The sequence below is a fragment of the Doryrhamphus excisus genome, linkage group LG12 (genome assembly GCF_037039965.1).
Source record: "Doryrhamphus excisus strain RoL-2023G ecotype Guam linkage group LG12, RoL_Dexc_Guam_v1.1, whole genome shotgun sequence".
NCBI lineage: Eukaryota > Metazoa > Chordata > Actinopteri > Syngnathiformes > Syngnathidae > Doryrhamphus > Doryrhamphus excisus.
Genome location: NC_136368.1, coordinates 5,154,970 through 5,591,910, shown reverse-complemented (window position 1 = coordinate 5,591,910; position 436,941 = coordinate 5,154,970). Strand labels below are relative to the sequence as shown.

Sequence of the window (436,941 nt, the reverse complement as noted above, 5' to 3'; positions counted from 1 at the left end):
AGTTTTACGGAAATAATTGTCTTATTTGGGATCGCGCTTGCTGATGCTGTGTCTTTTTTTTCAGCCAGGAAGCCCATGAAAATAGGTAAACGAGGTTTCAAGTATACAAAGATTTGGTAGATGACTTTGTTTCTCCCGACATGACGATTTATTTTTTTCATTCTATACACTCCTGATCAAAATTCTAAAACCAGTTGAAAAATTGCAAGAATTTGCATTTTGCACTGTTGAGTTTTAAAGTTCTAAGTCGAGCTTCAAAATAAATTTAAAAAAAAAAAAAGGAAATTTGAGACAAAAAATGTTCGAGTCAGCAATTTATTGAAAACAAGCTTTCAAAATGAATAGAAATAAAATGTTCAAATAAGCACTCAATCATGAGTAACTGTGCCTTGAACAGGTATCCACTACCTGGAACTGATGTCCATTTTTGTAAACTTCCTTTTACAACCTACTTTTGTAAACTTTTTGCATTTTGAAGCTGTACTTAGAACTTCCTTACGATCCAACAGTGTACAATGTAAATAAAAAATGTGTGTCTAAAAGATGTCCGCTGCTGTGCGTTAGCTACCTAAGTCAACAATTAGGGCGGGTTTTGTTATGTACAATAGAGGTATCCCATTTGAAACCATAACTATTCGAAACGGGCTGCACGGTGGTCGAGTGGTTAGCGAGCAGACCACACACCTAGGAGACCAGGGTTCAATTCCACCCTCGGCCATCTCTGTGTGGAGTTTGCATGTTCTCCTCGTGCATGCGTGGGTTTTCTCCGGGTACTTTGGCGACTCCAAATTGTCCATAGGTATGAATGTGAGTGTGAATGGTTGTTTGTCTATATGTGCCCTGTGATTGGCTGGCGACCAATCCGGGGTGTACCCCGCCTCTCGCCTGAAGACAGCTGGGATAGGCTCCAGCACACCCCCGCGACCCTCGTGAGGAAAAAGCGGTAGAAAATGAATAAATGAATGAACTAATCAAACACAGCCTACTGTGACCACATTGTGATATTTTCCACCATCTTGCTTCTGTAACCTTTTTTTCACTGTAAGGAAAAGAGAATGCAATGAAACATTCTTCTGTCTGAATAGAATCTCTTGGCACAATTCATAATTTCTCAGTATTGTACCACTTTCACAGATGTACAAGAAAAAAAAACCCTTTACATAATTATTCAGTCTTACATGGCTTTGTATCAGCATACGGTATAATTAATGTCGTTACAATAGAAACATGGTCAAAGATCAAGCAGCATGGATAATAGCATGCCATGGAGATCTACAGTAGCACTGATAATGAAGTGAGTATTCCCAAATATCACCAAAACCTGATATATGCTTACGACTCAGGTACGGTACATCAGCAACATGAAAAAATCTTGACAGCGAGCGAAGGTCGTTTTAAAGAACATGATCTATTTGATGTAGCTCAGTAACCACGCGTCTATTTCAGGTCTATTCGTGATACTGTTGTTCTCACGTTTTCCTTTTTTTTTCTTTGTACAACCTTGAATCTTGATGCATGTATTACCAATTCAATACAAAAGCCATCTGCCGCTGCTCATTCTTATGGCTCTATTCAATAAAGACGTGTGTATGGTGAGACTGCATCTTGTATTCAGTGTTTGTAATACTTCAGAAAACCTCACCCGGGCAGACACGGAAAGGATTGACAAATTGAGTTCCCCAGGGGTCAATACTGGGGCCAAAACTGTTCAACTTGTACATCAATGACAGTTACTATGGTACCAATTATGTAATTGTATGGTCATATCACCTTGTACTTCGGTACGAGGTGCATTATTACAAAAACAAAACAAAACTTAAACTGTATTATGGAAAGCAGGAAGTGAACAAATGTAACAGTTACTGATTGTAAAAGTACCAGATGGAGGGGTAGGATTTAATAAGCTTTGCTTCTTCCTACTCCTTTTGGACATGTGGAACTGTGAACTGATTATGTGATGCATTCAATTGTAATCTGATGCATGTTCAAATGAAATAAAACCATTACCATTGCCATTACTATTACTATAGCTGAAAAGTACCCACAATCAATCACAATATGAATTATTGTATGGTTTGCACTTATGGATAATGGATAATGCATGGATAATGCACTTATACGAGTATGAAATGAGTACATTTCGTCATTATCCGTATTCGTGTTTAAAGAACATGCTCATTATGCATTCACTCTTCGTGCTCTGTGATTGGCCAGTCACCCGCAGCGACCGCCTCTCCCTAGACGGATTCATGTACGCGGTGTAATTGGCAAGTCAAAACGATTCGTGTCGTGTTGGTCACACTGCCTCCACTTTATTAGGTTTTCTTCAGCTTGTGTCTAATTTGGTTTGAGTCTAAAGTTACTTGGTAAACATTTGACAAGAGGTCAAATGCAAGTATTTTTAAATATTTTTAAATATTTTTAAATATTTTTAAATATTTTTAAATATTTTTTAAAAAATATTTTAAAGTATTTTTATATTTTTTTTTTAATTTTTTTTTTTGATAAAATCTTTCCTCACAAACCAAGCAAGAAAACGGTTTCTCTCCAGTGTGTAATCTTATGTGCACTTTCAAATGCGACCAGTCAGTGAATACTTTAGTCACTTGAAAAACTTTGCTTGAAGTACTAAGCACGGTATTTTTTTTGAGAAAAACACAGTGAACAAAGCTGACAGATTTCCATTTTCCATTATCGCATGTTTGCAGGAATCACCAACTTCATAAAGACCATTAAATAAATAATGAAATACTAAAGTCTTGCAGATCACTTACACACATACACAGTACACATATAACAGAAAAATAATAAATATAGCAACTTTTGGTCAATTCTTGTCAATTTCAGACATAAAATAAAGTACCCATGTTAGTCCCGATGGATTTTAACGTGTTTCTGGGACCACAATCTCTTCATAGATCTGAACCAATCATAGATAAGTCAGCCAAAACTGAGATTATATTGGAATGTATTGTATTTTAACTAAATTCTACTCAGATTTAGAGGATTTGAGATCTGTACACAGTACCAAAACTGCATTTTAATGAATGAAGGGTTGAAGTATCCAAGGATTTCTTCTTGATCATAAACAAATGACTAGAGTCCCACATCTCACCAATTTGGCATTGAAAGTGTCAGTGCCTGCCTGCCTCAGCATCTGTTGAAAGGGTTTTTTAGTTTTTTTAGGGGGGCATGATAATGAGACCCCTGGTGTATATTTAGGTCAGAGAATGTTGCAGTGTTTCATATTTCTGAAATGTAACCAAAAGCAACTTGAAAATCCTTTTTCAATCATGTCTGGAGATCTAGTTTTTGACTTCCCAGTCAGGATTCTTGGGGTTAAGCTTGATCTGTCTTGGTCCTGTCATGGTCTGGCCTTTGGTCTTGCCTTTGTCTCGACTCCTTGTCTCTCTATTCATTGTCACTTTGACTACAAAGCAATAAAAATGATGTAGTTCCCATATTATGAGGTTTTAAACTCAAAAAAAATAGAACAGCCAGTTCTTCCCATTATTTAGCAAACCCTCAAATATTGTTGCTTTTATTCTGAGCCCTTGAGAGCTTATCTACTTCCTGACTTCCTGGAGGAAATTTGTCTCCAAGAAGCCACACCAGATGGTGTGATGGGCTCAGCTCCCATTTACTGAGAGGTTTATTTCCGCTTCTCACAATGAACAGTTTGAAATAAAACTCACTTTTGGCACACAAAACGCTCTCGCTCACGTCTTCGAGAAAGCACAAGATCATAAAAGGCTTGCCAATTTCATCATGACAATGTCCCAAAGTATACATCCAAATCAACCATCACTAGAGACCCAAATTCAAATGAAACAGACCATATGACAGTCTTTTAAATAAAAGTCCAAGCAGATTGATAGTTTAAGAAAATGAATGAACATATCTGCAACCATATACATATTTTGTTCATGGATATTTTGTTTACTTGACTCCTGGCTACTGTTGAAATGCTAGAAAAAAGCAATAGTTTTGAGACCCCCATTAAAGAATTGCCTGAGAGCACATTCTGTGATACTGTCTTTAAGTTTGTTTGCAACCACTACAAGCGTAAACATTGTACCCACCATCAGGGACCATAAAAGGAGCATCGAAGACGAACAAAGATTTAAATCATATAAATATTACAATAGACATATCCACTGACAATTGAAACACAATTTGAATTTTAGCAAAATGTTTGTCTAAATGTGCCCTGCGAATTGGCTGGCGACTAGTACAAAGTGTACCCCGACTCTTGCCTAAAGTCGGCTGGGATAGGCTCCAGCATACCCCAGTGAGGATAAGCGGTTTAGAAAATGGATGGATAAAATAAGTTTTGATAAATATACACTACCAGCTACCAGTGCATGGCCAGCTACTTCCTTATATGGTTCATAGTTAGGAAGCACTTTGGGCGTGTGACCAATCACAGCAGAGTGGGCATGCCCTGAGGTGGGCTGTGGGTGGAATATTTAAAACAGACCATTTTGGTAGGAAGCACAAATCAAAAGAAATACAGCTGGAATAGGTGCAGATTGTGTGTTGACCACAAGTTAATACAAAGGGTCAAAGAATGAGCATAATAGGTCTCTTTTAAGGTTGTGTGCCTGGAAAGTGAAATTTAAGCTTGTGAATGTATGTATTTTTCTTCTGTTCCTCTTGTTGGGCACCACTGATTGTACTGTATGTGTGTGTGTGTGTGTGTCTAGAAGGCCTTTAATAAGAATCAATTGGTGTGAAAATAACTAACACTGTCTAAAAAGATTACATAAATCTTCATTTGCTAGCAGTGTGACGATGACTTGCTGTAGGTTTGTAAGTTTTATCCACACTCACAATGCTGAAGATGCGGCTGTAGGGCACCATTATGGAAGGGAAGGAGAAGAAAAATACATACACATATGCTTATGGGAAAATACCATGACAGGAGCAATATGTTTTAACAAGGATACAAAAACGCTACGTGACACTGAAACGGCGCAGGAACGAGTGAAATACATGTAAGTCACTTAATAATTTCTTGTGTCCAATCTTGTCGGGTAATCAATTCAAAAGTTTGAACTATTTAAGAGTTTAGACAAAAGAGAAATGTCTGACAAAAGTGTATAGTGAGGGGTTTTACAGCCTTAAAAATATATAATAATTGTAAAAATATTTTGGGAACCTATCCCCTGTGAGGGATAAGTAAACGAGGGAACACTGTATAACTCCACAAAAAAATGGTCAGAGCACTTGGAAGAAAAAATACTGGATGTACAGGTTGTACAAAATATCAGACTGACCCAAAAAATGTGGTATTATTATTTTTGGTGTGAATGACAATATGGGTTATGATGCTTGGCGCAGGTCTGTGCTCTAGAGTCTGGTAATTTAAGAGTTACTTATGTATACTTTGTGTTCCTGGATGATTCTATTTAAGATTATTCATTCATTCCTTTTCTACTGCTTTATAAAGACAAACAACCATTCACACTCACATTCATACCTATGGACAATTTGGAGTCGCTAATTAACCTAGCATGTTTTTGGACTGTGGGAGGAAACCGGAGTACCCGGAGAAACGCATGCACGAGGAGAACATGCAAACTCCACACAGAGATGGCCGAGGGTGGAATTGAACCCTGGTCTCCTAGCTGTGAGGTCTGCGCGCTAATCACTCGACCGCCGTGCAGCCATCTAATTGGAATTAAAAAAGCATCTAAATTAGAGTTGTTTGATATGGTTTTTTTAAATATTTTGGTAAGTTGAACTTAATAAATTCACAAATACGAATCTAGTTAAGTAATTCTGGCAAGACACAATTTCTATGTGGCACAAACATCAAGAAAGTGCAAAGTCTGGACTAATAAAATCAGTGATATAAACTGGACTGGAGTGCAATTTAGCATTTTTTTTAACAGCATAAAAATGTGCATTGTGTTCTGCGTACTTGTGGTTTATTAGAGCGATCTATTGGTGCTCTGTGGTATGTGTTTATTGTACTTACTAATGCTACCAGTAGAGGGTGTTGTATATTCAACACATGTGCCGCCCTATTTAAGATTATTTCTGTTTAATGTAAATGGGTTCATCAAGCATTACTTCTGAATGTTCAAAATCTGAACCCTTCTCAGATCTTCTTTGGTATTTTAGCTCAAAGACCAAAAACATTAGACCCAGATTATGTGCCAAGTTTTTCTTGTATTTTAATGTTTTTCTCCAACGAGAAGGCGGATTTCACGACATCACTAAACATGCTCTTTTACCGGAATTAATTAGAATCCTAACTATCATCACTGATCCATTCCCCAGCCAGCTCAACTTCTTCATAATTTCTCTCTTCTTGCAGAAGCAGCGGTGGAGTGCATCTCACACCTGGCGTGCATTGTGTTGAAATAATGTTGTCTCACTTGTGAAGCTGACAATTAGGGAGAAAATTAATTATGATCCTGTGTTGATTGGATTTCTGTCAAGAAAATGAAAAGAATTAAACCCTTTTCAAGGGAAGGGATTACAGCGGGCAGGAAAATTGTTGATGATGAATAAATGGCTTTGTACAAATTTATGCAGTCATTTTCTGGCTCGCGATTTCAGTCAGTAAACAAACTGAATGACTGAGATGGCTAATTTATTCGACATCCATATCGTGTGCCCACAGGCACGGGTATTGTTGAAAACATGTGTCTCATCCGTTTTGGCTATTCACTCACACGCGGCTTCCATCTCAAGGTCACCCGAGTGTGTTTAATTGCAGTGTGTGATGTCCTCCACCGCTTACAGCCACTGCATCTCAATCAAGTACACATTGCTTATCTTCTTGGTGTCCAGTATTGTGCAGCACTTCAGTGCCGATACCGATACCAGTAACTGATACCAGTAAACTAATGATTGACTTTGATGGCAAATACAAGATGAATAATGCAATATGCAATGTAAGTTATTCCTATATTGTATTTTAAAAGCCAAACAGTTCAACATCTGTATAAGAACAAAGCAAAGTATGAAGCTATGGATTAATACAATCATTCATTCAATCATTATTTTCTACCGCTTATCCTCACAATGGTCGCCAGCCAATCACAGGGCACATATAGACAAACAACCATTCACACTCACATTCATACCTATGGATATTTTTTTTCTTTTTAATACTTAAATGGGCGGCACGGCGGATGAGTGGCTGGCGCGCAGATCTCACAGCTAGGAGACCAGGGTTCAATTCCACCCTTGGCCATTTCTGTGTGGAGTTTGCATGTTCTCCCCGTGCATGCTAGGTTAATTATTCATTCATTCATTCATTTTCTACCGCTTTTTCCTCACGAGGGTCGTGGGAGTGCTGGAGCCTATCCCAGCTGTCTTCGGGCGAGAGGCGGGGTACACCCCGGACTAGTCGCCAGCCAATCACAGGGCACATATAGACAAACAACCATTCACACTCACATTCATACCTATGGACAATTTGGAGTCGCCAATTAACCTAGCATGTTTTTGGAATGTGAGAGGAAACCGGAGTACCCGGAGAAAACCCACACATGCACGGGGAGAACATGCAAACTCCACTCAGAGATGGCCGAGGGTGGAATTGAACCCTAGCTGTGAGGTCTGCGCGCTAACCACTAGACCGCCGTGCCGCCCCGCTAAGTTAATTAGCCACTCCAAATTGTCCATAGGTATGAATGTGAGTGTGAATGGTTGTTTGTTTATATGTGCCCTGTGATTGGCTGGCGACCAGTCTGGGGTGTACCAGCACCCCCGCGACCCTCATGAGGAAAAAGCGGTAGAAAATGAATGAATGAATGAATACTTAAATGCCTTAAATTTGTATTTACATTCATTTAGCCATTTTTAGCCTTGAAAAGAATCAAGTTATTCCAAGACTATGTACAATTTGGTTACATATGCATTTTTTAAAACTAATAACAGAACATATTTAACCAACAAACAGCACCAATTTAGTAATTTATTATGCAAAAACATGATAAGAGAGAAATTTCAACCGTGGGATGATCTTCTAGCCACCTCTGCTGGAGTGACCTTCACTATGTGAAAGCTCCTTTCCACACACACTGACCATTGTTTCCCATCCTGCACACCAGTGATTCAGGGCACGTTATAATGACAGCTTATCCAAACAAAGAAGCATTGTTTGGCCCGTTTTATTCCACGTGCTAATACAGTGGTATCCAACTTTAAATTAAAGTGGTATATCCGCCACAATCTCGGTCATAACTTTTGATTTAGAATGTGGAAGAAGGGTTCTACTGGGAAATGAGAAGGATAATTGTCAGCTTTTCTACTACTTTGATGGCCAATACCGAGATTCAGAAGGACTATTTTCCCCTCATAGACGTCCATTAATATTAAACTTAATCGTCATTCTCTCTGCAGCCCGATATAGGACAGAAATTGTTAATCAATTATTCAGTAGATATAATTTTCTTCGCGGGAGGATGTTTTTCCAATTCTTCACTCAAATACTGACATGACAGAGTTATACTAATATCATTCTATGCATGAAAGTTCTGTTAAATAAAACTGGCCAATGTGGACTATACCAACTTTCTGCCAGACAGAATAAAATGCATAGATTTTTTTGGATGAATCAGGTTCCATTTCTATTGCTTTAGAATTAAATATGGATTCAAATTACATAGACTTTATTGGTGTATAATATAATACCATTTAGAACTGGTGTATAGAAAGCCTACCTTAAAGAGGACCTATTATGCTCATTTTTCAGCCCTATAGCGCCCCTATAGAACAGCTACACACAATAACCCACACATAAAGCTTGGATTTCCAAAATGGTCTGCTTTAATTTATTACACCCAGGGTGCGCCTGTGGGTACACCCGCTCCGCTGTGATTGGAGCAGAGATGGCCTAGTGGAGAATCAAACTCAGGTCTTCCCCATCTCCTGACTGTGTGGCCTATATGCTCACCATTTATACAAATGAGTTATTGGATCATATAATTTTTCTGCAGATATTAATATCAGTGTGAGTGACACCTCATGAAACCTTGCTGTGCTCAACGTGGTCTACAGTTTTGCTTTCAGATTGTAAATATGGAATTTGCAAGCAAATTTTACAAGCAATCAAACAGTATTGATACAAATTAACCACCAAAAAGTATCCGGCAGGCGAGTGGTTAGCGCGTAGGCCACACAGTGAGGATACCCGAGTTCGATTCCACCCTCGGCCATCTCTAGAGGGCTCTAATGATGTTGAATGTATTTACTCGGTCCTAAACAGGTTTTCTATGCCGTAACTACAAAAATATTCAATTTAGAAATAAGAAATCCTACTTCACCAAAATTCACTTATCACTGCAAGGTCTGGAACCAATTGATCACAATAAACGACGGATTACTGTACAATGGAACCTCGTTTAGCATGGTTATTCTGCTTCAGAAGGTCTGACTCTATTCATATACTCTATTTCTTGAATGAAATACATTTTTCCCGATGTGCTTGAACGCCTCATCGGCACAGTGCTTGAAAGTACAAAGGAAGGAGACAGATACAAGTTGTTTGTTCTGTGGACAAATAAGATAAAAATATTACAGGATTCCCTGGTCGGAATCTGTATATAGTGTCCCAGCTCTAAAATAATCACGATTCCCTGGTCGGAATCTGTCTATAGTGTCCCAACTCTAAAATAATCACAATTCCCTGGTCGGAATCTGTCTATAGTGTCCCAACTCTAAAATAATCACGATTCCCTGGTCGGAATCTGTCTATAGTGTCCCAACTCTAAAATAATCACGAGTCCCTGGTCGGAATCTGTCTATAGTGTCCCAACTCTAAAATAATCACGATTCCCTGGTCGGAATCTGTCTATAGTGTCCAAACTCTAAAATAATCACGATTTCCTGGTCGGAATCTGTCTATAGTGTCCCAACTCTAAAATAATCACGATTCCCTGGTCGGAATCTGTCTATAGTGTCCCAAATCTAAATTAATCACGATGTAATCTTTACAGAGACTGATTCGCAAACACGTGGATACTGCTTGTACGTATGAAAACCGACATTTTCATCGAAAACCAGGCATAGGGAAACCACGGTTCCACCGTGTTTTGGTGAAATACTAACTTGGCAAGAATGGCAATGGCATCAACTTCATGAACGACAAACGCGAGCATTCATGCAACTTTAAATGCAACAGTATTTTAGAAAATACATCTTTCATAAGTTATTTTTTACCTAGCGGAAAAAATAACAGTGATTCATGTCAGAGGACACTATTTAGTTATTACAGAATTCCCAGCAGATGGTAGCATTACAGAAATCATTACATCTGGAGAAATGTAGCTCCAAGTGTGGAAAACTAATATCGGAAAAACTTTGACCTTTTCTACAAAGTGATAAAGCAGCTTATTTATCATAAGATAACTTTATTTTAAAATTCACTGACATTTCCTCCGGGTCCTCTAAGATCCATTGAGACATCAGTCATCTGTTCCACCCCGCTGTTCCACTCAGTCTGAGATGTGAGGGAACATCAAGGAATCCTCATTATCGGGAAGAGCCATTGGAGGGAAAAAAAAAAAAAAAAAAAAACAAGCCGCCTCACAGATTGAGTGAGGAGTGTACTAAATTGTCGTACTGCGGCAGTAAGATAAAAAAAAAATCATCACAATATCAAACTAGGTAACAAATCTCATACAGTATCTACATTAAGTAAATGTTCCTGCCCAGCAATGTGAATTATTAACGTTATTCTGCGGCGTATTGAACGCTCAGTCCACCTCAGACATGCCGTGGTAATGAATATTTGTTCTCCAGAAGCGCTCTGAGGGTTTTGAGTCTTTGGATCAGCATGAACAGGAAATGAAACTCAGGTTGTTGATCCATTTTATGGCCAAGTGTGCACTGAATCAGAATTTCTAACTGATAACAATAATCTGTTTTAATTATAATAAAAAAAATAAATAAAATTATTTGAGTTGAGCATGTGATACAGTTAGACACACAAATTGAATAATACCGGAGGTTTGTTACAGAATATTTTCTCACACTTTTCTTGCTTTGTATTCTGTCTGTAAGTAATGTGCAACTATAATTATAAGATATCTTTTTACACAGAGAATTGTTGTTCACATTACATTTTTACCATTTTTTGGTCATTTGTGATTTGTATTTCATTTTTTCATGTCGGTGTGAATATTATACATATTTCACATGTATGTCAGGCCTCTTTTGTATATGGATAAAAGTGTATGTGTTGGATATGGGTGCAACAATACACATGTATGATTTGTAGTTTTTGGATACAACAATGTTGATAGTCTGAAGATAGTAAATATCAGTCATAAATACACATAATCCAAAATATTTTTTCTTGTTCAAAACACATTTTTGACTGACATAACACCACGACCACTTATAATAAGATGCCTCAACCTGTGTATTTCACATTAATTGGGGACTCTGTATGCGTGTGGATGCTTGTCTACATATTCATTGAGATTGACTGGCAACCAGTCTTGGGAGTACGCCGCCTCTCACCTGAAATCAGCAGGGATGGACTCCAGGGTCACAAGTGACCCTGAACAGGATAATTGGTAGAAAATGAATGCACATTTGAATACAGACACGGTATGATTCCATTTGTAATACAGCACCAGTTCTGCATCCACTAATCACATGTTTCTGACTGCTGAAGAGAAAGAAGCTTTGGATCCCACACGGCACCCCGTGGCCACACACACACACACACACACACACGTGACAATAACCTGCAAAAAATAGCAGTGCAGCAGTATTTCTATTTCTTTTATTTCATGTTACGTGCAACCAAGCTTAATGATTAAAAATTTTCCCGACCTTCCTTCTTCCAAACATTTTCTACCCATGAATCTAATTAGAAAAGGCATCCAATGTTGCTAAATTTATGCATCAGCCGTGGTAGCTGCTGTATGCTAAACTCCACCAAAAAAAAAATATCTGCTCTATTATGTGGAAGGTTATCGCTTTTGAGGTCAGCAGTTGTAGTTTAACTTGGCTGTGCGCTACACAACTGTTGCCTCAGGGGACTCATTTCAAAATGCATTATAAAGCTATGCCGATGGGATCACTCTCATTCGCAGGCAGTGTTAGAATCCGAAGGATATGCAGAGCATAGCTTTTTGTATTAGATTCTTTTATAAATTTGTGTTCATTAGCTCTTATTTACTAATGTGCAATTACAGTACGATACAGAAGTTCACAAGTTCTATCCTTACAAGTGGAAATAACAGACTTTGTAAAACTGAAACAAAAATAATTAAAAACAGTGATATGCAGGGAAAAAATGTGTCTTGTGTCAATTCTACACAAGTGAAAAATACGACCGCAATAATAAACATCGTGTTAGGCTTTGTCACTTAAAACTTGCACTAAGCAAATGTTCTGATATATCAGTTTTGTTTAGGTAGTTAACAATATAATGCAAAAACTTAAAAAAAAAACTATGTCACACAACTCATGTCCCAGTCAGTTGCGTTCACAATATGAAAAATTGTTCGCTTAATCAACATAGATAGTCAACCGCTTGTGTCGTCATAATACCATAATTGTAACCCTTGTTTATTGCGTTTAACTGGTCTCAGACCTGATTGTGATATGTGAATTTCCACAAAGTACGATTTCTTCTTTATAAACTGAATATTTTTGCAGTTATGGCATAAAAAACCTGTTCACAACCATATAAATACCTTTTTTTTAAAAAAACATTGTTTTAAACACACCCCTTTAGTCACCTTATCCTCACAAGGCTTGCGAGGTATGCTGGATCCCAGGTCTCTTCGGCCAAGAGGCGGAGTACATCCTGGATTGGTCGCCAGCCAATCACAGGGCATATATAGTCAAACAACCATTCACACTCACATTCATACCTATGGACAATTTGGAGTCGCCAATTAACCTAGCATGTTTTTGGAATGCGGGAGGAAACCGGAGAACCCGTAGAAAACCCCCCCACACACACGAGGAGAACAAGTGGAGATTCGAACCCAGGTCTTCCCGATCTCCTGACTGTGTGGCCAACCTGCTAAGTCACCGTGCAGCCCCCTTTACACTAGTATAACCAATAATATATAAGTAAGTAGGAAAGTCAGTAGACATAATAAGAGAAAAATAAGACATAAATAGACAAAATTAAATCAGACATCAAATATAACGGACTCATACATGTTATGATAGTTGTTATGAGTTCCTTCAAGGTTCCCTTTTTACTTCAAGTTTCTGTACAGTACACCCAATTAATTTCATTAAGCAATGGGTTAAGAGGCACGGAACAACATAACTACTGTTGAGTTACACAGCATTGAAAGATGCACACAGTGACTTCCTGTTCAGTGCAAAGTGAGCTTCAAAATAAAATGGCACAATAGTAATAGTAATAAGGGTGTCATGGCGGCCTAGTGGTTAGCGTGCAGACCTCACAGCTAGGAGAACAGGGTTCAATTCCACCCTCGGCCATCTATGTGTACTCCGGTTTCCTCCCACATTCCAAAAACATTCTAGGTTAATTGGCGACTCCATGAATGTGAGTGTGAATGGTTGTTTGTCTATATGTGCCCTGTGATTGGCTGGCGACCAGTGCAGGGTGTACCCCGCCTCTCGCCCATAGACAGCTGGGATAGGCTCCAGCATCCCCCGCAACCCTTGTGAGGAAAAAGCGGTAGAAAATGAATGAATGAATGAATGAGTAATAGTAATAGTTAACCTGGATTCTACTTCAATTTCTTTAGTATTTTTTTTTTAGATTGATAGCCACAGGAAGAAATATTTCTCTTATTGCTGTAGCCAGTAGTAAAGTACACAGTTCACGGTTCCTAACGACTTTAATCTTTGTAGGTACTTAATGATTCTCCTGTTGTACCCACTGATTTTTCAAAAACTGAAAATACACTCAACCAGCCTCTTTACCATCCATCCATCCATTTTCTATACTTGGAGAATAAATACTTTGGATCCCACACCATCCCACAGCCTGGAGCTGTCCTATCTAGTCTTCAAGCATCAACTGATGAATCCTGCTCGGGTGAAAGGCACAAAGGTCTTCAAAGACAACCTGAACTGTTCAGTGGCGATCAATTCAATGCTTTGAACTGTTTGTTCTGAGAAAGAAATATTTGTCTTGGTGTGAAATGCTTAAATTGTGTAGCGTGGTACTGCCGTGCTGTCTGTGTTCTTTAGTGCGATGCAGGATTGTTGCCCTGGCCTGTACAACAGTATAAAAAAATTTAGGGTCATGCAAGTAAAAAAAAAAAAAAAAAGAGCACAACCTTAAAGCTCGCTAGGGATGTAGTAGGCAAGTGATGGTTCATCAAAGTTCAACAGTGAATCTCCCTATTTTCTATTCTTACTTACTTGTTCATGAACTGTATCTAAACCAAAATATGTAAAACAAAGTATGTATAACATCCTGACTTTTGCCTTCAGTTTAAGATAGATTGCAGTAAAACTTTTTTTTTTTTTTTTTTGGCAAGATAGCCTTTAGTTGTTTCTTAACTTTAGCCCCATTGTTCCTTTGCACACAGATTAAAATGGACCGAATGAACGGTTACGCCGAATGCAAGGATAATATCAGGGAAATTGTCTTTGAGAGAGGGGTTAGCAATTTTCACTTGACAGCACGAAGGATCAATTGTGTGATTATCCGCCGGCATTAATGAAAGTTTCAGACGTACCGTAATTACACAGCTTCTTCATTTCCCCCAGAAGTGAAAAAAAAAATGTTTTCGATTATTTGACAGGGTTGTTTTTAATATGTCTCTCTGTAGACAAAGCTTGTCACCACAACAGAGTTGGATGTGTTTGCACCGTTTATTTATTTTTTTTATACAAGAGACAAATTTGAAAAGTTTGTGTCAGATTGGTCCAAGCATTTTTTTTTTTTTTTTTACTTTGTGAACTTGGGAAACGTCTCACTTTTGGAAACCTTATGAGTTTTAAAAAGACGAAAGCTTATTAGAAGGTTATGTGATTTGTGTCTTTGAGTTTTAGGTCCATAGGATTTATGGACTTTGTATTGGAGTTGTTCATATTTTAGAGCACAGGTCATCAACTGGTTCACTCTGGTTCAATTCCAGACCCAGACATCCATCCTATGCGGACCTATACTCAAGTAAATACAGTGGGTTGCAAAAGTATTCATACTTTTTTGGTTTGCAATGCAAAAATTTGGTGCAATGGTATGAATACCTTTGGAATATTGAAATACAGACGTATGCAATCTATCAAGAGTACTTATGAACAAATACAGTGATGGATTGTCATGTTTGTGCTATTTCCCTTAATGCAAACAGGTGAAACATACCTTTACTTTGTTCTGTGCCAAGAAATTGAGTATTGCTCATGGGTATGAATACTTTTACAACCCACTCTATGTAATTTAAGTTTTAATGAGGTGCTTATATTGTGACAGGCACAGTTTTTTTTCTATCTTATGTTTCTGGTTGATCAGATTAGGAAATTCTCTGACCAACTGCATGCATGATACGAGAGACAAAAGAGGAGTGAAGGCAGAACAAGTGAAATATGGGAAAAGAAGAAAGATACTGAGTGAGAGATACAGAGACAAATGAGCTGGAGACATCAGAACAATAAATACACATTGCGCTTCCCTAAGAAGAGAAAAGTGGACAACAAAAATAAGTGCTTTCAACCCAGAATGGTAATGGTAATGGTTTTATTTCATTTGAACATGCATCAGATTACAATTGAATGCATCACATAATCAGTTCCCAGTTCCACATGTCCAAAAGGAGTAGGAAGAAGCAAAGCTTATTAAATCCTACCCCTCCATCTGGTACTTTTACAATCAGTAACTGTTTTTTCATTTGTTCACTTCCTGCTTTCCATAATACAATTTAGTTGATTTTTTTAACAGACTCATTTATGTTCATTCTTCTATCTGAAAACTAAAACAGTCTCAGAGATCAAATGTTCAGAGAGCATGGAACTGAGATGAGACAAAGCACAAGGTTTTTGACCAAACACACACACTCAAGTCTGAACCGGGGTCACAGAAAATGAGCAGTCTCAGAGTCCACCTGAATCCTGATGCTGTGTCTCAGTGCTTTGCAGCCTTTTGTCAGAAAAGTAGCCTGGTTCACAACGGTGTCCATTTTCAGCCCATTTTTTTGGATGTTTGCTTGAAGAAATCTTCAGTAACTGGACCGATTTGAATTTGACTTCTAAAGGCTTACATTGTGAGAGTTGTGTCGGGCTACATTTCCCTGTATTGCTCTTCCTGGGATCAATATGTTGTTTACTTCTGTTTTTCCTTCCCTGTATTTTACCTCATTCCTTGCTGGATAGTTCCGTAGATCAGTATTTAGCAACCTTTTTTTAAATTGGAAAAAAAGTCAAGTCAATATCAAAAGTCTCAGTCATTTGATATTTAGCCAGACAATAAAACAAATTGTTTCTCCAGGGAGACAATAATCTGTGGCACAGCTGTGCCAAAATCATAACAACTGTGTTACATTCTGCTTTTGGAGAATTATCAACACATATGAGTGAGTGGGTACTGATTGTACGACAAAAGGCTCTAGGGGACACGACCAAAAAGTTTGGGAAAAACTGTGGCAAACCATCAAACAAAAATGAATGACAGGCAACAGATGGATTCATACGTTAATAAACACTTTTTCCACTTCTCTGACCTACAAATGTAGTTAGAATGTTGTTTTCTCAGGTTAAACAATACCAAAGTTTCAGATAATGAGGTTTGCGCATTTGGAAGTGAGCCTTGAAAGACGTTTGGGATGGCTCAAAACGCTCAGTTGTAAAACTGGAGGTGTGTGATGTTGTTTACAGTGTTAGCAATGGCTCACAGGAAGTGTTTTTTCGGTACATTTGTTTACAATTCCTCAATGAAGCATCAGGCACAAGTGGTTGGAGTTCCTGATTTCCTGATTCCTGACAGCTGCTCCCAAAGACAGTTTTTTTGGTGTGAGAGGAACCAAGAGGTGATGATGCAACTCCACAATAGACAAGATCATGCTTGATGCAGATTTAAGCCCAAAAAAACAGCCACAAGTTGGCAGAAGTGCACTTTATAAGTGCTCGACATTCGTCTCTCCCACTGAAACAGGGGTCTCAAACACATGGCCCGCGGGCCAAGTGTGGCCCACAGGACACTAGTTTGAGGTCCCCGCCTTGATATGAAAGTTTAATGTTAGTGCGGCCCACGCAAGTTTGATATGGATGCTGTATGGTATCATGTACCCAGAAAAAATTATTACGTTTGATTAATGTTCATGTCAAAGGTTAAATAACTGTTAATAGCTATCCTCTCTATCCGTGTGGAAGTGGTAAGTTTTTGGCTATTTAAGTTTAAACTAAATAACTTGAAGGCTATCGTTTAGGTCGCTAGCTCTCTAGTTTGCGAGTTAGCATGTGTCTCAAGACCCTGCAGTTGCGCAATATGTTGTAAATAAAAAAAGTATAAATGTGACTATAGTCGTGTTTTGTCATGTCTACAGGGCTCTAATAATGCTTTGTTAATTTTAATCTGAAAAAAATAATTTGTCTACCCACCAACTATATGTGGTTTCTTAAGTTTTTTGCCGTTTTATTATTATTATTATATTTATTTATTTATTACTGATTGATTGATTTTCTTTATTCTTGATTTGTTTATATATTTTTCATCTTATTTTGTGTAGAAAAATAAAAAGTAAGATATTTGAGAACAGTGGAATGTTTTATCAGAGCTTTTCTTGTAGAAAATTGGAACCAAATTTTTTTTTTTGGAAAACCTGATGCGGCCCAGTCTCGCCCAGACCCTAGCTCCAGTGGCCCCCAAGTAAATTGAGTTTGAGACCCCTGCCCTAGGACATAATATTTTGTGCGCCTTGAAAAATCAGTCAAAATCATCATAAATAACCCGGAACCGAGAGGGGCGACATTCAACAATCATATTTGATTTTAACGGCAATTCACCCAAACGCTTTGTATTCGTCAATGATCCTCAAGCTATAAAGTGTGCAAGCTTAGTATATGAGAAGAAAAAAACACACAAAATGGACATGAACTCTTTTTTTTATTCCATTTTATAACTGTGAGGCTGATTATTCCAGTCAGTCTTTACCCTCTGGCAGTCAGATTCTTCACTCGAGTGAGACACTTTTGTCATTTCTCTAAAATATTTATGGGTCAAAGCCTCAGTGAGATATAGAGGGTGTGAATCTAATAGGACCTCAGTAAATTAAGGGGAAAAAATGACTGCATTATTTAACGGCGTATTTTAAGGTGTTAGCAAGGTTATGGGAAGAGGAAAAAGCTTTTTGTTTCAGTCCCTTTCATGTCAAATTTGGAAAGTGTCATCTTTCATGCATTCTTGTGTTTGATCTTGCACACACATGCACACACACACACACATGTGAATACACATTACAAGAGTTATAAAACGCAACTGAAGGGGTAGGTGAACATCTATGCACGACACAAGCATTTGGAGATGAATAGTGGGTGTCGAGCATCACAATATCAGCCAAGCCTCCAGCACCTTAATAATCAGAATATACCAATTTTAAGTTTTTAAGAGACAAGCAGTCTCAGCATTGTATTGTATCAGATTTTGTAATTATACACCCAGTCTCATAAAGGCGATGTGTTTATCCACGGCACGACTCTGTCAGGGTGTCATTGCCTTATAATTATAACTGTGATGGATATTATTATTATTCGGAAGCAGACTCACCAAGGTCAGTACTTTACTCGAGTCTATATTTAATAAACACAGTTTGATGCTCGGTGGTTGTGAGGAAGCTCGGTCGGGTTTGAAATTATGTCACTTTTTGCAACTTTCCAAATTGTGTTGTTTCCAGCATTATTGAATATTTATACATTATTGTGAAGACTAACCTGTCTTACATGTTGGCAGTACAATTTATTTTTTTTATCTGTAACAACGCCAATTAGTATACAATTAGTATCTCTAATATCAAGTGCTAACATTGAATTGGCAACACCTTTGTAGACATAGACTTTCTTTATTGTCATTGCACAATAACACAGAAGTGAAATTGCCAAAGAAATGTCATTGCCTGGCTCCTGTGTAATAATAAATAATAAATAATAATGTGGGGAATAAATAGATTACATCAAATATGAACAATGTACAGCGTAAAAAGTAATTTGCACAAATAATTTGTGATCGGTTATATGGTTTAAAATAGGGACGTGTTTTTTTTTTTTTTCAAGTTAGTGTCCTCAGCATTATGGTCTGTTGTCTCGGATGTTGTCGAATTCCCTGTATTGTCAACTGAACAAGCATTTGACTTCAGGATTCTGTGTGATTCCGTTTTTTGGAATGTTTTTTTTAAATGTGTCTTAGCTTATATACACTATTTGGTAATATAACAGTTTTCTATTCAAACAGTGGAGGCACACTTGAAATGTATTGAAATGATCAGGTATCTTTGAGTAAACCAAAGTATCATTGTAGTATTTTGCTTCCACAAGCTATTATGTTATTGTAGCATCCAATAGCAACTCTACAAACTGACACTATATAATCAGTCTTCAGTAATTGTTTTAAAATGTTCATCTTTCATTGAAAAGTTTTTTTTTTTCACGTAATATCCTATTGCTGTGTTTCTGAATGACTGGTTCTTCTTCCAATGAAATTAAAAGCCATAAGATTAATGTTCCATTCTAAGCCATTTGATACACTTCTTTAAGATTTACCTCAAACAAAATAAAACAATAGAATTCTCGTCAAACAGAGTTGCAGTGATACATCCGTCACACATGAAAAGACATATTTACTATCAAATGATCAGTTCTCCGGGTATTCCAGTTTCCTCCCACATTCCAAAAACATTCTAGGTTAATTGGCGACTCCAAATTGTCCATAGGTATGAATGTGAGTGTGAATGGTTGTTTGTCTATATGTGCCCTGTGATTGGCTGGCGACCAGTCCAGGGTGTACCCCGCCTCTCGACCGAAGACAGCTGGGATAGGCTCCAGCACCCCGGGCAAAAAAGCACTGATTTCCTCATGCAAAAATAGCAAACACTGTATAATAAATCTAGGCTGGGACGTGTATGGCTAATATTTATCATAAATTTACATTCCAAGCAGCAAGCAACGTACCATGTCATGACTATTACATCTTTTCTTCCACAGGTCTTTATACATAGCTTGAACTCAATATCGACTTTTTGGGAAAAAGCTTTCCACTGGCAGTGATACAAAACACTGACCTTAAGCTACTTCTTGCAAAGCTCGAAGCAGGAATGGTAGGCAATATTATATTCATATGCTTAACATGGCAATTAGAGCCACTGTGACCTCATTTCATTAACCCGATCCCACCATAGCAGAATAGCAGACCAGTACATATACGTACATATGAAAAGTACTTACTACCACTTCAATTAATCCGCGTATAGCCTTTGACATCCCCACTTTGAGGTCTGTAGTGTCATTATTTATCTTTTCAGATGTTGTGCTTCATTAAAAGTTAAGTTGCTGAAGTGTTTACATCAGGGGTCTCAAACTTGCGGCCCGCGGGCCAAATGCGGCCCGCAGGATGCTAGTTTGAGGCCCCCGCCTTAATAGTTTGATATGGATGCCGTATGGTTTCATGTACCCAGAAATGACAGCTTAAAGCTGCGTGCACACCGGACACAATTGACGCGATTTTGCCCCGCCCATATGCAAGCGAACGAGCCCGCCTGTTTTAGTTTTTCTCTCATCATCCATGACTGAGATCAAAGCACTGAAAAAGTGTTTTTTTTTTTGAAAACCTGATGCGCCCCAGCCTCACCCAGACCCTAGTTCCAGTGGCCCCCAAGTAAATTGAGTTTGAGACCCCTGGTTTACATCCATTGGCTTGGCTATGACGGTGTGTCAATCAATGACTATTAATGTACTGCGTTTTTGGTTGAAAGAAACACCTTACTGATATTATTGTGTTCATAAATAAACACAGTGGATCTATGGTTAGTGTCATTAATGTGTTCAAAAAGGTCAGATCTGTGTGATAAATAGATTAAGAACACAGTTGGACTCACACAGTTAATAACATGACAAACTGTGCGCCATATTGTACGCTAACCGGAAAATGTACGCAAACTGAGGCAAAATGATGTATACGTTTCCGACCTTAACCAAAAAAAGAACATACTATCTGTGGTTCAACAGTGCTATGAAAACAACACAACTGCATATTTAGCTAACAAATCTCATGTTTGGTCTTCTAAATTAGAGTTAATAAGAATTATGGTGGACTGGTTAGCGCGCAGACCCCACAGCTAGGAGACCAAGGTTCAATTCCACCGTCGGCCATCTCTATGTGGAGTTTGCATGTTCTCCCCGTGCATGCATGGGTTTTCTCCGGGTACTCCGGTTTCCTCCCACATTCCAAAAACATGCTAGGTTAATTGGCGACTCCAAATTGTCCATAGGTATGAATGTGAGTGTGAATGGTTGTTTGTCTATATGTGCCCTGTGATTGGCTGGCGACCAGTCCAGGGTGTACCCCGCCTCTCGCCCGAAGACAGCTGGGATAGGCTCCAGCACTCTGGATAATCAGATAATTAGCAAGTTAGCATCGTACTCAGTTCCGTCGTAGCAGCGTCGTAACTTTAACAACCTGTTTGATGAGATGCTTTATCTTGACGTGTATTTTCCGTTTTATTCCAAATCATTTCCTGCATTTATTTGTACCCAGCGTCATAAGCCTTTAGCTTCATTGCTAATCCAAAGCAAAACAGGGCGGGGTAACAGGGTAGGGTAACAGTATGGGCGGGGCAAAATCATGTTAATTGTGTCCGGTGTTGCACACAGCTTTAAGCTGTCATTTCAACATTAAACTTTTGGTATCAAAGTGGGGCCCTCAAACTAGAGTCATGCAGGCCGGATTTGGCCCGCGGGCCGTGAGTTTGAGACCCCTGTGATAAGCCATTAGTTTTAGCACACCTACAATAGCAGTTAAGAATCCAACATTTGCAGACCTAAACACAGCTTTAGTCCCTGTAGTACAGTTTCAGGACTTCATTGTTCACACTAGAGAGGGAAAGCTTTGGGGGACAAAATGAGGAAATCATGTACGTATTTTCTTTCTGATTTATGCGCTAGGAGGCTGAACGGAAGATAAGCAAGATAGTCAAGATGCGCAGCTAATCTTAGATCCAAATCTGTGCCTCTATTTTCTTTGTCATTTGAATTCTCGGTGTGGCACCGGTGAAGGTGAAAATGATTTGGGGACCATTAACACGGCCCCATGTTGCTGCGCTGGAGAAACTGAAAGGCCATTAGGACACTTGGCCAGGGTAATTACTGCCATATTGTGCGTAATCTGGTATTTGATATCCATCAGCGTTAGAATTCCTGACATCCAACTGTGAACATGTGGCTGGTGGCTAAGGGTGGAATCATTACTGTGGATTATATCTTAGAAATGCTCTTTTATTCAACATTTGCAGCATGCTCATTTCACAATATGATGACTTTGCGGAGCAGGGTAGTGTGAGTTATAATTTCCTGTGCAAAAAAAAAACAAAACAGAAAACGCTTGTACGGTGTCTCTCAATCATAATATGTGAAGTGAAGCAGTTTTACTTCATAAGGCATATTTATGATATTACACTTGCAGAAAGTGTAGAATATTTTTTTATATATTTTTGGTGACATACTGACAAACTAAACACTAAGCCCAGAGGAGACACTAGAGCAATGGTCTCAAACACGCGGCCCGTGGGCCGAATGTGGCCCGCAGGACACTAGTTTGAGGCCCCCGCCTTGATATGAAAGTTTAATGTTAGTGCGGCCCGCTCAAGTTTGATATGGATGCTGTATGGTATCATTACGTTTCATTAATGTTCATGTTAAAGGTGAAATAACTGTTAATAGTTATCCTCCCTATCTGTGTGGAAGTGGTTCCAACAAACAGGTAATATCACAGGCGGGAGAAAAAAGGAGCGCGGCAATGTAAATGTAATTAATCCGTTCCAGACAACCACAATTTATGAACAAAAAAGAGACATTAATTCATTTACTCTGCTGCTTATTCTAAAACTGAGACATATTTTTGGCAGTAATTTTCATCAGTCGTCCCGTGTTTCAACATGGTTTGAACATTGCTGACTTTGTCTATCTATTTGTATATCTATTTTTTTCCAAATGAATTAATAAAATTCCTGTGTCATGGTTGACTAAAGTCAATTATTAGTTACAAAATATTAGTCGTGTATAGTATTCTGTCACAAAGTAAAACATTGCTGAAACATTACCTTACATTACATTACCTTAACAATGCATGGAGTCACACATGGTATGTCTGATATGACAATGTGAAAAGTTCTCCTATTCCATGTGGAAGTGGTAAGGTTTTGGCTCCTTCCGCACTGTGTTTGAAACTCTTTTTTAAGTTTAGAATAAATACATGGGAGGCTAACTATTTAGCTTTCTAGGAGGGATACTGTGATCGATACCATACAGATTGGTATAAGCCGATATCGGTGAAAAAGGACGATATTGACATTGGATCTTTTTAATATTCATTAGCTCTTTTATTACACTTGTACATTTCCACTATGCACCAGGTCATTCCAATGCACCTGTGCTCTGCGCTCACACACACGCACACACACACACAGTGTCTCTCTGCTTTTGGTCCAGCCCTCTTCCAAATCCATGCCTATTAATCATTTAGGTAAAGCAATTTGTGGGGCACCTGTCCCAACCCCAAAGGCCATTAGACTTTTCACTGTAAGAAGCACAGCGAGCCTAATGGCATTTCAGTAGACGTTATTGGAAGACATATTGAATTTAGTGCACATAACTACAAGGTTTATTATACTTGTTGTAATAGTAAAGATCCAGTCTGCTTCTCTTGAAAGAAGACCGTCATCGATAAGAGTCACAACTACTGTTCGGCTAACATTGTGTTATGCCGAAAGAATGACAACATCTGAAACAATGTGACCTTGCACCAAAGACATTTAGACACTTAGTGTGGGTTTCATTGTCTTAAAAATAATGTCCACAATAATTCATTTTCATTGCCGATTCTGCTCGTTTCAGGAAAATATTACCACACGGGAGCAGTTTTTGGAGAGATGGATTTGTTCCCCTTGACTTTTAATTCCTCGTTTGAACCATTACACCATGCCAACGGTTTGGGGAAGGTCTTTTGTTGACTTTGTCTCAGTTCATATACTGTGTTTGCTTTAGGCAATCATCTGTGTATGGACAGTGTTATAAACCTGAACAAATACATCAATATTTAATTATTATTATATTATTCATTTATTATATTATTTAGTTGTTATTATGTGCCCCTTCCTGTATCATATATACCCATAGTAATAATTGTTTGAAATAATTCAATTAAAGGAAAAATATTGCTATTTCATATATAGAAGGCTCTAATGTTAAAAACAGCATTTAGAAATGTTTTCCACACTCAAAAAATATATATTATATGTATAAATAAGTATGCGACTTTGTGGAAAAACTCATTTATCAGGGTAGTGTCTGGAATCGATTAACCGCGATAAACAATGAGTAACTATATTTACTTTTCACATTTTGTGTCATCATCCACTAACATCATTATCAGCAGAAAAAAAATGATACTGAAATGAACCTGTATCTCATTTTTATGCCAATATCTGCTGAAAATATCGTTCGGCCAATATTATCGGACATAGTTATAATTTATAAGTTATACATTAATGCGTAGTTTACTGGTACTGTTGTTTCATCAGGTTTTAGGTATCATACTTTATATACAGTATAGTACATATGGTATTCTGGTAGTGTTTATTAAACTACAAAGTATATGCAAAACCTTTCTAGAGTCCAGGCAATTTAAATGAAAAATTCAATCTAAGGTCTCCTTCTGAGCGAAGCTTGATGAATACATCAGCGGCACAATCAAGCGGAATACTTATAGATTGCCCCTTGACCCTTGTTTCTGCAATGAACATGTGCATCCACTGTGAGATAAATAAAGTGCTGAAACACAGTGCAATTATGGGAGAGTAATCGCTCGTGTTTTTGTTCCAGCAACCTCTGCCGATGTCTTCTTTTCATGCTTAAAGGTTTTCTCTTCAAAGCCTCTAACCCAGAGGTCTCAAACACGCGGCCCACTAGTTTGAGGCCCCCACCTTGATATGAAAGTTTAATGTTAGTGCGGCCCGCGCAAGTTTGATATGGATGCTGTATGGTATCATGTACCCAGAAAAAATGATTAAGTTTGATTAATGTTCATGTTAAAGGTTAAATAACTGTTAAGTTATCCTCCCTATCCGTGTGGAAGTGGTAAGTTTATGGCTATTTAAGTTTAAAGGAAATAACTTGAAGGCTACCGTTTAGGTCACTAGATCTCTAGTTTGCGAGTTAGCATGTGTCTCAAGACCCTGCAGTTGCACAATATGTTGTAAATAAAAAGATTATAAATGTGACTATACGTAGTCGTGTTTTGTCATGTCTACAGGGCTCTAATAATGCTTTGTTAATTTTAATCTGAAAAAATAATTTGTCTACCCACCAACTATATGTGGTTTCTTAAGTTTTTATTATTTGCCGTTTTATTATTATTATATTCATTTATTTATTACTTATTGATTGATTTTGAATTTAACAACAAGTGAAGATGCCACTGCAACTGTTTATGCAACAGACCATACAGGACCCCTTTATGTTGATTCATTCTCCAAATCACATAACATGGCTTTGCTAAAAACTAAAACTATCAATATGGAACTAAAGGTTGATTAGCACTGATCAGACAAACAAAAGGAATTAAATGACTCTTAGGAAGAGGTCATCCTGCAGTCATTGTGACACAACCAGGAGAGGAGGTCGTATCGGAAGAGAGTTCTACCACTTTTGAAATATTAAGACGATGATATAGCGAGATGATAAATAACTTACGAGCTGCCAAAAATGTTGAGTCTGCAGATCCACAACAGTGGTTGTGCCTCACATTTGGCCTTTCGTGAGCTCTGTATTATGAGCTCAACTGATAAATCATCCAACTTCTTTCATATTCGTTTCTTCTGGTAGAGGTTGGTTCTCAGTTTGTTCTCCCATAAATTAATTAAAATTTTGTAAAAGCAAAGGCTAGTCATACTTTTTGGTCTTAACATTCAACTGTCATCACCATCATTAAGGACAAAGATTAAAGATATTCAATCGATATTGAGGTTTTTACCAATATCTGTTGTCCGGCACTTTATTACTGATACTAATATAAGTAGCAGCTGTTTCCTCCAACAAAATTCAGGGGACACTGGATGCATCTTCATTATCGATACCAACCGATATGATATGAATTGATATTGGACATCCCTATGAAGATCAAATTGCAATGCCTACCCAAGTTACTGTCAGCTGTAACAATGCCAGAACAACATCAGCAAACACAACTCCTCGGAACACACTTAATTGCACATAAACAGTCAGGATTCGAGTCGGAAATCATAAAACTTACATTGAGCCGCCAGATTGTTGCAGTATCCTGCTCCATTGAAAGCGACAGTAATAACTAAACAGCGTGGTGATCTTATTGATATGAAAAGGTTCCTTGTGCTTCAGATGGATTAAGTTTTTAACCCAAAGCTGTTGTGGAGGTTTGCAAAAGATTTTCATGTTTTCATGTAATTATTTATTTCACCATTTACCTTCATAGACCACAAAGGTACAAATAAAGGAATGAGACATGTTGATGTTAAATGTTAAAAGTGAGACCTTCAGAGTACTGGGGTGGCAGAGATAAGTTATTATGGACAGAGAAGTCAGTGGATGTGCTGATCAACATTCTGCCTGCCTCTGGCACACTTTATTTATTCTAATGAGAGAAGAGTAACAACAAACAAGCCGTAACACAGCAAGGCCCTGTATCATTGCCCTTTCATTATCATTGCTTTATATTTGATTAAAAAGGACATTATGTGCTCTTCAGGGTTCTTGTAATGTAACTTAGTAGTATATGAGAATACATTCATGAATAATGTATAGCTTATTAATTTATTCAGCATACCAAGCCTTTAGCTAGACTGTGTGATAGAAATGTAAATCTCTTTGTGATAGATGATTCCATTCAAATCTAGATACACACATACATCCAAAAAACAGCATTAAAATTCAATAATATTTAATGCAGTGTACAAACGCAACAATTTGATTTGATTAAATTCAACCCAACGGTTAATATTTGTTGATGTAGATATTAATCTTACATCATAAAATAAATCATATGAAAGTGGCAGTCTTACATTATTAAAGAGTATTAAAAGAGTGCATAATATCATCAAGCATGTTGTAAGGCACTGGAAAAAACAAAATCACCAGAATAACATATCACGTTTATTTAATGTTTTTTTTTTTTTAGTTTTAAGCTGTTAATGTTGGTAGAAATGGAAGTTAAGCCACTGAACTAAATTGCATTGTATACTGAAATAACTTTGTTTGTTTTGGGCTAGTCAAACACCAAATTCTATAAAACACTGTATATATGGAGCCTGTACACTTTGGAGCCTGTGAAAATTAGAGAAAAGCCAAAATAAATTCAAATTGTTGCTAGAAAAAAAACAAAAACATGAAAGATGTAGTTGTATCGTCCCCCAGAAATTGAACATCTCTAACATGTACGTTAGGGTGCATCAAAAAACACAATTATTGAATTTTTATATGACTGAGTACTAAAAGTGTTCCAATATATGTAGAAACAACACATACAAAATATTTTTCCCAATACATGATTATTTAGGGGTGCCACCATATATCTGTTTTTGTGGAATAAAGTGGTGAACAGTTCAATGGTCGCCATGGAGATTTGAGGTCAGCAAAGACTGCAGCTCAAGAACTCTGAGGTAATCTTTATGTTTTTGTTGGTATTTATACTCCTATTACATATTACTAGCAAATTTGTGGTTTTGTTTTTGTAATTTGAATGATTCGTAGTCATATTTATACGTATTTAGCGCTCATTGCCTCTACTGTAGCTAACATTAGCTAGCTACAGTTTGCTAATGACAGTTAGCTAATAGCTGAGCAAGCATAACATCAATAGTAACAGTAATATAGAGTAGACAGTATTACTGATACCTCATATTTATTGAGAATGGTACTGTAGTCCTACATAATCTGATATACACTTTATTATATATACCATTTATTATTTTAGGCACTGTGCCGCACAACCTACCAGCTCTCCTAAGATGCTGCCCTCTGGTCTTTGGTCTGGACCCCCTTTGATAACCCTATAGAAAATGATGCTGTATAGAAGTTCATTATACTCAACATTTCCAGGTCAACTTTTTGGCAATTAGAGTAGAAATTGCATATTTTCCGAAATTTTACAAAAGTTTGTGTGAGGTGGCACCCATAAATCTCAAAGATTTTCTTCAAAATTTTGCAAAAAACATTTTTATGTTCATTAGAAAAAAATGGAATGCCAGCCAAATTGATATTATGAATTTAAAATTTCCCATTCAAATTCGATACACCCTAACGTACGTAAATAAGGGCCTAAAACCCATTTATGTCCATGGTGAATGGATGTAAACGTTCAAATGCAAATGTAAAAAGGGAGGCATAAGATAAAAACATTTGAGAAGCTTGTTTTTAACCAGTTCTTTTGCAAAACAATCCCCAGATCCCACACAGCTCTCTGTTTTTCTATACAGGAACATTTATGTTCCTGGAGTGATTGTAAATTGTTCTTCTTTTCTATTACTGGACAGAGCAATATCAGACAGGGAAGAAAGATGGTGCAGATAAAGATTAAATTTCTGAAAGCTTGTTGGGAGCAGGAAAAAAAAGTAAAAATTCAATAAGAGGAATTGTACGCTCTTGGTGGCGGAGAAACAATGGCCATGTTCCACAGTGGATCCACTGCTGTGCCATCAAGCACTTAATAACACCATTTAGAGAAGATTGTTGTTGTGACGATCAATCTTTGACGATGTGAAGTCGCAACTGAAGCAGGGCAAAGCTCACTTGTCGAGCATCACCACATACATCACAAATGAAAGAAAACAAAGTTCTAAAATGTTTCTCAAGTCAGTTTGATGGAAATTCTATGATGGTTTGTTGAATCACACATGAACTGCATGAGGCTTGTTAAAAAAAATGGTAATTTTTTTTGTTCTGTGAACAAATCATATGGACACTCACCAGTATTCATCCATATAGTGTACACTCCTGGTCATTTAGCAGTAGAACTATAAGGTGGTTTCAGAGAAAACACCAGAAAACACCTCAAACATCTGAATAGTCGCGATCACGACAGATCCACAGCCAGACAAAATCTATGCCATGTCTATATTGTTGTCTCTGTCACCATTTCTCTTTGTCAGCGCGCAATTCACCAACTTCTGTCTTCTTCCGATTGGAGGGAAAAAGAACTGTTGCCCCCTGCTGGGACAGAAATACAGAGTAGACCCTCGACCGGTCGCTAATCTCAGGGCACATATAGACAAACAACCATTCACACTCACATTCATACCTATGGACAATTTGGAGTCACCAATTAACCTAGCATGTTTTTGGAATGTGGGAGAAAACCCGGAAAAAAACCCCATGCACACATGGAGAGAACATGCAAACCCAGGTCTTCCCGATCTCCTGACTGTGTGGCCTACATGCTGACCACTCACACACTGTGCGGCTCTCCATTGTTCCATTGAAGGAAAAAGCAGCCCAGATCATGATGATGCCCGATCTGCTGTGCTGAGTGGAAAACATCTTGTCATGCTAGTAATGTTGGAAGCCATCAGGAATATTAAGGTTACATTTTGGGGAACTTTTTCATCTTTCAATGTCCAATGTTTGATGCTCGCATGCAAATTCCAAACAGGCACTTTTGTGGCGTTGTAGGAGGCGAGGCCTTTTGACCAACCAGTAACAACCTTTATTCAGACCGAGGATTATCCCATGGCAGCCAATTCGATCCTCCGTCTCAATGCCCTTGATATTTTTTGATACATTCTTGCAATTTTTCATCTGGTCTTAAAATTTTGATAAAAAGTGTATTTGTGTGCTGACATTGTCTAGCAAGATACAGTGGAATCTCTAATGGGAAGCTTGTTTACATCTTGAAATATGGATTTTGGAACTTTGAAAATTGAACCGATCCAATCCAAAGTCATAACAAAACTTAAATCACCTTTTCAAGCAGCAATGACAATTTCATTTTCTAACTCAAACATAAATGTAACGCATATAACATTTTTGCGGGTGGTTAGCATGCGGACCTCACAGCTAGGAGACCAGGGTTCAATTCCACGAGTGTGGAGTTTGCATGTTCTCCCTGTGCATGTGTGGGTTTTCTCCGGGTACTCCGGTTTCCTCCCATATTCCAAAAACATGCTAGGTTAATTGGCAACTCCAAATTGTCCATACGTAGGTACGAATGTGAGTGTGAATGGTTGTTTGTCTATATGTGCCCTGTGATTGGCTGGTCACCAGTCCAGGGTGTACCCCGCTTCTTGCCTGAGGACAGCTGGGATAGGCTCCAGCACCCCCGCGACCCTCGTGAGGAAAAAGCGGTAGAAAATGAATGAATGAATGAATGAATAACATTTTTGTTGAAGATTAAATCCTATATGCATTTTTTCATTGACATCACTTGTTTTCATATGTGGGCTTAGAGTCTTCTTCTAGAGAGGATACATTTCTAGTTTGATGCAGCTCTGATATCTTATCTGGCATGTGTGTCAGTCCTTTCCGCCAACAAATCGGTTGTTTGGCTCAGTGGAAACATTTTGGGTTCCGCACAGATAAATTGATCAATCTGAGAATCTGATAGAATGGCATAGCATTGTCCCCTGCTGCAGACACCACTGGGAAATCATAAAATCGTCCTCGACAATGACATGAATCACAGCTGAGGCGACCACACTTTTAATCAGATGTGATGTCAAGGGAGGGTCTGTGCTGCTAGAATACACGGAAAAAAGGTGATAACTTATATTATATTTATCCTGGGCTATGATGAATTTGATGATATATCAGATAGTTTGTCAAGCATGCTGATAGGCTTATTTGTCTGTGATAGAAAGCAGGAATGCACGATTTGAGGCATGATCAATTTTTTACTTCCATATTACAGGATATCGTAGTATGTCCAGTTATTGTGTCCATGTTCATAATGACATACGGTCTTGAGCCACGGGCTACCTTTATTTTATATGAAAGTACACCAATAAAATATACAGTATGTACAAGTTGATGTCATGCATGCCAAAATTATCATGTCATACACACATTTTGAACTTAGCTGCACCAGGATTTGATGATTAAAGAAAGCGGTTATTGACGTGAAGAAAGTAAATCGTCAGAATCACGCGTACCTTGTTAGTGCATAATGTGTGACACTGTGCTTCTGTATTTAGCTGCCAGAGTGCAGACTAGCCTGACCGTAAAACTTATTAGCCTGTGTTCATCTTGGAAAAGGGGGACAAAGAGGTCAGATATAGAGGATACAACTAAATCTGTGCAAAGCTTTTGAAGCTGATGTCCTTAAAGTGCTCATCTGTTCCGCATGGTGTGACTGAGGCAAACACCATGGAAAGCGGCTTACAGCTATTGTTGCCTTGTCAGCTGTGAAAGGCTCTACGAACATGTAGGACAAGAGCAGAGCATCAGTAATGTCATGCCTGCATCACTGCCTGAGTAAGTGTATGTATGAAGGGGTGGATGAAAATGCCACATGATATTATTGTGATATTTTGCCCTTGAAAACAATGTAATATCACGACATAGTGATTATGGGATAATACGTGCAAGAAAAATGTAACAATTTTCATGAAGTGCCCTGGTAATCATGGATAATAATATATATATCAATTGCTACAGAAGCAGTTCAAAGAAGGTTTTTCACTGACCAACACAAATTCTGCTGGTATTTAGTTTTTTTTCCTCCTTAAAAGTTTACTACTGTTGTGAAACCAGAGTGGGTATCCTTGTATGGATGTTGTCCCTTTTAATGGTCTTTTTTAGCCTGGAAGGCAAAGGGGGGCCACTTAAATAGTGGTTTTACAATGAGTAAACACATTAATTTTAACAACAAAGCACATTAAAATAACAAGAGCACTGAACTTTGTGAAATCAAGATGGCAACTCGGATCTTATAATAGGGGGATAATAGGCGGTAACGTTTTATTCAGAGCAATATTTCTGAGATGAAAGGTAAAATACAGTTTTCAGTGGTCAGTATCCAATGATCAGTGTTGGCTTATTATAAGGGTCTTTGGGTTCATTTTTTAGTTTGTTTTGGGCTAGTCAGCAGCTAGTTTCCAACTTAACGGGGGGTGCTGGAGCCTATCCCAGCTGTCTTCAGGCGAGAGGCGGTGTATACCCTGGACTGGTCGCCAGCCAATCACAGGGCACGTATAGACAAACAACCATTCACACTCACATTCATACCTATGGCCAGTTTGGAGTTGCCAATTAAGCTAGCATGTTTTTGGAATGCGGGAGGATGCCGGAGTACCCGGATGAAAACCCACGCATGCACAGGGAGAACGTGCAAATTCCACACAGAGATGGCTGAGGGTGGAATTGAACTCGGGTCTCCTAGCTGTGGGGCCTGCATGCTAACCACTCGTTCTCCATGCAGCCCCAACTTAAATATCTTTTATTTAATAAAAAGTTTGTACTGCAATGCAAGATGCATGAAAACAAGTTTACATTGAAAATTCCATAAACAATTTCCATGAGCAATTTTACACTGTGATTTCAGACACCTGCAAATATGACAATTAAATAGATACATAAACAAGTGCTATAGAAAAATACTTTTTAAGGCTCAATAAGAGACAAGACTGGAATATTCAAGCCCTGATTGACTATTAACCAACGTTGGTTTTCTTCACAGTAGGGACTGTTAATAGGTGATATTTGCTGCATAAACAAAATACCTTTCAGAATGAAAGTGCATAATTATTTGGATTTTTTTTTTATCAGACAAAGACTCGTGACCACTTAAAATGGGTTCTCAACTGGTGGGTCGAGATCCAAAAGTAGGTTAGTGCTCGATTGGGCTAATTGATTCAGATTAGATCAGGCTGAGAAACATGCATTTTCAATGATGAATCAGAGCTCTTCCTGAGTTGGCTCTACAGTAGTTTATCACTACATCTTTCACTACATAGCAAAGCAAAGACTGTCATGTACTGCAAAAGCCACCGCAGCATATTTTTGGAAAAAACACAAACATGTTCACACCTCACATTCTTAAACATACCCTCCTTATGCTGTTAAAGAGTAAATCCCCTATTGTCTGATAGAAGAGCTGTCACCTCCAGTCCAATGGGACTTCACCATATTTAAAATACAATCATCCTGCTTGCCACATACGTATGGACACAATCTCATGTGATATGTTGGCCAGGAATAGTGAGATGAATTATTGATGAATGCGGCACTCTTAACAGCATACTTTATTTCATTCCTGAGGAAAGTTTAACCATAATACATCCTGGATTTACTAGCACAACAACTACATGAAGTGATGTATAATTTTCATACCACTGTCAATGTCGGACATCCCAACAAATAAACATTGTTAAACTTTTTTTTGGACTGTGCTATTTCTAAAAGGCCCATTGTATTGAGATGTGGACTCCTGTAGAGCAGCTACACACAATAACCCACACAGAAAGCTTTCTGGAGCTTTCATAATCTGCAATTATTCCAACTATTGCATAATTGTGTGTTTTGATTTATTCCACCATTGGCCTGCCTCCATGCACGACCACTCTTCTGTGATTGGTCACAATTTGGTAATTTGGTAGACTGGACCGAGATGGGTGTGGCGGCGCACCAGGGGAGGTGTCCACATTTTCAGCTTGCCGCATTGACAATTTCATGACAAAACACTGCGCCAAAGGTGCGCTGAAAGCTCGCCAGCTTGGATGTGGTCTATTCTTGGCGCAGGCGAAGCGCATCCCGCACAGTGGTAAATTGGCTGACAGGCGCACAATGCAGACACATAACCAAAACCTCACAGGAACATTTTTCCGGGTGCCGCACACATTTCAGTGGAAACAAACAATGACAACAACCACCATTTAATGAAAGCATTTCAACCAGCATGAACATTTTTGTATTAATTTTTCTGACATCACATCTGCTGCCTGTATGCACACTCTATAATACTACACAGACAACCGCTTACTTACGCAAAATAAACACTTGTTAACACTGTGAAATCTTCACAAAAGAGAGCAGCAGAGGAGGCCAGGCATAGCCATATAAGGAAGTCCGGCTCCCTGTGATGTCACAGACAGCCAGTGTTAGAAAAAAATCTCTGAAACCGTGTGGTCACAACCATCCCTAACTTATTTCAGGGCTCACTTCCAAATGTGCAAACCTCATTATCTGAAACTTTAGCATCGTTTAACACATTGACATTTAACATTTATCGGTCAAGAAAGTGGAAAAAGCATAATGGGTCCCCTTTAAAAGTGCTGTATGATAATTAACCTAATATTATATGCGTCTTTTGATGGATTAGTAGAGTTTTGATTAAAAACTACTGTAAAATTCCAAATTAACCTTTGCATTTGCTTTTCTGGGCCTTTTTTTGACTCAAGTGATGAGTGCATCTTCAAACACATGGACTCTGTTTTGTTGGATCTAGATTGTGCTCAGTCATTGACCCAGATGGTTGTCTTCTGCGTGCACTGATGTCCTGTAATGTGCATTCCAACAGACTAAAGCAGCACCTGGCCTCACTTTGTTTGTCACTTCTCCACCTGTCCCACCCTCGGACACTCAATCAGTCAATCGGATGTCAACCTGTTCACTTTGTTAGCCATCTGTAAGTGCTTTCTGTGATTACTCAGACACAGTTTGAGATCACCATATTGCCAGATTGTGTTTGTGTCTTTGCCATTGATATGTTTTGGACCTGAGTCTGTCTGTGTGTGTTATTTGCTTGATGATTCAGTGTTTTCAAATATGGGTTGGATAGTTTAAGGCTTTTACGCAGCATTTGTGCTCATGCCGGGTATTGTTATTTTGCTTAATTGTTGTGTGGGTGGGTGCACTCAGGGGCTAGGGTGGTCGGGGCCAGGTGGGTTGGCTGGCGGGGTTGGTGGTGTGCTTCGGCAATGTCCTGGGGTTTTGCTGGGGTGTCCGATGTTCACACTTTTCTTTTGTTGTTTTGTCTTATGTAAGATTCTGTGATTATATGTGTGGAAAAATCCCTTATTGAATTGGTAGGGGTAGGATTTGATAAGCTTTGCTTCTTCCTGCTCCTTTTCAGACATATGTAGTAATGAGGTGTTATGTGTAAGTATGTATATATATTAATATACGGTAAAGTCTCGTTATATCGATATTCTCGGGAGTCGGAACAAATATCGACATAACCGGACTATCGATATATCCGATCCTGCGCCGAACTGCATTAAAAGTGGGCAATAATGCACTCGACATTGTTCTATACACACGAGAGAAACCACGAACGCCAGCATGTACATATGAAAAACAGTGATTATTGCAGGCGATAAAAAGATATCTGAATACAACACAATTAAATACATGTATTTGTACGCTTGTGTCTTCGTTGGAATAGGTGTGTATGCTATGTCAGTTGGTTCTTCATCCTCATCATCCTCGTCATCCTCGTCATGAAAACACTAAGTCTATTCACTGAATCTTCCCTCTAAATTATACAAATATTTACTCCTTTACTTCAAAAGATTGTTTAATACTTACCTCATATTAATTACCTGTAATCCTCTAATTACCGTCCGTCGGTGGAAAAGCCGAAAAGGTGTTAGTCAAAAATCAAACAATACGCCGTTTACAGATTTCGCTAATGGTGGTATTGAAATCCTTAAGCAAATATTGATTCAGCTTTAAGCTGCTTTTGTATCGATTTAAGCAGACCAAATTGGCTGGCGGGAGATGAAAAGGGCATCGTAGTAACCGGATTATCGTAATAACCGGGTATCGTACTAACCGGAACTAACTATATCATAAAAGACTAGAAATTTGCCGGGAAATGAAAATAGTATCGTAATAAGCAGTACTATCGATATAACCGATATCGATATAAAGAGACTTTACTGTATATACGTATATATAGATAGATAGATATTGTAAGTGTATATGTGAGAAACAATAATGTAACATAGTATGCATGTCTGAAATAAATTAAGAAGAAGAAGAACAGTTACTGATAAAAGTAAAAGTACCAGATGGAGGGGTAGGATTTAATAAGCTTTGCTTCTTCCTACTCCTTTTGGACATGTGGAACTGTGAGCTGACTATGTGATGCTTTCAATTGTAATCTGATGCATGTTCAAATGAAATAAAACCATTACCATTATCACTAAAATGTACGTTCTCTGCAACTGAGTGTGTGCCATGGAGGGTGAGGCCTCTACGGGAATCTATTGGACTGAATCTCAATGTGTACAACTACGACTAACATCCAACATGCCAATAACGTTAACTGCTGAGTAGATTTTCATGCATTGTGCAGGAGTCTGTTTGCTAATATGCATGCTTTCATTGGTTCACCGCTTTGTTTTTGATCCACTCTCTTTGTTTTGCTGTCCAGCCTGTCACTTGTCAGAACTGCAGGTCGGTTACATGCATGAGGAGCTAATGAATGCAATATTTTCCCACTATTTTACTCTTGTCAGCTGTCAGACTGTTGTTTGTGTCGCTGCCAGAAAAAAAAAAAAACAAATAAAATAGGAGCACATGACACCAGTTCTTAAATCTCATGGACTACTTATGCAGCAAATATTGAAAAGTTACGATAAGTCACATAAGCTGTTTTTTTTCTATTTGTAGTGTTTTGCCTTTTGTTTTCAATGCCTTATTAAATGAAATATATTTCTTGCTCTTTGAAGCATACTCGTGTTATCTTGCCTTCTCAGGAATGGTGCTCTTTAAACAAACACATTTTGCCTTGGCTTAGTTTGAAACACTAAGTCAAACAGCATCCTTTTATAAGTCAGTGATGTGGTGAATGTGCCCCGTGGGGCATTGTGAAAAAAATACTGTATGTGATTGTTTGTTTTGTTTTCTTCAGTGTATTCTTCTTATTCTTCCATGCTTTCGGCATACTGTACAGTTGTACTCTAAATTATTCTTCATTGTAAATTATATTTACTTGCAAAGTTTATAAATATGAATAGTTTGTAATATATCAACACAACAAAAACTATTGAAATTAATTGACACTGAAGTGAATTATCAGATATAAGATGTCTATTTGTCAATTGATGACCACATTATTAACGAGTATACAGATAATGCATTTTTGCCAGATCTGACTTATAGTCAGATGGAAAACTGCTTGTAGGACTGAATGTAGTGCTTTTGAAGAAATACAGTCAACGAGGCTGACCTAGTTTATTTCGGTTTTTGCCATGTTTGCATGAATCCGAAACTTAAATATAATGAAAGAATAAAGTGTAATGGATACTGAATACTAAACAATACATATAACAACGTCTCATCAATCCATGGCTTCAGACTTAAAATAATGTATAGATTTAAGCCCTGCCCATTTACGGTTAAACCACACCCACTTATGGTTTGTTCCACTGAGATCTCATCAAGATTCCACAACGCTGGGCTGAATTTTATTTGGGTTGCTGTACTTTGTGCCTTTTCCCACAATAAAGATATTCAAATGTCTCATCTCAAATGGGAATACAAATCTTCCACGGCCATAAACCAGCTGAATTTATAACCAAAATCTAAATATCACAAATCTTTTTGAATTAGTTGAAAGACATGATAATGCAGTTGGATAAATAAAGTCACCTTACTTTTTTACAAGAACAAAGTCACCAGATGTTCTCTTTTTACACGACTTATCTATTGATGAAGCAATATCTCATTTATAGTCGGACGATATTATCGGAAAGTTGTAGTTAATAACATAAAAATCACATCAAAAAGTCAGAAGCTGAAGCAATAAAACCTGCTGTGAGAGTGAAGGATTGATAGCAAACCGCTGTTCTCTCATGCCTCAGGTATCATGTTTCATTTTCTGACCTGTCACCTTAGAAAAGTTAAATACAGCTTTTGACACTTTAATTTTTCATCCATCATTCATGCTTGACAAGGCCAATTAAAAAGCGACTGATACCTGATACGCTACCGTGGAATTGATTTGGCCAAATTTATGTGTAAAATCTGTAACTAAATAAACAGAAAAATGGTTTAGTAATGTTTTAACACTGCTTCTTGCCAGTACATTTTATACTAATGCAAAGCCTGCTTACTTAACTTTTAAATATTGCCGCTTTAGTAAGGTACAGTTCAACAGATGGAATGATACAGCACTCTACAAGAAGCAATGAAGCAATGAAAAATTAAATAATAATAAAAAAAAATCTAACTATAATGATGAAAATGGTAATATTAATGGTGCTAATAATAACAATAATAATGGTAATAATGATAATGATTATAACAATAATAATAATAATAATGCTAATAACAATAATAATATTACAATGATAATAATAACAAGGGAAAACTGTGGCATGAACATGATTATATCTTGCAAAAAGTAGGCATTTATAAGCTTTTGCTTCAGCTTACTCCTTTTGGGCTTGTGATCAGATAGTTGAATACAAATATAAATAATGGAAAGTTATATTTTGATTGATGTAAGAAATGCAATGTAATGTTTCATATATTTGCCCAAATAAACTAAAAAAAAAAAACTGAAGATGTGTTAAATTGTGCCAAATCTTCACTAAGACGTGTCCAAACGTACCCACATTATTGTTGCTATTCAGCCGACACAATTTGGCTACACAATCGAGTCTGAATAGTATGTCCATGCCGATTCCGCAAATGTTTATTAGGCACATTTGGCAGGCCCTCCATTCTTTCTACACCCAATTTGTGGAGGTCATTTCTGATAAACGCTGCTCTGTGGGGGCGAGTATCAGAAAATTGAGTTCAGTCTTAAATGGTGGTAATACCTAGAAAAACCTGGATATTAACCACGTATGATATATGTGGAAAGCACATACTAATTTGTGTTGGCTGTTCTTTACAAAGAGGGCCACATTTGAAATGTAACAGGCTTTTTCCATTTGATAAATGTGACGAGTCAAACTTCATTAAGATTTATATATACTTCCCTTTGGCAACATTATGACCATAGAAGTTTTTCAACATAATGTTCATATTCAATACCATTGGAGAAAAAAAAGGATCTGCCTTCAACACCAAAGGCAAATATGCAGTCCTGCTATGTGGGCAGAAGGGCCGAGCCATTGGGATGATTTCAATCGAGACCCAGACTGGCATCCATCTGGAGAATCTTAGCAAGTCACACTGCCTGCAGTGTGCAAATGGTCTTCAGATCCGTGGAGAATAGTTTAGTCTTGAAAGATAGAATTAGAGATTAGGATGGGGAAGAGAGCGGGAAATCTGTCTGGAGTTTTAAACATTTGTTGGACTTTGTTGGAAAACACCTGGGGCAAGATTCATCTTTTTGAAAGTGTAATTGAGCTCAACTCATCGGAGAAATAGTTTGAAAGAATGGAAATGGCTCGTTCACTAACTTCTCGTCTAACTGCATTTTAGGGGCCTGAATGATATGATGTAAAGATTGTAAATTTTAAACAAAAAGCATCTATGAGGAATGTGTAACCATTGTGCTCCACTAGGGCTTGACCAAATCGAAAAATTACACAACTGAACACAAACCTTCTCTTTGGGCTTTTCCCTTCAGGGGTCGCCACTGCAATTCAACCGCCTCCATCCAACCCTGTCTTCTGCATCTGTCTCTCTCACACCAACTTCACCTCCTACCTGGCAGCTCCAAACGCAGCATCCTTCTACCAATATATTCACTATCTCTCCTCTGGACATGTCCGAACCATCTCAGTCTGGCCTCTCTGACTTTATCGCCAAGGTCTCGAACATGTAATGTCCCTCTGATGTACTCGTTCCTGATCCTATCCATCCTGGTCACTCCCAATGAGAACCTCAGCATCCTCAGCTCTGCTATCTCCAGTTCTGCTTCCCGTCTTTTCCTCAGTGGTACTGTCTCTAGACCAAACAACATGGCTGGTCTCACCAAAGTTTTGTATACCTTTCCTTTCATTTTATCTGAATTTCTTCTATCACACATCACGCCTGACACTTTTCTCCACCCGTTCCATCCTGCCTACATACGCTTCATCACCTCCTTTTCACAATATCCATTGTTCTGAACTGTTGACCCCAGATACTTAAAATTCTCCACCTTCTGTATCTCTTCCCCCAGTAACCTCACTCTTCTACTTGGGTCCCTCTCATTCACACACATCTTTTCTGTCTTCTCTTTTCCAGGGCCAACCTCCGCTCTTCCGGCATCTCCTCTACCTGTTCTCTACTCTCCTACAAATCACAAAGGTATCTGCAAACATCACAGTCTATAGAGATTCAAGTCAAACCTCATCTGCCAGCCTGTTCATCGCCATAGCAAACAAGAAGGGGCTCAGAGCTACTCTCTGATGCAGTCCCAAATCCACCTTGAACTCTTCTGTCACACCTACAGCACATCTTACCACTGTCTTACAGTCCTCATACATGTGCTGCACCACTTGAACATACTTTTGTCACTCCAGACTTCCTCATACAGGGTCAGGCAAAATGATCGGACACATTTGTAGGTTAAATAAAAGGGAAATAAAGTAAAGAAACAAAAAAGTGTTTTATTTTAGAAAAGTACATATAATGCCATTTTGTTTCATTATGTTTTAAAAATTAAATCAGTTCTGGCGGTGCGAGGTCGGTCGGTTGATTTTCGTTTCAATGCAGATCCAGTAGCTCTGAAGTTGGTAACCCATAACAAGATGGTGTTTGGAGCTGGTACGGGATCATGTCTACCAAGATTGAAGTGCAAACAGAACGCTCGTTGTGTTGGCAGTTAGATTCGTATTTTGATAAACGTTTCCACAATGAAAGTCCAATTCATGGCAGCAACTGAAAAAGAAACGAAAAACAATGGCATTATAAAGAAACAAAGAAAAATGGCATATGAAAAAAATGGCATTATATGTACTTTTTGAAAATAAAAATTTGCCTTTTATTTAACCTACAAATGTGTCAGATCATTTTACCTGACCCTGTACAATACCACAATTCCTCCTTAGGCACCCAGACCATCGCACTACCACCACCATATTTTACTGCTGGTATGATGTTCTTTTTCTGAAATGCAGCGTTACTTTTACACCAGATGTGATAGGACACACAACTTCCAAAAAGTTGAACTTTTGTCTTTTAACGTGTCAGATGACATAGTATTTTGCCAAAGGTCTTGGGGATTATCAAGTTGTTTTCTGGCAAAATTGAGACAAGCCTTCATGTTCTTATTGCTCAGCAGTCATCTTGGAACTCTGCCATGCAGGCCGTTTTGTCCAGTGTCTTTCTTACGGTGGAGTCATGAACGCTAACCTTAACTGAGGCAAGTGAGGCCTACAGTTATTTGGATGTTGTGTCCTCTTGGATGAGTAATGGCTGCACTCTTTGGAGTAATTTTGGATGGCCAGCCACTCCTGGGAAGGTTCACTACTGTTTCATGTTTTCGCCATGTGTGGATAATGGCTCTCACTGTGGTTTGGTAACATGGCTGTATACCCTTTTCCACTTGAATTTACCGTAGGTGTGATACATCGCAGGGGGCAAACACTTTTTCACAGGGATTTTTTCTGCATTTTGTGTTGTCATTGGCTAATTACATTGATTATCTGACACATTTAATTGTGACAAACATGAAAAAAGAAATCAGGAAGAGGCAAATACTTTATTACACCACTGTACTTTTACACAATCACACTGGCATCCGTTACACCAACATATCTATGACATTCATATTTTGGCTGACAGTTTGGATTACTCTCCATCATGCAGACTAATTACCGTTCTGCTGGGATTTGGGGTTTTGTTGGTTTATAATGCCGTTTTTTTGTGAATTCTTGATAGTTTACTCGCCTACTCGTGTATTTTCTGTACCTCTTGAAGACAGTAACCGTACTGTACACACACAGTGAACATGCAAACTCACTGCAGAAAGGCCTGAAGCCACATTGAAATCTATAACCTTCCTGCTGTGTGCAATAAGCACTAATCCACTGTGCTGCCCTAGTTTACTTATGTCTCTATTTTGCTCCTTGTCTAGTGTACATTTTTACTATTGCCGTCATTTGGTCTTTTCAGTTTACTCTTTGCACCAATTAAACTTGTCTCTGGATTTCACCAGTTGAGTTCATCACTTTCGGTTCAGTCTTTCTTCTGAGATTTTATTGCCTGCACACATAAATCACATGTCAAATGATTACATTTTTAACCCTCCCTACTAAACACCATTTGAAATGACTGTATTTCCTCCTCCTTCCCATCTCTGTGTTCTGAATAAAGACTTCAAATGTCCTTTTGAGATGACCTTCCTACCTCCCCCGGTTATAGAAGCAGTTTTAGATATTGGGCCACATGGGCAATTACCCCTGGATGGCATTTTCTATCTGTGGGGCACCCACATACTGCTTGCATGGAGTGGATAAAAAAAAACAAGAGATTAACCTCTTACAAATATTTAAACTTGTCGTACAGTGGCGTTTCTAGCTTCAGTGGTGCCCTGTGCGAGAAAGGATTTTGCCATGATGCAATCACGCTAATTCCATTTCAAAACGCCTATGTGGAGATGTTGCAGGGGTCATCCCTCATGACTGAAGGACCTTGTCTGTGAGGTGATAAGGGTTTTTTTTTTTTTTGCAATGCTGAAGCTCACATGCCCGCCTGACAAAAAACTTATGAATTATCATTCTTGGACCGTCCTGTATGTTCACCTGATCTAAATCCAACTGAGAACGTTGGGTGGTTGGAGTTCCTGATTCTTTACCATGCATTTTTAAATGCATTTTAATCTGTCAACGGCATTTCATCCTGGATTGTTTTGTAAACATGGGCCAGTATGCAGCTGGACTAGCCGACAAACTTGCTGAATTCCTACGCTTTTCCAACGTTACTTGGTCGTGTTGAGGAGTCAGAAGGGCAAGCAGTTAGTAACGGTTTATCAGTGTCCTAACTGGGTTTATTTTGTGTAAGTCATGGAGCAAAAGCGCTTGATTGTGTCACATTATAGCATAAAAGAAGCAGGGTTGCTAATACCTTTTCCCACCACAATTTGTTTTTTATGCACTGGTAGTCCCGCGAAATACAAAACACGCTACCGATGCAAAAATACTAAAGCTACTTACCATTGAGAGACGTCCTGAAGTAACCACTTTTCTTGAGAAACTTTCGGATCGGATTCGGGATCCCACTCATATGGCTGGAACACTTTCTGTGACCAACCACAGCAGAGTGGGTGTGCCTGGAGGCGAGTTTTCACGGAAAAACCACAAAATCTAAAGAAATAGAGCTGAATATGTGCAGATTCTGGAAGATTTAGAACGCCTTCTGTGCTTGTGTGTAGCTGCTCTATAGGAGTTTACAACTCAATACAAAAAGGCAGAAATATGAGCAAAATAGGTCCCTTTTAAGATCCAACAGTGCAGTTAATTCTTGCAATTTTTCAACTGGTCTTCAAATTTTGAATTTTTTATAAAGATTGCATCTCAAGTTGATATCTTCGTCAATGTAAACAAGGAAGTGAGAACACGTCTGACACGTTGGAAATAATCTGTCCATCCGTTTTCTTTACCGCTTATCCTCACGAAGGTCGCAGGCATGCTGGAACCTATCCTAGCTGTCTTCGGGCGAAAGGCGGGTTACACCCTGGACAGGTCGCCAGCATGCAGACTCCAAGGTTCAAACCCTCCATCTCCTAACCACTTTGAAACTGTGTGCCCACTTTATAGACTAAAATAGCTTTTTTATTTAAACAAGGCTTTCTCGACAGGTCCACTGCTTGGCGCGTTCAGCCGAACTGAAGTGTCATGGGAATATTTCCTCCATGATTAGGCACTTCACTGGCAAGCATGGAGCTGCTGTTAATCAGGGAAACACAAATCAGGGTGGGCCATATGTCTTATATTACTAAGCAGACACACTAATGAGCTAAAAAAAAAAAAACAAGATCATTTATAAACTGGGTTTTGCACAAAAAAAACAAGTCAGTGAAGAGTTTGGGCCTTCTTACCAAGTGTTTACTAGCGTGTCCGTAACATCCAGCACAGTCAGAAAGTTGTCCTTTCAGTGACTAATGAGCTCATGGGGGTCAGATGAATCTTCTGGTCCATTTCAGCTGTAAATAACACGGTCGATTTAACGTTAGCCTGTTGACCGGTTAGCAGTAGTATTCAACAACAAGCTTGTATAGTCCTTTGTTGGACTTTGTTGTATAAGATGGTCATGCAGCTTTGTAGTACAGTAGCACAGCGGTCAGACCACTGTGACACTTCCATCTTGTCATGATCTTTATTGGACATTATAGCCTACATTTGCATTCATCAGCTTGTTGGCTATTTTTCCAAAGGCTGGGTTATTTTGTGTATGTTAGATATAATAATAATAATAATAATAATAATAATAATAATAATAATAATAATAATAATAATAATAATAATAATAATATAATAAAAATAATAATAATATAATAAAAATAACAATAATATAATAATAATAATAATAATAATAATCTTATTGTTCTTATTCTTATTATTATTTGTATTATTATCGTTATTATTATCATTATTATCATTATTATCGTTATTATTATCATTATTATTATTATTATTAATAATAATAATAATTATTATTATTATTAATAATAATAGTGATAGTTATCATTATTATTTAATAATAATAATGATAATAATTATTATTATTATAATACTATAATAATATAATATTAAAATAATATAATAATAAAAATATTCCTATTCTTATTCTTATTCTTATCATCATTATTATTATTATTATTATCATTATTATTATTAATATAATGATATAATAAAATAATAATATCATAATCATATTATAACATAATATTAAAATAATGTAACAATAATAATATTCTTATTATTATTATTATTATTATTGTTGTTGTTATTATATAATAATAACAAAAACAACTAATATTAATTAAATTAATAATGTTATTATTATTACATATATTATATATATTATTATACATTTAGATACATTTACCTTCCCATAGCTTTTATGATACCCACACTCACATAGCACAACTGGAGTTACACAACATTTACAGATAAGTCATGGAAAAGTACAGAGAGGGGACGATAGTAAGCAGATACGCTATCAGCATAGTTTGGGCCAGTCTCATTTTCCACAAGCTTAAGCGAAAGTTAAGACACAAGCTTAACTTTCACTTTCCAGAGGACCACGTCAACTGCTTTTTGTGCTCTGCCTACTTTTCATTTTTGGCACTGAAGTGCCAACTTGCTGTTGTCAAAAGAAAACAAGGTATCTTGCAGCGATGACACAATGGCATCAACAGCATTGATATAGAAAAAAAAGTGATATCACAAAGTGACTATGACACCAAAATACCAGGAATAGGAAAATATGACACCTGGAACTATCTTTTGCCACTTAAACATAACACTTATCGGCTACAGCAAGCATTTGTACGAATGCATAAAGGCAGAACCAGTAAGACCAAGCAGTCTGCTCCGGCGGCAAAACCAGTAGACTGCTCTAAAACACAAAATCATGTGTCATTATTAAATGAGGAGCCAGAAAAAGACAAGGAAGCAGAGCAAGTGCAAGTGCAAAAGCCTGTTTCATTTGCTAAAGGACATCCCAGTTCTGTCTTCTATGTTGTGCCTGCTTGCGAGCCATCTGCTACTCAGAATCCAGTAGAATGTACCAAAAATCAGCGTGTGATAGAAGACAAACCAACTAATCAAGAGTTAGAAAAAGACAACTGTCTAGAAGAACCCAAGTTGGAGAAAGAGCTGCGTGGTGCAGCTCGGCAGCGGCGACTTCATTCCAAAGCTTTTAATGATTACAATGCCAAGCCGTCGAAGGAAAAAAAAGAATTAGTACAGCGATGGGAGGATAAGCAGGAGCACGAGAGACTTAAGCGGTATCTTCAGTTCTACATGGATGAGCTTAAACGTGAGCAATACGCCAGAGAGATGTCCAAGAGAAGACTGTTAAAACAAATCACAGATGACATTTTACACCAACGGCAACAAAGAACAATGCGGACGCAGGATGTTATGAAGGACGTAGAAACAAACGGCGAGGTGATACAGACTCTATCGACAACGCAACAGCATAAACACCAGTTACGAGTTAACGTTGTAGCAGACAAATCTTTCACAGTTTTTATACAGTGGTAAGAAAGTAGACTCTCGGTAAAAATGGAAGCAAAGGTATTTTTTTTAGCAAACTCAGCATTTTGGTAGGACGGCAAATTCAGGAAAGAAAACAGGATTACAAGAAAGGAGTGAAACATTTACACAAAAGCATGCGTGACAAATGTGTGTGATCAATTGGATCTTTGCCTGGACTGGCAAAATACTGTATAGTCAACAATTCATAAATAATAAACAACCTAGCAAGCTATCTGAACAAAAGGTTGTTTGCTCACTTGTATTTTTCTTCTTTGGCTTATTGTAAAACAAGGACAGTGAACATACCATACATGACAGCATTTTGATTACTCGATTATACTTGATTATAAACAAGTTCCACACTGTATGGAGTCAGCCATGACACGTCTGACACGATAGAATGAAAAAAGTTCTCCCATTATGTGTGGAAGTGGTACGTTTTGGCTGCTTACTTGGTCATTCTCCACTCGACAAAATAAATTGTAGATTCACTAGTTAGCTCAGTAGCATGCTATGCTAGCCCGTAGTCTGCACAATGTGGTGTAAACAAAGAAGGAAATGAAAGGTGACTAGACTATTTTATGTCTACAGGGTTCTGATAATGGAAGAAACATATTCATAAGGTCATAACCAGTTACTATATTCATGCATTTTTCTATCCATTTGCTGATTCTCCGCTTGGGCATCTCTCTGTCGGAGTTTGCATGTTAATTGATGACTCCAAATTGTCCATAGGTATGAATGTGAGTGTGAATGGTTGTTTGTCTATATGTGCCCTGTGATTGGCTGGCCACCAGTCCAGGGTGTATGCCGCCTCTCGCCCAAAAAGTCAGCTGGACAGCATAGACCAGCGTGGAAATAATGCTGGTCAGTGCTGGTCTATGATGGTCCATCAGCACACACCAGCATGGTCCACCAGCTAAACCAGCATAAGTTCCATACTGGTCTATGCTGTTTTTTTTTCAGCAGGGTTCAACATTTTTTTCCAAATATTTATATATTTTTTTTCTCAGGCTGCTTCAGAATATGTAAAGGAATGCAGCATGACTTCCCATAATACAACCGTTTCAGTGTTATTGTGCAGTACACACCAGGCATGGGGAACTCTGTCTGCTATAAAGGCAAAATAACATGTAGGAGCTATTTATTAGTGTGTTCCTAGGTTTCTAATATCTGTTGATTTATTTTTTGTTGTTGTTGTCTTGTTTGGATTACTTGATAATATTTTCTTGTTAGTTATTTATTTGTTTATCTATTATATTTTGGTGGGGTTAGTTAGTAGTTAATTTGTGGGTTTATTTCATCGGATAACACCCTGGGCACTTGCAATATATTTGGGTAGGCAGTGCTCACAGGACCAGCATGCACCAGGGTGGGCCTATGGTTTTTGTACTAGCGCATGAGAAGAAACGGAACAAGATTGTTTGGACAATGACTCTTTTGCCTGCGTAAAACAAAACCCGTGGTGCATCAGTAGCCTTTTGATTATACAGTAAACCTCGGATATATCGGATTCAATTGTTCCCACTGGTTTTGTCCGATATAAGCGAAATCTGTTATATCCGTTATAAAAAAAAAATTCTCAAATCTGTAGAAATGCCTTCTTGTTGCTATTAGGGAGGTTTAGAAACCAAACGATAAACGTAAACGCAAACGATAATGACGTTACATGCTATTGACAAGTCGGCAAGTTCCCATACATTTCAATAGCATGTGACGTCATTATCGTTTGCACTTACGTTTATCGTTTGGTTTTAAACCTCGCTGATAGCAACAAGAAGGCATTTCTACAGATTTGAGATTTTTTTTTTTATTTCGTTGTACATGCTCATGTACATGTCTGTAATTCATACAAAGATGTTATAATCTTCAGCTTTGGCTGTGAACATGGATCAAAGATGCATCAAAGGCCACGATGTGGCCATCCGATATATGCGAAATAGGCGAAATCCGTTATAAAAAATCCGATATATGCAATGAATTTTTATTGGAAATGCATTACAGAAAAATTGGTTCTTTTTTATCTGTCCGTTGTGAGCAAATTTCCGATATATCCGAGTCCGATATATCCGAGGTTTACTGTAGTGTAAGTTACGTTTATTTTTTGAAGGACAAATAGCCACTACATAACATAAACAAGTCGATAGACCACAAATCACAACCTTACTCAATATAGACAAAAATATCATCTGTCATGCCCGTTAACCGCAGAAAGGCATTTATTACTTGTGATATAGTTGGTCAGTTGTACTTGATAACCAGTCCTGGTATGCGTAAGACCAATAATGAATAAACAAAGACCCATTATTTGAGAACTACACAAATGCATACCTAAAACAGCCTCCTCATTGAAGCATCACAGAAGTCATTGCTGCTTTTCAAGTCATACTATCATTGCATTCATTATTGAGGTGCGGTACGGTGCAATCTCACCTGCCTAGGGTGTTATCACACACTAACGGTATTAAACACAGATGAGACGATACAGCGATGTCACCAAGCGCATGGGTGCAAGGGCAGGTTATGTAACTGATATCACATTATGATATCATTCGCTTGCTCTGATTTAAAGGCAAGTGATGTGATTTGCTTCGCGATGTCATCAACAGCCCTCAAGAAAAAAGCAAGTGCTGTCACACGGTGGATGCAACATAAAACAGCACTGATAAAATTGAAAAAATGTTACACTTGTGACATTCATCTTGCAGATGCGGAAACTGATCGCAAACAGTGACCACACACGGAGATGTATGCATCAAGAGGTTCAAAACACAAGGATTCAAAAGGGAGATTACAGGAGCGGTCTTCCGTGGTAAAATCGCAGCAAAATGTTTCTATGGCGGACAAAATGGAGCTGTCAAGAGCGAAAGAGGCAGCAAAAATCAAATTGCTGGCAAAAGCTAGAGAGATGTCAAAAGCAAGTCAGCAATCTGAGACAAAGGAGCTTACCAAAGCAAAGGAGTTGGCAAATGCCAAGCTGGCCAAAGCCAAGGAGCTGGCAAAAGCCAAAGAACAGGAAAAAGCGGAAGAGCTGGCAAAAGCCAAAGAGTTGGCAAGGAAAGAACTGGACAAAGGAAAGGAAAAGGCCAGAACAGAAGAAGCTACTAAAGCAAAGCAGCTGGTTAAAGCAAAAGAGCTGGCGAAGGAGCGGGAGCTGGAGAGACAGAGGGAGCTGGAAAAACTACGGGAAATTTTTACGTTTGTCAGAAACGAGGATGACAGCGCCCTCTTCTACAATGTCTTTGGCAAGGAAACAATGACCAATGAGCGACTCATAGAATACAAAAAAGATTTACAAGCGATAGAGTGCAGACGCAACGAAGCCATCGAAATGGATAAGAAGCAAGAACTGGAGGTATTTTGGAAACAATCAGAGGAGAAAGTTCGCCAGAAACGCCTGAAAAAAAAGGCACTGTGCGATTACAATGCCATGCAAGTAAAGGAGAAACAAAAATTGCAAGAAGCGCAGCAGGAGCAGGCAAAGCAAGAGCTGGTTGAAGCTTTGCAATTTCACGATTTGTACGTGCAGGAGCTCAAAATTGAGGAAGAGAAAAAAGACGAATCGAAGAAGAAGCTGCTGAAACAAATACAGGAGGATATTTCGGACAAAAACAAGCACAAAGCGAAGATTGCACAGACTGCCATGGTGGAGGAAGAAAAAGCGAAATATATGCAACTTGACTTGGAGGAGAAGGAACGGCAGAAAAAAATTCAGCATGAAAGGCGACTTCTCAAGCACCAGTTCCGAGTAGATGTCGCAGTAGACAAATATGCAGGTGTGATGATGAGGCAAGCGACCTCTCCGACTTGGAGGAACAAGGTTCAGTTGTTTAAAGACTGACTTTGACAGCGCAATCCTTATCGTCAAAAATAGCGGACCTATACTTACCTAACGAGACGTCAGAAAAATCTTCAGTGTCTACTCAGCTATGGTAAATATATATGGCTGCAATGCAGTTTTCGTCGAATGCGACAAAAAAACGAAAATGATGGCTTACTAACCGAGGAACTTGGGAAGTTTAAAAGGACTAAAGACTTCCACGGGGAGTTTCACTCCATGCACTTTTCTACCATCAAGGTGTTCAAAGCGTTTTACCACACTAACCTGATAATGCAGCATCATTAGCGACTGGGGCTCAGTAATCCTGCCCAAGTATACTTTGACATGACGATGGAAGATTGAACCAGCAACCTTCATGTTGGGAGACGACCACTTTACCACCTGAACCATACCGGTATTGTATCAGTCTCTTGAAGTGTCTTATTTGACATTACTGTGTCGACACAGACTGATCATTGGTTAAAAAAATGTCTACCTTGCAGGTTAGGTGATATCCAAATGTCCCAAAAGAGTCCACGACTTCCCTTTTCGGAACAGAATTTCCTGTTATGATGTCTCTATAGCATCCACAGTGGTCCCTGAAATGTACTGTAATCACTTTTAATGGCATCTTTGGACAATCCACTGAATTATCTCAACAAATCCAGAATCTAAACATAATGGCTGCCTCCAGATCAGTTTGGAAACTCACTACAAATACCCAGCATAACCATCCTCATACCACTACCAGGAAAAACACCTCAGATCATATTTATGCATTCAGAGATTTTGTATTTAGTGAGGTGATATTTCATAAATGTAAGACTTTCTAATAATGTATAATCTGTGCATTCACATTTCTCACATTTCTCTGCAAAAGTTATTTTGTCATACTTTTAGTATATTGCTACACACTGTGTGTGTAATACACGGTGCAAAATTAATTTGTCACATTTGTACATATATGGCAATATGTACAGTGTACATAGTATATTTTGTTAACATTTTTACCTTATTTGAGTGTTTATTCCACATGGCATGACTTTGCCTTGTTTATATGTGACAATTAAAATTCTCCAGAGATGATCAGTAAGGTTTTTTTTTTATGATTTGTATGATATATTATTAGGATTGAATTTGAACACTAATGTTTTCTCATATTAAATCTGGTTAGCATTTACTGTATAAATGTAATTGAAAGAATATTAGTGTCAAGTGAAGTCGGGTTTAAATACACCCCAGTTTACATATTTATATTTTTTTCATACACTGTTATGTGCATAGCAACATGGCAAAATGATGTGCCTAAACAAAGCACTGTACCCGTGAATACATCATTTATAATATTTCTGAATGTAGAACTATAATCATTCTCTATAAAATGCATTTTTATGCATTAAAAATATTTTTGGGTGTCTGGAACAGCTTGATAGGATATACATTATTTCTAATGATGTGGATAATTATCAGCCCAATATCAGCATGAAAATGTGATATCGGTTGATATCGGTATCTGATTTTTTCCCGGTCATGAAAACCGATATTTAAAAAATGATGTATACTACACATATGTGTTCATTCCACCACAGGAGATTTGTTATGTTACACAGCGATATCGGCTGATATCGATAGTTGAACAATATCGGCATAGGTTATCAGCAAAAAAGCCTATATCGGATTCCCTAATTATTTCCGTTACAAAAAAATCACCTCTGTTTTTGTACATTTTGGTTTTCTTCTTACCTTCTGGAACAAATTAATAACAAAAAACGGTTCTCTTATACAGAAAATGTAATGGCGTTGTTGTTGTTACTCATCTGCATAACCATGATCTTGCTATTTTTCATGGTTATCTTGATAACCAAAACCAAATTTTCTCTGGGATATTTGTGCAAAATGGAACATTTGGGCTAAACTTGACTGGGTCATATATTTCTATCTTCTAATTTCTAATTTATTTCACCACATCTTGACTGGTTTTGGCTGAAGGAAATATTTCCTATATTGCGATGCTGCCACCACCGTGCAGCAGTTGCACTAAAAGTTTTGTTTTGAGACATTTTTGTGTGTGTGTGTGTGTCCTTGTGTTTTGGCAGCAGTTTCTTTGCGATTCGCCTGAATATACCGTATTTACTTCACTGTTGTTGCACAGAGCTTGCTGGGTTGCTATTGTTTGTATTTCTGTTTTGAGGATGCAGCTTTTTTGGTGCACAACCGTCCATTGTAAGTGTTATTGGCTGTATTCCAACATGATAGATAGATAGATAGATAGATAGATAGATAGATAGATAGATAGATAGATAGATAGATAGATAGACTCCCTTTATTGTCATTGCACAAAAACACAGTAGTGAAATTGCCAACGAAATGTCGTTGCCTGGCTCCCATATAATAACAGACACAAAAGAAGATAAGTAATAATAAATAATAATTATAATAATAATAATGTGGAGAATAAATAGATAGAATAGACACCAAATATGAACAACATAATGTAAAGTGCAGCGTGAACAGTAAATTGCCCAAATAATTTAAATAATTTTAATAAATAATAATAATGTAAGTAAAGGTAGAGGGGCTTATTTGGCATTCAGCAGTCTGATGGCCAGGGGGAAGTAGCTGTCTCTGAACCTGGTCGTCCAAATTAGTGTTCTTATTTATACCTGATGTCCAGAGTGGGCTACATTACTGCAAAGTTTATTAAGACTCTAAATTGCTCTCGCTAGCCAGAGGGACTCCCTGCCATTATTTGTAAAAGTCAGCTTTGACTTTGTTTGATGCAAACTGTGTTCTAGTCTAGTCGGCACACAAAGATGAAGTAATATACTATAGGACGATATTCTAAAAAATAGAAACACTTGTTAAGCAGAAGTCACAAAGATAATTTTTTTTCCATGTACACAAAAGGCCTATATACCTCAAATATATGTCTAATTTAATGTTAGTGAGAATTTATAGTTCATAATTCAGTCACCTCACAGGTGTGCCATATGAAGATGCCGATTAGACAGCACAGGTGTGTCCTTGGTTGGCTACAATAAAAGGCCTCCAAAAAAATGTGCAGTTGAACCGTACCTGTATGTAAACCACATAAAGAAAGATCGGTGGTTAGCGCGCAGACCTCACAACTAGGAGACCAGGGTTCAATTCCACTCTCTGCCATCTCTGTGTGGAGTTTGCATGTTCTCCCCGTGCATGCGTGGGTTTTCTCCGGGTACTCCGGTTTCCTCCCACATTCCAAAAAAAAAACATGCTAGGTTAATTGGCGACTCCAAATTATCCATAGGTATGAATGTGAGTGTGAATGGTTGTTTGTCTATATGGCCACCAGTCCAGGGTGTACCCCGCCTCTTGCCCAAAGACAGCTGGGATAGGCTCCAGCACCCACGCGACCCTCGTGAGGAAAAAGCGGTAGAAAATGAATGAATGAATGAACTCTAATACACACAACTGGCCTATCAATTATACTCCATTATATTAACAATTCTATTGGTAAATTGTTATTTTCATGTAAAACAAGCATTATTTTGTGGCATAGTTTTAAAGGACTATTTTTTTTAAATAATTACCTATTTGCCAGGGGCCCTTGGATTTGTCTAAAACCACTGACCATAAATAAATTCAAAAATGTGCACTTAGTCCATGTGATTGATATCAGAATCGGCAGCATAAAGCCCTGATCGGAGCCTCCCTAATTGCAATAATTTCTGTGTCTAACCACATGCTAATGCTTTTATAAGCAGTAAAACCAGCATGCAGTCATCTTGCACATGTTGTTTACTGGTTGCATATTTATAAATAGAAACCAATTATTGAGTCTTAAAACTAGCTAATCAAATGAGCCACTTTTATCTTACACTAATTTAAAAAAAAATGTTAGAAAGATCTCATTGCTGCAGATTCATTTGTTTCATTTTTGAGTCTTGACTGTCGTAGTGTGTTTTACGTAAGAGTTCTTTAAATATTGAGGATGTCATTTCTGATACGTTTCACAGTGTGTGTATTTCACCCTCACAGATAATCCAACATTTTTTTTTTTTTTTGCGCAGTTACTCTCATGTAGACAAAATTGAGTGAGTGGTGGAATGGCTGGAGAGGAAACATCAATAATTCACATCGCTGAAATGTGAAAAGTTGGTGCCATGGCCTGCAACACACAAGAGAGTAGATTTAGCTCCTGGCTATTTTGAGGAACTTTGGAAAGCAAGTGAATAAATACTCACTGATAGTGAGAGATAGATGTCTAACTTACTCTTCATATTCGGTCTGAATGACAGTATCTATGTATGTTCTGTTGGATGACAACGCTTTAACAAAAATATTAAAGTATTGTTTTGTATTTACTGAGGTGGAAGCAAGTCAGTGTTTCAAGTCTCAATTAAAAACATGCAAGTTCAAGTCAAGTCAAAAAACAGCCTGCGTGGCAGAGTTCCAAGATGGAAACCACTACTGAACAGGAAGAACATCTTGACGATCCCAAGACCTTTGGTCTGCTGAGACAAAAGTAATACGTTTTGGAAGGAGTGTGTCTCATTACATCTGCCATAAAAGTAAAACCCCATTTCAGAAAAAAACATCATTTGTGTTTGTTTCTTTGGGCTTTATACCAACAGTAAAATATGGTGGTGGTAGTGTGATGGTCTGGGGCTGTTCTGCTGCTTCAGGACCTGGAAGACACCCAATGACACCCTTCGAACTCCAAGATTGGGCACCTGACAGGGGATGCGTCGCAGGCCATGCACTCATGCATTCAAACACACACATATATATGCATTGCACTCACACCTCCCGTGTACTGACTGACTTTGAGTATCTTCAAGGTAGAAAAGCGCTAAGTAAAGAAAAGTCTATTCCTTGGCAAAGAATCTGTCTAAACCAGGGGTCTCAAACTCAATTTACTTGGGGGCCACTGGAGCTAGGGTCTGGGTGAGACTGGGCCGCATCAGGTTTTCCCCAAAAAAAAAAAAAATGCATTTATTAAAAACAAAAAATTTTAAAAAACTTCGCTTTGGTTCCAATTTTCTACAAGAAAAGCTCTGATAAAACATTCCACTGTTCTCAAATATCTTACTTTTTATTTTTCTACACAAAATAAGATGAAAAATAAATAAACAAATCAAGAATAAAGAGAATCAATCAATCAGTAATAAATAAATAAATATAATAATAATAATAAAACGGCAAATAATAAAAACTTAAGAAACCACATATAGTTGGTGGGTAGACAAATTATTTTTTTCAGATTAAAATGAACAAAGCATTATTAGAGCCCTGTAGACATGACAAAACACGACTATAGTCACATTTATACTTTTTTTTTAATTACAACATATTGTGCAACTGCAGGGTCTTGAGACACATGCTAACTCGCAAACTAGAGAGCTAGCGACCTAAATGGTAGCCTTCAAGTTATTTCCTTTAAACTTAAATAGCCAAAAACTTACCACTTCCACACGGATAAGGAGGATAACTTAACAGTTATTTAACCTTTAACATGAACATTAATCAAACGTAATAATTTTTTCTGGGTACATGATACCATACAACATCCATATCAAACTTGCGCGGGCCGCACTAACATTAAACTTTCATATCAAGGCGGGGGCCTCAAACTCGTGTCCTGTGGGCCACATTTGGCCCGCAGGCCGTATGTTTGAGACCCCTGGTCTAAACAATGACGAAACTGAAATAAATGGTAATTTACAGCTATACAGATCGTTCTTTTAATGATAAGGGGGGTAAAAATTTTGATTGTTATTTAACATGGCTTTTAAGACCCTAAGGGCTGTGACTAGCTTTTGCAGGTAAAAACCAGAGGTGTGGCTACAGAAATTTAAAAGGCACTTGGAAAATATATTGGCCATTACAGTAAATGTTCTACTGAGTAAAGATTGATTTGGTAAATTTCCACTCCTTCTGGTTAAAAGTTAAAATCGTTCTATTCTTATTGCAAATGTGTTTATGTGAAAAAGTTAATATTGGGAGAAACAGGTTTCAAGAGAGGAGGATATTGATTCTAGCCGGACATTTTAATTTTACTTGCAAGTTTAATCACTTGTCCGTTTCTTTATCGTTTCTCACTGCCTTTTTACAGACACACATTTATTGTTTTGCATGAGACACAATAAGCTTTTAACTTCAACCATCTAAACCGATTCACATCAGAATGAGACACACTTGTTAGACTGGTGCATCACCACTTTGCAAAATGTGATTTGGCAAATGAATGCAGCCAATGCTAACTTTTATAGAGTCTTTATTGTTAACATAAAAATGTGGTTAGTTAAGATAGAGGGGAAAAAAAGAGAGACCAAAAAGGAAGTTAAGCCAAAGCGAGGTTATTTGGGCAACTTTAATATTTCAAGCACAGTCTGCCATCCCTTTCTCAGTTATACAGGAAGTCACAAAAGGTTGCATTAAAATTGCATTTGGATGCGCACCAACATTTAATTGATTTCATGGAAATCTGTTTCCGTACGCTCAAAGTAACTAAATGGGCAAGAGAAACAATAGCTCTCCCCTCACATTCACAACACTTACAGTATGTCAACTGCTGAGGCAACTGCAGCATTGGCAGGAAACACACACACACACACACACACCACCTGCAGCATATCCCACTATGTCAATGCATCTCCATCAAAAGAGCTCTTTCTACACTCTCGTCCTCCTGCAAACACCTTGGCAATATGGAATTAACAAGATGTCAGTCTCCCTCCTTTCTCACTGACTACCCCTCATCTTGCAACCCCCTTAATTTTCATGAGATTAGTACCACCTAGTGGTGTAAGTGAGAGTGTATCATAGTCACTGTGATGACATTGCATGGATTATTTATATTTATTTATGTCATAAATGCAAAAACAATTAGAAAAGGTCACTGATGAAAGTATATATTTCGAATCAAAATGGAAGCGTCACTGTTCCTACCTACTGATGATGCAGCATCAGGAGCACCTGGGGTTTTAGTCACATAGTCACAGGACATAAGAGGATTGAACCAGCCACTTTCAGAATGGTAAATGACCACTTTACTATCTTAGGTTAGAAGCACTGAAGGAAACTTAAAGGAACTTGAAGGAACTTAAACCCCTCAAATATGATCTTCAGCATGGCAGGTTGGATGTTTTTGTTCGTTTTCACATTGTTTCCTTTTTAGCTTCCTTAGTTTGGTTGTCTGCTTTCTGCTTGGCATGATGTGCAGGTGCTTTAGTACCTGTTTGTCATTACCAGTCAGCACTACTATTAAGGTAGAGCTGCATTCAGCACAAAGTGCAAACACAACACTTCACAGATTTAATATTTAAAATCCAAAGGAAAAACTTGGAATTAGTTCAACATCACGGACATACAGTGCCATTTCGTGCTAATAATTTTGTAACCTCAATGTATCACAATCATATTATTGTATACATACCATATGTAGGGTGTGGAGTTCGGTTTGGTGGAGGTGTATCTGCATAATTCATCAACATTGATGGTGGGTTTATGAAATGTGGTGAAGCAGAAGCAGATAAATGATGAAAAAAAAGGGGCCCCAAGCTAGACCCTTGGGGAACGCCTGATACGACTGGAAACGGGTGGAGTTTGAAAAAAACGGAGTACATTTGTCTTCCCAAGACAAGTCAAACTGTCAATGACAATACACAGCAATAGTGTGTCAAAATCCGCACTCGAGGGGGATGAGAATGGAAAGTAATCCAGAATAATTTCAGTAACTTTAACTGAGGCTCTTTCAATGCTACGGATTGGTCGAAAACCACATGGAAGCTTTTCATACAGGTTGTTTTTTACATAAGACAGCGAGTAGAGTTGCATACTATTAAAATCACTCGGTTGTGTATAGTTGCAAGCACAATACTGTTTATATCTGTTGATTCTCAATCATCCATGTCATGGCAATTTGAGGTTGACTCAAGGTAACTGGATTCTTTTTAACTTTTGTCTAAAAGACTTCATTGGTTCGAAGATTCATGCGTGGAGTCACCCCAATAATGTCTCTGGGAGGTGTATCCTCTGGGCGTAGTAACCATTTGCCTCGATTCAATCCCTGGTCTATACTGTATCTCCTGTTCATATTCCGACTCCTGATTTATTTTTACATTTTGCACTCTTGGTCATTTGTTTGTTTATTTCCTTGGGGTTTTATGATATCCAAAGTCCGTAGTATCACAAGCCTGTAATCCTTAGGTGTTTCAGCAGCATTTTCAGATGTTTAATCAGATAACAATAATACAAATCAAGCATATTATCTGTTATCTGACACGTGAAAATTGTCAGTGTTATCCCGGAGTCCCTGTACAACAACTATACGAAGCGTTCCGATGTGTGCCTGCCAGAACCAGAATGAACAGAGCTTTGTTGAAAGCTCATTTACAGTCTGCTCTGGCATGTGTCTCGCTTTAGGGAGGCAGACTAATTCTGTCTGAAAATGATTGTGAGCAAACTGAAAGTGCTATTGCTCCCCAATCGGGTATGGTAGGGATTTTGCGGGGTGGGGTGGGGGTCACAGCAGAGTCCAGCTTTCCAAAAATAATGTCAAGTCATACTCTGTCTGGAACAGTCTAAGCAGATGCAAACACACAAGACAATAAAGTGTGGTTAGTAGATTAACTGAAGCCCTGTGCCTCACACAAGCAGTGGTTTTACCAATGTCCAACATGTTAATTGTGATGGTGACAGTTTGGAAAATTGCTTCAGAATCTGAACAATTAGGAGATTAACCTGCTTTTCAGAAGAAATTATACCTGCATAAATTCTAGCAGTACAATTGCAAATATAAATACATCCATGTATATTCAATTTGGTGATCAAGTGGGTTGTTTTTGTGTTACTTTTGATGCCATTTCCCCCCGATCAACCACAGTAACAATCTTCCCATCATTGCCTCAATCCACTTTATTCGGTCATCACATCCCATTGGGGGTCATGCTTAGATAAGAACATGTCCAGAGGCTTGTAGGTTACTAGTTTCTGCTCATCCTGAATCCACCAGAAGCTCCTCGCATGTTCTCTATTAAGGATGACTGATGGATGCAATGACTGTGATCTATCCACAAATAATCATCTCATAGCAATGTATGAGTGGGTCATGTTTCATTTAAATGGGGAGTGTGTGGATACGACAGGAAGATATAGCATTATGGATTGTATTTTAAAGATGTACCTTAGTGGCCGTGTACACTGGAAACGCCATTTCAATAAGTGATACAACATTTGATCCCTTGTTTATAGCGGTTAATTGGTTCCAGAGCCGACCACGATAAATTAATTTCAGTGTTCATAGAGCATAGAAAACCTTTTATGACTTTTTAAATACATTTTTTAACATTATTAGAGTCCTGTAGAAATGACGTAAAACAACCCCATAGTCACCATTACAGTCTTATTATTCATTATTTGCAACACATTGTGCAACTCTTATGCTGCTGAAACTTGAGACGACTGCTAGCTAGAAAGCTAACAACCTAAGCAGTTAGCATCGAATTTATTTATTAGAAACTTAAAAAGCCAAATACTTACCACTTCCACACGTGATGGGAGGATAACTTTTCACTCTCATGTCAAACATGCCATGGCTGACTTCATGCAATGTTAAGGTAATGTAATGTAAGGTAATGTCTCAATGTTTTGAGTCTTTACTGCGTACCACCTGTATTTCAATATGGTGTGAGTAAAAATAGACCATTGGTCACTAAACAGTGATTTCATATTAATATTTTTTTTTAAGAACTACACATAATTAGGCAGCAATGACAAAATATCTGGGGGCTACAATTGTCCGGTGTCTGGTTTTATTGATTGAATGACATAGTGCATGTTAACCAGGTACCTCTGTTATATGATAGGTCACTTATGATTGTTTTATATGTAAAACATCTAGAGTAAGTAATGGTTTTCTTGAGGATTATGCCTAAAATGTGAATATCCATCTTGTCATTTGAGTATCAACCTACACTCAATTAGCCCAACAGCATTCTTAATTTTGCTCAATTACCTTCACCCCACGATGGGCCTTATAATTGGCTACCTGGGCTACCCGGAACTGACAGCTCAATGGGGCGTAAAGGGCCGCACCGAGACAACATAAGCTTAACGACTGCACGCCACCGATGTCAGCACTACTGCGTATGGTGCGATCTATTTTTGGATATATTTTACAGTGGTAACTCAGTTTTTGGTCGTCATCCATTCCACAGGAAAACCGAATCATAGGAAAAGCCATGATTGATCATGGTTGACAGCTGTTTTAAAAAGGAGAATTGTACATTTTGACGTATTCCAAGATCACTTCAAACTATAGACTTAAGTCTTTGTATATTAAATACAACATATAAATATAAACGGGCTGAATGGTGGATGAGTGGCTAGCATGTTGGCCACACAGTCAAGATTGAATTGAGGTTTGATTCTCCATTGACTCTGTATGGAATTTCCATGTTGTCCCTGTGCGTGTGTGGGTTTTCTTTGGGTCCACATTCCAATTCATATTCAGGACTGCTCATTTGTTAATATGTGCCCTGCGATTGTATGGTGACCAGTCCGGGTCTCACCCAAAACCAGATGAGCATAAAACCAGCATAAGAATCAGCGGTGTGGAAAATGATGATAATTAAATGGAGCAATATTGCCCTCTTTCGGCGTTACGTGGTATTGCGGGTAGTGTAAATCCTTTTTATTGTCACCAATAAGGTTCCATTCATTGCACACCAGTTGGCATTAGCTTGTTTGCTATAAATGACTGGAGTGCTAATGTACGTGGCTAATAATTGTGTATTTCTACCAGTGTAATTGTAGTACTTTCAATTAAATCGTGTTTTTTAAATTTAAGCCTTAGTAATGGAGTTTTTCAATATGTGTCTTTGATATTTTTGTTAGAAAAACAAACGCACACTGGAATGAAACGGAACTGTAATAACCCTTACCAACCACGAGAGGGAGGGCTCGTGTCGGTGATTATGATCATGTGTTTCTTTTACCTTGATAACGGCTCCCGACGTCGTTGTTCTTTCTTAAATGACAGTTATTATTAAATAACTTCAACAAATGTGCCCATGTAAGCCTATCGCGGATTTAGAAGTGGTTATATGGTATGGTATTAGTCCAAATTAAAGGAGGTAAGTAAGTTCTCACCGCTCAATGTCTCCGTGGCATATACACGTAAAACCTTTGGAAGAGCATCATCAGCTCTTTTAAGTGTGTCCTGTCACTCTGCAACTCTTCTTTGCAGGAGATGGGGGGAGACGGCGGTGCATTTTAACGAAAACAGCACCTCTGCCGCAGCCACGGAACCAAGCATGACGCAAGAATGACGTCTGATCCGAACCGAGGAATTCACTCTGGATCGATGTGCAACCTCATGGGATAGAATACCGTACACGAACTTCAGGTAAATATACATATATATACGTATATATAAAGAAGACATTTTCAGTTAAAATGTATGGATATTTGAATTCAATGAAGCATTGGAAGGGTTCGGTTATGTCGGATCACCTGTTGCCTGGCAGGCGCTCCGGCTGAAACCACACAACGGAGACAGTTAAAAAAATAATAATAAAAAGCAAAACTTTTAAAATTTCCCCTCATATATTTAATATTGCAATCAATTTTGCTTTAGATTAGGGATTCAATTACATGTACATTAATATTCAATTCATAATTTCAAATCAAAAGTGCCCAATATAATTCAAAATTATTGAACTAAAGCGATAAGTTTCAGTGAAAACAGGCGTGCCTAATGTGCATGCATGCATGCATCACTACATCATTACCAGCTTCCACCGCAACATGCGAGGCGAGCCGCACCACGCAGCTCCGACACCAAGTGAGTCATGTTTCCAACACGAAAGTTTCTTTCAACACCGACTACCAACGGATTTTCCAGTCCCTTGAAAGGAGACTGGCTGCTCCCTGTCGCGATGGCTAATTCCTTAGGAACCGGTGGATCCAGTTTGATCCATCCCTCTTGCCTCTTTCCTTCTTACAAGCCCGTCAACTCTTGCTTTTCCGGCGTTCTTTGGGTCGAGTCAGGTCTGCGTATAGAACTTTCCCGGACAGATATTATATTTTTAATTGGCACAGAAGAAGACGTTGATGCAGCGTGTGCCACCTGTGAGATGCTGCTGATTCAAATATGCAGAACTTTCCTGCATTATTCAGAAATCACTAGAACAAAATAAGTGATTTTGGATTTTAAAGTCAGTGTGGGAGACGACCGAACATCCCTTCCCTTAGTCCTTGACTGAAATTACCAGCTAATCTTGCCCAGGAGAGACACTTAAAGGTAATTATATCAACCTGATTTTCATTCTTTCAGCTCTTATAACTCTTATAACTCCATATTCTTCCCAGTAAACTGTAGCCATTGTGGTCTAATTTCCATATTAAAACTCAAAATATACTTGTAAATAAATTATATATATATATATAAATACACCATAAAGTGAAATGTTTTCTATACGCACAGTGGAGGTTTTAATATACAGTATTTTTAAATTCACATAACAACTTTATTATTGTGCAGCAGAAATTGCTAAAATTGAGATTTCTTACATGTATTATATAAGAGAGTCTCTGTTACTATGCAACCAGTTGTTTGGCTGCATTACTGATTGTTTCACCACGTGTTTATTCATAAAATATATAATGTGAAGTTACATATTACAGCACATGATCAGCTCCGTCCAAAACAAGAAATAACGTATGATTCATCCATTATAGGTAAACGAGCGCCTCATCAATGACCTATTATCGATCATATTATTCACACATGCAAAAAAGAGCTGTTAAAAACAAGAAATATCGACTCAAAATTATACTTCGGCACCCCTGTGTATTGCACCCACACTTTTAAATCAGTCCATGACTACCACATGGCCGCTAAATTAAAAGGAAAATATGTAACATATTAAACGTGTATGTGCAAAAAGTTGAAAGTAAAGTAAGTGTGATTGTCTTTCCTTCAGCTGCTGGATCTTTTCACGGGAAATGGAGGCGCCCAATGTCTACTCTGCTAGTAAGTGCTTTTATTGTTTTATCTATACATTCAGTGCCAAGCAAAATCCATTGCAAGGACACGAGAGAAGTTATAAAAGACAAAGAATCATTTTGGTGATGCTGGCCATCTTCCAGTTTAGTCAAATTTCAAGACAAATTTTTCTATTAGAAATAATGGAACTAGACCAGCGATGATTGCTGTAAGACTACAAGGGAAGCTACCCCACATTTCATTGACTAAATATGCATTAGGATAGCTTCATTTTTTGTTCAGAATAAGCTACTTTTCACAGGGAACTGAAGTGAGTTCCGTGCCATTCATCCCCGCAGTGCGATGGCGCTTTAACACAGTGGCTGTATTCGAAACCGCATACTTACCTGCTACTCATACTAACTATTTGAGTATGTAGTATGTCTACACTGTCAGAATGCGATTTTTGAGTATGCAAGAAGTTTCCAGATGCATACTGCATTTGTCAGAAATGTTGATTATGTATCATCAGCTTACTACTCACTCCCAAATTACCCATGATGCAACGTCGGCTGAACACTAAGCAGCAGGATGGACGAAACGGCGGTGTCAGGCAGGATTTATTGCAAGTTGGTTCGCTTTTCAAAGTAAAAAGCAGTGATTTATCACTACAGTTTTTTGTATGAGAAAAGTAAGGAGGTGTTTTATTTTGTGAAAATAACCGAAAGTGCGTTGCTCACTTCAGCTAGCTTAAATTTTGTGGAATTCATCCGAATGAAATTGTAAATGGTTGGTATTTGGATAAATAAATGGCACACTCAGGATCTAAACGGCCACTTTAATAAAGTGATGTATTTAAAGAGTTTAGAGCTAAAGTGATTTGGGCTCGGGTAGGAGCGCAATGCATTGTGGGTTATCATGTAGTACGCTGTAGTGTAAACGCTTTGCATACTTGCTTGATGGATTGGGTATGCAATATGGAGTGTGGATAGTATGGGCATGGAAGTATGTAGTAGAAAGTATGCGGTTTCGAACACAGCCCCCCAGACACTGAGCGTCTACTGACTTGGAAGGGAGGCTTAGAGTGGGTTGTTCCACGACACAAAACTAAACTGGATGGTCATTGTATAAATGCTGGGCTCTGTCCCACCTATCGGACAGCCAATGTCTCTGGGGGTCAGTGGGGCAGTGGGCTGGCCCGGACGCTTGGCTTTTGCATGATGATTGGATGATCTGTCTGGGTCGGAATCCCTTTTAGATTGACAGTGAAATGACTGAATCAGCGGTATAAACCTCCACCAGAGCATTTTTCAATTTTTTTCATTGCAGTGTTCTAAACCACATAAACTCGTGCCTGGGGGGCCTACCTCGCAATACGATTTCATCCAGCCCACGGAACTGTTTAGAAAATAGCATTGAGTTGACCCCGCTCCCGGACGTTATCAAACAAAGTATAAGTCAATGATTCCTCCAGTATAAACTATTCTGGAATCTAGATTTGAATAAATATCATACATGGCACAAAATTCACAACCATTCTTAATGGTACCAGAATCAGACCAACAGTCCAAATTATTTAACTGTACATGACTAAAACAGCAACATTTTATCTACTAAAACCCGTCTGTAGAAAACAACATGTGAAAAAGGCATAGGATAGTCCAAAGCGATCACTTTAACTACAGCAAAGCATGATGGGAAATGGACAATCGCCCCATTCCACAGCTACAAATGCTTCTGGGTTACATACACTATCTCACAGATTGCAATGTAGCTGCAGCTTTTGCCCAGACATCGAGAGAATGACAAAGAGGTAGTCGAGCAACAATTAACTTTATTGAAACAAACAACTATGCCAAAACAACTAAAGTCGACAACAACCATCCACAGACTCCATCAGAAAGTAGAAATGATTAGACACAAAAAAGCCCATTTCCCCCACTCCGATGTAAAATGCCTATGTGGGTGGGGGGTAATGTCCAGGTTGCCCCGCAATGTAAAGTAGGCTTTGAGTTTTGGCCTCCTTTGCGATTGAGTTGGACACCCCTGTTCTAACTTGATCTGGGGACTCTAGCGATCCCCAGTGACTTTGTCTTCATTAAGAACAACTAGCGTTGCGTTTGGCATCTCTCGTCACTTTGTGATTTCTTTCCTCACAGCAGATACTCGAATTTACATATACTACATACATACATAGTATATACAGAGTCTTGGCATATAATAAGACTACATTTGTAAAAGGTGATCTAAAAGAATCATCTTCAAGGTCGCACTTCACAGTAACATTCTTAACTTGCATCCTAGTGTATAAATAACTATACTAGTGTAGTAACCCCTCGTTCATCGGTAAATTGCTTCCAAATTTCCACCAAGTAGGATTCTTTATTTATCAATGTAATACTTTCATCCTTAGAGCATAGAAATCCTGTGTACAGCCTTCCAATTTAACATGATTAGAGCCCTTTAGACATTAATTAACAACCCTATAGTCCAATTGACACTCATATTATCCGATATAGTAGACATAACAAGAGAAAACTTCAAAACTGAAGGAAAAGAGGACCACACAACTCATGCTGAGTTAAAAACCAGAAAATAAAAGTGGGTATTAAGATGAGACTTAAACATTCAACTGCAGAGGCCATTTTAAATGAGTGGGGAGGGTGTTCCACAGTTTTGGGCCCACTACAAAAAAGGCCCGGTCTCTCCTGCTCATAAGTCTCGTCTTAGGCCCACTAGTTGGAGGTGGCCTTCGGACCTCAATGAGTGCGCTGGAGTGTAAATTTGGATGAGGTCCGTTGCTCAGCTCAAGAAGGTCTGTCTCCTCCAACCTTTCTTCTCCCTTATCTAGTCTTTGTGAAACTTTGATCAACACGGGTCCTTGCATGTTTTTGGAATGTGGGAGGAAACCGGAGTACCCGGAGAAAACCCACGCATGCTGTGGGGTCCGCGCGCTAACCACTTGTCCGCCGTGCAGCCCTCTAGGTAATCATATTAATATAAAAACAGTCTAGAACAGGGGTCAGCAACCTGCGGCTCCAGAGCCGCATGTGGCTCTTCAGCCTCTTTATTGTGGCTCCCTTTGCGATGCTTGAATATTTTTAACACCCGAGTGGGGAAAATGCACGTCTTTTGTAATGAGTTTTAAAAAATCCAACTTTGTCTGAGACCATGAATGCATCCTGAGTGAGTTCTGACTGCTATCCAGTTCAGTACATGAAGGAAAACAAGTAATACTTACCTACAAATCTAAAAAATAAATTCGAGATAATTTAAAAACAGCGGCATGGGAACTTGTTTTTACGTTTACAGTAGTTTACACATACATTTATGTAAGTTTATCTCCAAAACTAGCAAGAGTACTCCAACTCGTCTTTTCTTATCTGAACTACTTTGATACCCCCAAATTCCCTCCAATGTTGTTTTAAACATACTATATGTTTTGCGGCTCCAGGCTATTTTTCTTCAGTGGGCATTGGGTAAAATGGCTCTTTTCATAGTAAAGGTTGCCGACCCCTGGTCTAGAATATATAACATTTATCTGTACTAATAGATATTGACATTATGAGATATCTGTCCTACTGAAAGCCTTTCCTACAAAAACTTTGTCTTGGTAGAGAATTCTGAAAGTTGGTCATTAACAAACCTGATTGTTCTGATACATACATTTTACATTACAGAGCCTTTTCCTTCCCTTGAACTGGATACAAACATAAAGGCATTCAGGAAGTACATGTATACTATATTACACATGATCCATATTATACTTACTATTGCTGCGTATACATACACTGTATAGCATACCCATGTTATCTCTATCATTAGATGTTAACTTGAGACTACTATATCCTTTCACATGTCACAACATAAAAGTGTTCATAACTTGTTAAAAATGTTGCAAAGATAAAAATGATATGATAAAAAAACAGGACTTTACAACGATTTGATTTGTTTAGGGCTGGTGGCTGTAGAACATGCATGGTTTTTGAGGGGGCCTACGTCCAAAAGAATGCTGGTGTTATTACGCAGGATCACCTCTGTCTTGTCCTAATTGAGCATTCAGACCTTGACCTTGACGTCATTAAAGGACTCAACAAGGGGTGTCGGGATTTGTGAGCGGTACGTGTATCTGCATAAAAGTGACAGGGGCTGCCATACTTTCTAAATATTGTGCTAAATGGGATCAGGTTCAGAGCAAACAGGATGGGACCAAGAATTGAGCCCTGGGGAGTCTCCACAAGCAAACCTACATAATTCAAAGCACAATAAACAAACCTTGGTTTGCGTCAAAACTTTTCAAAAATATTACACATTTTTTCAAAGCACATTTCTCCAGAAATTTTAGGTTGAACAATTCTACTTTTAGTTATCGTGAAATCGTCGCACTGATTGTTCTTAACGACTGACATCTTGTAGATGCATACGAGTGTCACCACAATTTAAGGGATTTTCCCACGAAGCAGCCTTTTTCCTGTTCACACCAAAATGAGAGCAAAACAAGCATTATTGACATCCTGTTTTAATGTAGCAAAGCCTGGATGTGTACTTTGTGGTGCTCCATCACTCTTTGCTGGTTTCCTTTCAGCAGGTTTTTAACTCAATGCAATAGAAACCTGCTAGTCGTTTGTTCATGACATTGGTGAGGACTTTTAGAGCTCATATGAGTTTGTGCCAAACATGTGCTGTGAGTTAGCATAAAATATAACATTGTTTCAAATGCATATTAGTATGTAAGCATCTATTTCTATATCTTTATTGATTTATTTGTTGTGTTATTTTTGGTTGAACCATGAGTGAGGTTGGTGACCTGGATTGATAAACTTCTGCTGGTTTGTGATATGTGCGTTAAAGTGTGACTATTAAAGTGATATTCCTGTTCATGTTTGCTCCGGACTACTTTTTATGTGAGCAATACCAATGTAGGGCAAATTAGATGTGTTTTATACCAATAAATGGCCTAATCATTATAAGCTAGCAGGATTTCCAACAATAATGTTTTTATTAACAGATCTACAAATTTGCGGGGTATATAGTTTGCAAAGTCTACAATATCTACTGTATGTTTATAATCAAATGAATATGTGAGTATGACTCAGAGCTGTGATATGCAGCCTTACGGTGTATCAAATTGCGTGGGAATTATATATTTGTGTGAACGAACCTTGAGAAGGCATGCTTTTAGTGTTTGAGGGACGGAAGGAGGAAAACCATGAAACTAAAATGCTTCATTTGCTTTGTCGCATGTTCTGATAGATAATCATCAATACGTTCAGTTTGTTCGTGGCAGGTTGACATGAATGCTTTCAGCCCTTAAACAAATGTTTTTTTATATTCAAGAAAATATATGAATATGTACTAAAAAATTTTCACATTCTTTAGAATGTGAACTTTTCGTCAGAATGTGAATGAGGCCAAACTAAACCACAATTTTTTCAGACATCTTTCACAATCTTTTCGTAATATAATCATAATTATACATGTAAATTATGGTTAATTCTTACAAATATTGCATTCAACAACAGTGTTTGTTGCGGCACCTGTGGTGTTAGTTCCTATGTATGCGTGTGTATTTGGTGTGTTTTGAATCTTCTGAAGGGTTTGGGTTTGACAGGAAAAACCACATCCCTTCCACTTTGGAGAATAATTGCGTCCTTGCCACCAGCAGATGTTGTGAGTGTGTGACTCCTATGTTGACAGCATTACACTACAGTTTCATATTGGGACTTTTGGAACAATGATTCATGATTTAGACCGATCATACATGAGTGACGTATGACAATTTCTTGTCATGTAATGCTTGAACCTCAGCTTTAGTTACCATATATTCATTTCAGGGGTGACCAAATTCGTGGATGTTTTTTGTTTTTTGGAGCATCGCCAGTGGAAATGTTATGTAAAAAAAAACAAAACAAATAAAGTTGATATTTAAGTCTGCGTGAAGTCATAATTATTAATATAAATATTATTATATATCAATATATAATATAAATATTATTACATTTACAAGAACAAAGTTTAACTATTTGGAAAATGTACAAAAACAGCAGTAATTTTATAGTCAAAATACATTTAATTAAAGTTATAATTTTGCAACATTATGAAAATTATATCATTTTAGTAAAACAAAGCTAAATCTTGAATGGTTAATTTGATTTTTTTAAGTCAAAATATTGTGGAAAAACAAACAAAACAACAAAGTTATAATGTTTTGCCATTTTTTTTTAGAAAATGAGAATAAAGTCCAAATATTATTGAATAAAGTCATCACTAGGTGAAGTTTACAAGAATGTAATAGTTGGAAATAGTTGGAACTGCAGAAATTGAAAACACAGCTGTAATTTTATTACAATAAAGTAAAATGAAAAAAAATTGTGTGAAAATCATTCAACCAAAGTGGTTGATTTTACATGAGAGTAAAGCCAAACAGTAAAGCCAACAGTGCTGTTGTCTTAACATCCTATTTTCTGCCTCTACTATTTCTGCTATTTTTCTTTTTTTTATCAGTGATGGTCTCTTTGTTTTCATGTCCTTCCATCTCTTTTGTGCAGTTGATTTGAATTAATCACGTCATATGCAACTCATACATAACCAGGCTTTTGCACTGCCTGTCACTAGCTCCATGTACCCTTTATCACCTGTAGTACATTTTTTAATGGGAAAAGATGGAAATAAGGGCAAAATGTAGTAATTTCATGGGAGAAAACGATAGACCGTGTTTTTATGACGTTATAAACGAAAAACCTCCTCATGGACAGGATCATCCCCATTTTCATCCCCATTTTCATCCCCTTTAAAGGCAAGTTGTAACATAATATGGACCAATCGTTAGTTTTGTCTCTACTCCTTAACGGGGTCTGAAAAGTCACTAAAGGTAGTGACAAAGTCAATGGCAACACCGGGTTGTACAAATGCTCTAAGCAGAAATGCAAATTTGATTGGCAGGTAGAGTCATGTAGGACACAACACCGGCTAGAAGCAGGACAGCTTTAATGTTGCCCAGAAGGTAAGCTGACAACAGACTTTTAATCCGTTTGCTCATGAGGCAGAGGTAAGATAAGTAATATCCAGAATAAATTTACCATTTCCAGGACATTAGATTTTTTTTTCCTCATTTCCCATATGTTTTCAATGACTGGAAAATTGTTTAGTCATTTTTAGTTTTTTCCAGAATGCGTGGAAACCCTGCTAGACAGAGGAGTCCGTCTTTTTCATATACCCACAACTTAACAGACGACAGCTTTGTAAAATGCAAAAAAATAAGTAGGCTTTGCTACACATATTAAAATAAGGCTTGGGTTTTTGCAAATTCCAGACCCGCCAACAAGACACAGCATGCATTTTGACCCTTACACTTAAATACATGATTCGCTGCTCCAAGGTATGCATTTTCTAGTTTTAGTTTAGTTGTACAAAGTGGACCTATCTGCTTTTCCCACTTTTCTGACATATAAATGTAGTTAGAATCTTGTATTCTCGTGTTAAATGATGCCAAAGTTTCAGATAATGAGGTTTTTGCATTTGGAAGTGAGCCCTGAAAGAAGTTTAGAATGGCTCAAAACGCTTGGTTTCAAAGGCGTGGTAAAACTGTTCCTTTGTGATGTCACAGAGGGGCAGACTTCCTCATATGGTTCATAGTTAGGAAGCACTTTGGTCGTTTGATGAAATTAAAACACATCATTTTGGCAGGAAGCACAAATCAAAGTAAAAATTCTGATGGAATAGGTGTAGATTCTGGAAAATCTAAAAAGTATTCTGTACGGGTGTAGCTGCTCTATAGGAGACCACAACTCAATTCAAAGGGTCGAAAAAATGAGCATAATAGGTCCCCTTTAATGAAGCCTTTAGTCTCTGCATGTAGCGTGAGTTGCAGCTCCAAAAAAATCCTCAAGCTGCCGCAAAGGCTGTGATTTGTAGACTTGTACTACATTATTTCCTGTCTGTGTAAGACTCATTCATAGAGCAGACAGCCCACCTCATCTCTTATAATGTTGTATCTACTTACTGTTACGCATAAATGAGTTCCCACTGCAATAACACCCTCCTTCCCTCTTTAATTACCATCGTTCGCTCGGGACCAGAAGTTAGCAAGTCCACACGAACACAGGTCTTTTTTAAAAAGCTCACCCATAAAATGTTGGCAGGTTTGCAATTGGTCTGACTGTAATGTTAGCATTGTTGCTCTCTTCATTATTACATGAAAATACACAGATGGTTGTCATTGTAGACCTCTATAACCTCAAGTCTTCTTGGTGTTCATTTTTAGGGGATCATTATCTTTTTTTCACATTTGAGCCAACATAACTCAAAAACCCGTGTTCAAGGCCACCGTTTACTTTACCTTAGCTCTCTGTGTTCACAGTCATGGAAAATTCTTTAAGACAAATCTGGGCCAGCCCTGTCCCTGGGACAGCGTTACCAAGGGGTTAGCTCACTCTGGTCACCTGAGATTTCTTCCAAGCATTGCAACCTGAGCCCAGACCTAAGGATGGATCATGGACAGCATCGCCCAGGGTGCCCCTCCTAGGAGAACGATGCCAGTAGAATTAAACTAAGTTGAACTAACACAGAAAGTGGAAACAATGAATGTATTTTTTCATTATCGCAGGTGTCAAACTCACAAATTGTAGTAGATGTCTGTTCTTGATGACTCACTCTCTGGTTCCTAGGGATGGGACAGCTGGGTCAGTTCGGGTGTTTGCCTGTAGTCACTGTATTGTTTAAGTGACCCTGATGGAGAAGGCTGTAAGGGGATAAGGCATTTGTTTTCTCTCCCTCTGAGTGGACAGGGGCTATCCATAGCCTGAAGTGCTGAGAGGTTGCAATCTGATCCATGTTTGCCGGACAGTTGGATCCCATAGTTACATAAGGACAGTTCAGTTAGCTTCCTTTGGCATTCAGAATTGCCATGCAATGAAAAAAGACTGAGAATCAACTATCTTTTAAGAAAAAAACTTCTCTATTTCTACAAATTCAATGCATTCCCTTTACCTGCGAGGTTACTTTTCAATTCATAAGTCTCACCTCCAATGTACCCAAGGTCTGTAAGAACCAATGCATTGGTTCTTACAGACCTTGGGTACTTTTAAGTGGCGAGCATCACTGCTCTCTTAAAAATGGTGGTTTAAAAACAAACCAATTTGTGTAGTTTCCCAACACAGCACTGGTAAAATATTGGACCAACCACACGTTATGTTAATGTAACCCAACAAATTTGGTTGGTTCCCTTAATACAACTGTTGGGTTGTTCATACAACCCAATTCAGGGTTCATATATATACTACACTGCTGGGTTCTTTCAACGCAGCAAGTCGATTTGCTAATATGCAATTCTTGCTTTTTAATATTATAATGATACTTATTATTTGTAACAATAAATATTTACTACAATTCAACATTTACAGAATACTGTAATATAAAAACTCACATGACATTTTCAGAGCAGGGAGATATCGTCCACCATTTTGAACGGTATTTGGTATAACTTAGTTGGAGATCTAACTTATGACCTTTCAGAGTCAGGGCGTACACTAATAAAAAAAAAAAAAACAGAAAAAAAATTTTTTTACTCACGTTTCTCCACATTTTTCCACAAGGTGAGACACCAAAGTCTGCACTGTGGCAAGCCTCTCCTCTCCTGTGATCAGTTTTTCTGTAGACCTGCCCTCAGGCACAGTCCAAAGTGCAGCACAGATATCCTGATAGAATACAGACAAAAAGGCAAATAAACTACACGCATTGCTGTTGTCCAGCTCCAGCTAAGTTGTCCACCTCTGTAGTGGACAGTAAACTTCAGTAAAGTACTTAACTACTACAGTTGAAATACAGCAATAGATATTTTAATCACAAGATGGTGCACTCAGTGTTAAAAACTGTCACTGTAGCTTGGTACCAATGCCTACCTAGTCCCATTCATTTCCTATGTAAAGGGCATATAGCAGGCACATAATGACAATATATAGTATGACAACATAATGTTGTCACCATTATTATTATTACCATTATTTATATAATGGTTAAACAATACCCATAAAATTAAGATGAAAATTCAGATGACCTATAAAGTAGCTTACCTCGACATTACCTCGCTTGACATTTTACAACACTCGTCGTCGAATTCGCACCCAAACTAGCTAAAACTGGACTGATGTTGGCTAACTAGCTGATGCTCGCTAGCATGCAGCAGGCTAGCTAAAAAAAAAAAAACACAGATTCACCACAACGCTCAGATTGATTCATGAAATCACATAAAACACCAAATTGACGATATAACTAACGTTGTTCTCCTAGCTATAACACATTATGCATGTCTCTTGTCATTTCAAGTACATAGTTTGGTTCCTACATAGCTTGCTACGTTTCAGGAAATGACGTTTATGCTAGTAACGTTAGCTAACAGTTAGCTTGCTAATGTACCTATTGATTCCTGGAGCTAGTACTCAACAGTGCTTCACAAACTAACATCTTAACTATATGCAGCTTTATATAATAATATAAAGTCAACTATACGGTAAAAAAAAATAGTGGGCATATAACAAACATTGCATTGTGCTGAATTTTGTCGCCTCAGATGAGATGTGTGGTCATTATAGAAATTTGGTCATTATAAAACATTATAGAAATTACAACCCAACAGCTAATAACTTTTTTTTTTCCAAACAGAGATAACCAAGCGAATTGGTTTCTCAGAATACTGAGAAATTGAATTAACCAACAGACTCAACCTAGCTGTTGGTTTGAAAAAACAACCAGCATTTTTTAGAGCTTTCTTTCTCACAGACATTCTTGCCTGACTCCCTATTTGAATTTGTTCATGGTCATTAGTCATATTTTGAGTATGTTATTGGAGTAAATTATATATTTAAATGAATAAAATGTTTGTTATTTAAAAAAAAAATACACATTTTGGCACTCGGGTCTCTTTTGAGGAACAAAGTGAATATTATTGACTTTTTTCTTTGACTTTTAGGTAATGGCCAGTGCTCACCCGGAAAGGAGAAGACAAAAATGTCAACACCGAACAACAATGGCCAAAATGATCCTTATGTTCGGAATTGCCCTAATGGTGAGTGCCCAACTCTACAGTATGCACACATTGCATTAAATGTATATAATTAACAAAGAGTGTACAAATGATGAGTGATGTCACATAATTTGGAGAAAATTGTTCCTTCTCAAACGTGAGATGTGTTGCATGGAAACACATAGTTGGCTGTACTGTACTTGCAATGAACAGAGCTGTGACATTTGTCATAGAAATTATTTCAAGTAATCCTCAGTTGACCGCTTGAAACATTCCACTCAGTCGTACTGGCGGAGACGGATGTGAAGATGCAAGGTCTGCTCCTTGTTGCCAGGATACGGCCGTGAGGACGAGGCTCGTTCATAATGTTCGTCCTAAAGTGGAACCATACATTGCAAGCATCATGAATGGAGGAGCTTCCTTGACAAGTCTGGCGCTAATTTCTTTCACAACTATTGTTTTGTTCGACCTTCACGGGTCTTGAAAATGAAGCCGCTACTGTAGCCTGAGGGGACAGCTAAATTATGTAGTCATATCGGTGAAGCAGACGTTAAACAACAGGATGTAGTCACAGCGTTATTTTTGCTGTTGTAAATCCCAAAACTGGGTCGTCTGGACAAGTAAGTTTTCATGTCTTGGCATTTTCACACCATTACCTACAAAAAACCCCTTTTACTTTATTTCACACCAGAGGCAAGATAAGTATTTTACAGACTTCTATCTCTCATACTGCAAATTGTCATCTTATCAAATGGACATGATATTGTTAACATTTGCTTTTATTATAAAATATATTGTGTGTTTTAATGCAAATAAATAGACCATGTCTGTTTCACTGTTTTGAAAAAATAAGTATTGGGACACTTGGCCATTATACTTACAGTATATAGGTAATATCGTGTATGAATTTGCTCCCCCTTTGCAGTTTTGACCGCCTCAATTCTCCCGGAAAGTTAGTCTGTGGGAATTGTCATCCATTCACCCAAAAGAACATTTATCAGCGATCACTGATGTGGGACCTGAGTGATGCCCTTTTGGCTCACCATTTCTGTTCATCCCAAAGGTGTTTTAGTGGGGGTTGAGGTCACGGTTCTACACCAAACTCAACCAAGCGTGTTTTTAAGGCATTCCTGTGTAGAAGAATATCCATCAGGAGTCAGGTCTTTACCCATCCCCTAGACAATTTCTGGAAGATCCCGGTGAGGGGGTCGGACCAGAAGCTGTTTTGCTCCTGCAAAATGGGAAAGGAGTTTTTTATTTTAAATATTTAAAATACTGGAAAATTTGTGAATCTATTAAAATGGCCTATGTGAATATTCTCATTCATTCTGGTTATTGTATTCACAGGGCATTCAATCGATAGCAACTGGACTGTTCAGGTTTCATCTCTAATCTGAGCAGGCTTCATCAATTTATGCTTAAGGACTAGGTGGGACACACCAGTCAGACTATATAGGACACCTCCAGTCTGAGAGCTTGGTGCCAGATCTAATCTATTTCTCTCCTAAAGGGGTTCGGTAGTTCATACAATTTACACAACTACAATACAATCGTTTCCTGGTGAAACGGGAGGGTTGACAGGTATGCCTTAAGGTCACCTTGGCCCACAAAATTTGCTACGTACTAAACCTTCAGTACAGAACAAACATACAACCCTGGATTTTTTTTGGTTCAGACTCACTGGCCCCACACCCCATTATGAGCCTTCGCTTTATTTTTTTGTAAACTGTCCTGGGTTGGGTTTGAACCCCAGTCCTTTGGCTTTAAATGGAGACGTGTGTAGCATTACTGGCCACCAAATGAGAGGAATCTGTTATTTTATTCTCTAAGTGACAGACACTCAGACTAACTTGATGATGCATGCACTTATCATGGCAGCCCTTGCAAATAATCCTTTGTTGAGCGCCCCCTCCACAGGCTATCACTGTGCCAACCGCTGCTTTAAGAGCCGTGCTTTGTGCATTGTCGCAGTTATGGTCAAACAAAACTGTTCCCACAATGTAAGCAAATAAGCAAGTAAAGAAAATGTACAGGTGTCCAAAGTGTTTTGGTAAGATGACAAATCAGACTGGAGCCCAGCCCCCCGTTGAGTTTAGTTCAAACTGGAGGTGAGAGCAGCCGCTATGTGCGGCTATCTCCACACATGCACACACACAATTTTGCAATGTCATACCCTCATCATTGGGCCCGTGTCCATTGCTAAGAAGCTATAAAAGACGGGGCCTCAGACACTCCTTCTCTCCCTGGAGACAGTCAGGAACCAGCCCAGCCTGTTTCTCTTCCTCTTTTTTTGGCACTGTGTCAGTCCATCCTAAATCGGCCTACATGTTGAGTTGCCTAGTTAAACTGTATCCTCCATTCAAGTCAACCAATGAGCAAATTCAGCCCATCGTCCTAACACTCGGTTCTCAGCCTGTTTAGTTTTTCTTTTCTGTTCTGTTATCTGGATAATTGGTGTTAAATAATGTAAATTGTGCATTAAAGAGTGTCCCTTTTTGTTTTCAAGAACTGGCTGATAAACAAATCAAACAAGAAGAAGACACAAATGAGGAGGCTGAAAACACAAGCCCGGCACATGAGGACCAAAGAGGAGAGGAAGGGGCTTCTGTGGGAGAATCCATGGGTGGGAGCCCGAATAATACACCAGACAGAATATCTGGACAAAGTATGACCTCAGAAGCAGTCAATCGACAACCAAACGGTACTAAAACAAAACAAAGCACTGTTTTTTCCTTGTCTTTAAATTGAGTCATGTGCTGTCTTTAACATGGGGCGTGGAATGCTTTCTTTTTATTGTGTTGTTTTGTTCCCAGGCAATGGCTTAGACTTGAAATTATTATCAGGGAAAAATATCCTCGGAATCCCCCGCAACCTGTTTTAACTGACGCCATGACGGCCCCGGTTGTCACAGCATAGGATCACATTTCTCTTTTCCAACCGACTGCTGATCAAATGATTTTCCATTGGAGCAAAACAGTGTAGCCATGTGCTACAAATCCAACTTCCCAGAGGAGTGGGCTCAGGTCACTGACTCAAGTTTGATGACTTTGGACTCGATTTGACCGTATCATCAAATTCTTGCAATTCGACTTGGACTTCACAGAGTGTCTTGAATGAAATGTGCCCTCATTAAAAGTATTCAAATTGCAAATTATGAGGTCATGGTATTTTATTTGGTAAGCACTTAACAGTGCTTATGACTTGTAAGGACTTAAACATTCCATGCCTATGATTTTGGGCTTGACCAGACCAGTCTTGGCTTACATTGAGACTTGACTTGGGACTTGCAAAACGGAGACGTTCTCCCACCTTGACTACTTCCTGTAGGAGAAGAGGGAACCCAATCCAATGTGGCGCCCTCGGTGAGCTTTTATATAGAGTCCCCCTCCGTCAGCCATTTCAAGTTGTATTGTTTTTACCATTTCCTTTAATTAATTAAATCATTAAGATATTGCTGTTTATTATTTATTACATGCAAAAAAATACAGAAAAATTATATATACAGTACAAAAATTAAAATATAGTCATCCCTCGCTATATTGCTGTTTGACAAAGTAATAATTAATTAATGATTGCTGTTTTGTAGTTGACTGTGGCCAATTATGATTATTCCAAAAATATTGAAAAGACAAGTTCTATGTAGTATTCTGGTCACTAGACAGTAATATCAGTAATATTACGAGACATGACGTTAAGATAACATCTGTTAAGATAACAGATAACATTACCTTTCACACTGCATGGAGAGTGGCTACTGAGCCAAAAAAAAGTTCTCCTCTCATTCCGTGTGGAAATGGTATTTTTTTGGCTTCTTTGTCTTTCTTCCCTACTCTGTTTGAAACATTTTCGTAAGTATAGAACAAGTAAATTGCAGAGGCTAACTAGTTAGCTCGCTCACTTGCCATCTATGAAGGCCCTGCAGTGATACTGCAATGACTATCAACACATTTATTTTGGTACCTAATTTACAATTAAAAGAAAACAGGAACACATTTCACAAAAATTGGGTTATGTTGAGTGACGCCACCACATTTGCTATCACTTAACCATAATATCTAAAGTAATTATTGCCGATCCAGATCTGATCCAGATGTAAATACCTGGAAATAAATGCTCTGTGGTCTCATATTCATTCAAACCCCATTTTTTCAGTCTACAGCGAAAGTAAATGAACTGGGTTCACTGTTCCAATACTTATAGACGGCACTGTACATGAAAATTATTTGTATGATAATTTGTAATAATAATAATTGGGCATTGTTTTACTTTTGAGTCAATGTGGAACCTCTGGTACACTTGTACGGTAATGAGGTCTAATACAGTAAATGAGCTATTTGAAAAATTCCGCTGTGACAGTGTCACTGTTACATGGGTCAGATTAATTTAACAGTTTGTTATTATTAATTTTACCAGAGGTGTGACTTTGAGTCACACAACAATTATGATGACCTTGGACTCGGAAGCGGGGCTTGGATTGTAGATCTGGGACTGCTGGGTCCTCCTTCCCCTTCTCGGGGAGTCACAATGTGGTGTCCATAGTGTGCCTGGGTGTGTGCGTGTCTGATTTGTTTTTATGTATTTATTGTTTTATTGGTTTGATTGTTATTATTCCAGCAAGACAACATGTTTCCCTTATTTATAAGCCTCTGACTTTCAACTTGACTCAACATTGTCTTGTCTTGACTTGAGATTTGACTTAGGCTTGCACATCTTTACTTGAGACTTGCAATACATTAATTTGCTCCCACCTCTGGCATTTATTATACGCTACAGCATATTTAACTGATATTTTTGTCATCTCATGTAACTGGTCTCTCCTCCAAATCCATTATGATCAGAATGCATTGTTTAATGTCGACAAATGCAGAGGCAAACTTTTTTAGTTGGCATTTCTTTAAAATGTTGACAATAAGCACCTGTGTATTCCTCCTCAAGGTGACCGGCCATTCCAGTGCAACCAGTGTGGTGTCTCATTCACTCAGAAGGGGAATCTGCTGCGACACATCAAGTTGCACACTGGTGAAAAGCCCTTCAAATGCCCCTTCTGCAGCTACGCCTGCCGCCGCCGTGATGCTCTCACGGGTCATTTGCGTACTCATGCTGGTAAGACTCTTCCTGTCTTTCTCTTCCCTTTTGTGACTGGAGCTCAGAAAAAAATGTAACTTTTGTGGTTCTCATAATGACTTTGTCACTACCTAAAAAGATAATGTTGAAACCCCACCACACAGGACTGTAGTTTGCGGCCTGGTCATTTTTCACATACTAACACAAGCAATAAAACCTCAGTTTTCAAACGCCCCAGTTTGGGTATGATGCGATTAAAAACCATCTCTGTAGACTATGTAATAGATAGTTCAGGGTTTTACACAATGCCTACTTGTCTGTCTGCATTTCGATTTCCGTCTCTAGCCTCCCAGAACAATCGCATACTTTAGCCCCCTTCTTTTATACTTGTTGATAGTGTGGTCTGGTAGACGCAATCATCTAACTGCAAAAGCTTTGTTGCTAGGAACCAAGGACATGTTTTATTACATCCCTTGGCTTGCTGAGGAGTTAAAAAAAGGCAGTGTTGCATGTGTCTTTCAACTGTAACCCACTTTCCTGCCAGTGAGGATATGTTTTCCCCTCTTTTGCATCTTTAAAAACAAGGCCAGACATCCCTGTCATTTCTAGCTTCAGGAGTTACTCACACAGCTTTTCTGCTGCTAAAGAGTGTTTGGGACCGCATGGGTTTCTTTGTTAAATCTAATCTGTGCCTGTTCTATTTTTACAAATTGCTAATTGTTATTGATAAATGTTTAGACATCTACAGAGTTTATTTTTTATTTTTTGTTGCACTTAAATCTTTAAGATCATCAGACAAATTTAAATATTAGTCTATGATAACACAACTGAACACAAAAGGGAGTTTTTAAATGAAATTTGTATTTTTGAGGGAGAAAAAAATCCAAACCTACATGGCCTTGTGTGAAAAAGAGACCCCTCCCCCCAACCTAATAACTGGTTGGGCCACCTTAGCAGCAACAACTGCAATCCCAGCATCTCAATAGTATTTAGGTCGGGACTTTGGAGCAATCACTTGCAACCAATTGCATGAGTTCATTACTCAATATAACAAGTGACTCTGACTCATGGTGTCATCTTACAAAGCCCTTGCAAACACTACGCTCATCGCACAGCAACTGAACACTGAAAATATAGCTAGGAAATATACCAGTACCAATACGAGTTGAAATGAAAAAAAAAACAGGTGTTTTATCATTGGATGGTGCTGCAATGCTGCCTGACTCCACCAGAGGGAGCCAGAGGAGCCCAAAGGGAGGCTGACATCATCGCAGTGCCCTGGCAGGCATCAATGAATGCTTTGATCGTGAGTCAGACTGGTTTATTGAGTGATGACTTCCTTCAATTGACAAGCTTGTTGAGAGTTCACTGATAGCTCGTGATTAGCTCCTGCCAACTAACGTTTCCTCACTCGCGAGTGGCACAGAAACGAAAAGATTATTGGTACTTTTGGAGTAAAGATTAAAACATAGCCATAAATTAGCTGCACATGGTTCAAAGTTTAAGAAAAAATTAGCGGCGTATACACTGGACATTACTGTATATTCTGGCGTTAAAAATTTACAAATTTGCATGGCCGTGAATGTTGAATCCACTGTATAAGTTTAATGAAGCCATGAGATTCAGAACAGTGCTGTGTGGACTATTTGCATGATTAAGAATAGCATCTGAAACATTCACTGTCAAGGTCTGTCTGACATCTGCACAATGTCGTGTGTTCGTGGGTTGCTCAATATGCAAAGGTAAAAATGTCTTGCCCTGCAGGAATAACAACCCACACTTGAATCATATTGAAAGTTGCTGTTATTAGCCACAGCATTTTGTATCTGTTCATACAAAAAAAAATACATAATGAGCAATAGTTTTGAATTGTGTCAATGGCAACATACCACACGATTACTGAATGACACAATTGGAAAACTTCAGATCCTGCAAAAGTCTTGAAACTCATCTTTCGAGGGCTGCATCACCTCCATTGAATTTATTCATTAACATTTTTAGTCAGTGATATATACGTGTATATATAATTAGACAATAATTGCAAGTACTTGCAAATAGTGTTACATTGGTAGCTTTAACACACCACTCATTGAGTTTTTTTCAATTGTTAAATAAAGTTTTAAAAGACTGAATAGACTTTAACAGAGCAATGAAAAATGCATACGGGGAACCAATTAGCTATTAGATTGACATGTAAGTTTGGTAACTGTTTGCATTATCTCACTTGGTACTACCACCACTTTGTATACATTTCCATTCATTTTAGCTGAAACTCTTCTATCACACATCAAGCCTGACACTTTTCTCCACCCGTTCCATCCTGCCTGCACACGCTTCTTCACCTCCTTTTCACAATCTCCATTGTTCGGAACTGTTGACCCCAGGTACTTCAAATTCTCCACCTGCTGTATCTCTTCTCCCAGTAACCTCATTCTTCCACTTGAGTCCTTTTCATTCACACACATATACTCCGTCTTGCTGCCTTTATTCTTCATTTCTCTCCTTTCCAGGGCCAACCTCCGCTCTTCTAGCATCTCCTCCACTTGTTCCCTACTCTCACTACAAATCACAATGTCATCTGCAAACATCATACTCTATAGCAGGGGTCACCAACCTTTTTGAAACTGAGAGCTACTTCACGGTTACTGAATCATACGAAGGGCTACCAGTTTGATACGCTCTTCTGAAATAACAAATTTGCTCAGTTTGCCTTTAGTTATACATTATTTATAATGATTAGTAATACTCACCTATGTAAAGACACTGATCATGTTAATGATTTCTAACAATGATTATCAAAAATGACAACAAGGTGGGAAACAGATATCAATATTCAACACTTTATCTCTATTAATCACAGTATTTGTTACATTTTCAGATGATCACTTACATCACTACATTTTAGCAAAAAATATCCCATTTGCACAAGCCACTGACATGCCCTGTTAACAAATCATGAACTATGTTGCAACATGTTTCAAAAAGTTAACAATTATGTAATGTTAAACAAAATCAACTTACATATTTTTAAATATGTAATACATTTTTTATTTCACATTTTGAACTAGTGGCCAAGTCTGTGTTATGTTTAACAAAATTATAACTTTTAAATGTCATGAACACACTTTTAAATTGAACACAATTCTTCAATATTTTAATTCAACTTTGCCATGGCACTACCATGTTGTCACTGACTACATCTGGTATCCGTCCTTGGTTAGTGGGAAGACTGGCATTGCATGCTGTTCACCAGTGTGTTGTAATCTGGTGTGTAACTTGACACTGCAACTGTGAGTGAGTCTCTCAGATGTGCATCAGTGAGGCGTGTTCTGTGTTTGTTTTTGATGAAGTTCATGTCAGAAAATGCTGATTCACAGAGATAGGTTGAGCCAAACAGGCTGGCAACCTTCATGGCTGCTGTGCATACTCCACTGTACTTCTCTGTGTCAACAAGGCGCCAAAAGTTTGGTGCAGCCTGGTAGGCTTTGAGATGGAGATCATTTTGCAATGTTATAATTTCAATCTCCACCTGTCCAGCATCCAAGTTGAACGTTGCACTTAACTGCTCAGCAAAGCATGCTGTGTCCCCATTCATGAAAGGGTTGGAAATGAAGAACACACATGGTTCAAGCTGATGAAGGTCACAAAACCTATTCTCAAACTCTTGCCCAAGTCTGTTTATTACTTCAATGTACTTTTCTGCCACTTTTTCAAATGTCTCAGATGCAGAAGCATTGTCTTTCAGCACTGACTGCACAGAGGGAAAGTGCAGAACTTTTTTTCTCTGTAAATCTGCAGAGAATGCATTCATTTTGGCTTTAAATGCATTTAAAGCACTTATCATATCGACAACAGTCTTACCTTTGCCTTGCAGCTGGCAGTTCAGGAGGTTTAGTTTCCCAGTAATGTCCACCAAAAATGCAAGGTCAAGTGTCCACTCTGTGTCCTCTAGCAGTGAGACATCTTCGCCTTTGGACTGCATGAACTCTTTGATTTCACGCAAAAGAGACAAAAAACGATGCAAAACTCGTCCTCTGCTGAGCCATCTGATTTCTGTGTGTAGCAGTAGGTCCCCATATTCTGCTGACATCTCCTCTAATAGTACCTTGAAAATCCTGTGCTGCTTTGCTTTGGAGCGGATGTTGTTTATGATTTTCACAACGAGAGTCATCACGTGCCCAAAGCCGATCACTTTCGCACACAACGCCTGCTGGTGAATGATGCAATGGTAATGCAGAAATTTGGGGAAGTCTGGGTCACGTTTACAGTGAGCGATGAAACCTGTCTGTCGGCCGACCATAGCAGGAGCCCCGTCTGTTGTCACCGCTACCAGCTTTTCCAATGGCACCTTTTTCTGCACGAAAAACTCCTTCACCGTGTTATAAATGTCAACTCCTCTCGTAGTTGTCTTTAAGGGCAGTAGTGTCAGGAGTTCTTCTTTTGTGGAGAAATCATTAAACACCATCCGGATAAAAACCAATAACTGCGCTGTACTGCTGCTGTCCACGGACTCATCGCACTGGAGGCTAAACCACTTGCACTTCGCCAGATCCTGCTCCAACTGATCGACCAAGTTACTGGACATAGCTGATACTCGTCTTGCCATCGTAGATGCCCCCAGTTGGACGTCGGAAAGAGTGGAGATTAGGTCGCTTCCATTTTTCTCGTCTTTAAATACAGTGTTAGCAATTAATAACATCGCTTCTTTGACAACTTCTCCATCTGTAAATGCCTTTTTTTTCTTGATCAGAAAATGTGTAGCTCTAAACGAGGCTTCGGTTGCTTTTTGTGAGTTTTTGGCCGGCCTCGTAAAAAAAGACTGTTGCTTACCCAGAGCGGTCTTTAGCTCACGGGCTTTTTCTGCCCGTAGGGCGCTTGCAGGTGGATATTTATCATGGTAGCTTTTGTGACACGTATTGAAATGTCTCTCCACATTGTGCCGTTTTGCTGTCGCCACGGTCGTCCCGCAAATCAGACACACGCAGGTTTCTTTTACAGTCGTAAAAAAGAACTCCTCTTCCCATTCACTGTGAAAGAGATACGTTTTCTTTCTTTTTTCTGCCATGTTTTTGGGGTACGAAAGTGCATACAGCGCCCGCTAGCTTACTCTCCACATCCCACAAGCTCTACTTTACTGCCCATAGGTAAATATTGTGCGCGTTAACCTTAAAGTATTTTTAAGATAGTATTTTTTAAATCTATATACATACAAGTGTGATTAAAAAAATAATAGCAACAGAACAAAATTAATTTTTAGACGCAGCTCTCTATGAGATGTGCTATTTTTGGAAACGGCCCGCGGGCGACTCATGTGGTCCTTGCGGGCGACCGGGTGCCCGCGGGCACCGTGTTGGTGACACCTGCTCTATAGAGAGTTCTTGTCTAATCTCATCTGTCAGCCTGTCCATCACCATAGCAAACAAGAAGGGGCTCAGAGCTGATCCCAAATCCACCTTGAACTCTTCTGTCACACCTACAGCACCTAGTGTATTAGTAGGTGTGCAACAATAAAATAATATTTGTAGTTTGGTTCGATGTTTTAGCACCTACATTCCTCATACATGTCCTGCACCACTTGAACATACTTCTTATCACTCCAGACTTCCTCATACAATACTACAGTTCCTCTCTGGGCACCCTGTCATAGGCTTTCTCCAGATCTACAACGACACAATGCTGCTCCCTCTGACCTTCTCTGTACTTCTCTATTAACATTCTTAAAGCAAATACTGCATCTATAGTACTCTTTTTTTGGCATGAAACCATACTGCTGCTCACGAATGCTGACTTCTGCCCTTAGTCTAGATTCAACTAGTCTTTCTCATAACTTCATTGTATGGCTCATTAGCCCCTTGTTCTTAAAAATGGGCATCAACACACTTCTCCTCCATTCCTGAGGCATCTTCTCACCACCTAAGATCCTATCAAACAACCCAATCAGGAACTCTACTGCTACCTCTCCTAGACACTTCCATACCTCCACAGGTATACCATCAGGACCAAGTGCCTTCCCATTCTTCATCCTTTTCAACGCTCTTTTCACTTCCTCTTTACAGCAGACACCGCTTCTACTCTTCCTTCTCTCTCAATTTCCTCATTCATCAACTCTTTAAAGTAGTCTTTCCATCTACCCATCCCACTACTGGCCTCTGTCATTCCTATCCTTGACCACTCTAACGTGCTGCACGTCCTTCTCATCTATGTTTCTCTGCCTTGCTAACCTGTAGAGATCCATCTCTCTCTCCTTACTGTTCAACATCATAGACCTCTTGTTTGGCCTTTGCCACCTCTTCTTTCACCCTATCATTCATCTCGCTGTACTCCTGTCTACTCTCTTCAGTCCCCTCAATGTCCTTAGCTACCCTTGAATGAATATGCTTTCATATTGACGTCTTCACTTTCAGTTGGCAAACCACACAAGTGTAACTACTGTGGACGGAGCTACAAACAGCGCAGTTCCCTGGAGGAGCACAGAGAACGCTGCCATAGTTACCTGCAGAGCATCGGTTTGGAACCAGCTACCAACACAGGCTCTTACGCAGGTAAACTGTGTTTCTACGACTGAAACCTTGCCCAACGCCAACTGATCTGTCTTAGAATGTCTTATCTCATCTTTCCTAGGTGAGGTTCCGAAAGATCCGAGGCCCATGACGCCGTTTGATCGGCCACTTGTTATTGAAAGACTGCACAGTAATGTTGGGAAGAGGAAGAGCACCACACCCCAGAAGTTTGTGGGTGGGTAACACTGCCAGGCTCATCCACTCAGATCACAGCTATGCAAACTTTTTTCCGCTGACGACGGCATACAGAAAATAATGAATGATGGGTGGGAGGAAGGTTGGCCCGTCACAAACTATTTTGATTTATTGAACGGAAAAAAACAGGTTATTAATTATGAGCCCTTGATAAATTGACGTATAAGTGTATGAGCCTTTGCACCATCGTCTCTTTGTGCCAGTAGCGAGGCTTCACAAGTGCGAGCAGTTAGCAAGCAGAGGCAAATATGAATGAAGACACAAAGGCGATAGTTTATCGGCAGAATGCCACTGTTCCAGTATGGCTGTGCAGCGCAGCCTTCCTTCTGGCAGTCAACACTGAGGCTTTTGTTTGCGTGTCGCGTGCTGTGGTCCAGATTGTAATGCACAAGTTGGGCAGTCCGTCATATCCATTATTTTACACGACTCAAATATGACCCCCTATGATAGTTTAACAATACACTACTCAACTGTGTGTGTGTGTGTGTGTGTGTGTCAAGCTTTTATTGAAGTATTTTTTTTTTCTCAACAGACACAATCTCTATAATGTAGCAATGCTGGGAGTGCTTTCTGTTTCCCAGAGTGTTTTGCTGTACAGTTCTTGGAAAGCATATGGTTAAAGCTCACTGAGTAGTTGGTTGATATTCTGCATTATACGTCTGCAGTGTATTGTCTGTTTTTATCCACCTATTTTGTTGCTGTGTGTGTGTGTAGTTTTTTTGACACCAGAAGTGGGAATTGTGTGTGACGTGGTGACACTATGCCATTCTTAGGTAATATATGTAGTTTGCACAGGTAGTCTACACCTGAGTACTATCTTATGGCTTAAATGTGACATGAGACAATGATGACATGACACAATGATCTTTCAATAATAATCTTAATGATAATTGTTTATTTTTTCCAGTCAAAATGATTGCATACCGGTCGATAATTAAAAGCAAAATTTGTTAATGTGACAGGTCGCGTAGCCACTTTGACCGCTTGGAAGAACATAGTGTAGTGGGGTTGTTTGGGTAAGGTGTAAGGAGTTTGGCTTCTCAAAAAAATAAAAAAATAATATATATATATATATATATATATATATATATATATATATATATATATATATATATATATATATATATATATATATATATAATTAGAACGCAAAAAAAACATGCTAGGTTAATTGGCAATGAATGTGAGTGTGAATGGTTGTTTGTCTACAATATGTGCCCTGGAAGTCTGGCGACCAGTCCACTGTGTACCCCGCCTCTCGCCCGAAGACAGCTGGGATAGGCTCCAGCACCCCCCTCGACCCTTGTGAGGAAAAGCGCCTGGCCCCCGGGCATGGTGACACAACTTTTTAAATCCATACCCTGCACTGGTCTCTGGATGGCAAATTGCTCAAGGAAAAAAATGGCAATCTCATTCGGGATGGATGAGGTATTATTTTTCTCAGTCCAAGCAATACTTCAAAACATTAAAGTCAAGCAAACAAAAAGATGGCTGACAGCAATATGACAGTGTTTGCTTTTAATGAAAAACTTGACTGTCGCGACAACAAATCTTTTTTTCACAACCTGGATCATTTTAAATAATACATTTTGACTAATAACTTCATGAGACTATACATATTTAGTAGGTGTTCGGTGCTTTAGTGCAGGGGTCGGGAACCTTTTTGGCTAGGAGAGCCACATATTTAAAAATGTATTTAATATAAATTTAATATAAATTTTTAAAACATTGAATACAACTAAATGCGTGCAACTAAATGCAAATATAATAAGTCTGTGAATTAATTATTTTTAATTACATTATACTGACACTAAGCAATAATAAATAAAGCACCTCTTACCATTAATGTGACTTCTGGTGCTGCTTGGTTTTGCACGTTACTCCTCATCTTTCTTTCTTTTTGCCATCTCCTTCATCAAAAGGGTATGCGCTGCACAATTCGCTCAGAAGGACAGCTGTCATTGGCTGTGGACAACTGCATTGCGGTATAAAATGGATGGATGAATTCAAATGCACGAGAACCTTTTATATTTTGAATGTTATTTTAACGCTGTGATGTACATGTAATGTTTTCCTTTAAAATGTCAGCAGAAAAAAAAATCAACAAATTCATTTTAGTGTGTTCAGAAATGTCTCGTTTCATTTAGAAATGGCTTGTGAGCCAGATGTGACTCTTTTGACGACTACATCTGGCTCACAAGCCAACGTTTGTGTACCCCTGCCTTACTGTCATGATTCAATATTTTTTCCGGATGAAAAAGTTTCATTTACATTTTCATGCCCTTTTTAAACTTGTATTTTATTGAAATTGTCAACATTTCTTTCAACTCAAAAATGCAGTTTCTAAATTAACTGAGGTGCAACTACTGTATTTTCTGCTGCGTATACATACTTTAAAGTTAGAACCATATAAAACAAAAAAAAGCAGCATTCAAATGTAGTTCTGACAATGCGCCTTTTTTGGAATACAGCAAAAAAAAGTTTAATGATGAAACGATATTCATGGCACACAAGGCTTCACAAGACGAAAAAGTTGTGTTCACATAACAAAGTACTTTGTTGTCCTTTTATATTAACAAAAATCAAAATTTTGGGGTAAATTTGTGTTTTTTCCATATCTCAACACAACATTTTTTTATATGATTTTGACACAAATTAGATACCCAGATTGAGGACGTTAGAGCAGGCCAACCACAAGAGGCAAGGAAATGGTTTTCAATCTGTGGTTTGGTACACTTTGCTACTTGCTATATTGTTGAGAGACAACAGTGCACCGCATCCCTATTTCGGAGGGTTTGGCATGTATTCATAGATGGATGGGGCTTTCCAAGCCTCATACTTGCACCCATCAAATATTTTGCATGACATGGAAATGGGTAAAATGCGAGACAGGATATTTAGATTGCTTTTATAAAATCATAACTCCTTTAGTGGCTATTTAAAAAAAGCTTCCTATGTAAGGAACTGGACAATTATTGAGGATGACATCATGTCTTCTTTTACTTTATCATTATCATTTATTAGTTTATCATTATTTAAACATGAAAACTAATTATCAAGTGCTCCTTAATACGTATGTTATATGTATATTTGCCACCAAAATACAAATGCAGTGTATTCTTATTGCGGTTTTTGTCGGACGGGTGGAGCTTATAACAGCTGAGATTAATGCAAATCCAAAAATGCTAATTCAAAAAGCTGTTCTGCAGCAGACAATATTATTTTTTTTTTAAGTTGTAGTGACAGGAAACACGATTCCTTCTTGCAGGTTTGAACGACTCATTGATGAATCACACATCTCTGATTAAAGTTTTCACACAATACGTCTCAAACGCTTTCCGATCAGGTTGCAATATTAGGCATTTGTGTTTTACTGGGCAACTTTTGATTTGATGTTAAAGAAAGTGGAAATAAATTTATAACACAGGTTTATGTGCTAGGAATCTCCAATAATCTCCCTGTTCTGTTTTATACAGGCGAAAAGATGATGCGCTACAGCTACCCTGAAATGGGATATGAGATGGGCCTCAAGTTTGAGAAGCAGGCTGAATTGATGTCACCACACATGATGGACCAGGCGATGAGTAACGCCATCACTTACCTGGGATCAGACACACTTCGCCCCATCATCCAACACCCAGGGCACCCTCTCTCCATGACTGAGGTTGTGCCCATGGTCAACCCGCTCTATCATCATGTTCTGCCTCTTCGCCATAGAGCTGAGCGTACAGGAAACATGGACTTACTGCCACCTCAGCCACCGTTACCGTCAGAGTTTCCCAGCCACACCATCTCCAATGGGCCTGCTGCTCGACAAGGTAGACCGACCCAGTCAGGACAAGAAGAATCGCCAAGTGTCAGTGGAGGAGAATCCCCTGGCTCGGCTCGCAGCAGCCCTCAAGAACAGCATGCCAACCTTGATAGCAATCTCCCGCCAAGCCAAAGATCACGTTCAAGTCCTGTGGTTTATTCGGGTGATCATGCGACGGAGGTATCACCCAGAAGCGGGTCAGCAATCGGCGGTGGGGTTTTGCGAGAATCCACAGAGAGGCTCGCGAGTCAGGAAGCGGTGCGGGTGTTTGGACGAGAAGGCCGGGAGTTGCGAGCTTTTCAGTGCGACCATTGCCAAGTGCTCTTCTTGGACCATGTCATGTATACAATCCACATGGGTTGCCATGGATACAGGAATCCACTGGAGTGCAACATCTGTGGCCACCACAGCAAAGACCGCTATGAGTTCTCCTCACATATCGTTCGTGGTGAGCATACATTCCAGTGAAAAGATGCTTTCAGTAAGTAAGGAGAGCATTTTCATTCTTATTCCTTAGACCTTTAATTGTGCTGCAGTTCTACAGCATGTAGCACTAATGCAGACTTTTCAGCTTTTCAGCTATTACTGTGAATCAATCAATCAATCATATGAAGGCTTGGTAGCAGTGTGTGCTGATCAAATGAATTGTTTTGAAACCTTTTTTTCCAAATCTTGCTCAAACAAACCTCTCAAGGATTTACTGACCAAAACTACTTTCTGCAGCAACATTCAATCTTCAAGAGTTTACAGAGAGGGCCAGTGGCGCTGGTCTTGTATGGGTGTTGTATGTAAACTTGTTTGGACATTAGGTCTGTCACTTAAAAAAAAAAGTACATTTTAATTTTCACAGTAATATTGATTTTTTTTTTAATTCCATTTGGCCGTAATACCCTTCAATAACTCTTTCGTAAAAGCTCTGTCCTGCTACGGTGTTTATAATTCCATCAGAAAAACAAAGGCATACATTTTTTTTACTTTTTTTATTAGTTTCTTCACTGGTTTAGAGAAATTTTGTGACACCAAACTTTGGTTTTGTGGTTTTCATGTCATTCTGTTGAGTTTTTTTTTTTTTTGTCTTTTTCACCTTTACCAGTTTGTTGACTTTCATGGCTGTGGAACCTTGGTTAGCATCATGAATCCTTTCCAGAAATTAATCATATTTTAACCAAATCAATTTTCCCATAAGAAATAATGCACCTAATAATGTTACAGAAAGCGAAAAATGTGAACACAAAACACATTTTTATAGTTTTCCAATTATAGTCTTAATGGTGAAAACGCTTTGAAATGCATATACATAACGAATTGACCGGGATCCAATGGGACACCAAATTTGTGTTTTGCTATGAGTTATTTATTAAATCCAATAATGTTTCTCACATTCTGTATCAACATTTTGGCACTTGCAACTTTCTTTGGCTCCATCGTCCATGTATGTACATTGAGGAGAGACGGAGTTAACTTCCTGTTTCCATGTATTCATGGGCATGAAGTCCTAACCAGGACGTTATAAAACACACAGTGTATTAATAACATGACAAGATGTGTCACAATGTACACTAAATGGATGCACACCAAGGCTAAATTCTGGCATACATTTTTGGCATTAAAACACACTATCCGATGTTCCACTATAGTCCAAAATAATATTGATCTAAGGTAATGGTAATCCAAATATACTTTCAAAACGAGGCATGGTACTCTTGCTGTTCCGTCGAAAAAATAGACAACCTTGAATTTACTGCAATATGACACCATCTGACGGAAGTATAAAGACGGTGGCAGATGGAATTTTTAAATGGCGCAATGGGACTTGAGTCTTAACAAAGACAAGCTTGTACTGCAGGTAATTGTTTGGTCACCCGATGCTGCTTGGTGTCCATTGGCACCATTTGCTTGTTTTAATGTTGTTTATCATTGTATCCAATTGTATTGGCAGAAATATCATCTCATGTGCCATTATTGTCACTATTTAGCTCTGCTATGTTACAGTATTTACGTTTCTGTTCGCATTATTTAAGAGTAACATTTTCAGTGCATATTAATCTATCATTACATATTAACTCAAATATTTCTCCCTGTGTTCATTTTTATATGTGTACTTGGGCAGCTGTAATGTCGATCAATACAAGTTACGAATGATTCTGTTGGTTATTAGTACAATTCCAACTAATTCTCGGTTAGTGCGATTAATTAGTTCCAGACCTGACAGTGATGAGCACATTTTCGCAAAGTTGGATTCCTTATTTGTAAATGGAATATTTCCATAGCAACGAGCATAGAAAAGCCGATTATGACTTTCAAAATACTGTTTTCAATTCCAGCTTTTGTACAGTACTTCCTGCAGTGGCTATTGTATCATCAAAGTAATATTACTGACACCTAGTGACCACTATAGAATTCTACACATCGTTGTTTGAATGTCTCAGTCTTGTACAACATTATGTCAATTTACTTTTGCCGGAGATATCTATTCACTTTTTTAAAGTATCATCTGACATTATTTAAAAACAAAGACTACTCCTGTTTGAGCAAAAAGTTGCCTTAATGTTTCACGGTAATAAAACACGATGCATTTTTGTCATGATGAGCTACTAAAATTAACTGTTAGTCAATGTGTTAGCTAACAATTTGTTAGCTCTTCAGCTAAAAACCACACAGGAGTGTTAGCTCACTGTTAGCGTTACATAGAGCGAAAATACTTTTTAATTAATTACATATTTGTAAATGTACAAGCAACAATTCTGAAATGTTCAAAATTAAATTGTAAATTTATGACTTTGAAGTCTGAAATTCACAAGAAAAAAGTCTTAATATTATGACAGCAAAGCCGTAAATGTAGGAGAATTGCAAAACAGAGCAGTTAGCATTTACATTAGCATGGCTAGCCCTTCTTACTTCCACCTTCCTTACCCTGCCTGCTCAAGGCCAACATCACATAACTCCCCCATTTTTATGTATCTCAGGCAATACATGTTTTTTTATACCTGTTGCAAGTTTTTCTTTGTACACTTACTGTTGAAGTTTATTTAATTTACGACTTTATTCACAAAATGTCACAATGTCTTAACAGGCATTGCCTGAGACAGCTACGAATGAGGGGACTTATGTGACCCTTGACCTTGGGCAAAGGTAATCGTAATTTAATTTTCTTTTTCTAACCTGAAATTATGTTTGACTCAGGCAACTTGCAAAGATTAGTTATAATTATTGGTCCTCTGTATACTTTATTTTGTACTAAAAAGAAAACTGCACTTTCTTTACAATTTTGCCATCATTCACATATGTATTTTTTTCTGTGTGTTCAAAAACTATCAAATCTGAATTTAAAAACACAGAGCTAAGATTGAATGTCATGGGAAACACATATTACGTCTATAAAGCCCTCTGAAAAATACAACAACGCCTCATTTACATATAATGTGACATGCATATTAACCAAGCTACAGCACCATTGTTATTATTATTGTTAACATTGTGATGCTGATGGAACTACGAGTAAGTTACTGCCGTTACTGGCGTGATATTGTGCCACACCATACAGGCTAGCTACTTTTAGACGTGCTTTTACTTGATTATCATACTGTACTTGTCACATAATGGATTCCTCATACAAATGGAAGTCTATTTGTAGCTTGATTGGGCTAAAGGAAAAAGTCTACAATTACTTGCAGGTAGGATGGGAAAGGATGGTAGGATATGGAAAACATATCCATGCATTAGTCAACTCTGCTTTTTTAATGCAGTTTCATTTATCATGTTCACATTTGGGTGTATGGAGTTGTGTATATTTGAGTTATTGTGTAATATTGTACCCTGTTTGTATATTTAAGCATAATGTATCCTTCTCACTATACATAATGCTTTAAACGGTGCCTCGGAAAGCTTTGATTACGAGATTTTCAACAAATATTTATGTATGTATACTGTATTCTGGCTTTTGCATTCTTGCTGTGGTATAAGTGTCCTCACGGTACTGGAATGAGGCTGCTAATTTTGTCATCTGGTTGATTACATGTTCCAAAAGGACAGGTTTGAAGGTACAAAAATGAATGTTATCCAACTTTGAGACGTCATGAGTACAAAGTTTAGGTACGATTTGCAGCTTTTCCAGTTGGGTCTACTATGATAGACTACTTTCTTTTGATGGTCTTGTCCATCATCTTTAGAATAGAAGAAATTTTTACCTCTGAGAGGCAACAATGCAGCCTGAAAGGAGAAGAATGTGTGGTGTACGGTTGACCTTGCACTTTATTTATTCATCCATGACAAGGCACCACTTGAGTCACATCTTGGAGTGAAAAAGAAAAGGCACAAATGAAGATTTAATGTATGATAACTGAGAGATCTAATGAGTAGTCGGGTTCATTGGAACCAGACCATTAGCGTAGATCCCCGGTGGGTGACAAACCAAACCATGAGTAACTGATATGCACATAAAATGTCTATTTTTGACACACGGCTCGCTCCTCCCCGTACAAATCCTACCGCTAACTGGACGTTGACGTTGATGAACTTTCGACATCTCTCTTCAGTTTTGAAGCTAACATGCTAAATGCATACAAGCACAATACCTCACATTTATTACACACATTTCAAATGAAGGTAATCACCACTAATGAATGATAATCCGTAGAACAGATGGAATTGGAGTCACAGTGTAGCCTTTAACCTGGTCTCCCGGTTAAGGCTACATCTGCATCCTTCCATTTTTTAAAATTCATATAATATATTTATAAATCGTTGCCAACTTAAGAGTAAATGAAATGTTTCTGTGAGGAAAAAATGGCCGAAAACCCTCTGCCGCTTCAAAGCTAGCTTGAAAGTACAATGCAAGTTTAAGCCTTAAATATGCGTCACGCACTTATGCAACCGTTTTTAATTACCCCTAATGAATAATAATGAATGATGGACCAGATAGAATCGTAGTCACAGTCCAGCATCTAGCCAAGTCGTCAGGCTTGACCAAAATCTGTGAATTTGTGCTGTGAATTGTGGAAGAAAAATTAATTTATTAATTTATTTAAAATTAATAGAAATTACACATAAAAAACAACAAAAATAACACACATTAAAATGCTAATTTATGCCGTGAATTCCTGTTTTTGAAGGAAAAAAAATATAAACAGCACACATAAAAATAAAAAATATATATATTTTTAAATTGGCCAAAAATTTGTAAAACAAACATTTACTAATTTGCGCCCTGAATGCTTATTTTCTGAGAAACACAAACAAAAAATCATAATAAAATATATTTTTTTTAATTGACCAAATGCTTGTGGCATGGATTTCTATTTTCAGAGAACAAAAAAATACATATAAAAAAATACAAACAACACACACAAATAAAAATCATGAATGTGCTACATTCACCATATTCTCAACACAGCTTAATTAACCTCAAAAAATTTTCATACAACTTGTGTGATCAAAAGGCAGCTTTCACCCCCCCACCCTCCCTTTTTCATATTCTTCGGTGCTAAGCAACCATCAGTCTTTAGCCGTGTGCAAAATCAAGGCAGAGGAATTTGTTTACATCTTATACCTGTGAAATATACTTTTCTGTGATCTAACAGGGGCACAACTAAAGCTTGCTTACAAGAACAAAAAGAAAGGCAAACGAAAGATGTGAGTGAAGAATTTACTTGAAACTCTATGAAGTCATCGCTGTTTATTTTGTGTCGATGTGTGCAAGAAAAATGTTTGGAAAAAAAATGTACATGTGTTGTTTTAAAAGGTTTTACAATATTCCAAACAAGACAACAACAGGGTTCAGGTTTATTGTGTTGTATATTTTTGAATACTATGGCACTGAATGGGTACTCAGATTCATGAAGAATGTTTGACATGAGGGAGCTCAGGTATTTGCATAGCCTGTATATTTTTATGGATTTAATGATCAAACCAAATGAAGCTTCTCTAATAATGTCTTAAATCTGAAATACTGTGTCAAGTGATGAATTTGAACAAAATCAGCATGAAAATGACGGCACCTTGCTGTGAAGAATATGTACACTTTTTTTAAGGACTGGGTTTCTCTTATTTGGGAAAAAAAAGATATATTTTATTGTCTTGCCTGTTCAGTAAAAAGCAGAAGTCAGACATATTGTTATAATAAAAAAATGTTTAAACTACCAAACTGTCTTAATCGCTGATCATGTGCATGGACTGTGGTTTTTGTTACATCACAATTTTATAATAAATGCATCTTATAATAAACTTAATTATATGTGATTATGAATATCCATCCATTTTCTGTACCGCTTATCCTCACGGGAGGTGGGGTACACACTGGACTGGTCGCCAGCCAATCACAAATGTACAAACAAAAACATAAGTGGCAAGGACTGGGAATTATAGAGATGTTGATTTTGATGATTTTGATTTTTTTGATGATTTTGATGATGATTTTACATGGTACCCCCTCTACTGCAAAATTGAATCTTTAAATTGGACGATAACCCTTAGCGTTTGCCTCTATTACCTAATGGGACGACTGGCTTTGATTATAGAATTAAATAGAGACTCAAATACACAAAATATATTATTTAACTTTAACTTCACAAATGCCGGTGTCTTATATCCTACACATCCCGGTTTTACACTGCATGGTTCATGATAAAATATGACATGTGCCTTCAGTGTTAATACGTGATTATGATTATGTGATTTTGACTATATTCTTTCAATTTACTTTCAAAATTAGCTCAATTTGGGTCATTTGCTGCTGAAATGTACACTTTAGATTAAAAGAGAACCCACCTTTTCTTTTGTTGCACTTGTGTTTGTCGTTCTCTTGTATCTAAAGGTCACAGTACATCACTGTCTTACCACACAGGCACACGCAGACATGGTAAATAACCAAAGGTCCCAGTATATCGCAGGGAAGGAGGTGTAAAGTATGTAAACATGCAAACCTTATTCCAGTCAAGAATAATTATTTCCCCATTTGCCATTACTCTAATTACGAGTCATTTATTAATAGCTCAGACAGCAAAGTGTTTATTTGATTTGACACCTCACTTTGTACCATTTTTGTGGCACGGAGTTCACGTTTTCCATGTACTGTAATTGCAACATCATATGAAAATGAAAATGAAAGAAATGTAGGAAATAAAGACAAAATGAATTAAAAAAAATACACTATTAAGAAAAATATATCTATTTTTAGGCTATGTCCACACAAACAGACAAAAGTGGACTTTTAAAACACCTAAAAACACGTTTAATAGCTATTATGCACATTTTAGCTCATTATAAAAACACAATTTCAACAATTAGATGTACATGTTATTAGACGAGGCTGCACGGCGGTCGAGTGGTTAGCGTGCAGGCCACGCAGAGAAACCCGAGTTCGATTCCACCCTCGGCCATCTCTGTGTGGAGTTTGCATGTTCTCACTGTGCATGTGTGGGTTTTCTCCGGGTACTCCGGTTTCCTCATTCCGGTTTCCACATTCCAAAAACATGCTAGGTTAATTGGCGACTCCAAATTATCCATAGGTATGAATGTGGGTGTGAATGGTTGTTTGTCTATATGTACCCTTTGATTGGCTGGCGCCCGAAGACAACTGGAACAGGCTCGAGCACCCCCCGCGACCCTCGTGAGAATAAGCGGTAGAAAATGAATGAATGAGTTTCAATCAACACATACATTTGTGCTGTTTCCTTTTGCATCTTGTATGACATCTTCCCAGAGAATGGAAGCTGTTCGTTTGCCAAGAAGGAACAACTACAAACTGCACCAAGTTGACACCGAGTGGAAGCCAGCAAAAGACTCCTTCGGAGTACATACGTGTTGGTTTAGTTTGACATACAACTTGTGTGACTTGTCTCGATGGTTTCAAGTTACAAAGCAAAGACCAGTTCCAGGTATCTTCCATTTGCAACAAGTGAGAATCCTTTGCAAGGTTGTGCAATCATGAGGTAACAAAGCCTATTCCTGTTTTTCCTGCCAGGTGGAGGTGGATGCTGGCCCTACCCTTACAACTTCACACACACACACATACACACAAACGCAAGTCCACTTGGTTTTGAGTACACACCCATATTTTATTCTGTACTGCACTGTAGAAATGTGTTGTTCCATGAAATGACATTTTCTCTGTGCTTGTGTGAGTTTTTTCCTCCCACATTCCCAAAAATGTATGTTAGGCTAAGAAAAATCATGCAAAAATACTAAAGCAACTTACCATTGAGAGACATCTAGAAATAACCACTTTTAATAATAATATATTTTTTATTTGTATATTGTTTTTTTAGGAACACAAAGACACTTTACATACATTTAAAAACAAAATTACACACAAAATTAGATAAGATATTCAGTATACAAAAAACAAAAGGTCAAACTTTAAAAGCAGTTTCTAAAAGGTGCATTTTGACAAGGGCTTTGAAGGAAGTTAGTGATAGACGTTATTGTTGAGAAAAATGCCAAGGTTTGCGGATGTAAGTGGAGGGCAACAGACTGTAGTTATCAAACAAAAGAGTGAAATTCAGAGCGTTTTTTTTATGCCAGATTTTGGACCGATGATGAGTATGTCTGATTTGTCACAGTTGAGTCGAAGGAAGTTTGACTGCATCCAAGATTTAATTTCAAGATTTAATTTAATTTAATTATAGATGTGATGGATTTGGAGATGTAGAGTTGAATGTCATCACATTCGTAGCAGTGAAAATGGAGACCACGGCGGCGGATGATGTTGCCGAGGGGGAGCATATACAAAATGAAAACTAGTGGACCAACCTGTGAACCCTGGGGGACATCCCCGTGATAGAAAAGCAGTTGAAGAGGTGCGGTTGTTATTCAGATAAATTGTAGTCTGTTTGTGAGGTATGACCTTAACCAGGAGAGCAGAGCCATTAATGTTCAGAGAAAATTCCAAACGGGAGAGGAGAATGGAATGGCTGCAGCTGTGAGATGAAGGAGGAGGAGAATGCTGAGGTGGCCAGAGTCTGATGAAAGTAGGAGGTCATTGGTGACTTTGAGGTGATGTAACAGGGATAGAAGAGGACGCCAGGTCGAAGTAGATAGTGTCACTGCTTGGTGGTGGACAGTTTTTTCCAGTTGGCGCTTGCAGGATTTCATTTTGCGGAGTTCAGGCGTGAACCAGGGTGCTGAGTGAGTGAAGGTAACTATTTTAGATGTAATTGGGGCAGCTGGTCAAGACAGGAAGAGTATATGGTTGTAATAGTCACAAGGTTCGAAGGGGAGGCAGACATTTTGGTGATAATAGAATCTGAGATAACAGAGGGGGAGAGGGATTTGATGTTCCTGAAGGTTATTGTACATGGCGCTTTGAGAGTGGGAATGTGGATGTCAATGTTAACAACAATAACCAGATGGTCTGAGATGTTGTGGTTGATGCTGATCATCTGCTTTAATGAGATATCGGTGGTTTTCTTGAGAAACTTTGGAGTGTCCGGTCTCTACTTCCGGATCGTATTCGGGATCCAACACATATGACCGTATGTTAAAAGCGGACATTTTAAAAAGATAAATTGGCATTTTTTATCAAGTCCTATAAAGTTGGGTTCTCAACTAGCGGCACAAGTCCTTCCGGGAGTGTGACCAACCCCAGTGGAGTGGGCGGGCCATAGGTGGAATACATTAAAACAGACCAGGGAAGCACGAAATGGGAAGCACGAAATCCAAAAAAAATCAGCTGAATAGGTGCAGTTTCTGGAAGAACTAGAAAGCTGTCTGATTCCACAACTCAATACAAAGGGCCGGGAAATTGGCATAATAGAGTCTTGCATTGACATTAAATAAAAAATAATAATAACAATAAAGAGTGAAGTCCTGCTCTGCAGTCTGTAGCTTTTTAAGAATGAGGCCCCTGGAACAATTTAGCACAATAGCCCTGTTTTGGAGCTTTGAGTGCCTCATTTTGACACCTGCCGCAAAGACCTCTGGGTAATGTTGGGTGGGATTGTGGTTTGAGTTCTCAAAAGAGCGAGGTTGCAATATTCATGTGGAGAGGAAGTAGGACTGTGGGGGGGAACTTCCACTTTCCTTCCTTTGCTTGCCTGCATTGTGCAGCCATGATGAACAGCACATACAGAAAGCGGTATTCACAATGTACTGTACACCCTCTAAGTATGTTGCCGTTACACAGTTTTTGTGATAATTGTCAAATGTGCAAAACTTGACATGTACTGCTGGTGAGCAGGCTGGAGTTTGGGAGGCGGCCATAAATGTTGGGAAATCAGAGACAAGAGAAGGGCAACAAAAGTGAAACTGAGACAGAAGACATAAATATGTTTTACACGTGCAGATAAAGAACGTGACTAAAAACAAATGGCAAGGTTTTGAGGAACAACACACACCTGTTGGTGATGTTGCTGAGAAATACCAGCCAGTGTCATTGTGAAAGGTATCAATATTCTTTATAGGGTGCCACAAGGATGAGGGGGCAAAAAGATATATATATATATATTTAATATTAATTTGTTCTCAATTCTCACTTGCTCATCAGGTCAGGTTATGTCTGTCAGATGCAATACGAGCATCCTGCCCACATAAAGTGGGTAAAACCAATGTAGGTGACATCAAAGGGTGAATTGAAAACATAAATGAAAAACTAAAACAATAACTACATGGATTTTATTTAAATGCATATCAATTTTTAAAATAATAATTTATGATTTACGACATTTCAAAAACATGCATGTTAGATAAATTGGTGACTCCAAATTGTCTACAGGTATGAATGTGAGTGTGAATGGTTGTTTGTCTATATGTGCCCTGTGATTGGCTGGCGATCAGTCCAGGGTGTCTCTTGCAGAAAGTCAGCTGGGATAGGCTTCAGCATACCCCCGCGACCCTTGTGAGGATAAGCAGCATAGAAAATTCATGGATGGATAATATAGTACTATAATATTGTTTATTGTTAACACTATGTATAAAATAAATTAAAATGGAATACTATTATTTTTTGTAAAAACAATGTGCAGTTAGAAAGATTTAGCTTATGTTGATTTGTTTCAGTTTTTGTCTCACAGTGTTTAATCCCATATTGCTCTGAGTGAAAAGTCCATGTAACTTTCACCAATGCTGCCTCGTTCTCTTTTCACTTCATCTTTGTTCCTAAATACTGATGTTGTGTGCAATAAGGGATGTGCGAGTCATGATCGAACTGTTCAAAACTCTGGAGTTTAGTACTGAATCGAGATTTGCGGGGACTCGGTTACGTTAACTCGTACACATACTCACTTATGCTAGGTAAGATGTCGGGGTGTGAATAAATGCGGAACCAGTCTAGGGAAGAGATGGAACTTGTTACTCTATGACGGGTGACTCGAATGAATCAAGTATCCAATTCACAGTGTGTGACTCATAAGAACTCGAGTCAGTTAAAGGAATCATGTTTACCATCACAAGTGAGAAGGCATAAAGGCGAGCTTTGATGACGTAGTTATGGTTGTGTGTTGAACGCTAGCTTTCGTATATGTTGGGTGTAAAGTTAAATCATGCGCATCGAGGTATCGCTTAATATTGATTATTTTCCACACCCTTACTGTACAGGTGGAATCTTGGGCAGCCACGCATACTGTTAACAAAGGAAACAACTGAATGTCAGGCTTTTATGTCGTTCCGTCGTTTCTATATTCCCTACTGCTATACAGGGGGCTGTTTTTTCCGAACTAAACGTCATTTTACATCCTGCAATGAACTTTGAATGGTATTGCTGTTTCATAGAAAACTGCAATACCATACCAATAAGCCGCTGAAAAATTAATACATCAAAACATTTGTACAGATAGCTGTACTTAGTGCTGACCAAGTACAATCATTTTTGCCAAAATGGTTATTTTTTGTCAAATTTCTTAGCAAAGTTTTTAACCTTTGTCTCTCTTTTCTCTCTTTTCTATGGGAGTTTAACCTCTTGAATGAAAATTCAGAAGGTGAACGCGAGGCTGGAGTTATTCTTCAAGAGACTGTCCTCCAACTGCTACTCATGTCTCCATCTCCATTGTATGCACTTGTGAATGGCGACAAAGGTACTGTTACATCAATTAGGATGCTGTATTTTATTCTGGCAAATACATCAAATTAAAAAAAGGTAAAACAGACCAAGGTAAGTCAAATAACAATTAAAATATAAATGAAGCTTACTATTAGGGATATATAAACCACCACCTGTGATGTTTATGTACACTGTATATCAGCTAAATCACATTTACTGTGTACTAATCTTATTAACTCTATAATACAATCTTATTAACGCTATCATAAATTAAAATGCATTATTAAAAAAAATCAAAGATGTATTGCTCTCAACGTCGTGAGACAAATTTGATACATTTATTAACCAATAAAGATGACATTTTTTTAATTATTAGTCTTCACTATCCTTTGTCACTTGCTGCCATCTAGTGGTTACACCTGGCAAGCATACGTTGGTGTTTCTCATAGTTACTCAAATGCAAATGGGGCCCTTTTTTTCATTAATACGTTTTAAAATTATTATATAGCAGCAAACATTGGAAAGTCAGTAGCAATTAAAAAAAATAAAGGCAAAATGTTAGAGAGGCAAGTATTAATAAAAAAGTCATAATTGACAAGAATACCGTCATGATATTAGGAGAGAACAAAGTTGAAATATTAAAATTGTAATATTATCAAACAAACCAAACAACAAATGAAGTTGTGTTTTTAAATTCGGTTGCAGAAAAAAGTTATAATGTTATGAGAACAACTTCAAAAGTTAAATAAAGTCATAATAAGCACAACAGCAGAAACAAAAAAATCTACAGTAACAATCCATCTATACTGCTTATACAGTAATTTTACAAAAATGCAGTCAAAATATGATGAAAACGTGGAAAAAGTTGAAATATTAAAGAAAGACTAGATTTTTTTGAAGTTGTAATTTTATGTAAAGTTATCCAAGCAGCCAATATTAATTAATTAATTAAATACATTCTTGAAAAATATAGTGTTTTTTCATCTATTCCATTACAACACACTTAAAAGACCATGCTAGGGGTCTGTCTTCGGGCGAACTGGTAGCCAGCCAATCACAGGGCACAAACAACACAAAACAAACAACCATTCACACTCACATTCATACCTATGGACAATTTGGAGTCGCCAATTAACCTAGCATGTTTTTGGAATGTGGGAGGAAACCGGAGTACCCGGAGAAAACCCATGCATGCACGGGGAGAACATGCAAACTCCACACATAGATGGCAGACGGTGGAATTAATCTCAGGTCTCCTAGCTGTGAGGCCTGCACTCTAACCACTTGGTCACCGTGCAGCCCACCCCTCCATAATTAAGAAGAAAAAGGACACTTTAAAATAGAAAAGTGAAAAAGTGGAAGAAAATAGTAATGTCATTCTAGTAGCATAGAGTTGAAATATTAAAGAAAAACCCATAATTCAAAAATAATAAATGTGTTATATTTAAGAAGCTTGGTTTAGGAAATATATAATTTTATGTGAATAAATATTCGAAGAGGAAAATTTACAAAGATTATTTGAGAAGAAAGTTTCAATATTTGTAAAATTTCACAAAAAACAATAAAAAAAACCTTAATTCTAATCATGTGCTTTTTTGTGCTTCTCACTTATGTCACAAAACTGAGATGCAGTTATTTCTTGAAATGCACATAACTTCTTAGTACATTAAAGCATATTAAAGTATCAAAGTGGCTTTTGCATCCTTTGTTTCCTCAGCACCTGGGCCTCATTGGGAAAAGTTTGGACTCCTGTGATCTAATGCATATAATCATTTTAGGGGAAAAATAATAATGATACATTTAAAAGATGAAAATCGAAAATAAATCTATGGTTCGCCAGTCCAGGATTTACCCCGCCTCTTACCCAAGGTCAGGTGACTAGCGAGTTTGAAAATGATTGTGATTTAGTGTTCATTTTCATCATTTTCCCACAGATGGCAGCGTTGTAAAAGAAACCCTGCCTCACTGATGGCAGCTGGGCCTCCACTCCATCAGATTGATGGCGCAAAGCTCATCCCAGGCATTAATGGACTGTTAATAACTTCAGAGAAGTCTTTTCTCAGATTCGTCCTTGGGTGTCATTTGACAAAGCCTCAGTCTTTAATTCCTCATGTCAATGATCTAATTGACAAAAGCTGCGGGCCTGAAATATTTCCAGCAATCAAGCTTGTGAGTGCTCGTGATACTGGAGATAAACGACAGAACACTAGATAATTCATGAACTGGATCATGATAACATGAATATGCGTCAGTTTTTCATAATATGAGTAACTAGAACCGCAAATACTGCTTCAGGTGTGGTGTAAGTCAACAAACATTTGACTTCCCTTCTCATTAAAATTGAAAAAAAAAACCAAGATGAATCACTTTCACCTTCAGACTGATGAAATGGTTTAAGGTAGTGGGTGGGGGGGGGGGTTTGAAATTCCATCCCAACCCACAGTGGATTCCTCACCCTGTGAGTATTCATCAGCAAACTCTGCAGTGAGATGCAACTCTATAGCAGTGGATGTTTCCTCTAATGGGAAACAATTACACACTTGGTGGCTTCTCCAGTGACTTCTGATGAGACTCATTCGCTGAGGAAATGGCCACGTAATCGTGTGTGTGTAATGGGCTAACGCTGCTCATTGCTCACTGAGCCAGGCCGCAGAGGAAGCCGCAGCAGTTTCAGTGAGTGGGATGAGAAATGCGACATGGAAAATTATTCAAAAAAATGGATCCTCACCTGTGTCGCAGACAAATAAGTTGTGTTGCTCACCAGTGAAGGTAATGATTCGTGGGTACCAAGAAAAACATATCAAGTGTGAGTCAGTCTGTTAGTTGTTTCAAACTTTTTTAACGATACCATTCCTTAATTCCAGGATACAGCGATCCCACATTTATTACGGTTAATTGCTTCCAGACCCGACCCTGATAAGTAAATTTACACAAAGTAGGATTCCTTAGTTAGAAATTAACTTTTTGCAGTTAGAGCATGAAAATACCTGGTTACAACCTTCTAAATCCGTTTTTTAACATGATTAGAGACCTCTAGATTTGCAATAACACCTATATAGTGACCAGCACAGCATCTTTGGATGCATCATCTGAATACTTTATATTTACATTTTATTTGGTACTTTCCATGCTTAAAAATGCTTAATTTAGGTATAGAATACTTACAATTTGAGTAATAATAGGTTGCATTGAAACAGGAAATTTTAATCAACGTATTTATGACATGATAGAGTGAAGCCGTGAAATTTGAATTAAAAGTGACAAAATATTACCGTAGTGCAATAAGCCACTTCAATACGGATTTTCATTTCAAGATCTGTATCAAAATGTCTTTACCATAATATTATGTTTTTACAATGTCTGAAATATTGTTATTTGCAATATTATTTCAATATTTTAAAAAAAAAATATGTATTTTTTAGGCTGCACGGCGGTCGAGTGGTTAGCGCGCAGACCTCACAGCTAGGAGACGCGAGTTCAATCCCACTCTGTGTGGAGTTTGCATGTTCTCCCCGTGCATGTGTGGGTATTCCGGTTTCCTCCCACATTCCAAAAACATGCTAGGTTAATTGACGACTCCAAATTGTCCATAGGTATGAATGTGAGTGTGAATGGTTGTTTGTCTATATGTGCCCTGTGATTGGCTGGCGACCAGTCCAGGGTGTAACCCTTCTCTCACTCGTTAACTAGTTAACTTAGCTTATAATTGTAAGATCTGACTTTCCCCAAAACTTGTCTCATGTCACAGTCTAGTAATACAAGTGGTACATAACCTGATGACCACGTTTAATGGAAAAAGGGGCAAAGGAAAATGTAACTCTGTCACAAAATATTTATTTTACTAACATGTACAGTATATTGTACAATACAGCAGCTCCAGAACCAATGTTGTAATATGAGTTTCACTCCAGCAACTGAGTAGTGCAGCCAACATGCTGGTGCTATTTCGAGCCTCTGGCAGTCAGGGTCGTTGACAGTGGTGGACAAAGGGGTATCTTGTCACGGGCCCAGGCATGAGCGGGGGCCCAGAACTGGTGTGTGTGTGGCGAGGGGGGGGGGGGGGGGGGAACTCAGATTATTTTGTCCTGGGCCCACCCAAAGCTGTCAATAGCCCTGCTGGCAGTCATTTGCTTTTGCTGACTACACACCTGTGGATTATGGAAAGCCATAAATTGTAGCATTTATTTTGATTTTTATACGTTCTTTATTAGAGGCCATTATTCTAAGGAGGTCATTTTGTGGACTGTATGTTGTACTTGTTGGGCTATGTGGTGTGGAAAAATCCTTCCTGATTTTAAATGTTTCAGATCATCAAACAAATATAAATGTTAGTCAATGACAGTACAACTGAACACAAAATACAGTTTTTAAATGAAACTTTTTATTATGAAGGAATGAAAAAAAATCCAAAATTAATTGGCCCTGTGTGAAAAAGTCATTTCCTTGCTGTTAAACCATCACTTAACTTAAATTTATTTGGATCTATTAGTCTGGAAAAGGTTCTAAAGCCATTTCTGAAGCTATTGGGCGCCAGTGAACCACAACAAAGGCCATTATCCACAAATGGCGGAAACCTGGAACAGTAGTGAACCTTTCCAGGAGTGGCCGAAGAACCAAAATGACCCCCTAGAGCGCAGTGATGACTTATCCAAGAGGTCAAAAAGACCCCACAGCAACATCCAAAAACTGTAGGCCTTGTTTTCCTCAGTTAAGGTCAGTGTTCAGAAAGACACTGGGCACAAGGGGCCTGCATGGCAGAGTTCCAACACAAAAACCACTGCTGAACAAGAACATTAAGGCTTGTCTCAATTTTACCGTAAAGCATTTTGATGATGCCCATGACCTTTGAGAAAATGTCCCATTACATCTGGCGTAAAAGTAAATCACATTTCAGAAAAAAGACCAACAGTATAATATGGTGGTAGTAGTGCAGTGTAGTGTAGTGTTTGCTGGTTCAGGACTTGGAAGACTTGCTGTGAACCATGAATTCTGCTGTCCTGAAGGGTAATGTCCGGCCATCCGTTGGTGTCCGGCCGTCCCCAAGCTGAAACCAACTTGATCTAAAACACACCAGCAAGTCCACCTTTGAATGGTTGAAAAAAACTAAATGAAGACTTTGGAGTGGCCTAGTTAAAGTATGACCTTAAAAAGGTGCTTCATGCTGGAAAACCATTCAATGTGGCTGAATTGCAACAATTCTGCAAAGAGGAGTCATTGCAAGTTATCACAAATACTTGATTGCAGTTGTTGCTCAGGGTCGCCCAACCAGTTATTAGCTTTAGGGGACAAATCACTTTTTCACACAAAGTCATGTAGGTTTGGATTTTTTTTCTCACTTTATAATAAAAAGCTTTATTGTGCAAACTCATGACCTTTATCATATAGTGTAATGTTAATGTGTAACATTAACATTACATGGTCTTGAACTTTGTGGAATACATTTCTAAATAAACTCAACTTATGTACAGTTCAATCATTTTATTTAGACACGTATGCTACAATATTATTCATAAATGCTGTAAGTACAATTAATTTTGAACATTTTGTGCACCTAATTTTGTCAAATTTGAAGAGATCCATTCAACTAAGGTTATCATAATAGTGATTATCTCTCTACAAAACCACTCAACATGAAGAGTAACTGCACTGAATATTCCTTCTGGCATCATAAGTATAAGAAATAAAAATGAAGCAAATTGCGCTCTTTTTCAACAGAGATTTGATTAGGTTCTTCTCGTTTTCCCTGACTATCATAGCCTCCTTTGTGCAGTTTCTTGTCAGACATAAGCAATTCATTTCTCCAAGCTTGCTTTGTTTATCTTCTCTCGGTCTACTTTCCCTACCGTCATACGGCTGCAATTTTATTGTGTGTTTTTTAGTTGTTATCCTTCACGTATCCTTCAGGACTAATTGGGGCATGTTGCTGAAGAGCTGTTGTTTACTTATTTCACAGTCTTATTATTTTCAAAGAATAATCTCATCCAACATAAAGAAAACAAACATCATTATCAACCTTGAATGTTAACGAAAGCTCTACATATCAGTCCAAAACCTGCAACATGTCGCTGGAATAGCTCATCAGCATGAAGCTTTTGTCGAATGAATGCTTTTTACTTGCCGCCAACAGAGCAGAAACAATGTACGGGATGATAAAAACTTCCTTCGTAACCTCACATAGTGTGTCTGGCATCATTATGAGGCACAATAGCCTCCGGAGGACTTGGGCTTTTATTGGCGTGCCTCTTGCTGCAGCAAAAGCTCATCCATTAAACAATTCAGGAGGTTATGTATTAGATTAGCTGTACAGAAGACACAGGGGAACGCCTGGAAGAACACTGGAAACCTTGTCTCATTGTCTCTCATAACACCAGGAATAAATTATTATATTGGTGGCATTGGGGTGATACTGTCAGACGAGGTCTGTTCGAGTGTAATGTTGAATGACAATACTGGGTGTTAAATTACATTAATGGTATTAAAACTGATAAACGGCAATCATTTGGGACATATTTAGAGTGAAGCCTGTCTCTTTAGCAATGTTTTTCACAACATATTTAAACCTCATTTTTTTGAATGTCCCGGTCATTGTATGATTTGTTTTTTGACAAGAATTTTGCCAAAATTTTGCGCCGGCTTTTTTACACAAGATTGCGTGAAACATATTGCTGTATTTCACTCTTACTGTTTATGTATTATGGGAATCTAAATTTCATTTGATTTGATTTCATTTGATATAACCCTCGTGAGGAAAAACAGAAAATGAATGAATGAATGTATTTTTATATACATATATAATATAGGGGCGGCACGGTGGTCTAGTGGTTAGCGCGCAGACCTCACAGCTAGGAGACCAGGGTTCAATTCCACCCTCGGCCATCTCTGTGTGGAGTTTACATGTTCATGCGTGGGTTTTCTCCGGGTACTCCGGTTTCCTCCCACATTCCAAAAACATGCTAGGTTAATTGGCGACTCCAAATTGTCCATAGGTATGAATGTGAGTGTGAATGGTTGTTTGTCTATATGTGCCTTGTGATTGGCTGGCCACCAGTCCAGGGTGTACCCCGCCTCTCGCCCGAATAGAAATCACCCCATTGTCCCTTATATATTTTAATTATTCATCTACACCACATTGCAAGGACACAGTATGACTGCTGGCTAATAAGCAAGTTTACCAGTTAACCTCAAATGTATTTCTTCAAAATGTAAAAAGACAAAAAATTACCACTTCCACACAGTATGGGAGAATAACCCTTTTCCACTCTTATCATGTCAGACATGCCATGGTTGACTTCATGCAGTGTTAAGGTCATGTAATGTCTAAATGTTTTGGGTTACTACTGCCGCCTAGTGACCAGATTACTACATATCACTAGTCTACCACAGAATAACCGTCGTTTAATAATTAATACATTTCTGAAAAAAGCGATTATAGTGAGGGAGCAATAATCGAACTGCAATAATGTGAAGGATAACAATTATTTAACTGTTTTCTTTAAATATTTTGTTTGCAAACGGTCTCGATTTTAGAGCCAACTCTTTGAATTGAAGGATTATTCTCGATAAAATATATTTCTTGCTAACAATTTTGGGTGTCTGGAAAGAATTCATTTGATTAACATTATTTTCTGGGGGAATTTTTTTTTTTGTTTTTTGTATGTTTCACTTTACAAATACATTCGTGAAGAAAACTGAGGTACCACTGTCCAAATTAGTGGCGTAAGTAATATTTTAAAAGCTGAGGAATATTCATTCAAGCTCATATGTGCTCAAGAGCCAATGTCACACTGAGTCATGAAGCTGCTTGGTGGCAGCTTGGCTCGCTCACCCCCCACAGAGTTGGTCCCGCATGCCGTTGACCCCGAAGGTGAGAAATGGACTGCCACCCACTGGTAAGGGGTCAATACTGCAGTGGAGTGCCCCTCACAGTTCAATGCACTATTCATTCTGCATAAAAAACATCTCCAAAGTGAAAAATGACGACATGCAATTTTGTTCACTACACTATATAGAATGTTGTAGTTTGTTAAGTTGAGTGTGTGTGTGTGTGTGTGTGTGTGTGTGTGCGCACAAGCAGACCACCTCTCATTTGGAGCCAAACAAAAGCTTTGAATAATCTCAGGGGAGTAAATGCCTCCTTATAGCAAAGGAAGGATGTTTATGGAGTTGACTCGATTATCGCTCGGGCATATACTTTGATGTATTGGAAAACTAAAAGGAAGGTAAGCCGCCTCCTGCAGGCTTATCCCAGCTAATAACATCTTCCAGAAGAGCATCAACATAATAATTATGCCCCTTAAAATAACTTCATGATGAAGAATTCTCTCAAGGTAATAGTGTTATGTCGCATCGAATGCAACGTCGAACCCCATGAGTCATATTTTTACTCACCAAATATGAGCAAATGAAAGAATATGTCGCATCAAGTATAATATGACAAAATGTGCGTGTGTGAAAGTGGAGTTGAGGTTGCAGTCAGAGTGCATGATTAATGTCCAGATGTGTAGACATATTGAAACCCAGGGTGGCATTCGTCTTTCTCAAAGTGCAAAAGTAAGCAGCATCTGGCCCGGAAGGTAATAACCCTTTGTCACATTGTTTCCTCTGCGTCGCTGATTTCAAAGTAATAGAAACAACCCGTCGAGCACAGCATCACTTTGTAAAGCCCTTTTTTTTGGCTTTTGTGTCATTTATACTGGGAAAAATGCTTACAGTAGAGATTAAAGATTTATTGCACACAGATAGAAAAACAATTCTTTGTGATGGGAAAAACAAAAGTCAAGTCTCTTGGGTTGGAACTTTGCTGTGCAAAACAAGTATTGCACATTAAATATAAGTAAGAAAAGGTCACACGTCCTTCTGAAATTTACTGACAAAAACCGAAACAAAACCAGAGGCAAATTTTCCCACATGAAATCATGTAAATCCAATTAATTCCAGTTCCAGACACTCAAACATATTACCTAGAAATTAATTTTATAAAGAATAATTATCGTTTTTCGTGAAGAAAACAATGTGAAATAACTATAAATGAGGGATTAGTTGTTGACAAGGACATCGTCAGTATTGTTTGTCACAATGAAATGAAATTGCTGGCACTCGCAACTTATTGGGGCCCCATGGTGGGTTATTAGAATAATGGCTTCCACAAAAAATCCATTCCTTCCATTTCCTATGCCGCTTATCCTCACTTGCTTAATGGGTATGCTGGAGCCTATCACAGCTGTCTTCAAGCAAGAGGTGGGGTACACCCTGGACTGGTCGCCAGCCAATCAAGACGTGCACAGACTATGATATTAGGTATTAAATATTAAATATTAGGTATGTTGTCAAGATTATTTATGTACATGCAAAGCCATCCACAGTTGCCAGCCATGTTTTTGTTTGCTTAACTTGAACGTTTTGAGGTCCGATCTTGTAAGATCCAAGCGGAATATCTTTAACCTCCCAGCTGTATTGAATGCAGCATCTGTCCGTGAGGATAAGCAACATAGAAAATGGACAGAGGATTTCAATGAGAGCTTTTATTGATTTTTAAAACTGATTTATTTTTGCTTATTTGTGTTTTAATTACTTTATTATTTGTTGTTGTTTGCAATGGTGTTTTTATTTGATTTAATAGTTTTTAATCACATATAATTTGAACTTTTTTTTAACTTATTGTTTTATATTTTTTGCATATTTATTATTTATTATATATTTCATGGGGGGTTAAAAATAATTTTGGAAACTATAATATATGCGCTAGAAATAAAGTAGATTGGACCAAATTATTTTTAATTTCTAATTAATATTATGATTGTTTTTATTATTTTATACAATTGTCATTATTTTGCTTAAAAATTGCATGTTATCACATTTTTTTTACAATATTTTATTTATTATTATTTAATATTTATTATTACCTTGACCAATATTGTTAGATTAAATATTAAATTGGTATCTAAATCACAAAATCATTAAATTATCTTGAAAAATTTAATGTAAAAATATCAGTATTGGCAATATTTATTTGATTTTGAATGAATACAAACATTTGCAGCGTTGTCCACCTAAAACATCAATCATATGGGCATACCTCAACAATTGCTTTTGAAAATAAGGCAAGTGAGTCCTTTTGGATACAAGTTCAATATAGGTCATTTTAACAACAAAAAAAAGGCACAATCCGGGAGTTTCCTGGTAAAACGGGAGGTTTGACAGGTGTGCATATTGGCCGTGACAGGTGCATCATCACATTTGAAAATGGCGTGTCATCTTGTGTTATCCAATGACAGAACTGCTGGATTTGTGCCCGGCAGGGCTTGGAGGTGATGTTGGACCACCTGTGCCAATCGCAGCGTGTGTGGGAGGAGTTCAAGAACTCGGAGGTGTGTCTGGAAAAATGAAGTGTGGAGCAGCATACTGAGTACAAGTGGGGGGAAGACATGGCATGAACACAGCCTTATACTGTTTAGACAAGCTTTTACTGTGCGCGCGTTGGAAACTTATTTTGGAAACCGTCTCCCTGCAGGCTTTTGGACACTGAGAGGTTTACCGAAAACAACAATTAAAAGAAAAAGACAAGATCTCCCGAAGTCCGTAAAGTAACACACTGCTATTTGGCTCCCCAAACGAGCCATTCGTGTTGGTGCGTTTGCTTCAAACGAGGATACGTTTGTGGACATGTGAATTTTAAAGGAGATAACCGGCAAGCACAACAATGAAACAAGCGACTGTCCTGCGGTGCATCGACTTTTTCCTGACTTGCTGCTTGTTTGGGTCGAGCTCGTCACAATCAGGTGAGTGAAGCCGACATGAGTGCGCTGCTCGGCGGGTGCCAAGAGGCGCTGGGAGCGCTCGGAGCTACTTTTGGCAGAATATTTGCCTTTTACCTTCATGAATAGGTTACTTGTGTTTGATAATGTTTAGCATTGTATCTAATTGAGATAAAGCGATTATTTTTTTTTTTTTGGAGGAAGCAATGTGCATTTATTGACTAGAATAGACTAAAATAGACTAAAGAATAGATAAAAGTTCCCAACCGGATGACTTTGCTTCTGTTCGGGGGAAAAATACAATGCTGAAATAAACACCCATCTTTTTATTCAACACATCAAGCTTCACAAATCACATTTTGAGCTCCATGTATGCGAATGAGGTGACGGACCGTGATGAACTGTTGTCCGTATGCAATATGAGAAGGCTCTGATATTAAAGCGGGTTAGCGTGAAATTACATTATTCCTCATTTTATTGTCAATCCCTCCAGGGGGGGCAACGTGTATCACACTTTGACGAGCACTGCAGCGGCGCTTGGCTTTTACGCACCGGCAAGTGGGATCCACACTTACCAGTTCAATGGAGAATGAGCTGTATTGAATTTGCTGGTTCTGTCCTTGCAGCTTGTGGTGACTTTATGACCGAATGGGACGTTTTGAACCAGCACTGAACGATCAGCTTTTAAACAGTTGGAATACTGTTTTTAGATACTTATTCACAGTCTTAATTGCGATATGTGTGTGGAACAATACACCAATTGATGTTCTAACAAGTGGAAATGAGGCATACAGCGGAAAACTCAGACGTAATGAAGGATTCGGAAAATTCACCGGACTTGTTCACTTTACAATAATCAGCCTAACGCATTTCTATGAAAAGAGTCATGACTTTTGCAAAGACTCGAACATCATCTCATAATGTGGGAAAAAAAACATAGCCCTTGGAGAACCACAGCTATAAAGAATAGATTATGCAAACATGATTGTGTAAACGTTGGTTAATTTCTGGCACGGAGAGGGTAACGAGATGGAAGCGCTGTAATTTCTTTGTGTGTGTGGCATGGCTGCTGGCGTTTATTGCTCTTGCAAGTAGCTAATGGGAAAAGAAGCACATGGCATGCCCACACTTGCTCCTGCTCAATTGCTTTTTCATGAGCTTTGTTCGATACAAGCCCCATGAGGGGTTCACTATGCCTGCAATATTGAAATATGTTCATGTATGTGATGTTTTTTCCCATTTATTCCACTAAATTCAAACTATGAATTAACTTGTCGCTGTGATGCATGCATGTGGATGCAGAGTTCCTGCACTGCACCACGAAGAGTGCCACGGAACTCTGGGAATTGCAAATAGCAGCCGATTGTAAACCATATGGGCCCATTCAAGATCTCCCTCTGTTTTCATGAATATTCATGTTTCCCATGTTGCAGAATTGGAGGCATTACATCTGACTGTGTGTATTTTATGTGGGCTCTTTCAATTAGTAGCATCACCACAATGTGGGTAAAACTGCATCCTCTAATTATTCTGCTTCATGGCTCTCTCTCAGTTTGGGGGGTTTTCATAGAACTTTGACGCTTGTTTATAGTGACTTTAAATGTAGTACCATGCACTCTGTGTTTGTGAATGGACAGTACAGTGATGGAGTGAGGCTGAAAGACCCAGCTGGAGAAAGACTACAAGAGGATTTGTTCGTTCTTACTACACACCATCACAGCAGTGTGGACTGTGTGTACTTGCACAAACCGAGAGACAGTGTGACAAAGTAAAAGACGGCACAGATTTGCTTGGTTGTAAAAAGTTATTTTTTTTTACTCTCATTTATGCACTTGCTGGTGTTGCCTTGACTGAACGAGCAGTCACCCTGTGCTTGATGGGACCTTGGAGGCCATCAGGCACACAACCGACAGAGTGACCGCAGCATAAAAGAGCTAGACTGGTTGATACGGTAGGGAGGCTGCATAATGAACCATACTGATGGCAGTCCCGCCACGCCTGTGCTTTTTAACATCACATAAATGATCAATGAGTAGTCGTCGACAGTTTCTGGAGAAAGAAATATGAACTAGTGCTGCATTCAACAATTATATCCTCAGATGCTTAATCTGAAGCTTCTTGTTTTGATTGATTGAGTATTCAGTTCGACAGTAGATGGACTAAATCGAACTCAATTAGTGGTTTGCTCCGAATCATCAGAAAAGAGGCACAAATGTTACATTTGAGAGGCTGAAATTGGAGGATATTTGCATTATTAATTCAAACATCAGTTAATCGGATAATTCACCAATTAATTGTTGAGACGCGAATACAAACATAAATGATCAGTGTAGATCAGGGGTCTCAAACTCAATTTACTTGGGGGGCCACTGGAGCTAGGGTCTGGGCGAGACTGGGCCGCATCAGGTTTTCAAAAAAAAAAAAAAAAAACGCATTTATTAAAAACAGAAAAATGAATAAATTTTGCTTTGGTTTAGACTTCTACAAAAAAAGCTCTGATAAAACATTCCACTGTTCTCAAATATATTAATTTTTATTTTTCTGCACAAAATAAGATGAAAAATAAACAAATCAAGAATAAAGAAAATCAATCAATCAGTAATAAATAAATATAATAATAATAATAAAACGGCAAATAATAAAAACTTAAGAAACCACATATAGTTGGTGGGTAGACAAATTATTTTTTTCAGATTTAAAATGAACAAAGCATTATTAGAGCCCTGTAGACATGACAAAACACGACTATAGTCACATTTATACTCTTTTTATTTACAACATATTGCGCAACTGCAGGGTCTTGAGACACATGCTAACTCGCAAACTAGAGAGCTAGCGACCTAAACGGTAGCCTTCAAGTTATTCCCTTTAAACTTAAACAGCCAAAAACTTACCACTTCCACACGGATAGGGAGGATAACTATTAACAGTTATTTAACCTTTAACATTAACATTAATCAAACGTAATAATTTTTTCTGGGTACATGATAGCATACAGCATCCATATCAAACTTGCGCGGGCCCCACTAACATTAAACTTTCATATCAAGGTGGGGGGCCTCAAACTAGTGTCCGGCGGGCCACATTTGGCCCGCGGGCCACATGTTTGAGACCACTGGTATAGATATTACAATCGTAAAACATCGAATCAAATACAATAATAGCTATTGATTAATGGATTAATCACTGATTAATTGTTGCATCGGTTATGAACATGAATGTTCAATTGGTGTATGAATAGTTGTGGTGGGTTAGTAAAACATTGTGGCTTGGATTAAGGTTCCAAAATTGTCATAATTTTGTGAACGATGGTCAAAATCTTAGTAGGGACATACGTATGTATAGTTCTTATCTTGGTGGCTCATTTGGGTGCAAAACGAATGTAGACTCAGCCATCTGCAACAAGTGCTTGAAGGTGATACTTTGCCAGTGGTGTCTTGTAACTAATGCAGCAGCATCCTAACGGGCATACACAGTCTGACCCTCCTTATTTTTAAATTTAGTGGTGATTTTAACACAAAAACAGCAGTGCTCAATTCCATTTTTTTGTCATTTTTACTATGGTAGGTGCTGGTTGTCAATAATTGCATGCCAGATCATCTCTAGAGTGGTGAGGTGTCAGGGTGTAGTGTGAATCACACACAGGCTTCCGGCTAGGTGGCAGCAGTGCTCAAACTAATCAAAAGGCTGCCTGTGGATGAGTGATGAAGAGTGTGACAGAAATGATAAGAATAACAAAGGAGATGTTCGAGGCAAGGAAAAAAGTGGAAGAAAATGTGGTTTACTGTGAATACTCGGAAATGGAAGTTATGTTATCTCAACTCATTTTATTCTATTCTACACTATTCAGGTGTTTGTATGCAGAAGGCTGGTGCCTTGTTGTACAGGTCAACAAGGCACCAGTGACTATTCATTCATTCATTTTCTACTGCTTTTTCCTCACAAGGTTTGTGGGGGGTGCTGGAGCCTATTCCAGCTTACTTCGGGCTGGACTGGTGGCCAGCCAATCACAGGGCACATATAGACAAACAACCATTCACACTCACATTCATACCTATGGACAATTTGGAGTCGCCAATTAACCTAGCATGTTTTTGGAATGTGGGAGGAAACCGGAGTACCCGGAGAAAACCCACGCATGCACGGGGAGAACATGCAAACTCCACACAGAGATGGCCGAGGGTGGAATTGAACCCTGGTCTCCTAGCTGTGAGGTCTGTGTGCTAACCACTAGACCGCCATGCCGCCTTCTATTTTTCTTTTCCTCAGTGCTGGAGCTTATCCCAGCTGTCGTCGGGCGAGAGGCAGGCGACACTCTGGACTGGTCACCAGCCAATCACAGGGCAACAAACCATTCACACTCTCATTCATACCTATGGACAATTTGGAGTCGCCAATTAACGTAGCATGTTTTTGGAATGGGGAGGAAACCGGAGTGCACGTGGAGAACATGTAAACTCCACACAGAGATGGCCGAGGGTGGATTCGAACTCGGGTCTCCTAGCTGTGAGGCCTGCATACTAATCACTCGTTCGCCGTGCAGCCCAGTAAGAAGACTAATTCAATATAATTAATATACGTTATACTTCAATAGTAGATTTTCCTAATTATATCGGATATTTGCATAAGATCTTATTAATTTGCTATTGTATCAACATTGGGGGGGGGCATGGTTTTCAGGTTTTGATATGTTGATGAGTGCAATCAGCATGTCGACTGTCTGCGGGTGGCAGAAGTGATTGGATGATGGTGTTTGTGACCTTTACCTCATCTCCAGCCTCATTTATCAAATGCAGTTCTACAAGCAAAATACACGTGCATATGTTGGGCCATGCATCATCATTATTTCCAGCTGTTAGGTGCCCCCTTCCCAGAAGGATTTCCTCTCGGGGATTGGCGCCTCCCACCTCTTTTTAGACGGCTGTCGAGTTGCAAACACAAATATGTAGCATTCAGATTTGACAAAGTTTATTGTTGGATTGGATTTTTTTTTGTTTCTTTTTCCACTCCCCCTAGGTTTTCTCCTTATGTTGTTTCTCTTCTTTCATCGTGTTGAGGCAGGATTGCGTCTGTGTGTGTAAAAAGAAAAGAGACACCAAAATAACTTCAGTGCAACACATTGCCTGAATGCGGAATTCACGTATCGACCAAAGTTCTATTAGCAAAGTGCCACAACAAACTTTCATAACACTGCTTGATAGAACAGAAAATTACCGCAGCTAGTTAAAGAAAGATTGGAGACTCAAAAGTTTCGGGGGGGGGGGGGGGTTCTATATATTGCGCTTTAATTGGGGCCAGCAAATGTGTGTTTAGGACCACTAGGAATAGGTTACATCATGGAAAACAATGGAATTCTCAGGACGACCCCTAGAATTCTCTTTTAAGTGAGTTGTAATGGAATAGATGTAAAAAAAAAAAAACAAAACACTAAGACAAGGGCAAAAAGGATGCAGTGTCACACACAGTGCAGACATCTGTCAGTCAAACATTTCTTCTGAGACTCGTTCACCCTTCCTGCAAGGTTCAGATGTGCTGTCAGGTTAACATTAGTTTTCAAAAGGCAATACTCTTTGTTGTACGTTTTAGATAAATGCCGCACAGTTTAGATGGAACATGAAAACTTGGGAAGCACCTGTTTCACCAAGTCAGACAACGAGTCAATGCCTATGATCTAGAACAGGGGTCTCAAACTCAATTTACCTGGGGGCCACTGGAGCTCGGGTCAGGGCAAGGCTGGGCCGCATCAGGTTTTCCCCCAAAAAAAGCATTTATTAAAAACAGAAAAATATACAAACTTTTTCAGTGCTTTGGTTCCGATTTTCTACAATAAAAGCTCTGATAAAACATTCCACTGTTCTCAAATATCTTAATTTTTATTTTTCTGCACAAAATAAGCTGAAAAATAAATAAACAAATCAAGAATAGAGACAATCAATCAGAAATAAATAAATATAATGATAATAAAAGGCAAATAATAAGCTTAAGAAATCACAAAAAACGAAAGTTGGTGTGTAGACAAATTATTTTTTTCAGATTAAAATGAACAAAGCATTATTAGAGCCCTGTAGACATGACAAAACACGACTATAGTCACATTTATACTCTTTTTATTTACAACATATTGCGCAACTGCAGGGTCTTGAGACACATGCTAACTCGCAAACTAGAGATCTAGCGACCTAAACGGTAGCCTTCAAGTTATTTCCTTTAAACTTAAATAGCCAAAAACTTACCACTTCCACACGGATAGGGAGGATAACTATTAAGTTATTTAACCTTTAACATGAACATTAATCAAACGTAATAATTTTTTCTGGGTACATGATACCATACAGCATCCATATCAAACTTGCGCGGGCCGCACTAACATTAAACTTTCATATCAAGGCAGGGGCCTCAAACTAGTGTCCTGCGGGCCACATTTGGCCCATGGGCCACGTGTTTGAGACCCCTGATCTAGAACATGAGGGTCCTAACCAAAGTACATTGTGTCACTTTTACATCTTCATTTCAAGGGGTTCAAAAGGTACGAATGTTTTGCATACTGTATTGTCACACTCGGGCTGCACGGCGGGCGAGTGGTTAGCGTGCACACGGCTCACAGCTAGGAGACCTGTGTTCAATTCCACCCTCAGCCATCTCTGTGTGGAGTTTGCATGTTCTACCCCGTGCATGCATGGGTTTTCTCCGGGTACTCCGGTTTCCTCCCACATTCCAAAAACATGCTAGGTTAATTGGCAAATCCAAATTGTCCATAGGTATGAATGTGAGTGTGAATGGTTGTTTGTCTATATGTGCCCTGTGATTGGCTGGCGACCAGTCCAGGGTGTACCACGCCTTACGCCCGAAGACAGCTGGGATAGGCTCCAGCACCCCCCGCGACCCTCGTGAGGAAAAGCGGTAGAAAATGAATGAATGAATGAAATTGTCGTGTTTGAGGTGACGGGACAGACCAAGAGTGATTCAGAAGACCCATATGAACAAAAACAAGAGGAGGAACCGTACCTCGTCCGGATGTGGGATACCGGGGCCTCACCCTGGAGCCAGGGCCGGGCCCAGCCCGAAGAAGCCACACGGCACCCCCCCCCCTCGTAGACCCACCACCTACGGGGGCAAGCATAAGGGTCCGGTGCATTGTGTGTTGGGTGGGTGGTCAAGGGCGGGTGCATGGGATTATGTCTCACAGCTGGCATGGGAACACCTTGGTGTCCTCCCGGTGGAGCTGGAAGAGGTGGCCGAGGACCGGGAAGTCCGGGCTTCCCTACTAAGACTGTTGCCCCCGCGACCCGGACCCGGATAAGCAGAGGAAGATGGATGGATGGATGGATGGAAATTGTCCATAGGTATGAATGCGAGTGTGAATGGTTGTTTGTCTATATGTTCCCTGTGATTGGCTGGCCACCAGCCCTGGGTGTACCCCACCTCTCACTCGAAGAAAAAATGTGGCACCACAAAATGAAAACATTTGAAGCAATGGAAGGGGTGGTCCACATATTTAATATAAGAAATACGCCTTTTAATGTATTTTTCCACAGCAAATATAGTAAGGTTAATATGGGTGTCATTGGCACTATTAGTACTATTATAGCCCAGACACCATTTCATAAGTAGCGATTTGGCACCGGTATCAGATAAATGTGTAAATGATACCCACCCCTACCCTTTAGAAAACTACTCTTCCAACAAAACGAAGACAGTGTCCGAAAGTGTCATGTACGTATATCTGTCACTCTGTGGGACCGTTGATCCACGATGATCTTGTTGTATCCCTTCTCGCACAATAAGAGCGTCTGTCCTCGTCATCCTCCTGGAGGGTTTTCAGGATTGCTGTCAGCCACTCAAACATTTGACAACCACCATTCTGAAGGTTTTCAAAACGTGGCGGCAAAAGCAAGTGGGAAGCATCCGTGTGTGTGTGTGTGTGTGTGTTTTTGTGCGGTTGACGGCTGTCGCTGATGGATGTAATTGAGGTGACTGACAGACCGACTGACTCTCTCTCTACTCCCGTGTTGTTCCTTGCTACTTCTGACGTATATTCCCTTGTTTGCGGTTTTTGTGGGCCTACATAAAGTAGTGAAACAACTATCACCATATTACAGCTCATCTGCGTTGAGACAAATTATCACAACTTGAGTCACAACTGAGTTTTTTTTTTTTTTTCCTCTCTCTGTATTGACAGCCTGCCATGTTGAAGTGACGACTTTCATTGTCAGTTCCTTTATTTTTCCATTCTCCGCCAGAGTTAATAACGGTGGCGAACATATGAGGAGACGATAATAGGCGGACAACTTGGACATGAAAGACCAGTTCCACCTTCAAATGAGCCTTTCATTCAGTTCTGCATGTGGGTGCTTAAAAAGACCGATTTCTCTCAACTTGCTTCCTTCTCTGTCGCTTTCCTCTTTTAGTAATCCCCTTCTAAAATATTCATAGCTAATCTGCATTTACAATGTAATTACAGACGGCCTTTTGAGTGATATCAGATAAAGTCGGCTGAACACACACTTCTTGCAAAATCTTGATTTGGCAATTTGTGTGTTGGAATGGGCTAGTGGCGGCTTTGTATCGTTAAGACAATGTTTTAGTTGGCAATGCTGCCCCTGAATGATAAGCAGGGATAGATTTTGTTGTTGGATTGTACAAAATGTTGACTGGTTTGTATGCAAGTGCCCTAACGAGTTTTTGTACAGCGCAGTTCTGATGGATGTTGCTTGAACAACAACAAGACTGAACAGTGCCCCTGCTGGGAGCAGCCAAGTATTGCACCCTATTATTATGCCTGTTCTTAAGTGTCAAACTCAAGTTTTTTTTCACCGCATTTTGAAATATCAAAGGATGTGCGGGCCACTTATATTTCACATTTTGAAAACCAACCCGGGCGGCACGGCGGTCGAGTGGTTAGCGCTCAGACCTCACAGCTAGGAGACCAGGGTTCAATTCCCTTGGGTACTCCGGTTTCCTCCCACATTCCAAAAACATGCTAGGTTAATTGGCGACTCCAAATTGTCCATAGGTATGAATGTGAGTGTGAATGGTTGTTTGTCTATATGTGCCCTGTGATTGGCTGGCCACCAGTCCAGGGAGTACCCCGCCTCTCGCCCAAAGACAGCTGGGATAGGCTCCAGCACCCCCCGCGACCCTCGTGAGGAAAAGCGGTAGAAAATGAATGAATGAATGAAAACCAACCCAAGCATTTATGTATTTATGTATTAACATTGGAAAAACATGCATCTGCAAAATCATTTTTCATCCATAAGCAATAGAAAAATATTCTGGACCAGATGATTGAAAGCATGACAATTTAAAGTTGCAGTGCACTTCAAACTGTATAATGGAAAAAACAAAGATAACTGCACAATGTTTTAAGTTGATGAAAAGTAGCGGCAAATAAAGTCTTCCACTCACCAAAATACTTCAGTCAGTGATTAGACTCCACATTATTTTCATACAGGGTCAGGCAAAATGATCTGACATATTTATAGGTTAAATAAAAGGCAAATACTTTAGAAAAGTACTTATAATGCTCTTCTGTTTCATTATGTATTAAGCATTAAATGAGGTTGGCCGGTTGATTTTTGTTTCTATGCAGATCCAGTCGCTCTGAAGTTGGTAACCCGTAACAAGATGGTGTTTGGAGCTGGTACGGGATCATGTCTTCAACCAAGATTGAAGTGCAAACGGATGCTCGTTCTGTTGCAGTTACAGATTTGTTTGTTTTGATAAACGTTTCCACAATGAAAGTACGATGCTCACCAGTCCAATTCATGGAAGCAACTGATAAATAAACTTAAAAACAATGGCGTTATAAAGAAACAAAGCAAAATGGCATATGTACTTTTCGAAAAAAAAAGTTTACTTTACTTTATTTGCGTTTTATTTAACCTACAAATGTGACAGATAATTTTGCCTGACTCTGTATATCAATACATACTGTAATTAACTCAAGGTTTTATTTATGTGGAGTAATATTTGGCCCATAACCATAGCCTACATTCTTACTTTGCAGCTTATGTGTGTTAGACACAAAACAGAAGGCTGGAGCCTATCCCAGCTGTCTTCAGGCAAGAGGCGATGTACACCCTGGACTGATGGCCAGCCAATCACAGGGCACATATAGACAAACAACCATTCACACTCACATTCATACCTATGGACAATTTGGAGTCGTCAATTAACCTAGCATGTTTTTGGAATGTGGGAGGAAACCGGAGTACCCGGAGAAAACCCACACATGCACAGGGAGAACATGCAAACTCCACACAGAGATGCCCCAACGGAATTTCAGACCCTCAATCCCCTAGCTGTGAAGCCTGTGCGCCAACCACTTGTCCACCGTATAGCCCCATAACCAGATATATCACTTTTTTTTAAATTATTTTTAAAATATTTTTATATTCTTATATTTTTGTCATAAATCCTATCCAGTCTCATCGCATCTCGAGGACCCCAGTACTGTTAAGTATTCCTCCCGACTGTGTTCAGGCAAATCCCACTCCTTTTTAAAGAAACATCTAATTGAATGGACTTGATTTAAAAACCGAGGTGTCCTTGGGAACCGAACACTTTTGATATAAAGCTCGGACGATTCAAGAATCAGCAAACAAAAGAACGAGAATATTCCTTAACTGAATATCTGTACACACTCAATATCGGCAAGGGCAGCGATGAAATTGGAAGAAAAGGAATGGCTCCATCGACAAATACGCTTGAATCTAATGTGCATAATTGACATCATTTAGCCTGTGTAATTACTTAGCGTCCTTATACCGGCGGACAGAAGTAGTTGGAATAATAGACGCTGAGGACAGATGACATGAATCAACCCTGACTTTGCAGGAAAGGGCAGCAGTCCTGTTGTGAGCAATCACAGCCTGCTTAAGATGCATTTTCAAAGGCCTTTGTTGTGTTTTTGGCGTGGGTTAGCGCATTTTTCTTTTAAAATGTTTTATTATTTTTAAGGGATATTTAATTTCTCCGTCATTAGTTCGGTCAGGTGTGGCCTGGGGGGGCCGTTTGCAGGCCATGGTTGTTTTATTCATGGCCGTTGCACATTTTAAATAATAATTTGGTTGGAATTTTATGAGTAAGGTCATAATATTGTGAGAAATTAATTCATTTAATAGCATAATGTTGAAATATGTAAATTTTTTTTCATATTTGTAATACAGTTTCATAATATGTAATATTTTATAGTTGAAACAAAACCACCAAGATGTATTTTGTTGTGGAAAAGGCTATAATGTTATAAGAATAAAGTCAAAATATTAAGAGATTAAAGTCATAATCATGAGATGTTTAAAGAAAATTGAAATAGTTAAAGTAATATCGTGAGAAATTAGTTCATTTTAGTAGCATAATGTTGAAATATTTTTTTCATATTTAATATAGTTTCATAATATGTAATATTTTATAGTTGAAACAAAACCACCAAGATGTATTTTTTTGTGGAAAATTAGGTTGAGGAAAAGGCTATAATGTTATAAGAATAAAATAAAAATATTAAGAGATTAAAGTCATAATCATGAGATGTTTAAATGTCTAAAAGTTGAAATAGTTAAAGTAATATCGTGAGAAATTAGTTCATTTTAGTAGCATAATGTTGAAATAATATTTTTTTCATATTTGTAATATAGTTTCATAATATGTAATATTTTATAGTTGAAACAAAACCACCAAGATGTATTTTTTTTGTGGAAAATTAGGTTGTGGAAAAGGCTATAATGTTATTTTTTTATGTTTTGAAAAATTGCAATAAAATAACACAGACTTAAGTTCATATTAATGATGGACTTTTTGACCTATATCACAAAGCTGAGATGCACTTTTATCTTGAAATATACATATTGGCGTACAAAATATCAAAGCGTTTCTTGCATCCTTTTATTTTTCACTGCCTGCCTTTTGGTAGAAAAAGTTTGGACACCCCTGAGCTAGTTTATCCTTTTGGCATAAGAAAATTTAATACAATGTGCAAAGAGTGTATCAGTTTTAAAAATGATTATGGGACCCAAACCATAAAATCAATGTACAGTATATATTATTTCATAGTGATGACGTTTTTTTCCCTGCTATTTAATTTTTTTGTGACTCTTTCTTAGTTTTATTGAGTTTATTGGAAACGTCCCAAACATCACATTTGGCACACACATAGGGGAGTTAGATTGGTATGTAATGCAAAGGTAACTGCTCCCCCACGAACGGGACTCAATGCATCAACATAATTAAACTGTGCAAAATGATCTCCCCAGTCGCATCAAGTGTCCTCCCGGGCCAATTTTTCACTCGTTTGAGCAGAGAGGTTGGTGGCGCGCTATCAAAAGGGCCACTTGGCATTTGTGACCTGTAATAAACGACTTTGCAGTCAGTCATAGCGGCTGTAAAGAGACATCTGGCAGCAAGTGGGAGAAGGAGTGAGGCAGATTACAAATGTGCAGTGGTGCCTCGGGTTTCGTACGCTCTGGTTTTAGTAGGACTTGACAAAATGTATGTCTCAATTTTAGTACACTATTAAGACACATTATAAGTATAAACTTGGATCAGTGAGTGGCGGTGCATGGTATGAATCTGATATCCTACGTTTTCTGTGGTCTCTACTGTCAGGAGATCTTGATCCAGCTTAATACCTTTCCCCTCCTTGGCAAAGAAATGTTAAATCTTTAACATTCCACAAGTTTTTAGTCCGGATTTTGATATCACTTGAGGTTTTTCGGAGTCAAATTGGTACCCCTATTGTGCTGTCGTCTGCATCATTTTACCAGCTGTTACGGTTACAATGTCTTGGGGTTGGTCTGCAAAGAGCAGCATTAATGGAAATCCGCCTAAATGTACTAGTCGATGTTTTTAACTCCCACTGTAAGTTAAGTTTTTGTATTTGTGCCCCTCATCTGTGGAACTAGAGTGTTCATTGAGTCTTTTTCCACCAGTCCGTTCTTGAATAGTCTCATTCAAAGGTAAGGGAGTGTGATGCAGCCAATGCTAATGCTCCAAGATTGCCCATTGCGACTCTGGAACATGTTTTCCTACATTTTGCTCCCGGGGCAGCTGTCCCACCCTTTCACCCCCATGCTAAGCCACCGTTTTTCCCATGCATATGCCTAGACTAGAATGTCATGCCCTTTACCAAGGCTGAAAAATGCCAGATAGTGGTAGATAATTTCCTTCCAACTTTGCAGCTGATGTATTGTTGAAGTGAGGGAGACCAGGAAACACCACAGTGTGTGTAAGGCTGACACTATATTGACTTGCTCCTCTGTTTATAAGTCTTATTGTATTATTATTATTACTATTATTATTGCTATTAATATTATTATCACTATTATTATTATTAATATTATTATCACTATTATTATTAATATTATCACTATTATTATTATTATCACTATTATTATGGATATTATCATTGTTGTTATTATTACTATTACTATTGTTATTACTACTAATATTATCACTATTATTATTAATATTATTAATATTATTAATATTATTATTTTTAATATTATTAATATTATTAATAATATTAATATTATTAATATGATTAATATTTTTTAATATTATTAATAATATTAATATTATTAATATGATTAATATTATTATTATTGTTAATATTATTATTATTGTTAATATTATTAATATTATTGTTAATATTATTAATATTAATAATGCATTTTTTTATACAGCACTTTTCAGAGTACTCAAATACACTTTACAGTGAAGAAAAAAAAAATAAAACAAAAATAGAGTTGAGTAAGAAACAGTAAATGATGCAATAAAATACAAAATCCATACATTCATTCAGAGCTAAAACAAGGCTAAAAGCGGGCGGGGCACATCAGTCAGGTATAAAAAGTTAGACATTAAAAACAGATTTCAACAGGTTGGTTTTGAGTTGTTTTTTGAAGGTGGGAAGGTCGGGGAAAAGAGTTCCAGAGGGTGGGGGCAGCGATGGAGAAGGCTCTGTCTCCCCAGTTTCGGAGCTTGGTCTTACAGGGGAGTGCCAGGTGGTTGAGGAGTCTGAGGAGCGAAAGGGACACGGGAGATTGTGTGGATGGAGGAGGTCTGTGAGATATCAAACTGTGGAGAGCTTTGTAGGTGATGAGAATGTGTTCACGAGGGCCCGCAGGACACTAGTTTGAGGCCCCCGCCTTGATATGAAAGTTTAATGCTAGTGCGGCCCGTGCAAGTTTGATATGGATGCTGTATGGTATCATGTACCCAGAAAAAAATATTACTTTGATTAATGTTCATGTTAAAGGTTAAATAACTGTTAATAGTTATCCTCTCTATCTGTGTGGAAGTGGTAAGTTTTTGGCTATTTAAGTTTAAAGAAAATAACTTGAAGGCTACCGTTTAGGTCGCTAGCTCTCTAGTTTGCGAGTTAGCATGTGTCTCGAGACCCTGCAGTTGCGCAATATGTTGTAAATAAAAAAAGTATAAATGTGACTATAGTCGTGTTTTGTCATGTCTACAGGGCTCTAATAATGCTTTGTTCATTTTAATCTGAAAAAAATGTGTCTACCCACCAACTATATATGGTTTCTTAAGTTTTTATTATTTGCCGTTTTATTATTATTATTATTATTATATTTATTTATGTATTATTGATTGATTGATTTTCTTTATTCTTGATTTGTTTATTTATTTCTCATCTTATTTTGTGTAGAAAAATAAAAATTAAGATATTTGAGAACAGTGGAATGTTTTATCAGAGCTTTTCTTGTAGAAAATTGGAACCAAGGCGAAGTTTTTTAAATTTTTTTGGTTTTTAATAAATGTGTTTTTTTTTTTTTGGAAAACCTGATGTGGCCCAGTCTTACCCAGACCCGAGCCCCAGTGGCCCCCAAGTAAATTGAGTTTGAGACCCCTGAGTTAGACTTTTCGGAGTTGAATTAAACCGACAAGCGATCCAACCATAAGTGAATGCACCGCAGGAAGATCTTTGTGTGACGGTGACTTATGATTGCTGAGTAACAAAGATGTCTGTGATGTGTTTGATGCACACATGGAGCACCTCTGCGCCCAGTCTGCACCAGCTGGTGGTGGAGTTCCTCACCTTGGCTTGTTTTTTTATGTGATTATGCGGTGTTCCAAATTGCATTCGGACTCATTCAAGAGACAATTGGGACATTTGGACTGCATTCAAGGTGCATCCGAGCTGCAATTGAAATGTTGTGACACACACTTTGAATGCAACTCAAAAGTTTTAGCATGATAAAAACATCCGGCCTGCCCTCAAGAAAGGGCTTGAATATTTTGGAATGAACTCAGAATTTTTAGAATGTACTTCGAATAAAGCAGTTTTCATTGAGGTGGCATTCCAGAGTATGTAAAGTTAATTTCACTCAAATATGATAAGATACTAACATTACAGTATTTTGAATTTCACAGATTGCACTCCTCATTGGCCGATCAGTGCCGATCATACAACAAGGATGAGCAGTGTTGTCCAACATGCAGATAAATATCTTCTCTGGTGTTTGGAGTTTGGATAACATGATCATTTTGATGACTTCATACTATCAATATTACTTACTGCAGCTCGCTCTAATTTGTGGATTTATTATCTGTGTTTTTTTATTTTTAATTTTCCCTCTTAATGAGCTAGAGATAGATCTTTTTGGTGTACTCGTGTCACGTTACCTCTGATTAAAAGGATTGACTTTCTAGGCAGTAATGGTGCGGCTGTCACTGACGCAGTCACCTTGGAGCCGAGTAGAAATAGCGCAGCTCTTTTCTCCTGGATGTGAAGGTTCATAAAGCACAGGATGAGAGAAGCAGGAAAGGCAATTGACCTTGGCTGTTTTTTTTTTTAGTTTTATTTATTTATTTATTTTTTTGGCGGGAGGAGCTCCCTATACGGAACCTGAATGGATGTGATGGTCCTGCAGTGGAGGATGCTAAATGGACAATATTGTGAATTCCAGTTATTAGTATAACTGCTCACTCTTAAAAATGCTGGGTTATTTTTTTGACCCAACCGCTGGGTTGAGCCTGTTGCGTCATTTAATTGGGTATTTTTTATTGACTTGGGTATTCTGAGAACCCAATTCGCTGGGTTATCTCTAAACTGTTATTTGCCGCCGGGTTGTGATTTCTATTATTTTGGACAACCCAAAGCGTTGGGTAGAATTTTGGACATGCGCAACAAAGCACCACCCACAAACTTACTTCGTTCGGACCGCACATTTCATCTGAGGAGACGAATTTCAGCACGGAGCAAGGTTTGTTACATGCCCACTATTGTTTTACCGTAGAATTGACTTTAGATTATTATATAAAGCTTCATAAAGTTGTCAAAATGTAATTTTGTGAAGCACTGTTACTGGTTAAAATAACCCAACGTGAGGTTGGTCCAATATTTAATCTGGGAAACAACCCAGATTGAGTTGTTTTTAACTCATCATTTTTAAGAGCGTGTATAACTACAACCATATCAGTCATTGAATGCCTCTCTGACAGCCTCAAATAAACCTTTTTTATAAAAAGTGTTGACTTTTTGGGTTGTTTGAGTCTTTTAAATGTCAAAATGAGCTGCTCAGACACACGTTTGGTGTGATGACACGCGAGGAACAGCGACAAACCACCAGCAGTACTCTAGTTGTTACTTTGTAGACGGTGCCTAACCTTTCAGCTAAATGTACATGATTTTGAAAGTAAATCCAACTTTTTTTTTTTTTTTTTTTTTTTTTTTTTTTTTTAGGCCCAGGTTTTTTTTGGCAAAAATTTTGCCTAATTTGGACGTTACATAGGCGTCACGGCGGTCTAGTGGTTAGCGTGCAGACCTCACAGCTAGGAGACCAGGGTTCAATTCCACCCTCGGGCATCTTTGTGTGGAGTTTGCATGTTCTCCCCGTGCATGCGTGGGTTTTCTCCGGGTACTCCGGTTTCCTCCCACATTCCAAAAACATGCCAGGTTAATTAATTGACGACTCCAAATTATCCATAGGTATGAATGTGAGTGTGAATGGTTGTTTGTCTATATGTGCCCTGTGATTGCCTGGCGACCAGTCCAGGGTGTACCCCACCTCTCGCCCGAAGACAGCTGGGATAGGCTCCAGCACCCCCCACTCGTGAGAAAAAAGCGGTAGTGAATGAATGAATGGGCGTTACATATAACGAACTGTAGCGTTTGCCCTGATCTGTAAAATCCAGTGCTCAGACAAAGCACCCAAAGTTTTCTTTTGAGTGGAGTCCAGTACCAAAGTCAAATATGCCATTTCCACCCCCCTTTTGCTAGACTATTTACCTGCGACAGGGGTCCTTTATCACAGCCAGTCACTAGTGCATGGGTAAACACACAGGAGGGGGGGCGTGCACCGCACATCATACTGCTTTCACTTGCCTGCCTTTGTTCCAAAAGCTCTCTCCCACTGAGAGACATTATCCCCCCGATGGCAAGGTGAATGGGGCTGCTGATGTAGGATTATTTGTTGCAGTCCGTGAGAGAATGGATGGCTTGTAGGAAAGAGAGAAATTCACCTGCTTTCAGTCGGAGAAGGGCAGTCTGGTACAAGAGAGGGAAGGTGTTTTTTTTTTTTTTGCTGGGGTGGAATGTGGGCCAGTGTCTTGGGAGTCTTGGTTAAAGTGTTCGCTATCACAGGAGCTGTATGGACAATTAATCAGCAGCGGCCCAGAGGGGAAGATGGGACTCTGACAGGGACACTTCATTTTGCACAGGACACACACTTATACACAAACACACACACGCACTCATCTACCTGCTAGGCTCACCCATTGCTCCTTTTCTCGCCCCTTTTTTTGCTTCTATTATTATTTGCCCTGCTACGTTTCCTCCTCTTTTTGCCTTTTCCGTTTTTGTCTCCCCTCGTCTTGATTTGAAATAGTTGAGAGTAACCTCATGAGACCTCACAGGGTTGGGTCCAAACTGTAAGAATTGGAGTCTCTTGCAGGTCTTGGACTTGGAAGACAGGAAAGGGGTTTATTGAGGGAAGAAAATATGCAAAGCAAACCACGGTAGACTGGTGGGTGGCGATATGTCACCCGAATTGCACCTCCTTTTTTTCTTCTCCTCGCTCATCCCTTCATTTCCCTCTCGCCGTCCCCACAGCTGCTGCTGAGTGATTGATGGGTTCAGGTTTGACATGGCCTGCTTCACCCAAGGGCACCGGCAAGGACAATGGTAAGAATCAGCCAGATGCCTGAGAGAGAGAGAGAGAGAGAGAGAGAGAGAGAGAGAGAGGGAGAGAGAGAGAGAAGGGAAGCAAAAGGCAAAAATTAGAAATGGGAGATGCTGTTAACCATTAGGCCTTACCAAGGTTGTAGTTATGACTTAAGGTGGGTATTGACCATGCATATTCAACCTGTGGGCTCAATTTCAGTTTTCAAAGGATTGTCATGCTGTGGACACGGGGAATTTGTACCAATTAAGCACTCCCATCTACATTCCAATATCTTGAAGTTGGTTTTCCAAGTTCTGATCCGTTTTCAGTCTTTTAACCCTCATTCACACTCAGTCATCTGAGTTAATAAATGAATGCATGTTATTAGCCCATAAAGAAAAAAAAATAGAGCTGCAACAATTAATGGACAATTCACTGATACCGTGGTTGATATTTTTGTCTTTTTAGTTGCAGACCAAACCACTAACTGTTCGGTTGTTACTGACTTGTTTATTTCTCTTCAACAATTCCCCCAATGTGGTTTGGATGTTCGATTTTCGAGAACATCACTGACACAGTGATCAGCAAACACCTATTTAACAAAGAGCCATGTAGGGCCTAACAAAGCCTGTAGTGTCTCGTCCAAGTGTTGTGGCCCAGAGGAGACTCCATGTGGCTGTGGTTTCCCCGTCCCACGACGGGACCAATGGGTCGTCATCTTATTGAACTGGTCAGACGTTAGAATGGTGGATTTCAAATATAATTTGAAATAATATAATAATGCTTTAAAGTACTTGTTGAAAACTTTCGAAATCTTTCAGACAAAATGCACCTAATATACACAATTCCTCAATAGTTACATACATTAAAATACATAACCTGAGTACCAGTAATATGTCAGTCAAAATAGCTACATAATGGTCATGTATTATGTCCAGTTAACACTTGCTATTAGGGCGGCACGGCGGTCTAGTGGTTAGCGCGCAGACCTCACAGCTAGAAGACCAGGGTTCAATTCCACCCTCGGCCATCTCTGTGCGGAGTTTGCATGTTCTCCCCGTGTATTCGTGGTTTTTCTCCGGGTACTCCGGTTTCTTCCCACATTCCAAAAACATGCTAGGTTAATTGGCGACTCCAAATTGTCCATAGGTATGAATGTGAGTGTGAATGGTTGTTTGTCTATATGTGCCCTGTGATTGGCTGGCGACCAGTCCAGGGTGTACCCCGCCTCTCGCCCGAAGACAGCTGGGATAGGCTCCACCACCCCCCGCAACCCTCGTGAGGAAAAAGCGGTAGAAAATGAATGAACGTTTGCTATCGATATACAAGAATTGAAAATGATTATGCAAAACGCAATGCAGCCGAACTCAAGGCAAAATATTATAAAGTATCAGCAATGGGCAAATTTTCTAATTCATCATGAAATAATAGTTTAAGAAGAGGAAGTGTCTAAAACATGCATTTCCATAGGGGGGTTCATGACACAAATCAGAGCCACATTTTTTTTTTTTTGCATCTTACCGCTTTATCCTTAATCAGAATAATGCAGATTAAAGTTATATCTCTATATGTGTAGCTTCAAACGGTGCAGGGGAGCAAGAGTGAATCAGCTGACTGATGTCATATGACATCCACAAAGTGACGTTTACGTGGTTGACCTAAACGACCTTGGCGATCGACGGGCACACTTGTGGCCTTTTATCGGGGCCTGACTTAGGCACACCTGTGCAGTATTCATTCTGTCTAGTCAGAATTTTGATATGTCACATATATGAGGTAGAATGCTCACTAACGGATATTGAACAATATATACAAATATTCAATAATAAAATAAATTTTGTCAATTAGTTTGACAAACAATTAGTCCTACTTAGGCTGCAGTTATTAGCAGGATTCTCATGAGTCTGTATTGTCATTTAAACTGAGCAATCACAGATTTTAGTGTCTGAGCTATTTACGTACATTGTTTAAACTTATGTTGTTGAACTATTAGGAAATTGCCAACCTTTTGAAACTGGGGTGCAGGGAGTAAACCTTTTTAAAGGGCAAACCTTATCGCTACATTGTAAACTTGTGTACAAGATGGTGAGGTCTTGAACTCAAACTGCGAAATGCACTTTCAGCCCTGCTAAAGTAAATAAGCACGAACAGAATAGCAGGCGACTGACTGAGGAGGATGTGGTCGATCAACAATCTCTTTATTGCTAAAAAAAAAAAAAAAAATCAGACTGTCCGGGCCTACACAGACACAGTCAGGACTTGTGTCCCGTTCAAAGCTTTATAGTTTGTCGGTAATCCCAAAACTCTTTCATATTGCACACGACTACCAGGTTGCTCCAGTATCCTTGAGCATGTTAAAGGATCTGATCCTTTCAAAGTGGCAGTAATAACTAAGCAATACAGTAAAGTCTCTTTTATATTGATATCTGTTATAACGAATTACTGCTTATTACGATACTATTTTCATTTCCCGGCAAATTTTTAGTCTTTTATGATATAATTAGTTCCGTTAGTACGATACCCGGTTATTATGATAATCCGGTTACTACGATGCCCTTTTCATCTCCCGCCAGCCAATTTGGTCTGCTTACATCGATACAAAAGCAGCTTAAATCAATCTTTGCTTAAGGATTTCAATACCAAAAAAAAAACACGGCGAATGGCTGCTTCCAGTCAACTTTATTTTTTTTATTGATTTTTCTGTTGCAGGCATGTGTTTGGCCAGCTATGTGGGGCGGGTTGAGCATGACCTGTGAAACCAGGAAGTGCGGGAATCGGTGTGTGTGCTGTGCTCTGGAGGTGGAAGTGTGAAAAATAAAGTTGACTGGAAGCAGCCGTTCGCCGTGTTCTTTTTTGGTATTGAAATCCTTAAGCAAAGATTGATTTAAGCTGCTTGACATTGTTCTATACTATAGAACAATGTCGAGTGCATTATTGTCCACTTTTAATGCAGTTCGGCGCAGGATCGGATATATCGACAGTCCGGTTATATCGATATTTTTTCCGACTCCCGACAACGATATAACAAGACTTTACTGTGTTTTAATTTCCCCTTATTTCTTATAGTATTTTATGTCCTTTACAATCACCTGTAGATCCTTGTATAGACATTTCAATGCAAAGTTGCCATACTACTCCAAAACACAGACAACTTAGTCTGAGCGAAAGATGTGAATTTACTGATACTCAGTACTTGAATAGGGGTGGAGGGAATCCTCGGTGGGCGGTGCGAGGAAGACTGGTCAGCGAACAAAGCAACAGGTTGAGGCGGGGAAAAAGGTGACTATCAATGCAAAAAGTGCATGAAAAGCAGGAGGTCAATAGTATCTCTATACAACAGGGTGTTGCAATAAAGGAAAGAAAGGTCGGAAACAGTAACGGTATATCAATGCCCAGTTAAAGTGAAGAAATGGCTTGTTTGGGTGTACCTGTACCTGTACTCCCAACCTTGCTTATAAAAAAAGTAACTTTGAAGGCGGTGACATCTTGCCTCTTCTCCCTACCTGCAAAGGAAATAACAGTTTCAATGCAGGTAATGCTCTAAAATCACGCTGTCTGTGTTGTGATGGGTATTAAGTGTCAACCAGCTGTCTCGGAGCCATGTCTGGCCAGCCGGAGGAGTAAACACAACAGCGCCGAAAGTCTTCACTGCCAACTTGTGCACACTTCAGACTGCCCATGTTGGACGCAAGACAAAGTCAATAGGATGAATAAAACATCCTGGAATCGGAGCTGTCCACCTTGGGAAATGTCATGCTGTCGGTATAGCTTAATGGGGAAAACACGAGTTGGACAGTTGAGTTTAGTTAGGCCGTGTGCCTGCTTTTTTTTTTTTTTTTTTTTTTTTTTTCAAAGGCCGACCAGTTTCTTACACATTCATATTTTTTCTTTATTTTTATCTCTTCTGTGACCATTTCAAAATGTTGTCACATTTGAAAGAGGGCACATAACGCTAACGGTTTCTATATAAAGTAGTCAGATCATTAAGGGGATGGATAGAACTCCTCATCCAGAGCAGATGATGTAAGGGGTTATAAATAGAGTCATATTAGATAATAGATTTTTGAATGTGTGACTCATGCTGTAACATTTAGCTAATTTCATGATTATTGTAGAGTATAGAGAGCAGTAAAAAAAAGAGCTGTCAATCGATTAAAATATTTGATCATGATTAATCACATTTAACCATAGTTAAATCACAATTAATCACATATAGATCAACAATTTAAATGCATATTTAATATTGAATGGAAGGGATAAAAACATTTAACATCACTTTCACCTTCATTGAAGATTGTATTATTGACAAAGTGAGATCCACTCACTTTGTGTTTTGCTGTGAGTTATTTCTTGAATTTAAACATTTGCCATATTTTATTGCAGGGGTCTCAAACTCAATTTACTTGGGGGCCACTGGAGCTCGGGTCTAGATGAGAATGGGCCGCATCAAGTTTCCCCCCCCCAAAAAAACACATTTATTAAAAACAAAAAAATAAAAAAAACTTTGCTTTGGTTCCAATTTTCTACAATAAAAGCTCTGATAAAACATTCCACTGTTCTCAAATATCGTACTTTTTATTTTTCTACACAAAATAAGATGAAAAATAAATAAACAAATCAAGAATAAAGAAAATCAATCAATAATAAATAAATAAATATAATAATAATAATAATAAAACAGCAAATAATAAAAACTTAAGAAACCACATATAGTTGGTGGATAGACAAATTATTTTTTCAGATTAAAATTAACAAAGCATTATTAGAGCCCTGTAGACATGACAAAACACGACTATAGTCACATTTATACTATTTTTATTTACAACATATTGCGCAACTGCAGGGTCTTGAGACACATGCTAACTCACAAACTAGAGAGCTAGCGACCTAAATGGTAGCCTTCAAGTTATTTCCTTTAAACTTAAATAGCCAAAAACTTACCACTTCCACACGGATAGGGAGGATAACTATTAACAGTTATTTAACCTTTAACATGAACATTAATCAAACGTAATCATTTTTTCTGGGTACATGATACCATACAGCATCCATATCAAACTTGCGAGGGCCGCACTAACGTTAAACTTTCATATCAAGGCGGGGGCCTCAAAACGCAGGCCACGTGTTTGAGACCCCTGTTTTATTGTAACCGGAAAATGTACGTGAACCAAGGCAAAATATGGGCATACGTATTCAAGATTAACCTTGTCTGAGTTGTCGCCATCTTACTTGCAAGGTAACAAAAAAAACAACAGAGAGGCAAAAAGGGAGCACTTGTGTATTGGCATTGAGCTCATTAGCATCACACCTATTACCGTCCTGTCGGCTTCACTGTCCCCACTTTGTCACTCGATCCTGAGAGACGGCCTCGCTGTCAGTTTGGAGAGGTAGTCAACAAACAGCCAATCGCTTATTTTGTTCAGTCTTTACACGTCTATTTGCCCATTCGCCTGCCCACATCTGAAGTATAAACAGACAGTTTAACAGACAGGTGAAAGGATTGTAGCGAGTCGCACCATGCACTGGTGTGAACTGCTAATAACCCATAAAAGTAAAGGGTGGGACTAAACTTTAAACTTAAATAGCCAAAAACTTACCACTTCCACACGGATAGGGAGGATAACTATTAACAGTTATTTAACCTTTAACATGAACATTAATCAAACGTAATAATTTTTTCTGGGTACATGATACCATACAGCATCCATATCAAACTTGCGCGGGCCGCACTAACATTATTATTCATATCAAGGCGGGGACCTCAAACTAGTGTCCTGCGGGCCGCGTGTTTGAGACCCCTGCTATAAATAGTGGATCTCCCTGGGGGAGCAGAGTGAGTGCCGGATAGGAAGTGACATCAGGGGTTCAGCGTTAAGGTTCACCTTGCTGTGGGATATGGCTGTGACAGCATCTAAATTAGGGATTATTGTGCCTGTTGTGAGATCATTCAAACCTGCAATAAAATCCTGTTGTTCCAGTCTGGCGCTTGTTTTGCGCTGAACATTAGTGACTAGTTTAGAGTACTACCGATCATCATCATCATCATCACATCTTTTTATGTAGGCATATTCTGAATGCCTTATATTTTGTATTTTAGTTCATTTAGCCCTTTTTTTAATGGTTAAAAACTGCCTTTGAGTGAAACACTGAAATTGAAACCGCAAGGTGGTGAGGGACAGCTGTATTTGTATACATTGGTGTCATAGCAACCAAGTTTGAGGGGAAAAAGGTGCTGGACTATATTAGTATATTGATAAGAGCCTATAGAAGTCATATCTAAATTTAATTTTTAATATTGTCGTAGACTAGTTAAAATCACTCACACTCTCAGGTGACACAAAACTGATTGTATTAATATATTATTAACGTATCACAGTGGGGCGCTGAAGACATTGAGTCATTTGAGATTGAGGTTGAATAATTAGGACTACCATATAATTGCAACGTCATCCTCGTCTGTCATGTGATTCCGATGATCTTGACAGTTGCTTCATTTGTAATAAGCTTTATCACTATTTGGACAGCAGTGATATTTCTATATTGGCTATGTTAACTAATGAGATATGAAAGTTATAATAGAAGGGAAAATCTTTATTCCTCAGCATCTCACTGAGATGATATTTTGGTGTCAGCCTTTCTGACAATAATTGTTTCTCCATATGTCCGATAAGTGTGCGTTACTAACATCTCATTATGGGTAATCGCCATCCAGAGAATGAATGAGCATCATCCCCGCCTCCGGAATGTGACCTTCTTAACCTCTTAAATTCCCCACAGTCTTTTTCACTAGTGACATGTCTGCAATGGGCTAAACGGCTCATTTGGCAGGTTGCTTCTTCCAGTTAATTCATTAAGAGAAGCGTCTGAGTCGATTGGGAGTGCAAAATGTGGGAACTTTTTGATTTTATGAGGGCGTCGCTTTGAAATGCAATCGCCAGGTGTTAAATAAAGGCATATCAGGTGGTGTGCAGACATTGGTTTCAGAAGCGATGATGAAAATATAAATCACTCAACCATTTATGTCAGGGGTCTCAAACACGCGGCCCGCGGGCCAAATGAGGCCCCCGCCTTGATATGAAAGTTTAATGACAGTGCGGCCCGCGCAAGTTTGATATGGATGCTGTATGGTATCATGTACCCAGAAAAAAATATTACTTTTGATTAATGTTCATGTTAAAGGTTAAATAACTGTTAATAGTTATCCTCCCTATCCGTGTGGAAGTGGTAAGTTTTTGGCTATTTATGTTTAAAGGACATAACTTGAAGGCTACCGTTTAGGTCGCTAGCTCTCTAGTTTGCGAGTTAGCATGTGTCTCAAGACCCTGCAGTTGCGCAATATGTTGTAAATAAAAAGAGTATAAATGTGACTATAGTCGTGTTTTGTCATGTCTACAGGGCTCTAATAATGCTTTGTTAATTATAATCTGAAAAAAATTTGTCTACCCACCAACTATATGTGGTTTCTTAAGTTTTTATTATTTGTAGTTTTATTATTATTATATTTATTTATTATTGATTGATTTTCTTTATTCTTGATTTGTTTATTTTTCATCTTATTTTGTGCAGAAAAATAAAATAAAAATTAAGATATTTGAGAACAGTGGAATGTTTTATCAGAGCTTTTATTGTAGAAAATCGGAACCAAAGCACTGAAAAAATTTGTATATTTTTCTGTTTTTAATAAATGCTTTTTTGGGGGCGGGGGGAAACCTGATGCGACCCAGCTTTGCTCAGACCCTAGCTCCAGTGGCCCCCAGGTAAATTGAGTTTGAGACCCCTTTATATAAAATTGTGTTATTTGCACTACATTTAGGAAATAATCAAATATTTTTTTAATAGAAAATGGGTGCCTGCGAGTGTGTGCGAGTACGAGAGCCTCTGCTGGCTTGGGGGGGAAAAAAATGGGTCGGGCCTGCCAGGCCCCCGAGGGCCCTCAATGTTTAAGTCTCCATTAAGCTGATGAGTTTTGGCACAGCAAGTAGCAGGAGTTACTGTGGAGATTCAGCACTCATGGCGAGGTCTAATTAAACCTAGACCTCATCCCTAATTTAAAGATAATTTATCTGTAGGGGTTAACTGTGACCCCCACCGACTCACCCACACACACACACTAATTGTCAGTAATGTGCTCTTCAGTGACCGCAAATGTTTAAAATAAAATATGTGTGACGTGGGGCCCGTTTTAAGGTAAAGGCATATGACTGTCATGGCTGGTGACGCGCACGTTCATTCATTCATTTTCTACCGCTTTTCCTCACAAGGGTCGCGGGGGATGCTGGAGCCTATCCCAGCTGTCTTTGGGCGAGAGGCGGGGTACACCCTGGACTGGTGGCCAGCCAATCACAGGGCACATATAGACAAACAACCATTCACACTCACATTCATACCTATGGACAATTTGGAGTCGCCAATTAACCTAGCATGTTTTTGGAATGTGGGAGGAAACCGGAGTACCCGGAGAAAACCCACGCATGCACGGGGAGAACGTGCAAACTCCACACAGAGATGACCGAGGGTGGAGTCGAACCCTGGTCCTCCTAGCTGTGAGGTCTGCGTGCTAACCACTCAAACGCCGTGACACGCGCGTTTTTAGTTTAAATGTTAGTTAGTACAAAGCCCACTAACTTATGGAGAGATCGTGCAAACTCCAGAGATGCCTCAGGGGAACCTATTTTAGGAATGGAATATTTTCCACACTGTTTTAGATAATTACAGCATAATGTTTGTGCTTTTTTTTTTGCCAGAGACGGCACACTCACAAGGCCGTTCCCATTTATTTATTATTGATTTTGCTAGTTATAGTTTAATTCGAATCGCACCCTGAGAAACGGCAATCATTCGCTGACCACTCAGTGTGTGTGTGTGTGTGTGTGTGTGTGTGTGTGTGTGTGCGTGATGCCATTTTGTGACTTGTGTCCTTTCTTTTCTCTTTAACACTTGTGTCTCCTCTTTCCTACCCTGGAGAAATGTCACCAGGACCAGCATCGTTCGTCAAACTGGCATCTCAGACAGAACACTCGGCTAAAGGGTCATGCTTCGATTGGCATGGGATCTCCCGGCTGTGCTGTCAGCTTCTCCTCCTTCGCCCTTTCCTTTTGTAAAATACAGAGAATGCAGGCACGATGTGTTAAAATGGTTTTTACAGTGTGGGTTGTCTCAGGTGAATACCATGAAGCCGCGTTTCCACCAACTGGTATGGTTCACTTCAGTGTGGATCAAATAGACCCTGAACTTACTCCTTACTATTTTTATTATATTATATCTTCGCAAGGAAAAAATGCTATAGAACTGAAAATTGTTTTTTTACTGAGGAGTACTCTATTTTCCTACTAGAAGTCACACCTTTCTCATAGTTTGGCTGATTCTGCAACTTATAAATCGGAAAACATTTTCAGTCTATGGGTTAAAGTGAGGTGTTGTTTGTTTTTTGGTGACACCTAGTGGCCGTAATAATTAATTGAGTTGAGCTTGTGATGCAGTTAGGCACACAAATTGACTTATACAGATGTTTTGGTGTTAAAATATGGCTGTTTGACACTGTACGTGTCTAGAGACCACGTCATATCCTGTATTAAGTGTCTTTTTATGAAAACATTATCATTATTATGTCATAGTAAATAATGAGTGGACTAAATCAATATCAAAGGCAAATGAATCCAAATGTGAAGTCTGTTATTGTTTTGCAACAATGGGTGATCTAACTAACAGTCAGGAGATCGGGAGGATCTGGGTTTGATTTTCGGCTTGGGTATTTGTGTGGAGTTTTCATGTTCTCCCCGTGCATGTGTGGGTTTTCTCCGAGTACTCCGGTTTCCTCCCACATTCCAAAAAACATGCTAGGTTAATTGGCTACTCCAAATTGTCCATAGGTATGAATGTGAGTGTGAATGGTTGTTTGTCTATATGTGCCCTGTGATTGGCTGGCAACCAGTCCAGGGTGTACCACGCCAGCTGGGATAGGCTCCAGCATACCCCTTTGACCCTAATAAGCGGCATAGAAAATAGAGAGATGGGTGATCAATCGTTATCAGTCATTATTTATGAGTAATACTACACCGCAAGCTTGCTACTACCTACTAATGACAGCCTCGTATATCGAGTTTTTCCTCTTTCCGAATGACTTTTCCGAAAACAATGGATACATGGAAAGAATCTCGGCACAGGCCACGAACAAAGCTAGCATCTTTGAATTTTTTTCCACAAAAATAACCCAATAATTACTTTCCTTGGCAAGTAATTTCATTAGTAATTTACTTTTTAGGGGAAAGCAACTGTATAGCTTATTTCCTTTTTAAAATATTTTACCCAACACTAATTGTATGACTTTTTGATCAACGGTTACTGATTTGATTCTGATGTTTTAAGCTTTTATTTAAAGCTACAACAAATTAGATATGCATTTTTAGTGTGTGTGTCAGTGTAGGCCGCTTTATTTACTGAAGCAGTCAGTAGACTTAAAAAAGCCATAGCTAAAGGCGATTCCTTTTTAAAGGGTCTGTGAGCAACCGTGAAAGCAAGCGGACCGGACAAATAGTGCAGCTATTTGTGGTTGCGTCCCTTCCAGGTCTGTTAAATCAGAATAATTTCTTAATCTACTCCCATTAGCAAGTCAGCCAGTGTGCTAAAAGTGTTTAAGGCACTGTTTGAATAAACAAAAACAGTGAGATGCCCTTTGGACTGCAGTGAAGAGTACACTGTAACTTAACTGGCTCAAGCTGAAAGTCTTTATGTGCTCTGCCTAAATGAGCCTAATGTTGGCTGATTTGAAAACAAACGTGCAAAGTACGCGATGGTACAGCCCTAAATACAATGGGCAAAAGAAAAAAAAAAAAGTCTTTGTCGATTGTGCCCCTCCTTTTATCCCTCGTGGATGTCTGCAGCACTCAACTTAATATACAAACTTTTTCAGTGCTTTGGTTCCGATTTTCTACAAGAAAAGCTCTGATAAAACATTCCACTGTTCTCAAATATCTTACTTTTTTTCTACACAAAATAAGATGAAAAATAAATAAATCAAGAATAAAGAAAATCAATCAATCAGTAATAAATAAATAAATATAATAATAATAATAAAACTGCAAATAATAAAAACTCAAGAAACCACATATAGTTGGTGGGTAGACAAATTATTTTTTTCAGATTAAAATGAACAAAGCATTAGAGCCCTGTAGACATGACAAAACACGACTATAGTCACATTTATACTTTTTTTATTTACAACATATTGCGCAACTGCAGGTTCCTGAGACACACGCTTACTCACAAACTAGACAGCTAGCGACCTAAACGGTAGCCTTCAAGTTATTTCCTTTAAACTTAAATAGCAAAAAACTTACCACTTCCACACGGATAGGGAGGATAACTATTAACAGTTATTTAACCTTTAACATGAACATTAATCAAACGTAATAATTTTTTCTGGGTACATGATACCATACAGCATCCATATCAAACTTGTGGGGGCCGCATTAACATTAAACTTTCATATCAAGGCGGGGGCCTCAAACTAGTGTCCAGCGGGCCACATTTGGCCCGCGGGCCGCGTGTTTGAGACCACTGCTCTAAACCTTATTTACAATTACAAATGGCCCAAAACTGTTTTTCTTTGAACATTTGATATTAATGAAGGATAACCGGTGGCTGATTATTAGGTAGAGGTATGGTTTTAAAAGGAAAAGCTAGTCTGCTGTTTGGAATTATGTCACATTTTGTCCTGTAGATTATAAATATTCAATATGCAAAAATTGAATATTCATGTACAACAGCGTAGAAAACCTGCATACGTTATTACAGTCCTCTGGACATGGGAAAAAAAAACCCACCCCTATAATTTACCTTTACACTCGTATTAACTCAATGTAGTAGCCATAATATGAGAAAATAGATACACTTAGACTTGCACATAATTACACACGGTTCTTACATTCAACCACGAGCCTGGGAAAATCCTGCAAATTGTTCAGTGATGATGACACTACTATATACATGTATATACATAATGTCTTCGCAATGCCTTATATTTGTACTTAGCCATTTTTATGCTTGATTTAGGCCAAAAAGTTGCTTGTATTTTCATGCTTTGACTCATAATTGGCCATAGTCAACCATGAAACAGCAATAAGTTTTTTTAAGTCAATATACAGTGAAGAAAATAAGTATTTGAACACCCTGCTATTTTGCTATTTCTCCCACTTAGAAATCATGGAGGGGTCTGAAATTTTCATCGTAGGTGCATGTCCACTGTGAGAGAGATAAACTAAAAAGAAAAATCCAGAAATCACAATGCATGATTTTTTAACAATTTATTTGTGTGATACAGCTGCAAATAAGTATTTGAACACCTGTGTATCATCTAGAATTCTGACCCTGAAAGACCTGTTAGTCTGCCCATTAGAAGTCCACCTGCACTCCATGTATCATCCTGAATCAGATGCACCTGTTTGAGGTCGTTAGCTGCATAAAGACACCTGTCCACCCCATACAATCAGTAAGACTTTAACTTGTAACATGGCGAAGACCAAAGAGCTGTCCAAAGACACCAGAGACAAAATTGTACACCTCCACAAGGCTGGAAAGGGCTACGGAGCAATTACCAAGCAGCTTGGTGAAAAAAGGTCCACTGTTGGAGCTATCATTAGAAAATGGAAGAAGCTAAACATGACGGTCAATCTCAATCGGAGTGGAGCCCCATGCAAGATATCACCTCGTGGGGTCTCAATGATTCTAAGAAAGGTGAGGAATCAGCCCAGAACTACACGACAGGACTTGGTCAATGACCTGAAAAGAGCTGGGACCACCGTTTCCAAGGTTACTGTAGGTAATACACTAAGACGTCATGATGTGAAATCATGCATGGCACGAAAGGTTCCCCTGCTTAAACCAGCACATGTCAAGGCCCGTCTTAAGTTTGCATATGACCATTTGGATGATACAGAGGAGTCATGGGAGAAAGTTTTATGGTCAGATGAGACCAAAATAGAACTTTTTGGTCATAATTCCAATAAGCGTGTTTGGAGGAAGAAGAATGAAGAGTACAATCCGAAGAACACCATCCCTACTGTGAAGCATGGGGGTGGTAGCATCATGCTTTGGGGGTGTTTTTCTGCACATGGGACAGGACGAGTGCACTGCATTAAAGAGAGGATGACTGGGGCCGTGTATTGTGAGATTTTGGGGAACAACCTCCTTCCCTCTGTCAGAGCATTGAAGATGGGTCGTGGCTGGGTCTTCCAACACGACAACGACCCGAAGCACACAGCCAGGAAAACCAAGGAGTGGCTCCGTAAGAAGCATATCAAGGTTCTAGCATGGCCCAGCCAGTCTCCAGACCTGAACCCAATCGAAAATCTTTGGAGGGAGCTCAAACTCCGTGTTTCTCAGCGACAGCCCAGAAACCTGACTGATCTAGAGAAGATCTGTGTGGAGGAGTGGGCCAAGATCCCTCCTGCAGTGTGTGCAAACCTGGTGAAAAACTACAGGAAACGTTTGACCTCTGTAATAGCAAACAAAGGCTACTGTACCAAATATTAACATTCATTTTCTCAGGTGTTCAAATACTTATTTGCAGCTGTATCACACAAATAAATTGTTAAAAAATCATGCATTGTGATTTCTGGATTTTTCTTTTTAGTTTATCTCTCTCACAGTGGACATGCACCTACGATGAAAATTTCAGACCCCTCCATGATTTCTAAGTGGGAGAAATAGCAAAATAGTAGGGTGTTCAAATACTTATTTTCTTCACTGTATTTAGTAAAACCATAGCGGAGTGAAGCTGCAAAAGTCAAAGTACAAAATGGCGAACAACAACTGTATTTGTCTTATTTTGCACAACCAACGGTGATGAGTGAAATGCATCTAGTGTCACCACAGTAAAAGAAACATAAGGTGTTTAATCTGGAATATCAGTATCGGTAATGTCAAGCTTCTCTAGATGTGATCCATTTTAATTTAGCTGGTAGCAGAAGCTCCACTGAGCATATTGCAGCATTGTGACCCCTGGTTGGTGTACCTGCAGAAAGTGAAAAAGGAAAAACTTAATGATTTGATCTCCCCTTTGCAGCTATAATAGCTTCCATTCATGGGAAGACTTTTTTGTGGGAATTCTTGTCCATTCATCCAGAAGAACATTTGGGAGGTCACAGGTCACTGATGTTGGACCGGACAGGCTAACTATCTTTTGAGTTGTTGTTAATCTCAAAGGTGTTTGACGGGTATGAGGTCAGGACTCAGGCGTTCTTCCAGGTGCCATAGAACGAGCGTATCGAGCGTGGATAGACGGAGTACTCCCGAATGCAGCAATTTTCCAAGATTCTTGAATGTTATTGCATGTAGTGAAACGTCTCAACGTCTTAACTCTATCGTAACTATTATTATTGAATTATTTGTGCAAAGTACATATGATATATGTACATATCAGTGCTGTCTGCACTGGGTTGCCAACCAATGGTTTAAACCCCAGATGGACCATCGATTAGTCAGTGACTAGTTAATTAATTCTTGCAGCTCAGTTAAAATGTGAGTCTGGATGTGGAATACTTGATGCGGCCAAACATCACCTTGACCTCCACCTCAAGAAATACCTCAACACCGAATAAAGCAAAATCATCTAATTTTAATTGTTTGTGAAATGGATAAAAAAAATGATGTGAAATGCATGAAAATGTTTTTCTTTGGAAAACAAGGAAATTTGCAAGTGATCCCAAACTTTTCAGCAGTAGTGTATACTTGGCGCAGAGCAAAATGTGTTGTTGTTGTTTGTGTCGTGTACGGCCGCTACCACTTCATTATTGCCAGCGCTTCTCTCGAATTTGAGCTGATGCATCGAGTGAAACAAAAAGTCTGCCATATATCCGCTTAAATATGATAATAAAAATTAAATTAATTTAAAACGGGCCCGAGTGGAACCACTGCAACATGTTTTGTTGTGACAGGCGTAACGTTAGTGTGTGTCATTAAGCATCATAAAACAATAATAATAAATACTAATACACTTGCTTTTCCCTTATTTATAGAGTGGGTGTGCAGCAGGAAATCCACTATAGCTGCCACAGCAACATCATCTTCCGAGGAAATTACATTGTGTGCTGTGTTTTCATTGAAAAAAAAAAAAAAAAAACTTTATACTGGACTTGAGTGTGTTTTATATTAGTACTTTCTAAACATTTTGAACACATTCGACACTGATAATGATGATGCAGCATCATTGGAGGGTTCAGTATCTTGCCCAAGTGAGGACACAGGCTCGAACCAGCAACTCTCAGGTTGGGAGACACCCGTTAAGATGCTCAATGTTTTTTTTTTTTTTTTTTTTTTTTTTTTTTTTTTAATAATTGTCCTGCTCTAAATCTGTTTCATTCTAGTGTCACAGTTTCCTCCGTTAAGATTTGTCTTGAGAGATGATGAAGGTGTTTGCCCTTTACTTTTACAGTCTGGTTATTGAAGCCACTAGAGGGCCCCTGTCATGATATGAAAATGTTTGCTTCATCATATTGCATGAACTATGAGCTAGTTTTTCATGGGGGGCGGGCCACTGTGTCATTAAGTAAAGGACAGATGGGCTTAAGAGCACAGTAGCTTTTTTTCTTCTTCATGCCATTTGATTGTGTTTTCCCATGTGTGCAAACACGCACACACTCACAGTTAGAGGTGGAAGGGAAACGTTTAACTTTGAAAGTTGGGCTCCTAATTAGCAGAATTAGCGGTAGATCAAAGAGGACAATTAAATAGGGTGTTTGTGGTAGTGAGGGCTCATTAGCATCACAACACATGGACACGGCCATGAAAAAGGAGAGCAGCAGAAGGAGTCTCATTATGGAGCACCGTTGTGCTCCTCTTTTTCTCACTCAGCCATCAAGGCGACATGTACTTTTATACTTTGAGGAAAACTATGACGTACCTTGTGGATGTGAGGTAAAATTTTCCTGTCCGCAGAAAAAAAATGCACACATTTACTAATGGACATGCAAGGTTTTCTGGCTCAAAAGAAAACAAACTAGTCCCTGCCTGCTTGCATCCAATTTTCAGCTTAATTAAGAGGGGAATTAACTTTGATCTGCTGCAGTGTAGTTGTTGGAATTTGTAGCCCAGCCGAAGCCGTACTTACTCTTCAATCCTCCAAGTCATACCCGGAATGTTTTCCATTCATTTTGCGCCGTTTGAAGTGGATACAGATAAGCAGTGAAAATATTCTATTAGGCCTACCTGAGCCAGCCTTGTTAGTCAGATCTAACAACCCCCTGGCAGACGGCCCTATATGCATCTATCCACGCTAATGGCATAAACACAACAAAAGATCAAAGCTAGGGAGACAGCCTCGGACATTTGTGGTCCCACTCCCTGCTTCTTTGCTCCGGTGACACAAGCTAATGATTTAGAGAAGTACAAAAAAAAATAAAAATAATGCAGTTCAAACCCCGAACAGCAAATAATGTGGCAGTGTGTAGGGGCTTGTTTTGGTTTCAGTAACGCCGGGCTTATATTCACAGAATATAGAAAATATTTTCAACTGGTGTTTGGTTTTTGTACACCACGCTTTTAGTAGGTTTTTTTTTCAATTTTCAACAGAATTTTTTTTCCAAAAATGTCTCGGTTTTTGAACATTGTCTAAAGTTCCTGATGACCAAACAATGAGCCTAACAAACTTGTCAGTTTGCCCGTGTATCATTCCATATATTCCTTCCTCTGTGCACCATGCACTGGTACACTGATAATGGGGTGTCCAAATGCGGCTCCAAGGCTATTTGTGGGCTATGTCGGAAAAAAAAAAAAAAAAAAAAATCAGCAGTATTTTTTTGTTATATGTAATATTAAAAAAAAGTCGTAAATTTTAAAACAATAACATTGTAATATATCATGAAGAAAAACATAATTGAAGTAGCAGAGTAGAAATATAAAATAAATAAATACATTAGCTCAAAAATAACAATAGGAGAAACAAACAAAACAAAATAAAGTTGTAATTTTGGGCAAATTAGCTTGAAAAATTCTAAATGGGAATAAAGTCATAATATTACAAGGCTAAAAGTCCCCTCCTACCACTTCACCTCACCTCCCCGGGAAGTGGGGGGGGGGGTCCCATTATTTGAGAAGCACTGTGTTCGACAAATACGTTTTCAGTCTGTTTTATTGAGTATGCCTGCAAGTTTCACAACTTTAATAGAGATTGTGAAAAATGCTATGGAATTCAAGAAAGAAGTAGCAAATTGCTAAGGTCAACGTCTGTTACAAGACGTTTGTTTTCACTACACTTACCAGCCAATGTAAAAAAAAAAAAAAAAAAAAAAAAAAACATGAGTGACTGAGACGCCAATAAAAACGTCTATTTTTGACACACTCCACACTCCAAACCCTCCTGCAATTGTTCACTCGCAACACAGTCCAGGTTGAAGCCGCATATTTGTACTGTATACGCCTTATTGAAGACACTAAACACATAAATGCCACTAATGAATTATAATATAATATAAGATGATCCATAAACTGTTTGCCGATCCTTGAAGCAAAAATAATAAAACTTTCACAGACAGTGCCACAGCTTAAAAAAAAAAAGGAAAAAAAAACCAAAACAGACTGAATGATGTGCTTTCTGCAGAAAAAGGCCCTCTTTGCGGAGAAAAAAATGTGGAGTTGCAAATGCCTAATTGCAGATTTACGGTACTCCACCGTATCGTAAGAATGTACTGTATATGAACTTGACTAAACCGGCCTTCACTATTTAATGATATCCAATAAAAGTCTTGACAAAGATAATAATGTTGTGTTTTAATTGTGGGAATAATGTATTTTCGGGTTCCAGTGGTGTAGTTCTATTTTTTTGTAGATTATTACATTACATTCATCAAATGAATGCAAAATATGAGAATAACTCCTCGGGAGAATGTCACACAGTCCTACACGACTGTAATGACATTTAAACATTATGGTTAAATTAATACCTCTGATAGTGGGATTTACTCCGTACCCCCTCCAGGCAGGAATAATGTATTTTAGCTGTCAATTCGTGAGGATTATGCAAATACTCCATATATGTGTATTGAGGATTTATTTTGTTTTGTTTTACTTTTAATGTCCTACTGGTGTTTTTATTTCTTTAAGGAGATCCATTCACACGAGTCGGCGGTTTTATGAATTCAATAAGTGAAGTCCATATTTTGGGAAAGAACGGGAAGACACAAACACTTGTTTCTTTCTGATGCCTTCACTTTCCTTTGCCGTCAAGTTCCCTGCTCTTCTGTTTTCCACATCACAGCTTTGTGGGATGTCAGGAGGCTTTTTGACTGACAGTACTGATAATCACATGAAAGCATTTCAGGGTGTGGGGGTGGGGGGGGTGGGTAGCGGGACGTAAGCATCTGTTTTGTAAATACCACCCAGGTGGACCACAGCAGTACAACTCCTGATAGACTTGCCCTTGTCACAGTGGGAGGGGCTGTGGGGAGGAAATCACAGGATGAGGAAATGGCAGGATTTGCAGACGGAGAAGACACGGCTCATTCATCTTCCTCTTGTGCAAGTGTCGGATGCTCGCATGGACGTACATAACCAAACTTCTGTCTGCTGTCAGGATCAGCCAGGGCATTTAAGTGATCCGCTTACATTGTTTCTCTAGCGAGGAAGAAGTTTTTTTTTTTTTTTTGCAAGTTTAACTTGCTAAAATCAGCCGAGAATCACTGGCCAGTGATGTGTAAGATGGAGTATGTTTCATATGGAGCTGCAACAATTAATCTCAGGAATAGAAATTAATTAATCCAACAATTTTGATATTCGTTTTTCTTTCATTTTCTACCGCTTTTCCTCACGAGGGTCACGGGGGGTGCTGGAGCCTATCCCAGCTGTCTTCGGGCGAGAGGCGGTGTACACCCTGGACTGGTCGCCAGCCAATTACAGGGCACATATAGACAAACAACCATTCACACTCACATTCATACCTATGGACAATTTGGAGTCGCCAATTAACCTAGCATGTTTTTGGAACGTGGGAGGAAACCGGAGAACATGCAAACTCCACACAGAGATGGCCGAGGGTGGAATTGAACCCTGGTCTCTTAGCTGTGAGGTCTGCCCGCTAACCACTCGTCCACCGTGCCGCTGATATTTGTTTTTTTTTTTTTATTAAAATAATTAAATATTGGCTGATTTCAACCTCTCATGTGAATTATCAATGAAAGCACACTTGTTTTCTTTGTTTTTTTTTTTAGGTCCAAACCACTAACTCGTTGTGTTTGCCTCATAATGATTTGGTCCATCTCGGTTCTAACTGATTACTCCATTCATCGAAACCAGTCCTAGAGTTTAATGCTGACAAGTTTATGTAATGTAATATAATGATATGAGTCTCATGAGTTTTTGCGTTGGGGGTGTGTGTGTCCGGGGAAGACAGGACCGGTTCTACGTATATATAGAGTAGTGAGATGTACAATTTAATAAAACATGCATGAAAGGAGACCGATCCATACAAGGTTGATGAGATGGCTTCTAGAGAAAATGTCTGACTCCATGCTAAAATATGAGTTAATATAGGACACAACGTATGTGAGGAACAGGGATGATGAAGGGCAGACTCGCATGCCTAGACGCCCCAGGCTACATATGATAAGCATGTGGAGGACTTGTTTTGGAGGCATCAACAATCGTAGCAAGGCAGTCTGACATTGTGTGTCTGACCAGAAATAATATTGATATGATCAAATGCGGGCTGCACGGCGACTGAGTGGTTAGCGTGTAGGCCTCACAGTTAGGAGACCTGAGTTCAATTCCACACTCGGCCAACTCTGTGTGGAGTTTCCATGTTCTCCTCGTGCATGCGTGGGTTTTCTCCAGGTACTCCGGTTTCGTCTCACATTCCAAAAACATGCTAGGTTAATTGGAGATTCCAAATTGTCCATAGGTATGAATGTGAGTGTGAATGGTTGTTTGTCTACATGTGCTCTGTGATCGTCCGAAGACAGCTGGGATAGGCTCCAGCATCCCCCGCGACCTTTGTGAGGAAAAAGCAGTAGAAAATGAATGAATGAATGAATAATCAAATGTGGGCTGCACGGCGACTGAGTGGTTAGCGTGTAGGCCTCACAGCTAGGAGACCCGAGTTCAATTCCACACTCGGCCAACTCTGTGTGGAGTTTCCATGTTCTCCCCGTGCATGCGTGGGTTTTCTCCGGGTACTCCGGTTTCTTCCCACATTCCATAGGTATGAATGTGAGTGTGAATGGTTGTTTGTCTATATGTGCCCTGTGATTGGCTGGCCACCAGTCCAGAGTGTACCCTGCCTCTCGCCCAGAAGACAGCTGGGATAGGCTCCAGCATCCCCCGCGACCCTTGTGAGGATACATGGTAGAAAATGAATGAATGGCTAATCAAATGCAATAATGTAACTGTACACATCTTTTATTAATACCACAAAAGTCGACATACATTAGGGTGAATAAGTTTGTTACACACTATATTGTACAATAAATGAGACCATGTTTGTGGGTACATTGTAGTGCAGGATTCAGCCCCTGGTACATGTTTCCAACTCATCTTTTGGTGTGCACTCACTATCAAAAGGTAGCATGGTAAATCAAAGCATTATTGCGTTGTCAGCTTTTAATTCCTACGTCCAACTTATTACCCCTGCATGCCTTTTTGAATGTAATTTGCATCCATTTAAAAAGTACATGATATGCCAGCTCTCACTAACTCTTATTTTTTTTTTTTTTGCTTCTAAGTGACGGGCAACTCTTCTTCTTATCCAGCAGTAATTAATCTGGCCAAATAACTGGAATTAGCAATGTAAAAATGCGGTCACTCTCTGCCAGCTGGAACAGATGCTCAAATTAAGCATTACTGCCAGATTTTTGGATTGGCGTGAAGCGAAGCTGGAGGGACGACGCAGACGAGGGAGAAAACAAGAAAACAGGCTGGAGGGTGAAAAAAGGCATCATGTGTTTGTGCAAGAGAGGGAGAGAATGGACTGGGACGAGTGAGCCTAGGAATAAGAAATGGTAAATTCTTTAGTTTCAGCCAATTAGGCTGAGAAGCCACTGGTAATTAACTCTCAAGGGACCCACTGAACAGTCATGCACCTCGTTTACATAATGAGGATGAGAGAAGGAACTCTTCCTCACTTTTTTTTTTTTATCCCCTGCCTTCCCGCAGCTTCTCTATCATTCTCCATCGTTGGCCTCTTGAACCAAATCAAGAGTGGCACGTTCCACAGCGTGATATGACCACAGACCCCACACAAGCTGTGGACATTCACTAGGAACTGACTCATGGAAATTCCACCCACACTAGATTGTTCATTAAATGGGCATCAAACTGGTGGTTACTCTCCGACCAGACGTGTCAGCCCCGGCCACGTTTCCAACCTCTCTCATCGGAATGAATTTTAAGCACATATAAGCAATACTTTTGATCATGTAAATTTATGATAATCCCTTTGACCTCTCCTCTGTGCTCCTGTTGAAGGAGAAAATGATGGACCCTGACTAAAGACTTTTGCTTCGCAGAAAATATTCAGACTATGAAAGTAGAATGTGAAAATGTGCGAGAGAGGAACACGTCCTCTTTTATCAAACTGAATGTGTTGGAATTTTTTTAACTAAGTTGTTTTATCCACCCTTCAGGCCACTGACATCCTAAATAGGAGACCCCCGCTGGCCATAAAGATAAAAGGATTTTAACTAGGTCTCCAGCTTCATTATGTTCAGTCTGCAGTCCTCGATTGTGAAATGCTGAGGCAAGTACGCCAACCGTCGCCTGTGACGTCAACTCTGACAAAAATTCCCAACTGGAATTTTATTGGAATGAAATGAACATGAGGTAAAATATCATATGAAGACAAATATACAGTAAGATGTGCATCTTTTATCTGGGTCTGTATATGTATACATGCAAACCAGGGAAATTCTGCCCAAGTGAGTGCAACCTTTTTTCTCTGTCACACACACACACATTAGTGACCTGGTGAGATGCAGTAAAGACCCGCCCAAAAAATCTCGAGTTATGATGCTTATTTTAAGATAATGGTGATCAAATGACTGTCGAACAGCTACGGAATGTGATATCATTTTTATTCCATATTACCAGTTATTTTAAATACAGTCGTCAATAATCGCAATATCCACAATATTGTGATGTGATCATCGTCGGCTGTACTACTTTTTTTTTTTTAAATGAAATAATAACTGATTGCTGTTTTGTGGTGGACTATGATCTATTATTAAACACATATACAAATGATATGTAGTATTCTGGTCTAAAAAAAAAAAATACGATGGAAAAAAAGTTCTCCCATTTCTTGTGGAAGTTTTCGGTTTAAGTTTAAAAGAAATATATTTAATGCTGGTTAAACTGGTTAATTTTGCCAGCTAGTAGCTGTCTCGAGTCCCCGAACCATAAGAACTGCACAATGTGAAGTAAACAAAGAATAGGGGTGACTATAGCGGTATTATAAGCAGGTTTTCTTTGCTCTGATTACTAAAATATTACATTTTTTAACCTTGAATTTGAATCATATAAGGCAAAAATGTATTTATCGAGGTTGGGTCTGGCACCAATTAAGTGCTATAAAGGAGGGATGACTCTATATTGAAAATGTAACTGTAGTTTCGTCGAGTTAACCCTGTTAAAACTTATAAACGTATGTTTTTAAAAGGGGATGGGCTGGTCAGCAGAAGTACCTGGAGTGGGCTGATGAATAAAGGGCAAATTGACAGTTCTTTATTTGTTTATTTATTGCTGCACTTTGACGTGGGGGTGCAACGGGTGCTGCAAGTACAACTTTAAAGAATTTATTTATTCTTAGTAAACTTCCTTACCTGAAGTCCCACATGAATAGGTGCCGTATGCAGACCCGATCTTATCTCTGCTGAACAATCTAATACTGTATCCTTTACCTCTTGTCCCTTTTTACGGAAGGGAAGTGTTCAAAAACAGGTGCACCACACCTCGATGTTGGGGCCAGGAGGCTGGGGGCTTGGCCTGGATATTCACTCTCTTATACTTTCTATCACCGAATGACTCGCCTTTTTGTCCGCCCCTCGCTTGAAATATGTACAGTGTGGATAATGCGTCATGGGAAGGTCTTTTCACCAACCCGGACAGGCATGCAAAATGAAACGTGCAGAACGTATTGCAATACTGCTCGTCCATAAGGTACACAGTGAAGTATATTGAAGTGTTTTTCCACAGTTATATTGATTCACATTATTTGAGTTTCATATTGTATTTATTGTTATTCTGTGACAATCTAGTGTTCTGTCAGGCCTTAATTGATTTATTCATTTGGCATTTAAACTCCATTGTCAGCCTTCACGCACGAGGCATTTTATAGTTTTGGTAATGGTTTTATTTCATTTGAACATGCATCAGATTACAATTGAATGCATCACATAATCAGTTCCCAGTTCCACATGTCCAAAAGGAGTAGGAAGAAGCAAAGCTTATTAAATCCTACCCCTCCATCTGGTTCTTTTACAATCAGTAACTGTTACATTTGTTCACTTCCTGCTTTCCATAATACAGTTTAAGGTTTTTTTTTTTATACCAAAGTACGAGGTGATATGACCATCCAATGATATAATGTGTACCATAGTAAGTGTCAATATAGTGATATATATAGCACATCATGACTGGTTCAAGGACTCTTCATCCTTGTATTTTGCAAACATCAACTGCTTGTATTGTTTCTTGAATTCACTCATTGTGTTTTATCTTTTTAGTTAAACTCTGTCACACAGTCGATTTGAACCAGACCCAGATATTATTTTAAATCTGACCACAAATGATAAATGTTTTTCTGACTTCTTGTCTTCAGGGACCCTTTGATTCTCCCTTTTATGCATGAGGTTGAGCATAGCTGAGCGGGATGCATGGATGTAACGTAACAGGAAGAAATTCATATCTCCAGGTTGTGTGTTTTCTTTTGTGCTGCCATTTTTTTTCCCTCTTCCTTTGATGGCAGAGTTGGGATAAAAGCTTCAATTCACTTCCTCTTTTATTAAGGGAGGCTTAATTTAATTAGCTTTTTACTCTGAGCGTGATATCAGACCCTTCTGTTCCATACTCAAGGTTTCTGACGCTCTGAGGAACAGAAAGGGAGTGGGGTGGGGAAAGGGAAACTGTTGTGTGGTCTCCAAGGAGGAAGTGTCCTTTTAATCAGACTTTTGCTAAGATCCCATTAACATTCCCATAGTGAGGAAAAAGGGCACTGTACAGACAGATGGACCGAGGTAGAGTCGGAGAAGATGGGATGTACAATGTGTGAGAATATGGAAAGCCTTTAGGATAGGAAAACGAGACTAGGATAAAGTGTGGATTAAGAATGGTGTCATTGTGCAGACCGTAGCCTACACAAAGCCAATCGTTTTGGGCCCATTGCACACCTGAAGCTTGTATGAGCAGTGATGGAGAAAGGGATCTGACCATTTTTGACATCATAATATGAAAATTAGATTATACATTAAATGATGCAACTTTGTTAGAGGTATTTTGTAGGGGAATATTCCGACGCCCAATTTTTTTTTTTCATTGCTCCTGCAGTCTGTATGTGTGCGTATGCTACTTGCCCCGTCTACCCCCCACAGAGACAAAGCGACTGTATGACTGACGAGAACTTACTCTGTTCACGCCATTGCCACAATTATTTTGTTTATTCAGATTTTATCTTTGACCACTCCAGGGTGTACCCCGCCTCTCGCCCAATGTCTGCTGGGTTAGGCTCCAGCATACCCTTGTGACCTCAATGAGGATAAGCAGCATAGAAAATGAATGGTTAATTTTATCTTATGATTCATCACTCTTGTCACGGTTTAACCTCTCAAATAGGCAAAAACACAGCATCATTATCCAGTCTATATGTTGCAAGTAAAGAGTTAAAGTTAAAACAAATTGTCCTCTCAATCTGCACATTTTTCTTCAAAGGGCAAGAGATTTAGTTTTATACCAGTCCGACTCCTTCAAGTGGTTTGACTTTTCAAGATTTGTCTCCACAGTTTCTTTCTGTGGGTTCTCTCGCATCGCGAAGGCCTGAGGGCATATTGACGATGCTCCAGCATTTTGTCTTTCTGATGTCTTCTGAATGCCGAGCTGCACAGAAGGTGCTGTATTTTTATATATTTCCTTTTCAAACTGTTTAATTCTTTTTTTTTTGCCTGCAGATACCTTTTAATCCTTTATTCTGTTTTGTCTTTGTGGAGAATATTTTGAGGGCTGACATTGGATACATAATCAAAGTAAATAAGACACAGGCTGAAGCTCTTCAAGTAGGACAGCGTGATGCATCAAACAGCTTGCAACTGGAGGTCTCACTGAGGCTAGAAATGGTCGTGTAAACACTAAGACCCTTTTAATATACAGTGACTTGATAGGACTTGGACAAAATGCTGAATGGGACTTCACTTGTATAGCCCTTTTTACCTACAAGGTACGCAAGCGTCAGGAGCAACTGGGGGTTCAGTATCCAATGAATTTGTTTTAGGAGGACTTTTTGATAAAATGTTGCCACGTTTTTGTACACTTACGGTTTTGGGTACAATATTGGAAAAATTGATCTGTGCCAATCTTGTTAATTTTGGGGGATTTTTACAAACAAATCTTATCCACCAATGTTATCCACCCTTGTAAAGGTTCGATTATCCGCTTGGCATGTGTGAAATTTGCATGTTCTCCCTGTGCATGCGTGTTTTTACTCCGGTTTCCTCCCACATTCCAAAAACATGCTAGGTTAATTAGCCACTCCAAATTGTCCATAGGTATGAATGTGAGTGTGAATGGTTGTTTGTCTATATGTGCCCTGTGATTGGCTGGCGACCAGTCCAGGGTGTACCCCGCCTCACTCCAGAAGTCAGCTGGGATAGGCTCCAGCATACCCCCTGTGTGAGAACAGTACAGAAAACTTCACATGCAGTTAAAACAACAAGTTTTGAATGCTCCACAAGTATTGTTCAAGTTTTTTCTAAGATTGGAACACTGAAGATGTATTTTTAAAATTAATTTAATTATTTAAAAAAATAAATCAGAATTGGCAGATAAGGCTCTGTGATCAGCCAGAAAATTGGGCACCTGTACTACATCGTTCCACAAAATCTAGTGACCAAACCAATTATTTATGAGTGCATGGAATGCATTCATTGTATTTACATTATTACCTACGGGAAAACATAACCTTGTTTTTCATACAAATTAATAATAAAAACCAAGGTAGTTGAAACACTACTATGTAAATAATGTGTTCAGGAATAAATGAAGCGGGGCACTGACAAAGAAAATCTTCATTATTGTTCCTCTTCTTGAATTACCACAAAGTAGAGTGTGTTAACTTTGGCGTCAAATGGAAATGGCAACTAATTTTTGTATATGTGTTTAGGTGCCCTTGAACAAGGCATGGAATCCCCGTAGCATTATCAATCAAGACACAAATTAATCAATACCGCAAAACATTATTCTTGTATTGTTCAGTGACAGACACTGTATACAGAAGCATGAAGAGTAAATGTGTATTTTGGTATTAAAGTCAGCATAATGAATGCATAAATTAGCGCAATTATAACTAGTTGTGAACACAACACCTGAAATCTTTTGAAGATTGAGTTTCATGCCTTGCTTTTTTTTGAAGTGGAGGACTTGTGTTATATATTGGCACATTATGCGCTTTATGAATCATATGAGGGGACTGAAAGCAATTAAGGCATTCTGTGATCTCAATACATCAATGTGATTATAGTGCTTTTATTTAGTTGCACTGTTTGTTGAAAAGGATCAGTTTAGTCTCATCATGGTTGTATTATGATTTTTTTTTGGATGATTTTTTTTAATGAATATTAAATTTAGTTTTGCTTGCCAAACCAGTGTTGTTATTTATTATGTTATATACAGCTTGCTCGCGGCTGCTGTATCCTCTTTATGTCATTTTTGCCAACATATTACTTTTTCATAAGGTACGTCAGGATGCATTTATGAACAAACGCTTTTCCACTTAATGTTTACATGAGGCGCGGTGGCCGCTGTCCAATAAACTTAAACACAGGTCATTGTGTCGCCGGTTATAGTGGCTGCTAAGTTGGCCTGCTTTGTGTCGGCAGCTCAATCTGAATTATTACTTTTCATAACTGTGTGTATGTGTTAAATTTAATATCAACAGATGAACATAGTTAATATATTGTGATATTTTAAAAAGTGCAATTTAGTTTTTCGATTATAGGCCTCATAATCACATTATATTGATATTGGATTTCACTGTTGGGGTGGAAGGGCAATAAAGGGAAACTTGCATTTTAAATATCTCATAGTTTATTTTAAACATATTACAGCACTTCTCTGGTTAGGATTCTTTAATACAATTAACATTGCACTATATGTACTGTCGTGACAGTATGCCATCTATTTACAGCGGAACCTGGCGCCATTAATTTGTTACAGAACGTCCAACTGAAACCAAAACATACTCAAACAGAATACATTTTTCCAATAAAAAAAAAATATATATATATTTTTTTCCCTTTATTTGGGCAAATATATGAAACGTTACAGTGCATTTCCCACATCAATCAAAATATAACTTCAAAATATAACTTTCCATTATTTACATTTGTATTCAACTATCTGATAAGCCCAAAAGGAGTAGGCTGAAGCAAAAACTTATAAATGCCTACCCCTTTTTTGCAAGATATAATCATGTTCATGCCACTGTCTTGTTTTCCCCTGTTATTATTATTATTATCATTATTGTTATAATCTTTATCTAATCTAATCTAATCTTTATCATTATTACCATCATTATGATCATCATTAATATTACCATTTTCATCATTATAGTTAACAATTTTTTGTAAATATAACTAATCCATCCCAGATAGCCAAAAATGTCAAAGGAAAAAAAAAAAGCAAAGAACTACAGAGTCGACTGCTGATGGCATCATAGACTGGTGACAGAATTGACTTCTGCTTCCCGTTTCCATGTATTATCGAGCTAATAGGCTACGATTGTTTTGTGATGAAAATACATAAAAAATCCAATACAATCACACAGTGTATTAATAATTTGACCAAGACTCATGTCCTATTATACATGAACTGAATAACACAACCCGGGGCATACACTAACTGAAGTTCCGGCTTCTCTATTTCGTCTTTATTTCAGTTTCGGAGTTAAGTAAACAAGTTCAGAGAGTTTTCTGCCTTTTTTTTTTTCCCCGTGCCTGTCTGTAACTTGCACATGCTGGAACCAGCAGCAGCTGCCAGCGCCAGTAAGAAGCCTTTTCATTGTCCCTTTATGACCACTGTAAAGCTGCTGGCTTTGCTTTATTGTATCACACTGAATCGCTCGTGGCGATGTCGAAGAGGCCGCTTCATTAGGTCGCTCCATGCATGCTTTTCCCAATTTATTAGGTTTTTTTTTTTATTGTGTTCATTTGAATCATTATATTTCATTGTCAATAAATGCTGAATTGTTTTGAATGTTGGAAAGTCTGAGAGTACTATTTACACTCACACTGTTTTGTGTCTTTGGAAAATAAAGTTATTTAATCGGAATACTTCCCTAGCCACTTTAACATGACGAGTTTTTCCTTTTTCCGAAAGGAATTTTTCAGAATGACCTTTCCGAAAACAATAGCCACGCATACATAGACCCAAATAATATATATAGGAATATTCCAATCTCTTGTCTACATGCGCCGCTGTAATCAAACAGAATATTCAATGGGACATGCACAGTAAAACGTAAACATCAACATCACATGATACCTGCTTTTTCTTTACCTTGTTGGAATAACTACAACTTATTTCCAGTTTTTCGTTCGTCCAATCTTGTAATTTAGTTTGGATCAAAAACAAACTTTCTGCAGCAGTCCAGTGCCGATCGCTCACCTCCATTTTTAAAAGTGAAGAACGTCTCGAGCTGCGTGTTACGTCATATCTGAGCATGCGTTGAAAGAATATTATTAAACAGGAAATTTAAACAGGAAAAGATCAAATTCAATCTTGATAATATTTTATAATTAAACTCGGGACATGTTTTTTTTTATATATTTATATAAAAAGAAGAAACTTCAGATCATAATGATTTTCTTTTTAAATGTGACATGATGTCCCTTACTTGAAATGTATACCGAGTGGGGAATCTGTACAGTAAAGCTGCATACTGATTTGATCCAAATACATAGTACATAGTAATTAATACATTAGTACTTGTAGACCAAGTTTTTTCCAGATAGTGCAAGAATAGCTATGGATCTTTCTCCTCTAGTACACAAAAACAGCAATTCCCAAATAAAATGTACTTGAACTCTATATGTAAGAGAAATGTAACCATCTGAAAGGATAATGCACAGCAAACTCTGTATAGGAGTTTAACAGACGTGCCATTGACACCAAAAATGAACAATCCTTCAGTATGTCTCGGCATCATACCAGAGGACGTCCCTCACAACCATGCACATATTGTACGTTAACATATTGCCGTGTCAAGCAGCGTGGAATTTTTCACTCCGACCAGGCAGTCGCGCAAAATCCAATGCCGTGTTCCTCAAATAGCAGTCATACTTGACTGAGTGTCTTGACTTGTTTGTCACCAAGCTCGGGCTGCAGGAGCTCCCCTCGAGTACCCCCTGAGCCTCTCCTGGATAAAACTCATTATCCCAGTCTGCTGCTCTTCAGGAAACTCATTATCCCATCCATCACCAGTGGACTCTCAACAACAGGATGAACATGCCCTCTCACAGTTTAATTAGATCACTTTTACTTGAATATGTGGGGAAAGCACAACAGCGGCCAATGCCTCTATATGTGCTGTGTTTATCTATCCAATATGGCAGATTTAGTTTGACATCTGATTTGAGTTATTTGTTGCATTATGAAGGTGCATCCCCAATGACAGAATCACTATTGGTGTGTCTTGCGGAACAAAAGTTTGAAAGTTTGTTCTTAATACAGGAGATGTCCCACAAGTAGTCTTGACTTTTGGTGCCCGCAACCCTTAATATCAAGTGAAAATATGTTTTTCTCGATGTTTTCTTGAAAGTATTCCACCAGCAGTCTGGCCATGTTTTATATCCGTCTATGTTGCTGACCGGAGAATGCCAATGAGATTTGTTTTGGGGGGCCCTAGCGTGACCTTTGCTACCCCACTGCTATGGCTTAATGCTGGCTATGTGTGATGCTTGGGATGCATTACAACCTACAATGAACTGTGAAGTCATTTGGTAGATGGATGGCTTCTGGCCTCACACTCTCCCATCCCTCCTACCACTCCACTTTCTCTCTATTCTATTTTCCCACCCACTCTGCCCGCCCACTGCTCATCGTTCAACTGCCAAACGGATGTCTAATAACAATAGGGGCTCTTGGATGAGTTGGAGAATAGATTATTGACTGGGACCAGAGATTTACACTGGTGCCACGGGGCCAAACATCCCCAGCAGAGATAAATGGGACATGTAATTGAGTTTGGTCAGTTGTGTTCGAGTGGCTAAGGCCAGCGCTGCACCCATGGAGGTGCAGGATGGGGGATACTTGATGGGGAGGGGTGAAACACATTGCGGTTTATGAGCCATACAGTGGCAGTAGAGGGTCAGATGGAGGGCAATGTGACACTTAAGTTGTATGGTCTAAGGAACAATGTGACGAGCTGAAAAACAGGAGGAGACACTGATTTTAACAAATGATATTAGCAACACTGGTCATGCATTTGCAGCTCTGGTATTTGCCAACACAATGGAATGCCATAAGGGGAACATTTTAAAACCAAAAATGTTACTTGCAAAACACATTTTTCCTCGCTGATATAATTCAGTTAAGCCGTACAATGAATTTGCAGAGTGCATCCTCGGTAAAAAAGATAAGGGTCTGGATAAGTTTAAGTTTATTGTCTATTTTGTGCCATTAATCTTGGATGCTAGTACCCTGTTTGGCTGCAATCATATCGCAATTTCACATAAACCTGCAAACACAACACATTTCAACCTTGTATAACAAGACTATGGAATATATACACGGTGTGTGTGTATATATATATATATATATATATATAGATATACTTTTATTGCAGGTTTAAATGATCTCAATAATAATGTAGTAACAATCATGATAACATGGACAGCTGTTTCGGGCCGTAACACAAAAACAGGCAAGCGACATGCACACATTTTATGTCAAAAATGCTAATTTTATGATTATATCTACTATATTGGGTAAAACAAATGCAACAGTGACTATAAGTGTGTTATTTCATGTCTAGTGGACTTTCATAATATATGTAATGTATGCAATACAACGGATTTAGAATTTTTAGTATCCTACTTTGCAGAAATTAACTAATCACAGTCAAGTCTGGAATTTACCCTGATAAAAAAAGGATTACTGTATACAAACATACTAAAAACTATAAAAAAATATATATATATTAAACATTGATGTAAAACATGTCAAGTTGAGTTGATAAATTGTTAGAATTAATAATATAATTGTCTTTCAGGTTATGATTTGTTTGGTGTAGTTGTCCAACACTTACACCATATACAATACAATAACAATAATAATACTGCATTTGAAGAGACTGTCAAAATTCTGTATGCCAATTTAACTACAGTTCTCTCAGTGATACTTGAGTAGATGTCAAATCAACCTTTTCACAGATTTGACCACTTTTTAAAATTCTGATTTACACTGCCATTCTATTCAGTATATCACCAATTTCCATGGTTGCTGCTTTGTAACCTTTTAGAGTCCAAGATCCGCTGGTCTCGGCGAGGAACCTACAGTAGGTAATATCTACCATTTACTATTTCTTGAAGGTGCACGTGACATAACGCTTCTAGTTTGCATGGTGAGTCGGTGTGGCGCACACTGGCACCTCCGGGAGTGGGCTCAGGGCTGGGGGCCGCAGGGGTTTGTGCCTGGAGAATGACGATGAGCACATGTATGTTCAAGGGTGAAAATGTGGGCCTGTTGGCAGGTCTGTTGGTTAGTGTGCAGGAAGTCACGTCAATAGTGTAGTAATGCATTTATTTTTCCGAATATGTTTAGGATCCAAAGAACGACTGGTCCATTGCAATGGACGAGTGCGTTGCCTTGCACGGGACATTGCATAATCATTGAACTAATTATTTTAGTTTTAGCTGTTTCTTTCCTGGACAAGATAGAATTAGCCTGCTTTGGCCGTATGTTTGCTGTCATCTCCATGTATTTGCTATCATGCATGGCCAACGGATTATCTGATGGCCCACTGAGACCATCTGAGCACCTCCTCACTTTTCCTCCATAACGCAATCCTCAATGAAATGCATCACTGCCAAGGTAATGGCATACATATTAATGAAGCGACTGTTCTGTTGTTGGTCTCCAAAGAACGCTTTGTCTACTTGAATAATTGTTTTGGGCCGAGCTTATTTACAAGTTTTGTAGTTCATAAGTTATTTCATTAATGCTCACTTAAAGTTTTGATCTTTTAAATAACATAACCAATACTTGACAGCTGTAAGAAGCTTTTTTTATGTTGAACATTCGCACTTTTGATGAACTGCTAACCAGCACATTTAAATCTATATTTATCAACTAATCCTAAGATTTATCAGGGACAGTTTTTTTCCCAATCATTTAAAATGCTTAACATGGCGGCTGCAGATATGTACTCATAAAATATTGTCAATATTAAATTATCATTTTACTATCAATAATTTACTTGGCCAATTTAGGCAGAATTATGTGTTCAATAATCCATCCATCCATTTTCTATACCGCTTATCCTCACTGGGGTCATGGGTATGCTGGAGCCTATCCCACATGTCTTTGGGCAAGAGGCGGGGTACACCCCGGACTGATAAAATAAATGATAATTATTTGTTTTAAATTCTACACCATTTTCAACTTCAGTATTTATTCCTTTTATTTCTTAAAATTCCACCTCATTTTTTTGTCTGCTAACTCCTCACACATTTTCAATCAATTCAAGCAAATCCAATATCAAAATGTTCAGCTCATTCAGGACACGATGGCTATCTGTAAGGACCCCCATTTATTGTAATTTCACTTTCATATTAAAATGAATGATTATATTTTCCATTACCATAATATTGTGGATGAGATGGCTCAGGAGGTAGAGTGGCTGTTTCATTCTTTCTACATTTTTACAGTCCAACATTTCAAATTATGTTGTATTTAGTCTATTAAAAATTAATTCCACTTATTCTATGACTCAGGTTATGAGTGATAGTCTCCCAAGCTGATGGTTGCTGGTTTGATGTTCGATCACGCTGTAATTATTGACTTTATTTATACATTTTAACATTCATTCTGTATCTTTATACCTCCCAACATTTCACATTACGTCATTTGTAGTCTGCTTAAAACATGTTCCACTTATTCTTTGGAACAGGTTGTAATGTGGTCATCTCACAAAGTTATGGTTGCTGGTTCGATCGTTAGTCAGTGAATAGGTTTCAATATGTTTCTAGAATATTCCAATGTTTATTGTACATTTCCGTTCAGCTTCAGAATTCAGTTGCTTGATGTAATTATGTTAATATTGACTTTTTACAAATTCTTTTTGTTCTTTTTATCTTTTTGTTTTGCTGTTCTTGTTGGTTTCCAAAGTATATTTCCTTTTTATTTTTTTTGTATTTTTAAGACCTTGTCTTTGTTCCAAGAAAGCGTAATTACTTGTAAGTAGTAATTAGCAGTAATCAATACACATTATTGGTAATATAGTTATGTGTGTTTGTCCAGTATGTAGTTTACTAATTCCACAAATACAAAAAAAAAAAAATTAATCAGCATGTCTTATTGCAAGCAAGAGTTAAATTTACATATTAAAAAAAAAAAAATTAAGTTGAAACAACACAATTTTCATTGTTCCTCACACAGGTTTCTCCTTCATTCATGTTCTCTTTTATCAAAGTATCAACTCCAGGCTGTTTTACGCTCCTCTGCCCGCCCGATGCCAGGGAGTTTGACTTGGATGATGCTCCCATTTGTCAGTGTCTCATTTGTGTTCTAGTAACTGTTTAGTACATTGTACCTTCGTACCACGGAAACATATGCTGTGCGATGATGGGGGTCCCTGCAGCGTGCCCTCAGGGCAGCTGTAGACTTGCTTGGAATCAGTCTGGTGAAACTGAGGCAGATGATAGGTGGTAGGAGTGTAATGGCCCAGTCAACAGCAAATCAAAAGAGAATAACTCTGCAAGCTGCCTTGATTTATTAAACTTAAGATCGTACAACTACATTTCTTACAATGTCTTAAGGCAGAACACAAGCACCAGGCAGTAGTTCTGTTTTAGTTTCTAGTTTAGTTCAGATACAGGTCAATGGAAACATTGCAGATCAGTGTTAGAATATGGTGGTGTACAGATGAATGTTGATATAAAAAGCACAGTAAATGTCCACATGTAGACATATATACATATAAAAAAAAAGCACACACTTCCCCCACTCTGTAGTTTTAATAAAAAACTCTCTTCGCATAAAACATTCACTGGCTGTCATGCACATTTCAGATGCCTGAAACAGCAACCACAGGTGACTACATTGCACGCCGTAACGCCTGTGTTTCTCAATATAGTGAAATATTACATATCCTAAGTATATCATCTTAAAATTTAGTGCTTGCTTACAAAGGAGCACGGGAAACATCATGATTTTTTTTTTTATTTTTTTTTATCTCTTACGTATTATAAGGTGAACATGCTCACAAAATGAAACACCCAAACTCAGGAGTTTCATATTCTGTTATTCTTGTAGCCAAATACAGACCAATGAAGTTCCAGTAATTAAAGTCTGTCTGTAGAGCATTCAATGCAGAGGGAGCAGCAAAGCTAAACACTTTTTTTTTTTTTACCCAATTCAGTCCTGACACGAGGGACAAACAGACGAATGATGCCTTGAGAGCATTATGCATCAGGGCTTCCAGTTCTTTGAAGAAGAGAACAAAGATAAGAAGGAACTAGTCCAAGAAGAGCCTTGTAGATGAAAATCATCCAGTGCATATACACTCAAGTAAGGCCAACCAGACAAAGCATAGAGTTCACAATGATGGGTAAGATGACTACAATCCGTAATGAACCTCAAAGCAAAGTGATGGACAACATTCAAAGACTGTAAGCATTTACCTGAAGCAGACATGCAAAGAGCATCCCCATAACCCAGTAATGGTAAAAAAGTTGCGGATACAAGCATTTTACCCTGAGTGAAAAGCAGGACTTATTTTGAAAAAAATAACCCTACTTTCATCATGAGTTTTGGAACAAGTTTGGCAATGTGAGCCTTAAATGAGAGCTCACAGTCAATAAGAAAACCCAAATATTTGAAATCGGGCACTGCCTCAATGGGAACACCCTTTGAAGTAATGGATTCAGGGAGTTTCCCCGAAAAATCACTCTTGTATAAGAACATCAGTTTGCATTTATTTGCCTTTTAAAACCAATTTGAGTTTTTGCAGCCTAAAAGCAGATTGCATGTACTCAAAAGCCTGAATAAGAGAGTTAGAACAACAATAAATTACAGTGTCATCTGCATAAAGATGGTAAGAAGTGTTTGACATGTTAAGAAAATAAAATAGGTCCTAAGATCGAACCCTGGGGCACACCTTTTCAGACTTCCAAATAAGAAGAGGAAGAACCAGCCATTTGAACACACTACGATCTGCCCTCCAGATAGTTTTTGACCCAGGAAGCTGCATGGTTAGAAAGGCCAATACGGTTTAGTGCATTCAGCATCAGGGCGTGATCAACAGTGTCAAATGCTTTGGAAATGCAAAACAGTCCCAACGTAGCAGAAGTGCATTTGATAAAGCATGAACAGTTTTATAAGTAAGGCCCCAGGTCTGTAAAAAAAAAAAAAAAAAGAACTGTTTGGAATGTGTGAATGAACGACCAAATGAGCCTCATTGGGTTATGAATAGATCACAGTCCGATAGAGAGTGGGTAATGTTGTCAGACTGTAGCATGAGTCCATCTGTCCGTTTTGGGAAGAAAAAAAAGCCAAAAGCTTACATGAATCCCGGTGTCTTTAACTAACAAGCTGCTTTTGCACTGTTGCCAAGCAACAGCTAATGCCATTGTGTAATGTATTCCAATGTCCGTCTGGGATGACACTGATTGTACTTAATTCTGTCCCAGGGTACGTCTATTTTTGATTTATCGACTGGAAAAGTGAGTTAGTTATAATTCTTTGAACTTGAATTCTAAAGATAGGCCTTCATATAACTAATACAGTGGGCAGCACCTTGGATGATAGTGTTACAGTATGTGTAGTGACCCCTGCCCTTTTGCTGTGTGTTAAGCTAATTGTGCTAGCATGCTAATAGTTATTGTGTTAGCAATTCTAGCATGTTAACCTTTTATGATAGTGTTCTGTGATGTGATCCCATGCTAATTGTTGGCATGTTAGTACTGCTGGCATTTGAGCAGTTAGGTTTTTACCTATTTCTACTTTGTGCTTTCCCGCCAGGTGCATGTTATGCTAATGCTTAGCATGAGCAGCTCTTTTATTCCGTTTGACAAGCGTCGGTTGCAACCTCCTTGATCAAGAAAAATCAGCCATATATTTTTAAATTAACAGATTATAGATACATGTAGCAGGTATTGCAAGACTATCAATCTGTTTACAGGGCGTCTATGAAAGTGAGAGCCATTGTTTGTTAGCTTACTATGATTGTAGACGAGAATGGATGTAAATAGTAGCAACGCGCTAGCATTAGCTAGTAAGTAGTAATTTTTAAAATTACTACTAAAATTTAGTAATATATGTAATATAACATATCTTTTTTGTATGGTTGCTGCTCAGCTTTTTTAGTTTGTAGTTTTTTTTTACTTTTAAATGTTGCACCTTTTATGTACCTCAGGTGTTCAGAGCTATGCTCGGGCCAAAATGTTGCACGCTAAACATCGGTTGGGTTGGTTACTTTTTCTAGTTAACATTTTACACATTTGGAAATACTTTTACTTTACTTAAGATTTTCGCTTTTATATATATGACTATTATAATGTAAGATTGTGTACATCAACAAACGTTAACAGTATGGAATCATATTCTGTTTCACACACTGTATTGAATTGTTTGTTTTTAAGATTTTTCATTTTTTTAATTATCATAACCTGTCTAGATGCATGTCAAATCATCTATCAACAACCCTTTACCCTGCACAACCCTAGTTTTTGATGAACATTTATATTTCATCTGTTTATGTGGAGAACCCTGCCATGATTGCGGAAAGTTACTTTGAATCACAATCACACATTGTTCCCACTCAGTGGCTTTTTGTTTTTCACGTTTACTTGTTTCCTCTTCAACCTTCACAGTTATCAAAACCTTTATTGCTTCTGTACCGTTGACTAGGACAAAGTGATTTGTCATGATTTGGGAGGACATTTTTCTCTGTAGCTGTGCTGTCTAGACCGTGCAGTCACACAGCAGGGCCCTCTGTTCATTTTGCAGCCACTCAGTCAGTTTATGAAAGCTGCAGATATTTTACACTCAGGGGACGCTTTGTGCAGACTGTGCATCTGCTGCCAACAAGAAGAGTTTCCCAGTACTATGCAATTAAAAAGTTGTGTGTGATTTTTTTTTTTTTTTTTTGGTTATAGAAGGATGTAGATGATGTTTAAATATGCTAAACATCAGTATAACAGAATGGTAATGCAAGATTTGTACTCAGTGGTGGATTGAGTGGATTCATTATTTTGAATTTGAGTCCACTTTCCTCTAGACCAGGGGTCAGCAACCTGCGGCTCCAGAGCCGCATGTGGCTCTTCAGACTCTTTATTGTGGCTCCCTTTGCGATGCTTGAATATTTTTAACACCCGAGTGGGGAAAATGCACGTCTTTTGTAATGAGTTTTAAAAAATCCAACTTTGTCTGAGACCATGAATGCATCCTGACTGAGTTCTGACTGCTATCCAGTTCAGTACATGAAGAAAAACAAGTAATACTTACCTACAAATCTAAAAAATAAATTCGAGACAATTTAAAAACAGCGGCATGGGAACTTGTTTTTACGTTTACAGTAGTTTACACATACATTTATGTAAGTTTATCTCCAAAACTAGCAAGAGTACTCCAACTCGTCTTTTCTTATCTGAACTACTTTGATACCCCCAAATTCCCTCCAATGTTGTTTTAAACATACTATATGTTTTGCGGCTCCAGGCTATTTTTCTTCAGTGGGCATTGGGTAAAATGGCTCTTTTCATAGTAAAGGTTGCCGACCCCTGCTCTAGACCCAGGGGTATCGAACTTGCTTTCACCATAGGCCATATCAGAGGGTAGTCTGTAACTGTCACTCTCCCAATAAATCTGTGAATATCTTTATTCATCCAGGTCATTTTATTGTCCGGGCATTGAACTGAGCTGTTCAGGCTTCATCAGTTCATGCTAAAATACTAGATAGGACAGGCCTTTATCCTGTAGAATCACCCATCCCAAATGAGTGGCAGTCGTTTTGGGTGTAAACACCACAACAACAACAAATCCAACCACCCAAAAGCCCAGAATTTATCCAGCTCCCACCAGATTCGGGGGCGTTCCCAGGACAGCAAGCTAATGTGGTTGCTATCTCCAGCTAGTCATTGTGTAATAATTTATGAACTGCGGTGCATTGCAGTGAAGTTATATGGGTGTGAGGTGGCGAGGCATTACTAGCGATAAGCAACAATTAAATACATAGACAATATTCAATATATAATGAAACATGATTGATGTGACTGTGAAACTCGATAATGATGCGTAATTACAGAAATGTGTATGTTTTTTTCATTTTTTTCGTTATAGCCCCGCCCTCCGCTTTGTTTCAAGTGTGGTCCACGACCACAGTAGGTTTCAGGGGGTGTGTAGCCCTGAGCACTTACCCCTTACCCCTCGGTTTTAGGAGAATTAGGACACCACTTGATTCTCGTGAATGCGTAAAACCAAGGGGTAAGTGGTAAGACAAGGGACTAGGGGTTTAATTGGGATTCAGACACAGTCTCCAACATGGGCTGGGTCTTCCCCGAGGCTTCTCCAGTTTGTCAAATGGGCCCTGAACTTCCCTGGGCGGCGTCCGGGTGGTATCCTGACCAGATGCCCAAGCATCTGGCTCCTCTCGATACTGTGCTGTAAAGCAATGACCATTATTTACATACATATTTAAAAAGTATTTCTATTTGTTTCAATTTAAAAGGTGAAGAGTTGTTGATTTTTCCTCCTCACTTTAGATCAGAGGTCTCAAACTCAATTTATTTGGGGGCCACTGGAGCTAGGGTCTGGGTGAGACTGGGCCGCATCAGGTTTTCCAAAAAAAAAAAAAAAACGCATTTATTAAAAGCAAAAAGATGTTAAAAACTTCGCTTTGGCTCCAATTTTCTAAAAGGAAAACTCTGATAAAACATTCCACTGTTCTCAAATATCTTGCTTTTTATTTTTCTACACAAAATAAGATGAAAAATAAATAAACAAATCAAGAATAAATAAAATCAATCAATCAGTAATTAAAAAAGGCAAATAATAAAAACTTAAGAAACCATATAGTATAAAAAATAATTATTTTTTCATATTAAAATTAACAAAGCATTATTAGAGCCCTGTAGACATGACTAAACACGACTATAGTCACATTTATACTTTATTTACAACATATTGCGCAACTGCAGGGTCTTGAGACACATGCTAACTCGCAAACTAGAGAGCTAGCGACCTAAACGGTAGCCTTCAAGTTATTTCCTTTAAACTTAAATAGCCAAAAACTTACCACTTCCACACGGATAGGGAGGATAACTATTAACAGTTATTTAACCTTTAACATGAACATTAATCAAACGTAATATTTTTTTCTGGGTACATGATACCATACAGCATCCATATCAAACTTGCGCGGGCCGCACTAACATTAAACTTTCATATCAAGGCTTGGGCCTCAAACTAGTGTCCTGCGGGCCACATTTGGCCCACGGGCCGCGTGTTTGAGACCTCTGCTTTAAGGCTTCCTCTATTGCGATGTCTTTATCCGTTTTGCTTTTTTCAAGCTGCAAACCCTACAAAGAAATGACGGTTTGTCACCAAATTTCAACCATAAAGAAGATGTGGCCTGCCACAGAAACGCCACAGAGAGCTTTGACTGCTCATTTTAATTTGCACTTGCACTTCCAGAGCAGATGCTTGCTGACATGATGTATAATAGCAATAACAAGTGAGTTAGACAAATGGTTGTGTTTCCTAGCCGTCTCTCTGGGATCTACCAGTGAGCCAATGAGTTAGAAATATATGCTAATTTAAAATAACACTTTAGTTACTGTCGCCGCAGAGCACACAATGACACTCCTGTTGAAAGTCCTGTTCTCTTGTTTACAATATTTTTAACCTTTGCTGTTCTCCCTGGGGTTGTGACCTAACTGTTGCTGCTTTATCGACGCAGCTTAAGGGTTTCACTTAAATGCCACACCTTTCCCCTGCCGCAATGGATGGCTAACCTTTCAGCTGGAGTTTGTCTTTATAGTGATTTTAGATCATTGACACTCATTGGGGGATGTGCTAATGAGTACACTGACTTGTTTTCTTGCTAGGGATCTAAAAAACAGAATCCAATCCCCTCTGCATTACTGCCAAGCTCCAAGATGAATGACAAACACAGTGATTAAAAAGGCTGCATCGTTGTAAATGTCTCACTGGGAGAACTATTCAACTAACCAATACCACATGGAATAGTACTTTATTAAAGTAGTCTTCCTCTGCAACAAAAATACATGTCCACCTGGCATGCCTGTGGTATAGTTTCACCTTGCCAAAACATCCTGATGTGCAGATGACATGTTGCTGCCAACAAATGCTTTACTCCAGCGTTGTAACGACTGCATTGCATAGAATTATGGTTGACTCTTTTTTTTTTTTTTTTTTGCCAAGTATTCAGGTTTTAACAATTGAGTCAGAACTGATTTCACTACCTGGCTGCAAGCAGAAGCACTGTTGATTTTGCTTCAACACGTTTCCTCTCTGTGGAACAAAACGTCCACTCTGGGAAGCTGACCTGCATCCGTAAAGACAGATGTCTGCTATGGCAACTCCAGTGGGGCTACATTATTATGCTCAATAGGACACTGGCATCCAAACAGGAATTTAGAACATTTGGAGAGATTCTCCCACCCCAAGAATAACAGTCAATGTCCATGGTTGATCAATAAATGTTATTGAGGATTCTTTATTCTTTTCATCATGTTGGGTCTATAAATGAGGTGTGTTGTGATATTTTCACAAAAGACAGATTTGTGTGCTCGTCTAATGAAGATGTAATCCTTATTATAAAGCTTATTTATCTCGAATATTGAGTGAATTACCACATGTGTCCTGATTTCTACTCAATTGCATTTGGAAACACTCTAATTTGCCGTGTAGATTTTTGTCTCAGGTCTATTGTCATGAATGAGTGAGAAGATTTTGTTTAATTCAAATTACTTGTAGGTTTCCGAAGGACTTCTTGGCCCTTGAAGTTGAAAGGGCATGTCCTCACTCTGACTTGATTCATTGGTGTATTGATATTCACTTGTCCGTATTGGACTTGATCAAAGTGTTAATGTGTCTGTTCTTTCCACTGGGGTGCAATTATTCTTACACGCCAACTTGATCAAAGCGAGACACCCAAAATGTTGTAATGGGGAACTTTAAGTTTTCTCCTCCTAGAAAAATAAAGGCGACAATAATTAATGCCTCAATTGGCCAAAAGGTGTAAATGACTGAAATACTCAGAGGCATTACATGACCCATTAAAAAAATTAATTAATTAATTTTTGGTACTATTTGTGAACTTAATTTGTGGTATTTTAAGATTTTTTGAGTGTTGAACAGTTTTTTTCAAAAGGCAAAATGTAGTTATCACAAGTCACTGCAGAATAATTGTAGTTGTGGACAGTATGTGCTACTCCTTGTGTAACAGTGTAGTTGGATAAACATGGATGATCATTGTAATTTAGCATGAAAACTTGCACATGTGCAATAAGTTGCACACGTCAGACGGTGAAACTTGGGTTTTTGTCAACCCGTGAGATGGAGAAAGTTGGATTTTTGTCAACCTGTGAGTGAATTGAACTGGTGAATTGTTCAGGTTGTTGAACCTGTGATGTAGCTCAGGTGTTAAAGGTAATGGTAATGGTTTTATTTAATTTGAACATGCATCAGATTACAATTGAGTGCGTTACATAATCAGTTCACAGTTCCACATGTCCAAAAGGAGTAGGAAGAAGCAAAGCTTATTAAATCCTACCCCTCCATCTGGTACTTTTACAATCAGTAACTGTTACATTTGTTCACTTAATAATACAGTTTAAGGGTTTTTTTCATTTTATTTTATTTTTTTTAATAATGCACCTCGTACCGAAGTACGAGGTGATATGAGCATCCAATGACATAATGGGTACCATAGTAAGTGTCAATATAGTGATATATACTATATAGCACATCATGACTGGTTCAAGACTCTTCATCCTTGTATTTAGCAAACATCAACTGCTTGTATTGTTTCTTGAATTGGCTCATCATTGTGCATTGTTTGATTTCCTTACTCAATCCATTCCATAGTTTGATTCCACATACTGAAAAGCTATGGCTTTTTAACGTAGTCCTAGCATAAAAGTGTTTCAAATGTAGTTCTTCCCTGAGATAAAGGGAAAGGTGAGTGGAGTTAAGGAAAGGACCAGACCCGTTGCTTTTTCCATGGGGCGAATACATTTTATTTATACAAATTTACCTGGTTTCCTTTTTTAATTTAGCTAGCGGAATCAGGGATGAGTAAGCGGCAGTGACAAATACCTGTGAGTCTTGATTTAGTAAACAAAATAAACTTTTAGAAAGTTTTTAACAACTCTTGGGAGAGTGTTATGAGTTTAGTAGTCTTGTGGGTCTTTTGGGTAAACTGGCGGTTCTGCCTCAAAGGCTTTAGATCCTCCTTCCAAATGAAAGAGGTGAAAACAGTTCGTGGTGAAGGTGGAGAGGATCTCAAGTAATGTGCGCCCTGGTGAAGCAGTATTTTTTTGCAATTTCCTGGACAAGCGTAAGAGAAGTCTGCAGGGATTACCAGTCAGACATTGCGAGCTCCTGACCACACAGAGATGCAGTTGTTGTATACGCTCTATGGAGTCTATGTAGAAGGTCGTGTGGATTGGTGGGTGCTGTCCTCCACTGGTTCATAAAGAGATGAGCTTTCTTCCCATGTGCTCCCTGACGAGTGTGTCCAGGTCAGAGTCTCTGGTATCTGCACCGTCCGGGACTCTGTACTGCTGACTCCACTGCTGTATCATTGATGGGGAGTGGTGCATGCCTTGGCTGGCTCTATGTCTATGATGATCATGATTAGTTTCGTCCATATTGACCATTTAATGGTTCTCCATTTCGTCCAATTCTTTAGTTCAGTTTTATAAACCATCCTTGCCCTTTATGACTGACTACGATCCCAGCTTGTATTTTCAACATATTTTCTTAGATAAACCAAGCAACCCCCCCAAAAATATATATATGTTTATGTACAAACATCCTCTGTCTATCTGATACTAGGTAATAATACTTAAAGTTGTGTGGTGCTGCTGAGCCCGTCAGGGTTATCTTGCCCTTCTTCCGTTATCGCTATTCAATACTTCTGCGCAGCATTATTGTCGATTCCTCCAGCTACTTCTCTGCACATTGCAACACTTTAGATCGGACATACTGTTTATGTTGAACCTGATACTTTGTTCCAAGAATGAATGCAGAGTCTCAGTACGCCTGAAGATTCACAGATGCGTAGGAAGCAGGCATAGCCAACAAAGTGTTCAAAAGTAGGTTCCCGCACACTGTGTCGCTCTTATTCATCAGTTTATTCAGGTAACGTTTCGGTCCGTTTGACCTTCATCAGACATATACTTGTGAAATTAGCTTTTTTGAAAGTTTATAGATATGTTTGGTCGGCATGAACAGGGAAATAATAAGCCCAATTGATTCGTGAATCAAATAGCGCCTCACAGAAATTGACAGTCAAATTGAAAAATAACTTGCTCTGGTTGGATTTTCCTGAAAAGGCTCTTAAGATAAGAGAGCAACATAAATGTATCACCTTTTGAAGAGCAAGATTAAATGGTACTTGTAGCACAGGTGCAAAAACAAAATCTAAGCTCAGTAGCTCAGAGTTGTTCATTAGATAATTTCAATAAAGTTGCTTTGAGGGTAATTGAGACGTTCATAAACATTACTGTTTGGACAACCGACAGGAGGTGGTCAAGTAACACATGTAGAAGTAAGTAACGTATGTATATGTGGTGACTTAAGTAACTGCACCACATTGACTATACAGGTACGTACACAAATGTACTGTTCATCCAAAACAATACAAATTTATAACAACCCAAAGGCATGCTGGGTAGCTTCATGTTTAGGAAGTGTGTGTGTGTGTGTGTGTGTGGCCTCTCAATTACATAAATGAGTGTATACACAGTTACGTATGTTCCACTCGCATGCACTGTGCTAGATGATTTATTTGCAACCTGTCATCATCCCCCAGTAGTCTCAGACCATTTGATTATGGCCTCCTAAATCTCAGGGAAACACATTGACTGCCTATAGTGGGTTAATTATTGATGCTAACTGCCCATAATGCTGCCAATGCTTAGAGAATTAACTGCATTACACAGATAAACCGCTCAACCTCTGCACCCTTTGTCACTGTCAAATCCTGTAGACTTAACAGCTTAAAATGATATACAGTGGTGCTCCCTTCCTGATTTATTTATTTTTTTGCATGTTTGTTCACGCTTAAATGCTTCAGATAATCAACAAATTTCAGTATTACTGAATGACAATACAACTGAACACAAAAATATTTATTAAGGGAAAAATAAATTCCAAACCTACAAGTGATTGCCCCCACTATTTATCAGTGTGGCCATTTGGGACTCCAGCATGGAACAGTATTGAACCTTCCAAGGAGTGTCTGGCCCACCAAAATGACCCAGACTCATCCAAGAGGTCACAAAAAACCCAATAACGGCAGTTAAGGTCAGTGTTCACAAAAAGACACTCGGCAAAAACAGCCTGCATGGCAGAGTTCCAAGACACAAAACCACCATTGAACAAAAAACATTAAGGTTTGTCTCACTTTTGTCAGAAGACAATTGATAATCCCCAAAACCTTTGTGTGTCCCATCAAAAAAAAAAAAAAAAAATATATATATATATATTTTACAGCATATGGATGCTGGTCTTTTAAGAACTGCGTTGTGTGCATTGTGTGAAGTTGAATGTTGCAGTCTGCTTTAGCACAGGTGGAGGTATCTCTCTCTCTTCTGTCTGCACCGTTCATTGTCTTCTGCATCCTGATTGGCTGTAGACCATTGTCAATCAGCCTCCTTCCTGCCGTCTCTTAACCCAGTTAACCCAGTTAACTGCTTACTAACCTCCAAAATCGTGTGAGGAAAATACAATTACAGGAGCAATATGTTTTAACAACGATACAAAAAAGCTACAGCCGCAAGGTGCCAGGACAAAGACGCACATTTAAAAACATAACAAAACTTAAATTATATTAGAAAGGCAGGAAGTGCACAAATGTAACAGTTACTGACTGTAAAAGTACCAGATGGAGGGGTAGGATTTAATAAGCTTTGCTTCTTCCTACTCCTTTTGGACATGTGGAACTGGGAACTGATTATGTGATGCACTCAATTGACATCTGATGCATGTTAAAATGAAATAAAACTATTACCATTACAATCTGGCTCCTTTGCAGGATCACTTTTTTGTGGGCTATTTTGGGACCCTACCCCCCACGATAAACAAGGAAACACTGTATAGCACACCTATTGATCATTGCCATAACTTTACATTTGACAAGTGTTGAAAGCTTCGGTGGTGGTCTGTGTTATGTGTATCTGTCTCTTTTAATAACTCTCTTGCCTACCGTCAATGACACACGAGACAGATGTGTTGGCCCCAAGGAGTTTGGGCCACCCCTTCGTTTGACACACTGATGAATGGTTGGCTGGTCACTGTGTTGGGTCAGTGACCCTGTCAGTCCCTTGCAAGACTGATTGGATTTCTATTGTCCTCATGTAGCAAAGGGAGTGATTACAAACAGATAAACAAAGTGTTTGGCCAGAACAACCTGCTTGAATTCCTTATGACAGAAAAGGTAGATTGGCAGGGGTAAGAAATGGGTTCCTGTGAAAACGCTGAGGTTCATGTGTTACGGAATTTAGTTTTAGCACCTGCACAGACTGCGGTGAGCATTGAGCGAAAAATGCTCAGGGCAAAATGCTCAGAAGTTTGCATGTACTTCACCTCGAAAGATACAAACTGAACCATCTATATGATATATCATATGATATATAATATGACATAGTATCTCATTAGATACATGGAAATGTGCCAAATGTGCCATGTGCCAACATCAATGGTACAACATCATTGTATCGTATACCGGTATTTTAGTTCAACTTTTATGTTCCAAAAACAGATATTGTTTTTGGACAAAATATTAGTTTTTCTTTTTAAGCACCAGTTCAGGCAAACAAGGGCATGGTTTCAAACTTGCCAACTTTGCACCGGTATTTGCTCATAAGTAAAGGATACCAAACCCTACAGACAGGAAGAATAAAATAAGTTAAATAATTGCGGTTTACATTGCAACTTTCAACCATTTGCTGGATTTATTGACATTTTTTGTAATTATTCACGATAATACTGATACTCTTTTTGTCCCAGACTTGGGATAGCCAAGCCTAAACACTTAATCTTAAGTTAGCCGTTGTTTTTCTGTTTTTTTTTTTATTTATTTATTTTATTATATTTCTCTGGCTGGTGTATTTTAAATGTTGGTTCCCCTATATCCATTTTTGAGGCATTCGAAGTTGATCAGCCATACCATTAATCAGCTTTTGGTTGGTTGGACTTTTGGATTTTAGGCCAGAAGGTCAGAATGATTTATTGCTTTAATTTATATTTCTTGTTTGTTTTTTGTGTAGCTTTTTAGTTCACCATGCTTAATTCTGTTATTGGCGAAGCACGACCATTGTGACATGTCCAAATGTGGTGATTTTTTTGCTCTTTGTTTTCCCATAGTGTGAGCTAAGATTATGTAGCCTTTTGTAAATGTGGTTTCTTCTGGAATAATTCAGTTGTGTGTGATGATGTCGTGAAGGTAGGTTAATGATAAAGAGGAATACGTCCTATGCTGCTGAGGCAAAGACAAGGCCCGTTAACTTGGCCCTCTGGTGAATCTCAATGACAAGAGGCTTCATGGGCTATAAACCCAGAGGGATGAGGGCCAGTTGAAAATGGCCAGCAGTCGCAATTTTCTGCCAGACTGCCTTTCACCTTCGCCCATTTTTTTTTCTTGTCGTTAGGCACACGCAGTCTTCTCTTATTAAGACCAACATTTCCACTCAGATTATCTTGTCCTCCCCTTTAATTCAGATTTTGTGTTTGGTCTTATTTTTTCATAGTTAGGTCTCACTCGCTCCCACTTGAAGGTTTGGAGAAGTGTTTGTGGAGTGTGTGTTGAGAGTAGAGGCTATGTCGACGCATGGTGGCATATGTATTTACTCACAAACATGTACACTGTCTTCTGACTGCTGAGCCCCGGCTAAGCCAGCCAAGCAGAATGGCAGTTTCATTATGGCTGCCGCTTGCATATCAGGTCGCAATTATCACTGCTGGCTTAGTCGTTCTTTAATCGCCTCATGTAATTAGTTCAAATTTGGTACTGAACGATGTCAACCTGCTGGAGCAATTTGCTGCAAGGACATATGACAGGGAAAATCACAAACCGTCTGTGTGTGTGTGTGTGTGTGTGTTTTGGTGTCAGCTTGTGAGAGACTCAGCATGTGTGTTATAGATGGGAGGGAAAACCTATATAGTGAAATATTACCAATTAATCACAACACAAAAGTTTATTTCCTAATCATCCTTGAATCTTGGCAGAACATACAGTATTTTTTCTTTTATTTATCAAATATCAATCTAACTAAATAATAGTTTTTTGTCTACCTGGAGTCCATTGTGTTGATATGCACACCATAATCTGTCCATTTTCTGATCTTCGCTCCACTGGGTAATTAATCAAGCAAATGGCGATACTACACACTAGATGAAGCAATTTCAGTCGAAACAGAAATGCACAATGTAGAAATATGCTGAACCGACTGAAGATTGAACCGCAAATCAGCAGCGTCGGAGACAACCACTCTATGACAGGAGCCATGCAACCGTGCACAGAATAAGCCAAATTTCTACCAGATGAGGCGACATTTAAATTGTTCGTTCATTTTCAAGGGATGGAAATGTCACAGAATTCATTAATTCATTCATTTTTTACTGCTTATTCTCACAAGGGTCGCAGGGGGTGCTGGAGCTTATCCCAGCTGCCTTCGGGCGAGAGGCGGTGTACAGCATGGACTGGTTGCCAGCCAATCACAGGGCACATATAGACAAACAACCATTCACACTCACATTCATACCTATGGACAATTTGGAGTCGCCAATTAACCTAGCATGTTTTTGGAATGTGGGAGAAAACCCACGCATGCACGTGGAGAACATGCAAACTCCTCACAGAGATGTCCGAGGGTGGAATTGAACTCGGGTTTCCTAGCTGTGTGGCCTGTGCGCTATGTCACGGAATATACTACTGAATTATGGAAAATATAGGAATTTTTTTAGAAGGCTTGATAGCTTACACATCCTGAGTGAGCTGAACTTTTTGATGTTGGAAATGGTCTGAAGCAGTTAAGAAATATTGGAGTTTTACAAAATACTGCAAAATTTTGTAGTATTTTGCAAAAAGTGTTGTATTGTTGAAATATATGAATAAGTTGGAAAACTGCAAAAGGTCTCAGAATGGAACCAGCAACCATTAAGTTGGGAGACACCTGATCCATTTCACCCTGTACATAAGTGGCATGTTGCAGTAATGGGAGATGTAAAATTATTTTTCACAAGTACAGGACACCATTTTAGGCGTACTTATGTTTCAGCCAGCCCCATGTTCCACCGTTTGCTCGAAAAAGGTCTGCTGCGTGACACCGTCGAGCTAAAAGCCCAAACAGAGCTTCAGAGCGTGACCTGTTAAACGTACACTCCTTGCTATCATTAATTTGTATTAGGGTGTAAACATTTACCTAACTTATCTAACATTCCGAGCTACGAAATAAAACATAATCATATATATGATCCGTGCCGATATCAGATCAATGTATAATACTAATTTTTATCTACAGTGCATCCGGAAAGTATTCACAGCGCTTCACTTTTTCTACATTTTGTCATGTTACAGCCTCATTCCAAACTGTATTAAATTAATCTCTTACCTCAAAATTCTACACAAAATACCAGGCCACTCTACCATACAGGCCTGATTGGTGGATTGCTGCAGAGATGGTTGTCCTTCTGGAAGGCTCTCCTCTCTACACAGAGGAACGCTGGAGCTCTGACAGAGTGACCATCGGGGCCTTGGTCACCTCCCTGACTAAGGCCCTTCTTCCCCGATCGCTCAGTTTAGAAGGCCGGGCCAGCTCTAGGAAGAGTCCTGGTGGTTCCAAACGTCTTCCATTTACAAATAATGGAGGCCACTGTGCTCATTGGGACCTTCAAAGCAGCAGAAATGTTTCTGTATCCTTCCCCAGATTTGTGCCTCAAGACAATCCTGTCTCGCAGGTCTACAGACAGTTCTTTTGACTTCATGCTTGGTGTTTGTGCTCTGACATGCACAGTCAACTGTGGGACCTTATATAGACAGTTATTATATTTCCAAATCATGTCCAATCAACTGAATTCACTGCAGGTGGACTCCAATTAAGCTGTAGAAAGATCTCAAGGATGATCAGTGGAAAAAAGATGCACCTGAGCTCAATTTTGAGCTTCATGGCAAAGGCTGTGAATACTTTTGTTTTCTATTTTTAATAAATTCAAAACATGTCAAAAAAACATTTTTTCACATTGTCATAATGGAGTATTTTGTGTAGAATTTTGAGATAAGAGATTAATTTAATACAGTTTGGAATGAGGCTGTAACATGACAAAATGTAGAAAAAGTGAAGCGCTGTGAATACTTTCCGGATGCACTGTACGTTTCACAGTTGCTACATAGGCATCACTCATTGCAGGGTAAAGTAAAGCCTCTTAGATCACACCCATACCTTGACAGATAATTCCATAGGACATTAGAGAGAAAAGGCTGATATCAAAAGCAATTAGTAAAAGGCTGCTAATGCAGTTAGCAACGAGATGCAAACAAACACTCACCAATTCCGTACTTCTATCAAACAGTGCTCCTTTCAATGCAGCGTCGCATGCTCCAACTATGCATTATGTTTAGAATTTTAGATTGTGAACTGACAAACTACTTGGTGGCGCACCATCACATGACCTGGTGACGTAGCACCAAACTTTTTCTTGTTTTCTTGTTTTCTAAGCTTGGCTTCTCCCCCATAAACCCAACCACTACAATACTCCCAAAGGGAGCTCACACACTTGTGCATCTTATGGACAGTAAGTGTGAAACACCATTAAGTCACCTTTGAGGTTTGGTGTTCTACCTGTTGCTCAAAACTGGTACAGTACAGTGCATTAAATACTCTACTATATCTTCCATATCTTCTGGCATTACTAATCTTTCACAATACATGTGTATATTAGCGTGTCACTCGGGTCTTGGTACATGTACGAGCGTGAGTCTCATTGTTGAGTCCAGTGGTGATGCGGGCCTCATTAAGATTGATGAGGAGCACCCAATGTCATGGCTGGGTTAGCGTCCCATTGGCAAGCCAGGGACAGACCTGCCCCTCTGCCGAGCTCCCAGCTCTGCAATGCACCATGTAATTATCTGGTTAAACGTCAAATGAACAGGCTAATTTATTCACCTGGGTTATTTATGAGAATCGGGGCTGGCAGGGATGGTGCCCACCTGCCCTTTTTCAGTAAGTGCTGCAAACAATTTTAATATTATTACTAATAAAAATAAAACATGAAAAACATGTAAATGACAATCTGACATTTTATACTATTTAGCATTTTCTATTTTCTGTGCTGCTTAATCCTCATTAGGGTCGGGGGATAGGTTATTATTCTAACTATAAATGTTAAAAACGTCTCTCTCCGCCCCTTCTCGTGCTACTTTGACATTGATGTTCCCTCGTTTTGGACCAACCAGCAACAAGAATGGCCGTTATCATTTATTTTAATGTGTTTATTCTTATCCATTCAATTCAGCTCAGAACCCTCCCCCGACTCTCCTCACTATGCCTCACACACTTATTAAACACATTTCAAAGTATAAACTATATAGATACTCACCACTAATGAATGATAATGTAAGATGATCAATGGATTGATTCAGAGTCACGGTGTAGAAGTTGTAAATTTAGAACTAGTAACTTTCAATTTTGTATCTGTGGTGCATTGAAGGGCCGCCATACAAAATATGAAATTGAAACATTTGATGAGAAAACAAATGTGGACTTTTTTTTTTTTTTAACAACGGCACTTGATGCTGTACTTTGAACCTGTGTTACTACATATACAGTATATTACACATTTAGGGTTAATTAGACGTTTTCTATGAGGGGCCTTTTTTTGCACTTGCAATGCAATTTGGCCACTGTGACTGTTATTAGTAGTGGTTGTGATAGTAGTAACAATAAAAATCCAGTCTATTGTATAGTTATTGTAGTTAAGTTAATGTACTTTTGTGTGTTTTTATTTAATGCAGTTGAAAATTATTATTTTGTTATTTTGCATTTTCCTTTGTAAATAAAAAAAACAATACATACAAAATTAAATGAAAAAAATCTTGAACTGTACGTTTTCAAGGGTTTGCATTCTGTCTTCACCTGGTCATGCACCTTACTTACGTTGACCAATGGCAGCCCGTCTTATAAAAAAAATAAAAATAAAAAAAACTAATTAAGCTTCCCTAGGATGGACTCAAACAGAAATCCGCAGCTTTGATGATTCAAGGAGACTTTTAGAGATGTGCTGTGAATTCCTATTAATGCAAGATTTTGTTATGCACATCCAAACTCTCATTAAGATCTAATACATGCTATTGTGATACACTAGATGTTGGTAACCAGTGCTACATTTGTCTGTTTTAATTTTTGGGAATGCAAAATGTAATTTACCAAAAAAAAAACCAAAACAAACAAAAAAAAAAAACAACCACCAACAAACACAAAAATGTGAACTTTAAATGTAGAAACATTTTTTTCAGATATAATTGTCAAAATAGAACTAAATTGTCACATTTTCACCATCATATTATTATTTTACTGTACAGGCCATTTTAGAGTAACATTGACACTTTCATCTGTCATACAATTTATAAAAAAAAATCCTATTAAAAGCAGACTGTAAGAGAAGAGAAACATACTTAATCTTTATGACTAACAGAGTAGCGCACTGGTTAGGTGCTGCTAATGTGAGTTCTTTCACCTTGACTCATACTGTGCATCAATCTAGTCATTATTTCAGTCTTGACGTAATGTGCCATTCCACTGCAAAGTCTGCCCTCTTTGCTGTGTTGCTTTGATTCACATCAAAAGACCACTGTGCCTCAGATTGACGTGGGTGGGTTTTGCATTGGAGTCACTTGAAAGTCCACTGCATCCCATAAAGACGCCAGTGGCTGCAGAGTGCGCCAGAATCAAGTGTGAGTGGAGGACTATGTCATTCTGTCGCTTCTGTGTGTCCATGCTGTCGCACTGTCAGTACTGATATAGTGGGTTCGTCATCAGGTCCTTTGTTTATCTTTCAAAATGCAGACAAAGTAAAACAACTACCAAACAAGATGTGGATTTCCGGTCCACAGAAAAAAAATAAGTCCAAAATTGGCCACCAATTGTGTGCAAGTGATTTTAACAGGACAACCTGAGATATTACCAGAGGTGTGGACTCAAAACACATGATTGGACTTGACTCAGACTTGACTTACAATTGTGCTATTTTTGGACTTGACAATATCATCAGTCTTGTAACTTGACTTGGACTTCTTGGACTTTAGTCTGTTGATTTGCAACTAACATGATTGTTACATCATTTATTTATATCATCAGACTGATATGGTTCCGACATGTCCAGAGGAGAGAAAGTGAATATATTGGTAGAAGGATGCTGCGTTTAGAGCTGCCAGATGGGAGGCGTAGATGAAGACCAAAGAGGAAGTTTATGGATGTAGTGAAGGAGGACATGAGGGTAGTTGGTGTGAGAGAGACAGGTGCAGAAGACAGGGTTGGATGGAGGCCGTTGATTTACTGTGGCGACCCCTGAAGGGAAAAACGTTATATCATTTCCAACATTCCAACATTTTCCCACAGAATCTGCCTTTTATTCAGCATTTTCTCACAGACACACAATTCAGGTGTTCAATGGCAAATGTCAGACAGGTTTGTATTGTACATATGTGTTACTTAATGCTTTTCTTGGTGACTGTGCTCCCAACTCGCTTGACATCATGAACCAGCTTTTCCCCTATAGTGTTGTAGTGGTGCCTCACCTTTCTCCAAAATGATCCTTATAAATGTTATATTACATGGGATAGACTCTTTGAGTGTTTCATCTACAGAGCAAGCTTTGGAGTACTTTAGCTTACTTTTGACTAAAATCAAAGGTGAACTATTATGGTAATGATAATGGTTTAATTTCATTTGAACATTCATTTTCTTCCGCTTTTTCCTCACGAGGGGGGCTGGAGGACAGCTGGGATAGCGAGAGGCAGGGTACACCCTGGACTGGTGGCCAGCCAATCACAGGGCACATACAGACAAACAACCATTCACACTCACATTCATACCTATGGACTATTGGAGTTGCCAATTAACCTAGCATGTTTTTGGAATGTGGGAGGAAACCGGAATACCCGGAGAAAACCCACGCATGCACGAGGAGAACATGCAAACTCCACACAGAGATGGCCGAGGGTGGAATTGAACACTGGTCTCCTACCTGTGAGGTCTGCGCGCTACCGACTCGTCCGCCGTGCCACCCCATTTGAACATGCATCAGGTTACAATTGAGTGCATCACATAATCAGTTCACAGTTCCACATGTCCAAAAGGAGTAGGAAGAAGCAAAGCTTATTAAATCCTACCCCTCCATCTGGTACTTTTACAATCAGTTAATTTATTTATTTTTAATTATTATTTTTTTTTTTATATATATTTTTTATATACCGAAGTACGAGGTGATATGACCATACAGTGACATAACGGGTACCATAGTAACCGTCAATATAGTGATATATATAGCACTATTATAAATACATATGAAACGATGCCATCATTGTTTTAATCAGACAGCCAGATGGGATATTAACGAGTGCGTGTCCCAGCTGCAGCGTTATATTTTTGTGGCAAATTACCAACATAATAACCGAGGTAACTATTTGAAGGTCAAATGATTGCATTGGCAATATATTTGTCAATAATGTACTTTGCTTGGCTATGGTGGCAAATATTAACAAATGTTCAAAACCATCCACACCCTTGGTCACACTCTAGGTGCTACAGACCTACCTGCGTGCTGTGATGCCTTTCTTTTGCAAATGCAATTAATTGTCCAACAATAATGGACACTTGGCATTACACTCTTTCTTACTGTGGTATCCTAATAAATAGGACCCTGCAATTGTGTTAGATGCTTGGGGGAGTGTGACACAATATAGGACAAAGCTTATAAGGGAACAAAAAAAAAAAAAAAAATCCATGGCCTTCAGTTGTTTCTCTGTTGGGAGTAAAAAAAAAAAATGTTGGCATGATGTCTAAAAATCTCTTTTTACAGTCCAACCCAAAGGCTGTCAACTCAGCTTTTTCTCTCTCCTCCAAATGGATAACAAGACAACATTGTAGTAGCTATTTGACAACTAGACATGAAGCCTTTTTTTTTGTTGAGACAATATACTTTCTTAACATGAAAGTAGTAAAGATGCAAGCCAAAACCGATGACAGTTGTAGTGTACATCTGGTGCATGGCACCACTGGTAACACTATTAAAATATCCACTACTATTAACATATCTGGCAGTACATTTATAGTGGTACAAGTGATAGAAAAGGAACGCTTGATTTGCTCACGCTAACACACCTACACCACAGCCTGGGTGATCTTGCCTCATTGGAGTATTTTTATTTATTTATTTATTTTTAATTATCAGAGCTATTTTAAGATGTTGGATTTATTGGTATGACGTAGTTCCTCATATTGACCGGATAGTTTCCATGTACCCCAGCAACTAGTATTACAAACTATTTAAAGTTGCCTAAATCAAAGCCCCAACCCCATCTCTAACTTGAACCCCAAAACATTATTGCGGAAAAAAGTAATGTTATGAGTATAAAGTCAAACAATTACAAGACAATTTACCAAAAGAAAGTTGAAATACTTGGAAATAAAAAAAACAAACAAACCAAAAACGGTAGAAAGTCCATTCAAAATCTGTTTCAGTTGTCAGAAGTACGCCTGTTTCTGATTGCTGTGGTTGTTGTTTCTGAGGCGTCTTTGCAGACAAGACTCATCATGATACATAATTAATATGTGGACACTTGACACACTCCAATTTGCATGTTTCCCCCCTTTTTTTTAGACGCCCCACCTTAACACATCCCATCCTCCTATTACTGTGGGAAAGGACCTAAAGTGAGAATTGATTCTCATCACCGTTCACAACACTGATGCTGCACCCAATCACATACTATAGCTCGGCAAAGGTCATATAAATTACCTCCGCTCTCGTTTGCGTCTGTATTGATTTGTTTTTCCCAGATGTATTTCAGTGCATTTTTTTTTTTTGTGCTTATAGTGGAACTGTTTAATTTCAACCATACTTTTACTGATATTAGTACTATATTTAATAGTTCCCATTTAATTTTCAACTGATGTGCGGGTCTGAATATTTGAAGAGGGATGACTCGTCAACACAGAGCCAGACATCAAAATGTTAACATACGGAGGAATATATTGATTATTCATTAGACACCCCCAGCTCCCATGGCTTCTGTTACATAGCTGTTGAGAGGCATGATGATTCATATGTAGTGCCTGCACTTGTTTTGTCACTTATCCAAGCTGTACTTACAATAAACAACACATTAGACATTAGAGCCCGGAGCCATGACTCCTATAGTCACCTTTAAACTCCTATTACGTATTGCTTATGCAACATTGCAACTCTTAATGCTGCAGGGACTTGAGACGCCCGCGAGTTAGTGAGTTAGCCAGTTAGCCTCAAATTTATTTTTTTTAGTTGTATATACAAATTCAGGCGTTGGGATTGGCGTGGAAGTGAAAAATGTGGCTTGGTGCACCCCTACTCACTTGGATTAAGCACCACTGCATGGTACTCAACTGACCTGCACTAGTTGTACTGAAGTGACTATTTCTGGTCCATCAGAATTCACGCTATATCCTGTACACACTAATGTATAATGTAATGTATTAAACAATGCACAACGATGAGCAAATTCAAGAAACAATACAAGCAGTTGATGTTTGCTAAATACAAGGATGTCATGATGTGCTTTATATATCACTATATTGACAGTTACTATGGTACACATTATGTCATTGTATGGTCTTATCACCTCGTACTTTGATACGAGCTACATTATTAAAAAAAAAAAAAACAAACAAAAAACAAAATGTATTCTGGAAAGCAGGAAGTGAACAAATTATTCCGCCTTGTTTTCAATCCGACATCTAAATGTTCGGCTCATTCAGGATACATTGATTGTCTATCAGGACTTTCCACAATTACTGTAATTTCCTATTTTCAGTGGCAATTTTGAATGAATTGGACAATTTCAACATTGCCTCCTATTGGTGTTAACCTGCCTCAAATAATTTACTGATTTTTATTTCAGCAACCTTAAACTGTATTATGGAAAGCAGGAAGTGAACAAATGTAACAGTTGCTGATTGTAAAAGTACCAGATGGAGGGGTAGGATTTAATAAGCTTTGCTTCTTCCTACTCCTTTTGGACATGTGGAACTGGGAACTGATTATGTGATGCATTCAATTGTAATCTGATGCATGTTCAAATGAAATAAAAGCATTACCATTACCATATTGCATAGCGGTATCACGTGCCACAGTCTTTATTTCTTCCACTATTTACTGTCCTCTGTTTAATTTCAAAAACAGTTTGTCAGATTACCAAAACCAAAAACCAAATGGGACGCTCATTCTCATCCATTTTGATGTGGTTTTCGCTGTTTCCTGCAGTTGTATTTTAAATGTGGTCGATCCAAACTCACGTGAGTCGAACCAGCGCTATGTAATGTTCTACTTTGTCTTTATGTATGCACTACAAGCTAAAAATATTTCACCACCTGCTGCTGCTTTTTAGTAAAAAAAAATATATATATATATATAAATGTGTGTGTGTGTGTGCAGATGCAGGTTATACTTGAGCCCCCTCATCGCCCTCAGATCAATAGGTGATGGACAGGGCAGTTATCGATCAGCACAGTGCATAGAGGCTAATTCATGCCGGTGCGGCGTCGATCCCCACGCAACTGAGGCACCAGGGTGTGAAATTCAAATTATTATTATAGCCGGGCAATTCCATTATCTGGGGAAAGGAAATGTCGCTGTGGCACACATCGGCTGGCTTCCTTTAGGAAAGGGAGCAAGGGGAGGAGATGAGGAATGGGGGTGGTCGAGTCTGACTTTGTGACTGTGGATAGTGTGTGTGTGTGTGGGGGGGGAATATTAGTCCACTTTATCATTGTGGCCTTGCTTCCCCCCTAACGGGGGACCCTCCTGTCCCCACGTGTAATTGACAGAAGTAAAAGAGCTGCACTAACACTTTTGGGCAAGTAATGGGGGGCCAGGTGAACCTCCACTATGTTAACAGCTTTTGTACTCCCCAAGCACATATTCAAAACTTGCAATTATTATTTTTGTTGCTACCTGACTGAGTTTCATCAAACATTAAGGATATTGGCCGAAGAAGAACCCATTAACTTGAGGTGCAGATGCCACTGTTGTTTTTTTTACTTTAATATTCTCTTTTATTCTCTATTTCCAATTTATTTGTGGTTTTATGAATTAATTTGCGGTCTTATCTTTTATAACGTACATGCACCAAGGTGGATTTTCCCTCTCTGAGGAAGGATGGCAGTGACAATCACCTTCCAGTTTCCGGACACCCCGACCCTGAGTACTGCAGCGACATTTTTGTGTATTTGATTGTCCGATCAGCAAAGATAATGATGTCTTACTTACATTAAAGACAGAGCGAAGCCTCCTTTATCACTGGTAATATCTGAAACCGTGAAAACTAGACTGTTTGAACACCGGGATTTGACTGTATTATTAAATGGATTTTCAGTCTTGCTCTAGTAGGTGGGGAGACCGCACAATTACACGGTGCGTAATAACTAGTAACATACTCAACAGCTTGAGATGTTAGAACCCACAACTGTAATTAAAAATGACATTTCATGAACACATTTTGTCTACACGAAAGGGTAAGTTTTAATATGTTATTTTCGCTAAGTTTCCAAGGACTCAAGAAGAAGCTTTTTAAGAGGTCAAGCGTGGTGTTTTCCCATGGATGCCTTAATGGGTTTCACTTTTGAGTTTTCTTTCCTTGTCAGTCAAAGACAGACATATACAGTATGTGTTAAAGGGAATAGTTTTCTTTTTTAAGCAGGTGATTGATTCCCTTGTTACACGGCCGCGAGTGGGTTAAATATCAGCCGGACCTCTGTAACAGAGAGATTGCATTTAGGTGATGCTGTCAAACCAAATATGGAAGTGGTCGGTCTGAGGGAAAGAAAAGCATGAAAAGTAAAGCAATGATGGAACGGTGGTAGAAAACAAGAAAAATAAGCATATTAACCCTCTGACCTCCATCTCTGCTGTGCTGTTTGCTTGTTTACTGTTTTTTAAGGAAAATCTTACTTAACTCAAAGTCTGTTGTATGTGTTTAATATAACAAAAATGTTTATATGAGAGGCTTAATGTTGTTTTCAACAGTATCCTAACTGATGTCATATAAAAGGTGCATGTTATGTGCTACATGAATCAATCTTTCATTGGAAAAATAACTACTTGTCCTTGTGACACAAACCGAAACTGACTCAAATCTAATGCATTAATACATATATAAACAGCAAAGATGTATATTGAATTTTTACCTACATGAAAAACGTAATTTTTGACAAAGACAGTGAAATCCACACGGACACCACCTTCATGTTTCTCACCTTTTTTTTATTTTTTTATTTATTTTTTTTTTACAATGCTGGCACTTGCAACACTCCTTGGCTCTGTAGAGGTTTACTTTGAAGTTGTGATCAATGAGAAAAGCAGTAGCAAAGAACTACAGACTCAACCACTGATTACATCACAGAACACCTATGTCAAACTCGGGGCCCAGGGGCCAAATGCGGCCCACACTGCAATTTCATCTGGCCTGCAGAACCAAAAATAGCTTTACCATGGCCTGCCTCACGGACGTTATGAAACAAAGTACTAACAACGATCTGTGTAATTTGTAATGACAACATTGAGCATTTTGAGCATTTTGATTGAATGAGCATTTTCATTTTAAAAAGTGGAAGCAATATTGTTTATAGCAAGGAATTCAGAAGAATTCTTAATAAGGGTGCCAGATATATTACAAGTAGAAATGGTACAACTCGTACATCCTACAAAATAACACCTTAAAGAGGCAGTCAAAAGTGATGATTTTAACTACACCGAAGCATGCTGGGAAATAATCTGTCCAAGTTATTCCGGGTTCCACATCTCACGGTTTTGTGTTGATACAAAATAGTGTAGCTTTTGCCTGGACATTGAGAATGACAAAGAGGTGGTTGATCGACAATGACTTGATTGAAACGCCAAAACAACCAACCTCTAACGCAAATCTGACCAGAGTAACTACTTTTTTTTCAACACAGAATGTTGGTCATGTCCTGTAATGTTGGCAACTTCAAATGAGTATTTGTGTGTGTACACTGATTATGCATATGGTGTGTAATGTACAAGTATTGCACATTTCAGGATAAGAAATACACAAAGGTGGGGGTGGGGTTGGGGTAAAAGTGTACTTCGGCCCACAACCTAAAGTAGGCTTTGAGTTTTGCCCCCCCGTCCACCATTGAGTTTGTTTTACCCACATGGTTGGCATTGACAAGACGTGCATATTGTATGTTAACCAGCAAATGTACAGGAACCGAGACATCAACTGTTAAACAAAAACTGAAAAATATACTAACCTAGGTTCCATTGTGTAAACTATATGTATGATTTCGTTCATATTTTCATACAGCTCTCTTCTTTAACTGTACTGTGTGTGTGTCTTTCTTGTCTTGCAGGTAATGTGGTATCTCCTCATCCATCATGGTTGACATACGTGCAGCAGTCATGACTGTGATAAGTAAAATACCTTTATTTGGAACGATATGGTTAAATATGCACAATTTCTGCTTTGGATTTTGTGGCTTCACTCTATCACAAAAAACGAATAACTTCATGAATTCATGGTTAAATGCAGCCTATTAAAAATATTCAAAAATATGCATATATTTTTGTCTAAATTAAGCATTTTCAAGCATATGAATGGCTAAGGTAATTTACAAATGTAGGGCATTCAGGAGATGCATTTAAAGACACTGGTATTCTAGAGTGTTCACTGTAATTTTTGATGAGACACACAAGCACCAGACTGGTGATGTCTGCACCTCGTGCTTTTATTGCAGGTTTCTCTCACAACACAGGCTACTGCTGTAGTCGCAACCCAAGTTTTATTCATATCTTAAATGGCTTACTTGCTCTTTCTAAGAGGGTAAAAGGTGAATATAGGGGTGTTAGTTTATGTCTTGAAGGCTCAACTGTTTAAAAAAAAAAACATTTAGAATGTTGTAAAGAGGTTTTCTGTGTTCTATCAATATTAACTAATCACAGTCAGGTCTGTAAGCAATTAACCGTGCTTAACGAGGGAATTTTATAAGCTAAACCTAAATAACACACCAAAACTCTCATAAAACTCTCAAAACTTCAAGTAGGATTCTAACGCTTAAATAGGAGGTGATCTCTAAGGCTAATAATAAAACACTAAAAAAAACACTCTTGAATTTTTAAGAAGTAAATCTTTCAGTTCTTTTTTTTTTATCTGGAGGGGGAAAAAGTACAAGCAACTGCTCAATGATAAATTCATTCTTTTATTTCCACTTCAACTAAAAGTCCTTTTTGATCCATGCAGCAAACAATAACATAATGTGTAAATCCGTTCAAATCCTGCTGGTGAGTAAATACTGAATTAGACTCCTGCCTTGGCTGAGTCAAATGCTTATGTTTGTCTTTGCATCGTATAATTCTTACCAGTGCTGGTTTTGAAATAAACACATATTATGGAATTGGAACACACACAATTTAATAGTGTGTGTCTATTTTTGTGTGTTTTTCCAATGCCACCGACCTGCTTGAACATGACATTGACGTGAAGTTTGACTTGCGGATTTCTTGTTTCATGTCCCTCCCCTTCTTTTATATCATATATTTAAATCTTTCAATTTGCCCTCACATGCACCTTATGTAGGCGTTGCGGAAGATTATAACCATTTCAGCTTTTAAGAAAATATGATGTGCATAGAGCAAAGAAGGTTTATAGTAATATTACCACAGCAGTAAATAGACTACGGTTGCAGACATGAGCGGATCTCGGACTGAACAGTATTGGAAGTTGTCACAATCATGAAATGAAAGTGAACACGGGCATAAGAGAGGACGGCTCACAGAACCGCAGACCACCGCCAAAGCTTAAACACAATCACCTGCAAAATGAATGAGTGTCATCCAGATTTAGAATTTCCTCTGGATCCAAGGGAACAAATGTGATAGCACAACAAATGTAAAGCTGATCTGATGAGGTCTGACAGAGATATAAGTGTCTGATGATGTTCATAGGGATTTTCTGTGTTAAATTTAAATTGCTGTCAAACATAAATGAGATCTGGAAGAAATTTGGTTTTGATTGTTCAGCTTCCGACTCTGCATACACAGAGCTAATTTTACTCACATTAGATAAGAAGATGATTTTCTGTCATCATGGGGTTTTATTTTAAATTGTGATATTTATAATTTGCATCAATCTACACACAAATTGGAGCCACACTCCTGAATTTAGAAGAAATGGTAGTTGATTCTGGCCTTTTCATCATTAGTCCTTTCCAAAGGGTCCGTCTAAAACTGAATTGCACAAAAACTGAAACACTATTGCCCATAGGAAACAGTTAAAATCCAATTAATCTGTAACAGGCGTCCAAACATTTTAACATATTCAATACCAAAGATGTATTGATACGTTTGTTGAAACCCGAACGGTCATTACGCAAGTGCACAATAAAAGGTGACATTTCACACAGTTGTAAATGGGACCTATTGTGTTTTTTTCCACTTTTCTGACCTATAAATGTAGTTATAATGTTGTCTTCTCATGTTAAACGATGCCAAAGTTTCAGATAATGAGGTTTGTGCATTTGGAAGTGAGCTCTAAAAGAAGTTTGCGATGGCTCTAAACGCTCAGTTTCAGAAGGTGTGGTAAAACTGCCCCTTTGTGACATCACAGGGGCGGACTTCCTTATATGGTTCATAGTTAGGAGGCACATAATTGTGGCCAATCACAGTGGAGTGGGCATGTCCATTTTGGCAGGAAGCACAAATCAAATGAAATGCATCTGGAATAGGTGCAGATTCTGGAAGATGGAGAAAGTTGAGAGACCACAACTCAATACAAAGGGTCAAAAAATGAGCAAAATAGATCCCCCTTAAGCAGTAAAAACTGCCAAAAGGTGGTAGAAGTGCATTTGTCATAATATTGTTGGAATAAAGTCATATCACCAGGAAAAAATTAAGAATGGTTATTTAAGAAGAAAGTTTTAATTTGCAAAATAAAAAATGGGAATAGACAAAAGTTCATACTACCAATATTCTTTTTCACTTTCACCAAGATGAGATGAAGTTCTTTGAGCTTCTCAGCATACCTCCATGTGTTATTTTACAAAATATCAAAGTGGCCCTCTGAGACATCTGGGTACTCGTATATAAAACCATGCGTGGAAATCTGACTAAAAGTCTGCAGACGCCAGCAATCCAAAATGTGTGCACGGACAATGTGGCTTATGTGCACATTCACGCAATTTGTGCTTCACCTGCTGTCCAAATGGTGTACCCCACATGACACCCTCTCCACGCCTTGAATTCACCACAAACGGTCAATGGAAAGTGGCTCATGAATGCAGCATCCATTATTAATGACCCTTGATGACATTTCCACAAATATTTCATGTCAATAACGTGATGTTTTTATGCAAAAATGGAAAAATCTTTACTGGTGTACTTGGTGTGGAAAATGGCAAGCTTTACAAGCCATGGCCTGTAGTGATTAGTTTAGGGTAGACTTGTGATTAGTTATTATTTTGGCTTTTGAGAAGGACTTGTCCGTGCTGACATGCCTCTATGCATTTTTATTTATAATATTTGAGCTAAAAGAAGCCAACATCTATGGTCCAGTGAACTTGTTGGAGAGTGTGATTGATAAATACACACTTGTATCAGCTGCCACTTGGCGTCACCAACCCGGATGGGTGCCCTTGAATGCTCGCATACATATTTTGAGTAACTCATCACTGAACGTCGTACGGTATGCTGCTACTGACATGTTTTAATATCTCTTGCCATCAGTAGACAATTTATTCCCTAATCCATCACATACTGAGATAGAACACTTATCCACTTCATACCTGTACGTAGAGTATACAATATATACAACTCAGCAGGTCAGTGACCGAGGAGGTGAATGCAGTTTCTCATGAACGTACATATTTGTCCTTCACAGTCCCACACGTCTTCCTTCTCGCATAAGAAATATCAATTATGTGTGAAGAAAATATCAACCCTCAGGAAAACATACAGCTTGCATAAATATTTCAACGTAACCCTTCCTCATTTGTGTGGAATATTAATGTAAGAACAATTTACATGGCAATTTATACAGCATTTGCACTGCCACAAAGGTGTCATAAACAGTATTAAATATGATTGTAAGTTTGCCAAGATGTTTTCTGATTGACTGTTCAGTCACATCTGTGCTCATCTCCACTCCTTTTTGTTTTTTGTGTTTTCCAGTGAGCTTTATATTTGTTTTGCCTGGTATTCCTTAGTGAGTTTTCGCTATTCCGGTGTATAAACCACACAATGTATAAGCCCCACCCACCAAATTTAGAGGAAAAAAACAGATTAAATATATGAACAGGCAGGTAAATTGTATTGTTTATGTGATAGAGTTAACAAAAGCTCTCAATTATTAAACGTTAATGTATTTTTTTTTTTTGTCCGTTCAGATTTCGCACTTTGTTGGGTAGTTCTTCAACACATCATAGTTGCTGTGAGTTACAAAATAAAACTTCTGTGGGACAAGAAGATATAAGAATAATATTCTGGAGCTGAATATTGTCTAATACTCTGTGGCAGACATTGCATTTGGTACCTGGGACTTCAGTTTGTGTGTGTGTGTATGTGACATGAGCCAGCAGTCCTGATTCTGAAGGCTTTGGGCAGATTGCATTGATAAGACATCATACACATACACGTACTGGAAGCAGTGCAGTCAAGAAATGTGCTACTAAAAGAAGATAATAGACTGCTGAGAATAGATTAATCCAATTTCATTGAACTATACAAAATACTATTATTAACTTGTAGGTCAGTGTTTAGGCCAGCAGAGAAGGCTTTGTTAGCCCTGATTGGACACCACTGATAATAATGTTGATCTGAAATTGGAGAATGTGTTTGGAGGTAGTGGAGCGAGCCATGTGAAATAGACATTTTAGACCATTTTTGCCATGGTCGGCTCGGAACGTAACTCCCACGGGAAGCATTTGTCTACTGCACATCTTTGTCAGATACCCTACACCAGTGGTTCCCAAATATTTTACAGTCACATACCCCTTCAAGCCATCCCCTTCTCCTGCACACCAGAAAACATAAACCTTATTATGTTAATTATTTGAAACATTGAACATAATTCAACGGCTCAGCAACAAGTGGTTGGTTATGTAAATATACGTACTTAGCCTGCATGTGTGTTTGCTGTGATTTACAAGTGCCCTTGAATGCAGCGGCAACTTGTGTACAAGGAGTTATGTGATGCAACTGAATGCACCATTTTAGAAAAAAAGAAAAAACACTGACATCAGTTTGCTAATTTGCTAACTTCTTAATAGTATCTGAAATAAAAAAAAACATCCAACCAACAATAAAGCCTCATATCCGGGTGAATCTCACTTTCATTTCAGTATGAATGAAATCTTAAAGATGATCATTCAAATGTATTTATTGATATGATACATACAGAACAAGGGGCAACTTTGTCTCACACTTTGAGGCGTTCAGGCACACTCATAATTTTGAGTTCTAGGCACTAATTTTTTTTCCATTTTTACGTACCCCCCATTGCAATTGATGTACCTCTGGGGGTACGCCTACCCCACTTAGGGAAGCACTGCACTATACCATACGCAATGCAGTCTGTGTGCGTTTATGTTCAAAGAAACGGTGTGTGTGCTAGTTTGCATGTAGACGTGTGTGTGTGTGTGTGTGTGTGTGTGTGTGTGTGTGTGTGTGTTTCAAGAGGCAATTCCCACCCCTGCATCTCATGAATATGTCAACACACTCACCCTCCATTACAGTGTTTACTGTTGGCATGGTTATCTGGCACTTAGCCAGCAGACCTTGCAGTATTGTGTTTGACTGGCTCTGTGTGCACTTACTGTACGTGTGCACATCCATACATGTATGTGCACACTAGTCTCCCCTTCTAATTCGATAGCAAGCACACTAGCAAGGGCCCGCTGCCCTTTGAAGCCAGTGAGGCAGAACGCGATCTAAATCATGTTTTACATCCTGCCAGGAAGAAAAAAAAAATGGACAGAGATAGAGAAATAAAGAATTTGATAAAGCAAACTCAATCACAGCAAGTCAATTAGCCTTAATTTGCTCTTCAGACTCGTGTGGAATTTAAAATACATTGCAGTAGACGTTTAAACTCATTACTGGCAATCATGATCACATTGCGGTGGCCTCATCGTTTCCACTTAGGTGTGTGCTCACCAAACTGGCCCATTAATATGCTGAACACAGAGAATTTTTTAGTGAGAGTGGATTAATGATAAAGTGAGAGCAAGAAGCTGTTTTTAGGTTAAACTGATGAAACGGTGTGTAAATAAACACAAATACATGTCTGACACCTCACTGTTGTTTTTACAGTTTCCTCCTATACATAGAAATATCATGTGTAGTATTTTAAAATGGTTACTACATGTCAGTAATGTTCGGTAAGACAATAGCCACGTTTACATGAGGGGTTTTTCCTCTTTCCGAATTACTTTTCCTAAAACAATGGTGTACATGGAAAGAAATAGTCCAATCTCATGTGTACATTGGCCACTATAATCAAACAGAATAGTCAATGGGGCATGCGCTGTAAAGCGTAAACATCATCATCACCGATTTCTTTGAGGTTTTCTTTCCCTTTGTTGGAATAACTCCGTATTGCCAGTTTTTCGTTCGTCCAGTCTTGAAATTTAGTTTGGATCAAAAACAAACTTTCCGCAGCAGTCTAGCTGCTGGCCTCCATTTTTAAAAGTGAAGAACGTCTCAAACTGCGTGTTATGTCATATCTGAGCATGCGCTGAAAGAACGCACCCGGGTAAATTTAAACAGGAAAAGATAATATTTTATAATTAAACTCGGGTTATGTTTTATATAGATATATATTTTTCTTTTTAAAGAAAAACTGGACCTGAATAAAGTATAGAAGGTTTAGATTCTGTTCCACAGATGGCAGTAATGCACACCGAAAGCTGCTTGCCAACCGCCAATAAACAACAGAAGAAGAAAAACACGACAAAGAAGAACACACCCTGACAACTTTCCGTTTGAGCGTTTACAAGATACCTCAATCGGATTGGGGAAAGGAATATTTCACCCCTGGGAATCTGGTTATATGTTCATTCGGATTGGCACTTTTCTTTCGGAACTGATGTGTATACAAAGGTTCCATTATTTCCGTTTCAGCAAATAAACTGAATGCAATTGGAATATTTGGGTCCATGTATACGTGACTATTGACACAAGCAACAGAATTGATCTCCAGAACAATAGGCATTAATTGCAGCTTTGAATGACCTCACAACAGGCATAGTAAGTGTGACACTATTCAGAAGTGGCAGACTGTACAGTTCGAAGTTTCTCAAGTTTTCTTGGTCCAGTATGGTAAGTATCTTTAGCATTTGAGAGATTTTCTACAGCATCGATAACATTTGTTTTATGGGACTACTAGCGTGTAAAAAAAAATTGTGTAGAGCTATGAGCTACGCTATACAGAAAAGCGCTTTTGCTCATGACTTACACAAAATGAACACAGTTAGGATCCTGAAACTGTTACTTACCACTTGCCATCTGAATCTTCCACACGACCAAGTAACGTTGGAAAGGTGTAGGGCAGGGGTCGGGCGAAGAGAGCCATGAAGGCCAGATATTTTAAAATGTGTATCTGTGAGAGCCATATACATTTTTTTAAACATTGAATGCAATAAAATGTGTGCATTTTTATGTAAGACCAACAGTTTTTTGTGTAGACCAGGCACACTACCGCACGCCAATGGGGTGTGGCCAGCACACTTTCGTGAGCAGCGCAGTGTCTAATAATAAATCAAATACTTGTTGCCATTAATACAACTTCTGCTGCTGCATAATTTTGCACCATACTCAGTATATTTCATTCTTTTGGCCATCTTCGTCAGAAGGCTTGGTTCTGCAGCTTTAGCTAGGTGACTATTTGACTAAAGGATAAAAGTTTATATTTACATGTTGACATCTCAATGACCGAGGTAGACTACCGCATTACCCAGTAATAATCGAGTTTTGGTGTTTGACCTGGAAAATATCAGGAAAGATGGATATGGTCGGCCGTATTGCAGTAGAAAATAGATGGACGAATTAAAATGCATAAAAAAGTTGTTGATTTTTAATATTATTTTTAACAGTCATTTCTGTGATGTTTACTTTAAAATGTTAGCAAAAATACATTTTTATTGTGGTAAGAAATGCTTGAGAGCCAGATACAGTCATCAAAAGAGCCCTACCTGGCTCCCGAGCCATAGGTTCCCTACCTCTGGTGTAGGGCAATCAGGAAATCCAACCACTTATGCCTGATGGTGGCGTCTTTAGGAATTGTAAACAAAGGCTTTCCCTTTCGAGGCATTGCTATCAAGTAAACAACACTTGGGGGAAGGCAGAGTGTTTAAAAATAAGGAAGTCCGCCCCTCTGTGACATCACAAAGGAACAACTTTACCACGCCTTTTCGAACAGAGTGTTTTGAGCCATCCCAAACTTTTTTTAGGGATCACTTCCAAATGGCAAACCTCATTATCTGAAACGTTGGTACCGTTTAACACGAGAATACAACATTCTAACTACATTTATAGGTCAGAAAAGTGGGAAAAACATAATAGGTCACCTTTTAAAGATGTATTTAGAAGGCTATAAACAGGTTTTGCATGCCCTATCAAAGTATTACACGTATAAATGAGGAATCCTGCTTAATCATTCTTAAATTCTTCTATGATGGTCAGTCTGGAACCAATGAACCGCAATAAACCAGGATTACTGATCGGTCCCTGTTGAGACCTGACAGATGATATCACCCTTCATCTACTACCTGCCATGTCCACTCGCACAACCGCTTTTTGATTTTTTTTTTTCCCACTTTTTGGGAATATGACTGAAGATCAAAGTTGCCCTACCCAGTGGCGTAACTGTGTCTGATAGCAGAAGCTCACAAGCATCTTGGACTGACCCTAACTTCCTAATTGAGTGACCTGTCATTCATTAGTGAGGACCTGGAATCCATGAGTGAGAAGGTGAAGATGAGAGGTCATGACTTCGGGCAGCAGCCAGGTGTATAGATGAAAGATGAAAGATGTGGCAGTCACATATCTCTAAACCGGATGAAAACACGCTACGTCAAATGCTGTCATGCCACATACAACAAAATTATGAATCATTTCAGCAGTAGGTATTTAAGTAGTCATTAATTTTAGATTTTGCAGTACTCACAGAAATTGCTCCTGCGTACCTACACTGCATCCCAACTGAAGTTTAAAATGTCCCCGGTTGTGTTTTTGTGCGTATAAGCCATGTCCATAAATAGAATATCTTGAATAGAGATGAATATTTTTTTCCCACCTATAATTAGTACCGAAACTACACAAACTGGAGTCGGAATAGCTGTTTGTGTATTGATTGTGCAATGCCAGTAAAGAACCTCTGTCATTAGTGGGCCACTAGTGGTTTTAGTTTTGCACTGTACAGATTCAAACTACATATGTTTTGTTTTTAAAGTTATACAGTTTTCTGAGTAAATATTTGGTAACGGTAATGGTTTTATTTCATTTGAACATGCATCAGATTACAATTGAATGCATCACATAATCAGTTCACAGTTCCACATGTCCAAAAGGAGTAGGAAGAAGCAAAGCTTATTAAATCCTACCCCTCCATGTGGTACTTTTACAATCCGTAACTGTTGCATTTGTTCACTTCCTGCTTTCCATAATACAGTTTAGGTTTTTTTTTTTTTTTTTTTGTTTTTTTTAATAATGCACCTCGTACCGAAGTACAAGGTGATATGATTTTTGGAAGAAAACATGTATATGACATATATATATATATATACCATTTTTATCTCTCATATAATTATGAAGCACTAAGGTATTAGCCCTAAAGACAGAATCAAAATGACAATTAATTATCCATTATGTCTTAGATTTGGGGGGGTTTGTCTCAGGGTGGTCAAAGGTCAGAGAAGTAATTGTGTTAAGCCTTATTATTGCTTTCACATCATTGATCTGATAGGTGAACCATATCCACCTTGTTGAGTACAAACTGAAAAGTGATCACTGAGTACAAACTGTGTGATGAGCATCGAGCTGGAATCCAACATAATCTGTTCTTTGCTGCAGGTCAACTCAGGTTTTTTTTTTTTTGGTTTAAATAAGTGTGAATGTATTCTGGAAGTGACGCACATGTGCAAAAAACACAACATCACATACAGTGGTGTGTGTTCATAGAAATTAAACTTCTCTGAGTTTGTGGCAATTTCTAGGATTTTTGTGAACATTTACTTACCCAAATTATTTAGTGTTTAAGAATTAAGAATGTTGATGGCAAGACTTTTGGCTATGGTAGTTTTTGGGGAACGTATTGCTTTGAGGAGTCGGCACTAGGAACGGTGGCACGTAGCTTTAAAATAATTTTCCAATGGCAACGTTTACCTAAACACACCTTTTTGATGACACATACATAAGCCGCATATACACATAAGAAAATAATAGTATACTATTCACACAGCTTTAGGTCATATCATCAAAACAAACAAAAAAAAATGAATTTTTTAGAGTGTGAACATTGCCTTGTGTTTTGGTTTGAATCTTGAACATTATCCCCGCAGAATATTAGGAAATGCAAATAATCCATTGACCAATCAAACACCAGCCATCATAACATGTTTATTAACTGTACAAGTAATTGTTTTAACACTTGAACGCCTAATCGTTCTTCATAAAACTCTTGCTGTGAGCTCATCTTTTCCTGTTCATTGAACCGAGCTCTTATGACGTACACCGTGATTTTGGAGGCATATATTTCTTTCCACCAATGTAACCCAGTTTACGCACAGGATCATGTTAATAATTAGCATATGAGTAAGTGCAGTTTTACTAACATCCACAGTAAAAATAGAATACTGCATAGCTTTGGTGCACATGTGCGAGAGATAAATGAACAGCCTGCACCATAAACGCAATTCACTAGACCAAACCGGGTCTGTCTTTTTTTTTTTTTGTTCCGGCTCTACTTCTTTTACAAGGACAGATGTGTTTGGAAGCAACAAATGACAGAGCAACCTACCAAGGCTGTGTCCATATGTCCTTTCAAACCAACTAAAACTCAACTCAAATGTACTCTTGTTGGTTGGAGGACGTGGTAAAGGGGGAACGAAGTGCAGGCATGAATTGCCTTTAGGTGACTCACAATTGCTCTTCACCAACCACTGCCACTCACACTTGTGGACATTTAGTAGAGAATGTCATCTTCTCTCACTGCTTGATGCTGTTCAAGGTCCACTTTCCCCCGTCCTCTCACATACACCCCTGCTTCTATTAATTTCTTCCAAAAAAATACCCCTTTGTTCATACTGCCATAGCTTCCATCATCATTTGTGGCATTTAAGAGCATTTGGAGCAGCTTTGTCCTTGTTTTTGTGAGTAACCATTTTTCTGTTGTGCATTAGCTCAGTTCATTGATGGTCACTTTTGACATGCAGTACTAAGTGTTGTTGTTTTGTATTACAGTATTTGGCTTTAAGTGGTCAGTACACTTTCCCAGTCCATTATTAAAAATAGAGGACAAATCACCGCTTTAAAGGCAATGGAACACTGTGAAATAAAAACTCAGGGTTGTTTGAGGAAAATCCAATCTTGGATGTTTGCACAGTTTGCAAATGCCATGCAGAAAGAGTGAGGTTATACTTCTCAAGTAATAATAATTTTAAAAAGTAAAAAAAAAAAAAAAATAACCTTAGATGAAAAGATGAAATTATATACAGTAGTGCTGTCACAAGTTGTTTATGACAATACACAAGAGTGGGCCTAAAAGCGGGACACCAGACAAGATTTTAACCATATTTTTAGAAGACTACAATGGAAAAATTTGACTGGACAAAGAAGTAGTAATAATTTTAAAAAGTAAAAAAAAATAAATAAAAACCTTAAATGAAAAGATGAAATTATATACAGTAATGCTGTCACAAGTTGTCTATGACAATACACAAGAGTGGGCCTAAAAGCGTCACACCAGACAAGATTTTTACCATATTTTTTTTTTAGAAGAGTACCATGAAAAAATGACTGGACAAACAAATAATAATAATTTTAAAAAGTAAAAAAAATAAATAAAAACCTTAGATGAAAAGATGAAATTATATACAGTAGTACAATGAACAAATATATTGTAAACTATATTGTTATTTGAACTCAGTCACATTGTTTTTGTTGGGCAAGTTCTTTTTTTGTTATCGCCTGTTTGGAGGCGATGGCAATATATCAAGGTAGTCAAAATTATCACGTTTTTTTTTTCGTTTATTGTTACTTGGACTCCATGTATCAAGAAGTAACCTGCAACCTAACAAACAGTTCAAACGTGGTCCTGCATTTTTTTCAATTTTATTAACAGTACTTCTTTTGCGCTCTACTGAACGATATTCGAGTCATCTCTATCCATCCCTTTTTTATATAAAGCTTCATCTGTTCTGCTTTATTCCCACATTTTTAATTTGATGGTGGTCTGACTGTTACTCTTCACTGACCTCTTGTAATATGATGGTATACCGCACACGCGCATACGAAGCGGCTGGATGATCATTTGATTAAAATCAGTCCTTAAAATATGAAATAAGAGGTAGACTTCTATGAATTATTGCACCAGCGATCTCATATCTTTCATGATCACATGTAAGCGAGGAAGATGGTGTGGGGGCTGACACACATACAGTGAGTGTTTGCATCCACGGTATGTACAATACACTTTATCCAAGGATGTCTGATTGATAGAGGTGGTCGTAATGCAACGGCTTGGAGTCGACATGAATAGTCGCCTGCAGTCATCAAACATGATGCATGTTGCTGTGATGTGGAGCGATGATAACGCCACAACAGGGAGGTTGAACAAGAACACTGCCATTAATTTATCCCTTTGACTAACCTCTCTGTATAGGAAAGGCCTGGGGGTGCAATGGCGTCTTCTGACATGATACAGTATTACCATAAGCTGCTTTGTCTGCAGGGCGTGTCTAGTAAATAAATGAATTCATATTTAAAAAAAAAAAAAAAAAAAAAAGCTCGACGACGCAGCAATGTGACAGAAAAATAGTTGATGGAACTGAAGGGATACATGCTATCAATTTTACTTTACATTGGAATGAATTTTCGAGAGAAGACGGCCTTGATGTGGCTTGTGCAGAACAATAGGGTACACAGTATCTAGTGACATGACACAAAGGCAGTCTTATGCCGCTGAGGTTGAAGGTTCAATTGGCTTATTGTCACCAGTCACAACAAAATGGTCGTCATCTTAGGAGAAAAACATTTGATTTCAGAAAGTTCAGAAGAGCACTCTAAAACAAGCAGCCGCTCTCTAGAGAGCTAATGTATTATATATTGATCTTGTAATACAGTAATGGTAATGGTTTTATTTCATTTGAACATGCATCAGATTACAATTGAATGCATCACATAATCAGTTCCCAGTTCCACATGTCCAAAAGGAGTAGGAAGAAGCAAAGCTTATTAAATCCTACCCCTCCATCTGGTACTTTTACAATCAGCAACTGTTACATTTGTTCACTTCCTGCTTTCCATAATACAGTTTAAGTTTTTTTTTTTTTTTTTTTTTAATAATGCACCTCGTACAGAAGTACAAAGTGATATGAGCATCCAATGACATAATGGGTACCATAGTAAGTGTCAATATAGTGATATATATAGCACATCATGACTGGTTCAAGACTCTTCATCCTTGTATTTAGCAAACATCAACTGCTTGTATTGTTTCTTGAATTGGCTCATCGTTGTGCATTGTTTGATTTCCTTACTCAATCCATTCCATAGTTTGATTCCACATACTGAAATGCTATGGCTTTTTAACGTAGTCCTAGCATACAAGTGTTTCAAATTTAGTTCTTCCTGTGTTCATATTTCTCCTCTCTTGTAGAGAAGTATTGGATGACATTTTTAAGTAATTGGTTGTTTTCAGCCTTATGCATTATTTTAGCAGTTTGAAAATTAACTATATCAGCAAGTTTAAGTATTTGTGATTTTAGAAATAAGGAGTTAGTATGTTCTCTGTAGGCGGCATTATGAATTATCCTTACTGACCTTTTTTGCAGTACATTTAGCGAGTGAATATTGCTTTTATAGTTATTACCCCCATATTTCCACACAATAAGTAAGATATGGTAGAACCAGAGAGCAACACAGTGTCATAATACTATGAACACTTCTAGTTGATGAGCGAACAAACCCAACAAAAGAGGCAATTTCAGCCCATGTAGTTATTTCTCAGGAACAGACACACGTTTATGCCTACTGATGGTGTTAATGTGCCAAAACACTGACTAATTGATTGAATTTAGAAAGCTTTTTTTCTAGACACACAAAGCACTCTACACTGAGTCGATGGTAGTAAAGGCTCTGTCCCACTGCACTATTTAACTATTCTGTCTGAAAAAAAGTCATACATTTTTCAGACTTTTTGTTGGGTTTTCAGCTTTTTTACAGACACATCTAGACATTAACACGGACTATTTGGATGTTGTTGTGGGGTCTTTTGTGATCTTCTGGATGAGTCGTAACTGGCGAGCTACTCCTACGAATGTTTACCGCTGTTCCGTGTTTTCGCCTATATGTGGATAATGGCTCTCACTGTGGTTTGCTGGAGTCCCAAAGCTTTAGACATGGCTTTATAATGTTTTCCGGACTGATACCTTATTTGTAGGTTAGGAATTGTCATTATAAACTGTGGCGGCACAGCGGTGTAGTCGTTAGCGCGCAGACCTCACAGCTAGGAGACCAGGGTTCAATTCCCACCCTCGGCCATCTCTGTGTGGAGTTTGCATGTTCTCCCCGTGCACGCGTGGGTTTTCTCCGGGTACTCCGGTTTCCTCCCACATTCCAAAAACATGCTAGGTTAATTGGTGACTCCAAATTATCCATAGGTATGAATGAGAGTGTGAATGGTTGTTTGTCTATATGTGCCCTGTGATTGGCTGGCGACCAGTCCAGGGTGTACCCCGCCTCTTGCCCGAAGACAGCTGGGATAGGCTCCAGCACCCCCGCGACCCTCGTGAGGAAAAAAGCGGTAGAAAATGAATGAATGAATTATAAACTGTATTTTGTGTTCAGTTGTGTTTTCATTGACATGCAATTTAGTTTGATATCTCGATGATCTCGTTATGAACTGTTCAAGTACTGAAACACTGTCTTTTGGGCAAAATACAGTGAACAAGGTTGACAGATGATTTCCCCATTTGCATTAATCACCAACTCTGCATGGATCATTAAAAAAATAAGTCTTATAGACCACTTACACATATAAGCAGCCGACATATAGACATTAAAATAATGTACGCCCCACACATTTTTGGTTAAACCACACCTGCTTCCGGTTTATACCCCACCCACTCAAAGTACAGATACAGATAGATATCATTTAGATGGGTGAACAGATGCAGATAAAGATAGTGGTGTACTCGCTCATCCCTAATTCACACTCATGAACAATTTAGAGGCTCCAGATGTGTTTTTGGGCTGCTGGGAGAAGTCAGAATCGTGATTTAAACTCATAACCACCCAATTACGAGGCAGCCGTGCTAACCACAAGCACCACCGTCCTGCCCATGTTAAATATGTTGACCGTTTTTGTTTCATTATCAACAACTGATTTCTCCACTTCACTGGGCTTAAACACGGGCTGCGACAGTTTTCTAGTTGAATTGTTTATTTCAAGATGAACAGTCTGGGTTTATTTCAGCTGCTGCAGACGGTGTCACAAGTGAGTATTTTTTCGAGTAGCAGATTAAAAGGATTTACCACTTGAATTGTCTTTTGGCTACTCCTGAGAGGTGTCTGGAGGAAAAAAAAAAAAAAGCTTAAACCTCTTCTTTTTGTGTCCTCCTGTCCGTCATTCTGATGATCTTGGAGCCACAATTAAAATAATTTATCCCACATATTCCTTGAATATGAAATGTCCCTTACTATCCACACGTTGTTTCTTTGTTTACTCAATTCTTCAAACTAATATATTAACCTGTATGGAAAACTTCAAGAAAATATATTATCAGAATGAATTGGAATCACTAACATATACAGTATTGGTGGTGTGGTTATGATAGTGTGTGAGTGAAGGTTAAAAGGCTGTGAAAGGTTAGAAAGAGAGAGAGACGAGTTTCGTGCTTAATCTGTCTAAGGTGGAATTACAGGGAAGGCATTGATATTCTGCTCAACAACTATGGAACGCTTTAAAACCTTGTTCATAATCTCTTTGTCATCATTATCGCTCTTCTTATCACATAGAGCAAACAAGGCTTAGGCAACCTTGGAAAAAAATGAAAGCTGAGGCCTTTTTTCCTATTATACCCATCTACACAGTGGGGGCATCCTTGCCATACTTCTGTCTTTACATATACTCGTATTAAACTTGAATTATGCCGTTCCAGTCAGGTTCAATAGCTGTTGTGATATTGTTTGACATTGTTTTCCACCAATAAAGGGAACAACAGTGCTCTGCGTTTGTCGTTCCTATCCAATTTTAACTTGTCTACTTAGGTTGGCCACAATAAAATGCTATTCTAATACAATTAAACTGCACGTTTTTTAGGTTTTTTTTAGGCTGGTCCCAATAAAAGGACACTCAAATACAGTGAAACTGAACATTTTGGTGTGGCCTTTTTTGTAGACACAACAAAAGCACTCCACTCCAATACAGTTAAAATACCGATTTTTGGAGTGACCATTTATTGTAGCCACTCCAATACAGTCAAACTGCACACTTTTGACTATTTGCACTGGTCAAAATAAAATCCTCTCTAAATAGTTAAACTGCACATTTTGGAGTGGCCTTTTATTGTAGCCACAGTGGCAGTATATCCCAGTTAAACTGCACATTTTGGTGTTTTTAGGCTGGTCACAATAAAAGGCCACAGAGTGTTTTTATTTTATTTTTTTATTTTATTGTAGTTGTAAGAAAACACCACTCCGATATGTTTACTCCACTTCTTGGAAGTCTTTTATTGTGACTACCATAACAATGTGTGGCCACTCCAGCTTGGTTTAATCGCATATTTTGGATAGGTTTTTTATGGTGGCCACCATAAAAGGCCACTCCAGTACAGTTAAACTGTGCATTTTGGATAGTTTTTAGGCTAGCCACAGTAAAAGTCACTCCAAATACAGTTGAAATGCACATTTTGTAATGGCCTTTGTATTGTAGCCACAATACAATATAATGCCGTTAAACTGCACATTTTAGCCTGGCCACAATAAATGGTAACTCCAAGTCAGTTAAACATGGGCATTGTGGAGCGTTTTTTTTTTTTTTTTTTTCCTTTTATAGTGGCTCCCATAAAAATATGTAGCCACATTTTGGAGAATGCTTTTATGGCAGCTACCATAAAAGGGCATATTGATAACTTGTGAGGTGGATGAAGCCTCAGTGACACAGATTTATACTGAATCATGAACAATACTTCAGAGAGATTGGTAATGTAACATCAATACCTTTTGTTGTCATTATGTAATACAAACGTCAGGGAGCAACTACTGTATGTGTTTGCCACAGCACAGAGTTGAAATATGAACACACACATTTTTTTTTTTTGCATACTATACTTTTGTTGTGGTTATGTCTGAATTGCAGGCTTGTGTGTCTGTTTGTAGGTGCATGCACTTGAAGATATGCCCATATGACACCCTGTGCAGATAAAGTGAATGGTGCTCGGCTAGGATCCAATAGAGACTGTGCCAGATGGTCTTATATTTGTGTGTGGGCATAGGAAACAAAGAAAACTGAAGTGGTACAAAGTTGGATAGGCTTGTTGCGTGTGTATTTTTTCTGGATGTTGACATGTTATACGAATAATGAAGTGTCGCCCATTGATATGTCCCTCAAATGGATGCATGGATTTTTTGGGGGTAGATCTTGGTCCTTTTAAAGGGAAATGTTGATTAAGTTGAGTATGTTCTGTGTATGAGCCCATTTTCTTTGCCTTTAATCTTTTATTCTATGCATATTCTAGCTAAGATGTGTTATTCACAATTGGAGAAGGGAACTTCATGCATCACTGAGATTTTTCTGAGGTGAGGTAAACATTCTCATAGCGTCAGTAACTAACTCTTGAAAGTCTACTTAGTATACTTGTGGCCTGATGATTGTCAAGCTCAAAAGTTCACATTTTTCCAGTCACAGTGGTCAGACAACCCAAACATATAGGTTAGTGATTCCTAACCACTATGTTGTGACACATCAAATACTGTTATAAATCCATGGTTTCCTTTTTCTTCTGTTCAGTAGATCAGCATCGTCTATTGCAATTTACCAGTTAATCGCAAAGATAGTATGAGTGGATGGCATAGTATAAAAAAATAAATAAAATAGATGCCAGCCAATATCCATCTTCACTATGACATTTGTCATAGGAGAAGCAGTCAAACAGCTGATTCTTTTTTCCTGACACATGGGTCAATGGGCGTTCACATCCACCAGTGCCAACTGCTGCAAAATTCAAGCAAGCTACCAAATTACCCAGCAAATGTATTCAAACTACACATTTCCACATTTTCCATAATTCAACAATTTTCACATTGTAAATGAATGGACAATTTTAGTGTTGCTTATGACAGTGATTTTCAACAACTGTGTGCCGTCAGAAATAGTCAGGTGTGCCGTGAGGAATTATTCAATATTACTTTTTTAATTAACATGTATTAATAATTTTCTGCAAATATTATGTCATTGTCGCGTGTCATTGGTGTAAAGACTGGCAGAGCAATGTAATATTCGTCCGTGTGGCAACACGTAGCTGATTGCCTCGTTCCTCTAATAGACTTAGTGATGCACGTGAGAGGTAGTGGTGACATTTTGTAACATTGTCGGTTAAATTAGTATGCGGATCAAAAGGATCTGCTGTGGCAAGTCCGTAATCAGGAAAAAGCTGAAAGAAGCAAATAACATTGGTTATTGGTGTGCTGCAAAATTTTTCCAACGTAACAAACGTGCCGTGGCTCAAAAAAGATTGAAAAACACTGGCTTATGATATATCATGACCTGTCATTACTGGAGAGCATTAAGATTGGCAGCTATGGTTTAGAAGCCTTTATAGTGTATGCCTCAGGGTTGTGTAAACAAATGGAGTAATTTGGAGCATGAAAGTATGAAAACAAGGGCATCATACATATATATTTTTAATTTTCTATTTTGGTTTAAAGTTGTATTATGCAATATAGGTTCAAAGTGCACAAACTTCAATGATACATACTTTATTATGCTCCCATTGATCGGCCTACTTCTGTGAAAAACACACAAATCGATGTATACCGACAAACGTTCACTTAAGGCTTGCCAACAAAATGACATACCTTGTTGATGCCGGCATGTTTGATCACTACCTTACCAAACTTACTGCAGTTCAACTGTTCTGGAATCTTTTTTTTTACACTCCAAATGTAGGTTTTTACCACAGTGACATTTTGTTTTTAGAACAAACAATGTGGTTAGTTTGGAGCGCAGGCACACACGGAGGAAACAAATCAGCCTTGTGCTCTGTCCATTTTTTTTTTTCCTCAGGCCTGAACTTCAAGTTTATCTTTGGCTATCAGGTTTGTAAGTATTGGTTTTTAGATCCGCTCTGGGAATCGGGTGTGTTTACTTAGACTTGGGAAAACAGGAGGAGATTACAACAACTGCAATATTTATCTATTGAAGAGGTTGGTGAGCAGCATTCGATCAGAACACCGGTTCACTCTACAAAACCAGCGCAGTTTCAGAAGTAGAGTGTATTTTTTTTTTTTTCCCAGCAGATAAGTGTGTGCGCCTCTTAATAGCAAAGGGCACAGTTTGTTGAAGGAGTAAATGTTGGCAGGACGGTTAATTTGTTTATGTCCTGAGTGCCAGAGATGGTTATAGTGCAGTTAGCAAGCTGATGAAGTGGAAGTACATTCATTAAAGCTAGACAGACACTGGACAATGTCAGCTAAAGCTAACCAAGTACTTTTATTGTTTATGCTTAGATGACACATTAGTCGTTGCAGCTTGTTGGGACTTTGATGAGTGTTTATTAGAATACTAATGTAATGCTGGTGGTCTATTTGCAAGTGTTGCCATAAAATGTAATTCAGACCTGACTGAAGAGAGAGATACGATTTTTGGGAGAGAGGACAGAATTACTGTATGCATGGTGAAGCACTCTGGGCAGGTTGTTTTGTCTCCTTTGTTGTTTCCCTGCAGATGTCTTTAATTGACTTAATAAATCTTTCACTGACGCATGATGATACGTTATTGCAGCCATCTTGAATTTCCATACATATTGTGCTCAAGCCATCATTCAGATAGGAATTGTTTGTTGTCGCTGTTCTTTTCTTACTCATACACTTCTACAACATTTACATGTATTTATTTCTATACTACTTGTCTTTTTGTGTATTCCGCCTCATATTTTGTCTAATTCCGCCCAAATTTCAAAACAGATTCAAAACAATCCGACATCATAATTCTGTTATCAGGACTTTTCCAAAACTTCCCCCATTTTCTGTGACAATTTTCCCATTTTCCCAATTTTTCCCATCAGGGCCTTCGTAACATTTTCCGCATTTTCCATAATTCAACAATTTTCAAATGAATGGACAATTCTAGTGTTGCCCGATCATGACCTGTCATTATTGGAGTGCATTAAGATTGGCAGCTGTGGTTTAGAGGCCTTTGTAGGTGAATACTTTATAGTGTATACCTCAGGGTTGTGTAAACAAATTGAGTAATTTGGAGTATGAAAATATGAAAACAAGGGCATCAGAGTCATACATATATATTTTAGATTTTCTATTTTGGTTCTTGATGTTTGTCCAAGGAGAGGGTCAAGTTGCAGATGACACTGAGGTTGTTCATGTGACAGGAAGTTCTAACAGTGGTGTTGGTAATAGAGTGGATCTGGTGAGGGATTTAGCGTGGAATGAGAGTCATGACTTGGTCGAAATGTGGAGCTGAATATCATCAACAAAGCAGTGGTGGCAAAGTCCATGAGTGGTCGGTATTTGACCAATTGGGAGAACGTACAGGATGAAAAGGAAGGGACCCAGAACTGAACCCTGGGGGACACCTTGGCAGACAGACAGAGTGCCTGTCAGTTATTTTGAATAGTTGCAAGGCAGGGGAGAAAGATGGAATGATTGATGGTGTATCACTGGTTTGGTACTCAAACTTTTTTTTTTTCCCTTGATACTTGACTTTTTCGTTTTAGAAACATACTTCTACATTGTAGCCCCGGGAAAAGTACAAACAGTTTTTCTTGCCAGTACTATAATTGGTCCTATGGGGTACGTTAGTGGTGGAGGTATAAGTTGTGTGACAGGAACAGACTCCTACTGACAGTGTAGATGATCCATATCTCACTGTGACACAGTGTCGTTTAGACATCATTTTTTCTATGTTGATTGCAAAAGAAATCGTCTTATCCTGACCAAAGCATCCGGAATATGGAAGAAATGGAACGCAACATTTTTTCCCCTCATTAATAATGAACACATAAGTTGTGACGCTGATCGTACCAGTTGTAAGTGGTGAGCAAATCTGCAGCTCATTAAATGTTGATGTACTCATGAACATGTAATAACACTAAATGTAAATATTAATATTAAAATACCACTCACAGCATTATGTCGTCCACTACTGGGAGACAGAGTAGTGTGTTATTAATATTTTTGCTCTTGTCCTGCTCCAAAAAGCAATACTACTTTGTTGTATTTGTGATGTTCACAGGCTACAATTGCAATTTAAATTAAAATGTTGTTGGAAGACGACTACTAATGACTAACTCTCCAAAATTCCCAAACCTAGATTGTGATTCTAACGAAAATAACTATATTGTTTTCCATGAATTGCATGAAGGCCACTCCACTGTCAGCCTTCTGACACTGCATAATTGACAGTATTTCTGTTGGGATGTGATGGATTGCCTGATTAGGCAGCTTGGCAGTAGAATTCCTCACAGATGGCAAATTAAGCATGAGACAGATGCCCTCAGCCCCCCTCCCATCATCTTACCCAGTACACGGGTTCAAAAAGCCTCCTTTAACTCCGAGGCTATGTAGCCCTCTTGCTGTCCTTCCTCTAGCTGTTGATTTCCACTTAGCATACATATACTGTATGTCATGTTCTGCCAGAGTTTAGCTCTGTCTCTATTTAGAAAGAACACGATGGGTCAAAGTGAGTGATCAGGCTGCAGCACCAAATAAGACTGATCTAAAGAATGATCTTTAATCAGTTTGACAGACAGTCAGGGGATGAACATTGCTAATCATAAATGGATGTACATGTCACTGTACTAGTGCATTATTCCGCATCAGTGAGTGGCCACGACTATGCAAATGCAAGTTAGGGGCAACATTTTTGCTGATGCACCTTACATTCCCTCCATGAAGCCACTTTCTTCCGCTTACCTGAGGTCAGGTCTCGGCCCTCCTTGGCTGTTTTGTCCAACTCCCAGACCAGTTGCGGGAAATAGGGCTCTCCCCACAGGAGCATTTTCAGGTCAAAATGGCTAAATTGTTTAACGTTTCAGCATTTCATCATATGGAAATCTGAAAATACCAGGTTGATGTTGCTGTGTGGACAAGATAATGACATAACCCCCCCGTCGTTACGTGACCAAAGTGACAATACGACAAAATTTCGGAATACTTAGACGGGCAGGACTCGCTCTGTTCGACATTCTCCACTTCATTATCAGTATAGACAAGCCTTAGAAAGTAGAAGACACAGAGACTATACACACATGCGTTCTTTCGTCTTCTTGTGGTGTCACATGGTTCTGTCTGAATGCCTGTTTACAACGCTACAGGTTGGTGTGCCTTGTATATTACATCATTTTTCACCCAGTGACCTATTCCAGTCTGGATGCAACTATTTACTAATCCAGCACATTGTAGACTTATTTTTTTTCAAACCAGGAAAAGGAAAGAAAAAAAAAAAAAAAAGAAAATCCCAGGAACGTTTCCATGTGGACAGGGTTTTAGTCTCTCCAATGTGTCCTGGGTCTTCTCAGAGGTCTCCAACATGCCCTGAACACCTTCCCAGGTTGGTGTCTGCGAGGCATCCTGACCAGATACCCGGAGTGCTTATCATCCTATCTCTAAGGGAGAGAGCCCTGCCACCCTATGGAGGAAATTCATTCAGCCACAATCTTGTCCTCACTACCCCACAGCACATGACCACAGGTGAAGGTAGAAATGTAGATTGACTGGTAAATAAAAAGGTTTTCCCTTTGGCTCAGCTCCCTCTTCATCACAACAGAACAATATTTAAACAAATATATATTTTTTTAATTTAAATATAAATAATATAGAAGATAGAAAAGTTATTTTTTGACAAAGTTACATGTCTAAAAATATTTATATATGAATATTATAAATATAAATATATTTTTGTAAGTATAATTACAATAATTACAATAATTTGGGGGTAAATTAGGTTGGGGGGCATTATAGGAATAATGTTTAAGGGAATAAACTCTTGATTTTATGAAGAAGCGTAATGTCCTTTTACTAGAATAGAAATACTATTTTTTTATTTAAATTTTTTTTTCAGAAAATTTGTGAAATTAAAAAAAAAAAGATTTTTTGTAATCGGAGTATAAAGACAATATTTCAAGAAGAAAATTCACATGGACTATTTAGGAAGAAAAAAAAAATATATATATACATATATATATTTTTTTTTTCCTGATTTTTGGCTTTGGCCCTTTACTTTCCGGATGTACTTTGTGACTAATGTGGGCTTGGGAGAAAATAAGAAAATATCAAGTAGTCATATTAATAGTAGGATTTTTCACCAATATCACAAAGCTAAAATGCTGTTTCTTCTTGAAATACATACTATAACTTCTTTGCATATCTTATAAAAATAATCAAAGTGGCCCTTGCATCCTTAATTTTTCACTATGTAGCCCTTGCTGGAAATGTTTGGACACCCTTGATCTAACCGGAACAACAACTACAGTAAAGTCTCATTATCGGTTATATCGAATTACTACTTATTACGATACTATTTTCATTTCCCGGCAAATTTCTAGTCTTTTATGATATAATTAGTTCCGTTAGTACGATACCCGGTTATTACGATAATCCGGTTACTACGATGCCCTTTTCATCTCCCGCCAGCCAATTTGGTCTGCTTATATCGATACAAAAGCAGCTTAAATCAATCTTTGCTTAAGGATTTCAATACCAAAAAAGAACACGGCGAATAGAATCTGTATATATAGAATCTATATACAGATAAATATGTATATATATCTGTGTATAGAATCTATACACACGAGAGAAACCACGAACGCAGTTGGTTCTTCTGTTTCAGGCATGTGTTTGACCAGCTATGTGGGGCGGGTTGAGCATGACCTGTGAACCAGGAAGTGCGGGAATCGGTGTGTGTGCTGTGCTCTGGTGGGGGAAGTGTGAAAAATAAAGTTGACTGGAAGCAGCCATTTGCCGTGTTCTTTTTTGGTATTGAAATCCTTAAGCAAAGATTGATTTAAGCTGCTCGACATTGTTCTACACTATAGAACAATGTCGAGTGCATTATTGCCCACTTTTAATGCAGTTCGGCGCAGGATCGGATATATGGATAGTCCGGTTATATCGGTATTTTTTCCGACTTCCGAGAATATCGATATAACGAGACTTTACTATATTACACTAATCGACTAAGAAAATCATCAAATCAGCCAGTTGCAATCAGTCCCTGTAACCGTGCACACTAAATTCACTATTTGTTTGAGACAAATTAACAACTGAGGTCTAGACCTTGGGAACATCGTTGCCAGCCAGGGTAATAAAGACATTTAATTTGGCTTAAACATTGTTTTAATTAAATTAGCCAGAAAACACAAATTCTCTTCCTAAAAGGGTTGAGCGTGTATGCATGGTTGCATGCAATTGGAAGGAGGTTGTCACCACCAACAACCAGAACATCATTAATATTGTCTCCTGCAGATGTCAGTCAAATCAGCGTGGCCAGTCATCGGGCACGTTGCAATTCCTGCCCAAGTACACATGTACCGTGAGCGTGAACACCAGTTCTCGCTCGCTTCACATGGCAGGACACAGGGTTGCAAGGCTCCTGGCTCCAGGGGTGAGGGCTAAGTACTTGTAGAAAGAAAAGTAGGCCTGCTTTCAAACGCACTTCTTATCAAGCTTTGATGTGTTCACTTGCCTTGTAGCTCCACGCACTTTCATTTTTTTTTTTCAACCCCCCCATCTACAACCTGGTAATGCTCAGCTCGAACATTCAATTACCCTCAAGCATGTCTTTGTTTTATCTCGCTTGAATGAATGTGTATTCTTTCCGGTAAGGGCCAGCGCCCGAGCCAGCAAGTAGCCTGCTCCTTGAGCGTTGAAGGACGCCAACAACAGAGAAATGGTATTAGCACTACCGCAGTAATGGTTTTTTATCTCCGTGTGCATAACTTTTGCCGCCCGGCCTCTAACACGTCCTGTCGCTTCACTGGCTCGGAAAGCGTCTGTTATGTTCAGTCCACAGAACAATGATGGGATGCAGATGGTGCCGGAGCTTGTCATGTCTAGTTCCTGCAAGTGCCCTTTTTTTTTTTTTTTTTTTTTTTTTTTTTTGCAAATGCCAGTGACAACGATGGTTAGGGGAGAACCGCCGCTCCATCTGCATGCCCGACCAACCAAACCGCTAGTGTGTCAAGAAGCGATCTTACAGTGAAATGAGCTTTGTAATCCAATGATATCTTGCCAACTCAAATCGACTTCTGGGCATTTGAAGTGTTTTTTTTTTTTTTTTTTTTTTGAAATAAACTGTTCCCATTGCAGATATGATTTGATAATACATCAAATGTGCTTACTGTATAGGTGTAAAGATGCTTCTCATTTCTTTTTGACCTCTTTTGTGGGCTTGATTACCCAATTTGTGCTGCTTTCTGAAATGAGTAGTTAACAGCATGGTAATAGATTTTTTAGATGGGTTTTCTAATAATCTGTTAGCCTTATAAAATGATTAAATTGGATTAGCAGCCATACCAGGAGATTGATGCAGAGGACTGACAGTTGTAGATCCTTCTTTGAAAATCTGATTCATTTTAATTGTTTTTGAAATGGGAAAAAAAAATGCATGAAAATGTTTTTCTTTGAAAAACAATGAAATTTGCAAGTGATTCCAAACTTTTGAGTGGTAGCGTATACTGTATATCGTGTACGGCCGCTACCAACTTCATTATTGCCAGCGCTTCTCTCGAATTTGAGTGAAACAAAAAGTCTGCCATAGATCTGCTTCAATTTGATAATAAAAATTAAATTAATTTAGTTGTTGATGGTAGGCCTCTATGCAAAAATGTTGATCCTTCTTTAAAAATCATTTGATTCATTTTAGTTGTTTGTAAAACGGATAAAAATGATTTTGAAATTAACAAAAATTTTGCATGAAAATGTTTTTCTTTGGAAAACAAAGAAATTGTTTTGGGAAAGTGATCCCAAACTTTTGTGCGGTAGTGTAGTATATGTGTCAATATTTGAGTTATTTTGACTTCATATTGACTTTCTTACGATACACTTCCATACACTGTAACTTAATAAGTAAACTCACCACTTTTTTAGGCTATAAAGTGAATATTTTCTGTCAGGCCTACTTTTGAAAGTGTATATAGACACAGGTGGAAGACCAGCCAAAAAGGGATGGTTATTTTTACTTTTTTGCTGGTCAGAATTTTCATACGGCTACAGTTCTTTTTCTTCCCCTTTTTCTTCCTTACTTTCATCTTGTGGCTCCATGGAATTGATTTCCACCCGCCTGTCTGCTACTACCTTTGTGAGCAACGGGAGAGAAAAAAAAGATAGATGGAGGGCCCGAGTCCTCCTTCAAGGAGGGGTTCGCATTCCTCCCTCGGAGGATGTTTTTTGTGCTCATTCTTTTCAGTTTTTGGACTAGAACACAGTGACTACGTGGGCAAAGAAAGAGACTCATGTATAGTCTGATGGAGTTCTGTGCGGTGCGCTGTGGAGATAGGCACCCTTCAACCCACAGAATCAATTCACCAGTAGAAAACTTCTTCATTGCGCTAAATGGTAACACACCTTGAGAGGCTTGGCCCTTGACACGGGAAAAGAATAGCTGGATGAAACGAGTGTCGTGGGAGATGTAAACATCTTTTCTCTGCCAACCCCAAACTGGCTCATCATCTTGTGTAGGCATGTTGTACCTGTGGGGGTACTCTGCTTTTGTTTTCTAAAACCACAGATTTAAACTAATGGTTTTCTAAGAATGCACTGTTGTCTGTATTTTGCTGAAAACTACTTATTTCCCAAGTTTAGGTGTTACTTTAAATGAGCTAATCAAACGCTTTAGACCAAGGATCTCAAACACATGGCCCACGGGCCAAATGTGGCCCACAGGACACTAGTTTGAGGCCCCCGCCTTGATATGAAAGTTTAATGTTAGTGCGGCCCGCGCAAGTTTGATATGGATGCTGTATGATATCATGTACCCAGAAAAAATTATTATGTTTGATTAATGTTCATGTTAAAGGTTAAATAACAGTTAATAGTTATCCTCCCTATCCGTGTGGAAGTGGTAAGTTTTTGGCTATTTAAGTTTAAAGGAAATAACTTGAAGGCTACCGTTTAGGTCGCTAGCTCTCTAGTTTGATGATTAGTTAGATGGTTATATGGCTCTGTTTTTCATATCATATAGCCCAGTTGTCTGTTTTTTTTTTTTTTTTCTGATGAGAGCTAATTTTAGAAAATGAAAGGGCCACATTTTGTATTCCAGAATGCATTTCTTGCCTGATGTAGCCATTGGAGTCTGAATCTGCAGCATAAACCCCTGATCACGGCATCCCGAACTTTTATTATTTAAAAAAAAAAAGAGCTATACAGTTGTCCTTCATTATATTATTAAATGTCATGCAGATATCTTTTTACCCAACAGTTATCCCGTCTGTGCATTGTGATGCAAACAAAGCTTTAATAATGTTAAAACCCGTATTTATACAGTCCTAAAAAGGTTTTTCATGCTCTAACTCTGTTTATTATGTAATATTATGTTCATTCATAGCAAGGAGGACCAGGGTTCAACTCCATCCTCGGCCATCTCTGTGTGGAGTTTGCATGTTCTCCCCGTGCATGCGTGGGTTTTTTTCCGGGTACTCCGGTTTCCTCCCACATTCCAAAAACATGCTAGGTTAATTGGCGACTCCAAATTGTCCATAGGTATGAATGTGAGTGTGAATGGTTGTTTGTCTATATGTGCCCTCTGATTGGCTGGCGACCAATCACAGTTGCCCAAAGAGAGCTGGGATAGGCTCCAGCACCCCCTGCGATCCTCGTGAGGAAAAAGCGGTAGAAAATGAATGAATGTTTATTCATATTGAATCCTACTGTGCAGAAATTCACTTATTGCAGTTGGGTCTGTTATAAATTAACCATAATAAACGAGGGATGTCTATATATTTGGTTACAGTGCTGGAATCTGCCAGTCTATCCAACAATCGCCATGCCCTCGAGAAAGTGAACGTTATATGTTGTTATGTGATGCCTCTTCTCCCAGTACTTGTCCATCAGTTGTATGCAAGTGTTGTGCAACTCTGATTTGTTCAATGCAAGTGTGTGTATGAAGAAGGCCTTCTATGTAAAGTCATTAAACTGCGAATGCACTGAGAAATTAAACTGAATTTAAAGATTTAATAATAATATCCGACCAGTCCAGGGTGTACCCCGCCTCTCCCCCAAGACGCTCGTGAGGATAAGCTGTTACTTGATATCTTTTTATTTTTAGCTTTATAATATATGACAACCTACTCATTTAGAATGGTACTTGCCAGCATCTGCAGTCCTTTCTTATTTCCTCCACTGTACACATTTAAACATAATGGCATATACACATACACAGCCCTGACCTTGTTCAAAGATCAACAAACTTTGTAATAGAATCAGACCAGTTGAAGACACTATTTGAATGTGTTCAACTTGTGTGCAGAAAGTTAGTTGAATTACTTTTATATATATATATATTTTTTTTAGTGTCTTCAACATACTGTCCGCTATGATCTGCAATTTTCTTTTCATTGCTGTCAGGGTGGTGACAGGGTCAGGGCTGCAAACACCCGTGGGGACCACAGTGCTTGCTCTCTAGTCCTGTAACTGAAGGCAAACATAATTGGTTCAAACACAAACACCAAATATAACATTTGTGCAATGTAAGGAAAACCTTAGATTTGGCATCCCGTCACTTGTTAACTTAAGGCTACTGTCTCATGTTTCCACTGATATGTACTAACTCTTTGGCATCTCAAGACCTTTTGGACAATGCTATGCTTCCACATTTTTGGGGACAGTTTTGGGAAGACTTGCACATCTTCTATGATGGTGATACAAACACTGATGTATATCCAAAAGTTTTGGTCAGCTATAGTTGAAACTGTTAAAGGGATAGTTCAAAAGTGATGGTTTGTAAGCCAAATGCCACATCCCCAGTGTGGGAATATTTCACTTTTTAACAGAATGAACAGTGATAACACATGGACAGTGACGGACAGATACTTACTAAAGCGTTTTGGTGGGAAAAAAAAAAAAAACAATTACAAAATGATGCATGCTCACAGACGGTGTTGTTCGCTTAGTCTTAGTTAAGTCTTCCTTTTAAGGAATAACACCCAATGTTCATTATTTATTCAAGTGCAATTTCCTTCACAGAGATTGGTAATCCGTTTTATTTGTTTTTATTGTTGTGTGTGCTTTTTATTGGAGTGTTTTGTCTTATGATTGGTTATTTTTATTTAAGTGCAATGTTTGCTCAAAGAGACAGAGTTCATTTTATTTTCTTTAGGGTACTTAGGGTGTTTTTCTTTGGTTTAATTTATTATGATTTATTTTGTTTAAATGCTCTTGACTTTCCCAATTACAGTGTTCAATGCTCTTGAGAAATTAAAGTGTATTGCTTTTGATACAGTGTACTTGCATTATCGTGGTAGAGGTAGAAGGGAGAAAAGCTTCATTCAAGTGAAAGTCAATTTAGAAGATATATTGCAACTATTCGGATGCTATTTATGATGCTTTGGTTTTTAATGCCGAATCCACCAAATAAATAAATATATAAAATATATTACATATATATATAGTAATAATTTACAGTCTATACATCCATCCATTTTCTTCCGCTTATCAGGATTTGGGACGCCTTTCGGGAAGTCCAAACTTCCTGGTCCCCAGTCACCTCTTCCAGTTCCACGGGGAGGACACCAAGACATTCCCAGGCCAGCTTTGAAACATAAAGTCTCCATCGTGTCCTAGGTATGACCCTCGGCCTGAGGTATCCAGACTAGATCACCTCAACTGGCTCTTCCTCCTAAAGGAGCAGCAGCTCTACTTTGAGGTCCTCCCGGGTGATTGAGCTCCTCACCCTATGTCTTTAGGGTGAATCCAGCCACCCGACTGAGGAAACCCATTTCAGCCGTTTGCATCCGTGGACCCAAAGCTCATGACCATAGGTGAGGGTAGTAACATAGAACACCAGGCAAACCGGTAAATTGAGAGCTTTGCCTTCCCGCTAAACTCTCTCTTCACCAAGCTGGTTTGGTATAGTGACGTATAGTGAATTACTAAAGATGAGCTGCCTCACAAACCTTCCCTCACTCGTGAACAAGATTTTAAGATCCTTAAAGACCTCACTTTGAACCCAATGGGTGCAATCCACCCGTTTCATGGCCTCAGATACACTCAATATTACACTACTATAAAACATTGACAAAAGAGACACTAAATTAGCCGTTTTTTGCAGCAATGCCAACATGGAACTGTTTTTTTTTTTTTCTGCCAGTTGACTTTGGTGCGTATTCTTGTCCACCTCCAGTGCAGAGACTTTCTGCCAAAGTCATTGTGTTGAATTTGGAAGCGTGAGGCTTTTAAGGGGCATAGCAGGTCAATGATGGCACTCGCTGTGAGTGCCCAACTGTCACCTTCTGTTTTGGTTCACTGCCAGTTGTGTGGTTTGACTTCCAGTTGACTTCAGCTCCAGATGTTCCCAACAAATATGCAATGTGTGTGTGTGTGTGTGTGTGTGTGTAATATTCTGGCTGCAGTTGTCTTGTCACCATATGCTTATCTGTATAATGGAATCGCTTGTGCCTTTTTGTCTCCTGTTTTGTTTTACTACCAAAACTATGACGAACTCTAATGCATTAGCCCATTTTCAGGCATTTTTGATAGAAGACCAGTGAAGCGGCTAAAATGCCATCTGTAAGGAAAAAAAGCTAATTTAAATACGATGAAAGGACACAAAGCTTCTTTTTGCAACAACATAAAATCCCAAGCCGTTTTATTATCATTGCCTCTTATGCTGCAGATACAATATAATCCACAATTGAATGCTACTCAATCAGTTTCCTGCTACTTAACAAACTTTCCACTCTTAATAACAATGCCTACAATAACATATACTCTTCGATACAACCCATTTATCGTAAGACGTATGCCAGGATGAATCAAAATTGAAAACCGATCTCATCAAAGAGACATCAACATAATTCGCACTTGTGATTTGTCCTTCACAAGGTGTGTCGAGTGTGTGGAATTTAATTGCACCTTGAAGAACTTGAGACTTAATGGAGTGCCCTACTTAGTTGCAAACAGCAGAGGCTCTGTTGGGTCACTCTGTTGGGTAATATGGACACAGGACACATTCTGGGACAAACTCTGGAACTTTTCCAGACAGCTGTATGTTGAATCAATGTTGACTGTATGGCAACTATCAGTGGACCTTGTGTAAGGGGTAAGCATTGTGTAAGACAGTGGTTCCCAAAGTGGAGTGCGCATACCCCCAGGGGTACTGGGCTCTGTTCAGGATGCCTCCCTGGAGAGGTGTTCAAGGAACATTCGACCGGTAGGAGGCCCCGGGGAAGACCCAGGACACTTTGGAGAGGCTGTCACTCAACAGGCCTGGGAACACCTCGGGATCCACCGGGAAGAGCTGGATGAAGTAACCAGGGAATGGGAAATCTGGGCGACCCGACCTTGGATAGATAAACATTTTGTACCTAACACATTTTATAAATCACCAATTCCAGTCTTACAAAGATGGCAATCTATGTTTTTTAGGATTTTAGAGTGCTATGAATTGTGGACCTCGACAAGGCACTCAAAAATGAAAAGTTGAGGAATGTTCAAAGCTTATTTTTTCCACTACCACATCATAAAAAAAAAAAAAAAAAAAACGTTTTATGTTGAGTTCAAAATAGTGGCTAATAAAAACTTACACTCACTGAAACATATGCGAGTGACAACGATTGTGATGATTGGACACCACATGACTTCTAGATTCCAAAACGTAGTTAACGTTTTATTCACATGGAGTAATGTGGCTGCATAACTACAGCCTAGCTTCTTTCTTCGCTGATGCCGTGTTACGAGCAAAATGGAAGGTGTTGAAGAGGCGTCCCATGTTAATTAGCGCACGTGTTGGCCAATATGAAAGGTAACGACTGATATCGGATTTCCAAAGTATTGTTGTATAGCAAAAATGTTGTGCATTTATAAAAAAAAAAAAAAAAAAACTGCACATCAATAATGACTTCCACTCCGAACTAAATAAAACCATGATATTGAGTTTTGTCGTCCTTGTTACCCTTAGTGCTCAGGACTGAATCGTGGGATTTACATTTCATCTACGACTAACAATTTGAAAATATACATACATATAATAGAAGATCCTTTTAAACAGCCGTGCACTTTCGGAGATGTACGTCATATATTTTTCCTTTTGATATAGTGTAAGTGGCATTATGTGGAAAAGTCCATAAAAGTAAAAGAGACACTGAGATAAATAGACAATGATGGCAGTGACACCAGAGGGAACAGATGGATGAATATCAGAACGTATTTGCTGCATTTACAGCTTTACTCAGGCCACGCTTGCAGTAATGTGTTTTTGACTCCCATTGCCTTGAAATTGCACTTCATCCGGCGCTCTGCAGCACACCCCTCTTTCTTTCTTTTTTTTTTTTTATTGAATCTCATCAGTTGCGGGTAAACGGCCCGGTTACAGCTGAGATACCACTCGCTGCCGATGCGCCCTGACAGACCGCAGTTAAATGAGGAAGTGTAACACATGAATATTAGAAAGAACTCTGACACAAACATTATCCCCTTCTTTTGTTGCATTATGTATTGTCATCAGGGGGGGCTCCACTCATCTATTACGATAAAGTTTGTCTCTACTCTCCCTCACGTCGTCGTCCACCGCATCTGTGGCGCTCCCTCTCTGCCCTGGAGCTGTTTGTTAACAATGGTAAATATAATCATTATGCACACATAAATGCTCAAGCTTTTGTCGGTCTTTATGTCTCAATTTGGCACTTCCCGATTCATACTGGGGGCGGCAGGATATACGTCACATGCAAATAACTGTGAGACATGTTCAATATCTTATTTATATATGCATGCACTTACAGTACAACACCAATGAAGGCTGAAGTGCGGTCCTTTTTTTGGACAACATAATCTGAAAGTCATTGACAGTCTTTGCACTATGCCTGTTTTTGGATGTCATTGTGTCTATTTGTGTGAGTGACACCACAAAGCCCATAGTTTAATCCGATTTGAGGTACATCACAGTGCAAAGATAAGGCAGCTTCATTCCTGACAGACTTCACGTCTCTTGCACTCAATAAGAGGCATCTCTTACTGCATATATGTGTGTGTGTGTGTTTCTCTGTGTGACTACCACCATGATGCAGAACCAGTGGGTCATCTCCGGGCCGTAGACCATGTATGACCTCATCTCAACCTGACACCCCACATCCACTCAGATGGCTCAACAAGCGATTGCCAATCTTTCAGTCTGTCTGTATACCTCTCCTGGCATGTGTTGCAATGTTGCCGTCTTTTTGTGGGACAAGTCTGTATACTAATATGTGGTGTCCATAGTGGTTATCACGGCACATTCAAAATCTAAAATTTTAACAAGCAAAAAAAAAAAAATCAGTAATTCTACAACAATAATGGGAAAAGATGACGAAAAAGTCTTAATCTTTATTCATTCATTCATTCATTTTCTACCGTTTTTTCCTCACGAGGGTCGCGGGGGTGCTGGAGCCTATCCCAGCTGTCTTTGGACGAGAGGCAGGGTACACCCTGGACTGGTCGCCAGCCAATCACAGGGCACATATAAACAAACAACCATTCACACTCACATTCATACCTATGGACAATTTGTAGTGGCCAATTAACCTAGCATGTTTTTTTTTTTTTTTTTGGAATGTGGGAGGAAACCGGAGTACACGGAGAAAACCCACACATGCATGGGGAGAACATGCAAACTCCAAACAGAGATGGCCGAGGGTGGAATTGAACCCTGGTCTCCAAGCTGTGAGTTCTGTGCGCTAACCACTTAACCGCCGTGCCGCCCTCTTAATTTTTATGAGGATATTTTTTTATTTTATAAGTAACTTTAGGCTGCACGGCGGTCGAGTGGTTAGCGCGCAGACCTCACAGCTTGGAGAATCGAGTTCAATCCCACACTCGGCCATCTCTGTGTGGAGTTTTCATGCGTTAAAGATACCCTGCTACATGTGGACAAGGCCTGAGTCTTCCCCCTGGACACCCCTGGTCTGGGCACTTCTTGTATGGGGCTTTATGGTTTTAGTAACAAGCAAACAATGCTTTCCAAATAACGTATTGCCGTGCTAAGTTGGTAGAAAATGGGATCAAAAGATAAGAACTGCAATTTCTCCAGCAGCACGTGTGTGTTTTGCATATGCTAATAATGTGAAGCCCTACACAAACATGTCCCACAAACATGGTTAAACTCTGTCTTGTGTGAACCTGCGAGAGTGACATGTAGATTTAGTCGCCCTTTGTTTGCTTAGGCCGTATCGTATGCTGGAAGGATTTGGATTTGACACAACAGTTTGAAGATGTGTAAACAAATGTGTACCTCCTCGCCTTGTTGTCTGCTTGTGTGCACTGACGCACATGTCAGTGTATGTACTTCTGCTAATATACACACTATTGCGTTTACACTTTAGCAACACACTTTCTTCATATGAAAGTGCATGGTGATTTTCAGAAGTCACTTTAAAAAAATGGCCAATTGACTGCTTTCGCACTAGCCAATCACAGGGCACATATATACAAACAACCATTCACACTCACATTCATACCTATGGACAATTTGGAGTCACCAATTAAAATAGCATGTTTTTGGAATGTGGGAGGAAACCAGAGTCCCTGGAGAAAACGCATGGAGAACATGCAAACTCCATACGAAGATGTCTTCCCGATCTCCTGACTGTGTGGCTTACATGCTAACCACTGGTCCACCATGCAACCCCAAATCAAGTGTAAAATTTATTACTAATGTAAAAAATACATTATATGAAATGTTTACTATTTCAATAGATCTATTTGAATCATCAAAGAACAGCTACAAAAAATATATTATAGTACAGTCTATCAGTTCCATCAGTTTTATGTAAGTGTGGCACTATTCTGATTGTGCTATGTGAGTGTCTGCTTGTCAGGAAGGCCTTCTGTGAGAAGCTGTTAGACTGAAATTCTTTGTCAAATTTTTGTCAAATCTGTTTTGCTAGTATATAAACCTGCGGTAAGCGGCATGGTGGACAAGTGGTTAGCGCGCAGACCTCAAAGCTAGGAGACCCAAGTTCGATTCCACCCTCGGGCATCTCTGTGTGGAGTTTGCATGTTCTCCCTGTGGATGTGTGAGTTACACGGGTACTCTGGTTTCCTCCCACATTCCCAAAAAAAACATGCTAGGTTAATTGGCGACTCCAAATTGTCCATAAGTATGAATGTGAGTGTGAATGGTTGTTTGTCTATATGTGCCCTGTGATTGGCTGGCGACCAGTCCAGGGAGTACCCTGCCTCTCGCCCAAAGACAACTGGGATAGGCTCCAGCACCCCCGCGACCCTCGTGAGGAAAAGCGGTAGAAAATGAATGAATGAATGAACCTGTGGTCCACTCGGACATTGTCTGACATTGTTTTGCAGTTTATTATCATGGAAGAAAAAATGTCCGCTATGGAGGTATGTGCTGTGACTATACAGTTGTTGTTGAGAAGCATCTATTATTCATGCTGTTCTATAATTTATTTACAATAAACAAATGTTATTGCTTTTTCATCACAATTTTAATACTAACCTTAGAAAAGAACCTTAGAAACGATAGTATGCTGATTTGGACCAAGTGATGTAAGACAGTTTTGTTTCTACTATCCTTGGTTTGTGTGGGCAGCTGGGATCTATTTCCTCATACATAAAGTTAGAAGACTGGTGGGAGAATTATTTTAAAGCTTGTCATAACAAATTGAGTCATTCTTCATATATAGCGGAATATTTCATTGCCGTTTGTTTCCTTTCCAATTCCTGTTGCCTCTTTGTTGCCATGCTTGCTGACCATTGCCAACAGGGTCAAGTCTGACAGCCAAGTCACCATTTGGGATGCCAAAACAAACTTGCCTGAAGCCAAAGACTTGGTACAACCAAACGTCTCCTCATGCATGGCTATGAATATGGCAATAGAGAGAGTTACATATTTAAAAAAGGCTTGCACACGCTAACAAAATATTAATTCCATGTTCAATGGGATGAGCTCTTCTTGAGCTTGTCCAGAGTTTTCCACTTGTATTTAATCACCAAATAAATAAATGATGCACTAAATCCTTATGTTCGCACTTACTGGCTAAATTGTCAACACCGAACCGTTAATTGAGTCAAAAGAATCGCTCGGTGATTAAGGGTTCACACAAGTCCGAACATCAGCATGGGTTGACTTGTCACATCTTGTCAACGCTGATACTTTAAACACTGAATTAGGTTCTTGTTGTCTGCTCTGTCGTCCACAAGTTCCAGACATTCTCTGTGTATGTTTTAGTGCTCGTTCATCGTAAACTTGCATTTATGGTCCAACAGTGGAGAACCATTTGAGAGCAATTGAGTGATTATTTTTGTTGAGCCGATGAGAGCCAATGTCCCTTGAGCACTGCTCATGGACGTATTTGACTGGAGAAAATGAGGATGATTGGCTAAAATGCAGGGATTGGACAAAGTTGCTAGGCCTGCGCATAATTTGAACATAGTGAAATCCTGGAGGGTTTGAAAAATATAGATTTTCATGGGTGTCTGAATTTATTTGGCGGTGGCAGATGGTGTTAGAGTAATCAGCCATGAATAGCGGGTATCTACTGGGTGTGTGCATCCATTAAACAATTAAACAAAACAATGAAAGTACTTATACATATTTACGTAAAAATTTTCTAAAACATGAATAAATAATACAACATGTGGGCGGCACGGCGGTCTAGTGGTTAGCACGCAGACCTCACAGCTAGGAGACCAGGGTTCAATTCCACCCTCGGCCATCTCTGTGTGGAGTTTGCATGTTCTCCCTGTGCATGCGTGGGTTTTATCCGGGTACTCCGGTTTCCTCCCACATTCCAAAAACATGCTAGGTTAATTAGCCACTCCAAATTGTCCATAGGTATGAATGTGAGTGTGAATGGTTGTTTGTCTATATGTGCCCTGTGATTGGCTGGTGACCAGTCCAGGGTCCAGCACACCCGCCACCCTCGTGCAGACAAATGCAGACATTTTTGCTTAATTCTAGACAATCACAAGCACATTATTATACTCATGCATTTTTTCAGAGTTATTCTCAGTAACATCCAGCTGATAAAATACAGATTTAGAGTGGATACTGAGGACATATTTTTGGTTCTACACTTGTTTTTCCTTCCTGCTGTTTGGTTCAGTTTCTTCATAGTCTGCACAGCCAGTTTTCTTTATACCAGCTGGTCAATATTTTTCTTTGTAAATCCTTGTTTCACTTTCTTTGAAAAAAAAAAAAAGTGTGACAAAGGAGGTCCAGCAACAATCACCTTAGCGACAACTGTCAACAGAAATGGTTATTTTGGCAAGCAGTGCTTTATATTTTATGTGTGGTCTTTTCTCTCATGTTAGCCTTGACCAAAGGTGAACCTCAATCGCTCAATCGGCCATTATTCTTTGTAACACAAAGAGCCATTTACACATATGCTCCAAAAAGGACACATTGTTGGACAAAAACACACACACACACACACACACATACTCTCCCTCTGCTTGCTTCATCCGCTTAACTTTCGCTCTGGGAAAACAGGTTTAGTAATGGGATCAGTGACCAATGGCAGACCCTTTCACCCTCAGCCTCATCACTCTTGCTTATTGTCGGTGAACGAGAGATGGAGCCCAAAGAAGAGCATCGATGCACTGAACTTGTCACTTAAGATTTTGTTTGGGCGTACTTAGTGCAGTGGTTTTAACTCAGGTGACCTTAAATCAGGGACTAAAGTCATCTCAATATCATCTACAGCATGGGTAACCAACATGGTGCCTGCGGGCAACAGGTAGTCCCCGTCAGTGAAGCACTTGCAACCAAGAGATACCCCACAAAATGAAAATAATAGACTGGTGGAAATAAATAATTCATTTCATGGTGCAAATAGTAGAAGTTAATTTGTAGGTCACTGTTTCTAATAGGCCAGCAGAGAAGGTCTTGCTGGCCTTGACTCCTCTCTACTCCTGAACTGCAGCATAGAAACAAAACACCCCTACTGTGTTGTATTATGTTTTTTTTTAGGTTAAATACGCCACATAGCGGCGCTGTTTGTTTGATCGCATAAATTGGATTGACTTCAACCTTCTCACAATTTAACGACACGAACTTTGGGATGTTTTTCACACATTTTTTTAAACATTTAAAACATGGTCGCTATTAATCAAAATGTCTTTACTTATGTAATTTTTAACATGCACCTTAACACACCTGATCGTCATTTACATAATGGAACGATCATCGTGGCGAACTCACTCTTCTTTCTCTTTGGGCTTTTTCCTTCAGGGGTCCCCACAGCAAATCAATCTCCTCCATCTCTCTCACACAAACTACACTCATGTCCTCCTTCACTACATCCATGAACTTCCTCTTTGGTCCTCCTCTACGCCTCCTACCTGGCAGCTCTAAATGCAGCATCCTTCCACCAATATATTCACTACCTCTTCTCTGGACATGTAATGTCCCTCTGTTGTACTCGTTCCTGATCCTATCCATCCTTGTCACTCCCAATGAGAACCTCAGCATCCTCATCTCTACTACCTCCAGTTCTGCTCCCTGTCTTTTCCTCAGTTGCACTGTCTTTAGACCAAACAACATGGCTGCTCTCACCATAGTTTTGTATACATTTCCTTTCATTTTAGCTGAAACTCTTCTATCATACTGACACTTTTCTCCACCCGTTCCATCCTGCCTGCACACGCTTCTTCACCTCCTTTTCACAATCTCCATTGTTCTGAACTGTTGACCCCGAGTACTTAAAATTCTCCACCTTCTGTATCTCTTCTGCCTGTAACATCATTCTTCCTCTTGGGTCCCTCTCACTCACACACATATACTCCGTCTTACTCGGGCTAATCTAAACCGTGGCAAACTCGGTCTGTTTTGTAGTAAATGTGTCTCAGGCTGTGGGCAAATTAACTTGGGTGTAGATTTGGATGTTATATTGTGAAGGCCGATCTTAAGATCACAATACTTCCAACTTGTGGAAAGAAAAAGGTTTTAAGTTCTCTGACAACATAGTGCCCCAATGTTTGAACATGGCGAGCACACTTTTGCTCATATTCATGTTGGCGTGGAGACTCTGCTTAAAAATACATCAGTCAACGAGATAAAGGAGACAGCTTCAGAGGCACTAGAAAGGAAGAACCAAATGGGGATTCATTGACAGGTTTGCCCTTTACACCCAGCCGTTACACAAGTCTTCAAAAAAAAAAAAAAAAAGACATAATAGAGAAGAATATATATTTGTTAAAATTCAGATTTAAATTTCAATGCTTGGTAAGCCTTAATGTAGGCACTTTCTTTTCTTCCTTTTGTCACTTTGTACTGTATTAAAGTAAGTTTAAAAAAATATCATATGTGGCTTGAAATCCCATTTGCTAATGCGTTGTCGTACATGGAATGAAACATTGGTGCTCCTACACAGACAAAGAAAAGTGAAAGCAGTGCAGGAACAGTGAGGTTGCAGACAAATCTAATTAGATGGCGAGGGGTGCAGCGAGAGGGCGCAAGAAGAGATGCCTGTGGGGAGCTTGACTCATTCATTATTACATTCTTTCATTCCTACAACCTTAACATTTTTAGATATATTTTAAAATCTCGTTAACAGTTTGAGAGTTTTGTCTAGTGAACCTAGTAAAAACTGAAGATGAAGCGTGACAGAAGGTGGCTTTACAGGAGGGTGCCCCATAATCCAAACCTCCTTCCACATGCGGCGTTGCTTCGTCTGGTTCCCGAAGGTTAATTTGGCTCGTTAAAAGGCAAATGACAGAAGGAAGTAGTCTGTGTAGAGATCACAATCAGCAATCATGCTTTGATTTTTGGACCAAAGCAGAAGGGCAAGGCTACTTTTTATGTACTTTTCTCATGGAAGGTGTTCGAGCATTCTGGTGAGAAGTGATAAACGTATCTTTGGTTGTCCGGTTTTGAACATTAACTTGGCAAATCATCCATTTTCTATACCGTTTATCCTCTTGGGTCGTGGGCATGCTGGAGCTGTCTTTCAGCTGTCTTCGGGCAAGAGGCTGTACACCCTGGACTGGTGGCCAGCCAATCACAGGGCACATATAGACAAACAACCATTCACACTCACATTCATACCTATGGACAATTTGGAGTCGCCAATTAACCTAGCATGTTTTTGGAATGTGGGAGGAAACCGGAGAAAACCCACACATTCATGAGGAGAACATGCAAACTCCACACAGAGATGCCCGAGCAGGGAATCAAACCCGATGTATTGGCAAATCCTTAAACGAAAACTGCATTTTTTGGTATTTTTTTCGGGGGGCATGCTCATCATCCACAATTGTAATTGAAACACAAGCACATTTGTATTTCCCTTTTCTGTGCCTTCTGGTTTCATACACCTGATGTGACTATGCAGTAACAGGTACATTTATGATATGTAATACTAAATAATATTTTGCCATATTTTGATCATTTTAAGCATTGCTGGATGTTCTTACCTGAGCACATTAATTTTATATAGACCATTGATCGTAACTACGACTAATTCTGTCAACAATAGCAACCATGGCAGACTTTGTGAGCACCACCACCGACTACTTTTGGTTAAATGACGATACAGAGCCTTATCTTTTTGAGCCTGAATATACGGAGGATGAGTTCTAGGCGACGGGGGGCAAGTTATTACACCGCCATGACTTGGTGGTGTAAATGTGGATTTTGTCAAGCTATGCAGACAGAATTGGAGGGTTCCTCCTGTGTCATACAGTGTTACCATCAATGGATATAGGCTTCGTGTGGAGGACATGACAAGGAGGACATTTCTTCTTCTTGCATCACAACAAAGCACTAACAGACCTACCCAAAATAAACTGACCCGTTGGACCAGACGGACAACTGTCCATTGAGTAGGTCATCATGATATTGGTTCTGACAAAACATAGAACGTGAGCCGATAATACCGATAATTTACCGATAATTCTATTCATAGTCAGGACAGATTGGTGTCCTATTGCGTTGCTTTGGAGTGAACCCATTACATCTCAGTAGGAGCGTCAGGTACTGTGTCATTGCGCCACAGAAACAGTTCTTTGTGTTACTACAATAACAATGTTGAGATACCTTGGTTTATATACAAGTCAGTTATGTAACTAGGACATTTTTGGTGTATCGGGGGCTTTAATGCCTAAACTGTTACATTCCTTGTTCGTTTCCACATGCTAGATGTTTTTTTCAGCTCTTTTTCCTCTCTTTATTTATTTTTTCAGATTAAAATTAACAAAGCATTATTAGAGCCCTTTAGACATGACAAAACACGACTATAGTCACATTTATACTCTTTTTATTTACAACATATTGCGCAACTGCAGGGCCTTGAGACACATGCTAACTTGCAAACTAGAGAGCTAGCGACCTAAACGGTAGCCTTCAAGTTATTTCCTTTAAACTTAAATAGCCAAAAACTTACCACTTCCACACGGATAGGGAGGATAACTATTAACAGTTATTTAACCTTTAACATGAACATTAATCAAACGTAATAATTTTTTCTGGGTACATGATACCATACAGCATCCATATCAAACATCTAACTTTCATAGTATCAAGGCGGGGGCCTCAAATTAGTGTCCTGCGGGCCACATTTGGCCCGCGGGCCGCATATTTGAGACCCCTGCTTTAGAACGTGCAGAAAAGAAAGATGCAAGTATTTCACATAATTGTTGTGGGGGATGGGCAAAGTAACAAAAAACATGCCGTTTTCCAATGTATGATCAACAGTCTGATGTATATTTCTTTACAAACATCAGTTTCAATTTGATGTATGGAGCCATACTTGGAGACTAAATAACCAAATGTTGAGCTGAGGGGACCTGTGGGTTGATGATGAGATCATTCTGGATTAGTTATCATAGAGCTGATCCTTTGCTAAGGAGAACCTTGACTTTTATGGGTACAGTTCTAAAGTTAAACTCAAAGCCTGTTACAGTGTTTTGTTTTTTTTTTTTATCCTTCTTGAATGGTACAACTAGACAGGGAGATGGAGTGTCACCATGCCAGGTCACAGAGACCATGCAGTTAAGTCACTTAGGCTTTCATGCTCTGATCTCTCTCTGCAAGATTGTTAAAAATCGTTGGCTTCAATACAGTCCCCACATGTGCCCTTTGCAAGTGTCACATGACAGGTTGTATAAAATTAGCCCAAGGCTGCACCCACCCAAACAGATATCAAAATGTCAAAATGATATACGTATATTATATATTTGGAACAACTGACAAAAAAATTATGTTATTTCTTTTTTTCAGCTGAATCCTCAACCAGTAGTGTTCTTACATGCCCATATATGGTATTATGTTTTTACCCATCTTGACTTTGGGCCTATAATGTGTAATGTGTTTACTAAGCAGCAGTTTGGGTTAGATTTTATACCCTTAAAAACACATGAATACATTCAGTGACAGCACTGACTCAACCTGAGAATTCCGATATTCCTACACAATTGTCCAACACATCAACGTATAATGCAGTCAGGCTAATTAGTTTGTAAAGTGGTATTGACCTTAGGTTGGGAATGAACTCGGAGGTAGTTAAAATGTCTTGTACCTAATTTTGCACTGCATATCACTCGGAACACACAACTTTCATGAACTTAAAAGAGCCTCTTGGGCAATGTATCCTCGCATCCTATCCTAATTGGTGTACCACTATTGGTTATATTCCAAACATTTGACCCCAGGTTCCTATGTTCTGCTGTTTTTAATGGTAATGGTTTTATTTCATTTGAACATGCATCAGATTACAATTGAATGCATCACATAATCAGTTCACAGTTCCACATGTCCAAAAGGAGTAGGAAGAAGCAAAGCTTATTAAATCCTACCCCTCTATCTGGTACTTTTACAATCAGTAACTGTTAAATTTGTTCACTTCCTGCTTTCCATAATACAGTTTAAGGTTTTTTTTTTTTTTTTTTTTTTTTTTAATAATGTGCCTCGTACAGAAGTACAAGGTGATATGACCATACAATGACATAATGGGTACCATAGTAAGTGTCAATATAGTGATATATATAGCACATCATGACTGGTTCAAGACTCTTCATCCTTGTATTTAGCAAACATCAACTGCTTGTATTGTTTCTTGAATTGGCTCATCATTGTGCATTGTTTGATTTCCTTACTCAATCCATTCCATAGTTTGATTCCACATACTGAAATGCTATGGCTTTTTAACGTAGTCCTACCATATAAGTGTTTCAAATTTAGTTCTTCCCTGAGATCATATTTCTCCTCTCTTGTAGAGAATCAGCAAGTATCAGCAAGTTCAAGTATTTGTGATTTTAGAAATAAGGAGTTAGTATGTTCTCTGTAGGCGGCATTATGAATTATCCTTACTGACCTTTTTTGCAGTACATTTAGCGAGTGAAGATTGCTTTTATAGTTAGAATCTTTTCTACTGTTTTTTTTTTTTAAACATTCGGGCATTTGGGATTTGGTTATCTATCTATCCACTTCATATACTCACTCATAAGGGTTGCGGGTACGCTGCAGCCTATCCCAGCGGTGAAAGGCACAGTACACCAATTTGAATTTATAAACAGTATTTTATAATCGAACAATTTTCTATTCAGACAGAAAAGGCTTAAAATATATTGTATTGTAAGGAATGTATGAGTATTATATGACTCTCATTGACGGGCTGAGTGGATTTACTGAGTGGAAGTGGAAGACCATGGCTTATATGTCTGTCTGGGCTTATATGTTCTGTACGCGAGAGAACAAACTTGACAGAACAAATCACCATGCAGGGACAAAAGGAACACTTTCAAGATGGTAGTGTGAAAGCACCCTAAGTGAAATTTCGAGTAACAGGAGTGAATGATTCACACTGGCAAACTGCGTGTGTATCGCACAGAAATCTTGCCATGTAAAAAAAAAACAAAAACAAACAGATTTTTCACATTTCTGGGCATTCTCATTGGAAATCCTCATCAATTAGCATATGGTTGTCAAGGACTGCTGCCATATCACAGGCTTTTATGCAACCTCAAAGCTTGCTGGTGACGGCAGGACGGCGTGTCTGTTTGTGGTGAAAACAGAAGAAAATACCAGGCATCACCAGCTAAACAAGGACTCGTATGAATGTTAGCTTGCAAAAATGTTGCTTCTGAGCTGTCTCGGCAGACTGAGAGGCAATCTGTAAATAACAAGACCAAAGGGGAGAAATGTCTAATCGTCCTTGAAAAGGATGTGCCACAGTTTTTTAATATCTTCTGCCCTGACGCCCAGAGGTGATGCAGCAGGGTGGCAAGTGTGAGGAATGTGTGCCGGTGATGGGGCATTACTCGCGCACCATTGACTTCATTACAGCCCCTTTCACATATCCATCCCTCACTCGCTCTAAATGCCCTTGCCAGCTTCTAATTTACCTAATTCCTTGATGATTGGTTCTGATGGCATGTGGAAAGAGAGGTCAGTACTTTTTAGTTGCATGTATACACACATCCCAACAGCGTCCTCCAAAGTGAAGACACTTGCTTAATTAAAGTCTTGCAGAAAGGGTAGAAATCAATGCAATTATATACTACCAGTTGGCTTTATTAATTTTTTATCATTCACACTCTCATAGGCGCATTGGAGTTCAACCCACAAAAAGGTATGCATCGGAACACATAAAGACAAGAACGGGGGGGGGAAGCATGAACAAGCTTCAAATTCAGTTCTGCACTGTTCCCAAAACCCATCCTTCGAACTCATCCCACCCGACCCTTCCTGTTTTGCCGTCTGTTTGATGAGATCCAGGTTGCCATGCCGTGACTGTATGCAGCAGCCTCGCGAACAAGTGTTTCTCCCCTGAGGAGATGCGATCTAAATGGGAGAGCAACATGACAGCTTTGCTCTGAATGGCCACATAATCAAACACCGCACCAGTAGTAAGAAAGAACCACTTCTGTTTGAGAAGCGGCTCTACTTTGCATTGTCCTTGTAAAGTATACAGCTCAGTTCATCTTAAATGCCAGTGACCTGAAAACCATGGTGGAACATCTGTTTGCCCTTGGTGCGAGATATGTATATGTGACTATAATAGCACTTGTTAGTTTTATTCCACTTTATTTAACTATTCTTATTAATCCGGTTGATAATATTCTCAGGGCAATGAATCTATGGCTACTGGACTGTTCAAGTTGTCTTAGAAGATATTTCGCCTCTCAGCCGAGCAGCCTTCATCAGTCCACGCTCAAGGACTATGTAGGACAGCTCTAGTCTAGCCAGACAAGCCCAAGAACAACTAATAGCAGAACTGTCCCGAAAGCAGGGGGTCACCAACTTATCGATCGCAAACCACTGGTCCATCTTTGGGACTTTGCCAGTCAATAGTGAGAATATTTACCCTTTTTTCCAGGATACCAACAATAAAATGTGGTGATAGTAGTGATAGAAGTCTTGGTTTTGTTGCCTGAGGTCAAAATGGAATGATGACTTCTGCTACCTACCAAAAAAAAAAAAAATCCTGCAGAATATCCAGCCAACTGTTGGTGTGACCTCAAGTTGAAACCATCTCTGAATGGCTGAATAAAAACAAAATGTAGACTTTGGAGCGGCCTAGTCAAAGTCCTGGCTTGAAACCTATTGAGATGCTGACCTTGCATGACCTTAAAAAGGCGATTCATGCTGGAAAAGTTCCAACCTCCAACCTTTACGGCTGAGACCAGGGATCTTTCATTCATTCATTCATTCATTTTCTACCGCTTTTTCCTCACGAGGGTCGCGGGGGTGTTGGAGCCTATCCCAGCTGTCTTCGGGCGAGAGGCGGGGTACACCCTGGACTGGTCGCCAGCCAATCACAGGGCACATATAGACAAACAACCATTCACACTCATACCTATGGACAATTTGGAGTCACCAATTAACCTAGCATGTTTTTGGAATGTGGGAGGAAACCGGAGTACCCGGAGAAAACCCACGCATGCACGGGAAGAACATGCAAACTCCACACAGAGATGGCCCAGGGTGGGAATTGAACCCTGGTCTCCTAGCTGTGAGGTCTGCGCGCTAACCACTAATCCGCCGTGCCGCCCAGACCAGGGATCTTTGCCTCAAAAAGGTTGTTGACCACTGCCCTAAAGATAGATGTAGAAACCAGCTCTGGTCCGACCAGTCAGGCCTGAACTGATGAAGACTACTTGAATGAGAGAAATGTCTTCCTAGTTGAATGAATGTCCCTTCTCAAAAAAGCCACACAAAGTGATGCCTATTTTTATTTGTGCCCACAATTTGTCTGCCTCCACACCACAGAGTTTAATCCACACTAATCCTGCAACCAACTTAACTAACAAAGGCCAGCAAAACAACCTTATAGTTTCTCTAAAGCCCCTTTTGTTTCCAGTAAATGTACCAGGACATTTAGTTCTTGGTAATTGTAGTTATACTAACAAAAGGATTTCCAAGGCTTGCTGTGTTTTGCAGCGAGGTTCCCAGAACACTGATTTGACTCAGACTGATGACACTTCAGAAGCAACATACTTTATTGGGCTTTACTAACTAATGTCATTCTACTCCCGTTGAACAAATTAGTAATATGAAACACTTTATTTGTGGTCGAGGGACAATTTAAAAGACACAAAGAGTAAAAAGCAAGACAAGAACACACCCTTGAACATGGGTCTCAAACATGCAGCCCGTGGGCCAAATGTGGCCCGCAGGACACTACTTTGAGGCCCCCGCCTTGATATGAAAGTTTAATGTTAGTGCGGCCCGCGCAAGTTTGATATGGATGCTGTATGGTATCATGTACCCAGAAAAAATGATTACGTTTGATTAATGTTCATGTTAAAGGTTAAATAACTGTTAATAGTTATCCTCCCTATCCGTGTGGAAGTGGTAAGTTTTTGGCTATTTAAGTTTAAAGGAAATAACTTGAAGGCTACCGTTTAGGTCGCTAGCTCTCTAGTTTGCGAGAGGTTCTTGTGTCTCAAGAACCTGCAGTTGCGCAATATGTTGTAAATAAAAAGAGTATAAATGTGGCTCTAATAATGCTTTGTTAATTTTAATCTGAAAAAAAAAATTGTCTACCCACCAACTATATGTGGTTTCTTAAGTTTTTATTATTTGCCATATTATTATTATTATATTTATTTATTACTGATAATAAATAAATAAAAAACTGTTTATTTATTTTTCATCTTATTTTGTGCAGAAAAATAAAAATTAAGATATTTGAGAACAGTGGAATGTTTTATCAGCGCTTTTATTGTAGAAAATCGGAACCAAAACACTGAAAAAGTTTGTATATTTTTCTCTTTTTAATAAATGTGTTTTTTGTTTTTTTTGGAAAACCTGATGCGGCCCAGTCTTGCCCAGACCCTAGCTCCAGTGGCTCTCAGGTAAATTGAGTTTGAGACCCCTGTCCTAGAACAACAAACACTGGCCAATACCAGCGGAAAAACCACAGTATTGACGTTGACCAATACTTGCTTTAAAACGTCGACCCCGCGATCCGCTCCAACATCCAACATTCAGAACAAGCATGTCTGCTGTATATGGGACTTCCTGTCTTTGTAAGAGTGATATGCATTTTACACCCTGCAAATCGTGCTAGAAAATTTCTCACCGGGCCGTTGTGAGCCCACGATAGGTGATGTATGATCTCGTTAAGGAAACGCCACATTCCGCCGCCAATTTTCGTCCTTCGGTTCAGGTGTCATTGCCCTTCTTCTCTTGGTGATACCCACAGTTTGAAAGAGCCTTCCTGATGTGTGTTTGCTCCTTCTATCTCTTGTGGCCAGTGGTAGGAACAGGAGACAGTGGTCTCTGCTCTGAAATTGAGGATTCTGGTAACCCCATACTTGTCTTTTAATGGGTGATGAGATTCAAAGAGCAGAGTGTCATTTCTATGCAATTGCACTCCTAATTCTAATAATGAGTTATAATTTTGCATATCACTCTGTTTGCTAATTAACACCATGCAGTAATTAGGCCTGAAAGCAAGGGGTTTTCTGATCTTGCAGTATGAAACATCTATTGTTATGGTTGAATTTATTTGCCAACTTGCATACAGTTTACATTGAAGCCTACCAAAGAATGGTAGCCAATTGATAAATCCATTAAAAAGTTTATTTTTAACAAACTGCTCACCCATCTCAACTGTCCTGCATAGTTTGACATTGACGTTCTTGTCCAATTTTGGATCTGATGAATCACAAATATATTAATCTTAAAATTGTGGACTTTTTTAAACATTTTTTATCAACAATGGATGCTGTATGGTGAATGAAAATTGACTATTTTCAGAGAAATATAACTTTTGTTGGACCAAACAAAATGTTTGTGAATATGTGGAGCTGTGACTGGCGAATAATTGCAACTATGGGGGAATCCAGTGTGTCTGCGTGTGTATCAGCCAAACATGAACTGAAAATCATGTGGTTGTTACATCAAAATGTGTTTCTTGTGGCGTATGTTTACATGCAATGTACATTCTACCAAAGATGAGAATGATTAAGTCATAATCTTCCAAAAAGTGTGTAAAACTTTAAATGCAAGAAAGTTGCCAATGAGCTAATTCCCTAATTTCATGCACAGACACAGTTTGAAGAGGACGCTGTGTGCATGTAAGTGACGAACTGCACACATCCTTCTATCCCTGCCCAGGTGCTATTTGCAAAGCACTTCATTATTAGCCATGCTCTGCAGATGGACGCTGATGGAAACAGGCTTTTTGAGCCTTATTCATTGTGACTTGTTGTTCATTAAAATCAAATTATGTATCAGGAAGCATAACTTGTACGTGCTGTGGAGCAGTTATTGCTCAACAAGCTCTTTGTCTTGCATCAGTGCATGTCGGTGTTTGTCTTGCATAGTCTGCCAGGCCATGTTTTGCTCATTCTACACACTGTCTGATGAAAAAAAAAATGCCCTGATATATAAAGTCTATCAATGTGGTATTAATTGTGGGAAAAATGTATTTTACATTATCAACGTTTAGCAGACTTTGTCTTTTCCACTTTTGGAGACTGACACAAAATCATTTAGTCTTTCTTTTTAGCTTTTTTTTCTCAGCTGTGCATTGCCCCTTTCAGTCTTCATTGCGAATTACTGCCTATTAATTCATTCGCTACCAAGGATGTATTTGTTTTTTCCAACCTAACAGTTTTATGTATTTTTAGATGAGGCACATAGAGGTGATGATACAAGTCTGCATTACAAAACAGCATGTTTGGTGCAGTTTTAAGCTGAAAAGAAGTACGTTTTATAAGAGCTCGGCCTGCATCTTTCCCATTGAAATACAAGCACCGTAGCAACCAGGAAGTGAAAAGGCATTTTGCAGTGTTGCGCGAAAACCACTGCTATTTTCCATGCTATGTAGCCCAAAAACACAATATTATATTATATAATAATATATATAATTATAATATAATATGACCTTTGAAAAATCTGTCAAAATAATGAGAAATGTCCAGTACCGAAAGGGATGTCTTTTGAAAAATGACTGGGATTTAATACGTTCAATAAGTTAAGTTCAGTCATTGGGCAAATTATCCAATTATCCAATCATACATATTGACAGTGAATGATCATGAGAACACCTGTGTATACTGCATGTCAATACTGTAGCAACCCCATCCAGTATTCCAATCTATCTGCAGTCTGAAGGATTCCAACATACCAATTTAGTACTCTAAATAAATACAACAGCATCATCAAAAGTGATGAAGTGGTAAGATATATCTAAATTTTTCTTTACATATATCATGTTTTTTAATGCATTAGTTGATGTCCAGTATGAGGGGTTGGTGCAAATGTATGATTTTTCAACAAATTCCCACATTGACGGTGATTTCATATTTTCCTATGGATGGAGTGAATGCGGCACCCCACACTGGTGTACAATCATTCCACTTATTATACTACATGCCGACGTAGCTCGGCCGCTAGATTGGATGTCTCCCAACTTCGTGGTTCAATCCTCAGTCCCCCGTGTAATTGTCAACATTCATGACTGAGGTAGTAGAGTGGTTGTCTCTCAACATGATGGTTGCTGGTTCGATCCTCAGAATCGAGTATAAGGCATTTCTAGGATATTTCAACATTCATTCTAAATTTTGGTTCAGCTTTAGTATTTCAGCATTCACATGCACATGCAAGTTTTTTCATCTACTTATTATAAAGCATTAGTATAATAAGCGGGCGTAAAGTGGGGAAGTTTAAGGTAAATAAGCAAATAATTTTGCTGTATTTTTTTAGCATTGCGACTTATGCAGTGTGCCTTATGTATCTGTTAAGTACAGAAATACACCCCATAATTGAGACTGAACCTTATGATCCGGTGTGCCTTATGGTGCGTAAAATAGGGTAAATCAGTTGTCCCTCCCCTTTTACCTGATTCAACACCAAATGAGTCAGCATCAGTCCTGGTTCCCCATAAATTGACAATGATGATTAATGACGACATAATGATTCCATTTAAACTTCATTTTGTTGTTGACAGATTTAAATGTTAATGTTTATGTAATTATGGATGTTAAACACATTTTTTGAATATTACAATTAAAATTGCAGTAAAACTGTAACATACGTTTTTTTTTAGCATATGCTCTCTTGCATCAAATGAGTGAATGCCATACCAGACTGTTGCATGGGCAACTCACTAGCAGTAAATATTACACTGGGAGTATTCAACAATAAAAAAGCAAGGCATTTGCACACCTTCGGCGTTTGAATTACTGTATGGAGGGGGGGGGGGGGGGGCAAGGTGATTTATTTTTCATGGGACCCAGAACTCCTGGCGGCGCAGCTAAGCCCCATACTTGTGAAATTTAATTGACCATTTATGTCAGCGCTGTACATACATTAGTAGTAGTAGTAGTAAAAGGTTGCCCAAGTGGTGTTGCAGTAGGACTTGAGCTGAAGTCAGGTCAGTTAGAGCTGCGTGCACAGTCCGAGCACTATTTGTGTACAACTCTTTGTTCATGGTTTTGCACATACTTGACAAGTTGCATCAAGGAACATCACATGTTTATGCTTAATCCATCTCCATGTCTCAGCATTACTGATTACTCATAGGTCTGCATATCATGTGTTGAAATGAAATCAAAAAAATTAGAATGTATAATCAAAGCAGAGACATACATGCATGTATGCAGGTAACAGATGCAATACGATGGGCTCCTGAGACAAGTTATTGATTACAGTACATCATCTGCTAATCCAGTTGAACACGTCTACACAAACACACTTTCTCTTTCTATCTCGGTGTTTGGTTCAATGACTTAAACATCAACCTGAAATTAAAAAGTGCATGTAAATGTAGTTGTCTCCTTTTGATCAATTGATCTATTGATCCGAGTGTTATCACAAGGCCTCAGGTTAGCAAGACATTGGGAGAATCACGTTTGACAACATCTCGTCGCTCATCATTCCTCTTCTTCTTCTTGCTCTTGGCCTGTTATTGACTGTTGATGAAGGAGATGATGGATTGTCTAAATGGTTAACCTGGAACATGCAAGTCAAAGGGTAATAAGTAGTGGCTTAAAGAGGAACTGCATTTTTTTTTAATTTTGGCCGTCGTTTACAATCCTTATGTGAAACATGAATATGTTATACATATGTATTTCACTTTTCTGTGCATTATAACACGAGAAAATCATTTAAAATGACATTGCTGTAATTGGGATATACCTCTAACAACGTTGCATCATTTGAAATACGTGATATACAAAAATTAAATACTTTTTAAAGTGTGCCTTATAGTGCGCAAAATACAGTACTGACTAAGGCGTCTTGGGGTGAAAATGCAATTTAACTACTGTGAAACCTTGGTTAGCATCCGCCCCAGTTACCATATTTTTCAGTTGACATTGAAAATTTACGTAAAAACGTTGCCCCGGTTTGTGCACATTTTTGTGACTATCATACGATATACGTCTTGTCATGGGAGTAATGGAGTGCGAGAGTCCAGCTGGGATTGTCATGTTTTTTTCTGATGGAAAGGGGACAATATATATATGTATATACGTATATATATATATATATAAAGCGCAGCGTCCCTGGCTCCTTTGCCCGTCTATGACATAATCAGTGATTGTCTCTGTGTGCCTTATAGTGCGCAAAATACAGTACTGACTGAGGCGTCTTGGGGTGAAAATGCAATTTAACTACTGTGAAACCTTGGTTAGCATCCGCCCCAGTTACCATATTTTTCAGTTGACATTGAAAATTTATGTAAAAAATGTTGCCCCGGTTTGTGCACATTTTTGTGACTATCATACAATATACGTCTTGTCATGGGATTAATGGAGTGCGAGAGTCCAGCTGGGATTGTCATGTTTTTTTCTGATGGAAAGGGGACAATATATATATATATATATATATATATATATATATATAAAGCGCAACGTTCCTGGCTCCTTTGACCGTCTATGACATAATCAGTGATTGTCTCTGTGTGCCTTATAGTGCGCAAAATACAGTACTGACTAAGGCGTCTTGGGGTGAAAATGCAATGTAACTACTGTGAAACCTTGGTTAGCATCCGCCCCAGTTACCATATTTTTCAGTTGACATTGAAAATTTATGTAAAAAATTTTGCCCCGGTTTGTGCACATTTTTGTGACTATCATACGATATACGTATGTCTTGTCATGGGATTAATGGAGTCCAGCTTGGATTGTCATGTTTTTTTTCTGATGGAAAGGGAACAATATATACGTATATAACAGAACATCCCTGACTCCTTTGCCCGTCTATGACATCATCAGTGGTTGTCTTTGTCATCCCGAACAGTACCGCCACAAATTCTTCTTGATCGCGCCTGAAAAAGAGCCCACGATGGAGACAAGGACAGTTACAAATTCCAGCATTTTGATGAAGATGGTGTGAAACACTATTAAATTCATGAAATCACTCAAGGCTAAACACAAAAGTTGCCGATCTCATTGCAATGCATTTTTAATTATTTTCAGCATGTAACACTATAATATTTTTTTCACTTTTTTTTCTTGGGAAAAAAAAAATATTCAACCATTTTGTTTAGAGTCAGATTAATGCTGCTAAGTGAGGTTCTACTGTACTACTACTACTACTAGGATGAGATGGTTGATCAAAGTAAATTGTGATAACTCAAGAAACCCAGTTGCTCGTAGCGTTAGATAGCAAAAATCATCTATACTGATGCCATACAGCTGATTACTCTATCGAATCAGTGTTTTCATTGTATATTCTCTTAGAACTGTGGAGTAGTCAATACAAGCCTTTCCTCACAGTGCGGGATGAATCAGAGCTAGTGAACAGAATTTGTGAAGTTTCACTCCTTTTATGTTGTCGGCTGTCCTGGAAATTCTTTTCAGCTCTGACACCGCCAGGAATATTGCAGTGGTGAACACAGTCGTCATTTACTTGGATCTTATCGACAACAGCGAGGCACAACAATCCTTGCAATAGCTTTTGATGATAAATGATCCCAAAGCATTTCAAAATCAATCAAGATTTTAAATGTTTTGTAGTGTGCCGCCATCTTTATTGGGAATCCATTTCACCCTGATGACATTTTCATTCTTTCTGCATTCGTTGCACCCTGACATATATGCCAGGTCTTCAAAAAAAAAGCCCCCAAACAGAGAATCATTGGGTCTTGACAGCCAGAAGGCAAGTTACGCCATCAAAGATAATTGCATGCTAATGTTCAGTAAGCCTTGTAAGTCGCCGCAGCACTGCCACAGGAGAGCATATCTAATCCCTTGGCTGGGGGAAAATTAATACTAAGCTCCTTTTGGGCCAACCACTTCCAGTATGGTAGTAGAAACAATTAGACAATACCTAGCAAGAGTACAATCAATGAGTATCAAGAAGTTGGACCCATTTACCCATGGATTTATTTACTTACTTGCTGTACAATTGAAATTGCTTAAAATGCATACAAATGCACCACTTATTCAATTCCACTGAAAGAAAGCGTCTATGTGCAAGCGACTTTCTCAAATGAATCATCCCATTCTTTTCTTGCATGGGTTTGAGTTATCTCATAGCTAATTATAATGGCACAATGGCGTAATTGCATACAGTATACAAGTTGGGCTAATTAAGTAGGCTGTATTTTTTTTTTTATAACAGATCTGCTCATTCTTCATCCCTCCACTGAGCTGACAGATGGGCCAGTAAACTCAACAAAACGATGTGGATAAAACTGTTTTTTCTGAAGACTTGCTATGTGGGAGTGAATGTGTGAATATACAGTGGTACCTTGATTTTTTTTTTTTTTCCAAAAGGTCCAATGAAAACAGAAACATGCTAAAACTAAAGCATTTTTTTTCCATAGGAAATATAAGTCTATCCGGTGTATAAGTTAAACAAAAAAATGTAATATATATATATATATATATATATCCCAAAGCAATTACAGTTACCTAAATATCAGCCAAACCCACCAAATTGAAAAAATTGTATTACATTTTTTTGGTTAACATATATCGGACACATTTGACAAGAAACTCAGCCTCCCTGGGAAAGTCTATTCCAGAGTGCTGGAGAGAAGGGTCGAACCTTTGCTACAAGAGGTCCAATGCGGTTTTTGTCCTGGTCGCAGAACACTGGACAAGTTCTACACCCTCACAAGGGTGCTTGAGGGTGCATGGGAGTTTGCCCAACCGGTCTATATGTGCTTTGTAGACTTGTAAAAGGCATTCGACCGTGTCTGCTCTGGGAGTACGGGATTGGTGGCGTGCTACTACGTGCCGTCATGTCCTTGTACAAACATGCCTGGTTCGCATTGCCAGTATAAGTCGAGGATGTTTGCGGTCACTGATTCTGTTCACAAGTTTAAGGACAGAATTTCTAGGCGCAGCCAAGGTTTTGATGGAGTCCGGTTCGGGGGCCTTAGAATCTCATCTCTGCTATTTACAGATGATATGGTGCTGATGGCCTCTTCGGGCTGTAACCTTCAGCATTTACTGGGACGGTTTGCATCTGAGTGTGAAGCTCCTGGGAAGAGACTCAGTACCTCCAAATCAGAGCCCAGGGTGGAGTGCTCCCTCTGGGTTGGGAATGAGGTCCTGCCCCAGGTAGAGGAGTTTAAGTATCTTGGGGTCTTGTTCACGAGTGAGGGAAGGTGGAAGGCGTGAGGTCGACAGACGGATTGGTGCAGACTCTGCAGTAATGCGGTCGCTTGTGAAAAGAGAGCTGAGCTGGAAGGCAAGTTATGGCAATTCTACACTTGATCAAACTCACTCAAGATTTGTCAGATCAAAACATGATTGCTGCATAAGACTTCAAAATGTGATATTACCATCCACTTTACTGCCATAATTCACAACTTTCTGAATCTGCGCTTTTTGTATGCATGTTCAAAATAAATTAAATCATTACTATAAAATGCAAAAAAAAATATTGAAAAAAAATATACAAAAATATTTGTGATGGTGTCATCATCAGAGCAAGCTTTTTTTAATACATGACCTCACGCCTGGACACATTACTGTGTCTATAAACAGATGACAGTCACATTTTAACACCAAAACTTACTTATTTTATTCACAAATTAATGAAAATGTACTGAAAATCATACACGTGTGTTGATTGTCAGTATGGGCCGCTGTAAAAAAAAAAAAAAAAAAATGGGAACCACTGATTTAAGGAAAGGATTTATGTGAATTTGCTTGAAATGGACCTTAAGTACCATTTAACACACAAACAGGGAACAACCTTTGCTTGGCATCGTAAGGTAATTTAAATGGATATTCTTGTCAAAATCCAATTCCAAATACCAAAGACAATGTAAATGTTGTAAAACTCATTATAGACTGTTTAGACAGAAGAGATAAGAATGGACGAGGTAATGCGGTTAGACAATCAAATGTCTCCAGCTGTGTCCTGCTGTCATCTTGATGCCTTACATCCAAACATTTAACCTGTCTGCTTGGCGGTGTGTTCCAGCAGGTTAATGGAATAAATTGTCTTATCAAGCAGACACCTCTGCGCACAGCTTTAGAATGCAACACGTCGTCTCGCGTGTGGCAAATTATGTCATGATGTGGCAGGCTGCAAGAAGATGGACAAGTACATTAGTAGAATAACACATTCTTATTACTGCTTGAATTATTGTTCATGTAATATCATGGGGACATGTAGGTCTGGGCGATGTTGGCAAAAATCAAAATGACGATTAATAGGTATAAATTTGAGCGTTGATGATTGGCTGGCGATCAATACAGCAAGTACCTCTCTCACCCAAAGTCATCTGGGATAGGCTCCAGCATATACTCCCAAGACCCGGCAGAGCATAAGCGGCCTGGAAGACGACAGAAATTGAGATTTTGTTTGCATCCTATTAGCTTACTAATAACAGAACAGGAAGACACCGGGCAGTGAATTAATTAATTACTTGATTCTGTTCTTTACTAACACCGTTATCCAACAAGGCTCTGCTTTCTTTTTGATCATGGATGCAAAAAAAAAAAATAACTCAAAGTTATGTATTGTTACTGCAGACTTGCCAACATGTACACATTTCTAGTACTCAACAGTCAATTTGACATTTGAATACACATTCTTCACAGATCTTTATTCTTGCATTTCCATGGTTTCAGTCAGTACAGTACAGATAAATAAATTGTCAATAGTACTTCAAATCAGGAGGGCGTGAAAATATGTTTAATAATGTTTTTCGGTAATACCCCCCCAGGGGAGGGTATTACATAAAACATAAGCACTGACTTATACTTTTCATTTGTCATTTATATGCATTTCTATATTTCTATGCACTATAAATGTGCATGTAAAAGCCATATTTATGGCCATATTTATTGTGTTAACATTTTTGGCTTTATTCAACAGATCAATTGGATTTACATTATTTCTTATGGGGAAAAATTCATAAAGTACATTTTTGGTAGAGTCTGACCCTCTGGAACGGGTTAATGATGCTAATCTTTATATGTATATGTGTGTGTGTATATATATATATGTATGTATATATATATATATATGTATGTATATATATATATATATATATATATGTATATATATATATATATATGTATATGCTGAAGTATTAAAATCTACCACAAGAAAAAAAAAGTGAGAAACTTATTAGTGCTGAGGTTTACCGGGAAATGGGTTGATAACCGTTTGAGAGGGATCTCAAAGAAGCAAGTAAATGCACCCCAGTCACATGTGACAGTCATGCATGCACGCACACATACATGGTAGTGAGAGAAGGAAATAAAGACCAAGCAGGCTGTGAAATCCAGGCATAGCAGTATATAGTTACTTAATTGCAATTAGATGATGCACAGTAAATGTAAGCTCCAGTGAGAGAGCGACACCCCCCAGGCAGCCTGAGTTTTTCCGGGAAAAGGAAGATTCAGGAACAGTGTGCAAATGGGCACAACTGCAGACATAAGAGTAAATTAATAGGGTAATTGGCCCCACATACACACACACACATGCACACACACAATGTAGCCACTGCTACATATCTGCAGAGTGCGGTGAGAAGTGGACGATGGCCGTGCTTCAACACCAAAGAGCAAGATATAGAGTTGAGGCTGACTATACCTATGCCATTTATAGAGTGGCCTCAAGTGTCGATGTGCTAACATCCTGATGATGCGCTATTTTACATCAGCGGTGATGGGCAACTTTTTTTCCTGCAACAAATAAGTGCGTTTTTACTAAGTGGCTTATTTGGATCTAGTTGATCCCATTCAAATCTGTATCATGGTCAATTGGTTCCAGACCCGACCGAGAAAAGCACATTTTTTATTTATAAATAGAATATTTTTATTGTTAGAGCATAGAAAACTTGTTTACAACCTCCTAATGTTTTGTTTTTTTTTAACATTCAAGCCCTCTTGACATGGACTAACACTCCTATAGCCACTTTACACTTGTAATACGCAATATAGTACACGTAATAAAATATAAGGCATACGAGACATATCAAAGTAATGCTCTGGCAATGAATAATGGTGTGTGTATATCACTGAACATCACGGTAACATTGCTGACACCTAGTGACCAGTGTAGAATATTACACATCATTCCAATGTGGTTGAATGCAGCTTCCTTATATTTGTATTTTAACTCATTTGTATGCTTGAAAATGCTTATTTTTGTGCCAATAATACATAAAATATGCTTAAATATGCATTTTGTTTTTTGATTAGATCATGGGCTGCACGGCGGTCGAGTGTTTAGCGTGCAGACCTCACAGCTAGGAGACCCAAGTTCAATCCCAACCTCGGCCATCTCTGTGTGGAGTTTGCATGTTCTCCCCGTGCATGTGTGGGGTTTCTCCGGGTACTCCGGTTTCCTCCCACATTCCAAAAACTAGGTTAATTGGCGACTCCAAATTGTCCATAAGGTGTCCATAGGGTGTACCGAAGACAGCTGGGATAGGCTCCAGCACCCCCCGCAAACCTTGTGAGGATAAGCAGTAGAAAATGAATTAATGGATATTAGATCATATTCAACAGTGAAACAGCATGGTTAAAAAAAGTGTTAGGGTGAAACAACAATATTCCAAACACAAAGTGGAGACGCCTTATTGTACAATTAACCACAATAAACAAGGGCTAAATTCCTCTATTACTGTGCAGTAATCCTACTTTATTGTAGTTAATAGTTTTCGAACCCAACCGTGATAAGTGAATCTCTTTATTTGCTACATACTGTAGTTAAAGCATAGAAAACATGTTATTTTTACACCTCTTTAATCACTTATACACTTCTGCTATCCAATATAGGAAACAAAACAAACACAAATAGGACATTTGACATAAATAAAACATAATATATACTCACACGTTAGCATTGGGTGAGTTCCTGTTCTCATACTTCCTGGGCTGGCTATTGTATATTATATTATATATTTTTTAGTTCATTTAGCCTTTGTATTGAGTTTAGAGCAGCTACACACAATTACCCGCACAGAAAACTTTCGAGATCTTCCAGAATCTGCACCTATTCCAATTGTATCTTGTAATCCTAACTACAAACGAACCCTACTCTTAATGTAGTCAGTACAGGAGTTGATAACGAATGAATAAAGTACCGTGTGAAATGCCGTTGACAGATGGAGATATGTTTCTCTGCCTGGGCTTGCCTTGTAAACAGAGCTCCTCTGTGACATCACAAAAGAACAGTTTTTCAACTCTGAAACCGAGTGTTTTGAGCCATCCTAAACTTCTTTCAGGACTCACTTCCAATTGTGCAAACCTCATTATCTGAAACTTTGTCATACAACATTCTAACTCTATTTACAAGTCAGAAAAGTGGAAAAAAATCATCATATTTTCCCTTTAACTTAGGTTTTTATTTATTTCTTACTGTAGACTGGTATTCTTTATTCAAGCCTGACCAAGGGATGACTTATTAACATATTTTGGAAAAACCGCGATCGAGTGAAGCCGTAAAATTTGAAGCTCAGAGTGATGAGTATTATAAACACAGGAAGGCATCCATTTGAAGCTCTTGTCTGTGGTTAGCAGCAGGGCCACAAGCCTGCTGAGAAATAATTTTCTGTGTAAGCGGGGTGAAGCAATTGTGTCGCAGTGAAGAGGGGAAAAATACTTTTTTTTTTTTTTTTTTTTTTTTTTTAATGGGGAAAAATGGGAGCCAGGGTAAGAGTTAGCAGCAGCAGCCAACATAATTGATGGAAACTGTTTGGGTACCAGATTAAGATTCATGGCTCATGGGGGCTGGGGAATGGTGTGGGTTGGAGACATAAAAGAAATCTAGACTGCTTGCTTAATTGATAGAATGCTGTCCCAATGAGGGAAAAAAAAGAAAAAAAACAAGGGGAAAAAGTGTTTGAAGCCCAGAGGCAAGAGAAACAGGTTTGGATGTGGAGGGTCAGTGGTTCCAATCCCCAGACTGGCTGGAAACGGCCTCAGCGTATGAGTGTGTGGGTAACACACATCGACCCTTGACAAGTACCCTTGAGGAGCCTTTCAGCAATGTGCATTATCCACAACTCTCCAAGGCCAGATGTAGAAGAGTTAGTCCGTGCAGTGAATCTGACAATGTGTATGAATGATAAAAAGGTTTTAGTTCTGTGGAAAAGCTTGAATTCATCCATGCATTTTTATTTTTACGCAAAATTAACACAAATGGCCCCCCACCCCTCACCTTTATCAGTGCTTATGAAGATGGATTTTCCTCTCTCTTCTCAGGTTCACCCAAACTAAATATGATGATTGTGATTTATACTGTAGTAGAAATTATTGAGACTCTAAGATCTGAAATAAATGAGGGTAATGGTATATGAAAAGAAATGGTAGAATAGGTAATGCAAGAGTATGAACCTTGAATGCAAGAGTATGCAGTACACCATCGCCAACCCCGGCAGTGGTACCTTGGTTAGCATATGGAATGGACTATACAATGTAATAACGGCACAATATAAATAAATAAAATCAAACAATGCAATGGAGTTGTACTGAGAAATGGATGTTTCTTACTCTGTTTTGGAGTAATGTAACATATGTAACATTTATGTGCGCTTGTTTATAACAGAGTGGAACATATTCCATTCCTAGCACGACGGTTAGCAAAATTTTCTCGAAATGTCAAATTTTCCCCAAAAACATAAATGTTCCTGTTGTGTGTTTTGTCGTGTTAATACAGTTCCATTGCCTGTTTATGATCAGTAATTATTTTTGAATCAACACAGTTACACCCAAAGTCTAAAAAATATTAACACAAAAAGTTTTTAGAGTTTTACAATCATTGTTTTACATGCATAAAACTGTTGTAAACACATATAAATGACGAAAGAAAAGGATAAATGAGTATTTAAGCATGGGCACCACCACCTTTGTGTTTTGCCTTGAGGTTTTTCATGAATTTCTCACCTTCTTGCCGGTACCAAAAAGACAATATGAAACTTAAGGGGAGAAACACTTGAAGTGAATTAAAGAAAAAAACTCATTCCAAAACAGGAAAGTGGTGTTAAAATGCATTTTGTTTAGAATAGAACCTTCTGGAAGAGATTGACACTAACCAAGGTTCCACTGTACTATTTTCACTACAAAACCATTTTACGCCTCCCTAGATGCAAATAATAGATATAAGTAAGTAAGTAGACTTTTGATTACAGTAAAGTCTCATTATATCGATATTCTCGGGAGTCGGAAAAAATACCGATATAACCGGACTATCCATATATCCGATCCTGCGCCGAAGTGCATTAAAAGTGGGCGGATCTTTGATATGGCATGTAATTTTCTCCTTGAGTTCATGGATTGCGTATCTAGCATGCTTTTGTACTACAATAAATTTTGTACTACAGTAAATAACAATAAACTTACGCTGTAGTGATTACCGGTTACCGGGACATAATTCACCCCGGAACTATCGATAGGGAAGGTGTTGCCACCTGGAGGGGTAGGCGCGAGGGACGGGTGTTTTCCGCTGTGTGTGCTGCACTCTGGTGGTGGAAGTGTGAAAAATAAAGTTGACTGGAAGCAGCCGTTCGCCGTGTTTTTTTTTGGTATTGAAATCCTTAAGCAAAGATTGATTTAAGCTGCTTTTGTATCGATATAAGCAGACCAAATTGGCTGGCGGGAGATGAAAAGGGCATCGTAGTAACTGGATTATCATAATAACCGTGTATCGTACTAACGGAACTAATTATATCATAAAAGACTAGAAATTTGCCGGGAAATGAAAATAGTATCGTAATAAGTAGTAATTCGTTTTAACCGATATCGATATAACAAGACTTTACTGTATTTGATTTGTCTTATGAAATGCACTTACTCTCAGAGATTGTTTTTGTTCTGTTTATGTCCTTTGTACTGTCATACTGCCAATCAAACATAGCATATAGCAGGATCTGACAGAGGTACCGAGGTGGTGATTCTTTCCAGAAGGCCTTTTTGTCAACTACGTTCACCATAACTTGTAACAACAACAACAAAATAGCTGTCTTATCACTCATACACAGCCCACCACCAGCGACTTTTGCACTAAAACATACGATATATAGAGTCTTCACAAACCTGTGGGAATTGGAAACACACATTATTATCAAATATTACCAAAACATTCAATAACTCATGCCTACTACTGCATACAGCAATCCAATCCATTACAGGATTGTTGTTAATTTCATTGTTAATGAACTACAATTCACCCAAATTCCAACCGACATGCTTTGTTCTTCCAAACCCTAGGAAAACCTGCAGATACCCAGTATCGGACTCTGCTTTCAACGTTCAGCAGCACTGTTTTGACAGAGATTGGCTTGTTTAGATTTAAATATAAATAGACTATTTGGCTACATCAGACTTACATGTGAGTTTTAGATTGCGGCAAACTAAACAGAAACGTTGTGTGTGTGTGTTACGTACTGTATGTGTGTACTTATCTCCCCCTGAGAACCAATCAAGTTCATCAGCAGGTTTGCTGCAAACAAAATAGCTCAAAGCAATGGCACAAGCACACATGTATCCATTTTAGCGCATGCACACACACACACACACACACACACACAAGCTTGAAGAAATCTCGCATTGGAAGTCCAGAGGAGTTCAACTTAATCATGGACCCTTCTTGTTATCGTAGACTGGATGACTCCTCTGCTGTGGCAGTGACCTTTGAGATTTAAGGGTCAGCAGGTGACGCTCTTGCCACTTGGCTTTTCTAAAGTCTGACTAACCCACAATGTTACCATAAGGGCTGCAACCAATGATTATTTTCTTTGTCCATTCATCCAAAACTTGCTGTTTCAATGAATTGACACAGTTAGTGGTTTGGTCCACAACATCAGACAAAAAGTCAATCACTGTCAAGTCAAAGCTGATGTGTGTCAATATATTATTTTACCTAAAACACACACTGGAAATTAACAAATGCTCACATTTGAGAGGCTGGAATCCAATGATATTTCCATTTTTACACCAAAATAGTTGTTGACTAATTGGATAATCCATTGACGATCAATTGTTGCAGCTCTTGTCATGATGATAGTCTTATTAATATATGCATCAAAGTAGAAAAATAAAACCGTATTGTTCTATCCAACTCATTCTAGCATCTAATGAAATTGAATAGTCTGGAATTGTCCAGAATACCATTCCTGAGAGACAAAGTTGTCAATCCCATCAACAGATGGATGCATTAATAGGTTTCAGCATTACTACCCATATAAACCATTTCAAATGCATTGATATTGATAGCTATATCGCTATTTTGCACATCACTAAATGTGTTTCATTCTACCCTGCAGTTGGTGACTCATAACTGGTATAGGTTTTTACCATGGACTTATAGGCACCATTGTTTAGGATGCCTTTGTGTTTCTTTCCAACCAAAAAGATCATGCTTTTTTTTTCATTTTTTCTTCCATCATCCATTGTAGCTGGCCTACTGCAAGTCACTGCCAAAAGCAAATGAGAAAAATAAAACATGAAATCAATGGTCAACACTGATCTGATCACATCTAAATACATTGGTGTCTTGGTTTGTATTAACCCGTTCCGAAGGGTCAGTCAGTACATAAATAGGCTGGGCCATCTATACGATCGTAATGGGTGATCAAGATTAAATTAAAGAATCACCTGTGGCCATATCTACTTGATGAAACATGACAACAACCAATCAGAGTCGACATTTTCCTGATCCACTTTTGCAAGTTGCTGGAGAAGTAAATAGAATTCCAGAACATGGAGCTAAAGGTGGAGCTGAGGACAGCAAAGTAGAGGTCAGCCATGACTTGGAGTTATGCTCCGAAGATGAGACTGTTGTTAAAGAGGTTACTCAACATCGGTTGTGTTGCCTTTTCCAAAATATGCATCTTCCAAAAATAATGTGGAGCAAAAATCGGCAAACATGTTCAATCATTTGAACAAAAAGTACTGATTATACCGAAGGGTGAAAATGTCAGGACCGCTAGTCCTGGCAGACTAGACTTTAGTGATGCAGCCACTGATCCAAAGCAGCAATCAATACTTTCATTATTATATGATACCTATTATACCTAATCTCTACTCCCTTTTATTACAAAAGCTTTAAAACCGGCGGGATTAAATCATCATAGGAAATACATACGTATATATCATGGGATTATATACAAAAATGTATGTATGTACACACACACACACACACGTGTGTGTGTTTCCTGGGCTCCATGCTGCATTTTTAGGCTTCTGGTTGCCCGTGACAGCCAGTGAATGTGTTTTTATGCGGACAGACGTGTTTTGTTTTTTCTGCCTCCACTCATTTGCTGGTGGGGGAATTGTGCATTTTTGAAAATATCTGCATTATTGTGCACATAGCCTCATTCATCTGCAGATTTCCTCTGCATTACTTCCCCAGGGGAGGTCATGAGACCTATCAAGCATAAATGTGAATTCATGGCAGACCATATGGAGGCAGTGACAACATTGTCGGCTGGTGACCAGAAGCCAGAGTGTAATAGTTATGACAGCCTCTCGGCTAGTTATTGTTTCGGATGCATATTAAAGTGCTCAGCAGATGGACAGTAAGATGGGCCATGATTAGCATCAGTGTCAGTGCCTTGTAACTCACACTTAGTCACAGTAGCTCATCTGCTTGTCATTATTAGACTCAGGATGTCTTTGACCTTAGAAAGTATATATATATTTTTTATTTGGGGAAAAATTGGGAAACCGTTGTGGCAGTTTGCTCTGCTTCTGTTGACCCACTTCTGTTAAATTGTTAAGTATGTTTACCTCACAAAACAAATTTTTCAAGTTCATTTAACTCACCCAGGTATTTTTTTATTTATTTTAATTTTTTTCTGGCCTCAGAAGCTTTGTTGAGTTGAAATAACACAGTGTTTTGTTGACAGGGTTATTGTGTTTGAACTCAGTCGGCTTAATTTGTTAAGGAGCACAAAGTGCAAGCAATTTGAAGACAAGTTATGCATTAGCCAGGCATTTTAACAAACAGTTTTTTCTTATTTGGCTATTTAATGACCTTTTTATAATACTGTCCAAGGGAAAAAACAGCCTCAACAACAGAAGATAAATTGGGAGGGTGTAAGAAACGGGGGGGTACTTCCAATATTAGTGCAGACCTGCTTTTTTCGCCCTGGGTGCACAATGAATACGCTTGTACGCTTTGCTGCTAACCAGGTACGCATTTTCTTGTATTTCCTTTTCAAGCTAAGTCTGTAAAACCTGGATAATGTTCTTGTGTCGAGGCACCAGCATATGCTACATGACTCATTCCTCCCTGTAAAAATCCCCTTCTGGAGCGGTTTAACACAGCCGAGAGTAATCTTAACCAATGAAACGAATGCCTCTCATTGCCTTTAAATGGCAGGTCCCACTGGACTGTGCATCAGAGGCCACACTGCATGGCATACACCACCTTGTGGGATACATGTCATCTGTTCCTGACAGAATGTGAAATATCTGCCAAACTGTGGCCAAGGCCAGAATCAGTGTGCTCTCGCTGGGAAAGGTGCATTAATGTTGGACACACTGTGCGTCCATAGAGGTGGAGAGAACAACAGTGCTCACTGATGTCTGTGCCACGGTAGTCCTGCAAAAAATGACCACATTTCCACTACCGATGTTGTGCCAAGCTTGTCTGCAATTATTAAATACAGCACCCTCACATCCGGCTTCTGAGCTCCACGGCACTCTTGACAAAGTGTTTCCGACAATGAGTGCTCCTCCTCGGGCAGATGAGGTTGGAGGCAGCGCCCGCACGTCCGGTGCCGGCTTCTCCTGAGCTCCACCGCACCAGTGGTGCCTACTCTTTGAATTCATGCACGGAAAGTCAGGGGTTTCCAGCCAGTAGCTCATTGGCTACAAATGAACGGAGTAGCCAAAGTGTAATAAACAAGACCTACGTATGAGTATTACTACTGTTTAATCAGGTTTAGTTTTGAGCTGGAGATAAATCTGTAGACGGAGAACATTTCTTTCAGAACATTTCTTGTTCACCTTCACATTAGTTATGTTACTACTTTCTTACTTTACTGTCGTGATTGAAGACATAAAACAACAAAGTATCCTTTATTAAGTACCTGAATTATGTATTTTGGCTTGTCTCATATATAGGGTCATCCCTGACCATGTTCCAACAGTAGTCACAAACATAGATTCCACTTTTCCTGATATCTTACCTCCATAGCTGCAATGTCCTGGTGGTATCGTTCCCCATGCTTATCACATACTCCTCTGCAGTTCAGTGGAAAGAAATCTCGGAAATCTAGGAAAGCAAAAAGTGTATCTTCAGTGACATATTGCAGCAAAGAGCTTTGTAGGACTTCAGGAGGTTTGCCACCAGCTGCTTATAATTATCTGCCTTGTGGTTTCGAAGAATGCAAAAGTCAACTTCTGCTACCATTCATGAAATTTCTCTCTATGCATGCATTTTGTCTATTTCCAAGGGAGAGAGTTCTGCAAATAAAAACATTTTAGATCAATACTCTAGAGCAGGGGTGGGCAAACTACGGCCCGGGGGCCACATGCGGCCCACCAAGTGTTTGAATCCGGCCCGCCAGTTGCTTTCTAAGTTTTAACATACAAACTGGCAACATGACCTGCAAGTCGGATGTCTTATTTAGTAAAAAAAAAAACCAACAAAACTGTAAAATTAAATTACATAGTTTGATGTGGTCTGATGTTTAAAGTGACATTGGAACATACAGCTGATAGTATAACACTTTTATAGATAAAATAAAAGGAAAAGTATAAGCATAAAATATTGTGTCTGTGTTAAATATATATTCTGGCCCCCCAAACAATTTTATTAACTTAATGTGGCCCACGAGTCTAAATATTTGCCCACCTCTGCTCTAGAGAGATAAAATACCATTTTTGCCTTATTTTTGCATAAATGTTCAATTTTGACCCAATACTGTATCTTGGAAACTATTTTTAAGAGTTAAGAGTATTTTGTTTCACACATGTGGTTAAGAATGTGATAAAGTGACATAGCTGTACAGTTATTTATTGATGACATTTAGAGGTCGACCAGTGTCTTGGAAAAGACTGTTTGATGTTTCAAGGAAAACTGCATATTTTGGGGAATTTTGCCCATCATCCACAATCTTTGTGTGAGACATGAACACACATCTTTCTCTTTTCTGTGTGCTAAAGATATACAAACGCATGCCGTTTTATATCCATGCTGTAACCATGTAGCAACAGACACATTCATGATAAAATATAATACAGTAGTTTGCCATAATTTTAGCTTTTTAAGCATTACTGAAAACTACTTTTCATATTTTGAGAACGCACAGAAAAGACAAAGACGTATTTACTCGTCTGTCAGGATTGTGGGTGATGGGCAAAATTTAAAAAAGCAGTGTCGTTTTCCCTTTTAGTCCTATTGTTGTTATTTTTATGATAAAATGAGATAAAGACACTGAGTAGATGAGTAGAAAGCTAACTCTAAGCCATATCACTGTGCTGCAGATAGAAAAATGAATCATTTAAATTGTATTCCAGGCCAAATAAATTGATGCAGATATGCATTTCCACATAGGCCCATAATTTTCTCATTAGTTACATATATTGGAGTCTCCTGAATTATTATGACTCATTTCCCTAATCCATCACATCTCAGATGAAATTTCCCTACAAACAAATTCAATCAGTTGAGTCTAAGGGGGCAATAAATCACATATAGAAAAGAAAAATATGTACTGTATATACTCTATATACACATACTATCTATCAATGCAACATGAATCCTTGAAATCCTGGTGTTATTTGTTTTAAGTGTGCTGGGGGTGAAATCAATCAAACAGATAACAGATTTTCCTCTATGGAAGTGACTGAGGTTTTACAAAATATGAAGAACCATGGCTACATTTTTTTTTTTCCTCCGCATCCGTGTTTTATAGACTCCATGATGACAGACAGGTCACCAACACAAAGAGTGCAGACTGTTTTAACCTCCCAATGATATAAATCCTCACATGTAACATCGGCGAAAGAGACAAATGGATTCGATCATGCAGTAGGGGGGGAATCAACGCTGAGGTCTATTTATAACCAGTCCACATTCACACACACACACACACAGTGGCATATCACAAGAATAAGATTCCTTGCAGTAAACATGCTACAGTTCACACATGCTCAAAATATGCCCAGATGGTTTTGTTGTGGTTCACTTGGCAGTCGGCACTGGTCATACTGCGCTACATTGTAAGATTCCATGGATTCTAATTAGAATCATACAAACATTACACATTCTCACACTGACCGGGTCAGCAGACTTTTGGAAAGAGTGCTCGAGGAGGGAAAAAAAAAAAATGTTCAGTTTTCGCAGACATCATGCCGAGATGCCCTCCTTCTCTGATCTCAGTAGCCCGCCCCGAGGGTGCAATAACAGTTTATTATACCTATCCTCACTTTATGGCCCCCTACCCCCACGCTGCTTCCTTCAACTGTTATTGAAAACACCCAAGTCTGCCATATATCATTCTTGAGCAGCACATTATGCTATGTGCAACCAAGCTAATCATGGGCACACCTCATATGGGTATTACTCAGGTCACGCTGGAACCGTTCAGCCTGAATCCACAAAGATATGGGTCTCTGAAAGTAATTCTGTTTGTCGCCACAGAATGTCTTAATTGAAGGATTATTGTTGTACAAGTCACCTATTGTGCTCATTTTAGGCCATTTAAATTGAGTTGTTGATTCTTAGAGCAGCTACACATAACCAGCACAGAAAGCTTTCTATATTTTCCAGAATCTGCACCTATTCCAGCTGTTGTTTCTTTGGATTTTCTTCACTTCCAGCGAAAATGTTTATTTTAATTTATTCCACTCCGCTGTGGTTGATCTCACTCCCAAGTGCTCATGAGGACTTCTGAATAGCTGCTGAACCCAACTTTATAGGAATTAATAAACGGTATAGGAGTTGATGATATAATTTAATAAAACATGAGCTACTGGTTAGAGACCCATACCTTACCATGTATGAACTCAAAAAACAAACAAAAACTGGTGGACCCAGTGACTGTAGTGGGAAAGGCCTATTAGCAAATCCAGACTCGGTGAAATTGTAATTTGCACCCAGCTCCCTGTATGCACAAAATAATGTTTCTTTTAAAAACAAAGAAAATAAGTAATATAATGTTTACAGCAGCTCTGCCTTTTCTGACAGCAGATCTTGATGTAACACCCAATATTGGACAGCATGACTAACCCGGCCTGTGATATAAATGTCATAACACTGTCCTATCTTTTTTTTTTTTTTGTCTCCTAGTATGTGCTGGCACAGAAAACAAGCTGAGTACGCTGTCAGACTTGGAGCAGCAGTATCGCACCCTGAGGAAGTACTACGAGAGTTGTGAAGTCGTAATGGGCAACCTCGAGATCACAAGCATTGACCACAGTCGGGACCTCACTTTCCTCAGAGTAAGACCTATAGCACCTGATAAAGTCAAGTTATTGTGAAGTGTGTTTTATGTCAGAATGCCTGAAATACAGCGATTCCTACTTTAATATTCGAGACATCCAAACATCTCGTTGTAGAAAATGTCTAAAACTGAAATCCAGAAGCCTTACTTGTACTTGGACTGTAAAATCTCGGATGAGGGCCTGTTCCTGGATAGGTGTTCAGTATAACATTTGACTTTTCCGGGACCCACCAGAAATTTGTGAAAATCCACTAATAATAGAGACACCCATAAGAGTGTGTATTTTCGAACCCTCCTGACTTTATTCACTTGTTCACAGTCCTGGTTTAGCCCCCATATATGCATCACAAACATAATAAACACATTTAGTGTGACAGGAAGATTAATTCATTCATTTTTTACCGCTTTTTTTCCTCACAAGGGTCACGGGGGTGCTGGAGCCTATCCCAGCTGTCTTCGGGCAAGAGGCGGGGTACACCCTGGACTGGTCGCCAGCCAATCACAGGGCACATATAGACAAACAACCATTCACACTCACAATTTGGAGTCGCCAATTAACCTAGCATGTTTTTGGAATGTGGGAGGAAACCCACGCATGCACGGGGAGAACATGCAAACTCAACACAGAGATGGCCGAGGGTGGAATTGAACCCTGGTCTCCTAGCTGTGAGGTTTGCGCGCTAACCACTCGTCCACCGTGCCGCCCTGTTGACAGGAAGATATAATCTTAAAATGAAAATAATTCTACACTTCTTAGTATTCCCCATTGTCATTTACAAATTGAACTGCAAAGACCTCAGCAGCAAACGGGGAAAATTCTAACCTTCACCCCTAACCCGAACACAATACGTGCTAATTTACAAGCTCCATTTACAATATGCTCTGATGCTGAATCATCTAACACTTGAACACAGCATTTTGTTTTGATGGACACACATGCAACCTCGGCGTAGGGCGATGTCAGCCCCTAACCCTTCAGGGCAGGAGTGGTAATTGTGTGGTAATGAGAGGTTTTGTAGGAGGCAGTAGATGTCATTGTGTTGATATTTGAAAGAAGAAAAAAAAAAATGATGTGTTTTGGTGAAATCAGCTGCCCGTGCTGACCTCTTGGCCCTGAGCTTTTCAGGAACATTATCCTTGACCACATTTAGTGCTTTGTGCGCTGTGAGTACTGTGCGCCTGCACTTGATTCAAGTGTATCTAGGGGATTGCAGCACTCCCATGGTGGTACACTATAGTAACTGCTGACTGCATTATCAGGTTAGCATTACTATGCTTTGCAGTAAAAACAGTCCCACATCATGACAAGATATTGTCATATTTTGCACCCTAGGACGCTGACATCAAATTAAGGTGATTTGTTTGCTTTGTCTTTGGTCTATTTAGTTTGAGCATACACACATGTCTTTTTTGACTTAACACACCCCTGTGTTGCAGAAGAAAAATAAATTATGTGCAGGCGGATGTAGTAGTGCAAATGTTAAGCCGCTAACATTGGCTTGATGTCAAAGGCAAAAAGGAGTAATATGGTTCATAACAATAATAAACTAAAATAACCTGAAGACAGCTGGGATTGGCTCCAGCATCCCCCGCGGCCCTCGTGAGGATAAACGGTAGAAAATGAATGAATAAATGAATGATTTGATTGCCTATTTTACCATTCCGTATTGTGTCAAGATATTACATAAGTCAGTATAGTCGAGCCTCGATATATATATATATATATATATATATATATATATATATATATACACAGTTGTCTATAAGTCATATTGTGTCCAATCCCCACGATTATCACTCACATGAATGTTCTGTGAGTGCTAGGTTTTATTTGCTACTATTTTTCATGAGCTTAAAGTTGTATAGTTTGGTTTTCTATAATGTGCACACTTAAATGGGACCTATTATGCTAATTTTTCGGCCTTTTGCATTGAGTTGTGGACTCCTATAGAGCAACTACACACAATAACCAACACAGAAAGCCTTCTAGTTTTTCCAGAATCTGCTCCTATTCAGCTGTATATATTTGGGTTCCGTGCTTCCTGTGAAAACGGTCTCTTTTAACGTATTCCACCCATGGTCTGCCTCCAGGCATGCCCACTCTGCTATACTTGTTCCGATCCTGAAGTAGAGACTGGACAGTTTGAAGTTTTGACAAAAAAAGGAGGTTACTTCAAGACATCTCTCAATGTTGAGTAGCTTTAGCATTTTACTGGTTTTTTTACAGCATCGGTAACGTTGCGAGTCGACTAGTATTTAAAAAAATAAACTTGGGTAGAGCCACTCATTGTGGTGAGAAACAGCCATTAGCAACCTCTGCACACTCTATAATGCTACACAGACAGGTGCTTTTGCTCCATTACTTACACAAAATAAACACTAATGAATTGTTACTTGCTCCTTAGTCTTCTGACTCTTCCACACGACCAAGTAATGTTGGAAAGGCGTAGGGCTTCAGCAAGTTAGTCGGCTCATCCAGCTGCATACTGACCCATGTTCAATAAACAGTCCAGTGTGAAATGCCGTTGACAGATTAAAACGTCCAAAACATCCAGAAAAGGAAAAAAAAAGAAATCCAACCACTTGTGCTTGATGTTTTCCTCATTAGGAATTGTAAAAAAAAAAAATGTAGCTTTCCTTTACACCTGAAGAAACACACAGCAGAGCTTGGGAGAGGGCATCGCGCCTACAGCCATAAGGAAGCCCGGTCGTCTGTGACATCACAAAGGAACAGTTTTACCCTCTGGAACTTATTATCTGAAAACTTGGTATAGTTTAACATGAGAATACAACATTCTAACTACATTTATAGGTCAGAAAAGTGGGAAACTCATAAAAGGGCCCTTATTAAAAAAAAAAAAAAGAAACATATTTTGAGTCCACCTCAACTTTAAATTTGTAGTCATCAGATCTTTAGTTAGCATATCGTTGTCAATTTACTGACTGAAGGTATTTATGTGTGCAGCACAACATTGGACCTTCGTCATCCATTATTCCCTATGGAGAAATTGTGAAATCCAAACAAATTGCAGTCCTCCATAATCCACCACACTACACTGTTTCCTATACAATTAATTTACAAAACGGCTCCCTGCGGCGCCACCTTGCAAGGTTGCTGCACCTTTTCATACTGGGCAATTAACATGGGTTAATTGAACATGCTAATTAAGAAGAGAGGGTACCAGGCAACAAGGGAGCAAAGAGGCAGGGAGCAGTATATCTTTAGGAAATGTTATTATTATTATTACACAAAAAAGTAATAACACGGCTCCCCGGGGAGGGCAAGACTTTGCCTTTGAGAGGAGAAAAAGCGATGTGCATACTCGCTGTTTCTTAGAGGTGACTGAAACTGATGTCTGGGCTCCTTTTTTTTAAAGATATCTCAAAGATGGATGGCTGCCCCCCTCTCCCACCACAAACAGCTTTCACCAGTAAACAGAGTCCATCTTCCAAACTACCTCTACAGCAGATGCATCAACACTCACACTGTGATTAATAACACTGCCGTACTGAGACTTCCACCCATTTTTTTGACGAAAACAAAATCATACCAAAACCCAGGCAATTTTTTATCAGCGCAAATAATGTAAATCTGATTAATCTGTTCCAAACACCAACAGATACAAACGAAAGGCATTTTTTACACATTAATTAGAGTTTTACTTGCACAAAACAATGTATGAAAATAGACAGTGTACAAAAATGGAGACAACATTTGGTGAAAAATGTCAAATGATTTCAACCCAGTCATACAAAAACGCGGAAATACGGAAACTGAAGACGGACTGCAATGTGTGTGCGCACGTGCATGTCCTTTGAGCTTTTAACCCTCCTCTTGTGTTTTACAATTTAATGCATAAAAAGAATCACATAACATTTGTTTATTGCATCAAGGCTTTTTGACTTTGTCAGGAAACTCTTTTTCAACAAAATAAAACAAAAAAAAAAAATGTGTACTAAATTTTAAAATCTGGTTGAAATTATGACCACTGTATTGTTAGGGTCGGTTTTGACGCGGTTATAATAATATGACTATAAAGAAATATTATGAGCCACAACTGAAATCATAAGTGTACAATTAGCCAACACAATGACAACCAGCTCCTCTTCTCATCATGTAAGCATCAGGGGATTCTCATTTTGACCGCTTTTTCAGTATACCAGCAGAAAAACAAGGTCCAGACATGTGAGGGGAATTCACTCATTTGAGTGGCTGATTTCACATTTATAATTTGTCTCATGGAAAGAATGGCAAGAAGTACAGTGAACCAAGATCTGGACCTGTTCTGATTTTTTATTTCAGTTTATACTAAAGTTCTGTTGCTGAAAAAAGTAACTTTTTCTACCTTTTCTTGACATTAATATATACGTATGGGTCAAAATTCACCCTAACACCATAGATGTTTCTTTAGTGATTAATACTAAAATGAGAAAATAAATTAAACTAGAGATATAAAGAGATATGTTCTATAGCCCTCAGTAATGATTTTTTGAGGTTCATTTGACCATTTTTGAAAATTGAAATTGGGGGGGGGTATAGTGACAAAAAAGGCATACATGCCCACACCAAAAGTATTAAAACCAACATTTTCATGGATGAAGAAGCCTAAGAAGGTAACCAAGACATGCGAAGCAAATTTGATGGTAACCTATTGTTTTTAGTATATTTTCGCTGATTTAATACATGGGTCAAAACCGAAGATGACTGGGTGGAGCTTTATGACATAAACAAATAATAAATATACTCTTTTTTTATGTATCATGGTAAAGAGTACATTTAAAATATGTGTAATTACTGTATAAGGACTTAAACATCTGTAATAGTGAGCTTTAACCAGGCTGTGTCTTAAATCGGTCTTTGCCTATGAATGGATTTTGATCTATTGTACCATACATTATATCGTATATACAAATAGAAATTAATCTTTCTATCCATGTCAGCATTTTCTAGTGACATAAAATTTTACTTCAAATGCGATGAAAAGGATGGCAAAGATGGTAAACACACACTTGGGTGAGGCTTTTTTCTCCACTTGTCACGTTCTCTCTTGCTAAAAAAAAACAGATCTTTGAATATGAAATATTCACGTTTCTTCTCTTTTCCCCTGCTGGTCTCAGGAGGGAGCCACAGTTACATTAGATTATCCGTCATTGCTTGCGAACATTAGTAAAGGTGATTTTTCTCCGAGTATTAATGCAATGATCAAGCCGGTGCCACTACGCTGGGCCCCACTAGTTGTGAATAAATTGTTTCATTATCTTGTACATATAGACATACACTATTTAATATCTGCAGCATTCTGTTTTCCACAGAATGTAATAAAAAAAAATCAGGTCAAACATTAATGTTCCGTTTCATCTAGGTGTCGTATGTGTAGAGTTTTCAGCCAAAATATGTGGCCCCATTCCATTCTTGTTCCTGCTCCTTTCTCCATGCACCCTTAATTGCATTGGCTATCATCTGTCTATTTCAAATAACCAAGTGATGCTTAAAAAATAAAATCTTCTGTTGTTGTCATAATGATTCATACCCTAGCCAAATGCTGAGTTAAGGTTGATTTTATTGTGATGAATGGCTTCTTCTTTGAGGAGGAAATTACACAGGAAATTGTAGTTGTTTTCCAGATGTTAGTGAAAAATATTAACTTCACAACTATTGGCCCCACATTTCGGTGGATAATAATTTATTCAGATTTTTATTTTTTTTTGACATTTTTTTATTAATGCAGTGGGGTGTCACCTATACGTAGGTGGCTTCAGTGCCTGTAGTGCTGTTTCAAAACTGTTGTCATTCAATGTGGTAGTCCTGTCTCTTATTGAGCCTTAAAGTGTGGGTAGCCGTGGGTCCTGCAGAACCTTGAACACCCATTCTTTCTAATCAGCCTTTCATTTAGATCATTGATATGCATCAACTGAGGAATACTATAAGTTGTTGACTGTGAGTAGTGATTGATTTTTCCCCGCAAGTTGTAATAATAATCACAATAATGCGAAAATATTGTCAATAAATTATCACCACAAAGTCCTAAATTAATTTTTTTGTTCATCCATTTTTGGTGCGACACTGGACTTTACTTTGAATCCAACAGATATAGCAGATATAATCTGTCGTCATGATCGCCAGCCCTGTGCAGCATAATACATCCTGGTTTATATTGTACTCGAAAAAGGATGGATGAACGTAATTATTTTTTAATACCGAAATCATTGTTGGAGCAGAACTGAAATAAAAATTGTATTGCAGACTGGAAAATCTATTCTCTCTACTCATTGGGATGAATAAGTGATGTAGCTTGAGAATAGACCCCACTTAGGTTGTATTCCTTTTGTATGGCACTCTGAGTGACAATTAAGTGAATGTCACCCTTCCCTTGATCCAGCTATCACAGTGTCGGAGATGAAACCAAGTGCACTAGTGAACAGGAGCAGATATTGTTATGTGAGGGTAAATAACAGTAAATTAACTTAATTCTGGTAGCAATGGTAGACATTAACGCAAGTCTAAAAGGTACCTGAGTAGCTTACCTGGGCAGCAGAGCAATGATGTGATCAAATGATATCGACCTGGAATCCAAAGCGAAGAATACATGAATTAAATTATTTACCGCTTACTGGGAGTCTTCAATATGAATAAAATATAGGGTTCCACTCTCATTGTTTGGTAGGTGAGATTAGATGTTGGTTTTAGCCATTCTTCTTTTTTTTTTTTAGTCCAGAAAATCTCATTAAAATTGTTTTTTTTTTGCTTTTTTTTAACCCATAGTAGGGTCACCTGTGGCAAACAGTTCCAAGGTGAGTGAGGTGACTTGGCTTTCCCTCGCCTGGACAACGACTGCTGGCCTGTACCTATGGGGCACTGCCCGAAGAGGCGACGAAAGGCCCCTGGAGTGAGCATTGAGTGAGCACATAGTATGTGCTCACAACAGCACCATGCGTGCAGAGATCAGCAAACTCAGACAACATGAGCACGAGGAGAGTGGTTTTCATGCGCGTAGTATGTGATGCTATAGGCATGGCTCGCCTGACTGGCTGGAGCAAGGCTGTTGATGGCAAGCTGTACTTGTTTAATGCTTGTACTCTGCAAAAATGCATCAACACCATAACAGATACTTGAGTATCCGGCTCATCCCTAATAGCTCAATATAGTCTGACTCCCCTCAACCTAAGGCAAGGGCTGTGGAACTAGTCCTTTTGACAAGGGCTGGACTCTATTCCACTCTGGCATTGTCAGCAGCGGGAGGTGACAGGCAGGGGTGGCATATCTTGTTGCTCCACAGCTCAGTGCATTGAGTCCAAGTGGGCCGTTTTTGACCATCGGACTCCAGAGGCATCTGACTGTTACTGGTAGGCGAAGAGGTTCAAGGAAGCCTTGGACTCGACTTCCAAGGCGACTTCAAAGAGATTCTGGACCATTAGTCCAGTATCTACAATTATGCGGACTATGCATTGGTCCATCGTGGTGAAGAAGGAGCTGAACCAAAAATCAAAGCTCTCAATTTACTGGTCGATCTACATTCCTACCCTCTCCTGTAGTCATGAGCTTTGGGTAGTGACTGAAAGGATAAAATCGCGGGTGAAATGAGTTTTCTCTGCAGGGTGGCTGGGCTCTACATTTTAGAGATAAGGTAAGAAGCACTGTCATCTGGGAGAAATTCGGAGTAGAACCGCCACTCTGCCCCATTGATAGTAGTCAGATGAGGTGAGTTAGGAAAGTCTCGGGGAAGACCCAGGGCACATTAGAGAGGCGATGGAAGAGGCAGACGTAATAGACGTAAAATTTATTTTTCACTTTCTAGAGGGGTGCGGCAGCGTCCAAAGCACTAGGAAGAAAGGCTAAGGAAGAGAATTAGACTTCACAGTACCAATGTTTGTTACCCTGAGAGTTTTTCTGCAGAATGTTCCATATGGTGTGTTGAAACGTCCACAAAATTACAGGCAAAGTTACTGAGCCTCCTAACACTTACAGTGCTAGAGAACTGAACTGAAATACTGCTATTAGGGATGCTTCAATGGATCGGCCACCCATAAGTATCCATGAAAAATCAGGTGATCGGCATATGCCTGCAGCGATCCATTTGTGCAGAGTAGTGTCTTGGAACATGAATCTTAATTTCATAGATACGACATGCCACAAAAACTACGTTGGGGGATAGCATGTTAAAAATCTTAATTAATTGAATTGAATTGAATTGTTCTCCGTTGAAGAACAAACACTTGAACACTGGTATGGTTAGATTTTAAGGCTCACTGAGTGATCATCAGTTAATGCAGCAAGGTGGATACTTGCACGTATGTGCATGACAGTCAGAAGGCTGAGCTAATAACCTAGAAAAATTGAATTCATCAGATGAGATGACCAGCCTTTCATAGTGACGGGTTCGCACAGTGCTCGATCACTTACCAGGAAGTTCTGCTAGAGCAGTTATATATGTTTTTTGTTTGAATTAAGGTAATTTTTAAGGTTCATATTATATCATCCATGTGATCTACATCGGCCGATTTCAGTCCTTGATTGTTATTGGAATCGGACTCTGATTTGAACCTCCTTATTACATTTGACAGTTGAGGTAATCGGTTTAGTTATTTGGATACTGTTTGAGATACTTTAAATCAACCGGCCCTGTAAGTTATTTAAGAATTCAGCATACAGCAGAGGTAGGGAACCTATGGCTCGGGAGCCAGGTAGGGCTCTTTTGATGACTGTATCTGGCTCTCAAGCATTTCTTACCACAATAAAAATTAATTTTTGCTAACATTTTAAAGTAAACCATCACAGAAATGACTGTTAAAAATAATATTCAAAATCAACAACTTTCTTATGCATTTTAATTCGTCCATCTATATTCTGCTGCAATACGGCCAACCATATCTATCTTTCCTGATGATATTTTCCAGGTCAAACACCAAAACTTGATTATTACTGGGTAATGCTGTAGTCTACCTCGGTCATTGAGATGTCAAAAAAACATGTAAATGTAAACTTTCCTCCTTTAGTCAAATAGCTAAAGCTGCAGAACCAAGCCTTCTGACGAAGATGGCCAAAAGAATGAAATACGTCTACGGAGTACGGTGCAAAACTATGCAGCAGCAGAAGTTGTATTAATGGCAACAAGTATTTGATTTATTATTAGACACTGCGCTGCTCACCAAAGTGTGCTGGCCACACCCCATTGGCGTGGGGTAGTGTGCCTGGTGTACGTAATTAGAGCCCATTATATCTAAAACTGTTGGTCTTACATAAAAATGCACACATTTTATTGCATTTAATGTTTAAAAAAATGTATATGGCTCTCACAGATACACATTTTAAAATATCTGGCCTTCATGGCTCTCTTCGCCAAAAAGGTTCCCGACCCCTGGCATACGGCAAACGTTACTTTTAAAATGTGTACTTAAAAAATCTGGCTTCCTACAGCAAGGGAACCGCGTTTGTTCTTGCTCTCAATTCACATGCTCTGACATCTTCCTTCATACTTCTTGACTGGCATATTTGTCCCCTCGGCACTGCTGGTGCCCTCCCCTTCTTCCTAATTTCTGATGCACTGTTAGATGAGTGCAGATTATGTTGGCCCCCTGCTACTCACCAAACTCTTTCAATATTAATGAAGAGTGATGAAGTGCTAGAGAGCCTCTGTCTTTCAGTCCTGACCTAGATTGGATTGACAACTGCAATTAGCGTCCCCTCAAGTTCATTTCCATCACTTTAATTTGACACGAAGGAGGACAGTGTGGTGTGGGAGACGAGACCATTGAGAAATCACAAGGAGAAAGGTGATGCAGACTGAAGGGAAAGAGCGTTTGACCAGGAACTCGTTTGTCAGCTCGCTCGGAGGTGAACACTTTAGGATACTTTAGGCTTGGGTTTTAAAGTGTTTCAACAGTAGAATAAGGTATCTGTTAATCTGAAAATGTTCTGATTTCCACACATTTCTTAATATATTTTATATTACTAGGAACTGCTCTTGCTTTCTCTCCTGGTGCAGGTTGTCTTTTCAGGTGTTAACAAAACAGTCAAACTTGAGTGGAGACGAAATCGATTTGTTTGTATATCCAAACCCATTGTGGAAAGAAAGCAATCTGCTTCAACTGACAAGAATCAATTAACTTTGACCCCAAGCACCAGAACTACAGTCCTTTTTGGTTGAGCATGTATGCACTTTTTGGACCAATAACATTGCAGTCAGCTCTGACATGGTTTGTTTGTTACGGTGCTCCTGTTGGTTTTCTTGGAATTTTTCTGTGTGGGAGGGAAAAACAACAACAAAAAAAGTTCCTTATCTTACTGTAAAATAACACACACATGGTAATATAACAATAACACACATATTAAATTATTACTGACAATGTCAATCAAAATTATTTGGATTTATCTTGTATCAAGTATGTTGTAGCACTGTATGTGTGCTTTGCGAAATATCGTGGTTTTTATATGTTTTCCTTGTTGCACTTGTGTTTTCATTTGGTCATCTCTTATACTGTGGTACATCAGTATTTGTTCCAAAAGGTCAGGCAAAAAATGAAACATACGGAATGTAAAACTATTTTTTTTTGATAGGAAATAATGTAAATCAAAATAATCTTTTCCAGGCACCCAATTATATTAACAAAAACACATATCATACAGACAAAATGATAGTTGAATGATAGTTTTACAAATGTATAAATATGATTACAGAGACATTGTGCGAGAACCGAGTTTGCCGAGTTTGCACTTAAGCCCCCCAGCATAAATAATGCTTCACAATCATTGCAAATTGCATGTTTATAAGCTTAAATAATAATAATAATAATAATTCCACAAAGTGGACAGACTGAGCTTGCAAGTGCATTGCTCTGTGGAGCACAGTGTCATTGACCGTACAGCAATGTCATTATTAGCAGAAAAAAACAATATAAATATGAACATATATCCCTTTTTTATATCAATACTGGACAAGCACCCAAGAAAAACATCTTTTCATCTATCTTGTTGAAACCCCATCCTACCACAAGCTGTCAGCATTCAGAATGGACTTGTGAGTTTTCTGTGTGTTGCACTGAAGGACATTTTTTTGGGGGACAGGGTAATGAGACTTCAATGATAACCAGGGTCATTGTTGGTCCGCTCTCTGGACTTGAGCCTGTTTATTTTTTATTTTTTATTGTGTGCCCACTGGTCACCATGGCCTTGGTGGCCTGCATGACTGCCTTTATTTTCTGTCACTCGCTCTGTCTTCTTTACGTTGGGTATTCCCTACCCGTCTATATCCAAGGCCACTGATGAAAAACCAAAAAGTTTCTGATTGCTCCAGAAATCCCATTCACCACAAACACCACACCTGTGTAATTTATGTGATTTCTTGAAGTCACAACGTTATCACAATGTTATAGCATCCATTTTAACGCCAGACATCAACCTTTTCTTTCCATTTTACATCTTCATCCACCTTTTCTTTTCTAGGCACGGCACACAAGTTTTCTCTTTGCACTGAATACTCACTGTTTGGGTAAAAACTCATTAGGCTTACATAGCCATTTAGCTAAGTGACACAGGGTGTAATTGTACCATCCATCAATTTCTGCGTAATAACACACACTCAGAAGAGCTAAATGTTGATTAGCCCTCAACCAATTTCACCCGTGGCTTTGGGGAATTAATAGCTGGAGGTATTGAGTGGGGTTAAGGCTTGGGGGCTGGAGAGAGCTGTGGTCAGAGGCGCTGACCCGTGAAAGCCAAATTAACTCGAAAACTGCGAAAACAAAGTGCCAAAGACAAGCAAAATATTACTTTCTGTCCCTCACACTTTGTGAACACTGTATACTGTGCACTGCGTAGATGTCATTTTGGTTTCCTATGACAACATGATTAGAATGGTTTGCATGTTGGCCAACGAGTCAGGAGTTCGGAAAAACCTGAGTTGGAATCTCCGTTTGGAGTCTCTCTTTGAGGAGTTTGCTTGCTTCCTCCTATATTCCAAAACATGCATGTTACATCATTGAAAACACAATGATAATAGATCTGCTTTCACATTTGAGAGGCTGAAATCAGAGGATATTTACATATTACAATTAAAAAAAAAATCCAAAATATTAGTCAATTACTTGGGTAATTGATTAACCATTTCAGACAAGTTATAACGTCATACAGCGACACTTTGGATTACAGTCACTAGATTTTTTTTCTAAGTGCTAAGGCCTTAACTGTAGTGACAAAGTCAATTGGTTGCAGAACTGCTTCAAGTGCAAATGCAAATTTGATTGGCTGGTACTGTCGTGGGGACGCTGCACTGGCTAGAAGCTGATAACTGAATTCACTGTTTCTGGGCCATTTGACCTTTTTTCTCATTCACATGTTTTGCATGATGGCAAAATCCATCAGTATTTAATTTTTCCAGGGTTTCCAGGACACGCAAAAACTATGTATATCTGTAATTTTATTTACAATTTGAGAATTGTCATCATTTTTTCATTTATATGTTAATAACAGCTAATAATTTCCCTAACAAAGTATTTTAGTTACGTCACACATTGGATAATTAACGCAGATGTTACATTTTGAAAGAAAAGGTTGGGCAAAAAATCACCCATCTCAAATGTATTGTGTGTACGGTACAAACAAAGATGTGGAACACATGTAATTGAAATAAAAATAAGCCCTGCCAAAGCAAAAATGCAACTCATTGTGCCTATTATCAATCTTACAAAAGCAGTGTAGTTTCATCTCTGAATTAGACCACAAAAGACAGAAAGCTTTGTATTAGAACACAAGACTTGAATGTAAAAGTTGGTGTGGTAGAGAAGCTGTGATGCTTTTGTGTCGAGCGATTACTTCTCATCCAAGTCTACGAAAGAAAAGCATAATTGGTGTGTTGAATTTGAATAAATGATGTTATCCTCATGATAGCCCTGACATATTACAGATAAAGCCAATATATACAGGTTATACCAGGGATGGGCAAACTTTTTGACTCGCGGGCCGCATTGATATGACAAAATTTACGGGGGGGTGGGCAGACTATATATTTTACACGTAACAGTCCACCTGGTATTATTGTATCTGTAAAATTGTCATGCAATCTGCTATTATTATTTATTATTTTATATTTATATTTAAATATTTTAAAAATAATAAAATATTAGAATAATTACAATAAAATTAAAATAATAATTATTGTATTATTATGTAAAATATGCAAATGTAACAAATATTATATATAATTAATATAATAATTAGCATTAATATAATAATTATAATAATCATAATAGTTCTAATAACAATTATAATAATCTAATAATCTATCTAATATTTTAAAAATAATAAAATATTAGAATAATTACAATAAAATTAAAATAATAATTAGTGTATTATTATTATGTAAAATATGCAAATATAACAATAATATTATATACAATTAATATAATAATTAGCATTAATATAATAATTATAATAATCATAATAGTTCTAATAACAATTATAATAATCTAATAATCTAATAATAATCTAATAATAATAATTATTATTATTATTATTATTATTACTATGTGCTTGTGTCTTTTTTTTCAGGAGCACTTTGTAAACAACAGACCATGTCAAAAAACAAAATTGATAAAACCATACTTTGGAAAGATTGGGCGGGCCGTATTCAAACACTTGGCGGGCTGGATGTGGCCCCCGGGCCGTAGTTTGCCCACCCCTGGGTTATACAGTATATATGAAAGACTACTTGAATAACAAGCACATATTTTCAAGCATAATTGTAGCTTTTCTTTATTTACACTGAGAACTTATATCATTTGTATTATTAGTGCATCATATGTTGGTATGCTGACGTTCACTGAAATCAGCCTTGACCATGAACCTTGACCATGGTGCAGCATTTGTGCAGCAAAAGCAATGGAAGCAAAACATAACGATTTAGCATAGAAGCATGTAAATAAATCATACAGTGAGGACAGACTTAATACCACAGAGGATCCTCCCACGGCTCCCGCTTCTGGCTGTGAAATACTTATACAGGAAATGTCCATTTGAACAATTAAAATATTCATCATTTTTACACCAAATTCCCATCCGCTCAAGAACGAGCATAGAAAAGACAACATGTGGTGTATCTTTTTGAAGAACATCTCAAGAAGGGCAACTTGGACTCTTGGACTGACCAAATTATGTTTTATGTTTTATTATGTTTCCTTGCAGTGAACTTAACAGATTTCCAGAAGTCCAGTGAATTTTAGAGTGCACACTTTGAAAATCACTTCTGAGAAATCTCTACTGCTTGCATCTTCATTCTGCAATATTAAAACGTCCCCTACACTGTGCACCAAGCACAAATGTCAGTTGTATGCATTTTTAAAAACATGATTGGCTTTATTTGGTTTGTTAACAAATGCTGATATGTTTGGCTGCCAAATAAACCACAATGGAACACATGACGCTGTGTTTGTGTGCGTGTGCGTGCAATAGAGAGACAGGAGATAGGGCAGCCAAGTGGGTCAGAAAACTGAATTGGTAGTTCCCTGCGGAGAGAGCAAGACCTTCATGTTCAATTTTAGAGAGTTCCTCTGTGGGCCCCATCATATCATTATCCTTGTTTCTACTATAAGATACACATACTCGCCAAAACCTGAGGTACGTCCGCCTATTGTACAGTTGTGCCGTCCTCGCATCACATGACTGTATGACACTAGACATGCTGAACACAAGTAGCGTTTAAAAGAAAACACACATATTACATGCTCATAGCATGCAACCGAGTTTATAAAAATAAATAAACAAATCAAGAATAAAGAAAATCAATCAATCAGTAATAAATGAATATAATAATAATAATAAAACGGCAAATAATAAAAACTTAAGAAACCACATATAGTTGGTGGGTAGATTATTATTTTTTCATATTAAAATTAACAAGCATTATTAGAGCCCTGTAGACATGACAAAACATGACTATAGTCACATTTATACTCTTTTTATTTACAACATATTGCGCAACTGCAGGGTCTTGAGACACATGCTAACTCGCAAACTAGAGAGCTAGCGACCTAAACGGTAGCCTTCAAGTTATTTCCTTTAAATTTAAAAAGCCAAAAACTTACCACTTCCACACGGATAGGGAGGATAACTATTAACAGTTATTTAACCTTTAACATGAACATTAATCAAACGTAATCATTTTTTCTGGGTACATGATACCATACAGCATCCATATCAAACTTGCGCGGGCCGCACTAACATTAAACTTTCATATCAAGGCGGGGGCCTCAAACTAGTGTCCTGTGGGCCACATTTGGCCCGCGGACCGCATGTTTGAGACCCCTGTTGTACAGTATAATAAATATGTACTTTTTTCACTAATACAATCAAAATATTTGTCTTGTAGTTGACATCAGGTGAATCCATGTTGTCATTTGTAGAGCTCATTTTTCAGGGACTGAGCGTGAAAGGTTACCAATCTCATACCAGTCGACATTGGGATTTGAAAACGAGCTACATTTTCCGGTTGCATCACAGCAGTGCCGCTGCTTCTTTTGTGACTTGCATTTATAGAGCTGGGAGACCTATGAAACTTTATAAGCTACTAATGCTGTTAAGGCCATCAAGTGTTGCCAAAGCCCCCCTGCAGCAATCATTAAGAATCTCACAAGACTTCTAGCGGGGGACTAAAAGAGCCGGACTTTTGTGTAGCTATCGGACCACCACAAGATGTCTGACTTGAATAACAATGTGATGGCACAAGGCACAGTGGACGACTCTGAGGGTGACTGGAATTCAGACAAAAAGAAGCCATTTCTCTCTATTTCAATATTATGTCTCAGTACCCCAGCGGAATGTTAGTAGAAACAGGGTGTTTTTTGTATCATGTGAAAAAAAAGTGTACTGTACCGAACCAAAACACTTCTCTAAAAACACCTTAAAAGCTCACACAAGACACCAAAACGCTACCAACAGACTAGAAATTAAAGTGGTTACACTTTGAGACCTGATAAAATGTACGCATTTTGACCCTTAAAGGCACTTGTACATATTGCTGCTCTCATGAACGTATTTTGTTGCATTTTGCCAGTTTTAGTTTCCTTGATTAAAACAAATATTCAGCGATGTTGACCGTTAAGGCTGGTAGTACATTATTTGCCGTCTGTCTCCAACTCGTTTAGATGACTGACACTTCTTCACTCCATACACAGTTTTCGAAAAACGGATTCACCGGCAGTCATATGTATTTCGGAAACCTGAAAAAAATCAAAAACTAGATTTCTCTAAAATGTCATTTTTCTCAAACTGATTTCCAGGATGCAATGCTGCAATTGGAGTGGTTAGAAAACAGTGAATTGAATTTGAACTTGAAACCGTCTTCCAGTGATTCCTTCATGATTCAACTGCTTTACCGTCTCCTGAAGATGCCTGCCTACCTCGGTTTGTAAATGATTGCGTTCCATGTATCTGTGTGAAATTACCCTGTCCGGAGAGAAAGTTAATGTGTTCAATATAGGTGACTCTAGATTATTTAACATAGCCACAGGACATTTTAAGATTGCCATGGTGAAATATGCGGAAAAGGGCACAATACTAGAGCAATTGGTGTTGTGTTGTGTTGTGTTGTGTTGGATCCAAACCATTATAAAGCTGTTAAGCGAAGGCCACTGATCAAAAAAAAAAAAAAAAAAAAAGGATATATAATCAACACTGTTGGAGAAAGGTGCATTTATTTTATCTCCTGTCCTTGCTCAGGGCTGAAACAAAGTGTATGTGTATGAAACAAATAACTCATATGTTGTACAGCTCTTATCTCTAAATAAGGAATCCATTCCGAAAGAAATGAATTAACCTTGCAAATCTCACAGAATATGTGTGAGGTTTGTAATGTGGACTGATTCCAAGATGACAATTTACAAGCGTAATCCATGTTCTGTTCATGTACTCTTCTGCCCCCTACATGTAACCGGGCCAAACTGTGTGAGTTGTAGTTCTAAATACTGGTTGTAAGCGTTGATAAACTTTGTATGTCAGAATTCCTAACGGTAGAACAATCGAAACACTGATGGGATTTGATTCCCAAGCCTGATTAAAGAGCTAACCAGGAGCTCCACGGCTCTACGGCCCACCCCACTGCACCCTCCTTTACATCAGCTCGTAGTTAGGGAGTGCGGGAACGTGATTACTTACGGATTAAGACTTGCCTCGTTGCTGATATGTGGGACATAATTGAATAATGGCTGCTTCACCCGAATGGTCCCACTGCAGAGGGGCCTCCCAGCCTCGTCAGATTGGCACAATATTAACCATGACACAGGCGTAACCAGGACGGTAATTAATGCACTCAATCAATTACAAATTAGTCTATTTGCAGAATTCCCTACAGGGGTCCACTCATTACCAGTGTTCTGATGGAGTCACGAGTCTTCCTCGTGGGAAGTGGTGTCACTCCACTGTTCACTCTCGCTATCTGTCTTCATCTCCTTCCTCAAGGTGGGATGCAGGAAACAAATTGAGAGTGAAATTAATGGTGCCTGCTATCTGGCATTGCGATCCATAAAGTAGCAACTGCAGCTCTTACAAAAACATCAAACGCTTGGTATTGTCCTAATGAAAGCGGCCCTGAGCGGCAACATCTTACTAGTTGGACTGGAAAGCTTTCAGTTTTTTGTGTTTAGAATCTGCAAGCCTGCATACTGCTGTCACAAACGCATCATTGACACTATTGATTCATATGATTGTATCTCCTATGTGTCATCCTGTTGGTCTTCATATATTAAAACTAACCTTTTTTAGTTGTTGATCACAGGAAAACTTAGTTGACAAAAATGTTGATGAACTGCTGCCCATGTCGGTTTCTGTAATGAAGTGCTGGACAATATCAGTATATTGGATATCGGTCCGAAAACCAATGTCGTGCATCTCTAAATACAGGATAACAGCTGTGCCCAAGATAAACCACTCAGTTTAATGTGCTCACTCCTCACATGTTAATCTTGTAATTGTTGCCGTAAAAATTGAAAGCATTAAAATTGCATGCACCTTTCGCCCATAATCAGCTGGGATAGACTCCAGCATACTACCATGACCTTAAGGAGGACAAGTGGCACAGAAAATGGTTGGATGGATGTTCTGCAAATCTTGGAATATATATTTTATACCCTGCAGTCTGCATAGAACTCTCTGTATCAATCACTGCCAGTCCAAAAACATCTTTTTTTTTTTAATCCGTTATGTATATCATACGTACATCACAATCCCCACAAATGTTATTATTAGGTTATTCATGAGAATGTGTCACTTTCTTCACATCACTGGATATGTCTGATAAGCCAAAATGTCTCATTGATGAAACGTCTCAGTCAAGATAGTGGCGGTTCACACCATGCGTATGGTTTAGAAAACCATTGTCACCACTTGTAATGTATAGTTATTTGCGGGTAAACGCAGTATGTATAGATTTAACATTTTGTTCATAAAACTGTGATGCATCATTTCCAATATAATGGCCGCCTTACTGAGCTATATAGAAAGAGTTCTCGGTATGCTAAGCAGTTCTACACTGCTTCAAAAACTACAACCGCAATACTGAATGCGTCTTTCAATAATAAATGTGACTATTCCACCCAAAACTGAGTATTATCAACTGAATTTTAGATACTGCCCTTGTATTGGGATTGCATTACATTGGGCTGGTAGCCCTAGTGTTCTTATTTACTGCATTCAAAAAGCATACACCAAAGGCAACACCAGGAATTTTGAAGTAGCACATATGAACTTTGAGTCACTCCTGGGGGATTGAGGTGTTGCTGGAGAGCTGGTGGTTGGCAATGCTTGGGGTGGACACTTTGGAGACTTGAAGCATGGCAACGCTGCTGCTTGGAGCCCACATATAACAACACGGATCACAACTCTCACAACTCTCATCAGAGAACATTCTCCAACTGAGATACGTATATGAGACTAACACAGCAAACACCATGCGGGGTACGGGTGAGTTTGTTTCTCTGGGGATCGTAAAAGACCCAGGAAAATACACCAATCAGCATCAACTGGTTATTCAGATGTGTTTTCATCTTTGTAAAGTTTTGTTTCTACTCAAGAATTAATTTTAATGTTATGACTACTTTATACAGACACCTGTCTGTCTGCACTCGGTACAGCAAATAAAGTTGAGTGCTGCAGATTGAATTACTTAAATACTTAGAATACTTAAAATACTTAAAATACAGTTCTACTGCAACAATGATAAACGCCACTGAATATTCATGACAGAGTCAAACAAACCTTTAAATTACTGACATGTTTAATGCAAGTCGATGTCTCATTAGGCGTTTTTTGTGAAATCTGAGCTGGTATACAAAACAGATTTTAAATAAATAACCAACAGAAATTAACTTGCTGACCGCTAAGCGCGTTGGACTCGCTGGCTTCTTATGTTAATTTTACATATTTAACCTCACAGGTATGCTTAAATATACTACTGTGGAGGTGAATAGCTTGCTTTTCCAGATGAAATGTTCTCAAAATGTTCTTGAATAAATCTTGAATTTAGTGAAATAAATATCTTATAGATCAGTGCAACTTATGAGTATTACTAAATGTAGTTTTTTTTTTTTTTTTTTTTTTTTTTTTTTTTTTTTTTTTTTTTCAGGAAACACATCTCATTCACCCTAAGTCTAATTTCCCATGGGGATGAATATAATAAGTATCTACCTACTTACCGACCTACCCAAGTCGGTAATAATTGATACATATTCATACATGTACCAGCCCAGAAGTTATACATACATATTTATGTCGATATAATGTTTTTTTTTTGGTTTTTTTTTCCGGCAATCGTTGAGATGTGGCACCTTGTGTGGCGGCACCATTGTTATGTGAGACATAGGAAAAGTGAAACTTTCTCTGACAATTTTAATGGATAATATGACATTATGATTAAATAGTGATGAATACCTATAGCTTTTATACTTTAAATGTAAGGTGTATATGGGGCTTAAATTTGCTGGCAGGTCTGGTACCGAACCTCTGCAAAAATCAGGGCTCTACTCTACATCTGCCGAAAACATTGCTTCATGTTTGTGTTCAGTGTCTTCAAACATGCTAACTGTGTCATTAGTCACCCTGCCTCAGATCCTTTTGCCACCCCTTTTTTAGACCTTAACTGCAAACACACACTTTCAATTACATATTCAAATATATGTGGACTGTGTTCCGTTTGACTGATCCTCTCATCCTGCAGCATGCCCCTCCTCGCTATCCTCCTGTCTGTTTCTTCATCCTTTCACCTTCCTCGCTTTGTTGACTCCACGATCAAACCTCCCTCCTCTTCCATCCGTTTTAGAAGTTGGGGATTTGAGGATTCCATTTCAAAACCGGGCACGTCTCAGTGACTCAAGTGAGGGGTTTGTTCCGCTGCCACACTTCCGTTCACAAATGCTCCAGCCTGGGGAGGAGGAAATGGGGAGAAATCCCTTTTAATCTAGTGAATCTGGCTCTTGCTGTCTCTTTTGTTCACTGTTAGTTGGACTTTTGCGCTCTCTTGGGATGCATGTGTGTGAGGTGGATGCGAGGCTGGCTCACGACACGCTCCACTTTGTGCACCGTAAAATAATCTCAGCAATCTGTTTTGGCTTCTTATATGTACATTTTAGCAATCAATTCATATAGTTCTTCATTTGTCCCCATCAAATTATTAATAAAAATTTTTAAAAAAGGAAAGTTCTGCAGTAATTTTCTGCAGTTCAGCAAATAAAATAGTTGGACTCCAACAAGAGCCGCAGTTCTTATGAGAAAAATGTTCTTATATCATGAGAAAAAATAACATTTTGTATCATAAAGCTGAAACATAAGAGCCTTTTTTTAAAAGTTGTAATATTATGAACAACAAACAACACAACAAATTAAGTTGTAATTTTTGTAAAAATAAAAAAAGTCTTAATATGGGAAATAAACCATAAATGTACAAAATAATGTACAAAAATAAATTTTAAATAGTTAGAAAATACAAACAAAATTGAAGTGAAGAAATATTGAGAAATATTCTAACAAGATAAAAAGTCACAATTTTGAGTAAACTCAATTTATTGTTGAACTATTCAATATTTTTTGTTTTTCAAACAAAAAGTAAAGGTGCCATTTTTGTAAAAATTGGGTTGTGGGAAATTATAGGAATAAAATCAAAATATCATGGAAATAAATTAATAATATTATGAGAAAAAATGTGCAAAGATCATTGTAGAAGAAAGCTTAAATATTTGGTGGGAAAAAAATACTTCAAAAATTAAAAAAAGGAGGATACATGGAGGATAGGCTTTTTCACTTACAATATTCCACAGAGCTGAGATGTTTTTTTTGTTTTTTTTTTTTTTAAATATGCGGTATCTAACTTGACCTCTGCATCCTTTCATTTTCCACTGTGGCCCTCGATGGAAAATGTTTGGACACCCCTGATATAGATACATAAAACCATCTTATTGAATGGACGATAACAGTGCTTTAGACTTTGCAGACTCGTGCTGTTACGTACGTATGCCACGTACAACTGCACCTATGTCTTACTTTACTGTGAGGAATTCAGGACATGTTATATTTAGCAGGTAATTTACTGCTCTAATTGAGTCATATATAGATCCAATGATGGCAAGGCTGTTGCAAATTTAGCACTAACACATACACAAATGGAATTAAACCATGCTCCAGTGCTAAACCCCAGAGTATTAACACCTTTGTAAACCATAGGTTTCACCTCTTCAAGTATGTGTTTGTGTAAGCAAAGAGAATACTGTCAACATGCGAGGATCTACTTGTTAAACATGTATGAAACAAGTAAACCACACTATAAACAAATAACACACAGAAATAAGTCCAAACTCCGGAAGTGCGTGCCCTGAAATAATTGTGTGCTTTACTTTTGTTAGAGTAGTAGATTTCATAGCACGTACTGCTTGGTGACACCCTTTGCTTTTTGGAAGATCTAAATGGAAAGAATATGGAACAGCTCCCCAGGCAATGTCACTGAACTCAGAGCTTTTCTTAGACAGAATTTAGAATTTTTGGTTGTCTTACAGGGTCAAAGAGCCCATCAGTACTGTGTTGAAATTTACATAACTTGACAATCCATAACAAATACCGCACTGTCTTGTGGCAAAAGTAATCCTTTTAAGTCTCCTCCTGTGATAAACGGACATCCATATTTTCCATACCTTTCATAGAATTTTTGATCAGATTAATCAAGGTTTTCAAATTAATCATGATTAATCACCATATCCCACTATGTTACCTTATTTTAGCATATTATCGTATGGCCTTGTCATATTCCTTTGTATTTTAAACTAGCAAAGACGACATTTGGCAATGCAGAAAGTGAACAAATTTGCAATTAATGTGAAAGGGTTAGGATTAAGTAAGATTTGCGGACATGTAGAACTGTGAATTGTAATATGTAACTTTTATGTATGTTCAAAATGAATTAAACCACTGCCATTACTGTCCGTGTTTAGTGTAGTTAATAGAAAGAAAGAAAGATGACATGACAGGGCAGGATCATACATATTTGTATGTATTAACAATTCAGCAAATCTGTTTACTTAACCTTGACCTGGTTTCTTTAGTAGCAGAATATACAGTATCTTTGAATCAGGAGTTGCTTTCAAAGACACCACTCCGTTTAAATTGAATTCACATGTTTTGAGTGAGTTTTTCTGGAATGTCTGAGTATACTTAAATAAGTTCTTTGCATTATTGACCACCCATAAACGAATAATAAAGACGTTGTTGTGCTGTTCAGCATGTCCGTGAATGCGTCTATCTAGTGACAAAGAGGAAGTGCCGTTGGAGTAGTGGAGTTGGAGATATATATTTTGGTGCTGGAATTGCACTGCTGTTGATGTGTTCCGGTCAAAATAAAGTTCTAAAAGAGCGTCATAAGAGGCTTGCCATGATGCATATGCATTAATTCCGGAAAAAAAATAAATAAAACATGTAATTAATGAAATGTATTAGTTAGTGAACATCACTGTCGACAGAAGCACTATGGATTTGTGACATGAGAAATTAGATTGGGAGTTCGGTGAACTTGCTCACGGGTAAGCATGTTGTACCCGCTTGTCTAATAACTATGTTTTCTAGATGAAACATTCGCAAAATTACTTATGGATGGTTAGCGCGCAGACCTCACAGCTAGGAAACCAGGGTTCAATTCCACCCTCAGCCATCTCTGTGTGGAGTTTGCATGTTCTCCCCGGTTTCCTCCCACATTCCAAAAACATGCTAGGTTAATTGGCGACTGCAAATTGTCCATAGGCATGAATGTGAGTGTGAATGGTTGTTTGTGTATATGTGCCCTGTGATTGGCTGGAGACCAGTCCAAGGTGTACCCCGCCTCTCGCCTGAAGGCAGCTGGGATAGGCTCCAGCAACCCCTGCAACCCTCATGAGGAAAAGCGGTAGAAAATGAATGAATGAATGAATGAGTTTTCTTCATGGATCATTTTAATTTTTAGCCACATATACAGTATATTAGCTGCACCGATGTCGGGACACAGGGTTCGAAGTTTGAGAAAAAAGTAGCATCCTGTACACAGGAATTTACGGTAGTACTTTGATCTCCATAAGCTTTCAGACCTGGCGGATGGCCATGCTCTCTGACATCTGTCAACCACAATGACTACGGCGTGCATCAACTGCAGCAACATTTCACACACAAACGTGTTGATTATCAGTGGGCCAGCAGTGAAAGACTCCTCTGACTTGCCTGTCTATTAATGACAGCAACTATGATTGCGACTGGGAGAAAGAGGGCACAGCCTGTCGCTTTGATTCATGCAATAGCATCTCCGACTTGGTGGCTCCTTGCCAAAGTCTCCACAGACATTACACCCACTCCTAAATGACATTTAATGTGTAAAGCAGTGGGTGTCCTCAGGCTCAGTCACCCCCGGGCCCTATACGAGACATGAGCACTGAACCCTGTGCTAAGTGTTTCGGTGTGGTCTCCAAACCCGGAGCAAGTACTTCTCACTCAGATGTTCTGATTCACCTCACTGGCATGATTGAATATGGAGAGAATGACCTTGGAGGCACGTGCTGTCAATATTATGATGTATGCATGTGCCCCCCCCCGCCGCCACCGTCCCCCATTCTGGTTCACATCTGCGTCACAGTCTGCCTCAAAGTCAGGAGATCTGGTTTCAAGTGTTTGTCGGTGTTTCTGTGTGGCTTTTCTCCAGCTTCCTTCCACATTTGAAAAACTTGCATGTTAGGTTCATTATAGAGTCCAAATTGCATATGGCTGTGAAAGTAGTTGTTTGTCTTAATGTGCTCTGTGATTGACTGGCGACCAGTCCAGTGTGTAACCAGCCTGGAATAGGTGTCAGTGATGTGTCCTAATGAGGACAAGTGGTATAGAAAATGGATGGATTGGGGGTCTCACTCGGATTGTCTAACAATATATAATGGAAATGTTTTAAATATGTTTTTTGCAAGGAAAGAAACTAATGATTATGGACTGTATAGTAAAAAAATAATGTATTGCTGCTTTCTGAGTAAAAATAATTAATGTCTAATGTAGAAAAGTTCAAAGCGTGCAGTTAGCAAACCATCCATCCAACCAGCATGCAGTGAGCAAACTTGAACTAAAAATGAGAAATATTGAGCATCATGTTATCCTGCAGCCACATCATTGCATTTGGGCAAGGCTTTCAGAGCTCAGTATTTCCCCAAATGATGGCTGATTCCTCTGCAGTGAACAGTCTGAGCCAAAGCCAAATCTAAAGGTGCATGGATTACAAGAGCTGGGCCAAAGAAAAATGTGCAATTATGGAGGCAGCTGGCAGAATGCCACTCTAAGTCTATTAACCTTTAAGAGGTTCAAACACAATGACGGCAAACAATCCAAATAAGGCAGGAATGGGTCCTGAAGTCAGCCAAAGGTAGCTAAGACTCCACATCAAAATAATAGCAGGACAGTCTAGACATATCCAGTAATCAAATTGAAATGTTGGTAATCCAGAAATTGACACTCGAGACCCAGACAGGCAGTTTTATTGGACCAGACACCTCAATGACAGCAGATAGAAACAACATAAAATGAATAATCGTCAGAGAGTAAAGTCCATCCCAACAAAAACACTCATTGAATGTATGACGACAAACTATGGCATCAAAGTAAAACCTTTAAGGCAGGGGTCTCAAACTCAATTTACTTGGGGGCCACTGGAGCTAGGGTCTGGGCAAGGCTGGGCCGCATCAGGTTTTCCAAAAAAAAACAAAAAAAACGTATTTATTAAAAACAGAAAAATATACAAACTTTTTCAGTCCTTTGGTTCCGATTTTCTACAATAAAAGCTCTGATAAAACATTCCACTGTTCTCAAATATCTTATTTTTTTATTTTTCTGCACAAAATAAGATGAAAAATAAATAAACAAATCAAGAATTAAGAAAATCTATCAATCAGTAATAATAAATATAATAATAATAAAACGGCAAATAATAAAAACTTAAGAAAACACATATAGTTGGTGGGTAGACAAATTATTTTTTTCAGATTAAAATGAACAAAGCATTATTAGAGCCCTGTAGACATGACAAAACACGACTATAGTCACATTTATACTTTTTTTATTTACAACATATTGCGCAACTGCAGGGTCTTCAGACATATGCTAACTCGCAAACTAGAGAGCTAGCGACCTAAACGGTAGCCTTCAAGTTATTGCCTTTAAACTTAAATAGCCAAAAATGTACCACTTCCACACGGATAGGGAGGATAACTATTAACAGTTATTTAACCTTTAACATGAACATTAATCAAACATAATAATTTTTTCTGGGTACATGATACCATACAGCATCCATATCAAACTTGCGCGGGCCGCACTAACATTAAACTTTCATATCAAGGCGGGGGCCTCAAACTAGTGTCCTGCGGGCGACATTTGGCCCGCGGGCCGCATGTTTGAGACCCCTGCTTTAAGGCCAGACACATTAAATCCTGAGACGCTCAAACTCGTCCTAATGTCAGACTGCCTCAATTATTAAACATGTATTAGCTATGAACTGTCAGTAGCCTAAATATGTTTTTAAATAACATTTCACAATGTCCCTACACACACACACACACACACACACACACACACATGCTGCTAAGTACCTCCAACTGCGTATGCTTGATTAAAAGACTTTCTCGGCACTTTGCCATCTGTCTCTGCATTTCGGGGGTCTAATCTTTTGACAGCCCTTGTCGCCCCGTGACAATTTGGAATTTTGGTTGCAGATGAGCTTCATGTGTAATTTTTTAACATTTGTTGTCACACAGCCACAGTGGAACCTCGGTTTCCATACACCTTGGTTTTCGTATGAATCCAGAGAAGAATGGATAACAGTTCTGTTAGAGGTGGGACAATATAGACAGATTGCAGCCACAGACTCTTTTAATCATGTTTATTATATGTGTATGGGTTTATTTGTTCTTAGGTCACACATACTGTGTGTCTCCTCCTCCCTCAAGTAAGAACTGGGCACCTTGGGCCGATGAGGTGTTCATGCATACTAAGTGTGTATGAGTGTTCTGCTTTTTTTTAATCACGCCTGCAAAATAATCCACCATGACGCCAAAGAAAGCTGCAAGTGCCAGAACTTTGATAAAGAACACAAGAAACACTACTGACTTCAAGTTAAAAAGAAATGTAGCAAAGCACATATTGCTGTTGGTTTTTGTGTATTTTGGTTTTCATCTGTCCTTTGGGAACAGCTTAATGACAAAAAAACTGAACAAATAAAAATACTCACTGTGAATCTTACTACTTTGAATGTTTAAGCAACTTTTGGTGGTGATCTCACATTCTTAACACCCCTTGAGAAAGAGAATTATTCCTTTAATGCTCTGAATACGCATCTATGCGATTTGTTGGCTTTCCTTGGTCGGAAATGCATTCCCTCACGGTCAACAAACATGCATGTTCGGTTAATTGGAGAGTCAAAATTGCCCATAGGTATGATTTGAGAGTAAATTGTTGTTTGTCTATACTACTATGTTCCCTATAATTGGCCAATGTCAGCTATGATAGGCTCCAACTTACTGTAAAACCATGATAAGTGGTAAAAAAAAAAAGAAATGGCCTACCTCGGTATTTGGCTTCAGTTTCCCCTTTAGTTTATATCCCACACCAATTATAATTTGTTTGTGTTTGGCAATATTGTTGTCTGACATTGTAGGTTTTTGTTAAACCTGACCTTTGCATACTCATACTTAGTCTTTGTTTCCCCACATTGGAGGGAAAACTGTCGGGAATATAATATAGTATTTCCTTTTTTCCTACAATACTCTGTATTTCCTACATTATATTACTATAGTACCCACTAAAAGATCCTTCCGTTATTGTGTTTGCAGTCTATTCGAGAAGTGACAGGCTATGTGTTGGTGGCTCTGAACCAATTTGACTACTTGCCTCTGGAGAACCTGAGAATCATCCGAGGGACTAAGCTGTACGAGGACCGCTACTCGCTTGCGATCTTCCTCAACTACAGACATGACGGAAACTTCGGTCTGCGTCAGCTGGGTCTGAGGAACCTCACAGGTGAGTGACATTTTGTCTGAGTGTGTGTTGTAATGAATATGTTAAATGTCGCGCGTACAAGCCACCGAGCTGTAAAACCCAGCCATTCATTAGTAGACTGTGACTGTGATAGCTGATAGGAGGGCATGTGTGGGTGGCTCAGTGTCCTCATGAACAATGGACCTTTTTGTTGCTAGGTTTCCTTTTGGCATTTCAAGCCCAGGAGCCACATAGAGATGAAGCTCTTGACTTGATAAATCTGAGGCATTTTCCTCTGCAGGGTCTATGTTGAGAAAGCGTGTGCCAAACCAACTGCGAATCAAAAGATTTGATTTACGCTGTGGGTTTTTATGGGTGCATGCTGTGAAGAAAAGGCCATGCTTGTTTATTCTGAAAAACAACAAACTTTTTCAGTACTGTGCATGTGTTTGTATAATTATGGGCATATATGGGTAATTTACATTACCCATATAATTGCTTCTCATATAAATAATAAATTATTATAATAACCTTGGTTAGCGTCAGCCCCGGTTAGGGTGTTTACGTCAAATACACACCATGTATGCCTCAGTTTGCATGCATTTTCTAGTCACCATACAATATGGCGTATGTCTTGTTGTGTTAATACACTTTGTGTTTTTAATGCCATTTTATAACTAAGCATTCTTGTTAGTAACCAAATCCGTAGCATGATATTACATAGAAACAGGAACTTGAAGTCAGCCTGTCTATGATGTCATCAGCAGTTGATTCTGTAGTTATTTACTGGCTTACAGTTATACCACAAATTTCAACACATATTCTGTATAGTATAAATTATAGTATAGCATAGTATAGTATAGTATAGTATAGTATAGTATAGGCTGCAGTATAGTATAAATTCTGTATAGTAGAGATTGCATTTTATAGTACATGCATAACACAATTCAATAAGCATATACTGCAAATGGTGAATGATATAGATACAACCAGGGGTTTTCAAAGTGCGGCCCGGGAGCCATTTGGACTCGTGGCTTATTTTTGTATTTGTCTGTGGCACAAAATAGAGATAAAATTAAACAAAAACAACAGAATTTGAAAAATCAAGCAGAATGTGAAGTCAAAAAGCTGAAAAGGTCATACAACTAAAAAAATATATAAAATCAACACGGACATGGGTGGTGCTGAAATCGGTACATTATTTGAAGTCTGAAATTAATATGGATTGATCAGAGGTTGCTATATTTATTGTTTATTATTCAGCTATATGTGTACTTTGTATGTATGTAAGTCATGTGTAAGACTTGAGTTTTTTTCTCCAACTTTCATGTGTTTTTTTTGTTTTTGTTGTTGTTGTTTGTTTTATTTTTCTAGTTTTATTTTACATTTGTTTCTACAATGGGCCGTTCATGTGCCCATAAAACATTCAGCCCACAAATGACCCGTGGGACGCACTTTGGACATTCCCGGAGTGCTAACAAATGAGTGTGTTCATACACATAGCACTATCACAAATGACCGCACTAGATGCAGGCTTCCACAGTGGTGAACACACATCGGGTTGAGGAGGTGCAGTCCAGCGACAAGCATCCTGTGTGCTCTTGTTGATTACACAGTAGAAATGCATGATGGAAACACATAATTGCCCGCCACTCAAGAAATTTTTTAAAAAGTCTTTTTCGCGAATGAATCGGGCAGTACTTACATCACAGGACTTATTTCTAGAGCATGCAGTCTTATTTCTAGGCGCATATGAGGGTGAAATTCTCGCACTGTACAGCCCTGACACGCAGACACAAGCGAGTCTGTCTAGAGAAGGGTGGTCGCTGTGTGTGACTGGCCAATCACAGTCAAGATCAGAGTGAATGGGCGGAAGGATATTTGCCATGACCACCTCAAGGTTGGTTCCATCTTTGTCCCCATCCATTTGGCTATTATTCAGCAGACAACTGTATGATTTCTAAACCTTTTCTATAAATGTTCAAACTGTTTCTGATCTACATAATTCCAGTAAACAAAGTAAACAATGAAGTGTTCCACAGTTGTTGTGGAACTTCACAATGCGCTTATGTGATATGGTTCAACTTGGATGCTGTCTCACATGTTGTTGCGCTGGACTTTGAATGAATTTCTTATGTCCATCACCACCGGCAACTTTTTTTTTTTTTTTTGCCAAGATGGTCCTTTTCATTGTACTGCCAAGCTGATGTTGCTCAGGGAGCCGAGGCTGGACTCTGTGAGAGGATGTTAGATGTACCATCCATCGCCCCCAGCCATGATGTGCAGGGGAAGTGAATCTGCTTTCCAGTGGTCTCAATGTTCTCTTCACGATTGTTTTCATTGATTTCATAAGCAAAGTTATTATTATGCTAATTTTTCGTCCCTTTGTATTGAGTGGTGGACTCCTATCGAGCAGCTACACACGATAACCAGCTTTCTAGATCTTCCAGAATCTGCAAATACTGTATGTTTTAATGTATTCCACCCACGGCCCACCTCCATGCACGGCCACTTTGCTGTGGTTGGTTACACTGCGGAGTGCATAGAAACACTTCCAGTTTGTGCCGCTAACTGTTTAGGAGTTAATAAATGGCGATTTCGCCCATTGGTGAGTGGGTAATTTAGCCTAATGGATTTAGTTTGGTGTTATATTTTTTTGTTTTTTAGTCTCTAGTTTTTGTCCCTTTTGTTGTTGTTGTTGTTGACAAAAGTTTAATTTCATCATAGTATTTGCCGTAAATTTGTTTTGTTTGTTTCGGTTTTCTCTGGGTACTCCGGCTTCCTCCCACATTCCAAAAACATGCTAGGTTAATTGGCGACTCCAAATTGTCCATAGGTATGAATGTGAGTGTGAATGTTTGTTTGTCTATATGTGCCCTGTGATTGGCTGGCCATCAGTCCAGGGTGTACCCCACCTCTTGACCAAAGACAGCTAACCCTAACCCGAACCATCTCTGTTTTTTGTTGGGGAAAACAAATAAAAACACGTCTGCCCTCAAGTTCTTTGGAAAGTTTTGGTTACCTGTCTCATTTATGACAGGGACCTTGACATTGCTGTCAAATTAAAATCATTGTTCCATCAGCAGAAGGTCCCATGAGATGTGTAAAACAGGTCAATATGATCCATAAGTAACATATAAGAGGATCAAATGTATTAGGGCCTAATCGAGAGAAGGCGCTGTAGAATACCCCCTCCAGTGGCAAAACACACCCGCATTACTTGATTTGGAATTGCCTTGGATGAAATCAATTTGTCGCTAGTATATTGTAGCAGTGCTCTTATTGATTTTTCTGGCTACCTCGCTGAGTGCTGTGAATAGACTCTGTGGACTTGAGGGGGCTAAAGGATGGGGTGTAGGAGCTTCCTGGCTGAGCAAGGATAGGACTCCCTCTGATGCACCTTTCAATCAAGCTTAGCCAACTTATCCTCAAGAATGCGGGAGAAAGTTTGGGAATGCTCTGTGCACACAAAGTGAATTAAAAAACAAAACTTCTTTATTCACCACCCAGGATTAAAATCACTTTGTAACAGTCTAGGCGACTTAGAGACACAGGGTTGTGTTAGTGTTTTTGAGCACCGCTTCATTTACAACGGACTTGTAAATGAAATTGGGAGGAGTTGGTAAAGTGATTGAACTTTGCTTTTCAAGCACTGTGGGAGCAATGTGGGGAAAAAACACCTGTTCAGGGTGCCTCACTGTTTCTCCTTTATCTCTATCCATCGGTGCCCTTATAAAATCGTCATTTTATGTGACTATACTGTAGCATGTCATAGATTGTAACTTTTATTTCTTCTCAGAGGGTCGATAAAAGGTTACAGTGTTTAATTTTTCTTTATTTATTCCCTTAAACAAGACATGGTACTCTCAGTTGTATGACAAAGTAACATTTGATTTTTAAAAAATCAGATAATAAGCCAGGGAAATGTAGATTAACAAGAATGAAGAATTGAACTAGATCAGGGGTGCTCACACTTTTTCAGCATGCGAGCTACTTTTAAAATGACCGAGTCAAAAATATACCCACTACAAAAATGCAAAACATCTATTTATTTTCAAATGTATTGAGGATTATTTGTATTGTACATTGTATTATTACAATGTATGTTTATGTACCTTACATAACCAAATGAGCCAATATTGCAAAACACACATAATTAACTATTAACATTTTTTGTAATTACCTGAGTTTACTTTGATGACTTGCACTGAATTGAATCAGCCAGGGATGCATAGTCCGGACAGTAGCTGCTGATAGCCAGGTTAGCTAGGTTAGCCAGGTTAGCTAGGTTAGCCAGGTTAGCCAGGTTAGCTAGGTTAGCTAGGTTAGCCAGGTTAGCTAGGTTAGCCAGGTTAGCCAGGTTAGCCAGGCAAACGCACTTCGAAAAAGACATTGTGAAAAAAAAAAGTCCACCTCCCATTCCGTATGGAAGTGATATGTTTTTGCCTTTTTACTTGGTCCAGCTACTTCACTCATTTTAGTGACCATAAACTTTAGCGAGGGCTTAAAATCTGAAGCTATCCGCCGACTAGCTTAGCACTTTGCATCGTTGTTTACGCATGAGCGGTGACCTAAAGGTCAAAATTTAGTTGTCATCTGACTGGTTGTCCTGTATGTCAATCAAGTAACGGGGATGGATGATAGGCTGACATCGTAAGTTCTGCTGCACTTAGAGACGTTGTTTGATTTGATTGGTCACCCGAAGGGCAACATTCAGTTGTCATCTGAATGGCTGCCCTGTATATCAATCAAGTGACGGCATTGATGCTAGGATGATATTTTTCTTAATGTCATGCCGCGATCGACCAGCGATCGACCAGTACCACCTCCGCGATCGACCGGTAGATCGCGATCGACTTAATGAGCACCCCTGAACTAGATGATGTAATTTCAGTAGAAATGCTGAAGATGAATTGTAATGTAGCCTGAATATTGAAATATTCTAAAATTGTGGTGAAATCTATTAATCAACTGACGATCGAACCAGCAACCATGGGTGATGACCATCTTGCGACTTGAACCAAGCCACTGCGTACAGAATATGTAGGATCATATAGGTACATTGAAATTGTCCATTTTCAATGGGAAAATAAATGAAACACCAATTTAGAAAATTTGATAGCCTAACATGTCCCGAATGAGCATGACATGTTGGAGTAGTTTGCACACAAAAAATTGCCTGAACTTGAAATGTTGGAATGTAAAAATGGAGAGTCACATTATTTGTAACAATTTCATGAGGACTGAGGATCGAACCAGCAACAGTTGGGCTGGGAGACAACCAGTCTACCACCTGAGCCTGTACAAGAGGTGGAATGTTACAGTAATGTCAATTTTAAACATATTTCACTCATAGGGGGCACCAAATTTGTCATTTGAAAGTTTGAAATGTTGGAAAGTTAAAACGCAGACTGAATGTTGAAGTATTTAAATATATTTAATTATTACAGCATGGTTGAGGATCGAACCAGCAACCGTCCCATTGCTAAAATCATGAAAAGTAGATTTTGTTGAAATAAACCTGACCCAAACAACCAAGGTTAGTTTTACTACAAATAGAGTTGCAAATAGAGCCCAATGGCCGTGGTGTCAACACGGTAGAAGTCACGTAGAGAGCGTCATCACATTCTAGTTTCAGCCTGTTTCCCTGACTAAATAATAGTCTCAGTAAGGAGCACAGATGAGTTTTCTGTTTGAACATAATTTACTACGCCCCCTCCTACTCGTCCGTCGTTTTAGCCAGAGTATCTTTATTCTATCAGACTTGCTCAGTGTTGTTGATTCATCTTACTAACTGCCCCAACGCCTGCACTGCGTCTGTCCAAAATGAAACTTCCAAACTGAGGCCCCATCTGCTGAATGATCCTCTCTCATTGCATGCATGTACACAAGCCCGCGGTATACGCCAAAGGCATTATCCGCTCCTTCATGGCCCATCTGCTCTCTCTTTATTTGTCTCATTTACTGTCTCACTTCCACCCCCCACCCACCCCCCCTTATTGGCTTTCGATCCCTTGTTGAATTGCACTCAACGGTCCTGACATGTCATATCAATACTTTTTACAGATATACTGTAAAACCTTGGGATATGTGCTAAATACTTCATACTTTGGCTATTTTAAAGACGATAGTAGGACTAGTAGTTAGTGGAGTCGGGGCCCAGCAGGATACAGACTGATTTTGGTATTTCCACGTATGGATTACTGGATTACCGTCTAACCATCGTGTCTTCTGTTAACACCCGAGTTTTGTTTCCAACATTCCTTTTGTATGTTATGTACTGTATTTTCCCACCATATCTCCTGGTCTGCAGCTTGTTGTTAATCTTAAGGGCCTTAATTATCACTGATTTGGTTCCTTGTTCCATAAATTGGCACAGTCTTGTTTGAATGGGCCTTTACGGGGACAAAAGTCCCCCGGATTCTTTTATTCTAATGGATCAAGGAGTCTGAAGGACAGTTTACAATTGAATTCAGACAGGAGTAGATACACAAAATTGTAATGCCAGTGCCGGAGAGAGTGATTTGCGGGCAAAGGTTAAGCAAAGTCCAATCGATCTTCGAAAAAGAACTCTGTTCTGCTTTCTTATATAACTTCTGTTAGAGAGGTGGTACAATGGGTGTAAATGTCCCTTTATTTGTTGTTAGGATGTTAGGAACGAGCCTGTCTCAGTTGGACAGCCAAGGGCTCCTCAGACATTGATTGCTTCTCTCTGTGGTAGATTGCAGGTACTTTGTCTAAAACAGAATGAAAACTATTCCAGTTCTAACAGCACATGAAACAATTTTGCCTCTGTCTGTGTATCAGAGTCCAAACCTTACTTTAACATCCAGAGACAGTTTGGGATCCACCAACATCTTCAATCATTTGTGATCTCTGTTTCATTAAAACCTTTCTCGTCTGCAACATTAGCTTTTTTGACTTTGTCTTTCTTTACCAGGCTGTTGAAGCATAACATTTTCATTTCAATTTCCCAATTGGGAGTGTTGAGCCATCCCAAACTTTCAGGGCTCACTTCCAAATGTGCAAACATCTTTACCTGAAATTTGGCATTGTTTAAAACGAGAATACAACATTGTGACAACATTTATAGGTTGGAAAAGTGGAAAAAAATACCATAGGTCCCCTTTAACTAAATATTATGAGATTTGGTGTTAGATGTATGATTCAGGATGTCATAATAATCTAGCAATGGTGGGAGCAGTTCGTCCACATCTCTATTGAAACCACAAGATTCAAAGTACAGATTGGTAAAACACAACCATTTATATGCAATAATGTATCAACACTGAGGCAGTGTTTGTGAATCGATAACAAAATCTTGGCAAAAGATTTTTCCCATTAGAAAAAAAAAAAAAATCATATTAAAACCGTGACGTTCAAAAATGAGGTTTGACTGTAAACTTCATAGCAAGTAAAAGTTATAAGTACCTTTTTATGAGGGCATGACGCTAGGGTGTATGCTATACAGCAGTGGTTCTCAAAGTGGAGTACGTCAGTTGTCATGGGGGTAAGTGAATAAAAATGAAAAAAAAACAATTAGCACACTCAAAATTACAAGTATGCCTGAATGCCTCACAGTGCAGCAGGATCTCAGCAGGAAGGAGACCACGGCAAGTTGTTCCTTGTTCTGTGTGCATCATACCAACAAATACATACGTTTGAATGATTACTTTGTGCATTACGAGTATCGGGTGTTCACTACTGAGTGGAGATTCACTCGAAAATTAGGCTTTCTTGTTGGTTTTATATATTTTTGTATTTCTATTACTATTAAGGGGGTCGTGGTTATTTTAGTTGGGACACCATGGAGAGATAATGGACACTTTACACTCAACAAGCAGGATCCAAACTAGCAAACTGTTGTCAGTGCTGTTCGAGCTTTTTCTGAAATGGCACATTCAGGTGTGTCACATAACTCTTCAGACACAAGTTGATGCTGCATTCAGGGACTTGTGTAAATCACAGCAAACACACCTACACATGCACATGCAGGCAAAGTACATGCTATTTCACAAAACCAACCACTTGTTGCTCATACAACAGTAAAACAATGTTACAAAATGTTTTAACAGAATAATAATATTAAACACACTTCTGGGCAGATACTGCTTTATGGTGATTGTTACACTTTCCCCTTCAATTTGGTATAAAATCAATATGCAGACTTTAACCATAGTCATCCTAAGTGGACAAAAAAGTGAAGCTCAAATTAAGTCTATTCAAATTAAATGCATTCAAAGGGAAGGATGACGACACCAGAGTGGAATAAAACATATGTAGGATGATAATGTATTTATTTATCAGTGCTTGTGTCAAATCTTATGTTAATGTCACCATGCAAAGTACACATCATTCACCCGGAATTACTATAAAATGAATGAACCATTGAATTATGTTCAATATTTCAAGTTAATTAACTTAATAAGATTTATGTTTTTTTTGGTGTGCAGGAGTAAGGGGTACATGGCTTCAGGTCAAATGTCTGAAAGGGTACATGACTGTAAAACATTCGGGAACCACTGCTGTAGACTCCTGTATTAGATTGGGTACCCACTAATGTAAGGTAATATTTAAAAGCCCTCCTGTCCACTTGCTAGGTCTCTTGAATCACAGCAGGGATCCCACAGCAATTGCTCAATGGGGAAATCATCAGGAAAATGTGCCACTAAATTCTGAACAGGGGGAAAAAAGGATGGGCAAGGTGAAAGGGACAATTTGAATTTGCAAGACTCCCGTGGACATAGGCCTTGCTGAGAAAGGGGCATTAAATTACCTCCTTCAGATCCCCAACCATTCAGCATCTACTAAGAGAAGAAAGAGCAATTATGCCACCTGAGGCAAGTTCAGCTCAGTGCACATCACCAGAAATCAGTTGAGCCTTTTGCCTGGCAGCCGGCAGACCTCAGGTCTCCTTCAATTGTGTGCCTAATTGATTACTTCCCATGCAATTACTGCCATGTCACACTCAATATTTCACCGCTTCAGGAAGGGGGCAAGAGGGATGGTCTTTTTGAAGGACGACATTCATATTGTCACATTTGAAAGCCCCTAATGTGGATCGTGTGGAGGCAAGTGTTAAATTGAAGTCCGGAACGGGCCATCAGTTGTGGTTGCTGTTAATTGATTGCTCACTAATGCCACTGTGTGACAGAGATAGTGAAACTACCACAGACAGTAGGTGGTATGTTATGACAGATGGGACAGAAGGGATACAGTAAATCGCTTCAAATGTGCTTTCTTTTATAGGTTAGTCTTCTGATACTTGTGACCATGAGTTGCTAATTGGTATCATTAATTTCAATGTCGCAATAACAGTGGGGGTGGCATGGCTCATGTGGTTGAGTGGTTGTCTCCCTGTCTCAAGTGGTGGTTCGACTCTCTGTCCTTTTGTGGCCATGTCAAAGTGTCCTCTTGGTGCTGCATCATCAGTAGGTAATTGTGGTAACAGTGTCAAAGTGCTTTGTGCACCATGAAGGAAGAAAAGCGCTTTATCAGTAAAAGTGTGCAAGCGGCAGGGTAAAGGAACATTTCTCAGTTGACATGCATCCCTTGACATAAATGCTTAACCCATTTAATCCCACCCGTCACAATAGTGACCGGAAAAAAATGATTTGTTTCCAAGGCTATAAAAATGTTACAGAATGATTTATCAATGCATTTCCAGCATATAATGAAATAATAAGGGGTTTCAATATGTATGTGCAGTGTCACACATATGTTTAGTATGAATTGTCACATGACCAGAGCTGTTTACTTCATGTTTGCACCAAGCGAAAAGGATGGCAGCAAGAAAGCTCCCAAAGAAAAGGTTCGTAAAGTAAAGATTAGACATAGTTTTTTTGGTACACATCATGTTTAAGGTGTCTAGTATTGATATATGCATTTGCACAATGTACAAGTAAATAACATAAGTGTATGTTTCCCAACCGGTCTTCACACGGTGAAAAGGCCCATGTGGAGTTCTAAAAAGAACCTTTGTTTTGGGTTTTGAGAAAAAACTTTTTTGATGAAACTAAACAAAATTATAGTCCAATAATGTGTGTCGTTGCGACATTTCGAATCTTTTCGATTCTTGTTCAGGCTAAGCACAAAAAAAAAAGTTTATAGGTCTTTTGTGGTCCGTGTTGATGCTGCCAGGTAGGTGTGTGGAAGAATGTGTTGGGGTTGGGGTTAGGGGTTAGGTATGGGGTGACGGAGGGTCTGATAGGTTTAGGGTTAGGCTTAGGGGTTAAAGTTAGTGAATTAGGGTTAGGGGTGGTCTGATAGCTGCTATCATATCAAAATAACTCGAGAATGATATGTCCTATCAAGGCCCACCCTCCCATAAGTGGCCACAAGTTTTCGTTTGGGACCATCCCAGACTTCCTGTGACCACCAGAAGTGGGCGTGACCGTCAAACAGCCGTATCTTTGGAACCGAAAGTCATACAGAATCACGGGTGGTCTCAATAGACAGCCCGTTGCCAAATTAGGGTAGGCGGAAGTTGGTTCCGTTCGGATGTTATTTGCGAAAAACCTCGTCCTTTGAGATTACATTGTTTGAACGCAAGTACAAATAGCAGTATATTAGAGTGACCACTAGATGGCAGTAGGGTTAGAGGTTGGGGATGGGGTAGAGTTAGAGTCCTAGGGTCCTAGTCCTAGGGTTAGGGATCTTCTTCAGGCATAGCACACACATCCAAAAAAAATCCAGGTCCTTCTCCTTCCACAATCAACTCAAGAATGACCAAGTCCTCTTCCACTCCATCCTGATATATGTATACATATATATGTATTTGATATGTATTAAAGAACCACATATAGATCTGTGTACACTTTACACAAATTCCAATCTTAGTTGGCCATTTGTTGGCCAACACTGTCAGTCACATGTTCTTTCACTGGGTATATAAGTTGTGTCCTGCAAACCAACCAATCATAGGTCATTTAATGATAACCCAGTTTGTTGGCGTTACGCAAGATCTCTGCAAATATTGCAAACCTTCAGTTATGTCTCATTCGACTTCAAGTTGCTGAGCATCAAAAGGATGATCTCCACAGGCATGTTTTGCTTGTGTTTTTTGTATCTGCCACAGAGGTTTACCATGGTATCAGAAGGCGTACACAGGTTTAAGTGCTGTTTCAGTACAATAATAGAGTATCTGTCGAGAAAAACTAATTGGGCTAGGATCACGGTTTACAGCTGAGTGTGAAGCGGTTTGGATGAGGCCTCCAAGTGCACGGTTTTTGCCCAGAAAAGGGTGGTGTGCCATCTCTGGATTGGGGATGACGTCGTGCCCCAAGTGTAGGAGTTTAAGTACCTTTGAGTCTTGTTCACTGTCCCACCATCACCAATGATGAGGCTTGGGTAGAGATTGTCCATCCATGTCTTCATGTCCAACCGGCCGGAGGCCTGGGGAAGACCCGGGACATGTTGGAGAGAATGTGTCTCCCAACTGAACTCTGAACGCTATGGGATCAGTTGGTAGGAGCTGGATGAAGCAGGGAGGTGAGGGAAGAGAGGAGAGGGAAGTCTTGACTTGGGCTCCTGCCCCCGCAACCCGGCCTAGGGATAGATGTTGACAATGTAAACATTTCTTTTGTGGTCAGTCAACATCCTAGTTGTTTGTTTTTACACATGCAGCATCCTGCTTTGAGTAAAGCTCTCTTTGCCTGTCTGTTTTATGTCCCATCCTTTGGAGTTTCTTAAGAAGGGAAAAAAAAAAAAGTCCTTTCACGTTTTAATTTTTATTTTCACTTTTTTTAGTTTTTCCAGTCTGTTTCGGTTTCATAGTCGACAGCAGCACCTGTAAGCGCTGACAATATTTAAAACTGAGCATGCTTTGTAAAAGGGGTTACAGGATTTACTGTACCTTGTTGTTGTTTTTTTGGGGGGGGGGACTTTTATATGTACTACAATTGCTATTCTGAAGCCATAAATGAGGAACAAAAATATTTGCAGGCTTGAATGTCATTACTGTAAGCTTTGAGGCCTTCAAGCCTGCCACCCTAAATGAGTTAATTTGTATTGAAGCAAAGGAAACAATGAAAATAAGTACCGTAATTTTGGGTATATAAGTCACAACTTTTTATTTATTTTTTTAAACTTTGAACTCTGCAACTTATACAGCAGTGTGGCTATTCTATTTAAGTTCTGATCTTGTGACATCTCATTTACTTCAGAACTGCTACTAATTGTTTAATTAATTTTGTTTAATTGTTTAGCTACTGTGCCGCTCACAAGTCAATGAGGAAATAATAGCTCTTTATTTGGAAGTTCTGTTTCTTCTTTACGGTAACTTAAAGTGTGAATAGTTATCAATTAATGGTGAGTGTTGTAGCGTTGAATGTGTGTCCCAATATTTTTAAGTTGAATTGACTGATTCCGTTAATTGCCAATGTAAGAGATATTAGCATTCGAGGACAATCTTTCAGAAAAAAAAAAGGTTATTTTCAATGCTCTCAATTGCCTTGAGAGTACACTATTCTCTTCAGAAGCAAACCTCTGGATATGAGAAGAAACATTCTCTCTACTTTCATGTTCAAATGGGCATGAGGAGAATTTTAATGCTGATAATCAAAACACAGTTCTTGTCTCTCTATAACATTTCCATTGCCTTTGGCTATGGTCAAGTTCAGACACAAAATATTCACTGATGCCAACGCAAAACTGAATAAGAGGCCAAAGACTGCATACTGGTTTGAATTTTGCGGCTTCACGTCACGATTTTAATTTTTATATATATATTAAAGGGGAGCTATCATGCTTTTTCCACTTCTCTGACCCAAAAGTATAGTTACAATGTTGTATTCTCATGTTAAACGATGCCAAAGTTTCAGATAATGAGGTTTGCTCACTTGAAAGTGAGCCCTGAAAGAAGTTTGGGATGGCTCAAAACGCTCGGTTCAAGAGGGCATTGCAAAACTGTTCCTTTGTGAGGTCACAGAGGAGCGGGCTTCCTTCCTTCCACTCTCTTCCTCCCTTGAGCTTTGCTTGCCCCACCCTCCCACAAGTTGTTCCTCTTTGTTTATGTTGTTAGCAATGGTTCATAAGAGAAAGCCACGTTTCAACAGCATTTCACACTGGACTGTTTCATGAACATGGGCCAGTGTGCAGCTGGACTAGCCCACCAACTTGCTGAAGCTCAATCCCTTTCCAATGTTATTTGGTCGTATGGAAGAGTCAGAAGAGCAGTAAGTAACAGTTTAATAGTTTACAGTCTTTAAGATTTTGTGTAAATGTCATGGAGCAAAAGGAGTTTTGTGTGTAGCATTACAGAGTGTGCATACAGTAAGTGTGATTGGTAATAATTTCCCACCACAATTAATGGCTTTACCCGACTTTTTTAAACACTGGTAGTCCCGCAAAAAAACGTGTAATGACCACATTAGCTGTTACAGATGAAGTAGAAAACCTAACACTAAAATGCTGACGCTACTTACCATTGAGAGACGTCTTGGTGTAACCGCTTTTCTTGAGAAACTTCAGACTGTCCTGTCTCTACTTCCAGATTGGATTCGGCATCCAACACACAAGCTTGTATGTTAAAAGCAGACATTTTAAAAAGATAAATCGGCTTATATTATCAACTCCTATAAAGTTGGGTTTGCAGCTAGCGGAAGTACTCTGGAATACATTAAAACAGACCATTTTCACCGGAATCACGGAATCCAAAGAAATACAGCTGAATAAGTGCAGATTCTGGAAACACTAGAAAGCTTTCTCAATATGTAAATTAGCATAATAGGTCTGCTTTAACAAATCATACGGTTTCATGGTTCAATACAGCCTGATATTGTTTTTAAAAAGCTCATTTTATGTGTATGTTTCCATAAATTTTGCAATTTGAAGTATAAATATGAAAATACAAATGTAAGGCATTCAAAGATGTGATAATCTGTATTATTCTACATCGATCAGTACGTGTTAGTAATGTTAAATTCATGAGACTATAGCCACAGCAGGAAGTGTGCTCTACAGAAAAAGCTGGAAGTCTCCCAATGCTTACGTGTTAGTGTATGCTATGCCTTATGACTTAGTTTCTGTTAATGTGTACTACATTGGGTAATAAATGTTATTTCATGTTTAGAGCGCTTTGATAATATGTGTAAGTAAGCAATCCTACTTCATGGGAATTCACTTATCATGGAACCAATTAACCGCGATAACCGAGAGATTACTGTACTTTGTTTGAACCTCACTGGAATGTTACCATTCTGTCTGAGCATGATTTGTTTTAGAACTGGTTGATTTAGTCGGTCGTTTAATCGGTCGTTACAAATTACATCAATTATGTGGAATATATTGTTAATGAATTGTTTAAATGGCACCCGAGACAGGGTTGAGTGCATTACTTGGCTGGAGTCACCAGCGACACTGTCGACTCAGCCTCAACTAGTTGTTTCCATCCATCATTAAACTTTCTCAACTGCAATAAACATACTTAGACACACTTGTCACCCTTCAACCCTGTTCTCCCCTAATAATGTCTATTAATAATGAATATATATGCAGCATGTATATAAAGGCCAAATACTTTGACATTGGTGGCAGCATTGGTGGGTAATGTAACATGAAAAAGACTCTTCTATTCTACTCAGGTCTCCACAGAGATACTGTATGTGAAGCCCGAGTCTGTGCAACACCAAGCACGACATCACAACATCACTTCGAAAGAGTATTTTCTGCTTTCAATACGACCTTTGTTCTTTGTTGTGGAAAGGGTCTGCATTAGTGAGATTTTTTTTCCGAGGGTTAGGGTCCTGTGTGACTTGGGTGAGGGCATTTTGATGCAATTTGAACTGTACACTTGGCCAGGAGTAAGTATATCTAGTTTGTGAATTATAGAAGAATATGGCTCGGTTGCACGTGATGACATGTCCAGTGCAGATGGGGGGTGGGAGTGGGGTAAACTATTTGAATGGACATCCACTAAAATCCAAGCAAAAATGATTCATACATTCTTGCATGTGGAAATTGGACATACGGTACTGGAAACAGTACCTTCATTTATTTACAAACACAGAAAACAGTTAGCATAGATGCACAGTGCCGCTGTTCTATCAACCCAAAGTTTGTGGCGGTCAGATAGCTCAAAAGGATTGTCTGGCAATCCGTTGTTTAGTTATGTCTCGGTGAAAATAATGACTTTGCAGTCCAAAAGTCTCTTACTGTGGTAACTTGTCCACTTTATTCACTGAAGGCAAATAAAATGCTTGTTAAAGAGAACCTGTGGTGTTTGATTGAGCTTAGCTCATATTCCTCCTTGCCTTCCTCACCTTTCTTTCTGTTCTTGACACCGTTTGCGAGCAATTCTGTCCGGCTGCGTGCTGGGTGTAGACTCCAGCACCCTGGAGATCTCCAGGACGAGTAAAAGATTGGTGATTAAAATGTTGGTGCTGTGAAATTCTATATCCAAAATCTCTTATGGAGATAACATGTTAAACCAGAACTGATACGAGCAAAACAAACTGCTGCCATTTTGAGCATAGGTTTTCTGTTAAACACACGTTATTTTCACTTTTTATATTTATTATTTACAAGGCTGAAATTGTATCAACATAAGTTATTTATAACAAAAACAAAGATATTTTGTGTAAAAATGTCTGTCCAGCAGCAAATGCAGTCTGATTGATACAATCTTGATCACATGACATTTTCATATGATTCCACTGCAGGATTGATAAGTTGAATCAGACTCCTCTGAATCAAATCATGAAAAAGTGGAATATTCTAAGACACCTCTAGTATCTAACACATTCAACCGTATTTCCTTCATTTCCTATTGTACTCGCCTCCCTGCCTTGTTTCTCCTTATTTGTTCAACAGTATCTAAGGTCAATAGCTTGTCCCTGTTACTCTTTACCTTGTGATCAGGTTTGTTCACTCTGTTCATCGGTTTACCTGCTCTATCAAACTGATCAGTACCTCTCTTTCTCTCTGCGAGACTCTGCTTGAATGTTATTGATTCTCACACATTGTGATGTGCAGGGCAGACGGGTGCCCTGCACATCACAATGTTCCACTGCGAGCTAGAATAGGTGACAGTGCATTGATGAAATGTCCAAAGGGGGGCTAATCCACAGATAGAGCTATCACTCAAAATCTGGTTTAATGTGGTTGGAGAAAACTGCACCAAAGGACCTTTTCATTGGATAAGATGGATAACCTTTAACTTAGATGTATTCATGTCCAACAAGAGATATACTCTTTGCAAAAATATATATTAAATTCAAACTACAGCTCTTTTTTTCTACTAGAAAAGGCCATCTTTGCATTTTATCCTGACCCAGACACCTTTCTATAAGGACTCAGCAGCACAGCAGATGTTAACCTGCACAACAGTTTGGCAGCTTGCCGTGACAAACATATGCACACAGGGAATACACAGACCAGTCTAGTACAACCATCGTACATCTCCCCACGTGACATGATGCAGCCACTCAAATAGTTTATTTAGAGCAGCTTGGCATGTGGAGTGAGTGGGTGTGTGTGAGGCAGGCAAGTGGCAAGGAGAGTCCAAGGAAGCGAGTTGAGGTTGCGTTAAAGTTTTGTATTCTAGCAGCTTAAGGGGGCATTACATCTCAAAGTACGTGCTCCTACTTGCGGGTTAAGTAGAAAAATCGCAAGAGACACGTATGTGTGACCACACAGGTTTTCAAACCCACAACAGCATGCAAAGCCCGTAGGAAGAAAATTGGAATGCAAATTATTTTCTGTGCACATGCAGCTAGGTCACAAGTGAAACCTAGCGTATCCGGCATGGATGCATCTTGCCCAGCCACGGTGGGCAGCTTCTCCTGGCCAACACTCTCCCGACCTCCATGGACGTATGGCTGCTGCTGCTAGTTGTTTAGCTGCATTGCATCAGTCATCAAAAGACGCTTTATCTGCATTTCGGTCCTGCTTTCTGCATCCTGCATCCTTTTGCCGCCTTTTGATCAATTTAAAGATTACTCTCCCATAGACGTATTTATAAGTATTTTATGTTTTGTTGTGTGAGAGGCACAAAGAGGTGGTGATGCAGCTGCACGCTAATATATGCCACTTTTAGAGCAGCCTTAAAAATGGCCACAAGGTGGCAGATGTGCATTTGATAAGCGCTCAGATCATTTGCATGTAAAAACAGACTCAAGAGCATGGAGGAGTGTAGTGTGCAGAAGGTTAAAATTGTAATTGTAGGGAAATGTTTACATAATCACATGTGCAATCCCACTTTAGTTTCAGATATTACAATTTTAACTAGTTCATGGTGTTATATTTTTAAATAAATTAATTTGATGTCAAATTTTTGAAATACTGTATGTTTGTTTACGTTGTGGTATAGTTGTTTCCCTATTTGAGCTGTCACAAAAGCAATATAAATACAGGTCAGTTATGTACATAGAATATTGTTGGCGGATTAATTGTCAAAATAGGCGAGTCCCGTTACATTCATTCTTAGCTCCCAACAGGTTCTCTTATTTTCTCCCTCAAGTAAAGACGTGCAAGTCAAAATCAAGTTCCATCTACCACTTGTCTATGATTAGTTTCATTTTATTCACTTATTATGCTTGAAAATGCTTTATTTGCTTAAATATGCATATGTTTGGACGAATAATAGGCTGTAGTCAACTGCGACACATTGGGGTACCACAATATGATTTTTAAAAAAATTAATACATATGGAAAAAGCATAATAAAATGAGTCATTTTGGGTAATTTTGAAAACCCCTCAAATGTTGAAAGATGAAGCATAGGGACCCTTTAATTTATTACACGATTTCCTAATAGTGAAGTCGACCAGCATCCTTGTGTTTGACTTCAGTGCTGATTTTCTAATCCCACACAAACACACACGCAGCACCACACAAGTATGATGGCCTGCAGCATGATAACGTCACAGTAGGTGTGTAAACAGGGCCGTATGATGTGTTTCTGCTGTAAACCTCACACCAGCAGCCTTGCATTGTGCTAAAGCCAACATACATTATTTCGCCTTTATGGAGCATTGTGTCCCTGACTCCTGCTGTTTTATTTAGCTTCTTCCAAAGACGGCCTCATTTTCATTCAAGCGTTAGGCTGATCACACATCAGCCGTGATAAACTAAATGGCCCTCAGCTCATAGCAACTGAAGGTCTTTTTACTTTTATTTTAATCATTCACTTACTGGCGCCCCTGATAATATTTCTACGCTGTCATTTTGTCTTCATTCATTTTCTTTGTTGTGCTTTGCACACTTTGTCATAGATTTATCTTATCTCAAGGTTTTGTTATACGACGCCCTGCTTTCCTCCTCCTCCCTTTTCATAAAACTCAGATTACCAGGGTTTTATCACAGTTTAAGATGAGAACAAGCGAGAATGCAAACCCACACCCCACAAGCTTTCGTTCATGATTTAATGCAGTTTTTCTCTCTTCTCTTCTTTAAGCAGATGTCTTGCTTTGCTCGGGTTTAATACTATAATCCCTAAATCGCAGCAATTTTTTATAAAGACTCATAGGAAGCAATTGTATGAGGGATATACGCCAAATTTAATCACCAAGCCAAGGAATGTAATTATCTTGATGGAGGAGAAGCATATGTTTGGGGATCCGGGTGGTGCTTGATGCCTTCTGATGGTCCCTACATGGTCCTCCTTCAGTGTAACGTGAAGGATAAAAAGGATGCATTATGCAGTTTTATACAGTAATCTGTCACCAGTGGTTTTAGACCTGACCATGATAAATTAATTTCCACAAAGTAAGTTTCCTTATATTTTATACATGAAATATTTCTGTAGTTAATAGCATAGAAAACCTCTTTATGACCTTCTAAATACGGTTTTAATATTAGAGCCCTGACAACATCAAATAACAGGACGTTTTGTGATGGAAATATATTAAGAACACAGTTGGACTCACACAGTGATATTTTACCATATTTTATGCTAACCATAAAATGTATGCAAATCGAGGCAAAATTTGACATGCTAACATGCTAACTCTGATGTACGCTAACCGAAGTTCCACTTTTTGCTGTGTGAAGTACGTTATCACCCGCGTGCCAATATCATTATTAGCAGAAATAACGATTTTTATGTTGTATCGGCCAATGATATATTATTAGATATCCCTAATAATAACCCCACTGGTGCCACAGCGCGTGACACCAGGGCTATGCATCTAGGCAGTTATTTGTCTTATTCTGTCCCATAAGGGACAGCCATTTCTCTCATCTCTCGCTTTTCCATTTGTTTTTACTGTTTTAGCCATCGTCATTCCCCGTTTTTAGGATGACTTATGTGTTCCCCACCAGTGCCGTTTATTTACCCTCAGTGTCACCTGTCTTGAGCTGCCTTCTACAGAGTTCAAAATGCATCTTCCTGACAGTATGAATGCAAGCTGGGAATGAATGGAGCTGGAGTACAAATAAAAGTCGTCTTTGGTAAGGTTAAATATGAAGATGCATTTCTAATTCATATAATGCAATGCCAGCGTCTTGATTCTCTTGCCACGTTTCATCTTCTTTCTTAAAATGAATGTATCATATAACACATTTCCTTGTCTCTTACTAACCACCTATTATCACACTACCACATATCAGTGTGCTCTTTAATGCTCTCAAGTTACAGCAGTTGTTCTTTTCGGGTCATTAGTTAAACACATGATCGTGCAATTACATTTCAATAGGTAGCACCTTTCCGCTGTGGAGAACAGTGCTGAAATTGCACTCGGGTCCTGCGGGGAAGGTCCTCCATCTGTTGATATAATGAGATGAGATAAGAGTAGTTGCAATGCATTCTGATATGTATTTGGCTCCCTGGAAGTTACATTAGAGAACATATGGTGAGTATGCAAATCAGTTACACAAACCTCTGATTGCATTGGGTATAATTTGTGATATAAAAATAATTAGAATTATACTATATAAATATCATCATTACTATACAATGTGCACTATATAATAATAAGTATTATTATAGACTTTTATTATACAAGACTTGTAACATACATAAGACAATGTAACATTACTGACACCTGGTAGAATACTACAGTATATAGCACTTAAATGTTTACAATGTCTTCTCTATGCCTTATATTTTAATTTTAGTTAATTTAACCATATTTGTTATTGGAAATGCTAATTTCAGGCCAAAATTACTATTACTATTAATATGCTTAAATATGCATACTGTAAATTTCCACATTTATCGTGGTTAATTGGTTCCCGACCCGACCCGTGGTATACGATTGACCGTCAATAAATGGAATGTTTTTGTCACTAGAGCATATAAAACCTGTTTGCCTTCGTAAATATGTTATTTTTAACATTCAGAAGGCAAAAACATACCAATTCCACACGGGATGAGAGGATAACTTTTTCCACTTTTATCATGTCAAGCATGCCATGACTGACTTTATGACTTTATGACTTTAATCAGGTAATGTCTCAAAATATTGTGCCATTACTGCTGTCCAGTGACCAGTTGAATCTGTAGTTCTATGGTAACTAACACAGTTATACTACAAGTCTGTACTTTTCTAATTGTTCACGCCAGCATTTTGGCAAAGAAGGTGAGAATCACTACTGAATTCAAGGAATAAAATGAAGGTTGTGTCAATGTGGATATGTTTGTCAACTATATTTCTATATTATTATTTTATATTATTTCTATATTAAAAGTTTTAAACATGTTGTATCCGGAACGGATTAATTGGATTTGCATTGTTTCTTTTGGAGGAAAACATTGCTGCTCGGTCTTTCAAGGAATCAAGGATCATTAAAACCCTTGGACCTGTGTGAGCTCAACAGCCCACAAAGGATATTTCATGTGACCTACTAACTATTGGCCAAGTGTTGCAGGGAAAATCACTGATTTCAATGCAAATACCAGGAAGTCTGACCGAGAAATGATAGGTCAGAGATACCAGAAAACAATTCTCTACGACAGTAGCAATTAATTATACCAGGCTCATAAAAGCCACTTAAAAACGGTCTGATGATTTTGAAGAGCAGTTCTGACATTGTCTGACCACATTGGCCCAGCTATTTAAGGGATTCAAATCAGTGACTCTCTTGCCACTATCCCTACATGAAGCAGGTTTTTAATTAAAGGGCTACTAATGACAAGTATTGATTTCATTTCTGCTAACCCTGGCCCATGTGTACAGGCATATACGGGCATTGGAGTCTGTTTCAAACATCTCCATTGTCCTTTTCTAGGTTATGTTGCTTGTATGTAAATAACAACTGAGCAACAACTTGCCGTGACATATTATCTCTTTGACACCTAATGCATTCCAATCGTTCAATTTTCTTCCAGTGAGCTGACAGTGTTACAGAACTCCAACAAAGATTTAATCAAAAATGCAATAAAAAAACAAAACAATTCCACTATCAGAATGGCACAAGCACTACGGATGAAATGTCATTCTATGCCAACGTCTATTACAACAGAGCCTCCACTATTTGAATAATTTCCGCAATGTCCTGGTCATTTGACCCTTTTATCTGAAAACCAGTCATTATCTGATGTGACCACTGCTCACTCACAGAGCCATCATCCACTGTTGGATTGAAGCATCTGAGGCATCTGCCACAGCATGTCTGTTCCGTATCTTACATTTCTGCCATATTCTGACACATTGACAAGACATGGTATCAGCAGGTTTTCCGTAGGGTTTTCCCTCCCCAACTCTGAGAGTCAGTTTCCAGGGGCCACAAGTCGGACCCAAGTTATTCAGCTGACACCGCAAGGAATGTATCAGGACTCGAGAAGGTGAAATTGAATTGCTCCTAATGTGGTGGTAATGGACAAGTGGGCCTTCAGATATCAGCGGTACTAGTACATAATGCACTGGAGTTGAGGTAAATGGTGGTCATTCCATATCCAGACTGAACCCCCAACAGCACCTTTAGAGTCAGTCTATTAGCTCAGAGCATTTTCAGTCTAATAGCTTCTCATAGAATAGCTCACACAACACAACTAGAGTTGCACACCATTCACAGATAACTCATGGAAAGGAGAAGACAATAAACAGACATGCTCGTTAGAACCAGTTCATACCAGTCTCTCTCACACACTTTTAGTTTCCAGGTACACAAGCTTAAGTTTCACTTTCTCGAGGGGCGCATTTTGGGCTCTTCCGTGCATCTTACTCAGTGATGCTAAGAGTCTAACGTTATAACTATTTTCTTCTCCTTTTATACTACTCCTTTTGAATAGTTTAATTATTGATAAGTTATTTGATAGTAATGTGGTCTAAAGAACCAGGAAATAAAAGCCTAAAGAGAATCAGCAGCATTTACAGATATATGGTCCAACAACCAAGATATGAACTGATGGTTGTCACGTGAGTGTACTCGATCTCAGTGAAATATAGCCACAGTGGGGATATTCATTAATGCAGTTGTCTAACACCAGAATAAACAATCCTCTGTTTTCCAACACAATCCTCAAGCATCTTCTCAGGACTTAATTTATTCACCCTCACAAACTCATTAACATGCTTTTTTTTCCTGATCATTGGTTCATTATTTGCTTCCCATTCTTAATCAAATTCATCCTCCTGCTGCAATAACAAAACACAGGAAAAAAATCTCAACACACATTTACTACCAATACAATTGCCTGTATGCATTTGTTCTGCCTCCCTGAATTTCACATTGTTTTCGCTCCGTCTTCATGCAGCAGGTTGTTGCTTTTTTTCAACTCCTACTCAGAAATGATGAACATTGTAGCTATGTCAACAAAACAAGATATTCTCACTTAAAACAATTATTAAAACCATGCATTGGCCACAAACTGCAGCTTGTGACATTGGTCTGAGGGATGGTGTACAGTGTACAGTATTGTGTTTAAACAGTATCGATCCTTTGAGGTTGAGGCATGCCCAAACATTCTTTTGTGGTGCAATACAACAGTCGTTAAGATGCAGTGGAGTGGGGCCACTGTTTTGGTTGAAGAGACATCACGAGTATTCCTTTCAGTTGTAAGTTGTCGTGTTTTGAGGCCCCAATATGAGCTCATGAGTGTGAATTATGACATTTTCCAACTAGAGGCATTCATATATCTCCATAATTTGCAACTGAGCTCAATCCTCCTAGATGGCAAAGCTAACCCCCACAGTGCAGGGTTTATTAGAGACTACCATTTGGGAGTAGGAATTGTTAAATTACTAATGTGTCTTGTTTCTTCAAAACTTTAATCATCCAATCCAGCAAGCTGTTTGGCAATGGCACTGAGGATTTGGCAAATTTTTCATGGGCACAATCCTTATACTCAGCTTTTCAGCTCATCCCACAAATGCATGTTCTTTACAAATGTGACACAATTTAAAAGGTTGATAAACGGGCTTTCCAATTTATCCCATGTATTGCCAAGAAACAATGTTACAACAAATACACAATGGGTCAAATACAAATGTCCTTACTTGTGTGTTTAATTTGGGGAAACCAAGCAGCCACTGAACAGGTGTATGTCACAGAGGTTGGAATTGGTGGACAGTCAGTGAAAAAGTACAGTATCCATATTGGCCAATACTTAGTTCATAACGTTGATGCCATTTACCGATCTGCTCTGCCCTCGCTGTGGCATCCAGAACAAGCATGTCTGCCGAGTGTAGGACATCCTGTCTTTGTGAGAGTGGATTTTGCACCATGCAAAACGAAAACACAAAAAATATCTCACTTTAAAAAGCTTTAGATTGGGGCAGCATTTGGGGGGAGGGGGGGACTTGGCAGGGTGTGGTGAGTTTTCAAGGAGATGTGGTCATTTGTCAGGCAGCCGCTAAATCCCCGGTCCCAATCTGCTGTTGTGTGGGCAAAATGTGTGTGTGACGAGTGAGCGTTTGCGCCATGCTTGAAACAGACATTGTACACACTGATGCCACAGTGACATTTGATTCCCCAGCACAGAAGAGGGAATGGGCTGCATCTGCACTTCAGAAGGCAGCGGATGCGGCTAGAGCAGGGGTGGGCAAACTTTTTGACTTGCGGGCCGCATTGATATGACAACATTTACGGGGGGAGGGGCAGACTATATATTTTACACGTAACAGTCCACCTGGTATTATTGTATCTGTAAAATTGTCATGCAATCTGCTATTATTATTTATTATTTTATATTTATATTAAAATATTTGAAAAATAATAAAATATTATAATAATTACAATAAAACTTAAATAATAATTATTATATTATTATTATATAAAATATGCAAATATAACAATAATGTTATATATAATTAATATAATAATTAGCATTAATATAATAATCATAATAGTTCTAATAATAATTCTAATAATCTAATAATAATAATAATAATAATAATTATTATTATTATTATTATGTGCTTGTGTCCCTTTTTTCAGGAGCACTTTGTAAACAACAGACCATGTCAAAAACGAAATTGATAAAACCATCAAAAGGTTGGCTCAGGCCATGATGCCAGGTTGTATGTTGAGTTTAAATGAAATACTTTGGAAAGATTGGGCGGGCCGTATTCACACACTTGGCGGGCCGGATGTGGCCCCCGGGCCGTAGTTTGCCCACCCCTGGGCTAGAGGGACCCAGCAGAGGTGGATAAAGCTTTTCAGTTAATGTGAGAAAAAATGTGTGAAATACAAAACGTGAGTTGTGAATATCAGCATTTTAGTAATGTTCTGGTAAAACAACCATATTGGCTTTCTTTGGCTTGAAATAAAATATGAAAATAAATGGTTATTGTGGATTAAAGGAACTGTTTAGAATGTATGAATCTTACACCAAATAAACCTCATTGGACAACCTTCTTTAGAACAAACCTTTACTATACTCAAATCTTCAGCTAGTACGAAAATCACGAATCAACAAAATATGAAATAAAGTGCAGTGTTTTTTAAATGTCAACAGCAACTCAAAAATACTTTACTTAGAGCATTAAAGCAGAACCTCGTGGAAAGTGAGTGTAAACACACAAATTATGTTAATTAAGTACAAAGAAACTTGATTCAAGGTGTGCACTTCAGTTAGCCATCACTTTATCAAAATAAAATAATTTTAATATTTTTTGTTGGCTAATGTCTCTCAAAGTCTAGACAGCATAATAATTACATCCAGACCTGCCTCCAGCCTCCATTTTTTTTTTTTTTTTTTTAGTTAGGACTTCTTATTTATCACGCATTGTTCTTCCATCACACGTTCTGACACACTGACAGGTAAGTGACCGAGTCCTAATTAGGCTTGACTGTAATGAGTAGTCAAGAACCATTTACGTTTTTAAGGTCCTGCTCTGAAAAACAGGGCAAGATCCACCCTGGTGGCATTGCGCTTTGGGATGCGTGGATCTCCACTATGCACTGTGCATCGTGATAGCTGCACGGACAGCTTGTGACTGCTTTGGGAGCGGGGTGGAAAACACAGGAGCGACTGCTGCTGCTCAGTGATGACACACAAACTGCACAACAATACATACAACATAGAAATACTACAAAACCTTCCAGGGAAAAGTAGCTAGATCTGTTGATAGACGCGTTTGAGAAAATATGTCACCAAGTTGGCATCACTGGAACTTGTGGCTTTCTTTATGCTTATGGGGGTTTCTGCTCATCCCCTCCTCTCTCCTCCTTTATGCACAGAGAAGTGTTGGCACACACACACAAACAGAAGTGAGACATCCTCATCAACATACAAGAGAACAGCCCAAATCCAGTCTGTATCGATTTGAACAATATGTTTGCCTTTGATATTGTGCTTTAAAAAAATCTATATTTTCTTGATATTGATATATCAAGAAGCAGCCCTACATCATTCAACTCGGCTTTGTTTGTCTTTATTTGCTCTTTTTTTATCTCCCTTCTCTTATAAGTTCAGGCTTAAGCTTTCTCTGTAAGCCCTGTACAGTAATAACAAGAAGCATCCACCAAATCATACACAATTTTGTGTGTGTGTGTGTGTGTGTGTCTATGCACTATTGAAAGAAAAGTACTGTTGACCCAAATGTGGTGATCACTGGTTTGACAAGGTCCTTAAGGCTTAAAGCACAGATGGATTATGGATTTCGTATTGTAACGAGTAAATAATTGATTCTGTGAGTTTACCGTTATTGAATGGAGGACTAAGAACAAATGACAAATGGTTAAAGATAAAAAGTTGTAATAACATTCACATGACATGGCTTCGGACTGACTGCTTTGCAAAGCTTCCTCGTCAATATTGCAGCCTTCTGCTTCAAACAAAGGGATTACCTACAAACATTTCAGTTTGGCAGCATCATTCACCTCAAAATCTTGTCTATTGGTATCTTGTCTGTTGTATTTCAATTGGAAAAGTAATGGCTAAAATTAAAAGTCTAGCAAAAAAGTGTGACTTTGTTATAATCAGCCACCAGTGACAATTAGAGTGACTTTTTGGTCTTTTGGATAGTTTTGGCAACAAAGTGGTGTGAAACCAGGGGCTTCAAAGCACTCAGGAGGTCAGTAGTATCACAGAGTAGAAGTCCTGTCCACAACCCAAAAGTGAGACATTTTTTGTCTTTTTGGTCAAAAACATTTATATATGTAATTAATAATGTCCCTAAATTCATATTACGTTCTTGTCTATGCTCTTGGATTGCTACGTTACACCCCCACAAGGTGTGTCCATAGGCAGCCACAAAACCGTTGCAAACAGTCCCATTAAATGGAAGATATGTATTTGTGAAAAAAATAATAATTTGGGTCCTCGCTTGCCATTGAGGGTGATGGTGGGTCCCGCAGCCAAACCACTGATTTGTAGGTAGGCATTTCATAGTAGATGCTTCGACAATCCTTTAGAAAAAATACAAATATGACATATTGTCCTAATTGTCCATCAAAAAGACAGATATTTGATGTGTTACAAGATGTGACAAATTTCTTTGTTTGTGCTTACAGAGCTCCTGAGTGGCGGTGTGTACGTGGACCAAAACAAGTTCCTGTGTCATGCAGACACCATTCATTGGCAGGACATTGTCAAAAACTCGGGTGTGTATCCTGTGGTGGTGCCCAGCAACAGCAGTGTAACATGTAAGTAGCAACATCCGCAGTGTCAGGGTTTGTCAAGGTTGTTGTCATATGTTGGACTTTAAACGACTACAGGTTTTGGTACAGGGGTTTAGTTCAAAACTCCCTGTTATAATGGAGTAACAGCAGAAAATCACCTTTTGACCCGATTCTGTCACTGTGTGCAACATAACTGAAACTGACTGCTCGATCACCTTACATTAATACCCGACTGCAGACAGCTGGATTATTTGTTAATGAATTTGAATTAAAAAGACATTTATTCAGGGACAATAACATATCTAATCCGACTGAAGTAATTTAATAAAATCCCTTAACTGACCTCATATTCTAATCGTATAATACATGCTCTTTTTTTTTTAATTCAGAGGGTGCTTTCAGAACACTATAAAACGTTGTGAGTGGTAGCACATGATTATTCTAAGTCACTTACAACTTACACATTGAGAATATGTGAACCTTGAACATTTAATATAACCTCTTTCGACTAAGTGACTCCAAGGTGAACAATAATAGAAACATGAATGTAGAGAAGGTTTTCCACACTCAGCGCTCTGAGACAACTTATGGCCAGCTGTCATTTAGATTGTCTTTTGTACGCTGATGTAATGCAGTCGAGATCTCTCTCCGGCATCGTCAAAGTGCTACAGGGAGTCAAGCTGAAGAATGAGTGAGAAAAGGCTGGAGAAGAACAAAGTGAGACGGTGTTAGGCATTAAGTGAAAGAGAACCACAGCAGGACGATGGATTAGGGAGGGTAGATAGAGGATGAAAGAGATAAAGTGCGCAATGGAGAGGGGCACACATGAGTAAGAAGAGGAGGGCGGAAAATGGAGCCTCATGTTGGGGAATAGAGTAAGTCTCAGTGCTAATAGCTCTCATCTGGAGAGGCTGATGGACAGAGGACAGCACTCTTGCACTTACCCAGGCGCACTTTCCTCACACTCAATTACCAGACAGTCAATTAAGCTCTCCAAAACCACACAAAAAGGCACTGACTCAGGCTTTGAGCGTGCATTTCTTCTTTGCTGCTTTTATGTCAGCCGGTACCTGAGAGTTGAAAAGAATATAAAAAGCAAACTTTTATGAAAAATATTGACACCTTTACAACCAGACCAGAAAAAATAAGCTGGTGTTGTTGTCCAAAGATTGTATTTTTCATCATAATTATTAATGCACTTTTTTGACTATACTTTTTTGGTTGTATAATACTCAGTTAAAGGCATTTACAAAAAACATCCTCTATAGTTTCAAGTCCAGTCATATCACGCTTTTTTTTAAACTTTGGAGTAAATTTTGTTTGCATTTTTGCAAAAATTTCTTGGTTATCATAAAATATTGCATGTAACAAACATCGTTCCGTGGAATCAAGTGCCCAAATAAAGCAATGCTCCTTCACTGTCCATGCATTTTTGTGCCAAATAAGAATAAGGAGTGAGAGCTGTGTTTACATTTTGTAACATTGTGTGTAACCAACGCGATGTAATTGACAATAAAAATTAAAAATGGGCCACTTTTTTTAGTATCACATCATTTAGGCCATATAAGTTGCTATCAACTATGAAGGATACAAATCTGGGCCAGAAGTAAGCGACTGGCAGGCACACTGAAAATGTCTCTGAATGAAAAGTTCTCTGATTCTTTATAAAATGTACTTTGTAATGGATTAATTAATAAATGAATCACAGATTAACTGGATTTACTTATTTTCGGTCGGAAAAATGTCCTCTGTTTTTGTACGTTTAAGTTTTCGTCCAAATGAACCAATAACAAAACACCAGAAACCACTGTATTTGTTTTCAATGATGGACCATTTTTTGCAGGTCAGAAATGCCATCGCTCCTGCAATGGTCGTTGCTGGGGACCCAAAGAGGACCAGTGTCAAACCTGTAAGTAGACTAAACAGAGCAGAAGAATTGAATGTGTTCTCACTACCAGTGTGGCTTTTATTCCATTTTTGTATTGAAATATAAAAATAAAATCAAACGCACCTTAATGCTTTCAATTTTAATCAAACACTCACTCACATTCACTGGATGGGTGGCAACGCTCAGGTGGTAGAGTGGTCATCTCCCAGCATGAAGGTTGCTGGTTCGATCCTCCACCTTCTTGTGACCAAATTTGGGAAAGATACTTTGGCCAAGATACTTGCTTTGAGTACATTAAAGGGTGAAAAATCGATCTAATCTATACAAAATCAATACAAAGGAAAGTCCATTTACCATATTAGTCTACTTTTGAGACAACTGTAGGTCATGTACTGTTAACTATTTTAACTATCAAGTGAAAGTTCCCTGAAAATGTGTGATAAAGTTAAGATTGCTTCATTTCTGGCCATCCTGTTTGCAGTAGCTACATTATCATAACTCGTCACGTACATGAATGCCACATATCCAACTATTAGCTGCAGCCAGTGCTTTCAATTTTCAGCAATAATCAATCAAATTAAATGATTTCATGACGATTCTGTAGTCACATTCCAGTCTCCGGTTGCTGCGGTAACGTTTACGGAGCCGTCACGCCAAAGAATACCCAGTGTGTACGTACGCTACCATTGGTAGTCGTCACACTTTCACTCCCAAAAGTTGAGATGATCATGGAGTGTAACTGCAAACCCGCCCACTGCCTGCAAACTCTCCTTATCGCTGCATTCCATTAACATCCCATCGTATCAGTCACGTCCTGTGCGAATGGGACTTTATGGGTACAAAACTGCATATTTGGATCTGTTATTTGTGATTACCATTGCACTGCTATATGAGTGTAAGGATCTCATTGGCTGATAGTTTGAGTTTCGCATGATGATTAGTTCCAGAAGAACATTTGCACCGTCAAAAGTTACTGATTTTAGACCTGCTGGGTCCCACAAGCGCATACAAGCATGTCTTCAACTGCCCTTAAAATAATTATATAACATGTATTAGTTGAATATGAGATGTGCCCTGAGGCTTTTGCCCTTATAGTTGTATCACTCTGTCAGGGTTTTGGTCATGACCCTTTCTCATGACCCCCAAACTATGTCTATATCAGAATGATTTGCATCCAAGCAATGGTAACGGTAATGGTTTTATTTCATTTGAACATGCATCAGATTACAATTGAATGCATCACATAATCAGTTCACAGTTCCACATGTCCAAAAGGAGTAGGAAGAAGCAAAGCTTATTAAATCCTACCCCTCCATCTGGTACTTTTACAATCAGTAACTGTTACATTTGTTCACTTCCTGCTTTCCATAATACATTTTTTTTTTTTTTAAGAATGCACCTCGTACCGAAGTACGAGGTGATATGACCATACAATGACAAAATGTGTACCATAGAAACTGTCAATATAGTGATATACTATATAGCACATCATGACTGGTTCAAGACTCTTCATCCTTGTATCAGTAGAGAATTACAATGTGTGTTATACATCTTTATTATATTCCTCTCAAAGTATTTGCAAATGTTTCTTTCTTAGCTTTGGGTCTTGTTTTGTCTCAAACAGCTAAATGCCATCCAAATAAGCATACATGTGTCCATAGACTATTAAATAAAGTTTATATCCCTTTTCCTCCTGTTTGATCTCACTTCCCCAGCCGTCTCTTACCTACTATATCGCCATCTCTCAGCTCAGACTACCTAATCTCTGACTGCCAACGTGGGCATGTCGGTGCTGTTGTTCTGTGGTCATGATCTCATTAAGATAATGAGGAATGAACTTGGAGACCGGTGTTAGAGACATCTCACAGACGGCCTCTGATAAGCACCGGCGGCCGTCCATCTTTTTTTGCCATTATCACACTTGAATCTCACGCTCATGTCTTCACCAAGACGTAGGTGTCACGATTCATCCTTGATTAGCTTCTTCTCCCCTCGCAACTTCTACAGACTGCAGCCAATGATTAAATGAAAATGTAAAAAGTAAAACGACTTCAAAGTCGAGTTAGGTGACTTTTTCATGACTAAATATTTATGTATCTCAAAATTCACAACAAAGGGGATCTTTGCTGTCAAAAAACAAAAGGGCAAAATTAGTTCACCGATGATGGAACTCACAGGTCCTGGAAAAAGAAGGCAAAACAACCGGTATCAAAATATCAGATGGGATTGGAAAGATTAAATAGAACTTTATTGATCCCCTATTGATCTCCGGGAAATTTCAGGTTCCAGTAGCAAGAAACAGATTTTGAAAAAGTACCGGTTTACCTATATAAATATAGCTATACCTTTGGTGGGATTGGGTATTTTGGGCAGGGGATGATGGTATCTGCATCCAGGTGCATCCCGCTGGGGGGGTTGGGCTTCCTGGACTGGTTGTCCTGGTGGGCCAGATCGGACCTGAAGCATGTGCTGCAACCCATGGTTTACTTGGGCCGGTGCTGTGCTGGGTTGCCTGTCGGTCATGTGGCCTTGGTCCCCCCCAGCTCGGTTTGGGGGGTGGGCAGGTGGGGCCCCCTTCCTTCTTGCTTCGTTGTGCCACTTCAAATACATATAGGACCTTGGAGTGTGGTCCACAGTTGGGCATGGCGGTGGTTGCCTTACCTAACCGCACAGTCAGGAGATCTGGAAGACGTTGGTTCGATCCGTGTGGAGTTTGCATGTTCTCCCAGTGCGTGCGTGGGCTTTCTCCGGGTATTCCGGTTTCCTCCCACATTCCAAAAACATGCTAGGTTAATTGACGACTCCAAATTGTCCATAGGTATGAATGTGAGTGTGAATGGTTGTTTGTCTATATTCTATTCGCCACATAACTCACTCACATATCCATGATATTCTATTGGTTTTATTACAGTCATGGTGATGTCAGCAATAACGTTATAGTTGTGTTATTGCCATTCTGTTCACTATCATGGTTAATATTTTCATAACTACTATTACCACTAATATGATTGACTGTTTCATTTCAGTAATATCATGAATATACACATGTGAAGATGTCTACTGCTTTCTTTAAATTTAGCAATTATCTCAGCAGCAGGATGTAAAAGGCCGCTGTGGACCTGTAAAATGGAGATCATGGTGTGACACATTGTCCTCCGGTGGATGGAACTTGTGACTGATGTTCTAAGCCACCGCCAGAAATTGAAGCTTCCAGGCATATTTTAAATGATAAATAGTTTTTCCTATCGGTGGTGAAAGAGTGTTTGTACTCTGTCGTTTTTGGAGGGGAAGGGTGAACGCAACCAGGCCAACAGTGTGGTGTCTTTTGTTTGAAAAACAGATATATTCAATATATTCAATTCATTTGAACCCACATATCATAAATGGAGTGTCACTAATGGTTCTTTAGACATATGGTGAAGTGAATTTTGTGAATGCATGTGTTTGTCAGGTTGGCTTGTATCCATTACAGTGATGCTATTTCATCACTCTGTGAGGAAACGTGTGAAAGCATTGTGAATACGGTCACTCCCCCACAATAAAAACTCCCACTGGCAATACACTGACATTGGAAACTGACATTTTTACTTTCATCTCCCAAATTACAAATCTGAGTGGATTAAGTGACATCAGGCCAGAACCCCTGATTTTGAAATTTCTAGTGAGATTACACCATTCATTAATTCATTCATTTTCTATCATGTTTATCCTCATGAGGGTCGCACACATGCTGGAGAGCATCCCAGCTGTCTTCGGGCGAGAGACGAGGTACACCCTGGACTGGTTGCCAGCCAATCAAGGGCACATATAGCCAAACAGTAGCCGGAGAAAACTGCACGTTGAGTACTATAAATTTGTACATGTTGGTAGGTCTGCATTGAAATGAAAGCCTCTTAATAGTCCTGACAGCCTCCTCCAAAAAAAAAAAGAAGAAAAAAATCAATGTGGGCTGCATGGCACTCAAGACCAAGACCTCACAGCTAGGAGACCCGAGTTCAATCCACCCTCGGCCATCTCTGTGTGGAGTTTGCATGTTCTCCCCGTGCATGTGTGGGTTTTCTCCGGGTACTCCGGTTTCCTCCCACATTCCAAAAACATGCTAGGTTAATTGGCGACTCCATATTGTCCATAGGTATGAATGTGAGTGTGAATGGTTGTTTGTCTATATGTGCCCAGTAATTGGCTGGAGACCAGTCCAGGGTGTACCTCGCCTCTTGCCCGAAGACAGTTGGGATAGGCTCCGGGACCCTTGTGAGGATAAGCGGTAGAAAATGAATGAATGAAAAAATCAATGCATTCTGACTGGTTGAAAATGTACACATTTGTATCGAATGCAGATCTTTGCATGAGATGCCTACCACATCAATAAATTAGAACAACACCATAATTTTCCAGATTGTGATTATGCGTTTTTCCATTTCCACACCCACAGTAACTAAGACAGTGTGTGCGGAGCAGTGCGATGGCCGTTGTTTTGGTCCCTATGTGAGTGACTGCTGCCATCGTGAGTGTGCAGGTGGCTGCTTTGGTCCAAAGGACACTGATTGCTTTGTAAGTATACTTGCACAAAAACAACACAATTTGTCATTTACAAGCTTGTTCTGAAAAAAAAAATGAACTTTTTATTTATGTCTATACTGCAAGTGTATTTGCATTATGTTTTGTCGTCACAAAATTTTGCTTCACAGGAAATTAGTAATTTATCATTTATTTAGCTGCATTTTGTTATTGAAAGATAACTGTTAACAATTATTCTGTGATGACTATAATCACTCTGTTGGGCCCTATTATGAAATGTGTTCTTCAATATGTCCAGGCTTGCACAAACTTTAACGACAGTGGAGCTTGTGTGACCCAGTGCCCCCAGCCTTTTGTGTACAACCCGACCACCTTCCAGCTGGAACGCAACCTCAGGGCAAAATACACTTATGGAGCCTTCTGCGTCAAGAAGTGTCCGCGTAAGTCTAAACACTTGGACACCTACACAAAGTAGACTTTACAGATTATATTGTTTGCAGAAAAACTGCTATATACGTATATTTTATATTTTTTTCTATTTTGTCTGGCTCATCCCTGTTCCCAACTTCCCTGGCATAATACCTGGGTGTAATCCTCAGCCCCGTCACTATTATGTCATTCATCCTTGTGTTCTGATCCATGTCGTCAATTGTGATTTTAGCGATTATTTTTTCTTTCTCCTCATTATCTTTCTTGATAATCTTGATGATTATTCTTCTGTAATTCTTTATTTGCTACACTCAAATCTTGGATCTCCTGCATTATGGTGTCCATGTTTAGATCCACCTTCTCCATCTTTTAGATGAGTTGAATTAATTTTGATGAAATTTTGCATCATAAACCAAACCCTGCAAGCACTGATTTATCCAAAACATTGGTTTGACTGCTTTGCCCTGATTTGAAAGTGTAGTCGTTATATACATTTATCTTGACAGAAAGAAATTAACTTGAACTGCATTTATATTTCCGCAAAATAAAAACATATATATTTCTGCAAAATTCTTGAATTCTTTCAAAATATTTCCAAGCTTCTTTATACCACTCTGAGTCAGAAAGAGAAAAGTAGCAGTTTTTTTTTGTGATGGCCCTCACAAAGTGGCATAGTGCCCACTAGTATGACAAACAGCCGCCATCTGTATTTGGCATTTACAGTGAATTGGTTTTCAGATAACTTTGTGGTGGATCAGAGCTCCTGTGTGAAAGCATGTCCCAGTAACAAGATGGAGGTGGAGGAGAACCGCATCAAGATGTGCATCCCTTGTACTGACATCTGCCCAAAAGGTGAATCATCAGCATTTGATGGAATTTTGGTAATGGGAAGTATGGCACCTTTTGAAAGGGTTTGTGTGACATTTTATTCAAGAAATATTGCGTATAAATAGTAGTCCTTGGACATGGCATTTCTCTAAATAATGATTGCTTTTTGCTACCTCACTTTGTTTTGCAGCATGCGACGGCATCGGCACTGCCAGTCTACAGACAGCTCAGACAGTCGACTCCAGTAACATCGAAAAGTTTGTCAACTGTACCAAAATAAATGGAAATTTGGTGTTTCTCATCACTGGAATCAAAGGGTGAGGCAATATTTTCCAGCCAGTGGCATATTGGCACACACCCACAATTGATAGACAATGTAATGAATAAAATAGTAATGGGAATATAGTTTTAAACATTGCCATCATTTTTCACAGGGATGTCTACCATAACATTGAAGCTTTGGACCCAGAAAAACTGAATGTGTTTCGCACTGTTCGGGAGATTACAGGTACATTTTCTTTGGTATTTTCCTCTAAAACATAATCTACACTTGTGCTCTATAGTACCATGCAACATTTTTTGTTGACATTTTTCACAGCAGCCATTTAACTTAACAAAACAGTAAAAAGCAGGAAAAGCAACAACCGGCTTTAGAAGCAACTTGCATGCATGGAGACAAAACAATACAAAATGTAAGTTAATATCAGGAACCACAGTGAGAGGCGAGGTGTGTTCTCCTCCTTTTGGACAAAGACGATGAAGGGCACACTTCAAATTCACCTAAGGCTATTTGATGATATGCTATTGATTAAAACAAGTCCTTATCATGCTTAACATAATCATAGAAAAACTGTGTGATATTGTACATTTTAGCAGAAATACACAATATAGTATGTATGCTAGTGCATAATTATAACAAATAGAATAATTAAAATTAATGAATAACAAATCATTGTGCAGGAATGATATACAATTGCTGTATAGTGTAATAGCATACATGCATACTGTAATAGCACTCTATGGCTCAATAAGAAAAGTAAGACATAATTTGTATACATTTATAAATGCAGACAGATCATATTTTTATTACCAAAAGCCAGGCAATGCCCAACAATGAGATACTCAAATGAAAATTGTTAAATTGCAAAATCCTATTTGTAACCGAGGACAAAAATTCTTCTGGAATGTAACCAATATTTTTGGGAAAATGTATCCTCTAAATTCACAAAAACTTCTGCCGTTGTCAGAGGATTAACTCTGTGTATATATTTTGCTTTTTATGTATTATTGTGGCTTTTTGGCGACACCAACTCAAAAAGCGGCTCACACAGTAGCCTCTTAGGGATTACGTCACATGCAGCAGAGTGCCCTAATGCTGATGAAAAACAAAGACAGCCAGATGGTCACGACAGGTCATGTCAAGATTAGGTTCTCAAGATTCATGCACAATATAAATACTGGAAGATGTTGGATAATGCAGATAAAAAATATGATAAATATGGCTGATATTTTAGTTTTGGGTGGGTAATCCTGCTAAGATTAGATTAGATTAGATTCAACTTTATTGTTATTGCTCATGTCACTGGTACAGGGCAACAAAATGCAGTTAGCATCCAACCATGAGTGCAATTTTATAAGTACCTTAGTAGTAAGTATGGACAGATCTATGTAAATAAAACTATAACAGGCTATGACTATAATACAGTGAGAATATGTACAGGGATATAAATGACTATAATATGGCTATTGTAGATTATACAGATTATAAACAGTATGGATATGACAATATATAACAACAGTAATATGTACAGTATTGCAGTGAAGTGACTAGAGAAGAGTATGGTTATTGCAGATTATATAAATTATAAACAGTGTGATCAATGAATCAACAAGATAGTAATATGTACGATAGTGCAATAGTACAATAGTGCAATGAAGTGATGGGGGGGGCATAGATCAGCGGGGGGATGTAAGTAGTGGAAGGGGTGGGCAATGGGGGCAGAGTTCAGCAAGGAGACAGCTGTTGGGAAAAAGATGTTCCTGAACCTGGTGGTTCTTGTCCGTAGACTCCTATAGCGCCTCCCTGAGGGTAGGAGGGCAAACAGTCTGTGTGCTGGGTGGTAGGAGTCCTTAGCAATTGATGCAAAGATGCAAATGAAAGGCATACAAGTATACGGTACGTAGCCAATATTGCAGTGTAAAAACATCCCTTTTCGAGTACACATACAGTGTGTGTTTAGTTAAGTGTACCTCACATCCTCCCACAGGAGAAGGTCCACACTGAAGACAGGCATTCCAGCATACGATGAATATCAGATGAGTCTTTCAATCTCCTGTCTTTCTGACTGCTTTTCTCCTGGGGGGGTCCCCAGTCTGACGTTTCACAGCCCTGGATCTGCCATCGTGTATCGTAAAGAAAACATGCAGTTTACCTTTCGTCAATGAATACAAATTTACCTGGAATTAATTTTCGAGCACTTATTTACGTGTGAGCTAGAAACGATCCCAGCTGACTTTGTATGAGAGTTGTATACGCTGAACTGGCCATCCATCAAATCCAGTAGAAGATAGAACGCATGTCATTATAGAGGACCTGTTGTGCTTTTTTCAAATTTTCTGACCCAGGCTTCATAATATGGGTGTGCCCGGCTACAAGCTGTAGCCCCCCCAAACTGGAACCACCCACTGAGCACTTCCAGGAAATACAGAGATACCCATGCAATAAATACAGTCAAACGCCTCATTTTTCACATCATTTGGTTTTCGTAGAGGAATTTATGTATGCAGTCTTGGTTTTTGTACAGCATGACACTTACGTAAACTAGTCCATTTGCACTCTACTGTACATAACCTTGCCACATAATCCAGTACCCAAACAAAGCACCCTCTGTATAGCTAACTATTAGGCTAAAGAAAGTTGTGAGTGCCAGCAATTTGATAGACGATGAGAAGCACTACCAAATTTGATCTCGCCAGGCTGTACGAGAAGTCTGCATCACTTCTAATTTCCATGCATTTGTCGTTTATAATTATTATTATATTCTGCATGTGAAAAAATATTTATAGGAAAATTATATCCCATAAACCTGCACGGCAGTCAAGTGGTTAGCGCGCAGACCTCACAGCTAAGAGACCTGAGTTTAATCCCACCCTTAATTCCATCTCTGTGTGGAGTTTGCATGTTCTCCCCATGCATGCATGTTTTTTTTCCGGGTATATTCTGCATGTGAAAAATTATTTATAGGAAAATTATATCCCATAAAGCTGCACGGCGGTCGAGTGGTTAGCGCGCAGACCTCACAGCTAAGAGATCTGAGTTTAATCCCACCCTCCGCCATCTCTGTGTGGAGTTTGCATGTTCTCCCCGTGCATGTGTGGGTTTTCTCCGGGTACTCCGGTTTCCTCCCACATTCCAAAAACATGCTAGGTTAATTGGCGACTCCAAATTGTCCATAGGTATGAATGTGAGTGTGAATGGTTGTTTGTCTATATGTGCCCTGTGATACGTATATGTATATGTGTATATATTAAACATTTTACAAGCACAGGTATATAGATGTTTTTGACATTTGATGGCAAAACCAAAGAGGATGTAGTACGAGAAGTGTGTCCGCTCAGCTCGTCTTCTCCCCGAGCTGTCACCACTACATGACATTTGACGGAGGCAGCCAACCTGCCTCTCTGACCCGCAGGTCACAAGTGGCTTTCCTCTAGCTTTTAAATGAGCTCATCCTACGCACAGCACACTTCTCAGCTTCTCAGATTAGTTTCGCTGTCTCTTCTCTTTCTGTGTTTCCTCTTGAAGACATGAATTGTTAAGTGGACAATCAAATCAAAATGATTTGCTGTATGCCTGGGTTTCTCGCTATTGTGGTTTTAAACTGTAATTACCTCAACTTGAACCCTCTTAACCAGTGCTTGTGACTGTGTAACCTTTTTTTCCCCTTCAAGTACAGTAGCCACATGTGGTAATTTTCTGTATACATTTATGGACTATCAGCTGAATATGGTGGAATACATGACTTACTGGAACAAAAATTCACAGCACAGAATTATTACAATTATTCAGATGTTTTTCCTCCCTGTACATTCACAGCATTTTCGCCATTGTCGGATTTCATCAGCCAAAAAATTACAGGAAAAAAATCCTGCTGTATAATCAATGAATGTTATCATAATTGAGGTGCTAGTCACTGTTATAAAGACGTTTGATGTTTATGAATAGACTTAAGGGTCGTATGCAGGATTTGTGGTTACCATATTGAACTTACAGTAAAGAGGTTGAAGGTTCGAATCTCTGCTGCCCGTTTTTGTCCGGTCCACAAACATTCCACAGTTCAATAATGTCTTACACTGGACCCAAATGTGGACTAACTGAGTAAAATGAATTAAAAATGAATGTGTGTGCCCTTTGTAGTCTTTCAGTGTTAGTTTCTTCACGCACTGCCTGTATAACAATTCCATCTGGGAATCAATGATGTACGTTTTTTGGACCCTGCTCAGAATCACAATCAGAATGCCCTTTATTGTCATTTTACATATAGTAGAATGAAATTGTAGCAGTTCCATTTTCAGTGCAAGACAGTATGACAGTACAAAATTTAGAAATTAGAATAAATAGAAGAATAAGTAATAAATACATTGTACATTTACATTGTAGAGGACGATTCAGTTTAGTTTTCCGACGTAAATAGACAATGTCAGACCTTGTACATGTTCTACATTTTTCCGTTTATTCTCATAGTCCAAAATCATCGTATTTCAAGAAAATTGTGATGCAAATATACTTTCGAAACAAGCCGTGGTGCCAGCACAGTAGCTATTGTGACAGTTTGAACGTTAGTCGATTAGTCATGCCTGGACAGTGAAGTGAAGACGAGCCAAGATTGTGAGTTTTTCTTTAAACGCCTTTTGTTCCTCATACTTTCGCAGACATTACTCAGGCGGTACTCGTGTTATAAGCTTGGCTCAATAATCACATGACTCATACTTGAGTAGGCCTTTTTAAGACATATTTAGATGTTCCCCATGCTGTTCTGTCCAGCTTGCATGGCCAAAACCAATTCAATTTGCTGCAGCATGACACCGGAACAGTGGGGCAACTCTTATAATAACTTTTGAGTATATGTTATTCATCTTGTACATCCTGCAGGTTAAAGTATCCTTTCTCAAAAGCACTTCCACCAATAAAGTCAGTCGTTGCTGCAATTAGAATGGTAATAAAGGCAAATGTATTCCATTCCATTTATCCTTTGTTTTTTTTTCTGTAAAAGATATCTGTAATACAACCTAAACATTTCATATCTCATTCAGCTCAGGTTCATCTTGCCTGAGCCCCATTGTGTACTTCCTCACAATTACTTGAGTTTTGTATTTCTCATTTCTTCATCAAACACACTTAATATGCTTTGGACCCGGCTTCCGATCCAGCAACTCAACAGGGATCTGTGTAAACAAAACAATGTCCACAAACTGATAAAGACACCGTTGTTGCTGTCTTAGGCTCCCCATTCGGCACACCTTTTCTTAACGCTCAACAAGCTATCTTTCCTTCTTGTGTAAACATTATGCATCCAGCAGGAGAAGAATATGCACTTTAACGTGATGGAGTCTAATTGTTCATTGATTAGAGAAGGCGCTGCACTGCCCATCACAAGAGCAATGATTCCTTCTTTATGATGCACGTGTTCCTCATTAAAACAATACAAGTGTTGTTTTAACTTTTCTCAGCTTTCATCGCTTTTCATTTCATCACACCTTTCATCCAAGATTCCACCTGATATTACTTTCTCACTCCCCCGTGCACTTATTTTGTTTGTCTTATGGTATTAGCTAGAGGGCTGCACCTCCCGCTGGTCTGTACTGAATATTTCATATTTTCCAATCCATTATTGAAAATCCTAAATGAGCCACATCCACCCTCTCAGCTTCCTTCGTATTTTTAAATGATTCAACGACTGAGATGCGGATCGCTTAAAGGAAATGCTAGAATGTTGATATATGGGACTTGATGAGACACACACAGCTGGCACCAAACTTCAGCCTAGAGGTGTGTGGTTACGATATCCTACGACTCCTCCAGGGATGCCAGCTCCCCCAACACACACACACACACACACACACACATAATTCTTCTGCTCCGGTGAGTCATTATAACTCATGTGTCTGTTTGTGTCCCCATTTAGGCTTTCTGAACATCCAGTCTTGGCCCGACAACATAACAGACTTGAGTGTTTTCAGCAACTTGGTTACAATTGGGGGAAGATCTCTCTACAGGTATGCGCGCCTGCAGTTCTTTTTTGGATGTTGTTGTGACTCATCTTGATGAGTCGTCGCTGCACTCTTGGTGTCATTTTGGTTGGCCGGCCACTCTTGGGAATGTTCTCCACTGTTTCATGTTTTGCCCACTTTATAACTTTTCCAGACTGATATATATATATATATTTTATATACACATATATATTGAAAGAATTGACAGTACGGTATCATAGAGTGCTACTGAACGGTTCTGACACCATGATTTTAACTAGAAAAGGATGGAGGGGGGACTGCATTGTTCCTGTTTAGAGTGAGCCTTTCACTCAAACAGTGGAGGAGTTCAAGTATCTCGGAAATCTTGAGATCAACAGGTGAATTGGCAAAGTATCCGCAGCAATGTGGCGACAGTTCTCGATTTACCAGTCAATCTACGTTCCTAGAGCTTAGAGTAGTGACCGAAAGAGAAAGACTCTTCAGACAAATGACGGAAATGAGAGCGCCTGGTCACTATAAGACTGTGGTCGACTCCAAGATCCTTGGTCTCAAGATATCCCCACCCCTCTACACAATCTGTGTGTTATTATTGGTTGTTGCCATCGGTCCAGGCTTTAAGGCCGGGTGTATTTCTGCATTGGGTCGAGGCATACGGGCGTGTTCAGTGGTCAAAATGCATGTCTGTTGGAGGGTACGGCACTGATGTGATAATGCATTTATTTAATTAAATTTTTCTATAAAATGGTTAAGTTTCATTAATGTTCATGTTAAAGGTTAAATAACTGTTAATACTATTAATATGAATCCGAAAAAAGTATCTTAAGTTTTTCTTATTTGCTGTTTTATTATTATTTTACTTATTTATTACTGATTGATTAATTTATTTTTTCATTTTTTTTTTTTGCGTACTAAATAAAAATTAAGCTATTTGAGAACAGTGGACTGTTCTATTAGAGCTTTTCTTGTGGTCAACCAGAACCAAACCATTGAAAAGTGTAGGGTATAGCAGAAGCAAAAGCATTGAAGGCAGTTTTTTTTTATCTTATTTTTTCTGTTTTTATAAATAAATGCGTTTTTTTTTTTTTTTTAATACCTGATGCGGCCCAGCCTCACCCAGACACTAACTCCAGTGGCCCCCAGGTAAATTGAGTTTGAGACCCCTGTCTCAGAGATAGGGTGACGAGTTCTATCATCTGGGAGGAGCTAAGAGTAGAGCCGCTGCTCCTTCACATCGAAAGGAGCCAGTTGAGTTGCAACTGGAAGAGGTGGCTAGGGAGGGAACGTCTGAGCGTGCTGGCCCCCTGACCCGGATGGATGAGTAGTTCCAAGGACAACTTTGGATTTGAATAAAAACAGAAGTTTGACTTACTGGAAGTAACACTTTTTGTGATGACATTTCAGAAGCTAATTGTGTTTGAACAACTGATTGAAGATATTTAATCATCATTGCATGTGTTTTTTTTTTCTTCTTCAGAAGGTGTTCTAAAGATTTGCTGTGACATTTGCGGAAAACGCACAGTGTTGCTGATTGCACATTGTGTGTGTTTTTTGTGGTTGTAATCAGTGTCATTAGATTGTACAGGTGTACTTTATTATGGGACTGGTCATTAGATATGTTTATTTAGGCTACTCCAAAATAATCACAGTTTGATCTTAAGCTAAGAAAAACATCAAAGTATTTCTCATTCGCTTCCCTTTATTTGAGATTCCTCTTCATGTTTCCTTTCTTCCTTTCTCCCTCATTTCTCCAACTTCTCCCCTCAGTGGGATCTCCCTGCTGGTGTTGAAGCAGCACGGCATCTTATCACTTCAACTGCAGTCTCTCCGAGAGATCAGTGCCGGGAATGTCCACATTGCAGAGAACAGCCAGCTGTGCTTCTACAACACGGTCAATTGGACTCGACTGTTCCGTGCTGCAAACCAGAAAGCTTTGACTCGCAATAACAGAAGCCCCCTGGAGTGCAGTAAGTTCTTAACAAAGCCATGAAAAAAAAAACAACTAATAGGTGCTACAAAATCAAAACTGATGCAAACCACTGGAAGCAATTAAAAATAATCTAAACATTGACGTAAAACTTATTAATTAATTTGTGGTCTTTGCTTTTCTGTACGGAGCGCATGCACCCTATTTTTTTTTTCCAGGAAAAGTTTTGATACTTTGTTGTAAAAGTCTCATCACCTCCTGGTGAGCGTGAATATATAATCCTCTATATTGTCAAATTCATGCATTGAATCAACACAACATAAAAATATCTCAGTACTACAGCGCTACAATGCCTCAGCGTATGACATTTCTATGTATTTATTATTGCCCAATTAGCAAGAATGTGACATGCTGACAAACGGAAACTAGCAGGCGCCATGATCCAAGTCAATGAGTGCACTCGGATAATAAGCTGGCCTTGTGCACTAACCGAGAAGAGACACTCACAGAAGCCTCATATTAGGTACACGTCCTGTATTTGATCAGGAAATATGCAAATTCACTGATTTTTACTACATAACTACAGATATAATCCAGTTCAATTGACAAATATTAACATTCATGTGATTATTGGTGATTCCTGTCATTATTTGTTTGGTTTTTTTTTTCACCATGGCAGTTGAGGCACTGCCTCAATAATTACGATTAAAGAATTCAAATCTTGATGTTCGGATAAAAGGCTCCCATGCACTGTTTCTGTCGCTCTTCCGCTGTGTCGCTTCAGGACTTTGTCACAATAATTCTCTCAGATGTAGCAACCTTTGTAGAGACGACAAAGAGAGTCACAACAGAGACAAAAGGTGTAAGTGATCTAAACACAGGGGGGAAATGAAAAGATAGATGTAGTAAATGATGTGAAACAGAGAGTCATGCATACAGATTGACTTTTTTTCTTTTCTGGGCTGGTTCATGGGGCATTTTTATTCCAAACTAATCCCAGTGCATTTTATTACAGCGTTTCATTCTTTTCCAAGTACTCAACAATGCCTTATTTAGCATGCAGGCGCAGCTTTAATTTGGTCTGTTTGGCAGATGTCTATTCTTAGAAACAGCTGCCAAAATCTTTTCATGGAAACCAACATAAAAAGCCTGAATGTGAGTGAGGAGGCTTTATTTTCAGGAAGGCTGAGTTCCAGGTTGAAATACTGTTGAACAACTTCATTCCCTACTTACTTAAAGCTGTCAGGCATTTAAGTTGGACGGTTCACATCTAATTTTCTATTCAAACAAGCGGACTGTCTGTGCAGCATCTGTAGGAACATTCCGGGTCCCTCTAGCCCTCGCTAACTGTTGACTCAGCAGTTTTATAATGAAGCGGCATCGCTCCACACAGCACACAGTTCTGTGCACACACTCCCACACATGTCCATTATTATGGATGCACAATGTACTCAGACTCGCAGGGTTTAAAATAGGACACTCTTTGATTGTGGGCTGTATATAATGAGAGTCCGACTTGTCTTTAACATTGTAAATACTACAAGTATTTATTGCATGGGTATCCCTCTTAATTAACACAAGAAGTGAGAATACCTTGACTTTTGAGGGCTATTATTTTTGTACCATCAGTCGAGTAACTGCTGACTTTTTTCAGAGTCGTTATCGTTAGATTAGTTGGGAACTCTAAATAATACACAGTTGTCAATGTGAGTGTTGTGTGTGTGCCCTGAGGCCAAATTAATATGGGGTAGGTTCCAGCTTACCTGCGGCCATGAATCGGATGTGCTTGAGAATGGTATACAATATATATGCTAAGAACTAATATACCGTATTTCAAGAAAAAACACTGCACAGCTTTGTGATATCAGTGAAAAAGCTTATTATTAGTATGAACTTCATTCTTTGCTCTTTTTTTCCTAATTTTTGTATTTTTCCCCCCAAATTTCAATATTCTTCTTAAATAATTCTCGGAAAGGTTTTTTGCACAATATTTTGACTTTATTCTTATAATATTATAACTTTTTCCCCAACCTAATGTTCCAAAAATTACAACTTTATTTTGTTTTGTTTCTGATACTATGAGTTTTAAAAACATATTTTTTTCTTTAATATTTCCACTCAATGCAACAAAAAAGGTTTTATTTTCTCTCATAATATTATGGCAATATTCTCTAGAAATTATGACCTTTTTTGTTTGATTATAACTTTGATTATAACTTTTTTCTCTTCATACTTTGACTTCTTGTAAAATTACTGCTGATTTAATTTTTGTTTGTCAGTTTTCTTGTTAAATTTGATTTTTAGAGTGTGCCGCAGGCCAATTAAAAAAACAAATGCAGACCACAAATGACCCCCGGGCTGCACTTTGGACACCCCTGTCATAGACATTCACAATTAGATTAAATGCCATCCTAAAATGACCTGGAATATTCTCTGTATATGTACCCACGTATCTATGTTGGTTTTTATTTCTGCCATTGTGACACTTCAGCACATTTAGCTTGAAAGTTAAAATATGAAGGTGACTGATTGTTAATTGACTGTTTGTCTCTTGTGCAGCCAAGGAGCATATGGTGTGCGACCCTCTGTGTTCCATCGCCGGGTGTTGGGGTCCTGGTCCGGACCAATGTCTGTCATGCCGGGATTTCAGAAGGGGGCAAACTTGTGTGGAAAACTGCAACCTTTATGAAGGGTAAGCGATGCATTGAAATATCATAATCAGACAAATATACATATAATTGGCTTGGATTGGATTTTCAACTGTACAACGGTTAAATAGTACCATTAATATAAACCATTTCTGAGTACATCCCTTACGTTATGCAACTATATTATTACATTGTTGTCAGTGTACAGTTTGTATAACTCAGCATTAGCTGTCCCCTCATGGTAACCCAATACCCGACCATTAATGTCTAAACCGCTGGCAACACAGGGGAGTACACTCCAACAAGAAATGCCTTTGGGATCTTCCTGCTCTACTTCAATCACAGCATCCTTGGTCACCCATGGTTCTTGTTCCTGTAAAAATCCTCTATGCCAATATAGAGCCTAGAACATCTTTATGTGGATCAGCAATTCTTTTTTTCACATCCTCTGAGAGTTCTTGGCAATGAGGTGCCAAGTTGAACTTCCAGTCACCAGTTTGAGAGAGTGCAAAAGCGATTATAGCAACTTTTAATACACCTGCTCCCTATTCACACTAAAGACCTTGTAACACACTTGGGTCACATGACACTGGGGAGGGAAACATTGCTTATTGGACCCAATTAGTAAGCTGTAATACATGGACTACTATGGAAGTGATGTTTGTTTAGTATTGTGCCATAAAAGGATATGATGCCACCCAGGATTAGTGATTAATAGTTAATAACTTAGGTTGAAGGGACAATTAAAGTGTACAAGTATGTCACTTTCGATTGTCATGAGGGTTTTCTTGACTTTGAAAGCAAGTTTATTTTGATATTCCATACCTCTCACAGCCAGCAAAGTGTTTTTGCCTCTGGTGAGCTCCACAAAATGAAACAGTTCCACTTACGGAACGGTTCGTTTAAGTCTGAGTGCCAAGAGGAGGAAAAGGACCGGAGGTGTTGCTGCTAGGGCGGGGGGGCTAGGCGTGTCACTGCGTGTCACAGTCACTGCTTGCGCACGGGGCCACGCCGTGCCTACCTGTCCACTTGCTCGTCTGCACCGCCTGCACCTCCGCATCACAAGCGACTCCTTACTGTCCACACCCCACTCATTCCCACTCTGCTGTGCATAAGTTGTCTTTGTGGTGTACAGCATTTGGACTTACTAAACCTCGGGATGCACTATTAAATATTATACATTTAAAACTCATATACATAATGTAAGCACATTTATTCTATTAGGTTCAACTTGCTTTTATGATTTTGTTTGCTGTTTACTTCCTTTTCTTTAATTTTAACTTTAGTCTTCAGTTACAGATAGTGGTGCAGTATCGGACTATAAAGTTATGTTTTAAAAAAAAATGTTTTCTTTGAAAATAAGCCAGTTTTTCAACATAAAACATATCTCATTCACCATAAGTTAGTCATAAAATTTACAGCATGCATGTACCACTAAAAAACGTAATGCGTCACTGATATTTTTTTTGTCAAATGACAAGAATACAGTAATTCAAATTCTGTCTTTTGTCAAATATATGAATTAATAAACTATTATTAGTAGACATAATGCATATTTAAATATATATGTACGTATATGTTGCCTAAATTAAGCATTTTCAATCATAAAAAAATCACTGAATTTACTAAAACACAGAATATAAGGCATTGAGAAGACACATTCAAAGATGGTGGGATTGATACGTAGTATTCTACACTGATCACTAGGTGTCAGTAATGTTACAACAGGAACAACAGGCTTTTATTGCAGGTTTGAATGATGTCCCGGCTGCACGGCGGACGAGCGGTTAGCAGTTTGCATGTTCTCCCTGTGCATGCGTGGGTTTTCTCCGGGGACTCCGGTTTCCTCCCACATTCCAAAAACATGCTAGGTTAATTGGCGACTTCAAATTGTCCATAGGTATGAATTTGAGTGTGAATGGTTGTTTGTCTATATGTGCCCTGTGATTGGCTGGCGACCAGTCCAGGGTGTACCCCGCTTCTCGCCCGAAGAGAGCTGGGATAGGCTCCAGCACCCCCGCGACCCTTGTGAGGATAAGCGGTAGAAAATGAATGAATGAATGATCTCCCAACAGGCAAGGATATGTAACTCATATCCTTTGTGTACAACAAACGCTGCACCTTTAAATCCACTGCAACATGGTCGACTTCAGTTGTATTATTTCACCCAGCTAACACAAGCACAAAGACCATCCTCCTTTGGCGCCTACAAAGCTTTATGAAGCATTATAAATACTAATTTGATTTACATCCCGCTGGGACGTTCCATCCATTGAAGACATAGAACATTGTTTGTCATTCCCTGGCAAAAAAGGGAGGTACCTAAAGTCATTCTCCATGTTGAGTGCTTGGATGCAAAAAAAAGTCAAAGCGCCAACTCCACTGTGGACGCATGTAATGACTTGTCTGCTCTGTTATTACAAGGGGGCTCCTAATTGAATTTTGAAAGGGCCGTGCCCTCTGCCGGCACGGCGCCTTTCAACTGCAGTCACCCTCTCCCTAATGATATTAGCACAAGCATATTGTTAAACTGGCTGCAGTGTGTGCTGCGCATTATTAAGTGTAGTCATGATAAGAAAGTGTGGTTATAATCTTAATTTCACTGGAAAAAGTTGACCCCATCTTACAACATTTAATGTTTTCCCCCCCATCAGAATCACCTGCGATCATAAAATTAATTTTAACATTCATAAGTAGAGAGAGAAGTGAGTTGGAGATATTGGAATAAAAATTGTTGTATTTTACATTTCAGCACTGCTACAGAGGAGAAAAACAAGGGGGAGAAATATTAATTATAAGATTAATTTAAGAAGAAAACCTATGAAAGATATTTCATCAAAGCATATCGGAATTTTTTTTTATTTTTTCTGCTGATGACGAGTGATGCTCCACACAGCGTCCTAGCTCAGTATGTTTTCACTGGATGGAATAAATCAAACATCATGCCATAAAATATTTACAAGTAATTCATTTTTGGAATCATTTTAAAGTGGACATATTATGCTTTTTCTACTTTTAATGTAGTTAGAATGTTGTATTATCGTGTTAAACGATGTCAAAGTTTCAGATAATGAAGTTTACGCATTTCTGTAAAGAGGTTTGGCACATCTGAAAATGCTCGGTTTCAAGAGGTGTGGTAAAACTGTTACTTTGTGACATCACTAAGGGGCAGACGTCCTTATATGGTTCATAGTAAAGAAGCACTTTGGGCATGTGACCAATCACAGCGTAATGGGCATGCAATATAATGGGCAATAGCAGGAAAATGAGTTTTCATGAGTTAAGATTCAAAATTATACATTTTAACAGAAAATGTTGTCATAATTTCAAACTATGGATTTTTATTTCCATTTGTGGACTGAGCAAATGTGTGTTTTGCGTGATAAATACCGTGAAAAACATGACTTTGACTGTTCGAATTTTCGTATAGCATAGCCCACTTACTGTCTAATCGACATGTCTCTCAGGGAGATCCGAGAATATGCCAACGGGTCGGTGTGTGTGGAGTGTGATGCCCAATGTGAGCGAGCTGACGACGACTCTTTGACCTGCCGCGGTCCGGTAAGTACACTGCTTGAGTCAGCAGTTGAATGGTATATTAAGCTCATAAATCATCTGAATATAGACACAGAAGATGGGGCTGCCTGATCATTAATTTTTTTGTCAAATGGGAATTTTATCCATAAAAAGAAATAATCCAAAATGACCAAGGAAAGGCTTTGTTTGAAGTTGAACGTCTTTGGCCTTATTAAATATAAATGAAGGTAGCAGGTTTGGAACATTTTCTTTTTTTTTTTGTCAAGCTGCTGTTCCTACAAGGGTAAGCCCACCTCACATGTTGAAAACCACTCCCCTAGAGTTTTTGGGCCAGGCTGCACTGGCCATACTGCTGCCAGAAAACAATAAAAAAGAAAAGGTAAAAAAACAAAACAACAAAAAAAACATTGTGCACTTCTAATTTGCCTGAAGCCAAATTAATCGGAATGGTAGACACTCCCCGTGGGTCGTCGTAGACTATGATTAATCACTCTATTAACAGTCAAATGGCGCCTCTCAGCTTTGCCATTGATTTTGTCTCATGCGCCATCTCAAAGCTAAAACTGATGGTTCATCTGCAGTCAACAAAAATACGGATGAATGAATGAATGATGACCGGTGTCTGTTTGCGCAGTTGTATGCTTTTATTTTACTCGTATGCTTTTGACTCAATGCCGCTGTTCTTTTCCGGGGTAATAATTACTATTTCAAATGTAACAACACTGTTATTGTTACCAACATGATATCTGATCACAGCCGCCTTCTTTAGGTGAAGGGTGTGAATTGATTCAAAGACATGAAAAACTAGCTTTTTTTAAGGCTAGGTCACAACCAGACGTACAATTTTTTGGTTGTGTGATTTCTGACATTACTCAAATTGTTTTTGTTTTTTGGTTTTTATTGCTTGTGGAGAATGTAGTTGTGTTGACCCTCAAGGGGTATATCACCATGCACCAACGTCCAACCTGTGCGAATGTGCGTACCACACACAAAACATGAGGTACAGCTGTTGCTTTATTCGTACTGCTAACGCACGTACGTCGTACGACCAACGTCAAATTTGTAATTCAAAGTACTGACCTTGTGTTCCATGCGGGCTTTGTATGAAGGTTGCAAGAATTGTGCCTTGTGCGTAGCCACGACGTAAACTCCATACCAGCGTAACTTCCTCTACTTTTTTTTCCTTCTGTGACATCACCTGTCGTGATATTTCTGATTATTTTTTTCAATTTATGAACATAAGTAACCATACTTAATATGTGTAATGTCCTTAATGACACTATGCAGGTCTTCATCAACCGTGACCATGATGTGCAGATGGGCTACGGGTGTATATGTCATCACCGGGCACATAAATAACAATATGCACTTACTTATTACAATAAAGACATAGCAAACAAAGGAAAAACAAATTTACATGAATAAATACAAATACAGACAACATTACATAGAATGAAGACATAGAAAAACATATAAAACAAAGCTGTTGGCACTGCTGTGACTCTATATACACAAGCTTTCTTACAATTGATGCACTCTCGCCATACGGGCAATGCACGACCAATTTACTCGACACACATGGAGCTCGTAAGAAATATCTGACTGTGCATTGGCTGCACTATGCGGGCTGCACATCTGGTGTGCAACACACATATGAAGTCTGTAAGTGCAACGTTTGGAAAAATTTATATTTTTGCCCAAACCTGATACCTACAAAAGACACAAGTTGGCCATATGGATGATGTCTTCTGAATGCCTTATATTTGTATCTCAGCTCATTTTGCCATTTTTATCCTTGAAAATGCTTAACTTAAAAAATATGCAAAAATATGTACCATTTTATAGTATAAAGCTGTGAAATTTGTGTTGTGTTGTATCATGTCTAGAGGGCTCTAATATTGTTGAAGGTCATAAATAGGATTTCTATGCTCTAACAATGAAAATATTCTATTAATGAATAGGTACTCTTACTCGGCGGAAATTCAGTTATCACGACCTTTTTTGGAACTAAGTAACTGCAATCAACGAGGAGTCCTGTCGTTGGACTTTTATTATATCCAATGGGAAACATCGCCTCGGTTTTTGTACATTTCAGTTTCTGTATGGAATTCATAACAAAAACGGAGGTACCACTGTGTCACATTTCCTGACTGTCTGGCACAAACCTATTCAATGGTTGCTTAGGCTGTGTTGCAACCAATTTGGTGTGTGATTAATTAGACTGGCTGTTTGGCAACATACCAGCAAAACCTTGTTGCACTGTGACATGCTGTCAACGTGGCCTGAGAAATGTTTGCATATGTTTTTTTTTTTTTCCCATATGATTTTTTTCATATGCACAACACCACTGTGTTTTTGTCACACTACTGTATGATGAGAATGTCTCCTGTTAACCTGTTGCACCCTTCTGCTGCAACCACATGTGCGGCAAATGCGGACAAATGGATTACAGCAATCGTGTTATGGTTGCACAGCCCATAGCAATTACATTAGAGTTTACACAAAGTGATTTGATTGGCTTAATGCCCTGTGTGGAGCAAGGCTGGGGATATGAGGACTGACTATGTTATTTATTGAAGACTAAAAGTGACTACATCCAAGAGAAGTCTAATTATTAATATTTAAAGAAAAAATATATTTTTTATTTGAAGTAAGAGAAATAAGTTGTAATTCAGAAATAGTCTGTGCAAATCTGCTTTAAATCACTTTAAATCAGTCATTGTCTTTGATGTGCATGATCATGACCAGGGGAGTCTTTTCTAATGTGTTGTTTGTTTGCCATCCCTTTTGCTTGTTGATGGCTGTACATGTCTGCATACTGCATGTCTGCAAGTTGTGTGTGTGTGTCGTTTGGCAATGAGATGTTCTTACATGCCTGCTGATTGTCTGGAAGAGAGCACTTCTCTCCATCCGTACCTCCTCCCTGGTATATATTAGTACCATAAATCCTCTTCCAGGCAGATTGTTATGGTCATTGTGAGTGCTGTGAGCAATGGTTATTATGAGCCTGCTTCTCTCACACTGCTTTATGCGTCTCATTTGCTTTCTCCTTCCCCCCAACACACACTTCTTCATCTTGTGCATTCTCTAACGCTGTGCTGCATTCATATTTCCTTTTTCTGCTGTTTTCACCTTCTGTCCTTTGTATTTTCTATGCTTCAGGTTTCTTCATATGCAACAGTCAGGCCATGATCAGGACAAGCACTTTAAATGACGTCATCAGTTTTTATAATTAGCCCTGAAAACAGAGATTTATTTTTCAGACAAAACTGAAACATACATACGTCCAACTTCTTCCGCTTATCTAAGGTCGGGTCGCGAGTGAAGCAGCCTCAGCAGAGAAAACCAGATATTTCTCTTCCCAGCTACTTCATCCAGCTCCTCCCGGAGAATCTCAAGGCATTCCCAGGCCAGTTGAGGGACATAGTCTCTGCAGCGCGTCCTGGGTCCTCCTGGAGGCCCCCTTCCGGTCAGACGTGCCCACATCGAAACCATAGTAGCGGTTTTACTCCAAGGTTTTCCCAGATGACAGATCTTGTCACCTTATCTCTAAGGGAAAGCCCAGACACTCTATGGAGGAAAGTCCTTCCATCCGCTATCTCCGCAATCTTTTCCTTTCGGTCACTACCCAAAACACGTGACCATAGAGAACAGAGAACCGAACCATCTAAGAACCAAGCTGTTAAGCAGAATTGAAGCAGCATTGTAAAAATCGCATCACTTTCCCATCCCGAATACAAACAGTTTTGTACAAGAACCAAGCAAAATTGCTGTCGAAAATCAAATCATGGGAAAAATTGGAGGTTTGATGGCACACTAAAAAATGTTGGACTTTGTTTCCTCTTCCTATTAAAGAGCAAGTGAGGTAAAGGGATATACATATCCACAGCATGTCTACCAATTGCAGTCTTTTTCAATCCAAAACAAACATTACCCCCAATACTGGGTTATTATTTGTGTTGTTGTTGTATTAGTATTGATGAATGTTACATGGTGTCAGTGACCCATCAAAAGTTCCAAGGTGGGAACTACATTGTTCTCATAGTTTGTGGTTTCCAAGCTCTAGGTGCAGATGTTTTATGTTGGAAATGCTAAAGCAGTAATTCTTATCTGGTGGATTTGAATTGGCCGCGGGGCTTTCCCTGGGCTAAAGAGAACATTTTTGGTAATGACGTGATGACTGTGAATGCACCTCATGTTCTTTTCTGAGCTATTAGCTTGCTATGCAGCCACAAAGTGAGTGCTATGCTTATGGGCATAGAATGTGGGCTTAATATGGCGTCAATCTGACACACAGCTGCAGATATCTGCCGGAGAAGAGCGTGCCGTAAAGGGGACGCATCTCACATGCTGCTGCTCTTCAAATAGATTGGAGAAGTTTGGGTTGAAAAATTCAGCATTTTTGGTCACCGCTTGTCATTGAGGGGTGGTGGTGGGTCAAAGCGGTTGAGAACCACCGTTCTACGGGAAAGGGTGTAATTTATGAAGCACTGCTGATACACGTTCTTCCATTTATTTTGCAATTAATGAAACCAGTGATTCCCATGTGCATTGTTTTATATTCCTATATATTCATAGAGCCCCGCAATCCAAGGGGCCCCATTTTTGGCATATGTATAAAGGATGTACAGTACTGCCGAAGAGATGAGTACTCTGACACCGGAATCCACCCACAGACATGTCAGTACTCGGTGGTGTAATGGTACAGCTGCTGTAACTTACCTCTATTAATTTTGTATTTTGCACAATTTATTTCCATATATTAAGTCTTAAGTTTAAGCTTTAAGTCTCGTCTTAAAACCCACTTTTGTTCTCTGGCTTTTAACTCGGAGTGAGTCATATGGTCCTGTGTCTTTTAGTTCTTTGTTTTTATTGTAACTGGTTCTATTTTTTATACTTTTATTGCTTTGTTTCTTGTTTTTAATATTTGTATTGTATGTATTTAATCTATTTTATTCCTTAAATGCTCTTTTAGTTTTGGATTATTACTTTTTATTTTTTCTAGTCTGTGCAGCACTTTGGAAACTCTGTTTATAAAATGTGCTATATAAATAAAGTGGATTGGATTGGATTGGATATTCATATTACTCCAAAACATGCATCCACCGAATTTCAGGTTCAAGTTTAAAATACTGTTTAATGGGTCCGTGAGGTCCTAAAGATGTGTTGTAAGCCAAAATTCCCAATATAAATTATAAGTGTTGAAGACACATTGTTTGTTTTTGCAGGGCCCAGAGCATTGTGTGAAATGCCTTCATTTTAAGGATGGCCCAAACTGTGTGGAAAAGTGCCCTGACGGCCTGCAAGGAGCCAACAGTTTTATCTTCAAGTACGCGGAAAGCAACAACGAGTGTCATCCTTGCCATGCCAACTGCACACAAGGGTGAGTTGAATTAATACCGCAGTGGATAATATTTAACCATTTGTGTTGTTGCATTGTTGCATCACTCAAATATAAAGTAATATCCTGCCATCTTTCAAGACCAGAGCAATAAATTTGTTACAAGAACGAAATAATGAAAGCGAGCAGTCACACTCACTAGCCAGGCTCCTCTCCATGCAATATACAACACTGGTTGGTGAGACCACATTTTGTATTTTACTCCACGGGGAGCGTGTGTCATCCCTGTGTGTTATTTCTCCTTTCCTGAGTGACAGCCCCCGGCTCACTGGAGCATAACAATGTAGTCGTAAATGGAAAACACCAGGCTGACACTTTGTCACAGGTACAACTTCATAAGCAGATCCCACTCTCTAGAAGACAAGCTGAGGGAATTAAAGAGTTCAAACACAATCAAAATGACAAAGCAGGAATTAAACCAATGTTCTGTATTTATTAGGAAAAATCCCAGTTGTAATATGCACCTACTGTAAAGCAAAACTTGGTGACATTTAAAATATGTAGAAATCTGACAACGCTAGTGGTTCGATACACCAGGGGTGTCCAAAGTGCAGCAAAGGGGCCATAAAGGGAAGGGAATTAAATATTATGGCAATAAAGGCAAAATATCACAATAAGAAAATAGTAAATGATTATATACAGTAATATGTATTTCTTGAACTAACTTCTTAGCATGGGCTGCACGGCGGTCGAGTGGTTAGCGCGCAGACTTCACAGCTCGGAATCCCACCCTCCGCCATCTCTGTGTGGAGTTTGCATGTTCTCCCTATGCATCCGTGACTCCGTTTTCCTCCCACATTCCAAAAACATACTAGGTTAATTGGCGACTCCAAATTGTCCATAGGTATGAATGTGAGTGTGAATGGTTGTTTGTGTATATGTGCCCTGTGATTGGCTGGCGACCAGTCCAGGGTGGACCCGGCCTCTCGCCCGAAGACAGCTGGGATAGGGACTCACCATTTTCAGATATCCTTCTACATCTTTTAACTTTCCTCTTTTATGTGTTTATGCAGGTGCACTGGACCAAGACTTCAAGACTGTATTGGCTGGATGGACAGGTACAAGATTACTTAGCAAAAACATGTTGATGGTACCGCAAGGAGCGCAGCAATAAATGTGATGGGATGCTTCATAACTGCAAAACTAAAAATCCTAACACACTAACACAGGGATATGTTTATCTACAGTAAAAAGTTCATAATGCCGATGAGATACTAAAGGTGAAGTGCAGCTTTAGAAGTGTGTGAACCCTGCAAACATGATTTACAACACGTGATCAATCTATTCTAAAGGAAACCAAAACGTAAAAAAATAAATATTTTTTTCCCCTAAGAAATAATTTAAATCCAATTAGTGTGTGGCAGATGCCCAAAATTACATTTTGAGAAATATTAGTTTACATGCAGAAAACAATGCCAATTAAATATAAATTACAAATTAAATAGATAAATCACATATATCAATGGAGGGCCGAGACCACTTCTTTGTCTCCAAACAAGCAGGAAGAAGGTTCACTTTCTGCATTAGTTTCCACACCTGAGGGCATTTCTTCCATAGCACAAAGGCATGAACGGAGTGAGCCCTTTTGTCAGTCACACAGTCACTTTGTCTCGGTGGGTGGAGGCGGGGCCGGTAGCATACACACAGAGTGCAGAAGAATGTAACCTCATGAAGAGCAATGCAAGAGGGGTAGGATTTAATAAGCTTTGCTTCTTCCTACTCCTCTTGGACATGTGGAACTGTGGAACCTTTACCATTTCCATATGAAAACTGGTGCATCATTACTTATGAATATGCAGCCTTTTGCTGAGGCCAACTGAAGGGGAAGGAGATAAGTACATATAAATCGTGTGTAAGCCACATTTTTCTCAGTATGAGACACTGCTAACAGGAGAAAAAGCAGCAGAATATAACTCAGTTGACCCGGTGAGCAGATCAGTTCTTATCAGATCCCAGATAACAGAGGCTGTGATACATGAAATGTCCAGCTTGGGTGTCACATATCTTGTAAATCTGCTGCCTGTTGGCAGTATTGCCTTTTGAGCATGATTTGAAGCGGCTTATCAGACATTTGTGATTGCAATAAGCAGATTCCAATGAAAGGAGCGCGTGCACATTTGATTAAGCTGTCACTCAATAGTCACTCTCATCCGCAGTAATTGATTATTCTCATCTGGCATGGTTCTGTAATCATAACTGTTGAACATTGCACTCCTTGATTGACTTTATCTCTCACATTGTAATGTTAGACACCGGACATGTATGGTTGCATTCATGAGTCGCATCCAATCAGGCTTTTTTTTGACCACTCCATTTTACTGTTGTTCTGCTTTGTAACGGTATACACTTTAAGTTGTAAAGCTACAGTGGAGTGGACTTTGTTGCAAATAGGACAATTCCCAATGCATGTCACTCATATGCTGATGCAGTGGAACCGCGGTTTTTGTCATCAATTCATTTCAGAAGATCAGAAGAACACCATGTATGAGAGGCGTGTCAGTATTTGTTGTGGACAGGTATAGTACATGCCAGAATGTATAAAAGACCACAAACTACATTTGTCAACGGTGAAAAAGCCAGTGAATTTCTTTGTTTTTTTCAGCTTTTTTTTTCCAACATTTTAACTCTATTTTACTAATTTAGTTTATTGACATTAAATGAATTTTCTTGTTAGATTGCAATGTATTTCTTAAAAAAAAATGACTTTATTCTTGTTAAATTACTTTTCTTTTTTTCCCTTTTGTTTTTAGGTTGTCTTGTTAAATTATATAGATACACAATAGGCCATAGGCCAATAAAAAAGGGCCACATTGAACACCACTGCTATTTTATCTGCAACTTTCACATTAGAATATCACTTTTTCTTGTCATATTTTGACTTTTTTATTATAATATTACAACAGTTTCTTTTTCATTTCTTTTTTTTTCCTGCGTGGTATTATGATTATTATGACTTTGATCTCATATCTCATAAAATTCTTGTAAATCTTGTGAGATTTAAAAATATATATATTTTTTGACCTTATTCATAAAAATTACGACTGTTTTTTTTTTTTTGGTTAACTTGTATTTTTAGAATGTTGCGGGGCTGATAGAAAACGAGGCTGCAAATGGCCCCCCGGCCACACCATGGACAGTCCTGCCATAGCATAGTGTTTTCCTGGTGAATATAGTTAAAGCAGCAAAGTTACAGGTAAACTAGCTATCTGGTGCTAAGTGCTAGACCCTGCAATGCAGTTGAAATACAAAGAATTTATTCTCCATCAGGTCCTTATTTATGTCCAAAATGTATGTGTTTTGTATAATTAAAAACTGCAGTTTTTTTCTCCCCTACGTAATGTACTAGAGTACACCTCCACTTTTATCAATGGCTTATCCTTCATTCATTGTCCTTCTCTTCCCTCCAATTTATTGTCCTCAGAACTCCTCTGATCGCAGCAGGGGTGATCGGCGGCCTTTTCATGGTGGTTATCATTGTGCTGAGCGTGGCGGTGTCTGTGCGCCGGAAGAACATCAAGAAGAAAAGGGCCCTTCGTCGCTTCCTGGAGACGGAAGTAAGTAAGGTATTAATTTGGGGGGAAAAAAGGCATCCCATTTGCAGAAATGTGACACAAATGTTTTCCCATTAAAGTTAGCCATGATAGAAGCTTAGTGTATGATGATTCGGATGGACTGGCAAATAATTAGAATACTGTTACACAATCAAATGATTGTCGTTCAAGAAAAGGTTTCTGTAGGGCAGAGTCAGAGGTGCAGCTGTTAGTTTGAGCTTCCTAAAGAGTATGCTTTCAAAAAAAAAAGTACTGGACCCCACACCATTAGTGCTCCTCGTGTGTGCTAACCCAGGAAAAGTATATTATTTAACATTGGAAATGAAGGCCTGGTTTTACTACAGCACGGATGCTCATAGTACAAGTAAGTGCAAGTGACATGGAAAGGGAGCATTGAAGCACATTGCCCGTGTACTGAGGGCTTATTGTCTCCTATTACGGTTGTCACAAAAATACTCCTGAGTCATTTTACTCTGTTAGGAGACTCCCAGTTCACAAAAAAACTGTACAGGTACTCCAGCCATGGCTTATTGGATGTTCTCAAGATGTTGAGATTAATGAGAGAGTGGATAATAGCAGACATCATCAAAGGGAAGCAGCTGGCTAGAGGAAGAGTGTGCAAAGCAGGCAGGGAGCTGAGCATGGCTGAACTTGCAGAAAGTTGAGGGGGGAAAAGCAGCCAGGCATGTTATGATCCAGCACACAAAAGAAAAACTGAGAGCATTTAAACTGCCCCCCCTCATTGCCACACTAGTGTACAGTAAATGACAAGGACTTAAGACACAGTGGGGTTGTACTGCAGAGTGGACAGATGCAGAAGAGGCAAGTCCAAAATTCTTGGTAATGACCATTTGGAAAACTGCACATCTCTATGTGGCACGAACATCTGTATAAGAACCAAGTAAAGTGAACAATAAGACCTACATTCTATACCCAACTCACAAGACAAGACGATACTGTCAAAATTAAAGACAAATCATTTTAAACATGGTTGAATCTGGTTGCGGCTGCACGGTGGTTATAGCGCGCAGGCCACACAGCTAGGAGACCCCGGTTCGATTCCCCGCTCGGCCATCTCTGTGTGGAGTTTGCATGTTGTCTCCGACACATCCCAAAAACATGCGTGTTAGATTAATTGACGACTCCAAATTGTCCATAGGTATGAATGTGTGTGTGTTTGTCTATATGTGCCCTGTGATTGGCTGGCGATCGGTCCAGGGTGTGCCCAGCCTCTCGCTTGATCGAGCATGGCCATGACCCTCGTGAGAGAAAATGGATGGATACTCTATTTGCATAACCAACATTATTATTATTATTATTAATTAGTTTCAGATTTCAGCACCACCATGTAGCCTAGGTTAGTGGACAGCTCCTAGTGTGCTGCACTTTCACAAGTGCTGGACAGCTCCTTGCAGTGTATGAAAGTGTTTGAATGCGTGTGTTTGCATCCCTGCAGATGCTGATTTGTTATTCCATTTAAATGAAGGATGGGTATTGTTTTTAATCAAACTGTAACAACCATGAGCCAGAGGGACTCAGGCTGCTCACCCAAGTCTGGCTGATTTACACTCTCTGATTATCTACGCCCCCTTTTCCTCTATTGCATCTTCAACTATTTTCCTAATCCTCCTTATATTGCTTCCTTTTTGTATGCTTTTGCATCTTTAAGGAATTAAGCCGGCTTCTTCATTGTCCTCCTGTTCTTTATTTCTACGAGGTTCCTCCCACTCCACATTCCCTTTTCATATCATCTTTCTCCCTTCTCTCATTTCCTCCCTCATCGCTTTATTCCTCCACTTCAAAAACTATACATATACAGATTCTCTTTGTCACATTTTCCTTTGGATGTTCATTCTATATGTTAAAACAATGGATCCACACTGACCCCTATTTACATAAAACTAAATGCATAATGTGAGGACTATGTGTTTTATTTTTGATTGCTTAATCTGATGGCTAACTGAATATTTTGTTTATTTTTGTCTATTTCCTTAGCTGGTGGAACCTTTGACACCCAGTGGGACAGCACCTAACCAAGCTCAGCTGCGCATTCTGAAAGAGACAGAACTAAAAAGGGTCAAAATCCTCGGTTCTGGGGCCTTTGGGACTGTTTACAAGGTAAAACAAACAAAGATATTAACAAAGTCAATTACAGAGTGATCAATTGAATTGTGTACTCTATGTGCTGAAGCAATCGATATATACGTATATAGTATATTCCCCCACTATCCATCCTAAATGTGCCTCACGTTTTAATTTAACGCATTTTAAAGTATAGAATGTATAAGCACTCACCTCAAATGAATGAGAGGATCCGTGAACAGATAGAATCGGATTCACGATTCATTATCACGTATTTAGATTTTTTTTAATGCAGGAAAATGGCTTATACAGCAGTGTGGCCTATTTAATGGTTAACTTTAATGTCTTGACAGCTTCTTTACTTCTGAACTTCTGCAAATTGTTTAAATACTGTACTGTTCCTGAGTCACTGCAATGCAGTGCCATTCACCAATTTCAATGTTTTCTAAACTTTCTTCCAATTACATGGTTTTCTTAAGTAACATGCATTATGGGAAAATATTTAAAATAGTCATATCATATTAAAGTCACATTGGTACGTTTCTCTAGTTCTGAGGTATAACGTTGGATTGGAGTGTTAAATTGCTGGGTGATGAGTTTAATGTGAGTCAGACTGTTATATTGAATAATGACCTCCTGCAGTTTCCAACGGGTTGACAAGCTTGTTTTTTCATAGCTCTTGATTGGCTACAGTCAAAGAGCTGATTGGTACTCATGCATGTAATGCAAAACAAATCTGTTAGTGGCTTATAAACCAGAATTTACAGTAATTCCATAAAAATATATAATTAAAATATAGATGTAAATAAAAATAACTATATAAAAATTATTTAAAACATAAAATCCACGAATTTGCAAATGTCGAATCACAAATATGGAACATTAAACAAAGTACAAATAAAGAGAAAGTCATTACTTCGTCATTAATGACAGGAAACATGATGGAAAGCTGGAGGCGGAGGATGAGAAGAATAGGTAATAGCAGCCAGGAAGTTTCTGTGGTCACGGTGTAATACATGTTCAGTCAAGATGTGGCCACCATTGTGGCAATCTGATTTGGAGGTGCAAGAAAATTGCAACCCCAGATTCATCATTTGCCTTTTTTTTTTTTGCTCCCATCCATCCATCAATGTCTTTGAACATTTGTAGGTCAGCGGTTTAAACACAGCAGTGCAGATGTAATATTGTCCTTTTAGGGAACGATTTTGGTCCCCTGAAGCATTTTTGCGTTTAAATTGAGGCACTGAAAAACAGAATTTAATAACACTTCTGTTGACATGTTTTAGTGGTGTTAAATAATGAGGGGGAATTAATAACATGTGATTGAACATTTAAAAAGAACCCATTAAAAGCCCATTCTTGTTGTGGGAGTAGTCGGTACAAATAAACGGTAGCACCCTATTTAGGGAAGTTAATAGGGCTGTAAAATGTTATGAGTTTGCTGAAATACCGAGTTGCGCCACGTGCAATCATTTAAAATGCAGTTCATTTTAATCAAATAAACCTAGTTGAGCAAAAATTAGCCCGACACATACTGCTTGAGCAAATGTATTAAAAGAAACGTATCGCTCCTGAAATTGATGCTGTGATCAGAGATGGTTTCCATTTAGTGGAGGTGTTAAGCCTGCTGTCATGGGGGAGTCGGGGCAGTGGGGAGTATTGGGGGGTACGTAGCGTCGGTGTAACCCATTTGAAGCTTGTTGAAAAGTTGAGAGGCACTTGAATTCTCTCTCCTCTTTTAAATGCTTTGACCGCTTTGGCAGCTGCTAAATCACTTTAATCACAGGTGAAATTGAATACTTCAAAATGATAAAATAGTTTTGTCCGCTTTTTGAAGGACAAAATAACTTTTAATCATTCAGCGTGCACTTTATCTTCATAGTACCCCACACCCCCGTTGGGAGTATGGACGGCACGAAGGAAGGAAGTAAAGATAAAATAGGTGACAAGGGTGAGGAAATCATCAATTCACTAATTGAGATGGAGAGCATAGCCATTATTTAACAAAAGGGATGAAAAGGTTATTCAGGAATAAAACTTTTCTGGGGTGGGGGATTTATTGAAATATCCTTGACTACACCATGTCACACTAGCATAAATCAACAACCGGCATTCAGTAATCCCTCATATACCCCGATTAAATGGGTCCAGACATGATCATGATAAGTGAATTTCCTAAGGATTCCTTATTTATGAATGAAATATTTTGATAGTTAGAACAAAAACAACAACTATTTACATCCTTAAATCATTACACATTAAACAGCACCCCTATAGTCACTTTAAAACTTAAAAATGTTATTTCCAAATGCCCGTTAGGCATGCTGGGTAGTCCAGCTATAGCAACAATATTAACTATAAACATAAAGCATTAGCTATCAAGACTATGTAAAGCCCTTTATGTTTACTTATTTGCTTATCATGCATCATCATGTCTTCCGATTCCCTTATATTTCTATTTCACTTTTCCATTTTTATGCTTGAAAGTGCTTAATTTAGCCAAAAATATGTAAAATGTGCTTAAATATGCATATTTATGGAAACTGTTTTTACCTAAACAAAACAGTAATGGTTAAATTCACAGAATAAAGTGGCGATGGATTACTATACTGATATCGTCCAACACTTAATTATACCAATATTAACAGATACCAATATAGGCAGCAGGTTATCCCTCAAACTAACGCCAGGTCACATCTCATACAACATGCTTTTTTTTACTGTGATGCCACTGGAGGCATTTTCAACATCTTGTATCAACAAAATAGTCGTTTAGAAATCATAACCTTTTGTCAACTATTATAACATGTCCTGCTATCATCAGCAACAAAGCAATCCAGAAAGCTGCACATTTCTATGTGGCACAAACATCACTATCAGAACAAAGTATGAAACTCTGGACTAATTTTTAAAATATTTTTACAATTAAAAAAATATATAAAATATATTTTATAATTAATTATAATAATGAATTAATTAATTATACTTATAATTTTATAATTAAAAAACATATAAAATATATTTTTAAATATATTTTTAAATGTATAAAAAGATTAAAATAATACATATAAAATAAAATTTAGAAAAAATCAAAACATCAAAAAACAATGATTAAATGCATAAATGTGCATTTGGTTGTCCATAATGTATGGCAACTGAATGGTTTATGTCTCTTGTATACATTGATTGGAAATGTGCTATGTTTAAATGCATCATCTGTATTTTTAATGGGATCTTGATGTTTTGTGTTTTTGTTTTTTTTTTCTGTAGGGGATTTGGGTTCCAGAGGGTGAAACAGTCAAGATACCTGTTGCTGTTAAAATCCTAAATGAAGCCACTGGACCAAAGGCCAACGTGGAATTTATGGACGTAAGTAGCACCAAAACTAAATATGGCCCTTCCGTACTGTACACTCATATGCTGCACAGATATACCCACACATTCACCATACTTCATTTTGAAAACTCACAGTTCCTCCCAATTCAAAAAGAAAAGTGAAAAAGATCAAACTTATTACCCAATGATGATGCAAAGCAGATGAAATGACTCTCATTAGCACACATACACATCCTGACACACGTGCATGGGGAGCGACCCAATTGCACTCGTGTTTTACACTGACTTTGGCGGTCCAGGAGGAAGAGTTGGAGCGTTGGCATTTCTGTTTTTGCCTTTGATGAATACGCTGTGTTTGTTATAATTCATGCTCAGTGCGCTTTGAGAGTTTGTCTTGGCAACCGAAAAGGGAGACAAAACAGGCGGCATGAGGGCATAGTAGGATAACCATATAGCAAACAGATGCTTTTGTTAAAAATGGACACTGCTGAAGTTGTTTTTCTTAAACTAGGATAAATAACTGAAAGTGTTTCATTCATAAATATTATATAATTTAATATAATATTTATATCATTTTAATATAAATGTGTTTTTTGAGTTTTTATTGTTATTATTCTCACATTTAATTTAATGTAACATTTAACCAGTATCATAAATAAACAAATCTTATTTTGAGCTGACACAAATAAAAAAATGTTTGCGTAAGTGTGAAAGGTCACTCGCTCACATTTTGTATTTGCTGAACGTTTGTGGCTGAGTTTAAGAGCTAATATGCTAATAATAAAGAAAAATAGTAATACAAAAATATGCTTTCTGACTATTGTTTTAAAAATGGCCCATAGTTTTGAAATCGATATCCTTTTACATCAAATTTGATGTAATTATCGTTGAAGTTGCACATGGAATCGTTTACCACAAAGAGATTTCCCCCACTTATTCTCAATAAAATGTATAATAATGTATAATAATATAATAATGTTTGCATTTTTTAATAAAAAATTGCATTTTTCCCCCTGAAATTCATTTGCATTTGTTTTTAATTAGCACTTCAATCTGATTACCATTTTTCTTAAACAATAATCTGAGCAACTTGGTGATTGACACATGGTTTTTCAAAAATATCTTTGTTGTTGTGTGGTTGAATACAACCTCTTAGTTAAAAAATTTATCATTTTTTATAAAAAAAATAAACTATATGCGAGCTATTTAATGTTAAAACAGCCGGAATAGGGTTAAAAAAACATATTTAGAATGTTGGAAACAAGTTTTCTATGATCTACTGTAACTATGAAATTATTCCATTTATAATTATTGGTCCAGATTGAGCAACCACTTGATAGTCGCTCCGGTGGGGCAGTGGTCTAACCCGGGTTAGGGTTTCTCTCTTCAGTCATACTTTCTTCAGTCATACTGTATGTGTTTCTCCTTACAATATATAATTTATCGTATGCATGTATATATTTCATTCCATTTAATGAGCTGTATGCACATTTTATTCAATACTAGTTGTACATACACAGTATAGCTTAACATGATATAACAATGAAGTATATATGTATTTTTAGAATGAATCATTTTCTATACAGTTAATATTTAGAGTTTATGCATTGGTGCCTACAAAATGACAAGATAAATGAATGTTTCATGAACAGGATGTCTTATTTTGACTACTCAGTTAAGCTCAATCAAGTTTTATGAAAATGAAGTAGTCTGGAATATGTACTGTACATTTATGTTAATACAGGAATGAAACAACTCTGAATCCCGACTCCAAAACAAAACAAAAGGCACTTCCTGTCATCCTCCCACCAGAACACACATGACCATCAATCTTATTTATGTCTCATTTACTCCTATGTCTACTATAGTGAGTAATAGGAGTGCAAAGGTGACTATAGGGGTGTTATTTTATGTCCAGAGGGCTCTAATAATGTTACAAACTAATGTATTTACAAGGTGATAAACAGGTTTTCTATGCTCTAACTACAAAAGTATTCAATTTGGAATATGTGGACATTTTTAGGAACTTTGTGGAAATTTACTTATCACAGTACATAAAATCTGCAAACACAATTCCCTCCTTTAGTGCACGATAATGACACACTCTTGTTGGACGTACAGTATTTTTGCTCAGTTGATCTTTGTCTATTTACAACATTTCAATTTATGGTAAAGCAAACCAAGAGTCCTGCAGTGCAACGTGCAAAGCCACTTTGATGTTAAGGTTTTTAATCAAATTCTACATCTTCTGAGCGTGCAACCTTGCTGCTGGCTTCAAGAGAACCTTGAGCCTTAAACAGAATAAGGACTCCTGTGATCTTTGACAGTTAAATCTATAATAAAAAAAAAAGTTTGTGCTAGTGAACTGGGGCTTTGAACCCGTACCTCTCCTCTTTTGACACCTGACTAGAAAATAACGTTTGGCAATCATCCTTTTAGTTTTCCACCGCTTATCCTTTTCAGGTGAGCTGGAGACAATCCCAGCTTGCTTTGGGCATCAGGCAGGATAAACAGTGAACAGATATGAACAAACAAGCGTTCACACCGATGGGCAATTTAAAGTTTTTGGAATGTGAACGGAAACCTGCAGACAACAATAAACTTCCTCTCAGATGTGGTGACCAATAAATTGTCGGACACCAATCATCAACCATTTATCTAAGGCTATATCTACAGGAACACAAATATTTTGGAGTTTAAACTTGGAAATGTTATGTTTGATTTTGCCCAAAATAAATTCAAGTTGTTTCATGTTGAGCAGGGGTGTCCAAAATGTGGCCTCGTGGCTATTGGCAGCACACAGCTGTTTTTATTTTTTTTTTTTACACAGTCTAAAAATATAATTTATCAAGAAAACGAACAAATCAATCTGAATAACAAGAGCAAAAATCTGCAGTAATTTCACAAGAAAGCAGTCAAAATATTAACAGAAAATTGTCATAATGTTAACGTCATTTTAGAATGATAAATTTCATTAATGATAAATACATTAATTTTAAAGTCACAATATGATGAGAATATTCAGTCCTTTAATACTTGCATCCATCCATCCATCTTTTATGCTGCTTATCCTAACTAGGGTCACGGGGGTAAGCTGGAGCCTATCCCAGCTGTTTTGAGGTGAAAGGCAGGGTACACCCCAGACTGGTCGCCAGCCAATCACAGGGCCCATACAGACAAAGAGACTCTCCAAGTAACCTAACATGCATATGTTTGGAATGTGGGGAGAAGCCAGAGTACCCGGAAAAAACCCAGGCATGCAATTATGAGAAAGTTGAAGTGAAGTTGAAGAGAAGTTGCGATTTTTTTGGGAAATTTAGGTTGAAAAAAACAGCTGCAATGTTATGGTAATAAAGTCAGAATATTATAAAAAAGAAAATGTACAAACAATATTTAAAAACAAAGTTCAAATATGTGAATTTTTTTTTAAAAACAGTAAAAATTTGTGAAAAGCCAGGCATGCGATTACGAGAAAATTAAACAAATTAAAGTTGCGATTTTTTTCAAAAAATCAAAGTTCAAATATGTGAATTTAAAAAAAAAAAAAAACAGTAAAAATTTGTGAAAACCCAGGCATGCGATTACGAGAAAATTAAACAAATTAAAGTTGTGATTTTTTTAGAAATTTAGATTGGAAAAAAGCAGCTGCAATGTTATGGTAATAAAGTCAGAATATTATTTAAAAAAATGTACAAACAATATTTAAAAACAAAGTTCAAATATTTGAAAAATTAAAAAAAAACAGTAAACATTGTGGAAAAAGACTGAAGTTTGTACAAATAGACTTTTTCGTGAAATGCATACAACTTCCTAGCATACATAGCTACATGTGTTGCTATGCAAAATATGAAAGTGGCCTATACATTGTTTCTGCTGTAGAGTGACTGTGCTAATCAATCAATCTCTGGAAAAAAGCTTGGACCTAGCTACTATACATCTCCCCAAGTTCCCTTTCCTCCACATCCTTGACTATATCCAGTTTTGTCTTCCAGGAGGCCCTGATCATGGCAAGCATGGAGCACCCTCACCTGGTGCGTTTGCTGGGTGTCTGCTTGAGTCCCACCATCCAGCTGGTTACGCAACTGATGCCTCACGGGTGCCTTCTCGAATACGTCTACGAGCATAAGGACAACATCGGATCCCAGCTGTTGCTCAACTGGTGTGTCCAGATTGCCAAGGTAAGTGTGGATGGAGAGTGTTGCCTCATTATATGTACTGTGTGTTTTCTGACTGTGGTTGCCATGTTTAGTTTGAGTCACAGAATGGTTCCGCTGATGAGTGCTCTGCTTGGTTGGGTTGTCTCGTCTGTTGGTGTTTGGAGTGTGTACTCATCAGACAGCCTTGCTTTGTTATACAGTATACATTGCCTACATTTACTGTACATGAACAACAATTACCTGATTGCAAACGTTTTTCCATACATTTCTACAATGCAGTTACTTGTTGAATGTACCAGTATGAGATATTTTGATCATCAGAAAAATGAGAGACTATTGCTTAATAATTCCTTTATAAACACCAGAACATATGTGTGTGTTTAATTCTTGAGTAGTAAAGTCACATTATTAAAAGAAAAAATTATTTTAATTCTACAAGAATCATCACCATCACATCTTGCAAAAAGGGGTAGGCATTTATAAGCTTTTGCTTCAGCCTACTCCTTTTGGTTCTTGTGCTCAGATAGTTGAATACAAATGTAAATAATGGAAAGTTATATTTTGATTGATGTAAGAAATGCACTGTAATGTTTCATATATTTGCCCAAATAAAATAAAAAAAGATTAAAGTTAATATTATAAGCAAAAATCAAAATAAATAACATTATAAATAAAATTAATGAACATTGAAATTGAAATATTAATGAAAAACTGGTTATTTTCATATTATGAGAAACAAACAACATATAGTATAAATTAAATAAATAAAATAAAGCTCTAGTAATACGACAATAAAGTCAAAATATAATGGGAATAAAGTCATAACATTACAAGAAAAGAAATTGTACATTTTTGACACCAGAAATGGGAAAAACAAGCAAAAACAATACAATTAAGTGTTTTCACTAATAATGCACTTTTTCACCTACAGTATATCACAAAGGTGAGATGCAGGCTTTGCTTCCAATATACAGTCACTGAAAAAAAAAATGTTGGACCCTTGTTTCTTCAGCTTCTTGTTCATTTCGATGCTTGGTACACTGAGATCCAAAATCTGTAAAAACGTTTTCTTGGTAAGCGCTCCGCTTGATTGACATACTCCATATGTGAATGGATTATTTGGGTTGAGGTTTAACCGTTGTCCAAGCTCTGGTGACAGCCGGCATCATTGCTGAACAGTCACCTGACGAGACTGACTCCGACAATGATGAGAGGGAACCTGGCATGTTTGACGGCCAAATTGCCCAACTGTTCAATTCAGAGGACTTTGATGGATTTGTGGGAGAAGATTAATTAAATGTTTTGATTCCATTGACTTTTTTTGTAGACCGTATGTTTTAGCATTCGCCACCGTATTGTAAGGGTTAAGCTTTAACACATTTTAAGTGAATTCAAAGTGGAAAAATATATGACAGCATTTGAAAGGGGGGTTCTAGATGCAGTCTGAGTGCATTCTAAATATTCTGATCAGTCGTCGGCTGAAACGTTTCTCACCATTGACACATTGCCAGTCGTGATCCCGCTAGGAAAAAAAGAAAAAAATCCAAATCCTCTTCCGAATGTGGTGCAGATTTTGAAACGTTTTCATTCCGGCTGGTTCTGCTTGTTGTGTGCTGACTTAGTGTGTCGGAGGCTTAAGCTACCATCACACTATCATCTACTGAACAGTACTGTGCTACTATTCCGCTATCTTTCATGCTGTGCAATACAATTTGTACACAAATTGCTAATTGTCAAAAATGTGAATGAATAAACACATGCCGCTGTGAACATGAAGAGCTATATAATTCATAAAGGGTAGATTATAATGTTTTATTTAGCACTTTTCCCTTAGTTTAAAGATCACATTTCTCTATTCGTAATGGCTTCCCACTTGTGGGACTATAAAGAGTGGTCATGGGTCACTTTTCATGCCCATATCGTGCACATAATTAAAAAATGTATCATACGCATCGGGAAACTAAACCCCCAACTAAAGCAATACTGCCAAGTCTTCCAAGAAAGTGTCACTTCAGAACGGTTCATTGTCTTTGTTGTAGACTCATGCATCAATTCAACCCTACAATGTTCTGTTCTGTGGGCTCTTCCAAGTTATAGAACTTCACTGCCAGTGGTAAATCCCGGTGCTCTCCCTCTCTGTCACCAGTGCCGCATCTTCATAATGATCTACCTCAAGAGATGTGGAGTACTAATGAGCAGATTTATCAGCGCTGTGATGCATGCATGCTTTATTTCATTCTGTGTTATCTTATTATAGCTCTCTATGACAGCCTGTTATACAGCCATGTCATGTCCCTCTCTACTTATGTTGGCTGGCTGGGACAGTATGTGTGCCGTATTCTCATATATGTTTGTTGTTTTGTTGAAGCATATATATTCTTTCCTTAATTATATTCCCCTTATGCCGATCGCTGTGATTGTGTGACCATGCCAACCTAAAAAAAAAAAAGTTTTGCCATCCTACTTAATCTTTTCTGAGCTTTGATTTTAAATGCCTGATTTCTGGGGAGCTGCTGCTGTTATAAATTTCAGAGAGAAAGTAAAGGTTATGATGAATCGCAGCAGTTTTCCCCCATGTGCAAATATACAGAAACGGGGACATTTAAAGTAATGAACAAATATTAAAAAAACAATGAGAAACTCTTAAAATTGTACCATTGTTATTTAGCGACAAGAAATTGCACCTGTAATCCAAAACTAAGGAAAGGAATAAGGAAACTTATTCAAGCTAAACCAGTGGTTCTCAATGTTTCTCTTTCCTGTCACAGTCCTGTTGAGTTGTAAAATATTTTCCTCTATGTACATAATGCTTGCTGCAACAATTCATCAATGATTAATTATTCATTCATTCATTTTCTACCGCTTATCCTTACGAGGGTCGCCAGAAAACATCCCAAGATCTTTGGGAAAATACTCTGTGGTCTGATGAGACAAAAGTTGAACTTTTTGGATGGTGTGTCTCCCATTACAACTGCCGTAAAAGTAACGCCGCATCATACCAACAGTAAAATATAGTGGTGGTAGTGTGATGGTCTGGGACTATTTTGCTGCTTTGGGACATGGAAGTAGAAGTAGAATGTCCAGCCATCAAGCTGAAACCAACTTGGGTTCTGCAGCAGGACAATGATCCAAAACACACCACCAAGTCCGCCTTTGAATGGCTGAAGAAAAACCAAACAAATACTTTGGAGTGGCCTAGTCAAAATCTTGCTGTGAATCCTAATGAGATGTTGTTGTGGCATGATCTTAAAAAGCTGCTTCATGTTGGAAAACCCCCCATTGTGGCGGAATGACAACAATTCTGCAAATATGAGTGGGCCAAGTGGCCAAGCTGTTAGACTGAAAATGCATTGAGCTAATAGACTGAATTTACACTGAACAAATTGTCAAAGTACTAATGTTCTTAGCCAAAACAATCCCAAGTGATCATTTCTTTGAAAGCAGAAAAGGCCGGCAATCTTGGTTTTTACTCCATACACACCTCCATCTCCCCACTAACAATATCAGCTCACTTCCATTCTCATCCGAATATGTCTGTTGCCCCACTTTTGTTTATTTCACTGACGACTCTGCTTCTTTTTTTTTTGCATTTGCCTCTGAGCATTCGGCAAGGAGACTACACTGTGAATCAATTAAGTGTCTTATGTTGTAGCAAACATTGGTGTGTCTGTTTTTGTGTCCTTAATGAGGCACGAAGCTTCGTCATATGGACTGCTGTGATAAGCCATCCAACTGCCAGCTATTGCAGGCACTTTCTTAAATGCCACTTTTTTTTTTTTTAAACACAGTGCTGAGGCACTTTTTGTGAATGTTGAAATATGTCCAGTAACCATTTCATCATTTTGTTTGCATATTCAAGCCATGAATTCTTGTGGAGTTTCCATATTTGATGTCTCCACCAACTGGAATATGTCCAACCCAAACTGTGTAATTTCTGAAATATATTCTCTTTCATATGAGGCGTACACTATGTAGAAATTACTTCTGAATGACATGCTTCCATTTTTGTACATTTCAGAGTTCGTCAGACCTTTTGGAAAAAAATTAATAAAAAACTGAATCAATTTTTCCAAGAGGAAATAATGTAAATCTGATTAACCTGCTCTTGACCCCCCAAAAATAGTCACATAAAATATATTTTCTAGAGAATATTTATATTTTGCAATTCAGAAAAGATAGCTTGTACCTTTATTATAAGTATTTTGTTGGTGAAGATGGTGAGGAACGGAGAAGGTTAAGGGGAAGGGACGCCAACTTTGAGTTTTTCTTGAATGAAATATGGTTTCTTACATTCTTTATCAAATTGCTGGCACTCTTTCGCCTCATGGCTCAATATTTAACAGTCGTACTCAGTAAAAAAAAAATGCACGGATAATGAATTAGCAATGCATGTATCGCTTTGTTCAAATATGTGATTGCACAGAATGATACAGTGCGGGGCAAATAAAAGAATTTGAGATGCACAATATGATACAATAACCGAGGCACAATGTAAAAAAAAAAAAAACTAGGAATAATTTTGGCAAAATTTTTGTAGAAAAACAAAGTTTTACTGTATGGGTGTTTTTTTTTTTGTTAGTTTTTTCCGCCCATGCTATCAGATATCTGTGCTGACATCCACCTTATTTTCATGTCAAACCTTTGCCCTATGTTTGCTCCCCTCACCTGTCATCACAAGGCAGCATCACTCAGTAATTTTATATTTATTTCCCAACAGACATGCCAAAGCTGGTCTTTGCAAGCATAGATCTATATGTGCACCTGTTGATTTGTGCCACTGTGTAGGCCACAACCTGGAAACGAAGGCTCTCGGAAAGGCGTGTGGGATCTTGCCATAAGAACTGAAATGAATCAGGTTATGTTCCATCTCACAGCAGCCATGGTACATTCAGCTGAACAAAGTGTGAAACCTCGACACTTGATGGAAAAACAAAGACAAACATTTTTTCAACAGTGAGGTATACTGTACATTTTATTGCTATTATCACCCAATTTAGGGTAAATGATTTATACACTATTTTCACAAAAATGTAAATAATTTTTTTTTTAACAAAAGTCTGCAAATTTGCTGGGCTGTTAATTCTGAATAAATAATGTACAGGGTTGGTGTAAGAGATTTTTCATGAGCATTTACTGTTATTATTCTATTATTATATACAAGGAAAAAAAGTCAAAATTTTATGGGTATAAACTCATAATTGATGGAAAATAATTTCATTTTTGTAGCATAGATTTAAAAGATTAAGTTTTCTTAATATTTCACATCTATGCTACAGAAGAAGCAGAAGTCTATATTATGGGAATAAAGTCAAAATATAAGTCATAATATTATGACAAGAACATTTATGGAATTATTTAAGAGGGGAGTTGAATTATTTGGAAAATTAAAAAACAACAGCAAAAATGTGAAAAACATAATAATGACCAAAGTTCATACCAGTATATGCCTGTCCACCAACTTTTTCTTGAACTATGTACTGTAATTCCAGTGTATAAACCAGTATATATTTTTTATTAAACTAGCCAGCGGTGCAGCTAATTTAGGGCTAATCTAATCTTTACTTCAGAACTATTTAACACTCAAAACATGTAATAATAAGAAATATACAAACAGTGCTGCGGCACTGCAATGATGTCAGCCTCCCTTTGGGCTCTAGACTCCTTTGGCGGACGGAGGCATTGCAGAGCCATCTATTTTCACTTCTCCTCCAATTAAATGCTTTGCTCACACAATGCAATATGGAAAAAACATTTTTTTTAATTTAAACTCCTATTGGTATTTCTATGAATATTTCTTAGTATACCTTTTGAGTGCTAAGTTGTTTTGTGATGGGTTTAGCGTTCTTTGTTCGGTGTGGCTTATACTCACCGGAATTGACTGAATTGACGGAATTCATTCATTCATTCATTTTCTACCGCTTTTTCCTGGGTGCTGGAGCCTATCCCAGCTGTCTTCGGGCGAGAGGCGGGGTACACCCTGGACTGGTCGCTAGCCAATCACAGGGCACATATAGACAAACAACCATTCACACTCACATTCATACCTATAGACAATTTGAAGTCACCAATTAACCTAGCATGTTTTTGGAATGTGGGAGGAAACCGGATTACCTGGAGATAACCCACGCATGCACAAGGAGAACATGCAAACTCCACACAGAGATGGCCGAGGGTGGAATTGAACCCTGGTCTCCAAGCTATGAGGTCTGCGCGCTAACCACTAGACCGCCGTGCCGCCCGAATTGACGGAACTGACTTTCAAAATATCCAAGTGCCCCTTGCATTCTTTAATTTTCAGTTTGTGGCCTTTGGTGGAAAATGTTTGGACACCCCTAGTTTAGATGGAATATAATGATTGAATGTTCTTGGCAGGGATCTCTCATATTCATAACTGGCATTACTCCTTCTGGGATGAGTTCATAAATGTGCATTTAAATGACTAATGACTTGATTGTGTTCAGGTGCCTCTTACACCGATCGATACCGATGTGCCTGTGTTTATGCAGATCCATATACATGGATAAAATGTGCATCTGTTTGTTTGAACTCCCCTGCGATGCTCTGTTGAATTGCTGCAGCTTAAAGTTGTTTTTGCAGTGCATCGCCTAACATATGAAACAACACTGCTGGAAACACGGCCTGTTCATTTTGCTTGATTGAAAGGTCGGTTTGGCAAGTTTGAAATACGTTATTGTCAGCAAACATCAAAAAAAAATTGCAAAGGCCTAACACACTCCTCGCTTCTCTATCCAGGCACGTACATGGCGACACATCTCAAGGCTCTGAGGAGGAAGTTGTAGAATATTTATTCTCACGTCCAGACCTCAGCCACTCCCAGGTTTACTTCACTATCGCCTGCAGCATGCCAACCATACATTGTATTAGATGCACATGTTCGCATTCATGCACTTCTTGTATTCAAGAGAGATACAGGTATTATTTACTGAACCTCGGGGGACAAAACAAACTCACAATAAGCAAAGCTGAGAGAGCCGTGCATGTGATGAATAGAAAAAATAAGTCTATACTACTGATGGGTGAACATAATTGACATTTGGCCAAATTTTCTTGAGCTATGGGGCGCTGTTAATGGTTAATTGGTGGGAAATGAAATCGCAATGCATGTTTCAATTAAAATTTTCCGGCAAATTTCCTCTTTCAGGGATAGTATTTTTCTAAAAACCAATGACCAAAAAAGGACAAAAACTTTTTCATGTATCATTTGTCGAACATGTGGATAGTGACGTGTCACTTCCTGCCACACTTTGAACTGGGCATACCCAGTTGAAGCCAAATTTGTAACCACGTACAGTGAATTCTCTTCAATTCACTCGCTTAGTTACAGACAACATTAAGCAATCTCCATGCTGTCTCAATGGAAGGAACAAACAAAGATAACTGCCTACACTTCAACGTGAGAAGGCGGATGTCTCTAGAAGAAATTAGAACAGCTGTAAATAGCTGCTCTCTTACGGTCGTCAACCTTCGTCAGTGCCTGATTTATATAGCCTGAGCTGTGAGCTGCTGTAATCCAGACACCCAACGTGAAACCAATGCGATTAAGAATGTCACATAACCAGAATATCTTTTCTCTCAGGTTATGTCAGATGTATGTGAATCAACAAATAGATATGGCTTCACATTGATGCTCAGATGGGGTTTATATGGACAATCAAGAGACACACACAAGGATGACAAACATAAATTATTTTGAGGAAGGTGAGCAATCAGAACGGAATTATGTGGCTTGAGCCTAGTAATGAGCTGGGAACACAGGCACCAGGAAAAACAATAATAAAACACTTGGGCATAATAGATTGTGGAAAGTTTCCCTGTTCGAGAAGGCATAAGCCACCATGCCTGTCAAGAGACAAGACAAGTTCTTTGTTCTGTGAGGGGCAGAGATGATGAAGGGCAGACTTACATGCCCGGATAGCAAGTCAGCCTGACATGAATGTGTATCTTAGCAGAAATGCATAGGCTAATGCGTTATTATGACTATAAACATATATTTATGATGAGGCTTGTGAAATTTTCCAGTGAAAAAGGTTTGGTTTTGGGAAGGTTTGTGATCTTCGGTTGAGACCAAAGTGGAGCTCTTCGGAGAGAGATGCTGAATATACCTTATCCAAAGCATAAATATGGAATTATTTGATAAATACAGTCTAACCTTGGCTTTCTCACATCCAATTTTTCATATGATTTGGTTTCTATCAAAACTTTACCTTAGATTTTGTACAATATTCCGCACAACAAAATAGTTAATTTGCCCTGTACGCTATCTGTGGATTTTGTATTGAGTGCCACCAAAGAAAATTTTCCAGTGCCAAAAGTTTCACAAAAATGATGAAAAATCATTTCAATTTTTGTTGGTCCTTTTGAAACAAATTAATAATGTAAAGTTATTCATTCCCTGACCTTGTTTCCTGTGTTCTGGAAATGTATTTTTTTTCTTCCTGCCCCCAGAAATGAGGAGTGACATTTTTATATTTATCAGACCGGGTTCGAACAGGCACTTCCAAGACAAGGTCATGTTGATGGTGGATGATTTGAATTTGCCACCTGATCCCAAATGTGTCTGCAGGGGCCTGGCAACACCATCATACTGGCACTAGAAACAGAGCAGTGGTAACTTGCCACAAAACATGTCTGGATCACACAACCTATGTCTGAACCAAACACATAAACCATCAAATCCTTCTGTGCACTCCGGCATTCATCCTTTCTCTTTTTTTGGTCTTCATTTCCTCTGCCAAGGAGGTTATGTTTTCCTCAGCCTTATCTGGTATTGTGGTCGTACATTCGCTAGTTTCACAGTTGAGATATTTATTTTTGTGCCAAACAGGAAACTCAACATTTTACATGTTTTATCCATTTCTTAAAAAAGGAGAGCTCAAGGGCAAGATTGATTTTACCGCTTTAATGCAGTTTGTTTAAGAGACACATTTAAAAGGTCAGAGCAAAAAAAAACAAAAAAAAACACTGGATGCATTAAATCATCCTTCAAATTGATTCCTAGAACCAACTGGGGAACGGTTCAACATGGGGAATCTGAAAGAGAATCGCAGAGGTGCTTTGCAATTCAAAGGGCAGACCCCAGAGAATCATAGACTCCGAGTACACAGGCTGAAAGGTGATTGGACAAGAGAGTGACATCACAATTGTGAATGCCAAGTTTTTGACAGCGTGGGAAAATCCAAAGTAACAGGTCAATCTTGGTCAAATAAGACAGGAATTCCCATCAGGGAACTCGGAAGGAAGGCATTTTCCTCATTGAACTTTTAGCAAAGCTTCATTATACAGGGAAGCTTGTCTTTCGTTTGACCTTATGCTTCATGTTTCCAACCTCCATGGGAGCAACAACCCTGCAGAGAATCATAAGACCGGATGTTCTGATTAGTTATTAAATGGCAAAACTATACGAAGTATCTTAAATACGCAAGTACTGCATTTTTTTCTCGTTTGAAAATTGATAAATTCGAAATGGATAAATTAAACATTAATTATGACCTTGAACTTTTATTGAAGCCAAAAACCGAGCTCAAGAAGGGGACCCACTCCAATGATTCTTCAGTCGTGTTATTTTTGATGTGGCAAACAGACTAATTTATGCTGAACAAGCAAACAATGCTGGGAGTGGTCTACATGTCTATTAGTACGACACGTTTCAACGTACCAAAGCGTAAATTACAACTGCTTGTTACATGCAATATTTTGGAACTGCGACTGTGTCGGAGAACCAAACTTCTTTCTCTTTGGGCTTTTCCCTTCAGGAGTCGCCACAGCAAATCAATCACCTCCATCCAACCCTGTTTCCTGCATCTGTCTCTCTTACACCAACTACCCTCATGTCTTCCGTCACTACATCCATAAACTACCACTATCACTATCTCTCCTCTGGACATGTCCGAACCATCTCAGTCTGGCGTCTCTGACTTTATCTCCAAGGTCTCTAACGTGTAATGTCCTTCTGATGTACTCGTTCCTGATCCTATCCATCCTGGTCACTCCCAATGTGAACCTCAGCATACTCATCTCTGCTACCTCCACTTCTGCTTCCTGTCTTTTCCTCATTGGTACTGTCTCTAGACCAAACAACATGGCTGGTCTCACCCCAGTTTTGTATACCGTTCCTTTCATTTAAGTTGAAACTCTTCTATTATAGTACATCACGTCTGACACTTTTTTTTCCACCTGTTCCATCCTGCCTGCACATGCTTCTTCACCTCCTTTTCACAATCTATATTGTTGTGAACTGATGATCCTAGGTACTTAACCGAAGAAGAACTGAGCTAAAATGTTGGTGCTAAATTTTGTTGAAAACTGGGGCGTTTGAAAAGCGAGGTTTGACTGTTTGTAATTCCAAATTGTTGACGACTCTGTCAATTTGAACACCAGAACATCCTGTGTGCTGTAGGTTTGCTAATGTTGGCTGCATTTAGCATGCATCAGAGAGAATAAATGTATATACGCCGGGTCTCCCCCTCACAGTTACTGCTTACCCAGTCTGCTCACATACAAATGTTTCATATCCAAGCTGTCCCCGAGCGTCATTCTCCAAATTCATTCTGACATGGTAGTTCAAAATGAAATGAAAGCATACTGCTTTCATCAGTATTGTGTAATCCTTTCTGTTTCTCCTCCACGTTGGTCTGATTTGTCCCACCTCATTCCTCAAACAATGATTCACCCTCTCCCGTGCCCACTGGGATCTTTTTATATCCAAGGCATTCATTAAGCATGAACTACATCAGGCAAATGTTGCACTGGTGCCACAAACCTCCATTAAGGGATATTCATGATTTAATCATACTGAAACATCTATCAAATCCCAAGCAAGTCAACAGAAATCAATCATTTGTTTGGTGTTTCCTTTTCAAGGCTTTTGATAAATATTATTATTAGGGATGTCCAATATTAGATTTTTGACGATAACTGATACCATCCAAATCTCAATTTCTGATACCGACACCAATACTATGTGTGACATGGCATACGTATCTCCTGGTAATAGGAGTGCATAATAATACCTGTGTTGTGAAGCTGTCAACAACATTGTACAACAGTGTAAAACATCAGAGAGGTTGTGTCATAATTTTCATGAATGCCTCGGGCTATTAGTGCAGCAGCACCATGGAGGTAGAAATGTTTCATTCGGGTGCCCAAAGTGAGACCATTGCTCACTTAGGGGTGGAAATACGTTGATACCTGAAATGTATAGATGGTAAGTGGTCACGGCCACTGCAGCAGCACACTACAAATTGCATGTGCACGGTAATTCTGGGCCAAAATGTACATATTTTGCACCATCATATTTTAATTAAATTTGATCTCCGAATGATATTTAGGTGTATTTATATCCTACATATCTTTTATGTTGGCCTGAAGCTCCAATCTATAAGTTTAAAAGGCTGGGACTTAACATTCAAAGTCGTCATGTCCAACTCCAATGCAAGATTGAAAAGGAAAAGTCATCCATGTGACAAACATGTATAAGAAGTACTTGATAGAGCTCTTTTCACATGATCGTATTCATTTGATGTAGTTGAGTTGTAGTTGAGTTTTTTTGTTCTTTAGTGATGTGGATTTCTCTATCCAAAAAAGGTTCTTCACTTTTAATTTCCCCTCAGGCTCATTAAGTCTCATATCTCATACTATGCTTAAACCATTGCCCTCCAATTACATACAAAAAATACAATAAATCAAGTCAATAAATTCCGTATAAGACAAAAAATCAACTTCACCATGAAGACTAGAGGTCTCCCCAGCAGTATACACGCTCACTGAGAGTGTTCAATCTCATTAGAAGTGTTTCCTCATGAATCACGTACCATCGGGGATGAATCGCTTGATTATACATTTTGGTGAGCGTGCTGCTTGAGCGTCTTGACAGCTTCCTCTGTGTATTTATTTTCTTGTCAGAATTAACTGCAATGGGAAGTGCCAGGTGGTGAAGAATGGGCACCACCTCGCCACTCTCTCCTCCTATTGATTTGATCTCCAGCCCTTTGTCATTCACCGCCTCATCTGTCTTCACAAAACACATTGGAGGAAAATATTGTTTGGCCTGGTTTTGTTCCGAGTGACTACGCAATAAGCATAATCAACCATGACGGTAGATCACAGCATAAATGGTACCCTCTCGCCCCCCACCAAAAAAAGATTTGCAACATTACAATTGCTTTTTAATGTTTGTTTGCCGTTTTTTTTTTTGTTTTTTTTGACAAAAAGCAACCTGCACAAAAAGTATGGGGCAATAGTCTACCTTCAGAGGGGGGGAAATCCTGTTTTTACACTTTTATGACATCCAGGTAAAAATGTGAGGCACGATTCAAAGCCGCGATATTTCTTCTTTTTCTGCTATGTGGTGTGGCTTTACTTGATCCCCGTGGATTGAAAGGCAGTGTTCATCTGGAGGTGTGATCTCCAGCTGGCTCAAGCCTGCAGATTGTGTTGTTTTTCCTCCTAGGTTACATGAAACGTCATGTCTGCAATGGCTCCTACTTTTTTTGCAATTATGAACCTTTGGATGCCGCATTATCAGCATATGCTTATTAATCTGTAAATAAAACAAAAAGTGAAGACACCGTTACATTGCAGTTCGGCACATTTACACATGAGCCTGTTAGTTTCAGTGTGCAGGGGAATGAAACATCACAGGATGTCATGGCATGTCATCCGTCATCCATTTGAGCGTGACGTGTTTACCCCATAAATTCTCAAAATGCATTTTTAAATGCATTTGAAACCCTGTTATGAAAGTTCTTTTTTTTTTTCTTACCAAATACTTTTTTCGACTCTGAATATTTGGATTTCAATTTGTATATACTGAATAAGACTTTACACCTGATTGGCAGGCTCTGAGTCACAATTCATTCATTTTTGCGTTTAAATACGTATGTATAAGTGTATATGTGTATTTTGAAATGTTGAATTTATTTGCATATATTTTATTATGAATTTTAAAAGCTGAATGTTTGTTTATTTTTCAACTAAATTTTGAAACTCGTGCATTAAATGAAATTTTTTGCATAAAATATTGTAAAAAAAAAAAAACACATTTGTTTAGAAAAATGAATCTCTTTTTGTTCATTCTAAAGCATTTATTATGTGCTAAGTCTTATGCCACAGTGAGCAGTAAAATACAGCAATGCTAATTTTTCGTACATGGGTCACATTTTGACCCTGAAATACACTTAGCTGCTCTGTTACGTTGAATTGCGCTGGTTCAGTCATAAATCTTTGATCTGCGTTGACAGTTAAGGCTATGATTACTCGGCTTCCTGTGTTTATACGACTCATTCAGAGGGTGGACAGCCCGTCCCTGTGAATGCCTTCTCTTCCGATTTTGAATTCACTGACTTTTGTCAACCATCGATTTGTTCTGTTTCCAAAAACACACCACTCCCTCACTATAAGGCGTACAGTGTATGCCCAGTTAGACTTTTACACAATACTTAAATTAAAGGTCGAATTTGTGACTCATTGTCTGAGTATATAATTCCTGTCTATTTGAAGCATCAGACAGCAGTACAAATTGTCTGATAGATGCTATTTTTCTGACAGTAATATGTCTATCTACGGACAGACCAGCAGTAGAGATCAAGAGTGACAATGTCGGTCTATTGATAATCTGTCTGTTTCTACGCACTGTGGTTTGTCTACTTCGGTGACACAGAAAGAATTATCTCTGCACTGACATTTGGAGCAGTCCCCGGAGGATTAATTCCCCGACACAGGTGATCTGCTGACTTTTTCCTCGAGCAGAACCTTGATATACTTTGAGACAGTTGTGTTTTGGCCGCTGCAGGCGATGAGAGATTAACCGTGAAGAAAATCGACACACGTTTTGCTTATTAATTAAAATTTGCTCTCACACATTTTGCTGAAATGAAAAAAGAAACTTGCTTGTTATGGAAGACATTTGGTATGACTACTACTATGTTAGTGACTTACAGGACACTGGAAACCCATTTGACAATACATACAGTACAGTTATATTTAGAAGATGCTTGATATTGGTTTTATTACCGGAATCAGATATGCAGATATTGCCTTAGAGCAGTAAGTCGACCCTGTTTCCTGTGAATGATGACCTCTGCCAAGGCTGCCCTCTGAGTCTGTTCATAAATTTTATGTATAGAATTGGCAGGCACAGCAAGTTTGGGAGGTTTTGGATCTTGTCTCTGCTATTCACAGATGATGTGGTCCTGAAGGCCTCATCAGGCTGTGACCTTCAGCGTTTACTGGGTTAGGAAGAGAGAGTGTGAATTTCCCAGTCAACACTTCCAAATTTGAGGCCATGGTTCTCAGTCGGAAATGGGTTGATTGCACTCTTTGAGTTGGGAGTCGGGTCTCGCCCCACGTGGAGGACATCAAGTATCTTTTGTGCAACTTGCTTCCTTTTCTTCATACATCAGTATGGTTGTATCCTCATTGTGTATATACTGAGTGAGACCACATGTTTGCTCCTTCAAGAGAACAAAATGTGTGATTGGAGCTTCAGTAATGTAATCCCACTTCTTAGGCTGTTCCTGCTCAACTCCCCCCACCACCACCGGCACTCCTCCTTCATCCATAATTCCTTTCATTCAAGTAAATCCAATTTGTTAGTCTTCACAACAGGACTGTTTTTCGTTCCTGTCTAAAAGGAAATAGGTCCAGTTATTCTTTGTCGTATCTGAGAGTTGCACTTTTTACATCCTGTAAGTTCCCTTCTTCTTCCCATACTTTTGTTGTAATGCACAATAGGTATTATCAGTTCCTTGTAAAATATCATGACATAACATTGAATCTCCATAGGTATGAGTGTGAGTGGGAATAGTTGTTTGTCTATATGTGCCCTGTGATTGGCTGGCCACCAGTCCAGGGTGAATCCTGCCTCTCGCCCGAAGACAGCTGGGATAGGCTCCAGCATATCAGCGAACCTAGTGACGATAAGCGGCTGGATGGAGTTATTCACATAACAATTGTTAATGCTTGGCAAAGAGCATAAGCATAAGAGATGTACTGCGATGTAAACAATGAATAATTAGAGATTAGATATTAACATATCTACAGGGCTCCTAAACACAGACCTAAAACACGTTTCTTATGCTTTAACAATGAAAATTATCATTGATTAATTGATTAAAATTAATTTAATGCGGTCAGCTATGGAACCAACTGTATTCTATAATACAGTCGCCACACCATAATTACCATAGTTTTCCAATCATATATTCATTAATTAATCATGCTCCTTTGTGATTGAATTCAGCCATAGCCTACAATTAATGAAAAAATGGAAATTGTACATTTTTTTGCCTATCATAAAAATTTTCAAAAATTACTGAATTAAATAAAATACATAAAGCCCTTATGAAGATAATTCAAATTGTGAATGTACGTCTACATTGGTCACAAGGTATCCGTAAGTGTTTGAGGAGACAAGCAGTAGAATTGATTGCAGAAACAGGCTTTTATTGCAAGTTTTAATTATCTCACAACAGGCACAATAATAATCATAATAATAGTAATAAGACCGGCGACTGTTTTTTGCAGCCATAACTCACGACAAGCTAAAACTCCAGTCTGAACCCCCGACGTCACCGTCACCCATTCTACTCCCCTACTCAGTAAACTATCTTAAAAGCCATATTTTTGTGATTATATATAGTACATTAGGTAATATAAATGTAAAGATGAGTATATAGTATAAACCTTGCGTATCATTTGATTTGCTCACACCTCTGTGTCCTTGTTTTTGGTAATCAACCTACGGTCACCCTACTTGATAATGATTATTATTAAGTTTGCATTTTGTTTCACACTAAACATCAAGAGTGGCATAATATTTTTAAGTATGTGGGCTGTTATGAGGGTTTTAAAGTACGTTTACTGATAAATGTGGCAACAAATATGAACTATGTTTGAGTCATGAAACAAACATGAACCCAGGGGCAACTTCATCTAAATTGAGAATATCAAATTTATTCTCTGGCCGTTGACCTTTTTAGGTACATTGGAATTTGTAATTAAAGTCTTAGCAGGGACACCGTAAGACTAGATGGATTTTTGATTTGTTCATAAATAAAAGTCATTGAAATTGGTTTCTTGTTCTCATGGATTCTGCTATAATTGAAAATCCTGTTCTGGGTTGATGCTTATGGATGCTGTTGTTGTTTCACAATAAAAAGGGCTTTTCCACAGCTGGTTTGCTGATTGATGAGAACTTGCAGGAAAATAACAGTGTGGTAGTAATGATAATTACAACAATAATTATGAAGAACCTAATGGGGTCTTGATGGTGGTAGCGCATTACAGTGATGAGGACGGTAAAGACAGACGGCGATGTTGAACAAGAGTCAGTCTTGCGTGTGTTTATTTGTGCAGGTCACTGCCGGTACATGTTGATGCTTGCGTGAATGGATATTACATATAAATGAGTTCAATTAAAGCAAATGTACACGTGTGCTTGTGTGTTGCAGGGGATGATGTATCTGGAGGAGCGTAGGCTGGTCCACAGGGATCTGGCAGCTCGCAATGTCCTGGTGAAATCCCCCAACCATATCAAGATCACCGACTTTGGCTTGGCCCGCCTGCTCGATGTTAATGAGAAGGAATATAATGCAGATGGAGGCAAGGTAAATTGCAGTTAAACATTTGTCATTTATGCAAGGTAATTTAACAACAATGTCATCAAACATGACCTGTCATATTTAAACCTACTAAGTAGTCCCACATGGTAGAAGGATGATAACCTTGAAAGTCAATTGATAAGCAATCTTTTAGAACAATATACTTCCAACCTTTTGGGGGGGGGGTCCCAAAACCCCCAAAAGCGGTTACTTTTTTTACTTCATGTAAAGCAGACACAGACCAGTGTAAGCCTGACTGCAAAAAGCACAGAGGAAACAATGTTACTGTTATTTCTAAGATTTACAAATAAAAAGCAGATAGGTCACAAATTTATGATGTATTTAAAGTAAAGTCAAACCTCTGTTTTTAAACACGCTAGTTTTTGTATAATCCGTTGATCTGTCTCTGTGCACTTAACAAGTCCGTATGCTCTGTACTGCATCATTCTGCTGAATTGAGTGCCTAAAAAAAAAGCTAACTGACTCATTGCTTGTTCAGTTTTTATTGAGTGTGACTATTCAATAAGCCGCCATGGGGCCAAAAAAGGTCGAGCTTCCAAAAAAGTGTGAAAAATTGAAAACAAAACTACAAAATGTGAACACGACTGATAACTGCTGCATAAAGGAAGGATAAAATTAAGGATTCACAAGCAAACATATTTATTAAAAAAAAAAACCACATGTTTATTTAAGTGTTTCCTGGAAAAAGGCATTTTCAACAAACCTCCCTCCTAAATGGTGGAAGAATATTCCACAGAGTTGGCAGCTAAGAATATCAAATTGTTGTCATTTTTTTTTGTGGTTGGCTTGCGAGTTAGACTGCAAGCCGAGATGGGAGGACGGTAGCCGTCCGTAGCTGGAAAGAGGAGCAAGGAGGTCAGAAACGCAGCTCGACGCGAGGTCATGTTGCACCTTGTAGCTAATCAGCAACAGCTGGGTAATGGATTCTGGCTTTTGCAGGCAGCAGAGACAGGGGAGCATGCACGTACACAAAGTCAGTTACATGACTCCAGTGAGATTCATAAACATGATACGACATCAATGCTCTTTTTGTTTCTGCAATATTTAACAATTAATTAACAATTAATGATTATTAACTTTAACTGCAAATGACACTTTAGGCCATTTTGAGATTTGAGAGCCTTTGCCAATCATTCATTCATTCATTCATTTTCTACTGCTTTTTCCTCACGAGGGTCGCGGGGGGTCATCTTCATCAAAACAGACAATTCCGTTGAATATTGTATGTTTGAAGTGACTGTTCTTCTTGACAGATGCCCATTAAATGGATGGCCCTGGAGTGTATTCACTACCGAAAGTTTACTCATCAGAGTGATGTTTGGAGTTATGGTAAGATTGCATTAAGGTGTTCATTTTACGGGTAATTATTTTTTTGTTTAATCATTGGATTGCTTGAAAACACACACAGGATGTGTTTGAAACCGCATACTTACTACTACATAAATATATGCCCATACTATCCACACTCCATACTGCATACCCAATCCATCAGACAGTATGCAAAGCGTTTACACTACAGCATACTACATGATAACCCACAATGCATTGAGCTCCTACCCGAGCCGAAATCGACAGGCCCAAGCTGATTTCACTTTAGCGCTAAACTCTGTAAATACATCACTTTATTGAGATTTTTTTTTTTAATCTGGCGAGAAAGTGGCTGTTTAGATCCCGAGTGTGGCATTTATTTATCCAAATACCAACCGCTTACAATTTAGTTTGGACGAATTTGGCAAAAACCAACTCGCAATATATCCTGCAATGTTTTGTTTTTTTTCATGTTGCATCCTGGGTAATTTGAGTGTGAGTAGTAAGCTAATGATACATACTCAACATTTCTGGTGAATGCAGTATGCATCCGGGAACTTCTCGCATACTCAAAAATCGTGTACTGCCAGTGTAGACATACCACATACTCAAATACAGTAAAGTCTCGTTATATCGATATCGGTTATATCGAAGTACTGCTTATTACGATACTATTTTCATTTCCCGGCTAATTTCTAGTCTTTTATGATATAATTAGTTCCGTTAGTACGATACCCGGTTATTATGATAATCCGGTTACTAGGATGCCCTTTTCATCTCCCGCCAGTCAATTTGGTCTGCTTATATCGATACAAAAGCAGCTTAAATCAATCTTTGCTTAAGGATTTCAATACCAAAAAAGAACACGGCGAACGGCTGCTTCCAGTCAACTTTATTTTCTATACTTTTTCTATACTATAGAACAATGTCGAGTGCATTATTGCCCACTTTTAATGCAGTTCGGCGCAGGATCGGATATATCGACAGTCCGGTTATATCGATATTTTTTTCCAGCTCCCGACAATATCGATATAACGAGACTTTACTGTAGTTAGTATGAGTAGTTGGTAAGTATGCGGTTTCGAACACAGCCACAGGTTCATTTGTAGACTGAAACCAAAGGAAATAATTCTGTGTAACAATTGGAAAAATAGCTCATGTTTGCTGTTGTTTTTTCAAATCATATTTTCATTTTAGGGGTAACAATATGGGAGCTGATGACCTTTGGAGGAAAACCATATGATGGAATCTCAACCAGAGATATTCCAGACCTACTGGAGAAAGGGGAGCGCCTCCCCCAGCCACCCATCTGCACTATTGACGTCTACATGGTCTTAGTCAAATGTATGCACATAGTAATCACGGATGTGTCACAATGCATTAACACCGCAAATGACTTAGCGCTACAGAGGGATCCGACTGGCCCTCGATTAAAATATTTAGCTGAAAGTTATTCCACATGAACTGTCTGCAACCCCGCTACCAACAAGTTGGCTGTATTGGATCGCCACCCTTATCCTGGCATGGCGGCAAAGTAAACCTCTGATTTTGCGCCAGTGTCGCCTCAGCCTCCAGGCTGTTGTGCTCGCAGTCACCTTGGTTCCTGGTGACACCGTGAACCAGCAGCTACCTGGCAAGCACACACACACACACACACGCACACACTCACAGCAGGATGAGGTCATTGTCACCTGTCTGTTGGGTGACTTTGTGTCACGACACACAACTGCAAAAAAAAAAAAAAAAAAAACACACTAGAAATTTTCTTCCACATAATAAGCTCAGGCCGCCACTCTGGAAAGTTGAAAAGTGAGGCACAATGGTGATCATTTTTTAAATAAAAGATTATACCATTGCTTCTCCAATAGTGGGACGTGAAGGGCGGGGAGGACTTTCAGTCCAACTTTCTGCCAACATGTACAAATTTATAGTATTCAACATTCAATTTGACTCTTGAATACGCTTGCATACTCTTTTGTTGCATTTTCAGGTGCAGTCTGTACAATACGGATAATTGGACTATGATTATTTTTACTGGCTTATACAGCATTTCTATATATGTATAAAGATACACTCTTATATAATCCCTTCCATTCTCTCATTGTAAAAATGGATCAAGTCATCACTGATCTCTACACACAAATGAGGTCTTTACTGCGTTTACCAGTCATAAAGCAGTATTTATCTTTTAGACTGACTGACGTGATTTCAAGTAAAGGATACTCAATTTGAAAGTATTGCTTGTGTCTGGAATATGGAAGAAGGAAATTTTTGTTTAGAATGTCCGTGAATCGAAAATCAGGATGCCATTAACTGTGACAGTTCCTCGATATAGTTTCTCAATATTCTTGTGTCACTCAAATCCAAACCATATCCAAAGAATTCATATGCACACAATTTATGATTATTCAGGTTTATAGAAAAAAGTCTTGTATTTGTTCCAGGCTGGATGATCGATGCAGATAGCCGACCCAAATTCAGAGAGCTGGCAGCAGAGTTTACCAGGATGGCCCGTGATCCGCAGCGATACCTCGTCATTCAGGTACGCCAGTCGGGATCGCTTTAGTCACATTAACACTGGACTGTTTTCAATTTAAAATGGAGGAGAATTTTGGCCAAACAAACAAGAGTTTTGAGAGCAAAACCACAAATGTAATACTGATGGCAGAACATGAGGCTGTTGAAGGTAATAGCTTGCTAACACTTCATCGGCGAACATTTACTGTGAGCAGCAGAGACAAATTAGTCAAATAATTTTAAGACACACTTATTTTATTTATATTTACTTTAATTAACTTAATTAATTAATTAAATTTACAGGGCGGCACGGTGGTCGAGTGGTTAGCGACCTCACAGCTAGGAGACCAGGGTTCAATTCCACCCTCGGCCATCTCTGTGTGGAGTTTGCATGTTCTCCCCGTGCATGCGTGGGTTTTCTCCGGGTACTCCGGTTTCCTCCCACATTCCAAAAACATGCTAGGTTAATTGGCGACTCCAAATTGTCCATAGGTATGAATGTGAGTGTGAATGGTTGTTTGTCTATATGTGCCCTGTGATTGGCTGGCCACCAGTCCAGGGTGTACCCCGCCTCTCGCCCGAAGACAGCTGGGATAGGCTCCAGCACCCTCCGCGACCCTCGTGAGGAAAAAGTGGTAGAAATGAATGAATGAATTTAAATTTACTTGTTTTGTTTATATGTCAACTAGCGAAAACACAGTTTTGGGTAAGACCAGGAGGACAAGCAGCTGGTGTGCTGGGACGTGGTATTACAGTTAACAGTTTACACCGTTTACCTATGATTTAGTCTAGGTAGGATAAGTCTCGTCTGACTTCTATCTAGTCAGTTCAACTCTGACTGGTGTCAGGCTAAATAGTCTAAATACATTGTTTCGTGCTGAAATACTAGTCTGACTAGATAGGACATCTCTAATCTGAATAGAAGCATAAAGTGGGAAAGTTGATAATTTTTTTTAAAATAAAACATAGGTGTGACTTCATAGGAGTCAGACTAGATTCTGTCCTATCTTGTCTTTGAGCATGAACCCGTGACACAACCTGGCCTATCTAGTCTAGTAACTAGTTGAACGGTTCAAGACTTGGTAGGACTGCTCTAGTCTGACTAAATGAGACATCCTCGTCAGACTAGAATGAGAGGTGAGACTTCTTTTAAGACAACATAGACACTGCGTAAGCAATCAATTCAATGCCTTGAGTATATTTTCATTTAGTCAACTCCCATGATTAAAAATCAGTGAGGTGGCTTTTGATTCAGTGATCCAATAATCACTGAATGTTCATCAGAGCGCTGACAAGGAACATGTACATAAAATGAAGACTCAACTCTGACTTTATATACACAAACATGTGCGCATTTTCTCTGATCGGCATGCATAAAAGAATCCGCGTTTGAGAGCATAGTGACGATGCAGAAGCATATCTACACTGAGCCACACCAATTTTCAAGGGCACACAAGGGCAGTGTGGAGTCACTTATTTAATCTCTTCAAGGTCGGCAGGTCATTGCAGTGAGAATCTGCATTATAATCAAGACCTGTGGCGGTTACCCTTCATCCATCAAGCTACGCCTCAACTGATATCCCAATTATGCAGGAACCTGCATTTCAGAGCTACTGCATGTGATGTAGTAGTATTCTATGTTGTTGCGGCTAATACTGTACATAACACACCATCACTGAAGGCATCCATCTGACACAATGATATTCCTCCCATGTTAACTCACTTCAGAGAGGTTGACATCATCTCCATGTACCTCCATGAATATGTATGAGGGTAAATGAAAAAGTAAACCGTGCATGGAACTGTGAGCATCCACCACAGTCAATAACCGACTTCTCTAATCATTTTTCTTTTCCGTTAAGGAATCTCTGGGAATTCATTTAATCTTAATGAAAGACCATTGGATTCCTTGTAACTCTGCAACAAAGACCACTTTCAATGAAGGATGGGAAAAAAGGAGTATTAATACATATTGTATTTTTATGCAGTACATATTCAGTTTATGACTACAAATAACATTTCAATTGCAAGACATTTCCCTTGCATGGGATCATGAAAGGAAAAGGCGGCATTTTAACCCATTTTATTCTATGTTGTATCATTTTTTCTTAGGGTGATGACCGTATGAAGCTACCCAATCCCAACGATAGCAAGTTCTTCCAGAGTCTCCTGGATGAAGAGGAGTTGGAAGACCTGATGGATGCTGAGGAGTATGTGGTGCCCCACACCCTAAATTCCCCACCTTTGACGTACACTTCACAAACACGCTTGGATCCCGGCAAGGTATTTTGGTCTGTAGAATCTCCTAAATCTTCAGATTTAAACATGGAAGACACAAGTGAATGTGTGTAAAAAGTACCAATATAACACCGGAATCAAATAATATCTGATATTCTCAACTGGTGGGTGAGCCATTTTCAGTGGGTGGCAGGTGGGCAAAAAGATATAATGAATGCATCTTATTAATACAAATGGGGACTTGAAGAAAAGGCGGCACGGCGGACGAGTGGTTAGCACGCAGACCTCACAGTTAGGAGATCAGGGTTCAATTCCACCCTCGGCCATCTCTGTGTGGTGGCATTTGTGGCGTGGGTTTTCGCCTCCGGTACTCCGGTTTCCTCCCACATTCCAAAAACATGCTAGGTTAATTGGTGACTCCAAATTGTCCATAGGTATGAATGTGAGTGTGAATGGTTGTTTGTCTATATGTACCCTGTGATTGGCTGGCGACCAGTCAGGGTGAAGGAGGAGAGGTGTAAATGGCGACTGAGCAGGAGTGATGTAGTCAATATAGCAACAGAGGAATGAGAGCACAGCGTGAGCACTGCAGCTTCATCTAATAGCTGCAGGCGGACCACAAGTACAAATCCCTGCATGAGTGGAAGAACCCATTAAATATACAGTATTTTTCATACAGTATATCACTTTTTTTTCACACGGAAAAAAGGGCTGTGTCCATATGATACAAGAGGGAGAGTGTTTTGGGTGACTGGGATGTTGAAAAACAATATTTAATGGGGGTGTAGACCAAAATTGATCTGGCTATATGTATCTTGTACTATTTAATTTGAATCTATAACCATTAATTTATTGTTTGTGTAGTAACTTGAACTTCATTTGGACTTCTTCTGCTCAATTCCTCCACCTTTCCTTGTTCTTCTTTCAATTCCAAACCAGATCGGCTACCAGGACCCGAATTTTAGTCTGCAAGACATGCTAGCCACCCTCCCAAGAGTCCCCCCTGTTACTGGAGCCTGCATTGTGTCCCAAGATCCGGCCTTAGGAGCACAGAGTGTTGGTGGATTTGCCCGTTCCAAACATGAGGATCCACGATGTAACGGCACCCTGAGGAAACAGGCCTCTCCGAGATCAAGTGTCCTTGTCGCTGGCTCAGCCGTCACTGCAGGACAAGGTAGCGGTACCCAAAACATGAACAGGATGTAGCGGATGATGATAATCTCAAAGTCCTAACATCTTAACAGTCCTGCATTCAGCATTTAGAATATTAAGTATTAATTAAGTCATACTGTCGTTCTTTTTATTCCCTCAGGTGGACGAGAGGACTGCAGTGGGCAGCGTTACAGCTCTGACCCGACTGCTTTTCTGGCAGAACGAGGAGGCAAAGGGGAGAAGGAACAGGAGACGTATACAACTGCCAAGAAGAGTTCAGGTTACTTTGACATTCTTAGCAACTGACTATAGACGTATACAATATATAGAATGTAGACTCATCCCTGCATGAGAATTTGCAGATTTAGAAAAAAAAGCATTTTTTAAGGTAAATTGGCAAAAGGTTGTTTCCAACTGCGAATGACCAAACTGTTTGACAGTTTATTACTGCTGCTTTTTAGGGGAGGTTACCAAGCATGTCTTGGGGGTTATACATTACTGCAAAATAGTATTGTTTTGCATGTATATTAGCATTTATTTAAATACTCACATAGTCCACGTGGTGTAAAAAAAAAATACAATATTTTCTATTTGGAATTTGGGAATAATGTTATTTAGTAGTTAAGATAAAACAAATGTTCATTGCCCCTGTGATTGGCTGGCCACCAGTCCAGGGTTTACCCCGCCTCTCAAAAGACAGCCGGGATAGGCTCCAGCACCCCCGCGACCCTTGTGAGGAAAAAGCGGTAGAAAATGAATGAATGAATTTTTTTTTTAGGTAAATTGGCAAAAGGTTGTTTCCAACTGCGAATCACCAAACCGTTTATTACTGCTGCTTTTTAGGGGAGGTTACCAAGCATGTCTTGGGGGTTTTACATTAGTGCAAAATAGTATTGTTTTGCATGTATATTAGCATTTATTTATCCCATTAGCATTTATTTTAATACCCACATAGTCCACGTGGTGTTGTAAAAAAAAAATACAATATTTTGTATTTGGAATTTGGGAATAATGTTATTTAGTAAAGATAAAACAGACAAAATAACAAAGTTGTGTCTTAAATTTTCCCAGGTATAATTAAAAAATATAATCAAATTTTAATATCATTGTCCCTGTTAATTCAGATTTGTTGGATGAAGCTCTTGTGTTGGTTCTCTTATGAAAATATACAGCTGTAACGAATGTGTTTGCTGAGAGAATGAGTCACCTTGTTACCATTATTTCTATGCAGCATAACATGAGTCCAACAAATGACTGATGCCACATCCTGCTAGTTGCCATTCTGGGTACTCTAATGAGCATTCCTTCTCACCTACAGCAAAGATTAACTGAGATTTAGGCGATGGATCTAAAGCGATGTACATAAATGTTTCTGTTTGCAGACTTCATCAACCCTGTAGAAGAAAACCCTTTCATTACACGTCGGAGGAATGGTGAAGCCCATGCAGTGGTTGATGGAGCAGGCTGCCACACTCTGCACATGACAGGAGCTGCTTCTGCTGCTACCACCGCTGCAGCCGCCTCCAATAGCCACTCCACCCACAAGAACGATGAGTATGTCAACGAGCCACTTTACCTGAATACCTTCCTTAACCCCGGGGACAAGAACGCATACGCTTCTGCGGTCTCCTTCTCTCTCCCGGGGACTTCTGCTGCCCAAACAGTATCACAGACAGTCAACAAATCAACATCGAGCCACGCGGCCGCCTCCTCCGGATATGTGCTTGCCCCCGCTCACCTCCCACACCCGTACCCATCACACACCCTGCACCCGGGGCATTCGGGACATGCGATGCACTCAGGCATTACCGGTGGCACCATCATGTTTGATAAGAAAAGCAAGAAAGCCACTTTTGACAATCCCGAATACTGGCAGCACAGTCTCCCCCCAAAAACATCTCTACACAATCCGGAGTACCTGCAGGACTGCAGTACACGCTTCTTTTACCGACAGAACGGACGCATTCGCCCTGCTGTTGCCGAAAACCAGGAATACTTGTCCGAGGCGGCTATGAAAGCTGGTAATGTGTTACCACCCCCCCCTTACAGACAAAGGAACACAGTGGTGTAGTCGCCCAGCTGTAGCACATGAAAAAGACGGAGGGGGGGTAAAGGAGAATGAATGAACCCCTTGTGGACTTCTCTTTGTGATTTCATTTTTGACTGTAAGACTGAGCCTCACACAACTCATCCAGCTCTTTTCTAACCACAATCCATACGGTTTCCTTGTTTTAGGCAGTGACATGTCCAGAAATTACGATAGTAAAACCGGAGAACCAGCTTTTAAAAACAGCAGGAAAAGGTACAAAGATAGCCCAAAGAGAGGATCATTGCTGCGACTTTACTTGTATTATACTTTTTCTGCCCACTACCAACCGAGTAGAAATTGCTCATGGCAACAAGCGCAGGTAAGGCATTGCTTGTGTGTAGCTTCAGAAACTGATGCAAGCCTGCAGAGTTATGCCGTGACTCGCCGTGCAAAAAGTTGCAGTCATGTTAAAGAGCCCAGATGTTGCAAACCCACACAAAGCTCTCACATGTTCTTACACCAGTAATGGAATTCAAATATTTATCACATGCCGCTCATATAATTATTTTACACATGTGCTGCCAGCCTTGACACAGCAGTGTAATTACCAAACATGAATTCATGGAAGTAAATACATTCACCTTGTCAGATAAACCCTCTGCCACTTGAAATGTATTCTGCAAGGGGAGTGCTGTTAACCTTCAGGTGGAAGACACTGTCTGTATATAAAGGCACAGGTGCGGTACATAGAAAGGGTCGTCACTGAATAAATGTCACAGCAGTTTCATGGAAAACGGTAGAAAGCGTAAGGTGAATATTGCTTATATGGTTACATTTGTTGTGCTATTGATTCTACTGCCATCCACATCAACCGTGCATCTTAGTGACTACTTAGGCTGGATTTACACTACAGACCAGTTGCTTAAATTATAACAATGTACAGTTTGCACTGTTGGGTAGGAGGTTCTTAGTATAACTTAAAATGGAAAAAGTGAGATGGAAAGTTTTCTTTGAGTAAACAAGCATTAGAGTGGTCCTAATGGCTTCCAGCATTACTGTGAGATCCCACCTGAGATGTTTTCCACACAGCATAGCGATAGGGGCCACCATCAGGGGCATCAAACGTCTCCTGGCGATGTGGAGATGTTGGAGGGGGAAACATGACTGAAAAACCTCATGACTGGCTTTTTCAACAGGACAAGGCTGCAGTTCACAATGCCCGCTGGACAAAGGGCTGCTTTCAGAGAAGAACATTTGGGGATGTATGGCAAGGGATGCCAGCAAATGCTCTCCACTAAAGCCATCTTCACCAACTGGAGCAACATTCCCACAAGCCTCCTGCTAACATGGCATCAATCATACCCAAACTAATCTTTGTGATTAACAAGAACGGCAGGAGTCCTTTTTTGATTATTTTATTTATATTTTAGGGCGGTTTCGTTCTAAAACTTTTGATCGGCTGAGGAACAGCCATATTTTTTTGTGGCGTTTTTTGCATTTTGAAGCACTACTTAGAACCTTCATAAGATCCAACAGTGCAAAATGTAAATTGTTGCACTTTTGTTCTGAAAATTTTGAACAAAAGTGCATAAAAGCTACATTATATCCCTATTTTTTTATTGATACCCCCATGCAAACCGGAAAGGGATTGTACTAAAGCACAGATTGACTAGAACGGAGGCCAATATTGGTACATGTCGATTAGTGATTCGCTCCTGACGTGTGAGTGTGCATGGTGTGTTGACATGAAATACTGGAATACAAGGCAGATGAAATCGGATCTTCTGCGTCAGACATAATGAATGTGGCAGATGAAAATAAAGCTTCCAACATGTCTGTCTAGACCTGTCATGGCGAATCGAGAAATCGCTGAGACGCATCTGCAGTTTGAGGAGGAAGGGGCGGTGCTCGATTATTCAATGACCATTACATAACCAATAAAAATTGATGTGGCATTACAAGCAGTTTCTCCTTTGGACATGTTCCCATCAACAAGAAAGAGGTTTTCGGCAGACCCCGAGCTTACGTATGTAGTGGTTGCACTTCATGCTAACTGTTAAGCAACCTGAGATCAAGTTGACCTTTTATTTAGTGCAGTTGGAGTCCACAGAAAAGATTAATTCTTCAATATTCGGAGTCCCCAAACCCTCGGAACTGACAAAAATATCTCTTTTTTTTTATCCCCGTGTTCCCTTTGCTGGGAAACTTAGACTTCCTCCTATTTTTTCTTGCTCTTTTGCCTTGTGTCTTACCCATAAGCCAGTCAGCATGAATACATATTTGTACAGTATCTGTCCTTTATCGATTTGCTGCACTGTTATTCCATGGGAGTGTCACAAGTGAGCATTGTTGAATCCATCCATTGGATGTGGGTTTCAGTTTCTCTTTGCCTCACATAACTATGGTGTTTAAGTACCCTCAAACATAGTGTAGCATCTCAGCACTTGGCGAAAAAACATGATCAGTGAGGCCTGATCAGTGATCAGTGAAGACAGATATGTAAACATTGTGGGCTGGTACATGTATGCTGTATATTTTACCTGCATTATCTATTATTTGTAAATTCTTACTGATTTAGGGTGAATGCAGTGTGTTTTCTGCAGAAAAATCGTATTTTCTGCGAAAAAAAATTGCTTGACTGAAAATATGCACATTGCGAATGTGCGGCGGTCCACTATATATTCGTTATCACAATAATCACATGTATTTTGCGTGTCGACAGGGAAAAAATGGCTATAGGCACTAACTTGGAATTGGCCATAGTGAGCTGCAGTGTAAATCCAGTTTGAGTTAATCCAGGGAGAGCTGTATCAGGGAATAGACATTTTTATAAGCACCTCTGCACATATACAAAACAGGGAATACTTCATTCTTGAAGTTACACTCATTTTTAACTGTGTTGAATTTATCAAACTCTAATGAAAGACAAAGTATATATCAGACGTGAAATAGAAGAACAGGGATAGTAAAGCCAGGGGAGAAGATAAAAGTGCAGACCTGAGTATTAAGACAATTATAAGTCATTAAGCAGACACCAATTTGGAACAAAAACACATTTGTTCAGTCAATTACTGAAAGTAACAATGAACCATTTGGTCACGACATGATACTTCAAACAAGTCACAGTGACTTTTTCCACATGTCAGGGAATCATCCACATTTTCTAATAATGCATGGCTCTTAATGATAAAACACAAATTCTAGTGCTTGTATTGCATAACTTGTTTGCTCTTTGGTCAAAAATTCAAAAAACACAGTTGAGTCGTGTCTTTCATAACACACTCCACTCATTATCATCCACTTTTTGACTTTTGAAAAAAAAAATGTTGGTGCCTGCACAATATGTTTGTCCAGGAGATGACTCAGACGGGTTTTGTCATAGTTTAGTTCTCTGCTTTTATGGGGGAGCACTTCATTGGGCTCCAGCTTGGCTGCACGCTGGCTCTCCATTAAGAGTTAACATGTTTTTCAATAGAAAAGGCCATGTAACAATATTAGTGGAGATGCTTGATACTCACTTTCTTACCAATAGAAGCATAGCACAGTGGTGTCCAAAGTGTGGCTTGCAGCTGTGCAAAGCAACAAAAATGGAAATTTTCAGAAAATAAAGTCAAAATATTATGGAAAAAGTTGTAATCCATACATACATTTTCTATACGGGCATGCTGGAGCCTATCCCAGCTGTCTTTGGGCAAGAAGTGGGGCGCACCCTGGACTGGTCGCCAGCCAATCACAGGGCAAAACTGAGAATTGAAAGCAGAAAGATCATGTTTCCACCCGGTTTTGAACTGGGGACCTTTTGGTTGTGAGGCAAACGTAAACGATGGAAACCACAAATTGTAATCTAGATTGGTAATTTCACAAGACTACCATAATAATATGAGGAAAAATTACCCAATTTTAATATGAAAAAAAAGACATTATAAAAGACGTTATAAAACTCATATTATGGGAATAAAGTCAAAATATGAGAATAAACTCATAAAAATGTGCAAGAACAAAGATGAAATTGTTGGGGAAAAAAAAGCATCAGCAATGGAAAAAAATAATGTTTTAAAAGAATACAAATTAAATAGGTCAAAATATTGAAAGAAAAAAGGCATTTTCAGATGCTTAAAATATGAACTTAGAGTAAAGTTGTAAAGTTATGAGGAAAAATAATGTTTTTAATAGAATAAAGTTGTGAATAGCAAAGAAAAAGACTCTATCCAGCTGATGACTTCCTTATATGGGCGTGTCCAAGATGAGTAGGACCAATCGCATTGGAGTAGGCATGACTGAAGGTGGATCGTGGGTGGAATACATTAAATTTTTTGGAAATCCAAGCAAATACAGCAGGAAAAGGTTCTGGAAGCTCTAGAAAGCTTTCTGTGTAGTTCTACTTTCAAGTGTAGTTGCGCTATAGGAGTCCACAACTCAATACAAGGGGCTGAAAATGAGCATTAAAAATACCCTTTAACTCATATATAATAGTCATATCACTATATAATAGTCAATATTATGAGAAATGAACAAAATAGAATTTGGGGGGAAATTAGGTTGAGGAAAAAGTTAGGAATGATTATGGGAATAAAGTCATACTGTGAGAAGAAAATTATTTATGAAAAAATTTCAATCTTTTGGAAATCAAAAAATATATGTGTCAAAAATTGGGAAAATGTGACTTATCATATGCTGTTTCACCTTTATTACAAAGCTGAGATGCTGTTTTTTAAATGAAATACATACAGTATAACTTCTTCGCATATCTACGTGTGTTGCTTTACTAAATATCCTTTCATTTTTCAGTATGTGGATAAAGTTTGGACACCTCGTGATAGAAGGTCACAAGCAAGGTTCTTCACCTTGCAAAGAAAATAAATCACACAGTAGTAGAAAGCTTTTTCCTCAAAGTGTTAGCTGTTACAAGGGCAAAGATGCTGTATTTCCATTTTCAGTTGTCCCAATCATTATCTCTGCTACTTGAGTTCTTAATGTATAGTAAATATGTGCAAAGAAGACCTTCTTTGCTTTCAGAGTCAAAAGTCACTTATGTAAGTCACTTTTCACCATCCACCATACAGCCTTATTAGGGCTCATGTGTATAAGTGCAGTGACAGTCATTGAGAGTCACCATAAAGCTTCATAATGGGTCTTAATGGAAGACAAAAGCCAATCAGCTGGAAGAGAATACCTATGGAAGCTCTCATGCAGCAATGGGGGCTTTTAGCTTTCGGAATGCAAATTCAACCACTTTCCTGCGTCGTTCTGCAAGGGGAAATGTGTAACCCAACATCTCACACAGAAACCCTTCGACAACAAGCACTAGGTTGCAATCCCGCAGCCGGTATGACTAACGTATTGGCATTCCACAAATGTTACCAGAGCAATGCATCAATGTTACAAAGGCAAAGAGTGCAAGTGTGCTGTCAACTGGTGGTGTTGACCTCACGTGACTGGAGTTCCTCTCGCCTCCTTTGAGGTGACGGCAGAATTGCATGGAGAAAAAAAATGGCAGCTGGAGTAATACCAACAGAAAAGCTTGAAGGGAATACTAAAATACAATTGAACCTCAAAAGTCAAAGACACGAAATTTTGAAAAATTTATAGTATCGGTCAATGTTTTTTCATTTTGATTTTTAGCTGTAATGCCCAGTCTGCCGACAAAAAAAAATAGCCACCGTTCTATTCGGCAGGTATTTCAGGTCCTTCCAAAACTTTCCCCCTCCCCTGGAAAAAGTGATGAAGTTCAGAAATTTCATCCAAAAGGAACTTTGGTTAGTGTGGTAAACCATCCACAAATAAAAGATCACAATGAAGACTCATTGGGAACAGGAATCAAAACAAGCTATGTGAATGGGAATAATTAAAATTCAAATTATTGAATAATTAATGTACATAAAGCGATTAGCACGTTGGTCACACCATTTAAATTGTCCATAGGTATGAATGTGAGTGTGAATGGTTGTTTGTCTATATGTGCCCTGTGATTGGCTGGCGACCAGTCCAGGGTGTACCCCGCCTCTTGCCCAAAGTCGGCTGAGATGGCCTTGAGCGTACCCCCATAACCCGAGTGAGAATAAGCAGCATAGAAGCAGGATGGATGGAGTTATATGAAGTAAAAGGGGTGTGTGGTCCTGTGTGCTCTTAAATAGCGATTCATTCTTTGGATTGGATCACGTGTGCCGTTTAAGGTTCCACTGTCATCTAGAAATGGAAAAAAAAAACAAAATCTCCTGTAAGAAGTTCTCTTCAGTATCTTCCGGGAGAAGAACTCCCTTTCAGGACTGAGCATCTACTAACTCGAATTTTTGTGTCACTTTATTGGCTGCATCTAATTTCATTTGGAGTAATTAAAATGTAGATGGAAGATTGACAGGTGAGGTCACACAGGAGGCTCCATAGACAATGATGTTCAGTGAGAGCAAGGTGATGGAAAACCTGGATAGGTGGACGAATGACCTATATGAAAGGGTAGAGATCAGGAATGTGGAGTACTTGGGATCAATCGTTCAGAGAAACGAGTGTGGAGAAGAGTGTCAGCAATCCTTTGTGACAAAAGAGCATCAGGAAAAGTGAAGGGAAAGATTTACTGAACGGTACTTGATGTATGATCCGGACACGGCAGCTCTCCCCAACAGACAACAGGCAGAGCTGAAGATGCTTGGGAATGATCATTCATGGGAATAATGAGAATGGACAGGATTATAAATGTGTGATGATATTGGGGGAAGGTTGCTGGAGAGGAAAAAAAAGAGAAAGACCAAAAAGGTGATGTTTCCAGATGTGGTTAGAGAGTACATAAAGGTGGTAGTTCTGACAGAGAAAGATGCCAAAGACAGGAACGATTGTGGCGAGTGAAATTCATTTTTTGTTTCTATTTCATAACATGTAAGAGTCGACAAGGGGGAAAAAAAAAGGTTGGTGCAATGGCATTTTATTCATTTTTCCTGAATTCAGATTGAATCGCTATTAGACATATCACTGCTTGAAGGCTCCTAACCTGTTTTAGTACAAAGTAAACATTGTGCTTTACAGTGTATTAGTGTGTTCAGGTTTTTTGCTTCGTCATCTATATCACTATCATCCTCAATTATTAGTCAAATAGACTGCATGGAGTGACATTATTACTTATTTTTATCCAGGCAAAGTCCTGAGTGGATTGCAACCAACCAATGGAGAATCACTGCTCGATACGTTTCTCTAATTGACTTGATTTGAACGCAAGGCCGGCTCCCGGTACAAAATCGATGCTTTTGTTTAGGGCCACACGATAAAAAAAATCAATTTAGATGCACACTCTTAATATTTTCAATAACTGGTGGCATTTGAAGGGATTAGCAACGTATAAAATCAAACCACTGAAATGGGACCGCAAACAATATCTGCTTGAAAGACTTCAGACAAAGTGCATTAGTGGTGATTTTGCAAAGACCATCATTACATTGATTAAACTGAGCTTGGTGTGTTTACTGCTGATGTGAACAATGCTGCAAACTGTGTGACTGTTGCTGCAACAATTAATTCCTAATTAAACGATTGTATCATTAATCGATTTTGGTATTTTATAAAAAAAATAATAATAATTTCAAAGTTGAAATATCCTCTGTCTCTCAAATTTGAATATTTTTTAATCTCCTTACTCCAAATATAACAAAAGATTCAGATTAATCGACTAAGAAATTAATTGTCAAGTCATTAGTTGCAGCTCTAAAGCACTGATTAAATGCAGATTTGATTACTTGTCTTTAAAAAAAATTAATAAATCACTGCTCCAGCCATAAAAATGACTGAAATGCCCATACGTCCATAAAAAGGCCTGAAGATGGTTTATCTCCCCAAGTGTGTACTCAATTTCTAATTTCTATAGCTTGATTATTCATATCACAAGGACGTGGAAAAGCACATACTACCACATCTGTGAGAAGGTGGCTAACCAAGAAATATTACTGTCTGTGTACTATTGGACTTAGCTGATGTTTTTTTTTTCTTTTGTTTTTTTTTTTATACCAGAACCCTCTGTGATAAACATATTCATAGTGTGTATATTGTTGACTTTTAAATTATGTATACTACAGCGCCATCAAAACAGGGGCAGATGACCAAGCACAGTTTTACAATGTAATTAATTACTACAATGTAAATTGCATCAACATTTTTGTTATAGCCAAATCACATAAGAACACCATATAGTTTGTATTTTCATAGGGGACAGCTGTAAATAGAGCAATGATGCTCCTTTTTCAAACTACTGTATTTCTCTTTGCATTTCAGTGACTTCTTTGCGAAACACAATTTGTGTAAATAGCTATACAGTATACATATATGCAGTATATATATTATGTACATGTAATTTGAAGACTTTTTCAAATGCTTGTCTCTTTAGCGCATCATCCCTCCTGTGATTGTACTTGCAGTACAACTTGGTGAATTTTGACCTCTGCTCTTGCTTACTTTTTAGTAAAAAAAAAAACAAAACTCATTATTGTTAATGTGTGTATAGTATGCTCACATATCCGCCATATTCATAATAGTAATATTCACTTCTCGGATGTGTAATATATTTTGTACCCGATTTTCAAAATGGATTTACTAACAAATATTGAATATATAGTATCACTCCTCTTTTACTCACCAATGTCACTTTATGCTCTGATATTTAAGGACCTATGATTTGTTTTTCTGACTATTTTAATTTCAATTTGTGGATGTTTTTGGAGGTCACAGAAAGATTCAATCTGAATTATAATTGAGGGGGGTCCCAAACCCCCCAAAACTGCAATATACTGAATTGACATCACTGGTCTCTTACAGCTTGAATAATTGTTTAAATATTTTTTGTGCACCATATCATGTATTCATTCATGATTACAGTTTAAACAAGGGGTCTCAAATGCAACATATCCAAGCGCCGCCGGTGGTACAGCCTTGGTGAGGCTGGGCTACATCGCCAAAACAGAACTTGCATTGAGCTCGTTAATACATCAGAAACGGCAGAAGGTCATGACTCAACGTAACAGTCATAAAAGAAATAATGCTCTAACCATCACACAGCGACTTAACACACACATACACGACAACTACTACTACTAGTGTAGAATAACAAGTTTGAGCAACTATTCTGGGGTGACATGGCTTGCTGGTGCAGTCCTCCTTCCCCCCATGCTGAAGTATTCTTGCATGACATGCACTATTTACATTTACATGTATTTTTACCCATAGTAGTAGTAGTAATACTTGCCCTTTGTATGTGTTTGCACCACGATTGTGGTTCTGCCGTGTGACTCCCCCATTCATTTCACTATGACAAGCTCACGACAACTTCAGTGTTGGCTATTGCTTACTCAGTTGAAGACTCTTCTCCTTTAAGCAAGCTAAAGTATTTCTTGTAGAGATTCAACCTACACAGGCTGCGCCGACATGACACTTTGATCTTAACGATATACGCAAGTTTGAGTCCTCTGGTCTAAACTGTGAAGAGGGTTATAAATTTCACAACCATTTCATGGATGCACAATTTTCCAAACAGACTGAAGCACAACTTGTAAATAGAGAAAGTGCAAGGAAGCAATTACACTGTAGGCTCATGACTACTGAGATTCTGTTTCAATGTTATTGTCAAGAGCAAAAAAAAAAAAAAAGTTTGGTTCAATGTAATGTTTGTATATGCCTAATATGGTACGCTTGGTTCTGTACTGATATCACTACTGTTATTTGGAAATTGTGTTTGCACAGATTATTTTGGAAGCAAACCTAATCCCACAAAAAATGTCTAACATATTCATTTACAGCATTTTAAAATCCACAATTCGAAAAGAACTCATGAGAACTGTCATTCATGTTGTTGTTTTGATAATTAGAATGATTAAAGACTACTTTTTAGGTCATTGTTTCTTTTCACTGCCTTTCCAAAAAATAAGAGCGAGATATACTGTATACTGCAACAATGTAACCACATGGTTTTGTTACATGAATCTGTCAAAACTATATTTTTAATTCAATATAAATAAAGATAAGTCAGTATTTAAAGAACAATGTCTAGGCCCATTACCAAGTCGTTTGGCTCTGTTATGGTAATATTTTCGCACCATCAGTGACAGACTGGACGTTTTCTCCCATCAAGTGTCATATGTCATTGTTGTACTACTGCAATATTAGTACCGTGTTTCAAGGACACAACAATATATGCAACATTATAGCCGTCATCACTGCCTTATTCATGTCCAGGTCATTGGGGCAGTCTCCTCCAGTTCCATTAGGACGATTGCATGGCGTTCCGTGTTGAAGCTGTGAAATGTCATTCTTGAGTTCTGCCCCTGTTCGACACGCCCCAAAATGCTACTACTCAGGAGATATACTAGAAGATGCACTGTAGATTTGGCTCCTTGTAGATTGTGGATGTGCTGTGGTTCTACTTCTGGAAGACACCTCGCTAAAGAGGGATTTCACACACCTTTTGCCGGACCACTACCTGTGTTTTGACTCAATGCATTTTGAATGAACAGGCTTACATTCCACAAATTCCTACCATCATGAAGCATAATTTTCAGTTTCAACAAAAAGTCAGCTGATAGGCATGACAGATAGTGAATGTGTGTGTGGTCAGATGTTTTTAAGCTCGGAGATAGATTTGTCTTCTAATGTTCCATTTTGGGCTCAGGAATGAGAGCAAATATCAGAGGGTTTGCTGTTCAAACCTGGCGGCACGGCGGTTGAGTGGTTAGCGTGCAGCTAGGAGACCAGGGTTCAATTCCACCCTTGACCATCTCTATGTGGAGTTTGCATGTTCTCCCCGTGCATGCGTGGGTTTTTTTTTTCCAGGAACTCCGGTTCATTCCACATTCCAAAAACATGCTAGGTTAATTGGCCACTCCAAATTGTCCATAGGTATGAATGTGAGTGTGAATGGTTGTTTGTCTATATGTGCCCTGTGATTGGTTGGCGACCAGTCCAGGGTGTACCCCGCCTCTCGCCCAAAGACAGCTGGGATAGGCTCCAGCACGTCCACAACCCTCGTGAGGAAAAGCGGTAGAAAATTGAATGAATGAATGTTGTTCAAACCTACAGCTTCCTCTTTCCCAGTCACTGCTGTTTTGCAACACTAGTGTATTATAAGTCAATGAATGTTTGGTGGTGATTTGAGAGTGAATTAATAATTGGCCATCAGTGTAAAGCCCTTTTGCTGTCTAGAAAGGTGTTATATAAATCCAATCAGTTATTATTGACAGTCAAGCCAATTTTATTTATATAGGCCCAATTTACAATAGAAGTTATCTGAACGCACTTTATACTTAAAATTCAAGAACCACAATTTCTCATTGATGAACGCAAATCTACTGAAACCTACATTAGCAAGTACTTTGCCATGTAGACCGCACACTCTGTGGGACGGACAAGTTGGATTGAGCGATACCAGAGTAGAGAGATGGAGTGTACAATTGGTTCTGACGAACGAGTGCCTACAACTTTTTGTAAGTAAAATCTTAGTCTCAACACATTTGGTACAACTTGTTACTTTTATCTTCTGAGGAAATAGAAGAAGCATTGATTGTGGTCTTCCAGCCAAAGCACCAGCAACCTTTCCATCACAATAATAAGACCACCGAGTATGACAGCTCCGTGAAGAGATGACACTTCAGTATGCTGATGTTAGTCTGGCCTGTGTTGTTTTATTGTTGATTGCCGATCTCCTCATCATCCTTAGAACATCTTTAGCCTTCATGATGGTTTTAACAGTCAAGTGTTGAAATTATAGTGTATTCTTCGATATGGTTCTGAAGCAAAACACCGTATACGTAACACAGAACTCAACAGCTACCTGCACTACAATAATTCTATCAATAACAGTAAAGGTACAAAGACAAAAAGTTCCCATTTAAGTTCACATTATCACTGATTTTACCATTACTACAAACGAGTACCTTAATGTAAAAATGATTGGCACTGCTGCTCGCTGCACCTTCGGAACAAGGAACAAGAGCAAAGTCTGCATTAAAGTTTCTTTCAAACTGTGATTGGCCACAAGAAAGCTTTTTGTCGGAAACTTCAAATGTCACTACATTTTGTTGACCAGTTGGCATAGCCTGTGGTTACAGTATGACATACTGTACTGTCTTCTACTGTACTTGTCCTCCTGCCCAGATGAGGTCTGGCTGTTGACATGTCTCATTCAAGCAATCGCAGGGCAGATGGTGATGGCTTTAGGTTCAAACCAGAGAGTCAAACCAGCACCTTTGCCATTATTTGGTTATGTAAAATAACTGATCATTACTTGTCCATGATAACATATCTGCATGACAGGCATTAAAAGGCAGTGTCATGACAAATCCAATAATAGCATCAGCACACAGGAGCCTTCGCCCCAGTCATATAGCTCTCTTTAAGGGTAATAAAGTGTGATCGAAACAAGACGCAGTTTCTCTAACTTTTTTTTTTTTTTTTTTACACATGAACTCCTCTTGACAAAGCGGCTGGATTTTTATCGGATGTGAAGAATGATCGGTCCCGTTGAATGCAAATGATCTGAAATGTCTTTGGGCGAATCGATGGACTGATGCTTCTCTGTGAAAATGAAAGCTCGCGATGACAGAGCATCAATCTTTACCAAAACACCTCCACAGCGCAGCAATTTCAATACATTTTCATGGGCAGCCATTCCGATCAGCGACTGATGTAGACAGGAAAATCTGTACAAGCTTCATAGCTTTCATAACTATCCAAAAGTATAAAAAAAAAAGGTTCACAGTAAAAACTGGGGCCAGCAAGTTTGATTTGAACCCAGATGTACTTCCTGACCTTGACGCAGATGTGCTAACCCAGGGGTGGGCAAACTACGGCTCGGGGGCCACATCCGGCCCGCCAAGTGTTTGAATACGGCCCGCCCAATCTTTCCAAAATATTTCATTTAAACTCAACATACAACCTGGCATCATGGCCTGAGCCAACCTTTTGATGGTTTTATCAATTTCGTTTTTTGACATGGTCTGTTGTTTACAAAGTGCTCCTGAAAAAAGGGACACAAGCACATAATAATAATAATAATAATTATTATTATTAGATAATTAGATTATTATAATTATTATTAGAACTATTATGATTATTATACTTATAATATTAATGCTAATTATTATATTAATTATATATAATATTATTGTTATATTTGCATATTTTACATAATAATAATATAATAATTATTATTTTAATTTTATTGTAATTATTATAATATTTTATTATTTTTAAAATATTTAAATATAAATATAAAATAATAAATAATAGCAGATTGCATGACAATTTTACAGATACAATAATACCAGGTGGACTGTTACGTGTAAAATATATAGTCTGCCCCCCCATAAATTTTGTCATATCAATGCGGCCCCCGAGTCAAAAAGTTTGCCCACCCCTGTGCTAACCACTCTGGAACATAATGTATTCAAATTGAAAAACATGACTTCCATCCATTGGGTGACGCTTTTAGCTGTCTCAGTATGGAAGTCCAGACTTCCTGGACTCCGACGTATGCATGTCCGGAAAACCTCACCAGGTAGGCGTCCAGGAGGAACTCTAACTATCTACCAGATGGCTACCTCAACTGGCTTTTCTTGAGTTGAAGGAGCCTCTCATCCAATCTCTTAACGTGAGTCCAGAAAATCTACAAAGGAAAGTCATTCCGACCACGGCCTAAACTCAAGAACAAAGGCGGTTCTAAGGGTGGCAACGTAAATCGATCGGTAAATTGAGAACTTGGCCTTCAGAGCTCTCTTCACCACAACGATCTGGTAAAGGGACCCAAGCCAACCGAAGACACTGACATAATTGAACTACTCCACCTGGGGACAGACCTCAGTCCCAACCAGAAGGGTGCAATCCACTTTTTTGCAGCTGATAACCATGGTCTCAGATTTGGAGGTGCGGGGGCTCATCCCAGAAGCTTCACCCTTTGCTGTGAACCAACCCAGTAAACGCCCAATTCCACAGCTCAATGAGGCCAAATCTTATCAATTCAATGGGTCGTCATCCTTACAAAGGCACACATTGTTTCTGTATATTATTGATAAACTAAACTGGTAATGACAACACATGGCTACACAGTTTGTCCTAAAGATGTTTCAGACATTTTATAATATCAGGCAATACTAACATAATCTTGTAATTTGGAAATAAAGACATAAGCGTCAAAACAAGGCTCTCCAGTTTGTCTTTTTCCTAGTTTGCACTGTTTTGCCTTTATCTCTTTTTCTCAGGCTGTCAGTGGTGAGGGTGCCGTCTGCATCAAAATCCCAGTATGTTGGCAGTCTGTGATTGAAAGCACGTTACAAAGCCCACTAAGCAGCGCTGCTATCCCCCCTTGAGACCTTTTATTATGAAACACTATATTGGATTCTCTTGCCTGGCTGTGCCTCTGTGGAGCCGACGATATATACTGCATATTTTGAAATTTGACCAATAACATGACACATATTGTCAGATATTACAGTTGACAACAGGTTGAGGACCATTCATGATGTCACAGTGTGGAAGTGAAGACACAAGCATTCATATGCATACCATTGTGTGTCGAAGCTGAAAGACAAGTATTACGCTAATTTAGCGCGTGTCAAAAATATTTAAAATGGTTCTTGAGTGACAAGCATTTAAACCAGGGGTGGAAACATTTTTCCACCAATGGCTACATACTGGAAAATCAAATGCATAGGCCACTTTTACATTTTGAAACCAACCCATGCAGCTTTGCAAATATGTTTTTTTTTATATTTAAAGAAAAAAACCTGCCCTGCCTTTCAGCTTTGTGATGTCGACGACATAAAGCGTATATTTAGTATAACCTTTTTCTCATTATATAATTTTTTTTTCTTGTAATAGTATCACTTTATTCTCATACATATTTGTTTGCTTTATTGTAATATTTGAATCTGGTATGGAGACCAGCACACTAGCACGAAAACACAACATATGCTGGTATGCTGGTCATGCTCGTAGCTGGTTTATTCTGTTTTTTTTCAGCAGGGAGAGCAGCCCATAAAGACCTGATCAGAATCTTAAAGGGAAACTGCACTTTTTTTTTTTAAATTTTACCCATCATTCATAATCCTTAAGTGAAACTTGAACACATATTTCTACCCTTTCTCTGTGTATACGCTGGAAAATTGGTTAATATAAGCTAGCTAACAATGCACATCATTGGGATACACCTCTTTCTATAAACTATAAACTATAAATCCCTATAAAAAATACCTCTACCTCTAAGGACAAGTACATTCAAGATAACATATAAAACTATTTTGCCGTGTTTTGATTTTTGAATTTACAATATTACCACAACTTATTTCCTCAGCACATTGACTTCACATAATAGCCCAGGAGCTTACACGACTTCCGTCAATAACAGCTGACACAAACGGCTAGTGAGGCGTCGTGTTAGTTCCCTGCATAAGTATAGTTTTTTTTAGTTTTTTCCTGTTATCTGCCACAATCACAATATTGTTGTAGCTTGGTTAATATAGAAGTCCCTTATGTAAATGGAACACTGTTGCCGTTTTTTGGGGTTGGCTTTTGCGTCAAAATATGCATATCTCATGACGTCCATTCATAGCTCATCTCATATTAACTAGATTTCTCACGCAAGAAGGGAACGAAATATGTGTTCATGTTTCACATAAGGATTGTGATTGATGGGCAAAATTCCCCCAATAAGTGCAGTTCCCCCAATTACAAATAGCTGCAATTTATCTTTTGCATATTTTATTTTTAAGTGGAGCTACAGTATACAAAAGCAAGAAATTATTTAGTGAAAACAACAATTAAAGTTAAATAGGCTGTTTATCAGCTGATCAAAAGTTTAAGCTTAAAAAATTACAAAAAACTCTCCAAACCAGAATAAAAAATACATTTCTCAGTAGGACTCAATAATGAGTAGCCCCTTCCCTTCTTTGCTCCAAGTGGTGAAGATGGGTTCACCAAGGGCATCAACTGTTTGGAATTGATGGACATTTTTTTTAATAAACCTCCCTTTCCATCCATCCCCAAATGTTCTCTATTGGATTTACATCAGGATGGTCCAAAAGAGTGATGTTATTCTCCCTGAAGAAGTCCTTGGTCAAGCCAGCATTGGGAACTGCAGCCTTGTCCTTGAACCCAGCTGTTACCACACAGACCAGGGCCCTGCACATCTGCACGTAACCATTTGACAACCCTGCACCACCTGAAAGTCCAGTGTTCCACTGAATGAAAATGCACCCCAGATCATGATGCATTCCCCTCGACTGTGCTGGGTAGAATACCTCTCAGGTGGATCTCCTTGTCATACCAGTTATATTGGAAGACATCTGGTCCATCAAGGTAAATAGTTCTTTTGAATAACTACTAAATTGGCACTATGTTTGTTTGTCTAGTGACCCACGTGTTCAACTTTAATGTCAAGCAGGACAGCAGGACCGCATTTTTCAGATCCCTTTTTTAAAGTGAGATGCTTTAATCCCCCAAGAACACTCTCTCACTACACACAAGTGTGTGATTCATTACCTGCGCGACGCTATTGTGAAACACACAGTCAAGCATATAATGTGCCCAAACATGGCGACTACATTACGTGACCATAAATAAATTGACTAATTTCTCATTAAGAAGTGTATGAGTACCTTCATTTTATTTTAATTAGTGAAGCACATCACGCATGCTATAACTTCCTTCTGTCTATTAAGATAATGGCAAACAATTAGGTTTTTTGGGTTTTTTTTTTTTTTTAGAGACTTCCTCTTCTGGAATATACCAATGTGAGAGGAGTGATAAATGATACCAATTGTGGGCAATGTTGAATTTTAATTAAGCAGCAGTCTTAAGTGAGAGGGCGTCATTGTTCACATCAACTCTCCATTGCAATTACGTAGCTCTATTCATGTGTAACATAATGACTTGACGGCACTTCTTTGTTGGTTTACAGCAGAAGCATAATTGTGTCCTTTCACATGTTTAAAAAAAGGCACATCACAATGTTCTATTTGGATTCAGCCTGTAATAAGTTAGAAGTTGCTTCTTTATCCCGCCCAAGCATGTCGGCCTTTTTCAGACATGACAGTTTGACACGCCACAATAAGAAATGTGCTAATAAAAACATTACAATGTCTTTAGAGGCTTTTGTTTTGTTACACTATGTTGGGGATTTTGCACTTTGCTGTCACACAGGGTGAACAGACTTAATACACATTGTGACTTTTACTGTCAAAAACAACAACCTTGTTGAGTCGGGAAATACTTTTATAACTTTTATATTATGATATCAATTCTTGTGAGAATTAAAAATTATATTAAATCATATCTTCTTTGCCCCCGTCTGGCCCACTTAACATCAAGGACAAATAAATACACAGAGAGAACATTTTCTTCTGCAAGAAAGGCTATTTCTTCTCTTTAGCCTTTCTTCCTGGTTCTTGGCACTGCATTGTTATTGAAGTAGTCAGTCAGTTGCACAATTTGAAAGGTTTTAAATTTGTACTGAAATACACCGGTCTACAATTTTTGGACTGGATAAAAGTGGCTAAATGTCTTTTATTTTGATAAGATGAACTGAAGATCAATTGATAACTGTACTGGTTCGCTAATGTATTGAATATTCATTCATTCATTTTCTATTTCTTATCCTCACAAGGGTCGCAGAGGTGCTGGAGCCTATCCCAGCTGTCTTCGGGCGAGAAGCGGGGTACACCCCGGACTGGTTGCCAGCCAATCACTGGGTGCATTGAATATATTTAATGGTTTTGTTTTACATCAGAATCATTATCTGTTTATACAATAGATTTAGGCATGTTTGCTTTAAAATAATATTTTTTCTTTTGAAAATACTTAAGTTGCATTTCTTTATTTCAAGAGATATCTTAAGGTTTCAGGTGATTGAATGTCTTGTGAGAAACTAGCTAAAGTATCAGACAAGCGAAAAAAAAAACAGCAAGCATGGATGGATTCCCCTGTGCTCATCACTTACCTCTCCACAGTTGCTCTACATTGCCAAAGAACCTTTGAAAATATATCCTACAACCAACTTTATATTAATTGTTGTTAATTATTAGTTGTCTAATGGGTCATGTTCTCTGTTTTCTGCATGGTCACTAAAAACATGCATGTTAGGTTAATTGACGACTCCAAATTGTCCATAGGTATGAATGTGAGTGTGAATGGTTGTTTGTCTATATGTGCCTTGTGATTGGCTGACAACTAGTCCAGGGTGTACCCCGCCTATTCGTCTAAAGAGAGCTAGGATAGGCTCCTGCATACCCCCGTGAGGATAAGCAACGTATAAAATGGATGGATGTTGATCATGTTTGCCAGAAATTAATCATGGAAAAAAAGAACTCCATATTTTGTGTACATATCGATGAAGAAAGACTACTGAGACTCGCACCGTAGTCTCAGGTGGATAGCATTATTATCCTATCTTACTTTTCCCACACCACATAAGAGGCAATTGTATTTTACTTAAAGGTTCACAGGTGGCAGCTGCTTGGAGGTTGCCCCTCTTTGACCCAATCTCTGCAGCATTTTTGCTTCATATTAAAGCACTTTGAGAAGCTGCAAGAACCTCCCACAACACATCCCACGCTCCATTAGCCTTGCTGGCCACTGAAGGCTGTGGATGTAAATATTATAATTATCCGAGAGGAAGGCCAATGAATTTTGGAAACATGATTACCTGCAGGACAATAAACATGGATCTCTGGCCTTTCCTGCTCCATCTTTGTCTGCTGAACTAATACAACCCACATGGTATTATGCACAGTCATGAGAGTAATAGTAATGTTGCAGAAACCAGGGGACTAGGATCTATCTTGGGATCTATCAACCCATTGTGATCAATCCAAGTCATTTGTCAGTATTTTTGCAGTATTTTTGCAGTTCAGCTTTTCATTTCCAATATCCAATATGAGGTCCTACAAGTCAGAATCAACAACGATCATTCATGATAAGAACAGGATAAGCAGTACAAATAGACAATGGATGGATTGTATCGCCAACTGGTTAAATGTCAATATGTCCTTTACTTCATAAATTCTATGGATGCTTCTTCTTGGAATATTACATATGATCATGTTACAAATCTAAAAAGCCTTGCAGTGCAGCCAAACTCAACTCTGGGAAATTGCCCCATTGGCACAAAGCAATTACAAAACCAATGCACACAAACTCACGTCGTCCTCAGGCATACAGAGCCAGACAAATTACCCCCTGTCAGATTAAATCAGACTCGACATCCTTTAATTAATTTCATTATATATTAGCATTTGTTATTGTGTTTTTCCCCCTCATTTTTGCTGTGTCTGAGCTCTCCTTCCCAGTCCGGTCCGGTCCTGCAGAAACTATCCCTTTGAAAAATGATGCAGTCATCGTTCACTCCTGTCCTGGCGCGTGTTCTCCATATCTCAATGTGCCTTTTCATTTAAACGTTGCGGCAGCGTTTAAGATGCATGCTTAAAATATTTATATTACTGAATGCTCATACTGGGTGAGTTATATTACTGAGTGACTATATTGGTCTTGGGAAAGATAAATATAAGAATTGTTTTCAATCAGTCATACAAAGGGAGGAGCTGTTCAAACAAGGGATGAAATGAAACCAATCAATATGGTCTGACAGGCTTAATAAGCGTCATTTTATACAAACGCTATTGTTTTGGTTGTTGTGATTTACAAACTTATATTGAGATATACTTAATTGAACTGAATATTAATTAAAAAAAACTGTTTACGAGGCGGGCGGCACGGTGGTGTAGTGGTTAGTACGCAGACCTCACAGCTAGGAGACCAGGGTTCAATTCCACCCTCGGGCACCTCTGTGTGGAGTTTGCATGTTCTCCCCGTGCACGCGTGGGTTTTCTCCGGGTACTCCGGTTTCCTCCCACATTCCAAAAACATGCTAGGTTAATTGGTGACTCCAAATTGTCCATAGGTATGAATGTGAGTGTGAATGGTTGTTTGTCTATATGGGATTGGCTGGCGATCAGTCCAGGGTGTACCCCGCCTCTCGCCCGAAGACAGCTGGGATAGGCTCCAGCACCCCCCGCAACCCTCGTGAGGAAAAAGTGGTAGAAAATGAATGAATGTTTACGAGGCATTCCCAGGTTAGTTGAGAGACATAGTCTCCCCATCATGGGTCTGGGTCTTTCCTGAGGCCTCCTACCGATAGCTGATGACCAAGGGTGAGGGTAGGAACATAGATGGACTGGTAAATTGAGAAGCTTTGTCTTTTGGCTGAGCTCCCTCTTCAGATACCGAACCAGTCCGCCTGTCAAACTCGCATCCATCCTTCCCTCACTTGCGAACAAAACCCTGAGTTACTTAAATTCCTCTACTTGGAGAAAGATCTCATCCCTGACACAGAGATGGCACTCCGCCCTTTTCCAAGTGAGAACCATGAATCCAGATTTGAAGGTGCTCATTCTCATCCCAGCCGCTTCACACGATCGATCCAATGAGAGTTGAAGGTAACGTCTGAATGAAGCCACATTATCTGCAAAAAGCAGAGACACAATCCTGCAGCCACCAAAATGGAAAAAGTAACAAAACAAGAATTGGTGACAAAGTGCAGCGCTGGAGGGTTGCAACCCTCAGTTTGAATGCCTTCTCGAGTCCACAAAACACATGTAAACTGGGCTAACTCAATGCACCCTCAAAGGCCCTGCCAAGAGCGTAGAGTTGGTCCACAGTCCCATGACCAGTATGAATCAAAACTTACCAGGAAGGCCTGCAAGAAGACATGTGATCCAAAGAAAGTTGGAAGACGCCCTACAGTCCCCCTTCAGGGAACCACCACCCTTCTTGATGTTCATGCTATGCTGCAGACTCGTGTCAACCAAGACACACCACAGCATCCAGGGCTTTAGAAAAATGGGCGGATTTTAGACGCCCTCGGGGCCCTGCCAATAAGAAGCTTTTTGACCACCTTGGCAAACTCAATCCCAGAGATAGGAAAGCTCACTTCCGACACTGCTGCTTATTAGAAAACTTGTCGATGGGATTGAGGAGGTTTTGCAAAACATGCCGCTTCCACAATGGATGCACGGAACCTGGGCCACCTCCTGGATCTAATATCCGCCGCCTCCCTCGGAACATGGTCGTCTGACAGGGGACTCTGCCAGACGTTCCAAGCAGACCGCTATCGTCCCCCACCATCGGAGTCAATAGTCAACAGCTCAGCCCCTCTCTTCACCCGAGATTCCAAAACATGTAGCTGCAAGTTCGACGACACTACCGCAAAGTGAATCATCGAACTGCTGCCCAGGGTGTCCTGGTGCCAGCCAAGTGCACATGTGGGACATCCTTATGCATGAACATGGTGTTCATAATGGACATAATCTGTGACAAGCACAGAAGTCCAATAACAAAACACTGCTCCGGGATCAGATCAGGGGGCGTTTCTCACAATCACGTCTTTCCAGGTCTCACTGTTGCTGACAACACGAGCGTTGAAGTCCGCAAGCGGAACCAGTATTCTCTCCAAATACTCCAAAAAGTAAAAAAAATTTGAAATGCTGTTTGGCACACAAGCGCAAACAACAGTCTGGACCTTTTACCCTGATTTTGCCTTAAGGTTTTTAGTTTCACTTTGGAATAATCAGGGACATTTCTAGGAACAACCTATATCCTGTGAACATTTTTGGAACAACTGTTTACCCCACATGTATTTAAGGCATCAAGCCAGTTTTATTGGTATTGCTGTGTTACATTTTGTACAAAAAGCTAGGAATTGGGAGGTAAATAAAAACGCTAAAACTAAACACTGTGAGGCTCTCTCATTATCCTTCCTTTATATAGTTTGTTCCATTCTCTACTTTCTCCTGCTCCACGGTGATTTGTTCTGCGCTAATCCCCTTCTATGTGCTCAACGTCACGGCCAGACACTCGCCGAGCCACTCGAGACCACCCAGCGATGATACACGCTGATATCTCCCTCGCAGATTACATTTAGAATGCAGCACCATAAACAAGTACCTGATCAAAACTCCATGTCACGGATTATCTCCTTCAGAAACAAAGCTGCAAAATGTCAAGGAAACTTGATTCCTTATTGGTTTTCAGCTCAATCAGAATATACTACGTGAGTGAGGAACATTCTATAAGCATGTTGAAATACAAACGGCCAATGTAGGACAATGTGTTGTGAGCTTACATGGCATTGTCTGCCTATCAATATCAATGACGACTATGATTACAGTCGGGTAAATAGCTTTAATATTTAACCAACGCTGGGCTGTCCTTATGCATTGGTGCATGTTGCACAGACCAAACCTACAAGGGTGAACAGTCTGAACTGATTTTTAAAAATCATGACCTTTCTGTCAATACGGTTTCACTCAATCCCTGTTGGTGGCGGTAATGTACATTACAAACCGGTTGCAGGTTTTTCAACCGGGTGGCTCCTGGTATTGTCATCTTGCAGGCTTCCTCTAAACCATAATAATTACAGTTTAAGAACCATTTCACATTCATGAAGGACAATCGGAGGACTAGCTGGTTGTACTTGATACTGTAAATTCTAACCGGGCTGCAGAGGTTTTGCAGTTACGGTGTAGCATACTCAAAAATAGTTTAAGTGAGACTGAAATATATGCATTTTGTTTTAAATAATTTTAAGACGTCGTATAATTTTATGAGATTTTAAGATAATTTTACACATTTTGAGGACTTAAATGAAATTAACTGGATTTTTGACTTTTAGGTTAATTAGTGACTCTAAATTGTCCATAGGTATGAATGTGAGTGTGAATGGTTGTTTGTCTATATGTGCCCTGTGATTGGCTGGCCACCAGTCTTGGCCCAAAGACAGCTCGGATAGGCTCAAGGCTGTGACCCTCGTGAGGATAAGCAGTATAGAAAATGAATGAAGGAATGAACAACATATTTTCACTTTTAACTTGTGTTTTATGTTTACGGAAGTGACAGAATGACAGAGGATGATTCTGATTGGACAAAATTTTAGGAACCATCGCTGTCTACAGGTTTGTCATGCTTATGACTGTGGTTTGCAATGCATTTATATGATTATATGTGGATGCATTTTTTTAATACAAGGTTGTTTTTTTCATAAACGGAGAAGGGGGAAAATATGTAGTTTTAAAAATATTCTGATACGTGTGGACTTACAACAAAGGTGTGGATTACATTAACTCTGAATGATACAATATGTCAGCACTCATTTTTTATGACTAAGTCACACTGGTCTTATTTTATTTTTTGATTTACTTATTTATTTATTAAAAAAAATAAGGCATTCAAAAGGCATTCATTGTGTATGCCTTACATTGTTAAAAAATTCTACTTTGTTTGGGAGACACTTGACTCTTGACTTGTAAGGACTGTAAAATTTCTATAACTTTTTGACCGGGCTTGACATGACTTGGACTTGCATGAGACTCGACTCGAGGCATGACATGCAAAACTTGAGACTGAGTCAGCTGTCTTAGTGAACATAAAATTGTTGAACCAATACCGGACCACTTAACCTCATTTGTTTCGTTAAACCGACCTTTCATATGTGCGTCCAGCGGCGGCTCCCGCCTTCAGCCCGAACTTCTTACGCTTCAATTTATTCCATGATGCACACTTTTGTGACCATCGCCTTTCGTTTACTTCCTTTTTGGTGTACTCACCTGACTGTGCACTGACACCACACCGTGACACAGTACTTAGTAGTTTACTGTCATTTTGCATGTTCTGATTAGTCCAAATCTTTCTTTATCTGCCTTTAAATACCAAGTATTTGAAGTATGCAATATAATGCCACGAAAACAACCTACAATCGTTTCAGAAAACACTAACAAACACAACCGCAAGGCCAGTTTCCTCAAAAGGTTGGCACAGGTAACGCTGTTTCTAGGCAACATGGGTCGTCTTGTTAGACATGTCTCCTGAATGCCATCCTGGTCATCATGTAAAGGTAAAATGTGCCTCTCATTTGCACCTTTTCTGATGGCATCATATACTTTCCACTGCTTCTTCATTGTATGGCAGTGTAAACTCATGAAGGGATCTTTGCGGTCTGGACAAATTTTTACCTGCTTCTTGTTCATCTGCTGCTATGCTGTATAATAAAAATGTAAAAGCTAGTAATATTATTCTTTTAAATGAGTAATATACATACTGTTGTTTAATAGCTCTCTGTTCATATTTTATAATGGCTTGCAGCTTTTATTCAATCTTGTGTCAAGTAAATGCCAAGGCTTTCATATAGTGTCTCTAGTGGTATGTTGTCAAAGGCTCCAATTAGTAAAAGACTGCTCTTTTTTTTTTTTGCCATTTTTTATCTTTCGTGAAGGGGGTGTTTCATAACCTACCAGTAATTGATGCATAACGGTCCTTACTGTGAGCAGTGTCCTTCGATTAAACTTTTAAACTAATGTATCAGTCTTTTGCCGGCTTTTGTAGCTGTGATTATGGTGCGATTGTCCTTGTGATGGAATCCAGAGTTTTTATGTATGTGGTGGAGAAAAAAAGGATTTCATTCTCTCCATTATACCTTTTTAAAAGGCCCTCAAACATTTTTTTCAATACACTCAAATGTTGAATTGTGTGTCCTTCATACAATATCAAAGGTACATGTCCCGCTTCTTGATTATATAGTATAACAGTATAATAGACAGTTGACATCTTAGTTCAGGGGTCTCAAACACGCGGCCCGTGGGCCAAATGTGGCCCGCAGGACACAAGTTTGAGGCCCCCGTTTTGATATGAAAGTTTAATGTTAGTGCGGCCCGCGCAAGTTTGATATGGATGCTGTATGGTATCATGTACCCAGAAAAAAATATTACATCTGATTAATGTTCATGTTAAAGGTTAAATAACTGTTAATAGTTATCCTCCCTATCCGTGTGGAAGTGGTAAGTTTATGGCTATTTAAGTTTAAAGGAAATAACTTGAAGGCTACCGTTTAGGTCGTTAGCGCTCTAGTTTGCGAGTTAGCATGTGTCTCAAGACCCTGCAGTTGTGCAATATGTTGTAAATAAAAAAAAGTATAAATGTGACTATAGTCTTATTTTGTGCAGAAAAATAAAAATTAAGATATTTGAGAACCGTGGAATGTTTTATCAGAGCTTTTATTGTAGAAAATCGTAACCAAAGCACTGAAAAAGTTTGTATATTTTTCAGTTTTTAATAAATGCGTTTTTTTTTTTTTTTTTTTGGAAAACCTGATGCGGCCCAGCCGTGCCCAGACCCTAGCTCCTGTGGCCCCCAGGTAAATTGAGTTTGAGACCCCCGTCTTAGTTGATGTCCAGTTCACCCTTTAAGTGCCAACATCCAAAATTATGACAAGTCATTTCTGCATGTCGTTACTACTTTACACCAGGAGATGGCGGACATCTGTAACTTCAATGTGAGCATCATTTATGGGGGTCTCTTTGCAAGGTTTCCAATGTCGAGGGGGGTAGCGAGAATGCAATCATAAAATCTTTTAAATTGTGTGATCATTGACGACTCTGATAGCGACATAATCTTTAAAACCAGGCTAAAGATAAGAAATAAGGCAAAAAAAAAAAAAGGACCCAAAACAAAAGTGATGTGTCTTCATTTTTGTTGAGTTTGTTGGGCAATCCGTATGCAAGAATGCATTCATATATTTGGGTGGCGTGCTTCTCCACATGTATCTGTTAATAGCGGTAATAGCAAAACAACCTCCTGTTGTAGCACACCTTGTGATTGGAATAGCATTCGCATCTGTATTAAAGCCAAAAAAGGATCATGCACTTCACATCACTTCATCTATCACCTAGTTGCTGGCTAATGAGCTCCCTAATTGAATTCATTATGTGTAATGCAAGGGGGTGGATAATGAGAGTTAAATACAAAGCCTGGCTGATAAGGACTGTGAGAAGGGACACGTTATATTTAAAGTCAGTCATGCTTTTGTCGTGACTATTGTGCTTTCATGGAGTCACTCCATGGCTGGGGTTGCCAACTTCCTGAAAAATAAATCAAGGCCACGTAGTTGGCAGGGCCGGCCGACCCTTTTAACCTCATTGCTTCTTTTTCTTCATTTCAAAGACCAGAACGTAGACAGTTAGAGGCAGAATGCCAGTCAAGGCAAAGGGAATAAATAAGTTTGATGGGTGAGTGATCAGACATGCTGGTATCAAGTTTTGGAAAGTCAATGGAATTTATTGACATTTTACCGCCTATTTTTGATGTCGCTATTCAGTTGTATATGGTGTGAGATATTATTATGACACCTATAGATTGTATCTAATAGTGCACCAATTACATTTACCACATTTACCATAACAATTTTTTCCCCAATAAAACCCACAATGTCGATGAAACATCCTGCATCCAAAAAGCAGATGAGGATGTTTACCATCAAACAAAAGGTTGGTCTTCTGGACATGCTAAAGGAATGTAGAAGTGACACGGCTATAAGGCGCCATTATGGAATACTGTACTACACTTTCAGTTCGAAGTAGAACTGCAGCAATATGTTTTAACGAGGACACAAAAACACTACAGTACAGAGGGGGATGTTTACAATCAAACAAAAGGTTGGTCTTCGGGACATGCTAACGGAATGTAGAAGTGACACGTCTATAAGGAGCAATTATGGAATACTGTACTACACTTTCAGCTTGAAGGAGAACTGCAGCAATATGTTTCAACAAGGACACAAAAACACTACAGTACAGAGGGGGATGTTTACAATCAAACAAAAGGTTGGTCTTCTGGACATGCTAAAGGAATGTAGAAGTGACACGGCTATAAGGCGCCATTATAGAATACTGTACTACACTTTCAGTTCGAAGTAGAACTGCAGCAATATGTTTTAACGAGGACAAAAAAACACTACAGTACAGAGGGGGATGTTTACAATCAAACAAAAGGTTGGTCTTCGGGACATGCTAACGGAATGTAGAAGTGACACGTCTATAAGGAGCAATTATGGAATACTGTACTACACTTTCCGTTCGAAGTAGAACTGCAGCAATATGTTTTAACGAGGACACAAAAACACTACAGTACAGAGGGGGATGTTTACAATCAAACAAAAGGTTGGTCTTCGGGACATGCTAACGGAATGTAGAAGTGACACGTCTATAAGGAGCAATTATGGAATACTGTACTACACTTTCAGTTTGAAGGAGAACTGCAGCAATATGTTTTAACAAGGACACAAAAACACTACAGTACAGAGGGGGATGTTTACAATCAAACAAAAGGTTGGTCTTCTGGACATGCTAAAGGAATGTAGAAGTGACACAGCTATAAGGCGCCATTATGGAATACTGTACTACACTTTCAGTTTGAAGGAGAACTGCAGCAATATGTTTTAACAAGGACACAAAAACACTACAGTACAGAGGGGGATGTTTACAATCAAACAAATGGTTGGTCTTCTGGACATGCTAAAGGAATGTAGAAGTGACACGGCTATAAGCCGACATTATGGAATACTGCACTACACTTTCAGTTTGAAGAACTGCAGCAAATATGTTTTAACAAGGACACAAAAACACTACAGTACAGAGGGGGATGTTTACAATCAAACAAAAGGTTGGTCTTCTGGACATGCTAAAGGAATGTAGAAGTGACACGGCTATAAGGCGCCATTATAGAATACTGTACTACACTTTCAGTTTGAAGGAGAACTGCAGCAATATGTTTTAACAAAGACACAAAAACACTACAGTACAGAGGGGGATGTTTACAATCAAACAAAAGGTTGGTCTTCTGGACATGCTAAAGGAATGTAGAAGTGACACGGCTATAAGGCACCATTATGGAATACTGTACTAGACTTTCAGTTTGAAGGAGGACTGCAGCAATATATTTTAACAAGGACACAAAAACACTACAGTACAGCGGAGGAGTGAAATAACGCGTGTTACTCAATTTTTTGTCTCCAATCTGTAGGTTGATCATTGAAAATGCGTATTTCACTAATTGCATGTTATTTTGTTATTTTGTACCCCGCCATGAACAATGGAACACTGTATTCCATTTTTTAAGAGCAACTCTACACTTTGCAGAACAACCTGTGCGAATACTAGTTCTTAAATACCCCTAAACAAAAAAGTCTACCCATTTCTGTGAGTCCACAGAACACCCTTTTTACTCCACAGAGACTTCCTTCTTCTCCAGCTGCTGTATAAGGGATAGAGTGATAAAGGAATAGGCACATTTTCATCCAGCTCATGTGCCCTTTCACATCTTCTGGTTTCTATCACTCCAAGCATGCACACCGAGTCCTGTAAAAAGTCCATTAAGGCCTATCTTAATGAAGAGGGACAGAGCACAATGGCACCCCCAGAGAGGTGGATGGTGATCAGAGAGGGGAATGAGGAGTCCAGCTCAACCCGCTCATTCCCCGGTGAACCAGACGAAGCGGTGAGCTTGCACTGATACCAGAGGACATGCTAATGAATAGAAAGGCACGAGTGCCGCAATGATCAAGTCCTCTATCTCCTATTAACTGGGTTCCCACTGGTGTTTCAGGCAGTATACGCTGCTTCCGTGCTGAGAGCACCCATGACTTTGTCTGAGGTGTTCATCCGTGCACCATGAGAACTATTGTTCGTTCTCCTTGAAGGAGACCAACATGTATGCAGTTTTGATCGGTCAGTTTGTATCGCATTATTTTCTACTTGTATATTATGCTGCAAATGCCTTCTCCTCCAACTTTGGATCTACTGATGCATTGATTAGTACTAGCTACAATAACACTCATCCCATCTCTTTAATTAGCAGTATTGGCTCACTATAAAGGAAATTAACAAGCTAAATAGTCCACATGAGTGTGGTTGCAAAGGCCAGGGTGGCCAGGGTTGACCTATGTTATAAACTGTAATACCATTGTATTAACTCTGTAATAATTCAAAAACTAATGCAGAAAAATCTTTCATTTTACCTGCACAAAACAACTGACACCACTTTGGTTCAATTCGGAGCATGTTGGGGGGGGCTGGTTGACCTTTGGTTGACCTATGTTACAAACTGTAATAACTCAAAAAACGAAAGCGGCACAAATGTTCATTTTACCTGCACAAAACAGCACAAATTTAGCACAAATGAAACAATTTGACCAGATTTGGGGTGAGGGGCCAACTTCATTCCGGTTCCAAATTGCAGTTCAGGGGCCATTTGTGGCCCTTTGTTTGCTTTTCGTTGGCCTGCAGCACATTGGAGAAATAAAAGTGAAACCAAAAGCAACCCCAGCAAAAAATGAAGAAATAGAGCAAAATACTTTAAATAAACACACATAAAATATCTTAAATGTTGGCAGGTCTGCACATGGTTTTACTGACCTCTACTCAAGATGGAAGTTGTTTTTATTGACGACAAGCCTCCTGTCGGTGAGATGAAAGAGCAGTTCTATCAACCATATTTAGCTTTGCGGGGAACTTGTCAATACTTGTGTGGTTGACAATTAACTTTGATGTACACAAACTTCAAGGGTTCCTTCAAGTACTTTTCCTACTTAAGAACATGGATATATACTGACTGCGTCCATCCGTTGATTTATAATCTGTCAATTAGCATTTACAAATTTCTTACACTTGTCAACTTGTTAAACCTTATAAGAGCAAAATATACAGATAAAATATGTTTAAATGAGTAAACAGGGTGTGTGTTGTCAGTCAATGTTGTTGCCAAAACCTTTTATGTCGTACAAGGTCAGAGCAGGACATGCTGGAGGAATTATGTTTTACTTCTGACCTGGGAACACCTCGGTGTCCTCCCGGTGGAACTGGAAGAGATGGCCAGGAGCCAGGAAGTCTGGAATTCCCTACTGAGACTGCAGCCTCTGCGACCCGGACCCGGGTAAGCACAAGAAAATTGAAATTTAATTACTGAAATGGCTTTTAAGTCATAGTTATAGTGTTGTTCATTCATCTGATTAAGCTGCAATGCCTTTTAACTGGAACATGATTATAACACCAAAAATAAAAAAGTAAAAGGGTGTTGCAAAAAAAACAAAAATGTTGCAAAAACTACTCTGTTTCCACAGTGCTGTAACGTTCCACGAAAGAGTGCCGAAATAATGTATTTTTAATTTTACTCCAATACAAATACTTTTCCGATTTGAACAAATACAAATGTACCCCTAATATACATATATGTTGGTATGTCGGTACTATTTTCTTTTTTGATTTCTGTCAAAAAAAAAACCAAAATATTATAAATTGGTGTTTGACATGTACAAATGACGCCTCATCCCTGAATCAAATTTGGGGGTATTTGAATCAGTCGTTGTGAACATGAAGACGTTAACTCAGTCAGTGTCCCTGGTGCACTGCTGTCCGCCTGCTGCGTCTAGTCCAGACTGAGCATATCAGCATTTTTCATCAGTGATTACACAGTTAGTCAGGGGGAACTACTGGACCTTTGGGGATGGGTACACACACACATTGTTCTTTTTGCAGCGTAAGCATCCTTTAACCTATATCCTCAAAGTTCAAATACATAATGTCGCATGAGCCGTTTTTAATGTTCACTGTTCTTGCAAATACATAAATAAGTCAGTGGGTTTATGGACAATGATTTATATCAGGGGTCTCAAACTCAATTTACTTGGGGGCCACTTGAGCTCGGGTCTGGGTGAGACTGGGCCACATCAAGTTTTCCAAAAAAAAAAAAAAAACGCATTTATTAAAAATTAAAAAAACTTTGCTTTGGTTCCAATTTTCTCTGAAAAAGCTCTGATAAAACATTCCACTGTTCTCAAATATCTTACTTTTTATTTTTCTACACAAAATAAGATGAAAAATATATAAACAAATCAAGAATAAAGAAAATCAATCAATCAGTAATAAATAAATAAATATAATAATAATAATAATAATAAAATGACAAATAATAAAAACTTAAGAATCCACATATAGTTGGTGGGTAGACAAATTATTTTTTCAGATTAAAATTAACAAAACATTATTAGAGCCCTGTAGACATGACAAAACACGACTATAGTCACATTTATACTCTTTTTATTTACAACATATTGCACAACTGCAGGGTCTTGAGACACATGCTAACTCGCAAACGAGAGAGCTAGCGACCTAAGCGGTAGCCTTCAAGTTATTTCCTTTAAAATTAAATAGCCAAAAACTTACCACTTCCACACGGATAGGGAGGATAACTATTAACAGTTATTTAACCTTTAACATGAACATTAATCAAACGTAATAATTTTTTCTGGGTACATGATACCAGACACCATCCATATCAAACTAACTCAAACTAGTGTCCTGCGGGCCACATTTGGCCCGCGGGCCATGTGTTTGAGACCCCTGCTTTATATCCTTGCATGGAAGAGAAAGAGGCACACCTCCTGGTAGTGCTGCTTGTAGTACTTTGGCTGATTTGTATTGCATTAGATGCAAAGTGTTATCGCAGATACAGATACATATGCATCTACAGCATATGCGTCACATGCACGTGTTCACGCATGACCGTGTCACACCCTTGAGTCGGACACAAAGGTCAGAGGTTTGCCAGAGAGCAGAAGCTCGGGAGCGAGAGGTGGCACTCATCCTTGACACCAAACGGTGGCTCAGCCATTCAAACTATTGTTGCGTGCATTCCCTGGAAGCCATGCCAGCTGCCAGGAGAGATTGTGCCAGGGCAGACGGGAAATCAGCAGGTGGCATGCTTGGAGTGTGGAGGGAGCGTACAAGCAAGATTTGATGTCCCCTCCCACTTCAAGCCAGCTTCCTCACCTTCTCATTCTCACCCACCTCTTCACAGTATGGACTGTTTCATCCTGTGGGATGAAGGACTAAGTCTTTTTCGACACTTTTTTTTTTCATCCCGCTAACTTTCTACTGTTGTGACAAATTACCATGATTTGTTATTTTTTGTGCAAATATCAAAGTGATACCCTTAACGTCATATATGTGCTGTAAAACCACCACATTCTAAGTAAGCCTATACCCATTTCCAAGTGTTAGATATTATTATTAGACCCCAGTCTAATAGCTTGTCATAGAAGACCTTCCTGATATGCACACTCACATAGCACAACAACTGAATATAACTGGTGGAAAATACTGGCAGCTAGAAAAGACACATTGTCCTCGAAAAATCTATGCCCCTATAAAGTGCAAACCATATTTAGAATATTTAAACCAGGGGTCTCAAACACGCTGCCCGCGGGCCAAATGTGGCCCGCAGGACACTAGTTTGAGGCCCCCGCCTTGATATGAAAGTTTAATGTTAGTGCGGCCCGTGCAAGTTTGATATGGATGCTGTATGGTATCATGTACCCAGAAAAAATTATTACGTTTGATTAATGTTCATGTTAAAGGTTAAATAACTGTTAATAGTTATCCTCCCTATCCGTGTGGAAGTGGTAAGTTTTTGGCTATTTAAGTTTAAAGGAAATAACTTGAAGGTTACCGTTTAGGTCACTAGCTCTCCAGTTTGCGAGTTAGCATGTGTCTCAAGACCCTGCAGTTGCGCAATATGTTGTAAATAAAAAAAAGTATAAATGTGACTATAGTCGTGTTTTGTCATGTCTACAGGGCTCTAATAATGCTTTGTTCATTTTAATCTGAAAAAAATAATTTGTCTACCCACCAACTATATGTGGTTTCACAAGTTTTTATTATTTGCCGTTTCATTATTATTATTATTATATTTATTTATTTATTACTGATTGATTTTTTTATTCTTGATTTGTTTATTTATTCTTCATTTTATTTTGTGTAGAAAAATAAAAAGTAAGACATTTGAGAACAGTGGAATGTTTTATCAGAACTTTTCTTGTAGAAAATTGGAACCAAGGCGAAGTTTTTTACTTTTTTTTTTTTTTTAATAAATGCGATTTTTTTTGTTTTTTTTTGGAAAACCTGATGAGGCCCAGTCTCACCCAGACCCGAGCTCCAGTGGCCCCCAAGTAAATTGAGTTTGAGACCCCTGATTTAAACCTTGCCATCCCATACGTTTCTTTCTCCATATTCTCACATAGCACAATCAGACTTGTGCAACACTATATTGAAACTTTTTTTACCAAGATTCATATTGGATACAAAGTCAGAATCAGGGAAAATCCATTCGAAAAAACTGAAATTGTGACGATTTGTAAGTTTGCTTATTCTCTTTCAGTTGTCTCGGTTTGCTAAACCCACAGTGTAAAGATGATACGAGCCAGAGGGGACAGTTGACGTCAGATTGCAACGTTTACGTCTCACACATTTATGCTTTTGTTTCCCTTACTGTGAACATGCATCTGTCTTTCCTCATTTTCTCCCACTGAGGAATCTGTTTATTTCCTCCCTCTCTCAGATCCCGAAGTGTGGATCACAGGAGATGAAAAGGCTTAGGCGACTAAAGCTCTCTTCTTCCCCTCACCACACATTTCTGGTAGTTATTCATTCATGACAAAACCTATTCACGCTCTGACAGCCTATGTCCCCGCTGATGTATGGTGTCGTCTCCTGCGATGATCCCAGGCTCCCTGTGGCACAGCGGCCCCCCCCACTCGCTTATATCGTTGGGTCTCTGCCAGGATGTGACGTCGGGTTTGGTGGGGGGTTTATTCATACTCACGACAGCTTTGATACATGACGGTGAAAATACGCTGATGGGGGGTGAGCGCCAAGAAATCTGTTTAAGATCACACGTCCGAGAGCGATGGGCCCGTTGCATGAATGTGAATGAAGGAAAGAAATTAATGCCATTGATTTCCCCTCCTCCTCCATCTCTCTCTCTCTCTCTCTCTCGCTCTCTGTTATTTATATGCATTTTACTCAGCAAGCACGCAACCTGAGCAGTTTGTCTGTCAGAGCTGAAATGCAGAGTGAGGGCATCTGCACCCGAATACAATTGCCCTCTTTGTCTTCTCACTGCCCTGAGCTGGTTGTAGAATTGTCTTGGCGTGGTAACGGTCAGATTGTAAACGTAACATTTTTTTTTTCTTCTTGCTTGAATTCATTAACATATAGAGCAGATAAACTTGTGTCACATTCCATTTAGTGAAGAAACTACCACCAGTACCGGGACACTACTAGATACATTTTACTACTGACATTATCAGGACGCGACCGCTCTCCAGTATGAAACTTTATATGAATGAGCTAAGATGGTACGCGGAAAAAGCTATATGAGGACATATAGTAAGTATGCAAACAGTGTGGAAGAGGGGGGCATTTATTAAAAATGTCAAAACAGTGCCCTCTAGAAGTATTTTACATATTAACACATAAAAAACACATTTATTAAAAACAAAAAAATGTAAAAAACTTTGCTTTGGTTCCAATTTTCTACAAGAAAAGCTCTGATAAAACATTCCACTGTTCTCAAATATCTTACTTTTTATTTTTCTACACAAAATAAGATGAAAAATAAATAAACAAATCAAGAATAAAGAAAATCAATCAATCAGTAATAAATAAATAAATTTAATAATAATAATAAAACGGCAAATAATAAAAACTTAAGAAACCACATATAGTTGGTGGGTAGACAAATTATTTTTTTCAGATTAAAATAAACAAAGCATTATTAGAGCCCTGTAGACATGACAAAACACGACTATAGTCACATTTATACTTTTTTTATTTACAACATATTGCACAACTGCAGGGTCTTGAGACACATGCTAACTCGCAAACGAGAGAGCTAGCGACCTAAACGGTAGCCTTCAAGTTATTTCCTTTAAAATTAAATAGCCAAAAAACTTACCACTTCCACACGGATAAGGAGGATAACTATTAACAGTTATTTAACCTTTAACATGAACATTAATCAAACGTAATATTTTTTTCTGGGTACATGATACCATACAGCATCCATATCAAACTTGCGCGGGCCGCACTAACATTAAACTTTTATATCAAGGCGGGGGCCTCAAACTAGTGTCCCCTAGAAGTATCGCAATGGCGAAGCCAATTCTTTTTAAAAGTTGAATCCAACATTTCAGCATTTATTTCCAGCTATCTTTATTTTTGACTGACAGGTATGTTTTGTTGCTCAGATGTTTTTCCTAATTCATTGAATACTTATGCTCAGTTTCAGATTAAGTGTGACAGATTTTACCTGTGCAGACTGTATTTAGAGGTGAAAACAACATGAAAACCAAAGAGCTGTTTGTGGGTGAAAACCTGTCACCAAAATACTTTTGCTCTGACAAAATCTTTTAAGATGTGCATCCAATACCTGGAAATAAGTGAATAAATGTTCTATTATTCATCCTTTAATGTTAAACCCAAATGTTTTCAGTAGGAATTCTGGGATCAGGGTTTTGTGTTAAATGGCAATAGGTTTGATAAACATGCTCATACCAATTCTAACTGAATCCATTGAGGTTCTACAGACTTGTTTTGATTCTGGCAGCAATACGTGTCAATGCGCGTTCCTTGTTGGCTCAATACGGGTGTTGGCAACCCTACGTGACACAACACACACTTTTTGTCATCGGTCAAAATTGATCGGTGCCCAAAGCATGCCTAGTTTTCAACCTCCAGCAAACATAAATGAATTAACCTCGATGTTCTATTGCTCCTTTCACATATCAAGGTTTCAAGAAGGAAACTTGTCTGAAAGCGTCTGAAAGCCCCAAGTTTTTCAAGTTTTGCATTTCACAGTAAGTGTTGGCTGCTTCCCCACTCTTTCACACGCCCACTGAGTCAGTTGCTTTAAGTCATTGGTAGAAATAGATCACACATTATGTGGTCCCGTGTCTAAATGAAGGCACAATCGGCAGCCAGGAAAAGCACCACCAAATGCATGAAGAAGCACAGTATGGAGCTTTTGGTGCATCACACATGGAAAAAAAAACAATTCCTCAAATAGAAATCCCAGTAGCAGGACATTTTTTTTTTGGAGGATTTGTTCTGTAGGGATGGATGATTACAACAGACAAATTATAAATTACCTTTATAACATTTTAGGATAAATAGAGCCAGGGTCACCCAGCATGTTGGCTGCACAGTCAGGAGATCGAGGGTTCGAATCTCCTTTTGGGCATCTCTGTGTGACGTTTGCATGTTCTCCAGGTATTGCAGCTTCATTCTCCATCCCAAAACCTGGAGACACTACATTGCCTATGCAGTAGTTGTGAATGGTTGATGGCTTCAGAGTGTCCTGTGTGTCAGTTCATGGTGTACCCTGCCTGTTGTCCAAAATTATCTGGGATAGGCTGCAGATCTGTCTGTGACCCTCATGGATTCAAGCGGTATAAAAATATAAGATATTCAATAAAGTAAAGTAAATAAAGTAACAATATCTCAATATTGATACTAAATTGTGTATTGAATCTATTCATAAAAAATAATGGTGTGGTTCATTGCGATATGAATATTTCATATCATGATATTGATGATTAGTCACCAATGACCAGTGGATGGGTTTTAAGAATGAAAATGCACATATCATACTTTAATATCAATTTGGTAGAAATATAACAACAAGTAGTCATTAAAGGCAATCGCTCACAAAAAGGCAAATTCCGTCATAAAAAATAAATATTTTATTATGATTCTGCTTGCACTTTATTTAGACAGCATTGCTGTGAACTCAGACTATAAATATGTACATGCTTCCAAAATCGTACTTAAATTAAATGGAATCACAATGCTATTTTAATACATTCTACTATCACCCATCACATGTTTTATTGTCTGTGTCTATTTCTTTGTGTTTGTGTGTGTGTGCTTGCAATGCTGCGCCCCACTGAGCTAATAGCATCTTATCTAAGGTAGCTATCTTGTCCTTCCCGGTATTTAAATGTTTAACTATAATGAGTTTTCCCTAAGGAGCGTACACGAAACTACCAAAGTGGATTTGGAGATCTTACTTTTTGTCTTGTGTCTGGGTTCACTGCCCACTTGAACATCAGTGTGCATATGCAAATGTTCTCTATGCATATTCTATAAGCTTGTGGGTGGGATGTGAAGAAGAGTTTTGTCCAAAAACCTCACTGACATCTTGAAGGATTTAGATCTATTTCCTCGGGAATAGTGTAAATTTATTTCGAACAAATTAACTGGAAAGCCGTGCAAACCCCATGAGATCTTGGATAGCTTTCCATTTGTTCCCATTTAAAATAGAATGCTCTGGCAGAGCAATAATGTCCCAGATGGGACTGTGCAAAATCAACGAGAAACATGCAAAAGTGATAAAACATGTCCGTCGATCTTAGGAGCCTTATCTATTTAGCGTTGAGTGTCATCCAAAATGAATGCTTAATACTAGGGGTGGTGTCACGATTTGTTTTAATAACGATATCATTTAATTCACGGTGCATGGTTGTCGATACGATTCAAGGACGATATTGGTTCATTTAGAACAGGGGTCTCAAACACACGGCCCGTGGGCCAAATGTGGCCCGCAGGACACTCGTTTGAGGCCCCCGCCTTGATATGAAAGTTTAATCTTAGTGCGCCCCGCGCAAGTTTGATATGGATGCTGTATGGTATCATGTACCCAGAAAAAATTATTCCGTTTGATTAATGTTCATGTTAAAGGTTAAATAACTGTTAATAGTTATCCTCCCTATCCGTGTGGAAGTGGTAAGTTTTTGGCTATTTAAGTTTAAAGGAAATAACTTGAAGGCTGCCGTTTAGGTCGCTAGCTCTCTAGTTTGCGAGTTAGCATGTGTCTCAAGACCCTGCAGTTGCGCAATATGTTGTAAATAAAAAGAGTATAAATGTGACTATAGTCGTGTTTTGTCATGTCTACAGGGCTCTAATAATGCTTTGTTAATTTTAATCTGAAAAAAATAATTTGTCTACCCACCAACTATATGTGGTTTCTTAAGTTTTTATTATTTACCGTTTTATTATTATTATTATTATTATATTTATTTATTACTGATTGATTGATTTTCTTTATTCTTTATTTGTTTATTTATTTTTAATCTTATTTTGTGCAGAAAAATTAAAATTAAGATATTTGAGAACAGTGGAATGTCTCAAGTGTCTTCTTCAGGAAAAGTGTTGCTCTTGATGGTAAATTATCTTTTTTTCAACATCAGGAGCAACTTCAGTATCTTGCCGACGGATACTTTCGGCTGGACGGAGGATCCGTCGTTCAGGTTGGGAAGCAACCACTCTACCAACTGAGCCACACTGCCCATACGTTTCTGTCATTGGAATACAAATCCGCAAATCCAACATGGATAATGGGTAAAAATGGTCAGGTCTTAGTACAACATTGTCGTATACTTTTTGTTTAGTCTGAAAGGTTTGCTTCACGACCAAACTTTTTATCTGGCTCCTTGCTTCGTGTGTCTTACTCATCAATCTTGTTGTTCATTTATGCCAAACTCCTTAGCAGCGTCCCTCTTAGCCAGACAACAGCAGCGTCCTCATCTCAAGAAGGGCTACCCAACCACTCCATCGGCATGAATAAAAAATTGCCATGACATGACAATGGCCCCTGTAGCTGATGTGCTTCATTGTGAACGAGTGTTCAAGCGGTGTCTATTATGAACGCTAACACCATCAGAGTGCTAAATCTGTCTGCTGCAGTCATGTCCTGACAAACAAGATCAAGAACAACTGTAGCACTCATTCCGTTCCATTTCAGTTCAGAACATAACAAGATCCAAATCAACTTTGTGGACCCATTGTTAGAATAAAATGTAGATAGAATGAATATAACGTTAGTTATCACCCTTATATCCATTTGCTTAGACAATAGAAAGTGTTTGAATGTGCAGAAGAAGAAATGTTTCCGTGGCCCTGATCAGAGACCCCCAGCGACCCCCAGGTCCTGGAGGTGCCTGGATGCGCCAACAGCAACCCTGCAGATGCTCATGTTAATGCTGCAAGAATGTGTCAAGATAAGAACTCATAAAACAATAAAAGTAATCACTCTCACATATACACACACACATAGACAAATACAGCTTGTGCAACTGCCCCCCCCCCCCCCGCCCTTAGAGTTGCACGACCATGTAGTAGGGACCCCCGAAAGAGAATAATAATAATAAGAGAGGAGTGTGAACTGTATATTCAGAGTGGAGCGGCATGTCACTGGGTATGTGGTTTCACTCTCCTCGCTGCGAGTAACTTTGAATATTGTTGTCTGTCTCTTCTGTATTTCTGTAGTGTCACAGGAGTTTGAACCTGACACCCATCCCAGCACTGGAATAGTGTCTTCGCCTTATCCAGTCACCATGTCCAGCTCACAGGATGGTAGGATTTCAACTAATTAGCCACCATGTGGGCTTTATTTGGCCGTTACCACGTCCAATCACCTAGTTTACATGCGGGGCTGGATAACACTAGTCCATTATGTCTGTGTACACCTGCCAGCAACCCTGTACAATGTCCCCCATTGGAAAAGAGGTGTACTTCATAAGCTAATGGCTCCTGTGTTTGTTTACTCTTTTTGGTTGCCAATGCCATTCCTGGGTAATCGTCGCTGCTAATCATTTCTTGGTGGCTTGGCAAATAAGCTTAGGTATAAATGCATGTGCAGTAGACTTTCACGTAAAGGTTTTTCTGTTGCATGACTAAGTGGACATATTAAGCATAAAAGGTATCACTTATCACAGTTAAGTCTGGATCAAGTTACCTGCGATAAACGAGGGATTGGTGTGTAATGTTTTTGTCCAAAGTTTTGCATAAGAAATCAGTCCATTTGCCCTGTACTGTTTCATTCCATGGTATCAAGTGCCCTTCCAAAACATACAACGCATTGCTGACTCACTTTGTGTTAATTTTTTTACTCGATGTGATGACAAAATAACCCACCATAAGACCAACGAGAGCTTCACATTCCAGCAATTTCATCAAGAAGGTAAAAAACACAAACAAATTCAAGAAAGAACTCATCGCACAGTACAGAGTGTAATTATTTTGCATTGTATAGTGCATGTCTGGAAGTTAATAAGATTTACAATATTTTTTTATGGGAATAACATGGGGATTCACTCCAACATTTTAGTGCAAAATACCAAGTTTTAAACAAAAAAAAAAACATTGCACGGCTGAGATTTAACATGTTTCCTCAGTAGCAGCTGTACCATTACACCTCCATTCTCTAAATTTAATAATCAAATCTCAGATTACTTGTTCCTGCATGAGGCACATTTGCATCATGACTCGTTTTTGAACAAGTCAGAAGTTGACCAGAACCCCGAAATAAATTGCGTTCAACTCTAAAATTTCCACTGTACATACTAAATAGTAGCCTATACATATTCTAATATGCCCGCAAACTGCGTACACTGTAGCAAAAATGCTTACTTGCTTCCTGGCTGCCTCTTTAAAATCATATATCTGAAATCTGTACTCAAGTGTCAACAACTCAAATGAGTTTTGCTCATCTGCAATAAAAACCTGTCAAAAGGCTGAGCCATTCTTTTGCCCTGTTCGGGTATGTTAGGCTTTAATGTCCCTGCAAATGAGTTCACAAATGTGCATCAGTGAGATATCAGACAAGTGCTTTGCATCTGCTAATGCATCTGTTTGTCAGTGTGTGTTCAACACAAACATTGTTTATATTCAAGATATAAACAGTGACTATCTTTATGGATTATTATGAGAATAATATGTACAAAGCAGTGAGCTCATTACGTGCAACAGGAAATATGTTTGTCCATATTTCAGTCCTGATACCACTTGATTTGACTCTTCCATCATATTGGATATCTTCAGTAATGTGCTTCTGTGTATTTGCTGCTTACCTACTGAAGCAACTAAGTATTGGGCTCCACAAAGTACATTCAAACCTTGGTTTTTGTACGCCCCCATTTTTGTAGGATTTGATTTTCATTGGAAAGCTTCACCAAAATTCTGCCTGGGTTTTAGTGCATGTAAGAAATTAGTCCGTTTCACCCGTACTTTAAAGCTGAGCACCCAAACAAAGCACCCGGCGTGTTTCTGATTCACAGTTCATGCATACTCATATTCGATACCGCCTACAGATTACATACTAACTCCTTATTTCTAAAATCACAAATACTTAAACTTTCTGATATAGTTCATCTTCAAACAGCAAAACTAATGCATAAGGCTAAAAAATAACCAATTACCTAAAAATGTAATCCAATACTTCTCTACAAGAGAGGAGAAATATGATCTTAGGGAAGAAGTACATTTGAAACACTTATATGCTAGGACTACGTTAAAAAGCCATAGCATTTCAGTATGTGGAATCAAACCATGGAATGGATTGAGTAAGGAAATCAAACAATGCACAACGATGAGCCAATTCAAGAAACAATACAAGCAGTTGATGTTTGCTAAATACAAGGATGAAGAGTCTTGAACCAGTCATGATGTGCTATATATATCACTATATTGACACTTACTATGGTACCCATTATGTCATTGGATGGTCATATCACCTTGTACTACGGTACGAGGTACATTATTAAAAAAAAAACAAAAAAAACCCTTAAACTGTATTATGGAAAGCAGGAAGTGAACAAATGTATGTTCATATTTCTGGTAAAAAAAAATACTTTGGTGTCGATTTTTTGAACAGATTAATCATGAAAACAGAGTTTCAACTGTAACAAGACAATGAGTCAATGAGAAGGGGTATTAGGAGCCACGATGGCAGAAGTGATTATATTTTGAACCATTTGTTATTCTTGAGTTTGTTCCTCTGTGGGCAAAATTAGCTGCTTGAATGAAAGGGATCCCCTCCCTGCACCGTTTCATCACTCTGTTCTTTAATTCCCCTTATTCCATCGCTCCCAATCACGGCCACTTTTCCACCCACTAATGGCCAGAAAGGCTGCTCATTTTTAAAAGTTTTTACTTCTCCAAAGCTGCACACATATTCAACATCTTGAAATTTTAATAAGGGCTCATTTCCGATCGAGGATGAGGTCGTTTTTACTTTCTGTCGCTGTGTGCACCTTCTTATTTATGCCAGAATGGAAGCGCATAAGGAATATCTGCAGGGACAATTGTAGATTTAGCTAATCGTCTTTTCTGCTTGGTTAATGTTATGATGGCTGCGTGCAGACAGGCCGACATTTTGTGCCAAAATGTGCAAAAGGTTGACAGCTGAGATGCCCCCATGAGTTTTCTTCTTAAAGACAAAAAAGACAGACGGGCCACACTTTTTTTCTCGCACATTCTTGTTACCCTTGGATTTTTCGCCTTGGTCTTCTTCCATGCGGCAGGTGGTGGAGGAGAAATAAGCCATACTTGCAGTGCAATCAGAACATAACCCCTACAGCAGAAAGTGGGCAATTAATATGAAATAACTTCCTTCAGATGGGCCTAAATATCAGTTATGAATGTGCAAGTGTGCAGGTTTAGTTACTTTATTGGGGTCAAACGCATTCACTGGTATTGTTGACATATGAGTCAATACTGTTGCCAAATCAGTACTTAGTGAAATTCATTCATTCATTCATTTTCTACCGCTTTTCCTCACGAGGGTCGCGGAGGGTGCTGGAGCCTATCCCAGCTGTCACCCTGGACTGGTCGCCAGCCAATCACAGGGCACATATAGACAAACAACCATTCACACTCACATTCATACCTTTTTGGAATCGCCAATTAACCTAGCATGTTTTTGGAATGTGGGAGGAAACCGGAGTACCCGGAGAAAACCCACGCATGCACGGGGAGAACATGCAAACTCCACACAGAGATGGCCGAGGGTGGAATTGAACCCTGGTCTCCTAGCTGTGAGGTCTGCGCGCTAACCACTCGACCGCCGTGCCACCCCTTAGTAAGATTGTTGTTTGAAATAAAACATAGACATTTCATGCAAAAACAATGACTCTCTAAACGCAGTCAAAAGACATTATGATGATATGTAATACCCCACACTGGTCACTAGGTGGCAGTACACTGACATTACAATACCCACCAGAGATGTTTCAGTGTATATCAGTGTAATTTTTTTGTCAAGTTTTTGGAAAGGGGGTGTATATTCGATATTAGGAGTATAAAGGTGACTATAGTGGTGCCTATGTTTTTTAAAAACCTATTTAGAAAGTCATAATCAGGTTTTCTATGCTATGCTGACTACGAAAATGTTTAGAAATTTAGAAATTTAGAAATCAGGAACCCTGCTTCATGAAAATGCACTTATCACTGTCGAATCTGGATTCTTATTTATGATGTTTAAGTGCAAGTATGCATTAATATTTGGTTAAAATATTTGTACATCAGGTGACATTGATCATGAGTATGCCAAGGAAGCAAAAGTACTGGTAGTTATTTTCTGTGTTTCCTTGTAGTGGATCACTTAGAATGGCGTAATTGTACACGAGGGAGGCACCATGCTTTGAAGGCTGCAGGCGACAGTCCACAATTTAAGGGCGAGGTTACAAACTATGTTTTTTTTTTTTTTAACTGCGTCTCTGCTGACTCATCGAAGCACACTGAATGCATCATAAAATCCCTTCACAATGCCTGATGCCTTTATTGAAAGGAAAATGGTTGATGTCAATGCCCTCGAAACCCTTTGGTGTCGATATGCATGTCAACAAATCAATCAAGACAACATCTTAGGTTACAGATAAGAGCTGTGGCTCCCTTTTTATATTCTATATTTTAAAAATATAATATAATATGATATGGTATGGGCTGCACGGCGGTCGAATGGTTAACGTGCAGACCTCACAGCTAGGAGACCACGGTACAATTCCACTCTCAGCCATCTCTGTGTGGAGTTTGCATGTTCTCCCCATGCATGCGTGGGTTTTCTCCGGGTACTCCGGTTTCCTCCCACATTCCAAAAACATGCTAGGTTAATTGGTATGAATGTGAGTGTGAATGGTTGTTTGTCTATATGTGCCCTGTGATTGGCTGGCAACCAGTCCAGGTGTCCTCTTGCCCGGAGACAGCTGGGATAGGCTCCAGTACCCCCCGCAACCTTTGTGAGGATAAGTGGTACAAAATGAATGAATGAATGGTATAGTATGGTATTGTGTGATATGATATATAATAATAACAACAGCAATTTTACAAGAATACCATTGTTGCATAAAGTTAAAATATTAAAAAAAAACAATATTTTTCTAAAGTCATACAGACCAATGAATAAAGTTGTAATTTCTGGAAAATTACGTTGCTAAAAAAGTTAAATGATAAGAATAACGTTCAAATATTATATCAAATATAAATTTATGATTACAAGAACAAAATCGACAAAAAGAAAGTTGATATAGTTGGAAAATTCAACACCTGAAATGGAAACAAAACAGGTGTAATTTTACAAGAATTGTCAAATAAATAGTCAAGATAGTATTCAAATGACAAAAAAAGTTGACATTTTCCGAGAATAAACTTGTCATGTTATGAAATGTTATGAAACTGTAATTCATCATTTTAGTACCATAAAGTTGAAATATTAAAGAAAATAGTCAAAATATTAGGAGAAACATTCATTCATTCATTTTGGACTGGTACACCCTGGACTGGTGGGCAGCCAATCACAGGCCACATATAGACAAACAACCATTCACACTCACATTCATACCTATGGATAATTTGGAGTGGCCAAATAGCATGTTTTTGGAATGTGGGAGGAAACCGGAGTACCCGGAGAAAACCGGGGAGAACATGCAAACTCCAAACAGAGATCGCAGAGGGTGGAATTGAACCCTGGTCTCCTAGCTGTGAGGTCTGCGCGCTAACCACTCGTCCACCGTGCCACCTAGGAGAAACAAGGAGAAAAAATTAATACTTTTGGAAAATTTTTGGAAAATGAGGTGGGAATAGTCCTGTTATAAATGAACAGGACACTGCTAAGGAAGCTGATGGTTTCAGGAATGGACTGTGGATGGTCTCCCTTTTCAAAGATATTCACCTATCATTCCAGCTGGCTTAAATGGCCAGTACAGTTAACAGGGTGGAATGTCTTGCTGTCTGAGCGCACACTAATAAAGGACATCATCCACTCACCGCGCTAGGCAGTGAGTTTGGCGGCTGCCAATTGTAAGTGTTGACAGCTGTGTCGAGGATAACAGGCAGAGAATGGAGTCTGATTGACAAGCATCTTCTGTACGGCTCTTTTTATCCCCAAAAGTTGGGAATTTTTACGATTAATTGTTTCCTCTGAAGTGGCTCTCCCGCCTCCTTTGCTTGCTTTCTGTGCGCGCTATTGTGTGAAGACGTCAAATGCCTCGCACTGTTTGTTGAATTGCTTCAAAGTACGGGCACCGAGGATGTTAAATTAAATTCTCTTAGTTCGTCTTTGTAAAGACTGCGGTAGTTCAAACCAAATGACTCAATTATACGGTGCTTTATGGGGCGCAGGATGCGGGAAAACAAAACATTCGTTTGGGATGAGCTGCTGTTTTGGAGGGGAAAACGGGTTGTCCAAAATCACTACGTTTATATTGAAGTCAGAGAAGAAGGATTGTTTGGAGGGAAAACGGGAATAAAAGAGCTTACTAAGCCGGCCTTGGTAAGTCACATTTTACTGGTCACTTCTGGGTCATTCTGAGTCTGAGTCCCTGATCCTTCACATTGAGAGGTGCCAGTTGAGGTGGCCCAGGCATCAAGACCATCTGTCTCCTGGACAAATTTGGTCCAGATGCAAAGAATTTCCTCAAGCTAAAGTCCAGTGCACTCTGGTTGCATCTTGGTCAAAACCTTTTTGTAAGAACTGGTTGAGGAGGTGTTCATATCGCTCTTTATCCCCCCTGTAACTTTCACTCATCTCTCGCTGTCCTCTCTATCTTTTTTTGTCACTCATTTCTGTCTTTTCACTTGTCTCGCTGTCCTCTTTATTCCTATTTATCACTCACTTCTATGTTTTCCTGTACCTTTCACTTGTCTCGCTGTCCTCTTTACCCCTATTTATCACTGAAATCTATCTTTTCCTGTACCTTTCATTTGTCTTGCTGTCATATTTATTCCTATTTATCACTCATTTCTATGTATTCCTGTACCTTTCATTTGTCTCGATGTCATATTTATTCCTTTTTAACACTGATTTCTATCTTTTCCTGTACCTTTCACTTGTCTCGCTGTCCTCTTTATCCTTAGTTATCACTCATTTTTATCTTTTCCTGTACCTTTCATTTGTCTTGCTGTCATATTTATTCCTATTTATCACTAATTTCTATCTTTTCCTGTACCTTTCATTTGTCTCTCTGTCATATTTATTCCTATTTATCACTCATTTCTATCTTTCCCTGTACCTTTCACTTGTCTCGCTGTCCTATTTATCCCTATTTATCACTGATTTCTATCTTTTCCTGTACCTTTCATTTGTCTTGCTGTCATATTTATTTCTATTTATCACTCATTTATATGTTTTCCTGTACCTTTCACTTGTCTCGCTGTCCTCTTTATCCTTAGTTATCACTCATTTCTATCTTTTCTTGTACCTTTCACTTGTCTTGCTGTCCTATTTATTCCTATTTATTCCTATTTATCACTAATTTCTATCTTTTCCTGTACCTTTCACTTGTCTCGCTGTCCTCTTTATCCCTATTTATCACTCATTTCTATCTTTTCCTGTACCTTTCATTTGTCTCGCTGTCATATTTATTCCTATTTATCATTGATTTCTATCTTTTCCTGTACCTTTCATTTGTCTTGCTGTCATATATATTCCTATTTGTCACTCATTGGGGGTTCGATTCGATTCGATTCTCTGGAGTTTGCATGTTCTGCCCGTGTGTGCATTTCTTTACCTGTATCTCGCTGTCCCTTTTATCCCATATTGATGCCCCATTACTGTAGTCTATATACATTATGTATAATTTTCCAAAGTATTAGTGTTTAAAGTGTTTATGTGTAGTTGGTAGCAGACACAGACGTGTTTGCAATAAACAAGAACAAAGATTGCTTGCAGCAGCGAGCCCCCCATTAAGCATTCATTGTGTGCACGTCCTCCCCTGCACATCACTGTCACAGCAGGTAGACGGATCACAAGGATTATTCATTATTATCAATTCATTCAATCATCAATGGCGAATACCCCAGAGCGGTCCGGGGAGTGAAGCGCAACAGAGAAAGATGTTTTGAGTGCCACTTTTGTTTTTTTTATGCATGTGTATGTGTGTGTGTCACTTTAAGAATCATCCAAAGAAACGCACTATTTAAAATATTTTTTACACCCAAGGGATTACAGCATCATTTAAACGTCCTTACTACAATGCATTTAATATACGAGAATGTAATTACTGAAATAGTCACTTCCAGAGAGCATAAAGTGATGCTTTAGCAGGAGTGTGACAGTTGAAAAACGAAAGGCATTAAACCAACATAAATCTCCATTTTAAAGAGCTCACCGTATTTTACAGAAGGCGTTATTCAAAATGAAACAAAAGAACATTGTACCTGAGTAAAACTGCCCAATTAAAACATAGATGCATTAAATAATCCTTTTTAAAAATAGTTTTACACCATCCTTGCCCAAGTACGCTCTATTCATATTTTACTCCAGCTGCATTAGCTCATTTGCTGTATTAACCCTCCGGTGGTCCTTATATTCTGTATAAGTCCCGTGTCCTCGGGGTCAAAATGACACATCTTCGTTAAACCCCCAATTTAAGCAAGTTAATTGAATTTGAAACGCTAAATCTTATTTTGCTTGAAGAAAGAATTTGACATTCACCATGTATTGTATGGATACCTGAGTTTTCCCTCTTCACCTTGCAGACAGGCTGCATGCATAGATAAGCAATATTTGTATAGCATATAAATTAAGAGAGAATACAAATGTGCAAAAAGGAGTTTCGAATGCACTTTTATTCGGAGTTGAATGTCATAGAGTCATGCTTGGTAGCGTTGGAATGCTCTCAGCGAATTGTGCACATAAGAATTGGGTTCCAAGTCAATAGAACTTTTTTTATTACATGAGACACCACCTCTCTCCCACATACAATGCTGTGCTTTCATTCCTTCCGAAAAAATTTGGTAATTTAGCATCTGAATTAACAAAACACTGTTTGTTTCCTTCTAACAACCGGATTACACTCTACTGCATAAAAAAAAAAAATAAAAAATCAGGGTTGATTTTTTGATTTCCACGCTACGGAGGAGCAGTCATCACATCGATGCTAGATAAATTTAAACTACGACAGAAATGTTTTGCACATGGTTGAATATTTATTCCTTTTAAAGTTGATATAAATGTGTGTTTAAGAAAGCTGAATCCTACTGTGTTCAGTGAGACCTGTAATATTTGTTATCACGGTCATTTTTTCATGTAAATTGAGGGATCAAAAGCAAAAAAATCGGCCACAAATTTCGGCCCAGGCAAAATCGGCCATCGGCTGAGGGTGATGGAAAAAAATCGGTATCAGCATCGGCCCCCCCAAAAAAAACCATATCGGTCGATCCCTAGTCTGTAATCCACTATTTGAAAATCCCTGCTCACGAACAATCAAAAAAATTTTGAAAGGTTATAAGTTCAACATCTGTCCTCTTGCACGTCTCCTGAGACCCGCCTGACTGCTATGAGTGGTCAACTCCCTGCTGGCAGAGGTGGGAATTGTGGGTAGACAAGGACCTTTGCTATCTCTGATCAGCTCCATTGAGCATTCCATTGAGCATCTGGCGAGCCGTCATTAAAAAGTGCATCTGAAGTGCTACTATTTCGCATAGTCTGCTTGCACTCCCACACAGGGGACGGCGGTCGAGCTTTATGATTATACAACCACAGCCACGCATCATTTGGTGAGACTCCCAACACTCTGAAACACAATCTGCCCGCTATTATGAGAGCAATTGTCAATGCATCTACGCATGTGGGTGTTTATTTGCATGATTTTGCATGGCACCTTGAGTATGTGTGTGTGTGTGTGTCGCAGCATCTGTTTGTTTCTTACAGCAGCATGCTTCTGTTTGAATAAGTCACCAGCTCTATATGTGCACAGAGTGCACGTATAATTGCAGGTGTAAGGGAAAGCTGGAGACACAGGTTGACAGAGGGACGCTCTGCTGATTTCACATGACAGCATGTGCGGCAGGGGTGCGGAAATGTCTTTCTTGGCAACACACATGTAACATGTGTGCCTGGTCGGTGGTTTGCGACTCACCAATGGTGGCGCACGTGCCAGTTAGCAGCAGCAGACAGGGTCGCTGAGCCATGCCAAGCTCCTGCCAATGCCTCAGGCCTCTTTCAGGCCGGGAAAACAGCCACTAGCAGGTAGAGGTGAATGTCTTTCACTCGTCTGAAAAACAATTTTAGAGTCTGACAAACAAGTATTGAAGGAAATTACCGTTGGCGTGCACTCAAAACTACATAGACACTTCAGGAAGGGATTGTTTTGGTTAGTGTCCATAGCAAAAACTGCACACAGCTATTTGTATGAAGTATGTTGTACAATGTCGGTGAAAAAACATTAAATGTCATTTTGTAATGTAATTTTGGTTCAATTGTTCAGCCATTTTTTTGTCATAACACTTAGACTGAAATCCAATAATAATAATAGTAATAATTCATTCATTCATTCATTTTCTACCGCTTTTTCCTCACAAGGGTCGCGGGGGTGCTGGAGCCTAGCCCAACTGTCTTTGGGCGAGAGGCGGGGTTCACCCGGGACTGGTCATAATAATAATAATAGCAACGATAACGATAATAATAATAATAATAATAATAATAATAATAATTACCAAAAATCACAACTTGACCTTGGTTTCTTTGTTTCTCATATTATGACTTCTAAACAATATTGTATTTTTTTTATTTCATATAACTCTAAAATTATATGTATTTTTCTTCATATTATAAGTTTATTCCCATCAAACTACAACTTCTTTGCTGTTGATTTAAACGTTCCTTCTTCTTGCAATTATGACTTTATCGCCATAATATTTTAGCTTATTTTTGCAACATTATAACTTTTTGCGGAACTTAATTTTCCAAAAATGACAATTGTATTTGTTGTTTTGTTTTTCATAATATTACCAATTCAATGCTACTGAATTGTCTTTATTTTTCCTTATAATATTCTCATAAAATTAGGACCTTTTCTGGTAGATTCTGACTTTTTTTTTATCTTAACGTGATGATATTTTATTGTAAAATTACTGCTATTTTTTGCATATTTGCTGTTGCTTTTTTTAGAAAGTGACAACAAATAGAAGCCGGAGGTGAAGAGGGATTACGTATGGACACCCCTGCTCTAGCGCCGAGCACTCATCATTCTTCCTCATTGATGATAAGAGTCCAATACAAATTGAAAACCTTTCAATTGTGTGGCCATTGACTACTTCTCCCACAACTATGCCGTCCCAAGAAACAGAAAAAAAGACTAAAGAGAAGAAATAGCCTTTACACATCTTTTATTGTTCATCTTTTATTCACAGATAATTGTGAGTTTTTCTTCAGCATCTACTTCATGTTTAGTAATGACTTTATTATGCTGAATGCTTGTCCTTGAATACGGCTCTCATTTTGAGTGGTGATGTGCTCGTACTGTACGTGCGCTGCTTCCTGGCCTCCAGTGGCGCATCGGGAGGCAAAAGCTGTGTTTGGTTCCTCACACGTACTGTGTTCTAATTACCACTAACAGCCTTGAGCTGGCCTCGTCATTAGAGGGAATTATTCTCAATCCAATCACCTATTGGTTACGCTATGCTACTGAAGCCCACAATCTGTCCTCATCCAGTGGCTAAGATTACTTGAGACGTCTGCTGCATTGCAAAGAATGAATAGTGTGACAGGAAGAGGGGGGGGGGGGGGGGGGGGGGTGCGTTGGGAGAAACTTAGGAGGGAAAGGCTAATTAAAATGTTGTAAGGAAACTTTTCATTTCTTGCACTGTGACTCCACATCAACCACACTTTAAAGACCCTTAGTTGGAGTCAGAAGAAAATAAAAAAGACAAATTTACACTGCTCTGGTGGCTCACGTTGGGAACTTATAAAAGAATGAGTGGTGAGTCCGGGATGAATGTGGTCTCCATGGAGTAAATTATAGGGGATAGTTTTGGGTGGAAAAAACACAGAAATATGACTAACTGGAGAAACGATGCAGCAGGGGTGTCCAAACATTTTGCCCCGAGGACCACATACTGAAATATGAAAGGATGCTACGGCCACTTTGATGATTTTGTACAACCAGACATGTAGATATGCTAAGATGTTATATATATTTCGATAAAAATATCCATTTCAATGAACGTTAGACCTTACTCTTTTTTTCCCAATTTTTGCTGCTGTTTTTTTTAATTTTAAATAAATAACTAAGCTTGTGCCATAATATTTTGACTATATTCTTGTAGCATTATAATGTTTTCCTCAATGCAATTTTCCAAAAAATTATGACTATTACATTTCTATTACAACTTTTCAAAATGTCTTCAACTTTATGTGACAAAAATATTTTCTCATAATATTTTGACTTTATTCGTCCAAAATGACTTCTGATTCTTCCAAACTTGTTTAGTTTTTTAGTGTGCTTGTTAAATTATATGTCTTTAAATTACATTATATTAAATTACAACCATTTTTATTATATTTTTAAATGGTATTTATTTAGTTTTAGTGCCAATAGGGTCAATAAAAAAAAAATTTAGACATGTTCCACATGTTGAGGAACCTTAGCCAAAACCTAAAAGTAGATTATTTAGCTGTAAGTAAACTTCTGATCAGGACTGTTGTATATGACATTAAATGTTGAGACCAAAATCTTTGTATATTGTATATGCTGCAAGAATATTAATCATTACTTAATAATCTCCATCTTGCTTTTTTGTGTCCTATCATGCTATTGTCGATTAGTGCATGTGTGTACTGCAGCCCTCATACTGGTGGTAGGGGGGCTGTGCAGGAAGAGAATATGAATTACCTGATAGGCGGGTGCTGTTCCGCTTGGCAGACTGCTGTCAACACAGTGAGGATGGATGAGGAAAGACAGGGCACAGAGAGATGGGACTTACAGCTCCATCTATCCATTACATATTCCCTTACTTCCTCCATCTTCTTTGGCTTACTCTTACTTCTAAACCTTTCGTCATCACTTGTCTGAAGTTTGTGTCTGATTTCAATTTTTAAACTTGCTTTAAAGGTTTTCTGTCCCAATAGCAGGCCGCTATTGCTATTATTATTATTTACTTTATTTGGTAATCTTATCATGCAGAGTTCTGGTATTAAACCTTGGTTTTCATACATCCCTAATTTTGTTTGATTCGGTTTTCTGGGAAAATCTTGGGGCAAAATTGCGCCTCTATTTTCTTGCATTGACTCTGTTTTTGTATAGTATTGCACTGAACAAACTATTATTTGGTTACATTGCCACAAGTCAACATGTCAGAAAAGGAGTAGGAAGAAGCAGAACTCTTTACCCATGTCTATTAGTCTATTACTGATAATAGCACCAGAACTTTTAGATGTCGACACTTATATTATATTATATTATTATTAATAATAATATTACACTGGCTTCACACAATTAATAACAGTGTATGAGCCTTTTGCTTTGACTCTCAACGAAGGCGGTCTCATCCAACGCATGAGACGCCCCCCCAGTTTGTGGCATAATTGGCTGCAGGTAGCTGTGGCTACCTTTAAAAAAAAAAGAGGGACGGCTTTAAAAAAATTCAAAATTGCAATGTCAAAAAGCAATAATACACCGCATTAATATTATAGTTTTGCTTATGCTTTTCATTGTTTTAATTGAAGTTTAAAGCAGAGCGATACAATTGTTAGTTCTGCATTATCAAATATTAGGCTGCCATAATTATTGTACCTTGTTGGATTTGAACAGTTTGTGATACATTGGTACCTTGGCTTTTGTATGCCTCCAAAACACCAAATAAATCATTACTATTTAAATCAATGGCACCTCCGGCTATTTTTTTTTTCCTCATTTAAGTCCTGTTTCCCTTTAATTTTCAAGCCATTATTTTTGCGTTTATTTATCTCTTCCCCTTTCGTCCTTCATGCGACTCCAGTGCCAATAAGCTGAGGCAGCGGTATCAGGAGGAGCACCCATGCAGGGATCCATTAGGCAAAAATCAATTTCACACAGAGCCAATTTCATAAATATGGAGTATGGTCCCACCTTTAAGATATGCCTGACTTGCTTTTAGAGGGATATACAAAACCATAAACAACAAGTCTCTGGAATGATAGCTTGATTGAGTGTGTGGGCATGGACCTGATCCATAACAGCCACTGATGGACACATAATGATAGAGTCTCTGTCATGCAAGGACCAATTGTGTTAAGTAAAAGGCAAAATTTCAAACAAAAAAATGCAACTTTGGATAAAACGGAATGTGGCTCAACTGAAATAGCAACGATTACCCGGGAAAATGTCATTTTGAGTTCATGGGGTCAGTGGAGAGCTTAAGCAGAAAAAAAAATGTCCTTGTTTTAAGCAAGGACAAAGAGGGGCCATTGGGTGAGGGTTAGCGGATTATACAACGCAGTGGGGGCGGACCTGAAATGGACAATCTGGGGTTAAGCTTCCACCATGCTGCTGGGTGGTTGATATGAAAATGGTCAAATTCATTCTTTGACAAATTCACCTTTGACATATGTGAGCCTGGAGCTCTTTATCAAATAAATAATCATCACTCCCATGATTTATTATTCTGGAATTTGAAAAGTCCAATGCCTGGTAGATTGTATACTTTGAATTGTCCTGATTTGTCTCTCAGTCATCAAGAATATACCTCAGAGGTGTTTTTTATTTGCCTTTTTGGGTTTTACTTGCTACCATGGTTTGTACCAGCCTCTACAAGCAGTGTTAGGAAAAGAAGAACTTCAGAAGAACGTACATGATGTAAGCATACTCACAATCAATGCCTCCAGTTGCTGTACGTATGTCCCAGTACCGGTAGAGTGTTTTATCGTTTACTTTGCAGTGGTTGCCGACTTCTTACACATGTAACATGCATGCGTTGTCGCCTGAGTTTGGAAAACAGAACAAAAGTCACTCACAACGAAGCCCAAAAAAGTTGTTAATGCCAGAAATTTGATAAATAAGCTTTGAAACATTATTTCATTAAATAAATAACAGAAAGCAAAACACGGTGTCCGAGTAGATCTCACTGCCTCTAAGCCGTCTTTGTCAACAGTCAAGTCTTAAATAAAGAATAAAGAAATTGATGTGCTTGGGTACGTTTTCGCTTAAATCAGACCCCCTGTAACTGATTGACACTAACCGAGGTTCCGCTGTATTCCCATTTTCTGTGAGAATAACAAAGTAGCCTAACAAATCATACCAGCGTGGTGCAGTGTCACTTCAAATTCTCCTCAAGACTTCGCTCCCTGTCTTGTCTTTCAGATTGGAAGCATCATAGATATGAAGTGTCAGTCAAAACACTATGATGCAAGTTGTTTCTTCCCATTAGTGACCTTCTTTTGGCTGTGTAATATTGCATACTATTGCACCCACAAAATGAAATTTAGAACTCATAATGACATGATGAATGTTTCTATGCCCTTATTTTATAATAACTTCCTGCTCTGTTACATTTTGTTTCTACTTACTTTTGCTTACCTTTTCCAATGCACGTGTTTCTGACTTTGTCTTGATTATTTAGTTCAGATGGTGGCATCTTTCTTTGTTGGAGCATTGCCTCTGTTACTGTCCTTAGTTAGTATCCTTCGCTGCACAGCAGTGATATATAAAATATATATGTAAATATATAATACAATTATGTATAAATATATAAAAATATATACATTTTTACCTGCAATCAGGTCTCATCGCTCACATTCTGCTCTCTTCTTCTCTTCTGGTTAGCTTCCAGTGCTTCTCAAGCGTCTTACCCCCTCTAAGCCTGCCACACATCTTCTCAAACCCATCCTGGCAGGAGCTGGAGTAACCAGTTTCTGCACCTGCTCCATGGTCATGCTCCAATGCTCTCCCACGACCTGCAGTGGTCCATCTCCAGTCCCTCGACGGCCAAGCTTCCAGCGGGGTCCTCTTCCCATCGTCTCCACCTTGCTCACCGTCCTGGCCGTCTTCCGGAAGGCTTTCGCTGTTGGCTTCGCCCACCAGACCTGCTGTTCAAGATGACCCCCGGAGGGTCCTGTCTCCTTTGCCACACTACAGAGGGTCTCCCTAATGGCTTCGCCTCACATGCCATTCTGGATGTCTCCCAGAGGGGTCCTGCCAGGTCCACCATGCACACTGACTTTGCAGTCTCCCGGAGAGGTCCAACCTCCTTCGCCACACTCACTGTCCAGGCTGTCCCCCAGAGGGGTCCCACTGACGATCCACCACCAGTCCGTCCACCATCCATCCCTCTTTGAATTTAGACTTTTTAGGAAGCCTGGGATCTGGCCTTAAGGCGGGGGGGGGGGTACTGTCACGAGCTGGGATTTATCCTGCATGATCGTTTGGTTTCTTTTTCTTTTTAAGCCCTTATTTTGTAATGACTTCCTGTTCTTATATATACAGATAAAATAAATAAAATGTAGTTTCATTTTTATTTTTTATATTTATAAAATAAATTTAAAATTTCAGATTCAGCCTAAATGCACTATAACCTTTTATGGGTGAATTTAATTTGACCTCCTCTATAAGATTTTAAATAGACTTGTCCCACCTGTTCAATGCTTCAGTACTTTTTGCACAACTTACGGTCCTCTAACAAGGTGTGTGATCCATGAATCAAACAATAAATGTCTGGCTGAAATTAGAATTGGTATTTAAACAGTCATGTTAGATATTATTATACGTATAACATGACACTACCTCACATAGCACAACTAGAGTTGCACAAAACACACAGATAACACATGTAAAAGTACTAAGAAAAGATAGTAATTAGCATATTTAAACCCAGTTTGAGTCAGACGCTCAGACACAAGCTTAACTTTCAGTTCCAGACTGAACACTAGCATGACTTTGACTTTCTAGAGGTGCACAGCAACTGCTATTCGTTAATCGTCCTTGTTGATGACAGAGTTCAGCGCTTTAAACTAATATATTACTCTTATTATTTCATACAATTTAAAAAATTTTGACATTGTGTAATC

General features: G+C 38.7%; 2 protein-coding genes and 2 long non-coding RNA genes across 6 annotated transcripts; 3 read left to right on the top strand and 1 right to left on the bottom strand.

Annotated features, from left to right (window-relative positions):
• The first annotated feature begins 61,314 nt into the window (after nucleotides 1–61,314).
• Nucleotides 61,315–91,841, top strand: ikzf2 (IKAROS family zinc finger 2). Of its 2 annotated transcripts, none has more exons than XM_058081638.2 (8): nucleotides 61,315–61,441; nucleotides 63,021–63,070; nucleotides 73,989–74,084; nucleotides 76,549–76,743; nucleotides 78,978–79,145; nucleotides 85,511–85,648; nucleotides 85,728–85,841; nucleotides 89,338–91,841. In XM_058081638.2, the coding sequence occupies exons 2-8, from the start codon at nucleotides 63,043–63,045 to the stop codon at nucleotides 90,138–90,140; spliced, it is 1,542 nt and encodes a 513-aa protein (XP_057937621.2). In that variant the 5' UTR covers nucleotides 61,315–61,441; nucleotides 63,021–63,042; the 3' UTR covers nucleotides 90,141–91,841. The 2 variants fall into 2 exon arrangements, with proteins under 2 accessions (XP_057937621.2, XP_057937620.2); XM_058081637.2 differs by lacking the exon at nucleotides 61,315–61,441 and adding an exon at nucleotides 62,163–62,338.
• Nucleotides 71,159–72,701, bottom strand: LOC131135578 (uncharacterized). Its single transcript, XR_013629629.1, has 3 exons — nucleotides 72,593–72,701; nucleotides 71,641–71,684; nucleotides 71,159–71,542 (listed from the first exon to the last, which is right to left on the bottom strand). It is a non-coding gene; the product is annotated as an uncharacterized LOC131135578 (long non-coding RNA).
• A 20,158-nt stretch (nucleotides 91,842–111,999) lies between the features above and the next one.
• Nucleotides 112,000–388,506, top strand: erbb4b (erb-b2 receptor tyrosine kinase 4b). 2 transcript variants are annotated; one of them, XM_058081635.2, is made up of 28 exons: nucleotides 112,000–112,421; nucleotides 260,145–260,296; nucleotides 287,647–287,833; nucleotides 314,629–314,760; nucleotides 316,580–316,645; nucleotides 321,057–321,175; nucleotides 321,441–321,582; nucleotides 322,310–322,423; nucleotides 322,590–322,716; nucleotides 322,834–322,907; nucleotides 328,585–328,675; nucleotides 330,416–330,615; nucleotides 333,135–333,267; nucleotides 336,691–336,784; nucleotides 341,989–342,143; nucleotides 343,175–343,219; nucleotides 345,583–345,724; nucleotides 347,708–347,830; nucleotides 351,065–351,163; nucleotides 355,123–355,308; nucleotides 371,757–371,912; nucleotides 373,181–373,256; nucleotides 374,433–374,579; nucleotides 375,680–375,777; nucleotides 377,865–378,035; nucleotides 378,930–379,164; nucleotides 379,303–379,422; nucleotides 380,525–388,506. In XM_058081635.2, the coding sequence occupies exons 1-28, from the start codon at nucleotides 112,343–112,345 to the stop codon at nucleotides 381,211–381,213; spliced, it is 4,152 nt and encodes a 1,383-aa protein (XP_057937618.2). In that variant the 5' UTR covers nucleotides 112,000–112,342; the 3' UTR covers nucleotides 381,214–388,506. The 2 variants fall into 2 exon arrangements, with proteins under 2 accessions (XP_057937618.2, XP_057937619.2); XM_058081636.2 differs by having other exon boundaries at nucleotides 112,001–112,421; nucleotides 345,583–345,715.
• LOC144901551 (uncharacterized) lies at nucleotides 145,854–147,841 on the top strand. The gene is made up of 2 exons (XR_013629605.1): nucleotides 145,854–147,480; nucleotides 147,540–147,841. It is a non-coding gene; the product is annotated as an uncharacterized LOC144901551 (long non-coding RNA).
• Nucleotides 388,507–436,941: the final 48,435 nt, after the last annotated feature.

What these genes read in the sequence shown, in the direction of transcription:
- ikzf2 (XM_058081638.2), top strand. Translation starts at nt 63,043, where the DNA reads ATGGAGGCGCCCAATGTCTACTCTGCTA. An exon ending in TGTTCGGAATTGCCCTAATG is followed by an intron (nt 74,085 to 76,548) that starts GTGAGTGCCCAA and finishes TTTGTTTTCAAG; the next exon opens with AACTGGCTGATAAACAAATC. An exon ending in TCATTTGCGTACTCATGCTG is followed by an intron (nt 79,146 to 85,510) that starts GTAAGACTCTTC and finishes CTTCACTTTCAG; the next exon opens with TTGGCAAACCACACAAGTGT.
- erbb4b (XM_058081635.2), top strand. Translation starts at nt 112,343, where the DNA reads ATGAAACAAGCGACTGTCCTGCGGTGCATCGACTTTTTCCTGACTTGC. An exon ending in TACTGACATCTGCCCAAAAG is followed by an intron (nt 322,424 to 322,589) that starts GTGAATCATCAG and finishes TTTGTTTTGCAG; the next exon opens with CATGCGACGGCATCGGCACT. An exon ending in CCTTTGGGACTGTTTACAAG is followed by an intron (nt 347,831 to 351,064) that starts GTAAAACAAACA and finishes TTTTTTCTGTAG; the next exon opens with GGGATTTGGGTTCCAGAGGG.